Source organism: Pelophylax lessonae (genome assembly GCF_965119305.1).
Source record: "Pelophylax lessonae genome assembly, chromosome: 4".
NCBI lineage: Eukaryota > Metazoa > Chordata > Amphibia > Anura > Ranidae > Pelophylax > Pelophylax lessonae.
The window spans coordinates 560,317,111-560,893,826 of NC_138771.1; the positions used below are offsets into that span (position 1 = coordinate 560,317,111).

At 44.0% G+C, this 576,716-nt stretch overlaps 4 protein-coding genes across 5 annotated transcripts; 2 read left to right on the forward strand and 2 right to left on the reverse strand.

The window, feature by feature from the left end:
* The first annotated feature begins 26,352 nt into the window (after positions 1 to 26,352).
* DOCK5 (dedicator of cytokinesis 5) lies at positions 26,353 to 246,984 on the forward strand. 2 transcript variants are annotated; one of them, XM_082254554.1, is made up of 52 exons: positions 26,353 to 26,702; positions 54,450 to 54,533; positions 81,610 to 81,650; positions 129,368 to 129,420; positions 133,443 to 133,539; positions 133,612 to 133,760; positions 134,708 to 134,843; positions 134,928 to 135,085; positions 135,433 to 135,514; positions 139,055 to 139,184; positions 154,266 to 154,338; positions 154,424 to 154,566; positions 157,728 to 157,853; positions 157,945 to 158,069; positions 158,183 to 158,281; positions 163,359 to 163,431; positions 165,945 to 166,048; positions 173,037 to 173,205; positions 173,529 to 173,626; positions 178,480 to 178,569; positions 179,115 to 179,215; positions 181,125 to 181,259; positions 181,570 to 181,681; positions 181,792 to 181,862; positions 184,954 to 185,060; positions 186,060 to 186,196; positions 188,345 to 188,440; positions 188,761 to 188,859; positions 188,936 to 189,030; positions 192,766 to 192,844; positions 195,078 to 195,178; positions 197,537 to 197,595; positions 198,966 to 199,120; positions 201,590 to 201,675; positions 201,844 to 202,000; positions 205,998 to 206,038; positions 206,124 to 206,214; positions 206,325 to 206,444; positions 214,301 to 214,390; positions 214,916 to 215,020; positions 216,697 to 216,838; positions 220,938 to 221,019; positions 222,275 to 222,359; positions 223,040 to 223,126; positions 228,413 to 228,589; positions 243,853 to 243,936; positions 244,155 to 244,292; positions 244,376 to 244,515; positions 244,602 to 244,755; positions 244,849 to 244,999; positions 246,586 to 246,698; positions 246,774 to 246,984. In XM_082254554.1, the coding sequence occupies exons 1-52, from the start codon at positions 26,660 to 26,662 to the stop codon at positions 246,867 to 246,869; spliced, it is 5,559 nt and encodes a 1,852-aa protein (XP_082110680.1). In that variant the 5' UTR covers positions 26,353 to 26,659; the 3' UTR covers positions 246,870 to 246,984. The 2 variants fall into 2 exon arrangements, with proteins under 2 accessions (XP_082110680.1, XP_082110681.1); XM_082254555.1 differs by lacking the exons at positions 26,353 to 26,702; positions 54,450 to 54,533; positions 81,610 to 81,650; ... (3 more) ...; positions 134,708 to 134,843; positions 134,928 to 135,085 and having other exon boundaries at positions 135,434 to 135,514; positions 139,033 to 139,184.
* A 5,096-nt stretch (positions 246,985 to 252,080) lies between these two features.
* On the reverse strand, positions 252,081 to 268,837 carry GNRH1 (gonadotropin releasing hormone 1). Its single transcript, XM_082252980.1, has 4 exons — positions 268,722 to 268,837; positions 264,611 to 264,752; positions 262,274 to 262,360; positions 252,081 to 252,164 (listed from the first exon to the last, which is right to left on the reverse strand). The coding sequence occupies exons 2-4, from the start codon at positions 264,749 to 264,751 to the stop codon at positions 252,123 to 252,125; spliced, it is 270 nt and encodes an 89-aa protein (XP_082109106.1). The 5' UTR covers position 264,752; positions 268,722 to 268,837; the 3' UTR covers positions 252,081 to 252,122.
* Positions 268,838 to 293,163: 24,326 nt separating this feature from the next.
* On the reverse strand, positions 293,164 to 328,963 carry KCTD9 (potassium channel tetramerization domain containing 9). Its single transcript, XM_082255597.1, has 12 exons — positions 328,779 to 328,963; positions 317,098 to 317,222; positions 313,091 to 313,134; positions 312,764 to 312,860; positions 307,932 to 307,990; positions 304,207 to 304,335; positions 304,068 to 304,135; positions 302,215 to 302,310; positions 300,870 to 301,019; positions 298,361 to 298,466; positions 298,089 to 298,222; positions 293,164 to 294,273 (listed from the first exon to the last, which is right to left on the reverse strand). Exons 1-12 carry the CDS (start codon positions 328,938 to 328,940, stop codon positions 294,157 to 294,159), a joined length of 1,287 nt encoding a protein of 428 aa, XP_082111723.1. The 5' UTR covers positions 328,941 to 328,963; the 3' UTR covers positions 293,164 to 294,156.
* A 713-nt stretch (positions 328,964 to 329,676) lies between these two features.
* On the forward strand, positions 329,677 to 405,531 carry CDCA2 (cell division cycle associated 2). The gene is made up of 16 exons (XM_082253685.1): positions 329,677 to 329,734; positions 340,766 to 341,257; positions 349,559 to 349,689; positions 352,042 to 352,201; positions 354,809 to 354,936; positions 361,073 to 361,157; positions 366,276 to 366,487; positions 370,988 to 371,042; positions 377,308 to 377,552; positions 378,540 to 378,615; positions 379,086 to 379,238; positions 379,924 to 379,997; positions 383,947 to 384,081; positions 401,152 to 401,323; positions 403,639 to 404,268; positions 404,659 to 405,531. Exons 1-16 carry the CDS (start codon positions 329,701 to 329,703, stop codon positions 405,201 to 405,203), a joined length of 3,327 nt encoding a protein of 1,108 aa, XP_082109811.1. The 5' UTR covers positions 329,677 to 329,700; the 3' UTR covers positions 405,204 to 405,531.
* Positions 405,532 to 576,716: the final 171,185 nt, after the last annotated feature.

The following is a 576,716-nucleotide window of genomic DNA, read 5'->3' on the forward strand; positions in this document are numbered from 1 at the left end:
GATTTTCAAAAAAAAATGTTTTTTGTTTCTACCTAATTTAAAAAAAAAAGAATAAACAATAGTAAACACAGCAAAGGCCATACTGGTGTAATTTACTAATGAGGTTATATCAAATCATAGCAGTAGAACTGTGTTGGTTTCAAATACCAAACAGAAAAAAAAATTCAACCACAAAATTCTCCTGAGGCTGATTGGCTGATTAAAGTGGACATAATTAAAAAAAAAAAAAAGCCTTTAGTATTTGTTTTTGTTTTTTAATTAGACGGGAGTAAACAAACACTGCTTTTACAGGCAGACCGCTTTTTTTTATGCCTTTAAAGTGATGTGAGTGCCGGTTCACACTTATGCGATGCGGGAAGGCTGCGAATTCGCAGCCTGTTCCCGCATCGCACACGCACCCCAGGCAGTTCACACTGCCATATGCGATCCGCTGGGGGTGTCAATGTAATCTTAACGACACCCCCAGTTTGATCGCATATCGCAGTGCGATCGTGCAGTTCGCACAGGATCGGATCGCACAAGTGTGAACCGCTGTGCGATCCGATCCTGATGCGGCAGCAAAAATGCCTCCTGTGCGTGTTTGCTGCGGGTGCGATGCGAATTTAGCCATAGAAACTGTATGGCTAAACTCGCACCGCACAGCTGATCGCATGTCATGTCGGAGCAGTGCGCTCCGACATTACATGCGAACCCCGCACACGCAGTAGTGTGAACCGGGGCTTAAACCCAAAAGCAAACATTTATTTTATTCCAACTTACCAATTCTTAAATGCGATGGCTGCATTTGTTTCCTTTTTTAAGTTTTCTATGTTTACCTTGTGATCCAGACAGTAAATCTGTTGTTTTTTCATAAGTACAAGCTCTTCAGCAGAATGGATCACAACAGATGAGACAAACCATTTAACACTGACAGGGGAGATTACGATGATCAGCTTTTATTTGTTCATGTAAAACATCTTAACATGTAGAATCAGGTATGCAAATTTAATTGTGACTGTGTAATTATCAGTGCAATAAATAATACAAATTATATATAAGATTAGAGGTCAATTAACAATGGCTAATTATTAAATAGGTATCATATGTCTTTACCACAAAAATATAGTTAGAACCTGGTGTTGCCCAATCCTATATCTTATGTAAGCTCATTAATCAGAACTGGATCTCAAGTGCTTACCCTACCCTTTACCAGTTTTGACTAAAACATGTATCCAAAGTGGAGGGAGCTGAGATCACACTGCAAAAACAGTCCATCACAAGATGAGAAAAAGCTTCATAAATACTCAGAATGCATGTTTCAAGCAACTACTGTACATCAATGCTTTAAATCAAGGCTCGACAATTTCCGGGCGCCAGGTCACCATGGCGACTAGAAATTGTGTCCTGCTACCTGGGCTTTTGTCAGCCCATTCACTGTTGGCACCAGGTGTGAGCAATTCGCAATTCTGCAGTTCTGGATAGGGGGCGCAATCGGACCTCACTGGCTCCCTTAAGCCTCGTACACACGTACCGATCGTCGGCCGAACGATCGGCCGTCTTTTGTCCAGGGCTGTCTTGTCTGTTGAAAACTGCAAAAGACTGCACACGAATTTTGTCGGCCAACAACAGCCGACTGCAGAAGTGATGTCATGTGATGGTTAACTTTCCTTGTCTTTTTTCTTTTCTGAGCATGCCCAGTCTTGCTAATCGGCTGTCTGTCGGCCGAAATCTGTACTGACTGGCGAACAATCGGCCGTTCTGGTGTTACCCAACAAAAATTTTAATGCTTGCACGACAGATTCTGTTCGGCCGAAAATGCGCTGTCGGCTGTCGGAAGCATCATACTAACAAGCCTACAATCGGCCGATCGGTCGTCGGCCGAATATTTACGGCCGACAATCGGTACATGTGTATGGGGCTTTACATGTCGATCACCAGGCCAATTGTCGGAGCGAGTCACAGGAAAGAGATCTGTGTTGTAAACAACACAGATCTCCCTACTGACAGCAGGGATGTGTTGTTTCTTTTTCAAACGGTTCTTTTTTCGTTTTTATTTAGTGCAAAAAATAAAAAACCCAATGGTGATCAAATACCACCAAAAGAAATCTCTATTTGTGTGAAAAAATTATATAAATGTAATTTGTGTACAGTGTTGCATAACCTAGCAATTGTCAGTAAAAATAGCGCAGCGCCATATAGCAAAAAAAACATAGCTATAAAAAAACTGGCTCCTAACTTTTTTAGCTGGCTCCTAGATTAAAAGCAAATTTACCAAGCCCTGCTTTAAATTGATCTCATGATATTTAAAAACCCTCTAAGCTCAAAACTAACACCTTGCCGCACAATTGGTGCTCCTCCGGGATGCGTGTAATAGGAGCTGGCACGTCGGCACTGCATCTGCCATATCCTATTTTGATGTTAGGCTTAACTAATTTGATGTGAATAATGTTTTTTGTTGGATGCTGATTTTACTTTCTTTTCATGTATTTTTCTGTCTGTCAGTTCTATTATTTGTTCACATAAATTTGCATGTAGATCGTAAATCTTCCATTGGCAAACAATACACACTAGAGTTGCTCAATACATTTTAAAGGCCATGATCTTTTGCTTTAACTTTTGAAAGCCCCTTTGAACTATTGTCTGTATATTTATAATACCCCAATAAAAAATGTAAAAACAAAGACCTATATCGTATGATTGGCAGGAATAAGATACAGTATAAGGTTTTTTTTTTATATATATATATGAGTAACCTCAGCAGCTGAACTGGACAGTACAAGGTTTGTGATTGGGATTTGAAGGGGTTCTACTTTACATTTTTTTCTGGGGTTTATAGACCCTACATGTATATTGGCCCATCACTCCTCTCCACTCCCCACAGAAAAATACTGCATGCTATGTAATTCTATTTATTCCTATAAAGTTATTTCCTAGGCATGTGCAGCTCTGTGTTTTTAAATTCAGGACACACTGCATTTTTATACTTTGCAGTGGGGATCGAAAGTTTAGGCACCCCAGGTAAAAATGTGTATTAATGTGCATAAAGAAGCCAAGGAAAGATGGAAAAATCTCCAAAAGGCATGAAATTACAGATTAGACATTCCTATAATATGTCAACAAAAGTTAGATTTTATTTCCATCATTTATACTTTCAAAATAACAGAAAACAAAAAAATGGCGTCTGCAAAAGTTTGGGCACCCTGCAGAGTTAATATCACGTCCTGCCCCCTTTGGCAAGTATCACAGCTTGTAAAAGCTTTTTGTAGCCAGCCAAGAGTCTTTCAATTTTTGTTTGAGGTATCTTTGCCCATTCTTCCTTACAAAAGTCTTCCAGTTCTTTGAGATTTCTGGGCTGTCTGTCTCGCACTGCTCTTTTAAGGTCTATCCATAGATTTTCAATTATGTTGAGGTCAGGAGATTGTGAAGGCCATGGCAAAACCTTCAGTTTATGCCTCTTGATGTAATCCCCGATTGGATTTCGAGGTGTGTTTAGGATCATTATCCATTTGTAGAAGCCATCCTCTCTTTAACTTCAGCTTTTTCACAGATGGCATCAAGTTACCATCCAAAATTTGCTGAAATTTTATTGAATCCATTTTTCCTTCTACTCGTGAGATGTTCCCTGTGCCACTGGCTGCAATACAACCCCAAAGCATGATTGATCCACCCCCATGCTTAACAGTTGGACAGAGGTTCTTTTTATTAAATTCTGTGCCCCTTCTTCTCCAAACGTACCTTTGCTCATTCCGGCCAAAAAGTTCAATTTTAACCTCATCGGTCCACAGAACTTGTTTCCAAAATGCATCAGGCTTGTCTATATGTTCATTTGCAAAGTTCAAACGCTGATGACTCTTCCATGAGGACCATAATTGTACAAGTATCTCTTTATAGTGGAATAGTGTACCACAACTCCAGTGTCTGCCAGATCTTTCTGGAGGGATTGTGCAGTCAAACGTGGGTTTTGAATTGTTTTTCTCACAATCCTGTGAGCTGTTCTGTTCTGTCTGATATTTTTCTTGGTCTTTCAGATCTTGCTTTAACTTCCACTGTTCCTGATGACTGACATTTCTTAATTACTTTCCGAACAGAGGATATTGACATCTGAAATTGCTTTGCTATCTTCTTATAGCCTTCTCCAGCTTTGTGAGCGTCAACTATTTTCAGTTTCAGTTTTCTAGACAACTGCATAGAAGATCCCATGGTGCTGATTGTTGGGGCAAGGTCAGATGAGTCTGGGCATTTAAAACCTTTGAGATTGACATCACCTGGTCTTCCCAGACGATGATTGAGAACAATCCATGACACTGGCAGGTCCCAGCCTTGCAAAGGGGGCAGTGCATGCTATAAATTCTGCAGGGTGCTCAAACTTTTGCAGATGCAATTTTTTAGTTTTTTGTAATTTTGAAAGTGTCAATGATGGAAATAAAATCTAACTTTTGTTGACATATTATAAGAATGTCTAATCTGTAATTTGATGCTTTTGGAGATTTTTCCATCTTTCCTTGGCTTCTTTATGCACATTAATACAAATTTTTACCTGGGGTGCCCAAACTTTCGATCCCCACTGTATGTATATTAAAGCAGACCTTGTATCAAAATATAAATCCGGTTTCGGAATTCATATTCTTTAGATCTCTGCCTCCCTATCTAATTAATATACAAAAAAAATCCAAAACAAAAAAAAAAACAACTTTAGAAAACTTTAGGAAAAGGATAAAAAAAAAAAAAAAAATCTACCTTACACCCAGTTTATGCCCACAGTGCCTAGAAAGAATAACATTATGGCCCTCTAGTGGGATCCTAGGAAGCTGAGTATACCAGATGTCCTGAGAAAAAGTGCCTGCACTGTGCTGGAGTGACTTCTTGGGAGAAATGGGCACCTTGGCTTTCCCAGATACTTGTCAGAATACCCATAACATCATCCTCACCTAGGTGACACTGGCATAAACCAGATGTAAGGTAATTATAATTTCATTTTTCTTCCATAATTTTTTTTTTGTATGTTTATTGGCAGGTTCTTACATGGGGTTGGTGGGGTCTAAAGAAATAACAGACCATGCATTTTTGTGGATATGCCACTTTAAAGTTCAAAATGTTAAATAATAGGGGTGTAAAACCCCTGTCATTTTTTTTAGCCATCTGTGTACTAATGCACTTGAGACAGGCAGGACTCTTTTAGTGGTGTAACTAAAACCTTCAGGGCCCCGGTGCAAAAAGAATGAAGGGCCCCCCTGACCCCCAGCCAGGGCCCTTCCCTCCGAGACCAGTGGTGAAGCGCTAGGACCTGGTCACAAGTGCAACCTTTGTGACCCTGCTAGTTCCACCACTGGTGTCAGTCATTTTTTTTAATTTTGGTATTTTATTTTTTATTATATTTTTATTTTTTTTATTTTTTTGTTTACAATATTATTTTATTTTATGATTTTTAAGGAACTCCATTGTGGGCCTTTCAGGAGCTCTAAATAGACTTCTAATATTTGACCTTTGAGACAGAGAAAGGTGATTGAGGACATAGTCCTCAGTCTCCATTTCTGCACAGAATGAATGGACAGGAATAGCTCTGTACAGAGCTTCCCGTTTATTCACATACTGAAGCACAGTAAACTGTGCTTACTATGTTTGAGTTATGAATTGAAAGAACCAGTGATCTGTACAGATAACTGCTATTCATTCAGACAAGGAAGGGGCCGGTGACACACATTTGCCGGCCCCTTCTCAGCTCTCCATCCTGATTAGGGGGGCCAGGAGAGAGCACAGGAGGGCTAGGAAAGAGTTTAGGGAGGCAGGAGAGCACACAGGGGGCAGAAGAAAGAAGCTGAATAGAAGGAGTAATGGGGGCAGCTGCATATAGAGGAAACAATTTCTTTGTTCTCCTCCGCTAAATGCCTTTGGAAGGGAGAAGGTGAGAAGTGGGCATTCAGTGGCTGCAGGAGGAAAATTTAGAGATTGGTTCCTTTATATGTAGCTGTCCCGCTCCTCCTATCCAGGTGGACAGGGGGCCCCACCGGCCCCATGGAGCATAAGCCTGGGTCGCAATTCTGACCCTACGGCCCTTGTAGGTATGCCCCTGGGCTCTTTCACCCAGGTAGCAGTGTCTACCATCAGGGTGTGATAAAGCTGCAGTTCAGCCTCCTGTTTTTACCAAATTGTGACCGCTCCTGTGAAAGAGACAGTGGTGAAAATATATTTCCCCAATGAGGCTTTAGTTCAGAGGCGTAACTAGAACCTTCAGGGCCCTGATGCAAGAAACCATGAAGGGCCCCCCAGACCCCTGGCCGGGGCCCTTACCTTCAAGCCCAGGGCTCTTCCCACTAATCCTGGGGCTCTTTACACTCGTTGCATGGCCTTTTATTACGGTCCCGCAGCAGGATTCTTTCACAAGTTCTGCAGTGGGCCCCCTTCCTGCAATCTTGGGGCCTCCCCACAGTGGTGCAATGCCAGGGTTGCAAGTGTGACCTTTGCGATCCTGGAAGTTCACCCACTGTTTTGCTACCGGGCCCCCTGGAGCATGGGGCCCGGTAGCGATTGCAACCCCTGCAACCCCTGTAGTTACGCCCCTGCTTTAGTTAGCATTTAAAACCCAAACCAGAGGTTATAACTCTCTCCCACTCTATCCAAAAAAAATACCAGTTTTGGCTGAAGGCACCTTGTAAGAAGATCCCTTTTACATGTGTAATTAAAAAGCAATTAGCCAGTTTACAGATGCCCTTTAACACGGCTCGTTTTTACATGCTAGACTTACACGAATATCCTATGCAGAACTGGATTTACAGGGATAACAAGCCAATGACTTCGCCTGCAGATTTGGACAGAGTTGTATACAGACATGGAATACATGATGGAATTAAATACACATTGTTGTGTGGTGTATGCAGCACCAGTAGACAAAAATATTATCATTTTGCTTTGCTATAAAACAGCCCGCCACTGTAAACAAAATTCCGAGCCGTGTCAATATTTCTTAGCAGAATAGTAATGTAACATATAAACATTTAGCAGGCTTGTATATTTATTGATACTATGTATATAGTCAAAGTAAATAGGGATCTGGTGTTTACATACACAACCAGCACATGCAACAAAAATAGTTTTCTCTGCTGAGATGGGAATTTCACTTGTTTTCAGATAAAGTACTTTATCAAACAGAGTTAGACGGAAAAAAAAATAAGAATAGAATGTTGTCAAAATGACTCAAATGTTTTCAGTTAAGCGGTTATAAACCGCTGCATTTTTTCTTTTTTTTTTTTACTTACCTGCAAGGCAAAGACATAATGTGCTAGTATGCATCGCATACTAGCACATTCTGTTAAACTTACCTGAAAACGATGCTTTTCAGCGATGCAATGCCACCATTGGAGACAGCGTCCATCTATACCCGGTCTTCCTTCAGGGTTCGTGGCTCCCGCTCTGTTACTGGCCAGAGCCGCGATGACATCATGCATGCGCACAGGAACCTCCAGTGACGGTACACTGCTCTGAAGAAATGGCACGGGCAGCCGTTCCTTTAAAGCGCATGCGCCAGTGACATAACTGGCTGCTAGGTCAGTAAATATCTCCTAAACGGTGCATGTTTAGGAGATATTTACACTACCTTAATATTGGCTTACCTATAGGTAAAACTTAGGCTGGCCATACACTATACAATTTTCTTATTCAATTTCCTTTAGATTTACCTTAAACTATGTAGTGCAAGGGCCTGCCTGACTGCATACAAATTGAAAGTGTTTAGGTTTGACCCTATATTACTGTACATGGTTTTGGTAAATCTAAAGGAAAGTTGAACAAGGAAATTGTATAGTGTATGGCCAGCCTTAAAGCTGGAAGTTTACTTCCTCTTTAAATACTAAAAGGTATCACTTTGACACAATTTTATTTTACCTCTTCATTTATTACTGGCTAAAGCAGCCCCTATCTTCTTTTTTTTTTTTTTTTTCATTTTGTGATATTGCATTCTGACTATAGGTGTGCACAGTCTATTGCATTAGGGTGTGCACCCCAAAGCTCAAACACACACACACACACATATATATATATATATATGCAGTAGGGCAATGGACAGTGTCAGTAGGACAGTGGACAGTGTCAGTAGGGCAGAGATTGGTGTTAGTAGTTTATTTTTATTTTATTTTTTTTTATTATTACTTTTTTACTATTTTTTTAACAATAATTTTTTATTATTTTTATTTTCTTTTTACAATTTGTTAGGAGCCTCATTGGGAGGCTTTGGTGAAATATCATGACACCTAAAGTCTCACTTTTGGGACAGAGAAAGGGACTGAGAACAGAGATTTTCCAGTCCCTTTCTCTGCAGCTAAGCAGCAGGGGAAATCTGTACACCACAGGGTGATTAGGGTGTGTCCAGGCACACCTGGCACACCCTGTGTGCATGTCTATGATTCTGATCGCAGGGAGCCTTCCCCACCATCATAATACAATGTTCAGTGTTGCTGGCTATAGCTGACGGCACTAATCATTCAGAAAAAAAACTGACTTGTATACAATCCGCCTGCCCATACATAGATCAAATCTTAGCTGGTCCTTGCTGAACTTGCTGAATTTCGATTAAACGTTTTTCATTTTTTTTTAGTTTCTTAGAGGACCAAGTGCCTAAAGCATTTGATGCCACTCAATTTCAGTTCTATGTTTCTAAGCAGTGTAATCGGACAGATTTGTGATTGGCAGTTTTGGTCACTGGCAGCAAGGGCCACTCTAGGGAAAAGCTTCTACGTTTCCAAAAAAAAAAACGCACAGCTTGCAGTGCTGTGTGTCTATTGGTGGTTACTTTTACACATAGACAGCCCAGCCGATGGATCGCATAGTGCAGTTATATATACAGTCAGCAGTGTCAGGCTGTGTTATACACGACACTGGTTCAACAGAGCTGAGCATTCATTCATAAAAATGAAAGCTGATGTAATCCATCAGCCTGGCTGTGTATGTGTAAAGCAACCGCTAACAGGCACACAAAGCTGCATATATGAGTGATCTGTCACTAATAATAATGAATGATGAGCGCTGGTTGATTATTCCTGATAGTAAAAGATCACTCAGTCCTGCGACTCTGTGTAATTTTCTGTGGCTGCATTTAATTCATACAGGGGACTTGCGAGTACTCTACACAGAGCCACCGCTCTGCATGATTATTTACTATTGAATGAACATTCAGCGCAGTTTGTTCATTCATAATAGTAAAAGATCACTCAGTCCTTTGGCTCTGTGTGATCCCTCTGTGGCTACTTTTACTTCATACAGGGCCCCGGCAGATACTTTACACAGAGCCACATCTCTGAGACATCTTTTACTAATATGAATGAACAAGCAGCGCTGATTGTTCATTCATAGATGGAAAAGCACTTAGAGAGTGGCCACAGTTCTGTCCTGGCCATGCCACCCACTACAGGAACACCCATATTGTGGGCGGCTTTAAAAGGGGGTGGAGCTACAGTGAACATTAGGCCTTGTTCACGTGCTCTTTGTACAAAATAACTACTGATATTCTGTGAGTTTTTATTTCCTTCCCTTCCATCACGTCCTGGCCTGCCTCACAGTTTGCTTGCCTAAGCAACTTCACAGTTCTCTGAGCTCCCCTTTGCTGCTACACATGTAGTCTGTGTCTGACTACCTATGTAGCAATCCGGGCTTCAACTACTGTCTGTGATTGTCTGCTGCCTGTCCTATAATTGGTTTGTCGCCTGGATTTTCCTTTGTCACCTGCTGCCTGTACTCTGCACACGGTAGTGGTCTCAGCATCCTTAGCTGGTCATACCTGGGGGCAGTGACCTTGTTCCTGCATGCTGCAACTCCACTCCCACCATCAGGGGCCCTGGTGAAGAAGCAGGCTCAGACTAAAGCCTAGTACACACACAACGAGTGGTGTTTTGTTGGTTGGAATTGCCTAGACTGCACACAAATTTTCTCGCCCGACAAAATTCTACTTCAGAAGTGATGTCATGTGTTGGTTTGCTTTCTTTGTGTTCTTTCTTCTCTGAGCATGCCTAGTCTTGCTCATTAGATTTTTCCCTGTCGAAATCTGTACTGACTGCATGAAAATCGGCCGTGTTTTGACGGCGCACAAAAATTTTATAGCCTGCACACCAGATTTTTTTCGGCCGAAAAGTCGGAGTCGGTTGTCGGAAGCATCATACTAACAAGCCGAAAATCGGCAGATCGGTCGTCGGACGAAAATTCCCTGGCGATTTTTGACACGTGTGTACGAGGCTTTAGACTCCGCACCCTGGGAAACCCCAAGCTGGTGATCTACAAGGGCTTATTACAACAAACGCATGACATTACCCAAACTACAGAATTTTGCCTAATGCTCTTTATTGCTTGTTTATTACCGACACATTACCCTTTTCACAAGCAGCAGTAATAACAATCTCAGATGAAAATCTAGTAAGTGTATAAGACCGTGTACAAGCCTCCAGATATATGGGCCACAGCATATATCCAGACTCATGAACTTTAGTGTAGAGACCTTACGAAGAGAGTCCCTGATAGATATAAAATTATACAGTGCAGCGGTGCTGAGAATGTGCTATGGTGTCCACAATGTCCTCAAAAAATTAAAAGATATAGCTAAACAAACCTCTCTGCAATGTAATCATCACTCAAAAAATAAAAAAATCCATAAAAAAGTAACATCTACCACATACATAATATCCTTTGCCACTGAAAAAAACATATATTATTTTCTCTTGGCGGGTCTATTATGTTCTTCACTAAGTGATTTCTTAATGTTGAAGCCTTCCTATAGATGAATCTGGGTTTATCTGGTAACAGATGTAGATGTATAGAACATGCTGCAGCAAAAATGAAATTTCTAAAGAAAAAAAAAAAAATTATGAAATGGCATTTAAATTGCCAGCAATACAATACCATTGCCGGCAACAGAAAAATGTTAAAACAAAAAGACAGTGTGGGGTCCCCCCAGTCCATGCCAGGCCCCTCCTGAACCATACCATGTTTTATTAAATGGTATAAAATGGAGGTGAATGTACTCACAAACCAATACTTGTATCATAGCTTAGACATACCATTATCTGCTTAAGTCCATATACGTAAATTCACAATGCTCTTCTTCAGAGCATTTCCCGTATGTAGGCATGTTCAGAGGAGGAGGAGGAGGAGGAAATTACTTTCTCCCGGAGAGATGATGTGTAGACGGGATGAATGATCGGATTCCTATACTGTGGAGTGTGGGGTCTCCCCCCCCAGTAGATGGGGGTACAGGGGAACTAATCCGCCTCCTGGCTCTGGGTATCCGCCCCTACAAAAATACCTGCACAAAAATTTACACAGAGTATCCTACAAACTTGGAAAGGGGAAAAGGGAAACAACATATGTACAGGGCCATGGGGCATACCCCATACGTGGCCAGTAGATACAATAAATTACGTGGAAAATTTTAAATCTCTTCTGTACAATATTTATGTAGCAGGTTTTCCAGGCCTGTGGCCTGATGTGGGTCTGCCATTGTTACTGGTTACCTCTCCAGGCTATGTGAGCTGCGGCCCTGGGTAAAAAGACTGAAGCATTGACAACTCCGGCATCTTTGTTTGTGGTTTTTATTGTATTTTAAGGGGATGGGGAAGGGAATGAGTGGGATACTCCTCTAGGCTTCAGCTAGATACACTTGGGACTTTGTTCCCGAAAAATGCCCGTTGGCGCTTCCTTGACGCCAGCCAATGCTCACTAACTCTGAGAACACTCTGTAACTCAATAGAAGTGCTGAATCCTCGACTTGAAGTCCAGAAGAACCAGGACTGTGAACTGTAGAACCACCGACACTGCTATACTGCAGAAAGTCCTGAATACTTCCCTCCCGCCTTGCACTGGCTTGAGGTAGTATGAAGTAGAATTCTGTAAAGCTGCAACTGTTAACTGTACAATTCAGGGTCCAACTGCAGGTGCCCCCTTTAACCTTGAATTCTTCGGGGTTCACCGACTATGCACCCCCCTCTGAAACTTCAGGGTCCTCAACCTAGGTACCCCCTTTCAGCTAGCTGGCACTGGATCCCAGAACCTCTTCCGGAGTGGTCCCCTCTGACTCTGGCAGATCCCCAGGGGCAATCCGCAGTACTCACTACCTATGTAGGCTTTCCTGGGACTGGACCCCTCTCACGCTCCGCAGGCTCTCGGCACACCAGATCCCCTCAGCTCAGCTCAGCACTCATGGGCAGGGCCGGACTGGCCTATCGGGATACCGGGAGATTGCCCGGTGGGCCGCCGGCCCTGGGGCCGCTTTAATGGGGCCACTCGCGCTGTATTGCCGCAGTACACCGGCCGCTGCATTGATTGTGGCCGCTCGTGTTTGCCGCTGATTGGCCGCTGTGCAGGCTGCGTGCACTGCCCCGCCCCCGGCCCCCGCTGCGCTCCAGACTCAGAGTGACGGTGTTCCGTGAGAATTACCTACCCATGAGAAAAACCTACCCCGTCACTTCCGGTTCACGGCAGTCTGTGTAACGCGAGCAGTTACATTAAAACAGCTGTGCTGCACTATGAGTCATCTCCGCTCCTGTCCCGGTCACTTCCCTGCTCTCGGCTAGTAAATATAAAAGCGGCGGCGGCTGTATGAAAAGATAAATCACGGAGCCGCCAGCTGCTTTTATATTTACTAGCCAAGATCAGGGAAGTGACCGGGACAGGAGCGGAGATGACTCATAGTGCAGCACAGCTATTTTATGTCACCGCCGCGTCGGTAGGTTTTTTTAACGGACACCGAGATCGTTTCAGACTAGTGCGCATGCGCACTAGTCTGATCCTCAGCTCTTCCATTAGGTATCCGGGACTGTGAGCATGCGCACTGCTGCGCTGCTCAGCTGTTCCTGGCCGGAAGTGACGAGGGGTAGGTTTTTCTCACGGGGTAGGTAATTCTCACGTTACAACGGAACGGTCCGTGACCGACCGGCGTCCGTCTCTTTCTACGTCAGCCGCTGTGATCGGCATGACGTCACGGCGGTGCTGGCTGGTGCATCTCATTTCAACTGAGGCAAACTGGCTGGCGGGTCTCTGTCTCTGTCACGGCGCCGATGATCCCTCCCCCTCCCAGTCTGCCACACAGACGACATGTGAATGATGTGATCGCAGGTTAGCCTGAGCCGAGGTCAGTCAGAGTCTCATGACTGAGAGTGTCTGAGTGTGCAGTCCAGTTTCATGCTGGCAGAGTCGACTCGAGTTTAGAGTGTCCCATGCCTGTTAAGGATCCTCATGCTGCCTCCTCTACTATTGTTTGTTTCGACTGCATTGCCAATGACAGATCCAGGAAGACTCGGTACCTGCAAGGTGTACCCGCTCCATTGTACAGGGTACAGCCAATCACATGTCAGATACCTGCCACTTACAGCTGACAGAATAATGATAGAAGATTGCAGATTGGTTGGTTGCTATTTGTCATCATTTAAAGATCGCCATACACATTACATTCTGACAATGGTGGCCATGCACTGTACAATCTGATTGTACAATCTCTTTGCACTACAAGGGATTGCTTGATTGGGTACAAATGCGATCAATTGCTTAGGTGGGGGGGGTCTCCTGTTACATTTATGGGAAATCTAAAGAAGATTGTACAATCTGAACATATAATGTGACAGACCTCCTATATGACCATCTCCTGTACCATGTCCGCACAGCCCCTGACATCTCCTGTACCATGTCCGCACAGCCTCTGACATCTCCTGTACCATGTCCGCACAGCCTCTGACATCTCCTGCACCATGTCCGCACAGCCCCTGACATCTCCTGTACCATGTCCTCACAGCCCCTGACATCTCCTGTACCATGTCCGCACAGCCCCTGACATCTCCTGTACCATGTCCGCACATCCTCTGACATGTCCTGTACCATGTCCGCACAGCCTCTGACATCTCCTGTACCATGTCCGCACATCCTCTGACATGTCCTGTACCATGTCCGCACAGCCTCTGACATCTCCTGCGCTATGTCCGCACAGCCTCTGACATCTCCTGTACCATGTCCGTAGCCTCTGACATCTCCTGTACCATGTCCACAGCCCCTGACGTCTCCTGTACCATGTCCGCACAGCCCGACATCTCCTGTACCATGTCCGCACAGCCTCTGACATCTCCTGTACCATGTCCGCACAGCCCTTGACATGTCCTGTACCATGTCCGCACAGCCCCTGACATGTCCTGTACCATGTCCGCACAGCCCCTGACATCTCCTGTACCATGTCCGCACATCCTCTGACATCTCCTGTACCATGTCCCCACAGCCTCTGACATCTCCTGTACCATGTCCGCACATCCTCTGACATCTCCTGTACCATGTCCGCACAGCCTCTGACATCTCCTGTACCATGTCCGCACAGCCTCTGACATCTCCTGTACCATGTCCACACAGCCTCTGACATCTCCTGTACCATGTCCGCACATCCTCTGACATCTCCTGTACCATGTCCGCACATCCTCTGACATGTCCTGTACCATGTCCGCACAGCCTCTGACATGTCCTGTACCATGTCCGCACAGCCTCTGACATCTCCTGTACCATGTCCGCACAGCCTCTGACATCTCCTTTACCATGTCCTCACAGCACCTGACATCTCCTGTACCATGTCCGCACAGCCTCTGACATCTCCTGTACCATGTCCGCACATCCTCTGACATGTCCTGTACCATGTCCGCACAGCCCCTGACATCTCCTGTACCATGTCCGCACAGCCTCTGACATCTCCTGTACCATGTCCACACAGCCTCTGACATCTCCTGTACCATGTCCGCACATCCTCTGACATTTCCTGTACCATGTCCGCAAATCCTCTGACATGTCCTGTACCATGTCCGCACAGCCTCTGACATCTCCTGTACCATGTCCGCACAGCCTCTGACATCTCCTGTACCATGTCCACACAGCCTCTGACATCTCCTGTACCATGTCCGCACATCCTCTGACATCTCCTGTACCATGTCCGCACATCCTCTGACATGTCCTGTACCATGTCCGCACAGCCTCTGACATCTCCTGTACCATGTCTGCACAGCCTCTGACATCTCCTTTACCATGTCCGCACAGCACCTGACATCTCCTGTACCATGTCCGCACAGCCTCTGACATCTCCTGCGCCATGTCCGCACGGCCTCTGACATCTCCTCCGCCATGTCCCCACAGCCTCTGACATCTCCTGCGCCATGTCCGCACAGCCTCTGACATCTCCTGCGCCATGTCCGCACAGCCTCTGACATCTCCTGCGCCATGTCCGCACAGCCTCTGACATCTCCTGTACCATGTCCGCACAGCCCGACATCTCCTGTACCATGTCCACACAGCCCCTGACATCTCCTGTACCATGTCCGCACAGCCTCTGACATCTCCTGCGCCATGTCCGCACAGCCTCTGACATCTCCTGTACCATGTCCGCACAGCCTCTCACATCTCCTGTACCATGTCCACACATCCTCTGACATCTCCTGTACCATGTCCGCACAGCCCGACATCTCCTGTACCATGTCCGCACAGCCCGACATCTCCTGTACCATGTCCGCACTTTTACCACTTTTAACTAGAATTTGCTCTTTTATATATAAAGCCCTATATGCTTTCATATCTATCTTATCTATGATAGTACACTCTTCAAATTTGCTTTAAAATGCATGGTTTTCCCTTTTATGAACAAGAAAATAATGCCGTTATGCTGTTACGCCGGTATAATAAAGCTATGGGGCTGGTATGAAATTTTTTCCAGGGCTGAATTTTATTCCCAGTCCGGCCCTGCTCATGGGCATCCGCAGGTAGGTCCCCCCCCCCCCCCCGGAATCTCAACTTCCCTTTTCAAGTGGTTGTTAAGCCACTTTATACCATCCTGCCTGGTCTGTTTAATAATCCTGTGTGCCTGTGTGTCTGTGGATGTGTTTTTAAAAAATAAGGCGTTCTTTACCGTTTTCAGAGGGCTGAGCGCCGCTCACGTGACCCGTTGGCTCTCTCCTCTCCCCATCTGACAGCTGCCTGCAGCGGGCGGGGCCGAGGATTCCACACTGACATCAGTCGGGAGGGGAGGAGGCGGGGAGGGGGAGAGGAGGAGAGAGGCGGCGAGTCACGTGAGCGACAAGTGGCGCTCTGAAAACTGGTAAAGAATGGCTTATTTTTATAAAACAGACACAGGGGCACACAGTAATATTAAACAGGCTGTAGCCAGGATATTAAACTTTTAATGAAACTACAGCAGCATGAGGAGAGGGGGGGGGCACTGACACAGGAGCAGACAGGCAGGGAGGGAGGGGGAGAGAGAACAGAGGAGGACAGAAGAGCTGCGGATGAAGGAGGCACGCAGACTGACCCCAGCCATGGTATACCGTGGTCAGTTTACCGAGGTGAGGACATAGCCAGGCAGGATCAGCCAGGTATTTTAGGTGATAGAAGGGGCCAAATTACACAGCACAAGCACTGTGCTGTATTACATGCTTTCATTTTATTTTTTTTTAGGTTAATAAATGCTTTAAAAATAAATGATGTTTGCTCTTTAAAAATAAATAGTTAAAATAACTATAATGACTAAGCCCCTCCCCATCATGACATTGTTGGAAAGGAGTGGAGCATGGGTGACCTTAAAATGATGCCCCCCCTGAAAAAAGTTCTGCGGACGCCCATGTCAGCACTCTCTGGATTCTCAGGCGACACCCTGAGACATCCACTTCCTCAGACAGGAGGAGAGACAGCCATTCTCTCCCTCCTGGGACTCTGCTCCCGCCAAAGACACCCTGTCACGCGCTTCCCCCATACTTATATCCACTCCCAGAATCCTTTGCAGCATAATCTGCCTTCTGGGGTAGTTACAAGCTTGGATGTGTCCCCTGATTGGGCTTCCCACACTGCCCTATGAGAGGCCTCTCACAGGAGCCAGTGGGGATACTTCTCCCCTCAGCAGGCACATCTGGAAGCCCTGACACCCTACCTAAATAAATCACAGCTCTGCTATTAGGCAGACAAGGCCCACTATACATTTACCTAGCACCTACATGTAGGGTGCTACATTTACAAATTTACACATAGGACTTTACCAGATGTATTCAACCAATGCACCCCCTGCCAAACAAAAAAAATATGTCTGCCAGGAAAAGGTTGAATATCCAGACTAACTATGCTACAAATAACATTTGCACATATACTGTATACATGAAGTGGACAGTGAATGACCTTTTAAGGCCCAAGGATCCTCCACGAGTCTGCAAAGGAAAGGTTGAGCACATAGCAACTGCACATCTTACATACTCACAGTGAGACAGCCCTCTCCATAGAGGCGATCTTCTCATCTGCAAATCTCTAACTCTAATGTTCTCGAACCTCTTGTAGAGACTTCCGATGCATCTGGCCCCCTAAGGGCACGCTTGACTCGTTGTTCTGTTGTGCACCTGTAATAGGCAAAAACAGAACAATCCTGAAAATCTAACTGACTGACACGTCTGTACTGGTTCCATCTGGGAACCACATGACTAGCAATAGGCAGCGTCCCTCTCAATTACCAGGGCACTGACTTTCTCATATTCTAGTCAGACCTACAAGTTAGGATAAAGAAGTGCGGAGTCCACCCGACGGATGTACATAGTGTCCTTCTCTCTGTAACACCGAGGCAACACATCTTCTCCTGACGGCAGACTATTACTGCTGGAGCCTGAGCAAAGCTTGCCCTACTTGTAAGTGTCCGTAAGAACTCTTCAAGGGATCCTTCACTCTGGCATCCCTCTCTCTGAAGAGGCAAGGAGCCACTAACCTTCTCTCACAGGGTAGCAACTCGGACAAAGTTTCTCCCAACATTACTCTGGCCCACTGGCCCAAAAGGATCTTTGAAAAGTGTCCTTTAAACAAAGTATCTTCACAAAGTGTCCTTTAGCAAGTTGTCTCTGTGAACCAGGGGTTTACCCCCCTCCAGGTAGCAGTCCCTGGCTTTAACAGGAGAAGTCCTTAGTGGCAAAAGTTATTTCTCCCAGATGAAGAAACTGTAGCAGTTTCGCTGATCATCATCTTCTTTTGCAAGGATAGAAGGGAAGGGGGATTTGGGATAAGGGCCCCCAGCCCTAACAGCAATATAGTATCAATGGGACTCAGGCATGCTAGCCCCTTTGTATTCCAACACTTTTAAACAGCTACAAAAAATTCTTCAGGCTTACTAGCCCCCTAGTATTCTAGACTTTTCACCTGAAGCAAGAACTCAGCACACCACAGTAGTAGTGGTCAGGATGAGGTATGCGGATGATCTTACCTTTAGGACTCAGGATACTGATGGACCAGGCTTGGTCGTTTCCATCTAGGCAGTGGCAGGGCTGCTGATAGAAATCGCGGGACCCCGTATGGACTACCTGAGAGTGCCCCCCCCAAGAAAATACTAAAGCTATATTTTAATAAAAATACAACAAAATCATTATTAATAGACACAAATACAACTTAACTCACAGAATTCCTGCTAAATCTAAAAGATGAAACAGAGTTGATAAATAAATCTGTGTGTGGGGGAGGTGTTGGGGGTCATGCACATGGGTGTTGTGGTCTGTACAGTGTGAATCAGTGGTTCATTTATGTGGCTGGAGCCACCTGGAGCTGTACAAACACAGCTGCAGGTCCTAATCTGACTGGGGTATACAGGTGTACAGCCTGAACACAGACAGTGTGCATTTGGGGACCGCTCACCTGCACACCTGTCCAAGTAGGGCCTGCAGCTGTGTTCGTACAGGTGCTGCATCCCTATAGAATTACAGGTGTCTTCAGCCCAAACCCCTCCTTCACACAGCCAGAGTACCTGTGGAATTGAGCTCTTAATTATACTTTTGTAACCTAAAAAAACAGATCTCTCGAGCCGCGTGCTGTCACTACTAAGAGGGATTCCACCTTCATCTGGTCTTCTCTCGGGGTTCTTGGCCTCCAGTCGTTTGGCCAAACTGCAATGATTTAACTCACACACATGTGCACGGGTGTCATGGTCACAGCACAGCTCTCTCAATGGATGGTATGTCATCCATTGAGAGCGCAGTGCACATGTGCTGGTGCTATCACCGGCTGCTACGTTTAGGAGATATTCACTGAACCCACAGGTAAGCCATATTTATAGGCTTACCTGTAGATACAAGAAAAAAAAATGGAGTTTACTACTGCCAGATTAGTTAGTAAATGGTTAAATAGAAGGAGTTGATACATGGATGCAGAGGGAACCGACAGTGTAGCGGAGAAGAAGCAAAGTTGCATCGGTAAGGAAGCAGTGCGGGGGAGAGGAGTAGGAAGCCCAGCTACATAAAGCACACTAAACTGCACTAGGACAAGATAACAAGCAGCTATGGAACTGATGTAACAGTAAATTCTTCATCCAATGGGAATGCAGCTGATCAGCTGTGACTGTGTCAGGAAGACAGAGCAAGAGGGGACAGAGAGGAAAAGAATACACGGGCTGGGACAAGGAATATAGGAAGAACTGCAGGGAAAGAAACAAAGTTACAGAGATAACAAACTCAGGAGCAGAGCTAACATTAGAGCCGGAGCTGGGAGGGGGCACACAGGGAGGGGGATTAGTAAGGGACAACTTTCTCTTTCTCAGCAGATAAAAGCTGACAGCAGGGAGAGGGAGAGAGTTCAGCTTTCAGCTGCTGGAGGAAGATTTCTGTAAAGTAATTCATCACGAATCCCCCTTCCTGAGCGAGCCCCCCTGTGTGCTCTGGTAGGAAGAGAACAATATAGATTTACCTGTCAATCCTTCTGGTAAGCAGAAAGATCCAAAACTATACTCTCTCTCTAGCACCTACCTAGGAGGTTGCTACATTTATAACAAATAAAAAAGTGAACTGAAACGAATGATAAACCACATTTTTTCTGGAAAAAATATATATAAAAGTTAGGTTCCAAAGACGACACTTGTCTGATTCTTTTTCTAAAGTTTATTGACTGCAATAATACACATTACACAGATAACTGGCACTGGCAAGTCATACATCACAGTTATGCATCACACTACAATATTTACAAAAAGTCTATTTTCCTGCACTTAGCATGTGCAAAATCTTTAACTAGATCATCATACTGTATCATCTTGAGGACACCGCTCTCCACAGCCAGTAAGCACAGAGCCCCTATCACACATGCGGACCGTTTGTCCGTTTTTCATCCATCAGTTGATGGGTGAAAAACGGACATCAATGCATCTCAGTGGAAAAATGGATGTGACTGGATGATCATCCATTTACATACATTTACATCCGATTCTGTCGACATCCGTTTTTTGGATCGGATCAAAGCCCTATTTTTCTTCTGTTAAAAAAAAACAGATCGGACAAAAAAACAGATGAAAAACGGATGTAAATGGAAAAACAGTCCATTTTTGCATAAAAGAATGGCCCTGGAACTCAATTGGTTAAGGATTCTAGGTGGCAGATGTAAAAAACAGATGCAAAAACGGATGAAAAACAACTGTCAAACTGATGATATACTCATGTCAACTTTATACGTTTTTTCTCTGAAAAAAAAAAGTGACTGAACTGATGAAACGAACAGTCCACAGTGTGAAAGGGGCCTTACTCTTTCATGGGTCATCGTTACATAGTAACATCATCGTGGTTCTCAGATGATTCTTTATCAGTGCCAATTTAGTTTAATGACCTTTCTCCTGAACAATTAGTGACAATCAAGGTTAAATATATTCTAACAGCTTAAATTAACACCTGAAAAGGTATCAGCAAACCAGTGGCAGAACTATCAGGTTCGCAAAGTTCACACTTGCGACCGGGTGCTGGTGTTCCACCATTGTCAGGGGGCCTCAGCGAGGTTGCTGGCTGCAGGGCTCTGAGCTGAAAGCCTGTCTCTCATACAGCCCAGAGCCTGCACTGACAGTTCTTCCTCCTTCCTGGAAGAGGAGAGAGACAATCTGCTCCTACTCCCCCTGTCCCTCTCTTCATTTGTGCACCACAGGAAGTGAAAAGCCCAGCAGCTGAATCAATCATTCAACTGTTGGGCTTTACACTTCCCGCCGTGCACACATAGGAGCAGATTTGCTCTCTCCTCTCACATCCATGAAAAGCAGGGGGAGCTGTCAGTGCAGGCTCTGTGCTGTATGAGTCCTGATGAGGAGACACCAATAGGTGGCACTGATAGGCAGCACTGATAGGCGGCATTGATGAGCACTGATAGTCAGCACTGATAGGCAGCACTGACAGGCACTGATAGGTGGCATTGATGACCACTAATAGGCGGCACTAATAGGCGGCACTCATAGGCAGCACTGATAGATGGTACTGATGGGCACTGATAGGCTGTACTGATAGGTGGGATCGATGAGCACTGATAGGTGACACTGCTAGGCAGCAATGATGGGCACTGCTAGGTAGCATTGATGAGCATTGATAGGTGGCACTGATAGACTGCACTGATGGGGCTGCACTTATAATCAGTGTAAACAATGTACTGACAGTCTTGCTGGTTAGCAGCTCTCCTTTCTTCACACAGACCCAGCGTGGGAGGAAAGGACTGCCTATAACCAGCAAGTCTGCTTACATGTGATCAGCTGATTGGTCCTTTACCAGGATCTGTGATCAGCTGCGTCCGAAGGACCTGGTATGGATTGGGGAAGGACCTCATTGTGTTATTTTTCTTATTTTTTATTTGCAAGCAATGGTAAACTCTGAGGCACCACGTTCCATACAATTGAAGAAAAAAGACCTGCATTTTATAGACACCCCAAGACTTACAACAAAATAAAAATACAAAAGCTCTATTAAATTACATACGTAAAATCATAAAACCAGCAACCTTATTTTTCTTCACCATTTATTGTAGTGTATGTATTGTATGTTATTGTATGTATACTGCAGTCAATCACTCCTATTACAGGTGCCAACGTAATGCTGTTCATCTCCATATACCAAAGCACAAAGCGATGAACTGTGATAATACACAATTTCATGCAGCACACACCACTGCACGTGTATGGTGGGAACAGGGCACCCGAAAATAAAAGAAATTCTGTGTGCCCTTGCATTGATCTATGTCAGGAGTCTCCAAACTAAAGCCTGAACCCAGCCACTGGATCCATATTTGCGTCATGCATTTCCATGGTGCAGGCAGGCCGACCACCAGCACTGTAACAGCCAATGAAAGGGGCAAGGACCCCAGGACACTTGGCATGATTTTCCAAACTACTGTCTGAGGGCCACATCCAGCCCACTAAAAGATTTTACCCAGACCTAGCAATTGGTTCTGGCTGCCAGCACCATAAGACCCAATAAAGCAGCCAGAACACATGGTATGATTTGTTGCTGATGGCTATCTTGACTTAACCATGGAAATGCATGGCACTGATCCAGGATGTTGGCATCCATGGCCACTGCAGCATTCAGAAGTGAACCTGCTTCCCCTCCTACCTTGCATCAAGCATGCAGGGGTATAGTTGTAAGGTAGGATGGGGACTGAGGACTTTATTGTCAAAGAGGGACTCTGATATGAAGGGGGTCTCTGATGTTAAAGGTGGACTCCGATGTGAAGGGGGGACTTTGATGTGAAACAGGGTTTAGATGTGAAGTTGGGGCTCTGAAGCGGGAGGGGGGGGGGACTGTGATTTAAATGAGGGGGGGCTCTGATGTGAAAGGGGGTCTGATGTTGGGGGACACTGAAGTGAGGGACACTGTGATGTAAAATGGGGACTCTGATTTGAAAGGAGGAGCTCTAATCTAAAAGGGGAGGAGCTGATGTGAAAGGGAGGGTGCTCTAATATGAAGGGGGGCTCTAATGTTACAGGTAGACTCTATTGTGAAAGGGGCATTTTGATGTGAAACGGGGCTCAGATGTGATGCGGGGGCTCTGAAGTGAGGGGGACTGTGATATAAAATGGGGGCTCTGATGTGAAAGTTAGGGGGCTCTTATATAAAGGGGGACTGAAGTGAGGGGGAGGGGTTCTAATGTGAGACGGGGGCTCTGATGTGAAGTGTGGGCTCTGAAGCAAAGAAGGCTGTGATATGAGATGGGGGCTCTGATTTGAAAGAGGGAAGAGGGGTCTTTGATGTGAGATGGGGGCTTGAAGTGAGGAAGGATATGGTATAACATGGGGACTCTGATGTGAAAGGGAATGGAGTTCTAATGTAAAGGGGGGCTTTAATGTGGATGGGGGGGTTCAAAGTGGGGAAATCTGCGATATAAGATAGGGCCTCTGATATGAAAGGGGGACAATAATGAAGGGGAAGGAGCTGATGTAAAATTGAGGGGACTCTGAAGTGAAAGGGGAGGGTTATATTGTGAGACGGGGGCTCTGATGTGAAGGGTGGTCTATAAAGCGATGAAGACTGTGATATGATATGGGGACTCTGATTTGAAAGAGGGGGCTCTGATATAAAATGGGGGGCTCGAAGTGAGGAAGGCTCTGATATAAAATGGGGGCTCTGATGTGAAAGGGAGGGGGTTTCCAATGTAAAGAGGGGCTTTGATGGGGGGGCTCGAAGTGGGGAAACATGTGATATAAGATAGGGACTCTGATTTCAAAGGGGACAATAATTTGAAAGGGAAGGACCTGATGTGAAAAGAAGGGGGCTGATATGATGGGGGACTCTGAAATGAGGGGGAGGGGTTCTAATGTGAGACAGGAGCTCTGATGTGAAGTGGAAGGCTCCTACACCCACATGAACTTTAATGTCATCCCAGTCTTAGTCCGTTGGGTTTAATATTGAGTTGGCCCACCCTTTGCAGCTATAACAGCTTCAACTCTTCTGGGAAGGCTGTCCACAAGGTTTAGGAGTGTGTCTATGGGAATGTTTGACCATTTGACACGCAGAAGAGCGTTTGTGAGGTCAGGCACTGATGTTGGATGAGAAGGCCTGGCTCGCAATCTGCGTTCTAATTTATTCTAGAGGTGTTTTATTGGGTTGAAGCCCAACCCAAACTCACTCACCCATATCTTTATGGACCTTGCTTTGTGCACTGGTCCAAACCATTTAATGGAGGGGGATTATGGTGTGAGGTGGTTTTTCAGGGGTTGGGCCTTTCCAGTGAAGGGAACTCTTAAGGCCCGTACACACGATAAGAAAATCTGTAGGGAAAATTCGTCCGACGACCGATCTGCCGATTTTCGGATTGTTAGTATGGTGCTTTCGACAGTCGACTCCGACTTTTCAGCTGACAAAATCCTGATGTGCAGGCTATAAAATTTTTGCCGTCCATCAAATCAATGTCCGATTTGCGTCTCATTAGTACAGATTTCGACTGAAAAAAATCTTAAGAGCAAGACTAGGCATGCTCAGAGATGAAAGAACACATACAAAACAATCCAACACATGACATCACTTCTGAAGTAGAATTCTGTCATACGGGAAAATTCGTATGAAAAAAACCTCTTCACTTTCCACATCAGACTAGCATGCCACAAAAAACGGACGACAGATCGTTCGATAATCTGATCGTGTGTACGGGGCTTTAGGCTGGGTTCACACTGCCGCATGGAGCGGCTCACAGCAGGGGTCCGGTGCATCCCTGTTCACCGTTTTATTTCAGTCCAAAATTTTTGGCGGAATTCGGACCTTAAACAGACCAGAAGATGTACAGGACTCCTGTGCAATTCACATCGGAGGCGCTCTGGAGATATGTGAACCGACTCCATAGAGAGCCAGTCACAATCTCCTGACGTGAATAGAATGCAGGAAACCTGCAATAGTGTGAACCCAGCCTGAAGGCCCCTTCCTGGTTCAACATGACTGCGCACCAGTGCGCAAAGCAAGGTCTATAAAGACATGGATGAGCGAGTTTGGGGTGGAGGAACTTGACTGGCCTGCACAGAGTCCTGACCTCAACCTGATAGAACACCTTTGGGATGAATCGGAGCATAGACTGTGAGCCAGGCCTTCTTGTCCAACAACCGTGCCTGACTTCACAAATGTGCTTCTAGAATAATGGTCAAACATTCCCATAGACACACTCCTAGTAGACGGCCTTCCCAGAAGAGTTGAAGCTGACTCAATATTGAACCCTACCGGGGACGGACTGACCATTCTGGGATTAGGGCACTGCCCGAGGGCCCAGGGTCAGTAGGGGGCCCCATGAGAGGCTACACACTACAGAAAGAAGCCAGGAACTTCCATGCAGGCTATGCTGTGGTAGATATTTTAAATGCCCACTCTATGTGGCTGAGCTGCAATTTGTAGGTGGGGCTTTGTGTGGCTTAAGTGTGGACACAGGGGGCCCCATGATCTCTGATTGCCCAGGGGCCCCATGAGTTGTCAGTCCACCCCTGAACCCTACGGACTAGGACTTCTATTAAAGTTTATGTGTGTGTAAAGGCAGGCGTCCCAATACTTTTAGTAACGTAGAGATGAGGCTGAAGTTGGCTCCCTATTCAGCCAGCTTCTTATTGGAATGCAGAAGTTCGCCTCCTTTTCGCACAGCTTCTTATCAGGTGTATGATGTGGTCCCTGTACTGAAACATTTGGAGGCCCTGATCTATGCAGATGAACAGACATGGTGTGCATGAGAATGAAGCCAGAATTATATCTTTGGTGCCAGGCACCTAGCATTTACAGAATGAGAATCCTCTGAATTTCTCTCGGGAAAACGTCCCTCTGATTACAGAAATAATCTCCCTGGCTACACTTTATAGATTGTATCCATTTCTGCAGCAATCTGCTAATGGCCACAATGTAGCGAGTGAAGAGCGCTCCCCCTAGCGGCCGTTTGCTGTACTGTTCGCTCTCAGCCCAGTCTCCTCCCTGTTACATTCCAGCAGATCCCTGGATCACAGACTGCCATGTGAGATCGGATCCCAGAGGAGGGATCAGGCAGGACAGTGAGATCTGATCCCAGAGGAGGGATCATCAGGACTGTGAGATCGGATCCCAGAGGAGGGATCATCAGGACTGTGAGATCTGATCCCAGAGGAGGGATCAGTCAGGACTGTGAGATCGGATCCCAGAGGAGGGATCAGTCAGGACTGTGAGATCGGATCCCAGAGGAGGGATCAGGCAGGACTGTGAGATCGGATCCCAGAGGAGGGATCAGGCAGGACTGTGAGATCGGATCCCAGAGGAGGGATCAGGCAGGACTGTGAGATCGGATCCCAGAGGAGGGATCAGGCAGGACTGTGGGATCGGATCCCAAAGGAGGATCAGTCAGGACTGTGAGATCGGATCCCAGAGGAGGGATCAGTCAGGATTGTGAGATCGGATCCCAAAGGAGGGATCAGGCAGGACTGTGAGATCGGATCCCAGAGGAGGGATCAGGTAGAACTGTGAGATCGGATCCCAGAGGAGGGATCAGGTAGAACTGTGAGATCGGATCCCAAAGGAGGATCAGTCAGGATTGTGGGATCGGATCCCAGAGGAGGGATCAGGCAGGACTGTGGGATCGGATCCCAGAGGAGGGATCAGGCAGGACTGTGGGATCGGATCCCAAAGGAGGGATCAGGCAGATCACTTTGTCTGCCCTTCCTTTAGCAGACAGTCCCATGAAGACAAGCATTGCTCGCCCTGCCACTGATCCCCTAACTTCTGCTCCCTTCCCTCCATCCCATTCACCATCTGCTGCCCATGCCCCTCTCTACAACCCCTCCTACCCCAGCCCTGTGACCCCTCCTACCCCATCCACTGCACCAGCCACCCCTCTCTCCCTCCCTCCTTCCCTGTGAGTCAGTGTGGATGATGGTGGAGATGGAAGATCAGCAGGGGGAGGGCTGAGCCCAGCACGTTAACTTCCAGCACCGATCGCCCTATGTACTATGGCCCGCTGGATCCCCACTAAGAGGGAGAGGTTCGGAGTGGGTGAGTCTGACATCCCTGCACCACACTACCCAGCTGGCACTGATTGCCTACAGATGCCCCCAGGAAACTTTGTATTTAGACTTTTGGCACAATGCTTACAATCTGCTTCCTGTCATGTTTATAAATATTGATGGATTGTTGGATACAATGTTGCAGCCTAGGCTGGATTGTATGGGGCAGAGGAAATCAGAAGTGCCATGGAGGGAGGATTCTGCCAGCTATGGCACCTGCACTACATGGCACTTTACTCACCATACACATTACCATCAGATTGTACAATCGCCTTTGGATCTACCAACAACTGGGAGAAAAATCTATTGGAAGGTCCTATTATTACATAGTTTTGGTAAATCTAAAGTTGATCATATGACCAGATTGTACCATGTATGGTGAGCCTTAGTCTGTGCCAACTTTGCAGCTTGTGTGCATTCCCTAAGGAACCGCTGGGTATAATCCATGGCACAGGCTGGTGGGCAGTGTATAATAATGGCAGGTAGCCTGAAGTTTTCCTGATCCATATGCGTGTTGCTGTAACTGTCCTTGCGCTCTCATTGAATCTTCCTCTGGGATTGAAGTCTGGGTACAAAGCATCCTGGGATATGTGTGCATGGGGAGTTATTTGTGTGTGACATAATCCACAATAGATTGTGTTCTTGTGCACACACCAGAGACCTGTGATCAGGGATAGTTTAGGGTTAGCAAATTTCCCACAGGTCCTCCTGAGATCCGGAAATATCAAAGGGATCTGACGTATGAGCTGGGACTATATTTTCTCTATCGACAGCAAAGTAAAGTGCAGAGGGCAGTAAATATCTTTTACCTGCACAATGCTGGTTTAAAGCGGATCTTAAAGTGATAGTAAACTCTAAAGTAAAGCCGGCCATAAACAGAGTGGTTTTGCTCAATTTTCCATTAACACAGTCAGTGTTGATGGGGGAATTCCTCCCGGGGGTCAGGTGTAGCCCTCCCCAATGGCAGAACCCAGTGATTACTGCTAGTGGCTATATTAGTGTCTAGCAGTAATCGCATGCAAAATCTGACAGATGTGCCTGTCATAAGGTTTCTGATGAGGACACCTGATGTAAGGTGGGGTGGCTGATGTTTAACTCTGATGTGGGGTGGGACTCTGATGGGGAGCCTAATGTGGTGGGAGGGGCGCTCGTATTGGGATACCTGATGTAAGGTGGAGACCTGATGTAAGAGGAGACTCTTATGAGGATCCTGATGTAAGGGGGGACCCTGGGGGGGGGGGTACTCTGATAGGGACACCTGATGTAAGGTAGAAAACTGATAGAGATGTGGATAGGGACACCTGATGTAAGGTGGAGACCTGATGTAAGAGGGGATTCTTACGGGGATCCTGATGTAAGAGGGGACCATGGGGGGGAACTCTGATATGGACACCTGATGTAAGGTAGAAGACTGATAGAGATGTGGATAGGGACACCTGATGTAAGGGGGTCTCTGATTAGGACACCTGATGTAAGGTGGAGAATCTAAAGAGTAATTGGTGATGGGGACCCTAATGGGGAGGGGGGGGTGGTGGCTCTTATCGGGGATAATGTAAGGTGGAACTCCGATAGAGACACTAATAGGGACAGCTGATATGGGGGAGGACTCTGATAGGGACACCTGATATAAAGGGACAGTCTAATACTTGGGGTCCTTTCACACAAGCTTTCCGCCCGACAAACTCCGCTTTGCTCAGTGGGAAATCGATCCGCTAATCCCCACTGAGCAGGCGGATGACAGGTCCATCTCTGCTCACTGTGCTGGGATGGACCTGTCAGAGCCCTGCTCTCTTCTATGGGAGATCAGATTAAAAGGGACCGCCTGTCCGTTTTAATCCGATCTGATCCTCCAGACGGATGGAAAATAGGGTTTCCATCCGTCTGGATTTCACGGACAGGATCGGATTGGGTGTCAGTGGACATGTCACCACTGACATCCTCTGCCCTATAGGGGTGCATGGAGCGTAGGAACAGGTCTGCCTGAAAAACTGACAGACGGACCGGATCGGGAAGCCCGTGTGAAAGGGGCCTTACTATTGTTCTGTGCACTCCTGCCCTACCTGTCAGACGGTCGTTCCAGGTGGTGACTCATGGTACAGAAGCATGGCAGGTGAACAGGGAATACGGGTTCTCTATCACACTGTGTGACACTGTCAGTGACTCACACATAGTATTCACATCACGCCCCCTGACTTTTTCCTGCACCCCCAGATCAGATGGACTACATCCGACCCAGCCTGTAGTTCCCTGGAAACAGCCTAAATTTGTGCTGTTTAGTAGATGTGCACTTCGGTTCCAGCCAATGACCTCACTGGCGCATGTGCAGTCACTATGGTGACTCCTGTGCATCACCACAGCCCAGCTATTCAAACAGAACAGGGAAGGAAGCCCGGACGAAGATGGAAGCCTGGAGCCGTGACAGTGCAGCGCTGGAGGGCTATGTTTGAAAGGTAAGTCCATCATGTGGGGATAATAGCACAATCTGGCACAAACCTGCAGGGATCCCATTAAAAAGGGGTTGTAAAGTTTACTACTGCTTTCATTATAAATCTACGTTCATTTAAAGTTGCTTCTCCAGTGCCAGATTACCAAATCGGCGTCCACAATGTTTAAAGTGGTAATAAACTGTCAAAAAACAAAAAAAGTTGGGCCCCTGCAGGATAAGGTGCTAGTATGACAGACCTACCTTAACATGAAGCCATCCAGTGGCGCACTACCACCATTGCTGGGTCTTCAATCTTCAGGGTGCATAAGCCAGTTACGTCACCGGCTGCTGCTAAAGTAAATATCTCTTATATTTGTACATTTAGGAAATATTTACTGTACCTACAGGTAAGCCTTATTGTAGTAGGTAAATTATTATTATTATTGTAGGTATAAATCAAATAGGTGACATTACCACCACTTTAAGGGCCACATGACAACAGATCAAAATAATATTGATTTGATCTTAAAATGACAATGAAGCTTTCTTAACCACTTAAGCCCCGGAGGATTTGGCTGCTAAACGACCAGGGGGTATTTTGCGATTCGGCACTGCGTGACTTTAACGGACAATTGCGCGGTCGTGCGACGCTGTATCTAAACGAATTTGGCGTCCTTTTTTTCCCACAAACAGAGCTTTCTTTTGGCGGTATTTGATCACCTGTGCGATTTTTTTTTTTTTTTTTTTTTTTTTTTTTTTTGATCACGCGCTATAAACAAAAAAAGAGCGTCAATTTTGCAAAAATAGCAATATTTTTTCCTTTTTTTTTATATGAAATTCCCCCCAAAAAAAATGTAAATTTTTTAATATTTTCGGCCAATTTGTTTTATGCTACCTATGTTTGGTAAAAAAAAATCGCAAAAAGCGTATTTTGATTGGTTTGCGCAAAAGTTATTGCGTTTACTGACTAAGGGAAAGATTTTTGGCATTTTTGTTGTTTTTTTTTTTTAACGCGTAATGGTGGCGATCTGCGATTTTTTTTTTTTTGTGGTACTGCGACATTGCGGCGGACAGATCGGACCCTTGACTGACATTTTTGACACTTTTGGGGTTACCAGTGACATTTCTACAGTAATCAGTGCTATATATATATATATATATATATATATATATATATATATATATATACACTGTTACTGTAAAAATACACTGGTAGTGAAGGGGTTAACTTTATTTGAGAGGGAGGGGCTGTGTGTGTCCCTAGGGGCGTGATTCTAACTGTGATTGGCTGTGGCTTCAGCTGTATGCAGAGTGATCAACGGATCTACATAGTAGATCCATATGATCAGCTCTCATACAGAGGGGAGAATGACAGGCAGCTTGTTTACACAAGCTGCCTGACTTTCTCCCTCTCCCCCGCCGATCGCAGAGTGGCCGGCGGACATCGGGTCCGCCGGTCACACGCGCGGGGGGGGGGTCCGTGACCACGCGGGAGCGCACCTCCGGCGGCGCGCGCTCGCTCCCTAGACCCTCACAAGCTAGTGACGTAGCCCTACGTCACTTTGCCTGTGAGGGGCTGACCGCCGACGTAGATCGGCGTGCGGCGGTCGGCAAGTGGTTAAATTGTTTACCAAAGATAGAAAAATGAATCAACTCAACGAAATGAAAACTCTACATTATAGACATTATAGAGAAAATACATGTATTTATGTAATGTACCCAATAACAACTTAAAGCGGAGTTCCAGCCATTTACTCACCTGTCCAACGGTCCAGCGATGCGGCCGCCGGAAGCCTCGATCCTCTCCCTCGGCGCCGGCATCACTGCTGTGGGCACCCGGCTGTTACAGTTTGCGGCTTCACAGCCGGGTACCCACTGCGCATGCGCGAGTCGCGCTGCGCGCCGTGATTGGCCGGCAATCTTCTGGGACCTCTGACGTGTCCCAGAAGATTGCAGGGAGGGAGGGGGAGAGGAGAACTTCCGCTCAGGGCGCCGCGGCGCTCCGAGCGGAAGTGGGAGCGGGTACCTGTCAAAACTAGGTACCCGCTCCCCCCCCCAAAAAATGACATGCCAAATGTGGCATGTCGGGGGGTCAGGACTCCCTAAAGCGGAAGTTCCACTTTTGGGTGGAACTCAGCTTTAAAGCGGAGCTCCAGTCATTTTTGTGTTTATTAAATGTCAGCAGCTACAAGGGTGTAGCTGCTGACTTTTAATAAACTGTCACTTAACCTGTCCCACGATCCAGCGGTGTACTTACCCCAGCCGTTTTCACCCTGTGTCCTCTCTTGTCGGCGCCGTCATGTTTACTATGGGCACCCGGCTGTGACAGCTTGTGGCTTCACCGCCGGGTAGCCACTGCGCATGCGCTCTCTGACTGCTCCTCTTCTTGGATCTGTCATGTGTCCCAGAAGACGTCGGGAGGGAGGCTGGAAGCAGAACTTTTGCTTTGGATCGCCTACGGAGACTGGAACTGAAGTAGGAGCGGATACCTGCTCCCTCCCTTCCTCCCCAAAAGCTCCATTTCACAAACAAGACATGGGGAGGAGGCCTTAAAACAGTACTTCCCCTTTTTGGGTGGAGCTCCGCTTTAAAGTACATAAACCATGGATATCAGGTTCAAATTAGAGTCTGTCTCCTCATCTTCTTTCAGTGCTGGCTTACACTGATGCAGTGCGGAATTCGCAGCAAATTCTGTGTGGTTTCTGCACCGTATCAAAATCGTAGCCCTATTCATGAGAACTGCTGCGGGTGTTTATCCACTTAACGACCGCCTACCGCAGATTTGCTGCAGCAGGCAGCCGCTCCTGGGCAAAGCGACGTAGGTCTATGTCACTAGCTCTAAGGAGGCTAGGGGGCGAGCATGCGCCCCCGGCAGCTTCCGCTCCTCAGCGGGGAAGCCGATGCGTGTGTCAGGCGGCTCCGATTGCCACCTGACACCTTTGATCGTTCCCCGCTGAGAGAGAAGGATGGTCGGCTGTTGTAATCACAGCAGACCGTCCTTCTCCCTGAAATGATCACAGAGCTTATGTGATCCTTCTATATAGGATCACATGGGCCTCTATGGTCATTTCAGAAACCACGCCCCCCCCACAGTTAGAATCCCTCCCCTAGGCTCACATTTAACCCCTTGATCATCCCCTTCCCTGCCAGTGTCATTATTACAATAACAGTGCATATTTTTAGCACTGATTACTGTAGTAATGTCATTGGTCCCCCCCAAAAGTGTCAAAAATGTCCGTCAGGGGACCGATCTGTCCGCCGCAATGTCGCAGTCCTGCAAAAAATTGCAGATTGCCACCATTACTAGTACAAAAAAAAAAAAATAAATAAAAATTACATAAATCTTTCCCGTAGTTAGTAGACGCGATAGCTTTTGCGCAAACCAATCAAAATATGCTTATTGCGATTTTTTTTTTTTTTTTTAACCAAAAATATGTAGCAGAAAACAAATTGGCCTAAAATGTTAAAAAAATATTATTTTTGTAAATTTTTTTTTTTTTTTTTTTTTGAGAATGTCCTATAGCAGAATGTGAAAAATGTTTTTTTTTTTGTTTTTTTTTTCAAAATTGTCGTTTTTTTGTTTATAGCGCAAAAAATAAAAATTGCACAGGTGATCAAATACCCCCCAAAAAAAGCTCTATTTGTGGGGAAAAAAGGACGTAAATTTTGTTTGGGTACTGCATCGCACGACCACGCAATTGTCCATTAAAATAACGCAGTGCCGAATCGCAAAATAGGGCCTGGTCATTAGGGGGACAAATCCTTCCTGTCTTAAAGTGGTTAAGTTAACAACACCCCAAAATCGGTTTGCTTAACGCGGTGCAATTTGCAAAATCAGATCGCATGGGAGTTCACACCCATGCGATCTGATTTTGCAAATTGCATCTGCGATCTGATTCTGGTGCGGCCAAAAAAAGGGTCCTGCACTATTTCGGTGCGGATGTGGTGCGATTTGAGCCATACAGAATGATGGCTCAAATTGCACTACTGAATAACCGCGTGTGATTTGAACAGGAATGAGGTGCAATTCCTGATCAAAATTGTATGCGGTTCCCGCGCCGCACAAGTGTGATCTGGCACTCGGTTGTCAGTTTCGACCCGGTATGTTTTATACATAGTTACATTGCTCCAAGCTGGATCAATGTAACTGTGTATATAATACACTGGAATTCTTCATTAATCCAGGCTTCCTCCCTGCTGGTTAGAATTGTGACGACTGGTCCCATGTAGCTGCTCCTCTTGCTGGTCTCTAATTGGTCTTGTCGCCGCCACCCCTCCCCCGATGATGTCATCACATACAATGCAGAGTAAGTAGCCACTGCTGCTAGTCCTTCATTGTATCTTATGGCGTTAAGAGAACTTAAGCTCTGGCTTTTGCGGAACCAGGTGATAAGGTGTGTATTACTTTTCTCTTCCCCCTAGAAAAACGGGCATATTTATACATGGGGGTGAACATTCTTCCATCCATGTGGTTTTGGCCCAGAATGGACTATGATCTTGCATCTCTAGGCCTGACATCATCCTACTTCGAACACGGGGTGATGGAAAAACGAATGCTCAGGATTTTCCAGACTGCCATTGTTTGCTCAGCAATCACTGGTGATAGTGCAATCATGGCAGGTACTTCTCCCCTTGCAGCCAGTAAATATTGTAAATCAGCTTCTGCCTAATGTGATCCCCTGGCTCCTCCCACCGTCATGAGCCTCTAGCGATATGTATTCTGTGTGTGTGACTTTTCCAGACTTCCAGTCCCAGGGTTCGTTTCCTGGCACCCCGGGGCCTACTTTACCTTGACGTTTTGTGTCTATCATCCTCCTGTGATCATTTACAAACAGGTGTAGCCTGCAAGGTGCAATATGAGAATAATGGCATTTTGAGACATTTAACTCCTTCTTGGCAGTGGCAATAAATGCAGAACATTGACTTTACCTGAGGCAGCTCTCAATAAGGGGTTAAAAAAAAAAGTCTCACTGTCATGTGATTAAAATCTCTCGAGTACCTCCAGAATAACTTTTCACATAAGGTTCTGTGGTTGTCGGTGATTTATAACTCCAAGAATCCAGCGAAGGATTTATTTGATTGTGTAATAACAGACATTTCTGCATGTGCTTGCTCTTTCTGCTGGCTGAAGGTAGAGAGAACTTAACACTATTCAGTATGCAATAAACGTGATAAGTGTTTTGCTTTGACCATGTCCTGTTTTAGTTCTGGACAGCAAACTAGGCATGACATGCCCAGTGAACCCTACCTGTGATTGTGGCAACCCTACCCAGCAGTGCCAGGGCAAGGCCATCTATAGCCCAGGGCGTACATGCCAAAATGCCCCCCCTCCCCGATGTATGAGCATTATGTGTCAGCAAAAACACTGAGCACTATTCTGCAACTAATCTTCCCCCTCCCCCCAGTACAAATCTGCCCCCATGCTGAAATACCCCCTCTCAGCACAAACCTTTGCCATTCCCCAAATGCCCCCCCCCCCCCCCCCAACAAAACAAATTCACCATTCATAGCACATCTTCTCCTCCCGCTTCAAATTTCCTGCACCCAGCACAAATTCCCCCAAAATCCCTCCTAGCTCAAATCTTCTCCCCCCATCCCTCCTCCTAACAGAAATCCCCCTAAATCACCACTCTTAGCGACCTCCTCCCCCAAATTTCCCCTCCTAGAACAATACTTACCCCCTGCATCCCCCCAAATTCCCCCTTCCAACACAAATCTCCCTCCCCCCAATATCCTTATGGTCCCCCCCCCCCTCCCCACCTTAGAGTGCCCAGGGCAGCCGCCCACCCCTTGTCCCGACCCTGCTTCCCAGCTCCTGCCCTCAAGGCCTTGTAATAGCTCATAAGCACTAAATCCTTTATTCATGTGTTATGTTCCAATCAATCTAGATAATCAGATCTGAGAGTTATTTTTTTCCAGTTAACATTACACTTTTTCCAGTAAAGTTTTTTTACCGAAAATTTAGGAAAGTCTTATTACCATTTGGTTGACTTTAGATGTGATTGTAAACCCCCAATCAAAGCATGCTCATAATCTCCATAAAAGTCAATTATTACAATCTGCCTGCTCCTTTTCTTCTTCAGTCCAACCAGATTGCCTTTGTGTGTGAATGCCTGTGGAGGAGGGATGGCGGAGATTACGGTTTGGCTGGAAATATCCATTCTAGGTAGTTGGTATTTCATCAGTTATAATTCAGCCACAGATATCTGCTATGGTCTGATGGAAAACTGCATTATATCTTAAAGTGGAACTAACTGTATCTGAGCACCACAAAGCAAAAATTATATTTAATTCATTTTCAAAGTTCAAAGCAAATTCACCCACCCATCCATGTCTCCATGTTTTATTTTGCTGAGAAATCATTGTGAATAACACCTCCCTCGCATTTCCGGCTGTGGCCATCTTGAGTAAGGGCAGGTGATCAGTGTAGCATTTACTTCCTTGAATCCATCTGCCCTTAGCCCAGGATTGTAGGCCGGAGGGTGTTCTTAAGGGTCCTTTCACACGGCCGCTCCGTGTGTCCGCATATCATCCAATCCGTTTGCGGATGATTTGCGGACATAATGTAAGTGAATGGCACTGCGGATGTCAGCGGAATACCATCCGCTGACATCCGATTTTCCTTCTTTCAGTTCTGTTCCGTTTTTTGGAACGGAACAGAACCCTATTTTTTCATCCGTGTAAAAAACGGAAAGGAAGGAAAATCGGATGTTAGCGGTGTCATCCGCTGACATCCGCAGTGCCATAGACTTACATTAGGTCCGCATATCATCCGCAAACGGATGGGATGATATGCGGGCACACGGAGCGGATGACACAAATGGAAAAAAAAAAAAAAGTCCCGCAGCGGACCTTTCACACGGAGCGGCCGTGTGAAAGGAGCCTAACTGAGAAAACCCCTCCCCCCGTTCAGAAGACTCCTGGGATGTATGACCACATTTGCCTAGGCAAGAAACCTAAAACAAATGTTTAAAACCAGTAATTATAATATACTTTCCTATCTATTTACTCCTTTTTTTAAGGATGTAAAATAAGCAATGTTGATTGAGAGAGTGAAGTTCCGCTTTAATGTGCCTGATGATTATCTTGTTCCTGTCGGTAACTTCATGGGACTTTGAGGACCTGTTTCCTGTTATCTTGCATGGAGGCTGTAACATCTAACTGCCCTAGGGATCAGACTTGAATGCCGCTAGGGTTGAGTTGCTAGATTAGGTTGCAGTCAGCTGCTGTGAAGTGATTTGTAACCTTCACTAAGGGTCCTTTCACACGGGCTTTCTGCCCAGCAGACTCCGCTTTGCTCAGCGGGTATAGATCCACTGATCCCTGCTGAGCAGGTGGAGGACAGCTCCATCTCCATTCACTGTGCTGAGACGGAGCTGTCAGAGCCCTGCTCTCCTCTATGGGAGATCAAGTGAAAACCGATCATCTGTCCATTTTCATCCAATCCGATTCTCCAGACAGATGGAAAATAGGGTTTCCGTCTGTCTGGATTTCACGGACAGGATCGGATCGGAAAGCAGCGCGTGTCAGCGGACATGTCACCACTGACATCCGCCGCTCCATAGAATTGCATGGAGCATCCGATCAGGTCCGCCTGAAAAACTGACAGGCGGACCTGATCGGAAAGCCCGTGTGAAAGGACCCTAATGTACTAATTTTTCACCTGCTGTTACCTTTAAGATGCCAGGTGAAACTAGTAACAACCTGCTACACCTGTTGGAAAACTGCTTCATTCTTGTGCTGCTTTTTTAAGCTAAACCATTCAACCATTTTCAGGCTGTGCTGTCTGCTCAATGAGCTCAGTAATAATACCAGACATTGAAAAGTGTAGCACCCTTCTAGTTAGGCTGCTAGGCAAATTTAGGGGTTAATTTACTAAAGCTTAGTACACTTGGGACCAATGTCAGATGGCATCAGTCAGTTCAATAGAAACCGGCCGATATTCAGCCCATGTGTACTGGATTCGGTCCGACAGAAGCCAACCATTCAGTGGGTCTCTGTCGAGGGGGCATGGCCGAAAAAGGTCTGCGAAGCTTAAAACTGGAGAGTGCAAAATGTGGTGCAGCTCTACATAGAAACCAATCAGCTCCGGGATTTTTTTTTTGTCAAAGATTAACTGAACAAGCTGAAGTTAGAAGCTAATTGGCTACCATGCACAGCTGCAGCAGATTTTGCACTCTACAGTTTTAGTAAATCAACCCCCTAGTTTTTTGGCTACTGTTGTAATCAAAGGAGCAGTGATTGTTTAGTTTGGTCTTCACAGGCTGAGAACTTAATTGCTTCCCCCTACCTCCTATAAGAAGTTTCTAGAGCAGCCTTTCTTAACCCTTTCAACACAGAGGAAACCTTGAAATAACCTTCTGGTCTCAGGGATCCCTTGTTAACAATTGCTACAACTCATGATACTGTGATGGTCAGTGGGAAGAATGCTTACACTTGTGTCATTGGAAAGGTTTACCCCCTTACAGATAGCTGAAAAGATCAATAGTGTGGGTGGAAACTTCTCTGAGAGGCAGAAATTGCTCATTGCTCAAGGAACCCCTAGCAACCTCCATAGGGACCCTGGTGAGGAAACTCTGTCCTAGGACGGAATATTCAGCAGGGCCTAGCCAATCCATGGGGAGGTGTGCCCAGATGGATTGTTGTTAAATAGTCTGGAGCCCTGAATTACCCCCCCCCCCCTTTGTGGAATCTGTGAGCTGAAAAAAGAGGAGCTGCCTGCCCCTGGAGCCCTATAGACTGAATATTGGACCACTTTGCAAGAGGCTGCACCTATGGACTGTCTATGTACCAGGATCCAGTGGGGAAAGACTTTACATGTGCTCCTACTTCTTCATGGTCCCCAGCCGTGAACTGTTCCAGTCTGCCTTTACTTGTGCTTGTACTACTTCATGGTCCCCAGCCATGAACCACGGACTGTTGCAGTTTGCGTTAACTTGTGTTCATACCACTCCATGGCCCCCCTCCGTGAACCATGGACTGTTCCAGTCTGCGTTTACTTGTGTTCATACCACTCCATGGCCCCCCTCCGTGAACCATGGACTGTTCCAGTCTGCATTTATTTCTGCTTGTACTACTTCATGGCCCCCAGCCGTGAAGCATGGACTGTTCCATTCTTCCTTTACTTGTGCTTGTACTACTTCATTGTCCCCAGCTGTGAACCATGGACTGTTGCAGTCTGCCTACAATAGTGCTATTACTACTGCATGGGAAAGTGTCGCCTGCCAATAATACCTAATGTTTTGAAGTATCTGCATCACTCCAATCCCCTCCCAAGTTCTACTAGCAAACTTTAAAAATACAACCCCTAGACTGATTAATGAGCCGGTGTGAAGAGACTGTTGCTGTGTGCCTGGCTGCCTCTATGTTCGGGTCGTACCTCCTAGGTAGCCCTCACTGCACACCCCCAATCATAGGCAGCGAGGCATTTCCCTGCCCACAGCTGCACATACACACGATGCCTATGATTGGCGGTGTGCAGTGACAGCTTCCTGGAGGGTATGACCCAAGCACTCCTGAGCCCATCATTATTTTGGAATGTGTTGGTTATCAGCAGTCGGCTCAGGTAGTAGACAAGTCAGACTATGTGAGGGCCTAACAGTCTAAGGATAATTGCACACAGTACTGATGTGTGAACATCCGATCTGTGGTGTACAATTTTCTACATAAAAACACGAGGCTGGGCCATATAATAAACATTGAATGTTTTTGCACATATATGTATATTCTAGATTTTCTTGGGTTGTGTTGTAGACGCGTATATGCACATATTTGCCCACGTATGCATGTAAAATACTGTCCAGCTAAGCAGATTTTAGTTTATTTTTTTCTGATCTATAGGCAGTGTAGGTTTACATGCCTGTAGACACAAGCGCGTTACAAGGAATAAGCTGCATTTAGATCAGCCCATGACATTTTTAAATGTCTTTTTACAAGAGGCCTTACAGTTTTGTTCTGGCATTGAGAGAATACAAGTGAATAACCACAGAAACACACATCCCTGAGAGGCAAGACTATGCAGCAACAATAGCTTAGGTTGTCCTACTAGAGAGAGATGTAGATTCCTGCAAGTGTTCATTCCTGACCAGTTCTCCGAAAAGCTGCAGTTGGACAGGCAGTTTACCCTGTTGAAGGAACCATTTCCTCTAACTCCCTTACTAACCGGGAATGCTACAGAATTTCTCTTTCTAGATCTAGAGAGACAGCAGCGATGGCGCTGGTCCAACCAGCAAGGGAGAGACTCCATATGAGAAAGTGAGTGGTTATTTGACAGTTTTACCTTCTCCAGCAGAACAGAAAATGTGTATGTTATCGGTAGTCCGCTCAGGTAGGATGTAGGCAGCTGTGGTTTACCCTCCCCTCTGTAGGTGACACTGTATTGCTGACTGCTGTACAGAGGGGATGGGGGATAAGAGGAACCTTGTTCCTCTGAAGCCTCCATAAGTGTCACCAGAGGAACAATGGTACAACTAACTGCTGCAACACTGGATGCCCTCAGCATCCATATTTAGTGAGGGCAATATTAATAGCACTGCCCCATTGCAGTTGGTGCACATTTGGATAGGGTAGGGACAGGATCCATGCTGGATAGGGACAGTGTATTTAGCCCTATTGAGAGGTTCTTGAGGAGGAGGGACAGAAGAGGGATACCGCTGCTGTCTCCACTATCTCTGGGACTTTGGTGCTGTTACAAAGATCTTGCCACTTACATTGCTACTTTGCCTAAAAGCCACCCCTCTACTCAGATGCTGCTCAGGTAATGTAAACCTTATTAAGGTCACAACTTAAAGTGATTGTAAAGTCTCGTTTTTTTTTTTTTTTTTTTAATAATAAAAATGTTCTACTTACCTGCCCCAGGTAGTGGTTTTGCACAGAGCAGCCCAGATCCACCTCTTCTTGGGTCCCTCTTTGGCACTCTTGACCCCTCCCTCCTGCTGAATACCCCCACAGCAAGCAGTTTGCTATTGGGGCACCTGAACCGAGCCACAGCTCCCTGTGTCCATTCAGACATGGTGCCGCCCCCTCTCTCTCCTCACTGACTCACTGAATTTGATTGACAGCAGCGGCAGCCAATGGCTCTGCTGCTGTGTCTCAGCCAGTCAGGAGGGAGAATCTGGGACGGCTGAGACACTCATGGATATCGCTGGACAGAGATGGGCTCAGGTAAATATTAGGGGGCTGAGGGGGTCTGCTGCACATAGAAGGCTTTTTATCTTAATGCATAGAATTTATTAGGATGAAAAACCTTCTGACTTTACAACCACTTTAAGTGCTGGTTCTCTTGCACTGTGCCGCTAACATTGCTGAGAGCTTCTGCACCTTTGTTGCCTGTGTCAGTGAGATTCTGGTACCAAATTGTGTTGAGACTGTTAAAGGGGTTGTAAAGTCAGAAGGTTTTTTTTATCCTAATGCATTCTATGCATTATAATAAAAAGCCTTCTGTGTGCAGCAGCGCTCCTCAGCCCCCTAATACTTACCTGAGGTCCCTCTTTGTCCAGCGATGTCCATGAGTGTCTCAGCCATCCTGACTGGCTGAGACACAGCAGCGGCGCCATTGATTGCCGATTCTGTCAATCAAAGTCAGCTAGCTAATGAGGAGTGGGAGGGGGTTTGGCCGGGTCGGGGCTCTGTGTCTGAATGGAGCTCAGCTCTAGTGCCCCCATAGCAAACTGTTTGCTGTGAGGGCACTGAACAGGAGGGAGGGGCCAGGAGAGCCGAAGAGAGACCCGAGAAGAGGGTCTGTGCAAAACCAACTGCACCAGAGCAGGTTAGTATAACATGTTTGGTATTTATATAGGAAAAAAAATGTGACTTTACAATCACTTTAAGCACGTACCCTGCTGCTGTTCCGTGAACATGGGTTTTTTTGAACGGATGAAAGTCCTGTTTTTAATTTATTAAAAAAGCGGATCAGACGAAAAACAGTTGTAAACTGACGAACAGTCTGTTTTTGCATGAACAAAATGGCTCCGGGACTCAAGTGGTAAGGGCTAAGCTTGAGATTAAGCTTGAGGATGTAAAAAACGGATGACAAACGAATAAAAAACGTCAGAGAAAAAAAAAAAGTGGTTGAACTGATCAAATGAATGGTCTGCATGTGTGAAAGGGGCCTAAAAAGTAGTTTGTTAATTGTTTATCCACTTGAAAGTTCTGAGATTTAGCCCCCGTTTACATCGGCGCGATTTGACATGTGTTTTGACATGTCAAATCGCAGCCTATTGCCTATTGCCGGCGAAGCCAATGTTGCGGCGCCACACTGTTTTTCAAAAGTTGTAGTAGTTCAGCTGAACTCGCACGATTTTTAAAGCCGCGTTCAGTGTGAACGTACAGAGTTTGAAACTTGGCAGAGTTGTCTCCCATCTGTGAATGGAATCCAATATGGAACTTATCACCTGTCTTTAAATCTGGCCTTCTGTGCCTCTCCTATATAGAGAGCAAAGTTCAGAGGTGTTCCTCCTTCCTGCACACATAGGAAACCTGAGTCACTTCTATTCACTGCTAAGCTGCTATTCATGTCGGCTTCCATTGATTAAGTAATACCAGCAATAGCACAGCTTAATGACTGCCAACACAGGAAGTTTTTGGAAAGTGAAATAACATTATAAAGACAGAACTGGAAACACGGGGGCTGTATGCCCAGGAGCGGAGGCTGTCTGTTATGATAATGCTGCAACAGAATTTTTATTACATTGCTGGTATTATCAGGAGATAGCTGTGTCTGGAATGTTTTGCTGCTGGGCAGGGTACATGTAGGTGTATTCCATTATAAAGCGGTGCTGCTTTTTACAGTTGAATGTCTGTCAATTTTCCCACATCTATAAAAACACATTGACAGTTCAAATTCCTCAAAGCATTAGATGATCAAGTGTCAATCACCACCATTCACCCTTACCATTTCTGTAATAGGAAATCCAGGTCTCAGTATTATATAATACAGCCAACCAGGTCTCTGTGATTTATAATATAGCAAATGTTCCATTAACCAGATGTCCGTAATTTATAATACAGCAAATGTTATATTAGCCAGGTCCCTGCTCTTCCCTATGGGGAAATCAGGTGAAAACGGACCACCTGTCTTATGCGATGGAGAATCGGGTCACCATTCATCTTGATTTGGCAGACAGGATCGAATCGGATAGCGGCAGGTGTCAGCGGACATCCACCACTCCATAGGGGTTTATGGAGGGTCCGATCAGGTCCTCTTGAAAAACTGACAGGCGGAGTTGAACGAACCACCTGTGTAAAAGGACCCAAAATATATATGCAGCATGTTGCATTTGCCTGACCAATTACTTTTAGACAGAATCATTTGGTTAATTGCAGGCTGGTCAGTAAATTGAGCTGGGAATTTCTTTGGTTTTGTTTTGCGTGCAGTGCAGGGCAGTTATAAGTGAGGGCAATGGCCATTTGTTTGTACTGTTGAAATACTGGCGAGGGGATGCACTGGACCCCAATGCCTGCCATGGTGCTATATGCTGGGTGTCCAGTGTGCCCCTGTGCCTTTGAGGGGTGGGCTTCCTCTAGGCCAGGGATCCTCCAACTACGGCCCTCCAGCTGTTGCGGAACTACATGTCCCATGAGGCATTGCAAAACTTGGACATTCACAGACCTAACTAGGCATGATGGGAATTGTAGTTCCTGAACAACTGGAGGACCATAGTTTGAAGACCCCTGCTCTAGGCTCACCTGCCCTCTGCCTATCCATTATAATGCATGTGCTTTTACTGTGGAGTCGCTCGAAATTTAGAGTTAGGACCACAGAAAATACTGGGGTGCTGTAAAGTGGCTCCGCAGCTTATATGTATTTGCAAATGTGTGCAAACTAAACCCCTGTTTATAAACGCATACTGTTGGACAGAATAATTCGGTTGGTTGCAGGCTGGTCAGTGAGTTGAGCAGGAAATTTCTTTGGTTTTGTTTTTCATGTGTTGCCCTTCTATGTGCTCCTTGCTGCAGAGGCCAGTGATAGCTGTGGGCAGTGGCCATTTGTTAGTACTGTTGAAATATATATACTTTTAAACACACACTGTTCTTACGCTGTTTACATATACACTGTTTAGCCATACTTAATTAAGCAGTTCACATGCGACACACTGGACATGAGGATTGGAGGCCTTGTTCACATGGACATACTACTGCATACACCCATGTAAGGGCCATATTTACCAACATGGGGCTGCATGGGTGTTCTATACATCCCCATGCAGGAAGTCCCATTCATGTCATTGGGGTCTCAGCGGGTGCATAGACACAGTTGCTGCTCCCAATTTTACATCCGTCTGCTTTTGGGGCCATGCACCCGCAGTAAAATGGAGGTCCGATTGGGAGCAGTTGCTGTGTCTGTGCGGCTGCTGCATCTCCATTGACACAAATAGGACTGCCGCATGGAGATGCATGGAACTCCTGTGCAGCTCCGTGTGGTTAAACATGGCCCTCATATGGGTGTATGCTGTAGTACGCCCTTGTGAATGAGGTCTAAACCTAAGTGAATATAGCTGGCCAAATACAACACAGTCTGATGGTACAATCATCTTAAGATTTTTGCTATCAAATATATTGTGTCTGGGCCTACTTGATAAACCAAATGAATTGCTCAGATAGGACTAGGGATGATCGAACTTTTGAAAAGTTTGCTTAGACCAGAACACCCGAACCTCCCAAAAGTTCAGCCCGGATTTCAGAACCCCATTGAAATCAATGGGACCCGAACTTCGGTAATCGAAAAACACCATTTTGAAGCCCTAAAACCCAATAAATGCCCCTAAAAAGTGCCTAGGGTTCTGGGTCATACCCCAGGGACTATTAATCACACAAAAAAAAGTTCTTAAAATTGTCATTTTTGATAGAGAGACAATTATTGAAAAAAAAAAAAAAAAAAAAAAAATTAAAAGAAAAAAAAAAAAAGTCTTTGGATTTAGTATCTGGTGGGTCTAAAAAGTGTACCTGTGAAGTTTCAGCTCTGTAGCATGTCCAGAACCATAAAAAAAAATAAAGGTCGTTTGTATTTTGTCACTTATAGAACAGGTTAGTGGCTTCTCTCTTTTCACACCTTGCCGGTTTAGTAGCAAGCGTTTTTTTTGGGCATTTTTTGGGGTCTTTTCAGGCAGGCAAAACATCTGAACTTGTGTATACAGGTATATATACACACATACTTGTATGTATATATACACCTAGACATATATAGGTGTGATAGTACAGAAATATATGCTTGCGCTAATGAAATAATTAACACCAATATAGTTACGCTCCTATTTCATTAGCGCAAGCATATATTTCTGCTACTATCACACCTATATATGTCTAGGTGTATATATACATATAAGTATGTGTGTATATATACCCGTATACACAAGTTCAGATGTTTTGCCTGCCTGAAAAGACCCCAAAAAATGCCCAGAAAAATGCTTGCTACTAAATGATTGGACTATGGACCCCCTAGTCACTGCAATCACATTCCTAGCATTCTCCTGCCCCCTCAATTGGCTTTTGCCAATGGTTCTGGTCCAAACATGGGCTTTTAAAGCCCATTTCCTGTCCCATTGCATTTTGGTCGGTTCTGGTTGCCGAATTCCGAACTTTTTGGGTAAAAAGTTCTAAATTCGGCCGAACCTCGAACAGCCAATGTTCGGGTCGAACCGATGGTCGACCCGAACCATTCGATCATCCCTAGATAGAACCAGGATGTTGGCCAGTCTAAAGGAGATGGCACAAAGATGTTATAATTAGATTGTAGTGTGTGTGGTTAGCACTGACTGTTTATTCCGGAGTGAGCTGTTCTCTTTCAGGGCCCCTGCTTCAACCACAGAATAAGGTAAATATGCTGCAGAAGGGGGTACTTATTGTTATGGTTTAGTTTAGGGGTTGGGGTAAATTAGTGCTAGGGAGTTCAGATTAGAGCTATAGTTGGAGATTGGGTTTTATGTTATGTATTAAAGGAAACCTGTAATAAGAGAATTTGATGGCTGCCATTGCTGTATTAAAGGAAACCTGTAATAAGAGAATTTGATGGCTGCCATTGCTATTTTCCCCTTCTAAAGTTACTAGTTTCTTTACAAAAAGTGCAGCGCTAAAGTAATTTAGAATAATAATGTGACAAGTGGAAAAACACAAAACAATATATACAATATAAGCAAAATAGTGTCCAAAATACTGAATAAAGTCCCAAAACAAAGATGCAAATGAATCCACATGCAAAGTGTTGAGAAGAACAATCCTTTTCAGTGACACCCAGGGAAAAGTGAAGGATGGGGACACCTCTGTGCACAAGTATCACAAGCAGCTTACCAGAACTCCTTGGCTACTCAATTTAATGAGACAGCCTCTCCCAGCAAGATGTTATACCAATGTCACCAGCGGTTGTCAAGCTCCAATGCTTCATAATCACTCCATCATATAAGCATGAGTATATAAAAAGAATAAGAGCCCATAGCGTAATTCCGTAACATATAAAAACCAATTTATTAAAAGAGTACTACTCACAATGAGAAGGTAAAAAACAGGTACATAGAACGTGCTGTTTCCAGGACCAGGTAGCGGCGTCCCGCAAATGTCCAAAGCAGCATCAAGCAATGTAAAGCAGCCGGCTTCGTAAGGGGGCGTGTGGACGTTGCGTCTGGAGTCCCCAACATTTCGTCATCAAAAGACTTTGATCACAGAGGTGTCCCCATCCTTCACTTTTCCCTGGGTGTCACTGAAAAGGATTGTTCTTCTCAACACTTTGCATGTGGATTCATTTTCATTTGCATCTTTGTTTTGGGACTTTATTCAGTATTTTGGACACTATTTTGCTTTATATTGTATATATTTTTTTGTGGACGTTGCGTCTGGAGTCCCCAACATTTCGTCATCAAAAGACTTTGATCACAGAGGTGTCCCCATCCTTCACTTTTCCCTGGGTGTCACTGAAAAGGATTGTTCTTCTCAACACTTTGCATGTGGATTCATTTTCATTTGCATCTTTGTTTTGGGACTTTATTCAGTATTTTGGACACTATTTTGCTTTATATTGTATATATTTTTTTTGTGTTTTTCCACTTATCACATTATTATTCTAATTACTTTAGCGCTGCACTTTTTGTAAAGATTTTGGTTATTGATCACTGTTGATTTTGGTGCTAGCTGCTTATATAATTCATATTGAATTCACTGTCATTTATTTAATTTAGCGCAGGTATTTTTTCTCCCTTTTTATAAAGTTACTAGTTGCCTGGCTGTCATGGTGTGCCAATGGCGTCAGGATGTTTGAAGCACTGACCTTGAGCTAGTATCAGGAGTACTGTTGTTTTCATCCATGTTTGTTCTGAGTCAGTGAAAAAAGTATTTAAAGTTGAAGTAAACTCAGTTTCACTAATCTCCACTCCAGTGCATCATAATATGTGTTATCATTTGTAAGAAGGAAATGGATATAGGGAAATGACCATTTCAGAGAACAAACTCATAAAATTTCAGACATTGAAACCACATTGTGGCTGAGGAGAGCATTATTTGCAATCTTCTGCTTTTGTTTGATTAAATTCTTCTTTTCTTAATGTGGAACTGCCAGTGTATGTATATTCGTGTTATCTGTAGCAATTCTAACCCATATTCAGAGTGCCTTAACTTCTACATCAGGGGTCTCCAAACTTTCTAAACAAAGGGCCAGTTTACTATCCTTTAGACTTTGAGGGGGCTGCTACGTGGCTAGTGGGAGTAGAAAATGCCCAGATGTCAATGGGAGTAAATAATGTCTCATCATTGGTATTAGTGCCCCATCGTTGATGTCAGTGGTGGGAATAGTGCCCCATCATTGGTGTCAGCGGGAGATATAGTGCCCCATCATTGGTGTCAGTGGTGGGAATAGGGCCCCATTGTTGGTGTCAGTGGGAGGAATAGTGCTCGTTGTTGGTGTCAGTGAGAGGAATAGTGCCTTGTTTTAGTGGGTGCTCCAAGGGCTGGCAAAGGGCCACAGTTTGGAGACTACTGCTCTACATTATTACTCTGCTGCCAGTATTCTTCATGTATTAGGCACCAAGTCTCATTCTTGTTCTAGGTAGCAATTCACATAGGCGTTAGTGGTGGTGCTGCAAAAAAGTGGCAGCTATTTAGCCACTTCTGATGCCACCACTCTGTGACATTAGCATCCTCTCCCTCTCTCCTGTGAAGGCTGACTGACAACATAAATTTTCCCTATGGTATGCCTGTTGAGTGTTTTTTTTTTTTGGAGCAAATTTCCTTCATGTTCTGTGACTACAATACCTATAACTAACTAGAGCCTGCTCACTCTGGCACTGCCTGAGCACCTATTGGTTGCCTCAACCTTCATAATATCACAACTAAAAAAGGCAAGGACTGGCTCTAGTTGGAAAGTGTTATAAAAACAACCCTGTTACGTTTTTATAGCTGTATGTGTCACCGCTGGTGGAATTCATCCTCTCCATGTGTCCTGGTGACTTGACCATTGTCCAAAACAGAAAGTGATGGAAAATCCATTGTTTTACAGCTGTTCCCAGGACAAGAAAAGAGGGAAAGTCTTCTGATGGGGAAATCTGTTCCAGTGACACCTGTTTAAGAGGCGGTTTCCTGCTGGGTCTTTGGGAAGGAAGGAAAAATGTCCCCAATGGGACACAGACCATCATAAAAGGCTTCAGAACAACATACTCAAAGAGGCAAATAAACTTGTAGGCATGCATGTGTAGTCAGATGAAGGAAAACTTCAAACAAGCTCAATAGCTCTTACAAGGCACTCCTACACAGCAAGGCTTCTCTCAATGGTCCCCCAACAGTAGCTTAAACCATAGAAATACAGAAGGAGCACCATGCCAAAATCATCGAAAGTCAAAGATCATTTTAATTGTTGATAAAAGTCACATTAAAACAGCCAATACATTTTGTAGACAACATCCATCCCCCTTCATCAGGGCTAAACACAGATGATGTACTCAGAGAAAGCCTTGACTTCACAGATCTACACTGCTCGAAAAAAATTAAAGGAACACTTGGAAAACACAACAGATCTCAACGGGAAAAAATATCATGCTGGGTATCTATACTGATATGGACTGGGTCATGTGTTGGGAATTAAATAATGCCACATTGTTTAATGGAAATTAAAATTATCAACCTACAGGGGGCTGATTTCAAAGACACCCCAAAAATTTAAGTGAAAAAATTATGCAGCAGGCTAGTCCATTTTGCTGAAATTTCATTGCAGCAACTCAAAATGGTAGTAGTTCGTATGGCCCCCATGTGCTTGAATGTATGACTGACAACATCGGGCATGCTCCTAATGAGACGACGGATGGTCTCCTGGGGTATTTCCTCCCAGATCAGGACAAGGGCATCACTGAGCTCCTGAAAAGGTGCAACCTGGCAGTGTCTGATAGACCAAAACATAATACCTCAGAGGTTTTCTATTAGAGTTCAGTCACGGGAGCCTGGGGGCCATTCATTGGTATCAATTCCTTCATCCTCCAGGAACTGGTTGCAAACTCTCGCCACATGAAGCCAGGCATGGTCGTGCACCAGCATAGGGTCTGAAAATGGGTCCAGAGATGTCGTCCCGATACCTAATGGCAGCCAAGGTGCCATTGTCTAGCCTGTAGAGGTCTCTGCATCCCTCCATGCATATGCTTCCCCAGACCATTACTGACCCAGCACCAAACCGGTCATGCTGAACGATGTTGTAGGCAGCATAACGTTCTCCACGGCTTCTCCAGACCCTTTTACATCTGTCACATGTGCTCAGGGTGAACCTGCTCTCATGGTCCTGCTGATGGGTTAAGGACCTTCTACTGCCCTGTCCACCTCTCATAGTCTCCTGGAATCTCCTCCATGCTCTTGAAACTGTCCTGGGAGACAAAGCAAACCTTCTGGACCTTCAGGATGTGCCGTCCTGGAGGAGTTGGACTGCCTGTTCAGCCTCTATAGGGTCCAGGTATCACCCCATGCTACCAGTAGTGACACTGACCCTAGCCAAAATCAAAACCAGTGAAAAACATTCAGAAAAGCTGAGTAGGGAAAAAAGTCAGTGGCCTCAACCTGCAAAATCATTCCTGTTTTGGAGGCTGTCTCGTTGCCCATCTAGTGCACCTCTTGTTAGTTTCATTAACTCCAAAGCACCTGAAACTGATTAACAACCCCCTCTGCTACTTAACTGACAAGAACAATATCCCAGGAGTTTGACTTGATGCTATACTTTGAATAAAAAGTGTTCCTTTCATTTTTTTGAGCAGTGTATATTAGAATTTGGTATTGAACTCTTCCCATAGAAGAACAACATGACAGCAGTTGCTGAGCTGAAATGGAGCCATGTGTTTAAAGTGCAAGGCAAGTCAAAACCAACCTAAGTTTAAATCATCTCCAACCTCAATTCCAAGCCTATTCTATCTACTACGTAAAAGAAAAGATGCCTATACTTACCTATTCTGAAGGTACTCTGCTCCGGTCACTTGATTTCTCTAGCACCAGCTTCAGTGACGAGGAGACATAGCTGACAACAGCTGCAGAACCTGAGCAGTGATGTTACCCATAGGCTTACTATATAGGGCATCTGTTGTCAGTTGTCCCTCCTCTGCACTGAAGCTGGTGCTGGGACCCAATCATGTAACAGGACTAGAGCGACTTCAGAAAAGCCTTTCTTTTACAGGGTAGATAGAATAGGCTTAGAATGGGGATTGGGAGCAAGTTTAAAATGGTCATAAAGGTGTTTATTGACTTTTTTTATAATTTTATTTTTTTTGTATTAAAAAAACAAACATGTCTATACTTTCCTGCTCTGGGCAGTAGTTTTGCACAGAGCAGCCCCGATCCTCTTATTTTGGGGTTCCCCCACCGACGCTCCAGGCTCCTTTATCGGGTGCCCCCACGGAAAGCCGCTTTTCCTAGGGTCACCGGTGCGGGCTTGCTCCTAAGTGCTGCTGCTGCATCCCTTAACACAGACAGCGGGACTCAACAGTGGGAGCCAGTGGTATAGAAACAGGGCTGGGGGGGGGGGGGGGGGCGCTGCAGGACAGATCGTTTTTCACCTAAATCATTAGGGTGAAAAACCTTAAAGTAGAAGTATAGGCAAAACCTTTTTTTTTTTTTTTTCATTTTGAATAGAGCGAGGGGGGTAATAACCCGTCAGATTTTTTTTTTTTTTTTCGCCATCTGTGTTTCATTGCAGAGATTTCCCTTCAATTCCTGTCCAGTAGCCAAACAGGAAGTGAGGGGAAATCCATGTAAATAAGGGGATTCCTCGGGGACCCAGGTCACCAGAACTAGTGTTCCCATTGGAAGATTTCCCCTCTATTACTTTTCTGGGGACAACCAAAAATTTTGGATTTTCTTTTACTTTCATTGTTCAATGATAATGGTAAACAGGACAAATAGAGAGGGTGAATCTCCCTAATGGGGGCACAGACAGCAATAAAAACTGACTGGGGTTCTAATCCCTCTCCACTTCATCCAAAGCTAAAAAAATAAGTTTTGCCTTTTAGTTATACCTTTTTAAAGCGGTTGTAAAAAAAAACCTGCAAGACAAAGGCATAATGAGCTAGTATGCATCGCATACTAACTCATTATGAATTACTTACCTTAGAACTAAGCCCCGACACGGACACCCCTGCGGGCGCTGACATGATCCCACGGCGTCTCTTCCGGGAGTCATTTTCCAGCAAGCTCCCGGCAAGGGAAGCTGAAGGTCCGCCGGACCTTCAGAGCGCATGTGCTGCTCGCGTGCAGTGGTAATATCTCCTAAACTGTGCCGGTTTAGGAGATATTAATTGTACCTACAGGTAAGCCTTATTATAGGCTTACCTGTAGTTAAAAAGTGAAAAAAAGCGGTATACTACCGCTTTAAGACTTTACATCCACTTTAGTTAGGTTTTTACTTGCCTTCCACTTTAGGTTCTAGTGAAGGAGTTGTGTAGCCCCAAAACACGTTGGCTGTTTTCAGGGCTTTTTTTCTCAGAGAATAGGTGCCGGAACTCCCCCTTTTCAAGTCTCCCCTTGTCTCCGCCCCTACCCACCTCCGAGCACCGTTTCTTGGTTCCACCCATTACCCACCTCCGAAGACCACCCCTTTTAGATAATATAGTAACATTTGTGGTACTAACTAATTTGTATTGAGCTTGTTAATGATAACAAGAAAAGCAGTAGAATAGATCCCCTGCAGCCAGCAACAATGGACCACTCACAACAAAAACACCTCCCTCCCTAGCAGCAACAACAGATCTCCTCGCAGCCAGCATCAGCAGACCCTCTGGAAGAATAGATCTTCCCCAGCAACAATGGACTACCTACAAGAAAATACCACCCCCTTCCTCAGCAACAATAGACCCCCGGAAGCAACAATAGACATCTCCCTCAACAGTAGATCCCTCCCAGAAATGACTGACCCCCCAGCAACATAAGACCCACCCTTAGCAACAATAGATCTACCAGCAACAACAGATCTCCCCAGCATCAGACCCCCCTGCAATAAAATTCCCTCCAGTGACAATAGATCCCCAGCAACCAGCATCAACAGACCCTGCAGCACACCTCCAGCACCCCTTGCCATTACATACATTCAGTCCTGGAGGTGCCGGAACTGCGTTCCCCCGCGTTCCCGCTGAAAAAAAGCCCTGGCTGTTTTTATCAACAGAGTGATCTTAGACTGTTTTTTATTTTATTTTGGTCTGGATTTTCTTTCTGTATTTCTATGCTTTGAACCATAAAGAGTTGACAAGGGCTCGAATCATTCTCTTTCTTTAAAACTAAAAGAAAAAAAGTAGAAAATTTACTTTAAAGTGGCACTTTTTTTAAAAAAATATCTGTATCAAAGGTATCCCTGTAAAGAAATAGGATAATACTTGTGCCTCCTACCACTCTGTTCTCTCCCCACGCCCTGCTGAATGAAGTATCTTCAGCATCTGACACGCTTCTAGGTGTGGCAAATGCTTGGTCCCCGGCCCGTTCTCTGTGATTCATTCACAGAGAACTAAGTTTTTAGTCTGAAAAAAGAAACATATTCAGCCACCGCATCTTATGACTGCGATACTGCAATATATTACATTTGTTTTCTTGGGTTTAGATGCTCCTTGAAAGACAACTTGCGTTTCTGTGTGCGTTGAAGAAAAGCATGTAAAGATGACCTCTACCACAGTGGTAAAGGGTACTGCTCTGCAGAGTAAAAAATACTTGTGAGAAGGCCCAGGGTGTCTTTTTTTTGTTTTTTACAAAATACAAAATTTCTTTCTGTTTTTATAATTCATTATTTTTTTCATTTTCATTTGTTTCCATCATCATTCCCACCAGGTGCGTGGAGCTGCATTAATCTGCACTGATCAACATAGTCTCAGAAAAAAATATTTTTGTATGTGCCCTGTTCACATCATGTGAGCATGTTGCATAAAAATGCAGCATTTCTGCACAGAAACACGTTACAATGCATGTCAGTGCATGGCAATGTGCTGTTCATAGAGTTTAGTGTAGAGAAAGGCCCGGGTTAGAAAAGAAAAAGCATGAACGCATGGCCTCCATGACAGGGTTGAAAGAGGTTTGGTATGGAGAAGGTGTTTCTGGGCAGTTTAAAGCATTAAATAGCAACTTACATGAATAGTGGGGTGGGCAGTTGCAAGTGGGGCTGCAGAAAGGGGGATCTTTAAGAGGGTCTCAAGTCTTCAGTCGGAGGAGAGCATGATTGAGACAACTGTCCACCCTCCCCCCCTTACTGTGTTCAGTGGTTTTTGGTCTAAGGTTGGTGAGATCATCGTGGCAGCCAGAGGGGTACAAGGTCCTTATATGGATTTGATTATGGAAAAATATGTACATCTATAGGGACCCGTCCTCGGTATGGCTCCCATTATTATGGTTGGGACCCGTCCTCGGTACGGCTCCCATTATTATGGTTGGGACTAGGGCTGAACGATAGTCGATATACTATCGACTATCGTGCAGCAGGGGTGGGCGATATTCGCATCGCCGAGGATGCGATATTAATGAGGCAGGGAGAAGTTGGGACTCGGGGAGGAGGACTCACAGTTCAGCACCAGCGGTGAGCAGCGTGTGCCGTGAGCAGCTGCACAGCCAACCAATCACACGTGCCTGCACACCTGATTGGTTCGCTCGGTGCTGCTACTCGCGCCGTGATTGCAGCCGTTTTTTAGAGCCGATAGTCGGCTTCCTTGTGGTAACAACCGATGCAGCTAATCAGCCACTCAGCTGTTATTATAAGCGGCGAGAGGAGACATCAACCCACCAACCCAACCACCGCCCCCCCCCCGTCCCCCGTCCCACCGGGTGACCCGAGCGACCAGCTGGAACATCCGGAATGAGCTCTGATCGTGTCTCTGATGTAGTAACCCAGATGCGATGTCACAATGTCACTTCCAGTTTACTCAGCAGCCAACAGCGTCTGATTGAAAAAAAAACAAAGTATTCAAAAACACAGATTTTTGGCGTTTTTAATACTTTGACGTGGAGAGGAGGAGTTTGGGGTCTTTTAGACCCCCGATCCCTCCATAAAGAGTACCTGTCACTGCCTATTACTGTCACAAGGGATGTTTACATTTCTTGTGACAGCAATAAAAGTGATCAGGTTTTTATTTTTTATTTTTTAAGGGACAGTGTAAAAATGAAAAAAATAAATAATAAAAAAATGTCAAGTGCCCCATCCCTCTGTGCTTGCGCGCCAAAGACAACACATGCAAATGTAAACTGTGTTAAAATCACACATGGGGTATCGCTCTGATCGTTAGAGTGAGAGCAATAATTCTAGCACAAGACCTCCTCTGTAACTCTAAACAGGTAGCCGTTAAAATTTTTTAAAGCGTCAACTATGGAGATTTTTAAGTACCGTAGTTTGTTGCCATTCCACAAGTGTGCGCAATTTTAAAGTGTGACATGTTCATTATCTAATTACTTGGCGTAACATCATCTTTCACATTATGCAAAAAAAATTGGGCTAACTTTACTGTTTTTTTTTTTTTTTGTTTTTGTTTTTTAATTAATTGAAGTGTATTTTTTCCAAAAAATCTGCATTTAAAAGACCGCTGTGCAAATGCTTAAAATATTGCATTGACAGCCATTTTATTCTCTAGGGCCTCTGCTAAAATATATATATAAAGTTTGTGGGTTCTTGTAAATAACAAGTGTCAGAAATAGGCAAGGCATGGTCTTAAAGTGGTTAAACAAAATAAAATCAACATTCTGATGTGCTGCTGGTGTGAATGAGCCCTAAATCACCCATTCAATTTGTATCCATTTGACAAGGATCTCACACTACATAGGTATCAGCAGAAATGAGATGCAATGAGATTGATGTCTGCTTTGGATCTCAGTGGGATACTAATAATTTCCTTACTTCTACAGCCATCTACAACTTTCCAGCTAAAAATGAAGACGAGCTATGCTTGCAGGTGGGAGATACAGTGCAGATATTTGAGACGTATGAAGGTAAGGACCTCTCTTTCTTCCTTTCTCTTTTTTTTTTTAACAGGCCAATGTGATTATTCTGTTGTCAGGCTCTCTGTCTAGACCAAATAAAGGCACTTCACAAAGATGACTGCCATCTGTATGTTTGAACACATTCCTTTGGTACTGTACCATCATAGTACAGAGGGGTGAAATATGGGAGTCAGGTAAGAATATCCTATAGCCAAGTCAAAGCTGAACTGTCTCCAGGCAGATGTAAAAGACACAAATCATTGCAGCTCTGTACTTATTAATGCAATCAATACATGTACAGTATCTTTACCTGTTTGCAATGTAAAAACCTTAAGGCTCGGTACACACTTGTGTGATGCGGGAATGCAGCGTGTTCCCGCATCGCATCTGCACATCTGGCAGTTCACACTGCCATATGCGATACGCAGGGGGTGTCAATTAAATGTTAACGACACGCCCAAGTTCGCACAGAATCGGATCGCACAAGTGTGAACCACTGTGCGATCCGATTCTGAGGCGGCTCAAAAAATGCCACATGTGCGAGTTTGGTGCGGATGCGCTGTGAATTCAGCCATACAAAGTGTATGGCTGAACTCGCATCGGCATAGGAGATTGCATGTAATGAAGGAGCAGTGCGCTCCGAATTACATGCGATCAGTGCATCCGCACTAGTGTGAACCAGCACTCAAGCGGAGTTCCAGCCTCGGGGGTAAATTTGAGCTAAAAATACCCCCGGGACAGTCAGGGCGAGTACATTCCATAATGGATTGCCTCTGAACTGTCCTGGGTCGCACTTAGCTGTAAGAAGAAATACTTACCTTGAAAATTTCTTCTCCAGCGCTGCCATCTCAGGTGTGGGCAGCTGAAGCCGCAGCGTCCCTCTTCGTGTCCTCTTCCGTGACATTTGAGTCCCACAATGCACTGCACCGGCCCTGCTCGTCACTTCCGGTGCAGGCGCGGCATCCCTGCACAGCTTATGGGCATGCCCAGAAGCTGTTTAGCAGTGAATGCCACACCTGCACCGGAACTGATGAGCGGGGCCGGTGACGGTGCGGGCCGCGGCCGCAGAGGGAGGAAGTGGAAGGAAGGTGAGTATATTTTCTTCCATAAAAAGGTAAGTGACCAAAAAAAATTAAAAATCGGCACTATCCATTTCTCTTTCAGGTTGCCCTCAGCAAGCTGATGGCCCAAAATCGATTTTTGAGGCCGTAACTCCGCTTTAATTTGACTTGGTGTCAGCCTTTAAAGCCCTGTAAAGCAGAGCTCAGTCAAGGAGAGGGAAAAGCAGCACAGGAAGCCAATCGGGTGTACTGTTGTGTGCTAACATGAAACATGCTTACAGGAGGAAAGAGTAGAGTGATGAGCCCCTTCCTCTGTTATCTGCATGAGTCGCTTATGACAAGTTTTCTTCACACTAAGAGAAAAAAGGTGACAGAGGATGGAGCTCCAACACACAGCCTGTGATTGACAGACTGAGCTCTGTTTCTGTGTGCTCTGTAAAGGGGGTGTGTTCCTTTCCTCCAATCAGCTGTCAGAGCTCTCTTCACTGAGCTGTGCAGTGTGTAACGTCAGTTCTCTGCCCCCTGTTTTCTGACAGCTCAGACAAGCTTTATATATTCTTGGACTTTAGTGGCACAACATAGATTACAACAAACCAATAAGTTTTTTTTTTTTTTTTTTTTAAATATACATTTTTAATATATTCCATTAAAATATAATATAGGCAACAGTTGCCTTTATATTATCTTAATGGAATATATTAAAAATTTATATTTTTATTATTGGTTGTAAACTATGTTGTGCCACTAAAGTCCATCCTGTTACTTTACATAATTTAAACTGAATTTCAGGACGAGGCACTGACTTTAACTGTGGTGTCCATACTTGCCTCCCTATGGTGACACCTAGTCAAACTTTATAAATTCTTGACTTTGAAGGGATGTAGAGAAAGAAAGACTGCAGATAAACAGATACAACTGATGTAGGAGATATTGTTTAATCTCTTTGTATCGCCTTAGGCCAGTCATGTCACGGGTGGTTCAGCAGGAACCGACCCAGATTCGAACCTTGTATGGACAGGCTGAATGTACCAAATTGATTAAGGCCCCTTTCATACTTGTGCTACTTATCCTGCGATTTGAGACTGCAAAGCCAAATGACAAGTCGTACTCCATGATTTCCACTAGTGATTTTCCATGAGTACTGTTCATATCTGTGCGACTTCAAGTTGCAACAATTTCAAAGTAGTCCCTGCGCTACTTCGGTCCGAATTTGATGCGTTTTGAGGTCCATAGACATAGGAATTGCTTCAAGTCCAGTCAAAATCGCGGCAAAAAAATCGCTCGACTTTTAGTTCACACAAGAATGAAAGGGGCCTAATCAATCAACTTTGGTACAACCGGCCTGTCGGATCTTACATGCGATTATCGCTAGCTGCTGGTAAAGCCGTCCCTGCTGAGAGAAAACAATGACTCGGCAGGAGGGATTCCCTGTCATCACGGTCTGTGTTGATGGGGGAATCAGGCCATGGTTGCAGGAACGAAATTTGCATTGTGTGTCGCCTGCTTAAAGGGGTTGTAAAGTCAGAAGGTTTTTTAGCTTAAAGGATAAGCCCACCCTAAAACTAAAATCCCTACATCTATAAATCTCCACGTTCTAACACTAACCTATCTGCCGCCAGACTCACCCACCTCACCAATCGCTCAGTGTCCGCTGCTCCTCTCTGTCAAGCCCTCCACTGGCTTCCGCTCACCCAACGAATTAAATTCAAAATACTTACAACATCTTACAAAGCAATCCACAGCCTAGCCCCCAGCTACATCACCAGCCTCATCTCAAAATACCAACCTAATCGCTCTCTTCGTTCATGTCAAAACCTCCTGCTCTCTACCCCCCTCGTCACCTCCTCCCATGCTCGCCTCCAGGACTTGTCCAGAGCCTCTCCAATCCTATGGAACTCCTTACCCTTATCTGTCCGATTATCTCCCACTCTATTAGCTTTTAGGCGATCTCTGAAAACCCTCCTTTTCAGAGAAGCCTATCCTACCAACCCCTAACAAATGTACCTCCATTTTCTCCATCAACCCATCCCCCACGGTTACTGCCTTTTGGTTCACTTGACCCTCCCCTCTAGATTGTAAGCTCTAACGAGCAGGGCCCTCTAGTTCCTCCTGTTTTGAACTGTATTGTCTTCCCTCACATTGTAAAGCACTGCGCATATAAATCCTGTATAATAATAGCCCTGTAAAGATGAAATCAGTGTACTTCCATTTTTTGAAGCCGATTTGACCCGATCTCCAGTGGCGAAGCTCTGTAGAGGACACAGCCGACAACGACTGTGAAATGAATGGGGAGTGACGTCACCCATACAGTTACTATGGGGCTTTTGTTGTCGGCTGTGTGCTCTGCATCCGCCTCCCTGGCGACGCTGTCGCTGAGACTTAGCGTGGGATCGAGTCGGATTGGCTTAAAAAAAAGTAAGTATACTGATTTTTTTCTTTACAGGGCTAGATAAGTTATTGTAAGAATGTGGAGATCTTTAGATGCAGTGGTTTTAGTTTTAGGCTGGACTTATCCTTTAATGTATTCTATACATTAAGATAAAAGCCTTCTGTGTGCAGCAGCCCCACTAATACTTACCTGAGCCCCATCTCGATGTCCACCAGTAGCTCGGCTGTCCGGGACTCTCCCTTCTGATTGGCTGAGACACAGCAACAGCGCCATTGGCTCCTGCTGTGGTCAAAGTCATTTAGCCAATGAGGTTTTACTGGTAGAACCTATCACTTACTACCCAGTGTGGGTGGCCATCATCCCGATAGATAGATAGATAGATAGATAGATAGATAGATAGATAGATAGATAGATAGATAGATAGATAGATAGATAGATACAAAGAAAATACCCCCAATAATTTGGGACTTTACATGCCACTCAAACACTGAAAAGAGGTGCAATGATATATGTATAAAATCAAATTTTATTACATAACAAAAAATATGTATTGATTACACAAACATTATATGGCTAGAAAAAACTAGACATACAAAACCTTTAAAAAATTGCAAGTAAAGACAGACCAGTATCCATACAGAAGACCCATGGGTCCTGTCCGGTTCTTTCTACCAATGATACCCAAGAGTCTTCTGTATGGATACTGGTCTGTCTTTACTTGCAAGTTTTTAAAGGTTTTGTATGTCTATTTTTTTCTAGCCATATAATGTTTGTGTAATCAATACATATTTTTTGTTATGTAATAAAATTTGATTTTATACATATATCATTGCAACTCTTTTCAGTGTTTGAGTGGCATGTAAAGTCCCAAATTATTGGGGGTATTTTCTTTGTATTTAGCCAATGAGGAGAGAGGTGGGGCAGGGCCGAAATGCAGCTTCATGTCTGAATTGATACACGGAGTTGCTGCCTGCCTCGGTTGCCCCCATAGCTAGCTGCTTGCTGTGGGAGCAGGAGGGAGGAGCCAGGAGCGCTGAAGAGGGACCCGAGAAGAAGAGGATCCGGGCCGCTCTTTGCAAAACCTCTACATAGAGCAGGTAAGTATAACCTGTTTATATATAAAAAAAAAAAAAAAAAAAAGAGAGAGACTTTAGTATCACTTTAAGAGTTTACAACCACTTTTATATGCAGCAAATACAAATCAGGTAAAACAGATCCCATGTATTTCATTAATGTATTTAGCTGTTTGCCCAGGAGTTCAAGTGGTTCTCTTTAATGCATTCCTTGCATTAGGGTAAAAAATGTTTAGGCATTGGCATCCCCCACCCCCCCACCTTTTACTTACCCGAGCTCTCATTTGATCCAGAGCTGTGCACGTCTGCAGTTCTTCTCTCCCCTCACTTCCAGGTCTCCCTGGCTTTGCTGGGGCACTGTCCATTGGCTCCCAGTGTTGTCAATCAAAGCCAGTGAAGAGAGAGCAGGGGCGGGGCCAAGTCCCGCCATCTGTGTCAGTGGACACAGCAGTGGGGCTCGTGAGCGAGCATGCACAAAAGCGTCTTCCCATGGGGGCACTGGACAAAGAGGAGGGACTAGGAGATGAGGAACCCTTAAACAGGAGGTTTGCGGCTGTTCTGTGCAATTCCATTGCACAGAACTGCTAACGTATGAGGAGGATTTTGTGAGGATTTCCGAGACTTGGTTTGACAGCTCTCATGACTGGCTGGCAACCATTCAGGGGTATTCACTTAATCGCAGAGATGGAGAGGGTAAAAAAGGAGGAGGGGTATGCCTGTATATCAAGAACAATGTGCAAGTAAGGGACAATATCACTAATGGAGCTAGGGAGGAGGGGGAATCCCTAAGGGTAGAGCTTCAAAGGGAAGGTACTATGGAGTTAGTACTATTGGGTGCATGCTATAGGCCCCCAAACCAGAGTGAGGAGGGGGAGGCGGACCTCCTATCACAGCTTGGAATGGCAGCAGGGATGGGAAATGCCACTATAATGGGGGATTTTAATTATCCGGATATAGACTTGGCAGAAGGAACCGCGCATTCATCTAAGGCTCTCTATTTCCTAAATATTTTGCAGGACAAGATGGTGAACGCACCAACGAGAAACAATGCGTTACTAGACCTATTGATTATGAATAATACAGATCTGATTGCGAATGTAGAAATACGGTGCAACTTAGGAAACCGTGACCAAAGGTCAATTCGTTTCAGTATAAATCATATGAAACACAAGGGTAATACATGGACACTGAATTTAAAAAGAGCCAACTTCCCTAAACTACGCTCTATGCTAGACGATAATAAATGGGATAAAATCCTAGGAACAAAGAACACAGAGGAAAAATTGGAGTGCTTTAGGAACATACTAAATAAAGGTATTGGCAGTGCATTCCAAAGTGGAATAAGTTTTTAAAAGAGCTCAAATATACCCTGGGTGGCTAAACTCCAACGTAAAATTACATATAAAAACTAAAGAAAAGGCCTTCAAAAAATACAAGGCTGAGGGGTCATTGGCAGCATTCCAACATTACAAAGAATGCAATAAGAAATGTAAGAGTGAAATCAGGGCAGCTAAAATAGAACAAGAAAGGCACATAGTAGGAGTAAAAAAAAAAAAAAAAAAACAAGAAATTCTTTAAGCATATAAATTGTACGAAAGTGAGGCCAGAACACAATGGCCCCATAAAGGATGACGAAGGGAATCTGGCTACAAAGGATAGAGAGAAGGTGAAGGTGCTAAATAAATTCTTCTCCTCAGTCATCACAAAAGAATTGGGGGCTACATTAACCCAGCTTGTAATGTTAAAGTTAATGACATGTCACAGGAAGCATCCTCGTGGTTAACCGAAGACAGACTCTGAACTAGACTTGAAAAACTTAACATAAATAAGTCACCGGGACCAGATGGTTTACACCTGAGGGTCCTTAAAGAACTCAGCCAGGTGATAGCCAGACCATTGTTCCTAATTTTTATGGATAGTCTACTGACAGGAATGGTACCAGCTGATTGCAAAAAAGCCGACGTGGTACCAATATTTAAAAAAGGGCCAAGATCTATCCCCGGGAACCACAGGTCGGTTAGCATAACATCAATAGTCTGAAAGATATTGGAGGAAATGATAAGGGACTGTATACAAGACTTTAGAAATAAACAAGGTATCATTAGTAGAAATCAGCATGGATTCATGAAAAATTGCTCTTGCTAGACCAATCTATTAACCTTCTATGAATAAGTGAGCTGCCATGTAGATCAAGAAAGGCCTGTGGATTAGGTGTATCTGGATTTTGCAATGGCATTTGATACAGTTCCCCACAAACGCTTACTGTACAAACTAAGGTACATAGGTATGGACCATAGAGTGAGTACCTGGATTAAAAGCTGGCTTCAGGGGCAAGTCCAACGGGTGGGGAGTACTCGGAATGGTCTGGTGTGGAAAGTGGGGTCCCCCAAGGATCTGTCATGGGACCAATCCTATTTAATTTTTTCATAAACGACCTAGAGGATGGGATAAACAGCATATTCTCTGTATTTGTGGATGATACTAAAGTAGGCAGGGCAATAACTTCTACGCAGGATGTGGAAACGTTACAAGAAGACCTGCACAAAATAATGGGGTGGCAATCTACATGGCAAATGAGCTTTAATGTTGAAAAATGTAAGGTAATGCATTGGGGTGCCAGAAATACGAACAGAAGTTATTCACTAGGGGGAGAGCCCTTGGGGAAATCTAAGTTGGAAAAGGACCTGGGGGTCCTAGAAGACAAGATCAGCAATGGCATGCAATGTCAAGCTGCTGCAAGCAAAGCCAACAGAATATTGGCATGTATTAAAAAGGAGATTCACTCCAGAGATAAAACAATAATTCTTCCACTCTTCAAGACTCTGGTCCGGCCGCATCTCGAGTAGGCTAGATGTACAGCTAATCGGTAGATCGGCTTCTCCACAACCACTCGCCCCATGCATGCATCAAAATTCAAACTGGCCAAATTTCGATCCATGTATGACTAGCTTAACTGTATAAAAATGTAAGGGTATGTTGGCTAAATCCTTTTTGGGAATGCCGAAGCAATATGCATACCTCCCAACGTTTTGGGATGGGAATGAGGGACACCTATTGGCAAAAGTATGCAGGCATGGGACACCCCCCTGCCATGCCAGCTGAAAGGAGAATTGCATAAAACAATGATTGGTTTAACCTACAAGTGCTTTTTTTTTATACCGCTACTATGCCTTTATACTGGCTTTTACATTTTAGAAAAGCAGCATAGTAGAAAATGGATGAAAGGTTTAGCACAGTGAAACACGTTTTTAAAGATAAAAGGTGCATTTTGTATACAACTATATAGATCAGACCAAAATGAGGGACAAAAAGGAGGAAAGATACAGGGACTTTGTTCCAAATCAGGGACAGTTGGGAGCTACGAGTATAAAGCAGGACAAATGCAGCTAACATCCTAGAAGTGTCTAAAGCTGATGTCAAAAGGAAGCTCATCAACCCAGGCCCTTAACCACTTAAGGACCGCCCACTGCAGATTTACTGCGGCAGGCAGCCCCTCCTGCGCAAACCGACGTAGCTCTACGTCGGTCACCCGCCTGCAGCTAGAGGGCGCGCCACTGGCTCAGCAGTGGGGACTCCGATGCACGGGTCAGGTGGCTCCGATTGCCGCCGGGCACCCGCGATCGTTCCCCGCTGAGAGAGAACGGTCCGCTGTTGTAAACACAGCTGACCGTTCTTCTCTCTGAAATGATCACATAGCCCCTATGATCCTTCTGTATAGGATCACAGGTCTCTGTGATCATTTCAAAAGCCCACCACAGTTATAAACACTCCCCTAGGCGTGAAGTCGAAAACTTGCCTATTTACAAAATTTCTAAACAAACTTCAAAAAAATTTTTTTTTTTCAACATTTTCAGTATTTTTTTCATTTGTTTAGCAAAAAATAAAAAACCCAGTGGTGATTAAATACCACCAAAAGAAAACTGCAATTGTTTAAAAAAAAAAAAAATGCTAAAAATTTAGTTTGGGTACAGCGTTGCATGATCGCGCAATTGTCATTCAAAGTGCGACAACGCTGAAAGCTGAAAATTGGCCTGGGCAGGAAGGGGGTAAAAGTGCCCGATGTTGAAGTGGTTAAACTGCATTCTAACCCTCTTTGAAAAATATTCCTTAGTACATTATGTACAGCAGAAACTATGTATGTGCAAACACTTCGATTTTGTAGTGGTCAATGCCGTCAGCTCCAGATGTGTCCATAATATTATTGATCTGGTATCGCCCCTCCCCATTGGTGCCTCTCAGATTGCTATTATTAGTTCTTTTAGATACCCGGGAGTGGTGAAATCCACCGTATCCGTCGGAATGGCTGACGCTTAATTTAACTCCTTTACTAGACAGACAACAAATTAAATGTCAAGGTGGGTGCAAGTTACCATTGTCAGTAGTAGGGAGAGTAAATTTACTATAGAACCGTCCCACGTAGGTGCTAGGAAAAAGCATATATGTGGCCCTGTCTGCTTATCAGGGGGGCCTGATCAGTTAGTTAATCTGTCACATGCTTCCAGGTGTGGTCTATTGAGTCTGGGGAGTCTCCCCACTGTATCCAACGAGGGACCTTGTTGGACAGTGGAGGAAACCTGGGCAATAGCACATCAGGGTTTATGACTGGGCGGTGATTGCCGCAGTGCACCCTGGGATTGGAAATAAATCCTGAGGGAGCATGTGACAGAGTGTCTTTTGGCGGGAGCATCAGTCCCAGGTGATGACTGTCTCTGTTCCTGTCAAAGGGTGAAGGTGGTCCGGGCAGTCGGCCTAGGGACCCGAGGTTGAGCTGGGCTGCAGTGGATCCAGAGTTGCTGGGCAGAGATCTTCTGGAAAAACAGTGTCGTGAGTAATTAAGATCTGCCCAGGGGTCTGCCTAGGAGAGGGCACCACTCCAGAGAGGTCAAGGGGGATTCCGGAGCCAGCTAACCAGGAGTGTACAGTAAAGGGGGTGCCAAGCATTAAAGCCCTAATGTTTGGGGAGTAAAGAGTGCACCAGGAAGGGCCCTGAAGTGTTCAGCAATATAGTTTGCATAAAAGTCTGCTACCTCAGGAAGGAGTACCTTGGGGAGCTTAAAGGGACTTTTCCACAGTCAGAGGTGAAGTTCTAGTAAATGGCCTACCCGTGACCAGTGTCAGTCAGCGTTAATCAGCGTTAAGCAGCATTTTTCAGTGTCCCTGCCTAATTGTGCATAGTTCAGTTGTTGGAGTATCCCACTTCTCCCTTCTCCCCTCCAAGTTCTCAAATAAACCCCCAAAAAAAAAACAAAGAAGCTGGACTGGTTATTGTCTGAGGTGCTCACACTTGAAAAACCATGCTTAAAGGTACTGTTGTTGCTAGCGGTAACCCAGGGGGACCCCCACTCAGCAGCTCCCCTGGGAGTAGTGCTACATTACTAAAGATGATCTAGGCCCCACAGCTCTTCTATATCTTCCATAATTCACCTATGTGGATTTCTAATAAATGGTTTCAACGAATTGACTCTCAATTTCGTGATCTCGTATGGAAGAAGAGGCATGCTCCTATTAGCCTGAATACCCTACAGCAGTGGTCCTCAACTCCGGTCCTCAGGGCCCACTAACAGGCCAGATTTTAAGTATTACCTTGGGGAGATGCAGACTAGAGTACTGCAATCACTGAGCAGCAAATGAGATCACCTGGGATGTATTTCAGTTATCTTGCAAACCTGGCCTGTTAGTGGGCCCTGTAGGCCAGGGTTAAGGACCACTGCCCTACAGTATGGCAAAGATGGGTTTGGCGCTTCCACATTCCAAAATTTATTTTTTGGCATCCCAATTACAGCAATTTGCGGGTTGGGAGATTGGGGACACTAATGACTTTATTGCCCAACTGGTGTCTTTATCTTCTCCTACGCTTATGGCTGGTTCTCACCTGGAGATGGGTCTTCCAGGTGTCCCCTCTTCCTCTCCAACAGCGAATCTGCTTAGGAAGGTTTGGCAGGCAACCATGGAGGCACTGTCCATTAACAGACCTATGGAGTTTACTCCATTGTGGAATAATCCTAATTATCCTGAAGGCAGCGGGGGATCAGATTTTTCAATCAATTATACTCTAGTGGCACTCTCAAGGCGTATGATCAATTATGTGCAGAATTTCGATTGACACACAAACATTTCTATCAATACCTCCAACTCAGGCATGCGATACAGACCCAAAAACAACGCTAAATCTGTCTGTTTCTAGCTCCTCACTGTTGCAGGAGGTTATGCAGGTGTCAGATCGCAAGGGGTTTATATTGCGAGCGTACTCAGTATTGTGATCATCCATTCAGGATCCTGCTTTACTTAAATGTAGAACCCATTGGACTACTGATATTTGAGCTATAGATGGGGATCAATGGGACATGGCCTTGGAGTCCCTTCCAGTTGTGTCGGTATTGGCCTCCCATAAACTTTCGCAACTATTTATCCTACACAGAACTTATTGTACACCTATTAAACTATATGATTTGGGATGAAGAAACTCTCCCTTATGCCCGAAATGTACAGTCCACAGAGGGGACTTTATACACATGATATGGCGTTGCCCGAAACTTACATGATATTGGGCAGAGGTTATGCAGACTATCTCTGATCTAGCCCAAACACCTATACCTCTCACACTGCTGGCGTGTCTGTTGGGTGCAATCGATGCTGAAATGTCCCGAAGAGGGTATTTATATCATGGTAACCAGATTATTATACCTTGCTAGGAAGTTGATTGCCTGATTTTGGCTGGCATCTACGGTGCCTACTAGGGCCCAGTGGGTTGTTAACTTTATCCTTCTTAGAGAACAATTGGTCTATCACCATCTTAATGTGTTACAGGAATTCAACCTTGTCTGGCAGATCTGGCTAGATAACCATAGCCTTGCCTCTCCACAGCTAGTGATGGATAGATTGTTACAATTTTAAACCCACTGAAAGTTTTAGTGATGTTTACCTGAGCTTGAGACTTTTCCTATGTTCTATATATCAGCGTAGCTAAGTTGACATTTTGAGCAGATGTACATTAGCAAGCTCGGGTGGTTTGTTTCTTTTTTTTTTTTTTTTTCCTTTTTGTTTTCTGTTTTTTGCACAAAACGCTATATATACTGTATATCTATATGTGTATATTTGCTACATACCAGGTGACCGCCTTCTATTTTTCTGACTATATATGTAATAGTGCAATAATTGTGTTCTGATTGATCTGTATACCATATTATTGTACTGTGTGGTCATTTACAATCCTTGTCAATAAAAAAAGTTTTAAAAACAACAACAATATTCTGGATCAGGAAGTGCTCACAGTAGCGTCAGGTGCTCTCCCATGTCTCATAATTGCTTGCACCCAGCCTCCCCTCTGTCATTCATGCCTGCCTAATAGTGTCAGCTGGCTTCCTGCATCAGGACTAAATATCCCATTATTTGGCATCAGAGGGCACCCTGCGTCCTCATGCCCAGGCTTTAATGCGCATGATTAGGGTTCCTTCTTTGAAACCTTCGTAGTCCTGACCACTATTGCACAGTCAGGGTGGCTCCAGGGAGACTACCCTTTAGCTGGATATACCAATGGCAAAGGGGACAGCAGCAATAGAAGGATATAAATTCTGGTACTGCTTATGCAATTTGTTGACAAATGTTTAATGCCACTTTAGAAGTGTATACCGATCAGCCATAACATTATTACCACTGATAGGTAAAGTGCATGACATTGATTATCTCATTACAATGGCATCTGAAATTGTTGTCCATGAAATTGATGTGTTAAAAGCAGAGAAAATAGGCAAGCATAAGGATTGAAGTGACTGGGTCAGAGCAACTCCAAACTTGCAGCTCTTGTGGAATGTTCCTGGTCTGCAGTGGTCAGGACCAACCAAGAGTGGTCCAAGGTAAGGAAACTGGTGATCGGGTCATGGGTGGCCAAGGCTTATTGATGCACATGGGGAGCGAAGGTTGGCCCGTGTAGTCCGATCCAATAGAAAAGCTGCTGTAGCTCAAATTGCTGACAAAGTTAATGTTGGTTCTGATGGAAAGATGTCAGAACACACAGTGCATCACAATTTATGTATAGGGCTTTGTAGCTGCAGACCAGTCAGAGGGTGACCCATGTCCACAGCCAAAAGTGCCTACAATAGGTACGTGAGCATCAAAACTGGACCACAGAGCAATGGAAGAAGGTGGCTTGCGCTGATGGATCATGTTCAGAACAATCCCAGAAGCTGGCCCCCTCTCCCGTACTACAGATCTGTAACCAGTCTAGGCATGGGAATGTTCCTGCTCACCAGGAACTTGTACAAGGCAGCGCTGACAGCATTGGGACACGGCATGCCAAATGTAAACAGGTCAGCACAGGTTATAGTGAGCAGAGGTTATGTAATGGGGAAACCTGACTCCACTGTTCATACGTTTAAGCGAGGATAGAGAAAAAATAACTTTATTTCCTGCTAATCCAGCTAAGAAATCTTTATTTTTTCAACTTCCTTTAAGAGACCAAGCTGTTCAGCAAAGTAGCAGTGCTGGGCCCCGGGAGGCTGCACTGACAGGCTGCAATGATGAGGCGGCACTGATAGTCTGCAATGATGAGGCGGCACTAATAGTCTGCAATGATGAGGCGGCACTGATAGGCTGCAATGATCAGGCGGCACTGATGAGGAGACAGTAATATGCAGCACTGATCGGCGCTGATGAGCAGGCACTGAAAGGCAGCACTGACTGGCATTACTGATGGGCACAGATTGGCATCACTGCTTGGCACTGTTGGAGCTCCACTGATAATCAGTGCCCTGATTATTTGTACAGGTCTCCCCTGTTAGGAGAAGCCACTGATCAGCTCTCTTCTCCTCACATTCTGTCAGTGTGAGGCAAGGAGAGCCGATAAACAGAATTTCTGTGTTTGCATGTGGTCAGCTGTGATTAGACATAACCGATCACATGGGTAAAGAGCCGTGTCATCAGCTCTTTACCAAGGTCGAGGTTGCACTGTGTTCCAGAGACGTGGCATGTCCACAATTGCAATGTGGCGCGCCCCTGAGCGGTGCGAACGAGAGAGGATCCTGCTACCTGTAATTTGTCTATACGGTGGGCAGGAGGTAAAGGATTATTCCACTCAAAACTGATTTATTTATGGCATGGTGTCTGGAAAGATAAACATGATATATTGGTTGCTTATATCTTGAGGGCATCGTTGGAGAATATCACAGTAGAAATTTTTTGCGGCACCCAGTGCCAATGCACTCCAACCACTGTGGTACTATTCATGTTGAATAGCATCCTAATGCACTTCAGTGCACATGCCTTGTAATACATCTTAGCACACAGGTGTGAACGATCAGTGCCTTACTTTAAAAAAGATGTGTCATTTACTTTTTCAAGTGCTATGTGAGCAATTTAGCTCTTGTTCACATTGAATGCGGGTGATTTCAAACCTGTTTTTCAGTGCAAGTTCAGAGGCGATTTGAAAGACATCTGTGCGGGTTCATGTACAGATGCCTTTTGAAATCGCTCCTAAAGTCGCCAAAAGTAGTGCAGGAACTACTTTTGGAAATCAGTGCGGCGCCACAAAGTCTGCATCGCATCGTTTGAGACAGTGTCATTGCTGGCAATAGGCTGCAATTTGGCATGCGATTTGACATATCAAATCGCGCTGATGTGAATGGAGGCTAAAGAATAATTGTACTTCTTAGCCCACTGCACAGAAAATGTCTGTGCATTATGACAACGCACTGATGTAAACCATCCCTTTCAATATAAAGCTAAGATCAGGAACATGGGGACATGATCTGAAACTATCAGGAGGAAAGATCAAAAGTAATCTTAGACAGTATTATTTTACCGAATAAGTAGTTGATGCTTGGAATAGACTTCCAGCAGAGTTAGTGTGTCAGTCAACAGTAAGTGGATTCAAACATGTTTTGGGAAAATATAGAGCTAAAGACAAAAGCCTGAAGTAGTAGAAAAAATATAAATATATATATATACTGTACGTATGTGGTTGTGTGTATAATATATATATGTGTGTGTATACGTGTGTGTGTGTGTATGTATGTGTGTATATATATATATATATATATATATATATATATATATATATATATAGATATAGATAGATATATATATAATCATTTACATACACACATACATATACACATTATATATATATATATATATATATATATATATATATATATATATATGTGTGTGTGTGTGTACATATATACACACACAGAGCTTTTTTCAGCTGGAACTTGGTGAAACTCAGTTCCACCACCTCTGGTTCAGGCCTTCTGCTCCCTGATCACCACTATCACTTGTAAACACAGAAGTCTGACTTCTTTGTTTACAAGTGACAGCTTGTCTTCCAATGGCTCCCACAGATCTGATTTCTTAGGTGGCTACCACTAAGTGCAGGATGGGGACAAAGTAGATGCAGGTGTCTGGGGTGTAGTGCGGATGCTGACTCCCCATGGTAAAATCTCTCTGCAAGTGGGAGAGACAGAGCCGCTTACAGTGTGCAGGGAGATACTTGAAAAAAAGAGGCGTGATGGTTATATGTGGACGGGGGATGCAAAGGCAAGCAGCTGTGGAAGAAGGCTAAAATCTGCATTCTGTGTGTAGTCCACCCCTGAATTCTGCACTATATGTGTAGTGCACCCCCCAACTCTGCATGTAGCTCAACTCTGAACTCTGCACTGTGTGTAAGCCCCACTGAACATTTTACTTACTATGTACTGTACTATGCACTGCTAGTATTTAACAACCCTTTAAGACCCTCCCACCATTGGTGAAATTTGACCACACCCACTATTTGATGCGGTTTGGTGGGTGTGAGTGTGTGTAGGTGGGGAAAGGGGGGTTTGGGGGGTCGTGATTGAGTTCCTTCACCTATTTTATGAGAAAAAAAAGCATATATACAGTGCCTTGCGAAAGTATTCGGCCCCCTTGAACTTTTCGACCTTTTGCCACATTTCAGGCTTCAAACATAAAGATATAAAACTGTAATTTTTTTTTGAAGAATCAACAAGTGGGACACAATCATGAAGTGGAACGAAATTTATTGGATATTTCAAACTTTGTTAACAAATAAAAAACTGAAAAATTGGGCGTGCAAAATTATTCAGCCCCCTTAAGTTAATACTTTGTAGCACCACCTGAAATTGAGACTGAAATTTTTGCCCATTCCTCCTTGCAAAACAGCTCGAGCTCAGTGAGGTTGGATGGAGAGCGTTTGTGAACAGCAGTTTTCAGTTCTTTCCACAGATTCTCGATTGGATTCAGGTCTGGACTTTGACTTGGCCATTCTAACACCTGGATATGTTTATTTGTGAACCATTCCATTGTACATTTTGCTTTATGTTTTGGATCATTGTCTTGTTGGAAGACAAATCTCCGTCCCACTCTCAGGTCTTTTGCAGACTCCATCAGGTTTTCTTCCAGAATGGTCCTGTATTTGGCTCCACCCATCTTCCCATCAATTTTAACCATCTTCCCTGTCCCTGCTGAAGAAAAGCAAGCCCAAACCATGATGCTGCCACCACCATGTTTGACAGTGGGGGAAGGTGTGTTCAGGGTGATGAGCTGTGTTGCTTTTACGCCAAACATAACGTTTTGCATTGTTGCCAAAAAGTTCAATTTTGGTTTCATCTGACCAGAGCACCTTCTTCCACATGTTTGGTGTGTCTCCCAGGTGGCTTGTGGCAAACTTTAAACGACCCTTTTTATGGATATCTTTAAGAAATGGCTTTCTTCTTGCCACTCTTCCATAAAGGCCAGATTTGTGCAGTATATGACTGATTATTGTCCTATGGACAGAGTCTCCCACCTCAGCTGTAGATCTCTGCAGTTCATCCAGAGTGATCATGGGCCTCTTGGCTGCATCTCTGATCAGTCTTCTCCTTGTATGAGCTGAAAGTTTGGAGGGACGGCCAGGACTTCCTAGATTTGCAGTGGTCTGATACCCCTTCCATTTCAATATTATCGCTTGCACAGTGCTCCTTGGGATGTTTAAAGCTTGGGAAATCTTTTTGTATCCAAATCCGGCTTTAAACTTCTCCACAACAGTATCTCGGACCTGCCTGGTGTGTTCCTTGTTCTTCATGATGCTCTCTGCGCTTTAAACGGACCTCTGAGACTATCACAGGGCAGGTGCATTTATACGGAGACTTGATTACACACAGGTGGATTCTATTTATCATCATTAGTCATTTAGGTCAACATTGGATCATTGAACTTCTGGAGAGAGTTTGCTGTACTGAAAGTAAAGGGGCTGAATAATTTTGCACACCCAATTTTTTTTTTTTTTTTGTTACCAAGTTTGAAATATCCAATAAATTTCGTTCCACTTCATGATTGTGTCCAACTTGTTGTTGATTCTTCACAAAAAATTACAGTTTTATATCTTTATGTTTGAAGCCTGAAATGTGGCAAAAGGTCGAAAAGTTCAAGGGGGCCGAATACTTTCGCAAGGCACTGTATGTATATATGTGTATATGTATGTATGTATATATATAAAAAAATAAAAAAATGGGGCTTACTAGATGGACCACTTGCCCTTTCTGCACTTTATCTTTGTTTCTGATACCTGGATTTGTAAAGGCACTTAGTGCACACAAATTGGATTTCTATGATTTTTGGCTATTGAGTAATATATTCAAATTAAAGTGTGTGTGCCTGGAGTTCAGCTTTAAAATTCCTTGGTCACCGAAAACTGAAAAAGACAGTTTTGGTTGGAGTATACGTTAAAACCACCTCTCGTGGTAGTTCCAGCTACTATCTATGGAACTTCCCAGGGTTTCCCCATGCTCTCTGCACTAGTCATTGGTCCAGGAAATAAAAGCGTGTCTAACATTCCTTAGAAGCATCAGAATGTTTGTTTTATAGCTCTAGGGAATGTGAGATGCTGGGATCATAGAGAGTCTCCACCACCATGCTGCAGAAAATACGCTGATGGGAAATTCTAATTAGACGGAGATGGGAAATTCTAACTAGATAGAGGTTCTATCTTGAATGCAAAGGTGATCATTGGCAGGAGAATGTTGTGTATTCTGAAGATAGAATTATTATTTCATTTTATCACCTAAACCATTCACAGGTGGGGGGTGATGTCATATATTTTTCTGAAGTTGCCCAACTTCACTTTTATTGAAAATCTTTGGGGAAAAAAAAAAACTCAGAAAAGTCAGATGTGAAAGTAGTTTGAATGGCACTGAACATGCAAAATGTTCATGTTCCATTAAGTGTCAATTTATTGTGAAAACTCTTCAGCCATTAGCAGCTAATGGATTTCTAAATTAGACATCTCGTTACACAACATATTTGTCAGATGTGTGGACATAGTCCAAACGCTAACCATTATTACATGCTGAAATGAGGAGTACTCTAACATGAAATGAGAAATTGGTCTGCGCAAAGCATAGGTTCTCCGTATTGCCTTTAACTGACTACTTAAAGGGTCAGTGCACCTTTACCAAAAATAATGCCTATGCAGATAAGGGGCACCTGTGGATAAAAACAAACTGCACCTTTGACCAAGGTTAAATACCCTTGCTATAGGTGTAGGCCATTTACGTACCCCATGAAGCCTGGCCAAAATTCCTAAAGATGACTTTATTTCATCCTGCCTTGCTGCTAGGATGTTGTTAAAGAGGTTGTAAACCCGTAAAAATTATTATTTTTTTTTTGCAACCTGAAAAAGAAACGCATAATGAGCTAGTATGCACCGCGTACTAGCTCATTATGAAATACTTACCTTAGAACGAGCCCCCGCCGTGCCACCTGCTTACCTGTATGACGGGTCACATGTACAGTCGCCCGTCTTCCGGGAGCCGACGGTCACGGCACGGGGCTCTGAAGGAACAGCACCAGCGGCCGTTCCTTCAGAGCGCATGCGCCAGTGACGTCACTGGCTGCATATAAGGTAAATATCTCCTAAACCGTACATGTTTAGGAGATATTTACAGTACCTATAGGTAAGCCTTATCATAGGCTTACCTATAGGTACAAGTTACAGAGGAGGGTTTACTTCCTCTTTAAAACACTCCCAGTTCCAGAGATGTATAGTAACTAAGTAGAACTACTTCACTACTGTACTTAAGTACGGAAAGGCGGTATCTGTACTTTCCTGGAGTAGAATTTTTGCTCCTACTTCCACTTTTACTTCACTACATTTTTTCGATGATTTCAATACTTCTACTCCAGATATTTTTTTTTTTTTTGTGCTGCATAGTTACTCGTTACTATTATAAAAATTACCACTGCCAGAACAGTAGATGGCAGGTTTCATGAAGCTCAAAACATGTGTATTATCAGCGCATACGGAAATAAATGCTACTGTATGTATAAATAAAAGCTGCATTTGAAATAATAAAAAACAATATGATGTTCAAACTTTTGACTTCTTTCTTTAATAACTACATAACACAGTACTTGTACTTTTACTTTCAGTACTTGAGTAGCAAAATTTTTAAAAAAACTACTTGCAATACTTAAGTACAAAAAATGTTGAATACTTTAGTACTTCTACTCAAGTCACTTTTTGATTGAGCACTTCCACTTCTACTCAAGTCACTTTTTGATCGAGCACTTTTACTCAAGTATGAGTTTCGAGTACTTTATACAACTCTGCCCAGTTCATTCTAGCCCCCTCATATGCGTTCTCTCTCCCACGTGTGTGGGGATTTGAGAGCTCACTCCTGTGATGGTGGGAGGTAAGCAGTAGGATCTAGTAGTGTCCTAGCAACAGGCAGGACAGGATGATGCCATCTCTGGGAGCTTTTCAGCCAGGCTTTGGAAGGTACATAGATGGCCTACATCTATAGTAAGGACAATATGCAACTTTAGTCAAAGCTGCACAGTTTGTTTTAGATCTACAGGCACCCCTTACCTGCCTAGGCAGTTTTTTGGTAAAAGTGAACTAACCCTGAATAGTTCCTATGAGATTCTGCACTTAATACGTTTTTATTGCCCTTTTTTTGCCCTATTTGTATTTCTATAACACTTTTCTCCCTGAGTACTCAAAGTGCTTGGTAGGTGAGGCCACAATCTTTGGGCATTCCTGGTTGAACCAATTAACCTTCCAGCATATCTTTTTGGAGTGTTGGAAAAAAATGGATTACCCTGAGAACTCCTGCAAACGCAAAGAGAACATGAAAGCTCCATGCACATAGTGTCCTGTTGAGAATTTGAACCTAGGGCCCCAGTGCTGCAAGGCACAAGTGCTAATCACTAAGCCCCTGTGTTGCCCCTGTGCATTGATCTTCTTTTTTTTTTGTATTTTTACAGAAAGGGTTATTTTTAAACATATAATACCCCTATATTTGAAAGTTTAGATATGTGTCTTTTGTACCATGTATTTGTGTTAAAAATGTACCTGTTTTCTTTGCAATGCTTCCTTTAGTCCCCCTGCTTTCCTATTTCCAATTGACCATGCAATGCTCTGCATCTGAGCACATCCTTCCCAGCGTGGTCCGTTTTCTGGCTGTGCTGGCAGCCTGACTGCCCTCCAAAGACTAGACCTGTGCTGACATGCCTCCCTGCATTTCACTGAGAAGATCAGTGTGCTGCTGCTTCTCCATCCCCACCTCTCCCAGCCTCTTAAGCTGCTGAAAACAGAGATTGTGTTGTCACATATATAAAAAAATATATATATTTACAAGGTGAGACATATATATATATATATATATATATATATATATATATATATATATATATATATATATGTGTGTGTGTGTGTGTGTGTGTGTGTATGTATGTGTGTATATGTACGTGTGTGTGTGTGTGTGTGTGTGTGTGTGTGTGTGTGTGTGTGTGTATGTATATATATTATACATACACACACACACACACACACACGTTTGCTCTTCCCTTCTATTGTAAACCAAATAGATTGTTTTGCAAGATAAATGTTCACATATTCTGTAATAGATTGCATTGGCTTATATTATGTGGTCAGTATAGTGTTCAGTGGAGTTCTTCTTTTAAGCAGAGAGTCATCCATTGTCTTAGCAGTTCTGAGTAGAAGGGTCGTATATTTTACTGCATTGATTCCTCTGACCTTCAGCCTCAGTACTGCAGTCTGTGATCTCCACCCACTCCCATTGCTGGACAGAATGTGGTCATTGTACACAGTGGCTCTTGTCTTTCCAAGGCTTAACCTCTTGTGTGCTAAGGGCAACTATACATTCTTTCTGGCTTTTCCCCGTTTTTTATTTTTGAAGCTTTATATACTCAAGAAAATAATTCCAAGGATATGTTCTTTGTTTGGGTTTCATAAACAAAGGCAATGCCCAAGAGCTTTTTCATTCTACTCCATTTATAGACTAATAAAATAAAGCTTGAATGTCATGATTGCAACTACACAATCAAAGCACAGTTAGCTAAATGACTTCACCCATTGAACTTGTACATGTGACATGTGGTTAAATCTCAGTGACATGTGGTTAAATCTCAGTAGTTTGATGGTATAGTTAAAAATGTAAGTAGTACAAGACAGGTAGCTTTCCCATCACATATAATGTATGTGTGTGTGTGTGTGTGTATATATATATATATATATATATATATATATATATATATATATATATATATATATATATATATATATATATATATATATATATATACTTTTCTCATAAAATGGGTGAAGGAACTCAAAAAAAAAAAAATATATATATATATATATATATATATAATGTGTGTGCGTGTGTATATATAACAAGTTTGGGTACCCTGGCAGAAATCATTACATTTTGCTATTGATATTGAAAATATATATGACTGATCATACCAAAAATACTGTCCTTTTTTTTTTTAAGCATAGTGATCAGATAAAGCCATTTATTATCATAGAGTTCTTTGGCTCTTTTTTTTTTTAAATCCATAATAACAGAAATCGCCCTAATGGTCCTGATCAAAAGTTTACATCCTCTGGAATGTTTGGCCTTGGTACGGACTCACAAGGTGACACACAAAGGTTAAAATGTCAATTAAAGGTTTGTTTTCTACATCTGTTTCTTTTTAAATCTCAGTTAGTTTGTGTATATTTAGTCAATGAGTTTGTTAGCTCTCACGTGGATGCACTGAGCAGGCTGAGCCATGAGGAGAAGAAAAGAACTGGCAAAAGACCTGCCTAACAAGGTATTGAAACTTTATATAGATGGAAAAGGATATAAAAAGAAATCCAACGCCTTGAATATGCCAGTCAGTACTGTTCAATCATTTAAGAAGTGGAAGAATCGGGGATCTCTTGATATCAAGCCATGGTCAGGTCGACCAGAAAAGTTTGAAGCCACAACTACCAGAAGAATTGTTCAGGATACAAAGAAAAACCCACAGGTAACCTTAGGCTGTTCTGGAAAGAGACAGTGTGGTGGTTTCAAGGAGCACAATACGACAATACTTGAACAAAAATGAGCTGCATGGCCAAATTGCCAGAAAGAAGCTTTTACTTCACCAGTGCCACAAAAAAGCCCGCTTACAATATACCCGACTATACCTTGAAGCCTCACAGCTTCTGGCACACTGTAATCTGTAGTGATGAGACCAAGACATAGCTTTATGGTCATAACCATAAGCGCTTTGTTTGGAGAGGGATCAACAAGGACTATACTGACAAAAATACCATCCCCACTGTGAAGCATGGTGATGGCTCACTGATGTTATGGGGGTGTGTGCCCTCTAAAAGCACAGAGAAACTTGCAAAAATTGATGGCAAGATGAAAGCAGGATGTTAGCAGAAAATACTGGCAGACCATTTGCATTCTTCACAAAAGCTGCGCATGGAACGCTCTTGGACTTTCAAGCACGACAATGACCCTAAGCAGAAGACCAAGTTGACCCTCCAGTTGTTACAGCAGAAAAAGGTGAAGGCTCTGGATTGGCCATTACAGTCTCCTGACCTTAATGTCATTGAGTCACTCTTGGGAGCTTTGAAAGTGCGGTTCATGCAAGACAACCAACGACTTTGCATGACCTGGAGGCATTTTGCCAAGACGAATGGGCAGCTTTACCACCTGCAAGAATTTGGGGCCTCATTGAAAACTATTACAAAAGACTGGATGCTTTGCAAATGCTTTATCAAAGCTTGCTGTTCACACGCATTCTAATTCAACAGAAGTCCATCATTACGTCTGTCGAGCAAGAATGGTCATAGATGGATCGAAATTCAGCCTGTCCCTGCTAAACCGGATGGAATTCAATCCATCAATGGCCAGCCTCCTATTGGTTGTAGAAGTAGTGAAGCAGCAAGGTATAGAAACCAGCAAATGCAGTGCAAAGCTCCTATTCTGTTCTTCTTAGTTAAAGTAACTGTAAGGCTCCATTCACACCTGAGCGTATCGTTTTCAGACGTTTTATTGGGCTTTTTCCAGGCGTTTTTTTGCAGATGTTTGGAGGCAGGCATTGACATCTAGCGCTTGTTATCTGCCAAAAAAGAAGCTCATGTACTTTTTTAAGCTTCAGGCGTTTTGCTTTAGGTAACAAAACGCTCAGATGTGAACAGGAGCCATTGAAATGAATGGGATTTTGCTTGTTGGGCATTTTGAGACTTCAGAGATGAGCGTTTTACGAGCTGAAATATACGCTCGGGTGTGAGCAGGGCCTTAAGAAACTTTTTGTTATTTAAAAAAAAAAAAAAATAACATAAATACGTACCTAGTCTGTAATAGTTTTGCATAGGGCAACCCCCAATCCTCCCCTTCTGGGGTCTTCCGCTGGCACTCCTGGCTCCTCCTGCCTTCTGAGTATCCCCCCTAGCAAGCTGCTTGCTGGGGGGGTACCCACGCGGGCTCAGTACTGTGCTGTACTGTGTGTGTGTCAATACAAACAGTGCAGCACAGGACTGAGCCCTGCCCTGCTCCCTCGTCATTTGGTTTTGATTGACAACTGCAGGAGCCAATGGCTCCCAAGGCTCTCACTGGGTCCAGTGAGGAGGGCGAGAGAGCAGCGCCGCTGCTCTCTGGCACAGCGCTGGATCAAGATTGAGCTCGGGTAAGAATTTAGGGGGTGCAGGGGTGGGGGAGCTGCACCTAAAAGGTTTTTAACCTTATTCAGAAAATGCATTAAGGTAAAAACATTAGCATTTACAACAACTTTAACCCCTTTGCGCCTAGGCGTAAAACAAATCTTAATACCTAACCCCAATTTTGCAACTTTTACACGACTACAACTACTTTGTGCATCCAGGTGGATTATACCTTGTTTGTTTTTTTTTTGTTTTTTTTTTGTTTTTTTTTTGTTTTTTTTTCAGGACAAATTCGTTTTTTTTTTTTTTATTATCTAAGAAAAACTGGGCAAAATATAAAAAAAAAAAGCGATACTATATATGTTAATTGTTGTTTGTACCTGTAAGCCCAGAAACAATAGTGTACATTTTGCTTCTTTTTTTATCCTGTCTAAAACACATTGATACTGATACTAATTTAAAAAAAAGAAAATCCTATCCAAAAAATTACTGACCTTGACCTTTGACCCTGACCCAAACACTAATCCTGGGGCTGACCTAGATCAAACCTTTATCTAGGTATTATTTATTTATTTTTTTTTAATAGTTGTTTTGCTCTATCTCTGTAAGGACAGAGAAAGATACAAGGTATCTGTCTCATTCATTCACAGAGACAGAAAACCTAGGGGGCTGCTTCACAGTGACTGATCACTGTGATAGCCAATCAGAGGCTATTCCGGCGATCAGGTGATTCAGAGTGGGACTTTCATTAGAACGAGCTCCTGGTGACACCCCAGTCTCTGCGCTCCAAGCACAAACGGAGATACGCAAATATGCGGCCCCACAGGAAAAAATCCCAGTCCAGTGGGGCCGTATATTTGCGTACTCTCAGCGTGAAGGGATTCATTTAACTCTAACTTAAAGCGGAGTTCCGGCCTCAAAATCGACATAGTCGATTTTGGGCCATCCGCTTGCTCTTGGTCACCTGAAAAACAAATGCATAGTTACGATTTTTTTTTTTTGTTTACTTACCTTGTTATTGAAGAAAATATACTCACCTTTCTTCCACTTCCTCCCTCTGCGGCCCGTGCCATCACTTCCTCCTTGCATTGATTCCTGGGAGCTGAACGTCATCGCTCCCAGGAATCAATGCGCCTGCACTGGCCCCGCTCGTCAGTTCCGGTGCGGGCGCCTCATTCCCTGCATGCCCAGAAGCTGTGGAGGGATGACACGCGCGCACCGGAAGTGACGAGCGGGGCCGGTGCAGTCGCATTCTGGGAGAAGAGGACACGGAAGAGGAAACGGAAGAGGACGCGCTGGCTTCAGCTGCCCACATCCGAGATGGCAGCGCTGAAGAAGAAATTTTCAAGGTAAGTTTCTTCTAAAAGGTAAGTGCGACCCGGGACAGTACAGAGGCTATCCATTGTGGAATGTACTAGCCCTGACTGTCCCGGGGGTATTTTTAGCTAAATTTCACCCCCGAGGCCGGAACTCCGCTTTAATTGAGGTTTTTGTGAGCACTGCTTTATTGACTAACATTGGATACATATTCTAGAATTCCATTATTGCTTTCTGATGTGTCATTACTCACTACTACTTGGCAGGCTAGGTTTTGTCCAGCATGCTCCTTCACCATCTAATTATCATGATCACTGCACCCAGGAGGCAGAACCGTGACCCTTGATGCAGCTTCACAGGCAGCAGACAGTTCAAACATCAGCCTATTTCTTGGTCAGGGAATAGGTGTCAATTGTGCACGTTTTTCAAATTTTTCTTGTTTTGTTCCTGGAAATGGTCCTGTTTTATTTCTGAGGCATTCGATAGGTTCCTGTTGCTGCCAAAGTTGACTAGTTATGGAAAATAATGCCTTATGTCCATAGAATGCATTTGGCACTTGACATAGGATCGGTTTGAGTCCATCAAAAGAGAGGTGCATAAACATGCAGACTTTTATCAGCTGGTAGCTGATCTGACAGATCCATCACCATCCATTTTCCCTGGGAGCAATAGTGATCAGCAGGGAAAAATATATAAAATCAATCATAGAGATCAATCATTGACCTCGTCTGCATGCACCAGATGCCTACAGACATTATAAGTGTCACCTGATTTGGTCAGTCTTGGCTGTGTCAGCAGTTATCTAATATCTGTGGGTACCTGCTTAACCACTTGCCGACCGCTCATGTTGCTGCTACTGTAGCAGAGCGGCTTGGCTGGGTCTGGCAATGTAGACCTACGTTGCCAGATACCTCCCTCTCTCGGCGGCACGCGTGTGCCGCTGGAGGCTCAGGCCAGGGGAGGCCAGTCAGGCCAGGGGAGGAGATGCGGTGATCGCCGCCCCTCTTCCCCGATCGTCGGGGAAAGACTGAGGAAATCCACCCGCTTGTGTAAACAAAGCAGGCGGATCTCCTCTGTGACAGGCAGGGAGAGATCACAGGATTCAGCATAGCTGAACCTGCGATCTCTGTCTCTGTCACACAACCCCTTCCCCCCACACACGTCAGTAAGCATGAGGCATACATGTAACCCCTTGATCACCATCAGTGTTAACCCCTTCCTTGCCAGTGTTATTATTACAGTAACAGTGCATATTTATAGCACTGATTATTGTAGTAATGTCACTGGTCCCCCCAAAAGTGTCAAAAATGTCAGGGGTCTGATCTGTCCGCCGCAATGTCGCAGTCCCGCAAAAAAATCGCACATCACTGTCATTACTAATAAAAAAAAAAATAAACAATAAAAATGACAAATCTTTCCCGTAGTTAGTAAACGCGATAACTTTTGCGCCAATCAAAATGACAAATCTTTCCCGTAGTTAGTAAACGCGATAACTTTTGCGCCAATCAAAATACGCTTATTGTGATTTTTTTTTTTTTTTTTACCAAAAATATGTAGCAGAAAACAAATTGGCATAAAATGTAAAATTTTGATCTGTAAATTTTTTTTGGAGAATGTTATATATCAGAATGTGAAAAATATTGTTTTTTTTTTTTTTTTTTTCAAAATTATCGCTCTTTTTTTCAAAAATTAAAAATCAACACAGGTGATCAAATACCACCAAAAGAAAGCTCTATTTGTTGGGGAAAAAAAGGACATAAATTTAATTTGGGTACATAAATTGCGCACGACCACGCAATTGTCCGTTAAAATAATGCAGTGCCGAATCGCAAAATATGGCCTGGTCAGGAATGGGGTAAAATCTTCCGGTCTTAAAGTGGTTAAAAATACGCTCGTTGAGAATTTTTTTGTCAAAGACATGTAGCTAAATACATTTTGGCCTAAATATATGACAAAAATTGAATATATTGGATATTTTTTAACTGTCAAAGTAGAAAATGTCAATTTTTCGCAAAATGTTCGCTCTTTTTTTTTTTTAATATCGCAAAAAATGATCAAATACCACCAAAAGAAAGCTCAGTTTGTGGGGAAAAAAAGGATGTAAATTTTGTTTGGGTACAGCGTTGCATGACTGCGCAATTGTCAGTTAAAGTCGCGCAGTGCCAAGTTGAAAAAAGTGGCCTGGACGTAAAGCAGGAAAATCCTCCGGTTTTAAAGTGGTTAAGAAAATACACTTTCAGTTTGTCCAATTCTGTGCGCAGGGTATTTTATTGCACACTTTCCTTGTTTAAGCTTATGAACTTACTTTCTGTGTTTGTTTTCACAGGATGGTACAGAGGATTCACTTGGAGGAACAAATCAAAGAAGGTAAGTGATCCGAGCCTGACCTTGTATGATGGGAAGATGTGGGGAAGTGTTGATACAATATTTCATACATGTCATTTTCTGGTACAGCTTGGTTCTGATAGTACAGCTTATTTACATCTTCATTTATAAATCCAAATGTGCGTCCTATAAGAAACAGGCTATAGCAGTCAGTCATTACATTATGACCACTGCAAGGTAAAGTGACTAACATTGTCTTCTGAAAGCAGGTGGTATATAGCAGGCAGCAAGTGAACATGTCCCTGAAGTTGGTGTGCTGAAAGTAGAAAAAATGAAATGGCCAAGCATAAAGATTAGAGCGCCTTTGACAAGGGCCAAGTTGTAATGACTAAATGAGTCCGAGTGTCTCCAAAACTGCATCTGTTATGGAATGTTCTCGGCCTGCGGCTGTCAGGACCTACCAGAAGTGGTCTAAAGAAGGAAAACCAATGATCCACAGTTTTGGCCATAAATATTATTATTAAAGGATACTTTAATTTTACGTTCAATTTTTTTGGAAATAATAAATGCTTGCTTTTTTTTTTTTTACAGGTAAAAAAATGTGCATTTATTATTTTTGTAGCATTGGGAACATGCTACATGTTTCACCCTAAAATTAGGTAGAACATGTACCATGTTCCCAAAGGTGAACTTATTCCTTAAAGGTACAGTAAAACCTTGGATTGCGAGCATAATTCCTCCGCACCGCCGGCTCTCAGTGCTGTCGGTCTGCAATCATAAATAATAAAAACAGAATGGTGTAGCGCTAAATGATGAATGACAAACCCCTATACTGAATCAAAGTATGATGTTAACATATACAGTCCAAAAAATGAACACTAAAAAAGTCCACAAAGGAAGGTATTGTATATAATATGACAGCTTAAATGCCCAACGAAAACCAAATAAAGGTATAAGCTATCCCAAGCGCTTCAAATGAGGACCACTCACCAATAAATAAATTGGCTATGCAGCTACTTAACTAAAACATATGGAGAAAGATATATAATAGATAGATACTCAGCAATATCCCTATATATATATATATATATAGTAGCGCAAACTTGTCAAGAAGCAAGTGCCAAAAAAATACTGTGCCCACTGCACAAAAGTCCGAAATGCAATAGATGTCACATAGGCAGCAGGAAAAAGTTCAGAAATGACTCAAACAGTCCATAATCCTTCACTCTATCTCCTGGGATGATAATGTACGAAGACGTGTTTCTCAAAAGGATCACCACCACCACCGTGCTCCAAGGGGGGAGGAGAATTGCCCACTCACCAGATGCTGTGGCCCAACCCACTTTCGTGTTTGAGCATTCAGGCTTATAATGATGGTCACTGGTCCAGAGTATCCACAACAGGAATCGCACCAGCGCAGTCAAAAAAAGCTCAGCAGCATATGGGGAGGAGAGAACATAATCCCAATAGCGTGATACCGTTTGAAAGGGTTTTATTAAATAAAATAAAACATAAGGTAACACACTCACATGTCTTGTATGTCATCCAACGCAAAAAAACAGTCACGAATAGGGGAGGGATGCCCTTCGGGAGATGATGTCCAGGCTCCACGCCGTGGACGCCGCGCCTTCTGGGTAATCCGAACTCCTCTTACACAGCCTGGTTACATCGCCTGGTCACGCCCCGACGCGTTTCGTGATTTCCACTTCTTCCCCGGGACGCTCCCGGGGAAGAAGTGGAAATCACGAAACGCGTCGGGGCGTGACCAGGCGATGTAACCAGGCTGTGTAAGAGGAGTTCGGATTACCCAGAAGGCGCGGCGTCCACGGCGTGGAGCCTGGACATCATCTCCCGAAGGGCATCCCTCCCCTATTCGTGACTGTTTTTTTGCGTTGGATGACATACAAGACATGTGAGTGTGTTACCTTATGTTTTATTTTATTTAATAAAACCCTTTCAAACGGTATCACGCTATTGGGATTATGTTCTCTCCTCCCCATATGCTGCTGAGCTTTTTTTGACTGCGCTGGTGCGATTCCTGTTGTGGATACTCTGGACCAGTGACCATCATTATAAGCCTGAATGCTCAAACACGAAAGTGGGTTGGGCCACAGCATCTGGTGAGTGGGCAATTCTCCTCCCCCCTTGGAGCACGGTGGTGGTGGTGATCCTTTTGAGAAACACGTCTTCGTACATTATCATCCCAGGAGATAGAGTGAAGGATTATGGACTGTTTGAGTAATTTCTGAACTTTTTCCTGCTGCCTATGTGACATCTATTGCATTTCGGACTTTTGTGCAGTGGGCACAGTATTTTTTTGGCACTTGCTTCTTGACAAGTTTGCGCTACTATATATATATAGGGATATTGCTGAGTATCTATCTATTATATATCTTTCTCCAAAGGAAGGTATTGGCTGAAACCGATTCCCAGGAAAGGAAAAGCTCCAAACAAATGAAGAAAGGTGAAGATCAGGTGTGCCCAGGAGTAGAAATGAATCCACCAGACAATCTAGTGAGAGATGGCTCCTTACCAAATAGCTCTTGCCACTAGATTATAGGTGGCTGAACGCTCATATGAAAGAGAGATCCTCCAATGTATTGGAATGGCCAGGCAGGAGCATAGGTCACTCTCTCCCGGGACAACCAATCATAGGTCACAGGGATATCCAGTGTATAACCATGGAAATAAAAAGGGGAAACACTCCCATAGTGCATTACCAATGTATAACTTTAATAAATAAAAAGGGATGCACTCACATGTAAAAACTTTGTATGTCAGCGGAACAAACAATGACATGCAGCCGCAGCGTTCCTGCAGAACATTCCTCCTCGGATCGTGGGTCACCCACCAGTATGGTGGAGAGCTAACACTGATGATCCATCTAAACACCAGGGACCAATACGAATTCTCGCGCCATCAGGATAAACCACTACATGTTTCGTGATAACTCACGTCCTCTGGGGGTTGGTCCTAGGGTCTGCAATCATGACCGGGAAGACTACCCTGCAGTAAAGCAAACTGAAAGCGAGGCTTGAAGTCCTCGTGGAGCACAGCGTGGAAGGGATGGCATCGATGGCGTTATGGAGAATGGTATATGTGAACAGCTTTACCCCAGATGCCTGCATACTTAATGTGCCTGTTTTAATCCTCAACCATGTGAGTTGCTAAATATTGTACCTTCATTAAATGTAACCATATTGCTACACTTAGACGCACCTCTCTTCTCTTTTATACTCAGTTGTGAGGTGACGGTACTTGTATATCAAGACATCGCTTGTTTATGAAGTCAAACTTTATAAATTATACAATTTTGCTTGTCTTGCAAAACACACTCAGACCAAGTTACTCTCAATCCAAGGTTTTATTGTACTTACATAGCGCCAACAATTTACCCAGTGCTTTACATATATAATGTATATTCACACCAGTCCCTGCCCTCAAGGAGCTTACAATCTAAAGTCTTTAACTCCTATTCATTCATACACATACTAGGGCCAATTTAGACAGGTGCCAATTACCCTACCAGCATGTCTTTGGATTGTGGGAGGAAACCTATATGGGGTCATGCAAACTCCAGGCTGGCAGTACCATGATTGGGAATCAAACCCTAGTGTTGCCAGGTGGAAGTGACTACCAAGTAAGCAAATGTTTTAGAATAGCCCAGCCAACACTGAGACACCTGTCCAACAAAGACTGGGGCAAAACTTGGGAAAAAAAGTTTAAACCTAGATGTCCAAAGCTAGTAGAAACTTGCCCCAAAGGACTTGCAGCTAAAGGAGGATCTACATAATACTGGAAAAAGAAAAACTGCGCTAAATATCAAACTCTACTAGCTGCAACTTGAATGTGACAAACATATGTGTAACAAATAATGGGAAAAAGCTGCGCTAAATGACATAGACCATATGTGATAAGATCTAAAAATAAATGTTGAAAGTCCCAGAAAATTAAAGTCCAAAATATTCAATAATGGATAAACTGCTGAAGTCCAATCCAGTAAGGCACAAATGCATTCAATATGTATAGGTACTGCTTACCAGATATAGCAGTAAGATGAGCGTTGATATACACAAAAATCAGGCCAATGGAACTCTGCAGAGGACTCCTTACAGATGATATCAGCTCAAAGATGTGGATCGGTGAATATAGTAATGAAACATAAAATAAACATAGCGTGATACTGTATAAAAATTTAATCTCCCATGTGAATCAAAGAGATGATAAGTGTGCACCACCACCAACACAGGCTGCTTACCAGAAGCAAGAAAAAGTAAACATAACAGATCTCAGTAGATACATAAAGGACCACCTCCGTGCTCCCAATATAATTACCAGAGGTTGGTAGGCAAATCATGCGACATTGATCACTCAAATAGGTAGAGCCACCACCAGAAAATCTTGCTTACCAGATGTCAGCAACCAATTGCATATAACAATCAGGGAAAGCTGCTGTATGGCCGTCCACCAGTAAATAGGCTTAAACACTCCCTTGGCAATAAAGCTGGTCCACACAGATGCTCCGAGGTGTTACATAGAACAAATGATAGGGGGAGAGCCCATAGCGTAAAACCATTTATTAAAAGTAAATAAAACAAAGAATTGCACTTACATAATACTGACTTGGGGGTGAGGAACTTGTACAACCAACAAAGGTCTAATTTTTGATAATCTAACTAGTATTAAATAATTTGTGTTTTTAAACATAATGCAGTGTATGAATGCAATGAAGCTGTGTACAGTACATCGGTTTTTTTAAACGTGTGCCTAAACGCTTGGATATAATTAGAATCACCAATGCCAGCTTCAGATCCCTAAGTGCGACCGTCACTGAACTTCCTATCCGGAGAGCATTCTCTGTATACCATGTCACAAAATGTTACCGCTATATCCATCTTTGGCTTTGAGGAGACGGGAAGGATGGGGGGGGGGGGTGTCTTGCCTAAGGCTGTAAGGCTGTGTGTTTCTGTAGACACACATAGCTCTGCTTGGTGTCACGCATGCAAATGTGTCTCTGTAGATCCCTGTAATGAAATCTATAAAGATAATAACACTGCAGGGGTGAAAAGAAGCAATGTATCATGTATGTCATCATCCTAACCCAGTAGGAATAAGAAAAATAATACTTTTGTTTTCTGTTGTAGTAGGAATATTACTATGCTAAGTCCTGTATGTGCTTTGCTGTGTACTTCACATAGTAGGCACATGTTAACAATGCTGACTTGGCAAAACATATCCACCAGCTTGCAAGATGAGCAAAAATATTGAAGTGAACTCAGTGAGTGATGACATGAAAACCTCTATACTCCAGGACATGGTACATCTATCTTTTAGTTATCCAGAGCTTCCAGGGCAACAATGTAAATGAACAGGTTAACTATAACGCCTTTCCGTGATACTACTTGACAAACGGGCTTTCTTTGACAAAGTTTGGGGACCTTGGATGCCTTTTGAGGTACTATTAAATAGCTATGTAATGATTAGATAGCGTGCTCTCTTTCCTTTCTCCTTTTTCTTCCTTGTTCTCCTTTTCTGGATCTTTCTCTACCCTTTGTTCCTTTTTTTTTTGCCCCCCTGGATCTACAGTGAGCCATACATTATGAGACACTATGGCATAAGTGGAAGGGTTGTAGGGGATGAGGCAGAACCCTGGTTGTTGTTCTGGCCCCTTGGTACGCCCTCTTATCCCCACTAATTTCACAACATATGGGGATGTATATGATGGCTTTATGGTTATTTTATCTCAGTTTCCCTCTCTCTCTCTCTCTCTCTCTCTCTCTCTCTCTCTCTCTTGACATTGTGTTTAAAGAGTGATCGGTAAACTTGATAATGCCTACTTCTCTTTTTTGTGCCCTTTTTGTTCTTTGTTGCTTATCTTGTGGTGGTTTATTAAGTTAAGTCATGTATAAAATGTGCTCGCTGGAATATACCTGTATGTTTCACCTTCAGTGATGGCGAACCTTGGCACCCCAGATGTTTTGGATCGAAATTACCCATGATGCTCAACTACACTGCAGAGTGCATGAGCATGGGAAATGTAGTTCCAAAACATTTGGGGTGCCAAGGTTCGCCATCACTGACTATAGCATAGTGGTATATTTTTTCTGTGTTTAAGTCAGGCATGTCCAACATGCCGCCCGGAACCCCAGGCAATGCGGCCCACTGCCCCCTGACAATTTTTTTTTTTGCTGGGGAGGAAGGAAGTCAGGTCTGGGGCATGGCCACAGCGGCTTCCAACTAACAGTAGGCAGAGGTTGCCTCGGAGGGGGGGCGAGCATGTGTAGTGTTTCTGACTCCTACCACCAATACTAGAGTGTTCCTTTAGTATCTCTCAGAATAAGTAAACCTCTGTATACTGATTCCATTTCATATGATCATCCTCTAGTTGTGTTAAATTAGTGCGGGGGGTGCAGCGGCGCTGGAAGGGCGCGGTAGCATTTTATTACTTATATACCTTAACAATAGTATATATTTTAAATGCGGCCCGAGAAAATTTCTCTACACTCAATGTTGCCCCAGAGAAGCCAAAAGGTTGGACACCCATGGTTTAAGTAGTGGAAACTTTTTTTTATATTTTTTTTCCTCACATTTTTAATAAAAAGTATTGGTAAAGAACAGGTTAAATACAAAACTCAGTTAAGTGAAACTAGAATTATACATTCGGAAAATGTATTTTACAGAGGGCTATCCTGCATAATCAGATTGTATTGTACCTTCCATCTTTGGGTATTATAACCTAACATTTAAGACCAATGATGTTTTATAGCGGAGTATAAAATGCAGACTGCAGTATGGAGACTGCCAGAAAGTGTGCCGTTTTCTGTCACTGGATGAGATATACAAGATATGGCTTGTGTCCAGGGGCCATGCTGGAATGCAGCCTAGATTCCCACACAAATGGCAAACTGGAAAAGTAATATACAGAAGCTTGATGTGTTTGCTACAGCTCTAGAAGTTCTCTGCTCTGTTATGATAAATTCAGTCATTATCGGAGCATAACATTTTCTGATAAGTGGATTTGTAGACCCCATGGCCACCTGGATAGGTGAAAAGGCAAGAGTCTCTCTTTGGGTTTGTGCCACAATGCTGGGAATGCAGGATAATATTCCAGAGATACAGAAGAATAACATTCGATTCATTTAGAGGCACACCTTTACATGTGTTAGGTTTCAGCTGGCATGGGTCTAGCTCGTCACATCTGTTAGCACTATCGTCCAGCTGCTGGATGGAATATAAAGCTCATTTGGCAGAATTCCACTTTAAGTAGTGTTTAATTTATTCCTCTGTCTGCATTTTCCAAAATCACTCTACTGCTTATTTTCAAATGGCCTTCACAGTGTGCTATAGTCATAATGCCTCTGCCTTGTTACCAAATCCCAAAAATGACAATAAAGGATAGTTAAAACGTTGAAGGCTTAGGACATTACACATGTAGCACCCTCCTAGTTAGGTGCTAGGTAGACAGAATAGCTTTTGGCTCTGTCTGCTTAACAGGAGAGCAGCAGGCTAAATGTATGCGCTCCCTGCTTCTCAGGGAGCAGAATCTGCTAGTTAGGCCTGTTGCATGTGTCCAATGTGTGATTCATCTGGGGTGTTCCCACTGTGTCCAATAGGGAGGTCTGTTGGACAGTGGAGGAAACCCAGCCAGTGACACACAGGCTTTTGTAGCTGTCTCAGTGGGTTGCACAGACAGTGGTGCATCCTGGGATATGCTATAAAAGGCAAGGGCACATGTGACAGGGGGTCTTTGGGCAGGAAGCCATGTCCCAGAAGGAGGGTGACGGCTGTCTCCTCTTTTAAAGCTGTGGAAGGTGGTCACAGGCAGACTGCCTGGTGAACCAGAAAGTGTGGCTGAACCCAGAGGTCCAGTGGAAGCTGATTGGTGGAGTTGGGAGCAGCAGTGACTCTTGAAAAACAGTTTCTGTGAGTTCAGAGGAACTTGCCCAGGGGTCTACCAGGAAGGGGACCACTCCAGAGGTTAGAGTCAGCGGACAGGTGTCAGCACACAGGCAGTGAGAGTAAAGGGGGTGCTAAGTTTAGACCCCTGAAGAGAATATTCAAGCGGGAACATTTTAAAATATCTTCACTTCAGTGGCAGAGTGAATCAGCGGGCTTGCCGCATTCTACAGTCAGTTGTCCTAAAGATTGTGCATAGTTACTAGTTGGAGTATCCCACTCATCCTTTTTTCTATCCAAGTCCTAAATAAAAACACAAAACCAACATCCCCTGGATTTATTATTGATTGAGCCAAGGACTTTCAATGGAGTTTATCTGCTGTCAGTTGCTAAGGTTAACTCAGGGGAATCCAGAAAGTGTAATACTCAGCAGTCCTCTAGGGGGCAGTGCTACACACAGGTAAAAGTAACAATTTTTTTAAAATACATATTTAGCCTACCTTGTTTTAGTTTTAAATTCCAGAGCACTGTGTGCTGTGCTGTACCGCTCTATTGTACTGTACTCCTACTTTGTTCATGAGTAGTTTAGCACATAGTATAAAGCATCTATGTAGGCAGCTAGCACAGGACTACATGTCCCATGCTTTCTCACACTACCTCAGTTGGTATTAATCTTGTGTTCACATGCTATTGGATATATGAGATTCTGACTTGAGCTGAGGAAGAGGTGAAGAGGACCTTGAGCATCATGTCAATAGCCAGAAAACAGCCAAAAAAAACAATATGAAAAAAAAAAAAAAAAATAGATTTTCAATAAAAATATGGGGAAGGGTCTTGAGCAAGGACTGGTGGGCAGAGGCAGGAACTGGGCCTTGAACTGTTCTTAAGCAAACTTGAAAACTTTCCCTTACAGTGGTCTGCAATGGTCAACTGCTTGTTTAGGTCTAGGGGGCATGGAAAAGTAGGCTTATTTACCTGCTCTTCTGTGCTGCTAGTCATTTTCAAGCACCATCTTCTCCCTCATGCTCCTGACATCATCAATATCGATGCAGGGTAGTAAGGATGCTGAAAGGCAGTCCACTGCCGGCATGTGGGGGAACGCCATCCACTGGAGGAGTAGAGGATCAGGTAAGTAAAATGCTTTTCCTATCCTAGACTAAATGAGCCATTAAGTGCGCAGTGCGGGTGCAGCCCAATGCAAGTGAAAAATTTAGGTTTTCCAGAGTTAGGCTTTAAATGACACTCTTGGCTCAGTACTTCCTGCTGTCTAATTGAGAACACTGTCAGGATCTTAAAGAGTAAGAGATAACCAAACAGATTGAAGTGGGGAGGTACAAAGTATGGGAGAGACTCCTGAGAAGTCTTGGAAGGGGGTCACAAGGGAGCCAGAGAGCAGGAGGTCTTGTGAGGTCGATTTGCGTGATATTTTTGAGGCATGATTGGTAATGTAGCTTGGAGCAGAGCTGGGGAGAGCTTTTTATATTGTTAGTATTTTCTTTGGGCAGTTGGAAGCCAGTGGAGGGATTGAAAGAGAGAGGTTGACATAAAAGCGCAGCTTGTAAGGTGGATGAGTCTGGCTGCAAAGGCAGGCCAACAAAGAGGAAGTTGCAGTAGTCAAGGCGAGAGATAGGGTAGTAATAGGGTAGCTTTGAAGGGTGATTATTAAAGAGGTTGTAAACCTCAGAATTTTTTTTTTTTTTTTAAAAGTACACTTGAAAGACAAACCCATAATGAGCTAGTATGCATCGCATACTAGCTCATTATGATATACTTACCTTAGAACGAAGCCCCCAAGCGCCGACCGCTCACCTCTCCCATGGGTGTGACCTGTTCTGTTACCCTTCTTCCGGGTTCGTGGCATCCGGCCATCTTATTGGCTGGACCTGCATGCGTGCTGGAGCCGACTGTCACCGCATGGGGCTCTGAAGGAATGGCACCAGCGGCCGTTCTTCAGAGCGCATGCGCCAGTGACATCACTGGCTGCATTTAAGGTAAATATCTCCTAAACGGTACATGTTTAGGAGATATTTACAGTACCTATGGGCATGGGTATGGGTAAGCCTTATCATAGGCTTACCTATAGGTACAAGTTGCAGAGGAGGGTTTACTTCCTCTTTAAACTGGTTGTAAAGGCAGAAGTTTTTTATATTCATGCATTCTATGCATGAGAATAAAAAGCCTTCTGTGTGCAGCAGCCTCCCCTAATACTTGAGTCTATCTCGATCCAGTACGAGAGACTCGGCTGCCCAGGACTCACTCTCATTGGCTGAGACAGCAGCGTAGCGCCATTGGCTCCTGCTGCTGTCAATCAACGTCATTGAGCCAATTAGGAGAGAGAGGGGGCAGGGCCGATCAGTGGCTCATTGAATAAACACAGGGAGCTGCAGGTGCTTGCTGTGGGGGCATTCAACAGGAGGGAGGGGCCAGGAGCACTGAAGAGGGACCCGAGAAGAGGGGGATCAGGGCTGCTCTGTGCAAAACTATTACACAGAGCAGGTAAGTTTAAACATGTTTGTTAATTTTAACCAAAAAAAAAACAGACTTGAGTATTACTTTAAGAAAGGGCATGTTTTGGAAATGCTATGGAGTTGAAGATTTGGACAGTAACTGAAAGTGGGGACATACATACTGATATGTCAATTGGTAAATGAGTGATGACCAAGGAGACTGAAGGGGTGAGTTGAGTCAATAGATAGATTTAGGTGTCATCAGTATTACTTTTTTTTTTTCTTGTGTGAATAAATTTAGCAATTACATTTCCACTGCAAGCCTGTAGGTCTTTGGGCTTTCACTAATTAAAGTATAGCATGTTACTTTTTTTCTTACTGGACGACATAACTATTAGGAATTAGGAATTTCAAGGAATTTCAATATAAATATTTATTTGCAATGTATAGTTTCCCAATGTTTCTTTATGGCATCCCTATAGCCTGGAGATAGGTGGGGTAGATGGACTTCTTGACACAGGCAAACTATTGGGCAAAGTTACATATGAGATTGAGGAATGTATATGGAAATGATGGAGGGAGCAGAAAACTGGGTGACTGCAGAATGTGGCTGAGCAGTTAGTGGTCATCGGAGTGAGAGGAGGTTGGGTGGTCCAAGGCACTACGTGGTCTATAATTTACATAGGCAGCAATTACATCTGAAGGAGAATTCCACTTTTATATAAACGACTCACACACTATATGTTTAACTATGTGCTTTGTGTTCCTATGATTTATTTCATAATGGCAAGCACCACAAGAGATATGTTTTAGAAGTGATCTCCTTCATTGTTCCTACAGAAGCCTTAGGCGTTTCTTTTATGTAGATGTATCCATTCTTCACGGGTATTAATGCAGGTTGTTCTCCCTCACTAAATGAGAAGTGCCCCCCTCGTTCCTATTTTAATAATGGGCAAGCAACTTGATTTGGTAATGCCAGCACATTGTATATTTGACAAATATTTGTGGGCCCCTCCCAAAAAAAATCAGTTTATAAATGAACTAATCAAATTTCAACGCATGAATACATTTTACTTTTTTTTTTGTAATCCGCATTTTATGATTTAGAACAACAAAAAATTACTTTATTAAAACAAAGCAAGAAATTCCAAATAAACTTGAACCCATCCTGGTCCCCATAAAATCATTATTACGTCAGAGAGCCCCCCCCCCCCCTCTTTACATCAAAGAGGTAAATAAAATCTTGCAGCGGGCCAGATTGAGCCTACAGACTCCTTCTCTAAACAGTTGTGCTGGTGGTAGGTCACATCAAGTTTAGCTAAAGAATTTTTGCCTTTTGGGGGATTTTTGTTTTTTTTACATGCCTCAAAAGTAAAAATGCATAGTTACAGTTGTATCCTCCGTGACCCATAAGTCACTGCAACCCCCCCCCCCCCCATAGTAGAAAGCCCTACCTAATCCTCATTTTATGAGAGCATGTACCCCTTTAAGAAATGTGTTTACATCTTAAAACAGAAGTAAACCAATCGATGATAACATTTAAAAAAAAAAAACAGTTACATTCCTGGCATGCTGGGAAGGCTAACTGTCACATTGGTTGTGCTCTCAGCCAAACTGTCAAACCATCCAATGGCTGGTGTCATGCCGGATCACATGTGCAGCATGGCAGTTGAAGAAGAAACAGAGGCCAGGAAGGCAGCTTCCTTGCCTGAATACAATAGAAGGGTTTACTTCCACTTTAAAGAGCAAATAAACATAAACTACAAACAAGTTTACATAAAATAGATTTAAATAGTATTTATAAATTCAGTTGAAGATATTAGTGCCGGTTTACACTGAAGCGGCACGACTTCGGGGGCGACCTGTGAAGTCCCGTGCACCGCGACTTGCACGGACTTCATAAAATGAATGTCTATGCAAGTCGCTCCAAGTCGCCCCGAAGTAGTACAGGACCCTTTTTCTAAGTCGGAGCGACTTGTGTCACTCCTATTAGAACCTTTCCTGTACTACACTATGGACAGCGACGGTGCGCGACTTGCCAGGCTGACCAAATCGCCTGACAAGTCGTACTAGTGTGAACCGACACTTAAACTAAAGCTTCTATGGTGGTGAGTCATATTGTCAATCGCACTGCTGACTCCCTTTTCAAGGAATACCATAGAAGACCGCCAACTGTCACTGCCTACTGCAGCATCGGGCAGCATAGCAACAGTTAGACTCATGCCAGTATCCTGATTTCTCCGCAGCTGTGAACACTTACATAGTTGTGAATGCTATTAGTAGCTACTTCAATGAAAATCATTTCTAAAGCTAGAATACTTCCACTCTGTACTGAAAGAGAACTCTGTGTGTCTAATCTTGTGTGATGATTCATTGCTGTAATTGTATGTTCTTCCAGCTACAGTTTGCAGCATATAATCTGCTGAACAATGTTTATTTTCCAGGCATTCCTTTACAGGAGCGTGTTTCACATCATGATTGCAGGAGAGTGTAGACAGACTTTCAGAAAATAACTACATGGAATAAGAACTATGAAGCAACGTGTCATGTGTCCGGTTTAAGGCTCGGTTCACACTAGATGCCGTGCGAATTCGCTGCAAATCTACACTGCATCAAAAAAAATCGCAACCTGTTCCTGAAAACTGATTGGGGAGTGTATATTAATGACACTTCACAATCAGTTTGCAAAACGCAGCACGATCACCCAATGCATGTGAACACCCAAGCGATCGGATTCCGGTGTGGACAAAAAAAGGGTCTTGCGTGAGTTTGGACCGAATGCGATGCGAAATCAGCCATGCAGTTTGTGAGGCTGAATTCGCATCGCACAGACATCACGTGGTCTGTACAGCAATGCGGGCAATGGGGTGTGAATCATCGCACTAGTGTGACCCAGCCCTAACTGCGTTTCTGTCTTATTAAGCTAAACTCTAAGATAAGCAAATACTTTCTAAATACAAGAGTCCTGTGTATTCTTAGGGAATCTTGGTGTGCTTTGTAAATTTCATGCAGATCTGTGAAGTTCAGGAGTGAACTCTTTCTTGGATTCATACCGCCTCACATGGGCTTTTGTTTCCCTGATGCAATCTCTGAGTTCAGCATTTGAGAGCTCGCTCCTGTGGTGGTGGGGGGTGAACAGTAACAGCTGGGTGTGTCTTCACAACATCATAGTGTAGCACTGCCCCCTAGGGAGCTGCTGAGAATTACACTTCTTGGGTTTCCCTGGGTTACCATTAGCAACTGATAGCAGATACACAGCATTAACAGTTCTTGGCTCAGACAATGAACAGTCCAGGGGATGTGTTTTTTTTTGTATTTTTTATTTTAGAACTTGGATGGGGGAAGGGAATGTACTATGCACAATTCCTGAGGACAACTGCCTGCAGAATGCAGCAAGGCCGCTGCTTTACCTTGCCACTGAAGTGAAGATAAAGAATATGGACTCTCACTTAGAATACTCTTCAGTTAACTTGGCACCCCCTTTCTCACTGACTGTGTGTGCTGACCTTCTGTCCACTCACCCTCCTGGAGTGGTCCCCGTCCTAGGCAGACCCCTGGCAAACTCCCTGGTACTCACGGACACTGTTTTTCCTCAGGTCGCTGTGCCACTTGTTCCACTGTCAGTATCCACAGGACCTCCTGGCTCAGCACCACACTTCCGGTCCACTAGGCAGACCGCCTGTGACCACCTTCCTCAGCAGCAGAAGGAGAGACAGCCGTCACCCTCCTTCTGGAACCTGGCTTCCCGCCCAAAGACACCCTGTCACATGTGCCCATGGCTTTTATAACGTATCACAGAATGCACTACTCTTGTGCCAACGCTCTTGGATAGTTACAAAGCCTGTGTGTCACTGGCTGGGTTTCCTCCACTGTCCAACTGGCTCCCCTATTGGATACAGTGGGGACACTGCCTCAGACCAGATAAATCACACATGGACACATGCAACAGGCAAAACTAACAATCAGGCTCCCCTGATAAGCAGATGGAGCTGCTAAGCTTTTATCCACCTAGCACCTACCTAGGAGGGTGCTACAATAGTAACAAGGCAGGATGGGGGGATGCAATCTCTGGGAGTTTTTCAGTCAGGCTTTGTGAGTTATGTAAATGGTCTTCACCTATAACAAGGGCATTATTCAAGTTTGGTCAAAGTTGCACAGTTTGTTTTCACCTATAGGCACCCCTTACCTGCATAGGCAATTTTATGGTTAAGGTGAACTATGTCTTTAAAGGATTATTCTGCTCTATATGCAACCATATGATCGCGTAATTTTGTTTACAGGCTCCATCCTGTTCATTACCAACCCCATTTAATTTAGAAATATAACCTGGCCTGGTGCCTGCCTCAACCTTTAACCTGTTCCCGCCAGTGCTTTAGATGAAAGATGGCTAGATGGCTTACTTTGCCGGGAGGACGTCCATTGACATCATTGCGGGATTGCGCTACCCACATGCCCCCTGCGGCGTGCGAACCCTGCGCTCTGTGATTGCTGTGTCCATAGGATGCAGCTGATTACAAATACGGCACTGCGTTACTATTACTGACTGCTGGGCGTTCATGCAACACTATACCCAGATAAAATTTATTTCCTTTTTTCCCACAAATAGAGCTTTCTTTTGGTGGAATTTGATCACTACTGTGTTTTTTTATTTTTTGTGCTATAAACAGAAAAACCAACCATTTTGGAAAAAAAAAACATTTTTTACTTTTCGCTATAAAACATATCCAATAAAAACATAAAAAAAAAAATCACATTTCTTATAAATTTATTTCAATATGTATTCTGCTACATGTTTTTGGTAGAACAAAAATCCCAATAAGTGTGTATCAATTGTTTTGCGCAAACGTTATAGCATCTACAAACTATGGGATATATTTAAGGAACTTTTATTCATTTTTTTTTTTTTTTTATATTCGTAATAGCGGCGATCAGAAACATCGAACGGGACTGCGATATTGCCGCGGACAATCGGACAGTAACTGACACTTTAGGCCCTTTACGGGAACCAGTGACGCTAATACAGTAAGCATAAAAAATGTAGGCTATGTGGGACTTTAAGTGAGACACCAGCAGGTAATGGTAATACAGTCATCAGTGCTAAAAACATGCACTGTCACTTTACTAATGACATTAGTTGGGAAGGGGTTAAACATCTAGGGCAATCAAAGGGTTAACTGTGTGCTTAGCAAGTGTTTTTGTGTACACAGTGTGGTTGCTTTCACTAGGGGGAAGAGATAGATTCTAGTCCCTGCTTTGCAGGAACACAAATCAATCACCCTGTCAGAATGGCGACCTGCCTTGTTTACATAGACAGATAGATCCCTGTTCTGTGTGTATCACCGAAGATCGGCGGGTGCCAGCGGACATCAAGTGCCCGACAACCGCAGATCAGCTTCAGCTGTGAATATTCTGTGCATCTGCACAGGAGAGCCACCCTGTGGCAGTAAAACTGCTATGGGGAGGATGGGAAGTGATAAAAGCTGATCTCCAGGCACAAAAACTTTTATTGATTGAACCATATTCTTCAATAGCCACAAATTATATAATTCCACTTTGTGTGTACCAGATGCCTTTTCCAACCCAAATATTACCTTGTAAAAATAGCAGTGACCTTATCACTGTGCTGTACACAGTCTGTGCAGAGAGCAGAGCTGAGGGAGGGACCTAGTAGGCCCCACCCACTACAGGCTACCTGCTGAAAACTACAGGGTGGGTGGCGACAAGACCAGTCAGCCTGCACAGGGAGAGAGAGCACCAGTGACCGGTCTTTATTACAGGAAGCTCCTGCACAGAAGCAAAGTTTCAAACGGTGGTGGAGTGTGGGGTGACCCTGTGTAATATCACACCCATCAAGATCTCTGGATTTAAACGCACAGTGTATTTTGTATTTAAGCTGATGGACTTTGCATGGACTCTTTTAGTTTGATTTTACGCTATTTGTTTTATCATTTTAAGGTCTATATCCCATTTATGCTTATTTATTTTTTGGTAAGTGGTGAAATGGGTTGTCACCACTATTGCACTACTGGAAATTTGTCCTTGATTGGATTACACTCTTGTCATCAAATTTTCCTTTTTTTTTTTTCACTTTTAGCATTTAAGTAGCTGCATACCATTTGTTCACTTATTACTCCTAAGCGCTTAGGGTACTCATTGTGATTTTTGGTTCATCATTTATTACTGTGAGTTTCTTTTTTATAAAGTTTCACACTAGATTACTGCACAGATCTGGAAAAAATACACAAAGCTCAAGATTCAAGTAAGAATACACAAGACTCTTGTATTTGAACAATATTTGCTTCTCCCCGAATTCAGCTTTAACTGCTGTTGAGATATCAGCCATATAGTTAGTGTGTTGTTTTTCCAGTCAGTGGACGACTCCTGAACTGGTATTATGAGACAGAAGAGTAAAGTGTAACTGCCATGTAGCACAACAAAGCAGAAAGCAGAGGCTGCATGCGTAATGAGCAAATATGGCTGCCCCAAAGCCACTATAATTACAGGTTTATAAAACGCATTAACCAACACTTATAAGAATATTTGCATTGTGCTGAACTTTTTTTATTTATTTTTTTAACACGCATTTGAAAAATAATGACCTAATTTATGTTTAGCCAGGCTTTCCCAACATACTGTATAGTGATGCAGTGACTTCAGCCAATGAAAATAATTGGCCAAAAATAGGGTTGTCAGCATTGTGCTGAAAGAAAACTAAAATGCCAATAATGGCTGCCGGAAAAAAAAAAGTGCCTATAATGGCTGCGAGAACGCCGTGATTTTATCCTGATTTTGCCACTATTTGGATGCGATTTTACCCTGTGTTTTTCATAGGTCCTGTGACTCAAAAAAAAATGCATTAGAAGCGCAAACGGGTGCGTTTTTGAAGCATTCTTGTTGCGTTTTCAATGCATTTCAATGGGGAGGTGCGTTTTTGGTGCGGTTTGCAGGATTTTTAACACCGCTTCAAAAGGTGCCGATAATAGCCAACAAATTTAAATTCATTTAAATTTATGATAATTAAAAAGTTGAATATATAAGACCTTTTTATAAAATATATATATATATATATATTTTTTTGTAAACTGTCAATTTTGCTTTTGGCCACGTGCATCCTGAATTTTTGGTTTCAGCACCGAAATATTAATTTCAGTGCACCACTATTACTGTATGTACCTGAGGCTGAGGTATATGTGTGAGAAATTGGAAAGATTTTGGCTCTGAGATGGAAAGAAAAGGAAAAGTTGACCTTCAGCAGCTGATGCCAACATTTTATCTGGGCATATTTAATGTGTACTAGATAATGAATGGAAATGCATTAGGGATAAGGGCTATTGATTGCACGTGGTGTATTTTAATTAGGTACATTAAAAAGCTTAAAGAAATTTTTCACTTTCATTCAAAAAATGTTCCACTGCAACTCCCTGTAATCCTCTCAATGGCTCTTCCTTTTCATGCAACAGTGAGAGTGTCACTTATGGTTAACCTCACCTGGTCTAAAATGTTTCTGGAATAGCAATATCACTAAGTTGCAGGAGCCATTGTTGGTCCACGAATTATCTTCGCTGGGCCCTGTATTTTCTTATGTACACATGGGGGCCCCAACTTTGCCCACACCGTAAAGGCATACTCCTGCCAAAACGTATATTTTGGTTTGAGCAGTGAAGGGATGGGTTGGAACATTTCTTTTTATATAGCTAGATGGTCTTTATTGAGCACATGTATCTTAATTTCCTTTCTGGACAGGAAGTGAATAAGGGGGAGGCCCCACTTATTTCCACCTGGCTGACAGGCACAGCAGGGCCCCTCCATTACATAGAGGGTTGCAGGGCGCCATTGTGGGGTTCAGCCCAAGCCCACATACTGTTAACCTGCACATATGTTGGTCCTAGATATCTTCTTCACTTTTTCCTGGTCACAGCACACTTCACGCCTGGAGTACTCACACTTAGACCTGCATTTTACATTTACATGTGGTCCAGACAGAAACTCCAGAAGCCCAACCAACCACCTTGGCCCCATGAGACATGGGGGCTTGGGTCACCTAACGTATGATACATAATGCCTTTTCCTCTATCACCACCCACTCCAGAGCCAACTAGGCTTGCACCAGTAAAGCACACAAATCTTCACTCCAGGCATTGACTTTACTTACCCTTTGTTCTCATAAAATTATACAGAGGCCTTTTTTTACACAGAGGCCTTCTTGTTGCAAAGTAATTACTTTACTCGGTAGCAAGATCATAAGCAATCAATCTTAAATGGCAATAACTTTTCCATAAAATGTCAGTCTTACATCTTGGCATTTTGCAATACATAGAAGAACAGGGTGGTACTCATAACCAACTTTAGGTCCATAACCTAGGTTCATGTAAACTAAGGTCTAAGTTCTCTACTGTCCCTGCTCCGTAGGGAAGAACACACCAAAAAACCCTCAGCTTTGCTCTCCTCCTGTGGCACCAAGCTGTCTAATTTCTAGATCCAAGCTCCTCCCACTATACAAAGGGGTACTCTGATGTCACCACTCCACCACTAGGAAAGGCAAACCTTAAAGGGGACTCTACCTGCCTGCAAGTGATGGAAACCATTCCATGAGGGCACAGTTGAAAATGCGTTTTTCTTTTATGTGAAAAGAAGGGGAGGGTAACAGTTCGACCGAATCGGTAGAACTGTACCAAGGGGAATTTAAATGTGCCTCTACAATGCTTGTATATGCGTATATACCCCAAAAAAAAAAAGACAGAGGAAAAAACTATTTATAAAAAATATTACAACATTTTTATTAAATATTAACAACATATAAATTACATAAAGTGATATTAAAATCTACAATATGTGATCAACACAGATCATTCGATATAAGTTATCCCTTCAAGAGTAAACAGTGGTACATAGCCGTTGCTGGAACTACGCGTTTCACAATGGATGCTTCCTCAGGGTCCAGCAAAATGTTTACATACAGTCATGTTGGACAAATCTTAATGATCTAAGAATACACAATACAGTAATTAGAGACATAAACAACAAAAAAAAAAAAAAAAAAAAGAAAAAAAGAAGGAAAAAACCAAAACAAACATACAACTAAACCAGCCACGACCCCATTTTTTTGTATGGACATCATTGAGACAGGAAGTGGGGGGACAATTTCCAGTTAAATCAGACAAGAAGTTATAAAGGCTTGTTAAAACCTCAGGGGGATACTGTGCACATAGCACTTGCCCCCAATAAAATTGAAGGCATGATTTATAAGCAGAGTTGTTGGATAGCTAGCCCCTCCCACCACTATCCAACAACACTGAGCAAAGGAGACGGACTTCATAGAGGAGAGAAGGAGGTCCAGACACAGAACCCACACAGCCCTTGCCTCTTCTTAATGCTGCAAACAAAACACGTACAGCCTTGCTTACCATGTTTCCCTGTGTCTTCTTTGATTTATTCATACAAATAAAAGCCTGAATTCACAGCCCCCTCTCTATTCAACAGCTATCTGCTACTGGTAAAAGACAGCCTGCGATCTGCCACAGCCACCAGCTAGTTCAGAGGAGAGGACTACTATAACAGCTGGTGGTTTGTGTAAATGGCATAGATTGGGTAGCAGTGCTGGTCATTCACAACTACACTAGCTGACAACAGCCCACTCCGGCAGCTACTACATTTGTCTGGGAACAGAGGAGGCACAGTGATACATGGAAAGGGAGGCTACAGAAATTAGATGGGGCTCTGGCTTCATTGCCTGTATTTCCTCCCATAGGGCTGAAATATGGGGTGCTATTCTTCCTGCCGATAACAGCAATAGGGCACTATTCTTCTAGCCGATACCAGCGATGGGGCACTATTCTTCCTGCCGATATCAACGATGGCACGCTAATCTTCCTGATGATTCCAGAGATGGGGGGCGCTATTCCTCCTGACAATATCAATGATGTGGCACTATTCTTCCTGCTGATAACAGCAATGGGGCACTATTCTTCCTGCCGATAACAGCAATAGGGCACTATTCTTCCTGCCGATACCAGAAATGGGGCACTATTCTTCTAGCTGATACCAGCGATGGGACACTATTCTTCCTGCTGATATCAACGATGGCACGCTAATCTTCCTGATGATTCCAGAGATGGGGGAGCTATTCCTCCTGACAATATCAATAATGTGGCACTATTATTCCTGCTTATACCAGCAATGGGGCATTATTCTTCCTCCCTATATTAACAATGATGCACTCTTCTTCTTGCTGATCCCAAGGATGGGTCACTATTCTTCCTGCTGATCCCAATGATGGGTCACTATTCTTCCTGCTGATGCCAACGATGGGGCACGATTCTTCCTGCTGATCCCAACGATGGGGCACGATTCTTCCTGCTGATCCCAACGATGGGGCACGATTCTTCCTGCTGATCCCAACGATGGGGCACAATTTTTCCTACTGATCCCAACCATGGGGCACTATTCTTCCTGCTGATTCCAACCATGGGGCACTATTCTTCCTGCTGATCCCAACGATGGGGCACTATTCTTCCTACTGATCCCAATGATGGGTATCTATTCTTCCTGCTGATCCCAATGATGGGTATCTATTCTTCCCGCTGATCCCAAGGATGGGTCACTATTCTTCCTGCTGATCCCAACGATGGGGCACTATTCTTCCTGCTGATCCCAACGATGGGGCACTATTTTTCCTACTGATTCCAACCATGGGGCACTATTCTTCCTGCTGATCCCAACGATGGGGCACTATTCTTCCTACTGATCCCAATGATGGGTATCTATTCTTCCTGCTGATCCCAGTGATGGGTATCTATTCTTCCCGCTGATCCCAATGATGGGTCACTATTCTTCCTGCTGATCCCAACGATGGGGCACTATTCTTCCTGCTGATCCCAACGATGGGGCACTATTCTTCCTGCTGATCCCAACGATGGGGCACTATTCTTCCTGCTGATCCCAACGATGGGGCACTATTCTTCCTGCTGATCCCAACGATGGGGCACTATTCTTCCTGCTGATCCCAACGATGGGGCACTATTCTTCCTGCTGATCCCAACGATGGGGCACTATTCTTCCTGCTGATCCCAACGATGGGGCACTATTCTTCCTGCTGATCCCAACGATGGGGCACTATTCTTCCTGCTGATCCCAACGATGGGGCACTATTCTTCCTGCTGATCCCAACGATGGGGCACTATTCTTCCTGCTGATCCCAACGATGGGGCACTATTCTTCCTGCTGATCCCAACGATGGGGCACTAATCTTCCTGCTGATCCCAACGATGGGGCACTATTCCTCTTCCTACTGACCACAGTGGCACAGGCGCTATGCAATTTTTTAATTCCACTGCCCAACCAGTCTGAGGCATTGTTTATTCCACAAATGCTGGGACATTTTCTCCCCCCCACTGGTTACAATTCGCCCCCTAAAGTCTTGACGTACAGTAAAGTGGCCCTTTGTTTAGAAAGCTTAAAGACCCCTGGCTTAGATAGACATAATTTCTGCTAAATGTCAATCACTGTGGAGTGGGCATTACTGCAGTAATATGTTACCTCTCACAGACCAGTTCTTGTTCGTTTATTTTTTTTTAATGTTTTTTTTCTCTGTTTTTAAGGTAGAAAACCTCAAATGGTAAAATAGGGGAAGTGAGATTCACAGCAGGCAGAGGAGTATAAAATCCAGAAATTGTGGGCCATTACCACTTATATTTACTATGTGATTTTGGTATCTTCCTCTATCCTCCCCTCCTGTTTAGTGCTAGTTAGTTTAGTCCTAGCTAAACCCTCCCCACTTCTTCCATGTTCCCTCAGTCAGTGTTAGAACATTGACTATGACTTTCCTAAGCGCTGCAAACACTTTTAAAAACCAGAAAACCATCATCTGTACTGCACTGCAATTAGCCAAAGTAATGTAAGTTGACGAGTTAAGCTGCCTGTGAATGGTGCCAAGTCAGCAGGTGACCAAGTTGTCTGCACAGACTAGGACTAAGGAGGTATGTCAATGCAGCATTTGAAACAGAACACTCTGGGTTAATATTTTTACCTGAAGTAGCTCAGTGACGGTGTTTTCTTGGGTAAGATCTAGTAGCAGATCTGATTTTTTTTTTCTTTGCCATATTTCAATGGCATAAAACTGAAATACTTTTTAATTAAGCTAATGTAGCTGCATCTTTTTCCCAATTACTGTGATTGATTATTGCGCACAAAATTGTAGAGCCATTCCAGGGCAACTCGATGCTTCATTGTTAGTCTAATTGGGATATGACTTCCCTGAAGGCTGCAGTGTTTGAGCCAGCAATGCTCTGCATTATACAAATGATATTTCTGATTGTGGCTTAAAGCCCAACTGAGAAATTTAAACATCCTCTCTTGCAGTGGGGCTCTGCCCATGCTGCAAGAGTTAATTATTTGTTCTAGTGGAGAGTAACAGCACTTTAACATGCCTGATCCTCCACTGCACAGTTAGATGGTGCTCCCCCATGCTCCGATAGTGGACTGTCCTTCAGGGTCATCAAATCCAATGAAGGGCTAAGGACTTTACATTGATCTGGGTGACATCAGGACCTTAGACTGCTGGAGGATGGGGGAGAAGATGCTGTGGGGACAGGTCTAGCCGTACATTGGATCAGGCAAATCTTTTTTTCTGTGTCCCCTAGACCTAAATGAGCAAGTAACCTTTATAGTGCGGGCACCGCCCCGCTACAAAGGACACTACTTATGTATTCCTTTCTACTTTAGGTACACATATTGGTGGAGTGTTCCTAATGCATAGAATGCCGTAAAGCATGGGTGCTCAACCTTAGGCCCTCCAGCTGTGCAGCCCCACCATGCCTCTGCCTTTAGGAGTTATGCTTGTAGTAACTGTCAGCGGCTTGCAATGCTTCATGGGACATGTAGTTCTGCAACAGCTGGAGGGCCACAGGTTGAGCACCTACGGCTTAAAGTGTTACTAAACCCAGGACCCTGCATTCACTATATCTGGTTTCCCACAGTACACAGAACATGAAAATCCAATTATTTTAGTAAATATAAACTGCGAAATACCTTTTCTCATCAGCAGTTAGAGCAGTCTTGTGACTTCTATCAGTGTCCAGCCAAGCACTGGTTAAAGCTCGCAGGAGGAGTTTTCATACTCCTCTGACTGTCCTATGGGGCTGCATGACCCCTGACTTTCTGTATGGACAGTGCTGATTGACCCTGTGCTGATCACATGCACCCCCCCCCCCCAAAAAAAATAAACTCCTTGGCAATATACACCAAACCCAGCATGTGCAGACTGTCTGTTGGTTTAATAAAGAAGCATCATTATATCTGTTGGCATTTTCAAGTTTGGCGGTGGTGAGCACCCACAGTTATTTGGAGCCTTCCTAGTCAGCATGAGCGGTGTGTGCACCTGTTGTTAATGTGCAGAGTGCCTCCAAGGCTCTGCTCTATCAGCAGATGGATTGGGGACAGTAAATTAAGGGGAGGATCAAGCAGTCTTTTTACACAATGCAGAGGATTAACCCCCTAGGTTCTACATAGGTATAACAAGCATGCTGTACTGCATATACAGACTGATTTTACTGTTGTGGGTTTAGTAACACTTTAAGGTAAAAGCCGTATAGATTTTAAAGCCATTTTACATAGCAAATTGGTGTTTGCAATAATATATATCGCATCAAGACTCATATCTTACAAATTTAGAGATGCTATTTAGTATAATATAGGGACATCCAATTGTTAGGTGCCTTATGTAAACCACATGGGGGTTTTTACAAGCCATTTTTATAGTCCATAATTGAGTATGTATGCTGTAACTAATCAATGTGACAGTTAAGTTGTAAATTCACTGCTTCCTCCATGGCTGAGGAAAATGTCACAAAGGTGTATAGGTAAGTGACAGATAAATGTTTGACGGCACTTAGATGATGAACGTACTCTTTCTGTCCAAAGGTAAAACCTGTGTTTTTCTGTAAATAGCAAAATAATCCCCAGGACCACTGTTGGAATGTAAAATCCATTGCCAGAAATGTTTCTTGCACAAATATGCATGCAGGGCATCCAGTATCTCCAGCCACAAACACCATCTCCAGTGGGTATCCGTAAATTCCACACCTCTAAATTGGGGGGGGGGGGGGGATAGGTGTCCAACTCACAGCCCCTATTTAGTAGGTTGGGGAAACAGTCAAAGCAAAAACTGCAACTACAGCATAGGTTTGAGTTCACTTGTCAGATACAGAAAAGGGTACAGTTCACCGAGGGCCATGGTGATGGTCTAAATTTTCACATAAATGTTCCTCCAAGAAAACAACACATAAAATAATCATTTTGGTGTGTGGTATTTCTAGCAAGCAATGTTATTATTGTAGTTTTTACCCTAAAGTAAAACCCAAAAGCAAACATTTATTATATTGCATCTTATTATTTCTTAGATGTGATGGCTGCATTCATTTTTTTTTTTTTTTTTTTTTTTTTTTTTTTTTTTTTTTTTAGGCTTCTTTTATTTTATTTTCCCTGGTGATTCTACCAGTAAGGCTGTCCATGCATTATACAATTTTCTTGTACAATTTTCCTTTTAGATTTACCAAAACCATATGAGGACAAACGTAAACATTTTCAATTTGTATGCGACCAGTCAGGTCCTTGCACTTCATAGGTGAAGGAAAATCTAAAAAAAAATTGAGTAAGAAAATTGTGTAATGTATGGCCAGCTTAAGTCTGTTATTTTTCAACAGAACATGCTGTCCCGCAGATGTAGCAGAGGCCTGAGACAAACCATTTACCACTGACAGGGGTGCTTATAATGGTCAGCTTTTTTTTTTTATTATTTATGAAAAAAACGTCATCCTAAAAGGAAAAGACTGTTTGCTGTAACAGCTTATGAAGTGCTACCTGGAGTTTGGCTTCAATTTGTTCACATGTAAGCGTTTTGGGATGTTTTTCCGCTCTAGGATCAGCTCAAAAAACGCCCAACAAGACAAATCCTAGTCATTTTAATGGCCCCTGTTCACATCTGAGCGTTTTGACGTTTCAAGCAAAACGCCCAACGCTCAAAAAAGTACATGAGCTTCTTTTTGGGCAGATTACAGGCATTTTTTTTATTTTTTTCCATTGGTCAATTGTCAACCTAAAAACGCCTGCACAAAAACGCCTGTAAAACGCCTGAAAAAACGCCTAAAAAACACCTGTAAATAGCAACGCCAAGATGTGAACGTAGCCTTAGAGTTATCGTCTGTCCTATAGACTTAACAAAGTGAGAGGATAGCTTTCCAGTTTGAGGAAAGTCCCCTTTCCATGGAAACCAGTGTCCCCACTGGAAGATTTCCCATATCATTCCTGGTACTGTAACATTGGTGATCAGGAAATTTAAAGAGTGTATCTTTCTAGCTTGGGTACAACAAACTTGCCCATTGAATTCTTCAGAGGCCAACAATGGCAACCTACTGTATTTAATTCTCTTATTAATGGTATACTTACAGTGTATATATATGCAAATGTTTTGGATAGAGTAGGAATAAGTTAGAGAACCCTCTAGGTTTTGTTACCGGAACAGGTAATGAAGTGAAATCTTTCCAATGGGCAGAGCAAAAAGCAGACAAGGTTTTACCATTGTTTTTCTCATACATACACTTTTATATTATCAATACTACATTTGGTTAGCAAGTGTGCAGTTATTTCCCTAAAGACTAGTAGATGTTTCAATAAAACCACAAGAGTCCTTGTATATATGGAACTGAGAACAGGAAGAATAAGCTTTGTCTGAGATTGAATCTCTTTATTCAGGTAGATGTACAGTGTCTCACATAAGTGAGTACACCCCTCACATTTTTGTAAAAATTGTGTTATCTTTTTTCATGTAACAATATTGGAGATATTAGACTTTGCTACAATGTAAAGTAGTGAGTGTACAGCTTGTATAACAGTGTAAATTTACTGTCCCCTCAAAATAACAACACACAGCCATTAATGTCTAAACTGCTGGCAACAAAAGTGAGTACACCCCTAAGTAAAAATGTCCAAATTGGGCCCAATTAGCCACCCCCTCCCCCCGATGTCATGTGACTCCTTAGTGTTACAAAGTCTCAGGTGTGAATGGGTAGCATGTGTGTTAAATTTGGTGTTATTGCTCTCTCGCTCTTACTAGTCACTTGAAGTTCAACATGGCACCTCATGGCAAAAAATTCTCTGAGGCTCTGAAAAAAAGAATTGTTGCTCTACATATAGATGGCCTAGGCTATAAGAAGATTGCCAATACCCTGAAACTGAGCTTCAGCACGGTGGCTAAGACCATACAGTGGTTTAACAGGACAGGTTCCACTCAGAACAGGCCTCGCCATGGTCGACCAAAGAAGTTGAGTGCACGTGGTCAGTGTCATAGCCAGGGGTTGTCTTTGGAAAATAGACGTATGAGTGCTGCCAGCATTGCTGCAGAGGTTGAAGGGATGGGGGGTCAGCCTGTCAGTGCTCAGACCATGCGAGGCACGACTCATCAAATTGGTCTGCATGGCTGTCATCCTAGAAGGAAGCCTCTTCTAAAGATGATGCATAAGAAAGCCCGCCATTTGCTAAAGACAAGCAGACTAAGGACATGGATTACTGAAACCATCTTTGGGGCATCCTAAAAACTGAAGGTAGAGAAGCTCAAGGTCTCTAACCTACACCAGCTGTCATCATGGCAGAGTGGAAAAGGACTCCAGTGGCAACCTGTGAAGCTCTGGTGAATGCCCAAGAGGGTTAAGGCAGTGCTGGAAAATAATGGTGGCCACACAAAATATTGACACTTTTGACCGAATTTAGACATTTTTTTACTTAGGGGTGTACTCACTTTTGTTACCAGTGGTTTAGACCTTATTGGCTGTGTGTTGAGTTATTTTTAGGGGACAGCAAATTTACACTATTATACAAGCTGTACACTCACTACTTTACATTGTAGCAAAGTGTCATTTCTTCAGTGTTGTCACAATAAGTTGTCGTAATAAAATCTGTACAAAAATGTGAGGGGTGTACTCACTTTTGTGAGATACTGTATTAAAAAGGGAACAACATTGAACAGTGAAGGGTGTCACCAGTGGTACGGTACAGGACTGACTGATAAGATACCTACCAATAACACTGAGGAGGGTCAAAGTGCAGTATAGCCAGTGAAGCTACCATATCTTTGCTTTATGTGAAAGAGTTATTAGCAAAGCTGGACAGTAGAGATTGTTCATTAAGAACAAACAACCTTCTATTGCTTGTGAGTTGAGCATATGTGTTTGAGATAATGGAATAATAGGCTTGCCATCAGGTGTTTGAATCATTCTGCACATTTCTCCACCCTTGTATATTTCTTGGCCAGTTTCACTGTAGACAGTTATTTGGTTGTCCTGCTTCATCATATTTCGTAATACTTTCCCCTTCGCCTGCCTGTGCAGTTGAGTGAACAATTGTGCAGTTGTTCGACATTTAGACATCTGCATACATTGTCCTCTCCTGACTGTGATCAAATGAAAATATAGAACTGTGCCAACTGTCCAATAGTTTGGATTGTGGTCTGATCTGATCTATTTTCTGAGATTGCAATCACCCATAATGAATATTGTTTTGTCTCTGTGTAGAGGAAACTATATCAGTCTGGTGAATACTCATTATTGTTCATCTGTAAACCATATACAAGCTGATTGTTTTAGGTGTCAATAAAAAAAATGTGTCCCTACTTCCCTTAAAGAAGAAGTATACTTTCTCTGCAAACATTTACGTATAGGTAAGCCTAAAATAAGGCTTACCCAGGGACGTAACTACAGGGGTTGCAGGGGTTGCAATTGCAACCGGGCCCAATGCTCCAGGGGGCCTCTGCGGCTCCCCTGTACACCTGGATAGGAGGGTCAGCGGGGGTAGCATGTAGAGAAAATGCTGTCATCCTTTTTCCTCCTGTAACTGCAGAAGGAAAATGGAGGAGATTGGTTCCTCTGTATGCTGCCCCCGCCACTCCTATCCAGTTCACTTGTGTTCTGCTGTCTCTGGGCCCCTGTGTGCTCCCCTGGCCTCCCCCCCCCCACTGTGCTCCCTCCCTTCTGCTGCTGGCTGCTGCAGGGGATGTGTCACAATAGAGAACCAGGAAGGGGTTGGTAAATATGTAATTTACCAGCTCCTTCCTTTTCTGAATGGACAGAGTCATAGTCAGTGACATTGTAAAAAAATAAAATAAAATTATAAAAAATAATACAATTAAAAAAACAAAAAATAAAAACTACTGACACCAGTGGGTGAACTTCCAGGATCGCAAAAGTCACACTTGCGACCGGGCCCTGGCATTCCACCACCGTGGGGAGGCCCCGAGATGGCAGGAAGGGGGCCCACTGCAGAACTTGTGAAAGGGTCCCGCTGTGGTACCATAATAAAGGGCCCCAGGATCAGTTAGAAGAGCCCCAAGCTTGAAGGGAAGGGCCCTGGCCAGGGGTCCTGGGGGCCCTTCATGGTTTCTTGCACCGGGGCCCTGAAGGTTCTAGTTACGCCTCTGGGCTTACCTATAGGTGTTGTAAGGAGATTTTTACATGACATGCACCCAGTGACATCACTGGCGCATGCCCTCTGAAGGAACGGCCACGGGTGACGTTCCTTTTGAGCCCTGTGCTGTTAACAGCGGCACAAAACCATGCTGTCCCTCCAGAGCCTCACGCAGAGGTCCCAGACTACCGCGCGCATGTGCGGGAGTGACGACATCGTGGCTCCACAGCGCTGGATCCTGCGAACCCGGAAGAAACACCAGGGAAAATGTCAGCTGCAACAGCAATGTGCAGGCACCACTGGAACAGCTTAGTTCTAAGGTAAGTATTTTTTTTTTTTCATTTTTTTTATTAGACTTTTTTGAAAAAAATGCAATACAAAGCCAGAGAAGAAACGTGCAAGCAAAAAATATTTTGAATAAACAACTAACTTGTCTATCCCCAAGTACAATTATTCAATTCTAATAGGGGGTAGAGTCATAATCATTACCAGCTGGTAATGGGATAGTTGGATGGATCTTGATGAAAGCATCAAAGAATTCAATCTAATGCTGAAGACAAGGGGGGATGGGGAGGATAGAGGGAGAGATGGGGGATGTCTATAACCAGAAGCCTCTTATTGGGGTAGAGTCCCATAAGTACTGTCACCGGTCGGAACCAGTGTAGTTGAAAGTGTTATTAAAAGATGCTAATTCCTGGGCAGACGATAGTGATGATGAAATTTTCAGCCATTTGTTGTAGAAACGAGGTTGAGCAGATGTTGAGTTAAAGTCTGTATTGATTTGGTCCTTGCGGAGGAGAAGTATAAGCTCTCGTTTTAACCTGAGTAATTGTTGGACTGGACAGGTAGTGGATATCCAGTTGGAAAGATGGTTCTCCGAGCTACCAGTAGGCAAGTGAGGATCCAGGTACGTGGTTCGGTGGAGGGCCTGTTAGACCATATTCGAAGCTGTTTGTCCCAATGACCAAATATTAGGAGCATGGGGTCTTTGGGCAGTTGTAGAAGCATGATAGCTTTGATGAAGGATAGGATCCAATCCCAGAACGCAGAGATGAAGGAACTAAGGTAAGTATTAAATAATGAGCTAGTATGCGATAGAGATGGGGCTCTAATGCATTAAGATAAAAAACCTTCTGCCTTTACAACTCCTTTAAAGAGAACTAAGAGGAAACATTTTTTTTTTCTTTTCTTCATTTTGGATAGAATAGGGAGGGTTATAATCCCTGTCATATTGTGTGTGTTTTTATTTTATTTTTTTGCTGTCTGTTTCTCATTAGTAAGATTTACTTTCACTTCCTGTCCCCTAGCTAAAACAGGAATTGAGTGGAAATTATTCCAAAGTAAGGGAATCCCTGGTTTTCACCAACATCACTGTCCCCATTCGAATATTTCCCCTTTTATCATTGTCCTGGGAACAATCCAAAATGTGATAATTTCTATTACTTTCAATGATAATAGTAAACATGGCAAATGGAGAGATGAACATCCATAATGCATAGTTGCCAACATTTAAAAAATAATTCCAGGGACACTTTGCAGCACAGCTATCAATGACCACACCCACTTCCCTGTAGCTCCACCCACTCTGCATAATTAATCTTGCCTACTTATCAAATTATAGGGGTCTACTCAATATAGAGAGAATTACAGGAAATTAAAAAAGGGAATTTCAAACTTAAGGCCACAGTAGCAGAGTTGGAATAATTCTCCCATTCAGCTGCACGACTTCTGCATAACATTTATGGGCAGCCTGATTAACAGGCGCTTCCAGGGACAATATAAATTACCTGGGACAGGATCCTATTTGCAGGGACTGTCCCAGGAAAAAAGGGACAGTTGGCAAGTATGCTAATGGAGGCACAGACCGCATTAAAACCATGACAGATGTGTTCTTATCCCTGTTCACTGCATCCAACGGAAAAAAAAAAAGTTTGGCCTTTAAATATACCTAAAAAAAAAAAAAACTAGCCTGTCCTTTTTCTAGAAATATATATTCTTTACTTCCTGTAGCACCCTCCTAGTTAGGTGCTAGGGAAATTTTGTTTTTTCTTGCTCACTCTGTGGTCAAAGGAGTAGGATTATCTGCTTTGGTCTTCTGTGGGATAGATTGCTTCCCCTAGTTCTGTTGAGAAGCTTCCAGGGCTCATGGCGGGAAGATACAAATCCTCAGCCTAAATATTTATTACTCTGATCAATCCTTGGGGAGTGCCCAGTAGGTGGTCAGAGAAGGGGGGGTAAGTAGGCTAAAGTTTGGGCAGAGGAGTTAGTTGGTGGTTGGTCCTACCTACCTGAAGATGGGTTCCTGACACTTCGGGGGGGGGGAGGGGGGTGCTGCTTGGTGCTATGGATAGAACCTTTAAAAGTCTGTGCATAGAGCTTGAATCCTGAGCTGCAGGCTCCATTGTCCCCAGCTATGGAGGGTGACTGTTAGCCCTGAATTAGTTGAAGATTGATCGTGGTTCTCAGCTGTGAGGGTTTTAGGCTGCTCCATTTTACTTTAAAAAGCCAAAAACCCTTTTGCTCATGGACTCCAGCTGTGAACGTAGTGACTGTGCTGCTGCTATAGAGAGAAATGCCCTCAGCTTAAACTGGTACTTGCGCCATTTTGTGTATCCCATTTCCCATTGTTCTCCTTCTGTTCAAATTCTACAGCAATAAACTTAAAAAAAAGATATCCCCTAGACTAGTGATGGCGAACCTTGGCACCCCAGATGTTTTGGAACTACGTTTCCCATAATACTCAATTACACTGAAGATTGCATGAGCATCATGGGAAATGTAGTTCCAAAACATCTGGGGTGCCAAGGTTCGCCATCACTGCAGACTGTTTTGTGAGGCCAACTGAGTGAACTGCTTGCTGTGTGCCTTGCTGCACTGAATAGGAAAGCACTTGGGAAAATCCTGTGGCCCCTTTGGGGGTATGAGCTACATTCCTCAATCAATACTCTTTTCTACATAGATGCTGGTATTTTCCTTAACTGTTTTCTGCTATCTAAAATTGTCGTCCTCAGGCTGGCTTATGGCATGTATCCCAAAAAGACCGGGCTGGACAGTGCAGGGTAAACCTGGAACTGACCTTTTGGGCACTTGGCTCTGCATGGGCACTTTCGGGAATAGTTATGGTTAAGTAAATTTTTGAGTGCTTCGCAAGGCAAGAGCCACTGATCTTGTCTCTGCACTTGCCCTGTCTTTAATGACTAATTTATAAATAAGGCTATTCAGGCCAGGCATTGGAAACTCGCTAATTTTTATTAATCACTGATGCCAGTTTCCTGTTTTCTCTACAATTTTGCCATGGAAAGGAATACTTTGGGACAGAGGGCTTACTGGATGAAGTGTTGTGGTACAGGTTGTTATCGTTTCTGCCACACAACACTGAGGAAGTATCTCCCTGCTTCTGTTTCTGCTGAAAAGAGCCACTTGTAAATTTTATCTTTAATCCATTCCTGCTGCCAACCTACATTGACATTGGCCACTCGGCTCTTCAGTTGTGAAGCTTCACCTGCCACTAGCTGTCCAGGGTTTATTCTTACTTGAGGCCTTGCCTCTTACTCTGAGCCAGTACATTGCTTACCCTAAAACCCTATTCTAGATATAAAACAACTATGTACCTGCGCTGCTTGTGCTAAAAACACCTAATAAATATGTGTCAATAATAAAGTGCTAGTGCAAAGCTGTGCTGAGTGCAACCATAAAACCTGTGCATACAAATCAAATAAATATCAACCATGAATATCAATTATGAATAATAAAACATTCCATGTGAAAAAGAATACACAAATTATCATATGTATCAGAAAAAATTATGTATATAAAAATAAGTATATATAAAAAAAATCCATAAATTTCTGTAATCTTCAACCAATATTCTTAAAGTGAAAAAGTCTCTGTGCTCATTCAAGTGCTTTGTGCTCGATAAATAAGAAAGTGCCAGTGCTCAGTCCAGGTGAGATAGTGCTCCCCTCTCGGTTCCCCACTCACCAGAAGCTGGGTATAAAAACGCCTTAACAATGGTCTTATGAAGTAGACCCCTCAATAGATCATCAGCAGGAGCAGGGTGCCGAACCAATGCCTCTCACTCTATATAAAGGCAATACTCTCCCAGTTCATGAAAAGAAAAGGGCCATCATCGTGCAGTATGTTTAAACCGTTTATTAGCACGCAAAATAAAAATACACTTACACTGTGCAGGGAAAATAAACAGCCTTATGCAAACCCGCGGGACGCCAAGCAAATGGCCATGCGTTCCACCCGCGTAACCGGAAGCCGGAAGTGGTTGCAGCCGGAAGTGACGTATTGCGTATTCGGACGGCTTGACGCGTTTCGCTCCGCCAATCAGAGCGTTATCAAAAGCCTTTTTTATTGTTTGAAAAGTAATACCTTTTATACCTGCAGCAGCTTATTTTGGTTTATATTTATTTATTTATTGGCACCTAGTGATCCTAAGCGCAAACCCCTCACATTTGAACTATTCTAGATATGACGGGGGACAGTCCCACTGTTTTAGGTCCCTTCCCACTTATGAGTCAGGGTCTGCTTGCAGTTTGCCCCCTGACACTAGCGATGTCGGTAGCTTGGAACTATGCTGTCCTCTGATTTTAAAGTCACTTCCCTCATTGTAGGCCTCTTTGGCTTCTTGGGGTATGGCTGGGCCGTTTGCTCTATCAGCTGAGGTTTTTACTAGGTCATAAAAGACTTTAAGACCCAAATTACCTAGTAATTTTTCAGCTCTAATCACAGAGCCCGCAAGCGTGTTACTGCGCCCTCTCCTGCAGATCCTATATCCAATTTGACTCTGGCTTTAGTGGCTTCTAAAACATTAGCCTCAGAAACTTAATTTCTGGCCTTAGGGCCTTTTAAAGTTAACGTAAACCCTGTTTTTGAACTTGTACCTACAGGTGTGCCTATCATCAGGCTTATCTGTACGTACACTGAACATTTCCTAAACCTGCACGGCTTAAGAGATATTTACACTGCATGAAGCCAGTGACGTCACTGGCACATGCGCTCTGAATGGACGGAAAACCATGCTGTCCCTCCAGAGTTCTGTGCCGAGGTCCGTGACTACTGCGTGCATGTGCAGGAGTGATGTCATCGTGGTGCGGCAAATCAGAAGGCCAAAGGATGTGTACACGGAAGGAAGACCAGTGAAGATGGAACCCTGTCAATGGTGACACTGGCGCTGAAGGGCTTTGTTCTAAGGTAAGCATTTCATAATGTGCTAGTATGGTATGCATACTAGTACATTAATCCTTTACATTGCAGGTTATAAAAATAAATAGGCTGCGGTTTATTACCGCTTTTAGACCCCTAAGGCCACAGTGATCTCCCCTTTGCACCTGCTTTTCTATACCTGAAGCCTTAAAGTGGAAGTAAAGGCTTCCAATAAATGAATATGCCTAAAACCACTGCTTCCTCTCCCCTCCTACCTAGGCTGTATAATGCTGGTAAAAAAAAAAAAGATATGTGTAAATACCTTATTTCAATGCACTCTGGTCTGGTCATGTGATGCATAAGCTCTTGCTGACCTTTGTTAAGGAACGGCTGCTGCAGGGGAGAGAAAGAAGTGTCAATGGGCAACTGCTGTTGTTAATCAAATCCTAAGAGGAGGGGGTGGGCTTGAGTTGCGCTGTGTGTTTCTATGGATGCACACAACCCAGCTCAGGAGAGAGCCTGCACGTGTGCCCCCCCCCCCCCCATAGCAAGCAACCTGCTGTGGTGGTGCACACAGAAGAGGAGAAGCAAAGAGCGCCAGCGGAGGACCCAGAAGTGGAGGTTTGGGGCCGCAATGCACAGATCAGGTATAGCATGTTTAATATTTCAGAAAAAAATATAGACTTTTTCTAACTGCTTTAGGCATAATTCTTTGTAGCTATTACTTCCACTTAATTATGCGTTAAATAATACATTTTCACCCTTCTAATATTGCCTACATATTGGGCTATTTTTAATAATTCGTGAAAAATGAATTATAACATGAATAATAAGTTATAAAAGTGCGCTTCTATGAAAAAATAAACAAACCTATCATATTATCAAAAGTGACAATTATATAAAAAACAATTGTTCAAAAACTGTGCAAAAATAAATCTTATGTAAAGTGAAAAAGTCTCTTTCATCTGAAGGTGAGTGGATAACCAATATCGCCCAAAGTGACAGGTGAAAATGTTCCAACTGCTGGGATTGCACTGGCGTAAATTAAATGTGCTCAGGTGGCCTCTTACCAAATGACAACTCCAAAAAAACGTGATGATATTTAAACCAATGGTGCAATAGTGATGGTGACACCCAGTGATGAGGATGGACTCTTACCACAAATTATGGAGAAAAGAGCCAAAGCTGTGGTATCATGGAATCCAGTTTCTGATCAGCCAGGGATGGTGTGACCCCCAATGGGATGGGTAGAACAATCAACTCCTTATCTGCATGGATCCGGAAAACCTCCGGGAATGGGAATTCAGGGAGAATATCCACCATGGAAGGAAGGAGGAAACTGATAGTGCATTACCCAAGTATGTTTATTGAAATAAAAAAGGCAAACACCTACAAGCATCCGTGGTGTAAACAGCAATGCTCAAAAGATCATGGCCGCCTGCAGTGCGGTCCGTGACGAATAGCAGCGCGGCTGGCTCCCCCCGACGCGTTTCCACTGAATAGTTGGCTTCTGGGACTGGAGCTGAAAGTTTGTTTATTTTTTCATAGAAGCACACTTTTATAACTTATTATTCATATGTTATAATTCATTTTTCACTATTCATTTATTTCACAGTGCAGCTTTTATATCACTCACATTGGTTCGCGCACCTTTTTCACTTACATTATTTTTCATAATTAGCTCCAAACCAGGAATGTATTTATTGGTATTCTTTTTGGTGAATGGGCGTTAAAGAGTTACATGTGAGCAGCATCATGCAAGCTGTCAGCTCTTCTTGATTGCCAGAGACACTCCTAGGTTTTGGAAATTAGGACCTGGAAATGCCCCAGGTTTCCAGGTACCGTCTCATGGTTTGGGCGTTTGCTTTTGCAAAACATTCAATATAATTTTTCAAACTTCAACCTTTGAATAATATATATTTTTTTACTATGTTTTATAATCCTGACAATATAACAGTACATGACATTATGTTCCATGCTAAGAGTTTTAGCTTTGGATAGACTTCAAAAGGGTAAATACTTCTGTTTTTACTGTTATCCCTTATTGCTATCTGTGAACTGTTGGGTAGATTTTACCTCACTTCTTGTCTCCCTTACAACTAGGCAAGAAATGAGGGGAAAATTTTTCACTGAACCAGGAAGAAACATTATGTCACTGAACTGCTTGGCACCCTGATTAGGTGCTTCCTTCCGCCAAACAGCGCCTCCTGCCCTCCAAACCGTTCCGAGCAGACCGATAGCTAATACCAGCCCTTTTTGCAGACGATGTCCCAGCAGTCTGAAGAGGTGGAATTCATTTTTCTTCATAGATCTCTTAAGGATTATGGTTGAAAAATATTTCTGTCCCAAGTGAAGGAGCCTCTCCAACCCAGGCTGCAGGAGGGCCACCATATTTCCTCTGACCATTAACCTGTACAAGATTATTATTACATTTTTCCATTCACTCCAGGAAGGAAGCTTCATTGTCCCTAATAAGAGAATTAATCTAAGCCTTGCTCTCAGCATTCATTACATTGTTGTCCATCATTGGCGAATAAACTGCTCTCTCCATGGGCCATAATCAGTGGGTAGGAGGCTTGCCCCTAGTCCTCTTCAAAAGCCCCTGTCTTGGTTGGATCTGTAGGTTTTGCCTCACTTGTACCTGTTACAACTAGGCAAAAAATGAGGGGAGCAGTTGTCATTGAACCAGGAAGAGACAGAATCCAAAAGAGGTTCTAAGATTCCCCATTACTTCAAAAAGAAGTGTTATTTTGCCATACATGACCCTACTGGAGAGATTTCCAATCACTTCCTGTCCCCACAGGAAGTAAAGGGAAGTCTCTCAAATAGTGTCATTGATGTAATTAAAGCCTGACATGATTTTTCTTCCTTTTACACTCTGTCCAAAGCTGAAACTACATTTATTAAAGTTCTCCTTCCCAACAGCTTAGCATCCCTAGATGCACCATGGGGTACATACACTCCTAAACAAACTTAACGTGATTGTAAAGTCTTGTCTTTTTGTTTTTTTCTATAAAAATAACAAATATGTTATATTTGCCTGCCTTGTGCAGTGGTTTTGCACAGCCCAGATACTCCTCTTCCTGGGTCCCTCTTCGGCTTTCCTGGCCCCTCCCTCCTGCCGAGTGCCCACACAGCGAGCAGCTTGCTATGGGGGCACCCGAGCCCAATCACAGCTCTGTATGTCCATTCAGACATGAAGCCCTGGATCGGCCCTGCCCCCTCTCTCTCCCGATTGGATAACTGTCTTTGACAGCAGGGGAAGCCAATGGCGCTGCTGCTGTGTCTCAGCCAATCAGGGTGAAAAACACATGGACATCCCTGGAGAGAGATTAGGCTCAGGTATATATTAGGGAAGCAGGGGGCAGCTGCTGCACACAGGTTTTTTTATGCTAATGCAACCTTCTGACTTTACAACCACTTTAAAGGGTATGTAACCCTAAATTTTGCTTTGCTGCCAGCCCCTCTCTCTTAAGCTCCCATTATGCACTGTATAAGTGTTTGCAAGAAACGAAGGCTCCAAATACCCTTTTGAGAAGTGTCTTCAGGCCGGTCACAGGACTCTCAGCCACTCTACTATTAATATCCAGGGCTACAGCAGAAGGAGCCAAGCTCTCCCTCTGACGTCAGCCAGGAGTCACGTGACCGCTGAGCTGCCACTCGGCTCGTCCTGCTGTAGCCCTGGATTGTGTTATCAAAGAGGCCGGGAGTCACGTGACCAGCCTGAAGCTACTTTACAAAAAGTTATTTAGTGCCTTCTTACAAACACTTATAGAGTGCAGGATGGGAGCTTGAAAGAGGGGCTGGCAGTGACATTGTACATTTTTTTTATTAAAAGCAGTGGGGGGCAGGGACAGAGACACGGACTCCCGAGATAACAGGCGGGGGGAGGAGCGGATGACGCAGGCAGACCACGGTAGTCAGGGCTCAGCGTCCATGATTACTGTGGTCGGCGCAAAGAGGGGAGGGCAGAAACTGGCAGGATCAGCCAGGTTTTTTACAGTTACAGAGGGGAAGGTTAGACAGCACAAGCATGGTGCTGTTTAACTGGCTATAAGGAAACAGGATTTCTATTTTTTTTTTTTTTTTTTGAGGGTAGCAAACACTTTAAGCTGTACTATAACTCACAAATTTCTTTCAGCATCTACACACGGACAATGGGGCATGCCATACTTGATTCATTCTTTTGTTCAGCCAGTGGGTTGAACAAAAGAAAATTATTCCATTCCCCCATCTGCACATTTGATGTGGATGGGGGAATCATTCCTGCGTAGGTATTGTGTTTTGACATCGGGGAGACTTCACTGCCATCAGAATGCATTCACCACCACTGCCTGCTATAGCCAGCGGCACTGATCAAGCAAAAGTTTTTTTAAATAGGCTGGTTGCACAGAACTAGATCGAGAGATCGAGTTTTGTACAACTGGCCTGCCCATAGATGAATCAAAATTCAGGTGGTTCCTGCTGAATTTCGATCCATGCATGGCTGGCTTAAGCGTCACTCATTATGTTGGGATAACAATGGGCCAAGCTGCGGACCATGACCGGAAGTTTAAATGTTGCATTTATTATTTGCTTTATGCAATTTTTAGCATTTTTTATTTTTTATTTTGTCATCCGTGTCCTATTGGGGAGATTTCCCTTCACTCCCTGTCCCTTACCCAAAACAGAAAGTGAGAGGAAATCCTTCCAAAGTGAGGGAATTCCTGGTTGTCACCAGAATTACCATATATAATGTCCCGATGTGAAGATTTCCCCTCTATTTCTGTTCTGGGGACAACCCAAAGTTTAGGATTTTTTTTTTTTTTTTTTACTTCCAGTTATCATAGTTTGGTATAATGCACAAATCTGGAATATTGCTGTACTCCTTGGTATCTTTATTGAAACATTAAAAATCACATCACAGGTATGACCGGAACATAAAAGGTTAATGCGCTTCACGCTAAAGTCAACACTTACTCAAGCCTCAAATACACAAACATTGCATGAAATATATGTGATACAAGTGAGCATGGTTTGGCAATTAAACAATTTAACAATTACCTTTTATGTTCCTGTCATACCTGTGATGTGATTTTAATGCTTCAATAAAGATACCAAGGATTGCAGCAATATTCCAGATTTGTGCAGGTTACTGAACCTCAGACGAGCTGTGCAGCACCCTTGGTTCCAGTTTAAAACCTGTGAGAGTTGGTCACTCACCTAGAGCGGCATTACTTTGGCTTTACTAATCACAGTAAACGTGACAAATAGAAAGGAATGGGGCACAGACAGCAATAAAATGTGTCCAGTGTTCTAATCCCTCTCCACTCCATCCAAATTAAAAAATAAATATAATTTGCCTTTAATTATACTTTAAGTAAAAATAAAATCACCAAAAACAATGCAAAGGTATGCAGAAATGTCAGAAGCTTTTATAAACCCTAAGCCGGCCATAGACAGAGCAAATTTCTTTCCTGCAACTATGGGTTGCAGGAAAGAAAATTGCTTGATTCCACGATCAACACAGTCAGAGTTGATGGGGAAGTTGATCAATCAACTTGGGTACATCTAGCCTGCCCATAAACGGTTGGAGTTGGGGCCGGTTCAGTAGGCACTGATTCAAGCCATCTGTGGCTGTCTTTAGATCACATGAAGGCTCTGAAATCACAAAGAAGCTAAGCCAAATCATTTGATAATGAAGTTGTTGCTGCCGTCTGCACTAGATATGCGCTGCTGTGACAATAATCCTCCTCCAAGTTTATTTAGGGCTTTGGGAATTTTTGCCCATTGACTGAGCATGGGATCTCCATTTAAACTAAATGTCAGCCCGTGGGAGCTTTGATTGTCTTTCTCAAACAGTGAAAAATGTTAAAGCCAAATTGTAGAGAGGTAAGGAACAGAAAACAGCCAACAGGAGCTCACTAGTGACAAAATATATTGTTACTGTAAGTTAAGTCTAGATTTGTTTTTCAGTTTTTCAAACCGATCCAGACTGAACTACAATGTAGGTCTAATGGCGGGCGAATGTAAGCAAATGATCATCTGTTTATATCTGCCTACGTTTGTGTCTGTTCAGGTTCATTTGTTTTTTTTTAAATGGAACAAAGTTGCATCCTTTTCCATTTAGATGGATCTGAAGAGATGTAAACAGATTCCATCTGTTTACATCCGTTCTCTTTACGTCTGTTTTTAGGCAAGAAACATTTTTTGTTGATACTTTTGTCACCTCTGATTGGTTTAACGTGTTTATCTGAGGACGGCTTCTGCTGGAGAGGTGGCAAAGTGCTGTAAATAGTAGCGAAATCCTATGCTACTAAAAAGATCCCCGCTTGCTGGTTTGAGTACTGGGATGCCTGTAGAGAACAAGAGGTGTCACTGCACCCTGATTTATAACCAACATGCCTGCCAAAGGTCATCAGTATATCTAATTAGACAGATGCAACCTCTGTGACAATAAAGCGGTTGTAAACTGCTGGTTATTTTTATTTTTTTAAGGACCTGCAAGGTAAAGGCATAATGTGCTAGTATGCATCACATACTAGCACATTATGTGAAACTTACCTGAAAAAACAAATCCCTCCAGGGATGTGATGTAGTCGCTGGAGGCAACGTCCATTTTCTCCCAGTCTTCCTTCTGGGTCTGCGTACTCCGGCTGTGTGACAGGCCGGAGCCGCGATGACATCACTCCCGCGCATGCGCGGGGGAGCCGTCATTTACGGCACAGGTATCTGAAGGAACGGCACGGGTGGCTGTTCCTTCAGAGCGCATGCGCCGATGACGTCATCGGCTGCATGCAATGTAAATATCTCCTAAACACTACACGTTTAGGAGATACAGTATTTACAGTACCTTTTATTATAGGCTTACCTATAGGTACAAATATTTTTTTTAGGCTTTACTTCCTCTTGAGTAATCTCCCAAGGAACAAGTTTCCTCTAAAGATTCAACTCCTTCAGTATAGTCACACAGCGCCACCTACTGAATGGAAGCCAAGTTGCACCTGGCCAGAAGATTCCTCAGCTGAAAGCTAAATGTAGACAAAGACAACATGTTGCTGGGAGAGTGGAGCCCAAACAGAAATAATGTGAATCTGATGATAAATTAGTCTCTCAGTTTGTCATCGGGCTCTGCCCATTCCCTAAAAAACTCTAGGGTGATGGGCGCAGTAGCCAGAAAGGTGCAGTGTGGGCACTCTGACCTCAGTGTGGGCACAGAACGATTAATATCTCTATCTAACGGGTATATATATCAGGCCCACGCATCAACACTTCTAAAGGGTGTCTACAACACCCCTGTCTGTCTCTTTACTGCAAAAAAAATCCCCAAAAACGTATAAAATATGCACAACTTACTATCATAGTGCAAGGTCTGTTTTAAGTTGTAGAGGAGGTTATCCTAGGTACTTAAAGGGTAACTCCACTTTTGTGGGGGGGGGGGGGGGGTAGCAAACAAATTATAATATTGCCTTTACAACTGGGACACAAATCATATTGTAATTGAATGTTAATAAAAAAATTACCTTTACTTTTTAAATCTGCAGCTCTGTAATTTTCTGTAAATTGCAATACAACATGGCAACCTGGAGGTGTTCTGTACACAGAATATGTACAGAAGGCCCCTCCAGAAACCTAATGTCCTGCTAATGTGATTGGCTCACTGATTTTCCCAGAAGTCTGCATTAACTACTTGCCTACTGTGCACTTAAACCCCCTTCCATCCAGACCAATTTTTAGCTTTCAGCACTCTCACACTTTGACTGACAATTGCGCGGTCATGCTACACTGTACCCATATGAAATTTTTATAATTTTTTTCACACAAATAGAGCTTTCTTTTGGTGGTATGTAATCATCTCTGGGTTTTTTATTTTTTACAAAAAAAAGAAAAAAGACAGAAAATTTTGAAAAAAAAAGAAGTTTTTCTTATTTTCTGCGAGTAAATTTTGAAAATAAATTTTTCTCCTTCACTGATGTGCGCTGATGAGGCGGCACTGATGGGCACTGATAGGCTGCACTTATGGGCACTGATGAGGTGGCACTTATGGGCACTGATGAGGAGGTACTAATATGCCGCACTGATGGGCACTGATAGGCAGCACTGATGAGCACTGATAGGCGGCACTGCTGGGCACTGAGAGGTGGCACTGAGAGGTGGCACTGATGGGCAGCACTGATGGGCACTGATAGGCGGCACTGATGGGCACTGGCGGATGGCACTGATGGACACTGACGGGTGGCACTGATGAGCACTGATGGGCGGCACTGATGAGCACTGATGGGCAGCACCATCAGTGCCCACACTCAGTGCCCATAGTGCTGCCAGTCAGTGCTCATCAGTGCCTAGATGAGCAGGCACTGATGGGCACTGACTGACAGCACTATGGGCACTGATTGTGGGTATTGATGGGAGGCACTGATGGCGGGCACTGTGGGCACTGTGTGTATGCTTTTTTTTACCTCTAGTAATCAGGGCACTGGTGATCGGTGCCCTGATTACATTTGTTCTGTCCCCAGCTCTGTGCAGCTCTCCTCCTTCCTCACACTGCAGGCTCCATGTGAGGAAGGAGCGCCGGCGATGAGAGATGATCTCCTATGTTTACATATGAGATCATCTCTCATTGGACGGTCCGATCACGTGGTGAATGGCCGCTGTGATTGGCCATTCACCACGATCTGTAATCGGCTGTGTCCAAGGGACACGGCCGACACAGATTTTCCCCGATGCGCGCTCTCGGGAGCGCGCGGGGAGACTGCTTCTGGGAGGCCGTTTAAAAACGGCCTCCCGAAAATTCAAGTCCGCGCTGCAGCCGTATATAGGCTGTAGCGCGGATGGGAAGAAGTTACGATAAAAATCAGATTTCAGGCATCCCCTGCAACAAAAATGTAATTTTTGGTGAGATATTCCCTATAGGAAATAACTTCTAAAGTGATGCAGATCGTGCAATTTTCCTCATTAGAGCCCTGCAGGTGCAGCAGCTGATTTATAATTATGATACCACTCCCATTAGATACATGGACATAGACAAACACACAGGGATTTCTTCAGAATACCAAAAGGTAGGAAACAACAAAGCGACAAAGTTGTTAAAATCCTTGTAATGTACATAGATCACCCAGAGGGGAATTATTAATTTTTTTTCTCAATAAAAGCGTAGTTATTCTTTAACATTTCTAAACAACCTTACCGCCTTTACTTATTTATAAAACAACTTTATCCACAGCCATCTGCCTCTCCCCTACCATTTCACGTTGCGTCATGTTCTGAATTATGTACTCTATTTATATTGTGTAGTAAGTGACCTGCAAAGTACAGTGACCAGTGTGAAATAATCTCCTAAACAGACTAATTATAGTAAACTGAGCCCTGCCTTGGCCTTGGGTTACTGTGCACATTATCACTGCACTTTGCTCTACCTTATCATTTTCTACTCCATATGTCCAAGCGGCCTTTTATGGTGTCTATAGCTCAGAGCCTCTGGATGTAGATGTAAATCCTACCAAATGATGTAGCACAATCGCATAACACTGCACTAACTTGCAGATAATCTGTAGTACGTATTTACCAAAAATAGTGAATGCTTACTGCAGATAAGCGCAAGCCAACGTGGTGTGATGTAATTGTTTTGTACTGTTTGATAGCGATGGCTGACTTTATTACACTGCTGCATTTTCATACCTCGGTCTTGGAACATTAACCGCTTCCCAACCGTCCGCTGCCTTTTTACTGTGGCAGTGCAGTCCTCCTGCGCGAACCGACTTAGACCTACATTGGTCACGCGCCTGCAGCTAGGGGGCGAGTGTGCGCCGGCGGCGACGTGCTCCCGCCCCCACTCAGAAGCGGGGACTCCGATGCATGGATCAGGTGGCTCCAATTGCCGCCTGACACCCGCAATCACTCCCCGCTGAGAGAGAAGAACGTCAGCTGTTGTAAACACAGCTGACCGTTCTTCTCCCTTCGCCTGTGATCCTTCTATATAGGATCACAGGTCTCTATGGTCATTTCACAAGCCACGTCCCCCCCCCCCCGAGTTAGCATCACTCCCCTAGGCTCACATTTAACCCCTTGATCACCCACGGTGTTAACCCCCTTCCCTGCCAGTGTCATTATTACAGTAACAGTGCATATTTTTGGCACTGATTACTGTAGTAATGTCACTGGTCCCCCCAAAAGTGTAAAAAAATGTCAGGGGTCCGATCTGTCCGCCGCAATGTCGCAGTCCCGCTAAAAATCGCAGATTGCCGCCATTACTAGTAAAAAAATAAATAAAAATTCCATAAATCTTTCCCGTAGTTAGTAGACGCGATAACTTTTGCGCAAATCAATCAAAATACGCTTATTGCGATTTTTTTTTTTTTTTTTTTACCAAAAATATGTAGCAGAAAACAAATTAGCCTAAAAATATTAAAACCTTTTTGATTTTTAATTTTTTTTTTTTCTGGGAATGTTATATAGCAGAAATATATAGCAGAAAGTGAAAAATAGCTCTATTTGTGGGGAAAAAAGGACATCAATTTTATTTGGGTACAGCGTCGCACGACCGCGCAATTGTCTGTTAAATTAATGCAGTGCCAAATCACAAAATATGGCCTGGTCATAAAGGGGGAAAATCTTTCGGTCCAGAAGTGGTTAAAGTGTATCTAAACCCAAAATGTAAAATATTGCAGGTAACTAAGGTTTGGTGTGGTGGCTTTTTTTTTTTTTTTTTTTTACAGCTTCTTTATCTTTATACCAACCTGGTAATCCTGCAGATACTGTACCATGATTGTCACCCTAGGCTGCTCTCCCGATGTAGACTACAAACATGTTCATATCTCTTTTTCTCTATTACATGGTGGGCAGGGAAATTGTTGGTTTCCAGACTATAGCTAGGAAGAAGATATTCTTTGCTGGAGCTCACAAGAAGTGACAAGGATGTGCCTTTCTGGGAAGATCAATGGGTGTGTAGCCAGGTGCCCGCTGGCTAGAGGAGCACTCTTATTTTGCTTCCCCGTGCTCCTGATCGTTGAGCTGCTGGAGCGGCTGTGGAAGTTTAGCTGCAAAGCGAGCTTCCACCTCCAACTGTCCCTTTTACAGCTGCTACACAGAGACCTTTACAGATTTCTTAGGGGACATTGCACTATAAACTACCCATTCTCATAGAGGACACTCTGGCCCTGTTCACACCTGAGCGTATTTCAGCTTGTAAAATGCTCATCTCTAAAGTCTCAAAACGTCCAATAAGCAAAATCCTATTTATTTCAATGGCCCCTGTTCACATATGAGCGTTTTGTCACCCGAAGCAAAATGCCTGAAGCTCAAAAAAGTACATGAGCTTCTTTTTTGGCAGATTACAAGCATTTTTGTTTGAAGTCAATACCTGCAAAAAATGCCTGGAAAAACTCCTGAAAAAAAGCCCAAAAAAACGCCTGAAAACCATACGCTTAGGTGTAAATCAACCAGTTATAGTATTCTTATTCACACCGCAGTTAAATTGTATGGTCACTGTTTATAGTTGACCTTGCTGATCTGTGAGTTAATTTCAGTGTAGTGGTACAGAGCTGTATTCTAAATGACTATGGCAGAATTATTATAATGTCTAGCGGATTGTATCTGAATTTATGATCAAACCACCATTTCTTCTAACCCGTATCAATACAGTGAGTTAATTTACAACAAAATAGTCTTGTGTCTCCTGGTACTAATTTACAGCCGAGTTAAAAAGATACTAAAGTCTTTTTTTTTTTTTTAATTTAAAATAACAAACATGTTATACTTACCTGCTCGGTGAAGTAGTTTTGCACAGAGCAGCCCCGATCCTTCTCTTCTTGGGTACCTCTTTGGTGCTCCTGGCCCCTCCCTCCTGCTGAGTGCGCTCACAGCAGCAGCTTGCTATGGGGGCACCCGAGCCGTACCACAGGTCCATGTATCCATTCAGATATGGAGCTGTGGCTCAGCTCCGCCCCCTTTCTCTCCTCATTGGCTGAATGACTTTGACAACACCTGGAGCCAATGGCGTCTGCTGCTGTCTCAGCCAATGTGGAGGGAAGGTCCCGGACAGCCGAGTCTATTATGCATAAAGCACATTAAGTTAAAAAAATAAACCTTCTACCTTTTAGAGCCACTTCTGGATGGCCCAACGCAGTTTTACGTCGGTACTTTGACGTTAAATACCGGGGTTATGGCAGCTGATAGATAGATGCATGTGTGTCTGTGTGAGAACCAGAAGATATTATACTCCCTGCTGATTGCAGAACTTTAGGCCTGACTCAGCAGGAGATGTGTTGGACTTCTGCAAGGAGCCCACTGCTTACAAACACAGGAAATCGGTTATGTACTAGGGCTGTGGCAGCTTTCTAAAGAAAACAAACTAGCAGACTTCAAAAACCTTTTTGTTTTGAAGTTCAGTTTGGCTTTTTGCCTAGAGTTCAGCTTTATGTAGGATGTGACAGACTTACTGGCTTATTGGCTCTGTTTTTTAGAAACTTAAAAAAAAAAAAAGCTCATATTCCTTTAAAGCATGAATAGCTGTTACAGTGTAATTTGTCCCTTTCTGTGTTCTAAAATACCTGGTTGATCCTGCCTGTTCCTGTGTCCCCCTATGTGAACTGACCACAGTATATAATGGCTGCTGATCCATGATACTGTGGTCAGTTTATGTGCCTCCCATCACCCCACAGTAGCTCCCTCTCCCCCCCTACCCTCTCTGCCTGTTAACTCAGTCTGTGTAGTGAGAGCCGATCTCCAACCCGCCCCTCCCCTCTCCTCCTGCTGCTATCTCCACTACGATACCTACCCCATTACCCCATTCCTCTCAGTTTTATGAAGATATGTGTGTTTGTTTTTTAAAATTATAATCTGCGGTCCCGTGACCTCCCTCTTCTGGCCAGCTGCCATCAAAGGGGGAATCTGAGCCCTTTCTGCTGCTCTCTATAGATCGGGGAAGGAGAGCAGAGCATGACTGAAGAGCAGGAGTATGAGAAAAGGTGTTTAGGATTAGAGTTTAAAAAAAAAAAAAGAAAAACTGACACACATTACTTTAAATCTTCATAAAACAGAGAGGATACAAGTAACGGGGCTATGTGACTTAACCATTTTAAGTTTTTTCCGTTATCAATCAGCGAAGGTAATTTTTTGTAGAAATGTCACTTTACTTAAAGCTAATCTTTAGACACACAATCTTTCATTGAAATATATTTTTCAATAGCCACAAAGGATAAAATTCAACTTTGTGTGCACCAGATGCCTTTGCCAGCCCAAATATTATCTTGTAAAAGAAGTAGTGACATCACTACTGTGCTTTACATAACCTGTGCAGACAGAGGTGTGGGAGGGACCCAGCAGGCCCCAACCACTACAGGTTGCCTGCTGAGAACAACAGGAGGGGGCAGATACAAGACCAGTCCCCCTGCAGAAGGAGAGAGAGCAGCATTGATCGGTCTTTATAACAGGAAGCTTCTGTATAAAGGAAAAGTCTCTCACGCTTGTTGACTGCGTACATCTAAAAGAAATTCACATCAAGATTCAAGTACGAATACACATACTCTTGTATTTTGACAATATATACGCTTAACATGCAGTTCAGCTGTCATCAACATAAGTTAAGTCTATTTCCAGTCTGATTTAAAATCTTTATTACCCTATAAAATTCACTTTAGGAATTACTATTAGGGTTGCTGAAGAAGCTGTTGCTTTAGAAAACATATGCTGAGCAAATCAAATCTCTCTGTACACGGTAGGTTAACTCTGCATGTGAACAAGTAAGGCAGTTAATACCATTACCCCCTGGTTTCTGTGAACACTTCTGTATATTATTTCCTGCTATATATTTAATATTTTTTTTTCTTTTTACAGGGGATATTTCCAGCTGCATATATTCATCAGAAAGAAGTGACAGATGACAAAGGGTGAGCATGGATGAGTTCCACGTCTTCTGTCTGCCTTTGGCAGAGAGCAGCAGTTAAGGAATCATTTCATTAGCAACTAAAATAATTAAATCAACGTGGAACAGGGCCTAGGTTTTATTACACTTAATTTAATGCTCTGTATATAAACTCTGAAACATTATGTGACAGTGATAAATGGCTAATTGATGCGAAGTAGAAGTTGTTTAGTGTCCGCTTTTGCTAACAAAAATGTTTCACCGAAACAGGCAAAAATACTTTGCTAGTCATGGGTGAAAGTTCTTTTTAAGTTCTACCATGCATTACAATAAATATATTGTGTTTATTGCTGAGGAAACCATGAACTAGTATTAAAAAATATATATATCTGGTAAACCAAAAAAATATAGAGAAAAAAAATTCTCATAAAGAAGAATGGAGTGTAAAGACTTGTACATAATGACTGCGGTTATGGCTGTGCAGGGGAGGGCTGGATTTAAAGGCAGAGGGGCATTTGCCCCCTTGGACCAGTACTAATGGGATATATTGGGTGGCACTGAGTAGACCTGCCCCACCCCCATCACAACACTTGGTGGAGAGAGGTCCTTCCCTTTTGTTTTGTTTATAACAAAATCTACCAAAAAAAAAAAAAGGGAGGAGGTGAAGGGGAGAAAATATTTAAAACATACAGTGGGGGGGGGGGGGGGATTGATCCCCTGCTGATTTTGTACGTGTTCCCACTGTCAAAAAAAAGAATAGTCTATATTTTTAATGGTAGGTTTATTTTAATAGTGAGAGACAGAATAACAAAAAAAAAAAAAAAATCCAAAAAGACGCATTCTTAAAAAGTTATGAATTGTTTTGCATTTTAATGTGTGAAACAAGTATTTGACCCCTTTGCAAAACATTTCTTGTAGTTGGCCACCAGGTTTGCACACATCTCGGGAGGGATTTTGTCCCACTCCACTTTGCAGATCCTCTCCAAGTCATTAAGGTTTCGAGGCTGAAGCTTGGTAACTCTAACCTTTAGCTCACTTCACATATTTTCTATGGTATTAAGGTCTTGAGACTGGCTAGGCCACTCCAGGACTTTAATGTGCTTCTTCTTGAGGCACTCCTTTTGTTGCCTTGGGTCATTGTCATGCTGAAATACCCATCTATGACCCATTTTCAATGGCTGAGGAAAGGAGGTTCTCACCCAAGATTTGACAGTACATGGCCCTGTTCATTGTCACTTTGATGTGGTGAAGTTGCCCTGTCCCCTTAGGAGAAAAACACCCCCAAAGCATAATGTTTCCACCTACATGTTTGACCATGGGGATGGTGTTCTTGGGGTCATAGGCAGCATTCCTCCTCCTCCAAACACGGCGGGTTGAGTTGATGCCAGAGAGCTTGATTTTGGTCTCATCTGAACACTTTCACCCAGTTCTCCTCTGAATCATTCAGATGATCATTAGCCAACTTCAGATGGGCCTGTACATGTGCTTTCTTGAGCAGGGGGACCTTGCGGGCGCTGCAGGATTTCAGTCCTTAATGATGTAGTGTGTTACCAATTGTTTTCTTGGTGACTATGGTCCCAGCTGCCTTGAGATCATTTGTCAAGATTCTCCTGTGTAGTTCTGGGCTGATTCCTCACCATTCTCATGATCATTGAAACTCCACAAGGTGAGACCTTGCTTGGAGCCCTAGACCGAGGGAGATTGACAGGTATTTTGTGTTTCTTCCATTTGTGACTAATCGCACCAACTGTTGTCACCCTCTCACCAAGCTGTTTGGAGATGGTCTTGTAGCCCATTCCAGCCTTGTTTAGGTCTACAATCTTGTCCCTGATATCCTTGGACAGCTCTTTGGTCTTGTCCATAGTGGAGAGATTGGAATCTGATTGATTTGCTTCTGTGGATAGGTGTCTTTTATACAGGTAACCAGCTGAGAGGCTCGTGTGATGCGCACTTGACATCCACCAAATAAACAATAAAGTGTACCTATGCTGAAGAGGATTTGCGATATGTGCCATAAACTGGAAAACACAAATGGCAATTTGTTGAAGGAATGTCTGTTTCTGCGCCCTATAAGCTATATATTAACCACAAAATCTCTGCTTGGTCTTACCAAGAGTAGATCTGCACTGATAAGCTTCTGTACAAACACTTGTCAGAGGGAGATTGAGCTGGGAAAAGCTGCCTCCTACCTCTGCCTACTTGAGAAAAAAGAAAGGAGGCAACCTGCAGGTTCCCTCCCCCTGAGTGTCCAAACAGACACTCGCCCACCAGAGATAGCCGGTGTAACGTTAGAAAACCATACCTTGTGAAAATTCCATACCTCGTCACTTCCGGTGCACATACATCATGGAACAGCTGAGCAGGTTATCATTGCGCATGCTCAGAGGTCCGGAGGGTAGGGAATTTTCACGGGGTAGTGTGTTGTAACTTTACACTGCATCAGCTGTTTCCGCAGTTACATTAAAACATCTCGGATGCAACATGAAATCATCTCCGCTCCTACCCCTGTCACTTCCCTGATCTCGGCTACTAAATGTCAAAGCGGCGGGTCTATGAAAATATAAATCACAGAGATCTCGGCTCCGTGATTTATATTTTCATAGATTTGCCGCTTTTACATTTAGTAGCCGAGATCAGGGAAGTGACAGGGTTAGGAGCGGAGATGATTTCATGTTGCAGCCGAGATGTTTTAATGTTACCGCGGCAAGAGCTGATGCGGTGTAACGTTACAACACACTACCCCGTGAAAATTCCCTACCCTCCGGACCTCTGAGCATGCGCAATGGTAACCTGCTCAGCTGTTCCATGACGTAGGTGCACCGGAAGTGACCAGGGTAGGGAATTTTCACAGTTGGGTTTTTTCACGGAACACCGGCAATGGGCAGGTTTGTGTTGCTCTGCTGCCTGGGTTTCCTCTCCACCTGGCAATCACTTCCTGATCGAGAGAGTGAAGGAAATAGCGTTATAATGAGCTGCTATAGCTTGCTGTATAGCTTCCTGCAAAGTGGCAATGCATCCAATGTCGCTCTGCAATGTGCACTCAATAAACAGCGGTCCCTGAAAGAATTGGACCTTTGTCTTTATCTGTCCACCGAATATTAACCACATTATTGCTGTTTACAGAGAGTGGTTGACCTAAACTGCTTAGGGCAGGCCTTTTGCTTTGTGTGTATTCTTGTAGTTTAGTCAATCTTCTATGGGTGCAACCAATGTCCATCTACACTGATTGCTCTTTTGACTGTGGATGTTGCTGTTGAGTTTGCTCACATTCCCCTCATGTCTTGCCACTCTCTGACGTATAAAACAAGTCCGTGCTGTCCAATATCCCTGGAACCAGTTGAATAATTTTACTATGTTTTTCACTTTAAGTGATTATTAATCTCACAGCTAATACAAAAATGTAATGCCAAATAATTAATCTGACTAGCGAGTGAATATTTTTAAAGCATTGCAATTGGTCACCACAAGCCCCGGGAGCTGACCTGTTTAGTAGATGTAGACAGGGGCAAACTTATAGCGTGTCTTGAAAATCCTTTAAATTCAGATGATTTCCAAGGCTGGTCTGGATGTAACATTACAAGTGTTAATTTTTCAATATCCTTTTCTTCATTTAAGACCTCTCTGTAGCAGCACAAACTACATAGGCAGTATGTTTGTCTTTTTCTACAACTGCTAGACAGACTGGCACCCTGATTTGTAGTGAGCCAAGGTAATGCTTAAAAAAACATCTTTCACTAGACAGCTGACTTCGTATGCCATAACATTGTTGCTTTAGCTATAACATTATTAATTAGTGTTAGTATAGCACATTATATCATCCTATTGGTCATATTTATGAACTACTAGCCTTTTGGGAAAAGTTTCCATTGTATACTTAAAACATATTTAATTTATAAGTAGAGTTATTCCTAAAAATGTATGCTTTTTTTATTTCTTAGCAAGTGGTCTTTGGAAATTGGAATAGACAGCCCTGAAATGCAATGTTGACCCTAAAGAATAGTTAATAGTATGTCCCACAGTGTGATACTTTATCCTATTCTGTTCCAGGCACCATGAGCCAACCGGTCCCAGTGAACTTCCTCTAGTACAAGAACTTACAGTCACTCTGCGGGAATGGGGGGTCTTGTGGCACTCGCTATATGTGGTAAGTTTAATTTTACCAGTAAGCTATAATTTTATAGGCTAATAGGTCTCATTGTCATTATGTTCTTTGCAGCACAACCAGAGAACGCAGTATGCACAGATACAAGAAATGATGTCACAACTGATGGACTGGAGGTCACAGATTATGTCTGGAACTCTACCCAAGGATGACTTGGCTGAACTGAGGAAAAAAGTGACTGCCAAAATTGATTATGGGAATCGGTGAGAAAGCATGGTGGAAGAGGCATTGTAAATTGAAGTTTCAGTAAAATTGCAGACAATTGAATTTTTTTAAATTAATATAAAGTGGAGCGAGGCAAGAGCTGTTCACCCCCAGGAGTGGTCTTTCTCAGGGCCGCTGATAGGGAGGGACCACCAGTCCTCTTGTAGGGTGCCCGAGCACACAGGGGGGCCCACACAGAGAGGGGGATTAGTGATGGACAACAAATACAGAAATCTTCCTCCAGCACCTGAATCTGATCTCTGTCCCTCTCCCTGCTATCAGCTTTTATCTGTTGAGAAATAGACAGTTGTCCCTCACTAATCCCCCTCCCTTGTGTGCCCCCCCCCCCAGCACTTATCTCTGCTCAGGAGTTTATTTGTAAATTGTAACTTTGTTTCTCTCTCTCTGTCTCTCTGATCACTGAGCTCCAACTGCCCAGCCTGTATATTTTTCTCATGTTCTTTTTTATTTAACATAGTTTTTTTTTTTTAGATTTAACAGGAATTATGCGAGTTATGTTATATTTGTGTCTGCTAATAGTGATTTTGTTGTAAGTTTAGCTAAGTATATCTTTAATATTTTCTTGGGGGGGGGCCCTGCCAGGTAGTCTGTACGGGGCCCCACGATTTCTAACAGCAGCCCTGGTCTTTCTGCATTTACTTGTGGGAAGATAATGCTGCCAGCATTTGTCAATGTCTGTTTTACTGTCCAATAGGGGGATATGTGTAGTAATATATGATACCCACTATTCATAAAGATATGGCTGGCTCAAGAAGTGGGGGAGAGCTGGCCATTACTGATGATGAAATTTCTCCCAGGGGATGGAATTCAGCCACGCTCCCTTTTAGATTTAGATGGTTTGGTTTAAAGTCGGTTTAACATGTAAATAAGACTTTTATTTTGTATTGTACACATGGATTTACACTTTTTGATGCTCACCTGGCAGAATACTGGGCTTGGACCTTGTGGTTAGAGATGAAAATGGAATCATTCTAGATCCTGATGACACCAGTGTAATTACTTTGTTCCGCTTCCATGAGATGGCATCAAGGCGGATTGATGAGAGGATTCAGGAGGAAAAGGTGGAGTTCTTGGCATCCTATTCTAAAGGTCATTTTTAAAGATTCTTGTTACTCACCCAGCTGCTTGTCTCTATTCTTTCTCAGTCTCAGCTGCAGACTCTTGATATCCGCACTCCAGCCATGCTGCATTTAGCTCATACATACACCTTATATGTAAACCTGAAGAACTTTGTGTGTAACATGGCAGAAGATGCAGAGCTCCTCATGTGTCTGTATGACCCAGATACCTCCCATTTCATCAGGTAAGACTAATATTGAAAGTGCACAGTAAACCTTTGGGTCTGTCCCCTGCATTAAACAGTACCAGGAAACCTTTCATATTCCCAAGTCATTGCGTTGTGGGGTGCGACCTGGAGCATAAACTGCTGTGGATATTTGTATATAATGAGCACCTTGCTTAGAGGTACAGAGCCCACAGTAGACAAGTTTACACAAGCATACTGTTTGTAGAAGTATCTTTTAATATGAATCACTGATTTGTCTAAATTTCCAGTGAGAGGTGTTTTTTAAGGGAACTGTTATTTCTAGCTTTGCATTTACATGTAGTAGAAATTCCTGAAAGAACTCTGTATAATTTCTTTATCTGCAGTGAAAATTACTTTGTCCGCTGGAGTAGTTCCGGTATGCCCAAAGAAATAGAGAAGTTAAACAACCTGCAGGCAGTGTTCACAGTGAGTGACGTCCTCCTTAAGCGACTTGATCCTCTCATGCTGTAGTAACCTAACAGCTTTGATCTCATTACTTATATCATTTGACTTCTATTATACGCAGTTCTTGTTTCTTTTCTAATCTTATGCTGGTCACACATGGCTTGAGTTCTAAAGAGAGTTGTTGAAATAGACTGCATAGGCACCATCCTCCATTTATCTTTTGCTATGTGTGTATTCCTGCAGTCTCGCTTAAGCCCCGTACACACGAGTCGAAATTCGGCTGGGAATTTTCGTCCGACGACCGATCTGCCGTTTTTCGGCTTATAAGTATGATGCTTCCGACAACCGACTCCGACTTTTCGGCCGAAAAAATCCTGGTGTGCAGGCTATATAAAGGAAAAGTAATTGGCAGCACTCCAGGTTGAGTCGAAATCCAGATTTATTGACTGGACATCCAAATATGACAATCGTGACAAGGTAGACGCGTTTCACACACTGACTGTGTGCTTAATCATTACAAGGTAATTACAAGGTAATGATTAAGCACACAGTCAGTGTGTGAAATGCGTCTACCTTGTCACGATTGTCATATTTGGATGTCCAGTCAATAAATCTGGATTTTGACTCAACCTGGAGTGATGCCAATTCCTTTTCCTTTATCAAGTTTCCACGGAGGCGAGCCAGGGCAATGCACCGGTGTGAGTCATCAGGCAATTACGCCACCTTGAGCAGTGAGTTCTTGTCTCTTCAATTGCAGGCTATATAATTTTTGTCGACCATCAAAACATGTCCGATTTTCGTCTCATTAGTACAGATTTCGATGGGGAAAAATCTTATGAACAAGACTAGGCATGCTCAGAGATGAAAGAACACATACAAAGCAATCCAACACATGACATCACTTCTGAAGTAGAATTCTGTCGTGCGGGAAAATTTGTGTGCAGTCTAGAGCACATTCCAACCAACAGACACCACTCTGGACAAAAGACAGACGAGCGGTCGGCGGAAATTCGTTGCGTGTGTACGGGGCTTTAGTTTCTTCTTGAGGTGCCATTAATGTCCATCTACATTAAATGCTTTTTACTTTCCACCTTGCCTAAAGTCCCAGCCATGTCCTACCACACTGACAAATAAATCCAGTCCCATTCTGTCCAAAATACCTGGAATCGGCTGAATCACTATGCCACACTAACCACTTTTGAGGGATTATTGTTCTGATGGCTAATGATATCAGAAGGCAGCTAAGTTGTTAGAAATGTTTTTAAAACATTTTTATGGGCCAGCTTTTCTCCTCCTTGTTGTCCAAGAGGAACTCCTAAAGTAGTTTTCAGGTCTCAGGGATCTCTTACTAAAACTAATTCATTGGAGGCCAGTGAAAAAAATGCCCCTTTTTAAGGGCAGTCAGTAGGAAGAATAACACCTATACAGTGATTGGTCAGAATGTCACCCTTAAAGACAAGTAAAAAGATCATTGGTGTCATGTTGCTGACTTTGCCAAATGGCATTGGTCTTGGAACTATGCAAACATCATCAAATAGGAGGTCAACCGTCCACAGCTCAAGGAACCCCTAGCAACCTCAGAAGGTACACTAGTTTTAATGGCTGTTATGGGCTGCCACAGGCATAGAATGTGCTTTAGAAAGCCATTTAAATCAGATGATGTCCAAGGCTGGTCTCAGTGTAATATTACAGGTGTTAGGGTTTCATTTTCATTTTCTGTATCCTCACTTGGTTCTTGTCCCAATGCATTGGGACCCTGCTGATTACTGGGAAAGAAGGAAAGGCCGGCACTGGGTCCTATGGGATTTTTTAATTGGTCCCTTTTTCCTTTAAGACCCTTGACTTGTTGTACACTGATAACCTTAAGTGAGGACAATGAGTATTGACCAGAATCACTGCAGTCTTAGCCAGTATCTCCCTTCTTTGGTGCTGCACAGTATATACCATACTAGGCGCTGTAATAAGAGGTTTCTCCAAGGTAAACCCACCTAAGGGAGCTGATAATTGCCAATTTACAGGGTGTGGAAGATCTCCTTAGTACACACAGTGCATTCTGCCTAATTATAAGTTGTATTATTTACTGTAGAGGTCTCAATAAGGGATCAGAAAAAGAGGGAGACCCTGGTCTGGAGATTTGACCAAGTATAGCTATGTCCCTTCAGAAACTCTTTATAATGGCTGTATCAGTAGTATGTTTTGCTGCCAGAATGCCTTAGATACGTAACAAACTGTAAAGTAGTAATATTCTCCAGAATATAAAGTACCTAAATCTAAGATATTTTTTATGGTGTGTAGGAACTACGAACCCTTACATTTTGGAAAAACATTGCAACTTCTGCTTGCTAATCATTTAGGAAATTGTCATCTGAATTTAAGAAACAACCTACCCATGTGTGACCATCATGATGCCAGCTGAAATAAAAAATCTGGTTATTCCTTCTTTTCCCAGCCCTGACTGTTTTTTCCTCCTCTTATTCAGCATTCCTGAGGTTCTTCATCTGTTCAAAGTAGATGTAAACCCTAAATGAAAGTCATTTTTTTGCTAAAGCTGTGGGTATCCTAGATAGATGCTATTTGTTTGCATACATTTTTTTTTCAGATTTTGTTGCATTTTAGTGGTGCTGATCTCCTGAAGCCTCTTTTCTTCCACTGTATGTCTACAAATACATGTACTCCTGAGACGGTTGCATGTCATTTTACAGGAAAGAGTTTTTGATGGTGACCACAGTGGACCTTGCCTGTGTAATGTATGCTGAAAAGTCTACTTGTAGTCTCCACTGGAATCCCAAATGACAAAGGAGCACAGTTGGGAGACAAGGACAGGGTGTTGTCATTCTATACCAGGAAGTGCCAGTATAAGGTCTTTTCATGGCAGGATCATCTATTATTCGTTTAATGAAAGCTACAGATTAAAAAAAAAAAAAATATATATATATATATTTAAAATGCCTTTTCAAATTAAGTGAACCTGGTAAAGTTTATATGAGATCTTATTGATTAGGTTTACATCTACTTTAAACTCCTCCTCCTAAACCACTTCTGCTTTAGTTTTGTTTTCATTCATCCACCACTTATTTTTCAGCAGTAGAGTTTCTCTTCTACCTTCCATCCTTTACCAGTTCTTACTTTTTCTGCATCACATCATCCTTTTGTGTTCTCCACCCCCATCCAAACTTTCCCTAGGTGTTGTTCTCTGTGCCTTCCATTGTTTCTAGACTAATAATCTCACTTGCCTTGCGTTTTTTCACTACCGATCTCATTTCATTTTTCATCTGAACATCTTTTGTTTATCCTCCAGTCTTCTCGTACATCAGTTCCACTCTTGGCGCTATTTTAAATCCTCTCACCAAAATATTCAAGATGTGATTTTTTTTTTTTTTTACTCTTTTCTTCTGATTCTTGGGATCATTTGTTTCCTTAGTGCTCTTCTTTATCTTCTTTAACATTATGGACCATAATTCTCTGTCTTTTCATTCTTTACTTTTCTGCCACTCTCCTTGCTGATCTTGAACCACTTCTATTTTGTTTCTTCATTCTAGTTTTGACCTCTCTCCTCTTCAGGACCTCAGTAGCCTGGATCTGATTCGTCCCCGGATCAGCTTGGTGTGCCAGATAGTGCGTGTGGGACATATGGAGCTCAAGGATGGGAAAAAACACACGTTTGGCCTCCGGAGGCCTTTTGGTGTTGCAGGTAATTGCACTGATGGCTTTTGTAATATATATAACTTAAGACTTCAACTTCAACCTGACTAGTTTAACTGGGAACATAGCAAAGATTTTAGCAATCATTTTCAGATTTCTAATCTACTATATTTTTGAGGATATTTCGAATACACTTTGCTTACCCACTTGCCGACCAGCTTCTGTACTCATAGTGCAGCAGGTCTGCTCTGTCCCGCGAAAAGACGCACCTGTACATCGTTTCGCGGGACAGCTAGTAGGGCCACAGGGGGAGCCAATTAGCGGGTTCGGCGGACATTGGGTCACCCGCGATCATTCTCCGTGGAGATAGAATGGTGTTCTGCCAATGGAAACACTGCAGACCGCTGTTCTGTTAGTGATGAACACAGGGATCCTCTGTTCCTCTTATTTAGGAACACAGGTCTTTGTGTTCATCCAGCAAGTCCATCCCCCACACAGTTAGAAATCACCCCCTAGGGACACATTTAACCCTTTGATCGCCCCTGGTGGTAACCCCTTCCCTGCCATTGTCATTAGTACAGTAACCGTGCATATTTATAGCACTGATTACTGTAGTAATATCACTGGTCCCCCCAAAAGTGTCAGGTGTCTGTCTGCCGCAGTTGCAGTCCCGCTAAAAATCGCTATATACACTTATTGGGGTTTTTTTTTACCAAAAATATGTAGCAGAATACATATTGGGCTAAAATTGATGAAAAAATTAGATTTTTAATTTTTTTTTTTGGAAATGTTTTATAGCAGAAAGTTAAAAAATATATATTTTTTTCTTTTTTCAGAATTGTCGCTCTTTTTTTGTTTATAGCGCAAAAAATAAAAATCACACAGGTGATCAAATACCACCTAAAAGAAAGCTCTATTTGTGGGGAAAAAGGACATCAATTTTATTGGCATTGAGCATCGCATGACCAGGCAATTGTCAGTTAAAATAACACAGTGCCATATCGCAATAAATGGCCTGGTTATTCCGGTGGTTATGGGCCAGTGACATTTTAATATAGATTCTATGAGAAGGATATGATCAGTATAGACTTTGTTTTACAATGCCAGAGGTCTGCTTCACTTAGTGGTAGCTAATTTGCCTAGCAAAAGCTATAGAGGAGAGTTTAGTAAAGTATTTAATTTCATGTATTTTGAGGAATATTTTTTAAAGCTAATTTCTCTTTCGTTCATCAACGGACACAGCGGTCCATAAATCATAACTACTGGATTATATTGCATCCTCCAGGAGTAGGACTAGGCAGAACAAAAAACACCTAGCTACGCCCATGGGCCGTCTTCAGCTTGGTATATAACCCCCTTCCTCTCTGCTCTAGGTAATCAGTTTTAATCTGTCCAGTCAGGAGTAAGGACCTGGGCCACCTGGCTGGGATCTCTGGTCCTAGCAATTTTTTCTCTTTCCTTACATCTTTTTTTTTCTCTCGGGACATCTACAATCAACTGCCGGGCTGAGCGACGGGCTGGATAATCTAGATCCAGTGGTCCCCCCCCCAGTCAAGCCAATGAGCATATGTAGATCCTCACAGACAGAGGCTAGCCCGCGAGTTAAATGTCTCGCAGGGTCGCATACGACCGGGCTTGGGTCTAAGTCAAAGCGGTCCCTTGGCCGACAGCTCCCCTACTTCGGTTGTGAGGATTCTGTCTGTAGCGTTACCCGCACCATGGAAGGGTAAGTACAGTCCCCCATCTCCCCCTTTTGGCATTTTTTTGGGGTGGACGCAGGTAACCTCCAGGGATGGTCGGAGTTGCCCGCAGGTTACCTCCTCCCTTCCTTAAATCCCTCAGTGAGCTGGGCTTTCCCCACTCCCTTTCCCCCTCTGTCTGGACCTGGAGTCTGGTGTGGGTCCCAGGGCAGAGAATGCAGCGGAGACCCCTGGGCCCCCCCCCCACTATCCCCACTCTGTAAGGGTCCTGGGATAGTGTGTGTCCTGCCCTGGTAGTCTGGAGGAGTCCCAGTGTAGAAGACCTCTAGGTGCATGCCCTACTGTTTGCATTGTGGATGTAATGCAGAGGGGTTACAGTGCAGAGTGCGCAGCAGAGTCTCCCCTAATGTGTGTCCTACCTTCGGAAGGGGGGGTCCCCTAGCAGAGGGGGCAGCATTGCAGAGGGTGCAGGGAACATTCTGGCAGCATACTTCAGCGTTTGTTGCTGATGGTGGCCATTTTCCCTTAGTCTGGCTGGTCTCTGGTTGTTGCCAATGTTTGTGTAGCCCAATGATGTCACAGGGGCCATTTTCCCTTAGTCCGGGAGACACTGGAGACGACCGAAGCCTCATGGGGATGTCAAAGCTCCTCCTCTTTCTCCTCATTTTCTTTTTCCTGTGTCTGGGACATATGAACAGGGATGGCGTCCATGATGATGCTGGGTTCTCATCGCTCCCCTGGTCGGTAGGGTGAGTCCTTGGGGGGTCCCTGTTATCTCTCTCTCTGCTGATGGGTACCCTGAGCCTTGAGGGGATACTTTAGTGGTGCCAAAAGATCATTTTTGTACTGCAAGGTCTTCCTTTCCTTATGGAGCCTCAGGGTCACATCTCCCACAATGACCCCCTTATGGAGGTGGCAGGTCCTTGAAAACCCCAGCTTCCCATGGTTGCACTGATGGTTGTCCTGCAGTCCTTAGTGTCCCGGGTGGAAGTGGCGTGTGGGCAAAGGCCCAGGAGGAATCATCCTCTGCCTTCCCCTGCTCAGTCTGTCTAATCTGATTCTGAGCCTGATGCCGCCTTGGATGCGGCCCTTCTAGGGGGACTTAATATCAGACCCCCAGATCCAACTGATAGGATGATTCCTCCATGGTTGCAGCAGCGAATGAAAAAGCGCTGGTAATGGCAGAGCATGAGACTTTAAAAATGGAGGAGGCAGCTGATGTAGCCAAGGACGTGGCTCTGTCGTTCGGTATGCATAAGTCACCTCGTACTCCAAAAGTGTTTCCTTGTGTGCCTTATTTTGACAGGTTTTCCTGTAATGAATGGGAACAACCGAAATTACCCTTTGTGGTCCCCAAACGTTTTGCTGTACGTTACCCTTTTGAGGAGTCCCTTATAAAAAAGTAGATTCGTTCACCAGAGGTGGACCCCCCTGTTTTCAGGTTGAATAAAGCAACCATGATCCCAGTAGAGGAATCCCCGTCCTTTAAGGACCCGGCTGACAGGAAAGCGGAGGCTGTTGTAGGCAGCATGTTTACTGTTCGGCATTGCGGCCAGTCTTTGCCTCAGCCCTGGTGTCTCAGACCCTAACTGAATGGGCAAAGCTTTTGCCTCAGGGCCTGGGGGGTGAGCAGGTCCCCGCTGCTTATGTTGATTTAGCGGACTAGTTGGTCTATTGGCTGCAGTTTATTTGTTATGCAGCTTTGAATACAGCCCCTGTGTTGTCCAAACTTTCTGTTTTAGCGGTGGTGATTGGGCGCATGCTGTGGCTTAAGAATTGGTCCGCAGACCAAGCCTCCAAGAAAGCTCTCATTGATCTGTCCTTTCAAGGCAATCGCCTGTTTGGGGCTACCCTGGATGACATCATTAAGGGTTTCACGGGGGCAAGAGTACCTTCCTGCCACAATCCAGGAAAGGGAAGGAGCCTCGTCAGATGGGGGCCCTCCTACTCAGCCCATAGAAAATTATTTTGTGCTTCTGGGACTGAGAATAAGGGAAATAAATCTTTCAAATCTTCCCCGGGAGGTTCCAAGCAACCTTGGTCTGGTAAGCCTAGAGCTAGCTCCTCTGGACCCGCAGACAAGACCCCTTCAGCATGAAGGTCTGCCCTCACCCATTATTGGGGTGAGTGGACATCTTCGCTGGTTTCTGACCCCGTGGATTTATTTTGTGAACATCAAGGAGATTCGCAAAATGTTTCTTTTGGGGGTACACAGAAAGCGGGGCAAAGTTTGTTCTTTTCAGGTTTTTTAGGTCCTGAGTCTTCTTGTGCAGATTTAATTCTGCAAAGGTTCAGGTTATGTCCGAACTACCTAAGGTCCCTCCTATCCCTATCCAGGGAATTGAATTACCTAGGTCTGGTTTTAATTCGGAACCAGGGTACTCCTTCCTCTGGACAAACTTCAGGATCCACAGGCCGTGTTTCACTGGCTGCTGTCACACAAATAGTTTGCATGCAGGTTCTGAGTCTGGTGGTATCCACCTTCAAGACAGTTCTGTTTGCACAATCCTACATGCAGCTCCTTTGACAAGTTTGGCTCCACAGGAGGATACCCAAGTTTGTGGCGAGATCAGGGGTTCCTCTGGCAGATGCCACAGGCATCCAAGGGGCACGGTAAGGCCAGTGCCATCCTTGGCTCAGGCTTCTTCCGCAGTTCCTGTGAGGTATCAAGAGGGAGGATCTTCCAATCATCCTGGTGGCCGTAAATGTCCTATAGGGGCTTCCTCTCAGAGAAGTGACCAGTTGTCACAAGGGCTAATCTACCATGCTGCTTTACAATCGCTGGTTTTGTTGGCTTAGCTATTGAAAGCCAGGTACTGAGGTATAGAGCTTTGTCTGGATCTGAGATCTCTACTATGGTGAAGGTGAGGAAGTGGTCTTCCAGCAAGATATACCATCGTACTTGAAAAGCGTACATTTCTCAGTGCGAGTCGATTGGCATTTATCCACGATCCTTTTCTGTGGCCCGGATCTTAACCTTTCTTCAACGGGGCCCAAAGTTGTCTCTGACTTACATTTGAATGAGGACATTGTGTTGCCTGCCTTGTGTCCCAAGCCGGCTCATCCCAAGGAATTTATTTTGCATACCTTGGATGTGTTTCATGCAATTAGGGTGTATCTGGCAGCTACTGAGTCCTTTCAGAGGTCAGACTCGCTTTTTGTGGTTACAGACGGACCAAGAAAAGGGCTGGCCACATCTTCGGCTACCATCCCCATATGGATCAGACAGACAGCGTCTCAGGCCTATTCCATTAAAGGTCAGGTTCCATCTTTCCCTGTCACGGCGCATTCTACTCGGGCGCTGAGTGCTTCTTGAGCCTTTAATATCGCAAGTTTGCAAGGCGGTCACTTGGTCGTCGGTGCATACTTTCACAAAACTCAATAAGGTAGATACTTTGGCATCTGCAGATGCTTCTTTTGGCAGCAAAGTTTTGCAGGCTGCTGTTTAAGAAGGGCTGTTCCCTCTTGAGGGGTGTTTTTCTTTAAACTTTTATTTTTTCAGATGAGGCTCCTGTGTGCTGGTTAAAGGCACTTATGTTTAGCGTTGGGTTATTTTCCCTACCCCTGATTTTCCTTTTGGCACTGCTTTTGGATGTCCCAGTAGTTATGATTTATGGAGCGCGGTGCCTGTCAATGAACGAAAGAGAAAATTGGATTTTTGTACTTACCGTAAAATCAATTTCTCTGAGTTCACCGATGGACACAGCACCCACCCTCCATGGAGTTCTGATACTTCTTATACTGCTTGCTACTAAACTGATTACCTAGAGCAGAGAGGGGGGTTATATACCAAGCTGAGGACAGCCAATGGGCATAGCCCGGTGGTTTTTGTTCTGCCTAGTCCTACTCCTGAAGGAGGCAATATAACCCAGTAGTTATGATTTATGGAGCAGTGTATCTGTCAATGAACTCGATGAGAAATGGATTTTTCCCCAAAAAATTAATTTACGTTTTTTCTACCTGTCAAATTTTATAATGTAACCAATCTTTGTAAAATTATTAGTTGTTATTCCATAATCAAAAAAGTGCAGCGCATATATAAACAATGTTCATGCAAATGTGATAATTGACTATGTAACAACATTATTAAAAATAAACACACCGTGATATGTGTTAACAAGTGCACCTCCAAATAATGAAAAAGAAGGTGAATCAAAAGTAAAAAAAAGTCCCATAAACAGTTCTCTGTGTGCTTGAAAAGAAATCCAGAAGCAGCTAAGGTGACACACAAGAGAGAGTCCACACAGGAGGCTTAACTTGCTTCAATGGCCAGGGATGGATCACAGAAGAACAGGACACGAGCACGTAGAAATCCCGGTGGCAATATAGATGTATCTGATAACCAGATGATCTCCCGTTTGCTCTCAGCAGACCACAATATATGCAAAACAAAGGCTCAACATAGTTGGGGGGGCCCTTGATGACGTCCCGTAGGGCAGAACCACGTACACGCTACTGCACATGCATGGCCGAACGTCAGCCATTTTAGTTACTGGAAGAAGGAACTATCTCGGGCCTCTGGCATCTCACATGCTGTTTTCAAGATTTTACTATGCAAGTGCAATACTTTTTCAATAAACGAATGTGTTTTTATGGTACCGCTGGTATTTCCATGTGCTGGTGTCCTTTTCTTCTTTGTGATCCATCCCTGGCCATTGAAGTGAGTTTTGACCACCCTGCGTAAGGGGGTCACTGGCATTCCGGTATGCCTCATGGGTGGACTTTCTCTTGGGTGTCGCCTTGGCTGCTCCTGGATTTCTTTTCAGGCACACAGGGAACTGTATATAGGACTTTTTATTTACTTTTTGATTCATCTTCTTTTTCAATTATTTGGAGGTGCACTTGTTAACACATATGACGGTGTGTTTATTTTTATTAACGTTGTTACATAGTCAATTATCACATTTTCATGAAAATTGTTTATGCACATTTTTTGATTATGAAATTTGATGTACATGGTATCATGGGTATTATGAGTGTTCAGCAGTTTCACTAGTTAAGAATCACTAGCGCAGATTTCATTTTTTTTTATTTATTAGTTATTATTGACCAGAGATGGGTAATAAGTACAGTCCTGGCCAAATGTTTTGAGGATTACACAAATAATAATTTTCACAAAGTCTGTTGCCTCAGTTTTTATGATAGCAATTTGCATAAATGCCAGAATGTTATGAAGAGTGATCAGATGAATTGCAAAGTCCCTCTTTGTCATGAAAATTAACTTTATCCCCCCAAAAACATTTCCACTGCATTTTAGCCCTGCCACAGCCACAAAAGAACCAGCTGACCTCATGTCAGTGATTTTCTCATCAAGACAGGTGTCAGTGTTGACGAGGTCAAGGCTGGAAATCACTCTGTGATGCTGATGGAGTTAGAATAACAGACTGAAAGCTTTAAAAGGAGGGTGGGGTGGTGCTTTAAATCATTGTTTTTCCTCTGTTAACCATGGTTACCTGCAAGGAAACATGTGCAGTCATCATTGCTTTGCACAAAAAAAGATTCTCAGGCAAGGATATTTCTGCTGCGAAGAAAAAAAAAACCTAAATCAACCATTTATCAGATCATCAATAACTTCAAGGAGAGAGGTTCAATTAGTGTGAAGAAGGCTTTAGGGTGCTCAAGAAAGTACAGCAAGCACCAGGACCGTCTCCTACAGTTCAGCATCGGGATGAGGGCACCACCAGTGCAGAGCTTGCTCAGGAATGACAGCAGACAGGTGTGAGTGCATCTGCATGGCATGCACAGTGAGGTGAAGACTTATGGAGGATGGCCTGGTGTCAAAAACAGCAGCAAAGAAGCCACTTCTCTCCAGGAAAAACATCAGGGACAGACTGATATTCTGCAAAAGGTACAGGGATTGAACCACTGAGGACTAGGTTAAAATGGTTTTCTCTGATAAATCCCCTTTCTGATTTTTTGAGGCATCTGGAAAAAACTTGTCTGGAGAAAAAGGTGAACGCTACCATCAGTCCTGTGTCATGCTCACAGTAAAGCATCCTGAGACCATTCATATGTGGGGTTGCTTCTCAGCCAAGGGAGAGGGCTCACTCACAATTTTGCCTATGAACAAAGCCATGAATAAAGAATGGTGCAAAAACATCCTCCTAGAGCAACTTCTCCCAACCATCCAAGAACAGTTTGGTGACCAACAATGGCTTTTCCAGCATGATGGAGTACCTTGCCATAAGGCAAAAATGCTAACTATGTGGCTTGGGGAACAAAACATCAACATTTTGGATCCATGGCCAGGAAAATCCCCAGACCTTTATCCCATTGAGAACTTATGGTCAATCCTCAAGAGGCGGATGAACAAAAAAAACCCCACAAATTCCGACAAACTCCAACCATTGATTATGAAAGAATGGGCTGCCATCAGATCCATCTGGATGTGGCCCATACGTTGATTGATAGCTTGCCAGGGCAAATTTGAAAAAGAAGGGTCAACACTACAAATATTGAAAAAAAAGAAAAAGAAGGGAGAGTTTTTGGACTTTATATGAGGTGTGTCACTTAAACCAATAAGTACCATATGCCAAGTGTATAATATCTGCCAGAAACAGAATATCATGTATAAAAGCTAATGTTTATTGCAATGGCAACAATAACAAATTGTAAACATAAATGGTTTATCATAGTTAAGGCAGTATAAATAAAATTGGTCATAGATTGTAAACGGAGCCATAAAACATTTTTAGCACATAGTAATAACAGAGCGATTGCATCCTAAATGCTCGACGCGTTTCGTGAAATAGATATCACTTCTTCAGGAGAGTTGCAATTGATTTGTCTAAAAGGAACATATAAATAATAGTAGAATAAAGTAAGTAACAGGAGTGTGCTTGTACATATAGAGCACTTATAACCACAATGGTGCCTATTTGGACATAGTACTCACAGTTCAGCTTACAGTCTTGACACATGATACTAGGGACTAACTAGGAGCATCTCCACCGGGAACTGAGGGAGACTTATTGGTATGGTACTCATTGGTTTTAGTGACACACCTCATATAAAGTCCCAAAACTCCCCCTTCTTTTTTTTCCATATGATTTGGGATGGAGGCACATGGTGCCATGTGCCTCATATAAAGTCTCACATCCCCCTTCTGTTGCACTACAAATATTGACTATTTACATAAACTTAAAATGTAATTGTTAATAAAATACTTTGACAATTATGAAATGCTTTAAATTATACTTGAGTATACCATAGTAATATCTGAAAACACTGAAGCAGCAACCTTTGGGAAAATTAATATTTGTGGCATTCTGAAAATCTTTTGGCCAGGGCTGTACCTGTTGGGGAGGAGAAATTACCTGTTTGTCATAAAAATGAAAGTACTTTTAAAAGATTTTTCTCTATCGCTCATTGACAGACGTAGTCTTCTTGATTCTCAAGAGCTGGGTTATGTTGTCTCCGCAGGAGTAGGACTAGGCAGAATGACAAAACGTTCTGGCTCCACCCTAGGGGCAGTCCCTGAGGGTATATCCTCCCTCTCTCTGCTACAGGGAATCAGTTTTTTTCTGTCTAGTCAGGAGTAAGGACCTAAGTTCCTTGCTGGGATCTTTTGGTCCTGGCAAGACTTTTTTTCTTTAAGAAAGACATTTTTTTAGGTAGTTTTCTCCAGTGTTTTTTCCTGTGAGATCTTCAAGCAAAAATTCCGGACTGGGCGACACTTGTGGTCACCCCAGCCGGCCTACGAGCGCGCGCAGACCATGGCATTGCGCTTGGTCGGCCGCGACATATTCAAGTAAGTATGCGGGGCCGGGCGACGGGCTGGATGTTGAGATCCAGTGGTCACCCCGGTTTCTGCCTAAGAGCGCGTGCAGACCAGTGCGCTGAGTCGGCCGCGACGGAGTCCCAGTAAAGGGACTGACTTTGCGAGTTAAAAGCTCGCTTGGACGCCAGGTACCAGAGAGTCGAGGCGTCCACAAACCCCCACCCCGGTGGAGAGGGTATTGTGAAGAGAGGGTGCCTGTCGGTTCGGTATGGTGAGTAAACGTTCCCTTTTTTCCTCATTATGAGGCAGTATATATTATGGGCCCCTCCATATATGGTCAGTATATATCTGATACTTACAAGTCCCCCTTGTAATACAGCATGTGTTTGTGGGAAGTGGACTTGGTTCAAGAGCTAACACTCTACCCAGCAGACTGTAACATTACAGCAGACATAGGAGGTATAATCCTACCTTATGTGCAGTGTATCTCTGTAGATCCATATGTCACCTCTTAGCAGAGTGCAGGTGGATGTGCTGGGAAGACGATATCGGCGGTCCGCCGCCATTTTGCCGTAGACCGAATGCATGTATGTCCTCAGGTCACGCTGGCCGCCATGTTTTTGGAGTCTTATGTCTCTTCTATGGGGGCGGCCATGTTTTGTGAGCCCAGCTTCCTCGTGGAGGGCTGGGAACGCCGGAAGGCGTACACAGGGGGCGGAGCCACGCCTTCTGCCCGGGAAAAAGCAAACAGCTCCTTCCAGTCTGTGTAAGACAGACGCTGACTGCAGTTTGTTGGAAACTGCACTGCATCGGTTGGTGAGCCTTGGGGGTCCCTCTCTCTCTCTCTGGGATCGAGAAGCAGGTACTCTGAGGGGCGCTATTGCGCTAGGGGGAGACACACAAAAAAAAAAAAAAAAAAAAAGAACAAGTTTTTTTGTTTTTGCTGGCAAAGGTGTCCTGTATTAACATGGACCCTGCCACTCATGTATCTCCTCCGGATCGAGGGGTCTGCGGGATCCTCCAGCACCCCATTGACAATTGAATCTTTGTCAGCTATTATGGAAACTTTTGTGTCCCGGGTGGAAGTGGCTTGTCAGGGACAGGGCGCAAGAAAGCGACCCCCGCCTAACCCCTTATTATCTGAAACTTCGGATTCAGACTCTGAGCCTATTTCTGCAGTTGCAGGTACTTCATCTGGTATTGGTGTCTCGGGTCCTGTCTCTTCAGACAGTGAGGAGGATGTTTCAGCATCCGCCATAGCCCGAGAGGAAGCGTTGGTAAACGCACTCATTGCATCTGTTCAAGAGACTTTAAGGTTACAGGGTATTCCATCAGAAATAGCTGAAACTGAGATCCCTTTTGGGACTAAAAAGCGCATCAAAGTGGCGAAGGTTTTTCCATTGCCCAAATGTTTTGGCAATCCAATCGAAGAAGAATGGCGTCTGCCAAAACGCACTTTTAATATTTCTAAACGCATTGACAGGCGTTATCCGTTTGAGGAAACCCTTATTAAGAAATGGACAGAACCACCTGTGGTGGATTCACCTATTGCTAGATTGAATAAAGCCACGGTTATTCCTTTAGAAGACGCTCCGTCTTTTAAAGATCCAGTGGATCGCAAGATAGAGCTATGTCTCGCACCATGTTTTCCTTGATTGGATCAGCTTTCAGACCAATAATTGCTATTGGTCTGGTTTCGCAGGCTGTAACTGAATGGACCAAGTGGTTACGCCGGGACTTAGAAGAAGTCCCTCAGGCGGTATCAGATTTGTTGGAACAAATGATACAGGAGTTACAGTTTGTATGTGATGCGGCGTTAGACGCCACTCCATTAATGGCGCGAGCATCAGTCTCAGCAGTGGTTCTCAGGCGTACACTGTGGCTAAAAGGTTGGTTAGCCGACCAAGGTTCCAAAAAAGCATTGGCTAATATCCCCTTTTCAGGAGAGCGTCTATTTGGAGCCAACTTAGATGAGATCATTAAGGATCTCACCGGTGGAAAAAGCACCTTTTTACCGCAAAATTTTAAAGGTAGAGGAACTCGTCAAAGACGAGGGCCTTCTTTTTCTGCTCACAAGAGGTTTTTTCGTCCAGCGGGTGAAAAAACTAAGTCCTCCAAAGCTCCTGCAGGAGGCGTCAGGGGTCGTTGGTCGGGCAAGCAAAAGCCCGCCCCCTCCAACCCTGAAGATAAACCATCCAAAGCCTGAAGGTGCGCCCCCACCCATAACTGGGGTGGGGGGACGTCTTCGCCGGTTCCCGGATCCATGGCTTTCCAGAATCCCGGACAAATGGGTTTGCGAAGTCATAAGGTCAGGGTACAAGATCGAGTTTCGATCTCTCCCACCGGCGCGATTCTTCCCTTCCAATATCCGACTATCTCCGGATCGTTTAGAAGATCTGCGGAGAGCAGTCACAGATCTACTACAACAAGGAGTGGTAGTCCACGTTCCTTGGACAGAACGGTTTCAAGGGTTTTATTCAAACCTGTTTACAATACCCAGGAAAGAGGGCAAAGTGCGTCCAATTCTGGACTTAAGAGCACTCAATTCTTTCGTCAACATAAGAAGATTCAGAATGGAGTCCATTCGCACGGTAGCAGCCTTCCTGCATCCAGGGGATGTCCTAGCGTCCATAGACATCAAGGACGCCTATCTTCACATTCCCATTTTCGCAGGACATCAGCGTTTTCTACGCTTTTCCGTAGAGGAGAACCACTATCGGTTTGTGGCGTTACCTTTCGGTCTTGCCACGGCTCCGCGGGTCTTCACAAAGGTGTTGGCCCCAATGTTGGCACTTCTGCGCCAAAGAGGTATATCGATTCTAGGTTACCTAGACGATCTTCTGCTTCATGCAGAGTCTCCTCAGACCTTGCTACAAAACATAGAAATTACTATGATTTCTTTACAGGAATTCGGGTGGCTGGTGAACCAGCAAAAGTCATTTCTGGTTCCCACCCAGAGGCTCGAATATCTGGGTCTAATTCTAGACACAGTCAGGACAAGAGTTTTCCTTCCGGTAGGGAAACTCCGAAAGATTCAATCAGCAGTCCAGTTGTTACTGTCCAACAGCTGGTCTTCCCTTCGGACTTGCATGAGGGTTCTGGGGTTGATGGTGGCTTCATTCGAAGCAGTCCCATTTGCCCAGTCCCATACCCGAATTCTTCAGCAAGAGATTCTTCTCAGATGGAATCGGAATCCGGAATCCCTGGACAATCAGATACGATTGAGCAAACAGACCAGAGAGTCTCTGGTTTGGTGGCTTCGGTCTCCAATGCTCAGCCAGGGAAAGTCATTTCTGCCAATATATTGGACGATAGTGACCACGGATGCCAGTCTATCCGGATGGGGAGGAATTCTTGGTCAGTTATCTGTCCAGGGACTTTGGTCCCCGGAAGAATCCAGGTTACCGATAAATGTATTGGAACTGAGAGCGATCAGACTTTGTCTGATTCACTGGACCGAGCAGCTCCAGGGCAGCCCGGTTCGGATCCAGTCGGACAATGCCACGGCCGTGGCTTATGTCAATCATCAGGGGGGCACCAAGAGTGTCCGAGCGGCCAAAGAAGTGGCTTGCATTCTTCGCTGGGCGGAACGATTTGTTCCAGCAATCTCTGCGGTGTTCATTCCGGGGGTGGAGAATTGGCAGGCAGATTATCTCAGCCGTCAGACCCTGGATCAGGGGGAATGGTCCCTCCATCCAGACGTTTTCCACCAGTTGTGCCTACGGTGGGGCACCCCGGATGTGGATCTGTTGGCATCACGATTCAACAGGAAAGTTCAGAGATTCGTGGCTCGCTCCCGCGATCCTCTAGCAGAAACCGCAGATGCACTGATCGCCCCGTGGGGGCAATACCAGCTAATATATGCCTTCCCTCCTCTCGCGTTACTGCCAAGACTTCTTCGCAGGGTAGAGGAGGAAGGAATCCCAGTAATCCTGGTAGCTCCGGACTGGCCTCGTCGAGCTTGGTACGCCGACATGGTCAGACTGGTGGCGGACGTCCCATGGAGACTTCCTCTCAGAGAGGATCTACTGTCTCAGGGACCGATCTTCCATCCTGCTTTACGATCGCTGGCTTTAACGGCCTGGCTATTGAGACCCAGGTGCTGAAGGACAAAGGTTTGTCAGCTTCAGTTATTCCTACTCTAGTTGAAGCAAGGAAAGCGACTTCCAGAAAGATTTATCATCGCACATGGAAGTCCTACATTGCATGGTGTGAACCTTTGGGGTTCCGTCCTCGGTCTTATTCGATTAGTCGAATATTGGCTTTTCTGCAACAAGGGGTTGAGCAGAAACTGGCCTTGAGTACTATCAAGGGTCAGGTCTCAGCATTAGCCATCTTCTTTCAGAAGCCTTTGGCTACTCATTCCTTGGTGCGGAATTTCATCCAGGGGGTGCGACATCTGGCTTCGCCAGTGCACGCGCCGTTACCCCCCTGGGATCTTAATTTAGTGTTGTCGGTTCTTCAGAAACCTTCCTTTGAAGATATTAGGGAGATTCCTCTACCCACGTTGTCCCAGAAGGTGGCCTTCTTGGTGGCTATTACTTCTGCACGCAGGGTGTCAGAGCTGGCCGCATTATCTTGTCGTTCACCATATCTGGTGGTTCATAGAGATAAGGTGGTTCTTCGTCCGAATCCATCCTTCCTACCAAAAGTGGTTTCAGAATTTCATCTGAATGAAGAAATTGTATTACCTTCCCTGTGTCCTAAGCCCAGTCATCCTCGGGAATTTGCTTTGCACTCCTTGGATGTGGTCCGGGCGATCAGGGTATACTTGAAAACGACAGACTCGTTTCGCAAGACGGATTCACTTTTTGTGATCCCAGATGGACCCAAAAAGGGGTTGCCTGCATCTGCCGCGACCATTTCCAGATGGATCAGACAGACGGTAGTGCAGGCTTATTCTATTAAGGGTCGGGAGCCCCCGTTCCCTGTTAAGGCGCACTCCACTCGGGCACTTAGTGCGTCATGGGCCTTTCGCCATCAGGCGTCAGTGGTCCAGGTGTGCAAGGCGGCTACCTGGTCGTCGGTGCATACCTTCTCTAAACATTATAAAGTTGATGTAATGGCATCGTCTGATGCCTCATTTGGCCGCAAGGTTTTGCAGGCCGCAATTTGAGGAGACCAGTGGTCTACCTCGAGGGTTTTTTTCCGTTGGAAAATTTTTTCTTTAGCCTCATTCTTTGTTTATAATGAGCCTTTAAAACTTCTAGTTTGGCACCGGTTGGGCCTTCTAGATTGGATTTGATTTTGTCAATCCCACCCCTCATTTGTGGCACTGCTTCTGGATGTCCCAGCTCTTGAGAATCAAGAAGACTACGTCTGTCAATGAGCGATAGAGAAAAATGGATTTTTGTAAGAACTTACCGTAAAATCCTTTTCTCTTAAGCTCATTGACAGACGTAGTACCCGCCCCTCTATCATTGAGTTGGGTTGGGTTAAATTCTCTGTACTGCTTTAAACAGAACTGATTCCCTGTAGCAGAGAGAGGGAGGATATACCCTCAGGGACTGCCCCTAGGGTGGAGCCAGAACGTTTTGTCATTCTGCCTAGTCCTACTCCTGCGGAGACAACATAACCCAGCTCTTGAGAATCAAGAAGACTACGTCTGTCAATGAGCTTAAGAGAAAAGGATTTTACGGTAAGTTCTTACAAAAATCCATTTTAGTCTGCTTTTTTGTGGCAAGTAAATAATATTATGTATCTGTTACAGTGATGGATATATCTGATGTTATACATGGGAAGGTGGACGATGAGGAGAAACAACATTTTATACCTTTTCATCCGTAAGTTGTCAATTTGGGTCATAGCAGAAACAATTTCCAAATCATTTATCAGGATACTGACCTCTGAACATTATTTACTTCTCAGGATGGCCAAAGAAACTTATATCAGCCAGCGACAGCTTATCATGTCTCCTCTGAGCTCTTCACGGGTTCTAGCTGAGAATGAGCCTCTCCCCACCATCTACAACAAGGTGATTGCAGCCAAAGAGGTCAACCACAAGGGACAAGGTATTGCACAGTTTCATGGAGGAGACTAATGTAAACTTCCAGAGACGCTGTCACTTTTAAGATTACTGAAAGCTGCTGCTAAGTATGAAGGTCTTGGACGCAGAGGTACCTGTATATACTTGTAGCAGTTTTCAATACCTTCTGCTTCACTAAAATGCCAAGGTCTTCTGATCCAATCAATCTTCAGTATTAATGGTGCTGAAACTTGGCTGTCTCCTCTCTTTTTCCACATATTGTTTTTGCACAATAAGTCAGAGCAACATAGGGGCTTAGCGGCACGCTCTGATACTACCTGAAAGTGTCTTCTCAAAACAGCATTAATGTGAACATGAGTATACTGAAAGCTGCTGCAGGTATTATGTCTGCATTTCCTACCTGCCAGCAGCATTTGCATTCTTAAACTGACAGGGTCTCTTTAAGCCTAAACTATGATCGCCCAATGAGCCAAATTGTGTGTTTTTTTTTTTTTTTGGTAGCTCAATTTAGTTCCATATCCCTGTCTAGAAGGAGTGTGATGCTACACAAAATTATTTGTTGATACCACTATACAATCTTTGATAAAAGTATGATCAGATTGGTGTTAGATAAAATTTGGCATGCATTTTAAAACACTCCCTGGCTGGCATTTAAAGGGTCTTGCCAAGGGTCAGAACTGCCTTTCAAGTACCCCTGTTTTAGGCTCCATTCACACCTGGGCGTTTTTGAGTGTTTTTCAGCTCCAAAAACGCTAAAAAAAAAAAACGTTCCAAAACGCCCAACAAGTAAAACCCCATTCATTTAAATGACCCCTGTTCACATCTGAGCATTTTACAAAACGCCTGTAGCTGAAAAAAGTACATGAGCTTCTTTTTGGGCTGATTACCAGCGTTTTTGATGTCAATGCCTGCCTCCAAAAACGCCTGAAAAAAACACCTGAAAATCGCGGTAAAAGACGTGGTAAAACGCTATGCTCAAGTGTGAATGCAGCCTAATGCCAAACAGGATCCTATACCAGTTATTACAGAATGGCATAGCTAAGGGGGAATTCTTCAACGGTTACCATTATGTCTTAGCTTTTTCAAATCAAATTCAGTGTTGCACCTTTATAAACTATTTTATGGTGAAGACCATGCAGTGGAGATACAGGATGTTGCAGAAGGCTGGCATAGATACTTTCAAAAACCATCAGATCACCTGGATATCAGGGGCTGGGGAAAAAAAAGGTTATGGACCTTATGATAACTCCAGATCAGTGTACATATTAATTTGGGATTTAATAGGGCACACAAATGGCATCATTATAATAGCACTGCCTGCACTGGGTATTCAATGTGACGGTGGTTTTTGTTTATCCCACCCGGGACCTCTAGGACATCTGTCACTGAGTGCTTGACCAGGACATGCACCACTCCAGTGTCACATTCAGGAGAACTTTCCAGGTCTCTAACCCTAAAAAGTTTTCCAAATCTATCCATGTAATATCTGTTTACACAAGGTTTATGTGAGATGTATCTTTATATAACATGTGTTCATCATTAGCATGAGCAGTAGGGAGATTTGAAAAGCACAAAACTGACAGTCATGAAGGAGGGACTAAGGATCCTTTTAACACCTCGGCATTTATGTGCAATAGTCTTGCTTGCTGCATCTTTAGAGAGGATATCAACAAATTTCACCTCCTATTGGGGTGCATGGGATACATTTAAAGTAAATCCAAAACTCGTACCTAAAATGGGATGGCCTTTGTTCTTTTCACTTATCGATGTCTCAGACAATAGATAACAAACTCATCCAGTCGTAGGTAATTTACCAGTACCTTTTCCCAGTCTTTAATAAATGTGATGCACTGCTTCTACATACTGTTTTTGATGCACCCAATGACAGATGGACTTTCTGGAAACAGGTGATATACTGTATTTGCTAAATTCTTTAGATCTATTCCAGCGCAATATATTCTTGAGATATACTTATTCGGTTTGTTAGATGAGGAACACTGGTCACACTATACTGGAATTTATTTGAGAGAATCACTATTTCTGGCACGCAAAGCAATAGTCGTCAAGTGAATGCAGCCTTTCTCGCCTACAATAGCTCATTGGTTATTTCTAGTCAACCAAATACTCCCTTCTGAAAAGGTTATTTATGGAAATAGAAACTGCCCTTCTAAATTTCAGAAAATCTGGGATGCATGGCGTAATTCTACCCTAACTCTTAATCTAGTTACAACCCCTTGAAGCAAGTTACCTGTATGGGGAAGGTGGCAATCTATTATACACTATAATCTGTTTTGTTTATGGATGCTGAAGAAAGAATCTCACAAGACAGTGATATGGTTTTTAATGTTACTTTATTTGATACAATTGCATATTCCACTCACTAACTTTTTGAAATGTTGTACAACTGATAAAAAACATAATTAAAAAAATTATAGAACTATAAATACTGTGACTGACTCCGTACTCAAGAGGAGTATGTCCACCGTATAAGCTTCCCTTGCCCTGGTGCCAGCTCGACCCAAGATCCCTTAGCTCACCCATTCACTTGTGGAGACATAGTCTAGGGTGGCGCAAAAACATCAACTGTTTTTTTGAAACACCGGTACAAAGAGATATACACTCTGTGGACAATCCCCCCTTCTCCCTAGCAACTAATAGCTGATTTCATTAACTCATAAGCTAATCCACATAAACGTATACATCCTATACTAGTTTACTCCCAAGGCAGACAAACAATAGAAGAATGGGATACAGCCACTTAACAATAAACACATAACAAACCCCACCTCAAACTATCTAGCAATGGTCTATGAGAGACTCTTACAATATTTTATCATTCTGAAAGGTGGAATTATTGATCTTCATATATTTCGTGAGGGATATTGTTCATAAATATTACTGTCTTACGTGAAAGAGCCTCTCCATTCTTTCAGCATCCATCAAGTAGTTGTCCATCATTTTCTTGGTCACCCCATGCCCCTAATAGACACAGGGCGACTTACACATAAGAGGGGGCTGGGGATAATAATTTGCTAGAAACAACCAATAATGACCTATAGTTCTTTTACTTGTACAAATATGAAGATTCTTCTTGGCATTGGAAACTCCTCCACTTTTACAACTTTTACACTTTTACATTCTCTTCAAGTAAAAATTTGATATTGATATTTTTTATTACCCTCTCAGGGCTGTGGGTTTCCCTTAAGCTTCTCCCAGGAGATATCAATCAGGTACAGAAGGAATATTCTCACCTAGTGGATCGATCTACTGCGGTGGCCCGGAAAATGGGATTTCCAGAGATTATTCTGCCTGGTATGTGTGTCTCAACATACAGGGTTAATAAAATAGCCCCATAGAATTCTAGTAGCTGGCTTCATAAATGTGTTCTATCATGTTTTTACAGGAGATGTTCGTAATGACATTTATGTTACACTGATCCAGGGAGAGTTTGATAAAGGAAAGAAGAAAACCCCCAAGAATGTGGAAATCATGATGTCTGTGCATGATCAGGATGGCTCAGTGTTAGAGGTATCACTGTCTTATATTTGGATGGTCACTGTCAGGTCTTGTAAAATCATATTGTGTTTTGCTGTTTCCTTTCTTAGTAGAAATCTCTGTTACAGTTTGTTTATTGATTCCAGAAAGCTATTGCTCCTGGAGCTGGACAGGAGGGGATGCCAGAATACAAGTCTGTTGTATATTACCAGGTCAAGCAGCCATGTTGGTATGAAACAATCAAGGTAAATCATTTTATAATTTTTACACATTTTCTTTTTTTTATTTGACTTGTAGGTTTGTTCAATCTTAGCGTTCTCGAAAAAACTAAAATAAAAAACTTTTAATAGGTTTTTATTTTAGTAGGTTCTAGTTGTACAGTGCAAGACCTATTCCAGTGTTTGCATTTGTAGCGCTACCCCAGCAGGAGCCTCTTAGACTGAAAGCAGTTGTAAATTCAGAAGGTTTTTATGCATTAATATATATATATATATATATATATATATATATATATATATATATATGTGTGCAGCAGCCCCTCCCAATGCTTACCTGACCTCATTGTCAAGCCAGTAATGTCCATGACTGTCTAAGCCATCCAGTACTCCCCTCCTCATTGGCTAAGACACAGCAGCGGTGCCATTGGCTCCCGCTGCTGTCAATCAAAGTCAGTTAGCCAATAAGGAGAGAGAGGGGATGAGGCCGAACAGCAGCCCCATGTCTAAATGGAGCCACGGAGCTGTGACTCAGCTCGAGTGCCCCCATAGCAAGCTGCTTGCTGTGGGGGACTCAAAGTGAGGGAGGGGCCAGGAGAGCTGAAGAGGGACCCGAGAAGAGGAGGATCTGGGCTGCTCTTTGCAAAACCAATTGCACAGAGGAGGTGGGTATAATATGTTTGTTATTTTTATTGAAAAAAAAAAAAAAAACAAGACTTTACAATTGCTTTAACGGTCTCTTTCCCAGAAATTGGTGAAGAGACAGTCAGACACATTGCATTTCCACACTCTTGTGCTCAGTAAGTAGCCTAGGGGGATGTCTTTTATGTTTTATTTGCTGAAGAAACTTGGATAGGGTGAAGGGTGGCATGGGATGAAGGATAAGAAAGGTAGCATGGAGTCCAGTTCTTGAAAGGACGCTTTAGAGAGAGCAGACCTTCTAAAGATAGGACAAAATGGCACGCAGCCAGTAAGGCTCTGAATTCAGGCCCTACACACAATGTCATAAGATGATCGATTGCCTCCTTCCAATATCCACCAGGCACTCTTCAGTGAGGGGCAAACAATTTATGGTATTACAAGACAGCTGAACACCCTCCCCTAACTTACACCAGGTGCTCTTCATCGAGCTCTTCAGACCAAATTTCCAGTCCAGTTGATGAAATAGGCCCTTCTGCTATGCTGCAGCTAAGGCCTCAATGACCCTCTAGCAATGTTCCAGCTGACTGCCCGGGGCTCCTGCTGCATGATGGGACCCAGGACCTAATCAACTCCTGTTCCAGGCTTCAAACAACCACCTACTAGGCACACCTCCCCAGAGATTGGCTGCCCCCCCCTAAATATTCAGACTGCTCTCTTACTTAGCAGTTAATCCATATTTTGCACAGTATCACATATAGAACAGCTCGTGTTTTGGGCCTGCTTATGACAACAATATAGAGGGAGTTACTTGTATTACCATACAGCTCTCTTTGCATACTTTAAGAAATGACCCTTCTGGAAATGTTGTCCTCCCGGCATAAAGGCTGGAGCTTTCTTCTTAAAATGTAATCTAAGGAGCAGTGATGTTTGGCGGTAAAAAGCCTCTTTAATAGATACTGAAGTGGAGTCATGTACCATAGACTATGTCATTACCACAGGTAAAGTGTATCTAAACTATTCCTTTAGGAGGCAATGTAACAAGTTCACTTTACAGGAGGAACAATAAGCAGACTGTGCTTACCTCCCTCATGCTCCCCCAACACTATTCCTGTGTGAGTTTTAGCTTTCTAGGTAAGTCCAGACCAGGGTTTCTCAACTAGGGTTCCTCCAGAGGTTGCTGGGGGTTCCTTGAGCAATGACCAATTTCTGCATCTCCGATAAGTTCCCACTGACACCATTAATCTTTTTAGCTATTTGTAATGGGGTAAATCTTCCCAATGACCACAAGTGTAAGGAGCATTCTGCCCACTGACTATCACACCAGTGGCGGCTGGTGCTCAAAATTTTTGGGTGAACAAGGGGGGGGGGGGGGGTTTGGGACTTTAAATGAGGCGTGTGATTGAAGATGACCATAAAAAGTTGTACATAAAGTATATGTGCATACACGTCCAAACAAAGAACATGAAATAGTACACATGTAATCTGATTTATTATGTATGCACAATTGTGACATCATAAATACAATAATGACATACAGTAGATCCGAATAACATAGCATATTAAAACAAGTACATAACATAATGGGTATGGTATAGGTCATAACATAACGTAACAAAGTAATAGATACTCCATAGTAATTGCATCATGTATGCTCTACGCGTTTCGTGTATTTATAACACTTCCTCAGGAGATGGTGCAATGGATTCACTATGAAAAAAGGGGAAATATCATGGAAGTCATAATGCATATAACAATATGAACACCCAATTAAAATTATGTTATTTTGTTTGAAATTGCTTACAATGGAGTAAGAACCGTTGTCTCAAGGGATCTGCCATGGAGGGGCCTCCATACCGTCTGCCCCGGGAGCTGAGGGAGCAGTACCAGGCACGCATGGGGGTGAACACAGAGTTTGCAGTAAGAGAATCTAGGTAGTAGAGGAAATCAAAAGCATCTCAATGAGTCATCCAATGTAGTATCTATAATCGGATTGAATATGTATATTGCACAAAAGTGTGCTTTACATTACTAAAAGTAATAAAGTGGTCAAATATAAATTAGAGAAAATTGATGAACTCCTGGAGCCAAAGATAGAAAGCATAAGTAAGAAAATCAGCCTGGAGTACCCCGTAAAAGGAATGTAAGGATACTGTGAGTATCAATGATAGTGAAACCAAAGAATAAATGAGTAGTGAACATGGGGTGAGTGTCAAAAGTAGCCAATGTGACCCAAAGTAAAACCTATACCAAGATAATTACATAGTGAAGTGTGATATAGAAACAGCATGGAGAAACCAGACCACTAAATAAAAGGATAAAAGACGTGAAGGAATGAAAAATGTGAATAGAGTGGCCAGAATACCAAAGTGTATTAACAAGTAGCCAAAACCAAATCACTGTGCCAAAGGATGAAAGGGCGTAAGGGAGTGAGAACATAGATAGAGTAGCTGGAATAACGAAGTATATTACCAAGTGTGAATAGTACCTTAGAATAATAATCCAGGAGAGTAGTGTTCAGCCCAAGACATACACCGGGAAAGCTCCCAGCGTCACGCAGCCACTCCAGAGAAGAAGCACCGGCGGCCGCCATCAATAGCCGAGCGTGAGCCGGCGCCTCGTGGAGGGACATGGATGGTAAGTCAGCGTGTCGGTCAGACCGCCCACACTGCGGCGTCTTAGCAGACACGGAAGGGGCGTGGCGCCGATGCGTCATGGCCAGACGCCCCCACCCCCGCATCACTAGGATGGAGGAGGAGGGGGAGGGGAGCCAGGGCGCATCGCAGCTCCCGGGGCAGATAGACAAGGAGGGCAGCAATCAATAGGCAAATTCCAAGGAAAGGGGGGATGGTGCCATGCTATAAACCGGAAATCAAAATTTTTGGGGGGGCGCAAAAAGAAAAATGTAATAGGTATTGCTTCGCGCCAAAAAACGCAGTAAAAAAATTGCGTGACTTTGAAGCTGTGCCCCCTTCAATGCAATGAACACTGTGCTGTGCCCCCTTCAATGCAATGAATACTGTGCTGTGCCCCCTTCAATGCAATGAACACTGTGCTGTGCCCCCACAATGCAGAGTTCAGCGTGCATGCCCCTTTCAATTCAGAGCGCCACAGCATTGTCCCCAATCACTGCAGAGCGCCACAGCATTGTCCCACAATGATTGCAGAGTGCCCACAGCATTGTCCCCCAATGATTGCAGAGTGCCCACAGCATTGTCCCCCAATGATTGCAGAGTGCCACAGCATTGTCCCCCAATGATTGCAGAGTGCCCACAGCATTGTACCCCAATGATTGCAGAGTGCCCACAGCATTGTACCCCAATGATTGCAGAGTGCCCACAGCATTGTACCCCAATGATTGCAGAGTGCCCACAGCATTGTACCCCAATGATTGCAGAGTGCCACAGCATTGTACCCCAATCAATGCAGAGTGCCACAGCAATGTACCCCAATAAATGCAGAGTGCCCACAGCATTGTCCCCCAATCAATGCAGAGTGCCCACAGCATTGTCCCCCAATCAATGCAGAGTGCAGCGTGCGTGCTCCCTTGAATTTAATGCACTTACCTGGCGGCGGCGGGTTCTTCCCTCCTCGATCCAGTCCGTCCTCTCTGCGGCGGCGGCGGCGGGAAGGAGAGCGGCTTCTCCCTCGTCCTCCGAGCGGCGATGACGGTGAGTGACTGACTCACGCACCGGCACCGCCCCCATTGTGACGTCAGGGATCGGATGTCCTGGATGATGATTGGTCCAGGCTGGAAACTGGACCAATCACAGCCAGGATATCCGAAAGTGGGGGTGTCCAATCGCAAGGACTTGCGATCGGGTTACGCCCCCAGAAGGCTGCCGATCGGCGCCTCTTCTGGGATGTAACCCCACCCCCCCCCCTAGCCACCACTTCCATTACAAAGGCCGGCGAACCCAATTTTTTTTTTTTGTAAAACTTTATTTGTTCGCTTTGTCATTTTTTTTTTTTTTTCTTTTTTTTTTTTTTTTTTTTTTTTAGGGGTTGGGGGGCGGTGCCCTGGCGCCCGCTATGCACGGGCCGCCACTGTATCATACTAATGTATTATGAGTTGTAGATATAGTAATTTTAGCAGGGGTTTTCTGAAAAGGGAAAGTTATTCTAGTGTTCCTATGGGTTGAGAAAGGCTGGTCTAGACTGACACAGGACTATGCAATTTACACTTACAACCTGGTGTCATGGACTTAAAGTCTAATTGTGGAGTGAAGTTCCACTTCCAACCAGTCCTAAAGTTTTTTATTAATTTTGCGGTTGGTTACCTACAGCATCCAATCAGGTTTCAGCATTCAATAGTGTAATGCAGTCACAGGTATTGAAATACAACTTATTCATTGGTTGTTGTAGGTTATTTGTGTCAGTCCCTTGTTAAAGTAATTTGTCTTGCAGGCTTAATTTTTGTAATTTCTTCCAAATTTTTAATTTTTCTTTTTCTCTCTTGTGTACACAGGTCTCCATACCAATAGAGGATGTCAGCCACTGTCACCTTCGTTTCTCATTTCGGCACCGCTCATCTCAGGAATGTAAGCATCTGTTTTCAGTAAAGCATGTTATAGGCTGTTGTGCTTAAAGTGACCCAGAAAGCTCATATGGTATTTCCACTGTAAGTAACATATGGGCTGTAAAAAACAATTACTGTATCTCCAAAATGCCCCAACATACATTATGTTGCTCATCTATGATTAAACTAGAACTATGGCCCTCAATTAAAAAAAAATGTGCTGTGCCACTTCATTATAAGTGTATCTGCACTTATAGTTTTCTCCTGTAAAGTCTCACAAATGCTATAATGATCCCCTGTGCGTGTGCGAGAAACCCAAATGGGACAATAGCTCTATTGTAGAAATGGATAACTCATTTGAAGCCTTGCTGCCCTTTAGGACCGGGGGTTGTCCTCAGAACACTATAGAGATAAATAAAAGAGGGTGCACTGGTTTAGTGCATTATCCCACACATTTTATTAAAAGGAATAAAATAAATACTACTCACAAAAATACGTAGTAAAAGCACTCATCTGACAACACAACTTGGTAATCTCCCAAACTCTCTGTTTACCCACGTATAGGGGAGACTTCACTGGGGTCCCTGCTGGCTATGATGAAGAAGGACATGCCTTCGAAAACACGTTAGCCAGCAGGGACTTCGGTGAGGTCTCCCCTATTCTTGAATGATCGAAGAGTTTAGGAGATTACAACCAAGTTGTGTTGTCAGATGAGCGCTTTTGCTACTTATGTTTGTAAGCAGTATTTATTTTATTCCTTTTGTAGCACGACCCCCACGGGGGCTGCTGAATATGTTCACTTCCTCCGCACTCCCTGGACCCTGAGGTGACTCCGACCCGCTAGACACTATTGTTTCAGACATATTAATGCAATAATATCCGTGACACATGAGTATCAGTATATTAGTTTACTGAATTCAAATAAGAGATTAACAGATATACTTTCAACACAACTGGATAGGCAACAGAAAATATAATGAGATTTTGACTCTCCGGGTCCCAAATGCAAATATGGGACCCAAGGCCCAAAATCCGAGAATGACAATATAGCAAATTATAAATAGATCCAGAAATATCTGAATATATATATAATATTGTAAATTACCCAAAAGATTTGTGAGAGTGACTGTCAGACAGTTCAGTCTAAACTGACTGTATATAACTAAAATTGATCTATCTAACTCACCTAGGTGTGTGTGTGTGTGTGTGTGTATTAATTGAACTATATTTCAACCTTCAATCTAGTAAATGAAATAATGCACTCTAACACCTGTAGGGGGCCCCCTTTAGCAATGAATTACTAGAGTCACTGTCCTAGCAAGACCTTGCAACTCTTCGCCGGCAGCTGGAGCTCTGGTCATTTATATAAATGACATTTGTAATCCACAGGGAAAGGAGTATTAGTAAATCCAGGTTCTGCTTAAGCTAGGTTCAGTGTGTGTATTTTTAAGTATACTTGCAGTTCTCCAGATCACCATGCACTACAGAATCTCAGGAGGATGTCCGCTGACAACCATCTCAGCCATTCAGGGTTCTCCCTTCTTTCATGCTGCATCACAGACTCTCTCTCCGCACTCATGGCAGTTAGGCCTCTCTCACCCAACTGTGCACTGCTTCTGTCCAACAGGCCTCTGCACAGGGCTAGTCACCTCACAGTGACTCCCGCTGTCTCTCAGATGCACTCCTTCCGCTCAGGCCTCAGCCTCTGCTTGTTCCACTCACAGCGGCAGTCCTGCTCCTCTGTCTGTACCTCCGCTCTCCACAAGGTCCCCGAAGCAAGAGCGCACATCTGACTCCACCCCCTATTTATCTTCTCCCTCATAATCCTCGGCTCCCTGGGAGTATAGTTCAGCCAAGTCCATCCTGCATAGTCTTCATACTTCCTCAAACTATATCTCCCATAATCCAACTCATCCCTCTCACAGGAGGAACCCACACTGATCACAAAGGAACAATACTTCAGTTTAGATTATACCGCACACCAGTTCTTCACCTGGCTACACTTTTAATAAAATTTTTGGGATAATGCACTAGGTTAGCGTACCATCTTTCTTTTATCTATCTCTATAAAGTCTCACAAATACCTGCTGATCCTGCCAGTTAAGTCTACCTAAGGCAGATTCTTGTGATGGTATGGCACCAATGCTGCACTGCTCCTGAATTCAGAGCACGCACATGCTATGCTCATATAGGCTGTTCCTGATTGTACTACAGTGGAATGAAAATATTGTTGTAGTGGATGTCGCTATCAGCGTTTTCACTGCTAATGCACAAGTCTGTAGCTTGTCAAACAGCACCTTGCCACACCTCGCTGGCCTACTGTTTTCTGGATTGAAAGCACTGCTTTTGCTATTGAAACCCTCCCATTTTGAGCTGCAGCATCTGGGATGGGGAGCATGTGAGACACAAATGACGGATGATTGCTTAGTCAGGGAAGCAAAAGAAAGTATTGAGGCTTGCGCATTACATGGTAAATGTATTTAATGGGACTTGTTAAATTATTGATATCAACTCTTCTATGTCCTTTTACTGCAGCTCGTGATAAATCAGAGAAGGTGTTTGGAGTGGCTTTTGTCAGACTGATGAACCACAATGGCACAACACTGAAAGACGGTATTCATGACCTTATCATTTATAAGGTAACAATTTATTATTGTACAGACAGGTTGGGGGAAATTTACTAAAGCTGGTGCACCCAGAATCTGGTGCAGCTGTGGGTGGCAACCAATCGGCTTCTAACTTCAGCGTATTCAATTAAACCTTGACCATAAAACCTAGAAGCGGATTGGTTACTATGCACAGCTGCACCAGATTCCCTGTGCACCATTTTTAGTAAATCTTCCACATTGTGTCAGGTTGGACAATACAGATAAATGTTGCCCAAAGCAACCAGTCAGGTTATAACTTTGTTTAAGTAATCAGCTGATTTTGACAGCTTGAACTCTTATGTTTGAGATGTGTGTTGCCTGAGTCTTATAATTGTGTTTAAAGCTGGTTGGGAAATTTTTACAGAATAAAGCTGTTAGAGATACATTATATTTAGTTAGCTAAGCAAAAAAAAAAAGACTGATATCTATCCTACCTGTTCTACATTTTTCAGAGCAATATAATACAATCTTCTATATTTGGTTAAAAAAAAAAAAATAATAATAAGGTCTTCTGGTTTGTTACTCAGGGACTGCCTGTATTTTGAAGTTTTTGTATTAGGTTAGCCTAATTTGTAAAAGGCAAAAGATTTATTCGATCTGAAGAGAAACCAGAGTAAGCCTAATTTGTTAATGTTCACTGGAGACACAGAAGACTTGTTGAGATTATTCTCTGCCTGTAAGAGGTTGGGCACCAAGAAAGTTTTGCTTCTCTTCTATTGGCTGTTGTCATGCTTATATTGTCATGCACTATATTGTCAAAAGTATTGGGATGCCTGCTTTTACACGTACATGAACTTTAATGGCATCCCAGTCTTACTCCATAGGGTTTAATATTGAGTTGGCCCATCCTTTGCAGCTATAGCAGCTTTGCTCTTCTGGGAAGGCTGTCCACAAGGTTTAGGAGTGTGTCTATAGGAATGTTTGACCATTCTTCTAGAAGCGCATTAGTGAGGTCAGGTACTGATGTTGCACGAGAAGGCCTAGCTCACAGCCTCCACTCTATTTCAAGTTCCTCCACCCCAAATTCGCTCCTACATGTCTTTTTGAACCTTGCGTTGTTCAATTCACAGTCATGTTGGAACAGGAAGGGGCCATCCCCAAACTGTTCCCACAAAGTTGGGAGCATGAAATTGTTCAAAATGTCAGGAACTAAGAGGCCAAGCCAAACACCTGAAAAACAACCCCCCACCATAATTCCCCTTCCACCAAATGAATTGGACCAGTGCACAAAGCAAGGTCCATATAGAGATGAATGAGTGAGTTTGTGGTGGAGGAACTTGGCCTGCACAGAGTCCTGACCTCAACCCGATAGAGCACCTTTGGTATGAATTAGAGCCAGGCCTTCTTGTCCAACATCAGTGCCTGACCTCACCAATTCACTTCTGGAAGAATGGTCTAATATTCCCATAAACCTACTCCTAAACCTTGTGGACAGCCTTCCCAGAAGAGTTAAAGCTGTTAGTCTGTAGGGTTCAATATTGAGTTTGCTCACCCTTTGCAGCTATAAGACTGGAATGCCATTAAAAGTTTATGTGCGTGTAAAGGTAGGTGTCCCAATACTTTTGACAATATAGTGTACGTTCATCCCAGAGGGTTGCAGGACCTTATATAAACTTAACAAGAAAATCATTTCACATACAGTCTTTTTAAAAAAAGGTAAATTTCTCTTTTGTTCATTGACGGCCACAGCTCCTGATCTTCATAACCATTGGGTTATACTACCTCCTACAGGAGTAGGACACTAGGCCAAAAAAGAATCTGGCTACGCCTTTGGGCAGTCCCAGGGGGTATACTCCCTGCTATTGTTACTCAGTTTTTTTTCTGCCTAGTCAGGAGTAAGGACCTAGTTTCTTCCTGGGATCTCTGGTCCTGCCAAATTTTTTCTTTTAGATAGAAATTTTTTCTCCTGGATTTTTGCTGTGAGATCTACAATCAACTGCCGGACTGGGCAACGAGCTGGATAATCTAGATCCAGTGGTCACCCCAGTCTGACCAGCGAGTGCAAGCAGCCCTCAGCTCCGTGCTAGGTTGGCCGTGACATAGCTCCACCGGGTGGGGGCTGACCTGCGAGTTAAACGTCTTCCGAGGTTGCATACAACCAGGTCTCAGCCCAAGTGGCAGTTCCTCCTGGCCAACATCCTCCCCATTTCAATGGAGAGGGGTTCTGTCTGGAGCAGTGCTCACCCCATTCCTGGTATAGTGAATAGATGTGGGGTGGATGTGGGCCCCTCCTTGGGACAGTCAGACCCCCGGGTTCCCCTTCTTCCCATCAGGCACCCCCTTTTCATCTGTCCCCCAGGGCAGGGCGCTATACTGGTGATGGGGGCTTGGGGGTGCAGTGACCAGACGGTCAGCTGTGCAGAGGGGGGTTGTTCCTGGTGGGGGCTCCTGCCAGGGCTTCCCATCCTGCCTGGGTCTGTCCTTGAGGCCTAGGGATCCCTCCTGGGTCCCTGAAAGTCTTGTGGTGCCACACGGGGCCGCCATTTTCTTGTAGCCTGTGTGTTTCTATGCATGGCGGCCATGTTTGTGTAGTCTGGCGGCCATTTTGCGGTGGTTTTCCATTGAAAATAGCGGTGGCCATGTTAGTGGAGCCCTGTGGGCGCGATTTTAGCGGTGGGAGCCCCTCCTGATCCCCTGGTGCTGACTCCTGGATATTTTTACTTCCTGATGATCGCGCATGCAGTGCAGATTATCCTGGTGACTGGAGGTACCTGTTTCAGCTTGGTGGTGAGTCTGGTGGAGTTCTCTCCCTCTCTGCTGAGGATTGCTTGGTGCTTTGTGCCTGGCGACCAAGAGGTGCTGCCAGCACAGAGGGGGTTGTCTCTTGCAGGTTTTTACACCTTTTTTGTGGGATCCCCCTGGTGACTCATGGAGTCTCTGGAGCACATCTCCCCACCTGATCCCCTCTCTGAGGCTGCGGGGCCCTCCGGGTCTCAACCATCCATGGATGCACTGATGGCGGACTGGAGTCCTTTTTGGAGGTCCCGGGTGGAGGTGGCTTGCAGGCGATGGGCTAGCAAAAGGTGCCCCCCGCCTTCCCCTGCCTCATCTGTCTTATCAGATCCTGAATCTGATTCGGCCGCCACAGATGTGGGTCACCCTGCTTGGTCTGCAACCACGTGCCCGAAATCCTCTGATAGTGAGGATGATTCCTCCACATCTGCAACCGCGCACAAAAAGATGCTGGTGGACACACTGATGGTATCTGTGCGTAAGACCTTAAAGATGGAGGATGCAGCTGTGAGGGACGTGCAGTCAAATTTGTCACTAAAGAGTTGGGATGACCAAAGCGTCCCCTTGGGGTTCCTAAGCGATTTTCTAGGCATTACCCCTAGGAGGAGCCCCTATTTAAGAAATTGACTGTTCCACCGGTGGTGGACCTTCCGGTTTCCAGGTTGAACAAGGCAATCATGATTCCGGTTGAAGACTCCCCAGCCTTTAAGGATCCTACTGACAGGAAGGTAGAGGCTGTGGCCCACAATATGTACACTCTGGCTGGTTTGGCACTGGGGCCGGTATTCACCATTGCCCTGGTGTCACAAACTCTTACTAAGTGGTCTAAGCTTTTACGCCATTACCTGGAGGGGGAACCGTTCCCCCCCCCCCCCCCGCCTTTGCTGAACTGGCAGACCAGCTGGTCTAGGGGCTGCAGTTTATCTGTGATGTCTATTGGCATGCTGCTCCCCTAGTGGCTCAGCTCTCTGTGTCTTTTGGCTCAAATGCTGGTCTGCGGACCAGACTTCTAAAAAGGCCTTGACTGTATCTACCCTTTCAAGGAAATCGCCTGTTTGGAGCTACCCTGGATTACATCATTAAAGGTCTCACAGGGGGGGAAGAGTACCTTTCTTCTGCAGACTACTAAGAGCAAGGAACCTCGTCATAGACGTGGGACCTCCTTCTACGCTCATAGGACATTTTTTCGTCCCTCAGGGTTGACTAACAAGGGCTCAAAGCCTTTCAGGGCCAAACGAACCTGGTCTGGCAAGTCAAGAGCGGGCTTCTCCAGACACACGGGGCACCTTGTGGGTCCACAAAGTAATTTGGTCCGGCTACAAGATCTAGCTTTGCATGCGGGTGCTGGACCTGATGGTTTCAACCTTTTGAGGCGGTTCCGTGTGCACAGTTCCATAGGAGGTCCCTGCAAAGGGAGATTCTGGCCAAATGGGACAAGACTCCGCAGTCTCTGGACAATCAGATCTGGCTGAGTCGGGGAATGAAGGAGTCCCTAATATGGTGACTTCATTCTTCGTTGCTTCGCCTGGGCAAATCCTTCTTCCCCTTGTATTGAACAGTGGTCATCACGGATGCCAGCCTGTCTGGCTGGGGAGGCATCCTCGGCAAACATTCTGCTCAGGGGATCTGGACACTGGAAGAGTCCAGTCTGTCGATCAATGTCTTGGAACTCTTAGTGATAAGGCTGTGTCTGCTGATGGATAGAGGTTTGTCTGAGTCATGTTTCCAACGCTGTTAAAAGCTAGGAAACCTACTTCTAGGAAGATCTACCGTCATACGTGGAAGACCTACATTGCGTGGTGTGAGTCTCTTGGGGTTCATCCTCGCTCTTGTTCGGTGGCTCAGATCTTGATATTCCTTCAACGGGGGTTGAGCAGAAACTGGCCTTGAGTACTATTGAGGGTCAGGTGTCAGCCTTAGCGGTCTTATTTCAATGACCCCTGGCCACATACTCACTAGTGTGTACTTTTCTTCACGGAGTTAGGCACTCCAGTGCGCGGCCTCTGTTGCCGCCGTGAGACCTTAATTTGGTGCTCTCATTCCTCTAGAAGCCTCTTTTTGAGAATCTACGGGAGATTCCCCTGCATATGCTGTCCCAGAAGGTGGCCTTTTTGGTGGCTATCACCTCTGCGAGCAGGGTGTCGGAACTGGTGACGTTATCCTGTCATTCACCGTACCTTGTCATTCACAGAGATGAGGTGGTTCTTCGCCCCTGTCTGTCGTTTCTCTCAAAGGTTGTCTCTGATTTTCATTTGAATGAAGACATTGTGGTGCCTTCCCTTTGTCCCAGGCCTAAACATCCGAAGGAAATTGTCTTGCATGACGTTGATGTGGTCCAAGCAATTAGGGTGTACCTGGCAGCTACTTTCAGGAAGTCAGACTCCCTATTTGTGCTCACAGATGGGCCTCGGAAAGGGTTGTCTGCTTCCTCTGCGACAGATGGATCAGAGACGGTGATTCAAACCTATTCCATCAAGGGTCAGGGTCCTCCTTTCCCTGTTAAGGCGCACTCTGCTTGGGCTCTTAGTGCCTCCTGGGCCTTCCGTCATCAGGTGTCAGTGACGCAGGTTTGCAAGGTCGTCGGTGCACACGTTCACAAAGTTTTATAATGTGGATGTGTTGGCATCTGCGGATGCTTCTTTTTTTGGCAACAAGGTTTTGCAGGCTGCTGTTTAGAGGACCTGATCCTCTTCGAGGGTGTATTGTTTGTTTTTTTTCAGATGGGCTCCAGTTCTTTTGGTTGAGCTTCTGTTGCCTGGTTGGCAACTGTTTAGCCTTGTGAATTTCTTTGCTGTTCCCATCCCCCCCTGTTTAACACTGCTTTGGGACGTCTCAATGGTTATGGAGATTAGGAGCTGTGTCCATCAATGAATGAAAAAGAAAATGTGGTTTTTGACTTACCGCAAAATCCATTTCGCTGATGTTCATTGATGGACACAGCACCCTCCCCTCTGTGGAGTTGTAATTCTTCTGACATTGCTTGTAACTGTACCTATTTCATGGAGAGGGAGTATACCCACTGAGACTGCCCATAGGCATAGCCAGATTATTTTTCTGCCTAGTGTCCTACTCCTGTAGGGGGCAGTATAACCCAATGGTTATGAAGATCAGGAGCTGTGTCTGTCAATGAACATCAGAGAAATAGATTTTACGGTAAGTCAAAAATCCCATTTTTTTTTTCTATCCTTTTTAGTTAACGTAAAAACTTTTTTTTTGCTTTTTTTGTTTTTTTTTATATATTTATCCTACTATATATTATACTTTAAATGGTTTAAAGTGGATGGTTTAAAGCCAGATACAAAAAATAAATATTACAGATCGCAAGCTCTTGGATGAGGTGCCTGCATGGGTTTCTTTTTTCAGGTATTTTCTTGAGAAATTCTGGGAATTAGTTCCTTTCCTTGAGTGGCTATACTCACTCCAGTGTATCTATGAAAGGAGCTATTGTAGCCTGGCTGATCTTCAAACCTGTTTTCCTTTATTAAAGTGGAACTACACTACATCTGAGCACCACAGACCAAATACGCTATTTGATGAATTTTTTATATTTAAAAAAAAAAAAAAAAAACACGTGCCTATCCATCCATGTCTCCATACTTTTTGTGGAGAAATCACTTTGAAAAAACACCCCCTAGCATTTTCTGTGCCAATTTGAGTAAGGGCAGATGATTCATGTAGCATTTAATTCCTGGAATATATCTGCCCTTAGCTCAGGTATACGGACAGGGGGGTGTGCTTAGCTGAAAAAAAAAACCCTCCTCTCCTCCTCCCCTCCTGAAGACTCCTGGGATGTGTGACCTCATTTGCCTAGGCCTGGAAACCGTAAAGTAACTTATGAAATGTTAAAAAAAAAGTTTAAGAAAAGTAATTATGATAATACTTTCCTATCTATTTACTAATCCTAAAAGCATAATCTTACAAATAGTCAATGTTGATTGTGAGAGTAAATCTTTATTACATGTAGGATAATGGGATTAGTAGTTTATAAATCAAAGATAGGATTGTTTTTGTTTCCAGTTTAGCTCACAGTGAAAGTGACAAGAACACTGAACTTTTGGCAAGATCACTAGATATTTTATGTACTTGCTAAAAATGTTCTTGGTCTGAAAAATTAAAACAATTGCAGTCACCACATCTGGCATCATAAGAGGCAACATATTACATATTTGGTCTTATGTTCAGTCGTGCTTTAAGTTTTAGGTGTGCCATATCAATAAGTGTGCTGACATTTGGATTTTATATTTAGGGTGACAGCAAAAAGTCAGATGATGCCAAGCTTTACCTGTTGCTCCCTGCGACTAAGGAGGAAGAAGAGGAAGTCCGTTCTCCGCGAGGACATGCGCCCACCCTCACCCCGACGAAGGATAGCTTCCAAATAACCACATTGATCTGTTCCACTAAGCTCACACAAAATGGTGAGGAAGAGCACAACATACTTAAAGTGATTGTAAAGTCTTGTTGTTTTTTTTTTTCTAAAAATATAAAAAAAAAATTCTACTTATCTCCTCTGTGTAAAAGCCTGGGTCCTCCTCTTCTCGGGTCCCTCTTCAGCGGTCCTGGCCCCTCCCTCCTGTTGAATGCCCTCACAGCAAGCAGAGTTTGCATTCCCATGGGATGTGTGGGAATGCAAGATTTAATTTATTTTTTTTAGCTGCAGATGTAAACTTTAACTTTGTGCTAGTTTAGGCCCAAAACTAAATTTTTGTCTTTTTTTTTTTTTTCAATTACTCCCTGGCAGTTGATTTACTTGGCCTGTTAAATTGGCGGTCAAACCCCAGGCCTGTTTCTCAAGCACTCCGCAAACTCATGGAAGTGGATGGAGGTGAGATCATGAAGGTGAGTGATGAGTAGAAGCTTTGGAATTCTCATGTTGAATTTAGTGATATTTGCCAGTGTGGGCTGCACAATATCACAATGTTTATTTCAGGTAGATATTAGGGAATTTATCAGTAGCATGCCATTATTTGGGCAGATCACATAGTTTGCAGGTAAATCCTATTTCTCTAGCGCTCATTGACAGACGTAGTCCTCGGTGATACACCACCTTCGGGTTATGTTGCCTCCACAGGAGCAGGACTAGACAGGAAATTAAAAAGCTCTGGCCACACCCTAGGGGCAGTCCCAGAGGGTATATCCTCTCTCTCTCTGCCTCAGCAAATCAGTTATTTTCTGTCTAGTTAGGAGTAAGGACCTAGATACCTTGCTGGGATCTTAGGTCCTGGCAAGATTTTTTTCTTAAAGGATTTTTTAGACAGCTTTTTTTCTCCAGTGTTCCTGTGAGATCTTCAAGCAAGAAAGCTGAACTGGGCGACGGGCTGGATGTTGAGATCTGGTGGTCACCCCAGTTCAGCCTACGAGCGCGTGCAGGCCATAGCTCCGCGCTGGGTCGGCCGCGACAAAGTCCCATTAAAGGACTGACCCCGCGAGTTAAACGTCTCGCTGAAACGCCAAAGACCATGAGTCACGGCGTCCATATCGGTCGACAGCCCTCCCGCCCCGGTGGAGAGGGGTACTGTCAGGAGTTGGTGCCCGCCTGGTTCCGGTATGGTGAGTAGCATGTTCCCCCTTTTCCCCTGACGGGTCTTGTGGTGAACGCGGGCCCCTCTCTGTATGGTAAGATAGAGTCCCTCTCTATCCTATAAATGACACAGATCCTCCTACTTTGAGTGTGATTTTATGTGCAAAAAGCCAGGAGGCTTGGTTTGGGAGCTAACAATCTAATTGTATACATGTTAAAAAGATTATAATCTGTGGCATTCTGGGAATCTTACGGTGATAAGAATAAGCTACCTACCAGTCAGAAGCCACGGACATGTAGACTGCCTTCCTAATCAGATCTCCAGCTATTAGCAGGCCTTCCGAATGGCCATGCGGTCCGCCAGGGCCGGTACCGCCAACCACGCCAAAATCCCCATGCAGAGAGAGTGTTGTGTGCCCTGCAGCACACCGCTATTCAGTACAGGCCGCCGCCATTTTTTTTGCTGGATCGCACGAGCCGCCATTTTGGCGTAGCCTCGTGTCTCCAGCATGGGGGCGGCCATGTTTGAGGTGATCCAAACACCTCGTGGAGCTAGGGGAGGCGCCGGAAGGCGTGCAGAGGGGCGGAGCCGCCTCCTTTCTTCCTGGGCAGCCAGCCAAAAGACTTCCTGTTTGTCAAGACAGCGCTGTAACCTGTTGCAGTTAAACTCTGAGCATCAAGTGGTGAGCCTGGGGGTCTATCTCTCTCTCTCTCTCGATCGATAGGGATCCCTAGCAGGTAACACTAAGGGGCTTTTTGTGGCGCTGGGGGTCTGAAAAAAAAAAAAAAAAAACGTTTTTTATTTTTGAATTATATTATCCAGGAAGTGACTGGAATTATCATGGACCCTGCCACACATGTGTAGAGTCATTTACAGCAATTTTGGAGTCTATGGTGGCTCGGGTGGAGGCGGCCTGTCAGGGACGAGGGTCAAGGAAGCGACCCCCGCCTACCCCTATACTATCTGACACCTCTGACTCTGATTCAGAGATGGTCACTGCAGTTGCAGGTTCCTCTGCAAAGGCTGTTATCCCAGGTAAAGCCCCCTCAGACAGTGAGGAGGACGCTTCTTCTCCTGCTATAATTCAGGAAGAAGCATTGGTGGACGCACTAGTTGTGGCAGTGCAGGAAACCTTAAAACTTGAGGCTTTACCGGCAGAGGCAACTGAAACAGAGATTCCTTTTGGTACTAATAAGCCCATCAAAACGGTGAAGGTTTTTCCTGTACCCAAATGTTTTGGTAATCAGATTAAAGGAGAATGGGAGCATTCTAAACGTACCTTTACTATTTCCAAGCGTATTGCTAGACGCTATCCGTTTGAGGAATCCATCATTAAGAAATGGACGGTACCACCAGTGGTGGATCCACCTATTTCCAGGCTGAATAAAGCCACGGTTATCCCAGTGGAGGACACTTCGTCCTTTAAGGATCCGGTGGATCGAAAGATGGAAGCAGAGTCCCGCACCATCTTCTCTCTGATAGGGTCAGCATTTAGACCAGTAATTGTTATTGGTCTAGTTTCCCAGACACTTACGGAATGGGCGAAAATGGTACGCCAAGACCTTAGGGGAAAAGATATTCCCCAGGAGATATCTGATAAATGTGTGGGAACAGAAAACGACCAGACTTTCTCGGATGGTCGGGGCCAGATACCTCTAGGGACGCCTGGTTCAGATTCTATCAGCGCCAGTGGTCCTAGAAATTCTAGGCTGGCCTCCTCAAGCCGGCCTGGCCGACTTGGACATGCTAGTCGCAGACGTTCCGTGGGAACTTCGTCTCAGGGAGTGTCTGTGGTCTCAAGGACCAATTTACCATCATGCTTTACAGTCGCTGGGTTTAATGGCCTGGCCATTGAGACCCAAGTACTGAAGGACAGAGGTTTGTCTACTTCAGTCATTCCTACCCTTATTAAAGCAAGGAAAGCGACTTCCAGCAAGGTCTATTATCACACATGGAAGACTTATATTGCGTGGTGCGAATCTTTAGGATTTCCTCCACGTACCTATTCGGTGACTCGAATATTGGCCTTTTTGCAACAAGGGGTTGAGCAGAAGCTAGCCTTGAGCACCATCAAGGGTCAAGTTTCAGCATTAGCAATCTTCTTTCAGAAACCTTTAGCTACCAAGTCCTTGGTGCGGAATTTCATCCAGGGGGTGCGGCACCTGGCTCCTCCAGTCCGTGCGCCCTTACCGCCCTGGGATCTTAATTTGGTTTTGTCGGTTCTACAGAAACCTCCCTTTGAAAACATCAGGGAGATTCCCTTGCTTGCTTTATCCCAGAAGGTGGCCTTCTTGGTGGCTATTACTTCTGCTCGCAGGGTGTCAGAACTGGCTGCATTATCATGCCAGTCCCCATACCTAGTGATTCATAGGGATAAGGTAGTACTTCATCCTAAGCCATCTTTTCTTCCTAAGGTGGTTTCAGATTTTCATCTGAATGAAGATATTGTACTACCTTCCTTGTGTCCTCAGCCCAAGCATCATCGGGAACATGCGTTGCATTCCTTAGATGTGGTTCGGGCAATCAGGGTATACCTGAAAGCTACGGAATCATTCCGTAAGACGGATTCACTTTTTGTGATCACGGATGGCCCCAGAAAGGGTTTGCCTGCATCTGCCGCGACCATTGCCAAATGGATTAGACAAACGGTGGTACAGGCTTATTCTATTAAGGGTCAGAGTCCTCCGTTCCCTGTTAGGGCGCACTCCACTCGAGCGCTCAGTACTTCCTGGGCCTTTCGCCATCAGGCGTCAGTGGTCCAGGTATGTAAGGCGGCCACCTGGTCGTCGGTACATACCTTTACAAAATTCTATAAAATTGATGTGACGGCATCGGCGGATGCCTCATTTGGCCGCAAGGTTTTGCAGGCCGCAATTTGAGGAGACCGGTGGTCTACCTCGAGGGTTTTTTTTCTGTTTGAAAAAAAAAAAAAAAAATTTTTCTCTTTTTTGTTGAGTCTCATCATTAAGGATGAGCATTGTAAACTTCTAGTTGGCACCGGTTGGGCCTTCTAGATTGGGATTTGATTTCCATTTTCCCACCCCTCATTTGTGATACTGCTCTGGGACGTCCCGAAGGTGGTGTATCACCGAGGACTACGTCTGTCAATGAGCGCTAGAGAAAAATGGATTTTTGTAAAATCTTACCGTAAAATCCTTTTCTCTTAGCTCATTGACAGACGTAGTCCCCGCCCCTCTGTTTTTGAGTTGGGTTGGGTTAAAATCTCTAAAGACTGCTTTTTCACATAACTGATTTGCTGAGGCAGAGAGAGAGAGGATATACCCTCTGGGACTGCCCCTAGGGTGTGGCCAGAGCTTTTTAATTTCCTGTCTAGTCCTGCTCCTGTGGAGGCAACATAACCCGAAGGTGGTGTATCACCGAGGACTACGTCTGTCAATGAGCTAAGAGAAAAGGATTTTACGGTAAGATTTTACAAAAATCCATTTTTCCCCTTCATTTTAATGAAGATGTTAGTTTGCAAAGCTTAGGCTTATATTTTCAATGATCACTTTGCTGGTTGGTCAAATTGTACACATGCACAGGTAAATTAATGAATTGTGATTTGCCACCCACCTGAACTGATCCGGTAATTTATAAATGTTAACTACAAATTGGTCATCTTTTTTTTTTTTTTCGCAAATACATATTTAATAAATGACACCGTATTGCCGGAGCTTTATGGGTTTTCTAAAGAGAGAGCAAAACAGAAGCTGTTAACTTTCAGGCTCTCTCTGAATAAAACTTCCAACAGAGCTTACATGGAGGGGGGGAGAAGTCTCTGCTCTTATTCATCTACTTGTGCATATACATTTTACTTTCAGCTGATGATCTGTCTACACAATTTTTTTTTTAATAAGAATAAATAGAGCCCTCTGTACACGACAGGAGTTAGGAAGGAGGAGTCACTACTCTCATTCAGTTGGAGCTTGAGCTACTGTGCTCTGTTAACTGCCATTTTTCATCAAAGCACGTAAAGACTACTCTGGCAAACCTGAAAAGGAGCTGATCGCCCCACCTGCTCTCTGAAAATTAAAATACAATCTACTGTGAGCTCCAGGCACGACTCAAATGTAACCCCAAACATTCCTGTCCTTTTAATATGTTTGCCCTTTTTTCCTGTATCCTATGCTTAAGCTACCTCTGAGTTTGCTTTCTCTTTGTCCTTCTCAGTTTCTGCAAGACACATTGGATGCTCTCTTCAACATCATGATGGAGAACCCAGACAAGGAGAGCTGTGATGTGCTTGTGTTTGATGCACTGGTGAGATGGATGACAATGGTTTATAACAAATGGTTTCAACCCGAAACATGTTGTCACTTTCACACCTGCGAATCATGCAGTGTTTCCATATTTTTGTCCAACCCCTGTATCTGCATTGTGTTTTCTAGTTACTATTCCTTTGTCCTTAAATTTTACCTGTAACCTATACACACAGTGCATGCCTATACTGACCATGCATAAAATAATGCTTGGGCAGATACAACATGGAAATAATTCTTTGTTATATTTATTTTGTTTGATGCAATAATACAACCTGTTTATTATTCTGTTTTTACCATCATCTAAGCAGTTAAAAGTATTCATGAACATGTGAACAGGCCACTTACTTATAAAGAGCATTCTTGTTGTACACATGAAGACTTTTCTGCTACAGCAAGCAAAATGCACTGTAGACTGCACTTGCAGTTCTAAGTCAGGAGAATAATGTGCTAAGTTTCCTTATAATAGTAATCTCTCTGTCTACTGATATTGTGTTAAATTTCCTTTATATAGATATGTATTTCTTTGTCTCTGATATTTTTCAGGTTTTCATCATTTCTCTGATCGCAGATATTAAGTTTCAGCACTTTAATCCGGTCCTGGAGACCTATATTACTAAGCACTTCAGTACAACGCTGGCTTATGAGTGAGTAATGGGTCTTTTTGCTTAATGAGTAATATGTGGTAACTTGCAAAAGGCCAACCTCCTCTTCTCTCACAATAACAATGCTTATTGTCTTATTAGATAAGCCATTGAGACTTAAGACGGCCATAGATGGGCAGGATGATAATACCCAAGTTGATCCTTCGGATCGATTTAGGTACAACCAGCATGTCAGATTTCTAGCACGCACCTTTTGCCAATGGATATAGCCGCTAGCAAAAATCATTGTGTTCTCCCGGAAGGGACGGCTCCCCATGCCCCACTGCTGGGAGAACTCAATAGTACCCCGGGAGGGATTCCCCCATCAACACAGTCACAGGGAATTTTCTTTCCTACAACCCATGGTTACAGGAAAGAAAATCACATAATCTATGACCTGCCCCAGCCATCCCATAGATGAGTATTTTTTTCTTCCAACCAGCAGATTGAAAGAAAAACTGATGCAATTCCCCAATTCAATACATTTGAGGTGGATGGGGGAATCATTTCCTCTTCAGGTATGGGCAGCGGGTGCTGATCATGCAGAAATTTTCCAACGGGCTGGTTGTACATGTAGATAGACTACAACCAGCCTGCCCATACATGGATCGAAATTTGGCTAGTCCTTGCTGAACCAGCTGAATTTCATTCCATGTATGGTTGGTTTAAGCGGCTAATTTTTAAAGCAGTAGTATGGCCTCACTGCATCCATACGGCTGCTTTAAGAAAAGAAAAAAAGTCACATTTATAAAGCACGGATCTGTACTTTACAAATGTGTCTTTCCACAAAACACACTTCTCTAGGCTCTGTTTTGTAAATGGCACGGAGAAAGATGGGGGGGGGCAGGGTAGCACCGAGGTCTATGAAACCTGCAGCACTTTCATCAGAGAGGACTCCGAGTACTATATGAGCTGTACTTTCCCCAGCATGTAAATTAGCAGATTTGAGGGCTGTTGAATAAAGCCAGCAGGAAAGGAAGGTTCTTTTTTGACAAATGTACTGTAATACTGGTGAGTTTTTTGTGCCCGATGATGGGCTTTACAGAATATGAAGCTGTAGAGTCTGCGCTGCTTAATATGACTTCTGTTCAAAAATGTTATTGAGTTTTCAAGAAAATTACAATGTATTACAATGACAGTAGCGATAAAGTTACTTTGCATACAATCATTAGGGAGTATCGGTCACATTGGTAAACATGGACTAAGTGGATTCTTAGAAGTCAAATATAAAAGAGGAAAACGGCAATACAAAACCAACATTAACAATGTAATTGTGAGGGTAGTTGCGGTAGCAGTAACCTATCCCGTATATTTGTTGGGAGTATACGTTTTGGCCGGTAACATTGACCAACTGCAGTATAAAAGCCTAAACAAAACTAGCGTTATAAACTGTGTGAGCAATACCTATGGGGGCTACCCCTAAATAAGGGGATGTCTTATTATATAGCTGGCATGAGTAAGCCTGATACTGGCAACCTGTCCAGCTATAGGCTAAGTAAAGAAACACTGAAAAAGTAAGACCAGTGTCAAAAAAATAAAGGAAAAGAAGAGGGAGGAAAAAGAACAGGTGGACACTAAGGTAACTTACAACTACCATGGCATGAGTACTGCCTTGCCTGTCTGGCGGTAAATTATGTTTGATCCATGGTTGCCAAATTCTTTTGAATTATAGAACAGGTGGACACCAAGGTAACTTACATCTACCGTGGCATGAGTACTGCCTCGCCTGTCTGGCGGTAAATTATGTTTGATCCATGGTTGCCAAATTCTTTTGAATGCCTAATATGACTTCATTCTGAAATTGCTAGTTGCCTGGCCCTCTGGCTTCAGAATTTTCTGAGTGTCTGGCCGCTATTAGTAGATGACAAGATCTGTTCTGTAGGTTCACTGTGCACTTTTTTCCTGTCTGCAGGAAGCTGATTAAGGTTCTTACGTGGTATGTGAGGAGTGCGGACGACCCGTGTCGCAGAGAGATGCTCTTTTCCTCTCTCAAAGCCATAAAGTATCTTTTCAGATTTATAGTCCAGTCCAGGGTACTCTACCTCAGGTAAGGCTTTCTATGGTAGCATGTTATCATGCCGTTTACTCTATGTATTTTGCAAAAAACTGTGCTTGAAGGGAAACTGTGGCTGAATAAACATTTTAAAACTCTAAAAGGTAACCACATTCCACATTTGTACTGACTATAGAGCATGGGCACCCCTTTCTAGTGATATATATTATATGATATTGTAATTTACAATATTTTATGGAATGTGCCCATGTTTTATAAGTGACACCTGGATTCATCTTGGGTTTCTGCAATCGTTATCTTTTGCACTGTTACATCAAATAAACCCAATATGCTATGATTACAGGTTTTATGGTCAGGATGAGGGGAACGACCAGTTCAATGATTCCATACGCCAGCTCTTTCTATCCTTTAATGAGCTGATGGACCGGCCATTGGAGGAAGCTGTGAAGATTAAGGTGAGTTACCAGTAAATGTCCTAGGTAGGCCATATTGTCATAAACTGATACCACAGACCTCTTTCCTTAGAATGGGTGGAGTAGTACAATTACTGTGTATTTCTTTACAGGCAGCAGCCTTGAAGTATCTTCCAGGGATTATTAATCACTTGAAGATCGTGTTTGATCCTGTGGAACTGAGGTAAGTATCACAAATACATAAACACAGTATAGTTTATGTTGCATAGTTATGGTATGAAGATGTGTCATGTCTTTGTGATATGTCTTACTTTGAGTTATGGATGAAAAAGGTAACACCAACCTAAGGATTAAATGAAAACATTGGCTAAAGTTTGTTACTTTGTAAAGGCTGCTGTTCTATAACCATCTATAATAGCCTATAAGATTCATTAGTGTATTCTAAAATTCTTACTGTAAGGGCTCGTTTGTATTTGCAGCAGGCCTTCCTGCCACCCGGAAAAACGACCTGCAGTAGATCTCTTTTCAGAAGTTTTTGACAGGCGGTGAGGAGGTAGTATATCTCCTCCTCCACTGTCTGATTTAACCCAGTAAATGTTGCACCACCATGCTACAGTTCTTTTTAATGCACGCAGTGGTGGCACACCCCCATAGACTTTTCATTGATACCATGCTGTTTAATTTTTTTGCAGTATCCACAGCGTGTGTATAGCCCTGAGCGGCTGCATGTAGGTGGTCAGGGGTGATAAAACCTTGGCTCAACTGCCTGTTTTTACTGCATTCTGGTCGTGCATGTGAATGAACCCTAAGAGTTAGCCAGGCAGTAAGGCAAGTTCAAGCTTATGTGTTCTTTGTTACAATTATGTGTAAATACACAAACTCTTTGTGAAATTTGCTGGAGCATAGCAAATTTTATTAGTTGCCACACTCTTTGCAGTAGAAGCTAGAAAAAAGGTCTTTTGTACTCCAACCAGTTTTCTTTCTGCTCGGTACGGAAGATCATTGGTACCCATTACACTAAACGCTTCATCAACTTGGAATCCTAAAGTAATTTTAAAGGCTTGTTTTCTGGGGGATTTTTTTTGTTTGTTTTAAAGTCGCCCCACCCCCTGCTCCCTCATCACTGGCTGTGATTGACTGAGCCAATGAGGAGGCAGAGAGCCGAGATAGCCTCAGCTCTCATGCACATTGCTGGATCAAGATCGGGCTTCAGGTATGTATTTGGGGAAAGCTGCATGCAGAAGGTTTGTTACCTAACTAAATAGAATGCAGTAAGGTTATAAAAAAAAAAAACATCTGCCTTTACAACCACTTTAAATCTACTATCTTAACCTCCTACGAGGTTATTGAAACAGATGCCTAGACCAAATTTAGCAGCATCATAATGAATCAGTTAACTTGACAATAGCTCTGATTAATTTGCCTACTGAAATCATTGTTCTAAAAGGATTTTCTGTTAGAAAACAATGGCTAATTCAATGATTGCAAACTTGGCATTGACAAAGGGTATAGTTACAGGCCTGAGACACTGCTACTCAGTCACATTGTGGTCACATTGTGTATTGATAGAATACATAAAGGCAAACAAAAAAGAAACAGGATGGTCTGACCAGATGCATACATGGGATGGGTGATGTCATCAGCATGACCACACCTGGGCTCAGTACACAGCCAGATCACCCATGCACTCAGCATCCAACTCTGTTGATGTAACCACAATGCCAATCCCTTTTGATCTTGAAAAATTCCAAGGAATACACGATTGTTAGCCATAAGACACAAAAAGAAGAACAGACAGATAAGCAATAAAGGGTGGATCAGAGGGTGGGATACAAGGGGGAAAGTAACCTCGGAGCAAGGTTGGTTTCCCTAATTTCCTGGAGTATTGTTTTTCTAGGCTTTAATTTGGTACATTGTTTTTTTTTTTTTTTGTAAACTGACACAAATGAGAAAAAAATTTGTTTTTTGTTATTTTACACAACACTATTTTCTAAATTTTCAAGTAATTCTTTTCACACACTGTAATGATTTCTAACAGCGTATCTCTCTCTCTGTGCACAGAATCATCTACATGCCTGGGAAGCTTTTCTTAACAAAATTCTCCAGCTTGCATGTGATCTCCATTACTGATTGTTACAAGATCAGATACCACACTGATTGGTTAATGATAGTCTGAGATGTTCAGCAGTCAGGGACCAGTGCTGTCACAGAACTAGAAGCACGAACAGATACACCTTCCTAGTTTTCAGCTGAAACCTGGATTAAAGTAAAGCTGATTTTTTAAAATTAAAATAATAAACATGTTATATACCTACCTGCTCTGTGCAATGGTTTTGCACAGAGTAGCCATGAACCTCCTCTGCTCGGGTCTCCAGTTGGCACTCTGGGCTCCTCATCTTTCAGTGTCCATAGGAAGCTGCTTCCAATAAGGGCGCACCTGTGGGTTTGCTATTGAGCCGGGCTGTGTGTGTCTATTGAGACACTGCACAGCTTGGCTTGTCCCCTGCTTTCTGGTCACAAGATTGGATTGACAACATCAGGAACTGATGGCTCCCGCTGCTGCCTCTGAGCAGAGAAAGAGGAGAGAGCTGCTGCAGATGGGCACAGCGCTTTATAGAGATTGGGCTCAGGTAAGTATACAGGGGTTGAACTTGTGATGCAAATACTGGAAAATGTATTAATGCAGGGAATGCATTAGGTTAAAAAAAAAAAAAAAGAAAAGCCAAGCCTTTAGAACCACTTTAATGTTCTAATAGCACAGTAGACTGCTTGAAAACTTTCATCTACAGGTTGTGGTCATATAGGGGGAGATTTACTAAAACTTGTGCACACAGAATATGGTGCAGCTATGCATAGTAACCAATAGGATTCTAACTTCAGTTTGTTCAATTAAGCTTTGACAATAACCTCAAAGCTGATAGATTACTATGCACAGCTGCACTAGATTCTGTGTACACCAGTTTTAGTAAATCTCCCCCATCCAGACACAGACAAATTCCAATTAACCTTCAGTTTAATTTTATCTGAGACAAGTCCTTGCTATGGACAGTGATAAGCAAACTAGGATTAGCAAGGGGTAAATTTCATTTCCGTTGTCAATCGTGTCAACCTGTAGGAAAGCCTCTGTAATCGACAACAGATTACTCCTTTTTACTAGAGACATGAGTTGTGCTATCTGTCTATAGGGTAAAAATTTGCAGTGGGTCCTGTGAGTGCACCTTGTGACAATCAAGGGCAGATCTTCCACTGGTATTGTTTCTGGCTTTACATTTCCACAATCAATGAAATCTTCACTTAATATTGTTCTCTTTCAGTGTTCTCTTTGCCAAGTTCATGCAGAGTGTTCCACCAGACCAACTTGTCCATCAGACCCTGGCCTGCATGTGCAAAGTGGTGGAGAGCGACCCCTTTCTGCAACAAGGTGAGAATTACATTTGCTATGCTGGAATCAGGAACATTATTTAAAATAGTTTACTTTAGAATAAACTAGCCCTCTAGGTGTATAGAAAGGCATTTCAATAGATTTTGGAGGTGTTAAGCCCTGTTCACATCTAAGCGTATTGTAATCATGCGAATCTGCCTACGATTCCAGAATTGAGGCAGAGCCTTTGTTTCTTAATGGCACCCAAACGCGGTGCAACTTTGCCTTACGACAAAACATGCAGAAATTGCTGGAAACCGCCGGTCACAAGGCGCGCTTGGCTGAGTGCCAAAATTTGGTACATTTAGCTTCTTTGCTCTGACAAACATGTATAGAGCAGCCCATTTAAGTGACTGGGCTGCCCTATGTGCAACATGTGGAACAACAATTGTGATTGGGAACACGCGTGCCTGCTACACGAAGTGTGACAGGGGCCTTAGACCCTTTTATCAGGTTTTTTTTTACCGCTTGTGTCTCCACTGAGGAGATCCACCCCTCTATTTTAGCTTTTTGCTATGTACTGGATCACTTGATTTTTAATAAATATACTCTGCAGATTATGTATGGAGTTTTTCAACTTCACTTATTTGAGTATCAAAAGGATAGGGATGACAGGAGTCCAGCTGAGGGACCGACACCCATTGCACGATGATAATCAGGATGTTGAGCTAAGCTCATTTGTTCGGTGAGACTGCCCTATTTGTCCTCATGCCTTTTACCACCTACACAGAAAGTGGAAATTAAATAAATCTTACTTGTCATCAGAGAACGAGTAGAGAACATATTTACTTGGGGACACCTGTTCCTAAGATGGAAATTCTGTTAATTTTGGACAAATTATTGTTCTCATTTTCTGTTGCAACTCCAGTACTGGAATTAAAGGGAAACTTCCCCAGTGGACTGCAGATAGCAAAAAATAACTTAATCTTAATTTTAACCCTTCTTTTGGCTAAAGAAAATCTAGTTGACCACAGCAAAAATAATTTTTCTTTTTTTTAGAGTGCAGAGATGTAATTTTGCCTCTCCTCATTGACCAGTTAAGTGGACAACTAGATGACAATTCAAACAAACCAGATCATGGAGCCAGTGGACAGCTGTTGAGCAATATATTGGAAGCTCTTCAGAATAAGGAGTCGGTGAGTAAAAAAGAGGCTTTGTATTGTTTAATGTATGTGCTTATGATTGAACAGTTTTCAAATAAAGGTGTAGATTCTCTGAAGTATGAAGGCCAGTAAACACTTGTAGGTGGGGTGTAGCATGTTCGGCGGCAGTAACTCACACAGATAGGTGTAATGTAAAACTTGAATTGAAACAGTCACAACAACCCGGAGGGACACCTGCCCAACTAAATATAGTCACGAATTTCAACAATATGAAGATGACTGGTATCAGCTGGGTTGACAGCGTCTGTTAAGAGGGCACTTGGTCTGGCCGTCCATTGCCCCAAATGAGCAAACGTCCGAAGGAGTTGTGACCCTACGCTTTCCTTCCTCATCGAAAACCCTTCCTATTGCTAGTGCTGTCAATACCAGGTGGAATACCTGTTTCTACTCTATTAACTCCCAAAAGCGCGTCAAGCCTGGGAGCCAGGGCCTTTACGTAGTCTCTGCCTGACCCAAAATGGCTGCTGGAGTCACAATTGTGGCTGCAATGATAGTTTGATATCAGAATAGATCGAGTCAGCATGAGATGGTATTCCACAATATCTGTTGATGATAGAATAGTCTCTTGTGGACCAATCAAGCAGAAATCACCCGAAGCGTTTCAGAAAGAATTTCTTTCTTCAGGGGTGTGAGAGATGCAGAACAGCATTACTAGTGTGAAGAGTAACAGGCAACACATACAGCAATGTTAAACTAGGGTTTAACATCCATCATGTCGCCAGGGATCAAAATGACAGTCACCGCCCACATATGGAAGGTCTTAGCAGGGGCCACCACAAAGCATACCAAGTGGCAGTAATGTAAAATGGGCCTGGAAGCAGACAGTCAATGTGAGTGTTTAGTGGATACCCTGTAGAGGGGGCAGGGACCTGGGATGGATCAGCGTGTCTGATCAAAGTGTCTCCTTTTTATATTGGAGGGCACAGGAAGTGGCCCGACGATGTACATGGGTGGGTTCTCGCCATTCCCCTGGAAGAGTGGCGCATTTCGTAACCCTGCCCTCTTCCGGTCTCTTCGTCATAGTACCAGTTCTTTAACGCCTTCTCCTTTCCTCCTGCACATTCCTGTGGTTCAGTGAAGCTGAACATAGTGGTGGACCGGTAAAAAATGTGTAGGAGCGGGGATATTCAACTGCCTCTGGTGCTTCCTGGAAGATTTGGAATTTAGCCTATGACCTGAGGTTTGACTATTACAGCAATGGCCTGAGGTTTGACTATTACAGCAATGGCCTGAGGTTTGACTATTACAGCAATGGCCTGAGGTTTGACTATTACAGCAATGGCCTGAGGTTTGACTATTACAGCAATGGCCTGAGATTCGACTATTACAGCAATGGCTTGAGGTTTGACTATTACAGCAATGGCTTGAGGTTTGACTATTACAGCAATGGCTTGAGGTTTGACTATTACAGCAATTGCCTGAGGTTTGACTATTACAGCAATGGCCTGTGGTTTGACTATTACAGCAATGGCCTGAGGTTTGACTATTACAGCAATGACCTGAGGTTTGACTATTACAGCAATGGCCTGAGGTTTGACTATTACAGCAATGGCCTGAGGTTTGACTATTACAGCAATGGCCTGAGGTTTGACTTTTACAGAAATGGCCTGAGGTTTGACTATTACAGCAATGGCCTGAGGTTTGACTATTACAGCAATGGCCTGAGGTTTGACTTTTACAGAAATGGCCTGAGGTTTGACTATTACAGCAATGGCCTGAGGTTTGACTATTACAGCAATGGCCTGAGGTTTGACTATTACAGCAATGGTCTGAGGTTTGACTATTACAGCAATGGCCTGAGGTTTGACTATTACAGCAATGGTCTGAGGTTTGACTATTACAGCAATGGTCTGAGGTTTGACTAATACAGCAATGGTCTGAGGTGTGACTATTACAGCAAGGTTTGGAAGGCTGTTACAAGTATGTGCACCACTAGGTACCCTCATTCACTCGCAGTTTGCCTCATTTCCCCTCCATGACAGAGTCTTTTTAACTCTTTAATAAAAGCCAAAATGTTTCATCTTTTATTTGTATCACAGGTTTTGAGTAGAATAGATATAGCTGAATTGTTTTTGAAGTCTGGGCAGTTGTCTGGTTGACTTATATTTGATATCCACACAGGGGGACACGACACACCACATCCAGCTTATCATGGAGCGTCTGCTGCGAAGGATAAACCGAACAGTGATTGGAATGAGTCGACAGTCACCACACATAGTAAGAAGATTGGGATGCTTGGGGGCAGAAAAAACATTAATGCCTGTTTGTTGAAGGTGTTAGAAAGTGTTTCATAGATCTTTAAACGCCATGCAGAAGAAGTGTATGTACTGCTAAGAGAAGTCAATCACGTTCTTTAATTCATCATGAAAGTAACTTTAGAAAAATGACAACTAGAAGTTGCTTGACTTCTCTTGTACTCCAGACACTTTTATTTCAAAAACTCTCATCACAAGGCCTGGTGTCCATCGAAGCAGAATAAAGTGACAGTGTGTGAAGATTCTGGCAGAAATGATGATGTCTTCATATTATTCTCCCAGGGTCGTTTTGTAGCGTGTATGACCGCTGTCCTCAGACAGATGGAGGATTACCACTATGATCATTACATCAGCACATTCAGGACTCGACAAGACATCATAGTAAGTCTGCAACACCATCAGCTGCTTGTTCTTTGTCACTAAAACACATTGAAATTCTCTTTTTTTCCTTGTACAGGATTTCCTGATGGAAACCTTTATCATGTTCAAGGACCTGATTGGAAAACGGGTATTCCCAAGGGATTGGATGCTGATGACAATGACACAGAACAAGTGGGTGACGATTATGTCTTGGTTTTTGCCCATCTTACATAGTTACATAGTTACATAGTTTGTCTGGTTTAAAAAGACACAAGTCCATCTAGTTTAACCAATAAAAGAGAGAAAAAAATAAATATACAATCCTATATGTACAATCCTATACCCACAGCTGATCCAGAGGCAAAATCCCCCGCAAAGCATGATCCAATTTGCCCCAGCCGGGGAAAAGTTTCCTTTCTGACCCCCCCCTGGGAGGCAATCTGATATTCCCTGGATCAACTTTACCTATAAATGTTACTATCCAGTTTTATTATGGACATTATGAAAAAATCCAGGCCTTTGATGATAAAAAAAAAACTAATCCTACTGAGCTGGCCAGAATCCTAATGTGGTCATACCCAGAATATCTAACTGCACAAACCTGACCATCAAATGGACATGATTTTTTAAAGTTTAGATTCAATCTGTAAAAGCTAAAGATGCAGCCTCTGCAAAAGTGATAAAATCACATACAGTAAGAGACATCAAATAATACCATCTATCCTAGACATGAGGGAACTGTGATTTATAAGTTGCCTGCTCCCCATACATGGATTAAGCAGCCATGATTACATTTTTCCTTCCTTCAAGCATGGGTAGAAAGAAACAAAATCGCTCGATTTTCCCATCAAAACAAACAACGTTGATGGAGGAATGCCTCCCGCAGCGCTGCTGTGTTCTGCCTGCAAAGGGGGAGCAGGAAGCCTTCCCGGACAGCAGAACACAATGATTACTGCTAGCGGCTATACTGTAGCTTCTGGCAGTAATCACATGTAAAAAATCCAACAGGCTGGTTGTACCCAGGTTGATTGATGGATCGGATTGGGTACAATCAGCTTTCCCATAGATGTATCGAATCTCGTCCCTGCTGAACCGGCCATATTTCAGGTATGGATGACTTTAGACTAGCTAGAGAAGAGCAGATAGGCAGGGACACAATTGCCTGTTTGTAGCTGACCCCCTGTTGGTTTTCGTATGACTCACATGAAGAAGTGAATCTGTGCAAATACTGTTAATACGTTTCTTTCCTATTCTCACGGAGAAGAATAAAGAATCTCCTGGAGTGATAAGTGGCCATCAACATAAATATGACTTCTTCTCCCCTCTAAAACATACTCCTAACCAGCCTAATCCTTATCTGAGCATTACATTAAACCAAAGATAGAATCTGGCATTTAAAACTCCTGGGAAACTGCTAAATATACTGTAATAACACCTAAAAGAGAAATGTTAATACAAATTCCTGACCTCCACTACAGCAGAACCATAGCTTGAGCAAGAAAATCCATCCAGCCTGCTGACTGGGCAACAAAGAAACATCACACAGAAATGGCTCCTCATTTTGCTCACTTTTATCTTTTCCTGCACCCTGAAGTAGAGTCGGATTGGCCTTTATTGCTGGCCTTTACCTTTCCCAGTCTGAGTGCTGCTGTACAGGCTGATACCAGGACAAATTCTGGATTGCATTTAAAAATATGCTTAAATTGTATCCAAAGCCAAAGCAAGACACAATGGGCTTATCAGTACACGTTCCTTTTTATTTTCATTATTTGTCTGATAATTACTTAAATTAAGGGTGGATCTCATTATTTCAGTCATTGGTTACTAGAATCCACAATGCTCTTCCTCCACAACAAGCACATGCTCTGGAAGGGGCCTTTTTCTTTTTCTGAAGAAAGAATAATCGATGAGCTCTTTTACACAGGCAGTGATATAAGGACCATAGGGCACTTCTGTCTTTAATACACATGATATTGGCCTCCTGTGTAGGTAAATGGTTTCTTGGCTGTACTTAGGGCTGCTCTTCCAGAGAGCAGAAGCACGCTCTAATAGGTGAACACAAAGTGAAAAAGGAAGGCTCCTCTAAGTGCAGTGTTAAAACCCTTTGGCCTGACGAAGGAGCGTTACTGCGCATGCTCCGAAACGCGTTACCGCCCCGTGACGTCACTACATTCCTGCAGTCCATGAGTGAGGCGTGCGTTCCACCGCGACCTCGGTTTGGGACCTTCCTCTGTAGTGCTCCACGCCTCCCTTCATCCTCCTTAGCTGCTGGATGGATTCAGGGAAAGGGAGCCATTAGGGAGTCCATGGAACAAACCACATGTTGTCTTTACATGCCTGCTGTTCACAAATCATTGTGTAAGTGTTCTCTATTTGTGTCCTTAAAACGGTTTTAATACTGCACTTAGAGGCTCCTTCCTTTTTCCTTTTATCTTTTACACAGGCAGCACCCAACCCCCCCCCCCCCCCCCCCCCCGCCCAGCTTCCCACCTGAATTCTAATATTACAGCCTGACCAGGCTGTACACATGCCTCCAAGTCCATGCTTTGCTTCACAGCCGTGGCATTTTTTACTCGGGCTGCAGAAGCAGCACCACCTGTCAAACTTGCCCTTGAGATCAGTGGGGTCATACCATAACCAGCACACTCCTGCAATGTAAAATTGCTGTTCAGCAATTAAAAAAAAAAAAAAAAAGAAGTGTCAGGAGGCAGCTGTAGCACCTCCTGAAAGAATGTCAGCAACTGCTATACCACCTTCTGAAATGTAATCCACCACGGATCACTTTTCAGAGGGCAGTAAGCTTATCGCCTGTCTAAGAGAAGCCTATCACAAAGAACAGGGAAAGGAGTTTGGGACTTTATATGAGACTCATGGCCAACAGAGTCTCCATCCCTGATTGCATGTAAGCAAAAACAAAAATAATTAATGAGGTGTGACCAGCTATTAAAGTAGGGGTAAAAATAAAGAAAGAAAAAAGGAACCAATGTAAAATGCATAGTAAATTTATTAGTAAAACCAGTAATGCTTAATATGTAACCCCAAAATATGGGAGTAACCATGAATAGTACAATTGTAGATATGCAAGACCATAATAGTGGTACAGGGTAATACAGTAATATCATGATAATAACATAGGTAGAGTACATGAATAAAACATTTTATTGTATACAGTCATAAGACAATTGATCGCATGTATAAACTTGCCGAATTGGCCTGTAGGAGACTCAACGCGTTTCGTGAACAAATTTCACTTCTTCAGGAGTAGGCACAGTTTAGATATCTAGAAAGAATGTACATAGATGAACAATAGTATATATCCAATGATCACAAGGTCTCAAACCAGTGAGGGTGTCACTTACAGTATGATATTGAGTATATATGAAAAAAGGGGGTAGCGGGTCATGCAAGGGTATGTCCAGCCAGGGAACTGAGGGGGCGAAGCCCGTGTGTGTCAAGTAGGCATGACGAATCAAACGTTGGTGCAAAATGGTTCTCCAAAAAGAGGATCTCAAACCCTTCACTCCTAGAAGTGAATATCTATAATAGTAGCAAGAATGCATAAGTAAATATGAATGGTAAAGATAAAAATTTGTATAAAAGGTATGATATGGGTGAGATCATGAAGATGCCAGAGACCCAAGTGAATGGCATAATACTGAGTGTGTCCAAGGACCCATAATAATAAGTGAATAGTCCAAGAGAGAATGAAAGTGATCCTATCACAAAGTTTTTCAGCTGGGTTAAGAATCCCAATGGGTGATTGTTATTATGGTGTTAACCCCTTACTGTCACAGGTGTGTCCAAACTATTTGCATTGCTTATATTCCATTAACTTTATCAGTTTATGTACTGGGCCTTATTGGGTGAAAAGCACAGATCCGTAATATATGAGGCACCATAACATTTACCATCCCTCATGTATTTCAGAGTGTTTCTCCGTGCCATGAACAGGTTCTCCTCTGTTCTCAACAAATTCTTCCTTGATCAGGCCAACTTTGAACTTCAGGTGAGATTCTTGACAAGGTAATACAATGCAAAAATGACTGCATTACTGCATGCTACTACTGCCAGACTTGTGTCTGATGGCATACGAGCTTACTGAGAACCAGATAAAATAAAATCCAAAATGAAGGACAGCTAAATGTAAAAGGTTTTTTATGTGAATATAAATCACAATTGTTCTTGTTAAAATGTAGGACTTGAGTCTGGATTATAAAACAGACTAGAGAAGGCGAAATGAACACAATGGTGGTGTTGCCCATAACTAATAGGAATTTTTGTTTAGATTGTTCATAAGGTGATGGGACATGGATGTGTGTCTCATCAGTTCCATATGTACACTATATTGCCAAAAGTATTGTGACGCCTGCCTTTACACGCACTGGAACTTTTCACATTTGGTGAAGGGGATTATGGTGTGGAGTTGTTATTCAGGGGTTGAGCTTGGCCCCTTAGTTCCAGTGAAAGGAACTCTTAAGGCGTCAGCATACCAAGACATTTTTGACAATTTAATTCTCCCTACTTTGTGGGAACAGTTTGGGGTTGGCCCTTCCTGTTCCAACATGACTGTGCACAATTGCACGAAGCAAGGTCCAAGAAGACATGGGTGAGCGAGTTTGGGATGGGGGAACTTGACTAGCCTGCACAGAGTCCTGACCTCAACCCGATAGAACACCTTTGGGATGAATTCGAGCGGAGACTGCAACCCAGGCCTTCTCTCCTGCATCAGTGCCTGACCTCACAAATGCTCTTCTGGAAGAATGTTCAAACATTCCCATAGACACACTCCTAAACCTTGTGGACAGCCTTCCCAGAACAGTTGAAGCTGGTATAGCTGCAAAGGGTGGGCCAATTCAATATTAAACGCTACGGACTTAGACTAGGGTGCCATTAAAGTTCCTGTGCGTGTAAAGGCAGGGGGTCACAATACTTTTGGCAATATAGTGTACATATGGAACTGATAAGACACACATCCATGTCCCATCACCTTATGAACAATCTAAACAAGGCTTCTACCAAGGAATGCTTGGGTGTTAGCTGAGTGTGCTCTTGAATGTAAATATCAACCAGCTTTATTGTTGAAGACCTTGGCCATGCCCCTTATGTTCTATGTTAGCCCATTGCTGTAATGGAAGGCATCAGTAGCCAAGTGTAGTGCAGAGGAGTTGGGAGGGCTGGGGCCACTGTCCCAATCTGGCCTCCAACAATTCTAAGATAAATAGACATGCAGGCCACTTATCTTCTTCTTTGTCCCTCAGTTTTGCAACAAATATCCTACTGGACCAAGGCAACATGTTTTGTTTGTGCATTTCCTACCCAGTCCTCTCACCTGATGGCAGTTGGATTCTGCCATTCTTGTCAGAATGCCCTTAGGTGTATGTAGACAGCTTTATCAACTGTGCCAGAAGCAATAGAGTTCTTTGCATTAATTCACACCAGTTTAAGGGCAGTTGTAAAAAGCAGATCAACGGAAGGACATTTGGAAAACAATAATTTCCAATGTGTCCCATTCACATCATAATGTTGCATTTTAGTGCAAGTCAGTGTGAAATGAGCCCTTAGATCAGACCTGCCAATAGATAGGCGAGTGTTCGGAAGAATGGGCATATTTTACAAAGATTGTTGCATAATAGTATTTTTTCTTATTGCCGAAATATTTGTATTTATGTAACATACAGGCCAATGCCAGATTTATTTTAAGGATCAGTAGCCCCCTGAGGAGAAAACCTAGATGCATTTACACCTAATATTTGGTCACCTGGAAGATCTGTTCTAATTGTGTATTATTTTCCTAATTTCTGCCCAAATCAACCACATCACAAGCACTTCTTAAAGGCTAAGAGTCCGCCTTTTATAGAAAAATAATAAATGCACATATATTTGGGAAAAAAAAGGGCATTTATTATTATTATTTTTTTGCTCTGGAGCCTGCAAAGCATTGCACCACAATCAGTGATTCGCGTGAGCAATGCCAGGCTCCTGCAGGCTTTTTCTCCAACTCTGTGTTTGCACCTCAGAGGAAATATGAATGGACTACCAGTACAGCGATCTCTCATTTGCACTACATGTTGCATGTTACACCCTAAATATGGGTTTAACATGGTGCAAAATGGGGAGTTAGCCTTTTAACCAATATAAACTGAATGTGCCAGCTAACTGAATGTCTCCAATATAAAGCGTTATTTAAAAGGTGTCCTGCAGACAGGTTTTTAACATGCTTTTTTTTTTCTCTCTCCCAGCTCTGGAATAACTTCTTCCACCTTGCTGTGTCACTTTTAACCCATGAATCCCTGCAGCTGCACAGATTTTCCCAGGAGAAACGGCACAAAATTATGTGCAAGTAAGAAATTGTACAAGTATGTGTTTGTCTGTGTGCTGTTCAGAGAAATGCCCTTGCACTCAGGTTTTCTTGTACCCCCTGCATACATATCTTTGTTGTGCTGTACATAGGCAGACCGGGCTGTCTCCATGACTTCCTCCTGATCTTACACAGGCTATATCTGAGCAATCCGGCCATTTGGCAGCCCTGCCAAATTTCCAGATCATTAGAGGAGAAATTGCATAATCACCCCCTACCATTCCAAATGCAGTAATTGCTTCTGTTTAATATCAAAATACTATTTAAAAAAAATAACATATTTATACAAGTTCTGATGTTACCTTTTTTGCCAGGAATTAGTCTATGTATAGCTAGGTTTTCTCTTGGTAACTTCTGTAGGATACATATCCTGTGATCCCCATAATTAAGCTCTGGGGGCAGAGTGGAATGCATGGGGAGGGGGGAGGTGGCCTGGCTGTAGCCTGGGCTGAGGCTGTCATTTCACATATCCACAGGGTCTTGCAGTGATGTGCAGCGCATAGGACCTTTTTGTCTCTTGTATCATTGGAGCTGGGAGAGGACCCTGCTGGAGCCCTGAGTTGCACCCCCTATTTGTTGTCCGGTCATTCTGTGACCTGTTCACAGCTTAATGGATATCTAAAGCCAACACATTGGTTTACTTTGAATAGAGTTGGGAATTGTTAAATCCTGTGTTATTTTTGTTTTATTTTTATTTAATTCAAGCTTTTTCCAAGTGATTTGTAGTATAAATACACATATATATATATGAAGGTCCAGGTGATGGCAGTATAAATACATGTGTGTCTGGAAGGCCCAACTGACTATACTGCCTGGTCAGTCAGTGTCATGCCATAATCAAAAAATCCCCAAAAAAAACACTGCACTATGAAAATGAAATAGAAAAATGTGTATATACTGTAGCTGCCTGCACCTAGACTACCAACCTAAAAGGTGGTAATCCAAGAAGAAAACCGAGAATTTTGCTATATCAAAAAGGTCATCATCTGGCTATCAACAATATTGCATTACTATATCCTAAATTAAAGTGTTTAAGTACTAACCTAATAAGTGCTATTAAAACTGCTACGGGCCTTTTCTAATAAGTGCTTCCAAATAACTCCTATTAGTTGTTGTACAAATTATAAACAAATTGCCTCTTCAATATGAATCACTTCATTAGACATACCTCAGGCAACTCCTGAGTGACGAAACACATTGGGAAGGGCTTGTTGCGTCATTGAACTTTTCTTGATAGCCATATGATGACCTTTTTGATATAGTAAGCGCCGCTCCAAATTCCCAGGTATCACACCATAACCTACAGCATGAACACAAAAGGACACTCCGAAGCAGCTCTGTAAAAAGCAATTGAAAAGCACGAGTCAGGTGATGGACAATGCAAAATGTCTAGTAGGAGAGGCCAGCAAAAGATTGATGGCCACTGAGTGAATTGCATCATGCTGCGAGGATGTATTTTTGCAGCAGACCCCAAAGGGTAGAAATGATAAATACAGAAAGGTTTGGCATGTCCAGGTTTTCAAAGCTGATAGAGACTTAAGGCCCGTACACACAATACGAAAATCGGAAGTAACATTTCGTCCGATGAACAATCTGCCGATTTTCGGATTGTTAGTATAGTGCTTTCGACAGCTGATTACGGATTTTCGGACGACAAAAACTCGATGTGCAGGCTATAAAAGTTTTATCGTATTTCAACACAACGACCGATTTTTCATTTTTAATTAGTACAGTTTTCGTCCGAAAAAAATCATAAAAGCAAGACTAGGCAGGCTCAGAAATGAAAGAACACATACAAAACAATCCAACACATGACATCACTTCTGAAGTATAATTCGTATGGGAATTTTCGTATGAAAGTAACCTCTTCACTTTTGTCATGAGACTAGCATGCAACAAAAAACGGACGAAAGATCGTCCGATAATCTGATCGTGTGTACGAGGCTTAATTCACACAAACTCAAGGCTGTAATTGCTTCTGCTACTAAATACTATAATGGGGTGTGTACATAAGCAGTCAGTTATTTTTTGTGGTTTTTTTTTGGTGATCTTCTGTGATTCGGTGTCCCATACCCATGAAAACCTCCATGGGGGATAATCTTTATTAAAAGTACTTTATGGATGCAGCATATGAATAGCCAGGCTTCAGTCCACCCAGCAAGGTACATAACCCTGCAGGGCAAACAGGGAATCTAGGAGGGAGCAGAACCTTTTATTGCTATACAAAGAAGTCTAAAGTAGCTGGGAGATATTCTGGTAAATTGTGGATCTTGTTTTTGCTTTATTTTTGTTACTATGCAATAAATATTATGCGTTCAACTGTGGATCCTTTTTCTGCAGATATGGAGATATGCGAAAGGAGATTGGTTTGAAGATTAGAGATATGTGGTATAATCTAGGTGAGACATCCATACACATCTGTTACTATAATCCTACTTTCCTTAAAGTGCATTTTTCTGTTTCACAATTAACAACACTGTGAGCTTGTATAAGCGGGGCTCTTGCTTCTGTTTTTTCACACTGTGGGGTTTAATTACTAAAGCTAGAATGGGCAAAATTAGTCACAATTCTGCAGAGAAACCAATCCGCTTCTAACCTCAGCTTGTTTAATTACGCTTTAGCAATAAAACCTGGAAGCTCATTGGTTTCTCTGCAGAATTGTGACTAATTTTGCCCTCTCTAGCTTTAGTAAATAAACTCCTATATGACCAAAATATGTAGACACCTTTTTGAATTGTGGAGTTCGGGTCCATAAACATATGGTTTGGTATGGGGAAACCTGAGAGCCCTGACTTCAACCCTACTGAACACCATAGGAATGAATTGGAATATTGATTGCTAGCTAGGACTTCTTGTTCAACATCAGTACATGACTTTACATATGCTCTTTTGATTGAATAGACAAATTTCAATTGGCACTCTCCAAAACATTGTGGAAATCCTTTCTGTAAGAGTGGAGGCCAAGTCAATATTATTGTCCATGGTGTTGAATTGGAGTGTTAAAAATGTAATTTAGTGGTGCCCTTTCTGCTTTGGGGTGTTTCCCCTAATGGTAGCCTCATATAGCTGTGATGGTCAGGTGCCAACAAACTTTTGCCTATATAGTGTATGTTTTGGTTATCAACTTTGTGAGCTAGTCTTTGGACCATTGTTTGTATTTGATGATCTGTACTACCCTCCCTTTTCATAGCTATTACTTTGTACAATACCATGCTATAGAAAGTATTAACAAAAAATATAATAGGTAATATAATAGGTACTAAAAACAATAATTTTATAAATATTTTCAAATAATACGCATCTCCCCATTTTTTAGTGGATCCATGAACAGATCCTCTGCTGAATTGGAGCTGAACCAGGACATGCCCGTTCAGTTTGGGTCTGCATTTTGACAGCAAACTGTGGCAGACCCATGTTGGCTGTATGGGCGGCCAGATGTAAACTGACTTTAATTGTTTACATTAGGCTACCTCTGATCCATCACATATATGTCTAGAAAAACAGAAAAAGACAGTCCTTTTCCATTTTTTTTTCTGAACTTGGAGGTAGGCAGATGTAAACTGACACAAATCCGTTTACATCCAGCTGCCTATACAGAATGCATAGAGCTTCTTATCAGGTCCACCTGAAAAACTGACTGGCAGACCTGATCAGGAAGCCCATGTGAAATGAGCCTAACATAAAGAACGTAATTGAAATTGTATAGTGTGTGACTTTTAAGTGTCACTGTCCATGACATCTAGTACATTTCATGTTTATTTTTCATCAGGCCCTCACAAGATTAAGTTCATCCCTTCCATGGTGGGACCAGTCCTGGAGGTGACGCTCACTCCAGAGCCAGATCTACGAAAGGCAACAATTCCCATCTTCTTTGATATGATGCAGCATGAATATAACTTCAGTGGGAGTGGGCATTTCCACATGGTAAGTAGCATCAAGCTTAAACAAAAACCTTTATTTAGGAACAATAAGATCAAAATACATATTTCAGTGACAATCAACAAAGAATCAGAAAATATCCTTGCCATAGGGAGAAAGATAACTTTTGGAGGTATAAGCCCTGCCCAATAGGAGGTTGGATTTGTAAGAAAAATGTTGCTTCTCCCCTAAGGACTATACAGCTGCACTAGGCACTGCCAGTCTGAGGTTATTGTTTGCAGGATGTAGACACTGTGGACCCTCTGTTCCACATGTTTTTTTCTTTCCTATGTGAATCTGCAGCACCTAGGTGAGCACCTATTAGGTTCTTCCTATTTATAAGTCACAGAAAAACAAAAGAGGGTTAGCATTTCCTACTGAAGCAGACTGTTGGCATAGAGTACAATGTTAGACTGTTAAGTGACCTGTGGAACAAGGTGTTTGTACATTTTTGTGACAGAGGTCCTTTCCATTTTAGTTTTTTAGGGCCTATTTAATAATAAAATGGCTAGCAGGCCTTTTCTTTCAACTTCACGGTTCAATTCATTTAAAGTGCTCGATCAAGAGTTAGAGGACCTCTATTACAGAAGCTGCGCCCTTAGAAGACAAATGGAGGACAAGGGACTACCCTTCAGTATTGCTTGAGGACTCTCTGCAGTGAATCTTTTCTCTATTACTGACTTACCACACCTTGTTCTGCACTATCTCTGGGTGGAGACATTTTGGTAAAGGCAGGGCTTTCTTTTTCTTACCAGAGCTTCCTCCCTGATGACTGGTGATCTGATGACTGGTAAAGTAATGATCAAGAACAGCAGGAGAAGTGCAGGAAGCGTAGATCACTTGAATAGATGAAGCAGAAAAAGGGAGATCCTTGCACTGCAGGCATCAGATACAGCTTCCTCTCCAGCAAGAAGAACAGTGAGCAGCACAGTAGTGACATCACTCAATCTCACTGAAAATCTTGTAAGACTAGCAGTCAAGAGACAGCAGTGTCTTGATGATCTTACACTGCAGATGTGCAGCTATGAGGCTGTCAACACAGGAGATCCTAGCTGTAGGAAGTGAACTGCCATTTTTTTAGGAGGAATTCAAAGCAAAATGTACATTTTTTTTTTTTGTAGGATAAAGCTGAGGCAAAATTACCATTTCCAGATGTTCCCTGTAAGATGGCAGAGTATCATCTTTTGAGTTTAGGTTCAATTGTAGGTTCAGCATTTCTATTTATTAGGTCATCCCCTTTTAGATTTCATGTCTTTTAGCTGTTTTCTTATATATATATATATATATATATATATATATATATATATATATATATATATATATATGTGTGTGTATATATATATATATATATGTGTGTGTATATATATATATGTGTGTGTGTGTATATATATATATATATATATATATATATATATATATATGTGTGTGTGTGTGTATATATATATATATAGATATATAGATAGATAGATATAGATATACTGTATATATAGATATATATATATATATATATATATATATATATATATATATATATATATATATATATATATATATATATACCACTCAACATATTTTCAAGAGCCTTCAGTAATAATGGATACTTTTGAACTCATTTGGAACAGGCTGTTTACAGAAACACAATATTAAACACTGTTGGATCCATTTCAAGTTCAAACATTCCATTCCTGATCCTTCCAAATATCTTAAGCAAAAGCAATAATAATACATTTTAAAAAATGCCTGCATACATTAGCGTTGATCTTAGCAGTTTTGTCCTAGTTTCCCAGTTTTTCAAAGCATAAGCCTTTATTTTTGAAACCAATTTAAAAGCCAGTTTACCATTTTTGTTAACCAGTAGAGCTCTGCTGTATAAGTACTTCAGTGATTGTTTGACTAGACTTGGTAATACAGGGGCTCCAGCCTCTATCAGACTCTTTAGCATTTGGCACTCCCAGAAAAGTTGAATGGTGCAGAGTTGAGGCTGCAGTGCTCGAACAATGAGAAGATAGGAGATATGGGCCACCTGAGTGGAGAGTATAACAGCTCTTCTTTCGCAGGGAAGATTTTATTTTTAGGTGACTGATTGGGTCCCTTTAGCATCTATTTTTGAGAACATAAAAGTACACTTCCTTTCTGGTGGTGCAATGTGACCTCTGGTTAAGAACAGAGTTCCAAGCAAATTTGGCATAGGGGAAGGCAAAGTGCATACAGTATATATCCAGTCTATACCTATTCATTTTTCTCAAATACTTTAGTTTATCCAAAGTAGCCATGTAACCTGGCAAGAAACGTTAAATGTTTCTATAGTTTTCATTGTGCAAGTACCTATGGTTTACTAAAGCACTGTTTTCGTTAAGGAATTATTTAATAAAAGTCTTGCAAGAAATTCATCATAAAATAGAATAAATTGGAGAGAGAGCGCACTATGATGGCTCCACTTCTGCCTGATGTTTTTGACGAATATTTATTCTGCAGTTTGAGAATGAACTGATCACTCGTCTGGATCAAGAGGTAGAAGGTGGCCAAGGGGACCGGCAGTACAAGGACCTTCTAGAGAAGCTGTGAGTTTTGCCTTTTAAGTTTAAGATCTTTGCAGATCCTGTTTTTATTAAAAATGCTATCTTTGGAAAATGCATGCATTTCTTTATGTTCATGGACTGTCTTGACCTTCTCCTTTATCTCCATTTCCCCTAATTCCCTTTCTATCTCCATTCATTCTCCATCTGCAGCTTATTGGAGCACTGCCGGAAACACAAGTATCTGTCCAGCTCTGGAGAAGTTTTCACCGTTCTGGTCAGCAGCCTCCTGGAGAACCTCCTTGATTACCGAACAATAGCCAATGACGAAAGTGAAGAGAACCGGATGAGCTGCACCGTCAATCTGCTGGTATCAAATAGCCATTGACAAAATATGGACGCACACCAATTGCTGCTTTCTTTAAAAGTGTATACACGCTTCATCCACTCAAAAGTTGCATGTTCGTTAAGGATAGAAACTGGTGGGCTGGTTTATTGTATCCATAAGCAGTAAGATCTCCCTGCCTTAGGTCTCAGCTTTTTACATGAAGTTTGGGGTGTTTACATCCATTTTTGGGTGTTTTCCCTCCTGCTGCATTGTCCATGATAGGAAAAAAAGTTGAAGATCAAGCTAGGAGATCGGGACCCCCTAATAATGGTTTTGGCTGCCATGTAAGCCTCAGAGCTCAAGTACTGAGGTTTTACTAACCAAAAGTAAAAGTAGAATGCTAGGAATATACATGAACTCCAATAATCATACATTTTATTGATTTAATATATGAATATCCCTGTAACTGGAATCTATCTGATAGACCCTTACCTTTCTCCAAGAATGTTCTCAAATTGTTCTGCTCTCTGCATGACAAAATGGGGAGCAAAAGCTTTCCTTTCTTCTTGTTTCAAATTCAGTTGGGAAGTATGGAGGAATCCTGACAACCCAACCAATTTAGGAGTGCAGAGAATTGTGGGAAGGTGTCTCCCCAGAGCTTTGTGACTTTGCTGACCACTATCACATATTCGGTAAAAGCTCACCAAAATCGGATCATAAAATCTCTCCTAAATCTACCAAAAACTATGCAGTGCAAGGGTCTGTCTAATTGGATCCAAATAATTGGATAGGTTAGCTAGGTCCTGATACTACAAAGTTTTGATAAATCTAAAGTTGATCTTACAGTCAGACTCTAACGTGTATGGTCATCTCTAGATCACAGTAGTAGTTACATCATTGCCCTTGTTTAGACCAGTACCAGATACACTCTTACAGTAAGTATATCCTAGGAAACTCTGCTGTGATTCCCCTTCTTTCTCAACCAAAGGTTTAGAAGTGAGAGAGAAGAAAGCTTTAATTCCTCCTTGTGGATTCTGGCTCTTGAGTAGACCTTGTTGACAGTTTGGCTTTAGCTCCTGAAAAGGCAATATTAGTAACAGTGTTAATTTTGACGTCCGACTTCAATTTATTTTTAGTCATAGTCTTTTGACTAAAATGCCATTTTAGTTTTAGTCTTATTTTAGTCATCTGAATTGTTTTTGTTGTATTTTAGTCGACTGAAATCTCCTGTACTATTTTAGTCAACTAAAATCGAATGGGTTTAGTTCAATTGTACTCCGGTATTTAAAGTGAGTGGTACTAAACCTAAAAACATTTTTTTTTACCTTAATGCATTGCTTACATTAAGGTAAAAAAAACATTTTCAGATTCCCTGTCCCCCCCCCCCCCTTCCCTGTGTGAAGGGGAAGAGAGGGGAGAAGAACTCAGTGCTGTGCACGGCTGTATCTATCCTCCCCTCTCCTCCTCCTCCTCACACAGCATTCGAGCAGAAGCAGGAGCCATTAAATGCAGTAAAGAGTAAGTGGGGGCAGGCCTAAGTCCCGCTGTGTAAGTCTATGAAGTGCAACTCTATAGACGCACAGGTCGGGAGCGAGCAGGCACCGTGTGTACCCATAGCAGAGGGTTTGCTATGGGAATACACAAAGAAGAGGTGGAGCCAGGATCACTGTGGGGACCCGAGAAGGGGAGGATTGGGGCCAATCTGTGCAATACCACTGCACAAAGCAGGAGAGTATAACATGTTCGTTATTTTAATTAAAATTAAAAACAAATATCAGACTTTAGTAACACTTTAAGCATTTCTCTAAAATTGCCAAACTCATGATATACTCCTGGAGTAAAAATCTAATGACGTGATTATTTATTGGTGTAGCACCCTACAGGTAGGTGCTAGGTAAATGCATAGTGGGCCTTGTCTGCCTAACAGCAGGGCCATAATTGCTTTTTTGGTTAGGTTGTCATGGCTTCCAGGTGTGCCTGCTGAGAGGGGAGTCTCCCCACTGGCTCTGTGAGAGGCTTCTCATAGGGCATTGGAGGAAACCCAATCAGGGACACATTCAGGCTTGTAACTACCCCAGAAGGCAGATTCTGCTGCAAAGGATTCTGGGAGAGGGTATAAGTCTGAGGGGAGTACGTGACTGAGCGTTGCCTGAGAATCCAGAGAGTGCTGAGTTGAGCTGAGGGGATCCGGTGTGCCGAGAACCAGCGGAGAGCGGGAGGGGTCCAGTCCCAGGAAAGCCTACACAGGTCATGAGAACTGAGGATTGCCCCTGGGGGTCTGCCTAGCGTCAGTGGGGACCACTCCGGAGAAGGTTCTAGGATCCAAGTATCAGCTAGTAATAAAGGGGGTGCCTGGTCAGAGGACCCTGAAGTGATAGAGGGGGTACCTAGGTTGAGGACCCTGAAGTGTGAAAGGGGGCACCTGCAGTTTGGGCCCTGAAGAGTCAGTGCACAGTGTGTAGTGCATCAGTTAAGAGTTGCAGCCATACAGGAATTCACAACAAGCTACATCAAGCCAGTGCAAGGCAGGAGGAAGTAGTCAGTGACTTTTGAGTGCAAGTATTGTTAGACGTTCAGTATTTCTACAGTCCTGGATCTTTTGGACTTAAGTCGGAGTTCCAGCACAGCTTTTAGAGATACGGTGTATTCAGAGCGCCAGTAAGTGTTGGCTGGCGTCAAGACAGCGCTGATGGGCATTTTTGGCTATAAAGTCCCAGAATTGTACATAGTCGAGCCAAAGGAGTATCCCACTCATTCCCTTCTCCCATCCCCTAAATCTACAATAAAACAACCAAACAAAGATGCCGGAGTTTTCGGTGTCTCAGTTCTCACACCCAGGGTCGCAGCTCACAAGCGATGGAGAGGTAACCGGTAACAATGGCAGACCCACCTCAGGCACAATGCCTGGAAAACCTGCTACATTACTATTTATGGTATTTGGGTTTGAACACGCACTAGACACAGATTTGGCCGTTGTGATATATAACGTCTTTATAACTAAAACCAAGTTTCAACAAACAAAAATTGTACTTTTTGACAAACAGAAGTGCAACTTTAAGTGCTCTTTCATGCCGACGGGACCGATCAGGTCGACCTGTCAGTTTTTTAGGCGGACCCAATTGCACCATCCATTGCTCTCTATGGAGCAGTAGGTGTCTTCAGACATGTGTCCACTGACATCTGCCGACATCCAAACCGATCCTGTCAGCTTAAAACAGACAGATTGGGATCTGTTCCCTCTCCATCTGGTGGATTGGATGACTGTCGGATGGAAATGGACAAGCAGTCCATTTCCATCTGACTGCCCCATAGAGTACAGTTGGCTGTGTCCATGTCCGTTCTGCATCAGTGAAGTGGACATGGACCTGTCATCCGCCTGCTCAGCGAGGATCAGCGGACAGACTTAAATAGTGTGAATTCCATCAATGAAAATATTTTCGTCAATGAAATTAACACTGTTCGTAAACAGGGAAAGTTAAAGACCCATTCACAATTGTTTTCATATATGCTTTAGCGATTAAGCACTTATCGCACGAACTTGCATTGTTTGACATATTTTTGTCCCATCTATGATTTATACATTTTTTTTTTTATTTATATAATATTTATATATCTCTCACTAGTTCACTATTTCATGTACCCCTTTTAGCACACTGCGCAGCACTTTTTAGATTATATATAGTTTTTCACACTTCGTGATTGGGGAGTGATTAGTGCAAGCTGCATTCTTTTAGGCATAGTTGCTCACAGGATCCCCTATTGTATTGTAGTCTAATCACCTCATCACTTGATAGTAGTACTATGGACGTCTTTGCATTTATGGAAAATAGAGATTTGTTTCCATATATGCTTCAGTGATATAGCACCTAATCGCATGAAGTTGCATTGTTTGTTTTACTATTTAGTTGTATTATCTTATTTATATAATATTCATATATCTCACTTAGTTCAACATTTCATGTATACCTTTTAGCACACTGCACAGCACTTTTTAGTCTATATTGTGTTTTATTAAAGGGTTTTTTTTTTTTGTAAACAGAATTTTTACAAGGAAAAGAAAAGGGAAGACATTTACATTCGGTAAGTATTATGCCCTTTGATGGTAATTAATGTGCATAATTTATGTAAAAGGGCCAGCCAATCATGGTGTCTATCTCAACTTTAGATATGTGTACAAGCTGAGAGATCTGCATCTGAGCAAAGAGAATTACACCGAGGCAGCATATACCCTACTACTCCATGCTGAGCTGCTGCAGGTAGGAAATGTCTATGACCTTTTATATTTCTGACCATTGATATTAAATAACACTGTGTGTTCCACCTTTACTTCATTACTGTTTTCATTGTGTGTGTGGTCTCCCTCTAGTGGTCAGATAAACCATGTGCACCTCACTTGCTACAACGAGACAGCTATACCGTGTACACACAGCAGGAGTTGAAAGAAAGGCTTTACCTAGAGATCATATCCTTCTTTGACAAGGGAAAGGTACGTTGACACTTTATTTTTTCTCTGAAGCATGTCTATGATGCTTTATGCTAGGTGTTCCTAAACTTTTTAATTTACGACCCAAATAAAAAAATTGATACTGTACAGGGACCCAACAAGAGAATGTTTACTGAAATGTCAGCAAAGCCATGGAAAGACCTGGACGCAGAGCATATGGAGTAAGCCAAAAGATAATCAAAACTCCTTTATAAACTCTTTAGTACCCCTACATAAAACAACCATCATGTTTTGGGGGCTCCTGTTGAAATCCATATGCTTTGAATCACTATTTTGTACCCATTGGAGGGTATCCTTTTTATGTGAGCAGCCTTGCTGGAGCCAGTTAGCTCACTGAAACCTCTTCTGTCTCTTCTTCACTCTTAATGAATAAATACCTGAAGTCCCAAGGCCACTTACAGGTCCCTCTCGAAAAGTTAGCATATTGTGATAAAGTTCATTATTTCCTGTAATGTACTGATAAACATTAGACTTTCATATATTTTAGATTCATTACACACAACTGAAGTAGTGCAAGCCTTTTATTGTTTTAATATTGATGATTTTGGCAACAGCTCATGAAAACCCCAAATTCCTATCTCAAAAAATTAGCATATTTCATCCGACCAATAAAAGAAAAGTGTTTTTAATACAAAAAAAGTCAACCTTCAAAAAATTATGTTCAGTTATGCACTCAATACTTGGTCGGGAATCCTTTTGCAGAAATGACTGCTTCAATGCGGCGTGGCATGGAGGCAATCAGCCTGTGGCACTGCTGAGGTGTTATGGAGGCCCAGGATGCTTCGATAGCGGCCTTGAGCTCATCCAGAGTGTTGGGTCTTGCGTCTCTCAACTTTCTCTTCACAACACCCCACAGATTCTCTATGGGGTTCAGGTCAGGAGAGTTGGCAGGCCAATTGAGCACAGTAATACCATGGTCAGTAAACCATTTACCAGTGGTTTTGGCACTGTGAGCAGGTGCCAGATCGTGCTGAAAAATGAAATCTTCATCTCCATAAAGCTTTTCAGCAGATGGAAGCATGAAGTGCTCCAAAATCTCCTGATAGCTAGCTGCATTGACCCTGCCCTTGATAAAACACAGTGGACCAACACCAGCAGCTGACATGGCACCCCAGACCATCACTGACTGTGGGTACTTGACACTGGACTTCAGGCATTTTGGCATTTCCCTCTCCCCAGTCTTCCTCAGGGTCCGGTCACCTCTTCTCGTTGTGCAGCATTTTCTGCCACACTTTTTCCTTCCCACAGACTTCCCACTGAGGTGCCTTGATACAGCACTCTGGGAACAGCCTATTCGTTCAGAAATTTCTTTCTGTGTCTTACCCTCTTGCTTGAGGGTGTCAATGATGGCCTTCTGGACAGCAGTCAGGTCGGCAGTCTTACCCATGATTGCGGTTTTGAGTAATGAATCAGGCTGGGAGTTTTTAAAAGCCTCAGGAATCTTATGCAGGTGTTTAGAGTTAATTAGTTGATTCAGATGATTAGGTTAATAGCTCGTTTAGAGAACCTTTTCATGATATGCTAATTTTTTGAGATAGGAATTTTGGGTTTTCATGAGCTGTATGCCAAAATCATCAATATTAAAACAATAAAAGGCTTGCACTACTTCAGTTGTGTGTAATGAATCTAAAATATATGAAAGTCTGTTTATCAGTACATTACAGAAAATAATGAACTTTATCACAATATGCTAATTTTTTGAGAGGGACCTGTAGATGAGTCTTAGGCCCCTTTCACACGGGCTTTCTGATCAGGTCCGAATGTCAGTTTTTTCAGGCAGACCTGATCGGATGCTCCATGCACCCCTATGGAGCAATGGATATCAGCAGTGACATGTCCACTGACACCCACCGCTATCCGATCCAATCCTGTCTGTGAAATCCAGACTGATGGAAACCCTATTTTCCATCTGTCCAAAGGATTGGATCGGATGAAAATGGACAGGCTGTCTGTTTTCATCCGATCTCCCATAGGGGAGAGCAGGGATCTGACAGGTCTGTCTCTCCAAAGTAAGTGGAGACGGACCTGTCATCCTCCTGCTCAGCCGGGATTGGTGGATCGATCAGCACTGAGCAAAATGGAGTCCGCCAGGCGGAAAGTCCATGTGAAAGGACCCTTTTGGAAAGACCTAGAGACAAATGTATAGTGAAAGAAAATTAACTGAACAGGGGATATAAAAAACAGCATGTCATATATGTAATTACTATCTAGTTCTTTTCCAGCAATCACCCCATCAAATTTCAAGATACAACAGATATTCCCCAGTAACCACACCCCCTGAAAACCCACCCAGCCCCACCACTGCAAATTGCAAGATTTTTCCCCCAGAATTTCACCCTTGTATCCTGCCAGGACTATTTTTATTTTATTTTTTTTTTTTTATTCAGATTTTATTTTGAAATGTTTTTAACAAGTAAAAACAATGACAAAACCAACCAGTAAAAAAGAAAACTGAAAAATGGAAAAAAAAAAAAAGAATAAATGAACATTCAAACCAAGAACAAAAAATCATCATCTAGATTTCCCAAAATATACATATATAATCAAAAAAGATATTTATAAATATTCAGAAACATTCAGAGATACTCTGGAGCAGATAGTATATACATCATTACCAAGCCCCTCCCTACAAGTATACCCAATATTTATTAAAGGTTTACGTTACGATTACAACATTAAGCATCAATCCACTTCCTCTAGATGTTTTCAGACTTGCAGAAATGATTACCTTGAATATAATTATGTTTTTCAAACATGACATATTTGTTCATCTCCCTAATCCAATCCCCAAGGATAGGAGGGTTGGGTGAAACCCAACGAGAGGCTATCAGCTTACGTGCTATAAAAAGAGATCTTAAAATAGCCACTATCTGGTCACAATCCATGCTATTAGAGCTTACATATCCCAGAAGACATAAAATTGGATCTGGAGTCAGCCTGGTATCAGAGAGTTTAGCCAATCCATCACTTCCTGCCATTACAGAAATAGCTTCGGACATCTCCAAAAGACGTGCATAAAGGAGGCAGGGGATTGAGCGCATCTTGCGCATTTAGAGTTTTCTCTCCTACCTATTCTGTGCAACAGCTCCGGGGTACGATAAGCTCTATATAAATAAAAAATGGTGTCACTCTGTGGGTAGGAGATATTGAGTCAAGCTGTACATTCTGTAATAGTTGATCCCATATATTCCCATATATTATTCGCATTAATTTCTGCCTCCCATCTCTGCGTACATGGAACAGTAACCTTAGAAAGCAATTCAGATAATAATTGCATGTGGACCTTTAGTGAGAAGGACAATTTAACCTGAGCCACTTTGTCTGCCAGTGCATTGCTTTGGTGCCTTGCAGTCCATGGCAGGCAGCAGTTAGGACAGCACAAGCTGACATCTTCTTTGTACCTTTTCATGTAGACTGATGGAGAGATGAGGGCTTGTATGTAATCATTCCCTTAATCCCTTACATGTATGGGTAACTATTCCCTTTACATGTCTATGCTGAGTGTTCGGTCATAGTCAGTGCTAGTTGTGGCTCTGAGGAAGAGGGCAAGTCCCTCAAAACGCATTAGCCTGTTTAACCTCGATTATCTCTCTATGCGATGTGACATGTTGAGAACTTAAAGCTGATCTGTTAAGACAAGTTTGATGTATCTGTTGGTTTGTGAGTACAGTGCCTTGCAAAAGTATTCACCCTCTTGAATTTTTTACCTATTTTGTTACATTACAGCCTTAAGTTCAATGTTTTGTTAATCTGAATTTTATGTGATGGATCAGAACACAATAGTCTAAGTTGGTGAAGTGAAATGAGAACTATATATATATATATATATATATATATATATATATAACTATTTTTTAGAAATAGAAAACAGAAAATTTGCATGTGAGTATGTATTCACCCCCTTTGTTATGAAGCCCATAAAAAGCTCTGGTGCAACAAATTACCTTCAGAAGTCACATAATTAGTGAAATGACGTCCACCTGTGTGCAATCTAAGTGTCACATGATCTGTCATTACATACACACACCTTTTTTGAAAGGCCCCAGAGGCTGCAACACCTTAGCAAGAGGCACCACTAACCAAACACTGCCATGAAGACCAAGGAACTCTCCAAACAAGTAAAGGACAATGTTGTTGAGAAGTACAAGTCAGGGTTAGGTTATAAAAAAAAATATCCAATTCTTTGATGATTCCCAGGAGCACCATCAAATCTATCATAACCAAATGGAAAGAACATGGAACAACAGCAAACCTGCCAAGAGACGACTGCCCACCAAAACTCAGGGACCGAGCAAGGAGGACATTATTTAGAGAGGCAGCACAGAAACCTAAGGTAACCCTGGAGGAGCTGCAGAGTTCCACAGCAGAGACTGGAGTATCTGTACATAGGACGACAATAAACCGTACGCTCCATAGAGTTGGGCTTTATGGCAGAGTGGCCAGAAGGAAGCCATTCTTTTCAGCAAAAAACAAAATGGCACGTTTTGAGTTTGTGAAAAGGCATGTGGGAGACTCCCAAAATGTATGGAGGAAGGTGCTCTGGTCTGATGAGACTAAAATTGAACTTTTCAGCCATCAAAGAAAACGCTATATCTGGCACAAACCCAGCACATCACCCAAAGAACACCATCCCCAGTGAAACTTGGTGGTGGCAGCATCATGCTGTGGGGATGTATTTCAGCAGCTGGGACTGGAAAACTGGTCAGAGTTGAGGGAAAGATGGACGGTGCTATAAATACAGGGATATTCTTGAGCAAAACCTGTACCACTTTGTGCATGATTTGAGGCTAGGACAGAGGTTCACCTTCCAGCAGGACAGTGACCCCAAACACACTTGAGTGGTTTAAGGGGAAACATGTAAATGTGTTGGAATGGCCTAGTCAAAGCCCAGACCTCAATCCAATAGAAAATCTGTGGTCAGACTTAGAAATTGCTGTTCACAAGCGCAAACCATCCAACTTGAAGGAGCTGGAGCAGTTTTGCAAGGAGGAATGGGCAAAAATCCCAGTGGTAAGATGTGGCAAGCTCATAGAGACTTATCCAAAGCGACTTGGAGCTGTGATTGCCACAAAAGGTGGCTCTATAAAGTATTGACTTTAGGGAGGTGAATAGTTATGCACATTGACTTTTTCTGTTATGTCCTATTTGTTGTTTGCTTCACAATAATAAAAAAAAACATCTTCACAGTTGTGTGGGCATGTTCTGTAAATTAAGTGATGCAAATCCTCAAACAATCCATGTTAATTCTAGGTTATGAGGCAACAAAACATGAAAAATGCCAATACTTTTGCAAGGCACTGTATATTTTCTATTGAAACTTTTTATAAATAAAAGATGTTTTGAGGATAATGCAATAGGCTAGTGCGCCTTCTGCTTGTTTTATGGTTGCTAGTTGCACTGATCCCCAATCCCCCTAAGTCCCCTCCACAGACACAGCACCCTGTCACCCCCAAACATCACTCCCACAGACACAGTACCCTGTCACCCCCAAACATCACTCCCACAGACACAGTACCCTGCCACCCCCAAACCTCACTCTCACAGACACAGTACCCTGTCACCCCCCCCCCCCCCAAACCTCACTCCCACAGACACAGTACCCTGTCACCCCCAAACATCACTCCCACAGACACAGTACCCTGTCACCCCCAAACATCACTCCCACAGACACAGTACCCTGTCACCCCCAAACCTCACTCTCACAGACACAGTACCCTGTCACCCCCAAATATCACTCCCACAGACACAGTACCCTGTCACCCCCAAACATCACTCCCACAGACACAGTACCCTGTCACCCCCAAACATCACTCCCACAGACACAGTACCCTGTCACCCCCAAACATCACTCCCACAGACACAGTACCCTGTCACCCCCAAACATCACTCCCACAGACACAGTACCCTGTCACCCCCAAACATCACTCCCACAGACACAGTACCCTGTCACCCCCAAACATCACTCCCACAGACACAGCACCCTGTCACCCCCAAAAATCACTCCCACAGACACAGTACCCTGTCACCCCCAAACATCATTCCCACAGACACAGCACCCTGCCACCCCCAAACATCACTCCCACAGACACAGCACCCTGCCACTCCCAAACCTCACTCTCACAGACACAGTACACTGTCACCCCCAAACATCCGTCCCACAGACACAGTACCCTGTCACCCCCAAACATCACTCCCACAGACACAGTAGCCTGTCACCCCCAAACCTCACTCTCAGACACAGTACCTTTTCACCCATAAACATCACTCCCACAGACACAGTACCCTGTCACCCCCAAACATCACTCCCACAAACACAGTACCCTGTCACCCCCAAACATCACTCTCACAAACACAGTACCCTGTCACCCCCAAACATCACTCCCACAGACACAGTACCCTGTCACCACCAAACCTCACTCTCAGACACAGTACCTTGTCACCCCCCAAACCTCACTCTCACAGACACATTACCCTGTCACCACCAAACCTCACTCCCACAGACACAGTACCCTGTCACCCCCAAACATCACTCCCACAGATACAGTACCCTGTCACCTCCATCCAGCAATCACCTTCTCAGACATAGTACCCTGTCATCCCCCGCCATCACTCCCACAGACACAGTACCCTTCCACCCCCAGCCATCACCTTCACAGACACAGTACCCAACTCCACTTGTCAGCACTCGGGATCCTCTGCAGCTCAGCTCCACACACTTGGTTCACAAGGCCGACCGCCTGAACCACCTTCCTCACACCTGCAGGAGGAGAGACAACCGTCCACCCCCTCCTGGGACTTTGCTCCCGTCAAAAGACACCCCGCCTCATGCGCTCCACGCTTTTATCACCAATCCCATGTTGCACCTCTCCAGGTGCCAAGCCACTGGGACAGTTACAAAAGCTTGTGTATCATTGGTCAGGTTTCCTCCACTGTCCAACAGGCCTCCCTATTGGACACAGTGGGAACACCCCCTCAGACCAGATGAATACACTCTAAGCACAAAGAGCAGGCCTAACTAAAGATCAGGCTCCCTTGATAAGCAGCAGGAGCATTAGATGCCTTTACCTAGCACCTATCTAGGAGGGTGTTACATATATAAAAAATATGTATGTGAAAAACCTAATTAATTCTTGTTAGTGTGTAAATAAAAAAAGACATAAAAACAATATTTTGTAAAACAGTGTCCAACATTCCTTAAAGTCCCAAGTGAATGCTAAAAATGCCAAAAAAGGTGTCTATAATGTAATCCAACTTCTTCTGTCAACAATTTGTGCAGTACACCCGATGTGATCCTTCCACCATATCCCCAAAGTGACTCACCAGATGGGGTGGCTGGTCAGATTATAAACCAGCAAACACGCCTTTTTTATATAAAATTTCCAGCAGGTTGAAACCTATTTAAAAAAAAAAAATATTTCCATCTTCCTATACAGGCACTCACATAAGGATATGTGAGGGTATGTAGTAATTTGAAATAAAGGAGAATCCATATAGTGTAATTCTGTAAAATAAACTCCACTTATTTATTAAAACATAAAAAATTCCACTCACATTTCACAAGTGTCAAACCAACACTAGGGGTTTAAAAGCATAGTTATTTGTTTTCCTCCTCATCTTCAGCCTTGTACTGAAGCCGCGAGTGAGACAAACCTGCGCGGTGATGCTCGGCAACCTGGCCCCGCTCTACTAGTTTCGTCATTCGACGTCCTCACAGAGAGGTCTGAATGTAACCCCAAATTGCTCTCATTGCAGGTTTCCATTTGTTATCTCTGTGTATTAACTCTGCCCTGGAGAAGTCCTGTGTTTTCAGTTAACACTTTGTCTTCTTTCTGCTACAGATGTGGGAGCAGGCAATCGTACGCAGCAAAGAGCTTTTAGAGATGTATGAAAACCAAATCTTCCACTATGAGGCACTGAGTGACCTGCTGGTGAGTGATTCTGTGCTTGTGTTAGAGTATTGCCCAAAACCCTGATCCACCCTATCCACAGGCACCACATGACCAAATGTCTAGGAAGCCATTTACAATGTCACTTTCTCCAGGAAAGGGAAGCTTATCAGCTTTCTGTTAGAATTCTTACTGAATGTATTATTATATAATTCAGGCCATGTACATCACTGCAGGAGAAGGCAGAGTGAACCTTTTTGCGTTTCAGTACATTAGAAAAAGTCCCTACATGTGGCATTTATGGTAAAGTCAATTGATTGGTATAATGCAAAAATTATTTTACTAAAGGTTTGCTCAGATTGCATGAAACACTGTTTCTAATGGATGGTGTGTATGGGCACAGAACAGGCAGTATAATATCATTCTCTGTGCAATTTCGTACATACACTAAGACAGCTGAATATTTACACTAAACCTCTTCCTTACACTTCTTCCCATCATAAGTGGCCAAATTCTGTCTTTATTGTTAATCTTTTTTTTGCCATTAACTGATCTTTGTTTCTGTAGAACAAGCAAGCCACTTTCTACCAGAACATCATGCGATCCCTTAGGCTGCAACCAGAGTATTTTGCTGTGGGATACTACGGCCAAGGTTTCCCATCTTTCCTGCGGGTATGAAAAAAATATTAATTGATACAGATAAAAAAAAGTTTCTGTACTTCCCTTCATATTTCTGTAATGTCATCCTTTCAGCAGTTTGAGTATAGATATCACAGTAGAGTGTAAAAATTGTGTCGCCTCCTGAGAAGAGCTCAAAAGTGGTGTCACCCTCCCATCCTTCGTAACCAGTCATGTTAATCAACAATAACTTGAAATTGAAAAGTGACAGCTTTGTAAAACATGGGTTGCTACGGACAGACCCTTCAGTTTTCTCAGTATTCGAAAACATAGCTATAAAACAATAAGGCTATTCTTAAGCTAACTATAGGCTGCTGGATTTTTGATCGTTCAACTGACAGGCTATTTGTGAGAAGCTAGATTGATTCACCCATCCATGCTAACAGCATGGATAGAGTCATCTTCACTACTCGCTATTGTATTAACAATTTCCCAATTTTCTTTTGAGATTAATAAGGTATTCTGTATTCAGGCAGCTGCAGAATGGTGTGAAATTTTGAACAGTATTATACTCTAAGTGAAGGAATCCTATCAGTGTTTAGCGGCTATCTACAGAATTCTTTATTATGGTCAGAAAAAAAAAAAAACTATAAATATACTGTAGATAGGAGATTATATTATATTTACTTGTTTTAAACTTTTTTTTTTTTTTTTTACATTTCTTCAGTTACTTCCTGGTTTTATGCCTAGGTAAATGATGTCATACATCCCAGGAGGCTTCAGGAGGGGAGGGGAGGAGGGGTCTTCACAGCTCAGCACACTCTCCTGCATGCAAACTTGAGCTAAGGGCTAGGGGGTGTTTTTCCAGGTATTTTCTCACCAAAATAAAGCATAGAGACATGGCTGGATGGGGGAGTTTGCTTTGAATATTAAAAATTAATTAAATAGAGTTTTTGGTTTGTGGAGCTCACATGAAAGTGAAGATTCGCTTTAATGTCAAAAGAAGGTTATTTACAGAACGCAGTAGCTCACACACAGAATATACATAAAGAAGTGGATAGCTCATTACATTAAATCTTTCCTTATCCGAAACCTCAATCTCAAGGTTTTCAAACAAACGGAGCTTCAATGCAGACTTCTGCTGTGCTGTATATTTAGATAGCCTAGGTGCTCATAGTTTCAAAACTCATGAATCTATCTTTAGATAGTTCTTAGAGTGGACTTTCCATCAACAGGTGAAATAGCTTGGTGGAAAAAAAAAAAATGATGCGTTTGCAAAAATAAGATGAAAAAAAAAAAACCTCAACCTTGACTTATGACCCTTATAGGAGGCATAGGGGGCCCCTGGGAAAACTGTGTGCTTGAAATCTTGCTAGAATGCAATGGGCAAAAGTGCACTCTTGGGGGTTTCCAGCATACAGCTTTCCTGGGAAGCAGCAGTAAAGGACACCTATGTCACCTATGTCCACCATCTCCTAAAACTGTCAGCAGCCATGATCAATGTAAACTCTTTTTATTAATTTTTTTTTTTTTTTTTGTGTAAACGTTTCATTTTTTCCAAGCTATTTCTGTTTACGGGGTGGGGAGGACTGACTATAAAGCGGAGATTCAGTTTTTCATGGAAAGTCCCTTTTTAAAATGACCCAAAACCATTATAATTCCCTATAAACTGATAAGTGGCTGCCATTTTTTTGTTACTATAACGTTGGAGTGTTTGGCTCTTCCTACAGAACAAAATCTTCATATACCGGGGAAAAGAATACGAACGCCTGGAGGATTTCAACCTTTGGCTCCTGACTCAATTCCCTAATGCTGAGAAGCTGTCTAGCAGTTCCCCACCTGGGGACGACATCAGAAACTCTCCTAAGCAATGTATCCAGTACAATAAATTCAAAGGGCTAGCTGAGGGTTTGTTTTTATTTATACAACATGTATTTTTATAATATTCGGGAAATCCTTTTTTTATTTATCATTTCAGTCCAGATATTCTAGTTTTTTTTTTTAAATACATAGCAACTGAACTTTGAAAGCTAATACGTTTTAATGTGCTTAGATTGGCTTAAGGCAGTATTTGCACGAGCTATTTGGCCTGGTGTGAATTGCAGCGACAGGAATCTTCAGATTCCTGCTGATGCTGTGAGCGGCTGCCAGTCCCATTCACTGACAGGTTACCAGCAGCCTCAGCTATTCACCGCTGTCCACACAGCCAGTGATTACCTGCGGTGATAGCTGCTGGATACACACGAGATGCATCCATCAGCTGATGCACACAGGGGAGTGACGACTCTGGTAAGGAGGGGGCAGAGATGCAGGAAAGGTTAGACAGATACTAATAGTAGGGGACTCAATTATTAGGAGGACAGAGAGGGCAATCTGTCATAAAGACTGTGGTCGCCAAACAGTATATTGTTTACCGGGCGCTTGGGTTTGGCACATTTCGGATTGGGTGGACAGAATATTGGGTGGGGCTGGGGAGCACCCAGCTGTCATGGTACATGTTAGGACCAATGACAAAGTGAAAGGAAGGTGGAGAGTCCTAAAAAATTATTTCAGGGACTTAGGGAATAGATTGAAGAGAAGGACCTCCAAGGTGGTTTTCTCAGAAATACTACCTGTGCCTCGAGCCACACTAGAGAGGCAGCAGGAGCTTGGGAAACTGAACAAGTGGCTGAGGAACTGGTGTAGGAAAGAGAGGTTTGGGTTCCTGGAGAACTGGGCTGACTTCTCAGTTGGTTACAGGCTCTTTAGTAAGGGTGGGCTGCACCTTAATGGGGCTGGTACAGCTCTATTGGGAAGAAAGATGGACACAAAGTTGGAGGGGCTTTTAAACTAGGTGTTGGGGGGGGAAGGGTTCTAAGGAAGTGACAGCCAGCAGTGAGCAAAGGACAGAGGGTAATAGTGAAGTCAGTAGTGATAATATAGTCGTAACGTCTAATCCAGGGGTGAATGCGTGGTCAAATCAAAAACAAAGCATGAGAAAACTTAAGGAGAAATTAAAATGCACTCATACAACACTGTGGGGAGTATACACAAATGCCAGAAGCCTAGCTAACAAAATCGAGGAACTGGAGCTGCTAATACATGAGGACGACTTAGACTTTGTGGGAATAACAGAAACTTGGTTTGACAGCTCACACGACTGGCTGGCAAAAATTCAAGGGTATTCCTTATATCGGCAGGACAGGGAAGGTAGAAGAGGGGGAGGGGTGTGTCTATAAATCAAAAACAATGTAAGGCTGGTAGAGAGGAGTGACATTGTGAATGGGATGAGGGGGGAGGTGGAATCCATGTGGGTAGAACTCCGAAGAGAAGAAGTAAGAGGGAAATTGATAGTGGGGGTATGTTACAGGCTCCCCAATCTAAAGGAGGAGCTGGACCACCTATCACAGTTAGAAATGGCAGAGAGGCAGGGAAATGTCATCATAATGGGGACTTTAATTATCCCTATATTGACTGGGCAGAGGGAACAGCTCACTCATTAAAGGTCAGTCATTTTTTGTAGGACAACTTTTTGTCCTAATTGGTGGGTTCTTCAACTAGAGACTTCAATTGGGGCCTAACCCTAGGAACATTGAACACCGTGGAAAAATGGGAATGTTTCAGGAACATATTAAACAAAAGTATCACACAGTGCATTCCAATGGGAAATAAATTGAAGAGTGAAGGTTAAACCTGGGTGACTAAACTGTAACATAAAAATTCTTATTAGAGGGGAAAAAAAATGGTCTTAAAAAAAAAAAATAAAGCGGAGGCGACATTGTCAAAACTCCAACACTAAAAGAAATGCATTAAGAAGTGTAAGAACAAAATCAGGGCGGCTAAAAAAGACTATGAGAGGCACATAGCAGAGGAGAGTAAAAAAAAAATTCTTTAGATATATTACCAGTAAAAAAAGCGAAATCCGAGCACATTGCCCACATATAAAATGTTGAAGGGAGGGTGGTTACAGATGACACAGAGAAGGCAACTGTACTAAATGATTTCTTCTGCTCTGTTTTTACACAGGAAAAGGAGGGGTGTATTGACCATGACAGTTTTGTTAGTAACACATCACCTGATATATCCTCGTGGCTAACAGAGGCTGGAGTCAAGGAAAGACTAGATAAGCTTAGCACAAATAAATCTCCAGATGGCTTACACCTGAGAGTCCTCAAAGAACTCAGTCGATTTATAGCTAGACCATTGTTCCTAATCTTTGCGGACAGCATACTGACAGGAATTGTACCAGCTGATTGGAGAAAGCCAATGTGGTATCAATATTCAAAAAAGGGCATAGACATATTCCGGGGGGAATTACAGGTCGGTCAGTCTTAACATCAATAGTAGGTAAATTATTGGAGGGGATGAGAAGGGACTATATCCAAGGATTTGCTGATGAAAACAGTATCATTAGTAGTAATCAGCATGGGTTTATGAAGGGTCGTTCTTGCCAGACCAATCTGTTACCAATCCATGAGGAAGTGATCTGCTATCTAGATAGGGGACCTGTGGATATAGTGTATCCCAATTTTGCAAAAGCATTTGATACAGTTCCCCGTAAAAGCTTAATCTTCAAGCTGAGATCTGCAGGCATGGACCATGAGGTTTTTTCTTGGATAAAAAAAACTGGTTACAGGGGCACGCCCAAAGGGTAGTGATAAATAATCTGTACTCAGACTGATCTGGAGTGGTAAATGGAGTACCAAAAAGTTCTGTTTTGGGATCAATTCTGTTTAGTTTATTTATAAATGTCATAGAGGAAGAGATGCATAGCTCAATCTCAGTTTTTGTGGGCGATACAAAAAAGAGCAGGGCAATAACTTCAGAGTAGGATATAGAAATCTTACAGAAAGACTAAAACAAAATAATGGAGTGGGCAACTACGTGGAGAAACGTAAAATAGTGCACTTGGGGGTTAAGAACATAAAGGCAAACTACTCACTAGGGGGAGAACCTCTGGGGGAGTGAAGAATGGAGAAAGATCTGGGGGTTCTAGTGGAAGACAGACCGTGCAATAGCATGCAATGTCAAGCTGCAGCTACCAAAGCCGGCAGAATTATTAGCATGCATAAAAAAGGGGTATACTCCAGAGATAAAACTATAATCCTGCCACTTTATAAAAATCTGGTCAGGTCACATATGGAGTATCCTGCCCATTTCTGGTCACCAGTCCTGAGAAGGGATGTGCTGGAGAGAGTCCAAAGAAGGACAACTAAATTAATAAGGGGACTGGAGGACCTAAAATATGAGGAGCGACTACAAGCGCTAAATTTATTCTCGCTGGAGAAAAGACGATTGAGAATGGACAGGATGGCGATTTACAAATACCTCTATGGTGATTCCAGCATATCAGCAATCTATTCAGTCTCAAGGGGTGGCCACACAATGAGATTGGAGGAGTAGCAGGTAAACCTTAAGCTACGCAGGGAGTTTCTCACTGTCAGGGCAGTAAGAATGTGAAGCTCTCTTCCACAAGTGATGGTGGCAGCGGGGAGTATTGATATTTTTATGGACGTACATCTTAAAGAGCACAATATACAGGGATATGGGAAATGATTATCGACAGTGACACACATACACCTGGATGGACTGTTGTCTTTATTAAACCTTAACTACTATGTATGTAAGTATAGTCTATACCCCCCCCCCCCCCCCCATCAACATGCTAATGCCATATTTAAATACATCCTTTCCATTTTTATTACATACATTTTTATTTTTAGACCAAATGACATTATCATTATGCATGCAGACTGCCCACACGGGATTCTGATCCTCCATAATTGAAAGAACAAGGTGGGCCAGGAATGATTGGGGTGGGACAGGATCAGTGAGGCTAGGGAGACTAGAACTGGAAGATGCTAGATGTGACTGACACTATTTGACTTGCAGCAGAGGGACAAACATCATCCCTAATTCAAAAGACTAGCTGTATGTTTTCTGTGTGGTCCCCATCCACTTTGTCTCTATTATTCTTAACTTTATCATGAAGATGTACAATGTTTCAGTGTGAAACCCACGATGAACCTCCCACCACGGTACAAGGACAAGCTGGTGCCGGAGCAGATTCTCAGGTAATTCTGGAAAGCAACAAGAAGGCTCTACACTCTCAGCCCAGCTTTAGTGATGCCAACTAATATATGGATCACTCCTGTGCCAAATCCATATACTCAGAACGACATATGCAGAAAAACAAGTCAGACTTTAGAGGCACCGACGAGACAGAATAGATATAAAATAAATAAACGAATAATAGATATAAAATAAATAAACATAAAAGCATGGTGACCACACATATTTAAAACAGCCCATGGTCCAAGTATATCAATTGTATAGAATAGTGTATATAAAATACAGTAGAACATTCAGCTAATTATTTTTGTAATAGGGTCCTATCACACGGGCGGTCCGTATGTCCGTTTTTCATCCCATTTTTTTGCAGATGAAAAACGGACATAATGCATGTCAATGGGATTGCGGATGGTCATACGCTGACATCTGATTTGCGTCTTTTCCGGTCACTTCCGTTTTTTGGAACAGAAGAGAACCCTATTTTTCTTCCATTTAAAAAAACGGAACAGACGCAAAAACGGATGTCAGCGGTATCATCCGCTGACATCCGCAATCCCATAGACATACATTATGTCCGTTTATCATCCACAAACGGATGGAATGATAAACGGACATACGGACCGAATGACACAAGTGTCATTCGTGTCCGTAAAAAGAAAAAAGTGCCTGAGCGGATCAAAAAAACGGTCCGCTCCGTGTGAAAGGACCCATAAGTATGCAAGCTAGTCTTAAGATAATTGTAATTTACATAACATGGCAGAGATACAATATGTATTCACATAAAAATGTCTAAATATATCCATGAAAATATAGGTATGTAATTATATTTTCATGTATATATTTAGGCAGTTATATGTGCATACTTGTATCTCTGCCATGTTATGTAAATTACAATTTATTATCTTCTTTTTATAGCGATCTTTATAGTTTGGTAGTATGTGAAACTCTTTGACTCATGAAGACTAGCTTGCAGACTAATTACAAAAAGAATGAGTTGAATGTTGTACTATATTTTATATGCAATATTCTGTACATTTGATATACTTACCATGGATTGTTTTTGATTGCGCGTGGTTGACCATGCTTTTATGTTTTTTTACTTGTAAATAAAATGTATGTATTTTATGCCTGTTGTGTCCCATGGGTGCCTCTAAAGTCCAAATAATATTTCTACAAATGTCTTTTTGTGACGTCATCTAGGGCTTTCTGTCCAGTCTGCATGATATGATGCCTAATTCATGTATTTTTTCTCTTCAGCTATTATCGGTATAATGAGCTGCAAAGTTTTTCATATTCCCGACCCTTCAGGAAAGGTGAAAAAGATCCCGACAATGAATTTGCAGTGAGTATATTTTGAAAATGACTTGGACAGAATAGGAAAGGGTCAGAATGCAGGTTAGGTTGTTTTTTTTTTTCTTTTTTAGCATTCTGCATCTCAACAGGCAATATTTCTCTAATACCTGTTGTGTTATTGCAAGACGTGCATCTTAAGCACTTAAGGTTATCTTAAGCAACATACACTATATTGTCAAAAGTATTGGGACACCCGCCTTTACATGCACATGAACTTTAATTGCATCCCATTCTTATGCCGTAGGGTTCAAGATTGAGTTGGTCCACCCTTTCCAGCTATAACAGCTTCAACTCTTCTGGAAAGGCCGTCCACAAGATCAGGTCACCTGTCAGTTTTTAAGGTGGACCTGATTGAACCCTGCAGTCTCCTCTATGGAGCAGCAGATGTCCGCTGACACCCATCGTCATCTGATCCGATCCTGTCTGCAAAAACGGTGGTCCTATTTTCCATCCATCTGGTGGATCAGATAGGATAGAATCGTATAGAGATGGACAGGCGGTCTGTTTCCATCCTATTTCCCTATAGAGGAGAGCGAGACTGTGTCAGTGTCCGCTCTGCACAGTGAGCAGACATATCCCCCACTGAGCAAGTAACACGGAGGCGCCCATGTGAAAGGACCCTATCTGTGGTGAGCATTTAGCTAATATGTGATGTTTTTTGTCTCACAGACAATGTGGATAGAGCGGACGACATTTACCACCGCCTATAAACTGCCTGGCATCCTGAAGTGGTTTGAAGTCAAACAGTTTCACACTGTAAGTCAGCAATGTGTATATATGTTATGTGCATTATATTATAAAGAAAGAGAGATCTTAATCATGTGCTGCAGGCCATAACAATAGCAGATTTTAGTTTACGTAATCCCAATCACTAAACAAATCAATCTGATTGGTATCTTTGGGTGTCATCCATTTATTATACAGCAGGTAAAATAAGTATTTAACGTGTCACCATTTTTCTAGGTAAATATATTTCTGAAGGTGCTAGTGATATGAATTTTTCGCCACATGTCGGTAACATCCCATGCAATCCATACATACAAATAAACCAAAACAAATAAGTTCAGAAATTTAATTATGTGTGATAAAATGGAATGACACATGGAAAAAGTATTGAACATGCTTACTGAAATGTATTTAATACTTCGTACAAAATCCTTTGTTGGTAATGACAGCTTCAAGATGTCTCCTGTATGGAGAAACTAATCGCATGCATTGTTTAGGTGTGAATTTGGCCCATTCTTCCACACAGTCTTCAAATCCTGAAGGTTCCATTGGCCTCTTCTATGAACTCTGATCTTTAGTTCTTTCCAAAGATTTTCTATTGGATTTAAGTCAGGTGTTTGGCTGGACCATTCTAGCAGCTTTATTTTCTTTCTTTAAAACCAATTGAGAGTTTCCTTGGCTTTGTGTTTGGGATCATCAGACCCTAGGGAATAAAATGGTGGGCGTTGCAATTTTTTTATGTCGCATGGTATTTGTGCATGGGTTTCTTTTTGTATAATGTGAAAGATAATATTATGAAAGTAAATAGCTACCTAACATGTCATGCTTTAAAATTGCGCACGCTTGTAGGATAGCGAAGAACTTAGGTACTAAAAATCTCCATAGGCAACGCTTTAAACACCTTTACAGGTTACCCGTATAGAGTTACAGAGGAGGACAAGCGCTAGAATTACTGCTCTCGCTCTAACGTTCGCAGCGATACTTCACGTGTATTGCGAATATGGTTTACACGGCGGGATGGGGACTCTTTACATTTTTTTTTTCTTTTTAGACTGTCTTTTTTTTTATCATTTTTTTTTTATCATTTTTTTTTTTCTTATTACAAGGAATGTAAACATCCCTTGTAATAGTAATAAGGATATATATTAAAAAAGAATAGCGCGCAAATGCAAAAGAAATTACTACCAAATCTGAAGAGAGTCCATAAATAAAAATGGGGGTTTGGTCCCACCATATGGCCATATCGTGCTCAAGCCCACTACTGCGTCAAAGTACCCCATTATCAGTGGGTCCTACACTATCCATGAAAAAGATGAATCCAGCCTTTCTAACCCTTGGAGATAACACTACTTGCTGGGAGAGATGTGCAAATGCACTACAGGGGACTCCTCCTATATCCACTTGATGGTGGACACTGATTGAGTACAGGTGTGTGTGGGGGGTGGGGAGGGCTGCTCAACCTCGATAGTCTGGTCAGACCGAATACATAATAAATTATAATTGACGCAATAGTGGGCTTGAGCACGATATGGCCATATGGTGGGACCAAACCCCCATTTTTATTTATGGACTCTCTTCAGATTTGGTAGTAATTTCTTTTGCATTTGCGTGCTATTCTTTTTTAATATATATGTCTTTTGGTTCATAGCTGCAGCAGCTTTGGAAATACATGGGTATGCTCCCCCAAATTTTTTGCCTGTTTATTATGTATTCGGTCTGACCAGACTATCGAGGTTGAGCAGCCCTCCCCACTCCCCACACACACCTGTACTCAATCAGTGTCCACCATCAAGTGGATATAGGAGGAGTCCCCTGTAGTGCATTTGCACATCTCTCCCAGCAAGGAGTGTTATCTCCAAGGGTTAGAAAGGCTGGATTCATCTCTTTTTCATGGATAGTGTAGGACCCACTGATAATGGGGTACTTTGACACAGTAGTGGGCTTGAGCACGATATGGCCATATGGTGGGACCAAACCCCCATTTTTATTTATGGACTCTCTTCAGATTTGGTAGTAATTTCTTTTGCATTTGCGCGCTATACTTTTTTAATATATATGTCTTTTGGTTCATAGCTGCAGCAGCTTTGGAAATACATGGGTATGCTCCCCCAAATTTTTTGCCTGTTTTTTAATAGTAATAAGGATGGTAGGTCCTCTTTGCAGAGAGATCTGGGGTGAAAAAGACCCCCAATCTCTTCCTTACCTTTAAAAGCAAAAGATTAAAAAAATATACTTAATAAAAAAATAAAAAGATTTACTTCCAGCCTGGACCGAAAGTGACATCATGACGTTGCTCTGGTCCTTCAAGGCCATAGAGGTGATCAAAGAGTGCTCTTTCATCTCCTATGGGAGCAGCCGGCCACACCATCGGATCATTTCTCAGGCAAAAACAGGCGGAACCGGTAAGCCCGAGATACACTAGCGAGTGTCTGGAGGGGACATCGGTTTCATGAGAGAGCAAGCTGCAAAAAATTATACCAGGGTTATGGCTGATATCTTTAGCCATACAGTAATTTCCGGTAAACCACTTGCAAACTGCAACATATATATACGTATTGGGGTCAGAATATTTGGAAATGGTTGTAAACCTAAAACATGAAAAATGAACAAAGCATACCCTTCTATAATGTGTTTATTTTCCTCGATCCAAGGCACATCATGTAATTTCCCACTGCTGTTATCTTCCTTTGCCATCTACATATGTCGCATCTCTCTGCATGAGTCGACACCAGACAATCTCCTATGACAGCCCTGTCCCTGGAATACAGCCGGTGATTGACAGCCTCAGCAGTCCCTCCACTCAGGTTTCAGATTACACTGAGCTCTGTACCTCATGCTGTGCAATGTACATCAGAACCCCATCCCCTGTCTTCTGAAACTGAGAAATAGTATTTGATCTGTATGTTTTAGAAAGCTGTACAGGAGAGAGGAATGCACATACAACTTACGTAGGAGAATTTATTTCTCCTACATAAGTTGTATAAAGCCATCTTAACCACTTGCCGCCCAATCACCTGTATGTCATTTGGCTTCAAGTGGTTGTAACAGAGTGATGCCTGTGGCTAGCCGGACACCCGAACAAAGCCGGAATCTGGTCTCGTGTCTTGACATCACTTCCGGTTTACACAGGAACTAACAGTGCCAGTTTTAAAAAATCAAAAGTATTCAAAAACGGCAATCATGGTGCTTTGCATGCTTTCAAGTGCAGAGGAGGGTTTTGGGGTCTTATAGACCCCAGATCCCTCCATAAAGAGTACCTGGCACGTGCCTATTTCTGTTTAAATTCCTTGTGACAGCAATAAAAGTGATTTAAAAAAAAGGAAAGGGACTATGTAAAATAAAAAAATTAAAATAAATAAATTAAAAAAAAAGAAATTAAAGCACCCCATCCCTTTGTGCTCGCTTGCAGAAGCAAACGCATACGTAATTTGCGCCCGCATATGTAAATAGTGTTCACACCACACATTTGAGGTATCACTGCGATCGTTGGAGTGAGAGCAATAAGTCTAGGGCAAGACCTCCTCTGTAACTCTTAAGCCGGTAACCTGTAAAAATGTTTAAAGATTTTGGAGATTTTAAAGTACCTTCGTTTGTCACCATTCCATGAGCGCGCGCCATGTTAAAGCATGGCATGTTAGGTATCCATTTACTCGATGTAACATCATCTTTCACATTATACAAAAAAATTGGGATAACTTTACTGTTTTGATTTTTTTTGTTTTTTTTTTTATAAAAAGCAAAATACTGATTTTAACTTGTAAGCAACGAATGTCAGAAAAAGGCCTGGTCTTCGAGCGGTTATAGACATTTTTTCTTTTTTTTTTTTTGGTTTGATTAGGGAATAGTTAAAATCCCTGTAGGTTTTTTTGGTTTATTTATTTTATTTTTTTTTGCCAGGTGTACCTGTAAGGGAAGAGCAATAAAAAGAAATGTCCTGCTATGGGAAAAATTATTTAAAATGTGTTCAAGCTGCTGCCCCTGTCACAATTACCACGGTTGGTGGAGTCAGTAAGGTTTGTTATGGGAAGAAATAGGTGTGGCACTGCTGGTTGAATGTGTGCCTTAATGGTGACTGTGTGTAATCCAAATTAATTGCCAAATACATACATGGATATATGCTAAAATATATATAAATCTGAATATATATAATAAAATGACTTCGCTATATTAGCAAATATTTTTGTGAATGAAGTGACATGTGCTAAAAACAACATCAAAATCAGTCCATAAAAAATCATCCAAAATAGTGAGTCCATAAAGTGACATGGGCCTTTAGGAGTTCCATATCCATTGACAATAAATCTTTATAGAGGTGATTGGTGGTGTCCACTCCTGCTCCCCCTTTTCCACCTCATTCACTAGTGAACTTTTGGTTTCGGGTCCATGGAATGCATCGGCATCCCGCAACTTCCTGATTTTAAATGCTGATGGTTTCTGCTGTAAATGTAGGTGCAAATTTGGCATATTTTAATTAAGGTTTGCATATTGATTTACATTACGGGGCTTGCTTGATTTATGTCTCTGCATGTGAGGGATCTGGAAGCATACAAACTAGCTGGAGTGGAATACATCTGGAGATTGTGTACAGCCACACAGAGCTGTGAATGCTAGCCTGCCCCTAAAGGGGAGAATCTCTGGTGAGTGAGTTGGAAAAGGGGGAGCATGAGTGGACACCACCAATCTTTAAAGTTTTATTGTCACTGGATATGGAACTCTTAAAGGCACATCTCACTTATGGACTATTAATTTTGGATGATTTTTTTATGGACTGATTTTGATTTTGTTAAGTTTTTAGCACATATCACTTTATTCGCAAAATTATTTGCGAATATAGAGAAGTAACTTTATTATATATATTCAATTTTATATATATTTTAGCATATATTCATGTATGTATTTGGTAATTCATTTGGGTTACACACAGTCACCATTAAGGCACACAGTCAACAATCAGTGCCACACCTATTTCTTCTCATAATGTACCCGTAATGGAGATTTCAGTTATTTATGTCCTACAGACACAACAGTAAATGAAAAGAAATCTCTCCAAAGTGAAGGAAATCTCCTCTGGTCACTCGAACAGGTTTCTCCATTGGAGGATTTCCCCTCTGTTCCAGTTGATTCTTGAGCTGCTGCTTTTGAGACTGAAGTAGTCAAGATATCTTTTATATAAAAACATGAAATTTTCTACCACATCACAACGCGCTCTCATTTTCCTGGCAGGTGCAATCTAAAGGGAAAAATGGTTGAAGCTTGGGCTCAATGGTCAAAAAAAAAAAGCTCCTCTGAAATATTGATATATTTCTTCTTTTCCAGGAAGAGATCAGTCCACTGCAGAATGCAATAGAGACAATGGAGCTGGCCAATGAAAAGATAAGTCACCAGGTCCAGCAGCACAGGGCTGACCCCAGCCTCTCATTGCACCCTCTATCTATGCTGATTAGTGGGATTGTGGATCCAGCAGTCATGGGCGGATTCTCTAATTATGAAAAGGTGAGGTTATAAGATGTCACGTAGGAGCTTGAATCAAGTTTTTATGTATGGCTACTGTAAAATGATTTTTCTTATGTCTTTCTGTTACTACCGTATGTAGTATCCTTTTTTCTCTTTGGTTCATTGATAGCTTCTGATCTCAATAATCATTGGGTTATACTGCCCCACAGGAGTAGGGCACGAGGCAGAAACAATCTGGCTATGCCCATGGGCAGTCCCAGGGGGTATACTCCCGCTCTCTGCTATACTGTAGGCACTCAGTTTTTTTTCTGCCTAGTCAGGAGTAAGGACCTAGTTCCTTGCTGGGCTCTACAATCAACTGCTAGTCTGGGTGACTGGCTGGATAATCTAGATCCAGTGGTCACCCCAGTCTGGCCAGCGAGCATACCTAGACCTCAGCTCCGTGCTAGGTCGGCCGCAACATATCACCACTGGACGGGAGCTGGCCTGCGAATTAAACCTCTTGCGAGGTCGCATACTACCGGGTCACGGTCCGAGTCGCAGCATTTCTCCTGGACGACAGCCCCTCAATTTCAATGAAGAGGGGTTCTGTCTAGAGCGGTGCCCACCTGGTTCCTGGTATGGTGAGTAGCTGTCCCCCCCTCTCCCTCTGGAGGTTTTTGGGGGTGAACGTGGGCCCCTCCTTGGGACAGTCAGACCCCCAGGTTCCCCTCCTTCCCGTCAGGCATCCCCCTTTTTTACATCTGTCCCCCATCCTACCCCCCCTCATATGTTTGGGTGGGGGGGGAGCAGGGTGCTATGCTGGCGATAGGGGCCGGGGGGTGCGACCAGACGATTGACTGTGCGGGGGGTTGTAGATTGTGGGGACTCCTGCCATGAGGCCGCCATTTTGTTGTAGACTGTGTGTTTCTATGCACGGCGGCCATGTTTGTGTAGTCTGGCAGCCATTTTGTGGTGGTTTGCCATTGAAAATAGTGGCGGCCATGACAGTGGAGCCCTGTGGGAGGCGATTTCGGCGGCGGGAGCCCCTCCTCATCCCTTGGTGCTGACTCCTGGATTGTTTCACTTCCTGATCGCCGCACTTGGAGTGCAGATTATCCTGGTGGCTGCAGGTGCCTGTTTCTGCTGGGTGGTGAGTCTGGTGGGGCTCTCTCCCTCTCTGATGATGATCGCTTGGTGCTTTTGCCTGGCGACCGGGTGGTAATTCCAGCGCGTTGAGGGTTGTCTCTTGCAGTGTTTTACACTTTTTGTGGGGTCCCCCTGGGGACTCATGGAGTCTTTTGAGCACATCTCCCCACCTGATTTCCTCTCTGAGGCTACGGGGCCCTCCGGGTCCCAACCATCCATCGATGCAGTCGTGACGGCAGTCCTGGAGTTTTTTCTGTCCTCGCTGGAGCTGGCTTTCCGGTGACAAGCTAGCAAAAAGTATCCCCTGCCTCATCCGTCTCATCAGATCCTGAATCTGATTCAGCCATCGCGGACGTGAAGGTGCGCCCTCACCTGTATCAGGGGTGGGGAACATCTTCGCCGGTTTCTGGACCCGTGGACTTCTCTGGTACAAGACAAGTGGGTCCACAAAATCATTCAGTCCAGCTTCAAGATCGAGATTCTCTCTTGTCCCAGGGCAAGGTTCTTTCCTTTTCAACTTCCGCTTGTCCCCGGACCGCTTACAGGGTCTGTTTGGGGCGGTACAAGACCTGTTGCTTCAAGGGGTGATTGTTCCGGTTCCGACTTCGGAACATTTTTTAGGGTTTTTACTCAAATCTGTTTACAGTTCCCAGGAAGGAAAGCAAAGTGCGTCCAATCCTGGACTTCAAGGCACTGAACCTGCTTTTTGGGGGTGCAGAAGTTCAGAATGTCCATTCGCATGGCGGTGGCATCCCTGCGTTAGGGGGATTTTCTTGCCTCTTTTGACATCAAGGATGCCTACCTTCACATTCCAATATGTGCCAGTCACCAGCGCTTTCTTCTCTTTGCCATGGAAGAGGAGCATTATTAGTTTGTGGCGTTACCCTTTGGTATCGGCTCCGCTCCTCGGTTCTTCACAAAAGTGTTAGCCCCAGTTCTATCTATGTTACGCCAATGGGAAATCGCGGTACTGGGCTACTTGGATGATCTCCTTCTGTGAGCGGAGTCTCCTACTGCTCTGGTTGAAAACCTGGAGATCACAAAACAAACTGTGCAGGAGTTCGGCTGGATTCTGAATTTTCAGAACTCTGCTCTGCTACAAAGCTGGACTATCTGGGCCTCATTCTGGACTCGGCCTTAGCCAGAGTGCTCCTTCCTCTGGACAAACTCCAGATATTGCAGGCTGAAATTTGTCTCCTGCTTTCCAGCAGATTGTCATCCCTCCGGACTTGCATGCAGATACTGGGCCTGATAGTGTCTACCTTCGAGGCAGTTCTGTTTGCACACTTCCATACGAGGTCCCAGCAAAGGGAGATTCTGGCCAAATGGGACAAGACAAGATGGTGGCTTCGCTCTCTGATACTTCGGCTGGACAAATCCTCCCTCCACTTGTATTGGACAGTGGTCACCACTAGAGATGGCCTTGCAGTTCGCCCGAGGGTCGGTTCGCGGCAAATTTTGCTTGTTCGCTACCCGCCAATTTTGCGAACACATGGCGTTGTTTGCGGTGGCCATATTAGTTTACATTGGGGGGAACTTTGACCCATGACACAGCCGTGAGGTGGAACGGGACAGCCAATTGAAACATTTCAGCACATGGACATGCCCCCTACCTTTATAAATAGATCAGAGCAGACGGCCATTTCACATTCTACTTTTTTTCAGCGTAGGGAAAGGTCTGCTGTATGCATCAGGGAGAGATTGCCAGACACAAATATCTCTGTTAAGATCCACAAAAGTCCTTTTCAGGGATGGTATTTCGGTATAGGTCTACTACAGTCTCTTTTCAGTTCAGGGACAGGTATCCAGTCTGTGCTCCAGGGACAGTTAGAGATCGGCAGTGACACAAATCGCTCTGTTAATATCCACAAAAGTAATTTAAAGGGCTGCAATTTATTTGGTATAGGTGTGCAGTTTCTGTTCAGTTTAGGGACAGGTATCCAGTGTGCTCCAGGGACAGAGATCAGCAGTGACACAAATCGCTCTGTTAACGTCCACAAAAGTCATTTAAAGGGCTGCAATTTATTTGGTATAGGTGTACAGTTTCTGTTCAGTTTAAGGACATGTATCCAGTGTGCTCCAGAGACAGAGATCAGCAGTGGCTCTGTTAATGTCCACAAAAGTCATTTCAAGGCCCCCCAATGCCACATATTGAAGTGGGTGTTATCTGAGTATACTTTTACAAGTGTATTTGTGTCCTGCAACAATGTTGCCTCATTTGCTGTGTTAACTCTGCTACACACAGTACCGAACTCACTGGCCAATTTTTTGAACAACTGGTGTGATAGACCTGCAAAATTTGGCCTCTTTTGCTGTGTTTACTCTGCTACACACAGTGACAACAGTTACTGGCCAATTATTTGTAGAACTGGTGTAATAAACCTGTGGCCCCCCAATACCACAGATTGAAGCGGGGTGTTATCTGAGTATACTTTCATAAGTGTATTTGTGTCCTGCAACAATATTGATTCTTTTGCTGCATTAACTCTGATACACACAGTGCCAAACTCCCTGGCCAATTTTTTGAACAACTAGTGTGATAGACCAGTGCCCCCCCCCAATACCACATATTGAAGTGGGGTGTTATTTAACAGTATACTTTTCAAAGATTGTATTTTAGTCCTGCAAAAATTTGGCCTCTTTTGTTGTGTTAACTGTGCTACACACAGTGACAACAGTTACTGGCCAATATTTTGTAGAACTGGTGTGATAAACCTGTGGCCCCCCAATACCACAGATTGAAGCGGGGTGTTATATACCTTTTTCCAGAACCCACAAAGCCACACACCAGGCTCTCACCGTCTAGCCTCTTCTTCTCCTCTCTCCTCACAATTGTCCTCCACTATACCTTCCATCATGCCGTTGTCATGTTGTTCTGGAAAAAAGGCAGGCTTCTGTGGCCCAAATATTGGAGCGGAAAAAAATGATGACGCCGGATAACCCTCTTCCTAACGTTTGACTGCTGGCTTGTTAGAAATGATAGCCCGCCAACTACTGCCATATTAACTGGTGGATTCGGAGGCCTTTTGTAAATTTGTGGCTATGGAACACCAAAATGGAAGGTCCCAGGCAGGAAATATTTCTCACAGAAGGGCATTCCAGAGCTGTATGGCCATGTTCAGCGGCAAGTGAATATATCTCTGGTACACAGTGTTGGTGCCAAGATACATCTGACCACAGACACATGGTCTAGCAAACACGGGCAGGGAAGTTATATCCCTTTTACTGACCACTGGGTGAACCTTCTGACGGCCATCAAGCATGTAACCCGTGGCACCCATGTACATTTGGTTGTACAGCCACGGATCTCCTCCTCCATCCTCCCTCTCCTCCTCGGCTGACTCCTCCTTTTCCGCTGCTACCGTCTCTTCTGCTGCGCCGCCCAAGATCCCCAGAACCTATTCCACATGCCAGGTGAGACATTGCCATGCTATGTTGCGTCTGTTGTGCCTGGAAGCCAAGAGCCACACTGGTTCTGCACTCCTTTCAGCTTTGCGTTCACAGGCAGATCAGTGGCTGACACCGCTGAATTTGACAGTTGGTAAAGTGGTGTGCCACAACTGTGCCAATCTGCTGAGCGCGCTGAACAGGGCAAAATAACACACGTGCCATGCATGGCACACGTCCGGAACTTGGTCGTGCAGCAATTTGTTGCCAAATACCCTGGGGTCCAGGACGTCTTGCGGCAGGCCAGGAAAATCTCGGGCCATTTCAGAAGATCTTACACAGCCATGGCTCGCTTTGCTGACATTCAGCGGCGACACAACCTGCCCGTCAGGCGTCTTATTTGTGACTGCCCGACGCGATGGAACTCAACGTTGCATATGCTTGATAGGCTGCGGCAGGACAGGTTCTGGGGAGCTTGGGTTTTTTTTTCACCTCGCCAGTGGCTGCTCATGCGCGTTGCATGCAGACTTCTGCGGCCATTCGATGAGATCACCAAACTGGTCAGTCACGGCCAGGGCGCCATTAGTAACATCGTACCTTATGCCTTCTTTCTGGAGCGTGCATTGCGTCGTGTCATGGATCAAGCCGTCGAGGATCAGGAAGATGAGGAAGTCGCAATGTTGGATGAATTCCCAGTGGGTGCTACTCCATCTGAGACAAGTCAACAGCAGGAGTCTGAAGAGGAGTCAGAGGAGGATGGTGCCGGGGGGGATGAGGAGGAGCAAGAAGAGCGTGCTTTAAACCTTTCTGGGATCCCTGGTGTTATCCGTGGATGGGAGGAGGAGAATGAGGACAACATTAACCTGGATGATGAGCTGGAAGCAGGCCACTACACCGCTTCCAGTTTAGTGCGAATGGGGGCCTTCATGCTCCATTGTTTTAACCACTTACCTCAAAGTGACGTAGGGGTACGTCGGGTAACTTTGCGGGGTTATACCGGGATGATGCCTCTAGCCGTGGTTTAGTGCCAACGGTCGGCTTTCCGATGCTTGGGAGCCTCTCGATCGTTACCCGGGTGAGCGGGAGGGACTCCCTCCCCCCCCTCCCGCCGCCTTTCGTAACTTGTAACGGGCCTCCCGTCCCACCGGGAGACCCGAGCACCCAGCCGGCACGTCCGCTGGCTGGATGGAGTCCCGATCAAAGCCGGAAACGACTTCGATCGGGTCTCCGATGACGTAACCCGGAGGCGGCGTCCATGACGTCACTTCCGGGTTACTCTGCTGCAAAAGGCGGCAAATGTAAAAATGGCTGTATGCAAAAACGCAGTTTTCGGCGTTTTGCATACATGGAAGTGGAGGGGTATAGGGTCTTTTAGACCCTCGATCCCTCCATAAACTGCATATTGGTGTCACAAGGGATGTTTACATTGCTTGTGACAGCAATAAAAGTGATCAGATTTTTTTTTTTTTTTTTTTAAAACCTGTAATAAAGTTAAAAAAAAATAATAATAAAATAAATAGGAAAAAAAAAAAATTTAGCCGTCACCGTTAGCTCGCGCACAAAAAAAAAACGTATACGGAAGTCGAGCCGCGAATCAAATCGCTGTTCAAACCAAACATGTGAGGTATCGCCAGAGTGTGAGCAATAATTTAAAAAAAAAGAGCTACACTCTAACTCTAAACTGGTAACCGTTAAAAAAATTTAAAGCGTCGCCTATTGAGATTTCTATTGACCGTAGTTTGTCGCCATTCCACGGATGCGCACAATTTTAAACCGTAACATGTTGGGTATCTATCTACTCGGCGTGACATCATCTTTCACAATATACAAAAAAAATGGGCTAACTTTACTGTTTAGTATTTTTTAAATGCAGTGAAATGTGATTTTTCTAAATTTTTTCCAAAAAAATGGCGTTTTAAAGACTGCTGCGCAAATACCGCATGACAAAAAATATTGCAATGACTGCCATTTAATTCTCCAGAGCCTTTGCTAAAATAATATATATAATGTTTGGGGGTTCTAAGTAGTTTTCTAGGAAAAATACTGATTTTAACTTGTAAACAAAAAGTGTCCGAAATAGGGCTGGGGCTTAAGTGGTTAAGGGGGACCCCGTATAAAAAGCATAAAGGCCAAGGACCAGTACTGGGTGGCAACATACTTAGACCCCCCGGTACAAACAAAAAATGGCGGAAATGTTACCACAATCACAGAGGGCGGTCAGAATGCAGCACTTCCAGGCCTTGCTGCGGCAAATGCTGCATTATGCTTTTGCGTGCGCTGGCAGAGGAATTTACAGTCACAGAGAGACAGTTGCGGGTAGCAATCCAACAGCGCCTGCAAGAAGAGGGCGGTTTGAAGATGTCTTGGTCACTTCAGATATGAGATCCTTCTTTCATCAGCCGACCCATCGACAGCTGTACTCCAGATCCAGCATCAGGGAACGCCTAGATCGACAGGTGTCCAACTACATCGGGTTAACGGCCGATGTGGACACTCTGAGGAGTGATGAACCCCTGGACTACTGGGTGGGCAGGCTTGACCTCTGGCCAGAGCTTGCACAATTTGCAATGGAAATTTTGGCTTGCCCTCCGTCCAGTATCCTGTCCGAAAGGACGTTCAGTGCAGCAGGGGGGATCGTGACCGATAAGCGCAGTCGCCTAGCTCATGACAGTGTAGACTACCTCACATTTATAAAAATGAATGAGGCATGGATCTCTGAGGAATTCAACACATGTGACCAGTAGACCATGTTTCATTGAAATTCCTCATGACAGGCCACAAATATCCACCAGACCGCCATCCACCCACAACGATTCCTGGTCCTTGTCTTCACTAAATACAGCGGCATAAAAGGCATTTCATGTCCATGGAATGCCACATTTTCGCGGCCTTTCAGGGCCGACAATTATTTTTTATGTGAATGCCTAATTTACCTCCAGCCACAGAATACAACTTTCTTTGCTGTCAGGTAAACCCATGTGGGCTAATTTTTGGGACCTATATGGGCCGACACTTCTTTATCCTGTGAATGCGTAATGTACCTCCAGCCACCAAATACTACGTTCTTTGCTGTCAGGTAAACCCATGTGGGCTAATTTTTGGGGCCTATACTGGCCGACACTTCTGTATCCTGTGAATGTCTAATGTACCTCCAGCCACCAAATACTACGTTCTTTGCTGTCAGGTAAACCCATGTGGGCTCATTTTTAGGGCCAATACTGGCCGACACTTACTTCTTTGTGCTGTGAATGCCTAATTTTTCAGACTGGAATTGAAAATCAATGGGTCTGTAAAGGTTCCGCCAAATTGTGCAATGGATGCGGACCCATTTTACAGATGTGTGAATGGACCCTATATGTATTTGACATGTATTTACCGGCTGCTGTCAGTTCTGGCTGATTTATGAAAAAAAAAAAAATTTTTTTTTTGCTGTAAAAAAAAAAAATAATTTCTCTATCGCTCATTGACAGACGTAGTCCTCGGTGATACAGCACCTTCGGGTTATGTTGCCTCCACAGGAGCAGGACTAGACAGGAAATAAAAAATGCTCTGGCCACACCCCAGGGGCAGTCCCCGAGGGTATATCCTCTCTCTCTCCGCCACAGCAAATCAGTTTTTTTCTGTCTAGTCAGGAGTAAGGACCTAGATACCTTGCTGGGATCTTCGGTCCTGGCAGGATTTTTTTCTTAAAAAGATTTTTTAGACAGCTTTTTTCTCCAGTGTTCCTGTGAGATCTTCAAGCAAGAAAGCTGAACTGGGCGACGGGCTGGATGTTGAGATCCGGTGGTCACCCCAGTTCAGCCTACGAGCGCGTGCAGGCCATAGCTCCGCGCTGGGTCGGCCGCAACATAGTCCCACTGGGGGACTGACCCCGCGAGTTAAACGTCTCGCTGAAACGCCAAGGACCATGAGTCACGGCGTCCGTATTGGTCGACAGCCCTCCCGCCCCGGTGGAGAGGGGTACTGTCAGGAGTTGGTGCCCGCCTGTTCTGGTATGGTGAGTAGTATGTTCCCCCTTTTCCCCTGACGGGTCTTGTGGTGAACGCGGGCCCCTCTCTGTATGGTAAGGTAGAGTCCCCCTCTATCCTATAACATGGCACAGATCCTCCTACTTTGAGTGTGATTTTATGTGCAAAAAGCCAGGAGGCTTGGTTTGGGAGCTAACAATCTAATTGTATACATGTTAAAAAGATTGTAATCAGTGGCAGTATGGGAATCTTACTGTGATAATAAGTAGTACCTACCAGTCAGAAGCCACGGACATGTAGACTGCCTTCCTAGTCAAATCTCCAGCAATAGCAGGCCTTCCGAACGGCCATGCGGTCCGCCAGGGCCGGTACCGCCAACCACGCCAAATCCCCATGCAGAGAAGGTGTTGTGTGCTCTGCAGCACGCCGCTATTCGGTACAGGCCGCCGCCATTTTTTTTGCTGGATCGCACGAGCCGCCATTTTGGCGTAGCCTCGTGTCTCCAGCATGGGGGCGGCCATGTTTGAGGTGATCCAAACACCTCGTGGAGCTAGGGGAGGTGCCGGAAGGCGTGCAGAGGGGCGGAGCCGCCTCCTTTCTTCCTGGGCAGCCAGCCAAAAGACTTCCTGTTTGTGAAGACAGCGCTGTAACCTGTTGCAGTTAACTCTGAGCATCAAGTGGTGAGCCTGGGGGTCTATCTCTCTCTCTCTCTCGATCGATAGGGATCCCTAGCAGGTAACACTAAGGGGCTTTTGTGGCGCTGGGGGTCTGAAAAAAAAAAAAAAAAAAAAAAGTTTATTTTTATTTATTTAAAATTGAATTGTATTATCCGGGAAGTTACTGGAATAATCATGGACCCTGCCACACAAATACCCCCACCTGTTTCCCTCGAGGGGGCCATGGGACCCGCCGGTGCACAGAGTATGGATGCATTTACAGCAGTTTTGGAGTCTTTGGTGGCTCGGGTGGAGGCAGCCTGTCAGGGACGGGGGTCAAGGAAGCGACCCCCCGCCTACCCCTATATTATCTGACACCTCTGACTCAGATTCAGAGATGGTCACTGCAGCTGCAGGTCCCTCTGCAAGGGCTGTTACCTCAGGTAAAGCTCCCTCAGACAGTGAGGAGGACGTTCCTTCTCCTGCTATAATTCAGGAAGAAGCATTGGTGGACGCACTAGTTGTGGCAGTGCGGGAAACCTTAAGACTTGAGGTTTTACCGGCAGAGGCAACTGAAACAGAGATTCCCTTTGGTACTAACAAACCCATTAAAACGATGAAGGTTTTTCCTGTACCCAAGTGTTTTGGTAATAAAATTAAAGGAGAATGGGAGCATTCTAAACGTACCTTTACGATTTCCAAGCGTATTGCTAGACGCTATCCATTTGAGGAATCCTTCATTAAGAAATGGACGGTACCACCAGTGGTGGATCCACCTATTTCCAGGCTGAATAAAGCCACGGTTATCCCAGTGGAGGACACTTCGTCCTTTAAGGATCCGGTGGATCGAAAGATGGAAGCGGAGTCCCGCACTATCTTCTCCCTGATAGGGTCAGCATTTAGACCAGTAATTGTTATTGGTCTAGTTTCCCAGACACTAACGGAATGGGCGAGATTGGTACGCCAAGACCTAAGGGGAAAAGATATCCCCCAGGGAACATCTGATTTGATGGAACAGATTATACAAGGGCTACAGTTTGTCTGTGACGCAGCCTTGGATGCTACCCCCCTATTAGGGCATGCATCTATGTCAGCGGTAATCCTCAGACGTGTGCTGTGGTTAAAATGCTGGTCAGCTGACCTAGGTTCCAAAAAGACCTTGACGAATCTCCCCTTTCAGGGGAATCGCCTATTTGGGGCCACCCTAGATGAAATTATTAAGGACGCCACTGGGGGCAAGAGCACTTTCTTGCCACAGGCTGCTAAAGCTAAGGGACCTCGCAACAAGCGAGGACCTTTCTTTACCGCCCATAAAGGGTTCGTACGCCCGGCTGGAACAAGCGGGAAAGGCAAGACTCCTCCAGGAGGGTTCAAGAAAGGCTGGTCGGACAAACAGAGGACCGACTCAGCCAAACCCGAAGCAAAGGATTATACAGCCTGAAGGTGCGCCCCCACCCGGGTTGAGGGTGGGGGGACGTTTTCACCGGTATTCAGGACATTAGATCGAGCATCGACTACTACTACCGGTGCGATTCTTCCCTTCCAACATTTAAGTACTACAGGGAGCGGTAGTCACCGTTCCCTGAATAGATCTTTTCCTTTACCCTTTCCTAAGATTAGTCTCTATTCCCCACAGGAATCGGATCTGGTTGACCAGACAGACCAAGAAGCCTCTAGCCGGGTGACTTCGGTCCCTGAGGTTCAACCAGAAAAGATCACCCTTCCTGATAGGAATCAGGTATCTGATAAATGTGTGGGAACAGAAAACGACCAGACTTTCTCGGATGGTCGGGGCCAGATAGCTCTAGGGACGCCTGGTTCAGATCCAGTCAGCGCCAGTGGTCCTAGAAATTCTAGGCTGGCCTCGTCAAGCCGGCCTGGCCGACTTGGACATGCTAGTCGCAGACGTTCCGTGGGAACTAAGTCTCAGGGAGTGTCTGTGGTCTCAAGGACCAATTTACCATCGTGCTTTACAGTCGCTGGTTTTAATGGCCTGGCCATTGAGACCCAAGTACTGAAGGACAGAGGGTTGTCAGCTTCAGTCATTCCTACCCTTATTAAAGCAAGGAAAGCGACTTCCAGCAAGGTCTATTATCACACATGGAAGACTTATATTGCGAGGTGCGAATCTTTAGGATTTCCTCCACGTACCTATTCGGTGACTCGAATATTGGCTTTTTTGCAAAAAGGGCTTGAGCAGAAACTAGCCTTGAGCACCATCAAGGGTCAAGTTTCAGCATTAGCAATCTTCTTTCAGAAACCTTTAGCTACCAAGTCCTTGGTGCGGAATTTCAGGGGGTGCGGCACCTGGCTCCACCAGTCCGCGCGCCCTTACCGCCCTGGGATCTTAATTTAGTTTTGTCGGTTCTACAGAAACCTCCCTTTGAAAACATCAGGGAGATTCCCTTGCTTACTTTATCCCAGAAGGTGGCCTTCTTGGTGGCTATCACTTCTGCTCGCAGGGTGTCAGAACTGGCTGCATTATCATGCCAGTCCCCATACCTAGTGATTCATAGGGATAAGGTAGTACTTCATCCTAAGCCATCCTTTCTTCCTAAGGTGGTTTCAGATTTTCATCTGAATGAAGATATTGTACTACCTTCCTTGTGTCCTCAGCCCAATCATCATCGGGAACATGCGTTGCATTCCTTGGATGTGGTTCGGGCAATCAGGGTATACCTGAAAGCTACGGAATCATTCCGTAAGACGGATTCACTTTTTGTGATCACGGATGGCCCCAGAAAGGGGTTGCCTGCATCTTCCGCGACTATTGCCAAATGGATTAGACAGACGGTGGTACAGGCTTATTCTATTAAGGGTCAGAGTCCTCCGTTCCCTGTTAGGGCGCACTCCACTCGAGCGCTCAGTACTTCCTGGGCCTTTCGCCATCAGGAGTCAGTGGTCTAGGTATGTAAGGCGGCCACCTGGTCGTCGGTACATACCTTTACAAAATTTTATAAAATTGATGTGATTGCATCGGCGGATGCCTCATTTGGCCGCAAGGTTTTGCAGGCCGCAATTTGAGGAGACCGGTGGTCTACCTCGAGGGTTTTTTTCTGTTTGAAAAATTTCTTTTTGTTGAGTCTCATCATTAAGGATGAGCATTGTAAACTTCTAGTTGGCACCGGTTGGGCCTTCTAGATTGGGATTTGATTTCCATTCTCCCACCCCTCATTTGTGATACTGCTCTGGGACTTCCCGAAGGTGCTGTATCACCGAGGACTACGTCTGTCAATGAGCGATAGAGAAAAATGGATTTTTGTAAAATCTTACCGTAAAATCCTTTTCTCTTAGCTCATTGACAGACGTAGTCCCCGCCCCTCTGTTTTTGAGTTGGGTTGGGTTAAATTCTCTAAGCACTGCTTTTGTGACATAACTGATTTGCTGTGGCGGAGAGAGAGAGGATATACCCTCGGGGACTGCCCCTGGGGTGTGGCCAGAGCATTTTATTTCCTGTCTTGTCCTGCTCCTGTGGAGGCAACATAACCCGAAGGTGCTGTATCACCGAGGACTACGTCTGTCAATGAGCTAAGAGAAAAGGATTTTACGGTAAGATTTTACAAAAATCCATTTTTTTAGAGCAACTTTTCCAATTGCAATACTTCTGTTATGACATTGTCCATGTGCTGGGACTATTTTTGCACAGCTAGTAAGTCTTTTGTGGCTGAAAATATGACCTAAAGGTTTTTAAAGTTCGCCTCCTATTAAAGTCAATGGGGCCCTCCGCGAACTCGCGGTTCGCGGACTTTTGAGAAAATTTGTGGCTGACGTTCGCGAACCGCCCCGGCCGATGTTCGTCCATCACTAGTCACCACAGATGCCAGCCTGTCCGGCTGGGGAGGCGTCCTTGGCAAGCATTCTGCTCAAGGGTCTGGATAGTGGAAGAGTCCAGACTACCGATCAATGTCTTGGAACTCCAAGCGATCAGACTGTGTCTGGACCATTGCACGGATCATCTTCAGGGTTGTCAAGTGCGCATTCAATCGGACAATGCAACAGCCATGGCTTATCTCAATCACCATGGGGGCACAAAAAGTGTCCTCTCAGCGCTGGAGGTAGCCATGCATTCTAAGGTGGGCTGAATGGTTCGTTCCAGCCCTCTCCGCCATACACATTGCCGGGGTGGAAAAATGGCAGGCGGATTACCTCAGCCGGCAGGCGTTGCACCAAGGGAAGTGGTCCCTTCATCCGGAGGTATTTCATCAGTTGTGTCTCCAGTGGGGCATCTCCGAGGTGCATCTGTTGACGTCTCGGCTCAACAGAAATGTGCAGAGGTTTGTGGCTTGGTCAAGGGATCCTTGGCAGACGCGACAGACACACTCGTGGCCCCGTGAGGTCAATATCGTCTGATTTACGCTTTCCCTCCTCTCAAGCTTCTGCCAAGACTTCTACGCAGGATCGATGCAGAAGGGATTCTGGTCATCTTAGTGGCTCCGGACATGCCTCGCTGAGTTTGGTACGCCGATCTGGTGCCGCTGGTCGCCAACATTCCTTGGAAGCTTTCTCTCAGGGAGGATCTGCTGTCCCAAGGACCAATCATCCATCCTGCTTTACAGTCTCTGGCTTTGACGGCTTGGCTGTTGAATGCCAGGTGCTGAAGGATAGAGGTTTATCTGAGTCAGTGATTCCTACACTGTTGAAAGCTAGGAAATCTACTTCTAGGAAGATCTACCATCTTTTGTGAAAGACATACATTGCATGGTGTGAGTCTCTTGGGGTTCACCCTCGCTCATTCTCTGTGGCTTGAATCTTGACCTTCCTTCAACAGGGGGGTTGAGCAGAACTTGGCCTTGAGTACCATAAAGGGCCAGGTGTCAGCTTTGGCGGTCTTCTTCCAACGACCTTTGGCAACACACACCCTGGTGCGTGCCTTTCTTCAGGGTGTCCAGTGCGGTCTCTGTTGCCGCCTTGGGACCTCATTTTGGTGCTTTTGACCCTCCAGAAGCCTCCCTTTGAGAATGTTCAGGAGATTACCCTGCTTATGCTGCCATAGAAAATGGCCTTTTTGGTGGCAATCACCTGCGCGCAGGGTGTCCGAATTGGCAGCGTTATTTTGTCCACCTTACTTGGTGGTCCACAGAGATATAGTGGTTCTTCGCCCCTGTCTGTCCTTCCCTCCGAAGTTTGCGTCTGATTTCTATTTGAACGAAGACATTGTATTGCCTTCCTTGTGTCCCAGGCCAAAACATCCTAAAGGAAATTGCGTTGCATGCCCTGGATGTGGTTCAGGCAATTCGGGTGTACCTGGCAGCTACGGAGTCTTTAAGGAATTCAGACTTCCTATTTGTGCTCACGGATGGGCCTCGGAAAGGACTGTCCACTTCCTCTGCGACCATTTCCAGATGGATCAGAAAGACGGTGACTCAGGCCTATTCAATCAAGGGTCAGGTTCCTCTTTTCTCTGTCAAGGCGAACTCTACTCCGGCACTCAGTGCTTCCTGGGGCTTCTGTCATCAGGTGTCAGTGATGCAGGTTTTTTCATGGTGGCCATCTGGTCGTCAGTGCACCCTTTCACAAAGTTTTATAAAGTGGATGTGTTGGCATCTGCGGATGCTTCTTTTGGCTGCAAGGTTTTGCAGGCTGCTGTTTAGAGGACCTAATCCTCTTTGAGGGTGTATTGTTTTTTTTCAGGTGGGCTCCAGTTGTTTTGGTTGAGCTCCTGTTGTCTGGTTGGCTACTGTTTAGCCTTGGGAATTTTTTTTGCTGTTCCCACCCCGCATGTTTAACACTGCTTTGGGACGTCCCAACAGTTATGGAGATCAGAAGCTGTGTCCGTCAATGATTGAAAGAGAAAATTGGATTTTGACTTACTGTAAAATCAATTTCTCTGATGTTATTGACGGACACAGCACCCACCCCTCTGTGGAGTTGTAAATCTTCTGACACTGCTTGTAACTAAACTGAGTGTCTATAGCTGAGAGAGGGAGTATACCCCCTGGGACTGCCCATGGGCATAGTCAGATTTTTTTTCTACCTAGTGTCCTACTCCTGTAGAGGGCACTATAACCCAACGGTTCTGGAGATCAGAAGCTGTGTCTGTCAATGAACATTGGAAAAATGGATTTTATGGTAAGTCAAAAATCCCATTTTTTTCTGTGGTACTGTATATCCAAGTCTCCATCTTTGTTGTTCCTTTTTTATATTGTTCTCGGTTTGTTCCCAGGCTTTCTTTACTGAACGCTACCAACAGGAACATCCCTCAGACCAAGACAAGATTGAGCTGCTCAAACAGCTAATTGCTTTGCAGGTTGGTGCTTTGTCTTCAATTATTACAATATCACTCCAAGTCTTTGTGTTGAAGTCTGCATCAACTCTGGAACTCCACTAATGTAGCATTATATTCCCCATTTATCTATGACTGCATGCCTATGGTATCCATTGGTGGTTGTCCATTCAGTCCTTCCCTAGTCTATTTTAGTAAGCACTATTCTTTGTCTTCCACTAAAAATTTTTGTTTGAATCCAGATGCCACTCCTGGCTCAAGCAATCCGAATTCATGGGGAGAAGCTGACTGATAATCTGCGGCCCCTTCATGACCGCATGGTGTCTTGTTTTCAGGATTTGAAAGGGAAAGTGGAAAAATTATATGGGACCATAACATTGGTTAGTAGGCCAAGGAGCTGTAATGTTTAGTGTCCCTTTGATAAGACTGGTCTCTAAACCTGGTTTTCTCTGTTGTCCCACAGCCCTCCAGTTTGACAGATAGGAAGCTGAGTCGCGCTGGCTCTGTGGTGGTTCCATATATCACATCCGCTACCTTACGACGATTGTCCACAGTTTCTACTTCTTCTTCAGGAAGTGGTAGCTCAAGGCCAGGATCAGAAGGGTATGTAGCCTCTGGTAACCTCTATGAAAAACCGTTGTGTTCATTTTTGTTAATTCTGTAAAATGGTATAACTATCTTGTCTTCAGGTCCATTCCAGAACCTGTTCCTCCTCGTCGTGGATCACTGATTTCACGACCAGATGAACACGGTGACCGAGAGGATGGAGACATTCGATTGATGAAACTGAAACATAATATGGGCCAATCACAGACAATCACAGAGCGCCCTAGAGAGAGGGAGGTGAGGAAATATATATTGTTTGGATGGGCTGGACCAGGGGCAAATTTACAAGGGTTCAGTATTTTAATATTAGTTTCCTATTGCATGGTACAGACGATAATACAGAGTCTACCTGCAAAATCCCAGCGGCCTAAAAGCCTGCAGCTCACAGATGGACGTCTGTCTCTTCACACAGGATCACCAAGCCAAGGGGTAACACCACTGACCCCTTCCCCAATTACTCCTAAAACTCCACGAACCTACAGTAAGTAGACCATTTTATGTTTCCAGGTTTCTAACACTTGCTTATAACATTTTTGTTTAAGTGTTACCTAATTGCCTTTTTAAAGGATAAGTTCACCTTTGGGAACATGTTACATGTTCCACCCGTTTTCAGGATGGAACATGTAACATGTTCCCAATGCTGCAGCCTTTACCCCTCGCCACCCCCCCCCCCCCTTGTGACAGCAGTATGGAGAAAAGTGCCCCATACCAGCTGTCACTTCCTGAAATCAGCGGAGCCTTGTGGGGCCCCGCCTGCATCACACTGCAGTGTGTGAATGAACTACAAACCCTGACAACCTTTGCGGCTGTCTGCGTGTAGTTCTCAATGGACTACCACAGTGCTATGGAGCGCCGCGGTAATTTGATACCTTCTGTCAGTGTATCCCCTAGCCCATGCCAGGATATGAATACAGTACATTCCATTTTAGAACTAGAAGCACATAGGTGTGTGTACTCAGTGTTATGAATGTACCATTGTTACAGATTTTATTTTTCACTAACCAATAAAATTTACATGGCTTTTGATCATGTGATCCCCCTGACAGGCAGTCATGGTAATCACACATAAGTTTGTTGTTTTGCTTGTATCTTTTGGGAACTTTTGCAGTAAAGCAAGGAAGCAGAAACCCCTTTAATATATTAATGTACTTTACTAAACAAAAATGCTTTATGTACATAATACTTAAAATCGTAGGAAAACAATTCACAACATACATAATATTTACACATGCACAAGCTATCTATTCTGCCTAGCAAATGAGCATTGACAATGTATGCGATGGGGGTACACTAAAACATTACTAAGCTTGGGTTATAGTGTCATTCCCATGTGAAGTTCCTTTGGTCTTTTGAAGTCCCCTTTGGCATAGACCTTACCACTGCTCAGTTCTTCCAGTTGTTTTGGAGTCATCTTCCTTCTACCCAGGTTATCTTCCAGAACTCCCCTCAGGTTCTTCCTTCAGCACTGACTGGGTTCTCTTCCTTCCCCCCATTTCCTGCCAACATGATTTGCTGTTCAACTAGCCTTTGTCAACCAGTTAAACAAGTTAATTAGCACTTTAATAGTGGAAGAGGAGCTTCTGAATAAAAAGGTTGCAAAAAAGTATTATTCCACATATTTTTTGCTATAAAGAGCCAAAGTAACATAGTTTGTATAATAATAGGCTTGCTGGCTGCAGTGTTAAAAAAACAAATGTTAAAAGTTTTAAATTTTGATCAAAAACGGTTAACATAAGGAAGCTTTCTTAACATTTTAGGCCATACATCAGCTTATAAGAAAAACATGAGTGAGATATTTATTACAGCAGTTTAACTTTATACTGTATGTCCCATAAGCCCAAAAATGTACCTGTCTGCTAGTAAATATTTATTTTGCGAGCAATGCCCTGGAAGAATGCGCAGTGCAGTTCACAGTCCCAGCCCATTTCTGGTCATTCCTTATATCTTCTCTGCTAAAACAAAAGTTAGTCTCCTGTTTTATAGCTCCTTCAAAAACCCTTTGCAAATGTAGAGGAAGTAAAAATAATGTACAAATCACGCAAGTGACATGACCTTTTGTCTTTGCAGGTTTCCCTTCTCTGTCTACCCACAGTGATATGGCCGCACAGATTATGGGCTCTCCTCCCCCTCCACCTCCTAAAAGCCGATCCAATGAAGGCAGCCAGCGACTGTCCACAGAGGTATGTAAATGTCTCCCTGCAACTTATTTTGTCGCTTTATCCTCCAAACATCCTGACTTTGGCTTTCTCCACCAGATTGCTCCCGCAATGCCAAGACATGAAGAAGGAAAACCACCAACCCCACCTCCAAAAACTAGGAAATCAAGTGTAATTCAAGAACCTGGACTTTGATCTTCCAAGAATCTGTTAGACCATTTACTAAAAAGGGAAGACTGTGGAACTCGTAAATGCATCTTGTAAATGAATCAAGCTACACTTAAAGACTGTATATGTACGGACACACTCCATTAAAGAGAGAGACCCTGGCAACAAAATCCATATACCACTCGAAGCATTGAAGAAGAAGATTATATGTCTAAATGTTCATAGATAAACTGCATTTTGTATATACAGATAACCGATTTATTTGTAAGGGAACACCACAAACCACTGTGTATCTCCGTATGCCTTTTGCTTTTAGCCCCCAATTTTAGGAATCCGTCAGTGAGGGTGAGGGAACAAAACTGTTGTGGGCATGACATGTAAGCACTTAAAGATGACTATGCACACCAGCACCAGCCTCCCAAACCTTTCAGCCAGGGCCAAATTCCAAACCATAATGACAGGCAAAGCTTTAGCACATCCAATGCTGGTGCCAAAGTTTCCCAGTGCCATCCTGCCCTCTGCATATTTCCATTAGCCAGTGAAGCTGCCCATCATAGTGATGGGTCAATAGGAATGTATGAGGGGGTAATTGGAAACTTTGTCTGTCAGAATAGCTTGGCATTTAACTGTGATGGGAAATTTGGAAGTTTGCTGCAGTTATGTGAAGGCACCTCTAGGCATGTAAAACCTGCAGCAGTTTTTATTTTCCCATTAGAAAGTGGGAAAATAATAACCAACTGCACTTTTGCACCTTCTCATTCCAGCTCTGTACAACAACAGCTGCCTATCCTAATTACTATGCATACCCATTCTCCATGAAAACGTGACACAGCTTCAGAAACTCCCTGAAAACGTTTGATCTTCAAGGATTCCTTTGGTTACTCCTTACCCATTGGAGAGAAGGGCCTCTTTATTTTCTTTTTATATACCTCTCATGCCCAAATGTTTTTATTACTCTTATATAATATAATCTTATATAATGTAGGAAGAAGAGAACGTAAATAATGTAAATAGTTCTACCCAAGATGACTATGCATTTCTAAGGATTGTTATGTACATTTAAAAGGCCAGTAAATATAAAATATAAAATATTTTAAATGAAAGAGCTACTAATTTCAGTTACATATATACATGAAAAAAATTTGTATATAACTTGATATGTTATATTTTTTTACATTTATTGTGTGCAAATCATTCCATATTATCAGGTATTTAAAATAGCAACTTGAGTCAAAACATTCAGAGCAATGTTTAGAGCCTCTGTCAGACTTTTATTGGTTTGTGTTCCCATTGAATGGATTCCTACTCATTTCCTGTCTCCGTGACCACTGCCTGTGGGACAAAAAGGGAGGGAAAATTTCCCCAACATGGACAGCAATAAAAGCTTTGCAGAGTTTTTAACCCATTAATGCTCTTTCAAAATCAAAGATAAAAATGTCCCCTTTATTCTGGAAAAGGCTTACTGCAGGGAGCTTTGATATGTTTTTGGCTTGTGTTTGACTTGGCTTCTTAAAGTGATTGTAAAGCTATTTTTTTTTAAAATAACAAACATGTTATAGTTACCTTCTCAGTACAATGATTTTGCACAGAGCAGCCCCATCCTCCTCTTCTCTGGTCCCCCACCTGGCTCCTCCTCTTCTGTGTTTGCCACCTCCTTTGGGGTACTCATGCAGGCTCGATCCTGAGCTGCGCTGTCCTGGTCCATTGACACAGACAGCATGGCACGGTCCACCCCCCCCCCCCCCACTCCATTGTCACAGGATTTGATTGAGATTGGCTTCTACTGCTATCAATCTGCCCTGTGATGAGAGAGAGAGAAAGTAGAGAGAGCCAATGCTCTCGAGCACAGCACTGGATTGTTATAGGGCTCAGGTAAGTATATGGGGGGGGGGGGTTGAGGGGGGAGCTACACATAGAAAGAAAGATTTTTACCTTTAATGCATAGAATGCATAGGAAATAGTCACAAAATGGTGCCTGTGAATGGCTAATGTTTGTAACATTGATGCAATGTGTTTCTTTGATAAGCCTTTGTAAGTAATTGTAGCATTCCGTTCATGAGATCTAAAATCTCTTTCTGGAAATCCATGTGTTGGATCAATAGTTAAATTGTTACTTTCTATCTACGAGTTAGATTCCTGGTTCCCAGAGTAGGGTCTCTTTCATGTAGTTTCACTGATGAGGTCTGCCTGCTAATTTTTTAGGCAGACTTAAACAGAAGCTTCATGCAGGTCTGTGGGCAGTTGGATGCAAACAGTCTTATGACCTGAGACCATCCAGGTATAGAAAATAAAACTTGATAGTTTTTGAGGTAGCTGGATGTAAAATGCAACAAGTCTTATTCACATCCGGCAGCCCATAGATACAAGATGGGCCCGCTGTCAAAATGCAGACAAAAAAAATGGAGGGCGCAGATTGTCACAAAAGGTGACATCTGTCTCATTCTGCTCTAAAGATTTGTTCATAGATCCCCTGCTTGACGGAGCGGAGTGCTCCTGTGTGAAACCACCCTAAGAGACAGAATCAGATTGATTGGTTGCGGTTAGACAACAGTTCTACTTTTGTTTCATTTTCACACATCTACCCAAAATGTGCATGATGCTGCCGTTTGTTGGGTTTTTCCTCATCATTTCTTGCAAATCATCTACTCGAAGGGTGATTAGCAATTTTGACTAGTGATGAGGCCGGTCTAAATATCACAAGTGATAACTAGGTTATATCTGTGATCAATAGTTAATAAATCCAAATGCTGGGTCAGCAGCAAAGATTTTCCAACATGTAGAATGCTCTTGGTGTTTTTCATGCGTGTGCATTTTGAGAGTATAGAAAAACCACAGCCACACTCCATACGGTCAAATCCTTACCTCCCATGCTGGAAGATTAAAATGGATTGTGCCATAACACATGTATGAGAAAAAGAAAGATGTCTTCATGCCAAAAGATGACTTTAACATACATTTTATTATGTCCCCTTCCCAAGGCAACGCCTCAATCTTTGGTGGTTTTTTGAAGTGCATCTCTTGGACCATTCTAAAGCTGGTATCTTCAAATAGCAATTGGAATTTTAAGAAAAAAGCTCCAGAACAATGTTTCAGCTGTCTAACAGTAGCCACAATATGTATGCTGGTATTGCATTGTTTGTAATTTTTAGGGACTGGGTATTGACTGGAATAGTACCACTGGATTGGCGTAGGGCCAATGTGGTTCCTATATTTAAAAAAAGGGATCAAAGTCTTTACCAAGTACCTATAGACCTGTTAGTTTTAACTTCTAAAGTCTGATAGATACTGGAGAGTTTAATAAAAGACCGCATAGATGAGTTCTTGCTGTTAAAAAAAAAAAAAAAAAAAACATTTTATCAACAGACAGCATGGATTCATGAAAGACAAAAGTTGTCAAACAAACTCGATTTCTTTTTATGAGGAGGTAAGTTAAACCTTGGACAGAGGGGTGGCTGCGGACATAGTGTACTTGGATTTTGCAAAAGCGTTTGACACAGTTCCCTACACACGGCTAATGTGTAAGGTAAAGTCTACAGGCTTGGAAAGATCCGTTTGTAAATAGAAACTGGCTAAAAGATAGAATTCAGAGAGTAGCGGGTAATGATTCTTACTCTGCATGGTCTAAGGGTATTAGTGGTGTACCGCAAGGTTCAGTGTTGGGTCCCTTACTTTTGAATACCTTTATAATTAATTTAGGGTCTGGGATTAAAAGTACCATTTCAGTCTTTGCAGATGACACCAAGCTATGCAGTGGAATAACTTTTTTACAGGATGTCTCCAACTTGCACGGTGACCTTAATGCACTGTTTAATTGGGCAGCTATGTGGCAAATGAGGTTTAATGTTGAAGTTATGCACTTGGGGGCTAAGAATAGGCATGCGTCATATATACTAGGGGGAGTACAACTGGGGAATCCATAGTGGAGGAGGATCTGGGGGTTTTGGTAAATCATAAACTTAGTAATAGCATGCAATGCCAAGCTGCGGTTTCCAAAGCAAAGTCCTGTCTTGTATTAGGAGAGTTGGTTTGTTGAACCAGATGGACTTGTGTCTTTTTTTGACCTGACTAACTATGTAATTGCATGAGCCTGACTTGTTGAGATATAAAATTGTAGCACTGACTAAGAACAGTGCATAGAAAAAGACCAATACACCAGTCATCCTTTTCCCCTTCTTCAGACAGGGCCCCACCTCTGTGATGGTCCTTTTGGAAGCCTTGGCTTCCTCTAGGGATACACAATACTAATTTTTTTCATAGCATTTGTAGATAGGTTCTGACTAACTAACTAAAACTATAAATAATTGTATACATTTATTTGCATAATGCCACTGCCATAAATCACTGAGTGCTGGGCCGCCTACTTCCAAGCCTTATAGAAGTCGCATGGCCTACTGTGGCTATACTGTACTGTAGTTACACCCTTGCCTTTAGATCTTTCAGTGGTGGATTCTGCAACAGGAGCAAGTTCAAAATAAATTATTCTAGTTACCACCTCAATAGCAGGATCAAGCAACAATCATCTGTCTGTGAGTGTAAAAAGTACTGTAGGTATATGAGTCATTCCAGCTGTTGCATTATCACCCTTGAACTTCAAGCAGCTGTGCCAATCTACAGTGCACTGGCACATTCCACATTGTCACTGTAGCAGCTCGGTGGGGTGGGCTACTAAAACTGGAGCAGCTGTGCATATTAACTAATTAGCTTTAAACTTCAGCTTGTTTAATTAAGCTTTGACGATAAGACCTAGAAGACCCCTCTTCCATTGCTCATAAAAATTCACAGGAAAATCATGCATATAGTGTACATATGGTGCACAACACAGAGAGAGAGAGAGAAAGTGAGCATTGTATTTCTCGTCTCACCCATTGTGGAACACAGTTCTGTATGTTAGTATACTATGGGTTTTACTGCTACCTTCAAGTGTTTTGGACACTAGGCTTAAAAGAATAAAAAAAAAACTAGAGGCTAGCCCCAAGTGTTCATTCCTTTTGTATGTGGCAGTATAACGCATGGTTTATAAATACAAAGTGCTAAATGTTTCAATGGACCATAAGAAATGAATTTTATGGTAAGTATTACAATTCTATTATAGTTACTGTAAAAAAAAGAAAAAAACATTTTTTCCCCTACTTTATTAGTCAAAATTTCTTTATTAAACACAGTGATATCACTTTAATGCTAGCAATGTCAATGATCTAGTAAGGATAAACAGGACATAATACGGTGTGATCTTAGCTTGTAGTTTATTGAATCATTTCTTATGATAAGCTATTGCCAACATCAAATCTTCTTCCTGGCGTTTTCTCCCTCCAGCCAGTTCATCTGTAAAACATACAGTTACATTCATCCATGAGTGTTGGCTAGGACATCTCATTCATCTGATCGAAGAGACTTTATACTTGCCTGTCCCAGTTACCATTTATATAATCTTTGCTCTTCAAAGCAAAGATGTCTGAAGAATCTACACATCTGAGACATTTTCAGGAATGCCAGATGCCTGTGTCCTTTGCCACACTTAGGTTCATCCTGCTGCCCCCCTCCCCCCATGTCACCTACTGGCCCTGGGTACAAACAGTCAGTTCAGCAGGAACCAGCTGACTTTCAGCCCATATGTACAGCTCCTTGTCCCACAGAAGCTGGTCTCCTGATCAACTTCTGTCAAACAAGCTTGCTAGAAAACCAGCATCCGATCAACGCTCACAGCCAATGGCTGATCAGTGTGTTCTAATCACCGCACTAACATCATGTGTACCTTTAGGCTCAAATTATACGCACAGCTGAGTGAGTGGGAGCAGTGAGCCATCCTCTCTCTCCCTATGCTTGGCTTCCTATAGGCTTTCCAATCAATGAGGAGCATCTAAAAGCAAACCTATAATACTAAAGAAAGTGTATAGTGGCAAAAGTAAATGAACAGCAATGAAATGATGAATGAAACATGTTGGGGAGGAGACACTAGTGCTGATGCCAGGACACTGTCCGATACTGGGTTGACAGTGCCACCCATTGTCAAATGTTTTTTTTTTTTTATTCATTTTATTTTGACTTTTAACATACAAATCCAATAAATACTACACTATGGAGACTTCATCTGGCTCCCGATGAGCTTTATTTACCACAGTTGCATCTGGATGGTGCAAGTTGCTGAACAGCCTTCCCCACAACAGATGGTGGATCTACACTGAGTGTGTGTTTGCTGCTGTGATGGCAGCCAGCTTTTTCGGTCAGTGTCCCATTTCACAGGGGTGTGGTGGATGATTCTGGAGCACTGTACCCGACTTCTTCACTTTTCAAGTCTGAACTTGAACTTTGTGCTTTCACCAATAAGTTTATATTGTTGATCCTATCATGGGACAGTGCATTTAAATTTATATTTCTCTGTCGCTCATTGACAGACGTAGTCTTCTTGATTCACAAGAACTGGGTTATGTTGTCTCCGCAGGAGCAGGACTAGGCAGAAAGAAAAAACGTTCTGGCTCCACCTTAGGGGCAGTCCCTGAGGGTATATCCTCCCTCTCTCTGCTACAGGGAATCAGTTTTTTTCTGTCTAGTCAGGAGTAAGGACCTAAGTTCCTTGCTGGGATCTTTTTGGTCCTGGCAAGATTTTTTCTTTAGAAAAAATATTTTTTAGGCAGTTTTCTCCAGTGTTTTTTTCCTGTGAGATCTTCAAGCAAATACGCCGGACTGGGCGACACTAGTGGTCACCCCAGCCGGCCTACGAGCGCGCGCAGACCATTGCATTGCGCTTGGTCGGCCGCGACACATTCAAGTAAGTATGCGGGGCCGGGCGACGGGCTGGATGTTGAGATCCAGTGGTCACCCCGGTTTCTGCCTACGAGCGCGTGCAGACCAGAGCTCCGCGCTGGGTCGGCCGCGACGGAGTCCCATTGGAGGGACTGACCTTGCGAGTTAAAAGTCTTGCTTGGACGCCAGGAACCAGAGAGTCGAGGTGTCCGGAGTGGTCCACAACCCCCCACCCCGGTGGAGAGGGTATTGTGAAGAGAGGGTGCCTGTCGGTTCGGTATGGTGAGTAAACGTTCCCTTTTTTTCCTCGTTATGAGGCAGTATGAATTATGGGCCCCTCCATACATGGTCAGTATATATCTGACACTAAAAGTCCCCCTTGTAAATACAGTATGTGTTTGGTGGGAAGTGGACTTGGTTTGAGAGCTAACACTCTACCCAGCAGACTGTAGTATTACAGCAGACATAGGAGGTATAATCCTACCTTAATTGTAGTGTACCTCCTGCAGATCGATAAACCGCCACTTAGCAGAGATGCAGGTGGATGTGCTGGGAAAAACGATTTCGGCAGTCCGCCGCCATTTTGCCGTAGACCGGGTGCATGAATGTCCTCAGGTCACGCCGGCCGCCATGTTTTTGGAGTCTATTGTCTCCCGTATGGGGGCTGCCATGTTTGATGAGCCCAGCTAACCTCGAGGAGAGCTGGGAACGCCGGAAGGCGTACACAGGGGGCGGAGCCACGTCCTTCTACCCGGGAAAACGAACACAGCTCTTTCCAGTCTGTAAAAGACAGACGCTGACTGCAGTTGGTTGGAAACTTCTCTGCATCGGGTGGTGAGCCTTGGGGGTCCCTCTCTCTCTCTGTGGGGATCGAGAAGCAGGTACTCTGAGGGGCGCTATTGCGCTAGGGGGAGACACATAAAAAAAAAGAGGTATTTTTTTATTTAAAAAAAAAAAGAAGGTTTTTTGTTTTTTCTGGCAGAGGTGTCCTGAATTAACATGGACCCTGCCACTCATGTATCTCCACCGGATCCCCTCGAGGTGTCTGCAGGATCCTCCAGCACCCCACTGACGGTTGAATCCTTGTCAGCTATTATGGAAACTTTTGTGTCCCGGGTGGAAGTGGCTTGTCAGGGACAGGGCGCAAGAAAGCGACCCCCGCCTAACCCCTTATTATCTGAAACTTCGGATTCAGAATCTGAGCCTATTTCTGCAGTTGCAGGTACTTCATCTGGGATTGGTGTCTCGGGTACTGTCTCTTCAGACAGTGAGGAGGATGTTTCGGCATCAGCCATAGCCCGAGAGGAAGCGTTGGTAAACGCACTCATTGTATCTGTTCAAGAAACCTTAAGATTACAGGGTATTCCGTCGGAAATAGCTGAAACTGAAATCCCTTTTGGGACTAAAAAACGCATCAAAGTGGCGAAGGTTTTTCCATTGCCCAAATGTTTTGGCAATCCAATCAAAGAAGAATGGAGTCTGCCAAAACGCACCTCTGCTATTTCTAAACGCATTAACAGGCGTTATCCGTTTGAGGAAACCCTCATTAAGAAATGGACAGAACCACCTGTGGTGGATTCACCAATTGCTAGATTGAATAAAGCCACGGTTATTCCTTTAGAAGACGCTCCGTCTTTTAAAGATCCAGTGGATCGCAAGATAGAAGCTATGTCTCGCACCATGTTTTCCTTGATTGGATCAGCTTTCAGACCAATAATTGCTATTGGACTGGTTTCGCAGACTGTAACTGAATGGACCAAGTGGTTGCGCCGGGATTTAGAAGAGGTCCCTCAGGCGGTATCAGATTTGTTGGAACAAATGATACAGGGGTTACAGTTTGTGTGTGATGCGGCGTTAGACGCCACTCCATTATTGGCGCGAGCATCAGTTTCAGCAGTGGTTCTCAGGCGTACACTGTGGCTAAAAGGTTGGTTAGCCGACCAAGGTTCCAAAAAAGCATTGGCTAATATCCCCTTTTTAGGAGAGCGTCTATTTGGAGCCAACTTAGATGAGATCATTAAGGATCTCACGGGTGGAAAGAGCACCTTTATACCGCAAAATGTTAAGGGTAAAGGAACTTGTCAAAGACGAGGGCCTTCTTTCTCTGCTCACAAAAAGTTTTTTCGTCCCGCGGGTGAAAAAATTAAGTCCTCCAAAGCTCCTTCAGGAGGCTTCAGGGGACGTTGGTCGGGCAAGCAAAAGCCCGCCCCCTCCAGACCTGAAGATAAATCGTCCAAAGCCTGAAGGTGCGCCCCCACCCATAATTGGGGTGGGGGGACGTCTTCGCCGGTTCCCGGATCCATGGCTTTCCAGAATCCCGGACAAGTGGGTTTGCGAAGTCATAAGGTCAGGGTACAAGATCGAGTTTCGATCTCTCCCACCGGCGCGATTCTTCCCTTCCAATATCCGACTATCCCCGGATCGTTTAGAAGATCTGCGGAGAGCAGTCACGGATTTACTACAACAAGGAGTGGTAGTCCACGTTCCTTGGACAGAACGTTTTCAAGGGTTTTATTCAAACCTATTTACAATACCCAGGAAAGAGGGCAAAGTGCGTCCAATTCTGGACTTAAGGGCACTCAATTCCTTTCTCAACATAAGGAAATTCAAGATGGTATCCATTCGCACAGTAGCAGCCTTCCTGCATCCAGGGGATGTCCTAGCGTCCATAGACATCAAGGACGCCTATCTACACGTTCCCATTTTCGCAGGACATCAGCGGTTTCTACGCTTTTCCGTAGAAGAGAACCACTATCAGTTTGTGGCATTACCTTTCGGTCTCGCCACGGCTCCTCGGGTCTTCACGAAGGTGTTGGCACTACTGCGCCAAAGAGGCATATCGATTCTAGGTTACCTAGACGATCTCCTGCTTCATGCAGAGTCTCCTCAGACCCTGCTACAAAACATAGAAATTACTATAATTTCTTTACAGGAATTCGGGTGGCTGGTGAACCAGCAAAAGTCATTTCTGGTTCCCACCCAGAGGCTCGAATATCTGGGTCTAATTCTAGACACAGTCAGGTCAAGAGTTTTCCTTCCGGTAGGGAAACTCCGGAAGATTCAATCAGCAGTCCAGTTGTTACTATCCAACAGCTGGTCTTCTCTTCGAACTTGCATGAGGGTTCTGGGGTTGATGGTGGCTTCCTTCGAAGCAGTCCCATACCCGAATTCTTCAGCAAGAGATTCTTCTCAGATGGAATCGGAATCCGGAATCCCTGGACAATCGGATCCGATTGAGCAAACAGACCAGAGAGTCTCTGGTTTGGTGGCTTCGGTCTCCGATGCTCAGCCAGGGAAAGTCATTTCTGCCAATATATTGGACGATAGTGACCACGGATGCCAGTCTATCCGGATGGGGAGGAATTCTCGGTCAGTTATCTGTCCAGGGACTTTGGTCCCTGGAAGAATCCAGGTTGCCGATAAATGTATTGGAACTGAGAGCGATCAGACTTTGTCTGATTCACTGGACCGAGCAGCTCCAGGGCAGCCCGGTTCGGATCCAGTCGGACAACGCCACGGCCGTGGCTTATGTCAATCACCAGGGGGCACCAAGAGTGTCCGAGCAGCCAAAGAAGTGGCTTGCATTCTTCGCTGGGCGGAACGATTTGTTCCAGCTATCTCTGCGGTGTTCATTCCGGGGGTGGAGAATTGGCAGGCAGATTATCTCAGCCGTCAGACTCTGGATCAGGGGGAATGGTCCCTCCATCCAGAAGTTTTCCACCAGTTGTGCCTACGGTGGGGCACCCCGGATGTGGATCTGTTGGCATCACGATTCAACAGGAAAGTACAGAGATTCGTGGCTCGCTCCCGCGATCCTCTAGCAGAGACCGCAGACGCACTGATCGCCCTGTGGGGGCAATACCAGCTAATGTATGCCTTCCCTCCTCTCGGGTTACTGCCAAGACTTCTTCGCAGGATAGAGGAGGAAGGAATTCCAGTAATCCTGGTAGCTCCGGACTGGCCTCGCCGAGCCTGGTAAGCCGACGTGGTCAGACTGGTGGCGGACGTCCCGTGGAGACTTCCTCTCAGGGAGGACCTACTGTCTCAGGGACCGATCTTCCATCCTGCTTTATGATCGCTGGCTTTAACGGCCTGGCTATTGAGACCCAGGTGCTGAAGGACAAGGGATTGTCAGCTTCAGTTATTCCTACTCTAGTTAAAGCAAGGAAAGCGACTTCCAGAAAGATTTATCATCGTACATGGAAGTCCTACATTGCATGGTGTGAACCTCTGGGGTTCCGTCCACGGTCTTATTCAGTTAGTCGAATATTAGCTTTTCTGCAACAAGGGGTTGAGCAGAAACTGGCCTTGAGCACTATCAAGGGTCAGGTTTCAGCATTAGCTATCTTCTTTCAGAAGCCTTTGGCTACTCATTCCTTGGTGCGGAATTTCATCCAGGGGGTGCGACATCTGGCTCCGCCAGTGCGCGCGCCGTTACCACCCTGGGATCTTAATTTAGTATTGTCGGTTCTTCAGAAACCTCCCTTTGAAGATATTAGGGAGATTCCTCTACCTACGTTGTCCCAGAAGGTGGCCTTCTTGGTGGCTATCACTTCTGCACGCAGGGTGTCAGAACTGGCCGCTTTATCTTGTCGTTCCCCATATCTGGTGGTTCATAGAGATAAGGTGGTTCTTCGTCCGAATCCATCCTTCCTACCAAAAGTGGTTTCAGAATTTCATCTGAATGAAGAAATTGTATTATCTTCCCTGTGTCCTAAGCCCAGTCATCCTCGGGAGTTTGCTTTACACTCCTTGGATGTGGTCCGGGCGATCAGGGTATACTTGAAAACGACAGACTCGTTTCGCAAGACGGATTCACTTTTTGTGATCCCGGATGGACCCAAAAAGGGGTTGCCTGCATCTGCCGCGACTATTTCCAAATGGATCAGACAGACGGTGGTACAGGCTTATTCTATTAAGGGTCGGGAGCCCCCGTTCCCTGTTAAGGCGCACTCCACTCGGGCACTTAGTGCGTCATGGGCCTTTCGCCATCAGGCATCAGTGGTCCAGGTGTGCAAGGCGGCTACCTGGTCGTCGGTGCATACCTTTACAAAACATTATAAAGTTGATGTAATGGCATCGTCTGATGCCTCGTTTGGCCACAAGGTTTTGCAGGCCGCCATTTGAGGATACCAGTGGTCTGCCTCAAGGGTTTTTTTCCGTTGGAAATTTTCATTTGAGTCTCATTCTTTGTTTATAATGAGCCTTTAAAACTTCTAGTTTGGCACCGGTTGGGCCTTCTAGATTGGATTTTGATTTCGGTCAATCCCACCCCTCATTTGTGGCACTGCTTCTGGATGTCCCAGTTCTTGTGAATCAAGAAGACTAGGTCTGTCAATGTGCGACAGAGAAAATCGGATTTTTGTAAGATCTTACCGTAAAATCCTTTTCTCTTAGCTCATTGACAGACGTAGTACCCGCCCCTCTATCATTGAGTTGGGTTGGGTTAAATTCTCTGTTGCTGCTTTGTGACAGAACTGATGCCTTGTAGCAGAGAGAGGGAGGATATACCCTCAGGGACTGCCCCTAAGGTGGAGCCAGAACGTTTTTTCTTTCTGCCTAGTCCTGCTCCTGCGGAGACAACATAACCCAGTTCTTGTGAATCAAGAAGACTACGTCTGTCAATGAGCTAAGAGAAAAGGATTTTACGGTAAGATCTTACAAAAATCCGATTTTTTCACTATATATTTTTTTTTTTTTTTTGTTGATTTTCATTCAAGATTGTCTGGGTGTATGTATGTATGTATGTATGTGTATATATATATATATATATATATATATATATATATATATATATATATATATATGACAAAGGGTTGGGGGGCACACCCTACACATGCATTTTTAAAGCTGGTGCTGCTGTAAGGACCAATATGCGTATATAACCATAGAGGATAGCGCACACATACAAAAGGAGTAACTCCAATATTACAAGGCTACTGGGACCTGATCAAAATGAGTGAAAATGGGGATTTGGTCACACTATATGGCAATATCCTGCTTAAGCCCACCACTGCATCAAAGTATCCCATTATAAGTGGGTCCTACACTATCCATAAAATGAAGGATAAATCCCACCTTTCTTAACCATGGGAGATACTTACTACTTACATGGGAAAAATGTGCTAGCTGCAGAAAACACTGCTTAAACTACACTATAAAGGTACTCCTCCTATATCTGCTTTATAGTGTAGTTTAAGCAACTAGGAAAAAAAAAAAAAAACTCAACCACCCATACATCATGAAGGAAGAGAAAATTGGGGTGGGGATTTTTAAGGTGCCAATGAACCAATAAAGATTTTTAAAAAGTATATAAAGTTTTATTGTTATATCTAAAATAACATAGATATGAAAGACATATAATACACATACAATATTAAAATCAGTTGATAGGCTGCATGTATACTCAATTCAGAGACAAAATTTATATATTGGTATCACGGAGTAGCAATCCTGACATGTTTCACCAAGACGGTTTCTTCAGGGGACAATTTATGAGCTACTTCAATGATGAGACTAAAAGGAATTAATTTTCAATATAGTACCGTACATTAAGTTGGTTAATAAGCGGATCAAGGGGCGCACACATAGGGTTAATAGGTCAACTACTTCATGCCTGAATGTCCCTCAACAAAACCTCCCAGAGGGAATGCAGGGACAGCATATCCAAAACCTCAGAACAGGCGATTTGGGCAAATACAAAGGGATTTATTCCCCAGATGTTAAGCACAACTCAGTACACCATATTGGTAATTACAACATAAGGAGCTGCAGCAGGGATGTCTGTGCACAGCGGCGCCCTCGCCGACACATGGTGCTTACTAGTAAGTAAGCAGATATATGAGGAGTCCCTTTATAGTGTAGTTTAGGCAACGTTTTCTGCAGCTAGCACATTTTTCCCATGTAAGTAGTAAGTATCTCCCATGGTTAAGAAAGGTGGGATTTATCCTTCATTTTATGGATAGTGTAGGACCCACTGATAATGGGGTACTTTGATGCAGTGGTGGGCTTAAAGCACAATATTGCCATATGGTGTGACCAAATCCCCATTTTTACTCATTTTGATCAGGTCTCAGTAGCTTTGTATTATTTAAAAGTTACTCCTTGTGTACAGTATGTGTGTCCTATCCTCTGTGGTTATAGTGTGTGTGTGTGTGTGTATATATATATATATATATATATATATATATATATATAGATCTGCACACATTGTTTTCTCTTTAGCACTTTTTTGGACTTTATTTCAATGTGTTGTCTATTTATTACACAGTATTCACATTTTATTGTTGTTCATTTACTGTTGGCGCTACACACTTTTCCTTAAGATTATTTTTAAGTTTGGTATATTACTTATCTGTGTCAGCTGCCGCCCCAAACACAGCGCAGAGATACACCTTTTTTCCCAAACCTATAATAGTGCGTTCTCTTCAGAATAAAAATAATTGTGCCACCAGATGCACCTAGTTTTTCATATTTATAGAAAAGTTTTTATATTTTTCCCACTATTTATATACAATCAATTACCCTAAAACCATGAAACCGTTTGCCTATACAAAAAAGGGCACTTTTGTTCTAAAAAGCAAGTATAGTCCATGCCCTGCCTCTACTTTTTCTTATGATCCATGTCTTCAACCCCCCCCCCCCCCCCCAACTTTATAGAACAGTATAGCCCATGCTCCTCCTCTAACATTTATCTAAAGAAGCAGTATGGTCCTAGCTCCTATTACAACTTTTCTCTAAAGAGTAAGCATGGCCCATGCTCCTCCTCCAACCTTTCACCTAAAGAACAAGTATGGTTAATGCTCCTTCCCAACTTTTCTCTAAAGGACAAGTATAGTCCACGCTCCTCCTCAACCTTTTTCTAAAGAATAAGTATTATCCATGTTCATCCTCTTCCGCTAATCTTTCTTTAATGAACAATTATGGTCCATGCTCCCCCCCCCCCCCCCCACAAACTTCTCTCTAAAGAATAAGTATTATCCATGCTTCTCCTCTTCTAACCTTTCTTTAATTAACAAATATGGTCCATGCTCCTCCCCAACTTCTCTCTAAAGAAAAAGTATGATGCATGCTCCTCCTCTTCCAACCTTCCTTTAATGAACAAGGGGATAGTCCATGCTCCTCCCCAATTTTTCTCCAAAGAACACGTATGGGGCATGCTTCACCACCCAGCTGCTGCTGTGATAAATGGAATAGAACAATGTACCTCCATGTAAAACATTCTCATTTATCACTGCGTGGCCTGCCCAGCACCTGCAAAGTGTTTGCCAATCTAGTGCACTTTTACTCAGTAAATGGTGAACCAAGGAAAAGTTCTAGTCATTAAAAACCATGGCCAGTGTGCCCAAGATCTGTCTTTGCCTTGTCTCATACTGTGTTGGGCAAACTTCCAATCAGGAGTTCAAAGCTGAGGCTGAACCTTTGAGAAGAGAAGTCAGGGCAGACTGATGCAAACCACCCTGACCTAGAATCTGTCAGTTTAGGTTAGGTGAGAAGTTTGAATTCTGGATGAGAGACACTAGTTGCTATTTCACTGCTTATGCTAATTACAGCAGCAGCCTGCAGAAACAGTGACAGAATAGCCCTAGTATTTTCCTGGTCCTGTTCTGCTACCAATGGTGCAACTAGCCTTAGACCTACATCAGACAGGTGTGGGTTCATGTTTAAAATTTCCTTTGACAGACACTCACCAAGGCATCTCTGACAAGACTGATTCTGTTCTGTGGAATGGAGCATTCAAGGTGTTGAGGTTCCATGAATGACACTTCATTTGGCACCTAAAATAAACATATGACATTGAAATTACAGTAAAACCTTGGTTTGAGAGTAACTTGGTTTAAGAGCGCTTTGCAAGACAAGCAAAATTTTCAAATAAATTTTGACTTGGTTTACAAGCGATGTCTTGATATACAAGTAGCCTCAAGTCACAGCTGAGTATAAAAGAGAAGAGAGGCGCCTCTAAGTGTAGCAATATGGTTACATTTAATGAAGGTACAACATTTAGCAACTCACATGGTTGATGATTGGAACAGGCACATCTAAGTATGCAGGCATCCAGGCTAAAGCTGTCCACATAGACCATCCTCTGCACCGCCATCTACGTCATCCCTTCCATGCTGCCCCTCGCTTTTAGATCCCTTTACTGCAGGGTGGTCTTCCCGGTCAGGATTACAGACTGGCAGCCGGCGGTGCAGAAGATAGTCCATGTGGACAGCTTTACCCCGGATGCCTGCATACTTAGATGTGCCTGTTTTATTCATCAACCATGTGAGTTGCTAAATGTTGTACCTTCATTAAATGGAACCATATTGCTACACTTAGAGGCGCCTTTCTTCTCTTTGATACTCTGTAGCTTCTACTGGATTTTGCTTCTTATCCCCTTGTGGAAGGGGCTATTTGTGGATGGACATTTTATGGTTATATAACCTATCGCAATGCTATAATCTTTTTATATGGACTATAAACTGAAGGACTTATGAATAAATGGTTGTGGAACGAATCATCTGAGTTTCCATTATTTCTTATGGGGAAATTTGCTTTGATATAAGAGTGCTTTGGATTACAAGCATGCTTCCGGAACGAATTATGCTCGCAATCCAAGGTTTTACTGTACTACTATATCTGAGCCTAATTTGATGAGGTTCTATGGGTTTAGTATAGTGAAAATAGCAACCAATCAGAATCATGGTGTGACTATTTTAAGTTGTGTTTTATTGTTGCAGTTCACATCAGTACTTTGGACTATTGTATTCTGACAGCAGGGAGTCCCTTTTCTTTCAGAATACATTGATCAGTGCTGCAGCCATTGGCTACAAGAGCTCATCAAAAGCTGGTTTTCCAGCAGGACTGTTGTACAGAAGCCAGTCTAATGACAACTTTTGTTGAGCATACAGAGGTACACTTGTACCGAATTTCAAAATGTGTATACCCAAATTTAGTGTGTAAGAATGACCGTCGGGCAACAAGATTTTTTTATAAAAAGAACTTCAACATGGTGGTCTCCATCTCTCTATACTGACAGGTTTCCTATAAAGATGCCACATGCTGGCAATGTATCTGAGGCACTGTGGAATGGGGTGAGCTCCTAACCCATGTCCCCGTAGTTCTGGTTGTGACATTAGCAAGGCAATGGAATATGAATCCTAAGTGGGGGTAAGTGCCTCTTAACAATAATGCTGGGGAAGGGGTGTTTTTCAAATCAACTGACATCAACAATGGGAAATTTTTCTCCTACTGAAACCAATCATGGGGCACTATTGTACAGGGGCATTTTTTTTTTTTTTTTATCTCCAACTGAACGCAGCGCAACCCCCCAAACAGCTTGAATAACAGTGAACTTTGCCCCCCTCCCCCCCCGCCCTGGAGTAGGGCTAGAACTACACTGGCAATTATGCCTTTTTACTACTGGTAGTTGGCTCATGTGTATCCCATCGAAAGCAATGTGCTGCTAAAGAGATGACTGTCAAGGAGCAGTTGAATCTTTTGGTATTAGGGGATGTAGTTGCCATTGTATCCCTAAGCTTATAAGCAGTGGCGGCCGGTTCGTTGGGGGCGCAGGGGTGCCGCCCCACATCCATGCGTCCGGCCCCCTAATCTACATGCAGGGGCGCCAGACGCATCGAGTTCAATGGGCTTTTTTTTGCATCACCTGATTAGAGCCAGAGGCTCTAATAGGGCGATGCAAAGGGTGGACCCGGGGCGCAGAGCAGTGCACCCTGAGCCCACCCATTGTGTGACAATAGCGAATGAAAATTCGTTATTGTCACATGGATCCTCCTCCTGGTCAATCATGAAGTGCGTCTGATACGCGCTTCCTGATTGGCCGAAAGGCAAACCCAATGCAATTGGCTGGTAGAGGAGGCGGGAGCTGAGGACTGAGGAGACGCCTCCATGCCGGAGAAGCCGCGAGCCGTCGCTGCTTATAAGGCTTTTTGATGCCCTGGTGTGGCTACCGTTTGAGAGTTATCTACTCCATAGATAGAGATGAGTTTACGTGTCATACATTCTTTGATCCTAATTATGATTACCTCTGCATAGGATTCCTGGAGACTTTCAACTTCCCGCTTTCCACCTGGCCGTAGTCCATAAGACCAGTGCTGGCCGTGACTCATATGAGAAGATAGCAGGAAGATGACAAGAAGCAGAACTAATGTCCCATGGCGGCTCATACTATACGAAATAAGGGGAACATATTATATGTAGAAGGTGCATTTCACCGGTACAAAAGACATACTCCTTTACATGTGTTCCTAATGGAGCCATTGCTGCAGCAACACATACTTTTGCCACTGTCTTGATATTACTTTTCATGTACAGAATACATAAAAACTAGAAAATGTAGTCCTAGGCTAGGCTAAATAAAGGGCAGGAGTACATGCAGATATCAAATAACCATGGTGCTGGTTTATCTCTTATTCAGTGGGTCCATGAATACGATTGGTACTTAGGCTGCACATGTTTATACTACACTGTTCAAAAAAATGAAAGGAACATTTTTTAATCAGAGTATAGCATCAAGTCAAATAAACTCCTAAGTAGTGGAGGGGTTGTCAGTCAGTTTCAGCTACTTTGGGGTTAATGAAATTAAAGCAGAGTTCCACCCAAAAGTGGAACTTCAGCTTTAAGTGCCCTGACCCCCTGACATGCCAAATTTGGCATGTCATTAGCAGGTACCTAGATCTGACAGGTACCTACTCCCACTTCCACTCGGACTGCCTAGGCAGCTCGAGCGGAAGTTTTCCTCGCCCCCTCCCTCCCTGCAATCTTCTGGGAGGTCACAGGTCCCAGAAGATTGCCCGGCCATTCACAATGAGGAGCGCGACTCACGCATGTGCAGTACGCACCTGACTGTGAAGCCCCAAACTGTCACTGCCGGCGCCAGGGAGAGCCGAAGGAGAGAACCGAGGCTTCATGCGGCAGCATCGCTGGATCGGTGAGTGTGTGTTTATTAAAAGTCAGCAGCTACACTTTCTGTAGCTGCTGACTTTTAATAACACAAAAACACCTGGAACTCTGCTTTAACAACAGGTGCACTGGATGGGCAACAATGAGACAACCTCCAAAACAGGAATTGTTTTACAGGTGGATGCCACTGGCCTTTTTTTCCCTACTAATCTTTTCTGACTGTTTTTTACTGGTTTTGCATTTGGCTAGGGTCAGTGTCACTACTGGTAGCATGAGGCGATACCTGGACCATATAGAGGTTGCACAGGCAATCCAACTCCCCCAGGATGGCACATCAATAAGTGCCATTGCCAGAAGGTTTGTTGTGTCTCTCAGCACAGTTTCAAGAGCTAGGAGGCGATTCCAGGAGACAGGCAGTTACTCTAGCAGAGCTGGGCAGGGTCATAGAAGGTCCTTAACCCTTCAGCAGGACCGGTATCTGCTCCTTTGTGCAAGGAGGAACAGGATGAGCACTGCCAGGGCCCTACAAAATGACCTCCAGCAGGCCACTGGTGTGAATGTCTCTGACCAAACAATCAGAAACAGACTTCCTGAGGGTGGCCCGAGGGCCCAACATCGTTTGGTGGGCCCTGTGCTCACTGCCCAGCATGATTAGCATTTGCCATTGAACACCAGAATTGGCAGGTCTGCTATTGGTGCCCTGAGCTTTTCACAGATGAGAGCAGGTTCACCCTGAGCACGTTACAGACGTGAAAGGGTCTGGAGAAACCGTGAAGAACGTTATGCTGCCTGTAACATTGTTCAGTATGACCGGTTTGGTGGTGGGTTAGTGAAGGTCTGGGGAGGCATATCCATGGAGGGACACACAGACCTCTACAGGCTAGACAATGGCACCCTGACTGCCATTAGTTATCGGGATGAAATCCTTGGACCCATTGTCAGGCCATAAGTTGGAGCAGTGGGTCCTGGGTTCCTCCTGGTGCATGACAATGCCCGTCCTCACGTGGTGAGAGTATGCAGCCAGTTCCTGGAGAATGAAGAAATTGATACCATTGAATGGCCCCCACACTTGCCTGACCTAAATAACACCTCTGGGACATTTTGTTTCGATCCATCCAACGCCGCCAGATTTCACCTCAGTCTGTTCAGGAGCTCAGTGATGCCCTGGTCCAGATCTGGGAGGAAATACCATTGTCTTATCAGAAGTATGCCCTGATGTTTTCAGGCATGCATACAAGCATGTGGGGGGCCATACAAACGACTGAGTACCATTTTGAGTTGCTGCAATGAACTTTCAGCAAAATGGACTAAACTGCTGCATCATTTTTTCACTTTGGTTTTTGGGGATGTATTTGAATTCATCCCTTTTGTAGGTTGATATTTCTAATTTCCAATAAACGATGTGGCATCCTTTTTTTCCTAACACATTATCCTTTCAGTATCAGTATAAATATCCAGCATAATATTTTTTCCGTTGAGATCCGATGTGTTTTCAAAATGTTCCTTTAATTTTTTTGAGTAGTGTTCTAAAAGAGCCAGGGGTGACCTCATAAGGAAAGGAGTAATTTGCCAAATTGTGTATTTAGCCAGGTCAAATTGGCTTGATCCCCCTAGAGCAGTCATTCTCAACCAGAGTTCCTCTACGGGTGACTAGGGGGTTTCTCCAGTTGTGGCTAACAGGTCTCCCATCTGATGGCGCCAGGTCCAATGCCACTTGGCAGAGCCAATGGCATGACTGCAAGGGTTTCATGCTGGCCATCCTGTTTCCTATTCTGCTAGAATGGTGTCTCTCCACTCAGGTTTTGTCACTTGCAATGTATCATAGTTATACACAAGTACAAACGCACCTCTCACAGTGCGGGGTTGTACAAAAAAAAAAAAAAAAAACTGACAAAGGTTTTTACACAATTTTCCATTAAATTTAAAAGTTTAAAATAATAGTTGGGTCCATACCTACAATGTAAACAACCTAAACATTACATTTTCCTTCCTGGTTCTATCTATGGTAGCAAACATACACTATATTACCAAAAGTATTGGGACACCTGCCTTTACACGCACATGAACTTTAATGGCATCCCAGTCTTGACCTGGACACACACTATACAAACTTCTTTAGATTTTTTTTCCTTTAGACTTTCCAAAACAATATAATATGAGGTCAAACCTAAACACTTTCAATTTGTATGCAGTCAGGCCGGCCCTTGCACTACATTGTTGAAGGAAATCGAATAACAATCAATATTGAGTTGGTCCACCCTTTGCAGCTATAACAGCTTCAACTCTTCTGGGAAGGCTGTACACAAGGTTTAGGAGTGTGTCTATGGGAATGTTTAACCATTCTTCCAGAAGCGCATTTGTGAGGTCAGGCACTGATGTTGGAGAGAAGGCCTGGCTTGCAGTCTGCGCTCTAATTCATCCCAAAGGTGTTCTAACGGGTTGAGGTCAGGACTCTGTGCAGGCAAGTCAAGTTCCTCCACTTCAAACTTGCTCATCCATGTCTTTATGGACCTTGCTTTGTGCACTGGTCCAAATCATTTGGTGGAGGGGGGATTATGATGTGGGGTTGTTTTTCAGGGGTTGGGCTTGGCCCCTTAGTTCCAGTGAAGGGAACTCTGAAGGCGTCAGCATACCAAGACAATTTGGACAATTTCATGCTCCCAACTTTGTGGGAACAGTTTGGGGATTGCCCCTTCCTGTTCCAACATGACTGCACACCAGTGCACAAAGCAAGGTCCATAAAGACATGGATGAGTGAGTTTGGGGTGGAGGAACTTGACCAGCCTGCACAGAGTCCTGACCTCAACCCGATAGAACACCTTTGGGAGGATTTAGAGCATAGACTGCAAACTAGGCCTTCTCGTCCAAGATATGTGCCTGACAAATGTGCTTCTGGGAGAATGGTCAAACATTCCCATTTGACACACTCCTAAACCATGTGGACAGCCTTCCCAGAAGATCTAAAGCTGTTATAGCTGCAAAGGGTGGACCAACTCAATGTTGAACTCTACAGACTAAGTCTTGGATGCCATTAAAATGAATGTGCGTGTAAAGGCAGGCATCCCAATATGTTTGGTAATATAGTGTATGGACAATTGCAATCATCTGACCACTAATGTAAGGGGCATTTTTCCAATGACTCCTGATAGACTAATCATACCAGGGGTTCTCTGAGACCTGAAAATTATTTCAAGTGTTGTTCTGGGGTAAAAAGGTTGCTCTAGACTGTGTTACCTGTCCTGCTGGAATGGCGTCTCTCCGCTCAGGTCTGGTGGCAGATGTTCCCTTTGATGTCTCCTATTTATACATCAGTACAAACATCTCTGACAGTGTGGGGTTGTACAATGACAGTGCAAATACAAAGCACCCTGCTGCTTAATCTGGATTAAGTCAGCAGCAGGGAAGATTGACTCAGATTGATTTTGGAGGGGGGGGGTAATGTCCTGCTGTCTATTGTTTACCAGAATTATACATCTCTTAGCAAAGTCTAACATGCCACATGCTATATTTTACATGAGATTCATAAGAATCTGTTAGGGCCCATTCAGATACTTTTTAATGCAACACATGGTCCACGGTGCTAATCATTTAGCAAAGCACATCAATACACAAGTACAGGAGAAGGCAGCACATACTGTATGTTGTATTGTCCTGCATTAAAAGAAAGGGTAATGTCCATTTTTTCATGCATTTAAATGCCCGTCTATGAGAAAAAAAAATGGCCCCACCTTAACATACGCTAACGCGCTGCATTAACTCAATGCATAATGTGAATGGACCCTTAGTGATTGTATATGTAACATAAATGGCTTGTTTTGCCTTAAAGCATAATTAAACGCAAACATTTTTTTTAGTTTTGGATACAGTGGAGAGGGATTAGAACCCATGTCAGTTTTTATTGCTGTCTGTGCCACCATTAGTGCCAGTTCACACATTTGTGATGTCAGACATTGCATGTGATTCTCAGCGCACTGCTCTGCAAATCACATGCCGTGTCTGTGCTTTGCAAATTCAGCCATACAGATTGTATGGCTGAATTTGCATCGCATTCGGACCAAAATCACAAAGGACCCTTTTTTTGGTTTGCACCAGAATTGGATCGCTTGAATGTTCACACCTATGCGATCCGATTCATGTCTGAATTGACAGTTCACACTGCAATATGCAAACTGATCTGGGGCGTCGTTAACTATGTATTGACACCCCCAGCGATTCGCATATGGCAGTTTGAACTGCCTGCGAGTCAAGTGCAATGTGGGAACCCGCAGTGAATTCACAGGGTTCCCACATTGCATATATGTGAACCGGCAATTAGAGAGATTCACATTCTCGATTTGTCTTGTTTACCATTACCACTGAAAGTGAATGTAAAAGAAAATCCTAAATTTTGGGTTAACATCAGAACAGTAATAGAGGGAAAAGTTTCCAATGGGGACACTAGTTCTGGTGACAAACTGGGGTTCCCTCACTTTGGAGGGATTCCCTCTTGTTTCCAGTCTTCGATATAGGACAGGAAGTGAAGGAAAATCTCCCTAATGGAAAAAAAAAAACGGAAAATTCCTATCAAATACTTACCGTAATTTTCCTTTCCTGATAGTCTCCATGGCAGCCTACGTGTGGGATAACCCCGCCTCCACTCCAAGGGTATAGGACCCCCCTCCCATAAATGTCAGCTCTCAGGTACAGCAGGTGTTCCATATCTTAGCCGAATCCAAGACGAGAGGGTGGGAACTCCGGCTGCCATGGAGACTACCAGGAAAGGAAAATTACGGTAAGTATTTGATAGGAATTTTCCGTTTTCCTGGCAGTCTCCATGGCAGCCTACGTGTGGGAAATAACTAGCTCACGCCACATGGGTGGGAATGCTTTAGCAAAGAAACTTTAATTCATGCTATTTGCAGACAAAACAGTCAAACCAAAATTAACTGAAGACAAAGAAGCAGGCTCCACACAATAGTGGGTCATAAAAGTATTGACCGAAGACCATGAAGCCGCTCTGCAAATCACATCTGGAGCCACGTGTCGCGAGGCCGCCCAGGACGTAGAAATACTCCTTGTAGAGTGCGCCGTCACCGCCTCTGGAGGAGCCAAACCCTCTGCGCTATAGGCCTGTTGGATAGCCGCCACTATCCATGATGCAATAGTTCTGGATGAAGCACGTTTACCTCTGTTCTTCCCCCAGAACAGGATAAAGAGGTTGTCAGACTGCCTGAATGGTGCAGTTGCTTGAAGATAAACTTTTAAAGGATTCTCCTACATCCAACGGATGAGAATTAGACTCATCAGAAGACGGAAAAGTAGGCAGGACGATCTCCTGGTTCTGGTGAAACACAGAGGTGACTTTCGGATTTGAATTCAGCATGGGTATCAGCACTATCCGATCTGGGAAGAAAGTCAGGAATGGTTCTCTATAGCCGAGGGAACTTATTTCAGAGACCCTTTTAGCCGAAGTGATGGCTACCAGGAAGACTGTCCGGATGGTCAGGTCCTTGATAGAAGAAGATGATTCTATGCCCGTTTTCGAGAAGGCATTCAGGACAAGAGGAAGGTCTCATTTCAGAAATCTAGGTTTTCTTTGAGGTTTGAGCCTAGCTGCTCCTTTAAAGAACTGTTGAATAAGTGGGTGTTGAGCCCACATGATCTCAGAGAAGGCAGATAATGCCGATACTTGGACTCTTAGAGTTGCTACTGAAAGGGGCATATCTAAGCCAGCCTGAAGAAATCTTAGTACTTCTTGAATCCCAGGAACTGAGGAAGACATACCTTCTGGATATGCAGACTTCATGAATCTTGATCAGATTCTGCAATATACCTTATTTGTGCTCGGACGTCTAGCGTTCATTAAGGTGGAAATGGCTGTTGGTGGGCAGCGTAGCGATTCCAACCTTTCCCTCTCAAGAACCAGACCGTCAACCGGAGTATTGCAGGACAGGGGTGTACTGACGTTCCCTGCAGGAGCAGGTCTGGTCTGAGGGGAAGAGGGACCGGGTCCCGGTAACTTAGCTGTAGGAGTAGCGGAAACCATGGCCTATTCGGCCAGAAAGGCGCCACCATCTCTACATCTTCCGCTTGAAGTCTCTGCAGGAATTTGAGAATGATGGGTACCGGAGGAAAGGCATATACCTTGTTGAACTCCCACCTGTCGGTTAGCGCATCTGTCCCGTAGGCCTGATGGCACCTGTCTCTCGTGACATACTTCTCCAACTTGTGGTTGCAAGGAGATGCGAACAGGTCGACTTCGGGAGACACTCCCAACGACAGGATCCATTTGAACGACTCCACATGGAGAGACCACTCGTTGGGGTTCAACTGGACCCTGGACAGGAAATCTGCTTGAACATTCTGAGGACCTGGAATGTAGACTGCTGATATATCGACTAGATGAGCCTGAGCCCAAGACATAATTGGGTCTAATTCTCGTAGTAGAGAGAGACTCCATGTCCCACCTTGTCTCTTCACATACTGTAAGACACTGCCGTGGTGTTGTCCATCCGAATCATGACCGATTTCCCTTCCACCAGGTGTTGAAAGGATCAAAGAGCCTGATATGCTGCCCGGAGCTCCAGTATATTGGAGACTGGCGTGTGTCTCTGAGAAGACCAAATTTCCTTGGGCCATTTCCGACAGACAATGAGCCCCCCAACCTGAGTTGCTGGCGTCTGTTGTGATTATGGTCCATGCGACTGGAACCAGAGAGTGGCAGTTGAGCAGATTCTTGTGTTGGAGCCACCAAAGAAGACTGAATCTCATGCTGGAGGAGATGTGAATGTATTGCTCCCCCTCTTCCGGGTTCCACTGTTGTAGGAATCTTTTCTGGAAAGGCCTCATACGCCAAAGAGTCCATTTGACCATCGGAGCTGTGGACACCATGGTGCCAATGATTTTGAGGCACTGAGAGGCTTTCAGCCGGGAGGAAGAAAGAGCTGGAAGGATTCTCTCCCGCACTACCGGTATCTTCTCTAACGGGAGAGAGATTGAATTCTCGATGGTGTTGAATTGCGCCCCGAGATAGACTAGCCACTGAGTGGGCTCCAGCTGGCTCTTTTGTAAGTTCAATAGCCAGCCAAATTCTTTGAGGGTCAATATGACCTGATCTCTGTGTGCCAATAACTGATCTTTGTCTTGAGACAGCAGCAGAAGATCGTCTAGGTAATGGTGTAGACGTATTCCCTTTAACCTTATGAGGGCCACTACAGCCAGGAGAACTTTGGAGAACACTCTGGGCGAGGTAGAGAGGCCGAAAGGTAGACAAATGAATTGAAGATGTCGGTTCAGAACACAGAAGTGGAGATATTTGTGAAAGTCAATTGCCACAGGTACATTAACGTACGCATCTTTTAGATCTATTGAGGCGAGCCAGTCCCCTGGCAGCACTGCCTTCTGAATGGTGGAGAGTTTCCATTTTGAATTTTCCGTTCTTTATGAACCTGTTCAGGTATGTGAGGTCTATAACGGGCCTCCAAGCTCCGTTCTTCTTCTGGACCAAGAAGAGGGGTGAGTAAACACCTTGAAATTTTTCCTGCTCTGGAACCGGAACTACTGCTCCTTGAGCCATCAAAGTGTCTACATAAGCGAGCAAGACTTCTCTTCTCTCTTTTTGACAGGGCAAGTGAGTTGGAATGAACCGTGGAACCGGATCTGTCACAAAAGATCATTTGTGGCCTATAGAGTCCGTCCTGACGGTCCAAAAGTCTGTGATTGAGGCCGTCCAGACACGCTGAAAATGGAGAAGACGTGCCCCCACCTGGCATGTCTGAACGGGCCCAATCTCAAAAAGATTTAGTGGATTCTTGTCCAGCAGGGGCTGGATTTTTGGATGATCTTCGAGAAGAAGATTGGCCTCCTTTCCAATTTCTCCGAAAGTCTCTAGTAGGTTTGTAAGAGCGGGCATCTCTTGACCTCTCAGTGTATTGCCTCCTAGGTTGAGGCTTCTTCTGGTCAAATAGACATTTATCTTGTGGAAGGAAACCCGACTTTCCGCCAGTGGCCTTTGCAATGGCGCTGTCCAATTTATTTCCGAAAAGGGAAGTACCCTTGAAGGGGATCTTACACCACGCCTGCTTGGAGGCTGGATCAGCAAGCCAGGGGCGGAGCCACAAGGCCCTTTTTGCCGTCACTGATGATAACATTGATCTGGACAAAAGGCGCAGAACATCAATGGATGCTTCTCCTAGAAACACAGAAGCCAACTTGAGTTCATGAATAGGAGAGCTCTCTACAGCTTCCTCCGAGATGCTCCCAAGTCTGGTCTCAATATCAGACACCCAGACTTCCATGGCTTTAGACATTGTTGCCAATGCCATAACAGGTTTGCAGGCCGCTCCGGCCGTAACATAGATTCTCTTCAGATCTAAATCTATTTTCCTGTCCAAGGGATCTCTGAAGGAAACCGCATCATCCAGGGGAAGAGTAACATGCTTTGCCAATCTTGTGACTACATCATCTACAAGGGGAGCAGACTCCAGGCGAGCAACATCTTCAGGTTTGAAGGGATACAGCTTCCCTAGCTTGGAGGATAGGGAAGACTTACCATCCCCTTTACTCCATTCTTCAGTAATCACCTCTTGTAATTCAGAGAGGGAAGGGAAGTTAATGTGCTCCTTGCCAAGGTGCTTGAAGAACTTCCGCTGTTTTTTCTGGGGAGACACAGGATCCTCCCATTTTAGAGCTTCCTTAATGGCTCTGATCATGGGTGAAACCAGGGCAAACTCAAAGCCGCCTACTGCCCCTTCTTCTTCCGAATCACTGTCAGATGATTTTGCAGAAGTAATGCTCGGTTGAGAGGGGCCCTGATCTTCCGGCGCTTCAGCTGGAGAACTGGATGTAGTGGGACCAGGTGCTGGGACCGTACCCCATTCCTTCAGGGACTGTTGCACTACCCTCTTTACCAGGGATTCCAATCTGTGGTCCTCGGGCTCCCTCTCACCGGCTGCCTGAGCAAAACATGGCTCACATAGGGACTTGTCCTCCAGGACATGCGCCCCACAACCCCAACAAGCTCTCTGGTATGTGCGGTGACTCTGACGCTGTGTATGGTGTCTGGGGGAGGAATTAGAGCGTCTCCCCTGCTGCCTACTCCCTGATGGAGATTCATGGCACTTTGATCTGGAGGATGAACTCCCACTTGGTCTGACAGGGTCTCTTTCTTGAGATAAACCAGGCCTGGAAGAGCTGATGGAAAAAAAAGAAAATCGGGGAGACACTGGATTTAGCCATGAAACAGGGACCAGCTAGCCCTCCCCCGCCCCCCCCCCCCCCCTGAAAATGCCAGCACCGACCTGTTATGAGAGGGCTGGCCACAGGAGGGCGGTGACGCAGGATCCATACTTCAGGCCAAACAACCAGACTGATAAAGAAAGGTAATATACATCAGACACCAGGACAATACAGTGATATAGTGTAAAATCTGCCTGCAAATAATTTCATTAGCGCAGGCATAGGGTTCCGCTACTTTCACACCTATATTTGTGTATGTGTATATATACATATATGTGTGTGTGTATATATACCCCTATACAGAAGTTCAGATGTTATGCCTGCCTCCAAAGACGCCCAGAAAATGCCCAAAAAAACGCCTGCAACAAAAACGCCCAGGTGTGTTGTTGCAGGCGTTTTTTTGGGCATTTTTTAGGCGTCTTTGGAGGCAGGCATAACATCTGAACTTCTGTATAGGGGTATATATACACACACACATATATGTATATATACACATACACAAATATAGGTGTGATAAGAGCGGAGCCCTATGCCTGCGAATAATTTCATTAGCGCAGGCATAGGGTTCTGCTACTTTCACACCTATATGTGTGTGTGTGTATATATACCCATACACAGAAGTTCAGATGTCATGCCTGCCTCCAAAGACGTCCACAAAAAAGCCCAATAAACGCCTGCAACAAAAACGGCCAGGTGTGAAAATAGCGGAGCCATATCCCTGCTCTACTGCAATTCTAATACAAACAATGTTTTTTTTTTCCTGGTTCTGGACATGCTACAGAGCTGAAACTTCACAGGTACACCTTTTAGACCCCCCCCCAGACACTAAATCCAAAGAAATCTCTTTTTTTTTTTCAATAATTTTTTCAATAATTGGCTCTCTATCAAAAACGACAATTTTTAAGAACTTTTTTTGTGTAAATAATAGTCCCTGGGGCATGACCCAGAACCCTAGGCACTTTTTAGGGGCATTTATTGGGTTTCAGGGCTTGAAAATTGTGTTTTTTTGATTACTGAAGTTCGGGTCCCATTGATTTCAATGGGGTTCTGGAATCCGGACCCAAACTTTCGGGAAGTTCGGGTGTTCTGGTTGAACTGAACTTTTCAAAAGTTCGATCATCCCTACCCGTTACCAAAGCGGACATCTGGGAATTTCTGGGCCTAATTATTCTGCAGGGAGTGGTGGGGAAACCCCAGCAGAAGTGGTATTGGACCACCAACAAATTACTGGCCATTCCTTTTTTGGCACGGTTATGTCGGAGTACAAATTTTCGCTCATTATGAAGTATTTTCACTATACAAATAATGACGAATTTAGCGAGACTTCTCATCCATGTCCAAAACTCAAAAAGATTTGCGATGTTTATCAAATCATTTTGAAAAATTTCCAGCAGTCCTATGTGCCAGATAGAGACATTTGTATCGACAAAAGTCTAATGGCCTATAAAGGAAGACTCAGCTGGATACAATATATTGCGTCCAAGAGAGCACGCTTTGGCATAAAGTCATTTATGCTATGTGAATCCAGCTCTGGATACATTTGGAATTCGGTCCTATACACCAGGAGAGGAACCAAATTCAATGAAAGGTTCAGCAGCTATGGAATGGCAACCGCTTCAGTTCTTACGCTGATTGAGCCATTGCTGAATCAGGGGTACTGTGTCACCACAGACATTTTTTTTGCATCCCCAGAACTGTATGAGTTCCTTCTACACAACAAGACAGATGCGTATGGGACCGTTAGAGCTAACCAGCGTGACATGCCCCCAACCTTTGCCAACAAAAAGCTCAAGCCCGGAGAAATAATTGCCTCGCAGAAAGGAAAAATGATGGCACTAAGATGGTGCGACAAAAAATATGTGTGCCTGATGAGTACCATCCACAACACCTCTACTCTCATGGTACACACAAAAGGTGGAAAAGATGTAATGAAACCACAACTGGTGATGGATTACAACAACACCATGGGAGGTGTGGACAGAGCTGACCAGGCCATGACTTTTTATCCGGCAATGCGGAAACAAAAAAAATATTATAAAAAAATATTCAGGCATCTCCTTGAACAGTGTTTGTGGAACGCATTTATTCTCCTAAAAAAGAAGAGTGACAGGCCTGTGGTTCATGCGGACTTTGTGTGGAAAATTGCCGAACTGATATTTCTCAGGCACCAAACACCAACGGCTGTAAGTAGATCCGGACGCCGTACTGCTGGTGTTGTGAACCCCCGAACGCCTGACCCAGTGGTGTATTTAGGTTTTGTGCTGCCCTAGGCCTGAATAAACTTGTGCACCCCCTAATTTAAATACGACCCACCCCTTCATGTAAAGGCCACACCCCTTCCTGTTTCGGACCCGTTCTGTCACCTGTAAACCACAGACCACAACCACAGTGTATCAGTGCCCATCAGCGTAGCCTCATCAGTTCCCATAAGTTCAGCCTCATCAGTGCAGCATATCAGTGTAGCCTCATCAGTGGCCATCAGTGCAGCCTATCTTACTATAATTTATTGAATAAAAAGTGTTATTATTATTATATTATTATTTGTTATTATTTTATAGTTATTTATTATATTATAATTTAGGATTTTGTGTTTCAAACTTTATCATACCCGAGATGTTATAAAGAAGAACGCACAGTAAAAAAAAAATCATATATAAATAGTTGGTTTGGGCTGCTCATCCTTAACCACTTAAGCCCCGGAAGATTTTACCCCCTTCCTGACCAGGGTTTTTTTTGCGATTTTTTTACTGCGTGACTTTAACGGACAATTGCGCGGTCGTGCGACGCTGTACCTAAACAACCTCCTTTTTTTCCCCACAAACAGAGCTTTCTTTTGGTGGTATTTGACCACCTGTGCGATTTTTTTGATCATGCGCTATAAACAAAAAAAGATCGTCAATTTTGCAAAAATAACAATATTTTTCACATTTTTTTATATGAAATTCCCCAAAAAAAATTTAAAAATCAAAATTTTTTAACATTTTCGGGCCAATTTGTTTTATGCTACATATGTTTGGTAAAAAAAAAAAAAGAAAATCGCAAAAAGCGTATTTTGATTGGTTTGCGCAAAAGTTATTGCGTTTACTAACAAAGGGAAAGATTTTTGTCCTTTTTGGTGTTTTTTTTTTTTAACGAGTAATGGCGCCGATCTGCGTTTTTTTTTTTGCAGGACTGCGACATTGCGGCGGACAGATCGGACCCTTGACTGACATTTTTGACACTTTTGGGGTTACCAGTGACATTACTGCAGTAATCAGTGCTATACATATGCACTGTTAACTGTAAAAATTACACTGGCAGGGAAGGGGTTAACTGTATTGGAGAGGGAGGGGTTAAGTGTGTCCTAGGGGCATGTTTCTAACTGTGATTGTAGGACCGTTGATCTCTGTTTTTACACTAGTAGCCATGTCCATAGTAGAACCGTCTGGTCTCCATTTTTACACAGGGGAGAATGACAGGCGGCTTGTTTACATTAGCCGCCCGCCTTTCTCCCTTCCCGGCGAACGATCGCGAGTGACCGGCAGACATCGGGTCTGCCGGTCACACGCACTGACTTGTTAGGGAACGAGCCGGGGCGGGCGCTCGCCCGCTATTGGCTCACAAGGGAGTGACAGGCTAGTGCCGTACCGGTACGTCACTTTGCCTGGCCGGGGCTGACCGCCGCAGTATATGTACTTGTGGCGGTCGGCAAGTGGTTAAGAATTACTAGCAAAATAATGGTACCGCTTTCAGCACCTAAAATCCGAAATAATCATACCGCCAGGGAGGTTAATGACAATCCAATAAAATAATATCCCTGTGATTCAATGTGCAAAATCAACAAGCAAAAACATGACAGGGTGCTCATAGACAGGCCATCCCCACATCAACTCATTCCTCATACCAGACTCTGGATCTCAAATTATAGAGATCTCATTCACCTTCTTATTTCCACATATCCCCTTGGTTTTAGGGAGGGAAGGGGGTGTCCCCCACATTTAGCCCTTGGACTCTGTGCCTCTCCAATCCTCCAGATTCTGGGACCTTGATTTCCAAATGAAATACAAAATTTACTTTCCTGGCACATCATGGCAGCATACAATGGGTTGAAGCTCCACCCCCACAACCTGATAGGACTGGTTACCCCTAAATCAAAGACAGACCCGGCTCGCAGCATTCTCCTTTTTGTCCTCACCTGATCAAGACTGGAGTCGTGAGGTATCCCTTACTGTTTGTCGCCCTAGCAAGATTTAGCCTCTCCTGGGTGGAAATCCTTCCTGTACAGCCTCTACATGAGCTATATGGTTGGACCTCCATTCTGGTGGAGCAGGACTGTCAAAGAAAGCATTAAACAAGCTTTGACGTAATGGACAGCATTTTCCCTTTGCTTTCTATATGCTTTTCACCTCTTTTCTCTTTTTTGTGGGCGTTTGACATTTCCAAGATGGCTGCAGCAGTGAAGTGTACTCTGAGCATGAAAGGCAGGAAGTGATGTGGCTCCTGTGGCCTGTTTCCTGGCTAGCCCTTTTCAAGATGGGGATCTGAGCATGCTCGGACACTGATATCACCACTAATGGTAAAATGTGATAGTTTTAAATGGTTTTATAGAATTTTTGGGCAACACATGGTAGAGCTCTCTACTCATGCATGCTGGATGCTTATGTGTTCATTGCTTGCAGGTATGTTTTCCCTTTTTTATGGCATTCACCTGAGCTTTTCCTATCTCCTTCTCAGTGTTGCTCTGTGATCACTGTGCTGTTTATGGCATTTCATCTTGGCTCTTCCTATCCCTTTCTCAATGCTTGCTCTGGGATCACTGTGTGTTGATCACACAGTGATCCCAGATCATGTTTTTCATTTCAGTCTGTTGCTTTGCTCTGTTTCTATGGGGAACGCTGCCCAATCAGACCGCCTATTGCTTTTCAGGTATAGGGATTAGGTAAGAAGTGAAGATTGAGAAAAAGAGAGTAGTGAACAAGCACGTAGCAGTCATGTGAAATGCATCTACAGTCCTACCCTGCTGTACCTTGTACTACTTATGTGAATAAAGAAACTTTTCTTCATTGGATTCCGTGGTGGTGTGCAACCATTTTCTTCTTTTATGCTTCTCCTGGTGGTGAGCCGGGGTTCAGCACCCACCTTGAATCGTGGACTTTGATGACTAGCCTGAGCGGTGTTATCTATCTTCATTGAGAAAAAGAGAGCCAATATCTACAGTCCTGTAAGAACCTTAAGATGGAGGAAGCCCTCTAAAGGTCAAGACAAGTCGCCATCTAAGAGTAGACATCCAGGCAATGTTGATCAAGGTCATCATCTCACCAATCATTATCATTGCTCCCTGTTTACAAATATCACAGGCTACCAGCCCTAAAAGATTCTGCATTTGTGGTGGAGAGTCATTGCCTGCCAAGCCAATATGTCAAGTCTGCCTGGAACAAGCAGGATACAACCCTGAAAAGACCTCAAGATGGTTGCCAAAAATCTGACTTGTATCTTTGTGCAGACTTCTGGGAAAATCAGTGAGCTAATCACTTAAGCAGGAAATGATATTTCAGGGGGGCATTCTGTATACATTCTGTGTACAGAACGCCTCCAGATAGCCATATTGCCTTACATTTTACAGAAAATCACAGCCCTGCAGATTGAAAAAGAAAGTGGAGTTACCCTTTAAAGAAATCCTTCTGGAGGAAGTGAAGAGAGAAAAGATGGTAACAGCTTTGTAAGAGCTGAAATTGGCAGGAACCTCTGCGGCAGATGTGTCAGTAGACGTCAATTGATGTTTTTCAAGAGCGGAGTTCCTCACGTTCAGGACAAGGAGGGCATTATAGCTGAAGCCATGGTCGGCAGATCCGGCCTTAAAAATAAAACTGGTGCAAGATACCAGACAATGGATCCAATCTATTTGGGAGTAGACAGGATATAGCCATCTCAAGGGTGACCACTAGCAGGTCAGGGAGAATATTATCTGACACAAAACAGAAAAAAATTAGAAAAGATCCAGTATACAGGCAGCAACTCCCAAGTAGATACAAGGAGGCAAACTCCTTAGACCGGGAAAAAGATTAGTAAAGGAAATGGAGAAGTACCCAATCTTCATAGTTGAAGCCTTAAAAATCGAAGGCACCTGTCTTAGGAGAACAGCGTAAGTCCTTTTAAGGGTGCACTCATCCAGGGGGTGCCTGTATAAATCTTTTCAAACACACCTGGATGGAAAATATTCAGGATTAGTGGGCCACATCAGCTATATTGGTATGACATTGGTGGAAGTTTAAGAGATGTCCACTTTATGATCTCTTCCAGCCAGCCAGGCTACCATATTTGATGGAAAAGTGTAACATTCTGGTCCAGTTTGTAGCTGGATTAAATGAAAAATGAGCAATTGTGAAGGTTCCAAGTGCCCAGAGGAGATAAGGTTTAGGTTCACCTCTGTTCCTAGCAAAAAAAAAAAAATCTAAATCAGGTAGCCTGTGCCCAGTGCTAAACTTGAAAAAACTCAACAAGCACAGAAAGTTGGGGTCGTGTAAGATACAGAACCTCCAGTCAATTCTACTATCGATAAATCTGGGAGACTTAGGCTGTCAGTGGAACTTCCTGTATCAATAATTGCAATTATACCATTTTGGCTTAGGAGGCTCTAGTGTCTCTCTCCTACAGTTGAGAACTGAGTCACCTTTTGATAGCATGGAAGTTGAGAGGTGGAGGCTACCAAGTCAAGGGTGCTCAGTGCAGGTAGTGAATACCTTGTGTCAAGCCAGAGAGGTCTCCATGAATAATACTTACCAGAAAATATGGGTAAAGTATGCAGATCTCACACAGAAAAAGCCTGGAGTCCTTTATCACCTAAACTAGCCAAGGTTCTGCAGTTCTTACAACTGAACAGGGGCCTAGGTTCAAATATGATAAAAGTTCAGCCTTGTCTGCACTTACAGGGGTTTAAGGATTCCTTAACCCTTTAGTGATGCAATTCTTAAAAGGCTTGCATGAAGTTATAGACAGACCTGGAAACCCTTGTTCCCTATGTGGAACTTGCTTATGGTCCTCAGCTCTATCAAGGCCTCATTTCTATTCTACAGAATTGACTACACACTGCAATCTAACAATGAAGACCATATTTCTGGTTGCTACAACCTCTGTGAAAAGGGTGTCAGAGCTGCAGGCTTTGTACTCAAGGAGCCTCACCTAACGTTCTACCCGGACCGAACAGTCCTAAAACCCCAGACTGCTTTACATCCATTGGGTATCTTTCTCATTCCACTGTAACTAGGAAATCAATTTACCGTCTTTCTTGGGTAAGTGAACCACATCCCCTGGATGTTGCCCTAACTCTGAAGACCTGCTTGGCAGCTACCTTTTCATTCAGGAAAGCTGAAATCTGTGCTTGGTTCCAGCATGGCTTAAGGCAGGGTCAGTCAGCATCAAAACGTACAGTCATCTCCTAGATTAAGACAATTAAAAGAGCCTACACTTCCCAAGACCCTCCTGTTCCGAAAGACTTAAGAGCACCTTCAACTAGGGCAGTGCCAGCTCTGTGGGCAGAGCAGTGCCGAGTGTCTCCTGAGGCTATTTGCAAATTCAGTAATATGGTCCTCCTAGGACACCTTCATTACACTTTATTAGGTGAAATCGGCTCACAACAGTAAAATTTGGAAAATGCATACTTACACTTCTGACCATTACAAAATTTTTCTTGCACCCTCCCGTATGGCGAGTTAGTTCCCATTCTATACTGCCATGATGTGCCAGTAAAACGGAAAAATTGTATACTCACCTTTTCGTAATTTTCCTTTCCTGGTGCATCTTCATAGCAGTATACAGATTCCCACCCAAATGGGGAGAGTTACAGAGAATGCTGCGAGCCGGGTCGGTCTTTGATTTATAGTTATCAGTCCTATCAGGTTATAAATATAAAAGTGTAGCGCTATAATATCTCAGGAAAGACAACTAATAAAGTCAATAGTTTGGTATAAAAAGAAAAAGGGGAATAGATTATTCCAGAAAGAGTTTCCTCAGAATAAGTGCTTGTTTTTCCAACAGCATGCACATGAAGATCTTCAACCAATAGAAGCCAGGTGTAAGACAGCCACCACCATGAGGGATAAATCAGCCTCCTACCAGATCGCTATGATCCTTATTACAGGGATCATAGATTTCAGAGAAGCTAATAGTAGGTACACATCAGGGGAGGTCTCTCAAACAGCTATCCACCAATCGATCCCGCATATTCCTCAGCAATTATCCAGTCATATGAGGAGAAAGAACTCTCATAGCGCGATACTGTCACAGAATTTTATTGCACATACACAGGACAATTGGCAACTTACATTGTTCATTATCTATAAATCCTGAAATAATTGTGGCCTATTCAGGTCCGTGGTTTTCATAATGAACCCCTTACTATAAATTTGATCCAGATATCCTTGAATTAATTTTTGTGTTCGGTTTACAAATACGTCTATTTCTCAAATCGTTGGTTTGCATCTGCTTCCGGGGGTTGACACGCAGATATGATTGCTTCCTGGTTCCGGATCGCAACCCCAGAGCCCCGCCTGTCGGCTCCGTAGCCTATAAATTGAAAGTACTTGCCGCGAAGCCACACCCCCTGACGTCAGACGTGTGACGAAACGCGTAGGAGGAGCTTGTGGCACATCACGCCGCTACGGACAAGGGACGCGGCGGCCATCTTTTTGGTTTGGTACCGGTTTATGCCCATCTAAGGAGATTCCACATGACATGCTCTATTGATCTTGGACCAATGTAAGTTGCCAATTGTCCTGTGTATGTGCAATAAAATTGTGTGACAGTATCACGCTATGAGAGTTGTTTCTTCTCATATGACTGGATAATTGCTGAGGAATATGCAGGATCAATTGGTGGATAGCCGTTTGAGAGACCTCCCCTGATGTGTACCTACTATTAGCTTCTCTGCAATCTATGATCCCTTTAATAAGGATCATAGCGATCTGGTAAGAGGCTGATTTATCCCTCATGGTGGTGGCAGTCTTACACCTGGCTTCTATTGGTTGAAGATCTTCATGTGCATGCTGTTGGGAAAACAAGCACTTATTCTGAGGAATCTGTTTCTGGAATAATCTATTCCCCTTTTTCTTTTTATACCAAACTATGGACTTATGGACTTTATTAGTTGTCTTTCCTGAGATATTATAGCGCTACACTTTTATATTTATATGCTGTTTTTGATCCATTTTTTCTTGTTCAGGATCAGGTGTTGGCTGCTTGTTTAATTGTTTTTTGTTCTACAATTATACACATCCCCAATAAGCGCAGCAATTTCCCTGTATCTTATAGTCCTATCAGGTTGTGGGGGCAAAGCCACAACCCATTTTATGCTGCCATGAAGATGCACCAGGAAAGGGAAAATTACAGAAAGGTAAGTATACCATTTTCCGTTTTCATACGAAAAGAGGACTTTGGACCACTGAGCAACAGTCCAGTCCTTTTTCTCCTTAGCCCAATTAAGATGCTTCTGATGTTGTCTCTGGTTCTGGAGTGGCTTGACACAAGGAATGCGACAGTTGTAGCTCATGTCCTGGATAGGTCAGTGTATGGTGGCTCTTGAAGCACTGACACCAGCTGTAGTCTACTCCTTGTGAATCTCCCTCAAATTCTTGAATGGTCTTTGCTTCAAAATCCTCTCAAGGCTGCCGTTATCCTTATTGCTTGTGCACTTTTTTCTACCACAATTTTTTCTTCCACCCCACTTTTCATTATTATGCTTGGATCACAGCACTCTCTAAACAGCCAGCTTCTTTAGCAGTGAACTTTTGTATCTTACCCTCCTTGTTGAGGATGTCAATGACTTCTGGACAACTGTCAAGTCAGCAGTCTTCTCCAAGATTGTGTAACTGACTGAACCAGAGACCATTTAACCACTTCTATACTGGACCTATTTTGGCACATCTCTCCTACATGTACAAACCATAATTTGTTGCTAGAAAATGACTTAGAACCCCCAAACATTATATATGTTTTTGGCAGAGACCCTAGGGAATAAAATGGTGATATTGCAACTTTTTTTGTCACACGGTATTTGCGCAGCAATTTTTCAAAAAATGTTTTCAGAAATAAAAAAAAAAAAAAAAAAATGCTAAAGTAAGCCCGATTTTTTTGTATAATGTGAAAGATGTTGTCACGCCAAGTAAATAGATACTTAACATGACACGCTTTAAATTTGCGCACACTCGTAGAATGGCACCAAACGGTACTTAAAAATCTCCATAGGCGACACTTTAAAAATGTTTACAGGTTACCAGTGTAGAGTAAAGCCCCGTACACACGTACGGATCGTCGTCATACAAACGTTCGTCTTTTCTCCCCCGGATGTCGGTGTCTGTTGAAAAGTGCAAAGACAGCACAAGGACAGCACAAGAATTTTGTCCGCAGACTTCAGCTGACTGCAGAAGTGATGTCATGTAATGGTTAACTTTCCCTGTGTTTTTTATTTTCTGAGCATGCCCAGTCTTGCAAATCTGCGGTCTGTCGGCTGATTTCTGTACTGACAGGTGAACAATCGTCCGTTCTGGTGTCCGCAGACAAAAATTTTCATGTTTGCAAGAAAGACTCTTGTCCGCGGATTGTGCGCAGACAGCTGTCGGAGGCACCATACTAACACGCGTACAATCGGCAGATCTTTCGTCCAGCGACGTTTGTATGACGACGATCCGTACGTGTGTACGGGGCTTTAGGCTAAGTTCAAGCGCGATGTTGTAGTGCGACTTGTTTGCGGATACTTCTGGGGACTTCAGTGCGACTACCTTCTATGGAGGGACAAGTCGCACTGAAGTCGTCCAAAAACCTTTTCTCAAGTCGCTGCGTCTTGAGTCGCAGCAGTTAGAATGGTCTTACTTGAAAATAATAGGTTCGACTTGTCATGCGACTTGACATGTGTCAAGACGCACTAGTGGAAACGGGGCCTTACAGAGGAGGTTTTGGGCTAGAATTGTTGCTCTCGTTCTTATGTTCGTGACCATACCTCACATATGTGGTTTGAATGCCATTTACATATTTGGGCACGACTTATGTATGCGTTCGCTTCTGCGTGCGAGCACACAGGAACAGGGGCAATTTCCGGTCTACGACCCTTTGGCACGTCACTTCCAGGACGGTGGAACGCACGCCGGGACCAAGGCTTACCCGAGCGCACACCGAAACAAGGAAGGAGCGATAGACCTGCCTTACATGTTATTACCTGCTCGATTACGCTCTACTAAATGTGAGTGATATTCTTTTAATATTCCAATAAAAGATTGTTAAACGGGAAGTTTTCTTTCCATATTTATGCATACCGGTGTACTGAGAACTCCAGACCTCCAAGGATTCCTTATCCGGTTCCTTACTGGGACACAAGCCTTGTTGACCCTCTACAGCTGTTTAGCCTAGGGGTCAATTAAGTTTGGTAAGTGGATTATCCAAAAGGGGATGATTGGCACCGTTCACAGCACTGGAGTTACGGCATGATGCTGCACATTCTTCTGAGCACTTAATGCACTTTTGGTGAATTGCTATATGGACACTTGCTGATTTTATTATTTACTGGACTTATGATTTACTTTTGCACTACCATTTTATATGGACACGTCTCATTTTTTATTCAACACTTTATGATATTTATTGTTGAATCACTATATTAATATGCATGCACTTGGTTTGCACATGGCACTTTAAGATCATTTATGGTTTATTTATAAGAGGATTAATATTTTATACACGTACCTTTTTGCGCTGTATTTTGGCACTTTATATTGAGAATCTGGTTATCACCCAGTTTTTGCACAGCAGCACTTGGGTCATTATTTTTATTCATAGCACGGTACATTCCTTATTTTTCACGTTACCAAAATACATGCTTTTCTTAGAAATCAAATATAAAACCAATGGAATGAGCAGAGGCGAAACTGGAAAGCATGCAGGGAATCCAGGAAAGTGATGAAACAGATGGGCAGCAGACAAGCAGTACTAGCAACGCGAAGGGGGGGTGGGGGCTTATTTAAAGAAAGCTTATATTGTATAATATACCTATTGATTGTATGGCTTTACAATGCTGATATTATAAAATTAAAGTGTATGCTGGGACTATGACTCTTTAAGTAAAGGAAAAAAAAAAAAATATATATAAACTTTGTTCAATTATATTTCATTCTTGCAAACCATCTGGATTTTTCTTTTTCAAAAATGTGTACACCTTTGCTGATCAAGAATTAGAGACATCTCAAGAAAAAAAAAAAAGAGACCCAAATGTGTAAGGCGATTCCTTTAACACCAGTGAATATAATACAAATATAATTCACTATGTAGGGTGCTATACATTTATCTATGTATACATGTTGGACGTAGCGGTTTGAGGATACTAGTGGAAAGCAGCCATCTTGACCTTGATATTAGAAACACATTTTTTTAGGTTGGTTTACATAATATTGCTTACTATCCCTTTGGTGATTTGATGATTACATTGAGCACACAGTTCACCAGGGTTTAGCATGGATAACCCCTTAATGTTATAACATGAAGAGATTCAAACTGATAAGATGTCAGATTTTTTTTTAAAAAAATTCCTTTTAGTGCCCTGTCACACAAGTATTCCAATCAGGTCCGCTTGTCAGTTTTCTCAGGGGGACCTGTTTGGAAGCTTTATTAAGGTCTAAGTGCAGGCAGATGTATTCAGACTTGTGCCCCTTTACACCTGGTTACCTTCAAGTCTGTCTGGGTCCTGATTAAGAAAAAAAACAAAACAAAAACAAAAAAAAAATGGATTTTTGTAAAATCTTACCGTAAAATCCTTTTCTCTTAGCTCATCGACAGACGTAGTCCTCGGTGATACACCACCTTCGGGTTATGTTACCTCCGCCGGAGCAGGACTAGACAGGAAATTAAAAAGCTCTGGCCACACCCTAGGGGCAGTCCCAGAGGGTATATCCTCTCTCTCTCTGCCTCAGCAAATCAGTTATGTGAAAAAGCAGTGCTAAGAGAATTTAACCCAACCCGACTCCAAAACATTTTTCTCTAGCGCTCATCGACAGACGTAGTCCTCGGTGATACACCACCTTCGGGACGTCCCAGAGCAGTATCACAACTGAGGGGTGGGAAAATGGAAATCAAATCCCAATCTAGAAGGCCCAACCGGTGCCAACTAGAAGTTTACAATGCTCATCCTTATTGATGAGACTCAACAAAAAAAGAGAAAACAAAATTTTTTTTTTTTTTTTTTTCAAACAGAAAAAAACCCTCGAGGTAGACCACCGGTCTCCTCAAATTGCGGCCTGCAAAACCTTGCGGCCAAATGAGGCATCCGCCGATGCCGTCACATCAATTTTATAGAATTTTGTAAAGGTATGTACCGACGACCAGGTGGCCGCTTTACATACCTGGACCACTGACGCCTGATGGCGAAAGGCCCAGGAAGTACTGAGCGCTCGAGTGGAGTGCGCCCTAACAGGGAACGGAGGACTCTGACCCTTAATAGAATAAGCCTGTACCACCGTTTGTCTAATCCATTTGGCAATGGTCGCGGCAGATGCAGGCAAACCCTTTCTGGGGCCATCCGTGATCACAAAAAGTGAATCCGTCTTACGGAATGATTCCGTAGCTTTCAGGTATACCCTGATTGCCCGAACCACATCTAAGGAATGCAACGCATGTTCCCGATGATGCTTGGGCTGAGGACACAAGGAAGGTAGTACAATATCTTCATTCAGATGAAAATCTGAAACCACCTTGGGAAGAAAAGATGGCTTAGGATGAAGTACTACCTTATCCCTATGAATCACTAGGTATGGTGACTGGCATGATAATGCAGCCAGTTCTGACACCCTGCGAGCAGAAGTAATAGCCACCAAGAAGGCCACCTTCTGGGATAAAGTAAGCAAGGGAATCTCCCTGATGTTTTCAAAGGGAGGTTTCTGTAGAACCGACAAAACCAAATTAAGATCCCAGGGCGGTAAGGGCACGCGGACTGGAGGAGCCAGGTGCCGCACCCCCTGGATGAAATTCCGCACCAAGGATTTGGTAGCTAAAGGCTTCTGAAAGAAGATTGCTAATGCTGAAACTTGACCCTTGATGGTGCTCAAGGCTAGCTTCTGCTCAACCCCTTGTTGCAAAAAGGCCAATATTCGAGTCACCGAATAGGTACGTGGATGAAATCCTAAAGATTCGCACCACGCAATATAAGTCTTCCATGTGTGATAATAGACTTTGCTGGAAGTCGCTTTCCTTGCTTTAATAAGGGTAGGAATGACTGAAGCTGACAAACCTTTGTCCTTCAGTACTAGGGTCTCAATGGCCAGGCCATTAAACCCAGCGACTGTAAGCATGATGGTAAATTGGTCCTTGAGACCACAGACACTCCCTGAGACGAAGTTCCCACGGAACGTCTACGACTAACATGTCCAAGTCGGCCAGGCCGGCTTGAGGAGGCCAGCCTAGAATTTCTAGGACCACTGGCGCTGATTGGATCTGAACCAGGCGTCCCTAGAGGTATCTGGCCCCGACCATCCGAGAAAGTCTGGTCGTTTTCTGTTCCCACACATTTATCAGATACCTGATAGTTATCAGGAAAGGTGATCTTTTCTGGTTGAACCTCAGGGACCGAAGTCACCCGACTAGAGGCTACTTGGCCTATCTGGTCAACCAGATCCGATTCCTGTGAGGTATCGGGACTAATCTTAGGAAAAGGTAAAGGAAAAGATCTATTCAGGGAACGGTAATTACCGCTTCCTGTAGTGCTTAAATGTTGGAAGGGAAGAATCGCACCGGTAGTAGTGGTTGATGCTCGATCTAATGTCCTGAATACCGGTGAAAACGTCCCCCCACCCTGAAACCGGGTGGGGGCGCACCTTCAGGCTGTGTACTCCTTTGCTTCGGGTTTGGCTGGGTTGGTCCTTTGCTTGTCCGACCAGCCCTTCTTGAACCCTCCTGGAGGAGTCTTGCCTTTCCCGCTAGTACCAGCCGGGCGCCCTTTATGGGCGGTAAAGAAAGGTCCTCGCTTGTTGCGAGGTCCCTTAGCTTTAGCAGCCTGTGGCAAAAAAGTGCTCTTGCCCCCAGTGGCATCCTTAATGATTTCATCTAGGTTGGCCCCAAATAGACGATTCCCCTGAAAGGGGAGATTTGTCAAGGTCTTCTTGGAACCTAGGTCAGCTGACCAGCATTTTAACCACAGCACACGTCTGAGGATCACCGCTGTCTTGGATGCATGCCCTAATAAGGGAGTAGTGTCCAAGGCTGCGTCACAGATAAACTGTAGCCCTTGTATAATCTGTTCCATCAAATCAGATGTCTCCTGGGGAATATCTTTTCCCCTAAGATCTTGGCGTACCATTTTCGCCCATTCCGTAAGTGTCTGGGAAACTAGACCAATAACAATTACTGGTCTAAATGCTGACCCTATCAGAGAGAAGATGGAGCGGGACTCTGCTTCCATCTTTCGATCCACCGGATCCTTAAAGGACGAAGTGTCCTCCACTGGAATAACCGTGGCTTTATTCAGCCTGGAAATAGGCGGATCCACGACTGGTGGTACCGTCCATTTCTTAATGATGGATTCCTCAAACGGATAGCGTCTAGCAATACGCTTGGAAATAGTAAAGGTACGTTTAGAATGCTCCCATTCTCCTTTAATCTGATTACCGAAACATTTAGGTACAGGAAAAGCCTTCATCGTCTTGATGGGCTTATTAGTACCAAAAGGAATCTCTGTTTCAGTTGCCTCTGCCGGTAAAGCCTCAAGTTTTAAGGTTTCTTGCACTGCCACAACTAGTGCGTCCACCAATGCTTCTTCCTGAATAATAGCAGGAGAAGAAGCGTCCTCCTCACTGTCTGAGGGGGCTTTACCTGGGATAACAGCCCTTGCAGAGGAACCTGCAACTGCCGTGACCACCTCTGAATCTGAGTCAGAGGTGTCAGATGGTATAGGGGTAGGCGGGGGTCGCTTCCTTGACCCCCGTCCCTGACAGGCCGCCTCCACCCGAGCCACCATAGACTCCAAAATTGCTGTAAATGACTCTATACTCTGTGCACCGGCGGGTCCCGTGGCCCCCTTGAGGGAAACAGGTGGGGGAATATGTGTGGCAGGGTCCATGATAACTCCAGTTACTTCCTGGATAATATAATTCAAAAATAAAACTTTTTTTTTTTTTTTTTTTTTTTTTTTTTTTTTCGACCCCCAGCGCCACAAAAGCCCCTTAGTGTTACCTGCTAGGGATCCCTATCGATCGAGAGAGAGAGAGAGAGAGAGATAGACCCCCAGGCTCACCACTTGATGCTCAGAGTTTAACTGCAACAGGTTACAGCGCTGTCTTAACAAACAGGAAGTCTTTTGGCTGGCTGCCCAGGAAGAAAGGAGGCGGCTCCGCCCCTCTGTACGCCTTCCGGCGCCTCCCCCAAGCTCCACGAGGTGTTTGGATCACCTCAAACATGGCCGCCCCCATGCTGGAGACACGAGGCTACGCCAAAATGGCGGCTCGTGCGATCCAGCAAAAAAAAAAAATGGCGGCGGCCCGTACTGAATAGCGGTGTGCTGCAGGGCACACAACACTCTCACTGCATGGGGATATGGCGTGGTTGGCGGTACCGGCCCTGGCGGACCGCATGGCCGTTCGGGAGGCCTGCTAATAGCTGGAGATCTGATTAGGAAGGCAGTCTACATGTCCGTGGCTTCTGACTGGTAGGTAGCTTATTCTTAACCCATAAGATTCCCAGAATGCCACAGATTACATCTTTAAAACATGTATACAATTAGATTGTTAGCTCCCAAACCAGGCCTCCTGGCTTTTTGCACACATAAAATCACACTCAAAGTAGGAGGATCTGTGTCATGTTGTAGGATAGAAAGGGACTCTATCTTACCATACAGAGAGGGGCCCGCGTTCACCACAAAACGCGTCAGGGGGAAAGGGGGAACATACTACTCACCATACCGGAACCAGGCGGGCACCAACTCCTGACAGTACCCCTCTCCACCGGGGCGGGAGGGCTGTCGACCGATACGGACGCCGTGACTCATGGTCTTTGGCGTTTCGGCGAGACGTTTAACTCGCGTGGACAGTCCTTTAATGGGACTTTGTCGCGGCCGACCCAGCGCGGAGCTATGGCCTGCACGCGCTCGTAGGCTGAACTGGGGTGACCACCGGATCTCAACATCCAGCCCGTCGCCCAGTTCAGCTTTCTTGCTTGAAGATCTCACAGGAACACTGGAGAAAAAAGCTGTCTAAAAAAAATCCTTTAAGAAAAAATTCTTGCCAGGACCTAAGATCCCAGCAAGGTGTCTAGGTCCTTACTCCTAACTAGACAGAAAATAACTGATTTGCTGAGGCAGAGAGAGAGAGGATATACCCTCTGGGACTGCCCCTAGGGTGTGGCCAGAGCTTTTTAATTTCCTGTCTAGTCCTGCTCCTGCGGAGGTAACATAACCCGAAGGTGGTGTATCACCGAGGACTACGTCTGTCGATGAGCGCTAGAGAAAAGGCTGTTTTTCCAGACCTAAATGTGACAGATCTGAGGTAGCCTGATGTAAATGGACACAAGTCAGTCTACATCCAGCAGCCTATATGGCCATCACAAGTCCACCCCTGTCTGCTGTCAAAAAGCAGGCATGTATTTATAAAAACCTGATATCTGTCCCATTCAGTGAAGATTCAGCAGGGGATCTGCTCACCAATTCTCTGCTGAATATAGCAGACAAAGCCCATGGGAAAAGGGCCTCAGGCTGGCCATACCACAAAGCAAAAATGTATTTCCTGTAACCTTGGGTTGCACAAATTCCCCATCAACACAGACCGTGTTGAAAGGGGACTTAGCAATTGTCTTCTCCCAGTGGGCAGGCAGAGGAAGCCATCCCTGCCAGGAGAAGATAGTGATTATTGCTAGCGGCTATAGCAGCTGCTAGTGATAATCGCAAGAGAATTCGGCAGGCTGGTTGCACCCAAATTGATGGTTCAACTTAGTACAGTCTGCCCATTAACAGTTCAAACCTCAGGAACCGGCCGAGATTAGAACCGTGTAGGCTGACCTTAGGCTGGATTCACACCTTCCTGCACACAATTGCAGGTGTTTTAACATTCTCAACAATCATGCATTTTCATGCTCCGCCATAGTCATCATACATTTAAAATTTCCAGTTACCCTGGGTGTTATGCTGTCCTACTGGCTTGAATACTCTCTCATTTACTGACCTAGAACACAAACAAAATCTAAAAATTCTGACATTCTTTTTTAAATCTCAAAACTTGAGAGTTTAAGCCAAAGGTTTAGCATGACAGACAAAAAAACTAGCTTATGCAAAAGGAGGAGGTCAGCAATGTTGCCATTATTTTTCTCTCATGACCGGTATACTTACAAAAAAAAAAAAAAAAACACTATGCAATAATGTGGAATTCCCCTTTCAGAGTGAGGAAGGTTCCAAATATTTTAATACCTGAAATACAGAGTCGTGACTAAAACATGGCTGAAAAGAAGATGGAGTCTATACACAAAATCAGTCAAAAAATATTTATTGTGTATATATAGGATTGAGGGAAAGGGGGGTAACAGTTCAGCACTTCATACTGTAATTTGCATAACTAAATAACGTCAGAAGCAGCTGTGACAGTTGCTTTAAGGCACTCGGTAACCCCTGACCTGCAGCGGGCCCAGAAACCTCTGTGATAAGTGACTGGACCACAGGACAAGGGACTATACAGATATGACAGGTCCAATCTATTACTGATATGGGCTACATGGGTTTGAGTAGCCAGTCTAATCCCACTGAGTCTAGAGCAGCATGGACAACATATGACCCTCTAGCAGCTGATAAACAAGGCCTTAATGTGCCTGCTGGGACTTGTAGTACGGCAGAGGGACAAAGGCTTCCCAAAACTGGTCTAGGACCACAGCTGCCAATTTGCTATTCAACATGTCTTATACACATCCATCATTTGTGCTACACAGTTCGAATCAAGTGTGCATAGATTAAAAGGTTTTTGCGTAGGCTCTGTAGGCAAACCTTGGAATGGTCACAATGCAGCAGTGTGGTGACCATGTAACAGCCAATTGAAAAACACCTCTAAACTCCACCAGCAGCTACCAAGTAAAGTATATGCAAGGAGTAAAACTACAGTCATTATCTTCAAGCCCTTGTCTTATGTGTCAGTGATATTGATCAGGCCTTATTGGCAGTCCAATAAGATACCGCACCACACAATCCTGCCAGTCTGGTACAACTACCGCAATCTTAATATACCACAGGAGAGGCGTGCAAATTCCTCCAGTTCTCTTATGCCATAAATCTGAAGCAGGTGTGTGTATATATAATAAGAGCTACATGTAAGTAATACAGTGGACACGTATCCTCTGTGCACATTACCAAGAGATTAAAGTAGGCGGCTACGGTATAGAGATTATAGGTCTGCCTTGGCAGTACAGGCAACAGGCAGAGCGTCTCAAGTATGCCAGCAATCAGAGGCGCAGAGCCTTCCTCCATGATGAGAGTCTATCTGACACTCTGGGACATGTGTAGTGGTGTAAGCATCTCCTCAAATATTGCGCCTTTTACATTGGATCCCCGGAGGTTCGCTTCCTGGAGATCACAACCGGACAGATCGCAGTTCTGTAGGGAAAGAAACAAGAGGTAGAAAAATACAAGTAACAAAGATTCAGGAAGCAAGTACAATAATACAAAACTTTGCTAACACTAAAGCAGTGCTGAAACCAGAAAATCCGCTCAGTTTACTCTACAGAACATCCAACGAGATGCTTTATTCAGTTCAGGTATGTTAAGTGTGTCTGTATATTTTTATTTGCTCAGGACTAAAAACAATAAAGAAAAATAAATAAAACCCAAAGGCCCTATGCAAATCCCACGAGTTGGGATCACAGGCAGAAGTCAATGGGATTTTGTCCACTATCCCAAATCGCATTGCAATTGTAGCACACATTTGGCTGCCATTATCTTCTAATGGCACCCCAAACGTGATGAGAGTCTGTGCCTTCACAAATCATATTAAGCTCGTCATCCAAAAAGGAGCAGGAACTTCTTTTCGGCGACAAAAGCACACAAGTCTAAGTGAGACGTAGAATCGCATGTCAAAAACACTAGTTCACGCTACACAGTAATGTGAATGGGGCCTAACACTGAACTTCACGTAGTGGTTCCTTCCTTGATCTGTTACATATAATATCAAAAGTGTTTTGTTCTACCCGTTTGAGAAGAGAAAATAAATGGGGATTTTTGACTTACCGTAAAATCCATTTCTCTGCGTTTGATGGACACAGCTCTCTGTGAATCTGGACCCATTGGGTTATACTGCCCCCTACAGGAGTAGGACACTAGGTAAATAAAAAAAAAAAAAGGAAGGAGAAGAGCTTGACTACACCTATGGGCAGTCCCTTGTGGTATACACCCCTCTCTGCTATAGGCCTTCAGTTTCGTAACAAGCAGTGTCAGAAGTATTAGAACTTCATAGATGGGTAGATGCTGTGTCCGTCAATGAAAGCAGAGAATTGGATTTAATGGCAAGTCAAAAATCCCATTTTATCTTTCCTGCATTGACGGACACACCCCCCCATGAACATGGAACCATTGGGACGCCCCAAACATGAGGGGTGGGGCAACAAAAAAGATCCCAAAGCTAAATCATAATAGCCAACTCTGTAACAGGAGTTCAACAAAAAAATAACTTGAGCCCAACCTGAACAATACACCACCAAAAGAAGGAAAAGACCCTCTAAACAGAGGCCTGCAAAAAACTTTGCGTCCAAGAAGCATCCGCAGATGCCAACACATTCACTTTGTAAAATTTTGTGGCCGCCTTGCAAACTTGCACCTCTGAAGCCTGGGGACAGAAGGCCCATGAAGCACTAAGCGCCTGGGTAGAGTACTGGGAACACAATCTTGTAGCCGGACCGTATCACTTTGTGGACCCATTTGTCGCATACCAAGAAGGTCCACGGATCCATAAAACCAGCAAAGACGTCCCCCCCTCCCCAGGCACGGCTGAGGGCGCACCTTCGTGCTGAAGGAGCCTTGTTCACGGGTCTAGAGAATCCCTCTCAGCTTGCCAGACCAGGGCCGCTTGGAAACTCCCAAAGAGGACCCTTGTCAGAGGTCCCTGAGGGACGAAAAAAAAAAAAAAACTTCTTGTGAGTCAAGGACAGACCACATATGCGACGAGGAACCTTACCCTTCCAAGCCGGTGGAAGGGAGCTCTTACCTCTTGTGAGGCTCTTAATGATGTCATCCAGGGAAGCCCAGAACAGAATCACCCTGAAAAGGTAAAATCAGTCAGATTTTTTTTTTTTTTTTTTAAGCGGTCTGGTCTGCAGACCAACACTTAAGCCACAATACACCCCTAAGCACCACTGCCGAAACAGACAGCAGAGAGATCAGGGGAGCCACATTCAAAGAAGCATCACAGATAAACTGCCAGAGATGTATAGTAACTAAGTAGAACTACTTCACTACTGTACTTAAGCACCGAAAGGCGGTATCTGTACTTTCCTAGAGTAGAATTTTTTTCTCCTACTTCCACTTTACTTCACTACATTTTTTCAATGATTTCAATACTTCTACTCCGATATTTTTTTTTTGTGCTGCATAGTTACTCGTTACAATTCTAAAAATTACCACTGCCAGAACAGTAGATGGCAGGTTTCACAAAGCTCAAAACATGTGTATTATCAGCGCATACGAAAATAAATGCTACTGTATGTATAAATAAATGCCACTCTTTTTCGACAAATCTGACAAAATAGGAGGGATAAGGGAACACTTTTGCTGTGGGATACGGGTTGTGAGTGCCAAAGGGGACAGCCACCTTCGCCGCAGCTTCATCCTCCATTTTTTACGCACAGAAACAGTGCGCCCACCAGTGGCTTTTAGTGCGCAGCTATAGGTGTGGAGAAATCATCCTCCCTATCTCATAAGTCAGGGAGCGAGGCTGCAGACCCCGCAGGTTGGGCCACGTCCGCGCCAGCCGAGTCAGATTTAGGACCTGATGCGAAACATGAGGCGGGGGGGGGGGGGGGGGCACTTTTTTCTAGACCGCCACCCGAAGGCCACCTCCACCCGGGACACAAAGGTCTACAGGACCACAGTGCATCGGTGGATGGTTGGGAACCTGAGGGACCCACAGCCTCTGAAAAGAGGATTGTTGCAACTCAGGCCAAGACCCCGGTCATATGAGACCTCAGGAGGCGTTTAACTCGTAGGCCAGCCCCCGGCCAGTGGGGCTATGTCTTGGCCAACCTAGCACGGAGGTGTGGTCTGCATGTGCTCGCTGGCGAGACCATTGTATCTAGATTATGCAGCCCTGGATTGCCCAGTAGATCTTGCAGCAGGGGGAAAAAAAAAATTGCCAGGACCAGAGATCCCAGCGGGGAACTAGGTCCATACCCCTGACTAGCACATAAAAAAAAAAAAAAAGTGAAGACCTATGGCGGAGGGGGGGGGGGGGGGGTGGGGGTTGGGAGTATACCACCAGGGACTGCCCATAGGCATAGTCCAGCTCTCTTTTCTGCCTAGTGTCCTACTCCTGTAGGGGGCAGTATAACCCAATGGTTCCAGATTCATGGAGAGCTGTGTTCGTCAATGAACGAAGGAGAAATACCTGTTAATCTTGCCAGATATCCTGTCAGCTAATAACAGTGCAGTACGGGATGTTATCAGTTTGCATGCGTTCTGAGGATCTATATTACGGACGGGGATTTCCCAACAGTCCTGCCATGTTTTAGTTGTTCTTGTACAATAGGGTAAAGCAGGCGTTGCCATTTTAAGGCTGGAAGTGTGTTACTGGCAGAATCACCAGGTGAAAGGTAAAAAACCTTGGAGAAAAAAAAAAAAAAAAAAAAAACTGCAGCCACCACATCTAAGCAGTTGAAAGATGTAATACATTAAATTATGGGTTTAGATACACTTTTTATTTAATTTAAAGTATAAACTAAAAAGGCAAAATTTTTTTTTTTTTTTTTTTAAGTTTGGGATAGAGAGGGAGAGGGATTAAAAAAGTGCAGAGGGTCAAGTTACTGTTGCCCTGATATAAGGGTAAGTGAGCATAGTCATACTTCTACAGGAAGGATGTACGGTCACCAGGTTAAAATATATACACACACACACACACACACACACACACACACACACACACACACACATCACATTTAAGGACTGGAATGTAGCAATAAATTACATTTTTATTTTTAAGTTTCGATATGCTTTAGTCCCGGTTCACACATATGCGATGTCCGACATTGGATGTGATTCTCAGCGCACTGCTCTGCAAATCATATGCGATGTCTGAGCATTCTGAATTCAACCATACAGATTGCATCGAATGTGTGAACCGGCATGTAACGCCAATGGCTTTTGAACTGGTTTTCCCAACAAACTTTTGGCCATAAAGCGTACGTGCATGAACTTTGCCCTCTCACCTCCAAGTCTGTTCCTGCCAAGGTAGCACCACGTAGATTGCAGTTCTTCAATTTGGCATTTTTCAGGGTTGCAACCCTTAAGTTTATTCCAGTCATCTGACTGCCCTCCATATCAACACCCTTCAGATTAGCTCCTAATGAATGGGAAAACACAGAAAAAAAAAAAAAAAAAGGTTTGACCCACATAATAATAGTTTTATAAAACAGCAACAGGACTGGAATATTTGCTCGCTCTATTATACTGACAATTGAAATAACATTTTGCCTCTAACCTTCCAGATTAGCTTTCAGGCCGGATGGGTCCTCAAAGTTACATCCTATCAGGGAGGCTCCTTCTGCATTGGAACAGAGCATCTTTACACCCTGCAAGTTGGCTCCCTGGAAAAGAAAAAATAGAACAATCAGAGCATTTTAAGATGTATTTACTAGAGAACACAATTCAGTTTCAGGCTTTAAGAAATTGTATTATTGAGCATCACCTCAGCCCCATCTAGAGCTGGTTGTATAGGGCCGGCTCCAACAATTTTCCCCGCTGTTTGCTTTGATACGGCGCTGGAGTTTCCCTTCATGCATAGAATGAAGGTTTAAAAAAACAACCTTCCAGCCTTTAGAACCACGTTAATCCTTTATAACAAGATTTTTCCCTTTAGGTTCACTAATTGAAGTTTACCTATACAGAATTTTTCTCAATTTATCCCCAAATACTCACTTTTCCAACACACTCACATGCTTGCCAACATATTCATCCCAGTACCTAGAATACTGTCACCCCCGCCCACACTTTAAACACCAAACTTCCAGGTGGTCCTATCCAGATCATTGTCAGTTTCTGGGGCGGTCCTGCCCAGACCTTGGCCACCTTCCAAGCCATCCTGCTCCCCAAATTATGTGAGGACTTCCCACTTGAAGCCGCAATCCGCTTAGTGAATATCCTTTTTAATGTTACAGCACATGCTCAGTAACACAAATAAGGGTGATGTTGTGATCTTGAACCCAACATCAATCAGGACCAGAGCACCTAGGTGAGGGACTGTACTGGCATATCGGGGGCAGTTGTCATTGCAATTTACAATATTGCTCCCTCTCAACGTTTTCCCCTGCAAGGCAGCAATTAGGTAAAACTAAAGGCAAAACTTTTTTTTAGTTTTATATAGTGGAGAGAGGGATTAGAACACCTGTCAGTTTTTAATGCCTGTGCCCATAATGCCTTAATGTCTGTGCCCTAGTTAGGAAGACTCACTCTTTCTACTTGTCCTGTTTACCATTATCATTGAAAGTTAAAGAAAATCCCACATTTTGCGTTGTCCCGAGAAAATTAACAGAGAGGAAATATTCCAATGAAGACAGTAGTTCTGGTGATCTGGGCGTCCTCAAGGGATTCTCTTAATTTTCAGGGATTTCCATTTACTTCCTGTTTGACTCTGGGACAGGATGTGAAGATACATCTTCCCAATGGGAAACAGATGGCAAGACAGCAAGGAAGAAAATAGATGACATGCGCTTCTAGATTTAGGTTTCCGAATGAAGGTTTGATAACATTTTACCCTTGCACAAAGGGTTGTGTAGCGCAAGGTGGGGGTATGGGCGGGGTGCATGACTGCTACACGGATTTATGGTTTGTAAGACAGTGTAGTGCTGTCTGGTGCTAAGGTAGGTCAATTGAAAAAAATTTCACCGTTGTGCTTCAGGCCCATCAATGCTGGACTGGATACTATGTATGAAAAGAGACTAGGAAAAGTAATAACCCTATAGTGACCATACGTGTTGTCTTATTGTAGGATATACGGAAAAAAAAGAAGAAAAAAAAAGAAGAAGAAAAAAAAAGAAGAAGAAAAAAAAAGAAGAAGAAAAAAAAAGAAGAAGAAAAAAAAAAGAAGAAGAAGAAGAAAAAAAAAAGAAGAAGAAGAAGAAAAAAAAAAGAAGAAGAAGAAGAAAAAAAAAGAAGAAGAAGAAGAAAAAAAAAGAAGAAGAAGAAGAAAAAAAAAGAAGAAGAAGAAGAAAAAAAAAGAAGAAGAAGAAGAAAAAAAAAGAAGAAGAAGAAGAAAAAAAAAGAAGAAGAAGAAGAAAAAAAAAGAAGAAGAAGAAGAAAAAAAAAGAAGAAGAAGAAGAAAAAAAAAGAAGAAGAAGAAGAAAAAAAAAGAAGAAGAAGAAGAAAAAAAAAGAAGAAGAAGAAGAAAAAAAAAGAAGAAGAAGAAGAAAAAAAAAGAAGAAGAAGAAGAAAAAAAAAGAAGAAGAAGAAGAAAAAAAAAGAAGAAGAAGAAGAAAAAAAAAGAAGAAGAAGAAGAAAAAAAAAGAAGAAGAAGAAGAAAAAAAAAGAAGAAGAAGAAGAAAAAAAAAGAAGAAGAAGAAGAAAAAAAAAGAAGAAGAAGAAGAAAAAAAAAGAAGAAGAAGAAGAAAAAAAAGAAGAAGAAGAAGAAAAAAAAGAAGAAGAAGAAAAAAAAGAAGAAGAAGAAAAAAAAGAAGAAGAAGAAAAAAAAGAAGAAGAAGAAAAAAAAGAAGAAGAAAAAGAAGAAGAAAAAGAAGAAGAAAAAGAAGAAGAAAAAGAAGAAGAAAAAGAAGAAGAAAAAGAAGAAGAAAAAGAAGAAGAAAAAGAAGAAGAAAAAGAAGAAGAAAAAGAAGAAGAAGAAGAAGAAGAAGAACAGGTCATATGTGGCAGTATGATGAGACATGAACTAAAAATTTATACCAAACTGAACATAAAATAAAATTTAAAAAATGGACAGAATAGATGCACAATCTTTTTTTTCCCATGCTTCTAAAGTTATTCAGATCTATCCTTACATCCAGTACAGATCCAGACAGGTCTGCTCGCTCCAGGCAAGCCCCACATAGGTTGGCCTGAGTTAGGTTGCAGCTGCTCAAGTTTGCCATCTTGAAGTTTATATATCGCAGGTCCAAGCGGGAGAGATCAGCTCCACTAAAGTTTAGACCCTGTAAAGAGGTCAGACAGAAAGAGATAAAAAGAAAAAAAAAAAAGTTTATTTAAAGACAGGAATACATTCAATGTCCATCACTTTGCCTTGTTATGGCATTCTTCACCTTAATAATGCTTGCGTTAGTTTGGTGCTGGTTGACAAAATCCACAAAGGATATTAAATAAAAAAGTTTGGTAACGGTTTACTATAATTTAATTACCTCTTGGTGTCAGTACTAAAACAGACACATTTATTGGTGAACAAAACAGGTAAGTCCTAAACTGGGGTTGTTTTTGTTTCAGACAACAGTTTTTGGGTCCCTGGCTGTGATATCACAAGTGCACTGCATTGTCCTGGTATTATAGCTGATCTTACAGATATCAGTTGCTGTCAGAAGTTGACAAATGAATACTACCTTCATGTGCATCCGAAAAGCATTAGGTTACTCTCTGAGCTTCCCATTGGGGGCGCTATAGTTAGAAATAGGTATTCAGCAGACGCATGGTCAAATCTAGAGCCTAGGCTCGTCAGCCCACTGCATACTTTGGATAGTTGGTATGCGGAAAGGTGGTTTTCTGTGGTTATCCCTCATACAACCAAGCATTAAAATGGTTGTAAACCTCAGACAAGAAATATGAGCAAAGAATATCTCTCTATAGTGTGTACTTGTCTTAATCCAAAGCACTGAGTAGTCATTTCTGTCTGCCGTTTTGCTCCTCTTCTATCTGCAGGAGTCTGTTTTTCTGACACAAAGTGGAAAAAAAAAAAAAAAAAAGATGAGAAAGGAGCTCCAGCTGATTGACAGCCTTAGCTCTGTTCCTTTGTGCTGTGTTAAGGGGGGGGGGGGGTCTTTCCCTTTCCTCCAATTAGCTCTGCAGAGAAATTTCAGCTTACCGTCCCCCTTTTTCCCCCCTGACAACTCAGACAAGCTTTATAAAATTCAGAACTTTGAAGGGCTGTAGAGAACATACAGATAAACAGGTACAACTTATGTAGGAGGTTTTGTTTCATCTCTGTGCTTCTATTTTCTGTGTTACTGTTACAAAGTATGTTCTAATATCTAGTGCCCTGCATTGGATTCTGATGAAAATGAACTCGTATTGATTTTACAGGATGGCTTTACAAACCTATGCAAACCTGAATGGTTAAAAAAAAAAAAAATTCCTAAATTGATCAGCAAGTGTAGGGTTTCTGTAATTCCTCCAACTCACCTGACAGCGAAGTTCTGATTTGGTTGGGGTGGCGAGAAGGAAACGTATGAACTCCTTGCGAGATATAGGGGAGTGGTCCTCGGCAGGCTGTGAATTCTACAGTACAAAAGAGTCATGTGACATAGCTGAAGTCACCGGGGATAATGTTCACAAACATTCACTACAAAATATTCCTGAAAGCCAGTCCTCCCTCAAATCATGTCCATAGGTGTAAATTAACCCTAAGCAGGTTACTGAAAGGGTCACCAGGAAAAATAAAAGGGGAAAATATTGCCAATAGTTTAACTACTTCCGGACCGGCCCCCGTGTATTTACGCCGCTACTTTAACGTTAAATAACGGAGTTATGGCAGCAGATAAACTGCCATAACCCTGGTATTTTCTTACATGGCCGGCGGTGCTCTGTCACATAAAAAAGTGGTCCCAGCAGTGGATTCACCACAGGATCAATTATGGGTGGCGGGAGAGGTGCACACCCCACCTCCCCCCACTTTTGGTCGTTTTCACCGCTTACTGGAGCCGTTGATAGCGGGGAAAATAATCTGATCTTTTGTGTTGCTGGGCAGGAAGTCGAGTGAGGGCAAGATAGCCCCCACTCGACTATGCCCTTAGAGGACCGGAGAGACGTCACTTCTGCCCAAACGGCATTAAAGGGCCAAATTTGTTGTTTTTTTATTGTTTTCAAGGGTAAATGTGAGATCTGAGATCTTTTTGACCTCCGATCTCCTGCTTATTTCTATTATAAAGGGACGTTTATATTCCTTCTAATGGGAATAAAAATGATACATTTTTTTTTTTAAAGTGACAGTATAAAAAGTAAAATAAATAGGAAAAAAACATTTTTAGAGCGCCCTGTACCTCCGGGCTTGTGCACAGAAGCAAAACGCATACGCAAGTCACGCCCACATATGTAAACTGTGTTCAAACCACACGTGAGATATTGCCAAGATCATTAAAGCGAGCACAATAATAATTCTAGAACTAGACATCCTTTGTGAACTATACACTGGAAACCTGTAGAAATTTTGAAAGCGTCGCCTATGGAGATTTTTTTTTTAGGTACTAAAATGTTTGTCGCTATTCCAAGAGCATGCACAGTTTTGAAGCATGGCACGTTGGGTATCAATTTACTCAGCGTAATATATCTTTCACATAATAGAAAAAAATTGGGCTAACTTTACGGTTTTCTTATTTTCTAACTAACTAACAAAAAAAAAAAAAAAAAAAAGGTATTTTTTTTTTCAAAAAGATTGCGTTTGTCACACTGTATTTGTGTAGTGGTCCTACAAAGTATTGCAACGACCTCCATTTTGTTCTCTAGGGTCTCTGCTTAAAAAAAAAAAAAATAAATAAACGTTCGGGGGGCTCCAAGTAATTTTCTAGCAAAAAATACTGATTTTAAACTTGTAAAAAACAAACATCAGAAGTAGTCCTGGTCCTTTAAATGGTTGTTAAGCCACTATATATGATCTTTACATCATCCCATCTGTTAGATTACAAACTGTATCCTAGTGCCTGTGCTTTATTAAAAAAAAAAAAAAAAAAATTCTACCTGTTTTCATAGCTCCTATTGGCGATCACATTACTCCCAGGCCTCTTCTCTCCCCGGCAGACATCTCCAGGGGGTGGGGCCAAGAACTTCCTCTGATGTCAGCTGGGGAGGCAAGGAGGAGAGAGCCGGGAGTCATGCGACGGCTGAGCGGCGCTGTGAAAACAGGTAGAAATCAGCTTTTTTTTTTTTTTAGGCCAACAAGCACTTTAAGTGGTTAAAAAGATGGATTAGAGGATTAGTCAAAACAGCCAACATTTACCATGCATAAAAAGTACCTCATAATGACAAAATATATACATTACCTTAATTGCCAGCTCAAGGTGTTCAATCAAGGAATCTATGCCGAAGAACTTGGCTTCCTCTAAGACCCCTGTAGGAAAAACAGTTTAAATTCTACTGCAGGAAACAAATTATTATACAAGCCTACTTCCCAGAGCTTACCCAACAAATTGACCCCATCATTGACGATGAGCTGACCATGACGCAGGTAGTTCAGTATTGGCTCAAAGTATTCTGGGCTGCGGTCAATCAGAAAAGCTCCTCTGTGATCCCTCTTATTTCCCCAGGCATCTAGGAAGCAATGATTGCAAAACACAAGAAAAATCAAATAGTGAAATATTAAGAAACCAACATACAGGTCCTTCTCAAAAAATTTGCATATTGTGATAAAGTTCATTATTTTCTGTAATGTACTGATAAACATTAGACTTTCATATATTTTAGATTCATTACACACAACTGAAGTAGTGCAAGCCTTTTATTGTTTTAATATTGATGATTTTGGCATACAGCTCATGAAAACCCAAAATTCCTATCTCAAAAAATTAGCATATTTCATTCGACCAATAAAAGAAAAGTGTATTTAATACAAAAAAAGTCAACCTTCAAATAATTATGTTCAGTTATGCACTCAATACTTGGTCGGGAATCCTTTTGCAGAAATTACTGCTTCAATGCGGCGTGGCATGGAGGCAATCAGTCTGTGGCACTGCTGAGGTGTTATGGAGGCCCAGGATGCTTCGATAGCGGCCTTGAGCTCATCCAGAGTGTTGGGTCTTGCGTCTCAACTTTCTCTTCACAACATCCCACAGATTCTCTATGGGGTTCAGGTCAGGAGAGTTGGCAGGCCAATTGAGCACAGTAATACCATGGTCAGTAAACCATTTACCAGTGGTTTTGGCACTGTGAGCAGGTGCCAGGTCGTGCTGAAAAATGAAATCTTCATCTTCATAAAGCTTTTCAGCAGATGGAAGCATGAAGTGCTCCAAAATCTCCTGATAGCTAGCTGCATTGACCCTGCCCTTGATAAAACACAGTGGACCAACATCAGCAGCTGACATGGCACCCCAGACCATCACTGACTGTGGGTACTTGACACTGGACTTCAGGCATTTTGGCATTTCCCTCTCCCCATTCTTCCTCCAGACTCTGACACCTTGATTTCCGAATGACATGCAAAATTTGCTTTCATCCGAAAAAAGTACTTTGGACCACTGAGCAACAGTCCAGTGCTGCTTCTCTGTAACCCAGGTCAGGCGCTTCTGCCGCTGTTTCTGGTTCAAAAGTGGCTTGGCCTGGGGAATGCGGCACCTGTAGCCCATTTCCTGCACACGCCTGTACACGGTGGCTCTAGATGTTTCTACTCCAGACTCAGTCCACTGCTTCCGCAGGTCCCCCAAGGTCTGGAATCGGTCCTTCTCCACAATCTTCCTCAGGGTCCGGTCACCTCTTCTCGTTGTGCAGCGTTTTCTGCCACACTTTTTCCTTCCCACAGACTTCCCACTGAGGTGCCCTGATACAGCACTCTGGGAACAGCCTATTCGTTCACAAATGTCTTTCTCTTGCTTGAGGGTGTCAATGATGGCCTTCTGGACAGCAGTCAGGTCGGCAGTCTTACCCATGATTGCGGTTTTGAATAATGAACCAGGCTGGGAGTTTTTAAAAGCCTCAGGAATCTTTTGCAGGTGTTTAGAGTTAATTAGTTGATTCAGATGATTCGGTTAATAGCTCGTTTAGAGAACCTTTTCACGATATGCTAATTTTTTGAGATAGGAATTTTGGGTTTTCATGAGCTGTATGCCAAAATCATCAATATTAAAACAATAAAAGGCTTGCACTACTTCAGTTGTGTGTAATGAATCTAAAATATATGAAAGTCTAATGTTTATCAGTACATTACAGAAAATAATGAACTTTATCACAATATGTTAATTTTTTGAAAAGGACCTGTACATGTCACTTCACCAGCTGCATATTTGTTTCTAGTCAGTGACTTGCAGTGTTCTAGACACACAGGGGTTGCTTGTAAGGGAATTTTCCCTATACAAAAAAAGGACAATTTTCTTCTAGAGCTTAGGGAAGAGATGAAGCTCTGCTGACTTTCCAGGTCAAATCATATGTAAGCATAAACACTTTTTCCTTGCATTCGATTGGGTATGGTTTGCATAGTGATTTCTTTTTTTACAACATTCACTAAGCTAGGGAAACATTTCCTTGCAAAGTGAACAGCCTAATTGGGGTTAGCAAATAAATCCCAAAATAGAGCGTCGTGAACATCATATCAACCAGGACATTTTCAGGAGACCAGGATCATCTTGTAGTTCTCTCATCGCATTTCTTTGAAAAATGAGCCAAGCCTCTCCCCTCCCTCCCAATGTTTGAGGTTCTTCTTTAGTAGATGCTAATAGACAAGTTGGCTGCCCTCCCCGAGAACACCATTGGTCACAGGGTTAAAGCAGTCTAAATCAAATCTATAACAAATTCATCTGTTAGAGCAGTGGTCTTCAAACTGTGGCCTGGGAGTCGAATACGGCCCTTTGAGCAGTTTTACTTACACAAAAACCAATGGTAGGGTACTGTTCTTCTCACAGACACCAAAGATGGTATCAGTGGGAGGAATAGTGCCCCATTGTTGGCATCAGTGGGAGGAATAGTGCCCCAACAATGGGGCACCATTCCTCTCATGAAGCCCAAGCCTCTAACGAAGCCCAATGATGAGCACCATTCCTCTTACTAAAACTAATCATGGCACATTCTTTACGCCCAATGACCTCAGTTAATTTTACCCACATTGGCCACAGCCCGAACCCCTAAAACCTGCAAGAAGAGTAAACTGGCCCTCTGTTTAGAAAGGTCTGGAGAACAACCCCCCCCCTATCTTAAAGGGAGAGTACAGATACATTTCCTCTGTCATACCATGGTTAACATTATGGCTTTTGACAGCCAGGAAACTGACATTAGTTCAGATTAAAGCTCAGAAAAAATGCTGCAGGAGGACATACACCATCATCAAAAGTATTAGGACACCTGCCTTTATATACACATGAACTTTAATGGCATCCCAGTCTTAGCCTGTAGGGTTCAATATTGAGTTGGCACACCCTTTGCAGCTATAACAGCTTCACTTCTTCTGGGAAGGCTGTCCACAAGGTTTAGGAGTGTGTCTATGGGAATATTTGACCATTCTTGCAGAAGCGCATTTGTGAGGCCAGGCACTGATGTTGGATAGAAAGCCTGGCTCACAGTCTACGCTCTAATTCTTCCCAAAGGTGTTCTATCGGATTGAGGCCAGTCAAGTCCTCCACCCCAAACTCACACATCCATGTCTTTAAAGACCATGTCTTAATGCTCCCAACTTTGTGGGAACAGTTTGGTGATGGCCCCTTCCTGTTCCAACATGACTGCACACCAGTGCACAAAGCAAGGTCCATAAATACATGGATGAGCGAGTTTGGGATGGAGGAACTTGACTGGCCTGCTGAGTCCTGACCTCAACCCAAAAGAACACCTTTGGAATGAATTAGAGGGCAGATTGCGAGCCAGGCCTTCTCTCCAACATCAGTGCCTGACCTCACAAATGCACTTCTGGAAGAATGGTCAAACATTCCCATAGACAGACTCCTAAACCTTGTGGACAGCCTTCCCAGAAGAGTTGAAGCTGTTATACCTGCAAAGGGTGGGCCAACTCAATACTGGATCCTATGGACTAAGACTGGGGTTAAAGTTCATGTGCGTGTAAAGGCAGGTGTCCCAATACTTTTGGTAATATAGTGTATCTTGGCTTGTTTAAAATAGTAGAGGGGGCTTACATAAGCATGTCTCCAACACTACCCCAAAATAAAGGAAGGAAAGTAGGACTAATTTTACAGGAAACGTGCACTACAAACCTCTGTCACTGAACATGTGCGACAGCATGCTGTCAGGCTCCTTACTGACAAGGGTAGACCTACAGAGATTACGACAGACAAAAACGAGGATTAGAAAATGAATTTGTGTAGAAAGAAATTAGATCCGTTTAGAAGCAGACTTCCTAACCATTTGTCTAGTTACTATATAGAATTCCTAAAGCAGAGCTCCACCCAAAAGGGGAAATTCCACCTTAAGGCCGCCTCCCCCGCTCTTATTTCTGAAATTGAACTTTTGGGGAGGAGGGGAGGGGGAAGTGGGTATCCGATTTTGACAGGTACCAGCTGCCACTTCTGCTCCGACCACATAAGGGGGAAGTCCCCCTCCTCCCACAGTTTTCTAGGACATGTTACAGGTCCCAGAAGACTGCTGGACCATTCATAGTGCGCAGCGCCACTCGTACCCGGCTGTGAAGCTGCAAGCTGTTACAGCCAGGTGTCCATAGTAAAGATGCTGGCGCCGGGGAGAGAGGGCACAGGGTGAAAACGGCTGGGCCGAGCACAGTGCTGGATTGTGGGACAGGTAAGTGGCTGGCTATTAACATTCATTTTTACATAGTAGACTGGAGCTCTTCTTTAAAACATTATAGCATGCAAAATATAAGAAATTAGATTTTACTTCTCCAATTGTTGATGCAAGAGAGTTAGCTTTATTTGCCCAGCTCTTTGGTCTATAGCTGGATTTCTCAACCAGGGTTCCTCCTGAGGTTGCTAGGGGTTCCTTGAGCAATAGGCAGTTTCTGCCTCAGATAAATTCCCAATGACTCCATTGTTCCTTTTAGCTATCTGTAAGGGGGTAATTCTTCCCAATGATGAGAAGAGTAAGGAGCATTCTTCCCACTGACTGTCACACTTAGGTCTCATGTGATGTAGATTTTTCATTTTTAGCAGGGGCTCCCGAGACCAGAAATGTTTTTCAAGGGTTCCTCTGTGTTGAAAAGGTTGAGAAAGGCTGGTCTATAGTCTGACGCTGGGAGAGGTTTTACATGCCCTTCTCCACCTTTATTTATATACAATCCAGAACTTTACAAAGTCCGCATTCAGATCAGTGGTCAGAAGGCAGCCCAATAGAAGGCTGTGTTATTAGTCAATGGATTTTGTCTCCACGTGTTCTAAAAAGTTTTTAAATGTATTGTTGCATCAAAAGCAAATTTAAGAGGTCTAATAAATTGTTTTGATACTGTCCAACTAGAGTCCACCACTACAAAGTCCAGCACAAAAAGTTACACAACCATCACATGGCTCTGTTAAAGTCTTCAGGACTGGGTGACGATTTGAGATTACTATGCATTGTCAGGACACAGATACAGCGGCAGATGCTGGTTGGATTTTCAAACAATAGCATAAAGTTAAGGAAAGTTCACATTTCAAGAGAAAATAATAAATGCACATTTTTTCAGGGAAAAAAAAAAAGGCATTTGTTATTTTTTCCTGCAGGAACCTAAAAAGCATAGCACCCATTATCAGTGGATCAGATACATAATGTCAGGATTCTGCACATGGGCTTGTCTGTTTGAAAGCTGCAGGGCCTGTAAATGAACTACAAGACTGCTCAGAAGCGCTCTTGCAGTCTATTCAGAGCTATAAGCGGTCAGCCTCGGTGGCTGATGGTAGGTGTAGTTCATTCATTCACTGAAAACTGAATGAATGATGCAGCTGTGTGAGCAGAACTCTGCACGGCCTCACAGTTTTACAATTGTGACAGCGGGTGCGGAGAGAAGATCCCCCGCCTGCTGTCACACAAAGGGGGATGGGAGAAAATCGGGGGGAACTGGCGGCAAAAAAAAAAAAAAAAAAAATATAAGTTCCACTCTAAATATGGGTGAAACATGTAACACGTACCAAAAAGGGTGAACTTCGCTTTTGAACAAAATGCCTAGGAGTAGATGGGTGGCTGTACAAAATTTCACAGCAGTGAAAGATATTAAGTGACCTTATATACATGTCTGACCAGGCCTATTTCTGACATTTGTTCTTTAAAAGTTAAAATCAGCCTTTTTTGCTAGAAAATGACTTAGAACCCCCCAAACAGAATATATTTTTTTTTAGCAGAGACCCTAGAGAATTAAATGGAGATTGTTGCAATATTTTATGTCACACCGTATTTGCGCAGCGGTCTTACAAAACGCAATTTGTTTTAATAAGAAAAAAAAAAAAAACAAAGTTAGCCCAATCATTTTTGTATAATGTGAAAGATGATGTTATGCAGCGTAAATACCGTATATACTCGAGTATAAGCCGACCCGAATATAAGCCGAGACCCCTAATTTTACCACAAAAAAGTGGGAAAACTTATTTTGACACTAATATAAGCCTAGGGTGGGAAATGCAGCAGCTACTGGACCCAACTGGACCACTACAAGACACAAAACAGGGGCTGCAGGCATGGTACAGGAGATGGCGCAGGTCATGGTACAGTAGGTACAGGCATGGCACAGGAGATGCAGTGCTGCGGGCATGGTACAGGAGAATGTTCTGTACCATGCCCGCAGCACTGCATGAGGAAATGCAGGGGCTGCGGAGGAGTCTCACTTACCTGTCGGTGAGCAGCTTTCGAATTAAAAATCGCGCCGCCCATACTACGTCGCCGCAAATGCGCCTCCGATGCTCGGGAAAACCCGAACACGTTCGGCTATTCGCGGGCATGCTGCACATGCAGTGACACGCTGGCGCCGAGCGGCGCCATTTTTAAAAACACAGTGAAGCCAGTGACTCGAGTATAAGCCGAGGGGGGCACTTTCAGCATGAAAAAACATGCTGAAAAACTCGGCTTATACTCGAGTATATACGGTAGATACCCAACATGTCATGCTTTAAAATTGTGCACGGTCGTGGAATGGCAACAAAATCTCTACAGGCGACGCTTCAAAATTTTTTTTATAGGTTACCTGTTTAGCGTTACAGAGGTCGTCTAGTGCTAGAATTATTTATTTCTCACGATCTAACGATCACGGCGATACCTCATGTGTGGTTTGAACATCGTTTACATACGCGAGCTCGACAACTTAAGTGTTCGTTCACATTCCCTTTACGCAAGCATCACTTGTAATAGAATAAGCATGACAGGGCCTCTTTTACTGTGAGATCTGGGGGCCAAAAAGACCTCAGATCTCACATTTACACTTTAAAAGAAAAAAAAAAAAATGTTGCCTTTAAGGAGATGAAAAAACCATCCCTTTAAGGCCAGAATGCATAAGTGATGTGGGACGTCGCTACGTTCCTCCAAGGCCATACAGCCAAGTGGGGGCTATCTCGCCCCCCGACTCAACTTCCTGCCCAACCACAGAGGGGATCGGATCGGCTCCGGGCTAACCGAATGGTCCAGTAAGCCCGGAGATGACCGGGAAGCAGTGGGAAAGGCACCTCTCCTGCCGTCTCTAAAAGTGATCCCGTGGCGAATCCACTGGCGGGATCTCTTATCTTACAGAGAATTGCCCACTGTATATAAAAATACCAGGGTTATGTTAGCTAGCTGCTGCCATAGAGATCACATTTTTGGGTTAGCCACCCTATGGTTTTGTCTTTACATGTTCTATATATGTGTTCTTTGTTCTTTTATTATCTTTGTAATACAATTTATATTTTTTATATAAAACTACTACTACTATTTTGTCACTGCTACTTAAGCAGCAAATGATTGTCTAAGTCCTTAAAAGTACCATTGGGGGTTCTCCTCTGGCCTTTTTTGTTTCGGGATGCGGTCTTAACCATTAACTCCCTATTTCACCAACCAATCCCTTTCTAGAGATCAGAGAAGACAGGATCAAACAGCCTTTTTACACAATGCAGCAGATCCCTTAGGAACTACAGTGAATATAACAAGCATGCTTTACTGCATACACACACACACACACACAGATGTTACTGTTGTGGGCTTAACCGCTTGCCGACTGCTCACAGTATCTTTACTGCAGCAGTCAGCCCCTCACAGGCAGAGTGACGTAGGTCTACGTCGCTCGCCTGTGAGGCTCTGGGGAGCGGGCGCGCTCCCGCTCCGTCACGGACCCCCCCGCGCGTGTGACCAGCGGACCCGATGTCCGCCGGTCACTCGGCGATCGGCGGGGGAGAGGGAGAATGTCAGGCAGCTTGTGTAAACAAGCCACCTGTCATTCTCCTCGCTGTAAAAACACTGATCACATGGATCTACTATGTAGATCAGTGTCCTTACAGCTCAAGCCACAGCCAATCACAGTAGAAAGCACGCCCCTAGGGACACACACAGCCCCTCCCTCCCAAATAAAGTTAACCCCTTCACTACCAGTGTATTTTTACAGTAACAGTGCATATATATAGCACTGATTACTGTAGAAATGTCACTGGTAACCCCAAAAGTGTCAAAAATGTCAGTCAAGGGTCCGATTTGTCCGCCCCAATGTCGCAGTACCGCAAAAAAAAAAAATATATTATATATATATAGCAGATCGCCGCCATTACACGTTAAAAAAAAAAAAAAACACCAAAAATGACAGAAATCTTTCCCTTTGTTAGTAAACGCGATAACTTTTGCGCAAACCAATCAAAATACGCTTTTTGCGATTTTTTTTACCAAACATAGGTAGCATAAAACAAATTGGCCGAAAATTTTAAAAAATTTTGATTTTTACATTTTTTTTGGGGGAATTTCATATAAAAAAAATGTGAAAAATATTTTTATTTTTGCAAAATGTACGCTCTTTTTTTGTTTATAGCGCAAAAAGTAAAAAAAAAAAAAAACAACTTCTTTCCCCCTATGAATGTGTATAGATGTCTGGGACTGAAGTTCTGCTTTATATGGCATTTTACTGATGCGTACACTACTACAGCACTATTCTTACCGTGTCGTAGTAAAATATTTGCCGCCCACATTTAATGTCAGCCAGTCTGTGTGACCTCCTGTTAACGGCTCATGGACCATAGACATGTCCAGATCATCTAAAAGAAAACAAAAATGGAGTTGTGTACGTGTGAAAGATTCTAAATATCCAAAACTGAGCTTTATCCACTCCAACAAATCCCTTCATAAAATGTAGAGTCCCAGTTACATGTTATTCAGTACTAACAGAAAAAATCTAATATGCTATGAATATAGAGCTGCACAGAAATGTACGCAAGTATAATTTATCTATCATTTATAGAATTACGTCAGACATTGTACGACTCACCTGCACAAGGATCGCCATCGCTCACGTACAAGACATCGTTATCACTAGGACACAAACACACAAAAAGTCTTACATAACAGAAAAATAACTGCAGAGCATGCAAGCAAAAAGTTTTAAAAAAATCCAAATCTGCCTCTAGTAAGGATCTGTTCAGAGACAGGAAGTAAGAAGAAATCTCTCTGAAAGAGTGTATCAACGTGCCTTACAAAAATTATATTTCATATTACATTTGTTAGGGCTCATTCTACGATAAAATGTGGCCCCCTGCAATTACAGATTTAACGATCCAGACTGACACTCATTCATACGGCCCGGGACATCAGACAGCTGTATTTTGCATTTAGACGACATGTTAAACCACCTGTTGATTCATTCATTCGAACACTTGTCAGTTGGATACTTAGCATTTAGATTACAAGACATGTTGCATAAACAATTGACAATTGCTTACATTAACACATGACAACTGAATGCAGCCGGGACGACTCTGTCACAGGACACAAATTATTATACGGGAACACCTCACATTGACACAAATGCATGGCAAAAGCAAAGGCCCTTTCATGTATTGTTCTGTCTGATATGTAATTTGACTGATGAATTGGAAACCGGTTTGGAGCAGTCTTTCCTGCTCAACAAATGTGCTTTAAATAAGAGCTACACTTGCAATAAAATTAGTTGTGACTGCACTAAGTTTGAGTGCTATGTGTTGTCATAACTCCCGGCCGGACGGAGGGTGAATTCATTATCTATTAAGGGGGGTTAGCAACTGAAGGGCTGTAATATCATCGTGATTGCTTCCTGACGAGATTTGAGCTAACACTCTCCAATAGGGACAGAGCACTTGTAAAGCACAATGGGGAATGTTCAAAGCCTCTGTCAGTTTATTTTCGGTGTCCATATTGGGGAGATTTTTCCTCAATGCCAGTCTCAGAAACTGGTGCCTCCGAAGGAAGCAAGGGTTATCTCCCCTGTAGGGACACACGTAGCAGCAAAAATCTGATAGTGGTTCTATACTCTGTTTATACTAAACTACAACTAGGTTTTGGCTTGCCATCAGCTTTAAAATAAATGGGTGCTGTAAGTCTTCCTTTAATTGGCTTAAGTGGAGAGGTGGGCAAATTCTATCATAATCTGCATCTTGGCCAATCAGAGGAAGACTTTTATTCATTGATAAAAACACAAGGCTTCTCCTAAATAGCAGAGATGCGGTATGGATGAATTTTGTATGTCCAGCAGTAGAGGAAAGTCCTGTACTGCTGCCAGAACACATCGCTGCTTCCTGTATGTAGCACAAGCTACTACCGTATATTACAGCCTAAGCGGCAGACAAATCATTCTAGCATGCCAATAATTAGTTTGGTCCAAGCTTGCCTAAAGGGATTTGATTAGAGTGTCAGGATACCGGACATTCTCTTTTAGGCCCCTTTCACACTTGTGCAATTTTCATGCAACTTTGGACATCAGAGTTGCACGACATGTGGTTCCCCATGTTTTCCAATGATACCCATTTATATATGCGCAACTTAACTACATAACGACCGCCCACCGCAGTTTTACTGCGGCAGGCAGTCGCTCCTGGACAAAGCGACATTATACTACGTCGCTCGCTCAGGAGACTCTAGGGGGTGAGCGCGCGCCGCTGGGGGCGCGCTCCCGAACCCGCTCGTTAGCTGGGGAGAGCCAGTGTGTGTGACTGGCAGCTCTGATGGCCGCCGGCCACTCGTGATCTCCCACAGCAGAGAGAGAAGGAAAGACAGCTGATGTAAACTCAGCCGTCTGACTTGTCAAAAAAAATATAAAAAATAAAAAATAAAAATGACAAATCTTTCCCGTAGTTAGTAAATGCAAACCAATCAAAATACGCCTATTGCGATTTTTTTTTTTACCAAAAATATGTAACAGAAAACAAATTGGCCTAAAATGTTAAAATTTTTTTTTTTTTTTTTTTATGAATTTCTTATAAAAGAATGTGGAAAATATTGTAATTTTTTTCAAAATTGTGGCTATAGGTTTATAGCGCAAAAATAAAAAAATTGCACAGGTGATCAAACACCACCAAAAGATGATAGAAGAAAAGAAGATAGGCGACCTGGGAACAAGCAGCACGCCTCATACACCGCGGTATTCTACCAATGATATGCTCGTTTTATTCGCAAGTTTGTGAGTACGATTCTTTTGATTTAATAAATGTTGATCCATGCAGTCTACACTATTGTCCTCCTTTTTCTGTTGAGGTGCATTGGAGTCATGATTTTATGAAACAGACCTTGTGGTATATCACTTCCTGGTTTAACAGTTTGAGCCTATACATCACCCTCTATCAGCATCTGGTAAGCAGTTAGTGTATACATCACGACTGGTTGTTGGCTCCATTTCATCTGCACAACTGGGAATTGGGATCTTGTCTCTACTTTTCCTTCTCCAATCTATTGGACATATTGGACTTTATGGACACTTTTATCTGATATTTTTATCTGACATTTTAATCCAGTGTTTGGCGCTACTATACCTCTTTTTATATGACCACCAAAAGGTGGCCTGATCATTGAGCAGCCAAATCCTCCGGGGCTAAAGTGGTTAAAGTTGCAGCAACTTCAAAGTAGTTCATGCACCAACTTGGTCCAACTTTCATGCAACTTGAGGGCCATAGACTTCAATGTTAACCCTCAGAAGTTGCATTAAAGTCACATCTGAATGTTATACAATGCAACTTGTGTGCAACAGTTGTTTATTAAAACCGGTCAAAGTCGTATCCAAGTTGCACCCATCCAAAGTTGCGTCAAAGTTGACTCAAAGTTGCACTCCAAATTTGGCGCAACTTTGGAGTCGTACAAGTGTGAAAAGGAGCTTTAAGCTTGTCCGGGCACTTTGCAGAAAACCTCTATGGAGCAAGCAGGTGGTGCCACAGGTTTGCAAGCAAGCCAGCAGCTGTGGCTCCTGTCCCCCAGGAAACAAAGTGCACAAAGCATTCTGTCCCATCTTTCTAGGTGATGCACAAGGCTAGCTAGTGTGATGGACAGCACATACTGTATACCCCTTTCACTGTCTGACCACTCACCTAGCAAGGAGGCAAATACCCAATCCATGGGCTTGTCCAAGACAAGCGCCATCACTAGAAATGCAAGGGGAGGGAGTGACGTCACCTTGTGGCACCTCCCCCGTGAGGTCACCGACCCAGCACATATAGGTCGAAGTTGCCACCAGGTGACGCTGCCAGGTGGCCCCGCCCCTTAGCTATTTTAGGAATGTCAAACAGCAGAGCAGGCAGACTGGGAGAACAAAGCTTTTTTTTTTTTTTTTTTTTTTTTTCGGGTTGGCGGTGGCAGGGTGCATAGTGATTGACGATGGATCCACACAAGGGGACACGGTTTTGCTTTGGGGAGGGAGCGAACAGCTCGCTGGTCTCCTCCCTTTCCTGACCTGCATGCTCAGATAAAAGCTCTGGTATGGATTTTGGGGGGGGACCCCATTGCATTTTTTCACAGATTTTTTTTAATTGCCGACATTTATTTTTTTTTACATTCAGCTGTCAGTGCCGAAATCCGCCAACAGCTGATGACTCATTGGTTGTTAGGGATGCGGCGGCCGGCTTACCAGGCCCTTTCCTTAACAACCAGCTAAAATGCACACTGTACTAACGTGCCAAAACCATACTGCAAGCACACCACAACCGCATGCCAGTGCGGTTGCAGTGCATTACCACATAGAACATTGAATAGGAGGCATTGAAAGGCTTCAAACGTCTGACTCGACATGAGGCTTCAATTTTAAAACCAAAGCAAAAGCTTCAAATTTTGATAATGTGAACAGACATTTTTAACGCACATTGAAAAAAAATTGCAGAGAGAAAGCAAGCTATCAGTATATAGGTTTAAGCATTTGTATTCTATTTTATAGTAATCAGAAGTTCTTTAAATTACTGCCACACACAGCACCCTGGCTAATAGAAAAGAAAATCATCATAAATGAGTTGAAAATTAAGATATAAAAAAAAGAAGAATTACCGGATCAGGGTGATGTCATCGATGTGTCCACCTCTGTCATTGTATACATTTGTTGCATTGATTCCTAACTTCTTACTAGCGAGAGATAGAAGATCTGATATGGAGGAGTCATACACGGCAATAACCTGTTGGGGAGAATGGCAGGAATTAGGGGAGGGAGAAAGTTGGGTAGAATGGCAGACATGGCTAGGTGATGTCACAGGAGTCTCTGTGCAGGGAGAGACAGCAAACAGAGCAGGGGACTGAGGAATCTCATTAAAACATTGGGACTGTGGAAGAAGGAGTAAACATTTTTTCTTCTTAATGTCCCAATGGTACACAAAAAAATAAAGTTTTGCCTTCAGTTTTACTTGGAAAGCTGTCTTGACAGGAATATGTGGACTTTCAGCACGGACCTTCTTCTGAAAATGTCAGCTGTCTGCAATGCTTAGCCTCTGACTTAAATGACAAATCCTGACCTGCACAATGGTTCCATGTCAGCGACTGAAAGTACTGAAGTCAGATAAACTGCTTATAAGCTTCTCATACCTGGGAGATACAGCACTATATGCTCTAAAATCAGAAAGGGGGAAAAAAAAAAAAAAAAAAAGTCCAGAGAGGGGACTGAGGGATGACAGGATAAAGTAATAATTATAGAAGAATTCCAGGTATGGACAGCTTGGACCAATGTAACTATGTATATCAGAGGTCTCCAAACTGCAGCCTGTGGGCCAGATATGGCCATTTTCTTGCCTTTATCCAGCTCTTAGGGCACTTTACCTTTCACTGATACAAGACACCATTCCTCCCACCAACACCAACAAACCAAAAATAGGGTAATATTCTGGCTACTGACATCACCATTTCTCCCACAGACACCCACCGATGGGGCACCATTCCTCCCACAGACACCCACCGATGGAGCACCATTCCTCCCACAGACACCCACCGATGGAGCACCATTCCTCCCACAGACACCCACCGATGGGGCACCATTCCTCCCACAGACACCCACCGATGGGGCACCATTCCTCCCACAGACACCCACCGATGGGGCACCATTCCTCCCACAGACACCCACCGATGGGGCACCATTCCTCCCACAGACACCCACCGATGGGGCACCATTCCTCCCACAGACACCCACCGATGGGGCACCATTCCTCCCACAGACACCCACCGATGGGGCACCATTCCTCCCACAGACACCAACCGATGGGGCACCATTCCTCCCACAGACACCCACCGATGGGGCACCATTCCTCCCACAGACACCCACCGATGGGGCACCATTCCTCCCACAGACACCCACCGATGGGGCACCATTCCTCCCACAAACACCCCCCGATGGGGCACCATTCCTCCCACAGACACCCACCGATGGGGCACCATTCCTCCCACAGACACCCACCGATGGGGCACCATTCCTCCCACAGACACCCACCGATGGGGCACCATTCCTCCCACAGACACCCACCGATGGGGCACCATTCCTCCCACAGACACCCACCGATGGGGCACCATTCCTCCCACAGACACCCACCGATGGGGCACCATTCCTCCCACAGACACCCACCGATGGGGCACCATTCCTCCCACAGACACCAACCGATGGGGCACCATTCCTCCCAGACACCAACCGATGGGGCACCATTCCACCCACAGACACCAACCGATGGGGCACTATTTCTCCCCCTAATACCAAAGATGCGATGTTAATTCCACTGACACCAGGATAATTTTTATTCACACTGACCACAGTTCGGCCCCCCTAAAGTCTGAAGGACAGTAAACTAGCCCTTTGTTTAGAAAGTTTGGAGACCCCTGATGTATTTACTATATACAGTCAATGCTTCTGGAAGCTCGAAATCACTGAAGTAAACACCATTTTCTCAGTCATCTCCACTTGCTTTCGGGTCCCGTGCTGAGCGGCTGTCCTGCTACAGTGGATATATAAAGTCTACACACCCTTGTTAAAATATCAGGTTTCTGTGATGTAAAAAAAAAAAAATTAAAATATGAGAAAAGTAATTTCAGGACTTTTTTCACCTTTTATGTGACCTATAAACTGTTCAATTGTACAACAAATTGAAATCTTCTAGGTGGAGGGAAGTAAAAATAAAAACCTAAGTTTGCATAAGTGTACACACCCTTAAACTAATACAGCATGGCACAACTTGACTTTGCAATATTTTGCCACTCATTTTTGCACATCTTTGCAAAAACACTCCAAATCTGTCAGATTGTGAGGGCATCTCCTGTGCACAACCCTCTTCAGATCACCCCACAGATATTCAATTGGATTCAGGCCTGGGCGATTCCAAAACTCTCATCTTCTTCTGGTGAAGCCATTCTTTTGTTGATTTGGATGTATGCTTTGGGTCTTTGTCCTGAAAGGTTAAGTTACTCTTCATGTTCAGCTTTCTAGAAGAAGCCTGAGCCAATATTGGCGGTTATTTGGAACTGTTCATAATTCCCTCTAGCTTGACTAAGGCCCCCTTCCAGCTGAAGAAAAACAGCCCCAACGCATGATGCTGCCACCACCATGCTTCACTGTGGCCATGGTGTTCCTTTGTTGATGTGCAGTGTTGTTTTTGAGCCAAACATAACTTTTGGAATTATGGCCAAAAATTACAACCTTGGTTTCATGAGACCATAACACATTTTCCCACATGCTTTTGGGAAACTTCAGATGTGTTTTTGCAAAATTTAGCCAGGTTTGGACATGTTTCTTCGTAAGAAAAGGCTTCCGTCTACTCTACCCCATAGCCCAGACATATGAAGAATCACAGTACTATGTACCACACAGCCAGTACTTGCCAGATATTCCTGCAGCTCCTTTAATGTTGCTGTAGGCCTCTTAGCAGCCTCCCTGACCAGTTTTCTTCTGGTCTGTTCATCAATTTTGGAGGGTAATGTCGCTGTTGTGCCATATTTTCTCCACTTGATGATGACGGTCTTCACTGTGTTCCATGGTATATCTAATTCCTTGGAAATTCTTTTGTACCCTTCTCCTGACTGATACCTTTTAACAATGAGATCTCTCTGATACTTTGGAAGCTCTCTGTGAACCATGGCTTTTGCTGTAGGATGCGACCAAGAAAACGTCAGGAAAGACCTCCTAGAATAGCTAAAACTTTATTTGGGGTTAATCAGAGGCACTTTAAATGATGGCAGGTGTGTACTGACTCCCATTTAACCGACTGCCGCACGACTATTTACGTCGGCAGTCAGCCCCTCACAGGCAGAGCGATTTAGTACTACGTCGCTAGCCTGTGAGGGTCTAGGAAGCAAGCGCGCGCCCCCGGAGGCGTGGTCACGGACCCCCCCGCGCGTGTGACCGGCGGACCCGATGTCCGCTGGTCACTCGGCGATCATCGGTGCAAACAACGGTGCTGATGTAAACAAGCCACCTGTCATTCTCCCCTGTGTAGAAACAGTGATCATACGGTTCTACTATGTAGGACCATTGATCACTGTTCCTACACCTCAAGCCACAGCCAATCACAGTTAGAATCACGCCCCTAGGGACACACATAACCCCTCCCTCTCAAAAAAAAGTTAACCCCTTCACTGCCAGTGTAATTTTACAGTAACAGTGCATATGTATAGCACTGATTACTGTAAAAATGTTACTGGTAACCCCATGTCAAAAATGTCAGTCAAGGGTCCGATCTGTCCGCCGCAATGTTGCAGTACCGCAAAAGAAATCGCAGATCGCCGCTATTACGCGTAAAAAAAAAAAAAGAAAAACACAACAAAAATTACAAAAATCTTTACCTTTGTTAGTAAACGTGATAACTTTTGCACAAACCAATCAAAATAAGCCTTGGCCGAAAATGTTAAAAAATTTTGAATTTTACATTTTTTTGGGGGGGAATTTCATTATAAAAAAATGTGAAAAATATTGTTATTTTTGCAAAATTTACGCTCTTTTTTTGTTTATAGCGCATGATCAAAAAAAAAAAATAAAATAATAAATAATCGCACAGGTGATCAAATACCGCCAAAAGAAAGCTCTGTTTGTGGGAAAAAAAGGACGTCAAATTCGTTTGGGTACAGCGTCGCACGACCGCGCAATTGTCCGTTAAAGTCACGCAGTGCCGAATCGCAAAATAGGCCCTGGTCAGGAAGGGGGTAAAATCTTTTCCGGGGCTTAAGTGGTTAACATGAGTTTAAATGTTTAATTTTGAACACAGCTACATCCCCAGTTATAAGATGGTGTGCACACTTATGCAACCACATTACACTTTTTTTTTTTTACCCCCCCCCCCTATAAGATTTCAGTTTGTTTTTCAATTGAGTTGTACAGTTTTTAGGTCACATTAAACTAAAGGTGGAAAAAGGTCCTGAAATGATTTATCTTTGTCTCATAGTTTTTACATCACAGAAACCTGACATTTTAACAGGGGTGTGTATACTTTTTATATCCACTGTATATTCTGAACACAGGAGGTCAGCATAGGTGCCATGCAGAGAAAGCTTTGTATTTTCTGAATGAATACAAGTGTGCTCTGATTGGACGAGGTTAAATTCAAAGTAGAACTAAACCTAAAACAAAGATGTAAGGTATTGCAGCTTATCAGTCCTTAGATGTGGGGACTGCATTAGTGCATTTTTAGCAGATACAGGATATACCTGTTGATCTTGTCAGAAATGCCATGTCCTTCCCTGCTGAAAAGGCAGCAAAAACAAGGTTCTCTCTCTTTTGTAAACTACAAGTCTCAGCAACCATTATGTAATGGAGAGGAACAAAGGCACAAATATAGTATATAAAAAAACAAACAAACACGAGTTATCACTCAGAAATAGGAATGGTAATCTTTACAGGCTCACCAGGTTAAAAAGAAAGACCATGGGAAAAAAAGAAAACTAAAAGCAGCAACCCCTTTGTGTACATGTGTCTCATTACCAGTATCCCTGGAACATATTACAGCTCCCACACCTGAAATAACCTATACCCCGAAGAGCCCACACTTAAAGGAGCCTGGGGGGTTCCCATGCCTAAAAGAACCCGCACCTGAAGGAACCTATACCTAGGGGGAAGGCCACGCCTGAAGGAACCTATACCTAGGGAAGGCCACGCCTGAAGGAACCTATACCTAGGGAAGACCACTCCTGAAGGAACCTATACCTAGGGAAGACCTCACCTGAAGGAACCTATACCTAGGGAAGACCACTCCTGAAGGAACCTATACCTAGGGAAGACCTCACCTGAAGGAACCTATACCTAGGGAAGACCTCACCTGAAGGAACCTATACCTAGGGAAGACCACTCCTGAAGGAACCTATACCTAGGGAAGACCACTCCTGAAGGAACCTATACCTAGGGAAGACCACTCCTGAAGGAACCTATACCTAGAGGGAGACCACACCTGAAGGAACCTATACCTAGAGGGAGACCACACCTGAAGGAACCTATACCTAGGGGAGCTCACACCTGAAGGAACCTATACCTAGAGGGAGACCACACCTGAAGGAACCTATACCTAGAGGAAGACCTCACCTGAAGGAACCTATACCTAGAGGGAGACCACACCTGAAGGAACCTATACCTAGGGGGAAGACCTCACCTGAAGGAACCTATACCTAGGGGAAGACCACACCTGAAGGAACCTATACCTAGAGGAAGACCACACCTGAAGGAACCTATACCTAGGGGAAGACCTCACCTGAAGGAACCTATACCTAGGGGAGCTCACACCTGAAGGAACCTATACCTAGGGGAAGGCCACGCCTGAAGGAACCTATACCTAGGGGAAGGCCACGCCTGAAGGAACCTATACCTAGGGGAAGGCCACGCCTGAAGGAACCTATACCTAGAGGGAGACCATACCTGAAGGAACCTATACCTAGGGGAAGACCTCACCTGAAGGAACCTATACCTAGAGGGAGACCACACCTGAAGGAACCTATACCTAGGGGAAGACCACACCTGAAGGAACCTATACCTAGAGGGAGACCTCACCTGAAGGAACCTATACCTAGAGGGAGACCTCACCTGAAGGAACCTATACCTAGAGGGAGACCACACATGAAGGAACCTATACCTAGGGGAAGACCACACCTGAAAGAACCTATACCTAGGGAAGACCTCACCTGAAGGAACCTATACCTAGAGGAAGGCCACTCCTGAAGGAACCTATACCTAGGGAAGGCCTCACCTGAAGGAACCTATACCTAGGGGAGCTCACACCTGAAGGAACCTATACCTAGGGAAGACCTCACCTGAAGGAACCTATACCTAGGGGAAGACCTCACCTGAAGGAACCTATACCTAGAGGAAGACCTCACCTGAAGGAACCTATACCTAGAGGAAGGCCACTCCTGAAGGAACCTATACCTAGGGAAGACCACTCCTGAAGGAACCTATACCTGGGGAAGACCTCACCTGAAGGAACCTATACCTAGAGGAAGGCCACTCCTGAAGGAACCTATACCTAGGGAAGACCACTCCTGAAGGAACCTATACCTAGGGAAGGGCACACCTGAAGGAACCTATACCTAGAGGAAGACCTCACCTGAAGGAACCTATACCTAGAGGGAGACCACACCTGAAGGAACCTATACCTAGGGAAGACCACACCTGAAGGAACCTATACCTAGAGGAAGACCTCACCTGAAGGAACCTATACCTAGAGGGAGACCACACCTGAAGGAACCTATACCTAGGGGAAGACCACACCTGAAGGAACCTATACCTAGAGGAAGACCTCACCTGAAGGAACCTATACCTAGAGGGAGACCACACCTGAAGGAACCTATACCTAGGGGAAGACCTCACCTGAAGGAACCTATACCTAGGGGAAGACCACACCTGAAGGAACCTATACCTAGAGGAAGACCACACCTGAAGGAACCTATACCTAGGGGAAGACCTCACCTGAAGGAACCTATACCTAGGGGAGCTCACACCTGAAGGAACCTATACCTAGGGGAGCTCACACCTGAAGGAACCTATACCTAGGGGAAGGCCACTCCTGAAGGAACCTATACCTAGGGGAAGGCCACGCCTGAAGGAACCTATACCTAGGGGAAGGCCACACCTGAAGGAACCTATACCTAGAGGGAGACCACACCTGAAGGAACCTATACCTAGAGGGAGACCTCACCTGAAGGAACCTATACCTAGAGGGAGACCTCACCTGAAGGAACCTATACCTAGAGGGAGACCTCACCTGAAGGAACCTATACCTAGAGGGAGACCACACATGAAGGAACCTATACCTAGGGAAGACCTCACCTGAAGGAACCTATACCTAGAGGAAGGCTACTCCTGAAGGAACCTATACCTAGAGGAAGACCTCACCTGAAGGAACCTATACCTAGAGGAAGGCCACTCCTGAAGGAACCTATACCTAGGGAAGACCACTCCTGAAGGAACCTATACCTGGGGAAGACCTCACCTGAAGGAACCTATACCTAGAGGAAGGCCACTCCTGAAGGAACCTATACCTAGGGAAGACCACTCCTGAAGGAACCTATACCTAGGGAAGACCACTCCTGAAGGAACCTATACCTAGGGAAGACCACTCCTGAAGGAACCTATACCTAGGGAAGGGCACACCTGAAGGAACCTATACCTAGAGGAAGACCTCACCTGAAGGAACCTATACCTAGAGGGAGACCACACCTGAAGGAACCTATACCTAGGGAAGACCACACCTGAAGGAACCTATACCTAGAGGAAGACCTCACCTGAAGGAACCTTTACCTAGAGGGAGACCACACCTGAAGGAACCTATACCTAGGGGAAGACCACACCTGAAGGAACCTATACCTAGGGGAGCTCACACCTGAAGGAACCTATACCTAGGGGAAGGCCACTCCTGAAGGAACCTATACCTAGGGGAAGACCTCACCTGAAGGAACCTATACCTAGGGGAGCTCACACCTGAAGGAACCTATACCTAGGGGAGCTCACACCTGAAGGAACCTATAACTAGGGGAAGGCCACTCCTGAAGGAACCTATACCTAGGGGAAGGCCACGCCTGAAGGAACCTATACCTAGGGGAAGGCCACACCTGAAGGAACCTATACCTAGAGGGAGACCACACCTGAAGGAACCTATACCTAGAGGGAGACCTCACCTGAAGGAACCTATACCTAGAGGGAGACCTCACCTGAAGGAACCTATACCTAGAGGGAGACCTCACCTGAAGGAACCTATACCTAGAGGGAGACCACACATGAAGGAACCTATACCTAGGGAAGACCTCACCTGAAGGAACCTATACCTAGAGGAAGGCTACTCCTGAAGGAACCTATACCTAGAGGAAGACCTCACCTGAAGGAACCTATACCTAGAGGAAGGCCACTCCTGAAGGAACCTATACCTAGGGAAGACCACTCCTGAAGGAACCTATACCTGGGGAAGACCTCACCTGAAGGAACCTATACCTAGAGGAAGGCCACTCCTGAAGGAACCTATACCTAGGGAAGACCACTCCTGAAGGAACCTATACCTAGGGAAGACCACTCCTGAAGGAACCTATACCTAGGGAAGACCACTCCTGAAGGAACCTATACCTAGGGAAGGGCACACCTGAAGGAACCTATACCTAGAGGAAGACCTCACCTGAAGGAACCTATACCTAGAGGGAGACCACACCTGAAGGAACCTATACCTAGGGAAGACCACACCTGAAGGAACCTATACCTAGAGGAAGACCTCACCTGAAGGAACCTTTACCTAGAGGGAGACCACACCTGAAGGAACCTATACCTAGGGGAAGACCACACCTGAAGGAACCTATACCTAGGGGAGCTCACACCTGAAGGAACCTATACCTAGGGGAAGGCCACTCCTGAAGGAACCTATACCTGGGGAAGACCTCACCTGAAGGAACCTATACCTAGAGGAAGGCCACTCCTGAAGGAACCTATACCTAGGGGAGTTCACACCTGAAGGAACCTATACCTAGGGGAGCTCACACCTGAAGTAACCTATACCTAGGGGAAGGCCACTCCTGAAGGAACCTATACCTGGGGAAGACCTCACCTGAAGGAACCTATACCTAGGGAAGACCACTCCTGGAGGAACCTATACCTAGAGGAAGGCCACTCCTGAAGGAACCTATACCTAGGGAAGACCACTCCTGAAGGAACCTATACCTGGGGAAGACCTCACCTGAAGGAACCTATACCTAGAGGAAGGCCACTCCTGAAGGAACCTATACCTAGGGAAGACCACTCCTGAAGGAACCTATACCTAGGGAAGGGCACACCTGAAGGAACCTATACCTAGGGAAGACCACACCTGAAGGAACCTATACCTAGAGGAAGACCTCACCTGAAGGAACCTATACCTAGAGGGAGACCACACCTGAAGGAACCTATACCTAGGGGAAGACCTCACCTGAAGGAACCTATACCTAGGGGAAGACCACACCTGAAGGAACCTATACCTAGAGGAAGACCACACCTGAAGGAACCTATACCTAGGGGAAGACCTCACCTGAAGGAACCTATACCTAGGGGAGCTCACACCTGAAGGAACCTATACCTAGGGGAGCTCACACCTGAAGGAACCTATACCTAGGGGAAGGCCACTCCTGAAGGAACCTATACCTAGGGGAAGGCCACGCCTGAAGGAACCTATACCTAGGGGAAGGCCACGCCTGAAGGAACCTATACCTAGAGGGAGACCATACCTGAAGGAACCTATACCTAGGGGAAGACCTCACCTGAAGGAACCTATACCTAGAGGGAGACCACACCTGAAGGAACCTATACCTAGAGGGAGACCTCACCTGAAGGAACCTATACCTAGAGGGAGACCACACCTGAAGGAACCTATACCTAGAGGGAGACCTCACCTTTAGGAACCTATACCTAGAGGGAGACCTCACCTGAAGGAACCTATACCTAGGGGAAGACCACACCTGAAGGAACCTATACCTAGGGAAGACCTCACCTGAAGGAACCTATACCTAGAGGAAGGCCACTCCTGAAGGAACCTATACCTAGGGAAGGCCTCACCTGAAGGAACCTATACCTAGGGAAGACCTCACCTGAAGGAACCTATACCTAGGGGAAGACCTCACCTGAAGGAACCTATACCTAGAGGAAGGCCACTCCTGAAGGAACCTATACCTAGAGGAAGGCCACTCCTGAAGGAACCTATACCTAGAGGAAGACCACTCCTGAAGGAACCTATACCTAGAGGAAGACCTCACCTGAAGGAACCTATACCTAGAGGAAGGCCACTCCTGAAGGAACCTATACCTAGAGGAAGACCTCACCTGAAGGAACCTATACCTAGAGGAAGGCCACTCCTGAAGTAACCTATACCTAGGGGAAGACCACACCTGAAGTAACCTATACCTAGGGGAGCTCAAACCTGAAGGAACCTATAGCTAGGGGAAGGGCACTCCTGAAGGAACCTATACCTAGAGGGAGACCTCACCTGAAGGAACCTATACCTAGAGGGAGACCTCACCTGAAGGAACCTATACCTAGAGGGAGACCACACATGAAGGAACCTATACCTAGGGAAGACCACTCCTGAAGGAACCTATACCTAGGGAAGACCTCACCTGAAGGAACCTATACCTAGGGGAAGACCTCACCTGAAGGAACCTATACCTAGAGGAAGGCCACTCCTGAAGGAACCTATACCTAGAGGAAGACCACTCCTGAAGGAACCTATACCTAGAGGGAGACCACACATGAAGGAACCTATACCTAGGGAAGACCACTCCTGAAGGAACCTATACCTAGGGAAGACCTCACCTGAAGGAACCTATACCTAGGGGAAGACCTCACCTGAAGGAACCTATACCTAGAGGAAGGCCACTCCTGAAGGAACCTATACCTAGAGGAAGACCACTCCTGAAGGAACCTATACCTAGAGGGAGACCACACATGAAGGAACCTATACCTAGGGAAGACCACTCCTGAAGGAACCTATACCTAGGGAAGACCTCACCTGAAGGAACCTATACCTAGGGGAAGACCTCACCTGAAGGAACCTATACCTAGAGGAAGGCCACTCCTGAAGGAACCTATACCTAGAGGAAGACCTCACCTGAAGGAACCTATACCTAGGGAAGGCCTCACCTGAAGGAACCTATACCTAGGGAAGACCTCACCTGAAGGAACCTATACCTAGGGGAAGACCTCACCTGAAGGAACCTATACCTAGAGGAAGGCCACTCCTGAAGGAACCTATACCTAGAGGAAGACCACTCCTGAAGGAACCTATACCTAGAGGAAGACCTCACCTGAAGGAACCTATACCTAGAGGAAGGCCACTCCTGAAGGAACCTATACCTAGAGGAAGGCCACTCCTGAAGGAACCTATACCTAGGGAAGACCTCACCTGAAGTAACCTATACCTAGGGGAGCTCAAACCTGAAGGAACCTATAGCTAGGGGAAGGGCACTCCTGAAGGAACCTATACCTAGGGGAAGACCACACCTGAAGGAACCTATAGCTAGGGGAAGACCACACCTGAAGGAACCTATAGCTAGGGGAAGACCACACCTGAAGGAACCCATACCTAGGGGAAGACCTCACCTGAAGGAGCCCACACCCAGGAAAGCCCCCAGTTGGGGGAACCTATACCTAGGGGAGTCCACACCTGAGTAGCCATGATAGTAGAAAGGTGATGAGAACTCGGATACCAGGAGCTGAGGGGCCCTTAAGTGGGAAGGCAGACAGACGTCTCCATAGAAATTGTCCCCTCTCTTTTACTCACCTTGCCGGTCCGGGCACTCCCCTTCACGAACAGGGTGACCCTCTTCATACTCGGGTCCCTTCCCACACCAAGCAACTCCCCTCTCCAGCCAACCCGGAAAAGAGCTGCGGAGCAACGTGACAGCTCCACGATCCCACCAATCCCAGATTCACGGCGAGACATTGATCATCCAATGAGAGCAGGGAGTGGGCGGGGACGGAATAGCTTCACTGTGGGCGTATCTGTAAACTTTTCACTGTGGCATACCGAGGCCCCGCCTTCCAAACATTTGAGAGTCTTTTCCTCACCTCCATTGGCTGTAAAGAAAATGCCCTAAAAAGCCATGTTGGATGAGGGCAGGTCATCCCACCACCTATTGGTCGGACTAGTCTGCACATCACCAGTGGGTCAGCATATCCCCGTCACATGGACAACACTCTTCCCTGAGCACTGGTCTAGCAGACAACGAGAACCCAGCGGATCGAATACATTTCCAGTCACAAAGAAAAAAGTACTTGAAATAGAACCCAATGATTCTTTCTGTTTTTATTCATAAATCATCAATGTTTATTAAAAAATGTAACTATTTCGCCCAAAACAAGAATGGCGGCGCCGGCAACAGGGGCGGGGGGAAATAATCAGTGTGCGCATGCGTTTTGTCACTTTAACTACAGTGTAACGGTTATCTTATTGCGATATCCCTCCGCTGAGCATTTTAAGCCGTTCTTCTTCGCTATCTCCAGGTTAGTCCTGTCCCACCTGCCCGTGTGTGATCACCGGCTGCGGGTTCTGTATGTGACGCGCCCAGAGAGCCGTTCTGGTGATCCGAGGCAGGTGGGAGAGTGGAACTACTTTGTCTTGGCGGAAGGATTCTAGGTTCGCGGCAGATTTGAATTTGAACGTTTTAGGAGCAAGAGGTGGAGGCGCTGCGTGTGATCGCTGGATGTCACCGGACTGCCGCCGCTGTCCCGTCCACTGTACAGGCTCCATACAGGTCTCATATGATTGTGTGTGATATGGGGTGGGCTATGGATCGCAGGGGCGATGGCATTTCTTACAATAGGAGAGCTGGGGGCTGATCTATGTATGCCTTTGTTCCCATACCTTTAGTACATAGCAATAGTTCTTATTTACTTAGATCTGATGGCTCCATTTATTCTATGTTTCAGGTTAAATCCATTTTCTACAAGTACAGAAAGATATCTGCTGATTTGTATTAAAAATCCAGTATTCCAGTAACGGGCTGTGTGCTGAACGCAGCGCCAAACTCCGGGCAGGATCACCTTTAAAGAGGTTGTAAACCCATACAACTTTTTTTTTGCAACCTGTAAGAGAAACCCATAATGAGCTAGTACACATCGCATACTAGCTCATTGCATACTAGCTCATTATGAAATACTTACCTTAGAATGTGCCCCCGCTGTGCTGCCCGCTTACCTGTATGACGGGCGACATGTCCAGTTGCCTGTCATCCGGGATCGCAGCATCCGGCCATCTGATTGGCCGGAGCCGTGGTGATGTCACTCCCGCGCGGGGGCTCTGAAGAAACGGTACCAGTGGCCGTTCCTTCAGAGCGCATGCGCCAGTGACGTCATTGGCTGCATGCAAAGTAAATATCTCCTAAACGGTGCATGTTTAGGAGATATTTACAGTACCTATAGGTAAAAGTGTCAGAGGAGGGTTTACTTCCTCTTTAACCGGGTTAATTGCTCGCTTTTGTCTAGATCAGAGAATGTAAAATCTTGGATTGTCAGCATAATTTGTTCTGGAAACATGCTTGTAATCTAAAGCAGTCGTATATCAAAGCCAATTCCCCCATAAGAAATATATGGAAACTCAGATGATTCATTCCACGACCACCAAAAAAAAAAAAAATTTAAAGAGGAGTTCCGGCCTCAAAATCGACATAATCGATTTTGGGCCATCCGCTTGCTCTAGGTCAACCTCAAAAACAAATGGATAGTTACGATTTTTTGTTTGTTTACTTAACTTGTTATTGAAGAAACCTTTCTTCCACTTCCTCCCTCTGGGGCCGCGGCCCGCGCTGTCACTTCCTCCTTGCATTGATTCCTGGGAGCTGAATGTCATTGCTCCCAGGAATCAATGCGCCCGCACCGGCCCCGCTCGTCACTTCTGGTGCGGGCGCCTCATTCCCTGGTAAACAGCTTCTTGGCATGCCGCGCCCGCACCGGAAGTGACGAGCGGGGCCGGTGCAGGCGCATTCTGGGAGAAGAGGACGCAGAAGAGGATCGTGCTGGCTTCAGCTGCCCACACCTGAGATGGCAGCGCTGGAGAAGAAATTTTCAAGGTAAGTTTCTTCTAAAAGGTAAGTGCAACCTGGGACAGTACTTAGGCTATCCATTGTGGAATGTACTAGCTCTGACTTGCCCGGGGGTATTTTTAGCTAAATTTCACCCCCGAGGCCGGAACTCCGCTTTAAAGGGTCTGTCACCCAAATTATTCTGTGCTGCCAGCCCCTCTATTTTAAAGCGGAGTTCCAGGCAAAGAAACATTTTTTCAATGAACATACCTCCGGGACAGTCAGGGCTAGTACATTCCACAATGGCTAGCCTCTGATCTGTCCCGGTTCGCACTTACCTGCAAGAAGAAATACTCACTTATAAAATTTCTTCTCCAGCGTTGCCATCTCTGTTGGGGGCAGCTGAAGCCGGCGTGATCCTCTTCTGCGTCTTCTTCTCCCAGAATGCGCCTTCATCGGCCCCGCTCGTCACTTCCGGTGCGGCGCCACATTCCTACACAGCTTCTGGGCATGCGCCCCCCCCCCCTTGAAGTGATGAGCGGGGCCGGTGCCGTCGCATTGATTCCTGGGAGCGATGACGTTCAGCTCCCAGAAATCATTGCAAACCGGAAGTGACGGCGCAGGCCGTGGCCACAGCCACAGAGGGAGGCAGTGAAAAAAGGTGAGTATTTCTTTCTACAATTACGAGGTAAGTAAAAAAAAATAAATAATCCTAACTATCCAATTCCTTTTCAGGTGAAGCAAAGCAAGCGGATGGGCACAAAATTGATTAGGTCGATTTTGTGCCCGGATCTCCGCTTTAAGCTGCCATCCTGCACTGCAAGTGTTTGTTAGAATCCATGCCTCTGGATACATTATTGTGCTGTATGTTTGGGGTGGTCATGTGACTCCCGGCTGCTCTGCTACTATGATCCAGGGCTACAGCGGGAGGAGCCAAACTCCCTCTGATGTCAGCCAAGAGTCACATGACTGTCGAGTTGGCCCCTCCCACTGTAGCCCTAGATCGTAGTAGCAGCTTGGCCAGAAGTCCCTTGACCGGCCTGAAGATACGGCACAAAAATGTATTTAGAGGCTTTGTTTCTAATAAACACTTATACTGTGCAGGATTGGAGCATAAAATAGAGGGGTTGGCAGCAAAGCCTAATTTAGGGTTACAAACCCTTTAACTTTTTTAAAAGGGGGGGGGGGGGTGCTGACAGACACTGACTCCTGAGCTGATGGGGGGGGGGCGCTGCGGATGACAGAGGCACGTAAACTGACCATGGTGTCTGGGCTCAGCAGCCAAGATAAACCGTGGTCTGTTTACAGAGGGGAGGGCAGAAACTAGCAGTATCAGCCAGGTTTTTTACAGTTTCCAGAGGGGCAGGTCAGACAGCACAAGCACTTTGCTGTTTAACCTGCTATAAGGAAACAGGATCTCTATTATTATTATTATTAATATTATATTATATATTATTATTATTATTTATATATATATATATATATATATATATATATATATATATATATATATATATGTATGTGTGTTTTTTTTTTTTTTGAGTAACAACCACTTTAATAGGGAATGCATAAAGTAGAATCCAGCAGGAGCTGCAGAGTAGTACAGAGAAGAGGCACCTCTAAGTTTAGCAATATGGTTACATTTAAAGGATAAGTCGACCATTAGGGCCCTTCCTTTCACGCACGGAGTCTGTCAGACGGACTCCATTTTTTTCAGCGGGGGATCAATCCGCCGATTCCCCGACCGATGAGCAGGATGATGTGTGCGGAGACGCTATTATCAGCAGTTTTTTCTCTATTTGCAAAATACCAGTAACACCAGTTTCGACTGCCAAAATTTTTCAGTGCATCTCTAATGTTTACACACATGTTAACGCAGGGTGCGTTTAGCGCTTGGGCATTCATTTCAATAGCCAGAATAATGTATTCTTCTTGCCAGTTAAATGATTTATCACCAGTTATCAGTTCTAATACTGTACCAATGGCACTAATTTGGAAGGGGTTAACATCGAAGGGCAATGAAAGGGTTACCTGTGCCTAACAATGTGTGATGTGTGCCGTTTTGTACTACAGATCATTTTATTTTCCCTGTTTTGCAGGGGAAAAACACGGTGATCATTCTCTCTGTAATGAGCCCTGTGTTGAGTGTTAACACAGGGCTCTGGGCTATGATACACACAGTCGGTCAGGAGATCCCGGCCATGAATCCTTGGCTGGAATCTGCTGACAGACTTCTGCTGTGTCAAATCGCAGGGGAGTAGGCAGGCGGGGGTATGCGCACCTGGAACAGTACAGGTACATCGCGGCGCCTTTTAGGAATAGCCCCGTTGTGTTCTATATACTGTGGTGGGTCAGCAAGTGGTTAAAGTGGAGTTCCACCCAAATTTTTTTTTTTACATAAAAATACCTCTAGAACAGTCAGGGCCAGTGCGTTTAAGCAACGATAGCCTCGGAACCGTCCCCTGTTTAGTGTACCTGTAAGAAGAATTACTTGCCTTGTAAATTTCTTGTCCAGTGCTGCCATCTGAAGCTGCAGTGTCCTTCTTCCTGGATTTTGGAGTCCCAGAATGCCATGCCTCATCCCTTCTGGTGCAGCTGCGTCAACCCACAGCCGGATTCCTTGTCATTGCGCATGCCCAGAAGATGTTCTCGTGCCTGCATCGGAAGTGACGGGGGACACCGGTGCATGCGCATTGACTCCTGGGATTGATGACACTCCTCTCCCAGGAGTCAATGCAAAGCCGGAAATGACGTCGGGGGCCGCGGCCACATAAGGAGGAAGTGGCAGGAAGGTAAGTTAATGTTCATTAAAAATAAGGGAAGTGAAACAAGAAAAAAATAATAATTATCCAATTCGTTTTTAGAATGTTTTAATATTATTTATGGTGTAAAGTTCAAAATTAGGGTGGAACTCCGCTTTAAAGAGGCTCTTTACTCCTAGAGAAAAATAAAAATTAGTCCGCAGCTACAAATCCTGTAGCTGTTAACCTTTTAATAAAAGGGCACTTACCTGTCCAGGGACCCTGTCAAAACTGAATCTAATTCCATGGAAAATGAGGTGGAAGGGGGAGGACTTAAAACCACAACTTCCTCTTTTGGGTAAAGTTCCGCTTTAACACCTTACTGTCCGGCCTATAGCAAAATGACAACTGGGCGGGGGTTTCATTGTTCTGATTGGACGTCATATGACCTTCTTCGCCACGCTGCGCACAAGCTGATCGTTGGTGCGGTGTGTCACTCGGACACACCATATCTCTGATCACGGTAAAAATATAGGCTCTTTACCATGTGATCAGCTGTGTCCTATCACAGCTGATCACAATGTAACTAGAAAGTTCTGGTTATCGGCATTCCTCTACTTACGCTGACAGCGTGTGAGTAGATGAGAGCCATTAAGCGGCTTTCCTGACTTAGAATCTGTGCATTAATTATCAGTGCAGTCACACCAGTGATGCTAATCAGTGCTCATGAAGGCTGCCCATCAGTGTAGTCTATTAGTGCTCATCAGTGAAGGAGAAAAGGAGACTTATTTACAAAATTTTGTAACCAAAACAAACTTTTTTACTCTTACGTCCTCCGACAGTCGCCGCCACCTCTAAGTCATCACTATTGGGTATTGACTTCCGCTCCGCAGGAGTAGCTAGGCATAAGACTTAGTCAAAAGAACAAAGACATTTGCATATACACACCCATGGGGGCTGTCCCACTGGTCAATACCCCCCTGCAATGAACACTCCCAACTCAGTTTGTTTCTGCCTAGCGTCAGGAGTAGTTAGGCTTTCCCTGTGCTGGGGCTACGGTCTCAGCCTTTCTAATCTTTTTATTTGATTTTCTTTTGAAAATGTCAGTTTTTTCTTATTATACTAGCGGTTTATTTTGTCAGCTTTAGTTTAGTCGTTTCTTCGGATGAAGATGGATCATGCGGAGCTGGGAATCGGACTGACCGCCCTTGTTCTCCAGGGCAGAGGGTCAGAGGGACCAACAGCCCGCCATCGAGCGTTCAGCCATGGTTCGTCCTGGCATTATGAACGGCCCATCCCTGCCCGCAGCAGGGATACAGCTGTGAGGTGGCTACCTCACTGGACTCATCTGCGATACTGCAGTGTAATGTCCCTGGCTAACGGCATTCCCTGTCAGATGAGGACAGCGGCTTTCCGTTCTCAGAGGCTCCCCACGCCATCTGGTACAGGTAAGTACTTCTGTGTGGGGTGGCAGTCCTGTGTTGCTGTGTGTCCCCCATGTCTGTGCCTGTGTGGGGCTCCCTGTTTGCGATCCCTGTGGGAATCTTTCGTACATACGCTGCGGTGCTGTGTATGTTTGGGGGGCCCTTTCCCTGTGTCACTTCGGTGTGTTTTATGGTGGTGCAGACGATGTGTGTGGAGGCCGCAGCGGGGGAAAAAACGCGCGGTCCGCCATCTTTAATTTGGGCAAGCATGTCTGGCTTCACTGTGGGCAACTTTACATGCTGTTTTGGCGCCATCCGACGCCATCTTGCGTGTGGCAGAACGATCGTTCCATGCACATGTCGGTGGCCATTTTCCCGAAGTCTCCCATTCAGTTCTATGGGCAGCCATTTTCCCTGGGTCACTTGCAGCTTATAGTTCAGCCTCTCATGACCTCACTTCCTTTTCCTCTGAAGCAGCGATCTATGTGGTAACACTCTGTGGGGCTCTGCAGACTGTCTCTTCCATAACTTCCTGTTTTGTCATTTCTGGCTCAGTTTTCTTCTCCTTTTGGGGGTCTTTAGTCACTGTACATATAGCGGTTGGCTGCGCACACCGCAGCGGTTTTAAAAGGACAGTACCTTTTTTATTGCACTGTTATTTTTACCTTGAGCAATGGAATCTCAGGACAGCAAATTCCCTACAGATTTGGTGGGGGACCCCAGTCCTGCTGTGGCCCCTGTTATGCCTGACTTTAGTCTTTAGTGTCCAAAATGGAGGCGCTGATGGCTGAACGTGCTGCTAGGAAGAGGCCCATATTATCTCTCTCTTCTGATTCAGATGGTGATATGGCTGCTGCGGCGGGCGTGCCCTTTTCAGGGTCTCGCTCATCCTTGGACCCTCTGGTGTCTGAGGTGGAGGGGGTAGATGATTCTCCCCCGGGGTCGTCTGAAGAACGCGCAGCTATGGATGAGTTGATTTCCTCTGTAAAGGAAACACTACATTTGGAGGATGAGCCCAGTCCTCCGGGCATTGTGTCCTCTTTTGGTACTCACAGGACCCGCAAGTCGACGCAGGTTTTTCCCTGCCCCACTGAATTTCATTACACTGTTAATGAACTGTGGCGCACTTTGAAACGTCCATTCATGGTACCTAGTCGGTTTAAGTTACTTTATTCCTTTGCACCGGCTACGTTATCGCGATGGTGTGTGCCTCCACAGGTGGATCACACTGTGGCCGTATTGAACAAGGCTACCTTGATTCCTACTGAGGAGACCCCGGTTTTTCGGGATCCCACGAACAGGAGGTTGGAGTCTCTGGCCCGCCATTCCTATACAGTGGTGGGCTCCTTGCTCAAACCTGTTTTCGCTCCCGTTCTGGTGGCTCAGGCGGTGGCTGATTGGACTAAGGTGCTTCGGCGCAACCTCGTGTCTGATTCTGTCCCACCTGCCAGGCTGGATATGGTGGATCAAGTTCACCAAGGAGTCATGTATTTGTGCGATGCGGCCTTAAATGGGGCCGCTTTGGTAGCAGGCCTATCTAGTGTTGCGGTGCTTAACCGTCGACTGATCTGGCTGAAGAGCTGGCCGGCTGACCAGATCTCATGGAAAACAGTTGCTGATATTTCCCTTTCCCTTTTTGGCGAGGCGTTAGATACCTTGGTAAAGGGCGTCACGGGGGGCAAGTCTTTTTGTGGCAAGCGGGGTTCCGCCTCTCGACCCAATCAAGGGTCCTTTCGTGCCTTTCGGAATCAAACCAAGGGCAAGCCATTCAAGGGCCAAGGTAGCCAGAAGAAGCCCTGGACGGGCAAACCGAAGTCCGGCAGTGCCGGTGCGGCGGGTCAATCCGCCTCTGCCTGAAGGGGCGCCCTCGCCCGTTTTAGGGGTGGGGGGGTGTTTGCGCGGTTTCCTCCAACCTTGGCTGCTCCGAATTTCCGGACAGGTGGGTTCAGGAAATCATTAGATCAGGGTACAAGATCGAATTCCTTTCCCGGCCGACGGACAGATTTTTTTCTCTCAAATCTTCATTTGTCCCCAGGGCGTCTGCAGGACCTGCATCAAGCGGTGCAAATCGGGACAGATTTCGGGGGTTCTATTCCAATCTGTTCACTGTGCCCAGAAAGGAGGGCAAGGTGCGTCCTATTCTGGACCTGAAAGCACTGAACCGCTTCGTGCGTGTTCGAAAGTTCCGTATGGAATCTCTCCGTTTGGTGGTGGCCTCCCTGAGTCCGGGGGAATTCCTGGCCTCTATAGACCTGAAGGATGCGTACCTACACACCCCCATTTTCGAGGGTCACCAGAGGTACCTTCGGTTCGCAATAGCGGAGGGCCACTATCAGTTTGTGGCGTTACCTTTCGGTCTTGATTCGGCTCCAAGGGTCTTTACCAAAGTGTTGGCGCCTGCTAAGGGCACAGGGCATTGCGGTCTTGGGATATCTGGACGATCTCCTGTTAAGATCGAGTGTCAGCCAGGACCTGTTGCGCGATCTGTCCATCACGGTACAGACGCTTCAGGAGTTTGGATGGACCATCAACGTACAGAAGTCGACCTTGTGTCCTTCGGTTCGTCTTCCCTATCTGGGAATGGTTCTGGACTCTGCTCAAGCAAAGGTGTTCTTGCCGGAGGACAAGCTCCGGACTTTACAGGACGACATCAGGTCCCTCAGGGACAGGCCGTCCTCGTCACTCAGGACCTGCATGCGGTCCCTGGGGTTGATGGTGTCAGCCTTCGAGGCGATACCTTTTGCTCAGTTCCACACACGGTCTCTTCAAGCGGAGATCCTGGCCAGGTGGGACAGACTACCTCAGTCCTTGGATCTGAGTGTCTCATTGAGTCGCTGGACCAGAATGGATCTTCTGTGGTGGCTCCGGTCCTCGGCTGTGTCGGAGGGAAGTCCTTTCGTCCACTGCTGTGGATGGTGATTACCACGGATGCCAGCCTGTCGGGCTGGGGTGGAGTCCTGGGCACCTTGTCTGCCCACGGCACTTGGTCAGGGGAGGAATCCTCCCTTCCGATCAACGTATTGGAATTAAGAGCGATCAAACTCTGTCTCTTCCAGTGGTCGGAACGACATCGGGGCCATCCTGTTCGGGTACAGACGGACAATGCTACCACGGTGGCTTACCTCAACCACCAAGGGGGCACCAGGAGTGCCCGGGCGGCTCGGGAGGTGACCGACATTCTGTCTTGGGCCGAGACTCATGTCCCGGCGATTTCATTCCACATTCCGGGTGTGGAGAATTGGCAGGCCGACTATCTGAGCCGCCAGACCCTGGACCAGGGGGAATGGTCCCTACACCCGGAGGTCTTCCAAATGCTGTGTGCGAAGTGGGGATCCCCAGACGTGGATCTGTTCGCGTCTCGACTAAACCACAAGGTGGAAAGGTTCGTGGCAAGAACGCGCGATCCTCTGGCAGACGCCTCGGATGCGTTGGTGGCCCCTTGGCATCAGTATCGTCTGATGTATGCTTTTCCTCCGATTCAGTTGTTGTCCAGGTTCCTTCGCAGGTTAGCCTCGGAACCGCACCGGGTGATTCTAGTGGCGCCAGACTGGCCACGCCGGTCCTGGTAGTGGTACGCCGACATTGTTCACCTGGCAGTGGCGCCTCCTTGGCGGCTGCCAATGCGGGAAGATCTACTATCTCAGGGACCGATCTTCCATCCTGCTTTAGTCGCTGGCTTTAACGGCCTGGCTCTTGAGACCCAGGTCCTGAGAGACGGGGGTCTCTCCCCTGAGGTCATTCCTACTCTGATCAAGGCTAGGAAAACCTCCTCTGGTAAAATCTATTACCATACCTGGAAAGCTTATTTCGCCTGGTGTAAGTCCAGGGGGTTCTCCCCTCGCTCGTACTCGGTGACGAGAGTGTTTGCTTTCCTCCAGTCTGGGGTGGACCAGCGCCTGGCGCTGGCCACGATAAAGGGCCAGGTGTCTGCACTGGCTATTCTTTTCCAACGCCCTGTGGTGTCTCATTCCTTAATTCGCACCTTCATTCAAGGTGTGCGACATTTGGCTCCTCCCAGGAGGGAGCCTTTACCTCCATGGGACTTGAACTTGGTTCTGTCCGTGTTACAGCATTCTCCCTTTGAAAACATCCGAAAGATATCGTTGCCTCTGCTGTCTAAGAAGGTTGCCTTTTTAGTGGCGATCACTTCGGCTCGCAGAGTATCGGAGTTGGCGGCGTTGTCTTGTCGCTCTCCTTACTTGGTAATTCACAAGGATAAGGTGGTCTTGCGACCACACCCGTCTTTTCTTCCTAAGGTGGTCTCTGAGTTCCACCTTAATGAGGACATTGTCCTGCCTTCGCTTTGTACGAAGCCTAAGCATCCCAAGGAGGTTGCATTGCATTCCTTGGATGTTGTCAGGGCGATCAGGGTTTACCTGTCGTCCACTGAATCCTTTCGGAAGACAGATTTCCTCTTTGTCCTTCCTGAGGGACCTCGGAAGGGCATGGCTGCGTCTGCAGCGACCATTGAACAGGCCTATGTTTTGACGGAACGGGTTCCACCCTTCCCTGTTTAGGCGCACTCTACCAGATCCTTAAGTGCTTCCTGGGCCTACTGGCATCGAGCCTCGGTGGCCCAGGTGTGCAAGGCTGCGACTTGGTCGTCAGTGCCCACCTTTTCCAAATTCTACAAGGTAGATGTTCTAACATCAGCTGATGCCTCCTTTGGCCGCAAAGTCCTCAGTGCGGCAGTGTCATGAGGGACCCTTGTTTTGTTGTGGGTCCCTGACTGTTGGGGTTGTTTCTCCCCTGGGTTATTTGGTTTCCTGGGCTGTTGCTCCTGTTGAGCCTTTTCTGTTGCCCAGAAGGTTCTCTTACTGTGCTTGTAAGGTTCCTTTCTCTGATGTGGGTACTGCGTTGCCTTTTCTACGGTTGCGTCTCCCACCCCTCATGTCTGCACTGCTTTGGGACATCCCAATAGTGATGACTTAGAGGTGGTGGCGACTGTCGGAGGACGTAAGTGAAAACTGAATTTTTGTAAAATCTTACCTGTAAAATTCCTTTCTCGGAGTCCTCCGACAGTCGCCGCCCCCGCCCCTCTTTTGGGGTTTTTTCTTGTACACTTACTGCTATGCTACCAAACTGAGTTGGGAGTGTTCACTGCAGGGGGGTATTGACCAGTGGGACAGCCCCCATGGGTGTGTATATGCAAATGTCTTTGTTCTTTTGACTAAGTCTTATGCCTAGCTACTCCTGCGCAGCGGAAGTCAATACCCAATAGTGATGAGGTGGCGGCGACTGTAGGAGGACTCAGAGAAAGGAATTTTACAAAAATTCAGTTTTTCAAAATTTTCAGTCCTTTTTTTTAATTTATTTTTTTGTTTAGCAAAAAATAAAAATCCAGAGCTTTCTTTTGGTGGAATTTATTCAACACTATCTGTCTCCAAAAAAAAAAAGAGATAAATGATTTTGTTCAGGTACAGCATTGTATTGCATACCCATGCAATTATTTAAAGTGTGACAGCGCTGAAAGCTGGCCTGGGCAGGAAGGGGTCGAAAGTGCCCAGTATTGAAGTGGCTAAACTCAAATGTTTTCAACAGCGATCCACATGTAACCATGTATCCATCCTTCCTTCTTTCTAGGTGAGCAAAGAATGGAAACAAGGAAAGTGTTGCAGGAGATTCCCATCTTGCCCCCAGGGGCTGAAGAGCAATCCTTTATGGTCCTGGCCGAAGAGGCGATACCAGACGTTTGTACGAAGATCTCGTCCTTTCCTGCCAGAGCTCATGCCAAATACATCAGCACTGATGAAGCCAAAGAAAACATCACCCCCTCTGAGTTTGACAGTAATAAGTACAACTATGGGAAGAGTGATGTTGGCAAAGCAGAAGACCTATTGGTGTGTCCCAATCTCAGTGATCGGGAGAGATCTGGATTGGGCAGTGATATCTCTTCGCAGCGAAAAGACGACATTACGCTAGGAAAGACTGCTGGAGCTGGGAACATTATTACTCCAAGGAAGGACACCGATTGTTCTGATTGGCGTGTCGGGGAGTCAAACACACCAATAGATTTCTCTAATGCCACCGTGGATGATTTTGGCATTTCAAGTGAAAGCTTCACCAACTGTGTAGGTAGGTGGCAAGTAGAGATGTGAGTGTGTCGTAAGGAATATGTAACCTGCAGTCATTTTTAGTCCTCATGCACACAGGACGTTAGAAACAATGAACTGTAAAACCGCTACCGATGCCAAAAAAAGGGGCTGTAAAAAAAGTGCTTTTAGTAGCTTTTTGCATTGGCGTTTTATGCACGTTTAGCTGCGTTGGCGTTAAGCAGAGTTTCTCTGCCTCTTCTATTTTCAACTCTTACTACAGAACACAAGTCGCATGACATGTCAAAACCATGATTCCCTATGTGAGCCATCTTAACTGATCTGAATTTTAGCCCATTGATTTGAGTGAAAGCCGGATCATCCTGATTCCTTTTCTGGCATGCGACTTGTGCTCTGAGAATCTTGCAGGAAAACCCACACCAAAATAAAAAAAAAGACCATACTAGATCCCTTAAGACCATACTAGATCCTTCGGTCTGCTATGGATTTTGAGGGCAAACCCCATGGCAAAAATATAAACCAGCCCCCCCCATAATCTATACTAGACCCTTTTCTGAGCATGCAGGTTGGGGGGGGGGGGGGTGAGCGCGCCCTGTCTCCCCCCCCCCCCCCCCCCCCCGGACAATATCAAGCCACACGCCCTCAAGGACCTAGGGGGTGGATATTAATGATTCTTCCTCTCACTACTGACTGAATGCCAGAGTGCAGAAAGAAAACCTTTTTTCTCTTTTCTTCTTTGACGAACACAGCTCCTGATTCTTCTTAACCATTGGGTTATACTGCCCCCTACAGAAGTAGGACTCTAGGCAGGAAAAATTTTGACTGACTACGCCTATGGGCATTCCCAGGGGGTATACACCCACTCTCAGCTATAGGCACATGTCAGGAGTAAGGACCTAGTTCCTTGCTGGGATCTCTGGCCCTGGCAATTGTTCTTTTTAAATTTATTTTTTTCTATCTTTTTTATTTTGTTCCTGGGAGAATCTACAATCAATTGTTTGACTAGGCGACGGACTGCATAATCTAGATCCAGAGGGTCCCAGCGAGCGGATGCGGACTGCAGCTTGGCCCTAGGTTGGCCATGACATAGCCTCACTGGATGTGGGCTGGCCTGCGAGTTAAACGTCTTGCGAGGACGCCTACGACCTGGCCTCGGCCTGAGTCGCAGCAGTTCTAGCCGACAGCACCTACATTATGATGGAGCTGTAGTCTGTCCGTATCGGTGCCCACCCTGTTCCTGGTATGGTAAGTAGCTGTCCCCCCCCCCCCCCCCCTCTACTCATGGAGGGTTTTGGGGTGGGGTTGGGGCCCCTCCCTGAGACGGTGGGACCCCTGGGTTCCACTCGTCCCCCCCCTGCCCCTCTAAAATTTCGGTAGTCACTCATAAGTAAGGTTATGAGCTGGCTGTTGCCACATGCTCCTAAGGGGGGCAGGTAGGAGTTGCTGTTGACTGGGTTTTCTCCCAGGAATCATCGCAAACCGGAAGTGACGGCGCGGGCCACGGCCGCAGAGGGAGGTAGTGGAAGGAAGGTGAGTATATTTTCTTCTAGAATAAGGTAAGTGACCAAAAAAAAAAATCGCCAGTATACATTTCTTTTTCAGGTTCCCCTTAGCAAGCGGATGGCCCAAAATCGATTTTTATCGATTTTTTTTTTTTTTGAGGCCGGAACTCCGCTTTAAGCATCCGCGGGTACGTGCCTCACGCGGCTGGATTGCTGGATTAGGCGAAAAATTTAGGCTGCGGCTTTCCGGCCACTAGCCAGAAACTACGTGAGGCGTCCCCTGTGATGGTGGCTGAAGCCGCTGTCTGCCGTTTGCTGTCCCTGGGTCGTCGGCTCCGTTGCGGCTTGCGTCCAAGCGGCTGGGCGCCCGCAAAAATTTGGACCGTGGCCAACTAAGCCAAGCGGCCGAGTCAGACGCGTCCGTTGGGGGGTGGCCTCAGTGCATTTATCTGAAGCCCCCACTCTTCCTTTGGGCTTTTGCCAGGCTTGGATCTGTGCACTTGCGGATGGGCCTCACAAAAATTTTGGCTGCGGCCTGCCAGGCCCTGTGGTCAGCTTGGCGCCTTCCTTGGAAGGAGTGGATTTGGGGGCGCTTCATTTTTTTTTTTTTTTTTGACAGCCTTGCTACCATTATTGTGTGGGGGCACATGCCCAACATTAGCGCTGCAGGACAATCGGGGTACCCTGCCTGTGCGTCCCCGTCATGGCGGGCTGCCCCCTTTTTAAAGGGGCTATTTCCTATAATCCCCTCAATGGAGGGTTTGAAGGGTGACACCCCCCCCCCCCTTTGTTTTTTTGCAGGGTCTAGTAGGTGGTCCATTCATGGGCCCTTGGTCGGCGTCCACTTTGCAGGATCGCAGTTGGCGGCCTCCTCTGATTGTTTTCCGGGTGAGCTTCGTATATAGCGACCCTACTGGGTTTACGTCCACGCACCCTGAGTGCTCAGATAGCAAGGATAATTCCTCTGCTCCTATAGCCATGCATGAAAAGGCGCTGGTGGATGCAGTGTTTGTGTCAGTGCGTGACACTTTAAAACGGAGGTTGCGGCTGATGCTGCATCGGAGGTCCAAGTCCCTTTTGGCACCCACAGGCCCTCCAAAGCGGCGAGGGTGTTCCCTTTTCCACTTACTTTGACAACATTGTCACAAAACAGTGGGGTTGTCCGAAACGCAGTGCTTCCTAGGCACCTTTTGCTTGCAGTGTCCTTATGAGGATTAACAATATTAAAATTGGACGGTCCCACCTGTAGTGGACACGCCGGTTTCCAGGGTAAATAAAGCTACCTACTGTCCCTGGCCTTTATCTAGCTGATAGGAGGGCGGAGGCTCTGGCCCGCCATATATTCACTGTGTGGCTGGTTTGGCACTTAGGCCGGTATTCACTTTTGCCCTGGTGTTGCAAGCTCTGACTGAGTGGGCTAAACTTTTACACCGGGACCTGGAGGGGAAACTGCTTCTCTCTGTCTTGCGGAGCTGGCGGATCAGTTGGTCCAGGGTCTACAGTTGATCTGTGATGCCTCTTTGGATGCGGCTTCTTTTGATTTTTAGGCTGTCTGTATCAGCAGTGGTCCTTCAGCGTATTATCTGGCTGAAATACTGGTCTGCGGACCAGACTTCTAAGAAGGCCTTATCTGATCTACCCTTGTAGGGAATTGCCTGTTTGGAGCTTCCTTAGATGACCTATTTAAGAGTCTCACAGGGGGGAAGAGTACTCTTCTTCCGCAGGCTACCAAGGGCAAGGAGCCCAGTTGTAGACGTGGGACATTCTCCTTGGCTCATAAGAAGAGGTTTTTCGTCCCTCAGGGTCTCAAGACAAGGGATCAAAAGTCAGGGCCTCCACCAAGAGGACCTGGTCTGGCAAGCCACAAGCTGGCTCTTCCAGACCTGCTAACAAGGCTGCCTCTGCATGAAGGGGCGCCCTCACCCGTATCTGGGGTGGGGGGACGTTTCCGCTGGTTTCCGGGACCATGGACCTTCCTGGTATAGGACACGTGGGTCCACAAAGTTATTCGGTCAGGCTGCGAGATCGAGTTTGGTCTTCCCTTTCAAACTGCACTTGTCCCCAGATCACTTGCAAGTCCCTTTGGGGTAGTGCAAGACTTGTTCCTTCAAGGGGTGATTGTTCCGATTCGGAAAGTTTTTTTTCAGGGGTTTTTACTCAAACCTCTACCCAGAAAGGAAGGCAAGGTACATCCAAATGTGGACCTCAAGGTGCTAAACTGCTTGTGCGAGTACAGAAGTTTCACATGGAGTCCATTCACACGGTAGTGGCGTCCCTACGTCGGGGGCATTTTTTCTCGCTTCTATCGACATCAAGGACGCCTACCTGCATATTCGAATTTGTGCCGGTCACCAACGCTTCCTCTGTTTTGCCATGGGCGAGGAGCAATATCGGCTTGTAGCGTGGACCTTTGGTCTCGCCACCGCTCCTCGGGTCTTCACAAAAGTGTTGGCCCCGGTGCTGGCATTGTTTGTTGAGTCAGCGGGGGAGGGTGGTACTGGGGTACCTGGATGATTTTTATTCTGCGAGCGGAGTCTGGCTGCTCTGATGGACAACTGGAGATTGTGTGGCATGGGAGTTTGGTTGGATTCTGAGCTTGCAGGTGTCTGCTTTTGGTTCTGTCCACCACAACTGGACTATCTGGGTCTGACTCTGGATTCGGCCTCAGCCAGCGTGTTTCTTCCTCTGGAAAAACTCCAGACATTGCAGGAGGCAATTCCGCTTCTGTTCAGCTTCAGTTGTCATCCCTCTGGGCTTGCATGCGGGTGCTCTGCCTAATGGTGTCCACCCTCAAGGTGGTCTGCACAGTTCCACACAAGATCTCTGCTAAAGAGATTCTGGTGAAATGGGACAAGGATCCAGTCTCTAGAGGTGGCTTCATTCTCTGGCACTTCGACAGGGAAAATCCTTTATAACTCTGTACTGGACGGTTGTCGACACAAATGCCAGCCTGCCCGGATGGCGAGGCGTCCTCAGGGGGTCTGGACTCTGGCAGAGTCCAGACTGCCGATTTAGTGTATTGGAAATTTTTTCAGGTGAGCTCCAGTTTATGGAATTTTTTTTTTTTCCCCACCCCTCATGTTCAACACTGCTTTGAGACGCCCTAATGGTTAAGAATCAGGCGCTGTCTGTCAATCAACGAAATAGAAAATGGGATTTTTGACTTGCTGTAAAATTCATTTCTCTGATGTTCATTGACGGACAAAGCACCCACCCCTCTGTGGAGTTGGCTTTCTTCTGACACTGCTTGTAACAAAACTGAGTGCTTATAGCTAAGAGTGAGTGTATAGTGTATACCCCCTGGGACTGCCCATAGGCGTAGTCAAGCTTTTTCCTGCCTAGTGTCCTACTCCTGTAAGGGGCAGTATAACCCAATGGTTAAAAAGAATCAGGAGCTGTGTCTGTCAATGAACATCAGAGAAATGGATTTTACGGTAAGTCAAAAATCCTTTTTTTTTTTTTTTTTTTTTTTTTTTTTTATATAGCTTCTAAGAGGAGATTTATTTTTGAGGAAGATTCAGCTGCCATATAGGATAAAATGCATAACCTAGACATGGCTTTTTGTCCCCAAGTCAAAAAGTCTGGATTTAGCTTTCGAGGACATGGGCATGGTCAATGAAACTGCTGCTTAAAGTGGAACTTTAGTGAGAAAAGTCCTGTTAGATTACGTCATGCTGGCCACTTTTGCAGGTATAGCTATATAAAACATAACAAATGTGTCTGTACTGTCCAGTAATACTCTCATCCTGCCCTCCAATGCTCAGTTGCTCTCCATTTTTCGGCACTGCCGAGTTTGTAGAGGCCTATCTGCTGAATGCCTATAGTGCTGTACATGTGATTAGTTGTGACCCCAGCCATTTCATGGTTTCACAGTTTGAGGACACAAGCAAATGTGGCCGTTAGCAATCCCAGCATTCCAGGAATATAACTTTTTTTTTTTTTTTTTAACACATTAAATCAATGGGTTTAGTTCCGCTTTATTATTTACAACTTTTCAGGGGCTCTGGGCTTCAGCAAAATGGCAGCTTCAAGGAAGAAGAGACAGGTTGGAGGCAATTTACTGCACACACTAATAGCATAATTATTAATGTGAAATGTATTTTCCTTGCTAAAGAACATTATTTTTTTATCAAGTTGCTATGGGTAAAGTTCTGCTTTTAAGCGATCCTGGCCTATATCAACAGCCAAGGAGACAAAAAGCAGAGGACTGCAAGCATTGGCAGAGGAGATCCTTGTTTGGATCTCGCGTACCATTCTTATCAGTGGGCCACCTTTGCTGCTTCAGGGTTCATTGCGTTACCCAGAGATCGGATCGCAGTGCTAACTGTGAAATGGTGCAGGAATCAGATCACATGGGTGTGAACACCCATGCCATTTGATTCCAGAGCAGACCAAAAAAAGGTCCTGCGCTATTTTGGTGCAAATGCAATGCGAATTTAGCTATACAAACTGTGTGGCTAAATTTGCATCGCAGACATCGTCAACACATGTGATGTTTGTGTTCGCACCAGTGTGAACCCAGATTAAGCCTCCCAGCTTGGTTTCTGAGGAGCAGCTTTTAGAATTGTTTGTGTGTGTTTTTTTTTTTTTTTTGGAGCATTTAGTATCAATTCGTCTTGCAACCATAAAGAAAGTGACTAGGGCCATTAAGTGTCAGTTCACACTTATGCACTGCGAATTCGGTGTGAATTTAAAGTGGCACATGGTGCGAATTCTCATTGCAATTTCTGCTTGCCATGTGTAATTGGAATGTGAATTTAGTGCGAGTTTGTGAGGGTAGTGGTCACATCTGCAATTTTTTTTTTTTTTCCTTTTTTTTTTTTTTTTTTTTTTTCCTTTAACTGGATCAAATTTGCACCTCGTATATGTGATCAGCCTTAAATGGAAAATATGCTTTTTTTTTTTTTTTTTTTTACATGACATGGGAATCTATGCTTTTTCCGATTTGCATCTGATCCGCATAGAATTAGCATGAGTGTGAACCACCACGTAGTGTGGCATATTTACAACTCTTGGGGGTTGATTTACTAAAACTAGAGTGAAGAATCTGGTACAGCTGTGCATGATAGCCAATCAGCTTCTAATGCCTCGTACACACGCAACGATTATCGGCCGACCGATCGGCCATCTTTTGTCCAGTGTTGTTGTGTTGGTTGAAATGAAATGTGCTCTAGACTGCGCACAAATTTTCTCGGCCAACAAAAACCAACTTCAGAAGTGATGTCATGTGATGGTTTACTTTCCGTGTGTTTTTTTTCTTCTCTGAGCATGCCCAGTCTTGCTCATCAGATTTTTGTCTGCCGAAATCTGTACTGACTGACGGAAAATCGGCCGTTCTGTTGACGGCCAACAAAAATTTTATAGCCTGCACACCAGATTTTTTTTTTTGGCCGAAAAGTCGGAGTCGGTTGTCGAAAGCATCATACTAACAAGCCGAAAATCGGCCGATCGGACGTTGGCCGAAAATTCACGGCCAACGATCGATGCGTGTACGAGGCATTACTTTAGCTTGTTCAATTAGTCTTTAACAAAAAGGAAAAAAAAATGGAAGCTGATTAGCTACCGTACACAGCTGCACCAGAGTTTGCACTCTAGTTTTTGTAAATCAACCCCTATGCATGTTTCTTCTAATCATCATAAAATCTTTCCTCTAGTCTGGAATTTTTACAAGAGGGGGGGAGACAGGTCTGGCATTTAGTACCCTCAAGGTACAAGTAGATGCTTTTAGGGGTGTTTCTGGAGGCTTCTATTTCATGTGAAACTTTGGTAGTAAGGCCCTAGCTCAGTCAAGACTTTGCCAGTTATTCTTCCCAAAATGGGATCTCTCAGTAGTCCTGCAGGCTCTAACAAAAAAATTTTTTTTTTTTTTTTTTTTTTTTTGAAGCATTACATTTTCTGATACCGGTATCTTCTGAACGCAGGATTGGCACACTGCATGCTCTATTGGAGAGCCTTTTTTTTATCAATTTTTCCTGAATAGGATTTATTTTAAGAGCAGATCCGTGTTTTCTTTGAAAAGTTGCTTCTATTTAACACTGTTCTCAGGAATTGCCCCCCCCCCAACCCTTTCCCCGAACCCATTGGAAGTCAAAGTACATTTCCATTCCTTAGATGTGAGAAGAGCAGTGTTGTTACCTGGAGGTAAACAAGGATTTTAGTAGCTCAGACTACTTTTTTGTTTTGTATGCTGGTGCCAAAAATAACCAAAAGATCTCTAAAGGGTCCATAGCCTGATAACGAAGAATGGTTATCACAGAAGCCTTAGTCCGGATGAACTTTGCCCCACTGTTGGGGATTCAATCTCACTCCACTAGAGCTCTGGTGGCCATCTGGGCAGAAAGGGTTGGTGCCAGCCTGCAGCAATGTGGTCAAGTTTATCCACTGTCGCCATTACAGATTGGATCTGTTGTTGGCGAGGGATCAGGCCTTGGTAGAAAGCAAGCTGTTGTCCCTCCCTGTTCTGAAGGACGTTTTGGGGAAATTCAAGTTAGACTTGTTTTACAGTAGTCTTTCAGTACAGAAGCAGTTCCCTTATGCTGTATTCTACTCTGTTATGCCTAACTGAGGATATGTGGGGGGGAGAAGCCTCCTTAAAGCTTGACGGTGAAGTATTTCCTGTCCCTGGTCCCGATCTCTAAGGTGCTGTCCTGAAAGACTTCTAAAAAAAAAAGTCACGGGTAAGTTTTAATTTGAATTTGTTTTTTTTTTTTTTATCCTATAGATCTGCTTTAATATATAAAACATTTCAGAATCAACTTAACCTTCTTGCCCTTTTCTTTTGTATTGTTTTCTAATTGATCTGTCCATTCTTTTATGTTTAGGAAAATCCCCCAGAACTCTGCACAAACACAGGCGTAGATCTACAATCGGTGTCCGCGGATCACCCGAAATGAATTTTCTCATTCGTCAAATTGCGCTGCAGAGAAGCAAGAAGGCCAGCCCTGAGCCTCTGGTAAACAGTCATGTATTTTCTGTAATGTGCAACAGCTGAAACAATTGTAGTATAGGTTGGGGACACCAAGCGGTAGATCTACAAATAAGTGAATCTGATATTCATAGACCAACATTGGCAGCATTTTTAAATGACCGTGATTGACTTGCCACTAGAGAAGAACTAGCACTCAGGATGGCCTGGTCAGGCCTGCCTGCATGAGACAGCTACAGTCCACTGTGTCATTGTCAACAGCCATGAGGGGTACAGAGAAGTGCAGGTGTTAGTGCCGGTTCACACTTCTGCGATGCGGGAACGCTGCGAATATGCAGCGTGTTCCCGCATCGCATCCGCACATCTGGCAGTTCACACTGCCCTATGCGATACGCAGGGGGTGTCCATTAAAAGTTAACGACACCCCCAGTTGCGATTGCATATCACAGTGCAATCTGAAAGTACGCACAGATTCTACTGCGGCTCAAAAAAAGCATCCTGTGCGTGTTTGGTGCCGATACAGTGCGAATTCAGCCATACAAAGTGTATGGCTGAACTCTCATTCGCACATCAGATCGCGTGTAATTAGGAGCAGTGCGCTCCGAATTACATGCGATCTCCGCAAACGCGGAAGTGTGAACCGGCACTCAAAGGATAAGTTAACCTTTTTTTTTTTTTTTTTTTTTTTTTATCTTTATTTTGGTTTTCAAATACAAGACAGAAAAGGCACATAGAAAACAATGTAATTTCTGTAAAGTCAGTAAAAATGCCTGTTAGAATAACTGGCAGACTCCTAATCACACGCATGTAGAACAGTGTCCAGTATTCTCTATGCCAGGAGTATGCATAGAAAGAGAAAACAACAAAACTACTCTAGAAGGTTACACATGTGCATGCCTATTGGCTCTCGTAAGTTTCACAGCATAAATGCAGAACATGTAGACAGACCAAAATAAGCACTACAAGCTGTGCATTATCTGTACAACCTCCGCACAACCACCCTGTCTGTAAGTTGGACGGCAGAGTTTCCAGGTACCTCCCCCAAGGTGACTGGTCATCAAGATGTACCAACTTAAGTCACAGCAGGGGGACAACTTCACCTTTTCTGAGTGTTCCATCCATATTTAGGGTGTAATATGTTCAGCAGCCCCCCCCCCCCCCCTTGGGGCAGTGAGCCACTGGTACATTGCTTTCGTGGCTCCTGACACAAAAAATAGTAAATGCACTTTTTTTTTTTTTTTTTTACCTGCAAAAATGTTTATTATTTTTTGTTAGAGGTTGTAAACCCAGTAAAATTTTTTTTTTTCTTTTCTTTCAACCTGAAAGAGAAACCCATAATGAGCTAGTATGCATCGCATACTAGCTCATTATGAAATACTTACCTTAGAACGAGCCCCCGCCGTGCCACCCGCTTACATGTATGATTGGCGGCATGATCAGTCGCCTGTCTTCCGGGATTGCGGCATCCGGCCGTCTGATTGGCCGGAGCCGCAGTGACGTCACTCCCGCGCACGCCGGCGGTCTCGGCACGGGCCTCTGAAGGAACAGCACCAGCGGCCGTTCCTTCAGAGCGCATGCGCCAGTGATGTCACTGGATGCATGTAAGGTAAATATCTCCTAAACGGTACATGTTTAGGAGATATTTACAGTACCTATAGGTAAGCCTATAATAACTTACCTATAGGTACAAGTGTCAGAGGAGGGTTTACTTCCTCTTTAATAGGTGAACTTCTTTTAAACACAAAATATAAAGTTATGTAGAAGACTTGGGAAAGGGCTTTCTTATTCTGATGCCATTATTGGCCAATGTACTATTGCAGGACCTGCCAGATAGGCCCTTTTTTAGGCTCCCTTACCTTATTTTTAATGAAAAATAACTTCTTCCTCCTTACGCGGCCGCCGACGTCATTTCCTGCTTTGCATTGACTCCTGGGAGATTAGTGTCATCAATCCCAGGAGTCAATGCGCCTGCACCGATGTCCCTTGTCACTTCTGGTGCAGGCGCGTCATTCTCTGCCGATGGATCGAGAACAGCTTCTGGGCATGCGCAATGACGCGGAACCAGCTGTGGGATGATGCGCCTGCACCGGAAGTGACGAGGGTATAGCATTCTGGGACTCGCGAAATCCAGGAAGAGAGACACTGCGGCTTCAGCTGCCCAAACCGCAGATGGCCGCGCTGTGCAAGAACTTCACAAAGTAAGTAATTCATGCTGCACAAACCAAAAACGGGACAGTTTACAGGATATCTTAATGTAAATGCACTAGCCCTGACTATTCTAGGGGTATTGTTAGCTAAAAAAAAACCAAAAATTTTGTCCGGAACTCCGCTTTTAATATATCACATTTTGTACGGCTAACAATTTTATTTATTTTACAGTCCAACCCCTTTATATCTCCACGGAATTCATTACTAAAAGAAAAACTGTCGTCTTTTCGAAATGCTTTCCAAGCAGTTGAGGAGAATGAAGGAAAACTTCCATTTCCAGGATTCTCTGAGCAGGAAGAAGAAACGCAGTGCAACACCTTGGGAAGCAATGGTAAACAAAACTGTGATTCTAGATTTACTAACACATCAGAATAATGTATGATCATTGTTTCAGCATACACTGACTTATGAGAACTGGGCACTGTGAAATATTGAAGACAAGCAGGTTAATACATATTGGGAATTGTTCAGCGGATATTGTGATCCAGGAAGCTCAACTTGTTCAAGAACACTCTTATGCTGGTCGTTGACTTGACTTTCGGCTGAATCTGCAAAACTTCAGGCCTTGGGTGGCCCTGTCCGCACCACACAGTTAAAAAAAAAACTTTGATTAAAAAAACTGAAAGATCCGGGTGGAAAATATATAGTTGAACGGTGACTGCAGCCAGTTGGGGAAGGATTGTGGAGATGGGGGGCACTATGTAATTGGGATTTCAGAGCTCAAAAAAGTTTGTCAGCTTCAGCAGCAATGTAGGAGAGCACTAGATTTCTGGCAAAACAAAAAAAAAAAAACTTTTATTTTTCTGTACTTGCAGCATGTTTAAAGTGTAAAGGGAAATCTATTTTATTATTTATTTTTTTTGTTGGATAGAGTGGTGAGGGATTAGAATTTCTGTTAGTTTTTATTGCGGTCTGTGCCTCTGCTAGGGTGATTCACCCTCTCTTTGTGTCTACGGTTATCATCGAAAGTAAAAGAAAAATCCCAAATTTTGGTTTGACATCGGAACGGTAATAGAGGGGCAATCTTCTGATGGGGACACTCTAGAAATCACTCACTTTGGAGAGCTTTCCTCTCACTTCCTGTTTTGTCTATGGGAAGTGAAGGGAAATCTCACCTTTTGGCACACAGTGTTTATTTTTTTGCCCTAACGGGTTGTAACCCTCCTTTACTCTACTTGATCTATCCAAAATAAAAAAATTGCCTTTTAGTTACACTTAACCACTTTACCACTGAGTACCGTAGTACTACTGCGGCAAAGTGGCTCGTTATCGTCTGACGACGTAGTACTACGTCGTCAGACACTCCCCCTTGTGGGCGGCGCTCGCGCGGTGCCGGAGGCTCGCTCCCGCTGTTTTCAGTCACAGCGGGAGTCGGGCCAGGGGAGGAGCAGCGGCGATCGCCGCCGCTCTTCCCCAATCGTCGGGGATCGAGTCTGGAGATCCGCCCGCTGTGTGTAAACACAGCGGGCGGATCTCTGAAGTGACAGGCAGCATAGCTGAACCCTGGATCTGTCCTTGTGTCACTCAGTCACCCCCCCCCCCACACGTCAGTAAGCACCAGGCATACATTAACCCCTCCTTCTCCAATAAAATTAACCCCTTCCCTGCCAGTGTCATTTTTACAGTAATAGTGCATATTTATAGCACTGACTGATTACTGCAGTAATGTCACTGGTACCCCCAAAAGTGTCAAATGTCAGTCAAGGGTCCGATCTGTCCGCCGCAATGTCGCAGTCCCGCAAAAAAATCGCAGATCGCTGCCATTACGCGTTAAAAAAAAAAAAAAAAACACCAAAAATGACAGAAATCTTTCCCTTTGTTAGTAAACGCAATAACTTTTGCGCAGACCAATCAAAATATTGTGATTTTTTTTTTTACCAAACATAAGTAGCAGAAAACAAATTGGCCAAAAATTTAAAAAAATTTTGATTTTTACATTTTTTTGGGGGGTATTTCATATAAAAAAATTTGAAAAATATTGTTGTTTTTTCAAAATTTATGCTCTTTTTTTTTTTGTTTATAGCGCAAAAAGTAAAAATCGCACAGGTGATCAAATACCACCAAAAGAAAGCTCTGTTTGTGGGAAAAAAAGGATGTAAATTTTGTTTGGGTATGGCGTCGCACGACCGCGCAATTGTCAGCTAAAATCGCACAGCGCCGAATCGCAAAAAGTGGCCTGGACGTAAGACAGCAAAATGCTCTAGTGGTAAAGTGGTTAAAGGACTAAATATGGGGAACTGTGGATTTATTGCAGAGATGTACTAAATTGTTTTTCTTTTAATTTTCCCTTTTGATATACACTTTTAACAAAACAGTTAAAGCGGTTGTATCCCGCTTTTTGACACTTTTACCTACAGGTAAGCCTATAATAAGGCTTACCTGTAGGTACAAATAATATCTCCTAAACCGGCACGGTTTAGGAGATATTTACAGTGCATGCAGCGGCTCGTGCGAGCGGCGCATGCGCTCTGAAGGTCCGGGGGACCTTCAGTGAAGTTGCCGGGAGCTTGCCGGAAGAATCACTCCCGCGCGCATGCGCGGGAGTGACGTCATCGCGGCTCCGGCCAATCAGCGCGCTGGAGCCGTCTCTTCCGGCCAATCAGCGCGCCGGAGCCACCGAACCCGGAAGAGACGACGAGGGATCATGGCAGCGCCCGCATCGATGTCCAGGGGTCCGTGTCGGGGCTTCGTTTTAAGGTAAGTTACACAAAAGCTCATTATGCCTTTGACTTGCAGGTTTTTTTTTTTTTAATTTTTTTTTTTTTAATTTTTTTTTTTTTTTTTTATAGGGTTTACAACCACTTTAATGAAGTAGACCTATGTCTTCTTTTTTTTTTTTTTGTTTTTTTCTCCCCTTTTTTCTCATCACTAATCAGTAACTGCAAGTCTGCATGTAAAAAGTTTCTATCTTTTTTTTTTTTTTTTTATGGTTTTCCAGGAAACGCATGTGAAAAAGCTGAACCGCCAGTCAAGAGGAAGAGAATGTGTCATACTTCACTTCTGGAGATAAAAAGTGTACCTGTGAAGCCCGACGCACCACTAATTTCCACACAGAGGGCCACTCAGGTATGCGATTGGTCACCCAATCCAAAGTGCTACAGAATTAAAATGACAGAGAATGCAAAATGTCCTTAGCAGATGCTTGGAATAATTTGTGTACTCTTATTTGCCCCACATTCTTAGTGGGTAGCCGAGTTCACAGCACACTTTAAATCTTCATCTTTATGTAAATGGAGCTAAAGATCTAAAATTACCTATCCATATATCCATAGCCTAAATTCTTTAGTTTTGGATGAAGTGGAAAAGGATTAGAACTCCTGTCAGGTTTTTCTGCCATTAGAGATGCTTTACTTCCTGTTTGGTAGGCTATCCCAGAACAGAAAGCAAGGGAAAATATCTCTAACAGCAAGCGTGTTGTTTTTTTTTTTTTTTGAGTATGTTGACATTCATGGTTCCCTCAATGAAATGTAGCTCCCCAGTTCCGGCAGCACTCATGCAGCCCCAGACCATGACACTCCCACCACCATGCTTGAATGTAGGCAAGACACACTTGTCCTTGTACTCCTTTACCTGGTTGCCGCGACACACGCTTGACACTATCTAAGCCAAATAAGTTTATCTTGGTCTCATCAGACCACAGGACATGGTTCCAGTAATCCATGTCCTTAGTCTGCTTGTCTTCAACAAACTGTTTGCGGGCTTTCTTGTGCATCATCTTTAGAAGAGGCTTCCTTTGGGACAACAGCCATGCAGACAATTTTGATGCAGTGTGCGGCGTATGGTCTGAGCATTGACAGGTTGACCTCCCACCCCTTCAACCTCTGCAACAATGCTGGCAGCACTCATATGTCTATTTCCCAAAGACAACCTCTGGAAATGACGCTGAGCACATGCACACTCAACTTCTTTGGTCGACCATGGCCTGTTCTGAGTAGAACCTGGCCTGTTCTGAGTAGAACCTGTCCTGTTAAACCGCTATATGGTTTTGGCCACCATGCTGCAGCTCAGTTTTAGGGTCTTGGCAATCTTCTTTTCTCTTTTGTTCATTGACGGACACAGCTCCTAATTCTTCTTATCCATTGGGTTATACTAGCCCCTACAGGAGTAGGACACTAGGCAGGAAAAAGCTTGACTTCACCTATAGGCAGTCCCAGGGGGTATAAACTCACACTCATCTATAGGCGCTCAGTATTTTTCTGCTTAGTCAGGAGTAAGGACCTAGTACCTTGCTGGAATCTCGGGTCCTGGCAATTTTTTTTTTTCTTTTTTAAATTGATTATTTCCTATCTTTGTTGTTTTGTTCTGGTGAGAATCTACAATCAAGTGCCGGACTGGGTGAGGACTGGATAATCTAGATCCAGGCCTCAGCTCTGCACTGGCCTGCGAGTTAAATGTCTCACGAGGGCGCATACGATCTGGCATCCCGATGGATCGGTGGTCTGTCAGCGGTGCCCACCCTGTTCCTGGCATGGTAAGTAGCTGTCCCCCCTCTACCCCTGGAGGGTTTTTGGGGTGCATGTGGGACCCTTCCTGAGACGGTGGGACCCCTGAGTTCCGCCACCTGGCCCTCTAAAAATTTGGTGGTCTCTGTGGGTCTTCAGCCCCTTCCCTGGGTGAGGTTATGAGCTGACTTTTGCCACATGCTCTTAAGGGGGGCTTGTTGGAGTTGCCTTTGACCGGGTTTTTCCTGGTGCACAAAGTGGGGTTGATTGACTAGGACAGGGATGTCCTCTGGGCTCCCTACTGCAGTTGTTGGGCTGGAGGAGCAGATAGTTTAGCATCTGCGGTTCTGTTCCTCACGCGGCCGGATCCGGCCCCAAATTTAGGCTGCGGCTTTGCGGCCTACTGGTCGTGGAAGCAATGTGGGGCGGCCCCAGTGAGGGTGGCTGAAGCCACTACCCTCAGTTCGAGCATCCGTCGCCCCTGGGTGGTTGGCTCCCCTGAGGCTCGCGCCCAGGCGGCTGGGCCTCCACACAAATTGAGGCCGCGGCTTGCGGCCTACTAGACCACGCAACCAGCTTTGCACCTCCCTTGGAAGGGGTGGCGCTGTGGGGGGCGGTTTAACTTTTGATGGCAACCCTTACTGTGGAGGGCACCTACCCCTTTTAGCGCTGCGGGGCCGTGTTTCCGTGTCACAGCGGCGGGCCTTTTTTTTTTTTTTTTTTTTTTTATGGGGCTATTTCCTATTGTGCGGACCTCTATGGAGGGACTCGGAGGGCGACCCCCCCCCTCCCGCCCCTTTTTTGCGTGGTCCAGTAGGTAGTCCATTTGTGCACCCTGGGAAATGCAGTCGACGGCCCTCCCCTGATTATGTTTTTCCGGGTGACCTTAGTATATAGCGTCCACCGCCCTCCCCTGCCTCATCTGTCCATCAGATCCTGAATCTTTTTTGGCCGCCATGGACGCGAGTCACCCTACAAGGTCTGCGTCCACACACCCTGAGTGCTCAGACAGTCAGGATGTTTCCTCTGCTCCTCTAGCCGTGCATAAAAAGGCACCGGTGGATGCACTGATTGTGTGAAATTTTAAACATGGCGGTCCCTTTTGGCACCACCGGTCCTCCACCGTGGCAGGGGTGTTCCCCTTCCACGCTTACTTTTACAACATTGTCACATAACAGTGGGACTGTCCAAAATGCACTCTTGTGGTTCCTAAGCATTTTGCTATGCGGTATCCTATAAGGATATAGGTATGCGGTATCCATTATAAGGATTCCCTGCTTAAAAAGTGGACGGTCCCAATTGTAGTGGACTTGCCGGTTTCCAGGTTAAAGCTACAATTCCGGTTGGGGAGTCCTTGGCCTTTAAAGATCCAGTTGATAGAAGAGCTGAGGCTCTAGCCCGCCATGTTTTCACTGGTTCGGCTTAGGCCGGTATTTACTATTGCCCTGGTGTTGCAAACTCTAACGAGTGGGCTAAACATTTACGCCAGGAACTGGAGGGGAAACTGCTTCCCCCTGTTTTTGCTGAGCTGGCAGACACGTTGATCCAGGCGCTACAACTTATCTGTGATGCCTGTTTGGATGCGGCTTGTTTGATTTCAGACTGTCTGTATCAGCAGTGGTCCTTCGGCGTCTTATCTGGATGACAGTGCTGGTCTGCGGACCAGACTTCTAAGAAGGTCTTATCTGATCTCCCCTTTTGTAGGGAATCTCCTGTTTTGAGGCTACTGAGGGCAAGGAGTCACGTCGTAAACGTGAGCCATTCTTCTTGGCTTAGAAGGCTCCTTTCACACGGGCTTTCCGATCCGGTCTGCCTGTCAGTTTTTCAGGCGGACCGGATCGGATGCTCCATGCAGCTCTATGGAGTGGCAGATGTCAGCGCAGACATCCCTGCCATTCACATTCCATCAAGGGTATGTGGCATGGTCTCGAGATTCTCTGGCAGATGCATTAGTGGCTCCTTGGTGTCATTATCGTCTGGTTTATACCTTTCTCCCTCTCAAACTTCTGCCAAGACTCCTGTGCAAGATCGAGGCAGCAAAGGTTTCATGTGGCTCCATACTTGTCTCCCCAGTCTTGGTACACCGATCTGGTATGACTGGTCGCCGATGCACTTTGGAGACTTCCTCTCAGTGAAGGTCTGCTGTCTCAATGACCAATCTTCCATCCTGCTTTGCAGTCACTGGTTTTAACGGCTTGGCTGTTGAAAGCCAGATGCTGAAGGATAGCGGTTTGTCTGAATCTGTGATTCCTACACTGTTAAAAGGTTTGAAGATCTACCTCTAGGAAGATCTACCATTCTATTTTGAAGACGTACGTTGCATGGTGTGGGTCTTTTGGGGTTGTCCCTAGCTCTTTTTCTGTGACTCTGATCTTGGCGTTCCTTCAGTGGGGGGTTGAGCAGCGCCTGGCCTTGAGTACCATCAAGAGCCAATTTTGGCTTTGGCAGTTTTCTTTCAATGTCCATTGGCCACGCTTTTCTTAGTGTGTACCTTTTTTTTTTTTTTTTTTTTTTTTTTTTTTTTTTTATAATCCAGGGAGCTCGACACTTGGTTATTACTACATTACTGCCGTGGATCCTGCAATTGGTGTTGTCAGTTATCCAGGAATCTCCTTTCGGGAATATTGGGGGGTTCCCCTGCTTACGTTGTCCCAGATGGTGGCCTTTTTGGTGGCTATTACGTTTGCGTGCACGGTGTCGGAGCTGGTAGTGTTGTCTTGTCATTCACCTTACCTGTTGGTTTACAGAGCTAAGGTGTTTCTTCGTCCCTGTCCATTGTTCCTTCCAAAAGTCGTCTCTGATTTCCATTTGAATGAAGACCTTGTGTTTGCCTTCCCTATGTCCCAGGCCAAAACATTTTAAGGAAATTGCTCTGCATTCCCTGGATGTGGTTCGGGCAATCGTGGTGTGCCTGGCAGCCACAGATTCTTTTAGGAAGTCAGAGTCACTATTTGTACTCACGGTTGGACCTCGAAAAGAGTTAGTCGTTTCTGCTGCAACCATTTCCAGATGGATCAGACACGTTGATTCAGGCCTACTCAATTAGGGGTCAGGTTCCTCCTTTCCCTAGTAAGGCACACTCCACTCGGGTGCTGAGTGCTTCCTGGGCCTTCTGTCATCAGGCATCATTGATGCAGGTTTGCCAGGCGGCCATCTGGTCGTCTGTGCACACTTTTTTACAAAGTTTTATGAAGTTGATGTGTTGGCATCTGCAGATGCTTCTTTTGGCCGCAAGGTTTTGCAGGCTGCTGTTTAGAGGATCTGGTCCTCTTTGAGGGTGTTGTTTGTTTTTAGGTGAGCTACAGTTGTTTTATTTGAGCTTCTTACCTGGTTGGCTATGGTTAGCCTTAGGAATTTTTTTTTCTGCTGTTTTCCCACCCCTCATGTTTAACACTGCTTTGGGATGTCCCAATGGTTAAGAAGAATCGGGAACTGTGTCCGTCAATGAACTAAATAGAAAATGGGATTTTTAACTTACCGTAAAATCAGTTTCTCTAATGTTCATTGACGGACACAGCACCCACCCCTCTGGGGTTGGCTTTCTTCTGGCACTGCTTGCAACAAAACGAAGTGCCTTAGCTGAGTGTGGGTGTATACACCCTGGGACTGCCCATAGGCGTAGTCAAGCTTTTTCCTGCCTAGTGTCCTACTCCTGTAGAGCAGTATAACCCAATGAAGAATCAGGAGCTGTGTCTGTCAATAAACATCAGAGAAATTGATTTCACGGTAAGTCAAAAATTCCATTATAGCCTAGGCTAACTTTATGTAGAGCAACAATTTTTTTTTTTTTTTTTTTTTCCCATATACTCCGTTCATGAGGTGCCATGTTGAGCTTCCAGTGACCAGTATGAGTAAGAGCGATGACACCATATTTAACCCAACTGCTCCCCATTCACACCTGAGACCTTGTAACACGAACGAGTCACAAGACACCGGGGAGGGAAAGTGGCTAGTTTGAGGGGGACAGCAAATTGGCACGGTTATACCAGCTGTACACTCACTACTTTACATTGTAGCAAAGTGTCATTTCTTCAGTGTTGTCACATGAAAAGATATAATATTTACAAAATATGAGGGGTGTACTCACTTTTGTGAAATACTGTATGGTTGATCGTTCAAGCTGTGAGGGAGGAATAATGAGGTGGGGAGAGGGTGAAGGGTGAACTAAAATCAGAGGATGTGAAGGGAATTAAGTAATAGGTGAGAAAAAATGGAGGTGGGTGTGTGAAAAATAATTAAAGTGGTATACATGTGTATAAAGTAATAATGCTTTCCGTTTTGGACTACTGCTTTTGGACATTCTGACAGTGTCTGGATTCCTTTGTCCCTCCAATGTATGAGAAAAAAAAAGTAATTTTGTACTCCATAAAGGCTTTTTCTTGAAGTGCAATGAGGGGCGTGGGTCTGTTTCTGTTCATGCTCTTAGTACTGCTTGCTTCAAAGTTGGGCTTGCTGGGTAGAGAAGGGTTTATCCTGGGGTTGACCTACAAGTTTTGTTTGCAAGTGTCCAATCCTTTAGCCAGAAGTATAACCTGCAAGTATCTAAATTCCTGTGTCCCCATTAGACTTAGACTCATATCATTCTATGTGAAACTGCATTGAATAGTTTGTATTTTCATTTAACCATAAATTACAAAGCTGATTACCATAACTGCAAATGTGTGCAGCATGGCTTCTCCCTACGTTTACTAAAAATGGATCGCTAAGTTAGGCTTTTCAGAGTCTGTATACTTATGATTTCCCATTTTGTATTTTGGTAGGAAACTGAACAAGTCCCTGTGCTGGAGAAGATCTCGGAGTCTGGCTCTTCAGCTTCCAGATTGTCCACTGCTGTGTCTAATTTTGGTATGAAGTCTTGCTTTCTATAAACAGTACAGTTAAAGAGGAAGTAAACCCTCCTAAAAAATGAGAGAAAAAAAAAAAAAACCTGTAAAGACAAAGGCATAATGAGCTACTATGCATCGCATACTAGCTAATTATGAAGTACTTACCTTTAAAACAAAGCCCCCGCAGTGCCGCCCACTCAGCGACAGGACGGCCGACATGTTCGGCCGTCCTGCTTCCTGGATCGCGTCCTCCGCCCATCTGATTGGCCGGAGGCGCGATTACATCACTGCCACGCATGCGCCGTTCACGGCACAGGGCCGTTCCTTCGGAGCGCATGCGCCGATGACCTCATCGGGTACATGCACTCTAAATATCTCCTAAACGGTGCATGTTTAGGAGATATTTATAGCACCTAATAGGTAAGCCTTAATATAGGCTTGTGAAAAATGGGTTGGTGCGCTAAACAAAATGTGTAGGACAACAAATATGTTGATATACACTACATAAAGGTGTGTGAAATGTGACAAAATCAAAATGAACAATTCCAAACAGCTCAAGAGACTAAAATGTCCAAAACTGTGATTCACAACAAAATCAAAGTCCATCAGGTGATAACAAATGAATTGAAGTATCTTGACATGTGGGTGCTTGAAATATTCAAAGGAAGGTGATGTTAAAGTGATAAAGGATCCCACCACCAGCTGACAATCCTGCTTACCAGATAGATAAATTTCTCAGGCATTAACTCTATGCAATGGCATGTACAGTTCACCCTGGTGTGACACACAGTGGAGCCTCTTACCAGATGTCTCTAATAACTTGCGTATCTGAGATAATTCCCTTGGTTAAATTGGATAATGATGTTGGTATCCTCCTGAGTGTTCCCCAGACAATCAGTTTATTCACTCTTCCAATGATATAGCTCAACTTGTAGCTCCAGTGCATACCATGTAATGAAACAAATGAACCGCCTGTAGTGTATTATCCTTGGTTTATTAGGAAAACATAGGCAAATGTACTTAAAGGAAACAGGTCTTGGTATTGGCATGTAAATGTGGAGCCTTTCAGTATCCTGTGTCCGGCTGCAGCACGGACACCTCGGATGACGTGGGTGGCAGGCGCGACGCGCCTCCTCTCCAACGCGTTTCCTCTGAAAAGACTTCTACTGGGATAGACTTCTATCCCAGTAGAAGTCTTTTCAGAGGAAACGCGTTGGAGAGGAGGCGTGTCGCGCCTCTCCACTTATAGTAAATCCTCTCCTCTGTATTGAAGCTGCTGCATCATCATGACATCCAGATAACTAACCGTTTTAAAATGCTAATGAGAACCTACATATTCCTTTCCTTTTTTTTTTTTTTTTCAAACCATTTTTTTGAAGTAAAATGAAATATGGTACAAAACAATACCAGTAAACAGTATAAGTACATAGCAAAAAGTGTACATGTCAAAAGGTACATAAGTAATAGTTGGCAATTGCATAACAACATATAACTTTGAGAAAGAGAGAAAGGGGTGATCCCGGTGCCTCATTAGAGAAGGGTGATCACAAGGTGCAGGGACATATTTCTTTCAGTATAAATCTTCGTACATGTTAGGCCCTAAAGCACTTTTACACTTGTATGACTATAAAGATAGCTCCTATAAGATAAAGCTTACCTGGTATTCTGTTTTATCACTTCACATAAACCTTCAAGACAGTAATCAAAGGCCGAAGTCTTTTCTCAGGACTATCAATCTATTTTAGACTGCTAAACATACTTTTCAAGTGTAATATATACTTTTTCTATTGTGCCCAAAGATCCCCGTCTTCACAAGCCCAGTCAGACATTTATTCTAGACTGATTCAACTTTTTTTTTTTTTATATTTTTAATCTGCAGCAGGTTGTAACTTTCATAGCAGCTAGGATACCTGCTGTTAGAGCAGCTGCCACACTGGCTGCATGCTGGGAGCAGAGGCACAGGTAAAAGCTTAGTAGCGGGGAAAGTCTGTTTTATAGCAGTGTCATGCAGAGCAGGAAGTTTTCTGTATAAACATGGACAATCATAGGCAGAATAGACTCTTCGCAAATGTATAATGCAGGATTCAACTATAGCCTATATCTGTCTATAACAGGCATGTCCAACCAGCGGCCCAAAGTGTCAATATTTTGTGTCGCCACCATTATTTACCAACACTGCCTCAACCCTCATGGGCATGGAGTTCACAGGTTGCCACTGGTGTCCTCTTTCACTCCTCCATGATGACATCATGGAGATGGTGGATGTTGGAGACCTTGCACTCCTCCACCTTCGTATGAGGATGCCCCAGAGATGCTCAATAGGGTTTAGGTCTGGAGACATGATTGGGCAGTCCATCGCCTTTTACCCTCAGCTTCTTTAGCAAGGCAGTGGCCATCTTGGAGGTGTGTTTGGGGTTATGTTGGAGAACTGCCCTGTTGCCCAGTCTCCAAAGGAAGGGGGATCATGCCTTGCTTCAGTATGTCACAGTATATGTTGTCCATGTTACCCTCAATAAACTGTAGCTACCCAGTGTCGGCAGCACTTATGCAGCCCCAGACCATGACACTCCCACCACCATGCTTGACTGTAAGCAAGACACACTTGTCTTTGTACTCCTCACCTGGTTGCTGCTTGACCCCACCTGGACCAAATAAGTTTATCTTGGTCTCATCAGACCATAGGACATGGTTCCAGTAATCCATGCCCTTAGTCTGCTTGTCTTCAGCAAACTGTTTGCGGGCTTTCTTGTGCAATTTGATGCAGTGTGCGGCATATGGCCTAAACACTGACAGGTTGCCCCCCCCCCCCCCACCCCTTCAACCTCTGTTGCAATGCTGGCAGCACTCAAACATCTTATTTCCCAAAGACAACCTCTCAGGGTTCGTACGGTCCTTGAAAACCTGGAAAAGTTATGGAATTTTGAGATGACACTTTCCAGGCCTGGAAAGGTCATGGAAAAGTATGATTTTAGAAATGTTTTGGAAAAGTCATGGAAATCTGGGGAGGAGCGGCGGGGGGAGCGGATGCTTAAAACTTTTATTGCAAATGTATTATTTTATTTTATGTGTTTGTGCACATTGATTTCCGGGTCCACAGCAGCCGAGGAGTAGATCATGCACTAAGCACCAATCGCTGGCAGCGGGGAGGGCCGGGCTGCGGTTTGCCTGGATGTGACTGGCCAGCAGCAGCAAACCAATCGCAGGCGGCGGAAGCGTCACTGGAGGGCGGGCCACATGAATGTGATGATGATGCGGAAGGGAGCGGTAACCGTTTCAGTTACCGCACCCCCGCGTCATCACGTTCATGCGGCCGGCCCGCTCTCCAGTGACGCTTCCGCTGCCTGTGATTGGTTTGCTGCTGCTGGCCAGTCACATCCAGGCAAACCGCGGCCCGGCCCTCCCCGCTGCCTGTCATTGGTGCACGATCATTTCCTCGGCTGCTGCTGGCCAGTGACCGACCGTAGGGCAAACTGCGGGCACCTACTGTACCAGTCCTACGGGAATGTTAAAAATAAATGTAAATAAATAATTAAGCATCCAATCCTGAGTCGCCTTTCTGTGAGAACTCTTTTCTGCCTCATGGGACTGTTAAGTTTGGCCTAAGAATAGTAAGCGCCGCATTTTGTCCAGCTGCACCTTCATGTCTGCCACCTGAACAGCTTTATTTGGGCAAGCAGGAGCACCACTGTTCTTTCTCCCAAAAGTAAGTGCCGCATTTGTGCACCATCAGATCTGTGCCATCCATACCAGTCTGCCTGCACCTCATGACTGTTGCTTGGGCCTAAAAGATTACTGTGCTGCATTTTGTGCATCTCACTGTCTGTGCCATCCATACCAGTCCGCCTGCACCTTATAATGACTGTGGCTTGGGCCTAAAAAGATTACTGTGCTGCATTTTGTGCATCTCACTGTCTGTGCCATCCATACCAGTCCGCCTGCACCTTATAATGACTGTCGCTTGGGCCTAAAAAGATTACTGTGCTGCATTTTGTGCATCTGACTGTCTGTGCCATCCATACCAGTCCGCCTGCACCTTACGTTAATCCATTTCTAAGCGGTTCTCAGGGTTTATGTTATGAAACCTTGTTACTGTGCAAGCGTTATTTAAATAAATATTTCATATTCCACTGTACACTACAAAGCTTGTCATTTATATTAGTAAAAATATGCTGGGTGTGACATAGATTTTCTTCTTATTTAACACGTATACATAGACATTTCATGAAACATTAGGTCATGAATATTTACGTGAAGTCATGGAAAAGTCATGGAATTTCATTGGTGAAAATGTGTATGAACCCTGACCTCTGGATATGATGCTGAGCATGTGCACTCAGCTTCTTTGGTCGACCATGGCGAGGCCTGTTCTGAGTGGAACCTGTCCTGTTAAACCGCTGTATTATCTTGGCCATCGTGCTTCAGCTCAGTTTCGGGGTCTTGGCAATCTTCTTATAGCCTAGGTCATCTTTATGTAGAGCAACCATTCTTTTTTTATATATATATATATATTAAATAATAATAAATATATATATATCTCTATATCCTTGGAAGTTTGCCCCCTCCCTTGCAGCCTTCTGGGACACATCACTGGTGCCAGAAGACTGTGGGACCATTCACAAAGCACTGCTCGCTCATATGACTTGTTTACTCCTCTTGTGACGCTCAGGCTCGGTGGATAAGTGGTGTACAGGTGGGTACCTCCACATCTGCTGCTGAGTGTGCCAGCAGGGGATGCTACCTGTCCTGGCTCCTGCAGTGGCTCGAAAGGGGTGATCCCTGATGCCGCACATCTGAGGAATCCTATGGAGGTGGATAGAGTGGCAAACTCAGCCTGGACTCGGACCAGGTCACGCCCCCAACATGTTTTGCTCTGTCCCCTGGAGCTTAGTCATGGATGCCCCTGGAGCTTAGTCTTGGATGCACGCATGCACAGTGGGAAACCTGCTGCAAGGCTTCTCCTCTGGTTTTCCTTAGTTAAGATGCCGAATCCTATTTTTAAAGTCCGCAGCTACAGTATTTTGCATGGAGAACCACTTTAATGAGTACTGGGTTTCAAAGTTTACCTAATAGGGCAGGGTCTCAGACTGTAATTTATCCTCCATGTGATTTTATGTTCTGGTTTTTCTCTCTGGCACAGAAAACGTACAGAATGAAGAGATTCCACCAGTGCCAAGTTCTACAAGAGTCCAGAAGAGGAAGGTCATGTTTGCAGATCTCTTCAGTCCTCCGGAATCAAAAAAAACCTTGTGCCATAATCAGATTAGCAGTTCTGACAGTCCCTCATCCTCCAGCCTTATCTTACGGCCTGTATTGAAGAAAATTTCCAGGAAGGAGTCTAGCAGCTCAAGGGTGAGTGTCCACGGAAAGCCTCTGCAAACTTTTAATGAAGTCACTTACACCCATACTCTGATAATTAGTTCTTCCAGCTGTTTTTGGTCAGGGTTATAAAATATCTAAACCAAAGTTTATTACATTATCTGTCCAAAGAAATTGTAGACGTCTATCCAGTCATGCAAAAGGCCAAAAGTTTGTAGACACCCCTAAAAATGGTTGCATTTGTGTGTTTGCAAGGAAGCGTACAGTTAATACTAAAGCGTTTAAAGGCACTTTAGACAAGTTTAGACAAGTGTGTGTTTTCAAGCCTTGTTGGTGACACTGGAGAATGCCCTTTTTTCTTTTCAAGCATGACTGTGCTCCTTTGCACAAATCCAACACTATAAAGAAATATTTGGTGTGCAGAAACTCAAGCGGCCTGCACAGAGCCCTTACCTTAACTCATTTATGATGAATTGGAAAGCTGATTGAGAGCACGGTCTTAGCAGATCTCGTTCATTGTCTTCTTGTCCAACATTAGTATCTGACCTCACAAATGCAATTGGCTGAAAACACAGATTAACCTACACCAAAATCTTGTTGGCAGCCTTCCTAGATTAGTGGAGGCCATTGTAGCCATACATGGGATATATTTATGCACATCATTTTTAAACGGGATGCCCAGCTAACTTGTAAAGGTGTGATGGTTCGGTGTCCATAAACTTTTGGCTGTGTGTGTGTAATAAATAAATATATATATATATATATATATATATATATATATATATATATAGATATATAATATGTATGTGGCATGTCTGCTTCCAGTATTGGATTTTTTTTCTTTTTTTATTGAACTGGGTTACAGGTGTCTACTGTGGATTAAGATTAAATATAATGTTTGGGTAATAAAACTCATGCAAGTCTCTACTGTAGGTATCATTACCGCTGGGCAGTGTTTGTGTAGGCTGCACCTTGGGCACTGCAGGAACTTTTCAGTTGCATTGAGCTGTCAACCAAGTCTTCCTGAGCGATAACTTTACCTACCATAGAGAACTGTTATTTCCTCCTAAATGACAACCAAATTCAAATTAAAATCCCCATAAAAAGCTAATAGTATTGTATGTGTACTGCCAGTCTTAAATTGTACAAGCCAGATAGTCAAGTCTAAACAGCAACAGTAAAGCAAAGGGGTAATAGTTAGGGATGCACTGATACCAGTTTGACCTTTTTTTGATCTGCATCCGATTCGCTTGACGTGTGAAATATCCTTGGTCGTGTCGTGTATGTTTCTAGTGTGAATTACAAGCTTATTGACTTGCACCTGTCAGTTTTGAACACAATTTTGGCAGTTTTTTTCTATTGCCCTCATTTCTTGTGTTTATAGCTGGTTGTTAAGGAGTGAGCCGCCAAGCCAGCTGCCACGTCCCTAACAACCCATGATTTATCAGCTGTCAGTGGGCTTCCTTGCTGATAGCTGAATGTACACAAAATAATTGCTGGCAATTAAAATTGAGGAAAAAAAACAGCGTGTGGGTGTCCCCCCCCCCCCCCCCCAATCCATATTAGGCCCTTTGGGTCCGGTATAGATTTTAAGGGGGAACCCCTTGTCCATATAAAAAAAAACTGCCTAGGTTGCCCCCCAAAATCCATACCAGACCCTTATCTGAGTATGAAGGAAAGGGGGCAAGTGAGTGCTCCCCCCTAAAGCACCTTGTCCCCATAACCTCCCTGGGGTCTGCGGGCGAGAGGCTTATTGGAATTTAAAAGTCCCCTTTAATTCCCAGTCCCCCCCCCCCCCCCCCCCATCTATATGGTACATTGTACTCCTACTCGTTCACCAAAAAAAAAAAAAAAAAATTGTCAAAAATAAAAACAGAGACCAGTTTTTCACAGTTCCTTTATTAAATTAAAAAAAACAAAAACCATATCTTTGAAGTAAATCCAGTGTCAAACAAGACGAACACCGCTGACCCAAAAAGAAAAGGAAAAAAACAAAAGGTCTGAACCTGACGCTAGTTCCTGTCATCTGACAGCTCCGCTGTCTCCCCCTGCTTTTTTTTTTGTCAATGGGTTCCCCTTAAAATTTATACCAGACTCAAGGGCCTTGAGTCATCGGTTGGTAAAGCAAAGCTCCACCCAAAAAGGGGGGAGTTCCTCTTTAAGGACTCGTCCCTGCTCCTCTTGAAGAATTGGCACTTTTTAACCACTTTACCACTAGAGGATTTTGCTGTCTTACGTCTGAGCCACTTTTTGCGATTCGGCGCTGTGCGACTTTAACTGACAATTGCGCGGTCGTGCGACGCCGTACCCAAACGAAATTTACATCCTTTTTTTTCCCCACAAACAGAGCTTTCTTTTGGTGGTGTTTGATCACCTGTGCGATTTTTTACTTTTTGCGCTATAAACAAAAAAAGAGCGTTTATTTTGAAAAAATAACAATATTTTTAACATTTTTTTTTATATGAAATTCCCCCCAAAAAAGATGTAAAAACCAATTTTTTTTTTTTAATTTTTGGCCAATTTGTTTTCTGCTACCCATGTTTGATAAAAAAAATCGCAATAAGCGTATTTTGATTGGTTTGCGCAAAAGTTATTGTGTTTACTAACTAAGGGAAAGATTTCTGTCATTTTTGGTGTTTTTTTTTTTTTTTGCGGGACTGCAACATTGCGGTGGACAGATCGGACCCTTGACTGACATTTTTGACACTTTTGGGGGTACCAGTGACATTACTGCAGTAATCAGTGCTATATATATATGCACTGTTACTGTAAAAATGACACTGGCAGGGAAGGGGTTAATTTTATTGGAGAGGGAGGGGTTAATGTATGCCTGGTGCTTACTGACCTGTGTGGGGGGAGGTGACCGAGTGAGCCAGGGACAGATCGGATGTTCAGCTATGCTGAACACTCTGATCTGTCACTCCCTGTCACTTAGGAGATCTGCCCGCTCTGTTTACACAGGCGGGCGGATCTCCAAACTGGATTCCCCGACGATCGGGGCAGAGCAGCGGCGATCGCCGCCGCTCCTCCCCCTGGCCCGACTCCCGCTGTGAATGAAAACAGCGGGAGCGCGCCTCCGGCGGCGCGCGAGCGCCGCCTACAGGGGAGGAGTCTAGCGACGCAAGTCTACGTTGCTAGACGATAACAAGCCACTGTGCCGCAGTAGCAGCACAGTGGCCAGAGGTAAAGAGGTTAAAGGGGGGTTGGGGGCGGGTACCCGATTTGACAGCTACCCGCTCTCCATTCCGCTCCAAAGGCCTGGACGTTCGGAGTGGAAGTTCTCCATTCCTCCCCTGCAGCCTTCTGGGACACATGGCAGGTCCCAGCAGACTGCATCCACCATTCACGATGCACACCGCTGTACGCGCATGTGCGTGGGCGCCTGTCCGTGAAGCCGCAAACTGTCACAACCGGGTGCTCATAGTGAAGATGCCGGCGCTGATGAAAGAAGACGGGGTGAAACCGACTGGGTTGAGCACACTGCTGGATCATGGACAGGTAAGTGGCTGTTTTTAAAAAGCCAGCCGTTGCAGTTTTTGTTTTTTTTTTTTCACAGGAGACTCTTTAAGGATGCGGTGGCCTGCTTGCCAGCCCACTCCTTAACCAGCTGTTGTTAAGGACACTGGTGGCCATCCGCTCCTAAAATTTGTTTATCTGACTTGCCAGTTCGCAACAGAACTGTATCTAAGTCGCAGATGAATAGCTACTTTGGAAATTCTCCCTGAAAACTGACCTGAAAATCGCACCGCACTGTGTGAACCTGGACATCAAGGCATCAGTTTTAGTATTGGAGCATTTGCACGAGTACAAGTACTAAGCAAATGCCTAGTATCGACACTGATACTGGTATCATTGCAACGCTAGTAATCAACCTTTTACTAAGTGAACTATGTTTCTGCATGACAGGCTCTATCAAATGGCTGCTCTTCTATTGTGTTCCCCATCCCCGCACGGTCGCTGAATCTGCTGTTTCCATGTTTAAATAAGGGTTGTTTCTGAGTATTTAGTTATGCACTGTGAATGTAATATTGGAAGTGTGTGTAAACTCAAATTATAAACTTATTTGTTCTCTTTTAATCTGTTTTAACATATCATTGAATACATTTACTTCTATCTGTTCCTGTTAATCTTGCTGGGAATTCAGTGCTGTTCTGTACTCTCTGCAGTGTTCTCTTAAAACAGGGCTTTTAGTTTACTGCTGTGAACTACAGAACATCACCTCCCCACCCCATGGTGTGAAGATGTGGAGGAGAAGGTACCCTGCAATCCTAACACATTTCCTGTCCTAAGGTGACAGCGCTGTTCCACCATAGATCTAGTCTAGTGCCTGAGCTTTGTCATCCTAGGACAAGAATAGCATTACTTTGCTGGTTCACCAGGTGAAAAAAAAAAACAATCTGAAAATTAAGCCTGAAAAAAAAAAAACCTAATGCAGCCATCATATCCAAGGATGTTGTTAGGTTTATATACACTTTAAGGTTTGTTTTCGGAAGCAGTAGGCCTCCTAAATGATCTGCTGTTGTTTCTCTGCAGGATGAAATAGGAGATCAGAGGGTATGCTTTTCTGTACCAGAGACCTTAGAGAATGGTGAGCAACTTCTTTATCTCCTGAATATGAATAGAACATTAAAGCTGGCTGTATAAAGTTATGTCCACGTGTTTTCATGAATTAAATATACCAAGGCTTTTGGTTTTTTTTTTTTACGTATCAGCTAGGACTTAGGATCTATACTTAGTCGGATCTATACTTAGTCTGAAATTCCACAAGTGTTTTATCTGATGTTAGTTTCTAATAAATAATTTTATTCTCTTCCCAGTGTAGGAAATATATATATATATATATATATATAATATATTATAAAATTATTTTTTTTTTTTTTTTTTTTTTTATGGAGGAACCCTCGCCAAAACATTGTATGGCTGTGTGAGAAGATTCCCCCTCACTTTTCGTCATTGGTGCTAGGAGTGAGGGACAATCTCTCCCGGACAGAATACATTGAGCGACTCAATATTAAGTTATACTGCAGCCTCCAGGAGAATTGGACACTGAAAAAAAAAAAAAAAAAAAAAAAAAAGGTTGTAGGACAACCCAGAATATACCCCCAGCATGCCTCTGTTTTTGCTAATATCCTAGGAGGAGGGACATCCTTTCTTCAGTTCTGCTGAGAAAAGTGCTATGCTTTCTATATGGCAGCTATTTGCCAGATGTTGGAGTGCTGCATCAGGTCGCATTGGACTGGGATGTTGCGTTGCTAACCTGTAATGTCACCTTCAGGCAATGTATTATGCTTGTGTTTTTTTTTTTTTTTCTAGGCATCTTGTACTGGAAGCTGTTCTCCAGCCCCAGAGCTTTTAGCATTGCCTCAGCATTTGCCCTGTCAGCCTACCCACACACTAAGTCTATACTATGTGAACTGAGAATTGGGCGCTATTGTTTGGAGCTATGAAGGCCTCTACATTTCCTAACTCTACCAGTAGGGGTTAACACTGAAGGATTAGGCGAGTACTTCACCCGATGTATAGATTGTCCTGTTCTCCGTTCTGTCTTTTAACGCCATTCAGCGTTCAAGAAGCGCCTTCCCACTGCTGCGCCTTCTCTCCGAGAGACATGTGAAACTGAGATCCCCTGTCCATTTCTACTGGTCATCCACAGTGACCTGGCCACCTCAGTCTGTCCAACCCTTTACCTGCTCCAGCATTTTGGTTTGTGATTACCTGATACTTTGCCTTGTACCTTTTTTAGGCTGCATTGCCTTACTGTCTGGCAATTGCAACATGTCTGATATCAGACACAGGTATTACCAGTCCCGCTGTACCATGTGCCTCCAGCTCACACTCCACTAACCGATTTGGTTCTGTTTTCAGCATGCCTACTGATGGAAAATGAATATCCTGACACAACACACCAACACAGGGTGGTACTGTGGGTGTGGACTAGGGATAGACCGATATGGCTTTTTCAGGGCCGATACCGATATATTGGTCGCAACTTATCTGTATAGGCCGATATTCTGCACATTCAATCACCCATCCAATGCAGGGTGGCCAGTGCCCCCATCCAATGCAGGGTGGCCTGTGCCCCCATCCAAAGCTTATTTTGCATGGTGTGAGTTCAGGGGGTTCTCCCCTCGCTCATACTCGGTGTCGTGAGTGTTGGCTTTCCTCCAGACTGGTGTGGACTGGCGCTGGCCACGATAAAGGGCCAGGTATCTGCACTGGCTATTCTTTTCCAACGCCCTGTGGCGTCTCATTCCGTAATTCGCACCTTTATTCAAGGTGTGCGACATTTGGCTCCTCCCAGGAGGGCGCCTTTACCTCCATGGGACTGGAACTTGGTTCTGTCCGTGTTACAGCGTTCTCCCTTTGAAAACATCCGGGAGATTTAGTTGCCTCTGCTGTCTATGAAGGTTGCCTTTTTAGTGACGATCACTTCGGCTCGCAGGGTGTCGGAGTTGGCGACGTTGTCTTGCCGCTCCCCTTACCTAGTGGTTCATAAGGATAAGGTAGTTTTGCGACCTAACTTCCTTTCTTCCTAAAGTGGTGTCTGATTTTCACCTCACTGGGGACATTGTGTTGCCTTCGCTATGTGCGAAGCCCAAACATCCCAAGGAGGTTGCATTGCATTCCTTGGATGTTGTCAGGGCGATCAGGGTTTACCTGTTGTCCACTGAGTCCTTTCGGAAATCGGATTCCCTCTTTGTCCTTCCTGAGGGACCTCGGAAGGGCATGGCTGCATCTGCGGCGACCATTGCCAAATGGATCAGACAGACGATTGTACAGGCCTATGCTTTGAAGGAACGGGTTCCACCCTTCCCTGTTAAGGCGCACTCTACCAGATCGATGAGTACGTCCTGGGCCTACCGGCATCAGGCTTCGGTGGCCCAGGTGTGCAAGGCTGCGACTTGGTCGTCGGTGCACACCTTTTCCAAATTCTTTAAGATTGATGTTCTGGCATCAGCTGATGCCTCCTTTGGCCGCAAAGTTCTCAGTGCGGCAGTGCCATAGGGGACCCTTGTTTTTTTGTGGGTCCCTGGCTGTTGGGGTGTTTATCCCCTGGATATTTGTTTTCCTGGGTTGTTGCTCCTGTTGAGCATTTTCTATTGCCCAGAAGGTTCTCTTACTGTGCTTGTAAGGTTCCTTTCTCTGATGTGGGTACTGCGTTGCCTTTTCTACAGTTGCGTCTCCCACCCCTCATGTCTACACTGCTTTTGGGAGGAGGAGCCTGCGGTTCGTCGTGCTGAGGCCAGCAAGGAGACACGGCGGCCATTTTATTGGTTGGAAACAAAGGTTCTGAGAGTATAGCTCCGAGACATGCTGTGATTTCTTCATGTAAACGTGAGTTGCCACTCTGCTTTTACTGAATAAACCTGTGAACGTACTTCACTATTGGAGTTGTCCCTCTTTTCCTTATGTTCACTTGTTCCGGTCGGAGCTGCTGAGGGAACACTGGGAATCGATACATGTCGATCTGGGCACTGATTTGATCACACAGGCTGTCTTTGATCCTTGTAATGGGGGTCATTGCAATTTGGTAAGAGGCCATTTATTATCTTGGTGGCGGTTCCTGCACTCGGGGCTTTTTCCAAGTTTGAAGTGGTGGACAGTTTCCCTTCTTTATTGGAGCACTCTCTGATGAACTTTTGTTTTCTGCACTTTTGTATTTGATCCATTTGAACATTTGTATGGACTGTGGATTCAATTGTGTTAGCGCTGCACCAATCCCATTCTATATTGCTATTTAGATCTGGTATTTCTGATTCTGGATCAGGTGCTGGCTGCTTTCATATGGTCTGTTGACTTTTTATTCATGTATGTTTTTAGCTTTACATTTTAGCGCAGCAATATCCCCATTTTCATATCCCAATAGTGATGACTTGGAGGAGGCGGCGACTGTCGGAGAACGTAAGAGAAAACGTAATTTTTGTAAAATCTTACCGTAAAATTCCTTTCTCTGAGTCCTCCGACAGTCGCCGCCCCCGCCCCTCTTTTGGGGTTTTTTCTTGTACACCTACTGCTATTCTATCAAACTGAGTTGGGAGGGATCACTGCAGGGGGGTATTGACCAGTGGGACAGCCCCCTTGGGTGTGTCTATGCTAAATGCTTTTGTTCTTTTGACTAAGTCTTATGCCTAGCTACTCCTGCGGAGCGGAAGTCAATACCCAATAGTGATGACTTAGAGGAGGCGGCGACTGTCGGAGGACTCGGAGAAAGGAATTTTACGGTAAGATTTTACAAAAATTCTGTTTTTTATGTTATCAGGCGGCGCTCTAATCCCCATCCCCCCCCCCCGTCTCCGGAGGCAGAAATTTTGGTCATATCGGCCAAGTTTGTGGCCGACACCAATGCTTGCAAAAAAGTAAATATCGGCCGCCGATTATCAGGCCAACCCATAAGTCGATCCCCAGTGTGAACTAAATAGAATAAAGTGCCATGTCCTATTAATCCAATGTGTACAAAGCTGAAGGTTGGGAAACATGGACTTTTAGGGCACATATTTGTATTTTTTCCTCCGTTCCTTGACGGACACAGCAACAGATCATTAGTCGAATGGGTTATGCTGCGCTTGCTAGGAGTAGGACAGTAGGCGGAAAAGGGGCAGGTGGTATACTCCCACTTCCTGCTCTAGGATTGTTTTTTTTCTGCCTAGTCAGGAGTAAGGACCTAGCTCCTTGCTGGGATCTCCTGGTCCTGGCATTTTTTCCTTTTCTTTGAACTGAATTTTTTTTTTCTTCTTTTATTATTGTCTGTTCCTGAGAACTGCAATTAATTTGGTTCCTGTGAGAACTACCCCCATGTACCCCCCCACCCCTTGAGGTAGGAGTTGGCTTTGCCACTTGCTCCGGTAAGAGGGGGTGGATGAGGTTGTTGCTGACCGGGCTGTCGGCCCCCTGGGGGTTAGTGACTGGGGCAGGGATGTCCTTTGGGGTTCCTGCGATGGTTATAGGCTGGGGGGAGCGGATGTCTCATCATCCACGGGTCTGCGCCTCACGTGGCTGGATCGGGCCGAAAATTTAGTCCACGGCTTTGTGGCCTACTTGTGGCTGTCCGGATATCTGGCCAGGCTGTCAGAGGACCTGACCAAGCTGTCCGACTGTCTGACCAAGCTGATCGGACAGTACTGCCAACGGATGTGCGCCTCACGCTGCCAGATCGGGCCTAAAATTGAGGCCGCGGCTTTGCAGCCTACTCGCGGCTGACGGAGCTGGCTATCTGAGTAACTGACCGGGCTGTCCGAGCTGGTGATCAAACTAACAGAGCCTCCGGTGGACTCACGTCCGTATCGGGCCCCGAATTTAGGCCGCAACTTTTTTTGGCCTACTCGCAGCTGGCTGCCTGAGCTGCTGGCCACGCTGACCGGGGTGATAGTGGACGGGTGTACACCTTCCCCCCCCCCCTATATAGTCAGTCTATATAGGCAGTCTATATAGTGGACATATAGACTGCCTGGCGCGCCCCTTAATCCGCGGGGGGCTGCATTTATTTATTGTTTTGAGGGAGATAAGTGAAGCAGCCATTATTGTGTGGGGGTACTCTTTCTGTCTGCATCACGGCGGGCAGGGGGCTTTCCCTTTCTAGGGGGCTATGTCCTTTATGGTGGGTGACCCTTAGGTCTGATAGGTGGTCCTTTTGTGGACCTTTAGTCAGCATCTCCTTGAGGGACTATGGTCTGCAACCTCCCCTGCTTATGTTCTCAGGGTGAGCTTAGCATATAGTGACTCTACTGGGTCTGCGTCCATGCACTTGCTCTGCGGTGAGGATGATTCCTCTTTTTACTGCGCATGCAAGGGCGCTGGTGGATGCACTGATTGTATCGGTGCAAGAAACTTAAACATGGGGGATGCAGCTGCTGCTGCGTCAGAGGCGCCAGTCCCCTCGTGGGCCCGCAGATCCCTTAAAGCGGCAAAGGTATTCCCTTTTCCTGCCTACTGTGACAAAATTGTCGCGAGTCAGTGGAGTTGTCCTAAACGCAATATGGTGGTGTCTGAGCGTTTCGATAAGACGGTGTCCCTTGAAGAGTCTCTGAGTACGTGGGCAGTCCCATCTGACTATCTTTGTCATTCCTAATGGTACCCATAAGGGTGAACTGGCTTTTCATTCCACCATTTCTCAGTGACTCAGTCAGACCCGTTTTTAGGGATATGAACTTAAGGATCTGATGCCACCCTTTCTTGTCTAAGCACACTTGCTACTAGTCGTTTGTAGGGTTTGCTCTGGTTCAGACTGCTGTTTCTTAGATTTGCAAAGCTGCTACCTGGTCTTTTCTTTGCCTTTTTCTTTTTTGAGTGTAAGGGGCTCATTGAGCTGCAGGCCATCCCCGGGTGTTTTTTAATATTTTTATTTTGTGAGCTTGTTGGTGTTTTTTGCTTGCCTGTAGTTGGGCTGCTTTTGGATGATGTCCTGACAGTATATGACTTCACATATCCCTCAAAAGTCTATAAAGAAAATTGTTTTTTTATGCTCCTATTTCTTGGGAGTCCATTGTGGGGCACAGATCCCACTGCTCAGTGTTTAATAATGGTGCTCTTATTACTGCTTGCTACAAAACACGCTGGGAGTAGGGAGGGGTTATCGTGTGCTGGTTTACAGTCTTTTGTTTGCCTAGGAATAATCTTCTAGTGGGCGGCAGTATAACCTGACCTTATGATTTCCTGTGTCCCTTATGGACTCCAAGAAAGGGATTTAAGGGCTAATACAAAAATCTTCTTTCTTAACCAATACCTAAAATATCGCCAAGAATTCCACTTTAGAGAGATTGTAGACATTGATATAATTCATCAAACATTTGTACTTTGTAAATGAGCTCTGGCATAACCATAGAGAATTGAGTTGCTTGTTTGTTTTTTTGCTTTAGAGAACACTACACTGTTCAAAAAAACAGTGAATGATTCTGTGAAGAAAAAGAAAAGTGTGACATTTGGAAAACCGCTGAGCCCAGAGCTATTTGACAAGACACTTCCCGCAAACACACCTTTACGGAAAGGAAGTACACCATACCGCCAAAGTGTATCCGATACTGCCACGCCAACTGCACAAGAGGCCATCCACCAAAGCCCTTGTCTGCTAGTCTCACAGCTGGACTTTGACTGCCAAGATGACGTGAGTGCAGGCAACAATGTGTGTGTGTGTGGTTGGTTATAGCACTGCAACTTTATTATAGTTTAAAATCTAAAAGTACAAATGTGTCAGACTCAACAGTCAAAATTTTGGCTATATCCACATCAGGTAATTGTCAGAGGAGAGACAGTACATGTACAATAAAACAAGACCGCCATATAGAAGTGTGGTCAATGTCCAGCTAATACTCGCAAAACAAAGATATATGCACCCCTTTGTACTTTCCCCATAAGGCATTGGATGGATAGCAATGACAACTAGACTTTAATACAACAGTGGTTAGTGAACCAAAACCACATACAAATTGACGAAGATCTTTAACATGCTAAGTCATCATTATACGTATGTTGCATAAAAAGGGGAGGAAAAAAGCAGATAAAGGAGCTCAAGGAAGGGGGTAGAAGGGAGAAAACGTAGGTTATGGAAAGCTGCAGCTCCCGGCTTGGCATCCAAACTCCCACCTCAACCAAAGATACCTTATCCAAGGGTTCCAGATTTTCTCAATTTTAGTTTTATCCTTGAGGTTACTAGCCAACTTTTCGTAAAGCATTTTTCCAAGAAATTTTGCTTTTTCTTGCGACTATTTTTTACCACTGGGGTCTTCATGCTTTTGCAATGATGTTTTGGAAGCTTGAAGGATATAAAAAGGGATTGGGAGTGCTTGGGAATGCAGTCTGTCAAATTGTTGAGCACAATTTTTGCATTTAGTAGGCAAATCTTGCTCTTTTTTTTTTTTCTTTTTTTAAATACAAATTCTGCTCTAAGGACAACAGTATGTGCTTCTAGGATGTGTTGACCCTGGTGGCACCACTGACCTGCTTGGTTTGCTGCCATCTGTCTATTAATACCTTCTGCAAATCTGCACAAGATGAAGGATAAAGAAAATTTTAAAATGTGTTTTTCTTAACTGGGCTGATTTGTCTGTGTCTTACATTAAGTATTTTTACATTGTGCATTTTTCTGCTTTAGGAGGATACCTTTAAACCACTTTCCCTTAGTTTTGATACTGAATCTCCCAGTCAAGACTCCACTATGTCATCACCAGGTATTCTACAATTATTTTATGTAATTTATTATAGGGCACAATAGCCAACTGGGTTTTGCCTAAAAAGTGTTACTATTGTTAGTAATCCAATCAATAGGTCGTTTGACACATGGCAAAGAAAATAGCTGGCATGCTCTTTAACGTGTTCCTTAACCCTCACCTTCAAATCATACCATGTAATCTAACTTCTATTGGAAACCCTAACACTAAACCTACATTCAGCATTCAACTTCACCCTGTATTGCCTTAGGCAGAACCCATCCATACATAATGCAGTGTTGGGATCCCAGAGCCAAAACCAATGTTTTTATGGTCTTGTGTTAATCCCTGCACAAGAGGATAATTAACGAAGTCATGCTCCCCATATCAACATTGAACACACCAGCTAGTGACAGGATGGGTGGGGGGTAGTGTGCTTCTAAAAAAGTGCAACCTTTCCTTTTGATGGATTAAACTCTGCTTTCTTTCAGGTAACAAGGATCAGGTTTGGCCCATTGATATCTTGGAAGATTTGACTCAAGAAAATAACCACAAAGAGGAAGAAGTATCTCTACCAATTTCTGTTGACTCTCCAGAGAATACCACTACAGCCGCTCCTGCACTGGATACAGGGATTGCTGATGGTAAATAAGATGCTGATCCATTTTGCCAAGGATTATGGGAGTAAAACTAGTTAAACTTAGATCTTGACTTCACTATAATAAAACAGACCTCGTTATTCCCTATTCTCCAAACTATTTCGGTACCCTGTATGGATATTAGTCTTTGTATACCCATTTATATGTAACTGGGCCTTAACGCAGAGTCCCAGTCGTTTTAAGTTTATTAATAAAGTCAGCAGCTACAACAAGCCGCCTTAAGCCTCACTCCTCTCACTCGCATCTCCCCAGTATCACAAGTGTGGGCACCCGGCTATGACAGCTTGTGGCTTTACAGCCGGGTACGCACTGTGCATGCGTAAGTCATGCTGCGCTTTCTCAGTGGCCGGGCAATCTTCTATGACGTGTCCCAGAAGCTTGAAGGGAGGGAGGGGATGAGCCGCCTAGGCAGCCTGAATAGAAGTGGCATATTTATTTTTACATTTAGTTCCGCTTTAAGAAAAATATTTTTGGTTAAAGTACTGACCATGTTATTACTTTTCTTCCTACTTACCTGGTACCGTGTTCTGAACAGTTGTGACTAGGAATTGCCATGTTTAGAAGGAGGCAGGGATGCTTTTGATGCTTTACCAATAGTTTGTTGTGTTTGCTTTGCTCGAAGTAGACTATCCGTTTCTTTGTCTATAATTATAGTATTTTGATATTCCAGAAACCTTCATTGCCTGTGAGCCTGATACTCTTTCTACCAACAGCAGAGTGACTCGAGCCTCCAATAAGAGCAAGGTAACCTTTACCTAGGCATTTCTCATTCTGTGTTCTCCATGTAATGTTTTTCTCACCGATAATGTTTGTCAGTCATGATAAGGAACCATTTATATGTGGGTTTATTTGCTGCATAAGCATAACAAGAAGGTAAAGTGGTTGTAAACTCAAAGATTACTACCGACCCCTCTGTTCTACTAAGCCATACTACACTGTGTATGTTTTTGTATAAAATTATGCCTCTAAATACCTTCTTTCAGTTTTTCTGTTCGGTCACGTGACCTCCGGCCACTCTCCTTCTCCAATCGAAGGTTTACAGCTGGAGGGGTTGAGATCCCCCTCTGACGGCAGCAGGGAGGTCTACGTGATTGGGAGAGGAGACTGGCTGGAGGTCACGTGATCGAACAGAAATTGGCTGAAAGAAGGTATTTAGAGGCATAATTTTATACAAACATTTACATGTAGTATGGCTTAGAACAGAGGGGCTGGTAATCTTTCTTTGACTTTACTGCCAGCTCCTAATAGCGGCGGGAGGGGAGGGGCGAAAAAGAGAACACACAAACGCGAGCTGACAGTCGGGGAGAGAGAGTAGAGCAGCGGGATGACTGAGGCACGTAACCTGACCACAGTATCGTGGATTAGCAGCCATGATAACCATGGTCAGCACAATAAGGGGGACACAGGAACAGGCAGGATCAACCCAGGTTTTTTACAGCGTAGAAAGGAACAGATTAGACGGCACAAGCACTGTGCTGTTTAACACAAGTTCTATTCTGGTGCTAATAGACATATGCCGGTTTTCGGTAATTCGATATATCGCGGTATTGCATAGCCACGGTATTGTTATTGTGGCATTTTTAAAATACCGAGTTTCTCTGTCAAGTCTGCCTGACTTGTGAATTGATACATTTCAGTGAGCTGGATGACTCATTCACTCACACAGCTAATGCCTATCAGCATTAAGTCTCCCAGTTAACTATAAACAAAAATGATTACATTGTATTTTTTCCTTCCCTCTGCCAGGGAGAAAGGAAGTTTAACCTCTTAAAGACTGGATCTTTTTCTGACACTTGTTGCTTGCAAGTTAAAATCAGTTTTTTTTTTGCTAGAAAAGTACTTGGAACCCCCAAACATTTTATATATTTTTTCAGCAGAGACCCTACAGAAAAAAATGGTGATTGTTGTAATATTTGATGTCACACTGTATTTGCGCAGCAGTCTTTCAAAAGCAATTAATAGACTTTAATGAATAAAAAAAAAAAAAAAACGTAACAGTAAAGTTATCCCAATTTTTTTTTTTTTGTTACACAGAGAATCGTGATCTTTATTCCAAGCTAAAAAATCGTGATTCTCATTTTGGCCAGAATCGTGCAGCTCTAATATATATATATATATATATATATATATATATATATATATATATATATATATATATATACATACATATATATACACACACACACACACACACACACACACACACACACACACACACACATAGCAGCCCACATTACATTATTATATAGCCATCAAGCAGTGTCTGGCCTACCTGGTGATGACTGGTCCTGGCGCTCTGATCCGATGGCCTGGTCTTTAAAGGGGCAAATCCTTGCGATCCAGAAGTGGTTAAACCTGCAGGAGGACCGGTGTTTTTATCTATTAATGACTTTACTATTGCTTTAGGCCTGGTTCACATGTATGCGGGTTGGCGGCCCACATTTGCACAGGCATAGCAGCCCATTGATGTGAATGGGCTTGAGCTGCTATGCCTGCGTTTTCAGCTGAAAAAAGGTGCATGCAGAATTTAAAAAAATGCAGTGGCCATGAAATCCATCCTTCTTTTGCACCATGCGACTTACCTGCCGTTGCTGCACACGCAAACTGTTTTTAAAAGCCGTGCCCACGTATACAAAAAATGCAGAAAGCTTGCCAGAGCAGGAACTGCAGGTTAGTCGCATGGTGCAAAAGCAGGATGGATTTCAAGGCCACTGAATTTTAAAAAAAAAATGCTGCATGCACCTTTTTTCTGCGGAAAATGAGGGCATAGCAGCCTGTTCAAATCAATGGGCTGCTATGCCTGTGCAAATGTGGGCCGCCAACCCGCATACATGTGAACCGCCAACCCGCATACATGTGAACCGCCAACCCGCATACATGTGAACCGCCAACCCGCATACATGTGAACCGCCAACCCGCATACATGTGAACCGCCAACCCGCATACATGTGAACCACCAACCCGCATACATGCGAACCACCAACCCGCATACATGTGAACCAGGCCTAAAGCAATAGTAAAGTAATTTATAAACAACACCTCCTTCAGGTTTAACCACATCTTGACCACAAGGATTTGCCCTCTTGATGACCATGCCATCGGATCGGAGCCGAGTGCCAGGACCAGTTATCACCAGTTAGGCCAGACACTGCTTGATGACCTATTTTAGGCCTGGTTCACAGAGTCTGTACTGACTGACTATATAATAATGTGCATAAGTGAACCAAAGCCCCTAAATTCAGCAATGAAATTGAAGTGAGGTGGAAATTTAATAATTTAAATTTAATAATAGAATACCGTGATAATACCGTATACCGTGGCAAAACCTTAATCAATTAATCGCAGCATGAAAATCTGATACCGTCACAAGCCTAGGTGCTAAAGGCCATAAAGTCTTTTAAGATAAAAGCCAATGAAATGACAATCAAAGTTCCACCAAGGATAAGTGTGATCTTGTAAGATCAAAGTAGTCTTTGAAATCTCTACAAATCACCAAGGAAGGGGTAAACTCAGTGTGATGCGCACTGTGCTCTGCTGCTCCTTCAGCCAGCAGAAACTGACAGCTGCAAAATACAAATAAAAAGGCAGAGTGCACCGGCTTCTAGTGCAACACAATTTATTGGATAGAGATAAAAAGTAACAAAATATACTTCACACTCACATGGTGTTTTTAAACAAGAGCATCTGTATAGGCTGTGGTATCTTCCTGGCACAGAGGGCTCCAGGCTGGATCCAGAGAGAGCGGCGGTGGATAGTCCCAGTGTAATGGTGTGCAGCTGCCGACCAGCTGCACGTTACCCTTCTGTACATGCTTTTAATGGGTCTCTTCAGCTCTGAGTTTGTGGGACCAACAGCCTGAGTTCTCCTGCAAATCCCAAAGTTGCTGTTCACCCCAAAATTAGATATAGTCTGCTGAATAAAACAGTTCCCATTTATTTCATCTGTGTATTTTAGTTTGCCTGGAGTTCAGCTTCAATATGGAGTATGTTTGACAACTTGTAAAGGACAGTGGTGGTGGTGGTGGTGTGGTGTTGGACAGGATGTTATCCCTGCTAGTTGGTTACTGTTCTTTAAGACTTCATTACAATTGTGACCAGGCTTTCTGCAGTTGGGTTACTTTGCTCTATTTGGTTCACCATGATTTCATGAACACACCAGAAGCCTGGAATTTTTTACAACACGGCGTCGTTGGAATCCTACTTGCATCCACCCAAAACAAGCTAAATATTTTACTCTATAAAAATAGAAGCATGGGAATTTTTTGCCTAGATGGATGCAGCATCGGTCCGATGTTGCATCTGTTCCCCGCCAACTCTAAGACTGAGAAAGGATTGATTAAACACCACGGATCACTTAGTTCTCAAAGCTCCATTAGCAGAGAGCTGGTGACAGTCACCGCTGTTTGCTCTGCCCTCCCGTGCTCACTGGGACGCTCGGCTGTGGAGGGAGCGGGAGCAGCCGGCTCAGGCTCTTAGCAGGTCGCTGAGTCAGGTGCTGGTCCAGATGTGGCGGATCCCGACCATATGGCTTTAGCCTGCTGTCTGCTAAAAACAAGTCACAAAAGTGCAAAACTGACTGCACTCCTGTGATCCACAGGAGAAGTAAAACCATACGAGCTTTGGCTGTACTGTAGAAGAAAGCTAGAGGAGACATGGCCATGAGACCAGGATCTAAATACAATGCTTCTCCTTAGCAGGTTGGCAGTTCTGAAGATCCTCCTACAAGTGACAACTCTCAAACAGCTGACAACAGCAAAGTGGAAGTGAGTGCAACAGCCAAACCACCTTCCAGAAGAGTCCGAAAGCCTGTTTCCAGCAAGAGAGTTATGGTAAGTGTTTTTTTTTTTTTTTTTTTTTTTTGTTTTACAAATGATAGGTGTAAGGCTACATTCACACAGCAGTTTAGATGCGGATTGTTTGCTGCATTCAGAGACTGCAAAACTATGCCTTTTGGACTCAGCAACACTATGGCCACTTACAAATTGGCTGATTTGCATTCAGACTGTTTTTTGCGGACAAAATTCAGCAAAACGCTGATCTTCGAAGCACACTGGCTGCCTTTACGATCAGTCAGAGCCTCTATTAGCATGACACTGCCAAGAGCCATTACATACGAACAACATTAGCACTGACTGCTGATTGAGTACACATATGACAGCCGCTGTGAATGTAGACTTCGGAAAAATATACATATCTGTATCTGATATACAAACATATCTGTATCTGATATACAAAGTAACAGTCTGTCATTGCTGTGCCAAGCATGCATAATCTTATGGGATCTCCATGGATTGGACTTTCTTTGAGCAGAAGCGCATCAGTGTTTTCCTTTGCATCTTGAAACCTTATAACCCCTAGCGCTCAACAAAGGAATTTTACACTGTTCATTTACCAGATTGACCATTGGATCTTTGGTTTTGGATAGGACTTCTGCTTTGATGCGCCATCCACCATATTACCATAGCCCCCTCCTATAACTTGGTCTTATTGCTTTATGGAGTGCACTGGATTCCTAGTATTCATTTTAAACGAGTTGTAAAGTTTCAAGGTTAGAATGCTTTCAGGTGAAAAACCTTCCTGTTTGCAGCTGCCCCCTAGACCCCCTGTTGTTATTACCTAAACCTGAATGTTCCAGCGACGAGCACGAGCCCAGCGGCTCCAGCCGCTGTCTCGGGTCCTCATTGGATAGATTGATAGCAGCAGGAGCCATTGGCCCCCACTGCAGTCAATAAAATCCAGTGACATGAAAGCAGGGCTGAGTCCTGCTGTCTGTGTCAATGGACGCAGAAGCGAGACTCAAGCGCACCCGCGCGGGTGCCCCCATGGAAAGCGGCTCTTTGTGGGTGCACCCGATGAAGAGGAGGAGCCAGAAGCAACGTCTTTACACCCCAGAAGAGGAGGATTGGGGCTGCTCTGTGCAAAACCCTTGCACAGAGCAGGTAAATAGAACATGTTTGTTTTAAAAAAAAGAAAACGAACCAATACAATCAGGTCATGTTTAGCTGCCTGCCAAACACAATCTGTTGTATAAGATGGGCACTGGTCATGTTAACTTGTGGCTGGATGCTCTGGGGCCAGTAAACTGCCTTTTTATCGCCCCTTGGCCATCTGTGAAAACGAGGCTTGTAGCAGAAATGTGAAGTTGGAGCATTCTAAATAATGCCCACGTTTTTATAGCCGCTTGCATATGCAGGGACTGGGAAAAGAAGGGTCAGCATTTTAAAGTGGAACTCGTAACTTTTTGATACTGTCACTAGACCATTCATTTCAGCAAAAATCATCCCATAAGATAATATGTGCATTTTATGAACCTGTAAAAGCCTCCCTTGCATCAACATGCAAAAGGCTTGGGACTGTTGCTGAGTGCTACTACCATATTGGAAGTAATGGTAGCAGCCCCAGCAGACTTCGAGCTATGACTTAAGTGACACATTATAGGATTTACCTTTGCACCACCTCCAGAAGCTACATAAAAGTTTATATAGGCAGTTGAAGGGAGAGGCAGAGGATCTGAGTCAGCACAGATAGTAATCAGACACTTCCAGAAAAGGAGGAAGCCGTGCTAGGGAATTGACTCTGGAGTAGTCAAATTTTCTAGCAAATTCAAAAGCAAAATTGCAAGTGAATAAAAAATGATGGAAATGGAAAAACACTGCATGTAAGCATTTACAATACTTTTTTTTTTTTTCTCTTCCTTCATTAAAGAACATAGCTCCTGATCTAGTCAGGAGTAAGGACCTAGTTAATTGCTGGAATCTCTGGTCCTGGCAATTTTTTTCTTTTTTAGATTTTTTTTTTTTCTCCTGTGAGATCTACAATCAACTGCCGGACTGGGCATTGGGCTGGATAATCTGGATCCAGTGGTCACCCCATGGGTGGGGTGTCCCTTTACAGTGTTCTACACTTTTTTTTTTTTTTGTGTGGGTTCCCCTCTCCACTCATGGAGTCCCTGGAGCATATTTCACCACCTGATCCCCTCTCAGAGGCTGTCGGATGCTCGTTTCCTCTGTCTCATCAGATCCAGAATCTGATTCGGCTGCCATGGATGCGAGTTACCCTTCAGGGTCTGCGTCCACGCACCCTGCATGCTCAGATAGGATGATTCCTCTGCTTCTCTAGCTGCACATGAAAAGGTGTTAGTGGATACACTAATTGTATCAGTGCGAGAAACCCTAAAGATGGAGGAATGCGACTAACGCAGTATCGGAGGTACGGGTCACCTTTGGCATCCACAGGTCCTCCAAAGCGGCAAAGGTGTTCCCCCCTTACCTGCCGCCTTTGACAATATTGTCACAAAACAGTGAGGGTGCCCGAAATACACCTTTCCAATCCCTAAGCATTTCGCAATGCGGTACCCCTATTGAGATTCCCTCCTTTAAAAAATAGACGGTTCCTCCTGTGGTGGACTCTCGGGTTTCTAGTTTGAATAAAGCAACTGTAATCTCGGGTTGAAGAGTCCCCGGTCTTCACAGATCTGGCTGATAGGAGGTCGGAGGTCTTGACCCGCCATATGTTTACTGTGGCTGGTTCGGCACTTAGACCAGTATTTTCTATTGCCCTGGTGTCACAAACTATGACAGAGTGGGCAAAACTTCTACGCTGGGACCTGGAGGGGGAACAGCTCCCCCTGCCTTTGTGGAGCTGGCTGATCAGTTAGTCCAAGGGCTACAGTTTGTCTGCTACGCATCTAGGTGCTGCTCCCTTGATTTCTAGCTGGTCTGTCTCAGCAGTGGTCCTGTGGCTTATCTGGTTAAAATGCTGGTCTGTGGACCAGGCTTCTAAAAACACCTTATCCGATCTTCCATTTGTGGGGGATCGCCTGTTTGGAGCTTCCTTGGATGACATCCTGGGGGGGGGGGGCTTTCTTTTCGGCTCACAAACTACCTTTTCGTGCCTCGGGGTCTCAACAAGGGATCTAGGCCCTTCAGGGCCTCCGCCGGGGGTTCTAAGAGGTCTTGGTCCGGCAAGCCCCGAACGGGTTCTGCCAGACCTGCGGACAAGACTTCCTCCGCATTAAGGGATGCCCTCACACTGGGGTGTGAGGACGTCTTTGCTGGTTTCCGGATCCGTGGACCTCCTTGATCCAGGACAAGTGGGTCCACAAAGTCATTCGCTTTGGCTACGAGATTGAGTTTGGCTCGTATCCTCAGGAAAGGTTCTTCCCATCCAACCTGCACTTGTCCTCAGATCGCTTGAGTGAGCTCTTTGGGTCAGTGCAAGACTTGTTACTTCCAAGTGGTGATTGTTCCGTTTCTGACATCGGAACGTTTTCAAGGTTTTTACTCAAACCGGTTTACAGTTCCCAGGAAGGAAGGCAAGGTGCATCCCATTCTGGACCTCAAGGCGCTAAGCTGCTTTGTGCGGGTACAGAAGTTCCTGAATAGAATCAATTTGCACGGTAGTGGCGTTCCTACATCAGGGGCATTTCCTTGCCTCCATCGACATCAAGGACGCCTACCTTCACATCCCAATATGTGCCGCCCACCAGCGCATCCTCCTTTTTGCCGTGGACGAGGAGCATTATCAGTTTGTGGCATTACCCTTTGGTCTCACAAAAGTATTGGCCCCCGGTGCTTGCATTGCTGCGTCTGGGGAGTACTGGGGTATCTGGACGATCTGCTTTTGGGAGAAGAGTCTTTGACTGCTCTGTTGGACAAACTGGAGATTGCTTTGTAAACTCTGAAGGAGTTCGGTTGGATTCTGAACCTTTAGAAGTCTGCTCTGGTTCTGTCCACAAGTCTGGACTATCTGGGTCGGACGCTGGACTCGGCCTTAGCCAGAGTTTTTTTTCCTCAGAAAACAGAAAAAACTTCAGAAATTGCAGGAGGCAATTCAGCTTCTGCTGTCAAGCAGACGGTCATCTCTTTGGACTTGCATATGGGTGCTGGGCCTGATAGCGTCTACCTTTTGGGACGGTTCCATTTGCACAGTTCCACACGAGATCTCCACAAAAGGAGATTCTGGTGAAATGGAACAAGGAACCTCAGTCTCTAGATAATCTGATCCTGTTGAGCCAGAGTATGAGGGGGGTCCCTGGTTTGGTGGCTTCGTTCTCCGGCACTTCGTCAGGGAAAATCCATTTCTTCCCCTGTACTGGACAATCCGCACTACGGACGCCAGTCTGTCCGGGTGGGGAGGCATCCTCATCATAGAATGTGCTCAGGGGGTCTAGACACTGGAAGAGTCCAGGCTACCAATCAATGTACTGGAGCTCCAAGCGATCAGACTTTGTCTGGATCATTGGACAAGTCGTCTCCAGGGGTGTCCGGTACAGAGTCAATCTGGCTATGGCCATGTCAATCACCAAGGAGGCACAAGAAGTGTCCTGGCGGCTCAGAAAGTAGCTGACTTTCTAAGGTGGGCAGAACAAATTGTTCCAGCACTCTCTGCTGTATACATTCCAGGGGTGGAAAATGAATAGGCGGATTACCTCAGTCGACAGGCGTTGGACAAGGGAGAATGGTCACTTCATCCGGAGGTGTTTCATCACTTGTGTCTTTAGTGGGGTACTCCTGAGGTGGATCTGTTGGCCTCCCGCCTCAACAGGAAAGTGCAGAGGATTGTGGCATGGTCTCGGGATCTTCTAGCTGACGCCACAGACGCATTAGTGGCTCCTAGGAGTCGGTATTGTGTAATTTTACGCCTTTCCTCCTACCCAGCTTCTGCCAAGACTCCTGCGCAGGAGGGGGCGTGGCCGGAACTCGGATGTGAAAGCAGCGCGGCTCCGGAGCTCTGTCCCATCTGCCCTGATCCTTCCGTGATCCTGCTGGAACCCGACATCCTACTCACCTGATTCCGACGTCTCCTGTCTCCTGACATCCCGGTGCACCCACGGCGATGGTCAAAATAGGTCCTCCCGGTCCAGAGGCACTCGGTATCCGCCCGCCGGACCTCACGCTGCCACGATCCCAAGATGGCGCCGGCCCGGCGCGTGCTGCGGGCCCTTCCTCCCAGGTCGCTCGCTCTTCGGCTGTGCGGATGGCATCGGCCTCTGTGGAGGGGGAAACGGTCTCTCCTGGATCGTCTCAGCTGGCGGTGACTGTAAGTGATGCCCTCTCTCCTCCCCTGGGCTCCCCCGTACCCTCGGAGCCTGCTCTGTCTGTGGATAGGCCCGAACCTACCCTGTCTGCCATAGTGGACGCTATCCAGCACTGTCAGACCTCGCTTGCCACACAGATTGAGTCTGTCCAGATGGACATGTCGTTTCTCAAACAGGATGTGCACAACCTTCGCCACAGGGTGGGCAACGCGGAGCAGCGTATTAGTGACATGGAAGATGCCCACCGCCCCATGCAGTCCACTGTGTCAGAGTTACAGAGGGGTCATGTCGCTACTACAGACAAGCTAACGGACATGGAGGACCGCCTCAGGCGCAATAATTTGCGTTTTTTGGGCTTTCCGGAGGGATCGGAGGGTAAAAATCCTGAATCATTCATGGAACATTGGCTTATCGATACTTTTGGGAAGGAAGTTTTCTCCCCCTTGTTTGCCATTGAAAGGGCGCACAGAGTGCCATTGCGCCCCTTGCCGCCCGGGGCCCCACCCCGTCCTCTTCTCATCAAGCTCCTGCACTTCCGTGATAGGGAGGCTGTGCTCCGGGCCTCTAGGGACAAGGGCCGAATCCTGTATAATAACCACGCTGTATCTATCTTCCCGGACTTCTCTGCTGCGACCCAGAAACAACGGGCCTCCTTCATGGCAGTTAAGAGGAGACTGCGGGATTTACAATTGCCGTATAGTATCCTGTACCCGGCTCGTTTGAGGGTCATCTATCAAGGTAAAGCCCACTTTTTTCAGGATCCTCAGGACGCTGCGCAGTGGGTGGATTCCTTGGGACGCCGCTCCCCTCCCTCCCAGGATCATAGGTCTCCTCGTCGGTGATCGCTGGCCTGTGTCTTGCAACTGCTGCTAGGTTTCCCTTTCTTCCTCCTGGATGTCGTTGGGATACACCTTTATACTCTATGATCCTCCTTGCAACTCCTTTTTTTTTGTGATTGTCGGGTGTCCTCCTGAATGGGGGGACCCTCCTTGTTCCTCTGGAAGGGCATTTTTGGGGATGGTTGCTCCCCTTCCCCCCCTTTTTTTCCTTTTTTTTTGCTACCATTCCTGTCTGCTTCGGGACGAGCAGATCCACGTTTCCCTGAACTACACTGTTTTCTGGTTATGGGATTTCAAGCTCTCAACTGTTGGGGACTGAGGGCCGGGTGGGTTAGGGTGGGATGGGTGTTGGGTTACTATTGTTTTTGTGTTTATCTGGGATTGTGGGGGTCTCTCCCCCCTTTTTTTGATTTGCGTTTACTCCGTCATGTCTTCTTGGACTCTTATCAGGGATTTTTTTTACGCCTAGGTGCTACGATTTTCATTTCTGCCTTGCTGTACTTGATAATGTTTTGGTTCTTGTCTGTGCCTTCTCCTCCTATGCATATTGCCTGCCAGTGGTTTTGCCTGCCATATTGTGAGGTCTTGGTGCTCGGGGGGGGGCCTCCCCCTTTTTTGGGACCCCCCCGGTCACCAACGCTGATTTTTAACATATCACTATGTCTACTCTCCGTTTAGTCTCTTGGAACGTCAGGGGGCTAAATTCTAAAGTCAAGCGTTCCCTGGTTTTCGAATATTTAAAACGTCATAACCCACACATTGTTTTATTGCAGGAAACCCATCTCCAGGGGTCCAGGGTGATGGCCCTAAAGAGGGCGCATGTGGCGTACGCGCTACACTCTACGTATTCCTCGCATGCTCGCGGTACTTCGATTCTAATTGCAAAATCAGCCCCTGTCACCATCAAGCATTTGAAGACTGACCCTTCGGGGTGTTTTATTATTCTTGTCTTCGAATTTCTGGGTAAGCCCTATACCCTGGTTAACGTTTATGTCCCTCCGCCGTTTACTAGACAGTTTTTTGACCGTATGCTGGGTCTGGTCTTGGAAATGGCTGAGGGTCCCCTTATTATGGCGGGTGACTTTAATACGGTCCTCGATGCTGCTCTGGACAGGTCTGGAGCTGTCTCCTCCGCACCAACTCCTTTATGCTCCTACTTGGACAAATTGGATCTCCTGGACGCCTGGAGATGGAAACATGGGGGGATTACTGAGTATTCCTGTTATTCCAGCTCCCATAATACATTGTCCCGCATTGATCTCTGCCTGCTCCCTCGGGAACTGCTAAGTCTTCTTTCGGGTGTCAGGTATCTGCCCCGCGCAGTATCGGATCACTCCCCTTTACTGGTGGATCTAGCATTGGGGTCCCCCCCTAATTATAAACTTTGGAGGCTCAGCCCCCTGTGGCTGGCGGACCAGGCAGTGACTGACCAGGGGTCGGCGGAGATGAACTCATATTGGGCACTCAATAAACAAGCTGGATCTGAATTGTTGACCTGGGAGGCCTTTAAGGCGACCATGAGAGGTACCTTTTCGTCTGCCGTGGGCGGTGCCAGGAAGGCTCGCCAGACTAAGTTGGTTGACGCCGAACTGGCGCTGCATGCGGCTGAACGACAATATACTGATGACCCTACTCCCCAGCACCATGCCTCTTGGCGGGCCAGGGCTCGGGACTTGGATCTGGTGGTTGTGGAGCGTACACAGAAGAAACTCCTTTATCAAAATCAGCGCATTTTTGAACTGGGCGATAAGAACAGTCGCCTCTTGGCTTATTTGGCTAGGCCGGAATACCAGCCCTGTGTCATCCCTCGGATTACCAGCCACGCCGGTGTCATTGTGGAACAAACCCCCGATGTTCTGGCCAGTTTTGTTGCTTTTTATTCCTCCTTGTACCAATCTAGAGCTCATTATACCATTGTTGAACTTGATGATTTCTTATATGATATTACTTTGCCTAAGTTGTCGGCCGGCCAATCTAGTTTTCTGGATTCGCCCCTGACTGCGGATGAGATAAACAAGGCCCTAGCCACTTTCGCACACAATAAGACACCTGGCCTGGATGGTTTTCCTATCGAATGGTACTTGCACTATAGAGAATTGCTGGTCCCCCATTTACTGACTGTGTTCAATTGTGCTCTGAAGGAGGGACGTCTGCCACCCTCTATGACGGAAGCTCTCATTGTGCTCATCCCCAAGCCACGTAAAGACCCCCTTCTCTGTGAGTCATACCGCCCGATCTCGCTTATTAATACTGATGTCAAGATTCTCGCCAAAGTCCTCGCGAGGCGTCTGAATACGGTTGTCACGGACTTGGTGGGTGCGGATCAGTCGGGATTTATTCCTGGCCGTTCTACATCGATCAACCTGCGTAGACTTTTTACTAACCTTCAGACGACTCATGCCTCTGTGGGGTCCAGGGTCGTTGTGACCCTGGACACTCATAAGGCTTTCGACTCCGTGGAATGGCCTTATTTATTGGAAGTGTTGGCGAAATTTGGCTTTGGGCCCGGATTTATAAATTGGGTCCGCCTTCTGTATTATCTACCTCGTGCTCGCCTTCGGGTGAACGGTTTTGTGTCGGACCCCTTTCCCATTTTTCGGGGCACCAGGCAGGGGTGTCCGCTATCTCCGCTGTTGTTTGCCCTGGCCATTGAGCCCTTGGCTGCGCAGATCCGCCTTTGTGAGGGTATTGCGGGCTTTGTGATCAATGGCTTGGAAGAAAAGGTCTCCCTGTACGCGGACGATATGTTGATATATCTGGCGGATCCCTATCAATCCCTCCCTATTCTGTTGAATGTTATTGAACGCTTTGGTCACTTCTCTGGTTTCAGGGTGAATTGGAGTAAGTCCACGCTGTTCCCCCTGGATCCCCAGGCTCTGCCCCCTTCCCTTGCCTCTTGTCCCCTCCAGGTTGTGGATCGGTTTCGATATTTGGGGATTGAGATTCAGCTCCCCTTGTCTCGATTCTTTTCCAACAACCTGGATCCCCTGGTTGCCCGTCTTAGGTCCTCGCTGCGGCTTTGGTCTACGCTTCCCCTCACGGTGCTAGGCCGGATTAATATTTTTAAAATGATTTTTCTCCCCCGTTTTTTGTATGTGCTCAGCCATTCCCCGGTATATGTCCCTAAGCGCCGCTTTCAGGCCATTGACTCGCTCCTGACCTCCTTTATTTGGGGGGGTCGGGCGGCGCGTGTGGCCAGGGATGCTCTGCAGCTGCCGGTTCTCGCGGGCGGGCTGGCTGCGCCTAACTTGCGTCTATACTACTTCGCGTCTCAATTGGCCCATGCTCATTGGTGGTTCCACCCGGAGGATGCTAATGCTGCGGCTTCATTGGAGGCGGCTATTTTCACCTCCTATGAATCACTGCAAAACTTGGTACATCGAAGGTCCGTTATGGGCAGACCGAACACTGCTCTTGTTTCTGTCACCCTGCGGATTTTCGCGGCTGCGGCCTTGGATGGTTCCGACCCTCCAGAGCTGCATTCCCCCAATGCCCCCCTTTGGAGCAATCCGCGGCTGAAGGAGTTCTTTAGTCGGGATGATGGCCTTTTCTGGTCCCGCCTAGGGGTGAAATCTATTTCTCATTTGTATGTCCGGGGAACCTTCAGGTCCTTTGCGGACATGCAATCTACCTTTGGTCTGCCCCCCACGGCTTACTACCGATACTTGCAATTGAGACACACGGCGGCCGCACAGTTTGGCCTCCGTGATGTCTCGCTTGAACCGACCCCCTTGGAAAACCTTCTTTCTGACTCTTCACATGAGAAGCTGGTCTCTACATATTATACTCGACTTTTACATTCTCACTCCAAACGGCTCGCGGTGGTTGAGTCTCAGTGGCGGGAGGATATTCCGGAATTGTCGGATGAGGTGTGGCAAGACGTCCTTCCGGAACAAATACCTGTTGTTATCTCCTCTAGGGATAGGGTTATCCAATTGAAGCTTCTTTACAGGGCGTACTATACCCCAGTACTCCTGCACAAAATGGGTACATTACCTTCTCCGCTATGCTCCAAGTGTAATGCTGCTGATGGTTCATTTTTTCATATGTTCTGGGACTGTCCACCTGTCCGGGCCTTTTGGTCGGAAGTCACAGCTTTTATTGCAGATATCTCTCAGTTATCCAATATTTGTAGCCCCCTTCGTTGTCTGCTGGGTTATGTGGATGACGAGGACGTCCCTGCTCGTACTAAATTGTTTCTCCGCTTGACATTCTTTTATGCTAGGAAGACTATAGCTACTAGATGGAAGTCTACTGCTCCCCCTGACGTTCCATTGTGGATTGCACTCATTAATCAGGCATTGCCTCTGTATAAAATGACGTATGAGGCCAGAGGCTGCCCCAAGAAGTTCCGGAAAATTTGGTCTTTTTGGGTGGACTCTGACCGGACTGCTTCTTCAGTTTCTGACTAGGGTTCTATACTAATGGTACGGCTGACAGTTATGTATGTTATTTTTGTCATGGCTTTTGTTGTGAAATGGAGTCTTGTGTGTGTCTCTTTTGGCTCCTCAATTGACATGGTTCCGGTTATTTCTCTGTTATGTATTGTTTTGTTTGTTCAATAAAATACCTTTAAAAAAAAAAAAAAAGACTCCTGCGCAGGATCGAGGAAAAAGGGATTCCGGTCATCCTAGTGGCTTCAGACTGGCCTCGCTGGTCTTGGTACGCCAATCTGCTACAGCTGGTCGCCGATGCTCCTTGGAGTCTTTCTCTCAGGGAAGATCTGCTGTCCCAAGGGCCAATCTTCCATACTGCTTTACAGTCGCTGGCTTTGACGGCTAGATACACCACACAATGTACGTCTTCCAAGTATGATGGTAGGAGTCTCTTGGGGTTCACCCTCGCTCCTTTTTGGTGACTAGGATCTTGGCTTTCCTCCATGAGGGGTTGAGCACCTGCCTTTGAGTACCATCAAGGGCCAGGTCTCGGCCTTGGTGGTTTTCTTTCAAAGTTTGTTGGCCACACACTCCTTGCTGCGTACCTTTTTTATCCAGGGAGTGAGACACTTTGTTCCTCCGGTGCCTGTCCAGTGCTGCCGTGGAACCTCAATTTGGTGCTGTCGATTCTCCAGAAGCCTCCCTTTGAAAATATTCGGGAGGTTCCCCTGCTTGTGTTATCCCAGCAGGTGGCCTTTTTGGTGGCTATCACTTCTGCGTGCAGGGTGTCGGAGCTGGCGGCGCTGTCTTGTCGTTCACCTTACCTGGTGGTTCACCAGGATAGGGTGGTTCTTCGTCCATGTCAGTCGTTCCTTCCAAAGGTCGTCTGATTTTTCATTTCAATGAAGACATCATGTTGCCTTCCCTGTGTCCCAGGCCTAAGCATCCTAAGAAAATTGCTGTGCATTCCCTGGATGTGGTTCGGGCAATAGGGTGTACCTGGCAGCTACGGAGTCTTTTAGAAAATCAGACTCACTATTTGTCCTTACGGATGAACCTCGCAAGGGCTGGCTGCTTCTGCTGTGACCATTTCCAGATGGATTAGACAGACTATGGTTCAGGCTTATTCCATCAAGGGTCGGGTCCCTCCTTTCCCTGTTTAGGTGCACTCTACTCAAGCGCTTAGTGCCTCCTGGGCCTTCCTTCATCAGGTGTCAGTGATACAGGTATGCAAGGTGGCTACATGGTCGTCTGTGCACACGTTCACTAGGTTTTAAAAGGTGGATGTGTTGGCATCTGCAGATGCTTCCTTCAGCCGCAAGGTTTTGCAGGCTGCGGTTTAGAGGACTTGTCCTCTTTGAGGGTGTTTTTTATATTTTTTTTCAGGTGAGCTCCAGTTGTTTATAGTTGAGCTCCATGTTACTTAGTTGGCTACGCTTTAGCCTTGGGAATTTTTTTTCGTTGTTCCCACCCCTCATGTTTTACACTGCTTTGGGATGTCCCAATGGTCAAGAAGATAAGGAGCTGTGTCCATCAATGAACGAAATCGAAAATGGGATTTTTGACTTAACCCTAAAATTAATTTCTCTGATGTTCATTGATGAACACAGCACCCACCTCTCTATGAAGTTGTGATACTTCTGACACTGCATGTAACAAAACCTGTGTACCTATAGCAGAGAGAGGGGCAGGGGGGGGGGGGGGGGAGTATACCTCCTGGGACTGGCCATGGGCGTAGTCGAGTCCTTTTCTGCCCAGTGTCCTGCTCCTGTAGGGGGCAGTATAAACCAATGGTCAAGAAGATCAGGAGCTGTGTCAGTCAATGAACATCAGAGAAATGGATTTTATGGTAAGTCAAAAAAATTTTATTTATTTTTTTCCTTGCAGCTTAGCTGTAAAATCCTTTTTCTAGGGAGTACATCACGGGACACAGAGCAGCCATAATAATTACTATGTTGGATGTCCTAAAGCAATGCCCTTGAGGGGAGGGAGACATAATCACAGAAAATGCCACTTGAGAAGGACATATTCTGCCGTCCGAAGCATACTGTGGCCAAAGCAGTATCCTCAGTGGCTTTGATATCCATCTGGTAAAATTCTGTGAATGTATGAACGAAAGACCATCTAGTGGCCTTAAACACCTGAGCCACTGACACCTGATCGCGGATGGCCCAAGATGCCGCCACACACCTGGTAGCGAGCGCTCATACCAAAAAGGTACGTATCAGGTGATGGAGGCGAGCGGTGCGGGTCAGGTGACCGAGGAGAGCGGTGTTCGTCAGCTGACCAAGGAGATCAGTGGTTGTCAGGTGACGGAGGATAACGGTGGGTGCCAGTGCCCTTTCAAGCCATAGACTTGAATAATTAACTGGCGGATCCAAAGAAAAAAATAGGTAATTTGGATGCCTCCTGTCCTCCCAGGGCTCTGCTGGCAGCACAAACCAGAATTCCTGACCTGCGCCGACAATTCAAGTAAATCCTGACCGCCTGAACTACCTCCAGAGTAAGCAGCGATCTTACTCCTGCCAACTGAGGATTAGAAAAGAAAGGCAAGACACTGTCCTGATTCAGGTGAAAACTAGAAACCACTCTAAGCAAAAAAGATGGATGAGAGCGCCACATCGCCTTATCATGATGTTAGAATAGCTCCTTGTATGAGAGCACTGTTAGCTCTGACGCTCTACGTGCCAAAGTGATAGCAACCAAAGAAGCCACCTTCTGAGTCAAAGGAATAACCGTTTCTCAAGATGGTTCAAAAGGTGGCCTCTGCAAGAACAGTCGAGAGTAAATTCAAGTCCCAAGTACACAAGGGTGGCCTGACAGGTGGGACTGTCTGTGTTACACCCTGTATGAAGTATGAATCAAGGAGTGAGAAACAAAGGCCTCTTGAAAAAAATGGATAGGGACGAATCTGACCCTTAATGGTATTTAAAGCCAATCTCCCTTCCCGATTGGAAAAAGGAAAAAAAAACTCCCACTCGCATATCTGTGGGTGGCACTTCCTGGTTTCACCCCAGGCACAAAATATTTCCAAGTCCTGTAATTTAAGCTCCCTGAAGCTGGCTTCCAGGCGCTCAACAGAGCAGAGAAAATAGGACTCAAGACCATTAGGTCCAGCTGGACTGGAAGTGTCCAAGGCTATGTCCAGAGTACCAAGCCCTCCTGGGCTATTTTGGCTAACATTATTATCCGTGTTACTAGCTCCCAGATTTTTCACAAAAGATATGGTAGTAGTCGACAGAGGGGCGTCAATTAGGGAGAACTGGTTCCTAAGCTGTTACCAGTGCATCCAATTCGTCGCGCAAGGGGTCCCTCCTTTTCAGCACATGGTTTTCTCGTCCCTCAGGGTCAGTCGATAAGGCAAAGCCCTTCAGGACTCCCTCAGGTGGTTCCAAGTGACCTTGGTCTGGCAAACAAAAGTCTGGTTTCTCCAGACCTGCAGACAAGACCTCCTCGGCCTGAAGGCCTCACTCGTATCTGGGGTGTGGTCTTTGCCGGTTCCTGGACCTATGGCTATCCCGGATACCAGACAAATGGGTTCACGAGGTCATACGGTCCGGTTACAAGATCGAGTTTCAATCTGGCCCTCCGGTAAGGTTTTTCCCTTCCAATGTACGACTGTCCCCAGGTGGCTTGATGGCGCTCTCTGCGGCAGTTCAAGACCTGGTTCAACAGGGGGTAATGGTTCCGGTTCCATGTGTGGAACATTTTCAGGGCTTTTATTCAAACCTGTTCACGGTTCCCTGGCCTCCATAGACATCAAGGATGCCTACCTTCACATCCCAATCTGTGCAGGACACCAACGGTTTCTCAGTTTTGCCATGGGAGACGATCACTATCAATTTGTGGCGTCCCTGACAATTGTCACCACGGATCCAAGCCTCTCCGGGTGGGGGGGAGTTATCGACTGGTTATCTGCTCAGGGAGTCTGGTCCCTGGAGGAATCTAGGTTACCGATCAATGTTCTGGAGCTGAGAGCGATCCAGCTTTGCCTAGCCCACTGGACCGGGTGCCTGCAGGGTTGCCTATTGCGTATTCATTCGGACAATGCCACGTCCGTGGCTTATGTCAATCACCAATGGGGCACCAAAAGTGTCCTTGCGGCCTTGGAAGTGGCAGGCATCCTTCGTTGGGCGTGGTAGGCATCCTTCATTGGGCGAGTGCTTTTGTTCCAGCTCTCTCCACTGTTCACATTCCAGGAGTGGAAAATTGGCAAGCGGATTACCTCTAAATCAACAGGCCTTGGATGCCGGGGAATGGCCTCTGCGTCCGGAGGTGTTCCGGCAGTTGTGCCTTCGTTGGGGCACTCCAGATGTAGATCTGTTGGCGTCTCGGGTCAACAGAAAAGTACAGAGGTTTGTGGCCCGCTCCTGGGGTCAGTATCAGCTGATGTATGCCTTTCCTCTCAAGTTGCTGCCAAGACTTCTTCGCAGGATCGCGGCGGAAGGGATTCCATTCTTTCTTGTGGTTCCAGACTGACCTCGCCGAGCTTGGTACGCCGACCTGGTCAAGTTAGTCGCAGACGCTCCTTGGAGACTTCTCTCAGGGAGGATTTACTGTCTCAAGGGGCAATCTTCCTTCCTGTTTTTATGGTCGCTGGCTTTGATGGCTTGGCTGTTAAAAGCCAAGTGCTGAAGGACAGGGCATTGTCTGCTTCAGTGATTCCCACTCTGCATAAAGCGAGGAAAGTGACTTCTAGGATTTTTCATCGTACGTGGAAGTAGTCTATTGTGTGTTGAGTCTCTTGGGGGGCCCCCCCTCGCTCTTACTCGGTGGCTCGGATATTGGCTTTCCTTCAACGGGGAGTTGATCAAAAGTTGGCCTTGAGTACTATCAAGGGTCAAGTTTTGGCCTTGCCAATTTTTTTTCCAAAGTCCATTGGCCACCCATTCCCTGGTGCGTAACTTCATCCAGGGGGTGCGACACTTGGTACCTCCGGTGCGACCTCCGTTGCCACCTTGGGACCTTAATTTGGTGCTTCGGTTCTTTATAATTCTCCTTTTGAAAGTATTCGGGAGATTCCCCTGCTTGCCTTATCCAAGAAGGTTGCCTTGGCTATTACTTCTGCGGGCAGGGTGTCGGAATTGGCAGGGTTGTCCTGCCGTTCTCCCTATCTGGTGGTTCACAGGGATAAAGTGGTACTTCAGATCCATCCTTCCTTCCGAAAGTGGTTTCCAGTTTTCACTGTGTTACCTTCTTTATGTTCTAAGCCAAAACATCCTGAGGAATTCGCACTGCTTACTTTGGATGTGGTTCGGGCAATCAGGGTGTACTTGGCGACTACTTTTCGAAAGTCAAATTCGCTCGTTGTACTCGCAGATGGTCCAAAGGAAGGGCTGCCTGCGTCTGCTGCAACTATTTCTGGATGGATCAGACAGACAGTTGTTCAGGCTTATTCAATTAAGGGTCAGGTTCCACCTTTCCCAGTTAAGGCGCATTCTACTCGGGTGCTTAGTGCTTCCTGGGCTTTTCACCATCAGCCATCTGTGGTTCAGGTTTGCAAGGCAAATTTTATAAGGTGGAGGTGCTGGCATCTGCTGATGCCTCTTTGGACTGCAAAGTTTTACAGACTGCTGTTTAAGGGGCTTTTTGGCCTTCCTTGAGGGTGTTTTCTGTTTATTTCAGGTGAGCCTCATCTTGTTTTTCTGATGAGTCCTTTGTTGCCTGGTTGGCTATGTTTAGCCTTGGACTTTTTTTTTCCGCTGTTCCCACCCCTCATTTTATGGCACTGCTTTGGGACGTCCCTACTGATATGCATCAGGAACTTTGTCTGTCATTGAACGATCGAGAAAACTGGATTTTTGACTTACGGTATAATCCTTTTCTCTTAGGTTCATTGATGGAAGCAGTACCCGCCCCTGTATTTTGAGTTGGGGTAGTATTACTTCTCTTACACTGCTTTGATACAAAACTGACATCCTATGCAGGAAGAGAGGGTGTACCCTCTGGGACTGCCCATAGGCGTAGCCAGAATTTTTCTATCGTCCTACTCCTGTAGGGGGCAGTATAACCCTTCTGATATGCATCAGGAACTGCGTCCGTCAGTGTACTTAAACGAAAAGGATTTTACGGGAAGTCAAAAATCTATTTTTTTTTTCTCATGCCGTGGGGCTGTGCTCGCAATGCACAGCTGAACTGCTAGTTCCAGTGCACCAGAAGGTGTAGAAGTTGGTTGTCTGTTTATTAATATGCTAGATTATGTTAATGTCTCGTTACTTGTTCTTGCACTTCTGATTATGGGTCGATGGAACTAATACTGTATCTGTAACAATGTAATGTAATGCTGCATTGCTTGCCTTTTTATGATACTGCTGTACAACAGACAATTCCCATATTATCGCTGTTCTACTACTTTTATCGACCCATTGTGACTATATTCTTGTATGCTTGGGTTGTTTGTTGCTTATAAAAATTCAATAAAAAAAAGCATCTGATTTAAAAAATAAAAAATCCGACAGGGAAGGTGAGACTTCATTATAACTGTTACAACATGTGAGGAAACCTAGGAGCTAGTATTATGATTTTATTCTGTCTTTTAGTTGTAGTTTTGAAGTTCAATCTAAATTATGTTACAATCCTAGAAGGGAGCATGACAATTTTTTGAAGATGGGTTATTTTATAACATTTTGATTTTATTTTCTGTAGGTGAAAGTTCCAAGGGTTAAGGGTAAGAAGGGCCGTGGGAAACCTAAGAAATCCACTCAGAAACCTTTTTATGGGGAGAGAGAGACCGTCTCCAAGAAGCCACTGCTGAGTCCTATTCCAGAGCTGCCCGAGTGTTACCCCACACCACCGGTCTCTAAAAATGTGTCTTCTGGTAAGCCCCTGTTTATTTCCTTTCAGTGACCATGATTGATAGCGATGGCAAAGTGTTTTGTACTAGAATGCTAGACCAACAAACTGAAATTTACAAATCAATCATTTCTGTGCAGGTTTATGCAGTCATTTCATTCATGATCCTTCTCAGTCTCTTCACTTTTCAGTAGCTATTGTCAAATGACAGGAAACGGTCACTCCATGGACATCCTTAGGTTAAAGTGGTTATACGGGCATCATTCAGAGCTGCCTGTAGACCAGATGGTCCCCGGCCAACTCTATGATCCTGGGAGGTCGAAAGCGACTTCACAAAGTCACTTCTGGTTCTGGCAGATGTAAACTCTGCCATTTTTTTCTGGAAAGTAGAGATGAATGTTTGTTGTTTTTTTATCTCCTGCTTTCTAGTGTAGAGGAAAGATTTGGGGTCTTATAGACCTTAAATGTCCCCGTAAAGAGGACATGGCATGCCTTATTTTTATCACATGGCATAGAAATAAGGAAAAGTGATTAAAAAAAAAAAAGTAAGCACATGCATAGGTTGCGCCCACATATGTAAACGTTTTTTGCACCACATGTAAGGTATCACCGCAAACATTCTATCGAGAGCAACAATTTTTAGCACCAAACAGCTTCTGAAACTCTAAACTGTAAAAAAAAAACTCGAAACCTGTAAAAACGTGTCGCCTATCGAGACTTTAAACTACCTTAGTTTTGCGCCATTCCACGAGCGTGCACAATTTTAAAAAGGGACATTTTATATTTTAAAAAGGAGAAAATAATCGCGCTAAAGGTACAAATTTAAAAAGGGACATTTTATATTTTAAAAAGGAGAAAATAATCGCGCTAAAGGTAAATCATAGTGATGAAGCAGCAACTTTAAGTGTGACCACACCCTTAAAGAACTAAGTAAAAATAAGTCGCGCTGAGTGATTGATGTACACATAAATTTTCAAAAATAAAATATCAGTTAAGTCCTGATAATGTGAATTAGTGAAGTATTCAAAAAGTCTCTTTAGACGATCCAATAAAGTATAAATTGATCAGATCAACAGTGAGGAATCCAGGCTCCCTTAGGTAATGTGCTTACCAGATTTGCAGTTCGTAAAAGCAGGGTATTACATCCACACAACTTGATTGCAGAAGTCCCTAGTTGAAACTCACAGGATTGGATGGTATGGGGTCATGTGAAAAAAAGGAAGGACGCCATAGCATAAAACATAACATTTTATATTTTGGGTTATAGCTTTTTTTTTTGTTTTTGCATTAAATTACACTAAAGTGGAATTTTTTTTCAAAAAAATTGCATTTTGAAATTTTTCTGCGCAAATACTGTGTGACATAAAAAATTGTAACACCTACCATTTTATTCTCTAGGGTGTCTCTTTAAAAAAATATATATATTATATTATATTTGGGAGTAATTTTCTAGCAAAAAAAACAAAATACATGTAGGAGAGAAATGCCAGAATTGGCCCAGCAGGGTAGTAGTTAATATGAAATTGGTCAACACATTTTGCAGTTGTATTGTAGGGCAGTTGTATTTTTTTTATTTTTTATTTTTTTATTTTTTATTTTTTTTTACTCATCCATTCTGATTTAAAGTAGGACTATTGAAAAAACTTATTTTGGATATAGTAAGGGAGGGTCATAACCCCAGTCAGTTTAATTTTTGCTGTCTGTGTCCCATTAGGGAGATTTCTCTTTACTTTCTGTCCCACAGCCAGAGGAAATTCCTGCATTTACAAATATTTTTTTTTAAGGCCGCCCAAGTTACCAGAGCTAGTGTCCCCATTTGAAGATTTCCCCTCTGCTACTTTTCTGGGCACGACCCAAATTTTTGGGATTTTCTTTTGTTTCAGTGATAATGGTAAACAGGACAAGTAGAGAGGGTGAATCTTCCTAAAAGCGACACAGACCTCAATAAAACCGGACTGGTGTTCTAATTCCCCCCACCACCCCAATCCCAAACTGAAAAAAAAAAAAAAAGTTTTGCCTTCAGTTGTACTTTAATATTATATACTGTATTGGTCTTGCAATGCACTACATGGGCTAAAACTTACTGCAAAACAATTGAAATTATAGATTTCTCTTACATCCTCGACAGTCGCCGCCCCTCACATAGTCTTCACCAATGTGTATTGACTTCCGCCAATACCCATTGGTGAAGACTATGTGAGGGACGGCGACTGTCGGAGGACTCAGAGAAAGGAATTTTACGGTAAGATTTTACAAAAATTCCATTATTTACAATTGCCCTCGATTTTTGGGGGCATCTTATGTGAGTGTTACACCTAACTAGTTAACTTTTTATTACAGGGGCTACCTTAAAAAAGGGACTCGTAAAGAGGATTGTAAAAAGAAAGGGAATTCGGAGAGGCAACAGGAACGCTGAAAAGAACAATGTTTATTCTGAAGTGGAATTGTTTTCTGATCCCATGATTCTGAAGATTGAAAATGGTTTTGAAGATTCAAGCTGTCCAGGGCAGGAGGGTTTAGAAATCAAACCTACGGAATTACTTACAGATAGTCAGGGACACACAGAACCGGCTGATTTGGTTGTGCAGGTTAGCACAGTAAGCACAAATGCTGAATGTCTTGTGTCCTCTACTGACAAGGAGATTAAACAAGATAAAGAACACCTACTTGAGGCAGCTGAAAGTGTCCTAGAAGACAAGCCCACGATGGACACTGTGTCTTCTCTGAAGCCACAAAAATCAAGGAGGTGTTCTACCACACGAAAACGAGTGTCCCAAACCCCCACGGAAGTGCAACACGCTGCAAATACAGAAGTAGCCACAAATCTTTTAGAAAACGTTATCAATGCTGAACACAACACTTTAAAGACAAATACCGAAGGCCCAAAGCCAGAGAGGGATTTCTTAGTGGAAGACAGAGCTCCATCCCCTAAGTTGCCAGTAATCACAGATATAGCTAATAGGAAAAAAGGTAGACGTTCTTCAAGGATGTACCGCAAGCCCCCCGTATTTATATCCTCTACTGACGAGGAGATTAAACAAGATAAAGAACACCTACTTGAGCAAGCTGAAATTGTCCTGGAAGACAAGCCCACGATGGACACTGTGTCTTCTCTGAAGACACAAAAATCAAGGAGGTGTTCTACCACACGAAAACGAGTGTCCCAAACCCCCACGGAAGTGCAACATGCTGCAAATACAGAAGTAGCCACAAATCTTTTAGAAAACGTTATCAATGCTGAACACAATACTTTAGAGACAAATACCGAAGGCCCAAAACCAGAGAGAGATTTCTTCGAGGAAGACAGAGCTCCATCCCCTAAGTTGCCAGTAATCACAGATGTAGCTAATAGGAAAAAAGGTAGACGTTCTTCAAGGATGTACCGCAAGCCTCCCATATCTTGCCCAAGCACTGAACCAAATACCTATACTCAGGATCCTTGTATCATTTTACCTCACCCTGATGAAAATTCAACCACCTTCACCAGTGAGCCATATCTGCCCATCGATGAGATTCTGCAGTCTGCTAGGACAGACAAGGTGAGGCGCAGCATGAGGCTACGCAGAGATTCTGGGGCCAACGGCTTGTTATGGGTTTCGGAGAAGACGAGCAGTGAGGGCACCAGCAGACGGCAATCCCTAAGCTCTGCAGTGCAGCCTTTAGGGAACTCCAATTTAATCTTGGAAAGTGTAACCTGCTCCCCAAACAAGGAGCAACTGAGTGTTCAGCAGGTACCTAGTGCAGCTAAAAAGATTCGGAGAAGAACCTTGTGTACCTCCATCCTACAGCAAACTACATCTCTTGGTGATACGAAAAGGAGGAGGTCAAATATTTCTTACAAAGACTCTTCTGTTCCTTCTGCTGAGCCCCAAACATGTCACAACAATATTATGCTTGATACATAAAAATAGTACATATTTGAAGGAATAAACTGGAGTGGGGTACCTCTGACTACACTGCCTGATGTGGAATTAGAAATCCAGCACACATCCTGTATGTTGGCACTGTAGAACATGCACTTGAGAGATGTCCAATACTTGGGCACTAGCTGCCCATATGTTTAACTCTCGTACAAAATCCGGTTACTTTTTGCTAGAGATGTGATTTTTGGCTACACAGTTTCCTATTTCATGTGCCCCAAATTGGTGATTCGTGTTTCGGTAAATTCGACCAATCTTAACCATCCTTCTGATTCTTTATTTTAGGAACTGCAGTGGTGAAAAGTTTGTTCTCAGGTCTTCGTGTCTTTCACAGCCACCTTGAGAAGGTCACACTTTGAATATTGGATTTATATTATAGTACAGAAAATACGTAAGGTGACTTTACACTTTTACACCCACAGTACCACTGTATCAGTCTCCCATGATCCTCCACTGTCAGGCACCAGTCTGGGGTTTTGAAATCTTCCTGGCTTTCTTTCCTCTGTGTTGACAGGATAGGCTAGATGGCTTCTGATTGGTTAGCGGCATCCATGTGACAGTGACGAACAATTAGAATGCCTTCTGTCTGTACACGCTGAGCGGTACGGATAAGAGATGAAATCACGGGAATTTCAAATTCTGGACCAGTGAAGCAATGTCCCATTACCTGACAGATTGTGGGACGCTGGCACAGTGGGACTGGGGGGTGATGGGAAAGGGTTCCAGTATAAGGTAACCTTACTGATTTTATGTAAAGGTGAACTTACACTTTAACTAAACCAATTCTCTACTGACAAGGAGGAACAAAATGATCTACTAAGAGAAAACAAGAATCCATGTTTTTCTCAAAGCTTTGAGGATGATTTTTTCCATGGTGGCTGCAGTTAGAGGTCAACAGGGGCTTGTTTAAAGCATTTTTCTACTTGAGAATATGTAAATATTTGAATGTTCTTAGTCTAGCTACAGTTCTATAAAGGCATCAAGAAGGGAGAAGCAGAATCTAAACTACATTGGAGAGATCCTACCAGCAGACTCTCTATTTGATAAAAGAAGCTGATGAGCAGGACCAACTCTACAGCATATCCAACACTTGGTGGACTGACCCTTTAACCCTTGATGCATAGTCAATGACCCTTTAAAGAAGCCTGTACAGAAAAATACATTGGCTTCTACTGCTAAGTGTTACTCCTGAAAATTCTAGTCTGCTGGTCTCGGGCTTTAATGCTTTTTGAGCTGATGACTCAAAACAAGCATGCAACAAGTAAAAGTGGTTTCAAGGCACTAGCCATTAAAACTCTTGCATCAACATGGCAGGCAGACAAACTAGCATTTTCAAGAGGGCATTTGCTGTTTCTTTTTCTATTACTACTAGTTAAACCCTAGATTTTTTTTTTTCCCCTGATGCAGTTCTGTACCTTGTTTTACCTTTTCAGCTTTTAGTGTATAAGTGCTGGTTCACATTGGTGCGATGCAGAAATCCTGACTCGAACCGCTTCGCACCCGACTCTCAGGCAGTTCACACTTCCATATGCGATCTGCTGGGAGTGTCAATACAAAGTTAATGACACCCCCCAGATTAGTTTGCATATCGCAGTGCGAACTGTCAATTCAGACAGGAATCAGATCGCATAGTTGTGAACACTCATGTGATCCAAATGTGGTGCAGACCAAAAAAAAAAAGGTCCTGCACGACTTTGGTTCGAATACGATGCAAATTCAGCCATACAATCGGTATAGCTGAATTTGCATCGCACAGACATCACATGTGATTTGCAGAGCAGTGCGGTTGCGAATCACATGCAGTGTCTTACATCGCTATAGTGTGAACCGGCTCCAAAGGAGTTCTGAACTTGTTTATAGTTTTCTCCAGCTACTCTCTGTGAAGATAAAATGTTGATTTGAATTCTGCATCTTATTTTCTGTCTTGTCTTTCCCTCTTCACTGTGCGTTCCATTATTAAATGATAGATTTGTCTTTGTAATTGTATCCGTTTATTTATTTAAATCCACAAATTCTTAGCAATAATACACAATGTTCCAAGGGTATAAAAAGAGAACTAGAATTCTAAAATACATTTATTCATTAAACTATAATGTTCTGAGCAGTGTTAATTTCGTCGACTAAAACTGACTGAAACGTTTTCGTCGACTAAATTAACACAATTTTAGTCGACTAAAATATGACAAAAACTAAAACAATTCAGATGACTAAAATACGACTAAAACTAAAATGGCATTTTAGTCTTAAGACTAAAATACCACTAAAACTAAAATGGCATTTTAGTCAAAAGATTATAACTAAATCGAAATTTGCTGCCAAAATTAACACTGGTGCATGCTCAAAGCTTAATACCATAAATAATAACATATTCGATTTTTCACTCCAGGACCAGCAGTAGTATATAATGAGTTTGGAAACTGTAGAGAAATGCTTAAATAATTCATTACAAATTACAATTGAACTACACCCATTCGATTATAGATGACTAAAATGAGTTATAGTCGACTAAAATGTAGGACGTTTTAGTTGACTAAAATGTACTGGAGTTTTAGTCGACTAAATACTAAAACTAAAACACTTGCAGAAGACTAACATGGGACTAAAACTAAAATGCCATTTTAGTCCTAAGACTAAAACTAAATTGAAATTTGCTGCCAAAATTAACACTGGTTCTGAGGATGAGTTCACAACTCTTCCAAAAGAAATCTGCATTATATATAGTAGCAAAGTTAGGTTGCAAAAACACGTTGCTCAAATTCAACCAAAAAACTAAATAAATTAAACATTTGCATATTCGGAGCCTAAAACCTGCAGCTGATCCAGAGGAAGGCGAAAAACTCTTATAAAGCATGATCCAATTTTCACCAGTAAGGAAAAAACTCCTCACTGATCCCCTTAAGGCAGGGTTTCCCAACTTTTTTTTTTCTTTTCTTTTTTTTTTTTTTTAATTACTTGCACTCTGTGCAAAGATTGCTTATAGGCTTTTTCCTGACTGCTGTCTGTAACCTCTAATTCCTGCTCCTGGTCTCTGCTGTCCCTGTCCTCACCACCAGCCTGCATTTTGTCTTTGTGCAGATGCAGCTGAGCCAAAGGTTTTCACTGGCCTACCTGGTTCGAAGCTACCATACAGAATGGAGGTCTAGGGAGACCCCTAAAGGGGGTTAAAGGATATAAAAAAAAAAAAAACTAAAGAAGCTTCCCAGCTCAACTTACCAACCAGCCTACAACCAACCTAATTATTCTGTTTAACGGTATGCGTTAAAAACCGAGGTTTAGTTTGCAAACATTTGCAAATGCGTGGATAAGCTGCAGAGCCACTTCACAACAGTCCTAACTCTGAAATTTGAGTGCCTCCATAGTGGAAGCACATGCATTATAATGGATAGGCAGAGGTCAGGTGAGCCTGGAGGGAGCCCATCCCTCCTTAAAGGCACAGGGGTGCACTGGACACCCAATACATAGCACAATGGAAGAAAAGGTATCCATTGTATCCCCTCACCAGTGTTCCAACAGTATAAACAAATGGCCACTGCCCCCACCTACCTTTTGCAGCAAGAAGCACATGGAAGGGCGACACATGTCAAAACCAAAGACCATCCCCAGCTTAACTCACCGACCACTCAGCAACAAACAGAATTATCTTGTCTAACAGTATGCATTAAAAACAGGGGTTTCATTTGCATACATTTGCAAATACATGTGTAAGCTGCAGAGCCCCTTCACCGCACATGTTCCACCTAAAAACGGGTGGAATATGTAACCTGCTCTCAATGCTGCAGCCGCTGCCCTATCTCTTCCCTCCGTACCTGGAGAGGTTCCTGTACTAGCAGTCACTTTTTGAAATCGGAGCTCTGTGTGTGAATGAACTACAAGCCCCAACATCCTTTGTGGCTGTCTGCTTGTAGTTCTCAATTAACTACCACGGCGCTGTGGAGCACTGTGGTATTTCATTGATTTTTCCTATCAGATTGTATCTGCCTGCTTGTACGGGCACACAGATACTAACAGGTCTGCAGGAGACCCGCATGGCACCAGCGATCTACTGATCACTGATGCAATGCTTTACAGGTTCCTTTTTTAAAAGTGAACTTATCCTTTAACTCTGGAGCATCCGGTATGACACTTGGCTGCGAGCTGGCAGGGGGAGGGGGCACCGTGCCATTTATAACATTTTAAATCCGTATACACTACCTGGGTGCTCTTATGGAGTCTGCGTGGCCCCCATTTATGTTGTCTTACTGCACCTGTGTGCACCATTTTCTAAGCATGTACTGACTTTTTATCCTTCCTATCATCTCTTCAGGAGCTTCCACACCACAATCTCCTTTTTTGTGAGCGCCCCGTGTGGAAAATTCCTGCCTAACTCATTATGGAGCAACTCGCTCCTCTGTATTCAGGGAGGAACCTCAGCAATGGGGCTGTCCCCTCATTGCGAAGTTTGTTTATGAATAGGGGCCAGGAAAAGCACTATATCTTTCGTTCGACGGACACAGCGCTTCATTAAATCCTAACTACTGGGTTATTTTGCCTCCCCCAGGAGTAGGACTTGTCGGAACAAAAAACACCTGGCTTTGCCCATGGGCCATCCTCCGCTTGGTATATAACCCCCCCCCGCCCTCTGCTCTAGGTAATCAGTTTTAATCTGTCTAGTCAGGAGTAAGGACCTTGGCTCCCAGGTGGGATCTCTGGTCCTAGCAATTTGTTTTTTCTCTATCGTCCATCGACAGATGCAGCCTCATCTTCATGAGCTGAGTGGGTTATGCTGCCACCTGTAAGAGTAGTCTAGGCAGTACATCAGTACAAATCTTTTAACATATTTACGCCCATGGGGCTATCCCTCCAGGCATAGCTGCCACAGCCCAGCACATCAGTTTGTTTCTGCCTAGAGGTGTAGGACCTAGGTTTCCTGCTGGGACTCCGATCTCAGTTTTTTTTTATTCTTTTAAGAATATTTTATTTTTTTTCTCTTTACTCACTAGCTAGTTTCAGGAAAGAATTTTCCTGGTGATCTACAAGCAACTATGCCGGCTGGGGCTTTGCACTGCATAATCTAGATCCTAATGGGCCATACACACTATAAGAATTTCTGAAGACTTTTTCCTTTAGACTTACCAAAACCATATAATATGATGTCAAACCTAAACACTTTCAATTTGTATCCAATCAGGCAGTCCCTTGCACTACATAGAAAAGGTAAATCTGAAGGAAATCTAACCACAAAAGTTGGATAGTGTGTATCTAGCTTTATGGTCCCCCCAGTATGGCCTACAAGCGTGAGCAGGTTATAGTCCCAACCTAGGCCTAGCCACGACGGTCCCCCTTTTCTGGATGGGCACGAGCCTGCGAGCGGTTGCCTCACCGGGACGCCATGACCTGGAGTCGCAGCGTACCCCTCGGCTGGCAGCACCCCCACTTCAGGTGGGAGGCAGTCTGCCCAGAGCAGAGCCCACCCGGTCCATGGTATGTTGAGTAAATGTGCCCCCTTGCCCCTGCTGGCCTTGGTGCCTGGTCTGTGTGTCCTACCCTCCCCCCCTTACGGTGGCTGTGTGTCTGGAGCGCCTGGCGCCCTGGGGGAGGGGTAACGTGGTACCTTTAGGCTTGCGGGTCCCTGTTGTGGTTCCTGAGGCCTTCATGTGTCGGCCCCTGGCCATATGGCTCGCCATGGGCACCGCCATTTTAAGTGTGGGCAATGTGAATTTTTCCCTATAGACTTGTATGGGGCAGCCATTTTCCCTGAGCTTCCTATTGATCTGTATGGGCATCCATGTTTGTGTAGCCCTTGTGCTATGCTGATCTTTCTAATGGGACATCACTTCCTGTGCATTTTCCTGTCTTTCTCAATGCTGCTTGAACGATCAGGACGACGGTTTGTCCGAGATTGTACAGTACTTGGGGTCCCTGCGGACATATCCCTGCACATTTTGCTGTCAGTTTAGTTTAAAGGGGTTCCCTCCAGACCGCCGAGATCGGTGGGGGGTACTGCGATCAGCGCTCTTAAAGCGACAGTACTCCGGTTTTTACAAATTGCAATTTGGAGTCCCATACTGTACAATCACCCTCAGACCCACTCTGTGTGACTTCCGGACAGTCCAGATCACAGTCGCTGGCCGCGATTTCAGCAGCTCTGGAAAGCCTGGCGACTAAAGTTGATTGATTTAGTCATGAAAAAGGTTGATGGCTGAAAACGGCAGCTGTCTTCTCCATCTATGGAGGTGTCCTCTGATTCAGAGGCTGATGTGGTCACCCCGGATGCCGTCCTACCTGAGGGGTCCCTGTCCTCGCAGTCAGAGGGTGAAGAGGACCTGTCCTCTTTAGCTGCAGTATGGGATACTTTAAAATTGGCTGATGAGCCCACGTCGGCAGGGACGCGGGTGACTTTTGGCTCCCAGAAGTCTCCAAAAGCTGACTGGGTTTTCCCTTGTCTCTACACTTTTCACGATATTGTGAATGACCGATGGCGCGTTAAGCATGTGTTAGTAGTGCCAAAACGCTTTAAATGCCAGTACCCTTTTGCTGAAAAGGTCTCCAACCATTGGACGGTGCCACCAAAAGTGGACCATCCTGTCTCCGATTAAACAAATCTACCCTTGTGCCTGTGGAAGATTCCCCCGATCTTTACGGATCCAGTGGACAGGCTGGTGGAATCCCTTTCCCTCCATCTTCACGTGCTAGTGGGTTCCATTTTGTGACTGTTAGTCTCGCAGACGGTGACGGAATGGATTAAGGGTTTGCTGGAGTCTTTGGACCCCCGAGACTGTTCCTGGATCACCAGTTTGACCAGGTGATCCAGGCTCTGGTGTTCTTGTGTGATGCGTATATGGATGCGGCTCCCCTGGTGGCCAGAGTTTCGGCCGTGGGCATTGTCTTAAGGTGCGTGGTTTGGCTGAAGAGCTGGTCGGCTAACCAAGCTTCTAAGAACGCCCTAGCTGATCTCCCCTTTCTGGGAGAGCGTTTGTTTGGTGACTCATTGGATGAGCTGATCAAGGGCCTGACTGGCGGGAAGAGTACTCTTCTTCCTCAATCCTCCAAGGGTAAGAGACCCCGTACTAAGCAGGGTCCCTCCTTTTTTCTGCTCACAAGCGGTTTTTTTCTTGCCCCCGGGAAGCAAGAAAAATGTAAGCCATTCAGAGCTTCTGGAGGAGCTAAAAAGCATTGGGGCAAGCCCAAGGCTGTTCAGTCCGGTGCTGCTGACAAGTCCTCTTCAGCATGAAGGGGGTACCCTCACCCGTCTCTGGGGTCTGAACTGGTTTGCTCCGGGTACAAGATCGAATTCTGGACCTGGCCAGGGGACAGGTCCTTTCTGTCAAATCTTCACCTGTCTCCGGAGCGTTTGAAAGATTTGACGGAGGCTGTGCGAGATCTCCTGGCTCAAGGTGATTGTACCGGTTCCTGCACAGGAATGCTCTCAAGGTTTCTATTCAAACCTGTTCACGGTGCCCAGAAAGGAGCGCAAGGTGCGTCCAATCCTGGACCGCAAGGCTCTGAACCGCTTTGTGCGGGTGCAGAAGTTTCGAATGGAGTTCATTCGGTCAGTGGTGGCATCATTGAATCAGAGATTTTTTAGCCTCCATCGATCTCAAAGATGCGTATCTCTACGTCCCCATATTCAAGGGACATTAGCAATTCCTCTGCTTTGCGGTGGCAGAGGAGCACTTTCAATTTGTGGCGTTACCCTTTGGTCTTGCGACGGCTCCAGAGTTTTTACCAAGGTCCTAGCCCCTGTGCTGGCCTTGTTGAGTCGACGAGGTATCTCCATTGTGGGATATCTAGACGATCTCCTGTTGCGAGCAGTCTCCCATTCGAATCTGCTGGACAACATCTCTATCGCCATTCAGACCCTTCAAGAATTCGGGTGGACGATCAATTTTAAAAAATCTGCCCTGATGCCGTCCGTCCGGGTCACTTATATGGGGCTGATCCTTGACTCGAGGGTCTTCCTTCCCTTGGACAAGTTTCAGAAGTTGCAAAGGGCGGTCGGGTTGGTGATGGAGATCAGTCCTCCTTGCGGGCCTGCATGAGGGCTCTGGGTCTGATGGTTTCGACCTTCGAGGCAGTCCCATTTGCTCAGTCTCGCACGAGAGAGTTGCAGAAGGAGATTCTGACTAAATGGAATAGGGATCCTCGGTCGTTGGACCTGAAGATTCGGTTGAGCCATCTCACAAAGTTGGCTCTCTCGGTGGCTCTAGTTACCTATCCTTTGCTACGGCAAGTCCTTCCTGCTGGTGTTTTGGACGGTGGTCACCACGGATGCCAGCCTGTGGGGCTGGGGTGGATTGCTGGGGTAGCTCTGTGCCCAGGGGACTTGAACGACGGAAGAATCTTCCTTGCTGATCAATATTCTGGAGCTGGGATCAAGCAAGACGATGCCACGGCTGTGGCTTGCATAAATCAAGAGGGCACCAGGAGTGTTCTGGCGGCCAAGGAGGTGGCCGAGATTCTAGTGTGGGCAGAACACAATGTTCTGGCTCTATCCGCAGTCCACATCCTGGGTGTGGAGAATTGGCAGGCGGATTACCTCAGTCGTCAGGTGTTGAATGGTCCCTTCATCCGGAGGTGTTTCACTTCCTATGTGCCCGGTGGGGGACTCCGGAGGTGGATCTGTTTGCATCTTGGCCTCTATACAGGTTTGTGGCCAGGTCTCAGGATGCTCTGGCAGACATCACAGACGCTCTGGTTGCTCCTTGGAGTCAGTATCGCCTGATCTATGCCTTCCCTCCGCTCATTCTCCTGCTGCGGTTTCTTCGCCGTGTGGCAATGGAAGGCATTCCGGTCATTCTGGTGGCACCAGACTGGCCTCGGCAGTCCTGGTACGCAGAGCTGGTAAAAATGGTCGTGGATCCTCCATGGTGTCTTCCTCTGCGGGAAGATCTACTATCTCAAGGACAGATCTTCCATCCTGCTTTACGGCCGCTGGCTTTAACGGCTTGCCTGTTGAAAGCAAGGTGTTGAGGGATAGAGGTCTCTCTGATTCTGTGATTCCTACCCTTTTTTGAAGGCTAGGAAGTCGACATCTGGGAAGATTTATCATTGTACGTGGAAATCGTATATTTCATGGTGTGAATCGCTGCAGCTGCAACCTCGCTTTTTCTCTGTAGCTAGGGTTTTGGCCTTCTTACAAAAAGGGGGTGAGCAGCGCTTGGTGTTGGGCACTATCAAGGGCCAAGTGTCGGCCTTAGTTATTTACTTCCAACGGCTGTTGGCTACTCATAGTCTGATTCACACTTTCATTCAGGGGGTGCGGCATCTGGCTCCCCTGAGGAGATCCCCGTTACCTCCGTGGGATCTTAATCTGGTTTTGTCTGTTCTTCAAAAGCCTCCTTTTGAGAATATTGGGGAGATTTCTCTGCTTTCTTTGTCACAGAAGGTTGCCTGCCTAGTGGCTATCACTTCTGCTCGCAGAGTCTCTGAGTTGGTGGTGCTGTCCTGTCTGCCGTATTTGGTGGTCCACAGGGATAAAGTGGTTGTTATTCTCTTAGGGGTTTTTTGCCTGGGTGAGCTCCTGTTTGGTTGAGCTTCATTTTGGTTGAGCTTCATATTGCCCGGATGGCTAGATTTAACCTCTTGGAGTTGACGTTACTGTCTGGTTGCGTTTTCCCACCCCTCATGCCTATACTGCTTTGGGAAGCTCATGAAGATGAGGCTGAGTCTGTCGATAGACGATAGAGAAAATAAGATTTTTGTAAGATCTTACCGTAAAATCTTTTTCTCTATCCATCGACAAGACGCAGCACCCGCCCCTCTTATTTGGGATGTTTCTTTTGTCTTCACTGCTTGCAACTAAACTGCTGGGCTGTGGCAGTGGGGGTTATGCCTGGAGGGACAGCCCCGTGGGTGTGGATATGTTAAAAGCTTTGTACTAACATGCTACCTAGACTACTCCTGCAGGTGGCAGCATAACCCAGGAAAGGATTTTACGATAAGATCTTAAACAAATCTTTTTTTTCTTTTTTCCTCCTTCCTTACATCTTTTTTGTTTTGTCTCTCGGGCGATCTACAATCAACTGACGGGCTTGGATAATCTAGATCCAGTGGTCATCCCAGTCTTGCCAGTGAGCGTGTGCAGACCCCAGCTACGCGCTAGGTCGGCTGCAACATAGCCTCAAGGACGGAGGCTGGCCCATGCAAATTAAACGTCTCGCAGGGTCACATATGACCAGGCTTGAGTTGCAACGGTCCCTTGGCTGACAGCTCCCCTACTTCGGTGGCGAGGATTCTGTCTGGAGCATTCCCCGCACTATGGAAGGGTTAGTACAGTGCCCCCTCTCCCCTTTTGGCGGTTTTTTGGGGTGGAGGCGGGTAACCTCCAGTGACCTGACCAGCCTACAGGTTCCCTCCCTCCCCCCATCCTTAAAGCGCTCAGTGAGCTGGACTTCCCCTGCCCCCTTTCCCCCCTGTCTGGACCTGGAGTCTGGTGGGGGTCCCAGAGCAGAGGATACAGCGGAGACCCCTGGGGTCTCCCCCGCTATCACCACTCTGTAAGGGTCCTGGGATAGTGTGCATCCTGCCCTGGTAGTCTGGAGGGGTCCCAGTGTAGGAGACTCCTAGGTGCATGCCCTACTGTTTGCAGTGTGGGTATAGTGCAGGGGGGTCCCAGTGCAGAGACTGGTGCAGAATGCTCAGCGGTGTCTCCCCTAAATGTGTGTCCTACCTTCGGGGGGGGGGTCCACTTGCAGAGGGTGCAGTGTTGCAGAGGGCAAAGGGAAGATCCTGGCATCATGCTTCAGCGTCTGTAGCTGATTGCGGCCATTTCTCTGTCGTTCATTGACTGACACAGCTCCTGATATTCTTAACCATTGGGTTATACTGCCCCCTACAGGAGGAGGACACTAGGCAGAAAAAGTCTGGCTACGCCTATGGGCCCCAGGGGGGTATACTCCCTCTTTCTGCTATAGGTACTCCAGTTTTTTTATGCCTAATCAGGAGTAAAGACCTAGTTCCTTGCTGGGATCTCTGGTCCTGGCATTTTTTTTTTTTTCTTTTTAGATTTTTTTTCTCCTGTGTTTTTTTTTTTTTTTTTTCCCTGTGAGATCTGCGATCAACTGCCGGACTGAGCAACAAGCTGAATAATCTAAATCCAGTGGTCACCCTAGTCTGGCCAGCGAGCGTGTGCAGACCTCCGCTCCACGCTAGGTCAGTTGCATCATACGCCTCGCGAGTTCGCATAAATTGATGAAGAAATTAAATTTTTTTAAATTTTTTCTAATTTGGTATGTTTTATAGCAGAACGTACATTTTTTTTTTTTTTTCCTAAAATGCACAGCTTTTTTTTTTTTTTTTTTTTTTTATACCGCAAAAAAAATAAAAAAAAATATGCTGAGGTGATCAAATACCCCCAAAAAGAAAGCTCTATTTGTGGGGGAAAAAAAAGGACATCAATTTTATTTGGGTGCACTGTCGCATGACAGCGCAATTGTCAGTTAAAATAATGCAGTGCCTTATTGCAAGAAATGGCCTGGTCAGGAAAGGGGGTAAATCTTCCAGAACTGAAGTGGTTAATTAAAATAATTACAGTGCCCTCATCCTTTATACATAAATAGAAGAGACAATGTAAATTAAACAATGCCTGTTTAGTATCACCTCGAGTATTTTGAACAATATTTAAAAACCTAAAACATCAGGTTAAAAACATTTCGGAATAAAAGAAAGGGTTCCTTTAACCACTTGCCGACCGCCGCACGACTATCTACGTCGGCGGTCAGCCCCTCACAGGCAAACTAACGTAGTGCTACGTTGCTTGCTTGTGAGGGTCTAGGGAGCGAGCGCGCGCCGCCGGAGGCGCGCTCCCGCGTGGTCACGGACCCCCCTGCGTGTTTGACCAGCGGACCTGATGTCCGTCGGCGATCGGCGGGGGAGAGGGAGAATGTCAGGCAGCTTGTGTAAACAAGCGACCTGTCATTCTCCTCGCTGTAAAGACACTGATCACATGGATCTACTATGTAGATCCGTTGATCAGTGTCCTTACAGCTCAAGCCACAGCCAATCACAGTAGAAAGCACGCCCCTAGGGACACACACAGCCCCTCCCTCCCAAATAAAGTTAACCCCTTCACTACCAGTGTATTTTTACAGTAACAGTGCATATATATAGCCCTGATTACTGTAGAAATGTCACTGGTAACCCCAAAAGTGTCAAAAATGTCAGTCAAGGGTCCGATCTGTCCGCCGCAATGTCGCAGTACCGCAAAAAAAATCGCAGATCGCCGCCATTACGCGTTAAAAAAAAAAAAACAACAAAAATGACAAAAATCTTTCCCTTTGTTAGTAAACGCGATAACTTTTGCGCAAATCAATCAAAATACGCTTTTTGCGATTTTTTTTTTTTTTTTTTTACCAAACATAGGTAGCATAAAACAAATTGGCCGAAAATGTTAAAAAATTTTGATTTTTACATTTTTTTGGGGGGGAATTTCATATAAAAAAATGTGAAAAATATTGCTATTTTTGCAAAATTGACGCTCTTTTTTTGTTTATAGCGCGTGATCAAAAAATCGCACAGGTGATCAAATACCACCAAAAGAAAGCTCTGTTTGTGGGAAAAAAAGGACGCCAAATTCGTTTAGGTACACCGTCGCACGACCGCGCAATTGTCCGTTAAAGTCACGCAGTGCCGAATCGCAAAATACCCCCTGGTCGGAATGGGGGTAAAATCTTCCGGGGGTTAAGAGTTTAGGTGAATCTTCTGGTTTTTTTTTTTTTAAAAAAAAAGACTTTGCAATACAAATCTAATTATAGTTGAACACCTGGCACACTGCTAAGCACACCTTTTAAAATGCATATATAGGAACTGATTTACCTGCCAAAGGATTTGTAATTCTGTTCAGCCAGTCCTGTGATCCAGACTCTTGACCTCTACTGCAGCAGGACAGCTTGTACAAAACACTGGATCAAAGCTGGCCCCTGAGAGCAACGCTGACGATTAAAGCTTAAATTAACGCAAATTGATTTGGATGTTCTATGTCAAGCATAGCGGATGACAAGCAGTTCGATTTTTTTTTTTTTTTGGCCTGTACTTCTGATTGACATGGCCTCTAACCAGTAGGGGCAAGCTAACTAGAGATTTCCAGTCTGTATACAGGAATAACACATGGAGGCAATTCCATGGTTAAATGTTCTTTGGATTGGCTTCCTCTTGTGAATTATTTTCTATAAATGGAAATGGTTTCTTCAGATGTTGCTGAGTAATAGAAAAACTTCATCAGGCCATCAAGTCTGAGTGAGCGGAATATGGAAGCGCTGTTTTCAGCCCCCCCCCCCGTACAGGATGGTTAGTATAGCATTACTTCATAGTAAAGAAACAGCACCAGTGGGATCAGATGTAGAGCAGGCCTCTAGGGATCATCCTTGGAGGTTCATATATGTGGACATGTCTAAGATATGGGACGCACTGCTAAGCTGAATACAGCAATTAGCTACTCTGAAGAACCCAAGTACGAGGGATGGAAGAAAGATGGCGTGTTATGGGCAAGGAGACAGGCTGTGTATTCTTGCTCGCAATGCATAAGCCCGCTGTTAACTTTGGTCCCCTTCCAATGCCCTTGTGACCCCCATTTTCCTGCCCTCCTGCGTAGGCCTGGAACCCAGCCGCCATTTTTGTTTAGAGAGGACAAGAAGGGGCGGATGTAATGAATGGATTTTATTGTCATATTTCACAAACCCTTTCTGACTGCTCAGGGATGGACTGGAAAATCTTCTAGCGGAATCCCTGCCAAGAGCAACACAAAGTAATTCCCCAGACTGTTGCTTGTGCTGCTCTCTCGCTGGCCTGAACCCAGACAAGGAATGTGGCCTGACAATTTTCTAACTCTTGTTCCTTCTTAATGCCTGAAACTCCGCAGCCGGCCAACAAAAACACAGAAAATAACCCTTCAGCAGATAACATATTTACGAGCCTGCAGGTGGGAGGCGGACATTGTTTCGGAAATATTTTTCAGATTTAATACACTGCACAGGGAATGGCATCATTATTGATAGGAATTAGGCGATAAATGAATGTGCAGCCCTGGAAATGTCAGATCAAGCTTGAGAAATGTGTGCATAATTACAACTACTGGTCTAATTATAAAAAGCACCATATTGGATTAGAAGTGAAAATCCATATTTCTTGAGAGGACGCATTGTATGCAGTGCAAAGATTTCAGCACCTCATAGAAGATTCTTACCTACTTCTGCTCTATAGATACTCACACAAGCCACTGCAGTAGACTCCTTTTATTATGCACTGAGGTGGAGGCATAGGTGTGCACAGCCTATTGCCTTAGGCTCCATTCACACCTGGGCGTTTTCAGCTCCAAAAACGCTCAAAAAAAAGTTTCCAAAACGCCCAACAAGTAAAATCCCATTCATTTAAATGGCCCCTGTTCACATCTGAGCGTTTTAACGCCTGAAGCAAAACGCCCAACACTCAAAAAAGTACATGAGCTTCTTTTTTGGCAGATTACAGGCGTTTTCCATTGGTTTCTATTCAATCTAAAAACGCCTGCCCAAAAAACGCCCATAAAAACGCCTGAAACAAAAACGTCCAGGTGTGAATGGAGCCTTAGGGTGTGCACCCCAAAACTCAAACATATACTGTATGCGTGTGTGTGTGTATGTGTATATATACTGACGGTGTCAGTAGAGCAGTGGATGGTGTCATAAGGGCAGAGATTGGTGTCACTAGGGTATTTTTTACAATTTTATTTTTTCTATCATTTTTTACATTTTTTTTTTTAGCAGAAAAAAAGTAGACTTTTTTGTATTTGGTGAAATATCGGGGGTTTAAACAGTGGAAATATGCACCACATGGGGTGATTAGGGTGTGCCCAGGCACACCCTGTGCGCACGCCTATGGGTGGAGGGTCAACCTGCCCCAGTGATGTAAATAGAAAAACAATGCAGATACTGTAGCTATATGGTCAAAATATATCATGCAGGGCAAAGCAATCAATTCAAATCTGGATCCATAAGCTGTACATATATGCCTTCTATATACACCCCTACAACTCAGTTCAGCCAAAAGGCTAAGTTTAAACTTTCTGACCATGTTTCATTTTACGCCCATATAACATGAACCATGGTCACAGGCACACAGCCACAGCCCCCTATCCCCAAACTTGAATTTGGTGGGTTTTTCTCCCTGCAGACCTCTCATTTTTTGAATTCGGTGTTGCCGATACAGCCATATCAATAATTCACAGAGATCTGTGAATGTAGAGCAGGGGTGGGGAACCTCCGGCCCGCGGGCCGTATGCGGCCCGCACGATCCTTCTGTCCGGTCCGCGATCCGTGCCGCTGTGTCAGAAGGAGCCGATGGCTCCGTTCTGACACTGTGAATCTCCGAAAAGGCTGGACCCGAGGCGCAGAGCAGTGCGCTTCGAGCCTGCCCATTTGTGTGACAATAGTGAATGAAAATTCGCTACTGTCTCACGGATCCGCCTCCTCCTCAGCCAATGTCATTGGCCGAGGAGGAGGCGGGACGCGGGAGGACTCGAAGAGACGCGGGGACTGAAGAGAGGAACCCGGCGGCCGCTACAACAGGTAAGTGCTCTAGGCCTTGGCACGCTGTTCACTCTGCATTGTGGCCAATCACTCCGCATTGAAAGGGGGCACACTCTGGGCACTCCACATTAAAAGGGGGCACGCTCTGGGCACTGCGCATTAAAAGGGGGCACGCTCTGGGCACTGCGCATTAAAAGGGGGCACGCTCTGGGCACTGCGCATTAAAAGGGGGCACGCTCTGGGCACTCCGCATTGAAAGGGGGCACGCTGTGGGCACTCCGCATTGAAAGGGGGCATGCTGTGGTCAATCACTCCGCATTGAAAGGGGGCACGCTGTGGGCACTCCGCATTGAAAGGGGGCACGCTGTGGGCACTCCGCATTGAAAGGGGGCACGCTGTGGTCAATCACTCTGCATTGAAAGGGGGCACGCTGTGGTCAATCACTCCGCATTGAAAGGGGGCACGCTGTGGGCACTCCGCATTAAAAGGGGGCATGCTCTGGGCACTCCGCATTGAAAGGGGGCACGCTCTGGGCACTCCGCATTGAAAGGGGGCACGCTCTGGGCACTCCGCTTTGAAAGGGGGAACGCTGTGGTCAGTCTGCATTGAAAGGGGGGCACGCTGTGGTCAGTCTGCATTGAAAGGGGGCACACTATACCTTGATTACTGAAGGCCCCTTTCACACTTTTGTGACCTCAAAGTCACGCAATTTTTTACAGCGTTTTTTGCCGCAAATCAATGCCTATTACATTTATGCATACATTTTGTACGGCCCCCGAATGATGTTACAAAAATCCAAATGGCCCTTGGTAGAAAAAAGGTTCCCCACCCCTGATGTAGAGACTACAAGTCTCATCTTCCCCCACAGCAGAGGGACTCCTAGCTCTCAATAGCGCATGGTGATGTCACTGCATTCGTAGTCCAATTGATATTTCCTCCAGTCCCATAATGGGAAGTCTAAAGCTCAGTTAGCGGAATAGTCTGCAGGAGCCTGTGCTCCACTGATTGTGATTGCAATGCTTTGCTGGCTGCAATGCAAAAACAAAAAAACTAATTAATATGCACAATTTTTTTTTTTTTAATTTGTGATGGTGCATTTTTTTTTTGTGCAAAAGGTGGAACAAAATCTTCTATTAACTGCATGCAATTTCCAAATCGCAGCTTGGAGCTGTGGCTTAAAGCTTATCCAGGTTTGAGGACTGTCCCTGCCATCATGTGACAGCGCTGTGTGGCTGAGCAGCCAAGTACCAGTGCTGTCACATGGGTGGAATGGGATTGAGCCTCATTTTCCTGGTTATTTTTCTTCACTCTTGGGGGAAGTGAGAATGGGAATGTAAAGCTGGATACACACTATCCAATTTTTGTGGTTAGATTTCCTTCAGATTTACCTTTTCTATGTAGTGCAAGGTCCTGCCAGATTGCATACAAATTGAAAGTGTTTAGACTTACCAAAACCATATAATATGAGGTCAAACCTAAAGGAAAAAGTCTTCAGAAAATCTTATAGTGTGTATGGACCATAAGGCAAAAGTCATTATGTGCAGCTAGCGGGACCCCAACAAAACCAATCTGTTGCTTTTGCCCTTTATGGAATTATACCTTTAGTTGAGCAAGAGTGGTTTGGTCCCCTTACACAAGAAAAAAATCTGTTAAAGAGGTATAAAACATAATCCTGCACATGGCTATGTACATAGGTGTGCGCAGCCTATTGCATTAGGGTGTGCACCCCAAAGTTTAAATACACATGCATGTGTTTGCCTACATGTACATGGCCCCGGTACATTACTCTCCCTGCTGGCAAAGTGAAATAGAAGTGTGTGGCACTTCTCTTATGGCAGAGCAGGTCCGAGGGAGATCTTTCCCATCTCCTCACTGGCAAACAGAGCGATAATGCTAATGTGCCCTAGGTGATTAGGGTGTGCCCAGGCACACCCGGCACACCCTGTGCGCACGCCTATGGCTATGTATGAAGTTTGAGATGGCAGAAATTGCTTGTTGCCTGTACTAACTAATCTGATTTTTTTATTTGTAAACCTTGGCTATAGAAGCTGATTGATTACAATGGGCAGCGATGCTTTGTTCCTCTTGCATACTTCCTTGGGCACCTTCAGATATATTCCAGCATATACCTAGATTACTGCAAAAGGGAAAAAATGGTGGCGATATGAATTTGCCCAAGTGTAAAACTATTTCACAACTTTGCAAATGTAGCACCCTCCTAGTCAGGTACTAGGCAGTCAGTATAGTTTTGGATCTGTCTGCCTATCAGAGGAGCAGCAGGCAAAATCTATACAGTACTGTATTGCACTTTGCTTAACAGAGAGCAGGATCTGTAGTTAGGTTTGCTCAGTGTGTGATTCATCTGCTCTCAGGGAGTGTCCCCAGCTTATCTAATGGGGAGGCATGTTGGATGCTGGAGGAAACCTGACCAATGACACACAGGCTTTTGGTACGGCCCCAGGGATTGGCACAGACAGTTGGTCTTGCAGGGTATCAAAAGCCACGGGCACACGAGGTAGAGATCATTGGCAGGAAGCAGAGTCCCAGGAGGGTGGCGGCTGCCTCCTCTTCTGCTGTAGTTGGTGATGGTCACAGGCAGTTGGCCTGGTGAACCTACAGTGTGGAGCTGAACCCAGAGGTCCAGGAGAGCTGACTGGAGGAGTTGGGGCACTGCGAGAATCTGGAAAGCAGTATCTTGAGTACAGAGGATCTTGCCCAGGAAGGGGACCACTCTGGGAGTATAGTCAGTGGACGGGTGTCAGCTAGAACAGAGAAAGGGGGTACTGGGGGAGTACCCTGAAGAGAAACTCAAATAGGAAAACTTACAACATCTTCATTCAAGTGGCAGGATGAAGTAGCGTACTTGCCACATTCTCAAATTAGAAGTTCTCTGAAGTGTGAATAGTTAACAGTTGGAGTATCCCACTCAGGTCTTTGGTTGGATGTGGGCAGATGTAAATAGACACACTTCCATTTCCCAACCCAAAGAAATACATTGTGTTTTCTTCAGAAAGTAGTGCTGAGTGGAAACCGGTGAAATCCCTTGTATAGGAAGACCCCGCTACTCTGGAGGTCACACTATTTATTGGCCTCTCCAGCCCAGGGCTGCTGATAAAGAAGTACAGCCTGCCCTCCTGTAATGGGCCCACGTCCCATCAGTTCAAAAAGGGGGGGGGGGCACTTGATGAGCAGCAGAGCTGGCTGTGCTGTCTTATTGCAGACACCGATCCTCTTCTGCTTCCCCTTGCAGCATTCCCAGCTTTTCCTCCTCTTTCTGCCTCCAGCTGCACTCCAGGGGGATTGGTTCTAGCAGATGTGCCCCTTTTATCTGCTGTCCAGGCCCCCCTGTGTGCCCCTGCAGTGCTGCCGGCTTCCCTCCTGTCCTTTCCCGATAGGCAGCTTGTGTGGGCACACAGGGGGATGTTTCAAGATGGAGAGTGGGAGAAAAGGACTGTAAATATTTTATTTACTGGCCCCTTCCTTTCCTGAATGAAAACATTGAGTAAAGGGTACCAATCAGTCCTGTGTCCATTCATCACAGATGCATAGTAAACTGTGTTTACTATGCTTCAGTTTGTGAAAGAGCAGGAAGCCTTGAAAGAGCAGATTGCTTCCTATTCATTCATCTGTGCAGCTGAGACTACAGAGAAAGGGGCTGATAAATTGACAGTATGTCACTTTCAGCCGGGGGGGGGGGGGGTGTCAGGAAGGCTGTATGGGACCCTGTGATTTCTAACAGCAGCCTTGCTCCAGTCCCCTACTGGGCCAGCTGTCCCAGGAATTTGCTGGTACTCAATAAATATTAAGCTACATATTTGACTCTCTCTTCCCTATGTTCCAAAAGCCTACAGAAGGCTGAGGGGGAGGGGATAAGTCAATCCTGCAGCCCGTAAAACACGGCAACCTAAAGGAATCAACCTCCGCTCCAATGACTACAAAGGAGTCACCCTAAAAAACAGAAATTTACCTGGCAACCTGGACAGGAGAATGCTACACCTCCTCTATATTACAGCCAAGGAGGCTGCATTCTCATCCTCTGTTTGATCTGCACATGTGATCGGTTATGACATCAGCCGTTTGATGAAACCTTAAGCGGTTGTATACCCCCCCCCCAAAAAAAAGCTGCAAGACAATGGCATAATGTGCTAGTATGCATCGCATACTAGCACATTATGAAATACCTTAGAACGGACCCCTGCATCGGCACCCGGTCACCGCTGAGGGGGTTGACATGTTGCTCTGGTGTTTCTTCCTGGTTCAAGGGCTCCTGCGCTGTGAGTGGACGGAGCCGCAATGACGTCACTTCCGTTCATGTGCGCAGGAGCCAAAGGTTCTGGCAAGAAGCTCTGGAGTTCCGTCACGATATGCAAGACCTTCAGAGCGCATGTGCCACTGATGTCAGCAGCTGCAAGCGGGGTGAATATCTCCTAAACGGGCCACGTTTAGGAGATATTAATTATACCTACAGTTATGCCTTATTGTAGGCTTACCTGTTGGTAAAAATAACAAAGCAGGGTATATAGCCGCTTTAAAGTGTTACTAAACCCACAACAGTAAAATCAGTCTGTGTATGAAGTAAAGCATGCTTGTTATACTCATTGTGGAACCTGAGAGGTTAATCCTCTGCATTGTGTAAAAAGGTGGTATGATTTTATCTTTTCTGATCCTCCCCTGCTTGCACTGTCCCCAAACCATCTCCTGATAGAACAGAACCTTGGGGGCAAGCTGCACATGCTCAGTTTGGTGTGTATTGCTAGAGAGATTTTCTTGGGAGAGTGCATGTGATCAGCAAGGGGCCAATCAGCACTGTCCAGACAGTGAGTCAGGAGTCCTGCAGCCTCATAGGACAGTCAGAGCAGAGTGTAAACTCCTACAAGCTTTAACCAGACACTGACAGAAGTCACAACACTGCTATATACTGCTGATGATAAAAGGTATTTAGCAGTTTATATTTCCTAAAATAATTGCATTTCCATGTTCTGTGTACTGTGGGAGACCAGATATAGGGAATGCAGGGTCCTGGGTTTAGTAACACTTTAACCGCTTGCCGACCGCCGCACGACTATTTACGTCGGCAGTCAGCCCCTCACAGGCAAAGCGACGTAGGGCTACGTCGCTAGCCTGTGAGGGTCTAGGGAGCGAGCGCGCGCCGCCGGAGGCGCATGGTCACGGTCACATGGTCTATGTAGGACCGTTGATCACTGTTTCTACCCCTCAAGCCACAGCCAATCACAGTTAGAAGCACGCCCCTAGGGACACACATAACCCCTCCCTCTCAAAAAAAGTTAATACCTTCACTGCCAGTGTCATTTTACAGTAACAGTGCATATGTATAGCACTGATTACTGCAGTAATGTCACTGGTAACCCCAAAAGTGTCAGAAATGTCAGTTAAGGGTCCGATCTGTCCGCCGCAATGTCGCAGTACCGCAAAAAAAATCGCAGATCTCCGTCATTACTAGTTTAAAAAAAAAAACAACAAAAATGACAAAAATCTTTCCCTTTGTTAGTAAACGCAATAACTTTTGCACAAACCAATCAAAATACGCTTTTTGCGATTTTTTTTTTTACCAAACATATGTAACATAAAACAAATTGGCCTAAAATGTTAAAAAATTTAGATTTTTACATATTTTTTGGGGAATTTAATATAAAAAAATATGTGAAAAATATTGTTATTTTTGCAAAATTGACACTCCTTTTTTTTTTTAGCGCAAAAAGTAAAAATCGTACAGGTGATCAAATACTCCCAAAAGAAAGCTCTGTTTGTGGGAAAAAAAGGATGCCAAATTCGTTTAGGTACAGCGTCGCACGACCGCGCAATTGTGCGTTAAATTCACGCAGTGCCGAATCGCAAAATAGGCCTTGGTCAGGAAGGGGGAAAAATCTGCAGAGGCTTAAGTGGTTAAATTGAGCTGTAAAATAGCTCTTAGCAATGAAACAGGTTTCTTTCTTCTTCGCTATTCACAGTAGGGTTGCTGTGCGTTAAGGTGGCCCTACACAATTTGATGCTAATATAATTTATCTTTTTTTTTTTTTAAGATCAATCATCTATAGTCAACAACCTGTGCAATGGATAGTAAACTTTGATTGTTGGTTAGGATTTGGTCATAATTTACAATCATAATCAATTGCATCTCTGTTTCCACCCTGTAATCTCATATTCTGGTTAAAATCCAATCAAATGCATGAACAAAGTATCCCAGTGAAGCTGATCACTGAAAAATGATTGATCATTTTCCATCCTGGTCGATTGACTCAGTTTGGACGAATCCGCTCTAAATGGAGCCTAAATCGTCCAGGAGGGAAGTTATGGCCATTCGATTGTTTGAGGATTTGATCATGTTGATTGAATTTTTATTGATTGGATAATAAAGTCGAATCGTGTATGACCACCATTACTGTGCCGTTCTTTACATCGCAGCTCAGCTTTAGTGAACATTATACACACATTTATGTTTCTGGCAAAGCTTAACGATGACATTCCCCAGACTTGGTCCCCACTCGGAGTAACATGGGTGAGTTACCATGACCGTATTACACCATACGTGCAGGGATAAGGGGGGTTTGCAGGACTCATTTGAAAAAATAACTTTCTTGGCAAAATCTGGAACATTTCGCTAATTTATTTTCCATTTTGTGACCTCCAAGAAAAAGGCAAGGGAAAAAAAGTGAAAACTGTGGGAATAGAAGGAAGAAAAGCTGGCCTCTTACTGCCGGGACCTGAGCGAGGAGAGAAATTAAGCGTGACGTTCTGTAACACATCCAGGAGCCTGCTACTTCTGTGTCAGAACAATAACCTGGACACCGGCCTGAACGCAGGGAGAAACCTTTCTTCAAAGACAATCTATAGAATTGTACATCGTTTAGATACTCATTTGAATTTGTGCATGAAATGTGAACAAAAAAATATGCAGTTCATCTCTGCAACACATGCTCTATTCTCCATGTTTTATCCCTTTAAAAACACTGCAAGTACCGAAAAATACCAGAAAAATACCTGGGGTTCCTGACTCTGTGACCTTCCGGTTGACAACGCTGCCTCTGCTCCACTGAAAGCCCAAGCAGCGTTGTCAGGTCTACCTTCTGGCCTACAGAACTTCCTATTCCCCTGCCTTTGTCCTTCTCAATATGCATTCTATATTTCTTTCTTGCCTTTAACCACTTTACCACCGGAGGATTTTGCTGTCTTACGTCTGGGCCACTTTTTGCGATTCGGCACTGTGCGACTTTAACTGACAACTGCGCGGTCGTGTGACGCCGTACCCAAACGAAATTTACGTCCTTTTTTTCCCACAAACAGAGCTTTCTTTTGGTGGTATTTGATCACCTGTGTGATTTTTACTTTTTGCGCTATAAACAAAAAAACAGCGTAAATTTTGAAAAAATAATATTTTTCACATTTTTTTATATGAAATTCCCCCCCAAAAAAATGTAAAAATCAAATTTTTTTAAAATTTGTGGCCAATTTGTTTTCTGCTACCTATGTTTGGTAAAAAAAATCACAATAAGCGTATTTTGATTGGTTTGCGCAAAAGTTATTGCGTTTACTAACTAAGGGAAAGATTTCTGTCATTTTTGGTGTTTTTCTTTTAACGAGTAATGGCGGCGATCTGCGATTTTTTTTTTTTTTTTTGCGGGACTGCGACATTGCGGCGGACAGATCGGACCCTTGACTGACATTTTTGACACTTTTGGGGGTACCAGTGACATTACTGCAGTAATTAGTGCTATATATATGCACTGTTACTGTAAAAATGACACTGGCAGGGAAGGGGTTAATTTTATTGGAGAGGGAGGGGTTAATGTATGCCTGGTGCTTACTAAGGTGTGTGGGGGGAGGTGACTGTGTGACACAAGGACAGATCGCAGGTTCAGCTATGCTGAACCCTGCAATCTGACCCTGCCTGTCACTTAGGAGATCCGCTCGCTTGTGTTTACACAAGCGGGCGGATCTCCACACTCGATTCCCCGACGATCGGGGAAGAGCAGCGGCGATCGCCGCTGCTCCTTCCCTGGCCCGACTCCCGCTGTGATTGAATACAGTGGGAGCGAGCCTCTGGCGGCGCGCGCGCGCGCCGCAGAGAAAGGGGAATGTCTGGCGACGTAGGTCTACGTCATCAGACGTTATCGAGCCACTTTGCCGCAGTAGTGCTCTAGTGAGCAGACGGCAAGTGGTTAAGCACGGCTTGCAGGAAACAAATTTGATAATGTTGACAGGAGAATCCAGCCCGCCAAGCCATCCCCGCCAGGAGAACACAGTGATTATTGCTAGCAGCTATACCAGTCGCTAGCGATATTTGCATGTAAAATCCGGCAGACCAGTTATACCCAAGTTGCTTGATCTATCAGCTTGGGTACAAATCAGCCAGCACATTGGTAAACCGGCTGAGATTCCAACCATCTATGGCCAGCCTTAGTAAGGGCTCAATCACATGGGCAGCTAGGGGCTGGTAAAAGCAGGGGGATGAGCCTCGGGTTTACTGCCCCTGGCTGTTTCCCTAAGCACATGAATGCAGCCACACATTCAAGTGCATGGTGCCATGCCGCTGCCCTGTAACCTTGCGCAATGGATGGCTCTTTTTGCAATGCACTGTGGATCACTTTTCAGAGGGACAAAAAGCATAGCCATACATATAAACAAGCCTTAAATATATTCATAAAAAATGACAAACCTACAAAAAAAAACACTTTTCATACTCAATTGCCCCTGTTCCACAGCTGCCATCTGAGCTCTGAATCCCCCTGTGTCCTTTTTAAAAACAGCGTCATAGGCAGTCGGTTTATTTTCCTTGTTCTTTGTCAGCCCACTGATGACGTTGTGCCAGATTATGCAGATGCACTGCACGAGATCAGGCACAGCTTGTTATTGTTTAATAATAAGCCATCCGATAGGGCAGCTTGTTATTCTTCAATAGAAAAAACAGTATTAATCATGTACTGTGCCTCGTGTGCAGTGCGCAATCTTAACTGGCTTGGTATTGCCAAATAACAAGCCATCCTGATTATGTGCAAGATCTGCCTGGAGGCAAGAGAGATGTAGATGTAGTGCCCTCTTCTGGTTAGGTTGCAGTGAATGGAAAAGTGATTGATTGTGTTGGTCTGTTCAGGGCTTCCTGAGCTGAGAGTTTGATTACTTCCCCCTGCCTCTGGGAGAGGTTTCCAGAACATGGGTGGAGAGATTCAAATGAATGATCATGCCCCAGCCAGAAGCAAGCATCCAGAAGGAGAATGAAGTCTCGGGTCTGGAAAAGATTCTTTTTATCTCCCACACTGAGGATCTACACGTGGATGCTGGGTGGCACACAGCTCCTGGGACACTGTGAGTAAAGACCTTGCTGAGGACTGTTAGTACGCACCAGCCTTGCACATTACCCAAGTGGTATCTTTAAACAAACAATAAAAGGAAGTATACTCACAAATGGTAAAAGCTCAATGGTGTACTCCATGGTAAAAGCATAACAAAGTCCACAGTATACACAAAGCACCTAGTCACCGAGACTAGTCCCAACAAACCAGAGGACCTTACAGATGGCTGACACGTTTCGAAAGGAAAAATGTGTCAGCCATCTGGAAGGTCCTCCAGCTTGCTGGGACTAGTCTCGGTGACCAGGTTGCTTTGTGTATTCTGTGGATATTCTTTTACCATTGAGTTGTTTATAAACATTTCCTTTTATTGTATTATTAAAGATACCACTTGGGTAATGTGCGGGGCGGCATTTTTTCATGACACGTGGGGGGCGGCATTACAGTGTTCCCCAACCCTCGGGCCGCGGACAGGTACCGGTCCGTGGATCAAATGGTACCGGGCCGCCCGAGGAACTTTGAATAATTTCACTGTGGCAGCCGAGCCGAGGCGCAGAGCATTGCTCCCCCCGCCCCGAGTCCGCCCATTGTGTGACAGTAGCGAATGAAAATTCGCTATTGTCACACTGATCCTCCTCCTGGCCAATCAGGGAGCGGGTCCTCCCGCTTCCTGATTGGCCGAAAGGCAAACCCCACGCCATTGGCCGAGGAGAAGGCGCAGCGGGAGGACTGAGGAGACGCGGGGAATCCGGGGACTGAACTGAAGAGAAGTGAGGTAAGTGCACGGACGGGTCTCGCGGGGGGAACGCTGGCGCTCTGCATTGAAAGGTGGCACGCTGGCATCTCTACATTGAAAGGGGGCAATGCTGTGGCACTCTGCATTTATTGGGGGCAATGCTGTGGCACTCTGCATTTATTGGGGGCATTGCTGTGGCACTCTGCATTTATTGGGGGCATTGCTGTGGCACTCTGTATTTATTGGGGGCATTGCTGTGGCACTCTGCATTTATTGGGGGCAATGCTGTGGCACTCTGCATTTATTGTTATGTTGTCATGTTATTTTTTTTTTTGGGGGGGGGGCGCCGGGAGGGAGTCTTGCCCGTGGAGCAATTTAATGTAGAACCGCCACTGTGTGCAAGGCTGGTGCACCTCCTCTTCTTCGTTTTGCAATGTTTCTACTGGGTTCTCCCAGATACTTAGGGGGCAGCAAAGCCTGTGCTTGTATTGGAAATATCAAGGATCTGTGATCCATCCTCCACCATTCAACCACTTTTGAGCGCAGGCGATTGTTGTTGTTTTTTCTGCTGATGACTGTTAGTTGTGCGAGTGCCAAAAAAGAGCCAGAGCTTGCTATATGGACTGATGTGGTAGGGTCCTAGAAATACTGGCCATACCCTGCTACCTCCAGAAAAGCTGCTATTTGAAGATTAGAAAGATGTTTTTCCTTCTATTGTTGCTACTCATCATTGGGAGTATTCTTAGGGCTCTTTCAGACAGCCGCTCCGCTGTTCTTGTCCGCTGCGGGACTTTTTTTTTTTTTTTCACGGAGCGGATGTCAAAATTCTTCAGCAATAAATCCCAAAAAGACATCCTCTACAATGAGCCGCCTGAATTGTATGTGTACGTGGGCATGGGCTTGTGAGATTGGTACTATTTGGGAGAACTTAGGCATATTCTCAGAGGCCCCTTTGGGGGTGAGCACTGCATAGACCTCCCAGGATGAAAATGTGAGGCCGGGGCTACGTCACCTGTGCCTCAGAAAAACCGAGAAGTGCTACGAGAAAAGGCAAGTATTTAAAGAAGGATTTTTTTCTAAAACATGTATTGTTGATGTTTATGTACGTGAATGCAGAGCTACATTCACAAAGCATTTTTGTGATTGGAGGGGTCCACTTTAACTTCCAAGAGCCTGGCCATACACTGTGTACAAGGGAAAGGCTCTTGGGAGATGTAGTTCTGGCAGCATGCCTACAGGAATAGAAAATGACCTAGGGCATCCTGCTGACCCTTCTCCCAGCAGCTCTTGTTGCAAGAATTTTTCAAGCCTGGTGATGAGGTCATAGAAGGTAATAAAAACTCAGTACTTTCCGGAAATAAATCGGCCCTGTTGACTTTGTCATGGAAAAATATGAAGTAGACATCACTGACCTGAAAATTTTAGTCTCCTGGCTGTTTGCTAAACTATTGACATCAACACTTTTTAAAAGGGATACACGAAACGGTTATGTAGATCAGGAAAACTAGAGTGTAGTCCATATTGAAGCCAGAGGAATAGCCACACTATGGTGACAGACAAATACCATTTACAGAGTAAATGTCAGCAAAGTCAACCTCTGTATTTCTCTCCAATAAGTTTCCTGTAAAGTGATACTAAACCCTGGCTATAAGGAAAGTTCTATTTAAGTTTGTATTCTTCATTCAGAAAAGTGACTTCTATTGCTCTCAGCCTCATCCAATTTTTTTATTTTTTTTTTGCTGTTGTGATCTGACTTCCTTTTAGAGGGTGGTTACATTTGTGTTCCATGGTCCCACTATATGTAAGAATGTAGCCACCCTCTCCTTTGCAATCATAAGATGGACTATAGGATGTGTAGTGTGTGTAAAGCAGCGTACATGACCACAAATGTGCACTGCTCATTCCAAAACAAATGGAAAATAGGTAAAAAGGAGAGATTCAGGAGCTCACAGTAATAAATGCTTTAATAAAAAGAGATTATAAGGTTATGGAGTAATGCATTTGTGTTCTGAAATACTTATTGTGTATCTGTCACTGTTGAACTAGATTTCGTGTATACATGTCTTGGTGGTGACATCTAGTGGCAATTCATTGTGACTACAACTTGTAATTTAAAGCATTCATAAATCTAAACAAAACAAATACAATATATTGCAGCTTACCAATCATTAGATGTGGTGGCTGCATTCGTTTTCTTTATTTAGGCCTTGCCCCTCCTTTTTTCACCTGGTGATCCAACCAGTAACACACCTCCTGTGTTAGATGTGTTAGAGTACCTCCACTCTGGATGAAGGAGCACAGGGGGCACTTATGGACACCAGCATTGTCAGTCTGGGGGGAGTGTTAGATGTACTAGCAGATTTAAATACACTAACAAATTGAAGCCAAACTCCAGCTAATAATTTATAATCACTGCAAACAGTTTTCTGCTTCTGGGATAAAGGTTTTACATAAATAAATAAAAGCTAATCATTGTAAATACCCTGTCAGTGGTAAATGCTTTGTCTCATCTCTGTAACTGATACATTCTGCTAGAGAGTTTGTTCTTTTAACCACTTCCCGCCCGCCGTATAGGCGTTTGACGTCGGGAAAGTGGTTGCATTATCCTGACCGGACGTCATATGACGGCGGCAAGATAATGCGCTCTGCGCATTGTCCAATCACGGCTGGTCACATAGTAAACAGGAAGAGCTGTTGAGGCTTTCCTCAGTACATGCCTGACAGACACGAGTAAAGGAGCGCCGATCTGTGGCTCTCCTGACAGGGGGGGGGGGTCTGCACTGGTAATCAGATCATTGATTACCAGTGCAGACCCCCGGGGGGGGGGGTGCCACTAGAATCACCAGGGATGCCCACCCATGACCCCAGGGATAACCACTATGGCCACCAGGGATGGCAATCAGGGCTCAGGGAACCCCCAGTGACCTCCCCATCAGTGCTGCCCACCAGTGCCCATCATTTCCATCTATCAGTGCCACCCACCAGTGGCCATTATTGCCCACCAGTACTGCCTATCAGTGCCCATTAGTGCCCATCAATGCCGCCTATCAGTGCCCAGCAGTGCCGCCTATCAGTGCCCACCAATGCTGCATATCAGTGCTACCTATCAGTGCCACATATCAGTGCTGCCTATCAGTGCCTCCTCTTCAGTGCCTGTCAGTGCAGTCTCATCAGTGCAGGAAAAAAATTATTTATTTACAAAACTGTATAACATAAACAAAAAAACTTTTTTTTTTTCAAACTTTTCAGTCTCTATTTTATTTGTTTAGCAAAAAGGAAAAAAAACCTTGCGGTGATTAAATACCACCAAAAGAAAGCTCTATTTGTGGGGGGAAAATCACATAAATTTGGTTTAGGTACAGTGTTGCATGACCGCGCAATTGTCATTCAAAATGCAACAGCGATAAAAGGTGAAAATTGGCCTGGGCAGGAAGGGGGTCTAACTGCCCTGTCTTGAAGTGGTTAAAAAAGCAAAAAGCAAAAAAAAAAAAAAAAAAAAAAAAAACAGATTTACTGTTCAGATCACCAGATGAAAATAGAAGAAAGAAAGCTTGAAAAAAACCATCACATCTAAGAACTAGTAAGCTTCAATATATTAAATGTTTGCGTTTGGGTTTTAATACTCCTTTAAATACAACAAATTGAAGCCAAACAGCAGCTCACAGTTACAACAACACTGTATTCCTTTTGGGATAAAGGTTTCACATGACTAAATAAAAGCTGATCATTGTAAGCACCCCTCAATGGTAAATGGTTTGTCTCCACACTCTAAACTGCTACATTTGCAGGAGAGCTTGTTCTATTAAAAACAACAGACTTACTGGCTGGATAAACAAATGAAAATAAAGGAAAGAAAGCCTAAAAAGAAAACAAATGCAACCATCACATCCAAGAATTGGTAAGGTCCCAAAGGCCACTGCTGTCTCAGCAAGGTTGTGTAAATCTCAGGACTGGATAGACAGAATACAAACCCTTGGTAATGTAAAACAGCTTCTATATATGAGTATTTAATGGTGCATGAAGCCATTTTCCTAGAGCTCTGCTTTAAGCAGGGTTGGTAATTACAATGCCAGATAAAGACTACACCACGAAAGGGAGAATCTACAAATCTGGAATTGCAATCATGAAAATATGAAATAGAATGCGTGTCAAAATGTAAAAGTCACATCAAAAGTTCAGCTTGGTTATTTGTGCTGGCTAGAAATACCTTGAACCTCTACTGCGGAACACAAGGAGAATGTATGCCATGTTCAGGTGGTTTTGGAGTACAATTGTAAGAAAAACATAAATCTAAATGAGCTCCAACTAATCCTATGTCCCAGGTAAACCCTCCTATATGGCTCTCTAAAGTGTATTAACGGGGAAGTGTACTGTTTCTAGGTAGACAAATGAAAGAGAATATTCTTACCAATGTGAGTTAATGTGTGAAAAACCTATTTCAATGTATACTTTGAAAAGATCATTGCACCCTAGACAATTTAAGCCTATTAGACAGTAGGTTCTAACATAGAAACCCTGCCACTTAGAAGGGTAGATCATATAGCCACCCAACCCCCCCCCCCTCCAACAGAACCTCCGTCAATGGACACCACCGCCTTTTCTCCCAAACTGGATGTTCCTCCTTCCTTTTACTTACTCTCTGTAACCCAGGAGGTTGTCATGAAGGTTACACTTCATTCCCCATTCCCATTAACTGTAGGAGAAAACACTCACTCCCACTCTTCTTGCAAGTGTAGCAACCTCTAGTGTGCTACTAGATTAGTCCAGGCAAATTTATGTGGACTCATGGTCAAGTTTGTGAGTCTGAAATTGGGTCAGGGTTTACTGCAGGTCAGGCTCCATGACTCACAGATGTAGGCCTCTGGTACCTCCCCCTGGATCTGGAAGTTTGGAGAAACTTCTAGAAGGTAGTAGACAGAGGCCAGGAGGGTTGATCTGCATACTTGAGGGAACTTGACCAATCCCCAGGCAGGCAGCCTGGCAGGGTGGCTGAGTCAGTCCCTAAATATGAAGGAGCAATGCCAGCAGGGGAGTCGAGTATACTTATCACCATAGTACAGTGCACTGTATTCACTATCAGTAGACAGTGATACTCATACAGGATTTATATAGCGCCAAGAATTTGCGCAGCGCTTTACAACGTGAGGGGAGACAGTACAGTTACAGTACAATACAAGAAGAATATGGGGGCATTGCTCGTTAGAGCTTACAGTCCAAAAGGGAGGGTCAAATGATACAAAAGGTAATACCTGTGGGGAATGAGCTGATGGAGAAAATAAAAGTACAGTTTTTTGGTGGAGGCAGGATAGGTTTCTGCGAAGAGAAAAAGCTTTTAGGCACCGCCTAAAAGTGGATAGAGTAAGAAATAGTCGGACAGATTGGGGTATGGAATTCCATAGGATGGGAAAGGCTCAGGAAAAGTCCTGGAGGCAAGCATGGGAGGAGGTGACAAGGGAACTAGAGAGCAGGAGGTCTTGGTAAATTGCACTGGATATAGAGATACTCATTACCATGTGACATTGCTCTGTTCATTCTCAGTATATAGAGATATCCATTGTGTTCATTGTCAGAGGTTCACTGTAATGTCCACATGCGGGAATCCATGTGTAGCACCCTTTAGTGTGCTACTAGTGGTAATTATAGGCAAAACATAGTCAAGCTCAGGGCTAAGCCTGAGCCATGGAATCTGGGTCAGCCTTATTAGAGGATAGGGCTGGATGACTCATCCAGGCAGTTCTCTGGTGCATCCCCCTGGTTCTAGAATGTTGGAGAATATTCTGTAAATTAGTGGGCGGAAGCTAGGAGGGTTGTCTTAAATAATTAGGGGCCCTAAGCCAATCCCCAGGAACTGGACCTGGCAGGGAACTAAGGAGCCCTAAATAGACATGAGCCATGCCAGCAGGGGAGTCGGGTGGAAGATGGAGAAGCAGTGCTGAGGGAGTCTGTCTGTGGCCCTTCAGGAAAACCCTGTTGGGGAGGGGTTTTACCTCAGGCTGGAGTTCAGGCGGCTGGCCTGGAAGGATCCTACCACAGGAGGCAGTTGGAGGAAAGCTTTCCAGAGAAGCAGCATGAGCAAAGAGAGACAAATTGAGTAGATCAGCACGGTGCAGTGACAGACAAGAGGAGAGACTGCCACATGTAGCAGGTCTCTCTTGACAGAGGTCTTAAGTCTTCATCCAACCTTACCCTGGGAAATCTCCAGTGTGGCAGTCGGGTAGACTGGGAAGAAGCAGCCAGGTGGACTGGTGGAATGGCAGCCAGGTGGGTTAGCATTTCCTGTAAGAAGTAGAGCTGGGACCAGTGTCTACGAGGGAGCTGAAGGTGTTTCAGGAAGCAGTTTACTCCACATGTGCTACTTTTTCAAGGGACTGAGTGTTCCTAGCCTGTAAGAGGCTGTTGCTAAGGAGTGAACCCAGTGGAGTTGTGCAAAGAATCAAGCAAGCTGTGCAGGAGAAGCAAGAGAAGCTGTAAATTCACAGGAAGTTGTCCCTGATTCTATTGTTATTACTGGTAAATTGGGCATCCCATAATCCCTTAACCCCATCCAGGTTATCATCCCCTAATCAAAACCGCAAAAAAAAAAAAACAAGCTCAGAGCTGTATTTCTTTGTGTCTGGATGCAAGAAGGAAATGCTAAGTGTCTGGCTGTGCAGCAGTGGGGAACCCTGACATTTGCAACTCCTACGGGGGTAGTGCTACACATGGTATCATCATAGCATATGGAGGTAGTTTTTGCTATCTCTATACATGGTAATCCCCAGCATTCCTGCAATATGATTAGGTCCCCGAGGTTCACACACTTTTTACATCGATGACCTTGATTTGTAAACCATTTGTATAGAGATTTGGCAGTATAAAGTACAACATGTGTATGGTAAATAAGACAGTTTTTATTCTTACAACTTAGAGGAGGATCAGATCACATTTTAGGAGCCATTCCTTTAATCTGTAGACTCAGGGTACACATACTTTTTCCTGCTCTAACTCTAGTTACGCTGGAGACTTCCCCTTTGACAGGCCTGTGTAATGCTTCTGCTTTCCGTGGGGTTGTGAACAGTTAGTCCCCAGCATGATATATTCCATATCTGCTCCCGTGGCAGTACGTTTGATATACTCCATGAGCACTTCCTGGCATATGTGATGCTGGTGCTCAGAGCAGACCTGTAACTGAAGCCTTGCAGGTGCTCATTCTCTGGTATCTGCCCCTAAAATAACATCATGTATGTGGAATGTGTGTCCCCAGCCACCCATTTGTATCCTGATATACCCACATCTTTCCTCCCTGACTCTTTTACTTTCTTAAAGTGTTCTCATTTCCCTGGAATAGGATGTGTTTTATTTCCTCCTGACGCTGCCGCTACCCAGATCCCTGGTCTATTAGAGGCTGCAAATCACTAATGATCCTTCCATGGCTGGCCCGTCTCTGGAGAGGATCTGTGCTTGGAAATAGATGGGGACCAGGGATTACCTGCACTGGGGAGCTCATCAAAGTCAATTCTCATGTAGATGCTGGGATGTTAAATTGCCCTCCGTTGCTGGGAAACCTTTCCATTGACAAGTAATATATTTGTTTTTTGGAAGCGCAGGGCGTGCAGAGGGTGAGTCCCCAGCGGTTGTGTTTGCCTTTGACATTACATCATGGACAGAACACATAAGAGAGTATTATTAGCACAATACAGTGTCAGTGGCAAATATTTATTAGGATAAAGACATAATAATTTAACACTGAGAACTGTGGATAATGTATACAGCAATTGGCAGTAATGTCCATACGTAAAACAGTCACAAAACATTTAGGTGGAAACCATTGCCTTGTCCTATCAACTAAAGCAGCCATTCTCAACCAGGGTTCCATGGAAGCTTCAAAACTCACACAGCTTCTCAAAGTCCTGATGCCAGAATACCGGTTTGCAAATACAGTCAGGCACCGGTTCGCAGTACAGCGCATCCTCATTCCGAATCCAGAAGATAAAAGATGACAGGATAAAACTGGTAACATCACCTGGTGAAATGTATTCAAACCAAGCCAGCCAAGCCACTGCTCTGATGCATTTCACCGCATACAGCTTATTTGTAGAGATTAACCACTTAAGCCCCGGAAGATTTTACCCCCATTCCGACCAGGGTTTTTTTTGCGATTCGGCACTGCGTGACTTTAACGGACAATTGCGCGGTCGTGCGACGCTGTACCTAAACGAATTTGACATCCTTTTTTTCCCACAAACAGAGCTTTCTTTTGGTGGTATTTGATCACCTGTGCGATTTTTACTTTTTGCGCTATAAACAAAAAAAGAGCGTCAATTTTGCAAAAATAACAATATTTTTCACATTTTTTTTTTATATGAAATTCCCCCCAAAAAAATGTAAAAATCAAATTTTTTTAACATTTTAGGCCAATTTGTTTTATGCTACATATGTTTGGTAAAAAAAATCGCAAAAAGCGTATTTTGATTGGTTTGCGCAAAAGTTATTGCGTTTACTAAGGGAAAGATTTTTGTCATTTTTGGTGTTTTATTTAACGCGTAATGGCGGCGATCTGCAATTTTTTTTTGCGGTACTGCGACATTGCGGCGCACAGATCGGACCCTTGACTGACATTTTTGACACTTTTGGGGCTACCAGTGACATTACTGCAGTAATCAGTGCTATATATATGCACTGTTACTGCAAAATGACACTGGCAGGGAAGGGGTTAACTTTATTTGGGAAGGAGGGGTAAGTGTGTCCCTAGGGGCGTGCTTCTAACTGTGATTGGACATGGCTACTGGTGTAGGAACAGTGATCAACGGTCCTACATAGTAGAACCATATGATCACTATTCCTACACTGGGGAGAATGACAGGTGGCTTGTTTACATTAGCCGCCTGCCTTTCTCCCTCTCCAGCGACGATTGCGAGTGACCGGCGGACATCGGGTCCGCTGGTCACACGCACGGACTTCCTAGGGAACGGGGCGGGCGCGCGCCTCCACGGGTGCGCGCTCGCCCGCTATTGGCTCACAAGCAAGTGACAGGCAAGTGACGTACCCATACGTCACTTTGCCTGGCCGGGGCTGACCGCCGCAGTATATGTACTTGCGGCGGTCGGCAACCGGTTAAAGTAAACTTCCATTGATTCTTTGTACCTATAAGTAAGTCCTAAATGTGCACAGATATGGAGATGTTTACTGTATATACAGCTGATGACGTCTTCAGCGCATGCGCTCTATAGAAACGGCAAACCGTGCTGTTTCTTCAGAGCCTTGTGCTGTAACTGGCGGCTCCCGTGCATTCCCGGGAGTGACGTCACATGGCTTCGGCCAGTCATACAGACGGAGCTCGCGGCCCCGGAAGAAAGACGGGTGAAGATGGATGCAGCCTCCAGCGGTGACAACGAAGGCTTCATTTGCAGGTAAGTTTAAAAAAAAGAGCGCTTTACTTCCTCTTTAAGGGTTTGCTGAATCAGTGTGAAACACATCAGAGGAGAGGCCAATGGGTGGGGACTGATGTAGCAAGCTGGCTTGGTTAGAATAAAGTTCACTGGTTGATGTTACTAGTGTGTGGCTCTATTTTATCCTGTCAAGGTTTCATGGAACTTTAGGGTTCCTCTAGGGTTCCTTGAGCTATGGCTGATGAACCTCCCATGTGATGGTGCCACTTGGCAGAGCCAGAGGTAAAAGAGAAATGAAAGATTATGATGGAAAAATAATAAAGGGTGGTGGGGGAGGGGGGGGGGTTATAACATTGAAATGGAAGAGGAAAAGGAGAGGGGAGGAGACAAAAAAATAAAATAATTATGATTGAGTACAGTAGTGGACAATGTCTGATTTTTTTTTTAGGAAGATATACACCTGAGTAGGGCTGTGCGGTGGGGGAAGCCAAAATAGTTGGGTTGTACTGACTCGGGAGGAGGGAGATGCACACAGAGTACAATTCAGATGCAACAGAGATAGTATAAGTAGCTTATGGCAGAGTCAAGCCTGGAAAGCGTGTCACAGGAGCAGGTCTCTTCCAGGTAATTACTGTTGGCTGCCACCAGGGTCTCCATATTCACAACTGCATTGAGAATCTGGCTCATTCTACAATATGTGGAGGAAAGGTTGATTTCCAATGATGGGAAATGGCGACCTGACCCACTAAGAGGCAGTGTCTTAGGATTTTTTTTAGCTGTCTCTAAGGGGGGAATTCTTCCACTGACCACCAATATAACGGGGATTCTTCCCAGTGACCACTAATATAAGAGGGATTCTTCCCACTGACTGCCAATGTAAAGAGCATTCTTCCCGCTGACTACCAATGTAATGGGCATTTTCCCCACTGATCACCAATGTAATGGGCATTTTCCCCACTGACCACCAATGTAATGGGCATTTTCCCCGCTGACAACCAATGTAATGGGCATTTTCCCCACTGATCACCAATGTAATGGGCATTTTCCCCACTGATCACCAATGTAATGGGCATTTTCCCCGCTGACAACCAATGTAATGGGCATTTTCCCCACTGACCACCAATGTAGCAGGGTCATTCTTCTCATTGACCATCAGTGCAAAAGGCATTTGAATTGGTTTTAGCATGAGTTCCCTGGGACTTAAAAAATAATTTCAAGGGTTCCTCTGGGGTAAAGATATTAAGAGATGCTGATACGCAGCATTCCCATATTAGATTTTCCGTAGTGATCTGTTCATCTGCCCATCCTACTAAGTCATGAGAGGGATATTCCACTGTCCCACCAGTGTGCAGGCTCAGGCCAGACAGGTATGCTGATTACATTCAGAGAATGCTTTTTCCCTTGACCGGGTAAACACAGGAGGTGTCCTAGATGTCCCTGAACTTTCCCTTCTCCAGAGGAACTTATCCCTAGGCTCAGCCTATCTCTCCCTCACAAGCAGGTCTCTGCCCCTACCTATGTTTCCTACACTGCAAGGCTCCAAAACTGACCCAGCAGGGGCTATAAAGAAAACCTCCCTATGTCTAAGATGCCTGTCCAAACTTGGGAGAGCTCTGTGCCCAGTCAGACACAGGCTCCCCTAAGATGGCACCTATGACAGTCCATGAAACAGGACACACTGGTGCCATGACTAACTTCCCCCAGAAGACAGAACAAAAGCAAAGTATTTGGCAAAACAATTTCAAACTAGGAACTAAAGACAGGTGATGGCATCTAGTGGTGAAAGGCAAGAACTATACACCTAACACACTGCTACACCAGCCCACCAAAAGCCTGCAGTGGGTAGTTTATTGTTACTTGAACTTTAGAGAGTCCTTTGATTTCCCCATAGGAGCCTCTGTACCAAATTTATCTTCAGTTTTGCTGTGTGATGTACTCACAGCTGTTCAGAGATGACTAGATAGGGAAAAGGAAAACATTTGAAAATGTTGTGCTTTAGGGCTCGTCCACATGTGCGGCAGGTACTGCTGCTCATCTGAAAAGCGATCCACGCTTGAACCACTTTTCAGAGGTGTTTGACATACAGTGATGAGGCATTGTATTTAGGGATAGACCAATATGTTTTTTTCAGGGCCGATACGATACCGATATTTTGGTCACAACGTCTCGGTATCGGCCGATATGGGCCGTTATTTTGTACCTTTAAAGTTTTGAAAAATAAAGACAATTTTTGACACAAATCTGGTAGTGAACATGTTAATTTTTGTTTAATGCTTAACGGCTGGCTTGCTGGCACCCTGTGGTGGGTGGCTGGCTGCACCCTGTGGTGGGTGGCTGGCTGGCTGCACCCTGTGGTGGGTTTGCTGGCTGGCTGCACCCTGTGGTGGATGGCTGGCTGGCTGGCACCCTGTGGTAGGTGGGTGGCTGGCACAGGGCCTGTGGGTGGCTGGCTGGTACAGTGCCTGTGGCTGGCTGGTACAGTGCCTGCGGCTGGCTGGTACAGGGCCTGTGGGTGGGTGGCTGGCTGGCTCGCTGGTATAGTGCCTGTGGATGTGGGTGGGTGGCTGGCTGGCACCGGGCTGCTGTGGGTGGGTGTATGGCTGTGAAACACTCCCGCAAGACTAGTCCCAAGTCTAGATGAGGCTGTCAAAGGCGAAGGAGGCGGCCTAAGAAGGCAGAATGACGTCACAAAAATATCGGCAATATCGGCCAGTTCCGAGGCTGATACCAATATATCAGGAAATTAGCATATCGGCCACCGATATATCGGCTTTGACGATAATCGGTTGATCCCTAATTGTATTGCCTCTTCAACCCCTGCTTTAACCTCCTGGACCCCTCGCCAGTTCACCACAAACCGAGTACATTGCATAGTGACCCTGTTTACTTGAATAAGTCATGGTTGGTGGGTGGTAGCCCCCACCAAAAGTGACAGTGGGTATAATTCCTGCCGTGGCCGCAAAGCATCGTACTTGTGGGATGTGTACACCCTTGACCGCTGCCTCTGCAGCTAGAGGGGGTAGTGTTTTGGGGGGGGGGGGGTAAAACCTCCCGTGTGAATGAGTCCTTAGTGTTGCCCTTAACTGTTGCCCACACATGCCTTATTATAATACTTATGTTCGTTTAGGCCTTGTGCACACAGACATCAAGTTTGTTCATATTTGGATGCATGACTTCTGGCAATGGCTTTTCTCAGAAAAATATCAGTTTAGAAGTGTAAAAAAAATATATCCATTTACAGACGTTTGCATTTAAACAAACACAGAATGGACTGTGGACACAAATTTTTCTTAATTTGGTGATCGGATCCAAATGTTTCTATGGTAAGCTGCTCTCAAAGTCAAATGTACATACACTAGGAAAACCCATTGTTTGCAAGAATATTCGCTTTACAGACCTGAACTTAACCAGACCTAAAAATATTTTTTTTTATACATTTATTCGTTTATTAGGTTTTTTTTGTAGTTTTTTTTTTTGGAAATGTAGGGTTTCTGCTATCATTTTATAGGATTTTGAGGTCATTCTATTAAAAGAAAACCTTGACATCTTATTACCTGCATCCCTAGGCAGGTGGCAAGGGAAAAGGCCCATCGGCCCTCAAGGCCAGTCTTCTCCCTTTAGGAGAAAAATACGTCTTCTAACCCAACAACTACCCCACTAACCTACTGCTAATTTATTAGAATATCTTAGATTGTAAGCTCTAACGACTAGGGCCCTCTAGTTCCTCCTGTATTGAATTGTATTGTAACTGTATTGTCTTCCCTCTTATTGTAAAGCGATGCGCAAACTGTTGGTGCTATATAAATCCTGTATAATAATAATAATAATAATAATTAGGTGAAGCTGTCAAACAGGATCTGTCCAGCCTCCCTTACCAAAGTGCTGTCGATCAAATGGATGCTGCCAAGTATGGGCATTCAGACACTTCCAACCAATCAGTGGCTCAGCCTGACCCAGATACCAATTTTTAACAGCATGCACATGGGTTGTAGGATGGGATCCGTGTTCTAGCAGAGATTTGGATTGGTTGGCCCTGCCTGATTGTCACCAACATGCATATGAACTGGTGCGGGTGGCTGAAGGGAGTAGCTGCTGTTGGGGTATTATACAGTTTTACACAATAGATTAGGGAAGTGCGGTAGAGGGTCTGTAAAACAGCTTAGGTTAGCAGGAAACTTTGGGTCAGCGAGCTATAAGTGAGTGCTTTTCATCAATTCTTCATCAGTCAGCAACTGACTTGTATTGGATCCAAGTGTAATGCATTTTTCATCTACAAAAAAAAAAAAAGAAACTTCCATGAGTGCAAACAAGCCCTTGACATCAGACGGGTGCTTATTGTCTGTTATCAATATTGGAGGGAGTTCATACACGTGCTTCCATATAGCTATGGGAATACCAGCCCATATGTGTTGTAATCAAGGGCCAGGCCAAAGATTAGGGTGGGGGCTACAAGTGTTTTTTCTCCTTCTTTAAAATTAAAACATCATGAAAAATCCATGAATACTGTTCTCCAACTACAGCTACTTTACTGTAACAATGACCATACACAAGGCAGCTGTGTGGCAATTGCAGGGCTTTGCCAGATTTTAACCACAGTAATTTCCTAACGTCTATGAATTACAAAACCACTGATTTCTACCCCAGTTTTAATTGTTTGGTTGCTTGAAACCAGGGAATGACTGTACCTCACTTTCCAAGTGTATATCCAACAAAACAGCTGAAGAATATCATAACTTCTTGTGTTCATTTAAAGATTAATTGTCACTTAAATTATCTTGTAACCTGCATTTTAAATATTTAGGGGGTCCATTCCCCGCACTGCTGTAACAAGCATTCTCCCGGTGGGGCGTGGCCGGAACTCGGATGTGAGAGCAGCGCGGCTCCGGAGCTCTGTCCTATCTGCCCTGATCCTTCCGTGATCCTGCTGGAACCCGACCTCCTACTCACCTGATTCCGACGTCTCCTGTCTCCTGATATCCCGGTGCACCCACGGCGATGGTCAAAATAGGTCCTCCCGGTCCGGAGGCACCCGGTTTCCGCCCGCCGGACCTCACGTTGCCACGATCCCAAGATGGCGCCGGCCCTGCACGCGCTGCGGGCCCTTCCTCCCAGGTCGCTCGCTCCTCAGCTGTGCGGACGGCATCGGCCTCTGTGGATGGAGAAGCAGTCCCTCCCGGATCATCTCAGCTGGCGGTGACTGTGAGTAGTGCCCTCTCTCCTCCCCTGGGCTCCCCCGTGCCCTCGGAGCCTGCTCTGTCTGTGGATAGGCCCGAACCCACCCTGTCTGCCATAATGGACGCTATCCAGCACTGTCAGACCTCGCTTGCCACACAGATTGAATCTGTCCAGATGGACATGTCGTTTCTCAAACAAGATGTGCACAACCTTCGCCACAGGGTGGGCAACGCGGAGCAGCGTATTAGTGACATGGAAGATGCCCACCGCCCCATGCAGTCCAATGTGTCAGAGTTACAGAGGGGTCATGTCGCTACTACAGACAAGCTAACGGACATGGAGGACCGCCTCAGGCGCAATAATTTGCGTTTTTTGGGCTTTCCGGAGGGATCGGAGGGTAAAAATCCTGAATCATTCATGGAACATTGGCTTATCGATACTTTTGGAAAGGAAGTTTTCTCCCCCTTGTTTGCCATTGAAAGGGCGCACAGAGTGCCATTGCGCCCCTTACCGCCCGGGGCCCCACCCCGTCCTCTTCTCATCAAGCTCCTGCATTTCCGTGATAGGGAGGCTGTGCTCCGGGCCTCTAGGGACAAGGGCCGAATCCTGTATAATAACCAAGCTATATCTATCTTCCCAGACTTCTCTGCTGCGACCCAGAAACAGCGGGCCTCCTTCATGGCAGTTAAGAGGAGACTGCGGGATTTACAATTGCCGTATAGTATCCTGTACCCGGCTCGTTTGAGGGTCATCTATCAAGGTAAAGCCCACTTTTTTCAGGATCCTCAGGACGCTGCACAGTGGGTGGATTCCTTGGGACACCGCTCGCCTCCCTCCCAGGATCATAGGTCTCCTCCTCGGTGATCGTTGGCCTGTGTCTTGACACTGCTGCTGGGTTTCCCTTTCTTCCTCCTGGATGCCGTTGGGATACACCTTTATATTCTGTGATCCTCCTTGCAACTCTTTTCGTGATCGTCGGGTGTCCTCCTGAATGGGGGGACCCCCCTTGTTCCTCTGGAAGGGCATTTTTGGGGATGGTTGCTCCCCCTCCTTTTTTTCCCCTTTTTCTTTTTTTGCTAACATTCCTGTCTGCTTCAGGACGAGCAGATCCACGTTTCCCTGAACTACACTGTTTTTTGGTTATGGGATTTCAAGCTCTCAACTGTTGGGGACTGAGGGCCGGGTGGGTTAGGGTGGGTTGGGTGTTGGGTTACTATTGTTTTTGTGTTTATTTGGGATTTTGGGGGTTTTTCCCCCCTTTTTTTGATTTGCGTTTGCTCCGTCATGTCTTCTTGGACTCTTATCAGGGATTTTTTTCACGCCTAGGTGCTGTGATTTTCATTTCTGCCTTGCTGTACTTGATAATATTTTGGTTCTCATTTATGCATTTTCCTCCTATGCATATTGCCTGCCGATGGTTTTGCCTGCCATACTGTGAGGTCTTGGTGCTCGGGGGGGGGGGCCTCCCCCTTTTTTGGGACCCTCCCGGTCACCAACGCTGATTTTTAACGTATCACTATGTCTACTCTCCGTATAGTCTCTTGGAACGTCAGGGGGCTAAATTCTAAAGTCAAGCGCTCCCTGGTTTTCGAATATTTAAAACGTCATAACCCACACATTGTTTTATTACAGGAAACCCATCTCCAGGGGTCCAGGGTGATGGCCCTAAAGAGGGCGCATGTGGCGTACGCGCTACACTCTACATACTCCTCGTATGCCCGTGGTACTTCGATTCTGATCGCAAAATCAGCCCCTGTCACCATCAAGCATTTGAAGACCGACCCTTCTGGGTGTTTTATTATTCTTGTCTTCGAATTTCTGGGTAAGCCCTATACCCTGGTTAACGTTTATGTCCCTCCGCCATTTACTAGACAGTTTTTTGACCGTGTGCTGGGTCTGGTCTTGGAAATGGCTGAGGGTCCCCTTATTATGGCGGGTGACTTTAATACGGTCCTCGATGCTGCTCTGGACAGGTCTGGTGCTGTCTCCTCCGCACCAACTCCTCTATGCTCCTACTTGGACAAATTGGATCTCCTGGACGCCTGGAGGTGGAAACATGGGGGGATTACTGAGTATTCCTGTTATTCCAGCTCCCATAATACATTGTCCCGCATTGATCTCTGCCTGCTACCTCGGGAACTGCTAAGTCTTCTTTCGGGTGTCAGGTATCTGCCCCGCGCAGTATCGGATCACTCCCCCTTGCTGGTGGATCTCGCATTGGGGTCCCCCCCTAATTATAAACTTTGGAGGCTCAGCCCCCTGTGGCTGGCGGACCAGGCAGTGACTGACCAGGGGTCGGCGGAGATGAACTCATATTGGGCACTAAATAAACAGGCTGGCTCTGAATTGTTGACCTGGGAGGCCTTTAAGGCGACCATGAGAGGTACCTTTTCGTCTGCCGTGGGCGGTGCCAGGAAGGCTCGCCAGACTAAGTTGGTTGACGCCGAACTGGCGCTGCATGCGGCTGAACGACAATATACTGATGACCCTACTCCCCAGCACCATGCTTCTTGGCGGGCTAGGGCCCGGGACTTGGATCTGGTGGTTGTGGAGCGTACACAGAAGAAACTCCTTTATCAAAATCAGCGCATTTTTGAACTGGGTGATAAGAACAGTCGCCTCTTGGCTTATTTAGCTAGGCCGGAATTCCAGCCCTGTGTCATCCCTCGGATTACCAGCCACGCCGGTGTCATTGTGGAACAAACCCCCGATGTTCTGGCCAGTTTTGTTGCTTTTTATTCCTCCTTGTACCAATCTAGAGCTCATTATACCATTGTTGAACTTGATGATTTCTTATATGATATTGCTTTGCCTAAGTTGTCGGCCGGCCAATCTAGTTTTCTGGATTCGCCCCTGACTGCGGATGAGATAAACAAGGCCCTAGCCACTTTCGCACACAATAAGACACCTGGCCTGGATGGTTTTCCTATTGAATGGTACTTGCACTATAGGGAATTGCTGGTCCCCCATTTACTGACTGTGTTCAATTGTGCTCTGAAGGAGGGACGTCTGCCACCCTCTATGACAGAAGCTCTCATTGTGCTCATCCCCAAGCCACGTAAAGACCCCCTTCTCTGTGAGTCATACCGCCCGATCTCACTTATTAATACTGATGTCAAGATTCTCGCCAAAGTCCTCGCGAGGCGTCTGAATACGGTTGTCACGGACTTGGTGGGTGCGGATCAGTCGGGATTTATTCCTGGCCGTTCTACATCGATCAACCTGCGCAGACTTTTTACTAACCTTCAGACGACTCCTGCCTCTGTGGGGTCCAGGGTCGTTGTGACCCTGGACACTCATAAGGCTTTCGACTCCGTGGAATGGCCTTATTTATTGGAAGTGTTGGCGAAATTTGGCTTTGGGCCCGGATTTATAAATTGGGTCCGCCTTCTGTATTATTTACCTCGTGCTCGTCTTCGGGTGAACGGTTTTGTGTCAGACCCCTTTCCCATTTTTCGGGGCACTAGGCAGGGGTGTCCGCTATCCCCGCTGTTGTTTGCCCTGGCCATTGAGCCCCTGGCTGCGCAGATCCGCCTTTGTGAGGGTATTGCGGGCTTTGTGATCAATGGCTTGGAAGAAAAGGTCTCCCTGTACGCGGATGATATGTTGATATATCTGGCGGATCCCTATCAATCCCTCCCTATTCTGTTGAATGTTATCGAACGCTTTGGTCACTTCTCTGGTTTCAGGGTGAATTGGAGTAAGTCCACGCTGTTCCCCCTGGATCCCCAAGCTCTGCCCCCTTCCCTTGCTTCTTGTCCTCTCCAGGTTGTGGATCGGTTTCGATATTTGGGGATCGAGATTCAGCTCCCCTTGTCTCGATTCTTTTCCAATAACCTGGATCCCCTGATTGCCCGTCTTAGGTCCTCGCTGCGGCTTTGGTCTACGCTTCCCCTCACGGTGCTAGGCCGGATTAATATTTTTAAAATGATTTTTCTTCCCCGTTTTTTATACGTGCTCAGCCATTCCCCGGTATATGTTCCTAAGCGCCGCTTTCAGGCCATTGACTCGCTTTTGACCTCCTTTATTTGGGGGGGTCGGGCGGCGCGTGTGGCCAGAGATGCTCTGCAGCTGCCGGTTCTCGCGGGCGGACTGGCTGCGCCTAACTTGCGTCTGTACTACTTCGCGTCTCAATTGGCCCATGCTCATTGGTGGTTCCACCCGGAGGATGCTAATGCTGCGGCTTCATTGGAAGCAGCTATTTTCACCTCCTATGAATCACTGCAAAACTTGATACATCGGAGATCCGTTATGGGCAGACCGAACACTGCACTTGTTTCTGTCACCCTGCGGATTTTCGCGGCTGCGGCCTTGGATGGTTCCGACCCTCCGGAGCTGCATTCCCCCAATGCCCCCCTTTGGAGCAATCCGCGGCTGAAGGAGTTCTTTATTTGGGATGATGGCCTTTTCTGGTCCCGCCTCGGGGTGAAATCCATTTCTCATTTGTATGTCCGGGGAACCTTCAGGTCCTTTGCGGACATGCAATCTACCTTTGGTCTGCCCTCCACGGCTTATTACCGATACTTGCAATTGAGACACACGGCGGCCGCACAGTTTGGCCTTCGTGATGTCTCGCTTGAACCGACCCCCTTGGAAAACCTTCTTTCTGACTCTTCACATGAGAAGCTGATCTCTACATATTATACTCGACTTTTACATTCTCACTCCAAACGGCTCGCGGTGGTTAAGTCTCAGTGGCGGGAGGATATCCCGGAAATGTCGGATGAGGTGTGGCAAGACGTCCTTCCGGAACAAATACCTGTGGTTATCTCCTCTAGGGATAGGGTTATCCAATTGAAGCTTCTTTACAGGGCGTACTATACCCCCGTATTCTTGCACAAAATAGGTACATTGCCTTCTCCGATATGCTCCAAGTGTACTGCTGCTGATGGTTCATTTTTTCATATGTTCTGGGAATGTCCACCTGTCCGGGCCTTTTGGTCGGAAGTCACAGCTTTTATTGCAGATATCTCTCAGTTATCCAATATTTGTAGCCCCCTTCGTTGTCTGCTGGGTTATGTGGATGACGAGGACGCCCCTGCTCGTACTAAATTGTTTCTCCGCTTGACATTCTTTTATGCTAGGAAGGCTATAGCTACTTGATGGAAGTCTACTGCTCCCCCTGACGTTCCATTGTGGATTGCACTCATTAATCAGGCATTGCCTCTGTATAAAATGACGTATGAGGCCAGAGGCTGCCCCAAGAAGTTCCGGAAAATTTGGTCTTTTTGGGTGGACTCTGACCGGACTACTTCTTCAGTTTCTGACTCTGCATAGCCAATGGTTTTACAGCCTCTGGAAGGTTTTTTATTTTGGCTGGGAGGGTTCTATACTAATGTTACGGCTGACAGTTATGTATGTTATTTTTGTCATGGCTTTTGTTGTGAAATGGAGTCTTGTGTGTGTCTTTTTTAGCTCTTCAATTGACATGCTTCCGGTTATTTCTCTGTTATGTATTGTTTTGTTTGTTCAATAAAATACCTTTAAAAAAAAAAAAAAAAAAAACAAGCATTCTCCCAGCAGTCATGAATTCTCACCATATTTTGCCTAATACATTATTTTACTATGATCATCAGCTCCATCTAGTGGCCATAATGTTGTGTTATTCCTAAAAAACCTCTATCAGGAAAATACTGCATTATGGCCACTAGATGGAGCTGACAATCATGAACAAATAAACGTATTAGACAGATACAGTGAGAATTTACGATAACTGGGCGAATGCATGTGACAGACTTCCAGCTATTTTTTCTCTCAAATAGACCCCTTTAATATTATTTAACATGTTACATTGGAACTTCATCTAAAATTGATTTCTCATTTTGGGTTGAACGGGACAGAGTTTGATCCTTTGCCAAGTGTAGCAAAGTGTTTCCCTGCAACCCTGTGGCTTTTAGACCTAGCTACAGTTGTCACCAGCAGTATTTTTTTCATCTATTCCAACAGAGATCCCATCAGGTTTAATGTTGTTCGGCCTTTGTACCTGGCACCCCACAGTGGTTTCTCAACAGGAATTGACAAAGATTGCACGTAAGCCTATCACAGTGGTGACAAGCCTTAAAAAAGGGGGCTGGTGAGGAATCTCCACAAACTCTAGACAGCAGTGAAAATGTGCAGTAATGCAAAAGTCACTCCAAGAAGCCAGTGTAAGGAGGTAGAGTAGAGTAGGACCCCTTTTAGGACCCCTGGGAGATGGCTGGGGGCTCCTATAAAGGCAAAAGGAGAAGGAGGGTCAGGAGATCTTGGGTAAAGAGAGCAGGAAGAAAGATCAACCTCCTATGTGCCTATTCCCTCCCCCACAAGGGGAAAGCAGGGTGTCATGAGAGGTCCCCTTTTTTAGGATCCTTAGGGAGATGAGGCAATGCTCTTCCACTTTGGAGCTGGAGGTGAGACTGTTGGGACTTGGTTTGCTCCTCTCCCCCCATTACAGGAAGGAAGCTATGTCAGCTAGTAGCTGAATGGAGTGTAGGCCAAACACTCTAATTGCACTGAAAAGTGAGCACCTTTCAAACGTCAGGGATCAACTACATCCCATATTTACATTGAGTACTGTATTGTTTTGGGGTCTCAGACCTAACTTTTTTATGCTGCCACCTGAATTGAAGCACTAAAGAGGTTAATCTGCAACTTCGGTTTCTGGGTGAATTTATCTACAAACTCCAGTTAAGCATACTAGATATGATTGCCTGTGTAAATCTGGCTGTCAAGCCCAAGGAGGAATGGGGGTCAGTGTGTGTGGATACCCCTGGCCCTCATCCCTCCTTGTAAGGAGGTTGAGCAAGCACAGTCAGGAGGGTGAAGGGGGTCTACTCTCCATCTGCCATCCTTACATAGGGAAGTACAGTAGGGTATAATGAAATGCTTGCCCTGAAGATTGGCCTAACATTTGGGGTGATCCGGCTGCTTGCAATGGCTTATGGGAGGCAGTCAGGGCACCCACTTACACCCTTATCATGATATTTTTGTCTCTGGAAATTTCCCTTCACTTCCTGTCTTGGAGATGCAACAGAAAGTGAGAGGAAATCACCCCAATGTAGGGAGAATTAGACGACGTTCACCAGAACATCTGCCCCTTATTGGAAGGTTTCCCCTCACCTGTTGCCAGTGGCGGAGCCAGAGGGCTAGCTGGAGTGGCAATTGCCACCCCAGACGAAATCCTTGCCACCCCTGTTGCCACCCCGCTCGCGCTCGCTTAACCTGAACGAGAGGGCGCCTGTGCAGCTAGTTCTCTGTGACTGTGACTGAGCACAGTGAGCTGAGAAGCAGCGGCGCCGTGAGCGGCTGCACAGCTAACCAATCACGGTGTGCAGGCACACGTGATTGTTCGCTGTGCAGCGGCTTACGGCGCCGCTGCTGCTCACCGCGCTCAGTCACAGTCACAGAGAACTAGCTGCACAGGCGCCCTCTCGTTCACTTCTTCTACCTGTAACCTTAGGTAAGTCTCTCTCTGGTCTCTGCATGATTGAAGGGGACACGGCACACTGGTCACTACATTGATAGGTTGGCAATCATGCTGGTCACTACATTGATAGGTTGGCAATCATGCTGGTCACTACATTGATAGGTTGGCAATCATGCTGGTCACTACATTGATGGGTTGGTACGCTGGTCACTACATTGATGGGTTGGTATGCTGGTCACTACATTGATGGGTTGGTACGCTGGTCACTACATTGATGGGTTGGCATGCTGGTCACTACATTGATGGGTTGGTACGCTGGTCACTACATTGATGGGTTGGTACGCTGGTGGTCACTACATTGATGGGTTGGTACGCTGGTCACTACATTAATAGGTTGGCAATCATGCTGGTCACTACATTGATAGGTTGGCAATCATGCTGGTCACTACATTGATAGGTTGGCAATCATGCTGGTCACTACATTGATAGGTTGGCAATCATGCTGGTCACTACATTGATGGGTTGGTACGTTGGTCACTACATTGATGGGTTGGTACGCTGGTCACTACATTGATGGGTTGGTACGCTGGTCACTACATTGATGGGTTGGTACGCTGGTCACTACATTGATGGGTTGGCAAGCTGGTCACTACATTGATGGGCTGGTACTCTGGTAACTGCATTGATGGGTTGGTACGCTGGTGGTCACTACATTGATGGGTTGGTACGCTGGTCACTACATCGATAGGTTGGCAATCATGCTGGTCACTACATTGATAGGTTGGCAATCATGCTGGTCACTACATTGATAGGTTGGCAATCATGCTGGTCACTACATTGATGGGTTGGTACGCCGGTCACTACATTGATGGGTTGGTACGCTGGTCACTACATTGATGGGTTGGTATGCTGGTCACTACATTGATGGGTTGGTACGCTGGTCACTACATTGATGGGTTGGCACGCTGGTCACTACATTGATGGGTTGGTACGCTGGTCACTACATTGATGGGTTGGTACGCTGGTGGTCACTACATTGATGGGTTGGTACGCTGGTGGTCACTACATTGATGGGTTGGTACGCTGGTCACTACATTGATGGGTTGGTACGCTGGTGGTCACTACATTGATGGGTTGGTACGCTGGTTACTACATTGTCAGTTGATGTCACTAAATGTCACTACATTGATGGGGGGCAATATTGTGCAGCAATGGGTGTGCCAGGTGTGCCTAGGCACACCCTAATCACCCTCGTGCAGTGCTTCTTCCATGGCCGCCGCCGCTGTGTCTGCTGCTCTCTGCCCCTGGCTGGTCAGCTCCCGAACACAATCCTGTTGGTGCAGAGACTGAGAGGGACTGTCTGGGGGAGGACCCTGGCCTGCTGTAAGGGGGGATCTATATAGGGGACCTCACCTCACCCTGGCCTGCTGTAAAGGAGGATCTATGGGGGACCTGCCCTAGCCTGCTCTAAAGGGGGATATATGGGGATCCTGCTCTAAAGGGGATCTATGCCATAGATCCCCCTTTAGAGCAGGGTCCCCATAGATTCCCCTTTAGAGCAGGGTCCCCATAGATCCCCTTTAGAGCAGAGCCCTGTGATCGGTGTGCGGCCTTAAAAGAATAATGTTTACTTTGATAATTGTTTATTTAATTAAAAATGTTTTAATACCGCTTAGGATGTTTGTTTACATTTATTTATAAAAGTGTGTGTATATGTATGTGTATATATATATACACACACGCATGTATATTGACCCCCCAAAATAATACATTGCCACCCCTTTGCCACCCCTGTTTTAAAAGTCTAGCTCCGCCACTGCCTGTTGCTCACATGACAACTCTAAATTTTAGGGTTTTCACATACTTTTTGCCTCAGTGACAACTGTCGCCAAGACAAAAATGAAGGGCAAATCATTCCAGTAAGGAACCTGACACCAATAAGAACTGTCACCATTCCATTAAAAAAAAAAGAAAAAAAAAAGCTTTGCCTTTGCATACACTTTAATGCTTCACTTGCGGTTATGGGTAAAGCACCTGTCTGCAATCAGGATTTAAATTCTGCTCATCTTTAATGAGTAAAAGCTCATGTTTATCTTCTTGAAATCTATGTAGGATAAAAACACCTCTTTGAATAAATCAGAATACCCAAGCTTGTAGCATCTTTTTCATTCTAGTTTATTAAACATGGAACCTATTACACAGAACAATAATTAGAACATTATATCATTGTTATAACAGCAGTGATAACTTGAAGTCATCAGAGGATACTGGAAATTACTTGATGCGGTTATTTGATGTATACATTGTCTTTTTGCATGGTGAGAGACACTCATTATGTCTGGAATGTCTCTAGGATTATGGGTCATTGTACCGAATTAGAATGAAATTTAGGTAAGTTTGTGGGGCGGTCTTTCTCAAACCTTTCCCTTCAGACGAATCCCCTAAATTAAGTTTATTGTCCTAGAGAACCCTAATTAAAGCCAAATCATTAGCGGCCAATAAGAAAAATGTCCATCATGTTGGTGGTTAGAATGCCTCCCTCCCAATTAGGTCAATTCCTCCCAATTAGGTCAATCAAGGAACCGCTAGCAACCTCCAGAGGAACCTTAGGGTTCCACAGAAGCCTTGTTGAGAATGGCTAGTGTGGGGTATGTACAGACTGGCACTCAGAGGTCACCAATCAGTCCAAAGAAAGAGAACAAAGTTTATGGTGGATCACTTTGGTGAGTGTGGGCACCTATATACATTGGCCCATTTAGATTACAGAGAGGTAGAGTTTACTCGAGTGCTGCATATTCTTGCAGTGGCTTTTGCAGCACCTTATATTAAACAGTTTGTACAGGCACCCATGAAGATAGAAAATCTGTTTGGCCGGTGACCATTACTAGCAGCGCTGTTGGTGAAAAAAATATAAAAATGTTTCAGGGTCTGTGGGACCACTTATCAGCCTGAAAAGGGAGGTGGCTTGTAAAAATGGGCCCTCATCTAAACCCTCTTCTGTCCAGCCCTGGTGACCCTTTAATAGGGTCTATATGCCTGGGGTGCGGGAAGGACTGGCTGATCACGTGGTCACATGATGGGGAGTCAATCCCACCAGCTTCTGATCATTAGTAGAGACTGAGAGCTGTCTTTAACAGCTTGGTCACAGTAGTGGGAGTGAACAGTGAGCGAGCCCTAGGCACAAAAACCTCTTCTGCCTAAGTAGGCATATGTGTGTGGGAGTTAAAGTCCACCCTCTTTTATGCAGCACATATGCATTACATGGGCAGTAAGAGGTAATTTAAGTGCCTTCTTTTAAGTGGTGCTTCTTGAGGTTTACTAAAGCCTGGTACACATGGGCCGATTATCAGGTGGTATTGGCCGGTTCAACAGAAACCAGTTGATAATTCAGGTCGTGTGTACTGCAGCCTGTCTTAGAGAAGCCAGGTGAATATCCGGCTTCTGTCGAAGGGGCATGCTAGAAAAACATCTGCCTATTGGCATCCAAATCAGTGCTCTCAGTCATTGGCTTTTGTGGGGGGGGGGGGGGTGGCAGCTGTCCTGTCAGAACACAATACCTCAGTGGGGAGATCGCTGTACTAACATTGGATAGTTAGTACAGTGAGCTCTTCCCGACCTCCTCAGTTTTTTTTTTTTTTTTTCGTTCAGCCTCTTGGGTTGAACAAAAAAAAAACTGATAGTGTGTACCAGGTTTAAAAATAAAACTATAGCAAAACTTTTTTTTTTCATTTTGGAAAAAGTAATGGAACCCGTCATATTTTTTTTTTCGCCATCTGTGTTCAATGGGGTGATTTCCCTTCACTTCCTGTTCCAAAGCCAAACAGAAAGTGTGAGGAAATCCCTGCAAATTAAGGTAATTCCTTTGGGACCCCCAGGTCACCAGAACTAATGTCCCTATTGGAAGATTTCACCTCTATTACTTTTCTGGGGACAAACCAAATTTTTTTTTACTTTCTTTTCAATGATAATAGTAAACAGGAGAATAGAGAGGGCGAATCTCCCTAATGGGGGCACAGTCAGCAATAAAAGCTGACAGGCGTTCTAATCCCTCAACACTCTATCCAAAACTAAAATAAAGTTTTGCCCTTAAAGCGATTGTAAAGGAAAACATTTTATAAAAGTAAAAAATACCAAACATGTCATACTTACCTGCTCTGTGCAGTGGTTTTGCACAGAGCAGCCCCGATTCTCCTCTACTTGGGTCCCCTGTTGGTGCTCTGGGCCCCTCCTCCTTGCCAAGTGCCCCCATAGCAAGCCACTTGCTATGGGGGCACTCGTGCGTGCTTGCTCTCGAGCCCTTCTATGTGTGCTCATAAGACACAGAGAGCAAGGCTCAGCCCTGTCCTCTGCTCCCGCCCCACTGGCTGTGATTGATAGCAGTGGGAGCCAATGGCCCCTGCTGCTGCATCAGGAGGGAGAGATCTGGGAGAGCCTTGTATGCAGCCACCGAAGAGCCTTCTCCCTGTTTTTCCTCCTCTCCTCGTCCTCTGCTTCACCTCCCCTTGGGGAAAGGCGCCCCAGCCAGCCTCCGAAGAGCCTTCTCCCTGTTCTTCCTCCTCTCCTCGTGCTCTGCTTCACCTCCCCTTGGGGAAAAACATGCCAGCCAGCGTCTCCTGGGACCTGCAGCTCGCACATCCTGGAAAGCTGTGCGTACGCTTGACCCGTCGGTTGGCAAGACGCGGTCAGAAGGCCCGCTCAGCTTCCCAAATCTTTTCCACTTATCTGTCGCCCCCCCCGGGTGTCACATTTGGCACCTTTCAGAGGGGGGGGGGGATGTACAGGTACCTCGTTTTGACAGGTACCCGCTCCAACTTCTGGCCCCACCGGCGAGATCACCTGGAAGTTTGTCCCCCCTCCTCCTTCCCCTGCCGCCGGGCCATTCACAAAGCACATGCGCAGTTAAGAACTGGCTGTGAAGCTGCAGGGCTTCACTGCTGGTTTCCCTTACAGGCAATGGCAGCAGCAGCATCACCCAAGAGCTGATGGAAGCATCAGCTGGGGTGCCGACATCACTGGATTCCAGGACTGGTAAGTCCCCCAATATTAAAAGCCATCAGCTACAGTATTTGTTATTTTTGCCGGCTTTTGTCGGACAGACCATCATACACAGGGACCAAATGTCTGCTGGTTTTTTTTTTTTGAACCGGCCATTGTTTATGGACATTCGGCCCATGTATACCTGGCTTAAAACATATTAATTCTTTTAAATTTGATTTGTTCATTTATAAAACTGATTTTTTTTTTGGCCCGTGAATATTAGTTAGTTAGTTTTAGTTTATTTTCGAACATGTAAAAAAAAAAAAAGAAGTAATTATTTAGTAGTAGTAGACAATCAAAAAAAACTAGTTACAAGAGAAGAAAAAAAAAAAAAAATATATATATATATATATATATATATATATAAAATTTATTTTACATATCCAAAAAGAAGTGGGAAGAAGTACAAACGTATCTAATCCCACCCCTTCTCCATAATCAATAATAAATTATTCAGAGTCCCTTCGCTATATTTGTAAAATGTACAATGTGACCTTTATATTGAAAAGTTTGGAGACCCCTGTGCTAGTACAAGGAAGTATGTAAACAGTAAAGGAAATGTATATAAAATAAAATAAATTGTAATCTATAAACACAAAGAATCTCCTACACTCCTCTGCACCATTATTTCTTTCATTTTTTGATGGCTTGATCTGCAGAGTTTTACAAAAATGGTTAATGGTCTTCCAGTGAACAGGAGGTCTGCTTGCTGACTCAATGCGGCGCTCACTTACTGTCAGGGTTAAGGAGGGAGGGTGGAGAGGTTATTTGGCAGTTCCCATGTCCAGCACAGATGTTTATTTTTTTCTGAAGCAATAATCATCTTTTTATTGGGAGAAATCATTTTCAGCTGCATTCACTCATCAGCCGACAGGAAAGAGTGTACTTATTCTTCGACTATAATATTTGGTTTGCGGTTTCTGCTCTGTCTGTTGCCAGAATATGTCATTGTAGCTGTGACATTGTAGAACTAAATTCTTTTCATTGCTAGCTCAACCCATTCACTGCTGGGCTGCACCAAGACATTTGTTTAAGCGACAGCCTATAGCTGTTCTAGGTGTACATCTCAATGTGATCTACTGAAAGGGTATTTCCACATTTGCAGCTAAATTGGGATAACACCTACTTTATATTCAGTACATGTCCCCAATCACATAGAATAACTTAAAAGAAATAATTAAAAACTACAGCTTACTTTTTTTAGACGCTCTATTCTGGACACTCCAGCGAGGAACAATCCTACTAGTTCTCTTTGTTTATGAGGGGGCTTGGCAGCTTTGCCATACTCAACCCTGTCTGTACTGTGCAGGAAGAACTTCATTATCAAATGTAACTAGATTTGAACACTGTCTGTCCTAACAAAGGCTTAAAGGTTTAGAGGTCAAGCTTCTTGCATTGAATGTTAATGAGGACAGACTTGGGACAAGATCATGCGGACATTGTTGCAGTCAACCATGACATGTCCTCCCGAAACGCAGGGCCATCTTACCGAATGGGCACGCTGGGCAGTTGCCCGGGGGCCCCACTTGCCTGGGGGGCCCCACCTTCCCAGCCCTAGCAAAGCATTAGTCCCGATTCCCGCGTGCATCGTGCTGAACTTAGCAGGTGGCTAGCGCCTGTCGGCCCTGCACTGCTGTCAGGTCACTTGGGCCGTGGAGGGGGAGCCCACAACTGCAGGAATGCCTGTCCACCTCCACAGGAACAGGCACACACAGGACAGTCAAGTCTGACTCCCGTCTGTGTGTGTGTTCACCGGACCCAGCTACTGAACTTGGAAACTGTCATTAGCCTGGCATTGCTGTAGCAATAAATCTTGCCTTATCGATAAGTTGCATTTTTATTCTCGTGGGTGATTGTGTAGGCGGGGCCCCATTGCACTGCATTGCCCGGGGCCCTTTATTGCTCTTAAGATGGCACTGCGGAAACGGTAACGGGAATGCATAATAAACATTAAGTGAGGTTTTCTCAAATCTGACAGCAAGACTGGAAATATGCTTTAAGACAGTACAGTATGTGCCCAAAGACAAATGCCCAGATTGTAATCAGGCTGTGTTTAGGGCAGTATACACCCAGTGTCTATAAAGGCCTAAAGCTGAACCCCAGGTATGATCTTTAGTGCACAAAGAAGATGGAAAGAAGGAAGAGCGCCTCTAAGTGTAGAACAATTAGACAATTTTATTCACATGTATGAATTAAAAAAACAGACATGAATAGTATCATCAACACAAAGAAATGCCAGGAGTCCACAGTGAACCCCTACCATGTGGGAGGAAGCCAGATAGTACTCATCCTGGAACGCGATGGATGGTATCATCCACACGAAGAAATGCCAGGAGCCAACAGTGAACCCCTACCATGTGGGAGGAAGCCAGATTGTACTCATCCTGGAACCCGATGGAATGCAGAGTAAAGTGCAGCATGTGCGGGGTGACGTCACGGGGAGGAGGAGAGCAACATGTTTCAGTGCATGCACAATGCCGTTTCTGGACATGAGCATTCCTTTTTCAAGCTGATCTTGAGCATACCTTGAACCAATGCAAATCCCATACCTGAGGGGCTGCTAGGTAAACTGACAATCAATGTAGGAATTTGAGTATCGTAGTCCATACTTGCGAGGGTGTGGCAAGTATCTTGCGGAAAACTGTGACTGGGAGCCAAGAAGTATGTGAAAAGCCTTGGATAAAAAAGCTGTTAACCTGCAGTTAGGGATTAGGCGATCCTTCCTAGACACATGCTGCTTGCATCCAGGGAAAATTATCTGATCCTAACTAGAGGTAATTGCTTCCTGTGCGATTACTTCTCATCTACATAGCATAAGGGGGAGGCCCCCAGCCCCGCCGCCTGCAGTCTGTGAAAGTCTATGAGAAGCTGAAATATGCTGTGGATGGATGAGGCTGGACACTGTTGAATGGTACTTGTGTTTAGCTAGTTGATACTGGTACTCAGAGATGTATAGTAACTAAGTAGAACTACTTCACTACTGTACTTAAGTACCGAATGGCGGTATCTGTACTTTCCTAGAGTAGATTTTTTTTCTCCTACTTCCACTTTTACTTCACTACATTTTTTCAATGATTTCAATACTTCTACTCCGATATTTTGTTTTTGTGTTCTGCATAGTTACTCGTTACAATTATAAAAATTACCACTGCCAAAACAGTAGATGGCAGGTTTCATGAAGCTCAAAACATGTGTATTATCAGCACATAGGAAAATAAATGCTACTGTATGTATAAATAAAAGCTGCATTTGAAATAATAAAAAACAATATGATGTTCAAACTTTTGACTTCTTTCTTTAATAACTACATAACACAGTACTTGTACTTTTACTTTCAGTACTTGAGTAGCAGTTGTTTTTTCAAAACTACTGGTACTTTTACTTTCAGTACTTGAGTAGCAAAATTTTTTAAAAAACTACTTGCAATACTTAAGTACAAAAAATGTTGAATACTTTAGTACTTCTACTCAAGTCACTTTTTGATCGAGCACTTCCACTTCTACTCAAGTCACTTTGTGATCGAGCACTTGTACTTTTACTCAAGTATGGGTTTCGAGTACTTTATACAACTCTGCTGGTACTCATGTTTAGCTAGTTGATCTGCATTCAGGAATAAATGCCCTGGAATTCCAATTGTCCTAAATGCGAGTACCACTCACTACAGCATCCAGCTATGTCCAGCCACAACATATTTCAGCCTGCCATTGACTTTGACCGACTGAAGGCAGCGGGGCTGGATGCTGCAGCCATGCCTCCAGGACACACAAAATTGCAGGGATTGGACACACAAATGCTAAAAGCCCATCATGCATGTGTCCTTACTGTATACTATATCTGTTACATGCTGCTCATTTGAAATATTTATAATGTATGTGTATTCTTGGTTTTCATTGCTTGGTAAAACATACCCCTTATTCTGATTGGACAATGAAGTAGAAGCAGCTCACTTAAGGCTGGCCATACATGTTCAATTGGAGATAAATATAAATGTTTTGTGTTCAAAATATTATCACAATTAATCTAAATCAGTCCATAAACTGTGATACCAAGCTGACGAAGTCTATGACGCAACGCGTACGGGGGAGGAGCCTGCACGTCATCATGTCGATTCCCGGAGACCACAGGCAGTGTTTGATGTTCTGACAGTCCGCACTACTTTAAGTGCTTTAAAATGTAAGTGCGATTCCATCCTTTATGTATAATAAATAGCCCTATAAAGCAGAGAGCACTAGATCTTGTTTTTATTTCCACACCGATGCTGTAGATATCCGGAGAGAGTATCAGGAGGCGGTGATGGGAAGGCGAACCAGGCTATTGTGATTTTCCCAGAGTGTGTATTGACTCTTAGGAGTCTTTCCCTAAGGTGAGCTGCTAATCTGTCACTAGTCACTAGGAGCACTTGGAGTGAAGCATGCAGCACCTTTGATCACGTTTATGGATGAAGATTTTAGTTACTATTTTTTACACTATTTTCACTGTGAATTGGGACTATTAATATTGATTTAAAATCACGGCTCACAATTTATTTATTTATCACTTGGTATCACAGTTTATGGACTGATTTAGATTAATTGTGATAATATTTTGAACACAAAACATTTATATTTATCTCCAATGATTGATGTATTTACTTGGCACAGCAATACTATTTTTCTTTAGATTTCACAGGTGTTTTTGTGTTTGGCACTGATTGTTTGCAGCCTTGTACACAAGATTGATTTTTCGTTTATTTTGGGCCTGCGCTGATTATTTTATTTTTGTATACATGTTCAATTCTCTTGTACAAATTTCCTTTAGATTTACCAAAAACCATATAATATGTGGTCAAAACTAAACAACTTTCAAATGTATCCAATAAGGCAGACCCTTGCACTACATAGTTTAAGGTAAATGTAAATAAAAAGTGTACAAAAAAATTGAACATGTATGGCCAGCCTAAGAGACGATCCCTCTGCTCTTGCCAGTAGGTTCCCTATCAGCACATGTGTAATACAGTTGAGCATGATTGGCTAGTGCTGCACCTCCTTTCTTTAGTCTGAGAGCTACTTTACAGTGGAGAAAAATTCAGGCACTTAGATACAGGAACTTGGACTAGTTGCATTTAAAAATGTATTCTTTTTTTTTTTTTACTTTGCTACAATAACTGATGTTTTTAAAAATCTGGCTAGAGTTTTTCTTTAAAACTGGTTAGATGATAATTCCATACTGCCTGAACCCACATGCCCCTGCACTTTTAAATAATTTAAGACATTTGTAAATGACCTTTTAAACACATTGGGATCTATGTAGAAAAATGTGTTTTGTGGATATTACAAACATTCACACCTTTAGAACAAAAATTGCCATATTTTCTCTAATATATGTAGTTCCTATATTGTCAGTGCCACCTAGTGACAATAATGCGCAATAAATATTTCAATTAGGAACAAAATTGCATTACAGCCACTAGTTGGCACTGATGATATAGGAACAATACATTTTAAAGGAAATACAACGAGTTGCATTCTAATTGTGCGGATGTTTGTCACATCTGTAGAACGAACATACACATAGACCCAATAGCAATACTTACCTTAACCTACTGTCCGACTATATTCTGTCCCAGTGGTTCTGTCTGTGAGAGTCTGACGACCAGCCAGCTTCTCTAGAACCTATCGATGGGTCTTGCAACCACTCCTCTAGCAGATGTCATCACTTATGCACTGTAATCAGTGCAGCAGTCAGTGCAGGACCAGTGTCCACATCATTAGGATGGAGCTCAGCTAGAGATGGACTGGGAGGCTGAATGTAACAGGACTGCAGGTTAAAGCTGATTTCAAAAGGCAAACAGATGAAAATACACAGATTAAAAAAAAAGGAAGCTGATTTACCTGCCAGATGATTTGCATTGCTATCTGTCCAGTTCAGCTCAGCCACACAAAGCAGACCTGTCATGTCAGGCATGGCAGGAGACCTGATTTATTTTCTGCTGCTCTTAGGTAACACTTATAGATCTTGTCCCTCCCCAACCTGATTGGTCACTAAAAGGAGAAGCAACAGAATGATGAAGTAATCTCCCTGTCATCTTGCTCTCTCCTAATATCCGCATGCAGCACAGCTCCTTGTGCTGTTTATCCCTGCCTCAGTCTGAGCTTTGCTGTATGAGGCTTTCAAGTGGTTGCTTTATGGTCAAATTAGATTTTAATTTAATTAGAAAATGTAGAAGATTTTTGAAGAGCTGAGGGAAGCAAGATAGTATTTTTTTTAACGATATGACTGGAGTTTTGCGCATATAATCCTTTCCCTTCCCCGCTTTTAGCTGCTTGGCATGGACCCTTTTCTTTACACCACGCTTCCTATGAAATGTACTTTTTCTGTCTTTAAAATTGTTTTCCAGCAGTTATATTTTTAAAAGGTTCATTTAAAAATTTTACAGATGAAAACTTATTGTGTTACAGTGACACAGAGATCAACGTATTGGCCAACAGGATTACTTTTCTTAAACTGCGCTGTTCCCAAGAGTTCATATCAAATTAAGAATACAATGTACTCCACATCCTGTACAATATAGAATGTGTTTATATCAATAACATGATCATTGGAGCCAATTCATTTTCGGTGCAGACGCAGCTGTTGGTACAAATATTGGGGAAATGCATGAAGTCAATGTCGGAAAAAGTCATAATTATGGCACATACTAAAAGGTACAGTTGTGTCACTGCAACTAAAGATAGTCAGCATTTGGCAGGACCTCAAAACATCAAAGACAAATATTAGGGCATTGGGTTAAAATCCATGTCTGTAGACCTGCTAACGCATTTCAGCCTTGCAGCCTTTGCCATCAGTTATGACTAAGGCTACAAGACTGAAGAGAATAAGCATGTCAGATTGAAAAGTAATGTCTGTTATAATGATTTTATGAAATCACTGCATTTGAACCCCTTGTTGCGCCATTTAGGAGCCATTCTTTCCCCTGCCGCTGCCATTCTCCAAGCAGAGCAGATGGCAATGAAGGGAAAGTGGACAGGCGCACTGAATAGAGGGCGGGAGCAGGAGCTGCCTGAGGTACCTTCCCAAACTAAGTAGCAGGTGAATGGTTGCTAGGATGCTGGGCGGTCCTAGCAACCAGTTACCAGCTTGTTAATATGTAAAGTTAACTCCGGCAGCTACCACTCCCATCCCACATTTAGTGAGTCTGTGCCTCCCGCTCTCCACTTTGTGTATGGTAGGAGAGCATGGGCAAGAGGATATGGTTGTAAAAGTGTGGGGGGGGGCAGGGGAGATGTAAAGGGGAGCAATACTGCTGGGGGTGCTGTGAAGGGGGCAAGTGCTGGTTGGGAGGGGAGATATGATGTAAAGATGGGCACTGCTGTGTGGGGAAGATGTAAAGGGGGGCAGTGCTGTTGGGAAGAAGATATGTAAATGAAGAGCAAGTGCTATGGGGGATGTAAAGGGGGGCAAGAGCTGTGGGGGGAAAGTTGTGTGATGAACCACCTGGCACCCAGCCTGGGTTCTTCCGCCAAGATAGAGCTTTCTCCAATCTGGAACCAGGAACCAGGTATTATAGCTGAATATTGCACCCAAGACCTAGACAACACTAATTTAGGTGCAAACTGGAACTGACTTTTTTGTAAATTCACATAGAATATATACCACAAATATTCAGATAAGAGCCTGATCACATTACCCTAAACAGTAAACAGTACAAACTGTAAACAGTAGTCTCATTAGCACATCTAAGGAACTGTCAACAGCTAACAGGGAACTAATAAACAGTAAGCTAATTCACAACTGGTGACCGAGACAAGCCCAGGTGATTCAGGTCACTGCTTACCCAGACAATGCTTTGATTAATCAGGGATCCCAACCCACCTCAGACTGTTTGGCACCAGTCTACAACAGTCTATGGGACAAAACATCTATATATATAATGTTCTAGCAGTCTGAAAAAGTGGAATTCATTTATCTTCATAGATTTCTTGAGGGATATTATTGATAACTATTTCTGTCCCAAGTGAAGAAGCTTCTCTAACCCAGTCTGCAGGAGGGCCACCATATTTACTCTGACCATTAACCTGTACAAGATTAATATTACATCTTTCCATCCATTCCAGAAGGGAAGCTTTATTGTCTTTATTCAGAGAATAAGTCCAAGCTTCGTTCTCAGCACTCGCCACGTTGTTGTCCATCATTAGAGTATGATCTGCTCTCTCCATGGGATCAGAGGCTGAACTGAGCTCTTTACCATGCTCTGACCGGAAGAAGCAGACAAAATCCCGGGTCTCCTCCATGGGCCATAATCAGTGGGCAGTGCTATGTGCTATGTGTGTGTGTGGAAGGGGGGGGGGGATGTAATGTGGTAATGTGAAGGGGTACAATACTGTTGGGGAGGGGGATTTGTAGGGGGTAGTGCTGTGTGCGGGGGGGGGGGATGTAAAGGGGAGCAGTGCTGCGAGGGGGGGTTGTAAAGGGGGTCAGTGATGTGGGGGTGATGTAAAGGGGCGCAGTGCTTTGGGGGGTGTGATTTAAAGTGGGGCAGTGCTGTGGGGAAGATGTGATGTAAAGGGGGCATGTGCTGTTGGGGGCATGTAAAGTGGGGGCAGTGCGGTGGGGGTGATGTAAAGGGGGACTGTGCTTTCAGGGGTGATGTAAAGGGGAACTATGCTGTGGGGGCAGTCAGTGAAAAGGGGGATAGTGCTGTGGGGGGGGGGTTTGATGTGAAGGGGCGGTGGACACTGATGTGAAGGGGGCAACTGATGTGAAGTGTGGGACTGTTATGTGGGAGACTGAGAACAATAAAGTGTAAGAACAGGATTGTGATAAAAAATGAGGGGGCTGTGATGTGAGGCATTTGGGGCATCGCACAAACATGGGATTCGGACCTCAACAGGAAGAAAATTTTACTGATTGGACTGCCTTGAATTTTAATTCAATGCCCCTGGAGTAGAGGAGCGTGTTAATCCCCTACAATAGGAAATTATTCATTAGGAAAGGACTCCTTCATACCAAATGCATTGAGCTGCCTTGATCAGTGCTGATAAATGCAAGATCAGTACAAAGACACATAGAAAACAATTTTTCCTCTATGTGCCATATTTACACAATACATGTGTGTTGGCATGAATGGCATAAAAATGCATCTCGACTTCCTCTGTACATGTACTACCTTCAGTAGCAGTAGCAAATCATTTCTCAGGGCTGGTTGCCTGACAGTGAGAACAGCAGAACATGGCTGCAAAGAAAGTGACTTTACCAGAATCTTGTGATCCAGGGTGATAATGCGAGAGAACAACTAGAGACAGGGACACAGTGTTGTCACCTTATAACAGGAAGTGTCTGAACCTTTATGGCAGGATTGCCAGAGATTATGTAGAATAAAGCTGAAGATTCCAAAAGATTATTAACTTTTGAAATGACAGAAACATTTGAAGGATTTTATGAGATTTTGATGACTGGGTTTACATCTTCTTGTTAGCATACAAGGTTTGTATTTAATCAGCAACAACCACTGTATGTCATTGCTGTGTGCCTATTACATTGTATGACCACTAGATGGCAGTGTTACATTTGTGAGTTCATGTTTTGTCTATGCCTCAAAAGAGTAATAAAGAAAAAGCAGCGTTCAGTGAAACAACAGACTGTCTGCCTGTACTTTGTTTAGCCCCAAAAGGTTATATCTAACAGTTTATGGGCCCAGGACATGTTACAGAAGCCCAGGATATAATACAGATTACCGCTGGATATAGCCAGATACAGTGAGCTAAAGCAAGTGAGTACAGGAGACAGCAACAGAAAGACAAACAGCAGAAATGGCTGCTGCCATCCCCTCAACAAAGTTCTCCATTGCAAATCTGACGAATCAGAACTACCAATCTTGGAAATTTAAGATGAAAATTCTGCTTATAAGAGAAGGTACGTGGAAATGTATAAAAGAATCAAAACCTGAAACTGAACCAGAAATATCTTCAGTCAGAAAATCAACCAGAATCAATAAAGGTGTTCCAGCTGAACGTTTATCTTACATAGCTCGCAGAGCTGTTCAAACTGAACCAGGTTCATGGAAAGAGATGCAGAAACTGCCAATGCATGAGAAACAAGTATGGTATAAAGCCGCTGATGAAGAAATGACATCACTCAAAGATCTCCAGACATGGACACTTTCAGAGCTACCTCAAGGTAAACATGCCATAGGATGCAAATGGGTTTTTAAAACCAAATGTAACTCTGAAGGGAAAGTCTGTCGGTACAAGGCAAGGCTGGTTGCTAAAGGTTACTCACAGAAGTTCGGTGAGGACTATGATGCTACTTTTGCTCCAGTTGCTAAACAAAGTACTTTCAGAAACACTAATGACAGTGGCTGCCATGCGTACAATGATTGTGAAACATCACGATATTAAGACAGCTTTTCTTAATGGTGATATTGAAGAAGAAATTTACATGTCACAGCCAGAAGGATATTTAAAAAAGGGACAAGAGCATCTTGTCTGCAAGTTGAATAAATCTCTTTATGGCCTTAAACAATCAGCTCGAGCATGGAACCTGAAGATTAATCAAGTTCTACTAAATGAAGGATTTACAAGAAGCAAAGCTGATCCGTGCCTATATGCTAAACAAGTAGACACTGAGTGGATGTATCTGCTAATTTATGTAGATGACCTGATCATTGCTCACAAAAACGACAATGAAATTGCACAGTTAACAGGAGTACTCAACAAGCACTTTGAAACTAAAGATCTAGGTGAAGTGACATATTATCTTGGAATTGACATCCAGCGTGAGAAAGATGGAAGTTTCCTGTTGAATCAGAGTGCAAAAATTGAATCTATTCTTCAGCAATTCAACATGACAGAGGCGAAAGGAGCAAGCACACCTATGGATACAGTCTATCCAAAGTTAGAAGGAGAAGATGATCTTCTCACATCCAATGAACAATACAGACAAGCAGTGGGGGCACTTCTCTACATTGCAACCACTACACGTCCAGACATTGCAGCCAGCATGTCTCTTCTTTGCAGGCGAGTTGATAAACCACGTCAAAGAGACTGGAATGCGATCAAAAGAGTTATGAGATATCTGAAACAGACAAAAGATATGTGGACTCCGATTGGGCAGGTGATCACAGCACACGCAAATCCACAAGTGGTTACTTATTAAAATTGGGAGACAGTCCTATATCATGGTCCAGCAAGAAACAGATGTCAGTGGCATTGTCCTCTACAGAAGCTGAATACATATCTGCAGCTTATGCCAGTCAAGAAGTTGTGTGGTTCCAGCAATTACTCAAGGATCTTGGAGAAGCAACATCAGAACCTACCGTCTTATTTGAGGATAATCAGGCTTGCATTAAGCTTGCAACAAGTGAGAAAATTAATGGAAGAACCAAGCACATCGATGTCAGACATCATTACATTCATGACTTAGTTGATCAGAAAGTGATTGTACTTGGTACTTGTGTATTGTGAGTCGGAAAAAAATGATTGCTGATGCTTTGACAAAGCCACTAGCTAGAACCAGATTTGTGGATCTTAGATCAGAAATGGGATTGACATAGATAGTAGTTGTTGAGTGGGGGTGTTAGCATACAAGGTTTGTATTTAATCAGCAACAACCACTGTATGTCATTGCTGTGTGCCTATTACATTGTATGACCACTAGATGGCAGTGTTACATTTGTGAGTTCATGTTTTGTCTATGCCTCAAAAGAGTAATAAAGAAAAAGCAGCGTTCAGTGAAACAACAGACTGTCTGCCTGTACTTTGTTTAGCCCCAAAAGGTTATATCTAACACTTCTTTCAGATGGATTTCGGAGAAGATGAGGTACATATAGTTGTTTTATGTAGGAACCCAGTTATAAGTAGTTGTAAAAGAAAGAAGGGAGGAAAAAAGTGTTTTATTTGCAATAATGTGTAATTGAACTATATACTTAAACAGATTCATAGCTTACAGTAGCCCTTCTAAACATTTTTTTTTTTTTTACTAAAGGAACCCTTGTCTTGGGGAACCCAACTCAAATTAGTAGACCTACAGCTCATGCTCAATTAGTGAAATCAGTAGGTTGTAGAAACTTTTAAATAAAAGACTAAAGAACAGGGTTACTTACCCTTCTGCCACCTGTGTAAGGAATATGTGCGAGGGCAAAAAGTGTGGACGTCCATGGGCCGCCAAGGTTTCTTTGCTGAGAGTGCGCTCACTGAGGGCTCCCAGTACAGCCATAGGCAGCTCTTGCACTTTAATCATGATTGGGAGCTAGTGGGAAAGGCTTCTGATCATGTGACCACTGTGACAGCCATTCACCAGGGTCACATGATTGGAAAGTTCATCCTGCCTCCCACTGTAAAGACTCGCTTAACCACCTCTGGACCGGAAGGATTTGCCCCCTTAATGACCAGGCCATATTTTGCTATTCGGCACTGCGTTACTTTAACGGACAATTGCGCAGTCGTGCGGGGCTGCACTTAAATAAAATGTATGTTCTTTTTTTCCCCACAAATAGAGCTTTCTTTTGGTGGTATTTGATCACCGGTGCAATTTTTATTTTTTTGCGCTATAAACAAAAAAAGAGCGACAATTCTGAAAAAAAAAAAAACAAACAATATTTTTCACATTCTGCTATATAACATTCCCTAAAAAAAATAATGTTAGGCCGATTTGTTTTCTGCTACACATTTTTGGTAAAAAATCACAAAAAGCGTATTTTGATTGGTTTGCGCAAAAGTTATCGCGTTTACTAACTACGGGAAAGATTTATGTCTTTTTTACTAGTAATGGCGGCGATCTGCGATTTTTTGAGGACCTGCGACATTGCGGTGGACAGATCGGACCCCTGACTGACATTTTTGACATTTTTGTAAGCTGTGTTTACAGCTGACCGTTCTTTCTCAGCGGGGAAAGATTGTGGGTGTCAGGCGGCAATCTGAGCCGTCTGTTGCCCGCTGCATCGGCTTCCCCGCTATACCTACGGCGGTTCACGCAGGAGCGGCTGCCTGCCGCAATATAACTGCGGCAGGTGGTCGTAAAGTGGTTAAAGGGACGCTGGGGTTGAGCAGGACAGGGTGAATAATAATGAAATAAACAATTATAATGGTCAGAAAAGAAACGCAGAGAGTGAACATTGAAGTGAACCCTTACATTAGTGGTCCCTGTAGAAGTGACACCTTACATTGGTGGTCATTCTAGAAGTGATACCTTACAATGGTGGTCATATTAAAAGTGACCCCTTACATTGGTAATCAGTATAGAAGTGACCTCTTACATTGATGATCATTGAAGAAGTGACCCCTTGCATTGGTGATCAGTGTAGAAGTGACTCCTTACATTGTAGATAATTATAGATGTGACCTATTACATTGGTGATCGGTGTAGAAGGGACCCCTTACATTGGTGATCGGTGTAGAAGGGACCCCTTACATTGGTGATCAGTGTAGAAGTAGCCCCTTACATTAGTGATCCTTGTAGAAGTGACCTCCTACATTGGTGATCAGTGTAGAAGTGACCCCTTAAATTGGTGATCAGTGTAGAAGAGACCTCTTACATTGGTGATCAGTGTAGAAGTGACCCCTTACATTAGTGATCCTTGTAGAAGTGACCTTCTACATTGGTGATCAGTGTAGTAGTGACCCCTTACATTGGTGATTAGTGTAGAAATTACCCCTTACATTGGTGATCAGTGTAGAAGTGACCTCTTACTTTGGTGATCAGTGTAGAAATGACCCCTTACATTGGTGATCAGCATAGAAGTGACCCCTTATATTGGTGATCAGTGTAAAAGTGACCCCTTACAATAGTGATCCTTGTAGAAGTGACCTCCTGCATTGGTGATCAGTGTAGAAGTGACCCCTTACATTGGTGATCAGTGTAGTAGTGACCCCTTACATTGGTGATCAGTGTAAAAATGACCCCTTACATTGGTGATCAGTGTAAAAGTGACCCCTTACAATAGTGATCCTTGTAGAAGTGACCTCCTGCATTGGTGATCAGTGTAGAAGTGACCCCTTACATTGGTGATCAGTGTAGAAGTGACCTCATACATTGGTTATAAGTGTAGAAAGGACCCCTTACATTGGTGATCAGTGTAGAAGTGACCCCTTACATTGGTGATCAGTGTAGAAGTGACCTCTTACATTGGTGATCAGTGTAGAAATTACCCCTTACATTGGTGATCAGCGTAGAAGTGACCACTTACATTGGTGATCAGCGTAGAAGTGACCCCTTACATTGGTGATCAGCGTAGAAGTGACCTCCTACATTGGTGATCAGTGTAGAAGTGACCCCTTACATTGGTGATCAGTGTAGAAGTGACCCCTTACATTGGTGATCAGTGTAAAAGTGACCCCTTACATTAGTGATCCTTGTAGAAGTGACCTCCTACATTGGTGATCAGTGTAGTAGTGACCCCTTACATTGGTGATCAGTGTAGAAATTACCCCTTACATTGGTGATCAGTGTAGAAGTGACCTCTTACATTGGTGATCAGTGTAGAAATGACCCCTTACATTGGTGATCAGCGTAGAAGTGACCCCTTACATTGGTGATCAGTGTAGAAGTGATCATTTACATTGGTGATGAGTGTAGTAGTGACCCCTTACATTGGTGATCAGTGTAGAAGGGGCCCCTTTCATTAGTGATCCTTGTAGAAGTGACCTCCTACATTGGTGATCCTTGTAGAAGTGACCTCCTACATTGGTGATCAGTGTAGAAGAGACCCCTTACTTTGGTGATCAGTGTAGAAGTGACCCCTTACATTGGTGATCAGTGTAGAAGTGACCTCCTACATTGGTGATCAGTATAGAAGGGACCACTTACATTGGTAATCAGTGTAGAAGGGACCCCTTACATTGGTGATCAGTGTGGAAGTGACCCCTTACATTGGTGATCAGTATAGAAGGGACCACTTACATTGGTAATCAGTGTAGAAGGGGCCCCTTACATTGGTGATCAGTATAGAAGGAACCCCTTACATTGATGATCAGTATAGAAGTGACCCCTTACATTGGTGATCAGTATAGAAGTGACCCCTTACATTGGTGATCAGTGTGGAAGTGACCCCTTACATTGGTGATCAGTATAGGAGTGACCCCTTACATTGGTGATCAGTGTGGAAGTGACCCCTTACATTGGTGATCAGTATAGAAGTGACCCCTTACATTGGTGATCAGTGTGGAAGTGACCCCTTACATTGCTGATCAGTATAGAAGTGACCCCTTACATTGGTGATCAGTATAGAAGGAACCCCTTACATTGATGATCAGTATAGAAGTGACCCCTTACATTGGTGATCAGTGTGGAAGTGACCCCTTACATTGGTGATCAGTATAGAAGTGACCCCTTACATTGGTGATCAGTGTGGAAGTGACCCCTTACATTGGTGATCAGTGTAGTAGTGACCCCTTACATTGGTGATCAGTATAGAAGTGACCACTTACATTGGTGATCAGTGTAGACGTGACCCCTTACATTGGTGATCAGTGTAGACGTGACCCCTTACATTGGTGATCAGTGTAGTAGTGACCCCTTACATTGGTGATCAGTATAGAAGTGACCCCTTACATTGGTGATCAGTGTAGTAGTGACCCCTTACATTGGTGATCAGTATAGAAGTGACCCCTTACATTGGTGATCCTCTTAGAAGTGACCCCATACATTGGTGATCCTCTTAGGAGTGACCCCATATATTGGTGATCCTTGCATAAGTGACCCCTTACATTGGTTGTCAGCGTAGGCAGGAGATTAATTTTCCACTGTTCTTTTCTTAGGGAACCCCTAGATGAAACCTGGTCAAAAAAGGTTGGCTTACAATAATAACAGTATTATACCCTGCTGTAATCATTGTTCAATTTTTCCTGTTATTAGTAAACTCTGTGTGCAGTACAGCTTATGCCCAGCAGGAGGTGCTGCACCCCTTCTATAAACATTGGTTGTGTAGACTGGTGAGCAGTGTGGAAAGCATACCTTCTGACCAGTACATTTAACCTCTTGTAGTGCTCACAGACACAGAAGTGTGAGTATTGATTTGTTATGGCTTGGCACTCATAGCCGCATTAAAATGTAAGGATCCCTTGTGTCTTGAATGTGCCCGACGGTCGTATTCCTCGGGCTGAAACGTATTATTGGAAATGAACACTCTTTTTGGTCGCCCTGGTAGAATTTTATGTAATACTAAAACAGCTTGCCTGGATGGCTGGATAACGCAGGCGAATGAAGGATCCAGTATATGACAATGCTTTGTATAATTATAGCTGCATGCAGTCAGTAGAATTGACCTTAATGATGTGGACTACACAATATTGTGACCCATGTACCTTGACATGAAATGAAGGATGATTCTACAATCCCCATACACCTGCGGAGTTCTTTTACAGGAAAACTATAATTGGCTCACTTCTAAATACAAGTACAAATCTCAGATGCAGACAAATACAACTTCTCACTACAAAACATACCCAGGGTCGATGTATTATTTAAATGTTTCAGTATCCTTGCTTGTGTGCTGGGCCCAAACATGCAGAATAATGCCATATTGATTCCTAGTTGGGGGCAAGAGTGGTCATTATTCTCCAAGGCCACATGTCACATATTTAACCATCTTATAGGATGCTGCAGTGCTTCAAACCCTGGTGTGCAATCTGTGGCTCAGGGGCCACATGTGGCCCTTTGGTACTTATTGTGTCCCTGCATACAGAAAACTGTTTTAATTACCTAGGTTCTTATTTAGATCAGTGAAGGAAAATTATTCTTTAGACTTTTAGAATGTTAGTATTTCAATGTTTTTCTTTTTTTTTTTTTTACTCAGGAGTGTACCTAGGTTAACCACTTAAGCCCCGGAAGATTTTACCCCCTTCCTGACCAGGCCCTATTTTTGCGATTCGGCACTGAGTGACTTTAACGGACAATTGCGCGGTCGTGCGACGCTGTAATCAAATGAAATTGACGTCCTTTTTTCCCCACAAACCGAGCTTTCTTTTGGAGGTATTTGATCACCTGTGCGATTTTTACTTTTTGCGCTATAAACAAAAAAAGAACGACAATTTTGAAAAAATAACAATATTTTTCACATTTTTTTATATGAAATTCCCCCCCAAAAAAATGTAAAAATCAAAATTTGTGAACATTTTAGGTCAATTTGTTTTCTGCTACATATGTTTGATAAAAAATTGCAATAAGCGTATTTTGATTGGTTTGCGCAAACGTTATTGCGTTTACTAACTAAGGGAAAGATTTATGTCATTTTTGGTGTTTTTTTTTTTAACGAGTAATGGCTGCGATCTGCGATTTTTTTTGCAGGACTGCGACATTGCGGCGGACAGATCGGACCCTTGACTGACATTTTTGACACTTTTGGGGTCACCAATGACATTACTACCGAAATCAGTGCTATACATATGCACTGTTACTGTAAAAATGACACTGGCAGGGAAGGGGTTAACTTTATTGGTGATGCAGGGGTTAAGTGTGTCCCTAGGGGCGTGCTTCTAACTGTAAAGGGGTGTGGCTAGTGATGTAAGCACAGAGACATACGATCCTACATAGCAGGATCGTATGATCTCTGTTCTTACATCAGGGAAAATGACAGGCGGCTTTGTTTACATCAGCCATCTGCCTTTCTCCCTCTCCACGGGGAGATCGTGAGTGGCCGGCGGACATCGGATCCGCCGGTCACACGCGCGGACTTGTTAGGGAACGAGCGGGGGCAGGAGCGCGCCTCCGGCGGCGTGCGCTCGCCCCCCTAGAGGCTCACAGGCTAGAAACGTAATGCTACGTCACTTTGCCTGTACGGGGCTGACTACCGCAGTAAATAGTCGTGCGGCGATCGGCAAGTGGTTAATTGTTGCCTAAGGTGGTCATTTTGCTGTCCCCTTCCCCTAAGCTGGTACGATCTCCAGCGGACATTCTGATTACCAAGGCAGCCCACACACAATCCAACAAGTAAAGGAAACATTCAAAAGCTGATACAATCTTAGATGGTCATCCCTATTACTATGGCAACCCACCTATGTTCCACCAAATGATAAGTGCAAACAATGACTGGACCAGTTTTTGAATGTCTCTGGTGATCCTGCTATATTGTGTCCCATGGACACTCTGAATGCCACATTTTTTTGCACACCATGTAACCATTTTGCTCTGTGTGACTCTCAGCACCCTTACAACAATGACACAGCCAAGCAGTATCATCGGTTGCTATACCAACATTCTAGAAAAAATAATGCACAGCCACATAGCATCAATGGTTGCTAGGATGCTGGCACAACAACCAATGATGCTGTGACACTGCTGCCAGTGACATTGTGTGACTGTGAGTCATTGGTTGCTAGGATGCTGGTGGCTGGCCTGCACGTCACCTTTGGTTGCTAGAGCGCAGGCAGCTGGACAACACAGCATCATTGATTGTTATAGTCTTATAATATTAATGATCTCTACCAGTCAGATGGAATGAGTCTCCCATACCTAACAACTTCTATAGCATGTTCACAGCCTCTGATCATCTCCTGCTTTATGTCTGCAGTTTCCAACAGCTTTATCTCGCATTACATTCACTAAATAATTTTTTTGATCCTTTGGTGATGTCAGAGACCGCACATGAATCACCTCTTTTAGGAATGTTGACCACCACTGGCTTAAATACTGCATTTGTCCTGGGCAAGCTATGAGCAAATATAGTTGTCAGCATCTAAGATATGTACTTTGATTGGGCTTTAGGGGTGGGGCACTAATTTATTGAATTATGGCCAGTTGCATACATTTATTTTAACTATTTGAAAAAAGATTTTAAAGAGAAGTCCACCTTTCCAACCATGTTTCATACTACACCCATATTTAGGGTGTAACATGGCACATGGTCGCAGTCCTTCAGTCCAAACCAATCTCCCAAGTTACTGGATCCGGGAGTTTTTCTTCCATATGTCAATATTTGAATTCAGTGTAGCTGTTACAACGGCCCGTGGGTGTCACTTTTTCACAAGAGTCTATGAGGGATTCATAGTTCTCAATGGTTCTCAAAGTGACCTCTCTGCATTTTAATGCTTTGAACCTTTCTCCAGCCCTGTAACTGAAGGTGCTGGAGACAAAGTCTACAGGAGCCAGAGTATTGCATCCACAATCCACTAACTGTGTTTGCAATAGTTTGCAGGCTCAAAAAAAAAAATGCACCATTTTTGAATAAATAAACATGGGTGCATTTATTATTATTTTTTTTTTTTTAATAAAGGTGGATTATGATTGCAAACACCACTGGTATTGTTAAGCAGCCATATGTTTTATAATGTTTGCCATATATGACTTAATTTTCCTCCATCCGGTCAGTGGGCTAAAGAAGAGAAAATTACTTGAGACCCTCATCTACACTAACAGCACATTATCCACTGCCGGCTATTTTAATTCAGGCAACCATGGGTGCTAAACATGGCGCCTACGAACAGTGACTGGGGATCATTTTCCATCCAGAGTAAATTTTTTCAATCAACTGTCCAGCCAGGTGAAGGGCCACCTACAGCTCAAACTTCAGCCATTTCAGCAGGAATCATATGAAATTCGAGCTGTCACTTCACATCTGGTGGAGGTGTCCAAGATTAGTGGGCTTTTGGTCTTGGGTCTTCGGCCTGTTGAGTACTTTGTTTCATCTGACGATCCATAAGGATGCTAAATTGGCCTGATTACACTTTCCTATCTGGGTCTATATGCCCACCAACAGAAATTGGCATCACATATATTCCTGTCAGCTAAAGGAAGTATTTTAACTATTTCTCCGGCCTGGAAAAAAACAGTGGTTTCATTCCAGGGTGGTAAAGAACATATGACGGCCCGCATGGTTAATGAGTCTAGTGACTCCTATTCCAAATTTCTCAAAATTTGGGAAGCTTGGATTGAGTACGCTTTTCCCTCATTATACCTGGCTAGTAGTGGCCACTCATGATTGCTGGTGTGGTGGTCCCAAGTCCACCCCCACCCCCCCCCCCCCAATGCCCACGTTTCTTTCTGTTTTTTCTTTTTTATTCTTCTCATCCTTGGGTTGGTTCCCTTACTACCCAATCTTTTTTTCTAATTTCATCCTTAACTTTGATACCCGCCTTTTGGATTATATAGAACTACGTTTTGGGGTTCTCCATTTGCCCCCCCCCCCCGTTTACTTGATATATCACTCTGTTCTGATTTCCATTGGCACCTCCCTGTGTTTTAATTAATGGATGCTCTTTTTTCTAGCCCCTGTGTGGGTGATTATGGTGCTCAATTGGTTATGTTTGAAAACCCTAATTAAATTGTTGAACCAAAATTTGAGGGGTCTAAGGTCTGCTTTAGCTATCTAACATAAGTATTTGGGAATAATTTACACATTTTGACATGTACGTTAACTTCATTTCTCAATTCACAATTTTAAATAAAAAAAAAAAAAATACAAATAAGCTAGCCTGTAGGAGAAAATGAATAACATTTACCTGTGCCACCCTTGGGGATCTTCACTCTCTTGTAGAGCTAAAAAATTTGCAGGACCTTCAGCATCTAACATAACATTGTGTACCAGATGTCTGCATCCCCCTCTGCATGCAGTTATTCTACCTACAGGCTGTTATGTCTGTGGGCAGGTTGAAATAGTTAGCTAGGTGCTGTACTGGCCAGAAGGGTAGTAGTTAATGCCTTTCCCAGTTCTTTGGTCTTTTGATTGACTCTTCTCTGGATCCGACCCACTAGTCCTGTGTGATATAGAAGGGACAGTGGCCCCGGGCAGAAAGAGTGGAGGGAGAGGTCCAAGAGAAGGAGGACAGAGATTCGAATTCCATCCAGAGAACCTGGTGCGATAGCTCAGAGAGTTTGGGCTTATCCATCACAAGAGTGCCCATAAGGGTGAGAGATGGAGAATGTCACCCGCAAGGAGCAGAAGGGGGCCATCTATTATCATCAGGATGTAAAGTCCTCAGAATCTGTGGTTTGCCCTAAAGACACCAGCACTGCGGTATGCCTCTGAAGGACTAACATCGGCATGAGAGTGCCTCTGAAGGACTATATTTGCTAGGCTTCAACATTGCAGGTATGCCTAGGCCTGTAGTTAGGAGTAGGGATTTAGGAACAACTTTGTACTTGTAAGCTGGACTGTAGAATATTTGCTTTTGCATTTTCTTTTGTAAAGTATTAAAATGTTGTTCTTGCCTGGTCTGAAAGAGGTGTATTGCAAGCAACCAGCACACATGTAGTCACCGCACATAGTTATCGGTTTTACTATGGGAGCATGTGCACGAGCACAGGTATTTGTGCAAATGCTTAGTATCAGCACCGATATTGGTCTTGGTGTAATGCTAGTCTTAACACTTTGGGGTATGAAGGCATTCGTGTGGAATGGACTAATGAGAAGACAAAAGTAGCTGCCAAGAGTAACAAGCAGCCTTTCGGTAACATGTACCTGTTATAGGTAGTACGGCCTCTAGCAGGGAGGGAGATGTTGTCGGCACTGGCACTCCTTCTGCCAGCGGTCTGTCTCTCGGGAGCAACAGGAGTGGATTTGCACCACAAAGGTTCCCATCCCTTACAGAGGTATGGAGGTTCAAGAGTTAGGTTGGGTGAATTTGTGGAGCCCACTCCGCTACTGGGGAACGGTAATGGAAAATGCTGGACAGGTGGATGTGGACATTGGTTCAGTGTGTCCCCCCTAAATGGGAACTGAGAGTTAACTGGAGAACAGTTACAGTGTCAGTGTATATGGTGTACGTTCATTTCTAACAGTAGAGGTCCGCCCTACGGTTGAGTATTCCCCCACGGCAGCCTCAGCCTTGTCCCAGGGCATTGGAGAAGACAGCACAAAGCAAAGGTACACTATGTGTGTAGTAAAGTGACCCTGAGGTAGGCCTGTCATGTGACCCTTGCTTGTTGCCAAACGTGGAGGGAAACATGGGGTGCATGACAACCAAACACCCCCTACCCTTATATGTCAACAATGTTATCCTGCAGAGCTGTAGAGATATAGTGGCTGGTAGGAAGAACCACAGCACCTAGCAGGATGAGCAGGCACCTGGTTCACCTGGAGTGGCTCTGCAAGAAAATTAAACTCAGAGTAATTAGAAGTTATTACCGTACTCTTCTTTTGCAGGCTGCCTTTTTACAAAAAACTTTTACTTCTGTACAGTGAAACAGGGTAAAGACAGAGGCTGATGTACAGCATGCAATAATCCATAGCAACCTATTCAATTTCCCTTTACTGCAGTGAGGTCATTTGAGAGGTGATTCCTGATTGACTGTTTTGGGTTACTGCTCTCACACTGCACTTTGCCTTATTGAATAAGCTAGTTTATATTATAAAGGGCTAGTAACCTTTTATGACTATATGCCATATGTGAAACAATTACATTCACAATTTTATATGCATTTAGGAATATGTGTCTATAGGTGTATCTACGTGTGGAATTCATTTGAGAAAATGTCTCAGTAATGAGGGCCATTGTTGCTCACAATTCATCTTCTTTTAGTAGTCTTCCTGCAGAATGTTACAAAAATTACTTTTAAGTGACTGCACAGAAGATATAAATATATTCTGTCATTATTCAACCTCTCTGTTACACAATTGTGTGATAATGATATTTCAGTTGTAGGGTTGATAATGCTGGGTTGATACAACCCTAATTCTAAAAAGGTTGGGATGCGGTGTAAAATTAGCAAATCTCATTAACCCATATTTTATTCACAATAGAAAACATATCATATGTTTTTCTAGGTAATTTTGAAATTGATGGTAGCAACACATCTCAAAAAAGTTGGGACAGGGCAACAAAAAGCTGCAAAGTGGTACTAACAAGGGCGAGCTGGAAGAACATTTTGCAACTAAGTCGGTTAAATGACAACAGCTCAGTAACTTGATTGGGTATAAAAAGTGCATCTTAGAGAATCATAGTGTCTCAGAAGTACAGATGGGCTGAGGTTCACCAATCTCTGAAAAGCTGCATCTAAAAATTGTCGAACAATGTCAGAATAATTTTCCTCAAAATATTGGATGCCTGTGATATTCGGGCCCTCAGATGGCACTGCATTAAAAACAAGCATTCTTCTGTGATAAACATCACTGCATGGACTTAGGAATACTTCCAAAAATCACTGCATGGACTTAGGAATACTTCCAAAAATCACTGTCTGTGAAATGCAAGTTAAAGCTCTATCATGCAAACAAAAAGCCATATTTGAACATGATACAGAAATGCTGCCATCTTCTATGGGCCAAAGCTCATTTAAAGTGGTCTGTTACAAAGTGGAAAAATGTTCTGCGGTCAGTCAAATTGAAATTTGACATACTTTTATGTAACCATGGGCGCCGCACCCTCTGGGCTAAAGAGGAGAGGGACCTTCAGGCTTGTTTTCAGCGCTCTGTTCAAAAGCCTGCATCTCTGATGGTTTGGGGGTGCATTAGTTCTTATGGAATGTGCAGCTTGCACATCTGGAAAGGCATCAGTGTTGAAAATATGTCTAGGTTTTTAGAGCAGCATACGCACCCATCCAGATTCAATTTTTTTCAAGAAAAGCCTTTCATATTATAGCAGGACAATGATAAACCACATACTGCATCTATGACAACAGCATGGATTCGTAGTAGAAGAGTCTGGGTTCTTAACTGGCCTACCTGCAGTCCAGACCTTTCACCAATTGTAAATATTTGGTGCATATTTAAATGAAAAATAAAACAAAGCAGACCCAGGGCTGTTTAGCAGTTAGAATCCTATATCAGGCAAGATTGGGACAACATTCCTCTCCCAAAACTCCAGCATCTGATCTCCTCAGTTCCCAGACATTTACAGAGTGTTGTTAAAAGAAGAGGGGATGCTACACTATGGTATGGCCCTGTCCCAACTTTTTTGAGACATGTTGCTATAATGAATTTCAAAATGACCGCCCTTTTTTTTAATGGCACCTTTTCTCAGTTTAAACTTTTGAAATATGGGTTAATGAGATTTGCAAATTATTGCATTCTGTTTTTATGTATATTTTACACAGCATCCCAACTTTTTTGGAATTAGGAGTGTATTTCAGTTACGAGTAGACTGGTATTTCATTTAGAGGTGGGGTGCTATATCAGCTACATATTAGCTGGTAGTTCAGTACAGATGGACTGCATTACCCACTGATTTCTTCTATCTCTTTGAAAAATCAAAGATTAATTTTACAGAAAATGAGCCAAGACTGGGCTTACACATGAATCCTAACATTTCGCCTTAAATTCTGCTAACTGTCTAGGCTTACCTATGAAAGAGGAACATTTCCTCTTTATTTTGCCTTGCTCATTTGGGAGAGATTTACTCTTTAAGCTTGTAGTCAGAAGGTAGAGGTCCCTTTAGGTTTGACAGATGCTACTCTATTATCTGAACGATAATACAAAAAGTGGTCACCACCCCCACCTATAACTGGTCTTAATGGTAAGGAGTACTGGAAGGGCAAACGCAGATCAAAAAAGCAAGGGGATTTCCAGGCACAACTTACCAACCAGCCAGCGACCAACCAAATTGACCTGTCTAACAGTATGCGTTAAAAACAGGGGTTTAGTTGCACACATTTGCAAACACATGCGTAAGCTGCAGGCCACGGCAAGGCACCCTGATATCTGCAGTCCCTAACTCTACAATTTAAAGAGTCTCCACAATGAGAGCACATGCATTCTAATGGATAGATGGAGGACAGGTGACCAGGTGCCTGGACAATATAAATATGAACGATAATACAAAATGTGGTCACCCCCCCACCTATAACTGGTTTTAATGGTAAGGAGCACTGGAAGGGCAAACGCAGATCAAAAAAGCAAGGGTATTTCCAGCCACAACTTACCAACCAGCCAGCGACCAACCAAATTGAACTGTCTAACACTATGCGTTAAAAACAGGGGTTTAGTTGCACACATTTGCAAATACATGCGTAAGCTGCAGGCCACGGCAAGGCACCCTGCCTGGAAAACTTTTTTGATCTGCGTTTGCCCTTCCAGTGCTCCTTACCATTAAGACCAGTTAAAGGTGGGGATGGTGACCACTTTTTGTATTATTGTTCATATTTATATTGGCCAGGCAACGCACTGACACCTTTGCTGCCATTGTGCAATGTGCTGGGTGTTCAGTGTGACCCTCCCTCTGGTCACCTGTCCTCCATCTATCCATTAGAATGCATGTGCTCTTATTGTGGAGACTTTTTAAATTGTAGAGTTAGGAACTGCAGATATCAGGGTGCCTTGCTGTGGCCTGCAGCTTACGCATGTATTTGCAAATGCGTGCAACTAAACCCCTGTTTTTAACGCATACTATTAAACAAGTCAATTTGGTTGGTCGCTGGCTGGTTGGCAAGTTGTGACTGGAAATCCCCTTGCTTTTTTTACTCCATTATCTGCCATTACTAATGCAGAAAATATAGACAGTCTTCCAGCTCCTAAGTATCCACAATATTATTAAACATAGAGTCCTGTAGTAGTTTACACTCCTCTTAAAGCTCCTAAAGTTTAGGTATTGCAATTTTTCCAGTAACTATGCAGGTACCATACACGTGAGATGCCTGTGGAAGCTTGAAATCATTGTAGTAGGCACCACTACTACAGTGGTTGCTGCTAGCATTGCGTCACATGGCAAGTGTATGTCTTGATGCTTGCTGAACACAGGAAGTTGCACAGTGGGCACAGACACCATTTAGAGAACACTGTGTGTTTTCTCAATGAATACAAAGTGTTCTCTGATTTGACAAGGTGGAGATTGTGACCTCACCACCCCGCCTCTTTATCTTGTCTAATCAGAGAATGCTTTGCATTCATTGAGAAAATGCAAAGCGTTACCTTAATGGTGCCCATGGTGAGTGAGCAACTTCTTTTGTTCACAATACACCAGGGCAACTGCTCAGCATCAGCAAGTGATCACTTGTAGAGGTGAAGCCTACTACAGTAATTTACAGTTACCACAGGTATGGCACATACATACTTACACTGGTGCAGTAACTACGCAAAAATTACTATGCCTAAACTTTAGGTTTAAATAAAGGGTTCTATTGGGTCTGCCAGATGGTAGAGCAGTAACTGTCAGCCTTCAGGGGACCTTCTGACTTCAAGGGCCTAGAGCCTTCCTTTGAGACAGTATCTAAAGCAAGACATTTTCTTTTGTTTTGCATACAGTTGTAAGAACCCTGTCTAATTTTTTTGCTAGTTGTATTTTCAATGGTGAGATTTACTGCTTTATTTGTCATTTTTTCTGTTACTACTGGGACTGAGAGTGACGGAAAATCCAACATTTTAAGATGCCACTAGAACAGAAATGGAGGGACAATCTTCCAATGGGAACATTTGTGATGGTGACAGCTCTCTAAAAGGGATTCCTTTACATTGGAGAGATTTTCCCATACTGCCTTTTCTATCTACAGAACAGGACATGGTGAGAAATCTCCCCTATGGAACACAGATGAAAAAGTAAAAAAAATATCATGAGAGCGGAGGTGGGGGTGGTTCTGCATTTCCTTGTTGCCTTGTCTTTCTAATGAATGGCTACTCATTAAACAATTAGACCATACAGCTGATTTCCTTCGCCAGCAAGAATTAGCAGATGCCTGTCTATGGAAATCGGTGGTTCGCCTGAGTCTCGTGAACTGGCGTCTAGGTACTGAACTCAACCAACTCTTGTGGTGACAGCTGTCAACAGTGGGGATTCCTGGGCATTTCCGTGTGGATCAGTCTGAGGACATTTACCAACATCTGCGATCCAGAGATGCTGCGGAGGTTCCTATCATTCGGTACCGAGGACATCTATACATTCAGCCCGTATGACCCATTTGCTGTACAGTACTTTGGGTCCATACCATCTGGTGAGCGCATTTGCATTTTTGTGGTGTGGGATCTATCACCTTTTCAAGTCAGCACTTTCCTGTGTGGGACTTTCTTTTTCAAGTTATAATTTTCACATATATGGACTTATTGGACTTTCCTTTCTTGAATGATTATTATTATTATTTTTTGAATATCCATGTATTTATATGTGTATATTTATTTGTGCACTATTGATTTTAACGCTGCACTATATATATATATATATATATATATATATATATATATATATATATATAAAACAAAAAAAAATATCCTAACCAGGATTTAAACCCTTCCATAATCTACAGAAAAATCGGACGTCTAAAAGCAGTTCACCGGAGGGGTGGGCAACAGCCGCTGAGAGATGCAACAGATGTGAAAATCTTACTATAGGAATATCAGAAGAATCAGTGATTGAAAATGTCTGGATAAAAAAAGCTGGAAGCAAATAATGAAATTGCTACTGACAAGGTATGGCACCAAGAATGAATCTGGCTACCATACAAGTAGCACTACTAAAGGGAAACTGCTGTCTGAAAGAATGATAGACCTCTACGAAAGAACCACCAGTCAACCATCATAAAGTAAAACATTTGGAAGAAACATAGAACAAATACCTAAAGTGGTTATCAATAAAGGATAGGTGAGGATAATGCACTAGACTGGTTCACGCTCTGTTTGTTTTAGGACTGCAGCTTGTCCAGACTACCCCAGTCCTAAGAGAGCAGCAAAACGTGTCAAGATTGTTACAAGGGGTTAAGAGCCTGAAGCATCTAAATTGCACTTTTAAGCGTAGGAGCTGCTTTGTTTGCTTCAGCACCTAAAGTGGTACAGAAACAAGGATGGTGACAAAAGAGTAAAATAATAAAAATATAGATAGAGTTACACAACAGCAGGGGAGGGCTGGGCCAGGGGGCAGGGGGGCAATTGCCCCCTGGGCCGCTCTGATGTCCTGTAAAAAGGTTGCACTGCTTCTGCCACAGACCTGCCTAATGATTCCTGGTGAAGAGAAGTAAAAATTCTCTGCCACTGACCTACTGAGTGCAGGATGAAGACAAGGACAGAGCCCAGGCCCCCCTCCCCAATATGAAATGGTGTCCAATGCAGAGGCCAGCTCCATGCCCCACTTGGGAATCTCCTCCCCTGGCCAGCCCCAACCGAGTGGTCCCAGATCCCCCCAACTGCCCCCTGCTGGCCAGGTTGGGAACCTGGATTCAGCCAGTGAGTAGAGAGTACCTGGAGCAGGGCTTGAGCCTGGAATGGGGGTCAGGAGAAGGGCGGGAAGAAGGAGAGTAGGGCCGAGTTGCTGCACCATGGGCTTCTGGTTTGCACTTGCCCCCTGGGCTGAAAGTTGTCATTCTCCCCCTGCACAACAGGGCTAGGAAATAAGCATCAAACCTCCATGGACACTAGCAAAAAACTGATGCAAGGTGGTTAGTTGGGGTTTTAGAGGGGATGGCCTTCAACTGTTATTCTGTTTGTCAGAGTCAACCTCTTGAAGGCAACTACCAATACTTCAGTTGAACTCGATGGACCAGTGTTTTTTCTTTCACCCCTTACCAACTATGTAACTACGTAAGAATTTGTAAACTCCTGTGTTTCTTATTGGACAATAAAGAAAAAGTGAGCTTTGGTTGACTAGTAATGTTTTGTGTTTCTTTTTACCAAAAAAAAGGGAGTAAGATTGGTCAGTGTGGGCAACATGTCACCTTTTACACATTTTTATTCTCATTTGTTTTGTTATAAATATCTCCCATTCTTGCATAAACCCACTACAGAGTGTGTTCAAGGCCAATCATCCGCAGATTGCTGCATGATCAATTACATGCAAATGGCCGCAAATAGCTGGGGGTACTGTCAGCCTCCCATTGCTTTAAATGGACCACATTTTAATCGCAGGTTAGCGCTATAGGCAAGATCTCTATTTGAAATAGTTTGGTCAAATTTTGGTGGACTGTTCTATTTCCAAATCTAAATAAAAACTTTTATTGTGAATGATACCGCAACGCACATCCAAAGCACATGTGACCTGCAACTCAGCACAACCCATGATGACAATAAAATGCAGTCTGTCCTATTTTTATGTGCCTTGCTACAGCATAATGCATGCATTGCGAAAAATATTCCCGCCACACACTTTCATGGAATGGCCTGGAGTAAATGGGTGCTGAAGCAATTGTCAGCTCAATAGCGGCATGAGCACAAATAGAAACATACCGAAACTCCCCAGCACATCATGGATCTTCAAAATAGAGGCCAAATGTTCAATACAGGACACTTTTACCTTCTTTCTGCCCAGGCCAGTCTTCAAATTTCAGTGCTGTCACAATTTGAATGACAATCACTCAGTCATACAGAATATGAAAGAGGGTGCAGCGCTAATCTAATATTCAAAATGAGTCTCTCATATAACAGTCTCTAATATAAAATTCACTGCCCAAATATACAATGGAAAGTGTAGAATCCCTACACCAGCTTCTGTGGAAAAGATGTACATGCACACTCGTCACTACTGTGAGGGAGGCAAGCCTGCTTACCGGAACCTGTTGACCCTCAGATTATAGACAGGGTCAACAACAGCATGTTAGGAATCTAAGGCCAGATAAAACAGCCAAAATCCCACAATCATCCTCGCATCATCCCTCACTCCAGGCCACTATACAATGCAGGTCTTATGGTCATCTACCAGGAAGATCGACGCTTTGGATCAATATGGGCAAAACCATCGATAGTACCTCAGAGGGATGTAAATGACACAACCATAGTGCAATATGTTTGAGCTGGTCATACAATCCAGTCCCAACTTACGCGTTTCGTCATATTCTGACGTCTTCAGAGGTGTGTAATCAACCTACTGGTGCTCAAAAATGTGTACTAATACTGCACTAAGGATGTATGATGTTTACCCTCAATCCAAAATGCTGCTGTTCAAAAGTAACTGATTGTGTTGGTCCCGGCTAGCGAAGTGACGTAAGCTTCAAACGTGAGCCGGAAATTGCGTCAACGCGTTTCACCCTCCTCCAGGGCGTTATCTTTGATAACAACGCGTTTCACCCTCCTCCAGGGCCTTATCTTTGATAAGGCCCTGGAGGAGGGCAAAACGCGTTGACGCAATTTCCGGCTCACGTTTGAAGCTTAGGTCACTTCCGGTCTCGGTGGAACGCTAGCCGGGACTAGTGCAACCTGTGCAGTCACCGCAAGTCCGGAAGTCCTTTCTGCATAGGAGATTGTATCTTCACTGAAGGCTTGTTATCACTCCTGAAATGTGAGTTTTTTTCTGCATTATTTAATAAAGCTTATGAAACGGGATTACACTATCTTGAGTTTTTCCCTCCTATGGTTCCACATTCTTTGGCTTATTGAGGAAAGATTGGGTATTGGAGTCCACAAGACTAGTATCAAAGGAAAAGAAAAGACCCACACCGGACTAAGTGCGTTTGACCCACATGCAATATTGCTAAGGGGTCCTGGCAGTCTGGTAAGTGGAAGTATCCACGGGGAGTGGACCCCCTCACCATTGCACCTTATCTTTTTGGCACGGATTGTCACCAGTTTGTACAATAAAGAGCACTTAAGCACATTACACCTTCACTGGCTACTTGCTTAAGGACTTTTTTTGGGACTTTTATGGAACTTTATTTATTTGTTTATTCATTTATTCATATTTAAATTATTTATGCACCATTGTATGGTATATTGATTTGCCTTCTATCACGCATATGTATTTGCACTTGATTTCACAGCACTGTATGATTCAGATTAGGATGAATTATTTAATTTATTAATTTACTATTCATTTATTTATTTGCAATATTGCACAGTTTTCACCCGCCTAAACAAGAATTTTGGCACCAGTCCCTTTTATATTTTCCGATTTGTGCTGTGTGTCCTTTTTTGTAATTTTTTAACCTACTGATGCTGGAAGCTAACTTATACTTTTATTCAAGGGCAGACATTTTTTGTGTGTTTAAGTATTGGGACGCCTGCCTTTACACGCACATGAACTTTAATGGCATCCTAGTCTTAGTCTGTAGGGTTTATTATTGAGTTGGCCCACCCTTTGCAGCTATAACAGCTTCAACTCTTCTGTGGTTTAGAGGTGTGTCTATGGGAATGTTTGACCATTCTTCCAGAAGCGCATTTATGAGGTCAGGCACTGATGTTGGACGAGAAGGCCTGGCTCACAGTATCCGCTCTAATTCATCCCAAAGGTGTTCTATCGGTTTGAGGTCAGAACTCTGTGCAGGCCAGTCAAGTTCCTCCATCCCAAACTCACTCATCCATTTCCTTATGGACCTTGTTGTGCACAGGTGCGCAGTTATTTTGGAACAGGAAGGAGCCATCCCCAAACTGTTCCCACAAAGTTGGGAGCATGAAATTGTCCAAAATGTCTTGGTATGCTGACGTCTTAAGAGTTCCCTTCACTGGATCTAAGGGGCCATGGCCAATCCCTGAAAAACAACCCCACACCACAATCCCCCCTCCACCAACTAATTTGGACCAGTGCACAAAGCAAGGTCCATAAAGGCAAGCATGAGCGGGTTTGGGGTGGCGGAACTTGACTGGCCTGCACAGTCCTGACCTTAACCAGATAGAACTCCTTTGGGAGGGACGAATTAGAGCAAAGACTGCGAGCCAGGCCTTCTCTCCAAAATTAGTGCCTGACCTCACAAATGCGCTTCTGGAAGAATGGTCAAACATTCCCATAGACACACTCCTAAACCTTGTGGACAGCCTTCCCAGAAGAGTTGAAGCTGTTATAGTTGCAAAGGGTGGGCCAACTCAATATTGAACCCTATGGACTAAGACTGGGATGCCATTAAAGTTCATGTGTGTGTGTGTGTGTGTAAGAGCAGACGTCCCAATAATTAAACACACAAAAAATGTACAATTTGACAATTTACTGTATGTTTGTTTTAATGCATGCAGTGCAGAGCACAGCGTTGTGGCATGAATGGGGCCTAAATAAGAATGTTAATGTATATAATTCCTGTACAGTAATAGGTTGGTGCAGTGATACTGTAAAGCCTGTACAGGTAAAATGGTTGGAAATAAAAAAAAGATGAATTTACGATTGTGTTTTATAATATGTTTCTAAAAGAGTAACACTAAGTTCTTCCACAACAATGTCCAGTGCTCCCAGTGGATGTGGGCCTTATGTTTGTGTTGTGTTTTTGTGTACAACATTCATGCTTCCACCTGCTCAGTGGCTCAGGGTCCCTGGAAATTGTTGTGGAATGCTGGGAGTGAGCTAGCAAACTGTCTCTGTCTTGTGCTGCTGTCCTGTGTTGGTATGTAAATAGATGCGGTAGCCCTGCTCTCCTGTGAACCAGCGGCACCACTCTCTTCCTGTCTTGCCATGAGTTAGGGATGTAGCTGTAGCTCCTCTCTGTGTCACATCTCCAGGTCTCTGAAGACACCGTGCAGAAAAGAAGCTTATTAACAAGCTCTCACAAGACAGTTATTTTTGGAGGAGTCTCGGAGGACCTGACCCTGTAGAGGGGAACTCATTTATTCCACAGCTCCACTGTCCTGCCATTTCCTGCAGAGAAAGGGGAAAAGTGAAAACACATGTTCTGAGGCGAGGTTTAGGAAACCCCGCACAAGACAGATGAGACCTCCTATCCCCGCTACATTAGTCAATGCCGGGATGCTTGCCAACCCAGGTGTTCCTGGCTCTGTCCAAATTTGCCAAGAACAATGAATATAGCATGTGATGGTGCTGACAGAGCCCCTCACTAATTTCCTGTGTCTTGGCATCTCAAGACCCCTTCCCCACAATTAACTGGAGGATGTGAGTTGTTTGCCTATGGTCCAAAATTTGGTTTACCAGGACAGGATCACACAGTGCTGGGTTATATCTAATGTTCGGTGATCTCCTGACTATATATTATCCGGACAGGATCACACAGTGCTGGGATATATCTAAAGTCCAATGATCTCCTGACTGTATATTATCAGGACAGGATCACACAGTGCTGGGATATATCTAATGTTCGGTGATCTCCTGACTATATATTATCCGGACAGGATCACACAGTGCTGGGATATATCTAATGTCCGGTGATCTCCTGACTGTATATTATCAGGACAGGATCACACAGTGCTGGGCTATGTCTAATGTCCTGTGATCTCCTGACTGTATATTATCAGGACAGGATCATACAGTGCTGGGTTATATCTAATGTCCGGTGATCCCCTGACTGTATATTATCAGGGCAGGATCACACAGTGCTGGGTTATATCTAATGTCCGGTGATCCCCTGACTGTATATTATCAGGGCAGGATCACACAGTGCTGGGTTATATCTAACGTCCGGTGATCCCCTGACTATATATTATCAGGACATGATCACACAATGCTGGGTTATATCTAATGTCCGATGATCCCCTGACTGTATATTATCAGGACAGGATCACACCATGCTGGGTTATATCTAATGTCCGGTGATCCCCTGACTGTATATTATCAGGGCAGGATCACACAGTGCTGGGATATATCTAATGTCCGGTGATCCCCTGACTGTATATTATCAGGACAGGATCACACAATGCTGGGTTATATCTAATGTTCAGTGATCCCCTGACTGTATATTATCAGGACAGGATCACACAGTGCTGGGCTATGTCTAATGTCCAGTGATCTCCTGACTGTATATTATCAGGACAGGATCACACCGTGCTGGGTTATATCTAATGTCCAGTGATCTCCTGACTGTATATTATCAGGACAGGATCACACCATGCTGGGTTATATCTAATGTCCGGTGATCCCCTGACTGTATATTATCAGGGCAGGATCACACAGTGCTGGGTTATATCTAATGTCCGGTGATCCCCTGACTGTATATTATCAGGACAGGATCACACAATGCTGGGTTATATCTAATGTTCAGTGATCCCCTGACTGTATATTATCAGGACAGGATCACACCATGCTGGGTTATATCTAATGTCCGGTGATCCCCTGACTGTATATTATCAGGGCAGGATCACACAGTGCTGGGTTATATCTAATGTCCGGTGATCCCCTGACTGTATATTATCAGGACAGGATCACACAATGCTGGGTTATATCTAATGTTCAGTGATCCCCTGACTGTATATTATCAGTACAGGATCACACAGTGCTGGGTCATATCTGTAGCAGAATTCCCAGCCATTGTGCTGGATGTGGGTCTGCCAGGGTTACCGCTAGTAACAACAGCACATTTAACCGCTTCCATACAGAGCAGTTAGACCCCCTTCCTGCCCAGACCAATTTTCAGCTTTCAGCACTCTCACATCTTTGAATGACAATTGCTCAGTCATGCTACACTGTAACCAAACAACATTTTTATCATTTTTTTTCACACAAATAGAGCTTTCTTTTGGTTGTATTTCATCACAACTGTTTTTTTTTTTTGTGATATAAGCAAAAAAAGAGCAAAATTTTGAAAAAAAAAAACACTTTTTTTTAGTTTCTATTATAAAATTTTGCAAAAAATTAATTTTTCTTCATACATTTGGGCCAAAATTTATACTGCTACATATCTCTGGTAAAATTAACCCAAATTAGTGTATATTGTTTAGTCTGTGTGAAAGTTATTGAGTCTAGAAGCTATGGTACCAATTACTGAAAATTGATCACACCTGATGTACTGACGGCCTATCTCCTTTCTTGAGGCCCTGAAATGTCAGGACAGTACAAATACCACCCAAATGACCCCTTTTTGTAAAGTAGACAGTCCAAGGTATTTAGTAAGAGGCATGGTGAGTTTTTTGAAGTTATAATTTTTTCCCACAATTCTTGGGAAAATTAAGAAAACATTTTTTTTCTTTTTTTTCCCCACAAAGTTGTCAATTTATAAGCTATTTCTAACACATAGCATGTACACAGCAAAAATGACACCCCAAAATACATTCTACTACTCCTCCTGAGTATGGTGATACCACATGTGTGAGACTTTTACACAGCCTGGCCACAAAAAGAGACTCCACATCCAAGTAGCACCTTCAGGCGTTCTAGGAGCATAAATACACATAAAACTTTCTTACTACCTATCACACTTTTGAAGGCCCTAGAGCACCAATACAATGGAAAAGTCCACAAAATGACCCCATTTTGGAAAGCAAACACTCCAACGTATATTCTATGAGGCATTATGGGTCGTTTGAACATGTCATTTTTTTCCACAGGTTTTTGGAAAATGTGGGAAAAAAATAAAAACTTTTTTTTTTTACACAAAGTTGTCAATTTATAGGATATTCCTAACACATAGCATGTACACAGCAAAAATGACACCCCAAAATACATTCTGCCACTCCTCCTGAGTATGGCAATACCACATGTGTGAGACTTGTTCACAGCCTAGTCATATAGAGGGGCCCAACATCCAAGGAGCACCATCATGCATCCTAGCCACTCGCCTAAGCCTTTTTTTGACATGTGGTGTTTGCAAGCTAAAATCAGTTGTTTTTGCTAGAAAACTACTTAGAACCCCCAAACATTATATATATATATATTTTAGCAGAGACCCTAGAGAATAAAATGGAGATTATTGCAATATTTTTTTATCACACCGTGTTTGCGCAGCGGTCTTCCAAACGCAATTTTTTTGGAAAAAAAATCACTTTTTTGAATTAAAAAATAAGAAACCAGTAAAGTTAGCCCAATTTTTTTCCATAATGTGAAAGATAATGTTACGCCGAGTAAATAGATACCCAACATGTCATGCTTCAAAATTGCGCACGCTCACTGAATGGCGACAAACTTTGGTACTTAAAAATCCCCATAGGCGACACTTTAAAAATTTCTACAGGTTGCGATCTTAGAGTTACAGAGGAGGTCTAGGGCTCAAGTTATTGCTCTTGCTTCTATCGATCGCTGCGATACCTCACATATGTGGTTTGAACACCATTTACATATGTGGGCGGGGTTTCCGTATGCGTTCGCTTCTGCGCGTGAGCTCACGGGGACAGGGCGCTTTAATTTTTTTTTTTACTATTTATTTTATTTATTATTTTTTATTTTTACACCATTTTAAAAAAAAAATTGATCATTTTTATTACAAGGAATGTTAACATTCCTTGTAATAGAAATAGGCACGACAGGACCTCTTTTTTGTGAGATCTGGGGTCAAAAAGTCCTCAGTTCTCACAAGTACACTAAAAGATAGAAAAAAATAAAATAAAATGAAAAAAAAAAGAGGGACCTTTAAACCGGTTGCTAGGCAACGACGTTTGCCGTAGCTCCGGTCCTCCAAGACCATAGAGTCGAGTGAGGGCAAGCTTGCCCTCACTCGACATCCTGTCTGTGAGGATCCGGTGCCCGATCATTTTCCCCGCTGCAGGCGGGTCTGGTAAGCGGGGAGAAGGCCCGTAACGTGGCGGAAGGCGGGGGGGACCTCTTCCGCCATCCCGGAAGGCGAATCCACCACTGGGACCACCCTTATCGGAAAGCCAACCGTCCACCGTTTAAAAAAATACCAGGGTTATGGCAGCTATCTGCTGCCATAACACCGGTATTTAGGTTTAAACGGAGGACGTATATAAACCTTTTTGGACTTGGACATGGTGGCTGTATGAAGGGTGACAGGTACTCAGGTACTTTGCTGGGCAGGTGACAGGCAGGTGACAGGTACTCTGGTACTGATGAGCAGGTGGCAGGTACTCAAGTACTCCGATAGGCAGGTGACAGGTACTCGGGTACTCTGATGGGCAGGTGACAGGCAGGTGATGGGTACTGATGAGTAGTACTGATACTGATAGGTGATACTGATACTGTACTGATGGGTACGGATGATCAGTACTGATACTGATAGGTGATAGATACTGATGGGTACTGATGAGTACTGATGAGTAGTGGTGAGTAGTGGTGGGTACTGATGAGCAGGTGGCAAGTACTTGGGTACTTCAGGTGTCAGGTACTCTGATGAGCAGGTGGAAGGTACTCGGGTACTCTGATGGGTACGTGACAGGTACTCAGGTACTCTGATGGGTAGATGACAGGTACTCGGGTACTCTGATGGGTAGGTGACGGGTACTCCGGTGACAGGTACTCAAAGTACCCGAGTACCTGTCATCGGAGTACCCGAGTACCTGTCAGAGTACCCGAGTACCCATCATCAGAGTACCCGAGTACCCGTCATCAGAGTACCCGAGTACCCGTCATCAGAGTACCCGAATACCCGTCATCAGAGTACCTGAATACCTGTCACCAGCCCATCAGAGTACCCGAGTACCTCTCTGTATCCCATCAGAGTAACCGAGTACCTGTCATCTACCCATCAGAGTACCCGAGTACCTGTCACCAGCCCATCAGAGTACCCTAGTACCTGTCATCAGAGTACCTGATGGGCTGGTGACAGGTACTCGGGTACTTTGATGGGCTAGTGACAGGTACTTTGATGGGCTACTGACAGGTGCTCTTTATTGGGGGGGCAATCAGTGTGTTTTGGGGTGCACTGTATTTGGTAACTAGCTGTTACCACAATCTCCTCCTCACACAGGATCAGTGTGTGAGGAGGAGAACATGGTGACAGCTAGTTACCGTGTTCTCTGTTGACATTTGTGACCAGCTGTGCTTGGACACAGCCGGTCACGTGGTAAAAAGCCAATTTAGTTGGCTCTTTACCTAGATCGGGGATGTGCTCTGTCTGAGGGATGAGCCTCGTCCCCGATTGCCGCGCTGCGCGCCCCCGTCGGGGCGCGCATTGAGGAAGGAATGAGCGGCTCGCGCTGGAGCCGCTCATGTGATCGGCTGTGATTGACACAGCCGATCACGTGGTAAACAGCCAATTTCATTGTCTGTTTACCGTGATCGGGGTTGGGCTCAGTCCAAGGGACGAGCCTCACCCCTGATCGCCGTGCTGTGCGCCCACGGGGGGCGCGCAGTAGCGGCGAGACCGGGCGGACGTCATATGACAGCCGCCAGATCGAGAAAGACTTCCAGCCGCCGTCATTTTATTATGGCGCGGTATGGAAGGGGTTAAGCATGTTCTCCAAGTGTGAGCACTGAAACAGTCCAGCATCTTTGGTTTTTGTATTTATTTTTGGAACTTGGATGGGAGAAGGGAATGAGTGGGATACTCCTCTGGCTTGACTATACACAATAGAATGGGACTCTGAGAAAAATGCCTCTTGACGCTGACTTAACGCTGGCTGAATGCCGGTCAACGCCCGTTAGCGAACTCTATCTTGCTGTCTGTGGACTTGAACTGACTTCTGACTTTTCCTTGTATCTCAAAAGTCCTTTGTACTGCTCCCTTTAGCCTTTCTGGCTGAGGTAGCTACTTGTAAACACTGCTGCAACTCTTAACAATTCAGGGCCCGCATCGGCACCCTTTCTCCTAGAATTCTCTTCAGGGCTTAGACTCAGGCACCCCCTTTCTAAGCTTCCTCCTGGTTAGCTGGCTCCTGGATCCCTCTGACCCCCTGGAATGGTCTCCTATCCTAGGCAGACCCCGGGGCAGTTTACAGTACTCACGACTCTGCTTTCCTGGAAACTCTGGCCCCAACAGCTCTGCATGGTCCTCAGCACACTGGATCCCTCTCTGCAGCTCAGCTCAACCTTCTGTCCTCTAGGCCGACCGCCATGGACACCTTTCCTCACACTGACAGGAGGAGAGACAGCTGTCACCATCCTCCTGGGACTCTGCTTCCCGCCAAAGACGCTCTGTCATGTGCTCCCCTCAGACTTATATCCCATCCCAGGATGCATTGCGGCATATTCTGCCCTCTGGGATAGATACAAGCCTTGGGGTGCTATTGGTCAGGTTTCCTCCACAGTCCAATTGTCTATTGGTTAGGAGAGCCCTCATTGAACACAGTGGGGAGACTCCCCAAGCTCAACAGGCACACCTGAGAACACACGACAGCCTAGCTGAACAATTAAGGCCCCCCTAATAAGCAGACAGGGCCACCCATATGCTTTTCCTAGCACCCACCTAGGAGGGTGCTACATATCTAATGTCCGTTGATCCCGACTGTATATTATCAGGACAGGATAACACAGTGCTGGTTTGGATTTAATATCCGGTGATCCCTTGACTGTTTATTATTAGGACAGGATCACACAGAGCTGGGTTATATCTAATGTCCGGTGATCCCCTGACTGTATATTATCAGGACAGGATCACACAGAGCTGGGTTATATCTAATGTCCGGTGATCCCCTGACTGTATATTATCAGGACAGGATCACACAGTGCTGGGTTATATCTAATGTCCGGTGATCTCCTGACTGTATATTATCAGGACAGGATCACACAGTGCTGGGTTATATCTAATGTCCAATTATCCTCTGACTGTATATTATCAGGACAGGATCACACAGTGCCGGGTTATATCTAATGTCAAGTGATCCCCTAAATGTATATTATCAGGACAGGATCACACGGCGCTGGGTTATATCTAATGTGCTTTGATTTCCTGACTGTATATTATCAGGAAAGAATCACAGTGCCGGGTAATATCTAATGTCCATTGATCCCCTGATTGTATATTATCAGGACAGGATCACACAGTGCTGGGTTATATCTAATGTCCAGTGATCTCCTGACTGTATTTAGCACCCTCCTAGGTAGGCACTAGAGAGGGAGTATAGTTTTTGAATCCTGTCTGCTTACCAGGGGGATTGCAGGTAAATTTATATTGTTCTCTGCCTACCAGAGGGCAAGATCTGTTAGTGAGGCCTGCTCAATGTACTCAGGTGCAACTTAGTCTGTCTGCAGAATGTTTCACACTGGTCCAATAGAGAGGCATATTGGACAGTGGGAGTTAACCTGACAAATGAGAGCATAGGCGTTTAATACAGCCCTGGTGATTTGGCAGGGGAAAGTGCCTCAGTGCATGCTGGGATACTGTATAAATGTCAGGAGCACATGTGCTTGGGGTCTTTCATCTGGATAGCGGAGTCCCGGAGGGAGGGGGCAGCTGCTCCTCTATAGAGGTACCATCGATCTGAGGGCCTAGAGAGCTAGAGAGGAACTGAACCCGGAGGTCCTGTGGAGATGACTGAGAGGGGAGACACTGAAGGATCTGATTCTGCAGTACAGTGAGTACAGAGATGTGTCAAGGGGCCTGACCTGAGGGGGGCCACCCCTGCATCAAGAAGAGTCAGTGGACAGGTGTCAGTAGAGGGAATGCTAGAGAGTGTCCTGAAGAGAATGTAGATCACCAAGTCTATTGCTGGAGAAAGAGCAATGAGACTTAACCCTTTCCATACATGTGGCAGTATGGTTTAAGTAGTGTGACTGCTTTCACAAGCAACCTGGTGAGGCCAGGTGAGAGTTGTCCTTATCCAATGTACATAGTTTGAGTTGGAGTATCCCACTATTCCCTTCTCCCATCCAAATCCACAATAAATACTAATGACCAACACCCCTGGACTGTTTATTGAGCAACGAGCCATTGGGAGTAAGGATTAATGTGTGAACTGTACCCTAAGTGACTGTTTGCTGGTAATAAGAGGAGGCCCAACAAGTCATCATACAGCAAGCCCTACGGGGACAGTGCTACATGTAAATTATCAGGACAGGATCACACAGTGATGGGTTATATCTAATGTCCAGTGATCTCCTAACTGTATATTATCAAGACAGGATCATACAGTGCTGGGCTATGTCTAATGTCCAGTGATCCCCTGACTGTATATTATCAGTATAGGACCACATATTGCTGGGTTATATCTAATGCAGTGGTGTATTTAGGTTTTGTGCTGCCCTAGGCCTGACTAAACTCGTGCACCCCCTAATTTAAATATGACCCACCCCTTCCTGCTAAGGCCACACATCTTCCTGTTTAAGACCCCCCAAGTCACCTGAAAACCATACCCCTTCCTCGATAGGCTTCACCAACGCAGCTGCTGGTGTGAATGGACCCTAAACTGTGTTGAGAGGCTTTCGCTTGCTTCAAGTAGGTTTTCCATACCTATGCAAGTCTATTGGAATGCAAAATCTGCATTAAGCAAAGGTGAATGCAGGTCAGAAAGAGGTCAAGTGCACCTGTCAATGAATTCTGAATGATAACTGAAACATCTCAAACTAATATCAGAACAAATGCCAGTGCTAAGTGATAACAAAAGCACTTCCAGTGGTGGAAGTGCTCATATTCACATGCTAAAATACCCCTAAATGACATCACATTGGGCCAGCAGATAGGGTTGGGCTAAATCCATATTTGAGGATTATTGGATATATAATGCTGATCTGACAGCACAGGTACTGCTCTTGGCTGTCAGGGCCACTTATCCCAGGAGGAATACACAATGTTAACAGGCGCTTGATCACATATCGAACCAAAAGTCCATAGAGTTAAAAGTCATTAATGGCACAGGGGGAGAAAAAGTCCAACATGTAGGGCAGCCATCCAGAAACCAAAAGCCAGGGGTTCCACAGGGCTAAAACAAAGACAGATAGAAGCGCCTCTAACTGTAGACTTTATGCAACAGGTTTAATGAATAAAATTATGCACTCACGTTAGTAAGCATATATTCATGCCTCGCTGTCAAGCAAATACACCGAGCCTACTTCCTGGTTCTAACCTTGCCGTACAAGCCGGCCACGGCAAAAGGATTTCGGCTCCAGCAGGACGGATGTCCATGACCGGATGATGTACACTTCTCCACACTGGAACCTTGCTTTATGGGCATGAATATATGCTTACTAACGTGAGTGCATAATTTTATTAATTAAACCTGTTGCATAAAGTCTACACTAAAGCCCCGTACACACGTACCGATTGTCGGCTGTAAATGTTCGGCCAACGTCCGATCGGCCGATTGTCAGCTTGTTAGTATGATGCTTCCGACAACCGACTGCAACTTTTCGGCCGAACAAAATCTGGTCTGCATGCTATAAAATTTTTGTTGGCCGTCACCAGAACGGCCGATTGTTCATCAGTCAGTACAGATTTCGGGCCGACAAAAGCCAGATGAGCAAGACTGGGCATGCTCAGAGAAGAAAAAACACATGGAAAGTTAACCATCACATGAAATCACTTCTGAAGTTGGTTGTTGTTGACCGACAAAATTTGTGTGCAGTCTTGAGCACTTTTCAACCAACACAACAGCACTGGACAAAAGACGGCCGACAATCGGTGCGTGTGTACGGGGCTTTAGAGGCGCCTCTGTCTGTCTTTGTTTTATCCCAGGAGGAACACTGGGGATGGGGACCTGCCCAAATACAGTTCTATTTGAAGGTGGTCATGTGACATTCACAAACCAGTTTAATAGACAAAGCATTAAGACTCAATCAGGCCAAAAATTACCCCAAAATATGTCAACACACAGACTGAAAAATCTTTTACCTGTGTATGTTTAAATATAATACATTTTGCTAAATAAAACAGGATTAACTGGCATAAGCCCCATATGCAGTGGAGGAGGGTAGGCGGAGCATTAGGCTGCTAAGACCTGCTGCCAGTGCCACACTTACTAGTATTGGCGGGTGCCAGTTGTATTAATTGCGGCCGCCGGTCTGTCCAAATGGCAGGCCAGTCATCGGCCGCCGCCCAGTATTATCATACTGACAGCAGTGTGGCCACTTTATGCGGGCGCCGGACCGATTTGTCTTCTAGGCCCTACCACCCGGTCTAGTCCAGGCCAAAAGACTGGCGCTACACTAAAAGTGTAGCGCAAGCGGTGGGGACTCTTTTCGTGCAGGAGTCGGGAGGAGGCTGTTTTTTTCATGCAGGGGCGACTTTCTTTGTCGCCCCCCGCGCAAAGTGCCGCCCTAGGCCTGGGCCTTTTTGGCCTAGGCCAAGATACAGCATTGATCTAATGTCCAGTGATCCCTGACTGAATATTATCAGGAAAGGATCAAACAGTGCCGGGATATATCTAATGTCCGGTGATCTCCTGGCTGTATATTATCAGGACAGGATCACACAGTCCCGGGTTTTATCTAATGTCTCGTGATCTCCTGGCTGTATATTATCAGGACAGGATCACACAGTCCCGGGTTTTATCTAATGTCTGGTGATCTCCTGACTGTATATTATCAGGACAGGATCACACATTGCTGGGTTATATCTAATGTCCGGTGATCTCCTGACTGTATATTATCAGGACAGGATCACACAGTGCTGGGTAATATCTAATGTCCGGTGATCCCCTGACTGTATATTATCAGGACAGGATCACACATTGCTGGGTTATATCTAATGTCCGGTGATCTCCTGACTGTATATTATCAGGACAGGATCACACAGTGCTGGGTTATATCTAATGTCCGGTGATCCCCTGACTGTATATTATCAGGACAGGATCACACAGTGCTGGGTTATATCTAATGTCCAGGGATCTCCTGACTTTATATTATCAGGATAGGATCACACAGTGCTGGGTTATATATAATGTCCAGTGATCTCTTGACTTTATATTATCAGGACAGGATCACACAGTGCTGGGTTTTTGTTAAAAAACAGTGATTTCCTGACTGTATATTATCAGAACAGGATCAAACAGAGCTGAGATATACAATATTAAAAATCTAGTGATCTCCTGACAAGAGTGCTAGGTTTATATATATTACCTGTTTTAGAGAATAGCATTTGTGAACTCTACAGTTTAACCTACCCAAAAGAAAGATGCCCTATACCTTATGGGCAATTATTTAAAACATTTTAAAACCCTAGCTCAATGTTGACCATCAGAGCTAATGTTGAATGGCACACCGGAATGCTTTACACATTTTAATTATGCAGTTTTATATTTCTAGTGACCTTTCTGCACCATGCACTGATATCAAACCAATGGCTGATATAAATGGTAGGGGGAGGGGGGGGGCTGTGTACATAAATAATGTTAGCAACTCTCTTCACCTTTAAACCCAGATTGCATCATACAAGTCCAGTCCTTCTTACCACAGTGCCAGATTCGGCTAGAACACATTCATTTAGAGATTGGAGAAGTCACAAGGTTGCCATGTTGGGTTTTTAAACCCTTCTTATGTATAATCACACATCCTTCTCTCTACACACTGTCCACGTCAATCACTTGCTCTCTGGAGTCACTGGAGTAAAGTAAAAGGAGAAGGGTGTATTCGATGATAATGGATCCTATTGTCACTTGGGACCCATTGTTCAGATGATCACTGACCTTCCTCCAAGTGGGCAGTAGAGCTCCTGATTTAGCCACAATTATATCCAATTTTCTGTGGTCTGGGCCTAGCAGTACAGCCGGCCACCCTTTACAAACTCCAACGTGTGCAAAGAAAATTATCAAAGCGGAATTCAGTTGACTGAAGTGATTATTCCTGATGCTTAGGCGTTCTCCATAACTCTCCATTACATAATTGGCTTACCAAATAAACATCGATAATATGCTGGTTGGAATCATCCAATGTTCTGTCTCTTCAAGGCAGTAGAAAACTTATTGTGCCATTCAATTTAATTTGCTTTCATCCTTTACCCTAATATACAAATCTCTAGAGTGCCTAGTTAACCCCTTTGCAGACAGCAAAGTGCAGACAGTAAAGGAACATGTCTATTATCATTAGTATTATTATTATTAGTGTTGAATAAACATGGGAGAGATTTTGATAGCTCAAGTCCTTGTTCTTGTTTTGGTTTCGCTGTGTCCCCCTCCCCACCCTTCCTGTCACCTTGGCTCCTGTCTCACATACTCTCGATTCCCGGTATCTCATTCCCCAGCGGCCCATTGTATTCCAGGCAGATGGAGCCCGTTCCACCGAGACTTTACTCTGTGACAGCAATATAAATAGCCCCGGAAAAAAAATCAGGGGACTCTGGCATAGTTCTGGGCCAAAAACAGAGCATTTATGAGCTGGAGTGTATGCCTAAATTGTATGCGTTATAACCACATCTGTTTATGTAGAAAAGGAACAAATAACTACACTGAAGAACTGACACTCTAGATAGTCATAGCAGATCTGAATGGGATTTGGTAGAGTGTTTAAAAATATGTATAAATAATATTCATTATATGACCCCCTGCTTTACTGAAGATATATGTATATTAACACAATAACTATAATAAAAAGCCAAGGTATCTGGAGGCATTGAGCTCCTAGCTCCAGGCAATAAGAATCCAATGCCCCAGCATTCACAGGCATCAAAGCCTATTGTGCTAAGTGAAAAAAACACTCTTCAAGGCCAATTTGTATCTTATTTTTATGTCACTTTAGCAGCAGTAAAACTAAAAGCAGATAAATAAATACATAAATATTGGCATGGCTGTTTTATTGAAGTAAATTTTTAAGATTTTTACATGTAAATAAAAAAAAATCTATTTATCTTCTGTTAAACAATTGCCAAAAAATGTAAAAATGAGAAGTGCACCAGTTACATATAACCACACTATGATATATATATATATATATATATATATATATATATATATATATATATATATAAAATTAGTCCTCTGATGACAATGGTTTAATTTATGACTAGAACGGTATGGTTATTTGGTATTTTGTTAGCCAAACACTCCATAATTAGTCCCCATTCTCATCTTAGTGTTCTAGAATCGACAGCAGAATCGCGTGATTCTACCCGCTGTTTTGGAGTGCAGTAAAATCACTGCAAAACACACAACGTGCGTTTTGGTGCCATTATTGTTAATGGCATCCCAAATGTACTAAAGAGATGGGTGTTTGTCGTGCGTCGAAATCCATACAAATGCTCAAAACTCCACGTTCCAAAAATGTGCCAAGGTTAACTCCAAAAAAAAGGAAAGAAGCTACTATGGCGTGTTTTGGAGCAGAAAGCAGCTCATTCAAATGATGCATTTAAAAAAGTAATGCTCTGCAGTTGCTAGAAGTAAACAGGGCATTGGTGCAACTTTAGAGGAATCCCTCTGGCTCTATATACATAGCACATCATTCATATAACTGAACTGACTTATGTTAACGATAGTAGGGTAGAAGTGGTGAAGGCAGGCTTCCAGAACCTAGAGATCTCCTTTCGTGTCAAATAGCATTTATTTTTAAAGTGGTCTATCTCCCTGGGACATTCATTTATTTATTTTATTTCGGGTACTTATATATCGCCATCAATTTACACAGTGCTTTACATACCGTATATATTGTACATTTACATCAGTCCCTGCCTTCAAGAAGCTTACAATCTAAGGGCCCAAACTCACATTCATACATACACATACTAGGGCCAGTTTAGCCAGGAGCAAATTAACCGACCAGCATGTCTGGGAAGAAAACTGGAGTACCCAGAGGAAACCCACACAGGCACAGGGAAAACATCTAAGCTCCAGACAGGTAGTGTTGTGGTTGGGATTCAAACCAGCGACCCTTGTTGGAATATCTAGGCAAAGAATATGAGAGCGAAGGGATAGTGAAATCCAAATAAAGGAACAGAATAAACACCCCATGCACAATGGGCATTTGGCGCATGAGGTTCCAGCGAATACTCGGGACTTCTTGCAATCGGACTTCTTGCATTCTGGGCATTCGTCTCTGGGAGCATACTGACCTAAATGTTATTAGAACTCAGTGCACCATCCAGCCCCATCCACCTGCAGCAGCAGTCAGCCTCTTCTAGAGTGTAAATACAGTTTTTGTATGCCCTCCTCCCAGTATCTTTGTAAGCTGAGGCAACACCATAGAATGTTCTGCATCTTTGTGCCACCAGAGGTAATATACTGTATCAATGTCACCTCAAAGGCTCTATTCACAACTTTGTGTTTTTGTGTATTGCTAATGTGTATTGAAGGTGTGTTTGTACACTTTGCACACATTGCCATTGCCAACACTATTACCATGGTCACTTGTGTTCTTTGGTGAACCTCAAACTTGGTACTTTGCTTCCATTTGGCCTTGTCTTTTGACAGGTTAGTGTTTTGCTTTACGGCACAGCTTCCTATAGTTTCCTGGATGCCATCCATCCAACGAGTTCTTCTTGTACCTTTTCCTTTACCTTGCTCTCTTCCACAATCTTAAATAACTCCTCTGCAGCCAAGTTTTTTGCAATATAGCAAAATAAATGGCATTTTCTCCTCAATATATTTTTTCCAATAGATATGTATTTGCTTCCTTACCTCTTTGCAGCACCTCTTTATCGGTCAGCAGTCCCGCTGATCTTTCAAAATCCTTCTCTAGCTCCCCAGTTTAAAACTTCTGATCTTCTTTTTAAGAGACACTGTGAGGGAAAACATTTCTGCGCCATACCTGAGAACAGACCAGGCAATCTTTTCTTTGTGCTCACAAGGAGATTGTTCCTCATCAGCTGTTTATGTCTTAAGAAACTTTGATTGGCCCTGGTAAATACAGCTCTGATGTCAACATCGCTCTTCAGGTTTTCATTAATCCATATTCCAAGGTATTAGAAGTTGGTTACTTATTTACTTCAGGTACTTCTATAGCGCTGTCAATTTACGCAGAGTTTTACACATATATATTGTACATTCACATCAGTCCCCTCCCTCAGGGAGCTTACAATCAAAGGTACTTGCTCTATTCTTTTATTTTCAAGCATTTGTTTTCCTTCTCTGTGTACTTTGTTGGTTATATCCATGCTTTTTGAGGAAGTGTGGCATGGGGGAGACAAGGTAATTGGTCTAGGGGTGAAAAAAGATTAAATCCAACCTTGATCCATTGGTCCATCCTTAATCCATCCACCAAATTCCATTCCATTATCAACTTCCTTTGCAGCTCAAAGGAGTGATGGCCCAGAATGCAGAGGGAATGCAAAGGAAGCCAACTCTGGAGAAAAAGTAAAAATGTAATTATCTTTGTAATAACGGCACAGTGTTTTATTTAGTATTTTTTTTAAAGAGGTTGTAAACCTCAAAATTTTTTTTTTCAAAAAGTACACCTGAAAGACAAACACATAATGAGCTAGTATACATTGCATACTAGCTTACCTTAGTACGAAGCCCCGAAGCGCCGACCACTCACTTCTCCCATGGGTGACATGTTCTGTCACCCTTCTTCCGGGTTCGTGGGATCCGACCATCTGATTGGCTGGACCTGCGATTACGTCACTCCCGCGCGCGGGAGCCGACGGTCACGGCGTGGGGCTCTGAAGGAATGGCATTAGCGGCCATTCCTTCAGAGCGCATGCGCCAGTGACGTCACTGGCTGCATTTAAGGTACATATCTCCTAAACGGTGCATGTTTAGGAGATATTTACAGTACCTATAGGTAAGCCTTATCATATGCTTACCTATAGGTACAACTTGCAGAGGAGGGTTTACTTCCTCTTTAAATGAGTACATCTTTTTAACAGGGCAGTCATCTTGTTTTAGCTAATACCTTCAATTACAATTATTCTCCTACAATACCCCTTCAATAACACATATATGTGAAAAGGTAAGTTACAATGAACCATGTTCTTTAGGACATCACCCATCGTGGCCAACAAAGACTGTGACATGCAATGGGGTTGATTTACTTAACCTGGGACATGCGAAATCTGGTGCAGCTCTGCACAGGAACCAAACAGGTTCCAGGGTTTTCTTTTTGTCAAAGCTTAATTGAACAAACTGAAGTTAGAATCTGATTGGCTACCATGCACAGCTGTACCAGATTTTCATTCTCCAGTTTTATTAAATCAACCTCAAATGCATGGTTCACTTTCTGTAGCTCGCAGGAGACAGTCCCTATAAATTAAAGACCAGTTGGTTGTATTTGCCACCCATACAAAGATTCCCTAGTTCTCCCCTGTTATTGATCATACCAGAGGTGCTAATTTCTGCTTACAGCCTTTACAAGCATAATACAGACTGATTGTTGGGCATCGCCAAGTTTTATATTTCTATATTGAAAATCTGGGTGTATAAATTCTTTTGCATGCTTGCTGGCAGTGAATCAGTTAAGATGTGTGACATGGATCTCACTCTTCAGACAAGTCATAAAAAGAGGTTGCACAGAGCTGCACCTTATATTTGGGGCTGACTTGTGATTTATGTTCCCTGATTCCTAGCACATGTCTGTGAGTGGGAGCTCCTTCCCATTTCCATGTGCGTGTTCTGACTGTGTTCATGCTGTTAATGTCTGTGTCCTTACCCCTAAATCAGAAGGCTTGTCAGATGGGCTGCTGCACTGACCCCCTGCTCACATCTGCTCTGCATACCTCTCACCTCCCCCGCTCTGAGCATCCTGACAGCAGCACCTCCCAGGACTGCTGTCACTTGGACCATTGGAAAGAAAAAAAATCATGATGACAAAGGTTAAAACCAACCCTGTGTCTGCAACTCATGACTGCAAGCTGGTATAGCAAAAGCAGTGAGTTTTCAGACTTTGTACATCGTAGAAGTGCCACAAATACTATTTTAAAAATTGTTCCCATTTTTTGCAGATAGTTCCAGTTTTAAAAATTTGTCCTAGGAAAACTTTTTCCCTGGAAAAATTCCTAGTTTTCAGTACTGACCTGGTGTACCAAATATCCCCCTTTCTGCTTGCTATTTTTATGTTATACAAGCCGCTAATTATAATTTTAATAAACATAGATAGGCAATCTATCTGTATCTAGTTTCAATGATATTTTAAGCAGCCAACATTGTTGGCTGAACTTAGCTTCCATGATAGTGGCTTATATACCAAACACACAGTCCTCTACACCTTTGCAATTTCTGTACAACCCAGTGCAGTTTGCAAGATCTTTTAGATTGGTAAATCAACCTCAATAAAACAAGAACTCAGAAATGAATGACAAATGAATTGGTTTTTGAAAATTGTTTTTTTTTCTTGCCAATCACAGACACTCTTCCACATTTATCACAGACTGCAAGGTTTTACTCAAGGTGCTGATTCCCGCATAACCACACATATCTGACATGGCACTTTAACTAGATACTAGCTTGCCTACATCTGCCTATTCCCATTCATCCAGGAGTAATGAGAGTGACTGGCATCTAGTGATGAGCTGAATGCATTTGGGTTCCATTTGGCGAACATTATGTGATGCAGACTCCAAACCCCATTGAAATCAATGGGAGCTGAATGTTCACTTTCAGTAGTGGCCATATTCTAAACTAAAAGTCAACATATTGACAAAGAAGGAGCACAGGGGGGTGGTCACTGACCTGGTGTACATGTACCAAAGAAAATATGTTTTTTTTTTATAAATTATTGTTTAATGGAGCCTGGAGAGAAACCATTTTCAGATGACTTAAAGGGCAACATTAAAAATATGCAATTGCTTTAAATAATATGGGGTGTGTTCCCGCTGAGAGCCTCTAATGAGTGTGCCACATCCCGGTAAGTATAGGAAGAACAAAAAATTCCCCTGGGGGTGGGACTTTTTAGGCACCAATTTATGAAAAATAACAGATAATGGATATTAAGAATAAATTTTAATAGATAAATACATCCGAAAAGACAATTACATAAATATAAATGTATGCATTAAAAGCAAAGAGGTGCAAGCGCAGATATATGTGCGGTATAAACCAGAAAAAACTCAACCAGAGGGCCAGATGATCCGACGCGTTTCGGGGCTCTTATGACCCCTTCGTCAGGGATAAAGCTGGTGTCCTATATGGTTGGTTTGCACATGAGCACAGAGCTTGTGAATTAAAAACAAAAAGAGAGCTATGATCCAGGTACCGCCGTGTGTTTTATTGGTAGGCTTTTCTTTAGCTATGTAAAGCGTTCATAAGATGGAGAGAGAAGATGGACTGGTGACCATAGAATCTCCTAGTTCAGGGCAGCTGGAGTCCAATTGTAGCTTGGCTTAGCTGGATGGATCAAGGAAAAGCCTATCCACACTTAGAACTTTGTAGAGGATCAGAAATCTGCATGGACAGCCTTCTCCCAGCAGTGGATCACCTGTGTGCGATCCACTGCTGGGAGAAGGCTGTCCATGCAGATTTCTGATCCTCTACAAAGTTCTAAGTGTGGATAGGCTTTTGCTTGATCCATCCAGCTAAGCCAAGCTACAATTGGACTCCAGCTGCCCTGAACTAGGAGATTCTATGGTCACCAGTCCATCTTCTCTCTCCATCTTATGAACGCTTTACATAGCTAAAGAAAAGCCTACCAATAAAACACACGGCGGTACCTGGATCGTAGCTCTCTTTTTGTTTTTAATTCGCAAGCTCTGTGCTCATGTGCAAACCAACCATATAGGACACCAGCTTTATCCCTGACGAAGGGGTCATAAGAGCCCCGAAACGCTTCGGATCATCTGGCCCTCTGGTTGAGTTTTTTCTGGTTTATACCGCACATATATCTGCGCTTGCACCTCTTTGCTTTTAATGCATACATTTATATTTATGTAATTGTCTTTTCGATTGTATTTATCTATTAAAATTTATTCTTAATATCCATTATCTGTTATTTTTCATAAATTGGTGCCTAAAAAGTCCCACCCCCAGGGGAATTTTTTGTTCTTCCAATTGCTTTAAATAATATGTTTGGGGGTTCCTAAAGCTGTATGTGGAATTACAGAATGCTATGATTCTTGGGGACAGCGACACCATACTCTGACATCATATAAGTTTTTCATTTAGATTTCTTTTTATAATTGCTTGGCTAACATACAGAAACATAATATGACTACTTTCCACCCTAAAATAAATTTTTATTTGGTAGTTTTTGCAAAAGCAACTGATATTTTGTGTAGCAATAAGAAGCCTTAAAGTGACACTAAATTATATCATATTTTGCACAAATAATCCATATACATCCACTATATAATGGCCTGGTTAGCTATTTACCATAAAATTGTTTCATACTGTGTTTTTCTGCCTCTTTTCCTCAAACCTGTCCTTTTCCCCTCTCACTTTTGTTAATTCAAAACAAGCAGTGCACATTAGTTGCGGCCATGTGCACTGCTCTATGCACACTACCAATCCCATAGTCCACAGTTCCTAGTCCATCTCGGGAGTGAACAATAGAGGGTGGTTACAATCCTACATACAGTGGGACCTTGGAGAATGGACATAGCCCCCTTTCACAGGAAGTCATATTACAGCAGCAAAAAAAAATGAAAAATTTGGAGGAGGATGAAGACAGTCGAAGGCACTTTTTTGAGTTAAGAAAACATACTTGAATAGAATTTATTTTTTAAACCACAGTTTAGTGTCAGTTTAATTGGCTGTTGGAAGCAGCAGAGGCAATACAGCATAAACGTAAGCAAAAACAAAAAAAAAACAAAAACAAAAAAAAAGCTATCAACATCATATACATTTCCAAAAAGGAATCCAAACCACAATGCAGAGCTGAGGCAGTTGTTATGCTGAACAAGAAAAAAATCAGTGGTTTGTTTTAGAGACAAAAAAGTTTACCGTGAGGTTACTTCAGCGCAAATATGTGTACAATTAATAGTGTGATTTTAAAGAAATTTACAGAGTTAGTATACATTATTATTGCTGTTGGCACCAAGTAAGTGTTTACATCTCCACTTAAGTATACAGATATATATAAATGATAGTACCATGCAATGTTACAATTGATCTATTATGATCTGTATTTGAGGATAAATTTGTTTATATACCAGTGCTACAGTACTCCTATCTACTGTTCAGTGTACAGTATCTCACAAAAGTGAGTACATCCCTCACATTTTTGTAAATATTTTATTATATCTTTTCATGTGACAACACTGAAGAAATTACACTTTGCTACAATGTAAAATAGCGAGTTTACAGTTTGTATAACAGTGTAAATTTTCTGTCCCCTCAAAATAAATCAACACACAGCCATTAATGTCTAAACCGTGGCAACAAAAGTGAGTACACCCCTAAGTGGAAATGTCCAAACTAGGCTCAAAGTGTCAATATTTTGTGTGGTCACCATTATTTTCCAGCACTGCCCTAACCCTCTTGGGCATGGAGGTTACCAGAGCTTCACAGGTTGCCACTGTTGTCCTCTTCCACTCCTCCATGATGACATCACGAAGCTGGTAGATGTAAGAGGCCTTGCACTCCTCCACCTTCCATTTGAGGATGCCCCACAGATGCTCAATAGGGTTTAGGTCTGGAGACATGCTTGGCCAGTCTTTACCTTTACCCTCAGCTTTTTTAGCAAAACAGTGGTTGCCTTGGAGATGTGTTTGGGGTCGTTATCATGTTGGAATACTGCCCTGCGGCCCAGTCTCTGAAGGGAGGGGATCATGCTCTGCTTCAGTATGTCACAGTACATGTTGGCATTCATGGTTTCCTCAATGAACTGTAGCTCCTCAGTGCCAGCAGCACTCAAGCAGCCCCAGACCATGACACTCCCACCACCATGCTTGACTGTAGGCAAGACACACTTGTCTTTGTACTCCTTGCCTGGTTGCCGCCACACTGTTTGTGGGCTTTCTTGTGCATCACCTTTAGAAGAGGCTTTCTTCTGGGATGACAGCCATGTAGACCAATTTAATGCAGTGTGCGGCATATGGTCTGAGCACTGACAGGCTAAACCCCAACCCTTCAACCTCTGCAGCAATGCTGGCAGCACTCATACGTCTATTTCCCAAAGACAACTTCTGGATATGACACTGAGCATGTGCACTCAACTTCTTTAGTCAACCATGGCGAGGCCTGTTCTGAGTGGAACCTGTCCCTTTAAACCGCTGTATGGTCTTGGCCACCGTGCTGCAGCTCAGTTTCTGGCAATCTTCTTGTAGCTTAGGCCATCTTAGAGCAACAATTTTTTTTTCAGATCCTCAGAGAGTTCTTTGCCAATGGGTGCCATGTTGAACTTCCAGTGACCAGTATGAGAGAGTGAGAGCGATAACACCAAATTTACCACACCTGCTCCCCATTCACACCTGAGACCTTGTAACACTAATGAGTCACATAACACAGAGGAGGGAAAATCGCCAATTTGGCCCAATGAGGACATTTTCACTTAGGGGTATACTCACTTTTGTTGCCAGCGGTTTGTGTTGTGTTATTTTGAGGGGACAGCAAATTTACATTGATATACAAGCTGTACACTCACTACTTTACATTGTAGCAAAGTGTCATGTCTTCAGTTCTGTCACCTGAAAAGATATAATAAAATATTTACAAAAATGAGAGGGGTGTACTCACTTTTGTGAGATACTGTATGCTCAACATAAAAATCTAAATAAGCAATTTATGTGTGTCAAACAATAAAGTGCTGGTATATTTGTTCCCAAAAAAAATTAAAAAATAAAGTGCTAAATAATCATACTCAAAAGTAATCACTATAATAACCAATATAAATGAAGTGTAGTGCTAAAACCTATAAAAAATAGAATACTGAGAATACTACTGAGTATAGAATACTATATATATATATATATATATATATATATATATATATATATATATATATATATATGTATGTGTGTGTTTTACAGACAAAAGCTATACATTTCACACAGTAGCTGGGAGTATGTAAGCAGTTTAAATGGGGCCCAAGGCAACAATGTAAGAGGAAAAGACAAGTCAATTTTTACCATAAGAAAAAACAACAGAGTATAAGAGCTCTAAATATTGTGAAGACTCGCTGCCCTATAGGCAGTACTTGGCTACTGTGTCAAATGAAGAGATGAAACATGTTTTGTTTTGAATAAAAATGATTTCAGTTTAATATGTCACAGTCAAAAGTCAGAAAATTTGTATGGACATGCAGCACACCATGTAAGTGTTTTTACTAAGCCACAATGCAAGTTAAAAAGATTAGGCAGGTTTGGGTCTACTAATATTTGAATTAGAATTAATATTCTATGTCAGAGGAGACTCAGCACACCTTTTTTTCCTCAGTCCGTAGACCCAAACAATTGTAGAAATCTGATGTAGACTTCTTGAAGCCTTTTTACTATTCTGCTATTCCAGAGGGAGAGAGCAGGTAGATTACTTGTAAAAGAAAAGTTTAACCTATTTTCCATTTGAAGACTGAAAAATTGAATAGTTTTGAATCAAAATTTCTAAGCCTTTTTTGGATAGGCTGCAAATCAGATTGCACCTTGAAAATTTCAATGGAATATCATATAGGCTGAGAGCTGACTTATTTTAGCCAACAAATTAAAAGGTGTATTTATAGGACACACTATGTAACTATATTCCACAGATTTGATGCACATCCACGCTTCTCTTTTAAAGGAAAACTACGTGTTCGAAAAAACCCAATATACATACTTACCTTACCTTATACTTACTTTTCGGTCCATTGCTGCAAGCTGTCCCCCTCCAAGCCCAAGAACTGAGCGATCACATGACTTCTGATTGCTTAGTTCTCGAGTCTCTGAGCATAGAGTGGTGACTGTCAATTACCACTTTCTGCTCTGCCCCTTCAGTGCTGCCATTTCTCAGAGGCGGAGAAAGCTGCTGGTCAGGAATATGGGTGGATACTGACATCATTGCTCCTCTCAGAGACTGGAGTTGGTCTTTGACATCAGTTAACAGCGGACTTTAGCCAGTTGTTAGCTGACTCTGAGCCACAGGAGTACAAAAGTTGGTGCACTCCTGTGACCCATATGAGAAGTAACTTCTCCTTTAAGAGAAGGCAATTTAGAATGCAGGGAGATGTTACATTTCAGACATCAATAACTACACTGTTATTTTTCTGACACATAATCTAGAAAGTACACAGATTTTCTGCACAGAACGTAAAAGCAATTCAAAAGGGAGAGAGCAGGCAGGCTCCATCTGTAAATCCAAAAAATACATTGTACTCTCCCTTTGACAAAAGAGAAAAATGTATTGAGGAATTATACACACATATTGCAAAGCACATTTTACATACCACAATTTTCGAGGTAAAGAGTGAGCATGGGCGTTTTTTTTTCTAAGGAAATAATGTTAGGCCAGATTACTTTTAAAAGTCCAAATTTTACAACTAAGGAGCGGCACTAATTATGCACTGCAATTAAAAAAAATAATAATGGCCAGCCCAGAAAATAGGAACAATTTTTAAGCATTGTAAACATTAGATGTCAGGTATTAATATTGACAAAGCACAGTAACCCGACACAAATATTCTTGCAGAGGAGAGGATGGACCATTGCCATAAAATTGTATTTTGGTTCCATTATTACAAACCACCATAAAAATTAAACTTTGGGCGTTGGTGCTGCCTAAACACTTTTATCCAACTGAAAAATCTCAGCAGGACACAGGATGGACCCTTCTCTAACAAACTTGAACCATATCTGCAACTGTCACACAGCTGTGAAATAACTGAGTTTTGTGTGTTGGTGATGCTAAAATGTCATAACCCAAAAAAATTGCTGTGAAGCAAGGGATGAACCCTGCTTTAACAAACATTCACCTTATCTGCACCTACAGTTGCACAGCTGTGCACAGCTGTGAGAAAATAAAGGCTTTAGGTGGTTGTGGTGTCCAAACACCATACCCCAAGATATTATTCATGTAGACCACTGGATGGACCCTTTTGAACACAATTCATGGAATTTTTCAACAGTAAAATGGCTGCTAAAGCTTTTGGGTTCCACATTAAAATTGCTATTGCAAAGAACAGCAGCTATGGCCCTATTTTTGATGGTAATGGTATATGGCCTACAACAGTGGCAGGATATAATAATAGTGGCAGGTAGAAGGATGTAATAATAATAGCTGGGTGTGCTGACGTAGACAGGGCAAGACAATAGTGGCAGCATGTGATAATCTTTTTTGTTGCCTGCAGTAGTGAAGGGAGAAATATGGGATGCAGCAAAAAAATGTTTTGAGGGTTGTTCCCTGCTGCTGCACGACTAGTTCGTTTTCATGAATTTCTATTCAACAATTAAAGAATGACAGATACACTCTTTTACCTGTCACAAAGCCTCCCGTAGCACTGAATGCATGTTCAAAGAGCATGCTGGCTGCAGAGCAAGCTCTGACCAATGGCCCATGCTTGTGGCCCAGTAATCTAGGGGGTCATCCATTTGGAGGGTCTTTACATCTGCTCCTGCCCTCAGAAAATCATCTACCATATGATGCAGCCACTGCAGATAGGTGCTGGCTGTAGATAGCCCTAGGTGCTGAGGACTGGCAGCTTCTGGAAATTAGTTACAAAGGTTCTTGATGCCACACATCCTGGGTTCCTTGCTTTGTGCACTGATCTAAATAATTTGGTAGAGGGGGGATTATGGTGTAGGGTTGTTTTTCTTAGTTCCAGGGAAGAGAGCTCTTAAGGTATTGGGATACCAAGACATTTTGGACAATTAATGCTCCCAACTTTGTAGGAACAGTTTGGGGATGGCCCCTTGCTGTTCCAACAGGACTGTGCACCAGTGGACAAAGCAAGGTCCAGAAATACAAGGATAAGTGAGCTTGGAATGGAGGAACTTGACTGGCCTGCCCTCAACCCAATAGAACGCCTTTGGGATGAATTAGAGTGGAGATTGTGAGCCAGGCCTTCTCATCCATTACCAGTGCCTGACTTCACTAATGCGCTTCTGGAACAATGGTCAAACATTCCCATAGACACACTCCTAAACCTTGTGGACAGCCTTCCCAGAAGAGTTGAAGCTGTTACAGCTGCAAAGGGTGGGTCAACTCAAAATTGAACCCTACAGACTAAAACTGGGATGCCATTAAAGTTCATGTGCGTATAAAGGCAGGCACCCCAATACTTTTGACAATATAGTTTAGTTTGTAAGTCTTCAAGGTCTGTGTTCAGCCTCAGCATATTACTAATTAGAGCTCAAGTCCAACCCCAAGACATCATGATCACCAATGTAGCCTGCACAAAATATAAACATATTACTTATGAACTGTACAGAGCCCCCCTTTAAAATGCCATGTTTCTATTAGTCAAGGCTCCCTTTCACTAAGGATCGAGGGGCCTCCATGCTTTCTCTATAAAAACAAAATGCAATCCAATCTGTGGAATGGCCAACAAAATATTTAGGTGAACTCTGCTTAATATTCAGCATTCACACCTCAATTCCCAAATCCGTGGGATTTTATACCAAGACCTTTGCTTTTGAGGTGTTTGTAAAGCATTTTGGAAGGTTCTGGAGCTCAGTGTTTGGATTTTGAACTAGAATATATGGAGCTCATTTCAGTATTTTGTTGCCTTGCTATTTTGCAGAGGCAGCACATCCAATTCTGTTTTTATTGCTCTATGTAAGTCAGAGGGAATACAAACAAAAGCAACTCCGAGTCAGAAGCAGGCCATTTGCTTAAAAATATACTACATTTCATTTGCTTTTGCAACTAATGGTCACACGCACAAACCCTATTACTTTCTATACGCTACAAATCCTACAACTGCAATTTACCATTACCACAGTGTAACTTTAAAATGACAGGTAATTCTGCAGCACACTATAATATAAGTGTATTCCCAAATGTCTCCCTTTTAAATCTTTCACAGGAATACTGCCGCTCATGTATTTAGTGTATTTGTCTTTTCAGATTTAGGCAGCCAGTGTAAATGTAGCTTTTCGTTTTCTACGACTGTTATCTCAATGTTTGCTGACATAAGCAATGAAAGCTTCGTGATCTGCTGAGAACCAGTAAAAAAGGAATTCAGACTTGACATTCTGAAATACGACTGAAAAATATTGAAACCTGCAACATATATAACAGTATGAAAGTTAACAACCCATTGTGGAATGAAGCTCTCCCAAAAAATAAACAGTATTTTTTAAATAGTTCTTGATTTACGATGGCCTGTTTAAAAGTATCTGAAAAATAAACTGTCTGTGTTGCCCACAGAAACTAATCAGATACTTTAATCATCAAACTTGCAGAGGTAAGATAATCAGAATCTAATTGATTGAGATGATCAGCAGGTAAAACTGATTCACTATTTACCATAGGTTTAAATATAGCCAATGATAATAGGGCACTAAGTCAAGTCAAGTTATGACTGGAGATCCCAGAGTGCACTATGGGTTCTAACAGAATTTACATGAACTGATAAGACGTTCAAAAACACTTTACCTATCTGGAGATGAGCATGTCAGCTGGAAGCAGTTTGCAAAATATTCACAAACTTACTCCTTACTCCTCTAGTAAATCCACCTAAAGTGCCCTATATGTTATTGTGTCTAATTGGAAACAACTAAAGACTCTTTGCTATGAACAACTCAGATGTTTTCCATTCAGGTGCTTGGCATATGTTGTCTGGTACTCATGGTGACTTTGTCAGGCCCAATTACACTATCAAACAGTGGTCCAGTTAGTCACATTGATTGAAACCACCTATCCAGCTTTAGGTCTACTGGTGGCACCATTCCTAATCTTTTCTAAAGGAATGCAAGAGGGTAGTTGTTGTTGTATGCAATGGACTACAGATCACAGAATGCACTGGGAGCATGACTGGTGTTCCTTATTTAAGTTTTGTGACACCCAGGTAATCATCTTACAAACACCAAGGACAAGGAACTCGTTAGAGGTTCAGAAAACTGTGTACAAAGTGTTTACTAATTACAGAATCTGGGTCATGGGTCCCTTTGGACCTCAGACATCTGGCAGGCTCTAATTAAACAGCATAGAGCCAAGACATAAGAGAATGTGCCGATAGTAGGTGAATGGCCGGGTGTCACGTGTAACTCTTTATTTTCCAAAGTTATTTTTAGTTTTTGTACCAGATACACTTCTAGAAAGAACAGAAATAATGAGCCTTTGTCAAACTGACCACTTCTTATGTACCCTCCATGGTGTCTACTAGGACTTGATTTGCATACGTTACTAGGCAATTGCCATTACTGCAAATGTATTTAAATATTTTACAGAAAACAGATCTTGCTGATTACTTTTCTAAAGACAGAACTCCTGTAAAAATACACTTTGTACGCCTAAAAACGTTTTCAGGCACTGGGTGCTCAATGGTGTAGTGCACTTGTGCCTGGATTATCAATCATAAAGTGCATGAGTGGCAGGCTCTACCACCTCTTTAAAAAGTGATCCACAGAGGCAATACTACCACCTGAATGACATTTCTTTTTCTTTCCTAGTAAATAGTTTACTTCAAGCTACTGTGCCACAACTGTGCAGTCTCATTGACTCTAGTGGGGGAGCTTGACAGGCGAATCTGCCTGTCAGACTTGACAAGCCAAGTTAAAAATGCCACACCCCAAAACATTGCAGTCACGGTAATGTAAAAAGACAAGTGGTGCTATGTCCACTTTTAGGCAGGTGCCTAAATTGTGTATGTATACATTACCTCATTTTGCCATTTCTAAACATTTTGGCAAATGTTTACTACTGCTGAGCTGTGTAATATGAATGTATTGCAGTTGGTGCCTACTGATTAGCTAATGATTAAGCACAAGATGTATGTGTGAAACTCGTCTACGAGACTTTATGCTGGTGTCTTTGGTGTCATCACTTGCAACTTTTTGGAAATAAAGGTATTTTAAACCTATTGGAATCCCTGGATGTGCGGCTAATTCTTTTCCTACAAGTGTTCCCACGGAGGCGGGCCGGGGCCAGCACTCTATTGGATATCCTATCTCCTGGCAATCACCACACAATATACACCTGGAGCAGTGTCTTTCTTTTCTTCAGTATACTGATTAGCTAAGGGTTAAGGGTTCTGCCTAAACTCCTTGGTGTTCATAATACTGCCCCCTGCCGGTGCATTATAAATACAGGGGGAGGCAACCTTTAGAGTATTTGCTTCATTTATGGGAACAAGTAAGAAGGATTGTGGTGCCATGTAATTAAAGTCTGCTCAGCCCTTAAAGGGAACCTGGTCAGGGTTCCAAAACATGGACTTTATGCTATTTTAAAATTAACTTTTAAAATGCTAACAGTATGACCTATTATTTGGCAGAAGCACTAGGGCTATAGTGATGTATTAAAGGCTGGATAATATCTGTGGAAACTGTAATGTAACTTGAAGCTGTAATAGAGCAGTGTCTGCCCAGTTTGGGTCCAATTCCAGTACAGGCATCCTAGGAACTCAGCCTGGGAGTTACAAAGAGGGAATGAGGCCTCATGTAGTTAAAGAATGGAGAGATTATAATACTAAGCTTCCTGGTGAGCAAGCAATACAGCGTTCAAGTGAAGGAGAATAAAGAAGATCAGTTATGAGTGGAGCAGAGTACATTGATGCTATCACAAGGACAAGTGACATATAATTACTGGTGGAGACTACACGCCACCAGCTTGTAAATGCTACTCAAGAGGCAAAGTCAAAGACCTGATGCCTGTAGTGTTTAGCCAGAGAAATGAACTAAGCAACAGAACCCAAGAGTTAAGTTCAATGCCAGTTAGGGAAAAGTGCTGCTCAAAGTGGAGAGTGCCACCTTTATGCCATACCTTGTGTTCAGGCAACAACTTTCCTACATCCCCCACCTGAACCTGCTCACAAACCTGCAGGTGGGTGGTCAGGGGTTCATAAAAACATGGATCAGCCACCTGTTTATAACCACACTTTCGAGTGTGCCTTTATAAACTAAGCCTAAAAAGAGCATTAAAACAAGCCATCACTGACCTCTGTAGCTGCATGTGTTGTGGAGTAGTTTAAGCTACAATAACTTTTAAAACAGAGACTCACAAGTCAGATTAGTGGAGTTGTTAAGTCAGAAGGTTTTTTATGTTAATGCATTCTATGCATTAGGATAAAAAGCCTTCTGTATGTAGCAGCCTCCCCAGCATCCCCTACCTGAGCCCCATCTTTATCCAGCGATATCCATGAGCTCCTCGGCTGTCTTGGACTCTTCCTCATGATTGGCTAAGACACAGCCGTGGCTTCCGCGGCTCTCATTTAAAGTCAGTTAGCCAATCAGGAGAGAGAGGGGGCAGGGCCGAATGACAGCTTCATGTCTAAATGGACACATGGAGCTGCAACTCGGCTCGGGTGCCCCCATAGCAAGCTGCTTGCTGTGGGGGCACTCAATAGGAGGGAGGGGCCAGGAGCAGCAATGAGAGACCTGAGAAGAGGAGGATCAAGGCTGCCCTGTGCAAAACTAACTGCACAGAAGAGATATAGCCAGTTTAACAACTATAACAATTTTTTTTTCTTTTAGCCTCCTCCCACCCGGCCAATGCATATAAACGGCCTGGTTGGAACTTCATCATTCTGAGTTGATGATCACGCGGTTGCGTGCACGCACAGCTGCGCAATCTCGGTGTACCTGTGTCCCCCAGGCACAGCGCAACACCGCTCAGCAGGAGGGCTTTGTGATTGGCCCTCCTGATCACATGACGGCTGTGTCCAATCACAGCTGTCATATAATGTCAATACAGCCATTGTAACGATGATAGGCTCTGCTTCTCCTCACACAGGAGCATCTGTCCATGATAATCTGGCACATCTGTCTGAGATCTGGCACATCTGTCCGTGATCATCTGGCGTACATCTGGTGCACATCATCTGCCATATCTGCCAGTGATCATCTGCACACCTGTCTGTAATCATCTGCCACACCTGTCTATGATCATCTGCCACATCTGTCCATGATCATCTGCCACATCTGTCAATGATCATCTGCCAGATGTGTCCCAGTCAACATCTGCTACATCCATCCGTGATCTGCCACATCTGTCCCAGTCAACATCTGCCACATCCCAGCGATCAACATCTGTCACAGGGTCTTCAAAAATGTGATAGGTACTCAGGAAATGAAATGTGTAATTTGAGCCTTTAGAACGCCTGACAGTGCTACTTGGATGTTGGGCCTCTGTATGTGGCCAGGCTGTGGAAAAGTCTCACACATGTGGTATCGCCATACTCAGGACGAGTAGCAGAATGTATTTTAGGGTGTAATGTTTGCTATGTACATGCTATGTGTTAAAAATATCTTATAAATTGACAACCTTTTGTAAAAAAAAATAAGTTTTCATTTCCTTTCCACATTTTCCAAAAACTTGTGGAAGAAATTACATGTTCAAAAGACTCATTGTGCCTCATAGAATATACATTTGGGTGTTTTCTTTCCAAAATGGGGTCATTTTGTGGGTAATTCTATTGCCCTGGTGCTCCAGGGCCTTCAAAAATGTGATAGGTACTCAGTAAATGAAATGTGTAATTTATGCCTTTAAAACGCCTGACGGTGCTTCTTTGATGTTGGGCTTCTGTATGTTGCCAGGCTGTGAAAAAGTCTCACACATGTGGTATTGCCATACTCAGAAGGAGTAGCAGGATATTTTTTGGGGTGTAATTGCAAGTTTATCTATGCCATATGTAAGAAATAACTTGTTAATATGTCAATTTTGTGGGAAAAAAAATCTTCATTACCCAAACTATTGTGGGCAAAAAATTGCAACTTCACAAAACTCACTATGCCTCTTACTAAATACCTTGGACTGTCCTCTTTACAAAAAGGGGTCATTTGGGGGGTATTTGTACTGTCCTGACATTTTAGGGCCTCAAGAAATGAGATAGGCAGTCAGTACATCAGGACTGATCACAATGGTTACAATATATTTATGTTTTTCCGCTTCCTAGTGAGGCACTGGTAATGCAACCCTGGCCTCCCAGATGCATCCTGGGAAGATCCTTTCACATGTTCCAGAAGGCAGACCTGTCATTGTTTGGCTTCTCCATTTATTTTTCCTTAGTTCTATTTAAGGAAGGGGGTGTAGGTGATCTCTTATTTTTAATGCCTGGGATGCAGACAGCAAAACAACAAACATTTTCTGCCACTAATTGGTGTATGGACCACTGCTGACTTTTGAGGACATGATTGTTCCTTTCAGATATCCAGTTAGCCTCCCATATTAGTCATTAAGAAATCTACTGCAGATTAGGCTGCTTGATGTTCAACTTTGGATCCTTACCTCATCAAAACCCCCTGCTCCAGTGTTTAGGCAATGCAATATTTTCTTTGAAACTACACCTTCTGCTGCAGTTGTGATTCTGGAAAAAACAGTCACACAAATTGATATAAACAACAAGAAACAGCAAAACAAAAGATCAAAAGACATTCACACATATATACATAATCTCTTGCCTTTGAATTAGCTACACAGCAGGGGTGATGGAGGCTAAATTTGTTTGCCTTGAGGCAGCCAAAGACATGCCAAGTCTGCTGCTCAGCAGACTGCCGAGTGACAGGACTCATTCCTTGACTTGGCATGTCTACTTCCTCAGTAGCAGAGATGCCAACATTCCTAAAGGGGAGGTTTGGGGAAATATAGGGCACAAAATTCACCTTGCCAAAGATTCCAGCATCTGCACACAAGAGATCAATCTTCCACAGATCATTCCTCTTCAGTCCCAAACCCAAGACAGCTCAGGCAAATTCAGGTCTGTGGGTAATTTCTACATGCTTTGTAATAAAGTCTACTGTAGTTGAATGAAGCATTGGAAGTGAAATAAACCACGTATAGACCAAGCCTATTTCTGACACGTCGTTGCAATATTTTTTGTCACACGGTATTTGCGCAACGGTCTTTTCAAACACAATTTTTTGGAAAAAAATACACTTCACTGAATTAAAAAAAAAAACTAAACAGTAAAATTAGCCCAATTTTTGATATATTATGAAAGATGATGTCACACCGAGTAAATAGATACCTAACATGTTACGGTTTCAAACTATGGTACTTAGACGATGCTTTAAAAATTTTTAACGGTTATCAGTTTAGAGTTACAGAGGGGGTCTTTTGCTAGAACTATTGCTCTCACTCTGACAATCGCGGCGATACCTCACATGTGTGATTTGACCACTGTTTACATTTGCAGGCGCGACTTACGTATGCGTTTTCTTTGGTGCTCGAGCTTATGGGGACAAGTGCTTTAAAAAAATTTTCCTATTCATTTTATTACATTTTTTATTTTTATCACTGTTCAGTTGTGGTAGGTGAGATGGAACTTGTTATACGAAAGTATAACTGAAAAGAGGTAATGTGGTATTGCTGAAAAGAGGTGGTATGAAGTGAGGGTTTAGGTCCACTTAAGGTTAGCACAGACCTAATATTCTATCATGCTACCCTTACCATTCCAGCTCCATTGGCTTCCGATTGCATCATGCATTGAGCCTCACTGCAGGCTTGATCTGACTGCTGCCAGAAGATTTCTTGGTGTTCTAGGTTCCAGCACCCCTTGTCCATGCTCCAATAATTTACAGCAGCAGTAGCACATCTGCTTCAACCCCCTTATGTGTTAAATAATCAAGAAAAAAGATCAAGGCTTCCCCTTTAAAGAGTTGACATTTCCAATTCTCCCACTGCCACCTGCAGCTGCACTCCCACTGGGACGGTGCCCGGAAACTGAGGATACCACCCACTACATAAAGAATGGGATAGAGGAAAAGACAATGGCCTCCAGTGTGCTATCACATGGAAAGGTATGCTGAACCATAGTATACTGTATGTACTGGCAGCTTTAAAAGCCATTGTACCTAAATGACATACATTTCAGAACGGGTTCAATTCAACAACATGGATGAAGAGGTTATATGTAAACAAGAGATTTCCCGGTAAATCCCCATAGTACATTTTTATTACAATTTAACAAGAAGACAACATTTGTATAACTTTAAAGCAACAAACAGCTTAAAGTGATAATATAGTTTTTTTTAACCCCTTTCCACCTGTCCTGGCCTCCAATTTAAAAGTTTCTATTGACCAGTTGGGCAGGAAGGATTGGCCATCATGTGACCACTGTGATTGGCTGTCAAAGAGGTCACATGATCGGAAGCAAGTCTTGCTGGCTACCAATGTTTTCTTGTAACCAGGAGCCATTTTCGGTAGCTCGGCCTTTGTGCTGGGAACGCGCTCCTAGCACATTAGTAGTGCCCATAGTGTGACGCATATGTGCAGTGTATGGGTGTTAAAGCCCAACTTTTTGCCACCTAACATATGGGTTCCTGGAGCGTAAAGGGGTTAAAAAAAAGAGGTTATACTTACCTGCTCTGTGCTACTGTATTGCACAGAAAATCCACTTTCCTCATCTCTTGAAGTCCCTGCCTAAAACAGCAGCAGTAAAAGTAATTTTGTAAATGTCAGTTTTGCTGTAGCAGGATTGTATACATAGTACAGATGCACCACTGTAGAGGCAGGTTCAGGGAATTCCCCAGGCAATTGTTTCAAAATGTTTTACTTTATTTGACATGCACATCAAAAACAACATTAAGATATATAAATAATGAACATCATACAAAAAATACAATCACACAAAATTAACTGGTTTACCTTGCAACCCCTAATAAAATCTGGGCCACCCGACTGTCTCAAGAGATAGTAACACTATACTGTGCCCTTGGGCACTCAATGGTTGGGAGTGACCACATCCTGGGATGGGTAAGTTCAGCTCTGAATCCAGCTCAAATACGTAGGTAAAATAAGAAAGACACTGTAAATACCAACAGAGGTAGCATACAAAAGGCCATGAGATATTTACAGGAATTGCGCATTGGATTGATAAATGTAATAATTGTATTCACTATATGAATGTGGGCTGCTGGCATACATTGGAGTGTTTCACTTCCAAGTATTGTGAGCAGCTAGGCTGTAGTCAGCCTGGGTTCTGATTGTTATTGGTATCTGGAATTGTTGGGTTTTCCCCTAAGCCTAGGGCATTTTTTTGTTCTGCCTGCTGAGTGTTCACTAGCACAGCCTTTTTAAACCAGGGTGCCTAGGCACGCTGGGGTAAATTGAGGTTTCTTCAGGGGTGCCTTTGCAAAATGCCTAAAATTTGCCACAAAAGGACACACAAGCCAGAAGGTAGATGAAGCCTGCCTTTTAGTTACACAAAGCCACAAATTTCCATTGTGCACCATTATAACCTACTAGCCGCTGGCGTCCTAACAACCAACAATGCCATCAGGTAATAAGGAAGATGTTGTTCAACTGCACAGCATCCTTTTTACATATTTACATAGTTTGTGAGGTTGAAAAAAGACATCAGTCCATCCAGTTCAACCTATGATGTGTGTGTGTGTGTTTGCTGTTAACCGTACATTGTATACCCCTCTATGTTGTGTTCTCTAAGGTGCCCACCTAATAGTTTTTTGAAACTATCAATGCTCCCTGCTGATACGACTGCTTGTGGAAGAGAATTCCACATCCTTACTGCTCTGACAGTGAAGAACCCCTTACGTATTTTAAGGTTAAACCATTTTTCCTCTAGTTTTAGTGTGTGGCCACGTGTCTTATTGTATTCCCTTTCTCTGAATAGTTTGTTCCTTATGCTAGAGTCGCCAGTACGGTATTTGTACATTGATATCATATCCCCCCTCAATCGTCTCTTCTCCAGAGAGAATAGGTTCAGTGCTTGTAGTCTTTCCTCATAGCTGATGTCCTCCATTCCCCTAATTATTTTTGTTGTCCTTCTCTGGACTCTCTCCAGTTCCAGCACATCCTTCCTGAGGACCGGTGCCCAGAACTGGACAGCATACTCCAGATGTGGCCGGACCGGAGTCTTGTAGAGTGGGAGAATAATCTCTTTATTTCTGGAGTGAATCCCCTTTTTTATACATGCCAGTATTCTGTTGGCTTTGCTTGCAGCGGCTTGGCATTGACAGAACCTTGGGGGACCCCACTTTCCACACCCGCCCAATCTGAGTACTCCTCATTAATCACCACCCTCATTATATAATGATATTATATTATATTATATATAATCCTTGTTTGATCATCCCCTGCACCCCCCCCCCCCCTGTCAGCGCTGGGGTCACATTAGCTGAGTGATGGAGAAAAACTGACAGAGAAGAGAAATACTGGAATACCAGTCAGTACCAGTGTGCAAAAGTGTATTGGATTTGGAAGAATACATCACCTCTAACGTTGGGTGTCCTACATGTGTGGGTGTTGCTGCATTATTTAAAGCTATTAGAATTGTTTTTTACATTCTATAATGGGGTGCCATAATTTTAGAGAGTGTCTTGAGATTGTCCCTAATTTTAACCACTTCAGCCTCGGAAGGTTTTACCCCCTTAATGTCCAAGCCATTTTTTTCGATTCGGCACTGCGTTGTTTTAACTGACAATTGCACAGTCGTGCAAACACCCTACCAAATACAATTGATGTCCTTTTTTTCCCCACAAATAGAGCTTTCTTTTGGGTGTATTTGATCACCTCTGCGGTTTCTCATTTTTGCGTTATAAACAAAAAAAGAGCGCCAATTTTGAAAAAACATCAATATTTTCTACTTTCTGCTATCAAACATTCCCAATAAAAAAAAAAAAAAAAAGTCAAATTTTTTTATCAGTTTAGGCCAATTTGTATTCTGCTACATATTTTGATAAAAAAAATCCCAAAAAGCATATAATAATTGGTTTGCGCAAAAGTTATAGCGTTTACAAACTATGGGATAGATTTATGGGCTTTTTATTTTTTTCATTAGTAATGGCGGCAATCAGCGATTTTTATCGGGACTGCAAAAAGTGACACTTTTTGGGAACCAGTGACACTAATTGTCATCAGTGCTAAATAATATGCACTGTTACTATATAAATGACACTGGCAGGGAAGGAGTTAACACTGGGGGTGATCAAGGGGTTAAATGTTTTCCCTAGATGTGCTTACTAACTGTGGGGTGGATTGAACAGAGGCAGAGAGAGATCAGTGATTCAGCTTAGCTGAGCTTAGCTGAATCACACGATCTTTCCCTGCCTCTCTGACAGGAGAGCCTTCTTACATTGTTTACATTCCAGACCGCTCTCCTGTCAGTTTTGCCGAAGATTGCGGGAGGCTGGCAGCGATCAAGCCCGCTCCTCCCGCGGTCTGCCTCCCGCTGTGATTAGGCATGACTCCGGCGGAGAGCACACGCCACCAAAACCACATGAACATAATCACATAGATCTATGTGATTATGCGCAGCCGAGCTGCCCTGCTGGAGGAAATCTGCGTGGGGTGGTCGGCAAGGGTGCCTTGACTGAAAAAAGGTTGAGAAATACTACTTTAGCAGATAGAGCAGAAGTTGCTATTAAAGTGGTCAGGCCAATCCAAACACGTTTAGATGGAGAGAGTCCAAAGAGGGGGCCACTGGTAATGGAGACCACTGGGTCATCCAAGACCTAACACAACCAATATACTGCAACTTCTGCTTGAGTTATAATAGGGTGTGTATGGAGGGTAAACTCGGTGCTAACAGCTGCTTTCGGGGATATTGACAAAGTTCTCAATGTAAAACTTAGTGGCAGAGTAGAGGTATCTTTTATATTTTTGTGAAATTTTTCACATTTTCTAAGGCCCATTTTTACACTCAGCAGGAGATCTTTCTGCTGATCCTGGCTAAGCAGGCCTATGACAAGTCCTTGTCCGCTCCGCTTATCCAAAGCAGACATGGACACAGCCGACTGTCCTCTATGGGCGGTCAGATGGAAAAGGACTGCATGTACATTTCCATTCGACTATCATCCAATTTGATCTGCCAGACAGATTTGGTAATGGATCCCCATCCGTCTGTTTTTAGCAGACAGAATCAAATTAGATGTTGGTGGGTGTCATTATAGGTGTCTATAGGTGTCTATGTCCATAGAGAGTAATGGATGTTTCGATCGGGTCCGCCTGAAAAACTGACAGGCGGATCTGATCGCTCCGTCCGTGTGAAAGGGGCCAAATAAAGCATTTTGTCAATGCTGCATGGTCCTGTGGAGTAACCACTCTTTTGGGTCTTCTTTTGCCCGTTGGTATTGTAGGCATTATTCCAATCTGGCTGGAAAAGCTGAAATACACTTTAAAGTGAACCTGTCATTAGGCAAAGTTTGCTAAGCTGACGTAGACACCACATGGTTCCTGCTGTATCAGTAATGTATGTTTTTTTTTGGGATGAGATGTCACAACAGTTCACACAGCTCCCCAGCCAGCCAGCTTTACTCCCTAATTCACTTGAACTAGTAGAGGAAGTGAGTGTATTCACAGCTGACCTGCCAACCATTCACTAGCACAATTAATGACCAGAGCCCAGACAGTGGAATCCCAGGCATGTCTCTCCCTCACTGAGCACCACAGTCACTACTCTGTTATTTCAGTGGTGTTAAACTTGTTAACCCAGTCATTGCTGGAGGCCCTAGCACACGTGGATTGACAGATGGCAGCAGGTCGCACAGATAAATGCATCCAGCCTTGATAAATTCCCGCAGACAGACCCAATCTGTCACAGTGACCCGATACCCTGCAATTAGCAATAAATATTAGTTCCAGCCCAGTGCCCATCACTAAATGCCGCCCAGTAACTGCTGCAATAGGTGACTTTTCCTTAATCCTAATTACATCGCTAAGTTATGGTTTATAGAGAAGTGGTTTAAGGTTATGTACATGACAGTTTTATTCTGCAGTTACAATGCATTGTGTTTGCACTGCTCTAATTGAAAAAATACACTCAATACATTTGAATGTGGATTGCCTAATGCTGATGGGATGGGGATGTGTATTGGCACTCTTATGCTAATAAATCCATAATTATTCTACCTTCGTACATTATTGTGGAACATACAGTTTCATGTACACAGCATTATTGGAAGCTAGTGTTTATGGATTGAGGGTTCTGTGGCTGCACTGGTGACAAGGCCATATTCTGTCACAGGTATAAACTAGGCCAGGGATACACGTGCAATTTAAATCTGAAGCTACACTGACAGATTTGACCACCTATTTGCAGTCACTTCTCTCGCAGCACAGTGAAAAAAATGTGTGTTGCTAATGAGATGTCAGTGCCACAAAATAAAGAAGATCCCTCATGGGATTGTCACCTCCACCCCCACTGCACCCCATTTTTTCCCTAACAACTTTATTTTTATCCCATTTATACAATATAAGAAGGTTAGGAATTTGGGCTGGTTTGTGTGCTTTCTTTGAGACTGGGTTCACACTTAGTGCTGATGCGGCTCACAGCAGGGGGTCCAGTGCGTCCCTGTTCTCCGTTTTAGGGACACAGATCAGGCCCAAATTTTTGCCTGAATTTGGACCTGGAACGAAGCTAAAGATGCACAGGACCCCTCTGCTATTCACTCTGCAGCTGCCACGAAGATGTGCAAACCGGTCTCATTGAGAGCCGGGCACACTCTCCTGACCTGCGAATTGAATGCAGGGAAACCCACATCCAATTTGCACTAATGTGAACCCAGCCTGAGGGTGGAGGTTGCTTGAATTTGATGGGGGGACCCTGAGAGGAGATGTGGCTGTGCTAAACATCATTGGATTGGTGCTATTTTGGCAGAAAAGGTTAACAGTCAAAAATGAAGTACTCTTACCCTTAGGACTAGGGATCAACCGAATTTTGGCAACACCGATATATCGAGAGCCGATATGCACTTTTCCGATATATCGGAATCGGCTCCGGAGGTTACCGATATTACCTATGTTTCAAAAGTGCTTGTACCGGAATGATGCCTGCAGCTAGAGGTATCACCCCGGTACTGGCGTCCATAGCCGATGGTCGGCTGTCTTGTAATGACAACCAATGTGGCTGAGAAGCCGCTCAGGTGTCATTACAAGGAGCGGGAGGGGACGCCCCCCCCTCCTGTCGCCGGGAGGGGAAGTCCCCCCACCCTCCCGCTGCCTTCCGCGGCCTGCATTGCCTCTGAAAGACCAATCAAAGCCGCATTCGGCTCTAATGGGGTCTCCATGCAAAAACCCGGAAGTGGTGTCATAACATCACTTCCGGGTAGTGTCTGGCGCCAGATTAAAAAAAATTACAGCATTCAAAACAGCCAAACTTGGCTTTTTGAATAAAAACAACATCTCAGCTTGGGAAATCAGACAACGTTTGTCTATGAGAGCAGAAGGTATAAGCGCTATTGGAGATTTTTCTTTTACATACTAAACGGTGACACTGATTGCTGGAGAGTGAATGGACTGATTTTACCTGATTTCCGGCATAAGGGCGTGCTTAGTGAGCCACGGACCATTGAATCACTGAAACCAGGAAGGGTTATCCCTGTCAAGGAGCCCCGGTTGATGAGTCTAAAATAATCCTCTCTAAGGGGAGCGGCCACTCACGAGGGGGTGCACAGTGATAGTAGGATCTGTGACACTCAGGTCACTCACAAATTTGGGGAGCACTTGCCACCCGTAGGTGGTTATGAGCACAGCAAGATTGTATCATTTGCACTGAGTCACATATGGACTTGATTATCTATCTCAATTTAAAGAACACTTTATAATATATTTAATTTTTTGCATTCCAGTTTTTGGGACACTTTATTAACACTTGTTTTATTTATGAATTTTGCACGTTTTTATAGGATCTATTTATGAGGTTTTTTTAAGGTTGTTGATCACGGTGGATTGCATATTAAGGCATTTTGCACAGGATTTGCACTTTGCACTTCATATCTCAAAAACTTTTAAAGGATTGGCTGAGATCATATTTTATTTATTTATATCAGTGATAACACTTATTTATTCACTAATTATTATGTACAGTTTACATTGATTATTATTTATACACTAAACCATTAATTAGGAGGAACAGTGGTATATTATCCTATTGCACCCATACAAGCATTAGCATTTTTATTGAGGAGATTTTAAACAGTAGACTGCATTTGTACTAGTATTGGTTTATTTGTTCTAATATTAGATTTTTATTCTGCGCAACACGGTTATATATATATTTTGGCTTTTTGAATGCTTTTACGTGCAGAGGAGGGGTTTGGGGTCTTTTAGACCCCCCAAATCCCTCCACAAGAGTACCTGTCAAGTAAAAAAATATAAAAAATATTTTTTTTTTAAATGGATGAAAATATCGGCCCATATCGGCCGATACCGATACGTGATGACCAAAATATCAGTATCGGTATCGGCAATAATAAAACTATATCGGTCGATCACTACTCTAGAATGCGTTATGTTCTGTGTAAAGCATTGTTACGATGCATCATATTGTTTACCTATTTTTTTTTCCTTTTTTTAAAAACTTTATTGCAATGTCACAAGATTACTTTTTTATTCAACTCTATGTAGGAACAAGGGTATGTTGAGCTATGCAGACATGCTGAGAAGAACATTGGCAAGGACCTTAAAACTAAACCCCAGATATACAGGCACTCATTATTGCAGCAATGCGTTCATTTATAAATCTGTTTATTTTTATTTCAACTAGTATAAGTACCTGAATTCGACCTAATATTAGTTTTCTGCGATCTCCTGTACAGCAGCACTCAGACTGAGAGGAGGAAAAAAAAGATTGGGGTCACTTGAAAGGTCTGCATGCAAATATTCTGACTATTGGCATGCTGACATGAGAACAGAGCAGAGGGAGCAGATGGATGACTTCTTCAGTCTCTTGCTTTTTTTCATTATTCGTTTAGCAGGGGTTGGAAACCTCTATGTAATCCTATAACTGAAACATAGAAAGTGGTGTCATCTGCCTGGCTCTTCTGTATGACAGGGCTATATAAGTATCAGAAGTGAATGGACTGAAATACAAATAATTTGGCAGATAAAGTTTAGCTAAAAAACATTTTTTCTTTATAGCTTTAAAGTTTTACTAAACCCACAACAGTAAAATCAGTCCGTATTTGCAGTACAGCATGCTTCTAATACTCACTGTGGAACCTAAAGGGTTTATCATCTGCATTGTGTAAAAATGTTGTTTGATCCTGTCTTCTCTGGTTTGGTGTGTTATGCTAGAGAGTTTTTTTTCTTTGGAGGGTGCATGTGATCAGCACAGGGCCAATCAGCGCTGTCCAGACATAGGTCCGGGGTCCTGCAGCCTCATAGGACAATCAGGGGAGAATGAAAACTCTTCCTACAAGCTTTATCCAGACACTGATAGAAGTCTATACTGCTAATGAGAAAAGGTATTTAGCAGTTTATATTTACTAAAATGATTGCATTTCCATGTTCAGTGTAGTGTGGGAGACCAGATATAGTGAATGCAGGCTCCTGTGTTTCGTAACTTTTACCAAGGGTAGGGGGAGAGTGGAACCTCGGGAAATCTACTCATGACCACCATTTGGGGTCTGAGGATGTGGCATATATAATCTGAAATATAACACCTCTAACCCGGCGGTGTGCAACCTGTGAGCCAAGCAACTGAGCAACCATCAGAAAAAAACAAAAGAAAGAAATTGCAAAAATTGGCTCAAACGGGGGTGAGGTGTCCTGTGTTTCGTAACACTTTTATTAAATTTTTTGCTTGTAATGAAGTATGTCCCACGATATGTGAATGGTGGAGAGTTTGATCAGTCACAAAATTCTCTATCCCACCTACAGATCATGTTACAGGCAGTGTAACCACAGGAGATGAGGGGACATATCCCCGTTGGATCACCTTTAGTGCAGCTGGGCCCATAGACCCAAAGCTGGTAAACCCCACAGTGCCGGAAATTCAGCAACAGGAAGAGGACAAGGCATCCCTACAGGCAAGACTTCCACAGAATCCAGCAGCCTGCACATCATAGGACATACTTCATTACAGGTAAGAAATGTAACTAAACATATAGAGAAAAAAACATATTTTTGACAAACTTCTACATCAAGGTAGGCTCAGACAAAGTGTTAGCTCTTTGTTGACATTCTGTTATATTTAGGTTTTTGACCCAACGCTCATAATTGAACTTGGTGAATTCTGGGTTCCCTCCTCACTATACTCCTGCTTGTCTGATACCACTGCTCCCAAGTTCCAGTCTTCAGTTCCAGCTTTCTGAGACCTGTGCCCTTCCATCGCCCTTGCAGGCCCTGTCCCAACTTGCAGGGCTGCTCGGACGGGAATTGTGCAAAAGGACATCCTTGTCATCTCAGGCCCCTCATACAGGTATGTGACATTCACGCTTGAGCATGAGCTTCTTTAAACATTTTTAAAGTGTTTTTCTATGTGCGTTTGTAAAAGCGTTTTTCAAAGTTTTTGTTTAGCCAAAGAAAAAATAGTTAATAGGAGAAGGAGAGGCAAGAAATAACACAAAAAATGCATGTTTTCAGGCATTTTGCATTGGCTCCTGTTAAATTCTATAGGCACCACAATGCCCAACCCTGGCCCAAAGAATTTCATGTACTTGCACAGCACACGTCTGCCTAGCAGCACTAGGGTTGCCAGTTTGAATCCCAACCACAGCACTACCTGCCTGGAGCTTGCATGTTCTCCCTATAGGAAAATATATAAACAGCGCTAGGTCCTCTCACTTAGTTACTCTACACAAGTGTTAGTTATGTAAATCATCAAATAAATATCTGTGCAAAAATAGCTTCTAAACAACAACAATTGAAGTGAAATAAATAATAAATAAATAAATTAAGTGCTTCTGATAGTGCTAACAACCAATATCGAATAGTGCTTGCTAAGTGCAATACAACTAGTGCAAAAAATGGCAATGAATAATGTGCAATATATACCAACAAATATCACTAATAAAGTGCTTAAGTTCAATAATATATACATTTTTAGATTATATACAGTAGGGGCATAATATAGTGCAGAAATAGTGAGTCCTTAAAGTGAAGACTGGATTGACTGGATCAAATGGCTGTACATGCACGTTAACAATGGTGGTGTCACCCTCCACTTCACCGCCAACAAATTGTGGTAAGATAGCGCACTTACCAGATGGTGTTGATCCAAGCTGGCATACGCCAGAAAAGTACCTATGCAGGCTTAGGGGTCTCTTCTTTCTGGCAGACCGGAGTTCCAAAGGATGGATGGATTGATGTTCTTACACTTCGCCTGTTTGCACTCGTAGGGGTAAAAAATGAAGAGGGCTCCTCATAGTGCCGTATGTTTAAAAGCATCCCATCTTTATTAAAATTGCTTTAAATGTTATAAAAAAGTTACACGCAGTCACTGAAAAATATGTTAAAAGAGCTGGTGCCCTTGCTGAACTCCCGTACGGACCCGATACCTTGCGGTGGTCCGTTGCAACTATCGTGGGAGCCGCGCCGTTCCCAGAAGTGGGCCGATTGGCGTGCGGTTCACAGCAGGGCCCAGAGCGAGGCAGCATGTGTTGCAGCTTGACGCGTTTCGTCACTGGAATGACGTCATCGGAAGCTGTTCTCCCTATGCCTGTGTGGGTTTCCTCTGGGTACTCTGGTCACTTCAAAGACACGCTGGTATGTTATTTGGTTCCTCTCTAAATTGGCCCCAATATGTGTATGTATTAATGTGAGTTAGGGATCTTAGATTGTAAGCTACTTGAGGGTAGGGACTGATGTGTATGTACAATATATATGTGAAGCGCTGCATAAATTGACAGTGCTATCTAAATACCTGTACCTGCGGTTTACATATACATTGTATATTCACATCAGTCCCTACCCTCAAGGAGCTTACAATCTAAGGTCCCTAACTGACATTCATACGGATACCAGGGCCAATATAGACAGGAGCCAATTAGCCTACCAGAATGTCTTTGGAGTGTGGGAGGAAACCAGAGTACCTGGAGGAAACCCACGCAGGCAAAGGGAGAGCCTGCCAACTGCAGGCAGGTAGTGTCGTGGTTGGGATTCGAACAGAAACCCTTTTGCTGCTAGGCCAAAATGCTAACCACTACACCACTGTGCTGCCCAGATTCATTGCTTCGAGCAACAATGTTCAAGGTTCAGGTGCGAACAGACACCGAAGCATACAACGGGGATCCTAATGGAAAGTGTTAAAGCTTCTAGAATTCGTTTCAAATGAATCAGGCCCAAATTCCACAGGCTGGATGGATCACTTTGCAGATCATACAAGGCCCATTTCTCTACTGGTCACCATCTCAGTAACATGATCTATTCCAGCTGCTTCTTCAAATTTGAATGCTTTTTAATTTACTATTGTTAAAATTAAAGCAGAACAATTTTGATAATTTGTATGTGTTTTTTCTTTTTTGGTTTAATTTGAAAGCTTGGAAAAGATTTGATCTTAAGATTTTTCAAAGAACACTTTGTATCACAATACAAGTTGGTAATCCAGTTTTGTGGGAAAGGGTTAATGCATGTAAACTCATGGAAATATGGAACACGTGTGTGCTCACAAGAGAATATTCCTGACAGGCCCATTAATTCTTTCAGCCTTCAGGAGATTTTCCTCAGATTGTGTGTGAAATCAGCTTCTAACGATGCTGCGTGCTACAGACAAGGAACTGCTTGTATGGCTGTCTTTACCTCTGTTGTGAGTACCTTGTTACCCGTAGCTCTTCTGGGTATTGAAAGATCTGATTTACATGAACTCCAATTGCTGCTGTTCTTCGATAGATCTTTATGAACCTGTACCTTCAAGGTTCTATGCATTCGCTGAGTCGTTTAAAATTCACATTGAACTGTTTAAAAGTCAAAGAATGGAGTTCTTATGCTGAAAACATAAATGTGGCCATCATTTTTATTCCTTTGTTTTACACAAAGCATTTTATTTACCCTGAGCCAACAATTCAGCAGTGATTTATGGAAACCAAAAGAAGGGAGAACTGTAGAAAAGTGGTGCTCCAAGCCACAATGGGCAGTTGGGTTCTGTATACCAAGGGAAACAGGGAATCAGATTGAAAGCTACAGGCAATATTCAAATTTTTATTAAGTGAAGTTTTGAAATGCCCAGAATGGGTCAAGTAACAGGTTGACTTTATGGTAGGTACTTTGAGAAGGAACGTGTGCATTGCCCATGCAGGAAAAAACCCAACAGGTACCCCCTAATGCTGGTATTTTTCTTCTTTTCTGCGAGCAAACAGTGGAAGCTTTGGGTACAATCCAATTTATGAGCTTACAGAGGGCTAAGGACTCTCTCCCTGCCCCCGTATGACAAAGCTGGGTGCCGCAACAGCCAATTACAAAGCACCAGTACTGTCACATGTTCAGCATCTGAACAAAGAAGTATCCTGCCCCTCCAAAACAATATATTTTCCTGTAAACTTCACATTTTTCAGTAAATCCTAGGATTTTGTCTTGTGGTCAGCTGCACAAGGGGGCACTCTGGAGGAATTGAGATTTAACTCCCACATACACAGTAAGAGCTGTGAAAATGTTGAATAGGCTCCCTCAAAAACTAATCCTGCACAGCTCAGTAGATTGTTTCAAAATTCTGCAGGATACATTCCTAAATGCAAAAAATATAACTGAATATTACCATTTAAAGGTAATAACACCAGGGTAGTTGATCCAGGGAATATCCAATTTCCTTCTGGGGTATCAGGAAGGATTTTCTTAAACTCCACTAAAGCACATTGGATCATGCTTTATTGTTTTTTTTTTTTGCCTTCCTCTGGATCAACTTTTGGAAAAGGATTGTGTATATTAATTTATTTATTACAGGTATTTATTTGGCGCTGACATATTTCACAGTGCTTTGCATATATATATTGTACATTCAGATCAGAACCTGCCCTTGAGGAGCTTACAATTGAAAGTCCTTAACTCCCATTCATACATACACATCTAGGGCCAGGAGTCCTACCAGCATTTCTTTGGAGAGTGGAAGGAAACCAGAGTACCCAGAGTATATGAAGGAAAGATGAGTGCTGGTAGTGGGGCTGAGGTTACAAAATGGCTGTTTGCACAGGTTTACCTTAGGCTTGCTGTGCTTACATTGTCTACACTCTCCACTCATCTCTATTCATCACAAGGCCTACAGAGATTGGACATTTTGGATTGTGCAGTTCTCCTGCCAACCTCTGTGGCAACACTCAGGTATGGCGACTCTGTCATCTGTTACCCCCTACTTCAGTATTGCCTCCTGCAAATGAAGGTGGCAAGGGAACATAGGGTAGGTAAGTACAATCTGCTTACAATTTCTCATGTAGAGTAAGTCTGTTATTTTAGCCAATATGGGCAAAGTACATGTTCACTTTAAGGTATATCTAAAGCCATGTCTTTGGATAGAGTATAAAACAATTTGAATCTGTCAGATTTTATGGTTGTCTTTTACCTACTCTGCTTGGGTTGGTGACCATTTATTATTATTTGAAAATACAAAATTTCACAGCATTCACCAAAACAGGAGGGCAGGGGAGCCTTCCAATGGGGACACCAGCTGTGGTGACAGTTGTCGAAGAGGGAATTTACACTCATTTAGTTTCTGATACATAATAAAACGTAAACTCCTCAATAGTCACACAAAGCCAGCAGCACATTCAGCTACACACATGCTGCATATTTGCTCTGTGTGGTCTTGTTAGTTGATGCCAGGTACAACCAAGAACTGATTTTTCCGGAAAAGCACTGTGGTCTTGGTGAGAATGGTATGGGTATTAGCAGCTGACAGGACAGCATGAGACACATATTTTGTCACATTCGTCTCTGCTGTGGAACCACGGAGGTATTTAACTAACAAGCAATACTTGAACACATTATATCCTATCTAAAATATGTATTTTTTGTATTATTCTTTCATTTTTCTTACCTAAATCAGTACCCTCCTTCTCTGCAGTCCCTCAGATAGAAGGCTTGGGACCTGAAGTGTCACATTACCACCATTTAGGTGAGTAAAAGTGGCTGATAACTAATTCTTTTTTTTTTTTTTTTTTTTATTATACCTAACAATTAATTAAAGAAGGCTAGGGCTAAACGTGTATGGGTGTGGGGTGGAGGGCAGGGTAGTTTTTTCGATTAACAGTGTTGCTGGAGATTGATCTTTAACTTTATAAAGTGCATGTCTACTTCATATTATATTTTGAATATTTTTTTTCTAATTATATAATTCACACCACAATACCCCAGATCCAGTAGTGAGATTTCTGCATAAGGGTTTGTCTTCGCCCTCTACAGTGTTAAAGACCTGCATAGCTAATAATTCTAGAGACTTGGCAGCCTGCCAGTTATATGCAAAACTGTAGTAGCCTAAGGCTTTCAGCGATAAAAATAACATTTATTTTATCTATGGCCAATATAGGAAAGGCTGCCCATAGATAGACAATCATCTTACTAATAGTAAAAAGGTTCATTCTCCAGTCAAAAAGGACTAACTAATGCCTCTCATAGAGGGCTGGGAAATAATGATAATAATCACTCGCATTGGCTGGGAAAAATGATTACTCTCCTATGGAAGCCTATATGATCTGGTCAGTGGTTAATATTTATGTACTGCCAAAGTCTACAGGAGACTTGGAGAAAGATTCCAAAAGAGCCATGTTAAAGGAGAACATCAGGGTAATGCACTTACATGTTGAAATTCACTAGCAACAACCCAGAGATAAATTTAAAGCTTAAATTTAGGTATGGCCATTTTTACATACAGTAGATTGGTTCAGCTTGGACCAATGTAAGTATATGTATGTATTGCATACCTGGGGGATCTCCATGAAAGCTCAAAATCACTGTGGTAGGCACTGCTAATCCAGTGATCTCCACTTGCTTTCAGGTCCTGTCCTGAGCAGCTGCATTGTGAACCCAGGAGCTTGCCCAGACGGCATTGACACCGTACAGGGGACACTTTTGCATTATTCATCCAAGCTGGACACTATAACTATGTAAAAATTGCCATACCTGAACTTCTGGTTTAACTAAAGCTAGATATACACTTTAAATTTTTTTTGTGCAACCAGTGGGTTGAATGAAAGAGAAAAAATGCACAGATCCCTGCATCCAGACAAGCGTGGATGCAGGGATCTCCCCTGCTGCACTATTGTATTCTAACAGCAGGGACTCCCTCCTCTCATTCAGAATACACTGATCAGTGCTGCAGCCAGTGGCTGCAGGCGCTGATTGAATGTTGGTTTTCAAGAAGGACTGTTTGATAGAAGCCATTGGTTAGAATGGCTTCTGTTGAACTGACATCACAAGTAGGTAGGTACCTGCTGATGCAGCTGACTTTCAGTACATATATACCCAGCTTAACTTTATTTGTTTACTTGTTATTGTCTGCTGAGTAATATGCAAATGATACAGAGTGAGTAAAGCCAGCCATACATTGATCAGAATTTGCCTGGTTCAGCAGAGACCAGCTGCATTTGGACCCATGTATGGGCAGGCTGGTTGTGCAACCAGTTTGTTGGAAATTTCTGCATGATCAGAGCCGCTGGCTATAGCCGATAGGGAGGTCTCCCTGCTGTCAAAATACAATAACTCAGCAAGGAGATTCCCCCATCCACTTCAAGTGTGTAGATGGGGGAATTGAGCCTTTTTTTTTTTCATTCAACCCATTGCTTGAACAAAATAAATGACTCATGTATGGACTGCTTAAGCCTAATATTGATCAAGGTTTAAAGTAGGCTCTTGCTGAGACTATGATAATGGACCTATCATCGGTTCAGTTTCAAAATTATATTGGAAAGAAGGAAACAGTCGAAAGGTAAATTAGGCCAACATCCCAAATATAATGGAAAAAGGAAGGAACAACCCCTTAATGGGACTTTAAAGGCCCACAGAATAAATTCAATCCGTAATAAAGTGTAAATTAAGAAGAGATTATTTATAAAATCTCAAGAGCAAATTTTATTTAACAAAAGTCTTTAAAAACAATTTATGGCTGGTGCATTTTATTACCAACATTGTACACAACATATGTGTGTGTATTGTTCTACATATTCAAAGTTCAAGTTTAAAAATTATCATCACATATTTCATCAAGAAAACCTTGCTACACAGTAAGCAGAAAGAAAGTATTACATGGAATAATTTATTGTTATTCCTGACAAAACATAACAAAATGGAAGCTATATTATTTCCTCAATTGTAATGTGCACACAGAAGAAAAGTTTTTTTACTTTATCTGGAAGAAAATTAGAGGATACATATTTAGGATCTGAAAGTTAAAAGTGTTTCTAGAAATTGTTTAGATTTCGTTTTTTAGAGGAGTTCAACCATGACATTACCATATAAGTATTTCCTATAATCGAATTTCAGTAGGGCAGAGGGCACCCATGGATCACAAGTTCATACAAAACATTTTCATTAATATCCACTTATTTCCTACTTGTCCACCTTTTTTTAGTTTTACCCGAGGGTGGAGTGGAGCCGGTGACGTCATTCCCGGTGTCTCGTATACCAGGAAAGTGGTGAGGAGGCAGGAAGCTCTCAATTTGAATCTTTAATTGTGATGTAACAATGTAAGTGTTTAATACATATTTATTTAATAAAAACGGAAGTGGTTTTAAGCAATATTGCGCAATGAAAATATATCTTGTATACCCTGAGCAAATGAGAGATAACAAAGAGTGATTTCTACTTAACCTAACAGGGATTGCGAGTGATTTGGATTACATCAGGCGAATACCCAGACTAACCGAAGATCTTTCACCTACTAAAGGCGTTGTTTGACCCAAGCAGTGTTTTCCTAAGGTAAGCGGCCAATGCACTTGGAGGTGGCTGGTGGAGGATAATAGTCACTAATTCAACACTGTTTTGGCACAGATCGGAGCAGGGACAATCCCCTATGTGGAGGGAATACCTGCTCAAGTTTTTGGACTATCACAAATTTAATTATTTTGACTTCTTTATTATTTTATGGTTGACTGTTTGCGAAATTAATCTTTGTGTGTTACCATATCATATTAGAATAGTTTTTTAGCACTACCTTTTTATGTGGAAATCATGGGTGTTTTTATCTAGTGCCTCAAGTGTACTACAACCGGTGGTGGATTCACTTAAAATATCAGGCTGTTGAATTATTATTTTACTATTATCTTATTTCCAACTTGTTCATCTTTTTTTTTAGTTGTACCCAAAACACTATAGGAAAAATTAGGTTGGGTTACTTACGCCCACTGGCATGTTCCAGTCCAGGAAAAGCACATTTAGGAGTTTAAGAGCTGTGATATACTTTTTCCTTTATCTTAATCTTTAATCTGGGGCAAACTGAGAGCTGTCAATGACACTATTAAGAATGAAATCGGATGGGAAAAACAATCTGTTTTATCAAATACTGGAATATGCAGGCAATTCTGCTTAACAGATTTCTATGGTTCTGCAGAATATGAGGTAAGTGTCTAGCAATGTTGTAAAGCTAATAAAATGTGTCATAAAAAGGTGAAACCACGTGTACATAGCCCTGAGCAACCAAACATTTCCATAAATGTTATAGAATGATTCCTCAGCTCTTTAAAAAAAATTGTTAAATGGCTGTAATGGCATTTTTAATGGATTCCTTCCTTTGGCCCCTTGGCAGCCATTGTGTACAAGCCTATTTCTCTATATATGTATCGACCATAACAATAACCATTATTCCAAAAATGTTAACTATATTTAAAGTTTGATTTCCACAACTTGCAAAATACTAAAATTACAAGAGGAACTGTGAACACAATAAAAAAAAAATACAGCTACAGGTGCCGTGCAAAGGAAGTACTCTGGCAGATTCTGCAATGTTCTCTTCTTTGAAGTAGAATTAACGAAAACATTAAATTTGGGATAGAGTTAAGGAGGGTTATAATCCATTTTAGGTTTTATTTTTGATGCCATTTGTGCCAATCGGGAGATTTTCCTTTACTTCTTGTCCCTTAGCCAAAACAGGAAGTGAGAGGAAATCCCTCCAATATGAGGGAATCCCTGGTTGTTGTCACCAGGATCACCACACATAGTATCCTCATTGGAAGATTTCTGTTCGGAACACAGGCTCAACATTTGGGATTTTCTTTTACTTTTATTCTTGGTGATAATGGTTAACAGGACAAATAGAGAGAGTGAATGTTCCTAAGAGGAGCACCGACAGCCATACCAACCTGACAGGTTTTCTAATCCCTCTCCACTCTATCCAAAACTGAAAAATTGGGCGTGCAAAATTATTCAGCCCCTTTACTTTCAGTGCAGCAAACTCTCTCCAGAAGTTCAGTGAGGATCTCTGAATGATCCAATGTTGACCTAAATGACTAATGATGATAAATAGAATCCACCTGTGTGTAATCAAGTCTCCGTATAAATGCACCTGCACTGTGATAGTCTCAGAAGTCCGTTTAAAGCGCAGAGAGCATCATGAAGAACAAGGAACACACCAGGCAGGTCCGAGATACTGTTGTGGAGAAGTTTAAAGCCAGATTTGGATACAAAAAGATTTCCCAAGCTTTAAACATCCCAAGGAGCACTGTGCAAGCGATAATATTGAAATGGAAGGAGTATCAGACCACTGCAAATCTACGAAGACCTGGCCGTCCCTCTAAACTTTCAGCTCATACAAGGAGAAGACTGATCAGAGATGCAGCCAAGAGGCCCATGATCACTCTGGATGAACTGCAGAGATCTACAGCTGAGGTGGGAGACTCTGTCCATAGGACAACAATCAGTCGTATACTGCACAAATCTGGCCTTTATGGAAGAGTGGCAAGAAGAAAGCCATTTCTTAAAGATATCCATAAAAAGGGTCGTTTAAAGTTTGCCACAAGCCACCCGGGAGACACACCAAACATGTGGAAGAAGGTTCTCTGGTCAGATGAAACCAAAATCAAACTTTTTGGCAACAATGCAAAACGTTATGTTTGGCGTAAAAGCAACACAGCTCATCACCCTGAACACACCATCCCCACTGTCAAACATGGTGGTGGCAGCATCATGGTTTGGGCCTGCTTTTCTTCAGCAGGGACAGGGAAGATGGTTAAAATTGATGGGAAGATCATGTGAGCGGACGTGTGTTAGAGAGGCTCTCCCGGCTGATCTCCGTTACATTGATCCTGTGCATACTTTCTCAAGCGGTAAACTCACCTCCGGTCACCGGACGCTAGCGCCACCCAGCCCTGCTCATGTCCCCGCCGAAATGGCCCTCGGAAGCGGCGGCAAAGCTGGAGAAATTCCGGCGCCAGGAAGGGAGCATGGAGGCCCAAAATGGCGGATCGTCCCACTCTGCTCCCGCCGCAGCAAAGCAGGCCACGGACCAAGCGGTCATTCTGGCTGCCATCACGGACTGCAAGGTGTCCCTGACCACGAAGATAGAGGAGATTAAGATCGATATCTCCTTGCTCAGGCAGGACTTTCAGAAACTGCGTGATAGGACGACCGAGGCGGAGGGACGCATATCCAGGGTGGAGGACGATTTACCCCCCATTCAGAACGCAGCGGAGCAGGCTGCACGGGACATCCAATATTTGTTACATAAACAGGACGATTTGGAGAACAGAGCCAGACGTAACAACGTTCGCTTTATTGGATTACCTGAGGCTGCGGAGGGGTCCTCCCCTGCCACCTTTTTGGAAGACCTGCTGGTGAAATCATATGGCCGAGAGGCTTTTTCCCAGGCGTTTGTCGTGGAAAGGGCGCACCGCATGCCAGCGAAGAAACCACCCCCAGGCGCCCCACCCCGGGTCTTTATTGCCAGGTTTATGAACTTTAGGGACAGAGACGCGGTCCTACGGCTCTCCAGGGAGCGCGGGAATATCCCCTTGGACAACCATCATGTTATGGCGTTCCCGGACTTCTCGGCGGAAGTCCAGAAACAGCGGAGTCAGTTTGGGGAGGTCAAGCGCCGTCTCAGGACCCGCAACCTCAAATACGCAATGCTGTATCCTGCCAGGCTGCGGGTGGTTGGTGAGGACAGAGTGCATTTTTTTGAAGACCCGGACGCGGCAATAGCCTGGTTGGATCGTCTGCCGTGAGTGTTGCCTTTGCTGACCCTTCCCTGCCCCTGTATCCCCAGGATGACTGCACGAACTTCAGCCTGATGTGTCCCCCTGTGGCCTATCTTTTGGTTCCCCCCTCTCATATCCTTTGTGCCCTGGACATTTGGGCTGGGGCCCTTCCCGGTCCAGTGCCTGCTTCATGCCTCTGGACTGTACCCCCTCGGGGGGTACCCCTGGTCTATTTTCTGTCTAATGCTTCATCAGACTCCAGTTTTTCCCCCCCTTTCTTTTTCCTCCCCCCCCCTTTTTTCTTTTACTTGTCTGCCTGACCGCCACGGACTCATTTGGATTTTGTTTCTTTGTTTTGCCTTCTAGCCGGGAGGCCTCTACGCCCACCACGGGTGATATGCGATTGTGCTCTATTGCATTGTGCTCACTGTTCTGTCCCAGAAATGGGACCCCTCTTCGGAGATTGTTCGCCCTCATGGGCGTGCGGGGATCTGGCTGGTCCCGGGAGGCCTCGCCTTTTGGTGAGGTCACTCGGGCCCGTTGGTCGCCGCTGCCCATGGACTTTGTTGTTTCGGGATTGATGCCCACACTGGTTGGGGTGTGTGTTGGGCTGGGTGGGGGGTGGGGGTTTATGTTTTTGTATGTTGAGTTATGCTGTGTACACTGTTCACAACCATTTATTTACACTGCTTTATTTGTTCATGCTGCTAGATTGAATTGCTGTGTCCTGAGCCATGGGCGGCGGACGCGGTTAATGCTTGCCGTGGAGTCCAGTTGCCATCCTGTGCCACAATATACCCTCTCTCCCTTGATGCTATGGCAGGGCTGACTTTTCTCACGTGGAACGTGCGAGGCATCCGAGACAAGGTCAAGCGAACAGTCATCCTGTCTTACCTGAAGGAACAGAGGGCGGATGTTATTGCACTGGTGGAGACGCACGCGGAGGGCACCCTGCTTGGGGCCCTCCGCAGACCGTGGGTGGGCTGGTCCTTCCACGCCTCCCACTCGTCTCATTCTAGGGGTGTGACGTTGCTCGTCTCTCGGTCTGTGGTTTTGCGGTGAGAGAGGTGGTGACGGACCCCCTGGGCAGATTTGTATTTTCGCTGGGGCTATAGGGGGGCATGATGTGCTTTTACTAGCTTGGTACTTTCCTCCCCCCTTTAGCACTACCCTTCTGAATGAAGGCCTGACATTTTTAGCGAGGTACCCCTCAGTCCCTGCAATATGGATGGGGGACTTTAACACGGTCTCCAACCCGTATCTGGATCGGGTGGGTGCGCCTGGCTCCCCGCCTTATCCAGATAGGCCCACGCGCTTTCACAGAACATTGACCAGTTGTCATCTCCTTGACACATGGAGATCCTTACATCCCACTGCACGGGCCTACTCGTGCTTCTCAGCATCCCACTCCACCATGTCTAGGATAGATAGCATTTGGATCTCCCAGGCCCTCCTGCCCAGACTTTTGACTGCCCGTTTTGGACCAAGACTGCTCTCGGATCACACCCCGTATATGATGACCGTGTCTCCATTCACTGCTCCCCCCCAGAGACATTGGCGCCTGAACCCCTTTTGGCTCAAGACTGTTCCAGACATTGATTCATTAACGAGGGAATGGGACTTCTTCTTCAGTTCTAACGTTGATACCGCCCCCACTCTGACTGTGTGGGAGACCTTCAAGGGCCACGCTCGCATGTTGTTGTCATCGTGCATAGCTCGCTATCGCAGTGCGTCGCGGACTGACCTGTGCACGGCCGAACGACAACTGGCCGAACTGGAGGCTGAATATGCTAACTCTCCTACACCTGACGGACTTGCCCAACTTAAACTGAGGACTAGGGCTCTGAACCAGATGTTCCAGGAGCGTGCCAATCATAAATTGTTTTTTAGCAGACATTTTTAAGCACGGTGAACGGTCGGGTAAATTGCTGGCATATCTGGCGCACATGGACTCCAGACCGCCTGTGGTGATCACGCTTCATCCTTCGGTACTGGGGGACTCTTCAGACCCCGCGGCTGTGGCAGAGCTGTTTGCCTCGTATTTTGGTGAGGTCTACTCCTCCAGGGTGGACTATGACCCCATGGAATTGGCCGCTCTGCTGGATACCCTGAATTTTCCCACACTGACTCCTGAACAGGTCGCGGTGCTCGAGGCCCCGATTTCTCAGGATGAAATAGTCTCTGCCATTTCCTGCTTTGCCAGGGCTAGGGCCCCAGGATCCGACGGTCTCCCTGTTGAATTTTATGCGCAGTACTCTGAGACATTGGCCCCCCGTCTGCTCGCGGTGTTCGAGGCGGCCTTTAAGTCGGGCTCCCTCCCTGCTTCGATGTGCGAAGCTTTGATCATTCTGCTTCCTAAACCTGGCAAGGACCCCCAGTGTCCGGAATCCTATAGGCCCATATCGCTGTTACAGTGCGACGTGAAAATCATGGCTAAAGTGCTTGCCCTCAGACTCAACAAGGTAATTCTATCCCTTGTGCACCCTGATCAGACGGGATTTATGCCGGCCAAAAATACGGCCTTTAACACCAGGCGTTTGTTTATGAACCTACAAGCCCCTCATGACTGTATAGGTACCAGGGTTGTTGTGACATCAGATGCCGCTAAGGCCTTCGACTGTCGAGTGGTCGTACCTGTGGCAGTGCCTACGTAAGTTTGGGTTTGGCCCGAGGTTCATTAGATGGCTTACCGTGTTGTACAGTCAACCCCGAGCTCGAGTAGTGGCCAATGGCTGGACATCTAGGTCGTTTCCTCTTTCCCGTGGTACACGACAGGGCTGCCCCATCTCCCCACTGTTGTATGCCCTGGCTGTTGAGCCTCTTGCCATGGCTCTTCGAGCGGACCCCGGTATCCGGGGGCTCCGCCGGGGTGACCTGGAGGAGCGCGTTGGATTATACGCGGATGACATGCTCTTATACCTGGCGGACTCCGGATCCTCGTTACGGTGTGCCCTACGGATCATACAGCAGTTTGGGAAATTCTCTGGCTTGACGGTTAATTGGGACAAATCCCTCATCCTTCCTTTGGACAGTTTCCCCCCAGGGGCTGATCAGGCGTCGCTTCCCTTGTCGCGAGTGGCGGAATTTAAACATCTAGGGGTCCGGGTGACAAGGTCCCTTACAGACTTCATACCATTAAATATTGAACCGCTATTTGACCTTGTTAAAGACAAGATGCAAGTTTGGGCTCGGCTACCACTGGGGGTTATGGGCAGAGTGGGCCTGGTGAAGATGATCCTGCTTCCCAAGATCCTATACCTGTTGTGGCACTCCCCAATATACATTCCATACAAATATTTTATGACTCTGGAGAGCTTGTTGAGGTCATTCATTTGGGGCTCCTCTAGACACAAGCTGTCTTGGAAACACACTCAAAAACCCACTAGGTTGGGGGGTATGGCAGTTCCGAAGCTGGCAAGATATTATCTGGCAGGCCAATTGTCGCACTTCTTTCACTTGGACAAACAGGACTCGGGCAGGTATATGTCAATGGTCTGCAGGGGTCGGGAGTCGCGGCTCCCCCACCCGTTCTGTGATATACTTTGGGGTGTCGCGGGGTCTGTATCCGTGGCTCCTCAGGGCAGTCTTTCTTTTCATCACAGGCGGGTCTGGGACTTGGCGATGTCTAGAACCGGGGATGCGACTTTGCATTCCATGACGCCGTTGTGGTATAACCGTCAGCTCCCGGAGCTCCTTCTTATCCCTAACCCTGAGATATGGATACGTAAAGATATTTACCTGTTATCGCATGTTGTGTCTGACGGGTCTGTCAAGTCCTTTCACCTGCTCCGGGAGGAATTCCAACTCCCGGACTCCATGCATTTTTATTATTTACAGTTATCCCATGCCCTGAGAGGACAATTCACCCCTGTGATCCCTGCCACACCATCGGTTGACATTTTAGATGTGATTAGGGGACAGGAGCACCGTAAACTTATCTCATTGCTGTATGAAATGCTGGGCTCTAAACGGGTGACTGAGCTGGCATACGGGTTGCGGGAGCCGTGGGTGGGCGATGTTGGGGAGCTGGAGGATGAGGAGTGGGATGAGGCTCTGGAGGCCTGCACTCTGGTCTCTCCCAAGTTGTCGGATAGGCTCACTCAAATTTATATTACCCACAGATCGTATCTCACCCCTGTGCGGCTTGCTCACTTTGATTCCTCCCGCTCCTCGGCATGCCCGAGGTGCTCTCACTCCCCGGGCACTTTTGGTCATATGATCTGGTCTGAGCATGGGATGCCCGACCACACTGGACCCCAAATTGTGCCTCCTCGGGATATTTCCTGAGGTTGACGCAGACAAACACATGACTCAATTTCTCCAGGAAACCTTGTTCACAGCTAGAAAAATGATAGACCCGAAGTGGATGCAGTCTACACCCCCTTCCCTATCGGCTTGGAAGGCGGCAGTTGGTGCCACCCTGCCCTTTAAGAAGGTCATGTATGTTAATAGGGGATGCCCCTAGAGGTACAACAAGATATGGGATAGGTGGCTGGAGGCCCCCGACACGTGCGGGTCGTAGGAGGGGTTGGGTGTCTTTTATCTGTGTCCTTATGATGCAACTGTTCCGCAGAGCCCGCGCCCATGACCCATGCTATGTTTTACCGTGCTGGAGTTTCTAATCCTGTTCTGACACGGTAGTGCTATATTATTTCCCTGTTTTTCCTTTATTGTTATAACCATGCCCTTTGCACAGTGTGTATTATTGAAATATTTGACTCCGTGATATTGTACTTATGCAACGTTCTGACGATGCCATTTATTGTATGTTTATATGCAGTGCTTAACTCAATAAACGTTTGTTTGGTTTAAAAAAAAAAAATTGATGGGAAGATGGAAGGAGCCAAATACAGGACCATTCTGGAAGAAAACCTGATGGAGTCTGCAAAAGACCTGAGACTGGGACGGAGATTTGTCTTCCAACAAGACAATGATCCAAAACATAAAGCAAAATCTACAATGGAATGGTTCACAAATAAACATATCCAGGTGTTAGAATGGCCAAATCAAAGCCCAGACCTGAATCCAATCGAGAATCTGTGGAAAGAACTGAAAACTGCTGTTCACAAACGCTCTCCATCCAACCTCACTGAGCTCGAGCTGTTTTGCAAGGAGGAATGGGCAAAAATTTCAGTCTCTCGATGTGCAAAACTGATAGAGACATACCCCAAGTGACTTACAGCTGTAATCGCAGCAAAACGTGGCGCTACAAAGTATTAACTTAAGGGGGCTGAATAATTTTGCACGCCCAATTTTTCAGTTTTTTATTTGTTAAAAAAGTTTGAAATATCCAATAAATTTCGTTCCACTTCATGATTGTGTCCCACTTGTTGTTGATTCTTCACAAAAAAAATTACAGTTTTATATCTTTATGTTTGAAGCCTGAAATGTGGCAAAAAGTCACAAAGGTCAAGGGGGCCGAATACTTTCGCAAGGCACTGTATATCGGTCACCACATCCCTGGAGTGATATATACAGAACAGCAGGTTTTTAGTGGAATTTTAACGGGGCCAAAAAACAATTAGTAATATAAAACGTAGTTATTATAGTTATACTTAGTTATAAAACATAGTTTATTAGTACATGATTAAAATAAAACCATTAAAATATTAACATATGCCAGTTATATGATCAAAAGCTGTGTTTTACATAGGAAGTAATAACGTAGTGTCTGTTCCTAATATGTTTAATCAATTATGGCTTCTTCAGGGGATTTGGAGACCACTACTAATAAAGAAACTATAAAAAAAAATATATATATATATTTGAATATTTCTTCTCAACTGTAAATAAGCATTGAGGTTAAAAAAAGCTACCCTATATTGTCAAAAGTAGTGGGACGTCTGCCTCTACACGCACATGAACCTTTTTTTTTAAAGGTATTTTATTGAACAAACAAAACAATACAGAACAGAGAAATAAAATGAAGCATGTCAATGTAGGAGTCAAAAAAGACATACAAGACTCCATTTTACATCAAAAGCCATGGCATAAATAATATACAGAACTGTCAGCTGTAACATCAATAGAGAACCCTCCCAGCCAAAAGAAAACTCCCAGAGGCTGTAATGAACATCGGCTATGTAGAGTCAGAAACCGAAGAGGCAGTCCGGTCAGAGTCCACCCAGAAAGACCAAATTTTCCGGAACTTCTTGGGGCAGCCTCTGTCCTCATACGTCATTTTATACAAAGGTAATGCCTGGTTAATAAGTGCAATCCATAATGGAACGTCAGGGGGAGCAGAAGATTTCCATCTAGTAGCTATAGCCTTCCTAGAATAGAAGAATGTCAAGCGGAGAAAACGCACATGAACCTTAATGGCCTCCCAGTCTTAAGCTGGATACACACTATACAATTTTCTTTGGATTTTTCCCTTTAGATTTACCAAAACCATATAATATGAGGTCAGACCTAAACACTTTAAAGTTATATGCAATCAGGCAGGCCCTTGCACTACATAGTTGAAGGTAAATCTAAAGGAAATCTACCAACAAAAGTTGTATAGTGTGTATCCAGCTTTATTTAGTCTGTAGGGTTCAAGACTGAGTTGGCCCACCCTTTGCAGCTATAACAGCTTCAACTCTTCTGGGAAGGCTGTCCACAAGGTTTAGGAGTGTGTCTATGTGCATGTTTGACCATTTTTTCAGAAGCGCATTTGTGAGGTCAGACATTGATGTTAGAGAGAAGGCCTGGCTCGGGCTGAGGTCAGAACTCTATGCAGGCCAGTCAAGTTTCTTCACCCAAAACTCGCTCATCCATTATGGACTCTGCTTTGTGCACTGGTACAAATTATTTGGTGGAGGGGGGGGGTATGGTGTGGGGTTATTTTTCCGGGGTTGGGCTTGGCCTCTAAGTTCCAGTAAAGGGAACGCTTAAGGCGTCAGCATACCAAGGCATACAGTACTAGGCAATTTCATACTCCCAACTTTGTGGGAACAGTTTGGGGATGGATCTTTCCTTTTCCAACATGAGTTTTGGGTGAAGGAACTTGACTGGCCTGCACAGAGTCCTGACCTCAACCTGATAAAACACCTTTGGGATGAATTAGAGTGGAGACTGCAAGCCAGGCCTTCTCTCCAACATCAGTGCCTGACCTCACAAATGCGCTTCTGGAAGAATGGTCAAACATTCCCATAGACACACTCCTAAACCTTGTGGACAGCCTTCCCAGAAGAGTTGAAGCTGTCATAGTTGCAAAGGGTGGGCCAACTCAATATTGAACCCTACGGACTAAGACTGGGATGCTATTAAAGTTCATGTGCGTGTACAGGCAGGCGTCCCAATACTTTTGAAAATATAGTGTGTTTCAAGTACAGAGATTCATCTAGTCATCATCTACAGATCATCAAAGCCCAACTCCAGGGAAAACTTTTATAAGTATTTGTAAACTGTAAATGGATGACATTTAGTTTGCTAAAGCACTGTGTATAAGCAGTTATTGCTGTTTTTTTAATCAAAATACTGTTTTCATCTTTTTTTTATCATTTCTTAGCTCTCAGTGCTGCTTATTTCCTCCAGAATCTTTCATTCACTTCCTGAAGAAATATATATATATATATATTTTTTTTTTACACAAAATTGTCATAATAATACCTTATTTCTCTCACACAGTATATGCATACTTGCAATTACAACCCAAAATACATTCTGCTACTCCTTCTGAGTATGGCAATACCACATGTGTGAGACTTTTACACAGCCTGGCTACATACAGAGGCCCAACCTGCAAGGAGCTCTGTGTTCTAGGAACATAAATGACACATATAATTTCCTAACGACCTAACACACTTTTGAAGGCCCCCGGAGCACCAGGACAATAGAAATAATCCACAAAATGACCCTATTTTGGAAAGCAAACACCCCAACATATATTCTACGAGGCATAATGAGTCTTTTGAACATGTCATTTCTTCCCACGTTTTTGGAAATGGGGAAAGAAATTGAAAACTTTTTTTTTTTTTTACACAAAGTTGTCAATTTATAAGATATTTCTAACACATAGCAAAAATTACACCCCAAAATACATTCTGTTACTCCTAAGTATGGCGATACCACATGTGTGAGACTTTTAAACAGCCTGGCCACATACAGAGGCCCAACATCCAAGTAGTACCTTCAGGCGTTCTAGGAGCATAAATTACACATCTAATTTCATTACAACCTATCACACTTTTGAAGGCCCTGGGGCACCAGGACAATGGAAACGCCCAAAAAATGACCCCATTTTGGAAAGCAAACACCCCAACACATAATCTATGGGGCATGGGCTGCAGATACACACTCAGGTACTCTGATGCTCTGCAGACAGGTACTTAGGTACACTGATTGGCTTCAGAAAGGTACTCGGGTACTCTGATGGGCTGCAGAGAGGTACTTGGGTACTCTGATGGACTGGAGACAGGTACTTGGGTAAGCTGCTGGGCTACAGATAGGTACCCTGGTACTCTGATATAGGTACTCGGGTACTCTGATGGGCTGCAGATAGGTACTCAGGCACTGGGCTGGAGACAGGTACTCTGGAACTCTGGGCTGGAGACAGGTACTCAGGTACTCTGGGCTGGAGACAGGTACTCGGGTACTCTGAGGGTCTGCAGATAGGTACTTAGGTACTCTGGGCTGCAGATAGGTACTCGGGCACTCTGATGGGCTGCAGAGAGGTACTCGGGTACTATGAGGGGCTGCACGGAGGTATTCTGGTACCCTGTTGGGCTTGAGACAGGTACTCAGGTACTCTCAAGGGCTGGAGACAGGTACTCTGATGAAAGGTACTCGGGTACCCTGATAACAGGTACTGGGGTACTCTGATGGGCTGGTGACAGGTACTCGGGTACTCTGATGACAGGTACTTGGATACTCTGATGACATGTACTCTGGTACTCTGATGGGCTGGTGACAGGTACTCGAGTACTCTGAGGGGTTGTGACAGGTACTCTGATGGGCTGGTGACAGGTACTCGAGTACTCTGAAGGGCTGTGACAGGTACTCAGGTACTCTGATGGGCTGGTGACAGGTACTTTGATGGGCTGGTGATAGGCCCTCTTTATTGGTGGTCAATCAGTGTGTTTTGGTGTGCACTGCAAGCAGTAACTAGCTGTTACCGCAATCTCCTCCTCACACGAAATCAGTGTGTGAGGAGGAGAGCCCGGTAACAGCTAGTTACTGCGGCTTGTTCACATTCTGTGACCGACTGTTATTGGACACAGCCGGTCACGCTGTAAAGAGCTATTTTTATTGGTTCTTTACACTGATCAGAAATGGGCTGTGTCCCGAGGGACGCGCCTCATCCCCAAACACGGCGCTGTGCACCCCTGGGGGAGCGGGAGAGCGGCGAGAACGGGCAGACATCATATGATGAGGGAGGGACAAAGGGGGGGAGACTTTCCTGCCGGCGTCATTTACCTATAGGTAAAAGTGCTTAAACTAGGCAGAATTTTCCTTGGTAGTGTCCTTCTTTTTTCCTGCCCAGAAGCATAACAAACGTATCTTTGTTCTGTAAACTACTAATCCCATCATCCTCCCTGTAATGGAGATGAACGTAGGCAGACATGTTTGAAGGTCCAATCAAGGTGACAACCTTAGCTCCATCCATAGACACGGTTGAGTAAATCAAAATAGCCACCCAAGAACAGGGAGTGTGTTATTCACAGGATTGTCAGATGAAAATACAGATACAAATCTGAAAAAAATTTAAATAAAAATAAGAATGCACCTGCCAAACCCAACAGCTGGTAGGCTACAATATACAATTTTCTGATTTAGATACACCAAAAAAATATTTTACAATAGGTGTAAAAACTGTAATAACTACTTAAAATTTGTGCTTGCTGAAAACACATTAAACTTTCCTTTCTGAGGGTTAAGCCACTTAAGTCTAGTAATATTTCTTCACTAGCTATGATAACTAATACAGTATATCTAAAATTATACTCACAGTGAGGGATATTACAGCAAGAACTTGGGTAGAAGACCTTCTTTTGGGATAGTTACCCCTAATCAGAGTTGCAAACACTCTAGATGAAATCTGCAGTTGAAAAATATTTTTCTAAGGATAGCTAAAGAACTCCCAGAGTCTGCATCCCAGCAGCATGACATTATAAGGACAATCCTAAAAATATCTGCATAGCTGGATGATGCCTTGACTGCTGCTGCTGTTCTTTTGCATCCATGACAGAGAACCCACAACTCTACATGTTCCTATGCTCTCTTCTCATAAAAGTGGTAATTTGAAGCCCACCCAGGCACAATGAAGTCTTCACAGGCACCCAATGTCCAAAAGAAATTGATGTAACATATATATTTTGATGATACATTATTGTTACATCTGCAAGAATATCATCAGCATAAAGGCTCAGTAGATCATTTCTACACTACCATGAATCTGGAAATCCTGAAGAATCCTGGAGAGCCAGCACATTTCGGTCATCTGCCTTCCCTTCATCAGAGCTTATAATAAAAACTTTTAATTTTGGTTAAAATAATATATAACATACTCATAAATATATTTGTAAATATAAATACATTATCACAAACACTATACAGTATATATTGTAAGGGATTAGCTCGGTGGCGGGTGTGGATGACCCCTTGGGGGGTGCGTTTTCCCAGAGAGGTAGCCGACAAGTGCTTGCAAACAAACAGTGTGGTTTATTAAATGGTGTTTTCTTCACCAGGCTGTATGCAGCAAAACATCCAAAATAAAATAAAACAGAAAATAAATCCTTGCCTCTGTGGGCGGCTACCTTCTCACAACTGGAACCTGCCTAAGTGTCTGTCTCCAACCTACCGTCGGGCAGACTTCCTTGTCCTCCAGCGGACACTCAATAGTCCTTTTATAATAGCTTCACAGGGCAACACAGTCCTTTGTTTCTTTCACATCAACAGTTCGTCTTCTCACCTTTGAGACGTATTCACCCTTGGTTACCGTCCCGGGCACACATCACTCCGGGGGGTCTTCTCCCAGGCCCACACATCCTGTCGGGAGGCACACGCTGACTGTCCTCCTGCTCCCAGCCCACATGGCTTCAGGACACAGCTTCTGGAGGCAGCAAACAATAGGACTTTCTCTGAACAAATTATAGAGCCTTAACTCCCTCATTCTGAACAGGTGAAGGCCTTTCAACTTCCTGCTGGCTAGCTCTGTAGCCAACACCCTAAATTAATTAATGGACTTTCTAAGCAGGTGGGAATGTGTCTCCTCTCAGTGACTACATTCCCAGATTTACCTGACTTCCTGTCACATACCCCCCCCTCTTGTTTCAACCCTAGGGTTGGGACACATATTTCCAGGCACGCATGTGTCAGGCACTGCTGACTCACTGATAAGCCTCCTATTATCCTCAAGCTTCCGGATGAAACTGTTTTGTCATCTTCATTGACGGATTTCTCATAAATGCCACACAGTTTGTCTCTCATCTCATATACACATTCTTCAACTGCATTTTTGGCATCATTTTGCTCCTTCTCGTTTCTGTCATCTTCATTGACAGCTTTCTCATAAATGTCAGACAGCTTGTCCCTCATAACCGTCTGTCCAATCCACCATGGAGGACCGTGATCCATAGGCAACTCAATTGGGCTAGTCTTAAGGTCTTCAACATTCTTAAGACGCCTCTCTCTGCAATCCATAAATGTTTTCCACAAAACTTTGAGAACCTTTGCTTCACTAAGCTTTGTTCCAAGTAGGGACTCTTGACATCCCTCTGTGACTTGAGTTGCCTCTCCATACAGCTGTACACAATCATTGACTTTTTGTTGTAAAAGGGAATGATCTTCCTTCTTGAGCTTTGCTTGCTCTAAGATGCTGTGCAGAGGATTTTCCAATTGAGACAACAGGCTGTCACACATTTCTTCAAAGTGACCCCTGTTCCTTTTCCCAGAGATATCAATATCATTCAAACATTTCATATTCATAGGCAGATCTGAAGCATTTGCACTCATCAACTTCTTAAACTTTTCGCCCTCCTGAGCGAGTCGCAGTAAAGGCCTACTATTTGATTTGATATTCAGTTTATATTTCTTGCCAAACTCTTCACAGAAGTAGCCAACCAGAACATCATCAACTTTCCTTCCACCAACATAGGGGTTAAAGGCAACAACACAGTTGAACCCAGCGATCTGGGTGGTATCCATTATAGACCTCCTCTCTGCATCAGTGAAGAAGCATGGAACTGCAACACATTCTTTTACAGGTTTCTTCAATGCACTTTCTGCTGAACTATTTGACCGCTCAAGGTCACCTAGTTCCTTTTCTCTATCTGAATTCCACATGGAATGTATCTCAAGATCACGATCAAATTTCTGCCACCTGTCTTTCACCAGTTCCATTTTGGAAATATTCCCTGAAAGGCACTTGAACTTAATTTGCTTCACGTTTTCATCAACAGCCTTAGTTTTCTCCACTAGGTGGCGTTTGCTTTTTTCTCCCAGATTTATATCACTTGCTTTAGTTTTCTCCGCTTTAGTTTTCTCCACTAGGTTTTCAGCCTGAACTGAGAAAACATCACATTTCTTACACAGCTCCTTTGTTTGCTGAAGTTTTTGAAGGAACGGTTTATTCCACAGGGGTGATTCAAGCCACATGTCATCACATTTCTGAGGCTCACTCAGGACAGACCCCAAAACACTGATCCTTTTAAAAACTGCATCAGGCACACTATCCCCTCTTTGGGACAGATCCTCTGTTGCCTGTAATTCCTCTTCCAGTTCCTGCAACGGAATCTTCATCTCTTCTACTTGCTGTTCTAAGACTCGCTTAGACTTTTCTAGCTCCTGAACGCTTTTCACAACATCATCCTTGGAGCGGACCAAATCTTCCATTTCTGTACACAGCTGTTGGTTAACTCTTTCTAGTTCAACTTTACACTCTAGAGCTTCCTCCAAGGAGCGAGCCAAGAACAGGGCTTTGCTCTCGTTATCACGCGCCTCCGCTTCTGCGCGGTCGCGTTCTTCTGCATATTTTGCAGACACAGTCTTCTCTTCACCAAGCATCTGATCAAACTTCTTTTTCACATCTTCAACACACTGTAATGAACCAACGCTTTCTTCCATGCGTTTTTTCATATCCGCTATCTGAGCTTGCAATGTTGCGACTTGCTCTGATAGGTTTTTCTTTGCTTCCGCCTCCTCTTTTAATTGTTCCAGGAAGCCATTTTTCTCATCTTCCATTTGTTTGAGCTTTGTGCTAAAACTCAGCCTTTGACACCTCTCTTCCTGTAAGAGTTCCTGCGTGTCTTGCAGCTGCGATTCCAAGATAGAAAAATCTTCCGCAATTTCTCTAGATTTGCTGTCTGCTTGAGAAAGCTGATTTGTAACATTGTCCAACTCAACCTGCAGTCGGTTTGCCTTCTCTGACAGCTTAGCACACAATCGGTCACCTTCTGACACCTTCACTTGCGATTCCAGAAGCTGTGCCTCTACTTTTTCCCTCTTATGTTCACAATCTCCTTTTCCCTGCATAAGAGCCTTCACCTCATTGGCTAGCATCTGGGAATAAGAATGTAATTCTGCCACACAGGCTTCTTTCTCCTTTAACTGCTGCTGGACACGTTGGGCTTCCCCTTTCCAACTTTCACAGTCCGCACGCCATTCATTTACCACATTGCTCAAAGTAGTGAGCTCATACACAGTACTCAGTAATTTAGCCTCTCTTTCACTTTTCTCGTTGTCGCTGAGAGACAATGTCGTTTTCAGAGCGACATTCTGTTCCTGCGACTCCTGCAGGTCTATTTTTGTAACTTCCAAACACTGAAGACTTTTTTCCAGCTGATTACGCAACTCCAACATTTCACACATGCTTTGCTTCTGCAAAGTCTGAATTTCACTTTCCTTTTCCATGAGGATGGTATCTTTCTCCATTATAGTCTCTCTGCGTTTTTGCAACTCGACCAAAAGAAGAGCAGTGGATTCTTCCCACTGTAACACATGAGACTTGAGTAGTTCATTCATTTCCTGCAAGTTTCTATGCTCCATTTTAAGCAATTCCAAGGCTTGTTCCTTTTCTTCCATTTTCCGTTGCAAGGCATCCAACTCAGCCCTGCACACATACTCGGTTTCCTCCAAACCGATGGCCTCCATTGGCTGCTGGCGTCTCTGTTTCCAGCCTGCCATGCTCTCTTGATGAGCCTTTTGTTGAGCTGCAAAGCTCCGTTGTTTCAGCATCTCCCCCATTTTGGGTTTACTTTTCATCTGAGCACACTGCGTCTCCATAGCAGTTTCATCAGTGTTGCTAGGGACAACACCCTTCCTCTTTAGTAGACTCTCTTTAGGCATGGATGGGGCTGGTTCAGACGGTAACATCCCCTCCATCCATAGAATCCGGTCTCTCATTTCATCTATCTTTGCATTCTTCAGGCGTTTTGAACGCCCCATCTTCAATAACTCCACAAACAAATTTTTCACAGTCCAGCAAAAATTTTTCAGACCACTGTCTCTTTAACACATGTAGTTTTTCTCTCTCTCTTGCAAGATCTCTTTTCCTGCACACACAGTTTGTGCAGTCACTTGCACCAGACACAACAAAGTTCATCAAATAATTTTGAGACCGCTGTCTCTTTAAAACACTTTTTTTTTTTCTGTCAGGATCTTCTCTCCTGCACACATAGATTGTGCAATCTCATGCACCAGATACAGTTCATCAAACATTTGCACTTCCTTGCAGGGATCTCTGCTTATGCCCACTGCATACCTCCACCATATGTAAGGGATTAGCTCGGTGGCGGGTGTGGATGACCCCTTGGGGGGTGCGTTTTCCCAGAGAGGTAGCCGACAAGTGCTTGCAAACAAACAGTGTGGTTTATTAAATGGTGTTTTCTTCACCAGGCTGTATGCAGCAAAACATCCAAAATAAAATAAAACAGAAAATAAATCCTTGCCTCTGTGGGCGGCTACCTTCTCACAACTGGAACCTGCCTAAGTGTCTGTCTCCAACCTACCGTCGGGCAGACTTCCTTGTCCTCCAGCGGACACTCAATAGTCCTTTTATAATAGCTTCACAGGGCAACACAGTCCTTTGTTTCTTTCACATCAACAGTTCGTCTTCTCACCTTTGAGACGTATTCACCCTTGGTTACCGTCCCGGGCACACATCACTCCGGGGGGTCTTCTCCCAGGCCCACACATCCTGTCGGGAGGCACACGCTGACTGTCCTCCTGCTCCCAGCCCACATGGCTTCAGGACACAGCTTCTGGAGGCAGCAAACAATAGGACTTTCTCTGAACAAATTATAGAGCCTTAACTCCCTCATTCTGAACAGGTGAAGGCCTTTCAACTTCCTGCTGGCTAGCTCTGTAGCCAACACCCTAAATTAATTAATGGACTTTCTAAGCAGGTGGGAATGTGTCTCCTCTCAGTGACTACATTCCCAGATTTACCTGACTTCCTGTCACAATATATACAGTATATGTATATATATATATATATATATATATATATATATATATATATATATACACAGTATGTAGCCCTGCCCCCGGGGAGTGGCTAGGTGTACACACATCCTCCTCACTTTGATTACCCTGAGTGTTGTCCAATCCACTTGACACTATAGGTTCTGTCATGGTAAATGATTATAAACTACCAGAGTTTGCAGTAAAGAATCAGGTTTTATTAATCTTTACCTTGCGTTCAGTAAAATGCACAAACTGTTTCAATACAATAGCCAACACAGAAATACCAATAACAAACTGGATCCTGAATCCTCAACCCTTGACTGAATAAGGTTCAGCACCCAGGATCAAGAGAACAATTCTAGCATGTATATATTGATATATAATGAAGAATTAATATTCTGGAAATTTATGATTACAGTACTTCTGTAGTATAATGCAAGAGTGACCATAAATCAATGCTTAACAGTATTAAGGGGTAACTCCCACAATAAATAACTTTTCAGCAGCCCTGACATACTGGCACTAAACTATCAAAATGCACTCTGTATACCATAGGGGGCCCCCTTTACACTAGATTGCAAGAGTCTCCTGGATGAGCGAGGCCTAGTCTTCCCCGGAAAGGGTGTCCTCAGCCAATCCAAAGAAAGTATTTGTAATCCACAGTAAAGATGATTAAATAACTGTAATCCACATGGAAATAACCAGTAATTGTAATCCAAATAGGAAAGGGAGAAGATGGATTTCTGTATTGCCCAGTTGGTAGTCAATCTAACACTGAAAAGGAGGGGCAAGGCCTTCTAATGCGCCACGCACTATCCGAGCTACAGTGTCCTGTGGCAACCGTTAGGGCTAATATGGCCTTCCGCAAGAACTGCTCCGCAGGCCCGCAATGATTCAATCTAGAAGTATGGCAGTTACTTTAAATTGGATTTCTCTCACCCAATGTGACGACCTCTGTGTTCCACAGTCCACTTCAACAATGTCCCGCTCTCCTCAGCAACATTCACAGCCTCTCAGGGCATCTCTCCGCTTGGCCGATCACCGAAATCCTGCCACACACCGCTCGCTCTGACTCCGGTGTCTGTCCGCTAGGTCTCTGGCCTATCCTTCTGCACTCCGCAGCAGCTCTATCCCTGCTCACAGCGTGCTGTCCTTGAGGCAAGAGAGCGAGACTTGGTCCCGCCCCCTTTATAAAGACACTCCCAGCGGGCTCCGCGAGTCCCACTGCTCCCTTGGAGACTAGTCCAATCACACCGGCAATCCATGGTCCTTGCTTCTTCCAGAACTACATCTCCCATAATTCAACGAGTCAGCACTTTGTAGAAACTTTAACAACAGAACAGTCTGAAGCCTAGCCAACACTAGCCTTGCGATCAGGCTACATACCGTATGTATATATATATATATATATATATACACAGTGGGTATAGAATCAACCCCTTTAACATAATTACAATTTGGTTGCTTTGCAGTTTGAAATGAGGGCAGGCACTTTTTTCTGTTTTATCTAGCTGTTTACTCATGCACCTGAAAGATATAACACCAACTTGTCAGAAATAAATAAATAAAAAACAGAATCACTGAGTTGGAAAAAGGATTACCCCCTTCTGTTAGTATTCTGTTAGACCCTCTTTTGCTTTAATTACAGCCTTTAGTCTGTTGGGATATGTATCCACTAACTTTGCACATCTAGACTTTACAATATGTGCCCCTCTTCCTTACAGAACTGCTTAAGTTCAATTAAATTTGATGGTGACCATTTGTGGACTGCAGTCTTCACGTCATTCCACAGATTTCCAATAGGGTTTAGGTCTGGGCTCTGACTAGGCTATGCAAGGACATTCAGCTTTTCCTCCTTCAACCACTGTGTGGGCATTTTTGCTGTGTGCTTTGTGTCATTGTCATGTTGGACGGTAAAGCTTCTTCTCATTGACAACTTTCTGGTAGAGGACAGCAGATTTTTTTTCAAGAATTTGACGGTATTTTGCCTTTTCCTTTTAACCTGACAAGTTGTGAGGTGCCAAACACCCTTCTGTTCGGTTCATACCAGAACATCTCGAACACGGTAAAAGTTCTAGCGAACATGCGAACTCTATTAAAGTCTATGGGACACGAACATGAAAAATCAAAAGTCCTAATTTTAAAGGCTTTATATGCAAGTTATTGCCATAAAACGTGTATGGGGACCTAGGTACTGCCCTGGGGGTTAATGTATTAAAAAAATAAAAAAAAAATTGTTTTAAAATGATAGTTTTTACAGGAGCAGTGATTTTATTAGTAAAAAAAATAAGCAATTCCATTAAATATCATGCCTTGGGGGGGGGGGGTTCCCTTTATGTGCCTGTAAAGTAGCACATCTGTACAATGTATGGAGCCAGCTGCAGCAATACTGATATTTGTAAAGAAAAAAATGTTATTTAAACTTGCTCGCGGCTGTAATGTATTGTTGGCTCCCAGCAATGCAGATAAAAAAAACATGAAAAAAATGCCGTAGGGTCCCCCCCAAAATCCCCATGTTGAGGGCAAGCGGCCTGGTATGGTTCAGGAGGGGTGGGGTATCCTGGCCTTCCAGGCTGCATGCTCGGATAAGGGTCTGGTATGGATTTTGGGGTGACCTCACGCCCTTTTTTTTTATTTAATTTTGGCGTGGAGTTCCCCTTAAGACCCAAAGGGCCTGGTATAGATTTTGGGGGGGGGGACCCCATATGTTTTTTTTTTTTTAATTCTGTCATAGGGTTCTCCTTAACCACTTAAATACAGGGCACTTTCACTCCCTCCTGCCTAGACCAATTTTCAGCTTTCAGAGCTCGTTGGCATCTATGGGAAATATTGGACTGCTTGGCATGGCACTGCTCCCCGTCTTTAACATTGGCGTCTATGGGAAATCTTGGTCAGCTTGGCATGGCACTGCTCCCTGTTTTTAACATTGGAGTCTATGGGAAATCTTAATCAGCTTGGCATGTCACTGCTCACGAACTATAAGTGACAGGGACACAAAACTTGGGGAGCACCGAAAGGGGACCCATGACTACAACATATCTATATGTTTTAAAATTCGGGTATGCCTGTACACTACACTGACTGCACTAAACTAACTTAACACACTATCCCCTGACTACTTGCCTTATCTCTATTGTAAAACACTATACACGCCTGCCGTCTAAGCAGCAGCCTTATTTAGTGCGGGGCGTGGACTTAGCCCCTGAGACATGATTGGCTAATGGCACTCTGCCTTTGGCCAATCATGGCTCTGACAGGACATTGTGCTGTGATTGGCCAAAGCATACAGGTCAGGTGAATGCTTTGGCCAATCACAAGCACTTAATGCACTGCATTTGCACAGTGCATTATGGGGCACTCATTGGTGGGCGAACATCCCACCGAGCGCCCAGGTTTTCGTGTGTTCAGCGAACACCTGAACACCCGATATTCGAGTCTAACTTACGTTCGACTTGAACATCAAGTCAATCTCCACTGACAAGTGCTCCAGTCCCTGCTGCAGAGAAACAATCCCATTACAGGATATTACCATCTCCTTGCTTTACTGTAGGAATGGGGTTATTCGGATGGTTGGTGAGCTGTATTGGATTTCCACCAGACATATCATTTGGTTTTGAGACCAAATAATTAAATTTTAGTCTCATCTGACCATAACACCTTTTTTCATGTGGCCTTAGAATCTTCAAGGTGTGCTTTGGCAAAGCTCAGTCATGACTGTATGTGGCCTTTCTTGGAGAGTGGCTTTTTTCTTGCAACCCTTCCATACAAGCCACATTTGTGGAGAATTTGTAATATTGTTATCACATGTACACAAGGACCACTCTGTCAAAAAATTCCTGAAACTGCTTCAGAGTTGCTGTAGGCCTCTTGGTAGCCTCTCTGACCAGTTTCCTCCTGGCTCTTTCATCCAGTTTGGAGTAACGTCCTTATCCAGATGGGTCTGTGTTGTATCAAAAACCTTCTACTTCTTAATAAGTAGTGCTTCTATGCATTGATAAAGCCTTTGTACCAAAATACCTTCTACTTTTTAATAAGTAGTCCTTCTAGGCATTGATAAAGCCTCTGAAATTTTGTATCCATCTCCTAAATTGTGCCTGTCCACAACCTTATCCTGAAAAACATTTGACAGTGCTTTGCCACCCATAGTTGATTGTATGCTTCAGTTGTACTACCGGGGACTGAAATGCTCCGGGAAAGATCTTTTCATGCTGAACTTAAAAAAATTCCCACAGCTGATCATAGTTGAAAGTCAAATGGCCTTGTGTGCCATTGAGAAGGTTATTAGCTATACCTGATTGGGTTTACAAGTGATATTTAGGAGGGGGGTGATCCTTTTTACACAAATGGTCACCATCAAATTTAACTGAACTTAAGCAGTTCTGTAAAGAAGAGTGGAAAAATATTGCAAAGTCTAGATGTATAAAGTTAGTAGAGACATATCCCAACAGACTAAAGGCTGTAATTAAAGCATAGGGTGGTTCAACAAAATACTGACGCAAGGAGGTGATCCTTTTTCCAACTCAGTGAATCTGTTTTTGAATGTTTTTTTTTTTTTTTTTTTTTACATGTTGTTAGAAACATAGAAACATAGAATGTGTCGGCAGATAAGAACCATTTGGCCCATCTAGTCTGCCCAATATATCTGAATCCTATGAATAGTCCCTGGCCCTATCTTATATGAAGGATAGCCTTCTGCCTATCCCATGCATGCTTAAACTCCCTCACTGTATTAGCAGCTACCACTTCTGCAGGAAGGTTATTCCATGCATCCACTACTCTCTCAGTAAAGTAATACTTCCTCATATTACTTTTAAACCTTTGCCCCTCTAATTTAAAACTGTGTCCTCTTGTGGTAGTTTTTCTTCTTTTAAATATGCTCTCCTCCTTTACCGAGTTGATTCCCTTTATGTATTTAAAAGTTTCTATCATATCCCCTCTGTCTCTTCTTTCTTCCAAGCTATACATGTTAAGGTCCTTTAACCTTTCCTGGTAAGTTTTTTCCTGCAATCCATGTACTAGTTTAGTAGCTCTTCTCTGAACTCTCTCTAGAGTATCTATATCCTTCTGGAGATATGGCCTCCAGTACTGCGCACAATACTCCAAGTGAGGTCTCACCAGTGTTCTGTACAGCGGCATAAGCACTTCTCTCTTTCTACTGCTTATACCTCTCCCTATACATCCAAGCATTCTGCTGGCATTTCGTGCTGCTCTATTACATTGTCTTCCCACCTTTAAGTCTTCTGAAATAATTACTCCTAAATCCCTTTCCTCAGATACTGAGGTCAGGACTGTGTCAAATATTCTATATAGACATGAGCATCGCAAGATAGCAGGAAAACCCAAAACTCCATAGTTACTAGGAACAGGGCCAATAGCTATGACAGGAAAGGCTTACTGTTGTAGTCCTCAAAACGAAGGGAACTAAGGAATAACTAAGCCTACAAAACTCAACCTATAACTGAAAAATCAAATATGAGCGGAATGATCCTTTAATGCACAAGTGCTTCTTCTAAAGACCAAAGTGATGCAAATGCAAAGTGCTTTTCATGCAGATGTAGTTGACAATATTTTTTACATACATTAATGTCACTTGTATAGCACATTGCGAATGACTGATATCCAGTACACATACTTATATTGGATAATTAATTCTTAATATCTTATTTGCATAATATTTCCTCTTCACACAAACAAATTTTCTCACTTCTATCTACCCCTGTAAAAAAATCTAAAACATCTCTAATTAACCTGCATACACTGTGAAGAAAAAAAAAATGTGAAGCACTTGAACAGATAGAATACTGATGGTGAGATATATGCAAATGACTATTGGCCGATCTGCGATTTATTTATTGTATTACTATTTGACAGCTGTATTCCACTGAATGCTGCTAAGTCTCAGTAAGTGACCTGCTAAAAACATGATTTAGCATGTAAAAATGTGGATTATTTAATCAAATAAAATTAAATATGCGCTTACTGGAAATACTGTACACTCCAATTCCCCTTTGAGAGTATAACATAATTTTTGTTAAATATTGGAGATTTTAAAACTGCAAAATTATCAACTTTATAAACTGTATAGATTGAACACATCTATTAAATCTCTCATTAGCAAAGAACAAGGGGGCTTCATACCCAATAGGCAAGCAGGTGAAAACCTCAAATGAATATTGCATCCTACTTATCTTGCAAAATTAAGTCACTATCTCTGGACATCAAAAAATCAGTTGATACAGTATCTTGGCCATGCATGATGCTATTGTTGAACATATAAGGATTTGGTTTCCCAATTTTGCAAATGGATAGTGTCTCTGGATCACCACCCCAGGGCTTTTGTATAATATACCCTAGTTTTGGTCCCCTTTTTTCCGATTACTAGAGGGATAAGACAGGGCCATTCCTTTCCTTTTTGTTATTTGCCCTCGCAATATGGTCTTTGGCCATTCTGAATAAATCCAATCCAAGGCTTGAAGATTACCAGATGTCAGCAGAAACTTTGCATCTTTGATGATCATGTTATCCTGGCACTCTCAATCATGCAAACCTCTCTTCTCAATCTGATGCAACTGTTAGATAGATTTGAGGGGATGAGAGAAGCCACTAGCTCAACAGTTGAAATGAAATGTGAATGGCCTCAGCTTTGAACTCCAGTGGCATTTTGCCACTGTGTGCTGAGATGCTGTATATGCAGACAACTGTTTCTTTCTCCTTAGAAACTTAGGAATTCTGGGGAAAATTATGGGATATTGTGGTTGGGATGTGTTGTTTTGATCTAAAAATTACCCTTTTCCCTAAACTTTTGTATCTGTTTACAGTCCTACCAGTATCTATTTCAACACACATGCTTCAATTCTCCCAGCACCTCTTTTTGAGGTTTATATGGAGCAATGAGTGACCAAGGGACTCCAAGATGGTGCTATTCTAACCCAGGTTTAGGGAAGTTTGGGCAGTCCCATGTGGACAATGAAAGTATACTAAATAGCTCCTGTAAATGTATACACTATTTTATGGACCCCTCCTCTATTAAGTACTAACATTACTAATTATATTATCAAACATTGTCTTACATTATAGTATAGCACTAAATATCTGGGGAACCTAACCAACCCCCATACTCCCCTGTCTACTCTCTGTTGAAATGTTTCTTTCCTATTGCTTTTCAAAGAAGCATATAGAATACTTTGATAATTAAATAAAGCATTTATACTGGATCTATGATTTAACCTTAATCTTTCCTTTACCTCCAACCTTCTCATAAAGCCCCTTCTTCAGAACTGTTTTATTATTTATAGTTTAGAAATAATATACAAAAGTTCTTAAGCATAGATCATCACCACTTTCCATGATGCCTTTTAAGCACCAGTGTTTAGATGTACCGCTTGGTAAAGGTGTCTCCCATTGACTCCTCCACTAGAGAATTCAATTATCATTATCTGCCTGCATATGTCACTAAGTGGGAAAGTGACTTGGGCTACTACGTAATAAAAAAGACACCGTTCTTGCTCCACATTTGGGCTCACTGATCTATTAAATCTTCCTGTTGGAAGCTAAAGACAGGCTATTACTACTTTGGTATATGCTTTCTGAGAGGTTATCAAAGTATTCTCATGATATATCGGATCAATGTTTTGGAGGCTGGAGCAAGATATTAAACATATTTGGTGAGACTGTCCAAAAATTAAATGCTTTTGGATTACAGTTTACCAATTTATATACACGGTATTAGTCTGGTGTATACTGTATGTAAAATTCCATATGGGCCCTCCCTAATTTACAAATTGAAGCTTGTACTAAATAATAAATGAAATTGCTCACTTTCATCTTCACGGCAGCTAAGCAGACACTGGATAAAGCTAAGTGGTCCACACAACCAACCATAGCCCAAGTCAAGAACAAAACTACCTGGTATTTAACTAATGAAAAATGGAGGGCAATGCTGGGGGACTCCATAGATAGATTCCAACATTTGGGCTCCTTGGAGAATCCATTTCTCCAGAATGATTTTGATCATTCTTTATTGACTATATAGCATCCATCCATCTTTTTGATATCTCCTGGTTACTCAAGGAATTTAGGGAAGCTTACCTTGCCCTAAGGTTCCTTTCCCCTTTTCACCCCATCCTATCCCCTGACCCACCTCTTTCTTTACTACTTATCAATTTTTTTCTTCTCTCTTGTCTTATGGGCCACAATTTCATGAATTTCCTAGTATTTTTCAAGATGAATATACTGAGCCCAGGTGTGTTCTTGCTTGCCATATCCCCTATTCCAATGCATGCATTTGACCAGGTCACTGTGTTCCCCATCTGTATGTGTACTATTGTGGCCACAATGTGACTCTGGGTATTAATGTCTCTGGCCTCTAAATGGACCTGTATCATTGTATCCAGCTATTGTTTTGTAACTTGAAAAACTTTGTAAAATGTATTAAAACAAAAAAGTTACCCTTCCAATTCACTAAGCAGCCATTGTCATTTTCTAAAAGAGTCAAAAAGTTCTAATATTGCTTCCTTGCAATACAGTAACCTAGAGGTATTTTATACACCACTGATATACAAAATGCCTCTGGAAATTTAATTCCTGCTAGTATTATTGGCTTACTGCTTTTCTCAGAAGTCTGCACTGAGGTAAAAGACAAATTTTAAACAACTTCTGCAATATAGTTTTTTACGAGATATTTGCTAGGGCTTATCCGCTATGAAAGGGATGCAGATACTAAATAATTTGCATTACAACACTAAGATTGCTCAGGTGGTTATAATAAAAGTTGTACCTCCTATTCAGATTTGAATGAGGGAAAGACATTGTGAAACCAACAGCAATTTCTTTACAACAGAGAATGGTATAAATCTGCATATTGGTGGCCAAGAAGATTTTTTTTTCTTAACCAAGCTTCAAACCCCACCCCAAGGGCCCATTCTTCCTTTTTGTTGCCTTAAAGCGTGTGTTGTAACCCAACACATTACCATATGTTAAGGTAGCCAATTCACCACAATGTGCAGAAAAACTTGTAAAACAAATGTACTGGTGGCACAATGCAATCATTTTAATAGGCCCTAAAATTTAGCCAAGCTTCTAAAGTGTACCCTTAATTTTTTCCTTCCCCAAATACTCAACATTTACACCTAACCCTAATTTCTTATGAATGATGCCCTCTTTGTCAAAGAAGGCAATCAAACTGGTAACACCATTTCTCATCCCCTGTGACAATGGTTTGCAGAAAGGATGGATCCTGGTAATGTAAATCTCCAGAGGTTTCCCCCCATTTTGCTTTCTGTTCATCCAGGCCCAGACTGGCCATAGGGCAGACCGGGTATATGCCTGGTGGACCGAGGCCTCTACGGGGGGGCGCATCGTATGTCGCGTCATGCATCATGTCACTTTGTCACTTTGTTGTGCGGCCGATTCCGCGGAGAGGGCCGCATATCCTTCTGGTCGGCTATGAGACTCCCCACTCCCAACTTAGGCACTGTCAGCCGGGCTGATGCTGAGCCCAGCTCCATGGCCAATCAATCAGCCTTCTCTGTAGCTTAGGTCAGGGGGTGGTAATGAAGAGGTCAGACTCAGGTGACCGTGACTCTGGGGGTGGAGCTAGAGGGGACCCCTTCTGCTTGATATCGTGAAGAAGCGGGAACACTTGTCTCTCTCACTGCAGCTGGCTCCGCGGCCAATGAGCCTTCGTAGCTCAGGGGGTGGAAACGAAGGGGTCAGACTCTGACCCCTTCTTTTCCACCCCCCTGAGCTAAAGAGAAGGCTGATTGGCCGCGGAGCTGGCCGCAGTGAGAGAGACACTGTTTCTGTTTCTTCACAATATCAAGCTCCACCTCCTTCAGAGTGACCTTTGAAATCATTATTTTTACAAAATTTTTGATCATGTGTCTCATGAGATTGGTTTTGGTAATTCTCTGATCATCTCTGATGCCAGCCTATTTGCAAAAGAAATCCTTATTTTCCCAAAATTTTTGATCATGTGTCTCATGAGATTGGTTTTTGGTAATTGTCTGATGCCAGCCTATTTGCAAAAGAAATCCTTATTTTCACAAAATTTTTGATCATGTGTCTCATGAGATTGGTTTTGGTAATTGTCTGATCTGATGCCAGCCTATTTGCAAAAGAAATCCTAATTTTTACAAATTTTTTGATCATGTGTCTCATGAGATTGGTTTTGGTAATTGTCTGATCTGATGCCAGCCTATTTGCAAAAGAAGTCCTTATTTTCACAAAATTGTTGATCATGTGTCTCATGAGATTGGTTTTGGTAATTGTCTTATTATCTCTATTTTACACACTGCATGCTGCACAAGGGTATAGTGATGAAGTGATGGCATCAGACTGTGTGAGAGAGGGACAGTTCTTGGTCCCTAAAGGTGTCCTACATTTAAAGTATATATATATATATATATATATATATATATATATATATATATGATTTATTTTTATCACTGCACTTACCAAGTCAGTATTAAATGTACCGCAATTACAAACACACACACACTAAATATATATATGTGTGTGTGTGTATACATTTTTTATATATATTAAAAAAAATCATATATACACTTTAAATCCAGATTGATTAAATACAATGACTGAAGCAGGCTAAATATAACTAAAGACATCGAGAAACCATGAGTTATCATTACTTGTGATATGGTTTTAAAAAAAAAAAAAATGGGCTGCTCAGCCTGAAATGCCCGGGCCTATTTTTTGTCCCAGTCCGGGCCTGTGTTCATCTGTCAGCTTCTGTGGCAACCAGGAACAGATCTTCTGCTTACCCAAATCTTCACGGACAATGGTGCGCACCGTGTCCTTGCTAATGCCCAAATCCTCCACCATCAGTTAAAGAGTCAGTCGCCGATCTCGTGCCAGCATTTGCTGCACCTTCTCGATCATGTCTGGGGTTCAGCTTGCTGAACGTGGCTCATCCTCAGTCGATTCCTTCCTGGCGCTAAAGCGTTTGAACCAGTTGAAACACATTTTCTGCACACGGCTTCAGTCCTGCACACGTGCACCAACATTTCATGCGTCTCCATCGCCGTTTTCCCCTGTTTGTAGCAGAAGTGATGTTCACTCGTTGCTCCATTGCACTGTGACCCTACCTCTCACATTAACTATGTTCGACTGTCCATAGCAAGTTTACCCTGATGGTCACATGTACTCCACACCAGGTGGCACTTCTCGACGTTTCTATGGATAGCCATGTGCATGCATGCTCACCTAGCCCATGTTGCTGTTGAGATATTGGACCTTTCACCAAACTTTTTAGACAAACCTCGTAAATTGGGACGTTAGGAAGCTGGACATTTATAGAAGAAAAAAAGAGAGGAGTGTTGTGAATGCATGTTCTTATAAAGTAAGTATTATTAATTATTGTAAAAAATGACTATTTTCCTTTAAATCGGTGACTGCAACATGAATGGGGGCCCATAAAATCTTCAAACTGATATTGGGGTCTTGGCCTTGTAAAGGTTAGGGCATGGAAAGCAACGAGTGATTATCTCTGATCAATTGGGCAATTCACATTGACATGAGCTATTTTAATTGCATTTTTTTTCTCACAATAACTTTTTCATCAAAACAATTAATTCATGTACAGTACATAAACAGTTCATACATTTACAATCATTACATTTTCATATGAAATAGTTTTTTAACTGTTGCAAGTTTCTATGATATATATATATATATATATATATATATATATATATATATATATATACAGTATCTCACAAAAGTGAGTACACCCTTCACATTTTTGTAAATATTTTATTACATCTTTTCATGTGACAACACTGAAGAAATGACACTTTGCTACAATGTAAAGTAGTGAGTGTTCAGCTTGTATAACAGTGTAAATTTGCTGTCCCCCTCAAAATAACTCAACACACAGCCATTAATGTCTAAACCGCTGGCAACAAATGTGAGTACACCCCAAAGTAGAAATGTCCAAATTGGGCCCAATGTGTCAATATTTTGTGTGCCCACCATTATTTCCAGCACTGCCTTAACCCTCTTGGGCATGAAGTTCACCAGAGCTTCACAGGTTGCCACTGAAGTCCTCTTCCACTCCTCCATGACGACATCACGGAGCTGGTGGATGTTAGAGACCTTGCGCTCCTCCACCTTCCATTTGAGGAGGCCCCAAAGATGCTCAATAGGGTTTAGGTCTGGAGACATGCTTGGCCAGTCCATCACCTTTACCCTTAGCTTATTTAGCAAGGCAGTGGTTGTCTTGGAGGTGTGTTTGGGGTCATTATCATGTTGGAATATTGTCTGCGGCCTAGTCTCCGAAGGGAGCAGATCATGCTCTGCTTCAGTATGTCACAGTACATGTTGGCATTCATAGTTCCCTCAATGAACTGTAGCTCCTCAGAACCAACAACACCCATGCAGCTGCAGACCCTGACACTCCCACCATCATGCTGACTGTAGGCAAGACACACTTGTCTTTGTACTCCTCACCTGGTTGCTGCCACACACGCTTGACACCATCTAAAACCAAATAAGTTCATTTTGGTCTCATCAGACCACAGGACATGGTTCGTGTAATCCATGTCCTTAGTCTGCTTGTCTTCAGCAAACTGTTTGCGGGCTTTCTTGTTCATCATCTTTAGAAGAGGCTTCCTTCTGGGACGACAGCCATGCAGACCTATTTGATGCAGTGTGCGGCGTATGGTCTGAGCACTGACAATCTGACCCCCACCCCTTCAACCTCTGCAGCAATACTGGTAGCACTCATACGTCTATTTCCCAAAGACAACCTCTGAATATGATGCTGAGCACGTGCACTCAACCTCTTTGGTTGACCATGGCGAGGCCTGTTCTGGGTGGAACCTGTCCTGTTAAACTGCTGTATGGTCTTGGCCACCGTGCTGTAGCTCAGTTTCAGGGTCTTAACAATCTTCTTATAGCCTAGGCCATCTTTATGTATAGCAACAATTCTTTTTTCAGATCCTCAGAGAGTACTTTGCCATGAGGTACCATACTGAACTTCCAGTGACCACTATGAAAGAGTGAGAGCGATAACACCAAATTTAACACATCTGCTCCCTATTCACACCTGTAACCTTATAACACTAATGAGTCACATGAAAATGGCTAATTGGGCCCAATTTTGACATTGTCATTTAGGGGTGTACTCACTTTTGTTGCCAGTGGTTTAGACATTAATGGCTGTGTGTTAAGTTATTTTGAGGGGACAGCAAATTTACACTGTACAAGCTGTACACTCACTAATTTACATTGTAGCAAAGTATCATTTCTTCAGTGTTGTCACATGAAAATATATAATAAAATATGTACAATAATGTGAAGGGTGTACTTACTTATGTGATGTATATATATATGTATATATATATATATATATATATATATATATATATATATATATATATTTTTTTTTTTTTAAATTTGTGATTCCCTATATTATCCTAATTCAAAAATGTTGTACCTTCCTCTTTGGCTACTTGACAGAACCTCACACTTACCTGGATACTGCTTGCTCCCCTGTGTGTGTTGAACAGGGGTAAGCCATACTACTGGGTGGTCCCCTTGCCTACTATGTGAAGTGCTCCTCTGGGATCCCTACGAGTGTAGCTGGGTCCTCCTCTTCTTTTGGCTCTTATGGGATGTGGTGTGCTTTTATTTCATACTCATAGGCTATTTTTCTGCATATTGTTTATACCATCTACCTATTTTTGTCTATTGAGTTTCCCCTGAGGAAAATCGAATTTTAAATTATGTCGGACACTTGGTCAACTCAATATATCTGTGATTTGGGGCATTTGGGCAAGATTTCTGTTTGACATTAACATGCTGTTATAAGAGTCACACAGGTATAAACAATACTGTTGTTGTAAGCAATACATTTTATTCAATATTATATGGCCTGTGAATATATTTTTCTACTCTATGGTTTTAACCTTACAAGAATAAAGCTGTATTATTTTATACCTATAGGGTGCTTAATACATGGTTACCTAAAAAATCCCTCCCATCCAATGATTTTTGTACTTTTCAAAATTTTGGAATGTTGGCACCATAGATAGTCTCAATCATACTATTAGGGCCCTTTCACAAAAAAAAAAAAATGGAGGAGGACCGTGTCAACTTCTGTTTGGTCAGACCAGATTGGAGGCAGCTGGGTGTGAACAGACAGTGGAGTTCGTTTGCTCCTGGCCATCCGTAGAGCAAAGCAGGGGCTTTCTATGTCTGCTCTGCATATACTGAGCAGACTTGGGTCTGTCTTCTGTCTGTTCTGCTCATCAGGGGATCAGTGGAAGAACGTCACACTTATCCCCAATCAGAAGCTAGTAATTCTTTTTAGGAGAAAAAACCCTGTGTGATAATTTGTTCAAATTGACGTTTACATACAAAATACCACCATAGTCAGTAAAATAATGTACATGCAGCAAATCCAACTGATCCATGAGATCTATTACTGCCATAAAATATAAAGGAGCTAAAAACATTATTTTCAATTGCAAAGATGAGAAAAAAATAATTTACAATGCTAGGCCCCTTTCACAAGGGCGTTCTGTTTGTCCATTTTTCATCAATCCATTGACGGATGAAAAACGGACATCAATGCATCTCTATGGAAAAACTGATATAAACGGATGATCATTCATTTACATTTGTTTACATCCGCTTCCGTTAACATCCAATTTTTGGAACAGATCAAAGCCCTATTTTTCTTCCTTTAAAAAAAGGATGTAAGTGGACAAATGGTTCGTTTTGCATTGATAGTGGATTTAAAAAAAAAAAAACTGATGTGATAAGCAACTGATGAAAAACTGATCTGTTTTTTCTTTGAAAAAACCCGACTGAACTGATCAAACAAACAGAACGCTTGTGTGACCCTTAAAGTGTTACTAAGCCCACAACAGTAAAATCAGTCTGTATATGCAGTAAAGCATGCTTGTATCGGGGGAACACCGTCACTTTGTAAAGGGCGGAGACGATAAGCATAGTGTCCCCTGACATTTTCTACAACATCACAGAAAATCCTCTTCAGGTCTCAAGGTGTGGGTCACTGAATCCATATTGAGCACTTTCCCAAGGGCAGAGCACTTTAAGCGTCTCTGCCAGGGGGAAACCTACAGGATTTATTCCTTAGACACTCTCGTGCCGGGTGGGCTCAATGAGGAAATCAAAGTCAATACATTGATTTGACTTTAAATTCTGTTAGCTATAATATACACACAATTATTAATTATTTACATAGAGAGATTTTTGCATATATGTATATGTGTGTTAAAAAACTGTAATGGCGCCGCAGCATTTTAGGTGCGGTGCATTGTCATTGTTAGGTTATTTCAGAAATTGCACTTTACTTATGTTGTAAATTTACAAACTGCACCTTTTTAATCATGGACATCATGTTATTATTATTTTTAAATCTCCATATTGTACTTATCACCAAGTATCTATTATTCTTGGTGTTATGTAGCAAGCCCATACCACTGGAAGCACGCCCTGAATCTGAGAGTCTTAGGACCCAGCGGCAGCTGCCCCAGCCCTATATAAGCCCACACTTAATATGGCGCAGATAGGCCTGAAGAAGGAGCGCATCTCCACAAACGCTTCGCCTAGGAGATCTCCCTGTACCTGGAAGTGACATCAGGATGAGCCGTGTGAGCGTCCCGCTGTTCTAGGAAGTGCCGGCAACCACTGGCTGCATCCTTCTGAGGTTAAGGCGCTGAGGCCATCCTGACTCTGCTCTACCAAATATGGATATCTTGCAGCGCTGTCTCAATCCCAATACCAAGCTTGTCATCGTGAGTACATTTCTACTAAGCTGTGTTTGCACTTGTGTTTCCTTCTCAGCCATCCACAAGCTTCTTCTTTCTTCCACACTGAGCTGTTCCTCCCCTTCTTCCACAGTCCCCAGACTATCTCCTGATAGAAAAGAGGCTAGGGGATAAGCTGCACATGCTCACTTTGGTATGTATTGCTAGAGGGTTTTTTTGTTTCTTGGGAGAGTGCATGTGATCGGAACAGGGCCAATTAGCACTGTCCAGACAAAAGGGTCAGGGGTCTTGCAGCCTCATGGGACAGTCGGAGCAGAATTAAAACTCCTCCTACAAGCTTTAATCAGACACTGATAGAAGTCACAAGACTGCTCTAATTGCTGAAAATAAAAGGTATTTAACCATTTATATTTACTAAAACTATTGCATTTCCGTGATCTGTGTACTGTGGGATACCAGATATTGTAAATGCAGGCTCCTGGGTTTAGTAACACTTTAAAAGTACAATTTATTTTGTGATTTAGTAAACTGGCCCCAATAGGTTTCTGTAGTATTAGATCATTAACAAGGTAATCTAGGCAGGAGCCTTGGAAACAAAGGATGTCCAGAGAAAAAGGCAATTGGGTGCATATTGCAACCCTTATCAAGGTTAGTCAAAGGGATGGAGGAAGGAGTAAAGTTGCCACCTTGCCTAGTAGGGATCGACTGATTATCGGCAAAGGCGATATATCGAGGGCCGATATGCACTTTCCCTGATATATTGGAGGCCGATATTACCGATATTTCGGAAAGTGCTGTACCGGAGTGATGTTCGGCTGTCTTGTAATGACAACCGATGCGGCTGAGAAGCCGCTCGGCTGTCATTACAAGGAGCGGGAGGGGACGTCCCCCCCCTCCCTCTGCCTTCCATGGCTCGCCCGGGTCTCCCATCCCACCGAGAGACCCGGGCAATCAGCCTGCACGGCCGCCGAAGACCCGATCAAAGCTGCATTCGGCTCTGATCGGGTCTCCATGCAAAAACCCGGAAGTGATGTCATGACATCACTTCCGGGTACTGGCGCCACATTAAAAAAAATGACAGCATTCAAAACAGCCAAACTTGGCGTTTTGAATGTTTTTAAGTGCACAGGAGGGGTTTAGGGTCTTTTAGTACCTGTTAAGTAAAAAAAAAAATTAAAAAAAATTTTTTTAAATGTACGAATATATCGGCCCTCATCAGCCCATATTGGCCGATACCGATACTCGATGACCAAAATATCGGTATCGGCAATGAGAAAATGATATCAGTCGATTCCTATTGCCTAGGGCCCCATTTTGCCTTCATCTCTCTTTTGGTTTCTTTCCCACAATCTGAAGCCAGAATCCCCTTGCCTCTAGCCACGTATAAACTAGTGAACTGTTGTGACAGTATCACTGCTTGCTACCCAAACAAGATGCCAAACTACATGAGATTTCTTTGATATTGTCCTGGCATACCCCCATCAAGAATGAAGTTTCCCATTTGTTCTGAAAAAAAAAACATCTGACAAAAATTCACCCGAATCATTCTGAATCTTTATGCTACGTACTATATTAATTACTTAGGTTTCAGTGTTATTGACTATGTCTGGCATCGAATTATAAACATGATACAAACTAATTGCATTCATTTTCCTAGGTCACAAATTAGATTGACCAGAGGGGTAAACCAATGAAAATCCCAATCATGTGTTATAAGAAGTTACAGAGTACAGATCAGAACTGATTGTAAAATCTATTACATGTAGTGAGAGCAGCCAATTATTCAATAGCAATTTCCTATGGAGTGAAGTGGAGGCTGAGGTCTTATGCGGGGGGCATGGTAATGTTGCCCTCTGTCCCTTGCAGATGTGAGGAGAGCCCATGGGGCCCCCAGTTCATTAGCTGCCTGATTAGTGAGTCTGTGTCCCCTGAATCCTTAGCACGGGGTGTGTGATTAGCTTAGTGCAGGGGGTACTCCCTGAGCACCGTGACACAATGGCATTACAATGTCACTCACTGTGACATTTAGGTCACAGTCACAGGCCAGGCATCCGCTCTAAAGACAGAGAGAACTTATTCCTGAGTTAATCTATGTGTGTGCTTCTGAGAGCTATCCCACTTCTGTGAGGTAGGCAGAGTTACTATACACTCAGATCCCTGTCCTAAAATCCTGTTCTGTGACCACATGAAGCATGAGATGACCAACAGGCTCCTACAGTGGTTCTTATATTTCCACTGACAAAGTATGGGTCTTTGGGTTCTTGAGTCCTACTGGGATAAAAAAGTGGTTTTTGATTCATTTTAGTTTACTTTTTTAAGTTTTATGAACTGATATTTGATAGTGATAAGGAAATCACAACAACCCACGCACACATTGAATGGATTTGGAAAAGTATTTAGAACAGAAGAGTTGCAAAGTAAAAGCAAAGATTAAATAAAACAGAGTAAAGAGATTAGCATGGTCGCAGAGTTCTGGCATATTTCCATAATTAGTATTTTTTATTTGTAATACATTTGTATTTCACCAAAAAGCAATGCAATTAAATTAAATGTACTTCTATGCTTTAGTGTGTGTAGTTCATGGTAGGGGGTAAATTTAGAAAACTTAGAACTAGTACTGAGGTGGCAGGAGGGGATTGTGTCTTTGTGCCGACATTTTCATTTGTGTGCACCTGTGTAACTTGAGAGCCTGTTGTATACATCTGAATAGGAGGATGTCAGGTTAGGCTCCATTCACACTTGTGCAACTTGTCATGCAACTTTGAACATCAAAGTCGCATGACAAGTCATTCCCCATGTTTTCCAATGATAAACATTCATATATGTGTGACTTAAAGTTGTAGCAACTTCAAAGTAGTTCATGCACTGCTTTGGTTCGACTCTCATGCAACTTGAAGCTCATAGACTACAATGTTAACCCTCAAAAGCTGCACGAAACTCACACCTGAATGTTTTACAATGCAACAGTTGTGCAACAGTTGTCCGTTATCACTGGTAATAGCCAAAGTCGTATCCAAGTTGCACCTATCCAAAGTTGCGAAAAAGTT

What these genes read in the sequence shown, in the direction of transcription:
- DOCK5 (XM_082254554.1), top strand. Translation starts at nt 26,660, where the DNA reads ATGGCCCGCTGGATCCCCACTAAGAGGGAGAGGTTCGGAGTGG. An exon ending in GATATTTGAGACGTATGAAG is followed by an intron (nt 54,534 to 81,609) that starts GTAAGGACCTCT and finishes TTGTTTTCACAG; the next exon opens with GATGGTACAGAGGATTCACT. An exon ending in TATATGGGACCATAACATTG is followed by an intron (nt 244,293 to 244,375) that starts GTTAGTAGGCCA and finishes GTTGTCCCACAG; the next exon opens with CCCTCCAGTTTGACAGATAG.
- GNRH1 (XM_082252980.1), bottom strand. Translation starts at nt 264,751, where the DNA reads ATGAGCCGCCATGGGACATTAGTTCTGCTTCTTGTCATCTTCCTGCTA. An exon ending in TCCAGGAATCCTATGCAGAG is followed by an intron (nt 262,361 to 264,610) that starts GTAATCATAATT and finishes TGTTTATTTTAG; the next exon opens with GTGCCAAATGAAGTGTCATT. An exon ending in GTCTTGTCAGAGATGCCTTG is followed by an intron (nt 252,165 to 262,273) that starts GTGAGTGTCTGT and finishes TATGTTTTACAG; the next exon opens with ATGAACTGGCTGGAGGGAGA.
- CDCA2 (XM_082253685.1), top strand. Translation starts at nt 329,701, where the DNA reads ATGTCACCGGACTGCCGCCGCTGTCCCGTCCACT. An exon ending in CAACACCTTGGGAAGCAATG is followed by an intron (nt 352,202 to 354,808) that starts GTAAACAAAACT and finishes ATGGTTTTCCAG; the next exon opens with GAAACGCATGTGAAAAAGCT. An exon ending in TATAGCTAATAGGAAAAAAG is followed by an intron (nt 404,269 to 404,658) that starts GTAGACGTTCTT and finishes ATAGGAAAAAAG; the next exon opens with GTAGACGTTCTTCAAGGATG.
- KCTD9 (XM_082255597.1), bottom strand. Translation starts at nt 328,940, where the DNA reads ATGTCTCGCCGTGAATCTGGGATTGGTGGGATCGTGGAGCTGTCACGT. An exon ending in CGATGGCGATCCTTGTGCAG is followed by an intron (nt 312,861 to 313,090) that starts GTGAGTCGTACA and finishes GTTTTCTTTTAG; the next exon opens with ATGATCTGGACATGTCTATG. An exon ending in GCACATGTTCAGTGACAGAG is followed by an intron (nt 304,336 to 307,931) that starts GTTTGTAGTGCA and finishes ATTGCTTCCTAG; the next exon opens with ATGCCTGGGGAAATAAGAGG.